The 501,921-nt window shown below is 39.7% G+C and overlaps 3 protein-coding genes, 1 long non-coding RNA gene and 1 pseudogene across 8 annotated transcripts; 3 read left to right on the top strand and 2 right to left on the bottom strand.

Annotated features, from left to right (window-relative positions):
* The first annotated feature begins 15,507 nt into the window (after window positions 1-15,507).
* On the top strand, window positions 15,508-18,522 carry LOC115515405 (annotated as a pseudogene).
* Window positions 18,523-30,257: 11,735 nt separating this feature from the next.
* TNFAIP8 (TNF alpha induced protein 8) lies at window positions 30,258-166,315 on the bottom strand. Of its 3 annotated transcripts, none has more exons than XM_030317056.1 (2): window positions 166,184-166,315; window positions 30,258-31,895 (listed from the first exon to the last, which is right to left on the bottom strand). In XM_030317056.1, coding segments are annotated over exons 1-2 (567 nt in total). In that variant the 5' UTR covers window positions 166,185-166,315; the 3' UTR covers window positions 30,258-31,329. The 3 variants fall into 3 exon arrangements, with proteins under 3 accessions (XP_030172916.1, XP_030172911.1, XP_030172908.1); XM_030317051.1 differs by lacking the exon at window positions 166,184-166,315 and adding an exon at window positions 94,687-94,846; XM_030317048.1 differs by lacking the exon at window positions 166,184-166,315 and adding an exon at window positions 68,450-68,642.
* On the top strand, window positions 107,256-121,287 carry LOC115514897. The gene is made up of 3 exons (XR_003969115.1): window positions 107,256-107,427; window positions 112,000-112,004; window positions 121,276-121,287. It is a non-coding gene; the product is annotated as an uncharacterized LOC115514897 (long non-coding RNA).
* Window positions 166,316-176,504: 10,189 nt separating the features above from the next.
* On the bottom strand, window positions 176,505-311,643 carry DMXL1 (Dmx like 1). Of its 3 annotated transcripts, XM_032592714.1 has the most exons (45): window positions 311,098-311,643; window positions 293,272-293,397; window positions 290,522-290,593; window positions 287,610-287,688; window positions 281,872-282,004; window positions 277,963-278,029; window positions 276,255-276,433; window positions 271,585-271,774; window positions 269,403-269,571; window positions 264,681-264,893; window positions 262,387-262,640; window positions 261,591-262,275; window positions 261,379-261,500; window positions 257,921-258,010; window positions 257,734-257,836; window positions 254,743-254,862; window positions 254,229-254,450; window positions 250,191-251,876; window positions 248,572-248,679; window positions 246,486-246,655; window positions 245,830-245,927; window positions 244,866-245,031; window positions 243,663-243,924; window positions 240,770-241,863; window positions 240,120-240,311; window positions 236,995-237,071; window positions 232,903-233,030; window positions 232,138-232,386; window positions 231,674-231,787; window positions 224,374-224,552; window positions 219,479-219,612; window positions 216,933-217,018; window positions 215,260-215,461; window positions 213,880-213,997; window positions 210,575-210,637; window positions 200,886-200,972; window positions 198,401-198,522; window positions 197,901-198,042; window positions 193,921-193,981; window positions 192,285-192,412; window positions 188,475-188,567; window positions 186,758-186,849; window positions 185,619-185,671; window positions 181,305-181,522; window positions 176,505-178,617 (listed from the first exon to the last, which is right to left on the bottom strand). In XM_032592714.1, the coding sequence occupies exons 1-45, from the start codon at window positions 311,182-311,184 to the stop codon at window positions 178,393-178,395; spliced, it is 9,258 nt and encodes a 3,085-aa protein (XP_032448605.1). In that variant the 5' UTR covers window positions 311,185-311,643; the 3' UTR covers window positions 176,505-178,392. The 3 variants fall into 3 exon arrangements, with proteins under 3 accessions (XP_032448605.1, XP_030172896.1, XP_030172903.1); XM_030317036.1 differs by lacking the exon at window positions 231,674-231,787; XM_030317043.1 differs by lacking the exons at window positions 210,575-210,637; window positions 231,674-231,787.
* A 75,175-nt stretch (window positions 311,644-386,818) lies between these two features.
* DTWD2 (DTW domain containing 2) lies at window positions 386,819-499,180 on the top strand. Its single transcript, XM_030317032.1, has 6 exons — window positions 386,819-387,065; window positions 409,815-409,905; window positions 417,056-417,150; window positions 419,316-419,508; window positions 492,138-492,266; window positions 498,115-499,180. Exons 1-6 carry the CDS (start codon window positions 386,827-386,829, stop codon window positions 498,283-498,285), a joined length of 918 nt encoding a protein of 305 aa, XP_030172892.1. The 5' UTR covers window positions 386,819-386,826; the 3' UTR covers window positions 498,286-499,180.
* Window positions 499,181-501,921: the final 2,741 nt, after the last annotated feature.

Genomic DNA, 501,921 nt, shown 5'->3' with positions numbered 1-501,921 from the left:
CTGTGGGGAGAAAACCTTCACACTTCCTGGCACATGAGGAGGTCAAAGAAGTGGGCAAGGACCAGCCTGTGTCTAGTCTTATAAACCACGGTTGGGAGTGTGGATTTTATTCTAACTATAAAGGGAATCCCTTGAAAACCAGGGAAGCAAAAATGATCTGATATGCAAACTACATTAGAAGAATGTAAGTGCCCTGGGAGGAACACATCACCCAATAACTGGTTGGTTCTGAACCTGGGTTGGGGACCATGGCAATGATCAAGGAGACTGCTTTATCTGTTCATTGCATGAAAATTTACTTGTCAGGGACACCTGGGTGGCTCAGTTGGTTAAGTTTCTGACTCTTGATTTTGGTTCAGGTCATGATCTTATGGTTCGTCGGTTGGAGCCCCAGATCTGTCTCTGTGCTGACAGTGCAGAGCCTGCTTGGGATTCTCTCTCTCCCTCTGTCCTTCCTTGCTTGTGTGCTCTCTCTCTCTCAAAATAAATAAATGAACTTAAAAAAATTACTGTGTAATTATACAAATGAAGAACTTTTGATTTTATTTTTTTAATGTTTATTTATTTTTGAGAGAGAGAGAAAGACAGAGCATGAGCCAGGGAGGGGCAGAGAGAGAGGGAGACACAGGATCTGAAGCAGTCCCCAGGCCTCTGAACTGTTAGCACAGAGCCCCAGGAAGGGCTCAAACTCACAGACTGCGAGATCATGACCTGAGCCAAAGTCGGATGCTCAACCGACTGAGCCACCCAGGCGCCCCTACAAATGAAAAACTTTTAGAAACAATTTAAGGTCCATAAGATCCCATGAATTGTCGCTTAAAACCCACTCAGTTCCAAGCAGATGCATGATGTTAAAGAAATCACAGTATTTGTGCTGCTTGTGAAGTCTGCTTTAGACACAAACCTGAGTTCCGGAATGTGTAGCTCCCTTAGAGAAATCACAAGCAGTCACGTGTTTGCCCAGTGAACACATCATTATAGGGAGAAATGAGAACACCAAGAAGAGGCATACTAAGTGAAGCTGCATTGTGAGGCTTGGCAAACCCAAATAAGGAATAAGACCTTGGCTGGTTCGTCCCCGTGGGAAGCAGCCTCTACTCCTGTGCGTTGTATGAAACACTGAAAACCCTTCTCAGTATCTGGTGAGCTACTGCCATTTCCCTATTTCTTTATAAAATGAACCTGATGAAATGTGCTCTGAGAGTAAGCCTGGCTTATCTCGTATACCTGCTCTATGGACGCTTAAGCCACGTGGGATTTACCGCCTACTTGCGTAGCTCACGGCTTTCAGTCATCCAACTTCCTGTTCACAACCCCTCATTCATCACACAGTTTACTTCCTGCTGCCTTGCTGTTCACCTCACCTCCTTCCATTCCACTTGGAGTCTTCAGAAACCTGTGCACAATCTGTCTAGCGCCTCCTAGTTAGTTATTAATGGTCTCACTTCCAGTGACTTTTTCTATCCAACCAACTGCTGGCATTTTCTCCCATGGCTAAATCCTGCACATGTTCATTACCTCTCACCACTTCTGAAAAACATGTCCAAACATTCTGCCTTTCCAGCTCAGGTGTTCCCATTGTGGAATTCTTCCCTATCATTCTGACCTCCAGTGCTTGACTCCTGTGACTCTCTCAAAGCTGACAGCCTCTTCTGGTCTCCCTTGCTGTCTTGCTTAGACTCCATGGTTCATCATTACAATTCACCATCTTGTTTCTTTTCCTCCTACTGCACAATCCTCAAAAACTTTTCTAATTTTATTATTATTTCTTTCTTGATACAAGAGTTATTTACAAGTATGATTCTTTTTTTTTTTAATTTTTGTAATTCAATGTTTATTTATATTTTGAAAGAGAGACAGAGAGAGAGAGCACACACAAGTAGAGGAGGGAAAGAGAGAGAGGAAGACCCAGAATCCGAAGCAGGCTCCGGACTCTGAGCTGTCAACACAGAGCCCGATGCAGGGCTCGAACTCATGAGCCATGAGATCATGACCTGAGCCAAAGTCAGATGCTTAACTGACTAAGCCACCCACGTGCCCCATTTACAAGTATGTTTCTTAGTATCAAACATAAAGGGATTTTCTAGTAATCTTTTTGTTGTTGATTTTGAGCTTAATGCATTATTATCAGAGAACATATTCTGATTTCAATCCGTTTTGATATACTGGGGTTGGCTTTAGGACCCAACGTATGTTCTTAAGAATGTGTATTTTGCAGGGGCGCCTGGGTGGCTCAGTTAAGCGGCCAACTCTTGGTTTTGGTTCAGGTCATGATCTCATGGTTTTGTGGGTTTGGGCCCTGCGTTGGGGTCTGCACTAACAACACAGGACCTGCTTGGGATTCTCTGTCTCCCTCTCTCTCTGCCCCTCCTGCACTCTCTCCCTCTCAAAAACAAATGAATAAACTTTAAAATAAATACATAAATAAAAACATTTTTTTAAAAAAAGAATGTGCATTTTGCAATTTGGGGCTCTGGGTTCTATATATGGGCATAAGGTCAAATTTGCACATCACATTATTCAAATCTTGTATATCCTTAACTGACATTTTTCCTGCTTGTTCTGTTCATTACTGAGAAAAACATGCATAAAATATCCCACTATGATTGTGGGCTATGGGCAAGTTCAAACTCTTTGTCAGGGATTTGAATGAAAAAATTCAAAGGAAGGTTGTAGAAAGACTGATATATGTTACTTTTATGTGAAAGTGACACCTCACTTCTCATCCTATCCCCTCTCCCTTCTATCTATGTAGCCTTGGATAAATTATTTAACTACCCTCATCTCCTCCTAAAAGAGATCATTTAAGTGTCTAGTAAATCATATGTGCCAGTAAAAATTAATTTCCTTTATGTTATGTGGAGGGATTGATATTTTATTCTAGAACAACGCAGTGATTTTAACTTTATACTCCTAAGTAGTTCGATATATTTATGCTTAACTGTGCATGGCATTCCTGGTATGAACTATAAGTCCTTCTCATCTACTATTAAAGTATTAAAGAATTTCTTCAACATTTGCCTATATTAGTTACCTACTGCTACATAACAAATTCCTGTAAAACCTAGACACTTTAAAGTCACAAACATTTATTATCTCAATTATTATTATTAATGTGGTTTCAAATTCTGGGCATGCTGTAGCTGGGCACCTTAAACTCAGAGTCTCTCAAAATGTCTCTCATCAAAGTTCCACTGTAGCTGTAATCATCTCAAGGCTCATGTGAGGGAGGATCCACTGTGAGCTCACCCTTATGGCCATTGGCAGACCTCGGGTCTTTGCTGGCTATTGGCTGGAGACATCAGTTCTCTGCAACATGGGCCTCTCCATAAAGGCATTCCCAACATGGCAGCTGGCTTCCCCCAGAGCAGGCAAATGAGTGAGCAAGAGAAGGCACCCAAGACAGACACCCTTTTTTAAATAGACTTTTAGAGCAGTTTTAGGTTTATAGCAACAGTGAGTAGAAAGTACAGAGTTCATATACCCTCTACCTACATACACACACACACACACACACACACACTCACCCTCCCATACTACCGACATCCCTCATCAGAGTGGTACATATGTTACACTTGATGAGACGACATTGTCATACCATTATCACCCAAAGTCCATAGTTTGGTTCATTCTTGGTTTTGTACGTTTTATTGTTTTTGACAAATGTATAATGGCATGTATTCACCATTGTAGTATCACATAAAAATAGTTTCACTGCCTTAACTATCTTCTGTGCTCTGCCTATTCATCCCTCCCTTTCCCTAACCCCTGGCAACCACCAATCATTTTACTGACTCTGTTGTCTTATCTTTTCCAGAAAGGCAGATAGTAGAAATCATATAGTATGTAGACTTTTCAGGTTGGCTTCTTTCACTTAGTATTATGCATTGAAGTTTCCTCCGTGTCTTTTCATAACTTGATAGGTCACCTCCTAGTGTTGCACAATATTCCATTACTTGGATTTGCTGCAGACTCTCTACCCATTCACCTACTGAAGGATATCTTGGTTGCTTCCACTTTTGGCAAACCATTGTCTTTTTGTAACCTAATCTTGGAAGCAACATCCCGTTACTTCCATGGCATGCAATGCATTGGAAGCAGGTCAGTAAATCCAGACCACCCTCACAGAGGAGAGATTACACAAAGGTGTGAACACCTCAGAGGGGAGGATCCTAGAAACCAGAGAGGTTGTCTACCACACCAGTGGGGAGGCAAATGTTTACAGCTACCTTGACAATGCCTGAACAGCCAAGCCACTTAAAGAAAGCCTTTTATAGGATCTGTGCTTGGAAAGATTCTATTCTTACTTTGATGTAACACAATTTACCAAAGTACTAAAGACTAATGAGCAACATAACAAATGCACCTGGCCCAATTGAGAATGATCTTAAAGCAATGCACAGGACTTTAAAATTTGCTGCCAGCTCATTTTCCTAGAAAAACAGAATCTACTTCTGGCACGTTTTTTGGACAGCTGCCAGTCCTATTCAGGTTTCCAAAACAGTGACCTTCCAACTAACGCGTGCCATTGTTCCACCCCTGTCTATGATACAGACCAGAGTATACTGTAAAGGATAGAAAATCCAATAAATAAAATAATTCCAGTATCACTGCATATATTAGATCACTCATCTCACATATGTAAAATATCATTGGAATATTTATATAATTTCAAATCCTACAATGTTACTTTTTTTTTAATGCTTATTTATTTTTGAGAGAGACAGAGAGCAGATGGCAAGCGAGGAGTGGGGAGAGAGAGAGAGGGAGACACAGAATCTGAAGCAGGCTCCAGGCTCTGAGCTGTCAGCATAGAGCCCAACATAGGGCTCAAACTCATAGATCGTGACCTGAGCCGCAATCCGACACCTAACCTGCTGAGCCACACAAGCACCCCTTACTTCTTATTGTGAAAATATCCATTCTTTACCTTCAGCTGAAACACAAGGGTAAAATCTGGTGCTTTCTTTCCTACTCAGATCCTAAACTTCCCATAGTTGCCCAACATTTGGTGCAAAAAGTGTGAAACCAGCTCTTAGTGGAAAAAGTGAATTGACATACTTATTTACAAGTTTTTTTTTTAAGTTGTATTTATTTATTTCGAGAGAAAAAGAAAGAGCATGAGCATGGAAGGGGCAGAAGAGGGAGAGAGAGAGAATGCCTCAGCAGGCTCCTCACTGACAGTGCAGAGCCCAATGCGGGCTCGAACCCACAAAACCGTGAGATTATGACCTGAACCGAAATCAGGAGTCAGATGCTTAACCAACTGAACCACCCAAGGGCCCCTAATTTTTTTTTTAAGTTTTATTTATTTGTTTTGAGAGAGAGAGTGAGAGAGAGAGAGAGAGAGAAAACACTTATTTTCAACTTTTAACAGTGGAATTCCTTAACTCTCTGAGAAATGTTTCCAAACGCAGCATAGACCCTCTGCTTTTTGCCCTAGAGGATTGTTACCTCCGACCTAAATATGTCCTCATGTTAAAACAACTTGGTGATTTCTCCCTCAGACAGAAACACGAGCTTCTACTTGGGTTATAAAGCAGTGGAGCGACATCACCACCAGAGGGAGCACAGAGCCACAGAAGCATCTCATTCATTGTTTTTAAGGCTAGGCTCTGCCTTTCTTTCCCCTTCTAATAAACCCAGACACCTTCTGGGCCAAGGCAGGGCCGATATCTGCAGATCTCTGTAAAGATGAGGAAAACATCGCTGGGAGCAGCTCATTTCTCTTGCTAACGACTTTCCTGAGGGAATGGCGGCCAGTGCTGATTCACACTGAGGTGGGTTGCTGTGTCAATGCTGAAGGCACCCTCCAGTGCCTGTCTCTGCTCCCTGATTTGCTACCAGAGCCCGAATGCCGGGTTTATGAGAATGCTTGCTATGGTCAGTGATTTAAATAGTCCTTGAATTAATTTCTCACGGCACTAACACAACCAGGTAGTACAGAGGCCAATGAGTAACTTTGAAAGTCCTTCAGTAAGCACTCCATAAGCAGAGAAAGGTCAGATTTAGAGCCTGGGAAACACACCTCTCTCAGAATAACATAAATAGAAATCCCCAATTATGATCCACAATCATTCTCGAGTCCTTTGTGCCTGGGGAAATTCTAAAGCTCTGTGCGCCATAAATGGCAGTGGTTTATTGCACCTCACCATACAGGGTGTTTGGGGATTTTTCCCCCCATTATTTGCGAAGCCTGGAAAAAGAATAATGAGTAGAGCTGAGTAAGACAGTTTTCCCTCAAATGAGTTAGTCAGATGCTGCAGGCAGAATGTCAGGCAAAAATCCAGGGAGGAGTAAATACCGTGGTAGATAATTAATGGCTGTGACAATAGAAATATGATTCCTTGAGTCCTGGCTGATGCTAACTAACGCACACGGAGTCAACAGAAAAGGTTTCCAAGCTACAATAAAAAAACAAAAACAAAAACAAAAAATTGAAAATAAGTTACCAAAAGTCTGCCGCAAGAGTTCATTCTTTCACTAAATATTTCTTTTTTTTTTAAGTTTATTTATTTTGAGAGAGTGAGCAAAAGTAGGGGAGGGGCAGAGAAAGAGGGGGAGAGACAGCGAGAATACCAAGCAAGCTCCGTGCTCTCAGCACAGAGCCTGATGCGGGGCTCAAACACACAAAACCATGAGATCATGACCTGAGCCAAAACCAGGAGTCAGACACTTAACTGACTGGACCACCCAGCCACGCCCTTTTACTAGGTTATTTCTATGATAACTCTTCTCCAAACAGTTCAAAGTGTTGTATTAAATAAGAATGTAAGTTTAGACACTGTCAGAGGGCAATCCTCTGGTAGTTGTGGGAGAAAAGATGAGAGATGGAAAAAACCAATAACCGAGATGGAGGTGATTCCAGATGCCCGGAGACAGAGCAATGGCTAGATCTTTTGGTGTGAAACATTTAACTAAAGGATTCAGAATACAGCCAAGGCCCTGTACTATAGCGCTCTCGAAAACGGGGGGGGGGGGGGGGGAGTTTATCCCAACTTGGGGGGCACATGGCATCTTGAGTCTTGGAATCCTCCAGAAGATTTCAGATCCAGAACATAACATGACACAATTCCCCAAACGCTTCTCCTAACACCCTTCTGCCATTAATATGGTTCCCTCGAATACCACGTTTACTTATGGAGACATAAATGCCTCCAACTCACCACAAACTTGTATTCCTGCCATTGTGTCAGGGTTCCTGTTCAGCTTTGGATCTGCTCAAACCAGTATGATTTCAGAATCAGGCCCCACCAGCTCAGGAACTTCTGAGAAGTAGACCTGTATTATACTCAGGCTGAGAAGTCACCAGTCAAGGTCCATCTCAGAAGTCTCAGCAAAGAAACGTGAAACCCCGGTGGCTCTGTTATCCCTGGCTTGTCGTTATCCATCTATGCAACTCAGGGAATGTGAAACTGATTGGTCAGAAGTGGGTCACATGCCACTTTTAGGGTTGGGGGTGAAATGAGGGCCACCTGCATTGATAATAGGAGAACAGTAGATTCCTAGTTACAGTTGGAAACTACTAGAAAGAGAATAAATGAATTCTGAGCAGCCAAGAAACAACACATGTCCATCTCAACCACTTTTCACCCTTTCCTCTCCACAGTCTCCAGTATGGGCCCATTTGCCTTCCAAGGAACATTTGAAGTCTGAAGAAAGGGCAAATGGAACTGTTGGCATTGTGCAATATGGTGGCCCTGACTATTAGCACACTGGTCACTGCTATGTGATGAGCATCATTAAATATCTGTTTCAGTATCTGCTCATATCGTTTGTTAATTTCTATTGTCATCAAGTTACACTCACACATGCACGCTCACACACACACACACCTCAGGGAAACAAGCTAAGCTAATGACAACACCTGACAGCAACAACAAAGACCTCAGATAGTAACCATCATGGTCAGGGTTGTAGAAAGCATTTATTACCAGTATTTTCAAATCATCTTAGAACAAGGCATGTTATCTATGCAAAATGCACATTAAATAACTCACCTGTTTCAGGTAAACACCTTTATTTCCCCTTTTTAGAACTAAAGTTAAAAAAATTTCTTAGGGGCACCTGGGTGGCTCAGACAGTTAAGCTCCCGACTTAAGCTCAGGTCATGAGATCACAGTTCGTAAGTTCAGGGCCCTGCATCAGGCTCTGTGCTAACAGCTCAGAGCTTGGAGCCTGCTTCAGACTCTGTGTCTCCCTCTCACTCTGCCCCACCCCGGCTCACGCTGTGTCTCTCTCAGTCTCTCTCTCTCTCTCTCAAAAACAAAAAACAAAAACAAAAAAAAAAAACTAAACTAAATGTTAAAAAAAAAGTTTTTTTTAAAGAGCAGATAATTTTACCCATATCTGGTTCCCATATTAACCACATAGTATCAAATCAATTATTGAGTGGTTATTAGGAAGGAGCAATTGTCCTTCCATAATGAGACATCTTTTCCAAATTATCAGAGCAACAAGGAGATATAACAGTTTTTCCCAGGAAAGACATCCTGTTTCCTCAGGGTGATTCAATTCTACCCCCACCATCTGTAGCTTGCCACTGGAAAATCTCACTATCAGCCTTTGGGGTAATCCTGAGGAGAATGACTCCTGAGAACTAGGTCTCCTGATGTTCTCTGACCTGCGGTGAAGCGACATAGGCTCAGGAGCTGGAAGGTCAGGACACCATTCTGCTGGTCTCAATAGTGCATGAGCTGCAGAAGAATGAACCTGGACCACTTTCTGACACCAAACACAAAAATAAACTCAAAATGGATGAAAGACCTCAATGTAAGACAGGAAGCCATCAAAATCCTCAAGGAGAAAGCAGGCAAAAACCTCTTTGATCTTGGCCACAGCAACTTCTTACTCAACACATCTCCAAAGGCAAGGGAAACAAAAGCAAAAATGAACTATTGGGACCTCATCAAAATAAAACGTTTCTGCACAGCAAAGGAAACAATCAGCAAAACTAAAAGGCAATGGACAGAATGGGAGAAGGTATCTGCAAACGACATATCAGATAAAGGGTTAGTGTCCAAAATCTATAAAGAACTTATCAAACTCAACACTCAAAAAACAATCCAGTGAAGAAATGGGCAGAAGACATGAATAGACACTTCTCCAAAGAAGACATCCAGATGGCTGACACATGAAAAAATGCTCAACATCACTCATCATTCAGGAAATACAAATCAAAACCAAAATGGGATACCACCTCACACCTGTCAGAATGGCTCACATTAACAACTCGGGCAACAACAGATGTTGGCCACGATGCGGAGAAAGAGGAGCCCTTTTGCGCTGCTGGTAGGAATGCAAACTGGTACAGCCACTCTGGAAAACAGTATGGAGGTTCCTCAAAAAATTAAGAATAGAACTACCCTACGACCCAGCAATTGCACTACTGGTATTTATCCAAAGGATACAAAAATGCTGATTTGAAGGGGCACATGCGCCCCAATGTTTATAGCGGCACTATTCACAGTAGCCAAAGTATGGAAAGAACCCAAATGTCCATTGACGGATGAATGGATAAAGAAGATGTGGTATACACATACAATGGAATATCACTCAGAGATCAAAAAGAATGAAATCTTGCCATTTGCAACACTGTGGATGGAACTAGAGTGTCCTATGGTAAGCAAAATAAGTCAGTCAGAGAAAGGCAATTATCATATGATTTCATTCATATGTGGAATATAAGAAACAGATGAACATAGGGGGAGGGAAGCAAAAATAAGATAAACACACAGAGGGAGACAAACCATAAGAGACTCTTAAATATGGAGAACAAGCTGAGGGTTGCTGGCAGGGTATTGGGTGCGGGGATGGGCTAAAATGGGTGATGGGCAGTAAGAAGGGCACTTTGCTGGAATGAGCACTGGGTGTTATATGTAAGTGATGAATCACTAAATTCTATTCCTGAAATCATTATTACACTGTATGTTAACTTGGATTTAAACTTAAAAATAATAAAAAAACATATAAGTAGATAATTGAACTCTTATTTAAAAAACAAAAACAGTGCAGGGGCAAAGGCACCCTGTGTACAATGGCTAAAACACAGGCAGCCTGGGCTATCTTCCCAGCTCTTAATTTACCAGCTAGGTGTCCTTCAGCCATCCTTTCTTTCTGAGCCTGACTTTTCTCCCCTGTAAAATGATGATCAGAATTTATACCTTCCCTCCGACTTCGGCTCAGTTAGTTAAGTGGCTGACTCTTGGTATCAGCTCTGGTCATGAACTCATGGTTCGTGAGTCTGAGTCCCAAATCAGGCTCTCTACTTCAGTGCTTGGGATTCTCTGTCTCTCTGCCCTTCCCCTGCCCTCTTGCTCTCTCTCAAAAATAAATAAAAACATTTAACAACAAAAAAGGAATTCATACTTTCTCAAGTTGTAATGGAAAACAAGATGGCACACTGAATTTAGCCAGGCCCTCAATACTAAGTTAGTTTGGATTGAGCTTTTTATTTGTGTTGTGTTGTGGGGGTTTTGTTGTTGTTGTTGTTTGTTGTTGTTGTTGTTGTTGTTTTAAGCACCAGGAGACAAAGCTTGGGGTGAGCTCTCACTGCCATTAGGAGGACTATCATTGACAACTTGTAGCAGCCTTAAACTGAGCAGGGGAACACAATTGGGTAACCTGGTCCTTCACTGAAAATAAGAAAATAACCCTTTGCCTACCAACCTGAAAGAGCTAGCAAGCAAATCTTAGGCAGCCTAAAGAATGTTTTATGTACCTAATATCCCCTTTCTACACAGTGTATACTCCTAGCTTACATTATTTTTTTAATAATTTTTTTTATTAGTATTATTCTTAAAGTTTAACATTTTGGTCTTTGTGACTCATTTATGTAAACTTTTTTTTTTTGGTTAAAAGTTTTCATTTTTTGTTTCTTTTAACAGTTTTATTGATGCATAATTTACAGAACCCCAAAATTCACCTGTTTTAAGTGTGTGATGCAATGACTTCTAGTAAATTTACAGTTATGCAATCAAGGTATGTTTTCTGCGTGTGTGTTTCATGTGTGCATTAATACTTTCTGTGTACATACCCATGTTGACACTGATGTATCAGTTACAAATTATTACTTTTGCTTTTTGTTTAATATTCAAAGTTCATCTCTGATTGACCCAATTCTCTTCAATTACATTTAGAGTTGCATAAAAAAGTAGCAACTGAAGCGCATATTAGATGATTTAACAAATTAGACTACATGTGTGTTTACAACTACTAATCTATTTTTCAAATATTTCATATTATTGCATATTGCTCGTTATAAAATTCTGCCTTTAACATCTCAGATTAGAGCAGAATCCTATATTATTGTTTTCAATTTTTATGACCTGACTGGCTGAATGGCAAAATTCTGAATTTTTTGATTAGTTTTATTTTTTATGCTGTAAAAAAAAGTTTTTATTTTAATTCCAGTTAATTAACATACAGTGTTATATGAGGTTCAAGTGTACAATATAGTAATCCAACATTTCCATACATCACCTGGCACTCATCACGAGTGCCCTGGTCAATCCCTACCGCCTACTTCCCCCATCTCTCGGCCCACCTCCCCTCTGGTAACCGTCAGTTTGTTCTCTAGAGTTAAGAGTCTGTTTCTTGATTTGTCTTTCTCTCTCTCTTTTTTTTTTTCCTTTGCTTGTTTGTTTCGTAAATTCCATATATGAGCGAAATCATATGGTAACTGTCTTTCTCTGACAGACTTATTTCCCTAGCATTGTACTCTTTAGCTCCATCTGTCATTGGAAATGGCAAGGTTTCATTCTTTTTCATTATTTTGACTCTTAATTTTGGCTCAAGGATATAATGCAATCCATCACAGAGTCCAAAAAGGAAAAGTTCAGAGCATTTTTAATAGTGATAGCTTCTATTTATTGAGGATGTACCAGACATTCTGTTCTGAGTGTTTTATGTGCCTTAAATGATCATTTGAGGTAGGATATACCCACTTTACAGATGAGGAAACATTGGCTCAAAGAAATGAAACCACTTTCCCAAGCTTCAACTACAAAGCTGATTTCCTTCACCTGAGGACACTTTACAGCCTTCCAAAATAATTTAAATGTTTGTTTGCTTCTTTATTTCTTTTTAGAGAGGGGTGAGGGGCAGAGAGAGAATAATCACAAATGCTTAAAAATTATAAACCTGAATTTGAAAGTTTCCTCATAATACTTAAGGACAAGCTTTAATTTTATGTATTTATTTTATTTTATTTATTTATTTACATTTATTTATTTATGAGAGACAGAGTGAGACAGTGTGGGAGCGGGGGAGGAGCAGAGAGAGAAGGAGACATAATCCGAAGTAGGCTCCAGGCTCTGAGCTGTCAGGGCCCGAACCCACCAACCATAAGATCATGACCTGAGCCGAAGTGGGAGGCTCAACTGACTGGCCCACCCAGGAGCCCCTAATTTTTTATACAGTGAGAGAGAAAGAGTTGGGGGTGCAGAGAAAGGTGGGGACAAAGGATCCAAAGCAGGCTCTGTACTGACAGCAGAGAGCCTGGAGAGGGGCATGAACCGTGAGATCATGACCTGAGGTGAGGTCAGAAGCTCAACCAGTTGAGCCAGCCAGGTGCCCCAAGGACAGACTTTAATTCTGCATTCTAGCTGGTGTGTGTCCACTAACCATGGTAGGTGCCCACTAGTCTGTTTCTTGGCAAGGTTTCCTGGGATTAGAGGTTTCTTAGGTTCCCTCTCCCTTCTCTATTCCACAGGGAATGCAAAACCAACCTGACAATCACCCTGTATCAATCAGAACCCTTTCAGTTATGAGGAAAGAAACTTGACTCAAACTGGCTTAAGCAAAAGGATCAAATGTGTTATTGGCTCTTGAAACTAAGAAGTCTAGGGGCACCTGGGTGACTCAGTTGGTTAAGCACCGGACTCTTTTTTTTTTTTTTTTAATGTTTTATTTATTCTTGAGAGAAAGGGAGACAGAGCATGAGTGAGGGAGGGGCACAGCAAGAGAGGGACACAGAACCCAAAGCAGACTCCAGGCTCTGAGCTGTCAGCGCAGAGCCCAACATGGGGCTCGAACTCACGAGCCATGAGATCACGACCCAAGTCGAAATCGGATGTTCAGCCTACTGAGTCACCCAGGTGCCCCAAGCCACTGGACTCTTGACTTTGGCTCCGGTCATTATCTCCAGTTAGTGAGTTTGAGCCCCGCCCCCCGCACCACACTGACAGTGCAGAGCCTGCTTGGGATCCTCTCTCTCTCTCTCTCTCTCTGCCCTTTCCCTGCTCATTCTCTCTCTCTCTCTCTCTCTCTCTCTCAAAAATAAAAATTAAAAAAAATCAAAAGAATTAAAAAAATAAAGAAGCAAACTAAGAAGTCCAAGAGAAGACTTACTGCAGACATGGCTCAAAGCATCACCTTCTTCTCCTCCTGGAAACACACTGGCTGTTAGAAGTTCCAGACTCAAAAGCTCATGATTTCAAGTCCGGTGGGATGAAAGAATGGTTCTTTGCCTGTTTCTCAAACAAAAGTCCTTGGATGATCTATAGCTGAGCTGATCGTGTGACTCTATTACATATTCATCCCGGAATCAACGGCTGACTCAACGGGGATGAAATAGTCTGATTGGTCAGACCCAGGTTCTGTGCCCAACTGTCATTAGAGTTGATATCAGTACCTGGATAGAGAGTGTGGGACAGGTGGTAGTCCTAAAGAAAAACCAAGGTGTTGTTAACAATAGAATGAAAATGGATGCCCAGCAGCAAATGTAAATGACCACAATGTAATGGGTCCTAATGCCCTATGAGCCTAGGGATTCTCAATTACATACATTCTAAAGTCCCTGAACATGGAATGACAAAAAGACCTAACATTAGGGGCACCTGGGTGGCTCAGTCGGTTGCGTATCCAACTTTGGCTCAGGTCATGGTCTCATGATTCATGAGTTTCAGCCCCATATTGGGCTCTGTGAGGACAGCTCAGAGCCCGGAGCCTGCGTGGAATTCTGTGTCTCTCCCTCTCTGCCTCCTCTGCTCGCACCCTGTCTCTCTCTCTCTCTCTCAAAAAAGTAAATAAACACTAAAAAAAAATTTTAAAAGAAGACGTAACATTAGAAATCAGGATAATTCCTAAAACACAGATAAAAACTGCCAACATATGGACAGAGGTCCTATGTTCTAAGTATGGATTCAGTTAATATAAAGCACCTTTCACGCAAAAATTAAGTTATGCCAGAGTCAATATCTGTGTTTCCATAGCAGTAAAACAAGTGTCAATCATCCCTCTTCTCCCACACTGACATTGTCATGACCTTGGAAATTCCACAGTTTAAAACAAAGAAGCCATAACAGGGACTAAAGGAGCCACAGGCAAGCAGGTGCCAAAATTTTCAGCTTATCCCGAAGAGCTAGCAGAGGAGAAAGTTTCTACTCAGATGGTGTCCATCTGGTTTACGTATTGTATACATAGAGTTTATGTGAAACCTACAGCCAGAGACAAGGGTGATGCAGAAGGAACAGGCCACTCACCTTTCAGAGAGCTAGAATCCACCAAGAACAGAAGCTCAGCTAAGGCACGGGGGAATGAAACGGGTCATTGTTGGAGGAGCCTGCAGACTGGTAAGATGGAATTGGGTTTTGCTTGAATGAAACTGTTAGCACCGCCCCGGAACCCTTGATGGAATATGTTAGTGTATTCCGAAAATAAAGAGAAAGTGCAACATAATAGTGAATATTTTCAAAATGAAGATTAATATTTAACTCTGAATTTGAATCTTTCTCAAATATAAACTAATTTAACATGCCCCAAAGACTTGGGGTGCCTGGGTGGCTCAGTCGCTTAGTCAACTGACCGACTCTTGATTTCAGCTCAGGTCATGGTCTCAGTTTTGTGAGTTTGAGTCCCAGGTCGGGCTCTGCACTGACAGTGCAGAGCCTGCTTGGGATTCTGTCTCCCTCTGGCTCTGCCCCTCACACTCTTACTCTCTCTGTGTCTCTTGAAATAAATAAATAAACTTAAATACAATAAAATACCCCGAGGATTAAGCTGGTCTCCTAAAGAAACTCTCTGTTTATTAGATTCCTTCCTCACAAAATAGCATGGACAATACCTATGTATATTTCAAATGTAAACTTCAACAGAAAGCATTTTCTTAGAAAAGGCAGCTGTCAACCACACCAGGATCTCAGCCCAGAGACCTGAGTTCAGCTCCCACTCGACACCACCCCATCACTTCCACATCCTCCTCATCTCCAGGTGGTGGTGGTGATGATGATGATGATAATGATAATGATGATGGTGGTGGTGGTACCTCCCAGGAATTAATCACTTACTATATGTGAGGCGCTCTTCTGTGCCTGAGCGTTTGCCATGGATGATATAGAAGTACCACAGTTATCTCCACTTAACAAGTAAAAATAACAAGAGACAGAGAAAACAAGTAACCTGTGCAAAGTGACAGCCATTCAGCGGCTCCCTCACCCACCTGTTTAACCCAACCATCCAATTTGTGGACGGGATAGTAAAAATCTCCATTTTCTCACTTTCCGTAACATGCCAGTTGTTACGTCTAAATATTGTAATCAGCCTTCTGATTTGGATATTCCTGAACAAGCCTCACATGAGTAAGGGCAGGACTAAGGTGAACTGGGTCACTTTGTGACGGCCACTTTCTTACGCCCACCGCAGCACATTCTGTCATTGAACATCTGGAACCAGAGAAGACGAATACTAAGAATTCACTTCAGCCACCTACCCATGCTGGGAGCTGTAGGATGCCGTGCAGAGAGTAGGGCTCTCAGTATCAGTCCTGGGTTCAAGCCCGGCTCCCCCGCTTGGCAGCTGAGTCATGAGGAAAATTTCTTATCTTCTCAGTGTCAGTTTCTCCTCTGCGGGGAGTGACACCACATACCTCACAGTACAGACTACCCTACAAAACAGCTAACAGCTTCATCCTGGCCCCCAGTACACACTTCACTATAATAGCATCATACTCAGGGTGGGAAGGTTTGAATCCCCAGATGATCACTAGAAGATATCTGCAGAAGGGACAGAAAACTCAGAAGACAGGAAAGGACCAAATTTAGAGATAGCCATTCTATCTCTGCTAGAACTAATCTTGACTAAAAAAACCCCAAATGTGCTACTTCCTCTTTCCTGGAACAAAGAACGAATGTATCATCTGTGAGAACTTCCATCAAAGTTTCCCCTGATCCGCTGTCACTTCTACACAAACGTTTTCGGATTACGACCAGCAGCGGCATACCAGTGGTGAGGAAAGGAACTGGCGAGGGGCTTGGGGGGCACCGATCAGGCCATCAGCCTCTACCTTTACCCGAATGACCTCAGGAACGTCACTTGTTGAGAGGTACTAGGAAGCTGATGGTTCATCACACCTCAGGGAAGTAAGATCCTTGTTCCGACTCATTTGTCCTCTTTCTTGGTAATCTGCTTCCCCATTACCAAAGCTATTTTTTTAATTAAGGACAAATTTTTAACGTTCATTCATTTTTGAGAGACAGAGCATGAGTAGGGGAGGTGCAGAGAGAGAGAGAGAGAGAGAGAGAGAAAGACACAGAATCCAAAGCAGGCTCTAGGGTCTGAGCTGTCAGCACAGAGCCCAACTTGGGGCTCAAGCTCACAGACCACTGTGAGGTCATGACCTAAGCTGAAGTTGAATGCCACTGAACCACCCAGGCGCCCCTATGAAAACTATCCTTAAAACAACTCTTACTCCCCTGACAAGATAGATCAAGAAGAAGGTCGAGAGGGTAAGAGGTTGGCTCAGTGGCTTATACCTCAGAAGTTGCTTTGGCCCAACCACTATCCTCATCATCCCCAAACAAGATTTGACCGTTCGTGTCTGTCAGACATCACAACTACTTGCTGGGTGGCTGCTGACATTAAGCCTAAGTGACCAGTGAGCCAAGTGGTTTGGAACCCTAACATTTAACTCCAAAACATCTTCATGGTATTTGCTACCTCAAGTTGACAGTCAGTCACTCTTAGAGATGTTTCACAAGAACACTTGATGAATCTTATGAGTAAAAGCAGACACAAAAGAAGATATATTGACCGATTCCATTTATATGAAGTTTAAAAACAGGCAAAACTAATCTCTAGTGCTAGAAGTCAGAACAGTGGACACCTCGGGTGGGGGATTTCTGGGTGAGAGAAAGAAGAAATGTTCTTTTCTTAATTGAAGTCCCGGTTAACCGGTGTATTTACTTTGTGAGAAATGTCTAGAACTGTACCCTTATGATTTTCTATATGTATGTTATACTTTAGAGAGTTTATTGAAAGAAAGAGGAGGAGCAGGAGGGAACAAAAGAAAGAATGAAAGAAAATAGGGGCACCTGAGTGGCTCAGTGGGTTGAGCATCCAACTTTTGATTTCAGCTTAGGTCAAGATCCCAGAGTTGTGGGATCAAGGCCCGCACTGGGCTCCATGCTGAGCATGGAGCCTGCTTGGGATTCTCTATCCCTCTCCCTCTGCCCCTCCCCAGCACATGCACATGCTCTCTCTCTCTCTCAAAAAAAAAAAAAAAGAAAAGAAAAAACAGTCTGAAAAGATGTGACATTAATTAAAATCACAATGATCCATCACTACACATGTATTAGAACAGCTAAAGTAAGAAACATTGATCATGCCCAATGCTGACAAGGATTTGGAGAAACTGGATCTCATACATTGCTGCTGTGAAAGTAAAATGGCATAGATACTCTGAAAAAAAATTTTTTTTTTTGCAGTGTTTACCATACAATTCAGCACTCATGCTCTTGGACATTTATCTCAGAGAAATAAAAATTTATTTCCCCCTAAAACATGTATACAAATGTTCATAGCACAAATGTTTATGTATGGTAGAAAAATATTAGAAAGAATTCCAATGTCCTTCAATGGATGAATGGTTGGACAAACTCTAGAATGTCCACATAATGGAATACTACTCAGAAATAAAAAGGGATGAATTGCTGATACAAGCAGCAACCAGAATGGACCCCCTAGGGCATTCTGCTTTGGTGGAAAAAGGCAATCTCAAAAGATTACATACTCTTTCTGTCCCTTTCCAACGTTTAAGGTGTCGAAATGAGGATGTGGTGTGTCCTCTGGCGTGAAATTCTGGATTTCCCTGGGTCTTCTGGTAGGAGTCGTGATCTACTAGCCTGACAACACAGGAGCCAAAAATCTGTATATCATCTCTCTGAAAGGGATCAAGGGTCAACTGAACAGACTTCCTGCTGCTGTGGATGTCATGGTGATGGCCATAGTAAAGAAAGGCACAGCAGAGCTCAGAAAGAAGGTACATACAGCAGTGGCAATTTGACCACAAAAGTCATATTGGAGGACAGACGGTGTGTTTCTCTATTTTGAAGATAAGGTGGAGGTCATAGCAAAATACAAGGCAAAATGAACGACTGTGCTGTCACTGGACCAGTTGCAAAAGAGTGTATAGACTTGTGGCCAAGGATTGCATCCAACGCTGGCACCATTGCACAATTCTTTGGTGTCTTTGTTAAAAATACTAATAAAAATTATTTGTTCCCCCCAAAATTACATACTTTATGAGTCCATTTATACAACACTCCCAGAATGATAAAACCACAGAGCTGGAGAACAGATGACTGGTTTCTAGGGATGGGAGGGGGATGAAGTAGGCGGGGGTGTGAGTACAAAGAGGTGGGTGGCCTGAGAGAATTCCTTTGTGGTAATGAAACTGTTCTGTGTCTTTTCATAATTTTTTAAAATTATTTTTCAGTTTATTTATTTTGAGAGAGAAAGTGCACAAGAGGAGTAGGGGCAGAGAGAGAGGGAAAAGTGAATTCCAAGCAGGCCCTGCACCATCAGCACAGAGCCTGATGCAGGGCTTGAACCCACAAACCATGGGACCATGACCTGAGCCAAAACCAAGAGTCAGACGCTTAACGACTGAACCACCCAGGCGCCCCCGAAACAGTTCTGTATCTTGATTTTGGTGGTAGTTACACAAATCTATATATGGGATAAAATTACATAGGCCTCTACACACACAAATGCAGTAAAAAAATAATGAACGAGGGGCACCTGAGTGGCTCAATCGGTTAAGCATCTGCCTCCTGATCTCAGCTCCGATCTTCAACTCAGGGTCATGAGTGCAAGCCCCGCATTGGGCTCCAATGCTGCATGGAGCCTACTTAAAAAAAAAAAAAAAGTAACGAATGTTATTTAGTGAAAATTAAATAAGGTCTGTAGTCTGGTACCAACCTACTGATGTCAGTCCCTGGTTTTGATATTGTACTGCACCTCCACAACAGGTCACAGCTGGAGAAAGCTGGGTGAAGGGTACATAGGACTCTTCATACTATTTTTACAACTTCTTAGAAGTCTTTAATTATTTTAAAAAGAAAAGTGTACAAAACAAAGAGAGAGAGAGAGAAGACTCTTCCACCCTGGCCAGTTTTGATTAGCCCCTTGTGTGTTTGCAAAGCCCGTGCCCTTCGGGCAGGGTTGTTACCACATAACTCCTGTGTCCTACCGTCAGGCACTGTCAGATGAAAACACACAGTATTACGTGGAAGCTCATCTACAGAAAACACTCACGAATGGTGAGGGAGAGGAGCAACCAAATTATGCTTCTTAGGTTCACTGGTTCACGTCTCTTAATTCTGGGGCTTGTATGCTATGCATAGTGGGTTCCATATTAACTCTGAATTTAAGACTGACCCTTTAACTGAAAGTGGAATCTTCATATATGTGTAGAAAGATTTTCTTAAGTGTCGTGAACACTACACAGAAGAGAGGCAGGAGGGAAGGGAGATTCAGGAGACAGGTTGACCAAAGCAAAGCCATTTTGGTTTTAGGCTGACCCTTAGCCTACAAGTCAGCAGGTCATAAAAAGAGTCACAAGAACCAAAGATTCCAAGACCCCACTCCCTCTGGCAGGTAAAAGCTACATAGGCTGAACATTCTTTTTTTTTAAATTTTATTTTAATGTTTATTTATTTTTGAGAGAGGGGGAAGGGGCACAGAGAGAGGGGGACAGAAGATCTAAAGTAGGCTCCGCGCTGACAGCCGAGTGTCTGACATAGGGCTCGAACCCACGTACCCTGAGATCATGACCTGAGCAGAGGTCGGATGCTTAACTGACTGAGCCACCCAGGTGCCCCTAGGCTGAACATTCTTAAAATTTCTCCCTGTAGGTAATCCACAACCCTAAGACAATGAAAAAACTACTCACCCAATGTAAGTGATACACCCAAAATTTAAAGAGTAAGCCCTTCCCTATAAAGTTAGTTAATTTTTGCGAACTTATAAAAGCTTTTGTTAGAGGCAAAGTGATGTCATCTTCCCTATCTGGGAGGAGAGACCACCACTTTGTCTATGAAGTAGCTCCTTCCTTTCTTCTCTACTTAGTAAACCTTTGTCCCTTTCTCTTAAAGTCTTGCTCTTAAATTCTTCCTTGTGCAAAGCCAAGAACCCTCTAGGCCACTGGCTTGAGGCCCTCCCACTCAGAGCCTTAGTCCATTTGGCATCATAAAGGTAAGCTACTTAGGAAAAACATCCGTATTAAAATTAGCGCTAGAAAAAGACTGAAAAGCTTAGATTGTCTTACATTTCAAACTTTGTTCTTGCTGATAGCAACCAGGAAGTTAGAGGCTCTTACTAAGATGGCAGCTTTCTCTTTCCTTAAGTTAAAGAGAGTGAGAAGTCAGAGTGCTTTCAGTGGAATTGCTTCTTTTAAAGTCTGGGAGAAAGAAATGTAGCAAATGCTAGCTTCATACAGACTAGAGGGGACATCTTTCTTGGGCTGCTAATAAAAACCAAACTGGCTCAGCAGGTAGGGTAGGTTTTTGAGTAATCAGCCATGTTTATATTATTTTTTTCATTGAAATTATGCGGTTAGTCAAGAGATAGGTAGAACAAACTAAAACTGAAACTTCAAAAGCCCATCTTTTTGTCATCAGGAGATATAAAAAAAAATCCTGCCATGAGTCACTGAGGATCAGGAAGTGTTGTGATTTGTCCAAAAAGGACTTTGGACACCAATTCTCTGAACACAGCCCAATGAAAGGGAAAAGCTCCTTGTCTTGTATAGAGCCACAAGGAAAGCCACTGGAGATGAAACACAGCCAGGGCCTAAACTACACATTGGCTCCTTCGTCAGGCTGTGTTGCCTAGTCCTTGGCTAGCAAGAGGACATTGCTGCTTGTTAATGTTTTCCTCCTGAAGACTCAGGGAGCTGGGCAGTGATCAGTGACAAGCAAGCAGACAGAACCAAATAGTGGGCAGGACCCACTGAGATCTGGCTCACTGGCTAGGCTGGCAAGAAACATGGAAGGGCCATGCTCACTGGACCGGTTCAATCATGTGCTTCCGTGTTTTGGTCTTAGCCCTCCGGGGACACAGATATACCCCACTGAGCACAAGGATGTGAAGCCAGAGTTTATCTAGCTTTACAAGTTTGGCTGCAATCTACTTCCAGAAAAATGATGTTTTTAAAATGTCTTCCCCGGGTGCCTGGGTGGCCCAGTCGGTTAAGCATCCAACCTTGGCTCAGGTCATGATCTCATGGTTCGTGAGTTCCAGCCCTGTGTCGGGCTCTGTACTGACAGGTCAGAGCCTGGAGCCTGCTTCAGATTCTGTGTCTCCCTCTCTCTCTGCCCCTCCCCTACTCACACTGTGTGTGTCTCTCTCTCTCAAAAATAAATAAACATTAAAAATCAAAAATAGTTTGGTGCTTGACCCCTCCCAGGACCCGTGATGCCAAGACCCTAGCAGGAGACAAGGAAGAGTCGGGTTGAACCCCAGCTGAGTTGAGGGCTTGTGGTCTAGTCTCCTCAGCCTGCCCCACCTCAAGAAATGAGTGGTGGATTGGCCCCAAATAAAAGCACAGTATGTGTATCCAACTTGCCCCTTTCCCTGACCAGGAATGACTTACACTGGATATTTTCCCAGTATGGCAAAGTTGTAAAGGTTACTATGATGAAAGATAAAGATACCAGGAAGAGCAAAGGAGTTGCATTTACTTTATTTTTGGATAAAGACTCTGCACAAAACTGTACCAGGGCAATAAGCAACCAACAGTTATTTGGAAGAGTGATAAAAGCAAGCATTGCTGTCGACCAGGGAAGAGCACTGTAGTTCATCCAAAAAAGAAACCACTTTGATAAGTCTAAGTGCTATGAATAGTATTGGTATTGTCATCTCAAGAAAAAATATAGGTATTAAAAAGATGTGTTGGACAAAAATGAACTCAAAATGGATGAAAGACCTCAATGTAAGACAGGAATCCATCAAAATCCTCGAGGAGAAAGCAGGCAAAAACCTCTTCGACCTCAGTTGCAGCAACTTCTTACCCAACATGTCTCCAGAGGCAAGGGAAACAAAAGCAAAAATCAACTACTGGGACCTCATCAAAATAAAAAGCATCTGCACAGTGAAACTAAAAGGCAACCAACGGAATAGGAGAAGATATTTGCAAACGACATATCAGATAAAGGGTTAGTATCCAAAATCTATACAGAACTTATCAAACTCAACACCCAAAAAACAAATAATCCACTGAAGAAATGGGCAAAAGACATGAATAGATACTTCTCTAAAGAAGACATCCAGATGGCCAACCGACATGAAAAAATGCTCAACATCACTCATCATCCGGGAAATACAAATCAAAACCATAATGAAATACCACCTCAACGCCTGTCAGAATGGCTAACATCAACAACTCAGGCAACAACAGATGTTGTCCAGGATGCGGAGAAAGAGGATCTCTTTTGCACTGCTGGTGGGAATGCAAACTGGTGCAGCCACTCTGGAAAACAGTATGGAGTTTCCTTAAAAAATTAAAAATAGAACTACCCTACGACCCAGCAATTGCACTACTAGGTATTTACCCAAGGGATACAGGTGTGCTGTTTCCAAGGGCACATGCACCCCAATGATTATAGCAGCACTATCCACAATAGCCAAAGTATGGAAAGAGCCCAAATGTCCATTGATGGATGAATGGATAAAGAAGATGTGGTATAGATATACAATGGAGTATTACTCCAAAAAGAATAAAAAAATCTTTTCGCTATCAAAAAGAAGGAAACCTTGCCATTTGCAACTATGTGGGTGGAACTAGAGGGTATTATGCTAAGCGAAATTAGTCAGAGAAAGACAAAAATCATATGACTTCACTCATATGAGGACTTGAAGATACAAAACACATGAACATAGGGAAGGGAAGCAAAAATAATATAAAAACAGGGAGAGGGACAAAACAGAAGAGACTCATAAATATGGAGAACAAACTGAGGTTTACTGGAGGGGTTGTGGGAGGGGGGATGGGCTAAATGGGTAAGGGGCACTAAAGAATCTACTCCTGAAATCATTGTTGCACTATATGCTAATTTGGATGTAAATTTTAAAAAATTAAATTAAAAAAAAATAAAGACACTATTAATGGTAAAACAAAACAAAACAAAACAAAACAAAAACCAGACTATCCCATGAAGAACACAAGACACCCTAAGTATTCTGTTACCTCTATTGGAGCCAAGGGGGGGGAAATAGTCATATGGTACATAGTTTTCAAAGATGGCCCCAGAAAACCACGCATGACAGATTTAATGCCCTTGTGGAGACCTTCCTATACTAAATCATAGTTGGACTTAAGTGCAGTAAAGGGGTAACTCAGCAGGCTTGGGATGATCAAAACTTGTGCAATCCAGAGGTGCCTGGGTGGCTCGGTCAGTTAAGTGTCCCACTTTGGCTCAGGTCATAATCTCATGGTTTGTAAGTTCAAGCCTCGAATTGGGCTCTATGCTGGCAATGTGGAGCCTGCTTGGGATTCTCTCTCTCTGCCACTCCCCAACTCATGCTCTCTGTCTTGAAATAAATAAATAAACTTAAAAAAAATTCATGCAATTCAAAGAAAGAACCAACCTGTGACTAGCTAGAAACAATCTCTAAATCCTTGACAGATCCTCTTTAATTAGAGTGTCTTCGTGTATCAAGGGCCTTGGGCCATGCCAGATAGTTTGTGCTAACAATGTGATTTCTGATTAACTTATGTTTTATTTGCCTGGAACTTTGGACCATCGTGTAACAGTTTGACTTCTGGGGGTTCTGGAGACTGAGTAACTAAGGTCGGTCATGTGGGCATTCCAGGCCTATCTGAGCGACTCCTAATAAAAAGCCAGACATCATGGCTCCTGTTGGCCACACTGTACGTGGTGTCATACATCATTGCCAGGACAATTAAATGTTATCTGTAAAACTCGACTAGAAGAAGACATCTGGAAGCTTGCACCTGATTTCTCTTGGATTCTGTCCTATGTGCCTTTTTCCTTTGCTAATTTTAATCCATATCCTTTCACTGTAATAAACCTTAATCGTGAGTGTAACAGCTTTTCTGAGTTCTGCAAGTCCTTCTAGCAAATCATCAAACCTGAAGGTGGTCTTGAGGACCCTACGCCTAGCCTGTAGTTTGCTTTAACCAGTAGAATGGGGCAGAAGCAATAGCGTGCCTGTGCTGGACATTTGTCTTAAGAAGGTCTGGAAACTTCTGTTCCTGCACTTTTGGATGCCCTGACTAATAAGTAGAGACTAGGGGAAGAGGCTGGCACAGTGGCACAGTCAAATCTCCAGAGGACTCCAGTCTGAGCCACTATCTGACCACAACCACGGAAAACCCCGATAAAGACAACTGACCAGTTATGCCCAGTCAACCCACAGAATCATGGGAGAAAAAAATGGTTGTGGTCTTTTTTTTTTTTTTAATGTTTACTTATTTTTGAGAGAGAGAGAGTGAGCTGGGGAGGGGCATAGAGAAGGGGACAGAGGATCCTAAGCAGCTCCATGCTGACAGCACAGAGTCTGATGAGGGGCTCGAGGCTCGAATCATGAACCATGAGATCATGACCTGAGCCGAAGTCAGATGCTTAACCCACTGAGCCACTCAGGTGCCCCCAAAATGGCTGTTGTTACTTAAACCAGTAAAGTTTGGGGTGGCTTATTATGTAGCAATAGAAAACTAACACCAACCAGAACGATAAAATAATTGAAGAGATTCCGAATGTAACTGGCTAAGAGATCATGTGTAAGTAATGGCCGGAAACCATTCCTTCCAACAACTCGACTCGAGAGAATTTTCCTAAATTGAAAGCAAAAGACAATTTTTTTTTTAAGGAAACCAGAAATGAATGAAATGCTCTCAGGCTTTGGAAATCTGTTGTTTAATTTATTTAAGATTCCAGGCTTATTTTCATCGCTTGTTTGCAAACAGCAAGAGGCCATCGATAAAGAACACCTCACAAAGGGACGGCCTTCAGGTTTCAATGCCCACCGTGTTTTAGTTTTATCCTTAAAATGAGAATGTGAGGTAGTTGATCTTATTTGAAGTTCAGATAAGGCAAGAGAGGGGCCGGCAGACAGGAGCTAGACCCACTGGTTTCACCTGCACATGCCCTCTGTACCCACAGGGTTCTACCTGACCACCCACCAGTGAGTTCCCGGGAGGGAGAGATGCCAAATTCCCCACACGTGGTGTTCGACAATACTGTGCAATATTTCCACTTGTGGATCTCACCGCAAGCTCAGTGAATATTTTCAGCAAGCTAAAACCGTGACTCCTTGGTCGTGAGAACACAAAGTCCGTGTGATTAGGGAAAAGCAATAATACCAGCAACTTAATTATCAGCAAGCCCTCTTGCAGGACATTAAATGTCTTATAAAAATGTATAATTTGCTTTGCAAGTATTTATCCTTTCGGGATAATAAGCGGTCTTAGAAAAAAGCAGTAAGAGCTGCTGAACAGTCACTTGGGCTGGTTGAGGGGTGGCTCGTTTGCGGGAAAATGGAACCTGGATTTCTCTCTCATAAAACATCGATCATCCCAGATAATGGCGACAGTCCAGGTATGTGTACTCAGAGTTTTCACTTGCGTGTCTTGAATTTATACCTCACATCAGGCAGGTTTAAGTGACTTCATTAATCCATCGGCTTTTCTTTATTTTCTAATTTTTTAAAGTTTATTTATTTTAAGAGAGAGAGAAAGCACAAGTGGGAAGGGGGGGAGAGAGAGAGAAAAAGAGAGAGAGAGAGAGAGAGAGAGATCCCAAGGAGGATCCACACTGTCAGCACAGAGCCCAATCTGGGGCTCGAACCTAAGAATGGTGAGATCATGACCTGAGCAAAACAAAGGCAGATGCTTAACCCACTGAGCCACCCAGGGGCCCCAGTCCATCAGCTTTAAAAAAAATTTTTGTTTACATTTATTTATTTTTGAGAGACAGACAGAGCACAAATGGGGAGGGGCAGAGAGAGAAGGAGACAGAATCTGAAGCAGGCTCCAGGCTCTGAGCTGTCAGCACAGAGCCCAACGTGGGGCTTGAACTCACAAACCGTGAGATCATTACCTGGGCCGAAGTTGGACGGACGCTCAACCAACTGAGCTACCCAGGCGCGCCCCCCGCAACCCATCAGCTTTTAAATGAAAAAACCGAAGTACAGAGAAGCACATTGTCTTAGGTTGTTCTGTGAATCAAAACATATTCTTTCCTTGTGTTAAGAACAAAAGTACCAAAAACCTCCTAACTGCAGAGAACAAACTGGTGGTTACCTGAGGGGAGGTGAGTGGGGGGATGGGTGAGATAGGTGATGGGGATTAAGGAGGGCACTTGTGATGAGCATCGGGCATTGTATGTGAGAGTGTGGAATCACTAAATTGTACACCTGAAACTAATATAACACTGTATGTTAACTATACTGGCATTAAAAACAAACAAACCCCAAGCACCAGATCAGCACCTTATCTCCATGAGGCAGAAACAGTTACATATCTTTTAGCGAGGCAGGCAAAGAATTTCCTCAGCCACCCATGAAGGAAGATGAGGGGGCCTTATCCATTCGCTGGCTCATCTTGCAAAGATCTCATGGAAATTTGGTGGACACAGAGCACAGTTCTGTGTACTGAAGAACATTTTCCAAAGCACAGATGTTTTTCTCTTAACCGTGAACGCTGGCTGACTTGTCTGTATCCTTTTTCAGTGCTCAGTAGACGGGACGTTTTTGGAGTGTCTTGTCCCCTAGAACTTGGGGCTGATGTTCGCTGCTGGACAGAAAACACGTCTTTGGCTAGACAGGCATAAAAACACATCTTTGGCTGATGACACAAAAATGTTTCCATTTTGGGAAATTCCCTGAGATAAAAGTGTTTTTCTGGCTCTGGGCATATGTAAGTAACCATGAGGACACTTCAGTAAAAGCAATAATGGATTTTCAATAGCTTGCCACGATAGTGCTATGTGATTATGAGCTCCTGTAGGTTTTCCTGTTGTTTCATTTTGGAAACAAAAAGTCGACTCATTTCTGGTTAGTGCGACAGGGGTTTTTATAAAGACTTTATCTGAACATCCTAAGGACAATCATTTCAGAGCTTGGATAAAAGTTTCTCTTTCATTAATACCACTTACTGCTAAAACCTGCTTTGTGTTTGACAAATTTCATAGAAGCTTTATACCCAGGAGGAATGCAATATATCAAATAAAACAGTGATTTTTCAAATACTGCAAAGTTCAACTACTTTAGATAGTGCAAGTTTGGAAATGCAAGCTTCACTAAAAATGTAAAAATATTATAAATCTTATTAACATACTAATTAAATTTGTTTTATTACAATACTTTAATTTCCTAGCAATTACATAGCACTTAGCTATTTACTACAAATATTTCATCAAATGGGTAGAGATGCTCATCTTTGACTTAGTATCTGTCAAGAATGGTATGCTAAGTTACAATTAGGGGGGTCTCATCAGGGATTTCAACGATAAATCACAATTCTCTTGGTGCCTGGGTGGCTCAGTTGGTTGAGCAACCAACTTCAGCTCAGGTCATGATCTTGCGGCTCGTGAGTTCGAGCCCCCCATCGGGCTCTGTGCTGACAGTGTGGAGCCTGGAGCTTCTCTGTCCCTCCCCCGTTCACGTTCTGTCTCTGTCTCTCAAAAATAATAGATCAACATTAAAAAAAAATTTAAATTAACTTGCTCAGATATTTCTAGCATCTAAACCTGACAAATAACAGTTATATTTCCAAGTGAAGCCATACCTTTGCTGGGGAACACAATGGTGAAGGTTGCTTCTGTCTTGGTTGTGGGCACATAAAGTGCCCTTCTCAACCATGGAAAGACTGCCTCAGGGGAGGCGCACACTGTACCCCACGGATCATCGTTGGTTGTGAGCACCTTGAATTGAAGTTCTGGAGGGGACTGAAATTTGAGCTATGAGAAGTCTCCAAATTGGAAGCTGTATTGAAAAGTTCACAAAATGTCTCTGATCATACCCAGATCTTAATAGATCAGACCTGCATGATTTAAGTACAGTCTCATATGTCACTCTGTGAAAAACCATTTCAGAAGCACACTGCCCATTGTCATCTGAAGCAATGATGTTTCTAGAAATGTCTTTATCCATACCATATTTAAAGAAAAATAGGGTTTTATAGATATCCTGGTTTTGACACTTAATAGTCTAAGTGAACTTGGGCAATCCCTTAATTTCTCTTGTAGTTTCCTCATCTGTGTGCTGGAACCTAATAATCACTCTGTTAACACCTAATATTATCACTCACTTATATTATATTAACTCATAATATTTGCAGAAAAGCCATCAGCATGAAATTTTGAAAAATCAATTTCTAACACAATTCATGATTTTTTCTAAAATGTAAAAAGACTCAAGTTTTAAAAATGTTCTTAAGGCCCTCAAATGACTATTAACTTGGCTCAGAATTATCCATCTTGAGCATATTTGGATTCTTTCCAGCCTTTCCAACCCTTCCCCAAAACTAAATTCATGCATAGGGGAGTCTGGTTGCATCAGAAATGAACTTACAGATCAAGGCTTTGTAGCTGGGGCACCTGGGTGGCTCAGTCAGTTAAGGGCCTGACTCTTGGTTTTGGCTCAGGCCATGATCTCATGGTTCATGAGTTCGAGCCCTGCATTGGACTCCGTGCTGATGGTGCGGAGCCTGCTTGGGATTCTCTCTCCGTCTCTCCCTGTCTCTTTGCCCCTCCCCTGCTCATCTCTCACTCTCTCTCAAAATAAATAAACTTAAAAACATTTTTTTAAATCTAAAACAAAAAAAGACTTTGTAGCTCATCCCTAAGGCATCCTTCCAGGCAGGCACAAGATTGGTAAGGAGATGAGCTCCCTCCAGAACATGATACTGAAATGGCAGCTAACAGGACTCCCTCCTTCTGGAGAGTCCTCGCTGCCATCTGTGTGAGATGAAGGGTTGCTCGCTCCCTCCCTCAAGCACATTTGATGACTGGCCTGCAGGCACAATTTTATGATCCAAAATGTGCCCAGACGGATCTAAATGTATCCTTATCCTCTCTCTGGTGGGTCCTGTCCACAGCTAGAGATGAGCAAGAAATAGCCTACAACGGCCAAGCCATTCCATTTTGCATGCCTCTGCTGAGGAAGAACTGGTAGAGAACAGAGAAGCACTAAATCAGGAGCTCTTGAAGACCACACTCCCTTCCCGTGTAAGGAAAGCAGAGGCCAGAAGTAAGATCACGTGAGGAAGGCCATGGAAGGCTGCTGAATGAAACTTACATGCAACTTAGCAGGTTATGAAGCGGAAGGGGTCATTTCTGCAGTCGCTATGCTATTGCTATAACATCTCAAAATCACCTACCCACTTGGCGATGTGAGAACGGTCATTTCAGTTCTAATCTTGGTGTCAAGGATTTAATATCAAACAAGGAGACACATTGCCTCTGCTGCCGGTCTTGGACAAGCACACGAGGGACTCAGGGAAATGGCCCTCCTCCTTCAGGGTTCAAGAAGATCTCAACCTCTGGAATTTTTAAGTTGTGGGACCTTTCCCGGTGAACTACTATTTTAATGTCACTGTTCTGGGAGGCAGGCAAATTCAAGGCAGAAGAGTACACTCAATCACAGACACAGTGACGATGCAAATATTTAGGACTGGTACTTAAGTCTGTTATTTCCTGATAGTTGGCCAGTAGGTTTCCATTTCTTTTTTATAAAATAAGAAGATGCTGGGGTGCCTGGGTGGCTCAGTCGGTTAAGTCCCTGCCTTTGCCTCAGATCATGATCTCACAGTTCATAGGTTCAAGCCCTATCTCAGGCTCTGTGCTGACAGCTCAGAGCCTGGAGCCGGCTTCAGATTCTGTGTCTTCCTCTCTCTCTGCCCCTCCTCTGCTTTGCTCTCTCTCTCCCAAAAATAAAGAAACTTAAAAAAATTTTTTTAAATAAGATGCTTAATCATTCACACACACAAAATTATATACAAACAACACACAAACTGCTTAGAATGCACATATTCTTTGGTTTACTTATCAAAATAGCAAATAACAAAATAGCAAAAACCTTATAGTTAAATAAAAAAGTGACATTCTTTATTTACCTATCAAACCTTATTAAACATTGAAATGCCTTTTATTTCCATTCTCACATGCTACAGCAATATGCTTTCCTCCTTTTTGGCCCTTATCCCCCTACATTATTTTGACGGGCTCCTCTCTAAAATAAAGATTGTAGTAACTGTCTTAATACCACTTAAGTTTTACAAGAACCACCTAGATTTTCCTCTGTGACTCTCACATCAAAAATGGGTAGAGATGCCACCAGTACATTTTCAAGAATTACCACGTTTCGGATGTAGCACTGTTGGTACTAAAAAACAGGACTCAACTCCAGAAGCGTTTCAACTCCAGAAACATTATTCATGATGTCACATACAGTTGGTTCCTACAATACTGACTTCAGAGAAGCCGTTTTTCAATTTTTCTGAGGGTTCCATTTGACCGCCTTAATTCTTGAGTGTCTTAATTCTCCATGAAGACTTAATTCTTGAATGTCAGTGACACAATCTTTAATGCAAGAATGTTCAACCAAAGGTAAACTCGCAAATGAAATTGTTTCAAAAGGAACAATGAGAGCGAGAGAAAGACCTCGGCTTCTTAACAGAGGTACGTACACATAGTAAGGAATAATAGTGAATCAAAATACATAACTCTGTACACGTTAGAAATATCCAATGTGCTATTAACTGCTCTAAAATAGATGTCTTGAGGTTTAGAGCCATACATATTCATCTTTGTATGACTCTATATTTGCATCATACACTTTTCCCATGATCTGTCAACCATTAGGGAGCCTTTCACCAGAATTTTTGGCACTATGCTTTTCTTCCAATAAAACAAGCCACATAAGACATTACCACTAACGTCTACCAACCGAATTGGCCAATGTCTTTCTGAACCATGTGTAATCTTAAAAAAAAAAAAAAAAAAAAAAAAAAAAATTCTTTTTTCCTTCATACATCAGCAGTGCTCCATTTTCAAATAAATCACGAGCAGTCAGTCTTCGCTCATACGCTCAAATGTTCTCCTCATCCAGCATTTTGTTCACGCCGTCACAGAGTTTTTGTAGGTGGGGCTTGAAATTTCCAAAGGGGTTATATAAGGCAGCTAAAAAATCGCAATCTGAGAAATGGTCGAAGACATTATTAACCCGTCCGTGTGACTTGGCAGTGAGGTGACGCTGGATGATCTGGTGCAGCAGCTCTCTGCATTCATTCAGCAGCCGGGATAACACGTTGCGGTCAAAGGTGTACTCCACCTGATGGAAGCTGACCACGGTCATGGCGAGCTGGTGAACCTTCTTCTTAAATTTCTCCATCAGCGCCAGCTCATCTTGATTAAACTGGTTGTTCCTGTAGAGAATGGCCAGCTTGATGACTGTTTTGATGAGGTTCTTGATGATTTTCTCCGCCTCTTTCTTGTTCTGGGTGTACTCTTTGGTCACTCGGTAGAGCTCATCCAGGACTTCGCTGCTCGTGTCGTCGATGAGGGTGGTGGCGATGGATTTGGACACCATTTTCCCCAAGATCTTCTTTTGCGCCTGCACGGCCAGGTTTTTGGAATTGAAGACATCTGTGGCCACTGAAAGGAAGCAAATTAAAACACAGACATTAAGGACTATTTTCCTTCTCATTTGCCCAAGGTGTGGTTGCCTCCCATCCGCTGACGTTTGTTTCCGTTCAGAAAAGAACGAAAGATCTTACTACGCTTCTGGGCGTTAGGTCCTCACGAAATGAACGGGTTGCCGTGCAAAATCTTTAAGGTCTCTTGCAACTCAAGTGTTTTATGCCTTCGGCTATACACTCACTACTTGGTTTAGCAGTTGAAGGGGGCAACCTTTCCAAAGATAACTTTTTCTGATTATAAAAACGGTACGTCTCATGAAGCAGTTTTTACACAATTTTCCCCCAATTTAATTTTATAAGAAACCCCCCCAAAATATAAAATCAACCCCGCAACTGTCCTCTGGGCACCAGTCACCAAGAACAATTAATTTTTTTTTAATCTTTATTTATTTTTGTGAGAGAGACACAGTGCAAGCGGGGGAGGAACAGGGAGAGAGGGAGACCCAGAATCCGAAGGAGGCTCCAGGCTCCGAGCCGTCAGCACAGAGCCCGACACGGGGCCCGAAGTCAGGAACCGCAAGATCATGACCTGAGTCGAAGTCGCCCGCTTAACCGACTGAGCCACCCAGGCGCCCCTCGCCAAGAACAGTTTAAAAAGCCCCCTTTACATGTAAGAAGGATAAAGAGCAAAGCCACACTGAGGAAAGTAGCAAATTCATGGAAGCAAATCAAAAGGAGAGCCCTGTTTTCAACTTCAGCTGCAAAAAGTCAAATTTCCTGAGATGCTGGCCCGCCCCTACCAGTTTGGTGATCCTAAGGGCCCAGAGTTTCAACTCCCAGGCGTTGAGTCTTAGAAAAGAATATTCCTTGGAGGGCTCATTGTCACTTGCTGTTTCTGATGATCGGCCATTGTTCGTTCCCTTTAAACGTTTACACATCGTTTATACATTATGAGGAAATAACTACACTTTTACGAGCTAATGAAATGGGCTCCATGAATAACATGGAGCTTTGAAAAAGCTGATGCTTAGAGTTTGCTTTTGAAATGACCATAACTGAATTTGACAGGGGTGTAAGATACACATAACAATAGTTGTGCGTATTAACTATTAATGAAACACTGTATTATGCTCCCAGCTTACAGCCGGTCAGTGAAAATGCTCAGTACATGTTTACTCCCCAAACCAAGTTTAGTCTTTCACCTGAATAGTCAGGGCATCAGTGATACACAATTATTTCTAGTGTGGACAGGCTAGGGGCAGAAAGCAAAAAGGCGACCACTCCCTAATCCAGGCTGGAAGGGTATATAAGAAGAGTGTCTCTCTCAGTATGGCACTGCCACATTAGATGTGACATTTGGGCCAGCTCTGGGATATATTCTAGGCGGCATGAAGTGGTTCCTAATCACCAGAACGTCTCTTATAAATATACAGGGCCATAAGTCCTGAAAGAAAGCCTTCACTGAACGAGAAGCAGTGCCTTCACCAATGTCGATATTTAAACGTCTGAAACATGATCTGAAACTGTGGAAGAAGAAGTGAAATATATTTTGAGAAAGAAAAGGAAAGTGAAAAAGCATGCGAAACAGCCAATATGTGAAGGTTTCCAAGTTGTGTTATATTCTCATCAATTAAGCCCAGTTCTACTCCTAAAGGCTTGCATAAGAGTGTACGAGTTAATCTACACTAAATAATTTGCATCGAAATAAATGCCACACATGTGGTTAATATTACCACATCAAGACCAGCGACCGCCTTCCATGACAGAATTTATGGTATGGACCTTCAACAAATAAACCTGATTTATACAGGAAGGGATAGCTCCCAAACTTCAGATCCATAGCAAATAACAGGATTTCAGAAACTTATTTTATGTGAAGTAGAAAGGTTATTCTGTGTTTAATCTTCAGGATGTGACCCAGGCTACCTCTGTGGGATTTACTGCAATGTCCATTTGATGGAAACATTGTATATGACTCAATCACTGGAACCAGAGAGGAGTGAAAATCCTCTGCGCCCCCCTTTCTCCAAGACTGGACTTAGAAGTTTGCACCTCCTCTGAGCTACTTTGCTTATTAAATGTAAATGTGCCATTTGATGTCAAACATAAAGAGCAAAACTCTGTGATGTAGCACTTGAACCTCCCACAAGAGAAAGTGTGAAAAGCAAGGTCACTGCCAGCAGAGCAAGATGGCTCCCCATTTGTTACTTTGGTAACAAAGTCTCAACCGAGACAACAAAGCTGAGTTCTGAGGCTTTCCTAGTTGCCCCAGAGGAACTGCAAGCCCTGTTCTAGAAACACAGCAGCCACTTCCTACTTTCATTTTATTCTTTGGGTTATAGCCAGCTCAGTCCTCTCTTAAAGGGAGGCTGAAGCTCGTTTTCCCCCGTCCCGTGCAGGGCAGACAGGCACACAGTGGATTTCCCTTCTAGCATTAGTGAAGGCTTCTTTGGAGCCAACTGGGGGTTGTGGCTGAGAGCCGCTGGCCAGGGCTGTGTGGTCTGTGATCATGAAATAGGATTTTTTACCCCCTTGCAAATTAATTGCCTTTAGCTATTCCTGCTCAGGCTCATTTGTCAGTTTCACATCCTCTTCGAGCTCCTTCAAGGCCTGGGATATCTCAGAGCTAGTCCTGGACCACGTTTTTCCTTTTGCTCTACCCTCAGCCCAGTGTGATCTCATCCACTCCTGTGGCTTCAGATACCACCCAGGTGCCAGCAACTCCCACACTTATAACTCACTCTGACCTCGTTCCCGGACTCATTTTGCAAATGCATTCAGGGCTTTCCTTTCTCTGGGCTGTTTTGCAGCCATTTCAAATGCACCACGTCTAAAACCGAATCCTTGATTCCCTGGCTGGCCCCGAAGTGTTCCTCCTTCATTCTTTTCTATCTTCACAAAAAGCATCACTTGCATCCCTTTGCTCAAGTCGGCGGTCTGGCTGTCGTGCGCCATACCATCCTCTCTCTCGCCCAGCCCGTTACCAAGAGCTTCCCACTCTGCCTTCCCCCACTTGCCTCCATCTCCACGGACACCAGGCTTGTCCAAACCCCTTTCCAACCTCTTCTCGTGCAGCAGTCAGAGCTTTTGAAAATGGGAATTAGGAACAGATGCTGACCTCAAGTCTTTGCTGACCATCACACTCCCTTGTTTCTGAAATCCTCCTCATTTGCCTACATTGTGATTGTCTGCCTCTCTCCTCCCTAGAACCCAAGCTCTTTGAGAGATAAGGTGATACACGCATATACACGGGTGCCTGGTGTATGGAGCTTCTCGTAGAAACAGAAGCCGATTTGCCCTCCCTCCCTTCACTCCACTGAGATACTTCCCTATGAAAACAGGGTGGCCTGTAAAACGAGAGTTTTAAATACATATGTGAAAGGTTGTTTGTTTTAGAAGCTAGAACAAAACAGGTATTTATTTTACCTAGCTCACCAGGTGGTTTTCTTCTCTTGCACTCAAGAGTGTGGTTTCTCTTACCGCCATCAATCACTCTTTAAATCACTCTGCTGTGCAGAATGAGAAAACACCGCAGGACAATCAAACAAATATTTAGCATAAAAGCCAAGGCAATGGTTCTCACTTGCATCTGCTACATCTGGCTACTGAGGAAGATTAGACACAGGGCCACTTCTTCCTCTGAAGGGATCTATGTTTAAATGGGTAACAGAGGGATGGACCAGTACGTCCTGGGAAGCAGCTAAGAGGTGAAAGGAGGTGTTCTCACAGGAGAAGGCGCTGAAAATATGGTTTCAATGTTTTATCAAGATGAATTCGCCTGTGTTTGAAAATATACGTGTACATCTTCGTCTAATGAAAAATGATGCCTTGGGGCGCCTGGGTGGCTCAGTCAGTTAAGCGTCTGACTCTTGGTTTCAGCTGAGGTCATATCATGCTTCATGGGATCAAGCCCCGCATCGGGCTCTGCTCTGATAGCATGCAGTCTGCTTGGGATTCTCTCTCTCCCCCTCTCTCTGTCCCTTCCCCACTTGCTCTCTCTGTTTCTCTTTCAAAATGAATAAACAAACTTAAAAAAAAAAAGAAAAAGAAAAAGAATGGGGGACTGGGTGGCTCAGTCGGTTGAGCATCCAACTTTGGCTTAGGTCAAGATCTCAGTGTGTGGGTTCAAGCCCCGTATCGGGCTCTCTGCTGTCAGCACAGAGCCCAGTTTGGATCCTGGACCCCCCTCTCTACCCCTCCTCCACTCTCTCTCTCAAAATAAATAAATGTAAAAAAAGAAAAAGAAAAGCAATGCCATATATCAAAAACATACAAAGGACTGACACTATTAAGACTGTTGCATAGTAAGGGGTGTAAATGTTATTTTATACCTACTTCTCTTTCTGCCCTTCCTCTATATCGCTGTATTTCCTTTCTTGGTTTAACAACATCACCCATTTCAGCAATGTTTGCTGTAAAGCAAACTGATATTCAGGGAATCCTGGTTTTAGCATCAACAGTTAAAAATTTGGAGATAAACATTGATGGTAAAAATATACTGACCCCTCTAGGGAAGGAGAAAAAAGTGCTTGAAAGGCAAAAATAAAAACAAAACTTTTCATAAAATTTAACTAATGAAAACCCATAGTTTTCTGAAATTAACAAAAGTTCCCCATAACATTATTCCAACTGAGAAATTGCTAACACAGTAAAGCGCCCAGCTAACTTTACAACCTCACTAGCAAATAAATAATTTCTTCACCTATCCAATTTGTTATACTTGGAACTTTTAAGCAGTGACTACAGATGTACATGTATGCCATTTCTAATTCCCGCCTAGTTAAAATGCGATCCTGTGGGCCCAGTCTTAGGAAAGATGGAAAAGAAAACAATTTAGAGAGCATGTCTGGCTGTTGTGGGCTGTTAATAAAAGTTCTTTAAACAAATATATAAAACCTTAGCTCTCTTGCACCTGAATAACTCCAAGTCTAAATGGGACTTAGTAAAAAGCACTGGGATAGGGAAGTGGCCACAATAAGTGGTACACAGTGTCACAAGAAGTCAACAGGCTAAGAGTTGACCTCCCTCCGCTGGGATCTGGGAGTGCTCTGGGGAACAATCAAGGAATGACTGGAATGGTTGGTGAGATATCTGTGACACCAGCCTCCACACTCAAAAAATCCCAAAGGGGGAAACAGAAAGAAAGAAAAGAAAGGGCAGGGTTGGGGAAACAGTGGGGTGCAGGGGGGGGGGAGAGGGGGTCCCAGGCAGCAGAAGCCACCAAGATTCCCACTCTCAGAAGGGGCTGCCCCTGTGGAGGGACCATGACTGTAAACTCGAGGCAACATTGCCCAGAGAGAAAGGGTCAAGCGCCAGGCACCTTAACCGGCACGTCAGCTTTCGGTCACACAGACAGAGGCCCTGACACGAATCAGTACATCTAGGGTCCTTCCCCCGAATCTAACTGCAAATTCTGGTATCTATGCATCTTCCTGACTCCAAGGGGCTAAACACCAAGAGTATGCACCATCACGCAGACAGGCTAACTCATTTACTCTGGGTCTCCTACCACTTCCAAAAGAGTACATGGTCACTTTAAAAGTGAGGGTGCCTGGGTGGCTCAGTCAGTTAAGTGTCCGACTTCAACTCAGGTCATGATCTCACGGTGCGTGGGTTCCAGTCCCGCATGGGGGCTCTCTGCTGTCAGCACATAGCCCACTTGGGATTCTCTGTCCCTGTCTCTCTCTGCCACTCACCCCCCCCTCAAATAAATAAACATTAAAAAAAAATTAAAAGGTAACATGATAAAGAAGACAAATGCAAGGGAAAATGAGCCAAAAAAGGGAAAAAACAAAAAACAAAAACAACACTGGGTGGCTTTTCAGTGGAGAGCCAGCATCCATAAAGCACCCTGTCCCAGATTCCTTTTTTCGTTCTGCACTCAGATACTTTACAACTCTGTGAGTTGTAGAAGACGGGTAGTACTGTAAATGACTCTTGTCCATAGACATACAAATACATTTTGTCAAGAGGAGGCACAACTGATAATTCATTTTCTTGTTTGCCTGTGTTGTCCTGGGGATTCTCCTGAACCAATCATAAGGGCTTACTGGTTCCTCATTCATTAGCGAGCTCTGTAAAATCTTTGGCGTGCCCATTTTGTATTTGTTGGAGAGTCAGGAGTTTACCTTCTTTTTCTGTTGTTGTTTTATTTATTTTTGAGAAAGAGAGAGAGAGAGAGAAAGAGCGAGTGAGCAAGCAGGTGAGGGGCAGAGAGAGAGGGAGACACAGAATCCGAAGCAGGCTCCAGGCTCTGAGCTGTCAGCACAGAGCCTGATGCGGGACTCGAACTTACAAACTGTGAGATCACGACCTGAGCCAAAGTCAGACACTTAACGACTGAGCCACCCAGGTGCCCCAGGATTTTACCATCTTAAAGAAAACCTTCAATACATATTAGAATTTTTGCATCAAAACCACTTAAAATAGAAAAATGGCAGTGTAAACCTCTAGCATACTAGAGAGAATTACTATACATTTCCTGTGGCAAATTATTCTGTCAGGGGCCTTGAAAAGAAGAGTGTACTTATAAAAGTTCAAATATTCTATAATAATGGTTCCAGAACTGCCCTACTGCTCAGGGGTACAGCTGAGACTCACTTTCCCCACCCGCAAGATAAGAATCATGATGCCCGCTTCTCGGGATTATTCCAAAATTAATGGACATAGACCCCATGGCAGTATCTTCCACAATGCCTGGCACAGAACAGCCTTCCCCATAGGTTCAACAATCTAAATAAACTCCGAGTGCATTCTGTTGCTTTCGAATACTGAATCACATTTGGTCAAAATTAATCAACTCCTTCTGGAAGAAATATGTAGCTGAGAAATGCAAAATACCAGATGACTGTGTGAAAACAGAGACTTCAGAGACCTCAGTTAATAACGAGTCACATTTTCTTTGCTATGATGACATTTAAAAAAAAAATCTAACAAATATTAAAACTTTATCAGGGAATTTCTCTTTTTTTTAAGGTGTTAAATCTCTTGTTAGTAAGGACTTTGATAGATAGTGCCAGGGTATTCTGTCCAGAAAAAAAACCGGTCAGTGGAGAACAGAAGTGAAGGCTACCACAAAGAAACAAGACGAGAAACGGCGTCAACACCCTCGCAAAGTTGTGCAACAGGGAACAGATGCAGAGGAAATGGACCAAATATAAAGCCAAAGTGAAAACCCGTAACAGCCAAAAAGATTACCCCAGAGAGTCACAGTATCTCACTGGGAGCTCGTGAAGCCTCCCAGACAACCTGACACCCAAAGGCAGGGCAGCATCGAAGGAGACAGAAGGCTCAAGGTCAAGAGTCTTGGGTTGTAAACTTGAGTGTCATTTAATTCCTCGAACCTCAGTTTTCTCATCTGCTAAGTGGGACATCATTTCAAGGTAGCATGGCTTGAGTGAGATTTAATGAGTTACGAATTTGAAAACACCCACCAGCATGCCAGGCTCATGATCACAAATGAATATAGAGCCTTGTCCCCTTATACTTCATATCACTTGAAATGGAGGAGCAGGGATTTGAACCCAATGTTTACACACACTGTGTTCTTTCTACTCGTATCTCCCTATGTTCCCTATTTTCCAAATTTGTAGGCAAAAGAAATTACGTCCTGAAGAAAACACTCTGAAGCCTTTCCCTGTGTGATCTTGGGCTATTTTTCTTGCTGTAATTCTGGAACCTCTTCATCATGACATTCGGATACACTCTGTGTCTTTTATTCCTACGGCTTAGTTTTATGATGATTTTAAAATTGAAAATGTAATTTCCTGAGTCTCAACCCCTTTAACTTCATATTAGACTTCATCTCTGCCCCTCTGCAGAGATGAATTTGCTGCAGGAGTCATGTGATGCCTTGACTGCTTTCTGCAGGGCATCAACTGGCCAAGGATCACCAGTACCAGGATTGGAAGAAAGTTTGGTGATATTTATATGAAGTAGATCCCAAAGAATGTCAGTATTCTAAATATTAGTACAGAAGATACAAGAATAGAATGAATTTTGTGGCTACCCAAAGTCAGAGTGAGAGGTTTACGATCATGAGAACCCACTGGCTAGCCAGCATATTTGGAGCATTTACTCCACGATCCCCAGAACTGCCCAAAATCTGCCTTGTCCCATTGAAGCTTCAGAACGATTCGCAGAGAGAGGTTGTTATTGCCCCCATTTTACAGATAAAGTAACTGAGGTCCAGAGAAATTAAGTTACTTTCTCAAGGCCATACGGTTAGTAAGTGGAAGAGATGAGCTTAAACCCAGATATGCCCGACTCTAGGCTATTCTCTCAAGAATTACATTACACTACATGAGATTTTGTTTTTCTTAATGTTTATTTAGTTTTGAGAGACAGAACACGTGCAAGCAGAAGAGGAACACAGAGAGAGGGAGACAGAGGATCTGAAGCCGCTTCACACTGACAGCAGAGAGCCTGATGTGGGGCTTGAACTCGTGAAGTGTGAGATCATGACCTGAGTCACCCAGGGCACCCCTACAAGAGCTTTGAAAAAGAGACTTCTTGGGGCACCTGGGTGGCTCAGTTGGCTGAGCATCCGACTTCGGCTGAGGTCATGATCTCGCTGTTCGTGAGTTCAAGTCCCACATCAGACTCTGTGCTGACAGCTCAGAGCCTGGAGCCTGCTTCGGATTCTGTGTCTCCCTCTCTCTGCCCCTCCCCCACTTGTGCTCTGTCTCTCTGTCTCTCAAAAATACATAAACATTAAAAAAACATTTTTTTTTAAAGAGACTTCTTTTTTTAAATTTTTTTTTTCCACGTTTTTATTTATTTTTGGGACAGAGAGAGACAGAGCATGAACGGGGGAGGGGCAGAGAGAGAGGGAGACACAGAATCGGAAACAGGCTCCAGGCTCTGAGCCATCAGCCCAGAGCCTGACACGGGGCTCGAACTCCCGGACCGCGAGATCGTGACCTGGCTGAAGTCGGACGCTTAACCGACTGCGCCACCCAGGCGCCCCTAAAGAGACTTCTTGAAGATATAGGAAGACCTAATATATTTAGCTAAGTAAAGGGAAAGGAAAGGAAAGGAAAGGAAAGGAAAGGAAAGGAAAGGAAAGGAAAGGAAAGGAAAGGAAAGGAAAGGAAAGGAAAGGAAAGGAAAAGAGTGGACAGGAAAGGAAAGAAAACAAAAGCACAAGACCAGTTCTCCTTGGGGGAAGGAAATAAAATTCCGTATAAAGGAGATCAACCCAGTTGGGCTTGAAATAGCTTGTATTTTCAGGGAAAATCCTGAGCAGTTTTTACACATTCTAAACTATAATTGTATAAAACAAGAAATGCTTACATTGTTCAAAAGCCAGAATTTAAATATATTAAGTGAAAAGTCTCTCTCTGTTTCGCCACCCACAGCACAGTCCGGACCCCCAACTCCTGATTCCCAGAGGCAACAAGTGTTCTTAGATTTCTGGTATCCTTTCAGAGTTGGGTTTTTTCCCTGCATAGATAAGCAGATACATGAATAGATACTGTGTAGTGTGAAGAAATCTTACAGGCATGCAACGCTTATGAAACGCAACTTAAAAATTTTTTTAATGTTTTTATTTATTTTTGAGAGACAGAGAGAGAGAGACAGAGACAGAGCATGAGCTGGTGAGAGAGACAGAGAGGGGCGGGGGGGTGGGGGGGAGACACAGAATCCGAAGCAGGGCCCAGGCTATGAGCTGTCAGCACAGAACCCCACGCAGGGCTTGAACTCATGAACCGTGAGATCAAGACCTGAGCCCAAGTTGGACACTTAACAGACTGAACCACCCAGGCACCCCAAGGAATACAACTTTTGAGTGAGGGCAGACAAACTGTGTAAGTGTCCACAGTTCCGTGTAAGACTCTGATACACAATGGTGAGATGCTAGAGGCACATGGCTGTTACCTTTGCTTCTTCCTAAACAGGCAATAGCACTAAGAATCCTGCAGGGAGGGATGAGAAGGTAGTGAGTGTGAAACATAGGACTTTATTTAATGGGAACAAATGTCATGAGTAGGGCAATCACAGTTTATCATCCACATGAAATACCTGTGAAAAGAGCACTATCGGTAATTACACCACGACAAGAGATCTGGGACTATCCCAGGGAAGTGTAAGTGGTCACTGAAGACTACCCAAGCACTTAAGCACCAAAGACACTCCAGACTAAATAAGAAAGGGCTGGGGCGCCTGGCGGCTCAGTCTATTAATCCTCCCACTTAGGCTCAGGTCATGATCTATCGAGGTCTGTGGGTTCCAGCCCTGTGTCGGGGTCTGTGCTGACAGCTCAGAGCCTGGAGCCTGCTTCAGATTCTCTCTCTCTCTCTCTCTCTCTCTCTCTCTCTCTCTCTCTCTGCCCCTTCCACGATTGCTCACTCTCTCTCTCTCTGAAAAATAAACAAACATTTAAAAATGTCTTACAGAGAACAAACTTCTTTCTGGTTAAGTTTGGGAAACATTGTATATATACTAAGATATCCTTTGGGATGCACAAAGAGCGGTAATAATATTAAAGTCTGGAGGATGCGTGCAGTCAAGGAACACTTTATCTACTCAAATTTTCCAAATTAATTATACCAAGGACCCACTAACAAATTTGTAGGATAAGGTCACTGAAAATTACTGGCTACGAAATTGACTTGGAGTCTGGTTATCCCTCTGGAATGGATTCACAGTGGTCTTGTGCAAATAGCAGAGGGCAAGACAGGCAGTCAGGCAAAACCAGACAATGTGAGCACGGACTCCAGAGTCATACTGTCTAGGTCAGAAGTCTGGCTCTGCCACTGAGTGCCATGTCCCTGGGGCAAATTACTTCACCTCTCTATGCCTCCATTTCCTCATTTGCAAATGAGGACCCCTAAGGTTTTTATGAGGATATAATGAAAATGAGCCGTATAAAGTGAGAAGATCAACCCAAAGACCTGAATCATTCCACAAAACTTCTGGTGAGTGTTTATAATATATCAGATACTGTGGTTTCAGTGATAAATAACACGCTCCCTTCTCCCCAGGCACACACATGGAGTGGGGGTGGGGGGCCACAATGCACCATGATCAGTTCTCCAATCGGAGCGTGTAGGCATGCAACAGGAGCAGAGGGGACATTAATTTTGCTGGGTGGCATGATGCAGGGACGCTAGGTTTGTGAAAGGCATCACAAAAGAAGGCTGACCCAAAATACTGACCTTGAAGGAAAATAAGATTCTGGCTTACAGAAATAAACATGACCATATTCCAGAGCTGATCTATAGAACTCCCACCCTTCTGGGAAGGGGATGAACAAGTCTGCCCAGCAGCACACCTATGTGTCAGAAGCCCAAAGATAGGTGTAGGCCCTAGACATTTTAGAAAAACTTAAAACACAAGCTCTATATAACACACCTGTTGTCAAAGCCAGAAAAACTCACCACTCCAAATTGTTCTGTTTTCAAGAGGGCCCTGGCAGGGAGAAGATGCGTACCGTAGGTATCTGAGGCAGCACTGTGACACAGGCCGCTTGCATCAGAAGAATCTGGAGGCCTCTTAGAAGTACCAGCTGCCATGGGGCGCCTGGGTGGCTCAGTCGGTTAAGTGTCTGACTTCGACTCAGGTCACGATCTCACGGTTTGTGAGTCCACGCCCTGCATCAGGCTCTGTGCTGACAGCTCGGAGCCTGGAGCCTGCTTTAGGTTCTGTGTCTCCCTCTCTTTCTCTCTCTCTCACCAGCTCATATGTGGTCTGTCTCTCAAAAATAAACGCTAAAAAAAATTGAAGAAAAAAAAAAAAGAAGTACAGACTGCCCTAGCTACTGACTCAGAATTCCGGGGACTACTGTCTAAGAAGTTGCATTTTATGAGGCAGCCTATATGCTTTGCGTGTATGAGCACTAACATGTCCTCCCAGAATGTTATACTTCAAAATGTTCAAACCGGCGGACTTTGGTCACAAAGGCATACTCCAAGTAGATCATGAGTGGATTTAACTCCCTCTCAAAAAAGTTTTGCCAAAAAACAGATGTGAACTTGTATACCCAATCCAGAGAAAAAAGAATTTTTAAGTTTATTTATTTACTTTGGGGGTGGGGTGGGGTGGGGTGGAGAGAATCCCAAGCAGGCTCTGCATTGTCAGCATGGAGCCCAACATGGGGCTCGAACTCACAAACTGTGAGATCATGACCAGAGCCGGAATCAAGAATCAGATGCTTAATTGACTGAGCCACCCAGGCGCCCCTAGAAAAAATGTTTTAAGAATAGCGCTTATTACATTAAAGCCTCAAAGAATTTTGATAATGTATCCAAGACAACAGAAAAGTTAGTGTCTCTTACATGATACTTAAACCAAAACTTGGACAGGGCCTAACTCTATTACTCATACCAGTTTGAAATGAAATAAAAATGTCCTACAAGCATTTATACAAAACTGACTTTAGTGAACTGTTCTTTTCAATTAAACGAATGCTTCCTTATTAATTATGTTGGATTAAGATATGTTGTTTCTCTCGAAGACTTTTCAATTAAGCTGGGTTTATTTACACATTTTCTTGAGGACACGAAACCTTTCCACTATTGATATAATCCAATCTTCTGCCGGAATATAGAGGAAAATCCTCTGAATCAGCTCCATGATTTTCTACCCTTTTCCACCCCTCAAGCTCTACCCCACGAGAGGCCCTGACCCCTGATGAATATGTAGACACACACAGAGCTCAGAAAACCAGTAACAGATTTTAAACTCTAGCACACAGGAGTGCAGTTGTATTACTGAGCCAGCCCCTAAAACTGGCATCAGCAGCCAACATACCCTTTCTGGTCTCATCAGGTTATTCCTGGTTGAATAATAAGGACCAGCAGACAACAAAATGATAGCTGACATTTGTGTAGCGCTCAACAGTTTGCAAGATATTTTCACAGTAACGATTTTTATGTTTATGAAAGTGTTCTGGTTTCGTCCTTATTACTGGACCCTGATGCGACCAGATGAGAGAGCGAGATTCAGAAGTCAAATGACTTATCCGAGGACGTGGCAAAATGGAGGTACCCTGCTTCAGACTACAGCACACAACCTTCTGTAAGAAAAGTGAATTTCAGGTACTTTTCATTGCTTATGAATTTTCTATCAAACGCCATGATGCTGCTCAGCCAGCTGTAGAATCCTACTTCTTAGAGTGTGTCTGCTTCCCAGGACAAAGCAACTTCTTGAAACAGAAAAGACAGAAGGAGCACAGGTCTTACACAACAGAGAACAAAGAAAAGCTATACATCTACCCTCCCTCACCCTCTCCCTCCAACCCTGCCTGAAAAAGTTCTGCTCATCCTTTAAAAGGTCAGTTTAGGGGCGCCTGGGTGGCTCAGTCCATTAAGCATCCAACTTCGAGCTCAGGTCATGATCTCATGGTTTGTGAGTTCCAGCCCCGTGTCGGGCTCTGTGCTGACAGCTCAGAGCCTGGAGCCTGCTTTGGAGTCTATGTCTCCCTCTCTCTCTGCTCCTCCCCCAGTCATGCTCTGTCTCTCTCTCTCTCTTTCTCAGAAATAAACATTTAAATAAATAAATACATCAATCAATCAATCAATCAATCAATCAATAAAAGGTCAGTTTAAACACCACCTCTACCAAGAAGCTTTTCCAAATCCAGTGGCAGAATAATGTCTCCAAATCCAATGCAGAGAATAAATCTCTTCTTCTTTTAATGTGCCTTTCCGCCTTGTGGTAGAGTTAAATTCCTATCTTCTCTTCCTTGATTATGATCCTTGTCAACTAAGGTAGCATGTCTATTCATCTTATGCATTCTTCAAATGTGCCCTTGAGCTGGCATGGACAGAGCTCCATGGGGCTCATCAATATTTTTTACAGCAATTCATGAAGATGTGTCAGGAAATCAATTCAATTTCATATACTAACACTTAACAAATGAATTGAGTTGTACTCCATGGACGAAAACAGCCCTGCCAGGGAGATGTAAAATATTTTTTTGTTTTCAAGGAGAGGAATCTATCTACATAAAAGACATGCATTTTCTTTTTCTGTCTCCTGCTTTTCTTCTCTGTCCTTTGCCAAAACATACAGAATAACCAGCCACTTTTATTTGGAAAAGTGACCATATTTAGCTAACTCAATCCCTACAGCAAATGTTCTGGAATCTTCTATGCAACTATCCCAAACCCATCTGTTTGAGTATTTTAGGAGGAGTAACCTCTTGGCCTCAGCTTGGGCATCTCTCAAATATGACTCTTGGCATAGCTTCCCAACATTCCTGTCAAAACTTTTCCCCTATAACTGTATTAAACTGTTAAGCTAGTGAATCATTTTACAGCCATGTCAAGTGTCCTAGAGGCTAAATCCCACTGATGGTAAACCAACAGTTAAGATGGGATTTGCTGGGCCTGAAGGTGAACCATCTCATTCCAAGTATCAAGATATATAGAAGCTTTGAAATTCTAGGATAAAACCCTGACAAAACCTCAGAAGTTTCTAGAAGCATTACTGCTTATTGCAAGGTACTTCTAGCTTGGCACTCAGCTCTCTATGAAGTACTTTCTACCTTTCTTTCAAATCCTTTCTCCTCTGCTCCTCTGTTTCTGATCTTTGAACAATCATAAGATCTGACTAAAATGGCCCACATTCCCACACGGCAACAATGATCTTGAAGTAAATTATGGCTGCCTCCTTGAGAAGGAGACCACCCTTACCAGTTTCCACAGACCTCCTTGGTCATCTCCACAAATTTATATTCACTTTCCATGCCCTCTAGCCTTTGTGTAGATCACTCCTTCCTCATAGAAATAAATATGACTATATTCCAGAGCCAATCTACAGAACTCTTATTGGCTCTTTAGGAATTAGAAACTCTGCCCATCGGTGTACCTGAGTGTCAGACAATGAAGGACATGTGTGAGTCCTACAGATTTTAGAAAGTGTTTAAATATAAATTATGGATAGCCAATGAATGTCTAAGGAGGGCTTGTTGGGGGAAATGGTGGAAAGGTTAAGAATAATAATGCCTTGTTTTCATAACACTTGTGATTTTGTCACAAGCTCCAGGAAGCTACAACTGTACCCCTAAATCCCCACCCCCGTCCTTATTTCTGTAGAATTTATTAACTGGGTCACAGAGAGGTGGTGAATTTGCCAGATTTAAAGATATCCTTGGAGAAAGCTGAACTTGTATTTTCCATACCAGTTTGGAGCTCTACACAGAAAACAGACTTTTAACAGAAAAGCCTTTCCACTCATTTATCCATTCATTCATTCAACACATTTTATGGAGCACCTACGGTGTGCCAGGGAAAGTGCCTGCTCTCAAGAAGCACAGATTCTAGTACAGGGAGACTTAAGACACACAATAACATGTGCATAAAAATGTCCAGTAGTGACAGGGGCTAGAAAAAAAAACTCAGGGGTGTGTGTGTGTGTGTGTGTGTGTCCTCATGCTTTGGAGCAGAATAGGAGGGGAGTGAGAACTCGAGGAGCTACACTTATTTTATACAGGGTGCTTGGGGGAAGGCCTTTCTGAAAGGATGATACCAAGCATAGACATGAAGGAAGCAAGGGGGAACCATCTTGGGGGGAAATCCTGTCCATTCCCTTACAGTTCATCCCAAATATCACCTCTTCTGTGAAGCCTTTATTGATTAACCCAGTCAGAAATGTTCTACACTGGGGGCGCCTGGGTGGCTCAGTCGATTAAGTGTCTGACTCTTGACTTCTGCTCAGGTCATGATCTCACGGTTTGCGAGTTTATCGACAGTGCGGAGCCTGCTTGGGATTCTCTCTCTCTCCTCTTTCTCTGCCCCTCCCCTGCTCACTTTCTATCTCTCTTTCTCACTCAAAATAAATAAATAAACGTTTTTAAAAATTATTAAAAAATGTTCTATGCTGTCTCTAACTCTTAATGCAAACTCTTTCATATCATGTTTATTTGCTTCCATTTTCCCTGAAAGTAAAACCCTTGGGATTATTTATTTCTTCATGTAATAAATAGTCAAGTATTCTTTACAATGTATCTTCTGGCTTTAAAAATTCCCAGGTCTTGGGGCGCCTGGGTGGCGCAGTCGGTTAAGCGTCCGACTTCAGCCAGGTCACGATCTCGCGGTCTGTGAGTTTGAGCCCCGCGTCGGGCTCTGGGCTGATGGCTCAGAGCCTGGAGCCTGTTTCCAATGCTGTGTCTCCCTCTCTCTCTGCCCCTCCCCCGTTCATGCTCTGTATCTCTCTGTCCCAAAAATAAATAAACGTTGAAAAAAAAAAATTAAAAAAAAAAAAATTCCCAGGTCTTATTGAAGAGGGGTGGTGGGAAAAAAGATACAGGTGGAGTGGGGAAGAAATACTGCTTTTCTGTGAAGACAAGCAAAATATGAAACGATAAATGAATGCAATTACTATTACTTAGGAATCATATCTCAAATACTCTTACCTAAGAACAAGTATTGTGAAGTAAACCCTTGGAAAAAGTTTATTCTAAATGAGTCAGTTTATAACCAAAGATAGGCATCTGAAATAATCATCTTTTGATAATATTTGGAACTTCAAATTACTAAATAACCCACACTCTGCATAGATAGTAAGATAATTCTGTTTTTAGGGTAGAGGTTGCTTTTTAAAATGAAAAAAGGCCCCCTTTTTTTAGAATAAATGTAAAAGAAACTGGAAATTTTGAAAAGCATGAACTCTACTTGTCTTTGGTAGCTTATTAAGAAAGAAAGAGTTGAAAATTAAGTTAGGACCTATTGTAAAGCCTTCAAACTTTCTATTTTACCCTTCCTGAAATCAGCTAATTTAAAATTATATTTAGAATTAAAAATAATAAAGCTGTCCGAAAACCACAGAGACAAAATAGTGATGTCAAGATAATTATAAACCTTTGATGTTGATGACACATACTTGCTATATTAAACTCATTTTTCAGTTAAAGAAAATAACTAAAAAGACCAATACAGTCATTCTTTTGTAAGAACTAAAAAACGTTTCTCTAAATACATGAACTTGCTGTCCTGGAGATGGATTACTTCCCTAATGGCAGATATTTGGGTAAAATAAACTTTGGCAAACAACCTAACTTACCAATTTTACGACTAGTTGCCAACTAGCAACAAAATAAATCACTTCTCTAAAATACTCTGGCAGCCCCCACCTTCTCGAAGCTTTGCCGTTTCATCCCTACAGTTCGGCGCTCCAGAATTAAGGTCGCTGTTTCTCCTCTCACTATGCCTATCACCTGTCCTGTTTCTAGAATTGCAAGAAACTGTGGAGACTACAGGTGGAAACACTGAGGCCTGGAGGTCAAAGGGTTTCAAGGTGATCCCCTTAGCTCCTGGCCACTGGCTCCTCTGTGGAAAGGTGCTTTGTGATTCTGGAATTATCAAATGTAGCAAAGAGTAACTCCTCCCTCCCTCCCTTCCTTCCTTTCTTCCTTTATCTATTATTTTTGAGAGACAGAGAGAATGCACACGAGCGGGGGAGAGGGGCAGAGGCAGAGAGAGAATCTTAAGTAGGCTACCCACTCAGTGCGGAGCTCCATGCAGGGCTCGACCCTACAATCCTGGCATCATGACCTGAGTGGAAATCTCGAGTCGGACACTTAACTCATGGAGCCACCCAAGCACCCATGGAGTAATTCCTTCATTTAAAGAAGAGATTACACACGTCGGGCTAGTAATATGTTTTGGTTGGGTCTCCACAATGCGTCTTTCTTTTTAAAACGGAGATAAAATTCATAAGACATATAATTCACCATTGTCACCATTGTAAAACTGTACAGAGTGATTTTCCTTATATTCACAATGTTGTGCAAACCATCACCACTGTCTCCTTCCAGGACATTGTCATCAGTCCCGAAATAGGACCCCATAATGTTTTAATCCTTTTTGCAATTAGTGAACAACACGTAAAAGTTGGGAGCACGGACATAAGAAATTCATGTTTCCAGCTTCTCAAGGAAAATCTGAACTTCCGACAACATTGTGGGGGGGGGTGCTCAACGTTGGGGGGAAACGGGCCCTACAGTTCATCACCTGGCCAGGAAATGACCCGAGGCAAATGAGTTAGCCACCCCTGCTTTACATGATCAGGCACTCAAGCCACTCTGAATCACTTTTAGGACAGCCTAGGGTGTGACTCTGGCAGATTCCCAAATGCTCACAGTTCTGCGTTCCCTGAGCTGGCAATCAAGGATAAGCAGGCTTGACTACCTAGTTCTGAAGCTCCAAGGGACCTATGGGCTTCCAGAAACTTCTTTATTCCCCTTTTCCTCAAAACGCCTGTATTTCCCACCCCAGATTTTTGCTGAAGTCTCTCTTTTCACCTGGAAAGCCATCCTATATTTACCTTAGTAACATCAAACCCGTGTCTCTCGAGGACCACCATTACAACTTGTTTTTGTTTTCTACTTATTACTGTATTTTATTTCCTTGTGACTACTTAATATATTATTAAAATTTTTAAATATATTTAAAATATATATTTTAATATATTTATTTAAATATTTAAATATATTTAAAATATATTATTAAAATTATTAAAAATTTTTTCTTAATGTTTATTTATTTTTAAGAGGAAGAGAGAGAGACACAGTGTGAGCAGGGGAGTAGCAGAGAGAGAGAGACACAGAATCTGAAGCCGGCTCCAGACTCTGAGCTGTCAGCACAGAGCCCAATGCAAGGCTCAAACTCACAAACCGCAAGATCATGACCCAATGCAAGGCTCAAACTCACAAACTGCGAAATCAGGACCTTCCAAAGTCAAAACCAACTGAGCCACCCAGGTGCCCCCCACCGCCCCGCAAAATAATATTTTTAAAAAGGGAATCATATATACTATGTGAATGATGACCGGTACTCCTCCCTTACACATATCATCATGATAAAAATAATTTAAAAATTTTTAATTGTTAAATTAATTATAAAAATTAATTAGATGAGAAAAAAAATACTCTTCATTTCTAACCAGATATCATTGCCTGTGGAAGACCATGAGCCTCATGTGTACCTGCATGATACAAAAGGAGGTGAGTCAGCATGAGTAAGGTGGCAAAAGTCAGAGAGCCTCAAATACAGGCATTCCCTGTGGATGATGCAAAGTATTCGAAGGGAACTGAAATGGACTAATCTTGTAATGTGATTGAAGGTGACTTAACCCTATGCCTGCAGCCTCCCCAAATCAGTCACTGGAGCACCACCAGTGCTTTCCAAAGCATGGAACACGTTCCGTGCTTTGGAAAACAAACCCATGCCTCTCCTTTCCAAAGCCTCCTGCCAAAGCGATCCATATCTCAAGAGCTGTGCCCAACCATTCAGCCATAGACAGCCCTTCTTCAACCTCTCTAGTCCGGATGTGCCAGTCCTCCCACATGTACTTCCATATGTGTAGGTCCAACAGGTCCTGGAGACTGAAAACCGCTCAAGCACACAGGATGGATCTTCCACATGGCATGTCCTTCTCTGGTGAAGGCTACCGGCGTTAACTGATTTCTGGTCAGATTCCTGGCGTGTGGCGGTTTTGACTCCCTGATGGGGAGAGTTTTGAGGTGATTTTAAAAACTGGAAACGAGTTTCCTAAATGAACTGAAATATGTCCTAGTTCTGTCTTAAATTTGGGGGTATTACAAACACTGAATACAACTACTATGGGGAAGTCATTCTTGGTGTGCTAAAAAGTAAGAGCTATTGTATTTAGGTCAGTTTTTGTTTTAAAGGTTAGGAAGTGTGCCTAGCAGGCTGAGGGTGGGGAGGTAGGTGGTTAGGCTTTGTTTCTGGAGTGGGCAAAGGGACTGAGCACCTTGTATGATGATGACTCTAGGTGTTATGCATGCCTGGGACCAATCAGTTCACACTACCAGGGTTAACTTGGCTAACGGACATAGGACAAAGATCCCCATAAGCAAATAAAAGCAGAGTGAACTAACTAAACCTTTAAAAAAAATATGAAAGACAACTTATGATGGTCAATTTGTACTTCTCTGGTATCTAGAGTGATTTTCTAAAAATTGGAGGCCTTATGAGATCCACTAAAACTCAGTTTATAAAGCCATGACTATAATTTTACTGACTTAACTGATTAGCAAGGCTTATGGTCAGATCTTTGGGAAATATTACTGATCATATCAAGTAGTTATTTTATAGTAAGTTTTTCAGTATGTAACAGAACCTGCAATTAAAATATTGTGTCTAAGGAGAAAGACAACACACTTCGTTGAAATTTTCTTATTCACATATTTTTTAATAACTTCACTGCTGCAAAAGGCAGAAGATATTTTATTTTATTATTATTTTTTAATGTTTATTTTTGAGAGAGATAGAGAAAGAGAGAGAGAGACAGAACACAAGCAGGGGAGGGGTGGAGAAAGAGGAAGACACAGAATCTGAAGCAGGCTCTGGGCTGCTGGGTGGGGAGGTAGGCACCCTACGAGCTGTAGGCACAGAGCCAGATGTGGCACGAACTCATGGACCTTGAGATCATGACCTGAGCCGAAGTCAGACGCTTAACCAACTGAGCCACCCAGGAGCCCCAAGGCAGAAGATATTTTAGAAAAATAATAATGGATTTATCTCCAAGATGGGAGACAATGTATATTGTAAACAGACAATAGATAAGGGGAAAAAGATGAATCAAGTCCCAAGTGTATGATTGGTATAAGTTTCTAAATCTAAAAACTTACCCTAACCAGTTTCCCCCTTGAACTTATCTCCTGTTAATTTTCCATTTATGCCATTAAGTTTACACTCCTGCTTCGAAAAGGTTGGTGAGTAGAGTTAATGGATTTGGCAAAAAAAAAAAAAAAAAAAAAAAAAAAGAAAGAGCTTTCTCTCTTACATTTTCAGAATCTCTCTTTAATGCCATTTGTTGACCTTGGAATGAAGGAAACAGATGCTATTGTTGGACATAAACGTCGTCTCATACAGTATTTTTAAACTATCAGCTGTACAGCTGGTCTTTATATAGGCAGTGAACACGTGTTTCTCTATACCTTTATTCCCTCAACACATATGAATACACAAGTGCCAGAACTCCACCCACATTCCAATGCAGGGCACATTCTACAGCAAATACCCAAAATGAATTCTGCTATATCTTCCCTGCTGATGAATCAAAATAAAAAAATGTTTTTCATTACATCCTACAGAGTAAAATAAAACTATTTGACATGTTGCCCCCACCAAAATATAGAAACCATGTTTAAATGAATGTGTAGAGATTCTAGCTGACATCGAAAGGAATTTAAATCTTGAATACACGTGTCTAGCATCTATGAGTATTTTTCTTGCATTAAATTGGTATTATCACAAAACAGAGCAATCTTAGATATGGGCAAAAAAAAAAAAAAAAAAAAAGCTATAGAATTCTTGAATTAAGATTCCAGGTTCCAAATGGAGGCCTTAATAACATCCCAGCTCTCTAAGGTTTTTATGGCATCTAACAAAGTATTGAGGAGTCAGGGTTGGGCCATCTTTTCTTGAGCTGACTTACGGCTCACTGCATTTTGATGGAGGGTAAAGAATCTGAAATATTTTAAGATATTTTTTTAAATCATTAGGGGTACTGAGGAGAGGCCTGGAGGCTGGTGTTGGATCAGAAGAGGTCTCAGTAACAGCTATTTCTTGGTCTCTGGCCTCATTGTAAAATGGTGGTCAAATCCTAGAAAGACCACTGCTTTGGTCCCTTCTGGTCTTAGAGGCAAGATTTTTTTCAAGCACATTTCAGATCATTTTGACCAGTAGCTTGCCTTTATCACTCATAATTTGATAGAACTTCAGAGCATGTATGTTGATGGTTCAAAAAGGGTTGAGGTCTTTAATCTGCTGTCAAAGCCTGATAAAGCCCATTTCTCATCTCCCAGGTATAAACTAACAAATGAAAGCTGGAGCTTTAATTGTTAAAAGCATTAAATCAGGTTTAAAGGCCTGCTTTACTCAGCCTAAAGAATTTCACATCTGAATTTATCCTCTTTCCCTGTCACCCAACCAAGTACCTATTTTAAAGTACTTATTCCAATAAAGTAATTATTTATGTTAAAGTAGACTTAAGAGTAATAAGCTTCTCTGGGCTGATCCATGTCCCAGGCCTGGAACCCAGGAAGAACCCCAGAGGTACACAATTCTGATGAAGTGAAACAAAAAGATGTTTCTGTGGCCAAACAAACAAAAAAAGCAGTGGGGAAAAAAAAAAAAAAAAGGCAGGCATTTCAAACACCCAGGGCTACCCAAACCACTCCTTTTTCCATTGCCCCACAAGATGTGCTGGAAGTGTTTTGATAATAAAGCCCATCTGGCCCCAATCCAAAAGACAACTCTCCAGTTACCATCATTTTTCAATAGAGTAAGAAGTTACCCTGTTATGGCGTCCATTAGCCTGAACAGACCTGGTCTGGTTAAAGCTCTCTCTTGGGTCTATGCTGAGCTAAGGCCTGGCCATTGTGGTTCAAAACAGCAGCTAGGAAACTGAACATCACCTATATGGCTTCAAAGGGAACCAGCAAGAAGAAGGTCCTACCAGGACTTCTTAAACGCCCCCCATATTCACAGTTCATTCTAAAAGTCAGTCCATCTTGGTTTTATTTGGCTGCTGGAACCATGCGTGGCATAACTACCTATGAAGTACAACACCTCCCCGTACCTAAAAATGAGACAGCAAGCACAAATGATGGATCATCGGCAATGTTTGCATGATCCGTAAATCTCACGAGAACAGCAGAGATTTTAATTCTGCAAAATATTCTACCCCCGGACCATATGTCTACTCTCACACTCCATTAGTCATCAAACATTTTCTGTTTGCCTACAACATTCCCATCATCATAAAAACTAGAAGATTCTTTCCACTACAAGAGTCTTGATTACTACAAAGACAGAGGAAATGAACAGTTTCGATTAAGGAAACATTTTATTCAGTGAAAATTCAGTTTGTAGAAACACTTCCCTTTTTCTTTTGAAAGCATCCTACTAGAACAGATACAGGGTATCTGAAGCACAAATACAGGAGTCCTGTATTTTCAAAAGACTAGATTTTTTTTATTAAGCTCTAACCCAATCATAGCAGGGGTTGCTTACTCTGTCTTACATTAGTCATTATTTATTTATTTATTTATTTATTTATTTATTTATTTATTTAAAGTTTATTTATTTTTGACAGAGACAGAGTGTGAGCATGAGCTGGGGAGGTGCAGAGAGAGAGAGAGGGAGACACAGAATCCGAAGTAGGCTCCAGGCTCCAAGCTGTCAGCACAGAGCCTGATGCGGGGCTGGAACTCATGAACTGTGAGATCATGACCTGAGCCAAAGTCGGACGCTCAACCAACTGAGCCACCCAGGTGCCCCAGTCATTTTTTTTTTTTTTTTAATGTTTACTTATCTTTGAGTGAGAGAGACAGAGACAGAGACAGAGCGCAAGCCGGGGAGGGCAGAGAGAGAGAGGGAGACACAGAATCGGAAGCAGACTCCAGGCTCTGAACTGTCAGCACAGAGCCCGACGCAGGGCTCAAACTTGTGAATTGTGAGATCATGACCTGAGCCAAAGTCAGATGCTCAACCGACTAAGCCACCCAGGTTCCCCTGTCCTGCCTTAGTCTTCATAACAGAGCAGGAGACAAAAAGGAGGAGGCATGGGAGAATAAGAACTTGAGTCACGGCCACTTTCAACCCAAGAATAGTAACCATAACCTTGTTCTTTATGGATTTATCACTTATTTCTAAACTTGGCAAATGAGGCCTCATTGTCCCAAAGAATCGAAAAGCATTTACATGCATTTTGTATTTTAAATCATCATTCCCTGGCATATGTTCTTATTTGAAAAACAAATTGCAGTCTTCACATTGAAGACTAACCCTTGCTCAAAGTTCATGATTCGGAGAGAGAAACACTTTTTGTTGTTGTTGTTAGAGACAGTCTCATCTAATATATGTTGTATCTAATTTAGCATCTCTATGAAATGCTATGGTGTTAAGAATTAAGACCAAAGAGGGGCACCTGGGTAGCGCAGTCGGTTAAGCGTCCGACTTCAGCCAGGTCACGATCTCACGGTCCGTAAGTTCGAGCCCCGCGTCAGGCTCTGGGCTGATGGCTCAGAGCCTGGAGCCTGTTTCCGATTCTGTGTCTCCCTCTCTCTCTGCCCCTTCCCCGTTCATGCTCTGTCTCTCTCTGTCCCAAAAATAAATAAACGTTGAAAAAAAAAATTTTTTTTAAAAGAATTAAGACCAAAGAAAGATGCTTAGGGCAAGAAAGAAAGAAGAGAAACAGTATTTCCATTAAGGGAGGGGAAAATTACATTATTTAAAATAAGATCTGAAGTTATCTGTGAAGTCCTGAAATAAGAGCTGTAGGCGACAAGACGCTGAAAAGCCTTCTGGTATCTGTCAAAATGGTAGAGTTCTGGGGTGCCTGGGTGGCTCAGTTCATTAAGCGTCTGACTTTGGCTCAGGTTGTGATCTTGCAGTTCATGGGTTCGAGCCCCAAGTGGGCTCTATGCTGACAGCTCAGAGCCTGAAGCCTGCTTCGGATTCTGTGTCCCCCCACCCCTCAAAAATAAATAAACATTTTAAAAAATGGTATAATTCTTCCAAAGCAGTTAAGGGGCTTCATGACAAAAGAAATTTAAGAATCACTACATTCACTGGAAGTAACTTTGAGGAAAAAAGGGCTCTTTCCATCGGGCCTTAGATTCAAGAACATAAGAGACATAGTATGTAGAGCTGCCCAGGTGCCAACGACATTTCCCCATTACGTACTTCGGGAGGGTGATGATTTAAAAGGAGCTCAAGATAAAAGAGGCAGCAAGGAGAGAATAAGGACTCTCGCAGATTCTCATGACAATTCAAATACCCTCTTAGTTTATTAAAAATGAATGAACACCATAAAATCAGTTTCAATCTGTATAACAGAAAATGTCAGGTGAAGTGAGAGCACGGAAAAAATGAGAGAGCTAAGTGGCTGGCTTGGAGCTTCATACTTAGCGGGCATGTTGAAATGACTGACAAAGACCTATTCTGTCCAGAAATCCCCCACTTTATTTTTAAGCCTGGAAACTGGTTAGTCATATCTATACAGAACACTTCCTGTCCAGGGGCACGAAGATGGCAACAATCTGCCAAGTTTAGTAGCTGCCTACATTTAGTGAATTGAGTTATTCATGGAATAAAAAACAGCATCGAACATTAGGGAAAAAAAATCTGGCTAACTGAAGCTTTAAAAGATATACAAAGAAAACAGGTTTGACTATTTCACAGAAGAGGGATAGATGGTGCCATGGAGAAAAAAAAATGAAAGAACAACAGACAATATTATTCTAAGAGACTATTTGCTGGTAGTTTCTGGACTATTCTAGCATCCCTACCAAATATAACAGCTCTCTCACTCCCACCCTTTAGATTAATAGTGCAAGTGGGGTGCCTGGGTGGCTCAGTCGGTTAGGCGTCAGACTTCAGCTCATGTCATGATCTCACCACACTGAGTTCGAGCCCCGCGTCGGGCTCTGTGCTGACAGCTCAGAGCCTGGAACCTGCTTCGGATTCTGCGTCTCCCTTTCTCTCCGCCCCTTCCCCAGTCTCTCTCTCTCAAAAGTAAACATTAAAAAAATTAAAAAAAGATTAATAGTGCAAATGGCAGCCCACATCTTCATCTACAAAAGTGTCCAAAGACTGCAGACTATCTCAGGGAACTAAGCAGCAGCAACGAAATCCTCCTTTCTCTTAATATGGTCTAATTCTAGGGTAAAGGAAGGGCCGCCTGAGAATTTTACAAAAACATGAATGCAGAGGACTAAAATATAGAGCAGAAAGGTAAACTTTTATCCACTGGCCTACCACCACCGTGTGACAGTAAGAACGCATGTTTGGGAAACAGAGGAAAACAATTAAGGATGGGAAGAAGGACCTTATCCCGGGCCACCCTGAGGGCTGTCAGGCTTCAGCGAGGCTGGCTCTCCCCACGGCAATTATAATTTTACTTGATTAACCCTTACGCGTGTCACAACAAGCCAGCCCAAGTGCCACCACAGAGAAACCTGAGGCGCAGCACCCCCTCCCCCCTGCACGCCCACACCCCAGGCACAGAGGGGGCAACCGCAAAGCATGCTGGGATGGAGGGCCACAGCAGGATCATCAAATACTCACTCCTATGCAGTTGCTCCTGTGCGTCTGGGGTTATCAGTCAGATCATCAAGTCAGCTATGGTCAAGCGAGCCAAATAATTTAAACCAGTTCTACCCATAAAAACCCCTCAGCCTGAAATTCTTCAGTGAGCCTGCTTACCGTCAGACTTGCTAGTTCGTGGACCCCCCAAGAAGGGAGGGACAGCTTTACTGGGAGGGGGTGACGGAGCTCTACTCCTCCAACCGCCATTCACCCGAAGGCCTTCCAGAAAAGGGAATGGCACGACCTGGCAGAGGGCTCTGAAACGACTCCCACAGGCTGGCTTTCCTGCCTTTTTCTAACTCATCGTCTGCCATTTGCAAGCTCTTTGAGGAAATCATTTTTATAACCCAGCATGAGCGTCGCTAGAAATCCAAGCCAAGACAACACAGCCCTGGCTTCTGACTGGCCCCGATTCAGCAGTTGGAAAGGCAGCAGCATTCCTCAGTGTCACGTCCTTGTTTATGGGCCTGGCATTCATCCCACCCACCGGGAAGAGCCACAGAGCTCCTGTGTCTTCCACAGGCCACTGTTCCGCTGCCTCCAAGTGGGCCTCCTACTTGGGAGACCAGCTCACCCTCCGGCCTACTGTTAACTCACACCCCAACAGACCAAACTGTCAAAACGTCTTCTCCCATTATCTCAGTTACACCGCTGCTCACCTCTCTCATTTTGCCCAAGTTTTGTTTTTGTTTTTTTCCCTTCTCGTTCCAGAGTTATTTCCTTACTCCTCCCTTCCTGTCTCTCCACATGCCTACCCCTGCCCTTGGAACCTCCACATCAGGGCTGGATCCCCACCCCCTCCCTCTCCACAAGGCTCCCACTCACGATTTCTTCCTCATTGTTCCCTTGAAATTTTGAAATCTGTCCAGTGGCCACTCCCTCAAAGCTCCTTGCTATTCTGGTTTTCTAGAAGGGTTCTGTTCCCGCTCAGTACATGTGACTTGCCCCTCAAGGCTAACTCCTTGAAAACTCTCCCAAGAGACCTCTTCTTTGACTATCATCTCCTTTCTCAGGAGGACTGGAGTCAGACATTTAGACTCGGGATCCTGGGGAGGGGTCCATTGCCATGCTAGCTCTTTCGTAACTGACTTCATTTTAATTTTAAACCTCGAAAGGAGAAAACGGTGTTATAAGCGCTTTACAATAAAGAGAACAGTCAGTGAAGTAGTATCTCACTTTTATCGAGTAACTTCACAGAAGAAAAGAAGTTCCTTGGGACAAGCCCACCCTTCCGTGCTCTCTACAGAACATGCACTGAGGACTTCATCAGGTTGAATATCGTAGGCAGGCCTCGCACGCATTCTGTCATTGGGTGTCATTATAAACCTCCTTATTCACACCAGCACCTGCTGAGTGAAGCTGTCTAATCACTGACACATGCATCCCCTCATCGGCTCTCACAAGGGACCCGCATATTCTATTCCCACTGCTGTGACCAACAGGAGAAACATAAAATTTCTCAGGATGGCTCAACTACTTAGTGTGGCCCAAATCCTATGTTACACATATAAGATGAAAGTCTGTCAAATCTAGGGTGTCCCCGGCAGATACATCGGTAGATTTCTAAGACAGGCCCCCAGGAAGAAAAGGCATGGGGTTGGGGGGAGGGGAGAGGATGTGAAGGCGAAAGGGAAACTAGAAACATTCTCCAATTCTCAGGTTGGCCAAAGCTTCTTCCTGGTGTGAAGAGCTGGATTAAATTTCCTGCCAGGATTCACTTGTTAGCCTCAGGCACCCAGGGCTGACCGTGCCAACGCCACAGAGAGAGACAGGGCTGAGGTGAGCGGGATGCAGATCAAGAAAGGAATCAGGGGGCAACTAAGATTTGAAGGTGTGCACCAATGGAGATGATGGGAGTAGCCCTTCCTCAGGAGACGGGCGCATGCTCACAGCTGGGACAGTCACCCCACAGCCTGCACACCTTCCCTCATTCCCACGCAGTACTGACTGAATGTTCACGATGTGGTCTAATCCCTTAGCAGATGAGATCTTAGGCTCTCAGCATTTGCTGAGACCCCAACGAGAAGGCAGCAAAGCCTCTCCTCAGACGTGGCTGACCACTGTCTCATTCTCCTGGCCTCTAAAACCGGCTTCTCGGGGCGCCTGGGTGGCTCAGTCAGTTAAGCGTTCGACTCTTGATTTCAGCTCAGGTCATGATCTCACGGTTCGTGAGTTCGAGCCCCATGTTAGGCTCTATGGAAATCAAGAGTCGGACGCTTAACCGACTGAGCCACGCAGGGACCCCAGGCAATAAGGTCTTAAGGTTTCGGGAGCCTAAAGCTGTCGTGGTCACTTAGGGCATTTCACCATTTCCTTGGGAGAAAGTCTGCTCCCAGTTATTTACAAAATTAAATCTTGTCACCACAAACCCGGAGAGCGTATTCCCAAGTACGCGCACAGATGGTACTACACACACAAACGCCAAACCCCCATCTCTCTCATCAGGCTCTGTGCTGACAGCTCAGAGCCTGGAGCCTGCTTCGGATTCTGTGGCTCCCTCTCTCTCTCTCTGTTCCTCTTCTGCTCGTTCTCTGTCTCTTAAAAATAAATAAACGTTAAAAAAAAATAAAAAAAATAAACATAAATACCACAAGGTACCACTTAATAGCAACACAGGCTTTGCCCAGGCTTGCAGATCCCCAGAGAAGCACCTCTGAGACATTCAGTGCCCACTCAGCAGTTAGTCACTCAGGATGCACTGCAGCACAACTCTTCTTCAAGCTTCTTAAACTCTTAGAACCAGATTGAAGTAATTGTTCTTTCAGGTTCCTTGGTCAGCGGCCGCGGGAGCCGCGGGCTGACTCCCAGAATGCACCAGGCCTGCGGGGCCCTGGGGAAAACGAGACTGTGGGGCGCCCATCTGTTACTGCAGCCGCCCGTCCGGTGTCTGAACGCTTCCCACCCACACAGGTGCACACGTTCTCCCCACAAGAGTGCCCCTGCCCAACCGGCACCCTCAATGGTGAATTTCCCTGAATGATGCTCTTCTCAAAGCAATGAAAACAAATTAGCTCACTGTGTAATCGCCTCTCACTTGGACTCTCCCACTTTCCACACCAGGGAGTGAACAAGACCTATGTGCAGAGCTCAATTTTACTTCACAGTGCCTCTTCATCTTCCTCACTCGTTATCCACTTAGGAGAAGGTGAAATAGGAACTCTTCAGGTGTTCAACCAGTCCCTTTAGGTTTTGTAAATTCCCCCCAAAGCTGGTGAACGGCAGCCATACAAACAGATGAGGTCCGTCCTGCCTCAAGGAGAGCTCATGAACAAATGCAGGATGCAAAAAACCTATGTTTGCAAAACTTCTTGTTGGCCAAACAGGCATGAGGGGGAAGGGAGGTGCGGTACTTGATAGGGCCTGGACGTTACCTCTCTGAGCCTCAGTTCTGCATCTCTAAAATAAGAGGTAAGATAAAAGAATGTGTGCTGTTGCTTTTTAACTCTAAATCGTGGTGATTTTACTTGTGTCTGGAGGAGAATCATTTTAATTACAAAGTCTCCTTACCGCAGATCTTCCTGAAATATTACAGACAGACACAATGAGTTGATTTTTTTCAAGTTTATTTATTTTGAGAGAGAGAGTGAGAGTGAGTGGGAAGGGCAGAGAGAGGGAGGGAGAGAGAAAATCCCAAGCAGGCTTCGTGAGGTCAGCCTAGAGCCTGACACAGAGCTCGATCCCACGAAACGTGAGATCATGACCTGAGCCAAAATCAAGAGTCAGACACTTAAATGACTGAGCCACACAGGTGCCCCAGTGAGTTGATTTTTTTTTAATGCAGCTTACGCTATCATTTTAGGCACAACCCACTAAATGAAGAGAGGTATATGACCAAGCTCAACTCATTCTTTTCCAAGTTGTCAGCATCCTTCTCGTACAGACGGAAATGTTGACAAATAAACGGTTTGTGGCAGATCGAGCGACTCTGCGTTACTCTGAAGTGAAATCACTGGGTCTGGAGATTTCTCTGGCCCTACTGCATGCTCTGGCACTTGCCCACTTTTTGGGCTGTTCGCTGGATTACCCACAGCCAGGAACAGGGAACCTAATCATCTACGTTATCCTGACTGCTCACTGGCGCCATAGTTCGGGGACCAGAAAAGCGTGATACATATTCAGTCTGATGAAAATTTCAGAAGTGAGGAAGAAAAAGGCCCAGACACCCTGAAGCCGGGGGTGTGGAACAATGTCGGGTCATCAGTGATGTCCACCGTACAGAAGATGGTTTGGCAAGGACCTCTAAACCAATGTTCCACTTTTAGTCCCTGTGAGCACTCTGTACTCCAAGGCTAATGACTACATAAAAAGAAACATGATCACATCAAAGTCTGGTATTTTAGACCCTATGCTGGACCTCTTACATTATACATGACATCAAGGTCAGCCGCACCCAGGGCCATGCATTTCTTCAGAGCCTTTCTTTTTCTTTCCATCTGCAGAGAAGGGCCAGCACAGGGAGGGAAGAGGGGAGAAAACCGGTACAGTCATGCTTAGCAAAGAATGCTGTTATAGAAGCTGTCGCACCTCATGAGGTCCCTAGGCAGCGAGGACCCTACCCAATGTGGCTTTCTGGCGACAGAAGAGATGAACAAGTTACCACCATGGAAAAAGTGAGCTGTTCTCTCCTATGATAAATACTCTGCCAGGTGTTGGTCCCGTTCTTTCTAGTGTGAAGTCTCTATGAGGAGTCAGTCCTCAGACATACCTCTGTCCTGTCATTTGGCTGACTTCAGTCATCCGACTGCCAAGTTGATTGATCACAACAGGCTGCCTGAGGGGCGCCTGGGTAGCTCAGTCGGCTAAGCTCCCGACTCTTCGTTTGGGCTCAGGTCAGAATCTCACAGTTCATGAGATTGAGCCCTGCATTGGGCTCTGTGCTGACAGCACAGGGCCTGCTTGGGATTCATTCTCTCTCTCTCTCTCTCTCTCTCTCTCTCTCTGCCACTCCCCTGCTCACACACTCTTTCTCTTTCTCTCTCAAAATATATAAACTTAAATGATAATAATAATAAAGGTTTAAAAAACAAAAAAATAGGCTTCATGAAAACCCACCAGGGAAGTGAGGACCCCAGAGAGGGCAGACCATGGTGAGACAGATTCAGCATAGGTAACCTGAAGTCCTGAGAAACTACCATACAGTCACTGAGGAACAGGTCAGTTACCTGTTAAAATGACATTTCAACCGAGGAGGGCTACCATCGAGAGTGTAAATGTCTGTGCATATTGCCAACAAGTTAACTCATCACCAGGAGACATGACAAGTTAACTGAGTGGATCACAACGGACTTGAGGATCACTCACTGTGTATACCCATCTTGCAGATTTTGAAGAAACTTGAAGCCCAGTGGATACTATTAAGGTCACCAAATTGTGATAACCTAATATACACATAACTGAAGCCTATTTCATCTCAGTGACCAGGGGAGTCCACACTCCCTTTTCAAGTTGGCGACTCAAAAAACCTTGTCCCAAAGGTGCTTGGGTCTCCCCCGACCCTCCACTGCAGTGGGCTCCAGGTACCCCCTACCAGCCCTGCTGAGCTCCTAGATCCCCTCACCAGGGGAGAAGAATGCACTCAAGACTCCCTTCCCGTGTCCCTGAGAGGCAGGAAAGAGCCTGGGTCTCCTCTTCCTTCTCCAACACCTGGCCTCTCCAGCCCTCGCTTCCGGAGCCAGGGTGCAAATGAACACAGACCACAGGGAGCATCCCCCTGAATGCCAAGCTTGAGGATGGGGGAGGGTAGCTTTGGGACATTCCCAGGAGTATCAGGTCAGGGTTAAAAGCATGGGTTCTGCGGATAGTCGGCGTCCATTCACACCCTGATTCCACTTTTTCTAGCTTTGTGATGTTAGGCACAGTTTATAACCTCTCTGGACTTCAGATTGCTTTACTGTTATGCGGAGTCAACACAAGGGATTATTATACAAGTATTAAATGAGATAATATACATAATCAGTTGCTTGGCACTGTGTCTGGCACACAGAAGACCTCAGTACATTTTAGTTTCAAAACTGTGTCTTCAGGGGCGCCTGGGTGGCTCAGTCGGTTACGTGTTCCACTCTTGACTTTGGCTCAGGTCTCTCTCTCTCTCAAAAAAAAAAATTAAATTAAACAGTAAAAAAATTTACTTTTGAGAGAGAGAGACAGAGACAGAGACAGAGCACAAGCAGGGGAAGGACAGATAGAGAGAGGGAGACACAGAATCTCAAGCAGGCTCCGGGCTCTGAGCTGTCAGCACAGAGCCCGACGCAGGGCTTGAACCCACAGACTACGAGATCATGACCTGAGCCAAAGTCGGACACCTAACCGACTGAGCCACCCAGGCACCCCCATTAAAATTTTTTTTTTCTAATAAAAATTAAAAAATAAAGGAGAGGGGTGCCTGGGTGGCTCAGTTGGTTAAGTGTCTGACTTCGGCTCAGGTCATGATCTCATAGTCTGTGATTTCAAGCCCCATGTTGGGCTCTGTGCTGACAGCTCAGAGCCTGGAGCTAGCTTCTGATTCTCTCTCTCTCTCTCTCTCTCTCTCTCTCTGCCCCTCCACCGCTCACGCTCTCTCTCATAAATAAACACTAAAAAAAATTAAAACAAAAATAAAGGAGAGATAAATGCCTAAAATTGGACAAAGTGTTGAGGATACCTTGAAGAATGGAGCTCAGTCACTGACTGTATAAATAGGAAATGATCACCTCATACCACTTACACTGGGGAAGAAAACAGATGTGGTCTTGCCCTCCAGAGCTTGTGATCTGGAGAAGAGATGCTAAACAGTAACGGTAAGGCCAAGAACAGGTGCTCTAAGAGAAGGCAGATCCTAATTCAGGCTGGAGGCTCAGAACAAATCCCTCCAAGGAAGTGAAAAGAACGTCAGGTAGGGAGAAGGATATAGCCGGCAGGAGGCCCAGCAGGTGCAAACACTCTGAATTAGGAAGCTGATGGAAAAGAACCAGGAAAGACATCAGGTGCGGTGAGGAGCCCAAGGTGGAAGGCGTGGCCATCTGCTGAGGGAAGGACACCTACTCCACGGACACCTGAAGGGAGGGAATGGGTGAAGGTGAGTCTGTCACTCTGGGGGCAGGAAGTTGAGGGATGGTCTAATGGCTACTGTTTTCTCTGTGAAATAGCAGGCCTGGTGAGGAGGCAGGAGAGAAATGGGTGAGGGCAGGGTAAAACCTATTAGGGGCCCCAGAGGAGGAGCTGAGCTCACTCACAGCTCCAGGGTCACTTTTTCCCAAGTCCCCACATAGCAACCCCTCCTTAACAATGGCTTCCTCACAGGGCACCTGGGTGGCTCAGTCGGTTAAACGTCTGACTCTTGATTTTGACTCCGGTTATTTGATCTCACAGTTCATGGGATCGAGCGCCGTGTTGGGCTCTGTGCTGACAGTGCCGAGCCTGCTTGGGATCCTCTCTCTCCCCCTCTTGCTGCCCCTCTCCCAATCTCTCTCTCTCTCTCTCAAAATAAATAAACATTAAAAAAAAAAAACTATAAAAAAATGGCTTTCTTACTTTCTGGTACCAAGGCTACAAGAACCTAGACGAAGGAATTATGCATCCCATGACGTTTAACAGTAGAAAGGTCCTCAGAGATCAGAGCCGCCCTTCATTTTTTCCTATTTCACAATTAAGTAATTTACTCAACAGGATGTCCCTAAATGCAAAAAATGTGGCCGTCAGCCTATCTCCTCAGGAAGCTGCCATCCACTGGAAACTGTTGGTGTCTTCCTTTCTATGACCTTCCCCTTTTTCGCAAAGTGGGTTTCGTCCTTCATTTCTCTTGCTTTCTTATTCACATCATGCCCGTATATCTTTTTTTTTTTAAATTTTTTTTTTTTTTTTCAACGTTTATTTATTTTTGCGACAGAGAGAGACAGAGCATGAACGGGGAGGGGCAGAGAGAGAGGGAGACACAGAATCGGAAACAGGCTCCAGGCTCTGAGCCATCAGCCCAGAGCCTGACGCGGGGCTCGAACTCCCAGACCGTGAGATCGTGACCTGGCTGAAGTCGGACGTTTAACCGACTGCGCCACCCAGGCGCCCCCATGCCCGTATATCTTAAATTCATTCAGCTTTTAATAAAGCCAGGCCTGGATTATTTCTTTCTGTTTAATACTCAAGTACAATCACCTATTCATTTGTAAGCAGGCAAAATTCAGTCAATTCTTTAGGAGGTGGCCATAGACTGAGGATGGAATCTCAGCCCTCCTGGCACAGAGTCAAGTGCGTTCTAAGCTATGATGGCTTAACAATATCCCCAGTCATTTGCTTCCACATTCACTCACATACACAAATATGTTGGCCTCTAAGGACTTCTGAATTGACTTGATATTTTTTTCAGATTTAACCCAAAGAAAGTATAAGTCTCTCACTGGAGCTCAGAATAATGACTTACAAGCATCTCCCATGATAGGAAGTCAGGCACCAACTATCGGAAGGCAATGTAGACATTGTGAAGAGCCTGTGGTGATGCCACACTAAATGAGATACTCAACTCTATCAGAAGAAAAAAAAAAAAGCTAAGGAGAGGGGAAAGGACTAGTGAGGAGAGAGAAAAAACAATACTTTACACAGGGTAACTCCTTTCAAAGACATGCCGGGGGTGACAGCTAAACAGAGGGTTCTAGATTACAGCTAATACCCAGCCTTGTAAGAAGTGCCCAGGATATGGACACACACTCACTCACACACAAACACACCCTTTATTTCCTGGCAGAAGTGACAATGATTCTGTGAATAAAGTATTCACGCCATCTCCCTGCAGAGTTATTCCATATCTTATCGCCATCAATGTAAACCTGTAGCACCTCATATCATATTTTTTTTAAATTCTGGGCCTTCTGTAAAAAGCAGAGTCCAGACCATTTTGCTGCAGTTCTGCAGAATGGAAATGATGGCAAGTGGAGGTAGTAAGGGGAGGACCTAGTAGGGAGGGGCCATCAAGCACCCTCTTCACCCTCTGTTTAGGCTACTATCCAGAGAGCTGGGCAGGAGAGAACAAGGTGGATGCCGCGAGAGGAATATAGTCTACACTCTGCGATGACGTTTTTTTCCATCTTCCCCGCCTGCTCCTTCTTTCCCAAAAGAAATGAAAAACACACCTGGGAGAAAATGCCTATTTAAATATTACTTGTAATCAGTACAAGAGTTCACCAGGCTGGATTCTCTCAGCCTGTTTCCTATCTGCCTTTGACTACCTTTGACTTACTATAAATTGCTGTTATAAAGACAAAAAAAAAAAACAAAAAAAAACAGCCATCAGCACATGGCTCCATCAAGACAGAGGCCACAGCCAGGAAACATCAATCCCCCACGCTCCACATCAAGCTCAAACACAATGCTCCTGGCTGTCATTTTTCATTCACAACAGCCTCATATTTCTATTAAACAACCTCTTTTACTGACTTCTTTCCCCACACCACATAATAAGGTAAACACCAGCCCCCAGAGACCACATTATGAAACACAGAGCTTTACTTTGGGAAGGGAATCAGTAAAAAGAAAGAGGAGGCCAAGTTTGAAGGGATCTCCCTAAGTCATTCACGTCTACCAAATGGAAAAATGATGGGGTTCCTTTCTGCTCCCCAGGCTCCCAGCGGCCGCTGCGATTAACTTGAAATCCACCAGTTTCCCAAGAGGCTGCTCCAAAAGAAAAGGAATTTTCATAATTATGAACAGTCTCCTCTCCTACTACTCTCTAATTTTCCCCAATTCTCCTCCCTCCCACCCCCACTTACAAGAGGACTTTTGTACACATCGAGTTTCAGGAAACAAAGCATACAAACATTCACACACAAATAAACTCCCAGAACTAACACCAGCGTATAATTGTGTTTTCGTTGGAGCTTTTCCAGCCCTGTCACCCGTTCTCTGTTAGGAGTAAAGGAAACCCTTTGCCTGGGTGAAGTTAGAAACAGACAAACTCCTCAGTTTACAAGCTGCACAAGGCGTCCCTCACATCTCCGGGCTCCCTTAAGCCCCCAAAAAAATGAATTCACCACTGAAAAGTCAGTAAAGAAAAAAAAGAAAAAAACAACAACTAACCTATTCCCTAAATGAAGATCTTTCACTTCTCCCCCTCACTCGGCTTCCCCTTTTAACCGGAAACACACGGAGTTTCCAATTTCTGAAACCCTTTTTAAGGGTCCCTCAACTGTTTGGGCTCTTGCAAAGAAGTCCTAATGCAGGCAGGCAAGCGCTTTTCAAAGCACATTTTGCATTCTTGGAGTCAATACTGGGGCCGTTTCCTTTCCAGACAAATCTACAAAGCAGCTTTTAGTGGGCTGCCTGCGCTAGATCGGACTTGTCCTTTCCTTGTCTCGTTGGGGCTGCGGGGTGAGCAGGGTACAGGGCTCTGTATAGCCAGCTCTCGCTGAGCTGCGACAAAGTAGCCACCGCTCGTTGTAAAACTCCCATCTGCTCCCCTACTACGCCTTTCCTCCACATTCCTCCGCGGGACTTGGCCGCTCCCCCCCGCCCACCAACCCCCAAGAAATCAAAGCCATACCTTCCTTGGATTCTTCTGCTTCGGAGTGCATGGTGTCAGGGTAACCGGCTGCAGGGGCGATTACCGCTGACATGTACTCAGACGAGCTTCAAGTTTGCTCCGAGGCCAAAACCCCGCTCACGACAGAAAATAAAAGGAAGGGGAGCCACTAAAATCAAAACCTCCCCGGGGCGGAGGGCTGGTTCTGGTGCAGGGATTTTTGCAGGGGGAAACTTCTGCAAGAGTGACGAATCGCGTCTCGGCTGGGCGGCGGGAGTCCGCCCCCGGGGCCGCGCGGACCCGGCCCGTCGCAGGGCGGAGGCGACCTGGCGCGGCTGGCGGGGCCCAGGCGCACGCAGGTGGGGTGGAGGCCAGGACCGCAGCCCGACTCTCGGAACAGGCAGGGCCGAGGGGCGCCGTGGGCAAACGTGACCGAGACTGGCTACGCCTGTGAAATACATGTGCAACTAAAGCAACAAGGCTCATCTCAGCGCGCGCTGCAATTGCACAGAAATAAGAAATGCACTGACGGTCACAGAAATACCCCTGGATCTTTGGGTTACATTTTTCGGCGCCCATTTAACTTTCCTTGTCTTGGGGTCTGACATGCCAAGAAATAAGGATGTTGAAGCTGCTCTGGTTTGTCCGTTCCTTTCGCGGGGAAAGTAACGTGGCCCTTGGTCCATGTGGCTGGAAGGACCAGTTTCACCAGGCACAGGCAACCTCACCAGCCCAAGAGCAGGGCCTTTTGAAGAAAGTGGGGTTGGCCTCCACCCCTTACCTTTGCACTGGAAAAGCAGACAAGGCGGCTTACTCAGCATAACCCGGGCGAGCACTCTTACTCAAACCCCAGCTCGGGCGCAGGAGCAGCTCCATTACAAGGTAGCCCTAAGGATGGACCTCGGAAGGGGGAGCGCCCTTCCCTTCCCGCGCTACTGTCGACAAAGCGGGATAAATTCTTTCCAAATGCCAAAGGGGGAGGCCGGTATTCCGGCTTTTGAAATGCTGATAGAATAGAAAGTCTGGCAGAGCATGGGGAGGAGAACTCAGTTCTGCCCCCTGGACTGGTCCACTGGCTCCTTACAGTTGGTTGAGAGGTGGGCGTCTTCACTTGGTGAAACCTTGGTTTTTCCTTCCGAGGGTCCTGGATTAGAGCTGACATGGAGATACCTGTCTTAATGGAGGTATTTTGCACAGCACTAGTTTTCTCACCAATCTAAGGCAAAAGATGCTCCAATAACATACCGGAAAGATGGTGAACTCTGAGAAAAGTTATATTCTTTTAATAAGTTTCTTCTCCAGCTGCTTTCTTTTTCCTCATATCCCATTTTTATATGGGCAAAAACACAAGAGTAGGCACTAAGGTAAATTTGGTGAAAAGAATACACAAAAGATCTGGATTTAAAGAGCCTGAATTAAAATCATTTTTTAACGACTTTCAGCAAATTAATCTCTTTGGGCCTCCCTTCCCTCACATGTAAAATGAGGATTACAAATAGTATTTACTTGACATATTTATGTTTGGTATTAAATAAGGTAATAGAAGCGGCACCTGGGTGGCTCAGTTGGTTAGCTGTTGGACTTCGGCTCAGGACATGATCTCACAGTTTGTGAGTTCAAGCCCCACGTGGGGGGCTCTGTGCTGACAGCTCAGAGCCTGGAGCCTGCTTCGGATTCTGTGTCTCCCTCTCTCTCTGCCCCTCCCCTGCTCTCCCCCCCTCACGCTCTGTCTCTCTCTCAAAAATAAATTAGAAAACATTAAAAAAAATAATAAGTAAGGTAATACAAGCAAAAAGTGATTTGAAAAGCATAAAGTCCTACAGAGATTATTACAAAGTATTGCACCATTGAAAGTAAATTTTTGTAGAAGATGCTCGAACTTTTTATTTCAATATTGGGTTTGAACAGGACAAAAGCATTTATGCAAGTCACAAGCAGTAAAGGTGATTATAAAGATTAATATAAGGCCCAGATATCCCATCACTTCCTATTGCTGAGTGATTCTAACATAGCTAAGACCCTAAGCAGACTTTTATCTCCATTTCACTGAAAGGGCAGGATGATGACAGAAAGACAGCCAATCCAGAGAAGAGGAGAAACATCTGGATAACATGAGTGCTGTGGAGCCTCTCCTGGAAAGTGACCTCACCACCTGAAGGGTAACAGTCTGCATCCTTCCGAAAGTCACAGTTCACTGCCTGGTCCCCTCTGCCATACATTCTCAGTCAGGAGCTGCGAAGATGTGGACCTTCACTCGGCAACCTCAAACTTAATGGAGGAGACGTGACCATTTTGATCCCAAAGAAATGCTCCCCCCACCAGTAAGAAGTGACCTTTCCTGGCCTGTCCGAGGAATCATTCTGGAAGCCCTTGTTGGCACACACATCATTGGTCCTCCCCCTCCCTCACCACAGCCCTGATGTCTGCAGATGTCCACCAGGGGCCCTACAGGATCTCATCAGGGCTGTGCGCCACACGGATAAGACAGCTCCCATTCATCTATAACTGGACTAAGGTGTGCCACCTTTTTCAAGGTGACGGTTACGCAGACTCAGACAACCCAAATTCCGGGCCCAATCCCCTGCAGGCAGGGCTCATCTTCAGCCTCTTCTTGCAGAAAGTGCCCTCATAAGAATTATTAAATCTCCTTTTGCAAGTCCAGTTACGTACAAACCACATGAGACGCGTTAAAATACATGCCCTTGATGTTCTGCTTGTTTTTACACCGGCTTCACAAACAGGCCTGCAGCCCTGCTCAGGTTAGCCAAGGAGAAGAAGGGCTGCTGAATGAACAGTCCAAGGGCAGCCACGTCAGCCTCGTAATTCAATTCAGAGTCACTGTAGCAGCTCCATCTTTGAACAGTGGCTCCCCCACCCCCATCCTCAGGAAACCTGGAAAAAAACTTGTTTAGCATTTAAATGCAATCCAGCAGTCACCTTGGGGAAGAACGTCCAGATTTAGCTCAAGAGTAAGGAACATGCAGCATATTTTAAAAGACTGTAGGGGCACCTGGGTGGCTCAGTCGGTTGAGCATCCGGGCTCTTGATTTCAGCTCAGGTCACGATCTCATGGGTTCATGGCTTTGAGCACTTAGTTGGGCTCTGTGCTGACAGCGCAGAGCCTGCTTGGAATTCTCGGTCTCTCTCTGCCCCTCCCCTGCTCACTCTCTATCTCTGTCTCAAAATAAATTAAAAAAAAAAAAAAAAAAAAAGAAACTTGGGGCACCTGAGTGGCTCAGTCGGTTAGGCATCTGACTTCAGCTCAGGTCAGGATCTCGCAGTTTGTGAGTTCAAGCCCCGCATCAAGCTCTGTGCTGACAGCTCAGAGCCTGGAGCCTGTTTCAGATTCTGTGTCTCCCTCTCTCTCTGACCTTCCCCCGTTCATGCTCTCTCTCTGTCTCAAAAATAAATAAACATTAAAAAAATAAAAATAAAATAAAAAGAAACTTTAAAAGACTGTATGGGGACAAGGACGCCCCTCAGTCGCCAGTATAACCTTGGGCAAAGTGCACTGCCCCATCCCCCCATGCCACAAGTGAAGCCAAAGGACAGCAGATTCTCTGGGACTTCCCTGTCACTTCCCATATATGCTCAGTCAGTCACTTCATCTTGATTTTGCTCTGCTTTTATTCAAAAGGGGATTAGTCCCTGTTCAGCCCCCAGAGAATAATGCTCCAGTACTCACGATGATTTACCTCCTGTGGAATGTGTTCACTCTTGGATGTTTAAGAAATATTCCAACAGGGGCACCCGGGTGGCTCAGTTGCTTGAGTGTCAGATGTGGGCTCAGATCATGATCTCCAGGTCCCTGAGTTGGAGCACCTTGTGGGGCTTGCTGCTGTCAGCACGGAGCCCGCTTAGGATCCTCTGTCCCCTCTCTCTCTGCCCCTCCTCTGCTCATGCTCTCTCTCTCTCTCTCTCAAAATAAATAAACATTTTAAAAAAATTAAAAAATAAATATTCCAGGATGCTTTAGTCCTGCAATATGCTTAGAGGTCACACCAACATCATTATAGACCACCTGATACAAAACAGCAATTAAGTTAACAACCCTTGTCACTTAAAACCAAACTGCACTTACACACACGGTGTGGACCTTCTGCTCGTGCCCAGTAGTGGATCTTCCGCCTTCTGTGTCAAGATGGGAGACTTAACATACTGACTAGGATTCTGGGTGTTTTTCTATTCATCTGGGCATTATCAAATACGTATATGTATCACATGTGAACGGACTCTGCCCATGTGGAGCTTACTGGTATAATTTTGGCAATCTTGAACACAGATCTAAACAACTCAGCCTTTCAAGTGACCTTGATTTTAAGGAAGGTTTATTAACACTCTCTTAACTGAATTTTATCACAGGGCAGCAGAAAAATCTTTTTTTTTTTTTAAGTCTATTTATTTTTGAGAGAGAGCATGAGCAGGGGAGGGGCAGAGAGAGGGAGTGAGAGAGAGAGAGAGAGAGAGAGAGAGAGAGAGAGAATCCCAAGCAGGCTCTGTTTTGTCAACACATAGCTCCATGTGGGGCTCCAACTCATGAACTATGAGATCATGACCTGGGCCAAAATCAAGAGTTGGACGCTGAACCGACTGAGCCACCCAGACAGTCCGAAAATTCTCCTCTTAAATTATACTTCAACAAAGCTGTTTTACAAAAAAGAAAGAAAGCCTGGGCTTTGGGGCCTTTTGCTTACAGCTGTCCAGATGTATGCTAAGAACAACAAGGTCAGCAAGTTTTCAGACTCACAAAGGACAAGTCCAGCAGAATCAAGAAGAGAAGAGAGGCTTACTCAGGAAGTTATCTGCTCATAGTCAACAATGCTGTACATTCTCTGCAGTGAAAAATACTAAGCATCTGTATAAATTAGTCATATACCTACACTTTCAGGACACAAAAACCCCACATCATAAGGACATCTATTGTATTAAATAGGTTTTTTTGTTTTTAATGTGTATTTATTTTTGAGAGAGAAAGAGAGAGCACAAGCAGGGGAGGGGCAGAGAGAGAGAGGGAGACACTGATTCTGAAGCAGGCTCCGGGCTCCAAGCTGTCAGCAAAGCTCGAACCCACGGACCTCGAGATCATGACCCGAGCTGAAGTTGGACGCTTAGCCAACTAAGCCACCCAGGTGTCCCTAGTATTTTTTATTTCTAAACTGCTGACAGGAGACTGAACCTGTACACAGGACATTTTAAGGCAGAAAAGAAAAAGTTGTTTACTTAGTATAAAAAGTGGCTTTCTGCTACTTGACTTTGAGGCTCTCCTCAACTCCTGCTGTATGATTGCATCTACACTCTTGAAAGTGTCTGGAAGACTGCCATGCTCTACGCATACAGCTGCCTTTCAGCCTCTCTCCTCACAAGTGTTGAAGATCTGAGTTCTTGGGCTCACCTGGTTGAGGCCACAGGCTCTGCATCCTTGTTATCCTTCCCAGACATTTCTGTATTTTACCTTCGAAAAAAGGGCTGAGGTTAAATGGGTCTCTCCCCACAGCCCTCTCCTCTTCCCACCCTGGCCCTGCTCTCTGTGCCTTAAGAAAATATTTATTTAGGAGGCACCTGAGTGGCTAGTCGGTTGAGTATCCAACTTTGGCTCAGGTCATGATCTCATGGTTCATAGGTTCAAGCCCCACATCGGGCTCACTGCTTTACCGCGGAGCCCGCTTTGGATCCTCTGTCACCCTCTCTCTCTGCCACTCCCTGCTTATGCTCTCTCTCTCTCTCAAAAATAAACAAACTTAAAAACACATTTTTTTTTTTATTTACCAGAAATGGAGAAGGGGGCTCTCCATTGATAGTGGAGGTCACTTATGTATCTTCTCAGGTGGAGAAAGAGCCTGATGCTTATGCATTGCTGGGTACTGGGATGAGGTTGGGGACTTCGGAGTGGGGCAAAGCACTGCTGTACATCAAGAAAAACTGCTGAGGGGCACCTGGGTGGCTCGGACAATTAAACATGTGACTCGATAACAGTTCAGGTCATGATCTCACGGTTCGTGGGTTCGAGCCCCGTGTAGGGCTCTTCACTGACCGCTCAGAGCCTGCTTGACATTCTCTTTCCCTCTGTCCCTCTGCCTCTCCCCCCCTCAAAATAAATAAACTTTATTAAAAAAAGAAAAGAAAAAAGGATAACTGCTGGGATTCAGTGTGACCATGGAAGAGGGGGGAAGCTGCCTCTCAGGGCCCTGCCTGGGAGTTTGAAGTGTGCTATGGGTAAACCCTCTCATTCTCCTGCTGTGACACCTTCAGCAAATCCCACATCCTCACTAATGCTCTGAGTGTGAGTGGACAATTCTGAAGGGATGGAAAGAAGTTATGACATCTGAGGTGGACACACTGGGAGACAACAGCACATCTGGGATACACTTGTTACATCAGCTTTCATTGTCTGTGTTACTTTTCTAAGGAATCTTCCTTCCTTGCTAAAAAAGTGTTTAGCAGATGCCTAAATACACATACACTCAAAATCAGGCCCGAAAATATTATCTGAAGAAGGTATGATGCATGGTATTTCTTTCATAATACTTAACGATGATGCCTTGCATTTACATAGATTTTATTGCAGGTTTATTCAATCATTTTGAAGGAGAGAGAGAGATAGAGAATGAGAATCCCAAGCAGGCTCCAATCCCAAGCTGGCTCTGCCAGCTCAGAGCCTGAGGAGGGGCTTGAACTCACAAACCATGAGATCATGACCTGAGCCAAATCCCAGGGTCAGACATGAAACTGACTGAGCCACCCAGGCGCCCCTATATAGATTTTATTAAAAAAAAAAAAAAGAGATTTTATTCAGACTTCCCAGTTAGCCCCCTTGGGTCATCATACCCATTTTACAGATATGTCATTAAAGAACTCTATGCCTTGCTCAAGATTACAAAACTAAGTAGTCGTGTTCTTCGGACCTCAGTAAATGCAGTCTATGCTCCCTGTGTCCTCTCACTAGACTTTCCCATTCTATGAAACTACACATGTGAAATTCAAATCCTTTATTTTGCAGAATAACTCAAAGGCTGCTCTACTGGGAGACTTCCAGAGTTCGAACTGACCAGGATGCGAGCACAGACTGCTCAAATCGCTCCGTCTGAATGCTTAGACCACAGCCTCCCATGAAAGTTACTCCATTCCTGATGGCCAATGCTTTAAATAAGCTATACGTTCAATAGCTTCTATTTATTCAGTTACATGAAACTACTACAATTAAAAAAATTTTTTTTAATGTTTTTATTCATTTTTGAGAGATGGAGAGAGACAGAGTACAGTGGGGGACGGCAGAGAGAGGGAGACACAGAATCCGAAGCAGGCTCTAGGCTCTGAACTGTCAGCACAGAGTCTGACGTGGGGCTTGAACTCACCAAGATGAGATCATGACCTGAGCAGAAGTCAGACGCCTAACCGACTGAGCCACCCAGGCACCCCTTTTTGTTTTTAAATAAAAGTTCGCTCAGGACCCTAACTAAACCTGCTGGCATGTGGGGCTGCCGGGAGCAGGGAAAAGAATACCAGACTTGATACAGGAGAATGGCACCTGATGACCTTAAAGCTAGGAAGCACTGCCTCCTGTGCACTAGGATGTTTTTTCCTCTTCCTTGTCCTCTTACTTTCCTTCGAATAATGGACAAGCCATTTAACCTCTCTGAGCCTCTGTTTCCACATCTGTAAAATGGTGTTAATGCCACTTATTTAACAGAGGAGAAACAATAGTGAAATGAGGCAAGAATTGGATGAAGCACTGAAAGTTCTAAAATCCCCCTTCGGCCCTTTCCCGAATACTTTCATGAATGAGGCCAGGTTGTTTTAGGTTGCAGAACATGTATTTGGACATCCTAAGTGCCGGCCCCACAGACATTGCAGACAGATATGGCAACTTGATGCGCATGGTCCAGCGACAGAACGTGAACATAAAAGGACTGGACTTCCTTCCCGCGCCCAGACTAATGGGGTCAACACTGGGATAACATGAGGGGGGTTCCTGAAGGGATGCACCAGGAAGAAGCAAGGCAGGACTGAGACTGAGCCTGGAAGTCACCGTGTCCCATCTGACCCACCAATGCCTGCCTTTCCTCCGGAAAAGCAGCAGGAGGAAAAAGTGATCCACAACCATAGTCCCAGAAACTCCGGTTAGGAGGGAACCTCAGAGCTCACTCCTCTAGTCCTCGACCCGGCTGGTGAAGCAATCTCTTACCCCCATCCCAGGCAGCAAGCATTCAACCAGGCTGTCCTTGCTGACCTCTATTCAGACTCCCTCCTCAAAGAGACAGCCTCCTCTCCTTTCTGACCCCTAGGGGTCTCCTCCTTATCATAAACTGAAATTCCAGAGCAGGGATTGTTACCTGACGGCCAGGCGAAGCACTGACTTTACACCTTCCGGCAAGGATGTAATTTTGTAATGAGATGAACACAGATTTTTTAACTCGATTGTCTTTTTTAACAACCCAGGGGAGATCCCCCTCGTACTGGCCAGGGGGCTGCAGTTGAAGGCAAGGTCAGATGGTTACGCAGCTTTCCAGTGCCTGCCACACATCTGTTGTTGGTTATGGTGAAGAATTCAGAAGCAGGAAGCTCTGGAGGACGTGGTGGCAGTGACCACGTCTTCTCTCCCCTGTGCGCTCACTCCAAGGTCGTACAAAACGATGCCAAGACAGGTTGGGTCAACAGGCCCTCCTTGCTGGTGCCTGAGCAGTCAAGAAGCTTTATTCCGGTTTCTGAATAAAATGTGAAATCCACACGGAAACGAAAGGAATGCTTCCTATGTGAAATCTGCACCGCAGACCCCTGCCCTGAGATCCATTTGAAAGTTGAATCCTCTCCAAGTTGGCATAATTTGATTTTTACATGGAGTTTCTGACCCGGGTAGAGTGGCTGTTCAATCACTTTTGTGCCCACTGGTCACTATGTTAGAGACAGAAAACCCTGGAAGGCAGAGCTACCGGGCAGGACAGGCTTGCCAGGTGAATGTAGCCAAGGCTGAAACCCAACAGATCAACTCAGCAGGTGGTAAAAATATGAACCAAAGGAGAACTTATCCAAACAGCGTTTCAGTGGGGAAGGGGAGGCTGTTTTGCAAGTAAGACTGAAAGGATCAGTTTTTCCATTTGAACAGGTCAGGTTACACAACTAAAGCCTTTCAGCTTCTCCTTAAAGAAGAAATATAGAAACATGTCTAATCATTATGATTCACCAAGTCGGAGACATCACCGAAACAAATGTATTTTCTGAGAAACTGCTAATACGAACAGGGTGCCTGCCTACCGAATAAAAAGTCTTATTAAGCCCATACATTTCCCAGCAGAAACAGAAGAGAGCTAAAACTTGTAACTTTCTTCATCTGCAACCTATTTCACCGGAATTTTTACCACTGAATTCAGCCAAGTCCCATCGTACGCCATTTTACCTTCTCGACTTCAACTACCTACAATCAACCCAAAACAGAAAGAGAAAAAACATAACAATCCAAATATTGTATCCACTGCCATTCATTTAATGATTTTATGCTGCAGAGCAAGCCTGAGACAGAGCTGGGAATTGGCTGGTCCCCCCTGCCTCTTGTCTCTGTATGGCCTCCCCACACTGTGAGCCTCTCCTGCACGGATGGTGAATGTTGTATTTCAGGCTGTGTATTTTTTTCGTATCCAAGTGCCTCCAAAGACAAGCCACAATTTCATCTAGTCCCACAGAAACAGCAGCCCACTCCAATGGTAGAGGAAACACTTAGACAGTAAGTCTTATACTTACTGGAAAGTGATCTGCTCTTCTCCAATCTGGTAATTTCCTAAGAGGTTTTCAAAAATAATACGACCCCAGACAGTTTTGACTTTACATATGACTCTCCCGTATTTAACCAAACTGGCACCTTAGATTCTCATGTGTTACAGTGGTGTGGTCAGAATTGTTGAAACAGACTCATAAATTTTTTTAATGTTTAGTTTTGAGAAAGAGAGAGAGAGACAGAACGTGAGCCAGGAAAGAGCAGAGAGAGAGGGAGACACAGAATCCGAGCTGTCAGCATAGAGCCTGACATGGGTCTCAAACTCACGAACCGTGAGATCATGACTTGAGCCGAAGTCGGACGCTTAACTGACTGAGCCACCTAGGTGCCCTGAAACAGACTCATAGTTCTGGCCCTGAGGTCCCCAAATTGTGTGCTATGCTGCTGATGGCACTACAGCAAGCTCATGGGGCTGTTGCAGGATATTTTAAATTTTTGAGGAAAACAAAGCGTCATTCAACATCTCTCAGAAACTGTATGAACTACTTCAGGCAAGTTTGCAGTGTAACATTAGACTGTGCTACATTTCTTTTAATGACATCATTTCTCTGAAAAGCTAGGTTGTTGGCAGTTGCTGTGATAAAAAGCAAGTATTATACGAAAAAGTACATAAGACAGGAAATTAGGGTAGTGGGATCCAATCTGATTTCAAGATTTGAGAAGCTGTGAGGTGGCCAGGGCTCAGTTTATTGCCTGACAGCCCCAAATTCACCCTTCATCACCTGCTCTGAGAAAATAAAGACAGGACTTTGAACACTTTTTTTTCTTTTTTCTTTTTTTTTTTTTTTTTTTTTACATTTATTTATTTTTGAGAGAGGGAAGCAGAGTGCAAGCAGGGGAGGGGCAGGGAGAGAAGGAGACACAGAGTCTGAAGCAGGCTCCAGGCTCTGAGCTGTCAGCACAGAGCCCGATGCGGGGCTCAAACCCACAAACCGTGAGATCATCACCTGAGCCGAAGTCGGACACTTAATCGAGTCACCCAGGCGCCCCATAAACACTTTTTTTCTTTTGCCAGCTAATACAATTCTTAGCTTTCTCGGTGGGGTGCACTGCAGAGAATTTACGGGAAGAAAAACTTTTCCTTCCTGGTTCCAGTGTGCTCTTGTGAAAAGCCTCTCCACATAAACAGATTTCCTTCCTAGTGGGTGGATTTCCAGCAAGTTCTATCAGCACAACACTACAGGGACTTCTCTCCCATCCAAGGAGCCATGGCTAGCCAACCTCAAGGTGTGACATAGAAGATGGGGAAGCTCAAGGGTGGTGCTCTATCTTGAACCCATGGTAAGTGGTCACTCCTTATATTAGCTATTCCTCCATTTTTTACAATTGTCTTTAGTTGGTAGATAGCCTATCCTCATCAAACTTAATATTTCTTATACTGGCTCAGTTGGTTAAGCATCTGAATCTTGGTTTTGGCTCAGGATGTGATCTCATTGTTTCACTGAGTTCAAGCCCCACATCTGGCTCTGCGTGGGCAGCGTGGAGCCTGCTTGGGATTCTCTGTCTCCCTCTGTCTCTGCTCCTCCCCCACTTGCCCTCTGTCTCTCTCAAAATAAATAAACTTAAAATATATATATTATTTAAGTTGTTTTCTTTTTTATTATTGGTTTTAATTGCAGTAAAATACACATCACGTAAAATTTGCCATCTTCCTCATTCTTAAGCGTATAGTTCAATTGTACAAAGTACAGTTACATCATTGTGCAATCCTTACCATCATCCATCTACAGAACCCTTCATCTTGCAAAACCCAAAGTCTGTACCCATTAAACACTGACTTTCCATTCTCCTCCCCTCTCAGTCCCCAGCAACCACCATTCTACTTTCTGTCTCTGATCCCACTACTGTAGATGTTTCATACAAGTGAACTTACAGAGTATTTGTCTTTTTTTGTGATTGGCCTATTTTACTTGACATAATGTCCCAAAGGTGCACCCATGTTATAGCTTGTGTCAGAATATCCTTCCTTTTTTAAGACTGAATGCTATTCCCTTATTACACATAGGAGCTGCCTATGTGTAAGGAGGAGCTGCCTACTATATTGGTAATTTGTATTTATTTATGCTAAGCTTTCCTGTTCAAATCATCATGTCTCCCAACTGGGTCTTGTCTGAACCATGCAAGGCCCAACAGTTATACACATTCCATTAGTAACTAATGAAGAATGAAACAAAAACATTATTTTTAAAAAATGTTTATTTATTTTCAAAGAGGGAGTGTGGGGGGGGGGGCAGATTGAGAGAGAGAGACAGAGAGAATCCCAAGCAGGCTCCAAACTCAGTGTGGAGCCCGATGCAGGGCTCGATCTCATGACCATGAGAGCATGGCCTGAGCCAAAATCAAGAGTTGGATGCTCAATAGACTGAGCCACCCAGGCACTGCCAAAACATTATTTTTTATCTTTCGACTTATACATATTCTATCTTCCACATAGCTACAAAATTATTAGCACAGAAATATGCATTAAGTTATTAGACTTAAGCACTTAAGAAATGAAATGATTAGGTGTTCCTTGTGTCCAAGAAAATGATGTGAAAAAACTAGAGGCACTAAGAGTGAAGCATGTTGGGAAACTTTGCTCCAGGCCACATGTTTGTAGCTGCCATGAGGGCTTGTCTGCGTGGATGGCTCCTTAGGCTCACCCTGTCCAGGAGCATCCGTCCATCTGAAGGCAAAGATAGACCCCACCAACAACCCCCACCACCATCACACACACACACACACACACACACACACCATCTTGATCTTCTTCATGATATTAAATTATTTTTCACTTAGGCAATGGTGGCTAGAATCCTATGATGGCCTCTGACTTAGGCTGCTCTGTCTCCCTTTATTTCTAATCTCACTAAGTCCCATCATCAGAACGTTTCCTGGATAGGCCTTTTTTCCCTCCATTCCTACAGTGGTGGGTCCAACTATCATGTCCAGCTGGTATAATCGAACAGATTTCAAGCTGATTTCCCTTAAATGAGACCAGGCATAGAAACTTCAAATGTCCAGAGGTTGGAAATACAACAACCTCTAACTGCCACAAGTACCTGGCCAAGTCAGCCCCCCACACCCACATGGAGACACAGAGATAAGCAGGCTGTGGGCGAAGGCACCCGGGATGCCAGCTGAACACCCACCTCTCTCTTCCAAAGCAAGCAAAGGCAGCGAAGTACGGCTGAATGACAGCACCGGGGCCGAACCACAAATGTGCACCCCCCTGCCTCCCCCCAAGCAGATATGAATGACTAGAGAAGGACTCATTCAGAAACTCTGACACTTGTTTTCACTAACTGGAAATTACTGGAAACAACTATTACAGCGAACCATGACACTTTGTGCAACCACAAGCCACCTTGTGGGAGCAGCTGCTCCCCGCTATGTAACATCCCCTTTTTTTTTTTCCCAGCTTTTCACACCATGCCATATATTTTATTTATTTATTTATTTATTTATTTATTTATTTATTTATTTAAATATATGAAATTTATTGTCAAATTGGTTTCCATACAACACCCAGTGCTCATCCCAAAAGGTGCCCTCCTCAATACCCATCACCCACCCTCTCCTCCCTCCCACCCCCATCAACCCTCAGTTTGTTCTCAGTTTTTAATAGTCTCTTATGCTTTGGCTCTCTCCCACTCTAACGTCCTTTTTTTTTTTTTTTTCCTTCCCCTCCCCCATGGGTTCCCGTTAAGTTTCTCAGGATCCACATAAGAGTGAAACCATATGGTATCTGTCTTTCTCTGTATGGCTTATTTCACTTAGCATCACACTCTCCAGTTGCATCCACGTTGCTACAAAAGGCCATATTTCATTTTTTCTCATTGCCACGTAGTATTCCATTGTGTATATAAACCACAATTTCTTTATCCATTCATCAGTTGATGGACATTTAGGCTCTTTCCATAATTTGGCTATTGTTGAGAGTGCTGCTATGAACATTGGGGTACAAGTGCCCCTATGCATCAGTACTCCTGTATCCCTTGGGTAAATTCCTAGCAGTGCTATTGCTGGGTCATAGGGTAGGTCTATTTTTAATTTTTTGAGGAACCTCCACACTGCTTTCCAGAGCGGCTGCACCAATTTGCATTCCCACCAACAGTGCAAGAGGGTTCCCGTTTCTCCACATCCTCGCCAGCATCTATAGTCTCCTGATTTGTTCATTTTGGCCACTCTGACTGGCGTGAGGTGATACCTGAGTGTGGTTTTGATTTGTATTTCCATGATAAGGAGCGACGCTGAACATCTTTTCATGTGCCTGTTGGCCATCCGGATGTCTTCTTTAGAGAAGTGTCTATTCATGTTTTCTGCCCATTTCTTCACTGGGTTATTTGTTTTTCGGGTGTGGAGTTTGGTGAGCTCTTTATAGATTTTGGATACTAGCCCTTTGTCCGATATGTCATTTGCAAATATCTTTTCCCATTCCGTTGGTTGCTTTTTAGTTTTGTTGGTTGTTTCCTTTGCTGTGCAGAAGCTTTTTATCTTCATAAGATCCCAGTAATTCACTTTTGCTTTTAATTCCCTTGCCTTTGGGCCCTTTTTTTTTTTTAAACCTGTCCCCAAACCCTGCTCTGGTTTCAGTTCCTCCATAAAGCCTACTGAAGTTTACCCTGAACTTATGCTTCCAGAGTGAACTTCTATTATAAAGTGGATAATCTTTTTTTTCAATGTTTGTTTGTTTGTTTGTTTGTTTGTTTTTGAGGGAGAGAAAGTGCGAGTAAGCAGGGGGAGGGGCAGAGAGAAAGAGAGGGGACAGAAGATTCGAAGCTGGCTCTGCACTGACAGTAGAGAGCCTGACTCAAGGTTTGAACTCATGAACCTCGAGATCATGACTGAGCTGAAACCGGATGCTTAACTGACTGAGCCACCCAGGCGCCCCTGAAGTTCATAATCTTGATGTTAGTTGTCTTCTGAGCCAGATTTGTAAGCTATTTAAAACACAAGATTATACCTCGAGGGTTTTTTTCCCCCTCCTTTCCAGAGAGCAGAACACAGACGCTTGGAAGGCACGATATCACTAATAATCATTTAATCATTTCATAATATTGAATTATGACAACATGTAAGGACAATTTTAATTTCCCCTTGCCTCAGAGGTACATCACGAGGAAATGTGTACATAAATATCTGTTATCTTCAAAGAAAGAAACAAGAAAAGAAAATTTGCATTACATCTGAAGAGCCGGTGCCGGGAATTTGAAACGATCCATAAATCTATCAGGTTTACAAAAAAGGCCATCAGATAAAGAGCCAAGGGGAAAATAACTCTGACAGCTGCAAACCTTCTGTTTTACAACATGCAGAGAATGGACGCACTTCCTTTTAACATAAACAGCGTGAGGAGCAGAGGCAAACACCCCCAGTAGAAGCCACTGGAGTTTAGGCTGCAAATAATGGGTCGTGCTGGTCTTCGCAGAGGCAGCCTTCCTCACCAGTCACCTATCAAGCCCAATGTGTTTGTCCTAGGAACCATTAATAAGATGGATTGGACACAATTCCATTTCAGTTGGTGGGATTTCCAGGGCCAGAGAGGTACCAGCAGCAGCTGCCCACTTTCAAAGAGAGGCAACCTGGCCAGCCTCAGAATGAGAGTTTTGTTTCCTTTAGGTTAAGAACTAACATCCGGCACTGGGGCCCCTGAATGTATATACTAATAAATCCCAGATGGGAATCCCAGGCACCTCTCTACTCAACGCATGAACTTCTCTTGGGCAATAAACGTTCTATTAAGCCGGTCTCTCAGGAACGAAGCGCGCTTCCCCTCAGAGGCTGTTTGCGTTTATAATATGCTGTTCTAAAGCCAGTCTGGGATCCACTGTTGCACAATATGTACTTAATTTTGCCATCTGTTTTCTTAAGGGATGAGACTGACCTGTGAAATGAAAAGGCAGAACCTTGGGTGTCCCGAATATCCTGTTATCTGGACCAGAGGAAGGAAACAATATTTCACTTGGCCATCGCCCCAATTCTGAACAAAGCAGCCCAGTTTAGAACCAAATGATATACATGTTTAAATTCTGCTGTCTTAATATTATCGAGTTTGGGGGCACCTGGGTGGCACAGTTGGTTATGCATCGGACTCTTGACCTTGGCTCTGGTCATGATCTCACAGTTCGTGAGTTGGAACCCTGCATCAGGCTCTGTGCTGATGGCTTTGAACCTGCTCAGGATTCTGTCTCTCCATTTCTCTCCCCTCCCCTGCTTGTGCTCTCTTTCTTTCTCTCTCAATAAATATATAAACTGAAAAAAAATTTGTTTCTCAGTTACCAAGTATAATTTGTCAGGCACCTGCTACAGGCTAAGTATTATGCACTTAGGCACATTGCAGAACATATCTCAGTCTTACCACACCTCAGCAACATGGTGTTTTCTAGTTCTTGAAATGTTTTTGCATACATGGCCACTGACCCTCAGAAAAATCCTATAAGGAAGGAATCTTGGGTATTACTGGTTCCATCTGCTTCTGACAAGGATACAGATGCTCAGAGAAATGAAGTGGCTGGACCAAGGTCACTTAGCTAGGACTGAGCATGAACTGAGACTAGAATGTGGGTCCTCTGCCCTCATTCTATGCTACTTTTTTCTATGCTATAGTGTCTCTGACTGAGCAGAGCACCCACAATGTTATCTTAACACAAGCATACCATGTGCTGCAACAGAAGAGGGGGCCAGAGCAGAAAGAGAGGACAGACGGCAAAGCTGACTGGGAGGCTCTGAGCCCGGCTCACTTGGCGGAAGAGGGAGCCAGACAATAGAAGAGGGGGAGTCCAGAGAGGAAGAGGCGTGGCAAGGGGGAAGGGGAGGAGTTCCATTTCACAACTCTGAACCTGAGGTCTGAGCAGGGCAACCAATGTGGGGATATGCTTGTGTGTTTTCTGTCAAGTCAGTTTCCCATGTGACCAGGGCTCTTCTGGGAAGTGCTTCTGCTTCGAAAAAGCCAGAGATTTTGATGAAGATATTTCTAAAACAGAATGCATAGAATATCTCCTCTGCACTAAAAGGCTATAGAACAGTACTATTATATTATTATTGTGGGTTGTTTTTTTTTTTTTTTTTACAAAGCAGACTGATCACACAATTCTGTAATAGAGATATGAACCTACTTTTTTGCTCACTAAATCCTGCCTAATAAAGTCCTTTTTCATCATCCTTACACCCACAGCAACGGTTCCCATCCAGTTTCAAGGTACACAAGAAGATGCATGTGATCAAGATTTCACATCGTTCCTAAAGGCTCTAGAAAGCCCTTCGCAACATAGACATCTACAGAGCAGACGTAATGCTGTCAACATAGCAGAGTCATGTTTTCAGAGGTAAGAGGAGGGAAGCTGGGTCCTAAAATCAGTAAGGCACAATTGCATAGAGTTAAAATTATCTGGAAAATTCCTTAAATGGTCCTGAAAGCACAGTACTGCCTACTTATCAGTAGTATCATACTTATCAGCTCCCCGAACCATTAGTTTATGTTTCTCTCCGAACAGATATTCAAGATTCCCGCCGCCACCCCGCCCCATGGTCATGATAAAATCATCACCGCCCATTTGCCTGGATCTCTAAGCAACGTGTCCTCTTCTGTTAGGGGTCAGAACCCTCAAAACTCATCTGCTCCCTTGGTGTCATCGACAGGTAGCCATCATGTGTTCAATATGAGCAATACAGAGTTACTGCCTGGTCATGAAGCAGCTGCATATAAATGGTCAGGATTTCCTGACACCTGTCTTCTTCCTCAGAGTCAGATGTCACTTTTATGGACAGCCTCTAACAATCCCTCTGCATCTACTACGTGGAGGTCCAAGGGACCAGGAGAGAACCAAAGGTTGATGGAGGAAACCGGGGTTCACTGCCTGCTTTGGAGGAAGCCACAGATGGCAGTGTTCAGACGTTGTCTTCATTTATACAGTTCTTCCATCTGCAAACATTCACCGAACATTTACAAGGCAAATGGTGTAAATAAAACAAGCATGGTGCTTATCCTCACAGAGCCTACAGTAAGGGGAGGGGGAAGGCACTAATTAAAATATAGTATAAATGCAAAAGCAGGAAAGTATGGGGTGCTACGAAAAGCTCGTAGGACAAGTACATAAATCAGTCCTGGAGGAGGAAGTCAATCAAGGAAGGCTTCCTGAAAGAAGTGATGCCTGAGGTAAAACTTGGGGGTCAAGGAATCAGTCAAGGACTGGGAAGTGAGCAAGAAAAGAAGGAAGAATGGTTCCTGGTGATGTAACGTGAGTAGAGACAGAAGCCAAATTGTAAGGGGTTCAGGAATAAATTGCTGTTAAGAAGTAGAGGAAGAATTGGGGACGATTCCTCTATGAAGTCTCACTAAAAGGAATAAGTTGAGACAGTACTCTGGGGAGAAAGCACTATCAAAAGAGCAGTTAAAGAAAAATTTTTTTTTCAACTTTTATTTATTTTTGGGACAGAGAGAGACAGAGCATGAACGGGGGAGGGGCAGAGAGAGAGGGAGACACAGAATCGGAAACAGGCTCCAGGCTCTGAGCCATCAGCCCAGAGCCTGACGCGGGGCTCAAACTCACGGACTGCGAGATCGTGACCTGGCTAAAGTCGGACGCTTAACCGACTGCGCCACCCAGGCGCCCCTAAAGAAAATTTTTTTAACGTTTATTCATTTTTGAGAGACAGAAAGAGAGTGCGAGCCGGGCAAGGGGCAGAGAGAGAGGGAGACACAGAATCCGAAGCAGGCTCCAGGCGCTGAGCTGGAACCGCGAGATCATGACCTGAGCCAAAGTCAGACGCTTAACTGACTGAGCCACCCAGGCGCCCCAAAAGAGCACAATTTTAGCACAGTGTTCACTGAGTGGCTTTGCTGAAGGAATATTTAAATCCCTATATCTCTCCCACTGGCCAGACACAGGGAAGCTGGGTACCAGCCATCCCTTACAAAAACACATTTGCAGGAATTTTCACGGGCACTGACAGGAGTTTGAATGATGTAAATAAAGAAGGATAAAGTCGAACACCCACCTCCATGCTCAGTGGCTGGTGCTGGTCCAGCAGATCTTAGCCGAAGCGGGGCTGCAGGAGGTGTTATCTCTGGGGTGCCTGGGAGGCTCCCCAGCCCCAAATTATCCAGTTAACAACAAACGCTCTCATTAGAGAGAAGCAGACGTTTGGCTAAAATTTGTCCTATTTGCTGTTGTAATGTCAGGTTCTTTGAAAAACACAAGTGTCTCTTAAGGCCGGTGGATGACTCACAACTAAGCCTAAATGAATTCACTGGTTTCTTTGTTCCTTCACGGTGGGGATGGGGAAGCAGTGGGGGGAAGCAGGGAGACAGAAATGAAGAGTGTGGGGAGGCCTGGAAGGGGAGGGAAAGAGTGAACACGAGCTTGTTCCGTTCCAGAAACCACTCTGGTCCCTAAACCCAAGCCAGCTTAACTCAGAGAAAAGGCAAAGAGGAATGAATATATGGAGCAGACATCTTGCAACGCAAGAGTGTGAGTTTCAAATGCTTGGGGGGCCCTTATTTTTAGTGACGCAAAGCGTTCTAATGATGTAAAATACTCTGAGCTGTTTTGAACGAGTTGCTTCTCTAAGTTGATTCAGCCTCCAAAGGCCCTGCACCAAAGGACTGATATTCATGAGGACGTGATTTCTTTTGAAGTATTTCCAATTTGTGAGTAAAAGTTAGGGTGGCCCACTTATCCCAGTGATAGTCTCATAACTAAGGGAAAGAGCTAAAATCTACTTAACAACCAAATTACAAAGGGCTGATATCCAGAAAATGTGACCTCTCTGAAGCTGAGCAAACACGTCAATGACAGCTGAAGTTAGCGGATTCATAGCCCAAGAATCACAAACTGGTAGCCTTAGGATTAGATCCAGCCCCACAGGGTTTTCTTGGACCAGATAAGGTTCATTTTGCATCTGAACTTCAAGGCCTTGAGACAAGACCCGTTCTCTCCAAGGTGGCCCCAGGCCTCATGACTTCCAATTGTTCACAGAAAGCTGTATTTCCACGTTCATATTTCTTACCTGGTTCTTGTAGACATTTGAGTTTGGGACCACTGGTTCACACAGACTGATATCAAAACTAACCAAACAGCCTCTGTCCTATCAAGGTAGAGCTCCAGACTTCACCATTTCAGGGTAATTGAGCAAAAAGAGCCCTAAAAACCGATAAACCACAACAGTGTGCAATACCACTTGTAATCAGACTCTTAACAAAACAGGAGGCCAAAAACACCGTGGGGCTCACCAGTCCCAAGATAAGCCATGTGACCATGGATCTGAAACCACTTTTTAACAGAAGTATCTGTCAGCAGTAACTGTCTGATATTGCCTCGTCTGATCTGCTCCCACAAAACTGACGTCTAGATGTGACACAACACGAGCCTGGCAGCCAGTATCCAAGGCTGGCTTGGCAAAGGAAACAAGCCATCTATTCAGTGAGCTGTGGCCATGCTATAGTATCTGTGGTATCCAACTACCAACACCAAGTTTGGCTCCAACTACCAACACCCAGTGAATTCATTTAGGCTTAGTTGTGAGTCATCCACCGGCCGTAAGAGACACTTGTGTTTTTCAAAGAACCTGACAGTACAACAGGTTTGCACCTAGCCCTCAGTCAGTCGAGCTTCTTGGTAGCTATTTAAGACATCTGTCGCACTTGGGGTGCCTGGGTGGCTCAGTTGGTTAAACATCCAACTCTTAATTTTGGCTCAGGTCATGATCTCATGGTCGTGGGATTGAGCCCCGCATCGGGCTCTGTGCTGAACATGGAACCTGCTTAAGATTCTTGTTCTCCCTCTGCCCCTGACCTGACCTGTTTGTACCGCGCTCTCTAATTCTCTCTCTCTCTCAAAAATAAAATCGATAAAATAACCCAATATGGCAATTAAGCTCCTATCTTTAAAATGTAAAGGTATTCTTTACAGGAAAATGTGGCCTTATTGCAGTGTTTTAAAAGAAAAATTATACTGGACTTCGATTATTACAGGGACACATAATTACCATAGATTGAAGGCCTGCCTGTAATTAATTTTCTCTAGTTCTTACTCTCAGTGTTCAAGGCTTACCAGACCAGGTCTATGATACCTTAGGGATGCTTTATCGTCCTCTGAGAATTTCCCTGTCTGATCTGCAGGGCTGTTGTGCTTCATAGAGAGTATGTCCCAGGTCTCCCTGATAGCACCTATGTCCTTGTCACGGGCTCAGGGGGTGCTGATAATCCAATATGCCGGGCTCCATTCACTGTATTATACCACAGCCAGTCACCAAGTAAGAAACAACAGGGAGGAAATAAAACCACCCTGAAAGGAAGTCTGTTTAGTAGACACTGTGGCCCATTGGCATCACTTCCATCCCCACAGGCTGCTGTCTGAAGGAGAAAATGACCCCAGCCTCACCTCTCATGTTCAGCCCTGACCATTTTAACTCCGCCCCGGTAATCCTATCCCCCTTGCCATAGAGTGACTGGTTTAGGCAACACAAACCTAAGCCACTCAACACCACATTCTACAGCCAATAAACTGGCTTACGATTAGACAAGGACACATGAGAAATTTGCTGGGGGCTTCTGGCAAAGGCCACTTGTTCCTCTGTTAGAGCTGCCAGAGCCAATTCTGTCTCTCCTCCTGGATGGTGTGCTGTATGCACAAAGTTAGGATTGCTACAGACATTTAACCATCATGAGAGGAGCTGGCTGAGGATGAAACTCACCACAGAAGGCAAATTGGAAAGGAAATGAGTTCTTGACATCACTGAGCGGCTAAACCAAATCTTGTTCCAGTTATGTAAGCTAATAAAAAATTCTGTTTTGTCTGAGCCAATCTAAACTGGGGTTTCTCTCTCTTGTACAATAAGAGCCATCACTCATAGAATATTCTGGAAGGCAAATGAGGAGCATGCTTGAGGACTTCTAATCTTGCCTCTGGCTTTAACACATGTCCAGCCCCTAAAGGACAGTGGGTAAAGCAGCCCCAGAATACACAGGTAACCATCACTTCCTCCCCCATTTCCTCAAGTTGGCTGCCTAACAAAGGCCAGGGGACAGCCTGGAACCCTCTCTCTCCGGCAGAGCCAAGTCTCGCCTGTCTGATGGCAGTGGTGGCCAAGCGCAGAGGCCCAAGGTGGGGGATGCTGAGAAACCTCAGTGACATACACAGGGAAGAGGGTCAGAGAGGCAGGACCTGGGTCCTTGAGGTTCCCACCCCCACTCCCAGTATGGCGCTGCCCCACCATCTGTGATGGGGCCTCCTGATGAACCCGATATGGGAACATCCTTGCCACAAGGGATGGCTGCCTTTCTGAAGGGCAAAAAGAGAAAGACTTGCAAGGTAGGAAAAGGTAAAAGCACCCCCAGGAGTACCCACTCTCCTAAAGATCCCAAACCAAAAGTCCCCAGGGAACCGTGCTCTCAGGCTCCAGGGAGAAACAAAGAACTTAACTACTGATCCTAATAGTTGGAGGTAGTGGGATTTCAGAGCTCATTTAAAAATAACATAGGCTGGGGTGCCTAGGTGGCTCATTTGGTTGAGCACCCAACTTTGGCTCAGGTCATGATCTCATGGTTCATGAGTCTGAGCCCCCCGTGGGGGCTCTGTGCTGAGAGCCTGGAGCTGGCTTTGGACCTTCTGTCTCCCTCTCTCTTTGCCCCTCCCCCAGAGCTTGTGCTCTCTCTCTCTCTCTCTCTCTCTCTCTCAAAAATAAACATGAAAAAAGAAAAGAAAAAGAACATAGGCAAATGAACATATGGAAAGTACCTCTGTTGGCAGAAAGAAACTAAGGAAGGAAGGGAGGAGAGGGAAGGAGGAAATGAGAGGAAGTATTATTCAAAGGGGTGACTGGATGGCTCAGTGGGTTAAGCTTCAGACTCCTGGTTTCAGCTCAGGAATCTTGCAATTGGTGAGTTCAAGCCCCTCATTGGGCTCTGTGCCGACAGCATGGAGCCTGCCTAGGATTCTCTCTCTCTCTCTCTCTCTCTCTCTCTGCCCTTCCTCCCTCTCAAAATAAATGAATAAACTTAAAAAAAATAAAAGAAAGTATTATACAAATAAATGTACATGCCAAATAAGATGATGTAAACCCCACATCACTTATGCTGAGAGCTTTGTTTTGGAAGAAAGGAAGGAGCAAGCGAGTCGTGGGTGAGTTTTTTTCACACGCTGGGACCGACCTTGTGCCTGTACCTCCTGTTACTCTGTCCACAGGATCCAGGCTGTGGGAGACGAGGGAGAGGAGACGCTGTGGGGGACAACACGGTCGTTCTCTATACTTAGCACTAGTCTGATGTTCGCCAGAAAGTGAGATTAGAGGATTTGGCCCACATCCAGAGGACAAGGGTCATAAGATCTAAAGGAGCAGGAAGAAGGGATGGGCGGGGAAGGCTTGACCAGGCTCCCAGCAAAGTCAGAGGGCAAAGAATATTGGGCCAAACTGTCCAGGTCCAGCTGCATTTGATGACAACCAGTGGTTACCTCTCCTACCTAAGATCCTATTTTCAAATTCATTTAAAATAACTTTTACTATTCAATCTTACTAACTCTCATGGCGAGAACTGTGATCCAACACCGTAAGACTATAGATGTCTTACATTAACTTATATCCAGATAACTGCATAACGAACAAAGGGAGCCTTCCTGAGATTGTAGGTTTCGGGGTTGAACTGCTAGGAAGACCCCAAGGATTTCTCTCCATTATGAAATTGAGGAAGGCATATTTGGTGGAAGGGTCCTCTGAGATAAGAGGTCTGCTCCTTTCTGTGTTTGCCGTGGACGCGCTGAGGGAGGGACCAGGAGGCGCTAACAGAGCTGCCTGGGAAAGCCCACAGCACCTGGCTTCTTCAGGACCACTACACTCGGAAGCCTCAGCCTGCGTGTGGTCGCACGTCCCCACAGGGGCAGGCAGGGTGGCAGGAAGAAGGCTGGGTTAAGAGGCACGTTCTCATCCCAGCCCCGTCTGGCTCCATGAGGCTGGATAGCCATGGAACCTGACCTAACTTCTGTGTCCTAAGTTTCATTTGTCAAATGAGAAGATTAGGCTAGATGGAATGGCTTCTCACCTCACGTCTGGGAAAAGTCCAGTGCGTTGTAACTGCCCCCACGGCCCCACTTTATCTGCCCCTCCCCAGTCTCCGGCACATCCGATCAATCCCCTTGCTGTGTTTCAGGAGCACACCAGGACCATTCCCACCTCAGGGCCTTTGTATCTGCTTGCCCCCTGCTTGGAATGCTCTTCCCAGGATAGCCAGAGGTCTAGCTTCCTGATACCTTCAGCAGAGACTAATACCACATTCTCGGCGAGGACACACATTTGCAAATCCTCTCTCTACCCCTGCCACCCCACAAAAATGCACAACCATCCTTACCCCCTATTGTAGATTTAAAAAAAATGCTTCCCATCTTAGCACTTAACAGTATCCTACCTACTATACATTTTACTCATTTATTTGTCATCTGTCTTTCCCACCAGAGTGTCAGCATTCCAAGGGAAGGGATTTCTTTATTTCCTTATTTTCTTTCTTTCTTTCTTTCTTTCTTTCTTTCTTTCTTTCTTTCTTTCTTTCTTTCTTTTTTTAAGAGCAGAGGTTTCTATCTGCACCCTTCACTGGTGTATTCCCAGTACCTGGAAGAGAGCCTGATACATTACAGAGATTCAGGAAGTTTTGCTGAATGGATGCAGGCACACATGCGTGGAAGGGAGGAGGGGGGTGTATGGCCCTCTACAGTGTCCTCCAGTCCCGAGGTCTGTGGTGCCTCTGGTGAGGGAGCTCTCCTCTGCCACCGCTGTACTGGGATGGACTCTATGACCACATGAAATAAGCCAATGCAGGGCCAGATGTGGTATGCTTTCATTGTGCTGTACAACTTCTCACATGCTGCTTCCTGCCAGGTACCCCCTGCACCCTCAGTGACACCAGGACCTCCAGACAGTCTGTGAGAAATTCTTTATATTGGGATTCAGCTCCATTTTCTAGAGTCAAAACTAATATCATGGGGGGGTGCTTATGGTTACACCCATCTCCTTTCTCTAATTCTTTATGTAAAATTCCTTAGCTTCCCTATTGCTAAGATACCGCAGGATGAATTCAACCTGAAGGTACAAGAGGTGGTGGTGCATTTTCACCGGCTCCACTAGATGGCGACATGGCCAGCCTTGTGCGGGCATCCAAGTGTGAAAACCAGCAACACACACAACTCCAGCTCCCCACAAGCCTCTCCAGTCCTCCTCCACAAGTACCCCTTGCCTCCTCTTCGCTACTAGCCTGGTTATTTTCAACCCGCTCGCATATGGTTCACGCTCACTCACAGAATACATCTGGCTTAATCACTCCAGCGCTAGAAGCTTCACATACGCTTCTTCCTTCTGCCAAAAATGCGTTCCTTACCTCCCTTTGGAACTCCCCGCAAAACTCGCTTTGTCCGCGAAACCTTCCTGGCCGAACCTGGCGCTGATCTCAAATGCATCTACGCCATGAGATACTGTCACAGGCACGTAAACCATTTTTATATATTTGATAGAATGTGCCTGTGCCCATGTGCATATATAGAGAAGGGAGACAGTGAATCACACGCACAGCTCTGGGCATCTGGGAGGCAAGTGCACATTTAACATAAATGACGTGCAGGTGACCACTTCTGTACAAAAGAAGTCCTGTCTCTGAGAAATTGCACCGGCTGCCAAGGTTCCATTAATGGGCCAAGAATCTAGATATACTAATGCCCGCCTACGTCTTCCAATTTCTGATTCCTTCTCTGTATTCAGTGTAAGCTCCAGAAAGCCTTTTGAGCAGAAAAATTTTAGAGAGACTTCACCAAATATCATGCACAGACTTGAACAAATGTGTAAATCTGTATGTAACTTTAAAGGCTATTTAAAATGCTCTATTTTCAATGCTCAAAAACTCTTGCAATTTATCTAAAAAATCAATCTCAAAAATCAAATTAAGGCTACGTGTAGCAGCTTTAAATATGGCTGAAAATGAGCCTAAGACATGTTTTAAAAGGCCACGAGCCTATATGTATGCTGGGTAAAATTGTCGATTGGCCGTTAGGGAGAATGGTGACTGCAGAAACAGTCTGACAAACATGTACACAACAGGAGAATAGAAATAAACACCCATGTGTTTGCAGATCACTGGCCAATGCACTGGGAACTAGAGACGTCCTGCAGTTAAGCAGATGGATAAGGCGCAAGGAGAAACTTGAACTGAAAAAGCTAAGCCACCTTCTCAGAGTCCCATTTCTGAAGCATTTCCATCCTTCATTTGTTTACAGACGAAACCATCTACATGCAAACTTCAGATGCCATTTTTTCCACCTACACTATTTCATACCTCCGTCAGCTCAACACCAGGGCCCCACACCCAGTTACAGAAAAAAGAAAAGGAGTGATTTGTTCGACACAACCACTTTACAAAGCCGCGACCAAATGTTATTCCCTTGCAGACAGCAACACCACATTACTTAGTCATCTGAACATTCTGCCAAATTCCAACATATTACACCAAGTTAGTCTGAGGGCACTTTTAACTCACCTAGTTTCAGCATTTCCCGCCCCCGTCCTCGGTCAGAAGGACGGCTTCACGGCGTCTTGGTAGTCACAAAGACCAGAGGAACATACACAGCCACTCTGTTGATAGGGATTCTATGGTAACTGTATTGCCTTCAGGAAGAGTCAGCCTTCCCCCGAGAATAATTCCAAAGAATTTATACCATTCTTAAAAAAAAAAAAAAAAATCCACCATACGTTTACCAAACAAACGCACAGAAGACACTGGTCAACAGCAGTCACTTTAAAAGCTGTCTTGCTTGTTATTCTGGGAGCTGGGTTTCGTCACCTGTAGTGGAATGCATTATGGAGCCTTTAATTGTGAATCCGGAGAGGTCCCCACATCCACAATGGGAAGGGACTGGTTGCTGCCTGCACTGGCTGCCCATAAACTGTGTCTACACAGAAACCCAGGGATTACCTGTGATAGGCGAACAGGAGATAATTTCAAAATCAAGCAGAAACAGGAAGTCTAACGTTTCAACATGCTAGAAAAGAAGAGCCAATACTTAGAAAGAAAAAAAAAGGCAGCAGTTAGATGCCTGGGGGGAAAAGAAAAATGACACAAAAGAAAAAAACCAGTTCATTCCTACCTGGCCGGTATAAACATGAATGTCTATTAATAGTAACTGCTGCTTAGACATATTCTTGTTCTAGGTAGAAGTGGAGAACAGAGTTTGGACAATGTTGTGACTTAAAACCATTAGTCTTCTGCTTTTGAAAAAATAGAAGGTCTTAATTTTTGTTTAAGATTTTTTTTTTTTTAGTTTATTTATTTATTTTGAGGCAGGGAAGAGGCAGAGACAGAGGGAGGGAATCTCAATCAGGCTCTGCATCATCTGTGTGGGCTGGACGCAGGGCTCAAGCTCATGGAACCGTGAGATCATGACCTGAGCCAAAATCAAGAGTCAGATGCTTAACCGACTGAGCCACCCAGGTGCCCCCAAAAGAATATAAGGTCATTATAAAGAATGTGTGGGTGACTGTATTCAGGCACACACAAGACACACATGGACATATATAAAGATACATGCATCTATAGTATCTAATAGTCTCTTTAGAAGCTTATTGATTTCTCTGTACATTTGATAATCGCTACTACCCACAAATTGTTCCCTTATCTATCCCCACTGAGCAAGATTCTACCAGTCCTGCAAGGCCCAATTCCAAGTGCACTGCCTCAATGAAGACTTTGAGCATCCCAACCAGCATGCGTGATCTCATCCTCTCCCCTTTTTTTTTTTTAATGCTTATTTATTTTTGAGAGAGAGAGAGAGAGAGACAGAGTGCGAGCAGGGAAGGGGCAGAGAGAGAGGGAGACACAGAATCCGAAGCGGGATCCAGGCTCTGAGCTGTCAGCACAGAGCCAGAAGTAGGGCTCAAACTCACAAACCGTGAGATCATGACCTGGGCCGAAGTCAGAGGCTTAACTGACTGAGCCACCCAGGAGCCCCTCAGCCTCTCCCTTTAACCCCCATGGCACCTCAGTTCAACTTCCTTGGTAACACATTCCGGGTACCTATCACAGGTTGTCTGTGAATTACCTTTAGGGGCATACCTGTCTTATTCCCAACTACACAGTAGGTTTCTTTCTTTCTTTCTTTCTTTCTTTCTTTCTTTCTTTCTTTCTTTCTCTTGCTTTCTAAGTTAATTTATTTGGAGAGAGAGAGAGGAAAGAGAGAGAGAGGGTGCACACAAGCTCACGCATGATTGTGGGAGGGGCAGAGAGACAGAGAGAATACCAAGCAGGCTCCACACGGTCAGCGTAGACCCCAATGCGGGGCTCCATCTCACAAACCTGTGAGATCGTGACCTGAGCCAAGATCAAGAGTCAGTCACTTAACTAACTGAGTCACCCAGGTGCCCCATACACGGTAGGTTTCTTGATTTTATTTTTATCCTCCATAGCAATAACACTGTCTTGAGCCTACCAGAAACTCAGCAAAAAGGAAGCCAAGTGGAATGCAATGGACAAATATGCTGGAGTCTGCTAGGCCTGGTTCACAGTCCAGCTATGCCACTTCCTGGGTGTTTCTTGTTTTCTTTTGTTTTGTTTAATGTTTATTTTTGAGAGAGAGAGACAGAGTAAGAATGAGAGAGGGGCAGAGAGAGAGGGAGACAGAGAATCCGAAGCAGGCTCCAGGCTCTGAGCTGTCTGCACAGAGCCCAATGAGGGGCTCGAACCCACGAACTGCGAGATCATGATCTGCGCCAAAGTCGGACATTGAATTGACTGAGCCACCCAGATGCCCTGCCACTTCCTGGTTTTATAGTATCATAAGTTACTTCACCTCTCTGAGCGATTTTATTCTCATTCAAATAAGAATAACATCATCTACCTCACAGAATCCCTATCAGTACGTAAAGAGAACCACGGGATGTACAGTGAGAGATTAAATAGCAACAAGCATTATTGTTGACCTGAATTATAAACCAAATGCCTACTACTAATTCGGAGAGGAGCCTGAAAGAGATACCAAATCAATGCCAATTTACAAACATATTATGCATTACTTATTTTCTTTATAGCCTACATTATCATGTGACTACCTAATGATGGTTCGAACTTTACGCCTTAGAAACCATCCTTCTTCATTCCTTGTGTTATGTCCCCAAATTCTCACTGGCCCGTTAATGCCACACCACTTCATCAGAGACTAAGGGTCAGAGAAGATGCCAAGATACTATTCCTCTTGGAAGTCCAAGATTCTAATCACTAGGGGGGCACCCGGTGGCTCAGATGGTTAAGCATCCAACTCTTGGTTTCAGCTCAAGTCATGATCTCATGGTTTAGGAGTTTGAGACCCACGTGAGGCTCTGCGCTGACAGTGCGGAGCCTGCTTGGGATTCTCTGTCTTCCTCCCTCTCTGCCCCTCCCCTGCTACCACACTCTCTCAAAATAAATAAATAAACATTTTTTAAAAAGATTCTAATCCCTACGACCCTGCAGACACTAACGCATTGGCAATTCCAAGCTACACAGTTTTTGTAAAGAGCAGAAATACCACGTCTAAACAGAGGAACTGTTCTCTCATGTTTCCTTAAAATACTACCTTGGTGGTAGCTGCATGGCTACGTGGCTGCCAAGAACCACTCTGTCCACTACTACTGGAGAGGAGAAGCAGCACCGTGAAGGGGAGGGAAGACTGGAGGAAGAGGCGTACAGAATCACAGCAGCCAACATGGCGGCAGGACCCTGTCGCACATGCTCCAGGCATAGTCAGGGAGGGCCTATTTCTGCTTTTGGAGAAAGCTCTCCAGCAATGGAGAATAAAATCAACACATCGGGATGGGTTACAAACTAGACGGGGGGGGGGGGGGGGGGGGGCATATCCTTAAGACATCCCTCCCTCTTCTCTCCCTTGAGACCAGAATGCCTCGATCTTATAGGCTCGGATCCATTCAAAGTTTGCTGCTTCAAGAAGTCCCAGCATCTGTAGTTAAAATATTCAGCTCACTTCCTTCATTTGGGAAGAAAGAGCCACAGAACTAAAGATCAGGAAGATTCATGGAACAAAACAGCTTTATGTAAAACAATATCAAACCTGCTTGGGATTCTTGGTCTCCCTGTCTCTCTGCCCCTCCCCCACTTGCGCTCTCTCCTCTCTCTCAAAATAAATAAATAAACAAGCTTACAGGAAAAAAAAAGCTTTAAGGGACGCCTGTGTGGCTTCGTTGGTTGAGTATGCGACTGTTGGTTTCAGCTCAGGTCGTGATCTCACAGTTCATGGGATCGAGCCCCACATGAACTCTGTGCTGACAGGTGTGAAGACTGGGATTCTCTCTCCCTCTCTCTCTCCACCCTCCCCCACTTACACTATCTCTCTCTCTCTCTCTCAAAATAAATAAATAAACTTAAAAAAAAAAAAGCTGTAAGGGGCGCCTGTGTGGCTTAGTTGGTTATGCATCTGGCTCTTGGTTTCAGCTCAGGTCATGATCTCGGGGTTTTGTGAGTTTGAGCCCCATGTCAAGCTCTGTGCTGACAGTGCAGAACCTACTTGGGATGCTTTCCTTCTCTCTCTCTCTGTCTTCTCCCACTGGTTCTAAATAAATAAATAAATAAATAAATAAATAAATAAATAAATAAACTTAAAAAAACAACATCTAACTCTTTTCAGTTGCCTTTGTAGCTATGAATACAGCTCTTGTATGCTTTTTTAGGACTTGCAAATTAAGCCACTCAAGGTCGATTCAAGGACCAACAACTGTGGTGGTGTCCCAAAGCTGGAGCATCACTAATTCAGAGAGGAGCCTGAAAGAGATACCAAAAGAGATACCTGCTCTGAGGCAGGGAAGGGAGAGGACACAGCCCTGGAAACTCTGCCTGGGGGCCCAGGGACCGAGGAATCTGTCCAGATCCAGCTTTGCTAGGGAATGCACAGGGACATCTTTTCTGGTGAGCACAGCTCTGCAGCTGAAGCAAACTTCTCAGCACCCCAACGCCTGCAGTCACCCACTCCTGGCACTGCTGATGACAGAAGCGCTCTGGAGTTTCACCGTGATCCTAAATAAGTCATCGTTAGGCAAGCCTGGGTCCATCTATGAGATCTGCAGCCACATGACAGTGGCAGGTAGAAAACCAGATTCTCTTCTTGGGTATGCATGTGCTCTGTGCTATCTAGGCATCTCAGAGCAAGGCACTATCACTGAAATCATTTCACTGTCCCCACACCCAGGGAAAGTGGGTGGCAATCCCAATTTCCAAAGAGACTGGCAGAGCTAAAGAGGTTAAGCAGCACAGTCAACAGGACGTCGCAAGCCCTGCCCTCCCAGAACAATCTCCGGAGCACACACCATCTCTGGCCTAGTTTCATCGACTGCTCATGACATACCCCCGCGAACAAGATTGCCTGACAGTCACCCACATCCTTATCAGCAGCACATTCATCACCAGAGCATTCGTGAAATTGGTGCCTGCATGAAAAAGATACCTGCATTTGTTTCCTTCATCCGATTTTATAGCCTGAGAGACAACTGGAAATGTCTACAAAACACCTTGACCTTCATGCTCTGGCCTTTCCAAGACGCTCCCTAGTCCCTGGGATATGCTACCATGGCTGCCACGAAGAATGATGACCCTGACCCTGCCTTAGGTCCTCTCCAGACCTCCTCTCCTCTGCCTCCTCCAGCCACCTCAACTCTTTCAGCAGCCTCCCTAAAGCCACGGCCCCAAATAATTTGACTTGCTTCCCTTTGACCCTCCTCTCCTCTTCAAGGAGGAAGCAGTCATGGGCAAAGCAGGGCTGATCTGGAGTTATTCTAGAAGAGTGAGTGCCCCAGCTTGGGAAGGTACTCCAGAAGCATTGCACAGATGCTGTCGCAGAGATGGCGGGTGGTCGGACTCACCCTCTCTCACCAAAGGAGGTTTGCACCGGCAGAGAAGCCCGTGGTTTGTGCCTAGACAAGGCTGCGAAAATCTCGCCAGTGTCCGGCACCCTCTCGATGCCAGCGAGTGTGTGTGATGTCTTCCCTATGTTCACCCGGTCCTCACCAAAACCTCAGGAGGTGGGCACCCTGCTGTCCAGGTCACAGGTGAGGACAGGGAGTTCCCTAAAAGTAACATGCCTGCTCAGGGCAGTGCCAGCCTGTGAACCCAGGTATGTCCTGAGCCAAATCTGTTGGCTTTTTTCTCTTAATATCGTATCACGGAAAGCATAAATAGGTCAGTGTCTAGAAAATAAAAAGAACACCTGCTAACCCACCTTTCAAAGCCAGGAAAGCAGTAAGTGAAACAGGGTGAGTTGGAGCTGTGGTGGGGGAAGGGGCAGCGCTGGCATCAGAACAGGACTGGGAAGGAGATTTCTCAGATCTGTTATGAGGTCTGCTGCCGTTCACAGCCTCCCCCAGAAAAGAGCTGCACAAAAAATAAGTTGCGGGGTTGGGGGGGGGGCGGTGCCTGGGTGGCTCAGTCGGTCAAGCATCCGACTTCAACTCAGGTCATGATCTCATGGTTCATGAGTTCAAGCCCTGCATTGGTCTCTGTGCTGATGGCTCGGAGCCTGGAGCCTGCTTCAGATTCTGTGTCGCCCTCTCTCTCCGCCCATTCCCCACTTGCACTCTGTCTCTCTCTGTCTCAAAAATAAACAAACATGTTTTAAAATTTTTTTTAAAAAAGTGTGGGAAGGCAGATCTTTCTATCGGATCGTATGTAGTTTCTATGGTTTAAGTATAAATTTTATAAAATGCAACTCAGAGCCCCCACTCCTGCCAAAAAAACAAAAAGAAAAAAAACACCACTTTTATTTCTTAAAATTCACACAACTTCAGGGATGGCAAGACCTCTGATAACATCTAACCTTTCTTCACAAGCAAAGAAAATGAAGCAGCCTGGTGTACCTGAGTGGCTCAGTCGGTTAAGCATCCAACTTCAGCTCAGGTCATGATCTCAATGTTCATGAGTTCTAGCCCCATGTAGGGCTCTGTGTTGACAGCTCAGAGCCCGGAGCCTGCTTCAGATTGTGTCTCCCTCTCTCTCTGCCCCTCCCCCGCTCATGCTCTGTCTGTCTCTCCGTGTCTCTCTCTCTCAAAAATAAGTAAACATTAAAAAAAAAATGAAGCAGCCTGAGGAAGCTGAAAGCCGTGCCCCAAATCACACCGCTAGGCTGGTTAGCTGTGCAGCTGTGGTGGGAACGGGATCCTAGGACTTCAGAATGAGCATTTATGTCTGTCTTCCTCAGACACAAAGCCCTATTCGCACCGGCACCACCCATGAAAACACTAAGATCAGCATTTACAAGGCAAAAAACACTGAGCGTCTGCTGCAGTAAATATGCTGGCACTTGAATGCAGCTTCCTTTCTGTTGAAATGCATATAAACGGAGTCCTGACACTTTATAGCATTCTTCCACTGCAAACCCGCATGTAAAACTGAGCAGGATCCCTAGTGATAAAATACTAAACTAATGAAACTTTCCATTTGCCAAGGAAAAACCCTCCAATTGCCGAGTCAATTTCTCTATAAATTTCTAGTATTTCTAGTTAATAGGCAACATCTGATATTTCCCGAGCTGAATTCCTCAACGTTCCTCCACTGCCAAACCCAATTATTTTCCCCTCTGTTTTAACCTCTCTGGGTTCCAACACTACCATGTTTGTGGTCACTGCTGATTCCGCTCTCAGCTTGATGGTCACTCATTCACCAAGTCCTGCTGCCTTCCCACCATGCTTTGGCTGTTTTCACCTCATTTTCATTGGGATGCTGTTAAACTCCTGCGTTAAAGGGGGCACAAGGCGGTTCCTTCCTTCCTTCCTTCCTTCCTTCCAATGTTAATGTATTTATTTTGAGAGAGAGCGAGTAGAAGAGGGGCAGGGAGAGGGAGACAGAGAATCCCAAGCAGGCTCCACGCTGTCAGCACAGAGCCCCATGCGGGACTCGAACTCATGAACCATGAGATCATGATCTGAGCCAAAATCAAGAGTCAGATGCTTAACCGACTGAGCCACCCAGGCGCTCCAAGGTGGTTTCTTGAAAAGACAACTTTCCAGGGGATGCCAGCACGCAGTTCCACTCGCCCTTCTTCCTTCAGAGAGAGAGCTTGGTCATTATGTAGTTTTTATCCCTGTGGCTATTTTCAAACCTAAAAGACTGACATTCAAAAACTTTTCAATTTAGAGAATAATCCGAAACTACAGCCACATATTGAGTAAAATTTCCCAGATATTCCCCTTCAGGAGAAACACACATGGGGTTTGCCCGTTTGCAGGGAAAGGGTGCTGTGTCACCCACTTCAGGGTGACATATGTCCCCAGAGTGCCTGTGCACATGCAGCCAACACACAGCCACCTGTCCTCTGTACCATCATCCTCAGCCTTACAACTGAACACATTTACCCAATGGCAAGCTGACACCACTCCTTCCACCTGTGACTGGGAGTGGACACCATCAGCAAACCACCTCTAATCCCCTGGGGAGAGGCTGGAGCCCCATTTCCCCTTCCCATTGGGCTGTCAGATGAGAAGGGGGCCATGGGAGCCCAAGACCCCTATCCTGTGATAATTTCTGGCCCCCCTGCTCTATGTTCTCATCACCCGAGGTTCTTCAGGGCAAAGGAGGGCACATGAGTGGGTTCAATCTACACAGTGCTCACTGGTCCAGCAAAGGGGTGGACCCAGACTAGATTCGTATGCTTCCTCGCTCCATAACAGCTTTCTCTTGTGGGGCTCCGTATCTCACCTACCCACTGGTCATTCAGACTCAGCGTCACTGCGGACCCCTTGCTCCCCCTACCCTCCCCCAAATCCTCCTGTTCCGCCCTCCCCAACTGCCCCTCCGGCCTTCCCTGTCACCCCAGGTGTTATCCTCTGGCCTGAACTTCCTTCTCCTTCCACTTAGTCACCCTCCCAGGATATCTTCCCCAAGTGCGGCTCTGTCACCTTAACACCACCACCTGTGCCAAGAAGTACATTTAAAAGGTGCTTCCACATCGTCACTTACCATGTCGCCCTCTGGGGGGCCACGTGCAGTGCTTCCCTGCTGCTCATGGGTCAGAGTCCACACTGGCATGTCAAGGTTTCAGGTGGCCCCGAATCCTGGCCGCAGAGTACTTCCCATGGTCTTCCCTCTGGGCCTCCGCTCACCCCCATGCCCTGGCCCCTTGGGTCCCTTCCACCATCATCAATTACAGAGCCCGAGGCTTAGCTCACGCGGGGCCTGGGTGATGCTCGGAGCCAGTGGTCAGCTCTCACTTCTGTCTCCCTATGCCACTCGGAAGTTTCGTACAGCATTCAGCACATTTTGCTCCAAAGGATAGTCCCTGCTCTGCACATTTCCTTATCCACACTACACTGCACATTCTTGGACGTCAGGGAGACTTCTCCATTCATTCAACAGAATCAACCCGCATTTATCCAGTACCTACTGCATGCGAGGTATGGATTTAGATGCTGGGAACATGGTGGGGAGGAGAATACATGAGGAAGCCTGAGCTACAGAACTGACTTTCAATGGTGGGGGGAAGAGATGGCAGCCAACAAAACACACAAATAATTAAAGGACAAGATGGTGGGGCGTCTGGTGGCTCAGTCGGTTCAGCATACGACTCTAGATTTCTGCTCAGGTCATGATCTCGGGCCTGGTGAACTCTAGCTCCGCATCAGGCTCTGTGCTGATAGCATGGAGCCTCTTTGGGATTCTCTCTCTCCCCTCTCTCTCTCTGCCACTACCTTGCTCATGCTTGTTCTCTGTCTCTCAAAATAAATAAGTAAATAAATAAATCTTAAAAAAATAACCATAGTCCATGCCTGGATGGCTGGACAATGGAATTAAAAAAAGAAAAAAGAGGGGTGCCTGGGTGGTTCAGTCGGTTAAGCGGCCGACTTCGGCTCAGGTCGTGATCTCGCGGTCCGTGAGTTCGAGCCCCGCGTCGGGCTCTGGGCTGACAGCTCAGAGCCTGGAGCCTGTTTCAGATTCTGTGTCTCCCTCTCTCTGACCCTCCCCTGTTCATGCTCTGTCTCTCCCTGTCTCAAAAATAAATAAAACGTTAAAAAAAAATTAAAAAAAAAAAAAGAAAAGAAAAAAGAAGCGGGAGATGGGGTTGCATCTGGGTGACTCAGTCGGTTAAGCATCTAACCGGCTCAGGTCATGATCTCACAGTTCGTGGATTCGAGCCCCACATCGGGCTTTGTGCTGACAGCTGGGAGTCTGCAACGTGCTTCAGATTCTGTGTCTCCTTCTCCCTCTGCCCTTCCCCCACTCACGCGCTCTCTCTGTCTCAAAAATAAAAACCAAAAAAAAAAAAAAAAAAAAAGGACAGATGGTGAGCAGTGGCAGACTGGAAACCAACGGGGTGTGATGGAGACCACCCTGGCAGAGGTGGCCTCAGAGGACAATGCCAAGAGCCAGAGGAAAAGCAGGCTAGGCAGTGGGAAGAGCAGGTACTCCAGCCAAAACAGGACAATGTCAGCACGCTTCGGGGGGGAAAGGGGCAGAAAGGGGGCCGGTGTGGCCACATGGGCGAAGCATGGGGGAGATGGGTGTGGGGAGCAGATGGGAGTCAAGCATGGGCCAGCACAGACAGTGCCATACAGGACATGGTGAGAAGTTTATATTATACGGTGGGAATATAAAGCAGGTCAAGTTGTCTGGAAGGCAAAGTGGCAATAAAGATCAAAACCTGAAAACTCCACACGCCCTTTGAGCCACTTCCAAGAATACCTCCAATGAAACAGGGACAAGTGTGGGCAGCTGTAGTACGAGGGAGTTGTGTGGCGTTCTAATAATGCCAGAGCCTGGAAACAGCCCCGCTGTCCAAACGGAGGATCGGCTGAAGTGAATTACGGCACGTCCGTATAATGGCATGTAATACAGTCTTTCAAAAGGATCGTGTCAAGTAATTAATAAGATGGGAACTCTTCACAAAGGCTACAAAGCAATATATAAAAGAAATTTTATTAAGTACCATATAATTTTTGTAGAGAAAAACTAGAGGCATACAGGAAAAGCCTGGAGTGATATTCACAAACTTTTTTTCTGGGTGGTGAAATTAAGGAGTATCTTTTTTTTCTCCCTTCCCCCTCGCTCCCATTTTTCATTTTTTGAGTCAAATTGTAGTTGATAGATATATGACACAAGCATGTGAAACTTTTGCAATAAAGATTTTAAAAAGTTTTTTGTAGGGGCGCCGGGTGGCTCAATCAGTTAAGCGGCTGACTTCGGCTCAGGTCACGATCTCGTGGTTTGTGAGTTCGAGCCCCACGTCAGGCTCTGTGCTGATGGCTCAGAACCTGGAGCCTGCTTCAGATTCTGTGTCTTCCTCTCTCTCTGCCCCTCCCCTGCTTGCGCTCTGTCTGTCTCTCTCCTCTCAAAAATAGATAAACATTAAAAAACTTAAAAAAAAAAAAAAAGCTTTTTGTTTTTAAAACCTGTGAGTGATAAGAAGGTAGAGCAGGGTGGATATCCTAGGAGATCACAAAAATAAACAGAGGTTGCTGATCCAAAGACGGGTCAGGGCAATCTTCTGTCTTAGGGAATCTTCAAAGCAAAACAGAAAACAAACCAGAAAAACTCCCTAGAACTTAGGGCAGGAAGTGTGTCATTCTCTTCTGGCTTACCCTCTGACTCAGCACTGACGGTTGGTCCCTCCAATCCTCATCCTGAAGAGGTCACAGATAAGAGTTGTTGGTTTGTTTTTTGTTTTTTTTTAAGTGTATTTGTTTTGAGAGAGAGAGAAAAACATGTGAGTGGGGGAGGGGCAAAGAGATGGGGAGGAAGAGAGAGAATCCCAATCAGGCTCATACCGTCGGCACAGAGCCCAAAGCCAGGCTAGAACCCACGAACCATGAGATCAAGACCTTAGCCAAAATTGGATGCTTAACCACCTGGGCCATCCAGGTGCCCCCAGGTAGGAGTTTGAAGAGGACGGAGGGGGGAAACCTCACCCAGTAAGTAGCTCCCAGCCCCGCAGGCGAAGTCTGAAATACAGACCAGGGTCTTCTACGGAAAAAACCCTTCCTCATTCTCCTTTAGATTCTTGACAACGGAGACCGAAAGTCCTATGTATATCACTACAAGTTAAACATGATTAAGTTCTTGTCTATTCCTTTTAAATAAGATCAACTTAAGATAAGACCCAGGCACACTGTGTTCTAGCCTCCTTCCCAGACAGGTTTAAAAAATTCAATAAACAGTTCAGACAAGTCACAGCAAGTCGCAGGTATTTGGAGCCTGGCTTACGCATGCTCACATTGAAAAAGTTCACCACAGAGGCGCATGCCGTGGCCAGTCTGCCTCCACGCTCGCCACTAGGTCATGAGGGTGGTTTGTTTGGCAGCCTCCTAAGCACAGCACTCAATGGCCATTCAAAGAGCACAGATGATTTGCTAGAAGATGCCCACAAACTTCTCTTAGTTCCATGTTTGGTTTTTTTTTTAAATAACCCCCTGGAAACTACAGAGCTGAGGGGAAACACATACCCAGGACTACTGAACAAAAGAGAAAAAATTTGTTTATGTTTATTTTGAGAGACAGGGCGAGAGAGTGAGCAGGGGAGGGGCAGAGTGAGAGAGAGAGAGAGAGAGAGAGAGAGAGAGAACCCCAAGCAGGCTCTGTACTGTCAGCACAGGGTCTGATGCGGGGCTTGAACCCATGAACCATGAGATCATGACCTGAGTTGAAGTTGGATGCTTAACCGATTGAGCCACCCAGGTGCCTCAAAACAGAAATTTTTGACTCTGGAAAACTTTCAGTTTTTAAGGCAAGGCAAATCAGAACTGGGGGACAAGGACAATTACAATCCAGGGCTATCACCTTCCCACATTTACTCAACAAATATCTATTGAGGTCTTACTGTGCCCCATGGTGGCCCTGAGGATTCATGATACACAAGGGGCCAGAGGAGGTTCTGTGTGTGTGCCGGGGTGATGGGATGGGGGTGTGGAAGGAGGGAAGCAGATACTTCCAAGAAATTCCAACAGGTATAGCACCATTGAGAACAGGTTATTAAGGATCCTTCCTATAAGTGCTGTTTAAAAGTTTAGACTCTGTCAAAATCCCAATAAGGCATCTTAGTCAGAAGATGACACAATCAGATGGATATTTTATAAAGACCAATGTCAGCTCAGGAGGCCAGACTGCCCTAGGGGTGGGAGGGGGGTGGGGCACACCGTCTGTCCTTGAAGTCATCTAGGTAAGAGGTGATGGTGGTGGCCTAGTCGTGGTTGGTGGCAGGAAACAGTGAGAAGCAGTATACAGATTCTATGGCTATGTGTGTGTGTGTGTGTGTGTGTGTGTGTGTGTGTGTGTATTTTTTTTTTTTTTAAGTTAATGAGACAGAGAGTACTGGAGGGACAGAGAGAGAAGGAGAAAGAATCCCTAGCAGGCTCCGCACCATCATCACAGAGCCCAACATGGGGCTCGAACTCACAATCCATGAGATGATGACTTGAGCTGAAATCAAGAATCGGATGCTCAACCAACTGAGCCACCCAGGCATTCCTACAGCTACTTAACATTGGTAATGTTGATCATATTGGCAATGGATGGGACATAGTGGGGAGATAGGGGAAGATTCCTTGCAGGTTTCGGGATAGTCAGCTGGATAATCTACTGGAGGAAACTGGGAGAGAAGGTCAGTTCACCTCATTTCACACTGAAATTGAGTTGTCTGTGAGACATTTGTGCTGTGGAGCATTCTACAGCTGCACATGCAGGTCTAGAACCTAGACAAGAGATTGGGCTTGAAATATAAATTTGGAAGTCACTGCCATTTAGGGGATCTGAAGGCCCAGGAATGGTTAAGATGGCCGAGGAAGAGAGTAGAGTCAGAATAGCAGAACAGCCAGACCAAGCCCTAACATATCAATATTTAAGGGACAAAGAAGAGGGAGGGGACTTCAAAGGAGATGAAAGGGAACAGAGAGAAGCTAGAAGATAATCAGGAGAGTAGATCATCAAAGAAAAGTCTGTATGTAGAAAACAGGAGCAGTAGGGACTTGACTGAACAGACGAGAAGAGACAGAAGGGTGTCCATCCACCTATCACTAACATGCTCTATTTCTTCCCACCCTTCTCTATTTTTGGAGTCCTCTGTGAGCAGACAGGGACCCACACAAGAGGGAGCAGAAGAGAGTACATTCTGAGATAAACTTAGCAGTGGATTCTGGCTACAGCCAGCATGGTCCTGCTCACAGGTGAGAAAAGGCGTCAGGAGCCACAGGAGTGACAAGACACAAGGTTCCGAGACCAGGCCTCAAGGAGTGGCGCTCTGTTTTTCAGAGTATGTTGGCCATCTATTAGGTACGGGCATGGTTTATGGTGCTGGGATAGAGCAGTGCAAAAAGTTCCACTGAAAGAGCTAGAAACACAGCATGTCAAACAGAGATAAATGAGAAGAAAGGACAGAGGGAGGGGAAAGGGGAGCATTCGGGATGGGCCTTCTCCTGGGGCAACATCTGAGCAGAAGCCTGAGAGGAGAGTGGGAGACAGTCAAGGAACAAGTGCAGGGGGTAGGGAGCAAGGACCCCCCAGGCAGAGGGAGGGGGGGGTGCAAAGGCTCTGAGGTAGACACAAGCTTGGAAAGTGTGAGGAACAGCAAGGAGGCAGTGTGGCCTGACAGGACTGAGGGAGGCGGGAGTGTTGAGAGATGAGGTTGGGGAGTTGGGTGGGGCCATGTCAAGGGAGCCTTGTGGCTCATGGTCAGGAGTACAGACTTTTTGACTGTGATGGGAACACATAGGAGGATGGGAAGCAAGGAAATCACACAGGCTGCTGGGTTTTTTTTTTTTTTTTAATGTTTGTTTATTTAGAGGCAGAGAATCTTATTGATTGATTGAGTGGCAGAGAATCCTAGGCAGGCTCTGTACTGTCAGCACAGAGCCCCACTCAGGGCTCAAAACCATGACCTGTGAGAGCCTGACCTGAGCCGAAATCCAGAGTCAGACGCTTAACCAACTGGGCCACCCAGGCACCCCAACAGTCTGCTGGGTATTATAAGGTCATTCTGACTACATGGGACGAAGTGGCCGAGGCAGGCAGGCAAAAGGACAAGGGGAGTGATAGTAGCAGAAGAAGTAGGTAGAGGTGAGAGATACATATGTGGAAGGAAAATGGACAGGACTTGCTATTGGATTAGCTGGGTAGCCCCGAGGGAAGGAAGGAACTCAAGAGGTCACCTAGGCTTTTAGCCTCAGCGCTGTGTATCCAATGTGTTGACTGAGCAGGGCAATCAAAGGGGACGAGGTTGGGATGCAAAAGGGGGCCGGTGAAATCAAGGTGCCCATCCCTAGAGGAAGGGCAAAGCAGACAACAGAATAATCGAATAACCTGGCACTCGGGAGAGATGTATTACACATATTAATTTGGGAGTCATTACCTGGATTTGGTATCGATTCCATGGGACCTGATAACATCACCTGGATTCTTAATGCTGGCCACACATTAGTGCAGTCAGGTCACAAAGCATAGAAACAAAACATTTTATCAACTGACGTTCATGGCCCTCCCTGGGGATTCTGAATTAATTTGAGTTCTCAGGGCCCACCCACTCGCACATTTTCAGCAGCCCCAAGCCAGGTTAAGAAACGCTGCCCAGAGAGTGTGGAGAAGAGTCAAGGATGGAGCTGGCCCACCACAGAATGTAGAGAACTTCCAAAGACAGGTTACTGAGGTAGGTGGAAAAGTGGAAGTCGAGAAGGCATTTTAAGAAGAGGGAGGGGTGGATGATGCAGAATAGTGCGGAGGCTCAGGAAGTTGAGGATGGAGACGCGGCCACGGGATTGGTTTCCAGAGGAAGTCTCTGGTGACCTTAACAGAAATGATTTTGGAGCGCGAAGGGCTGAGGAGGGGCACCAAGAAGGGCAGACTGTAGGCAGAGACAACTCTTTTGGGAGTTCCACCAGAGCGGAGAGCAGAGAAGCTGGGCTGGAGCTGGTAGGCTACTTTGGCTTGAGGAATTTTGTTTCTCATTCGCACCTTAAGGCAGTTGATAAAAAAATGAAGATGCTCCCACATGGAGAAAGAAGCTGATGCTGTAGAAGAGGGGGTATAATTGCAAGAGGATTTCCAGAAGATGGGAGAGAAAAAAAACCACTGGGCACCCTGAACTCTTGAATCTGAAATTTCCCTTCAGAGGCTGGTGTCTTCACTGTTTACTTTTCAGGGGATATAATATGTCCTAAAAAGTCACAGAGTGGCTGGACTGGAAAGGAACCTAAAGATCATCTGGTCCAATCCTCATTCCCAGGTCCGCTCAAATTCCTATGTTCTGTCCCATTCATGGTCTTTGTGACATCCTCCTTTGGAAGGGAATTCGTACACCTGACCCACTTCATCGTTCCATCCACCCCTAGCATCCACTAAGCCATAGTTCATGAACTCTTTGCACATTCCCTGAAACGAGCCAGAATCTGTTTTCCCATATTCCAATCTATTGGCTCTAGTCATGTGCCTTCCAGTTATGTGTCTTTCAAACATTCTGAACTATGAACTCTTGCCCCACCCTGTGAATCCCATATTCCCAAACCAGTTATTTTTTTGCGTGTATGGACAAACAGCTTCCCATTCTAGAAAATATGTAGACAGGGTTTACCAATCCACTTAGTTGGTCTCCATTACGATAAAGGTATAGACAAACATATTGCAATAAAAGTTATACCAATATATATACGAATAACCCGCAACAGCCATGACTGTCCAAGAAACCAAAATTTGTACTTCAAGATTTGGGCTTCATCTACTCAGTCCTTAAGCACTAATTTGATTCTCATCTTAACCACCTGACCCCAATTCCAGAGAACAATACCCCCCCCAACACAGACAAACACACACACACCCCACATATACACACTCACTCAGACTCTGAGGTAGGAAAATATTTGACCAATTATTATTAAGCACACCTGTTATGAAGCAAAAACTTCGTATTGGTTCTCATGACAATTAATTGAATGTTAGGAAAAAAATCTCTACACTGTAAACATGGATTAATTTCCTGAATACTTCATACAACAAAAACTTCAAAGGCAGAGGGAAAACTTGAATGTTTACACATGCAAAGAGAACTTTTTAAAATGCAATTATAAATTAAGTCAAAAGCACAGCTATAAAAGCCAGGCTTGACTTAGGGAATCATCGCTAAAACTCAGTGAAGAAACAGGATACATTATTCCAACACTGACGTTTCGAATATTCACGCCAAATATCACATGAACTGTTACTCTTCTAGTCTTAATTTAAAACATTCCAACCAATAGGTGTAAAAGGGACACAGCACACCAGAGTATTGGCTTAGTGCCCCAAGTTACACTAAACTAGGCTAAACAATTTTTAGAGCTGTTATAGTAATTAATGCAAAATGCACACAATAGGGCTTGAAATGTTTATTGAATGAATGAATTGATTATATTGAAGTCACAGTTAATGCAATAGGAAAAGAAAAAAAAACAGGAGAACACTGAAAAACGATTATAGTCATAACCCCAGATTCATACACATGAAATGATTTCTAGAAAAAAAGTTTGATGTAGTTAACATAGAGCATTAAAGGTACCACTTGAAATCTTAAAGGAACAACAACAAAAAACAATCAGCTGTCAACCACTTGCATAATAGGATCAGTGAATTTGGAGCAACTTCAAGAGCCGATAACTATGTACTTTTGTCAGTTTTGGGGAACACAGGTTTGAGTATATTTAATATGTCATATTTATACTCCTTATTAAAATTTGCTGCCTCAACTAAACACTTAAAACTTCACAAGTGTGTACACACACACACACACACACACACACACACACACAACATTTTATTTGTGGCAAAGATCCTTAGTGTGTCACACTCAGGAAACCTGGATTTGTCCAGAGTGAGATAGAGTTCATGAGATTAATTATACAATATAATAAATATAGGTTAAAGTTAACCTGCCATGAAAGTATTCCTGAATGTCTCAAAATCAAAGAAAACTGCACTGGGCTCAATTTAAAAATGTTTTTCCTGGGAATGCAAACTGGTGCAGCCATTCTGGAAAACAGTATGGAGGTCCCTCAAAAAATTAAAACTGAAACTACCCTCTGACCCAGCAATTGCACTACTAGGTATTTATCCAAGGGATACAGGTATGCTGTTTCAAAGGGGCACATGAACCCCAACATTTATAGCAGCACTATCGACAATAGCCAAAGTATGGAAAGAGCCCAAATGTCCATCGATGGATGAAGGGGTAAAGAAGATGTGGTATATATATAGAATGGAGTATTACTTGGCAATCAAAAAGAAGGAAATCTTGCCATTTGCAACTACATGGATGGAACTGGAGGGTATTATGCTAAGCAACATAGGTCAGTCCAATATCCCTGATGAATATGGATGCCAAAATTCTCAATAAGATACTAGCAAATCGAATTCAACAGCATATAAAAAGAATTATTCACCATGATCAAGTGGGATTCATTCCTGGGATGCAGGGCTGGTTCAACATTCGCAAATCAATCAACGTGATCCATCACATTAACAAAAAAAAAGAGAAGAACCATATGATCCTGTCAATCGATGCAGAAAAGGCCTTTGACAAAATCCAGCACCCTTTCTTAATAAAAACCCTTGAGAAAGTCGGGATAGAAGGAACATACTTAAAGATCATAAAAGCCATTTATGAAAAGCCCACAGCTAACATCATCCTCAACGGGGAAAAACTGAGAGCTTTTTCCCTGAGATCAGGAACACGACAGGGATGCCCACTCTCACCGTTGTTGTTTAACATAGTGCTGGAAGTTCTAGCATCAGCAATCAGACAACAAAAGGAAATCAAAGGCATCAAAATTGGCAAAGATGAAGTCAAGCTTTCGCTTTTTGCAGATGACATGATATTATACATGGAAAATCCGATAGACTCCACCAAAAGTCTGCTAGAACTGATACATGAATTCAGCAAAGTTGCAGGATACAAAATCAATGTACAGAAATCAGTTGCATTCTTATACACTAACAATGAAGCAACAGAAAGACAAATAAAGAAACTGATCCCATTCACAATTGCACCAAGAAGCATAAAATACCTAGGAATAAATCTAACCAAAGATGTAAAGGATCTGTATGCTGAAAACTATAGAAAGCTTATGAAGGTAATTGAAGAAGATTTAAAGAAATGGAAAGACATTCCCTGCTCATGGATTGGAAAAATAAATATTGTCAAAATGTCAATACTACCCAAAGCTATCTACACATTCAATGCAATCCCAATCAAAATTGCACCAGCATTCTTCTCGAAACTAGAACAAGCAATCCTAAAATTCATATGGAACCACAAAAGGCCCCGAATAGCCAAAGGAATTTTGAAGAAGAAGACCAAAGCAGGAGGCATCACAATCCCAGACTTCAGCCTCTACTACAAAGCTGTAATCATCAAGACAGCATGGTATTGGCACAAAAACAGACACACAGACCAATGGAATAGAATAGAAACCCCAGAACTAGACCCACAAACATATGGCCAACTCATCTTTGACAAAGCAGGAAAGAACATCCAATGGAAAAAAGACAGCCTCTTTAACAAATGGTGCTGGGAGAACTGGACAGCAACATGCAGAAGGTTGAAACTAGACCACTTTCTCACACCATTTACAAAAATAAACTCAAAATGGATAAAGGACCTAAATGTGAGACAGGAAACCATCAGAACCTTAGAGGAGAAAGCAGGAAAAGACCTCTCTGACCTCAGCCGTAGCAATCTCTTACTCGACACATCCCCAAAGGCAAGGGAATTAAAAGCAAAAGTGAATTACTGGGACCTTATGAAGATAAAAAGCTTCTGCACAGCAAAGGAAACAACCAACAAAACTAAAAGGCAACCAACGGAATGGGAAAAGATATTTGCAAATGACATATCGGACAAAGGGCTAGTATCTAAAATCTATAAAGAGCTCACCAAACTCCACACCCGAAAAACAAATAACCCAGTGAAGAAATGGGCAGAAAACATGAATAGACACTTCTCTAAAGAAGACATCCGGATGGCCAACAGGCACATGAAAAGATGTTCAGCGTCGCTCCTTATCAGGGAAATACAAATCAAAACCACACTCAGGTATCACCTCACGCCAGTCAGAGTGGCCAAAATGAACAAATCAGGAGACTATAGATGCTGGAGAGGATGTGGAGAAACGGGAACCCTCTTGCACTGTTGGTGGGAATGCAAATTGGTGCAGCCGCTCTGGAAAGCAGTGTGGAGGTTCCTCAGAAAATTAAAAATAGACCTACCCTATGACCCAGCAATAGCACTGCTAGGAATCTACCCAAGGGATACAGGAGTACTGATGCATAGGGGCACTTGTACCCCAATGTTCATAGCAGCACTCTCAACAATAGCCAAATTATGGAAAGAGCCTAAATGTCCATCAACTGATGAATGGATAAAGAAATTGTGGTTTATATACACAATGGAATACTACGTGGCAATGAGAAAAAATGAAATATGGCCTTTTGTAGCAACGTGGATGGAACTGGAGAGTGTGATGCTAAGTGAAATAAGCCATACAGAGAAAGACAGATACCATATGGTTTCACTCTTATGTGGATCCTGAGAAACTTAACAGGAACCCATGGGGGAGGGGAAGGTAAAAAAAAAAAAAAAAAAGGACGTTAGAGTGGGAGAGAGCCAAAGCATAAGAGACTGTTAAAAACTGAGAACAAACTGAGGGTTGATGGGGGGTGGGAGGGAGGGGCGGGTGGGTGATGGGTATTGAGGAGGGCACCTTTTGGGATGAGCACTGGGTGTTGTATGGAAACCAATTTGTCAATAAACTTCATATAAAAAAAAAAAAAAAAAAAAAGAAGATGTGGTATATATATAGAATGGAGTATTACTTGGCAATCAAAAAGAAGGAAATCTTGCCATTTGCAACTACATGGATGGAACTGGAGGGTATTATGCTAAGCAACATAGGTCAGTCAGAGGAAGATAAATATCATATGACTAAGATACAAAACAGATGCATATAAGAGAAGGGAAGCAAAAATAATACAAAAACTGGGAGGAGGACAAAACAGAAGAGACTCTTAAATATGGAGAATAAACAGAGGGTTGCTGGAGGGGTTGTGGGAAGGGGGACGGGCTAAATGGGTAAGGGGCGCTAAGGAATCTATTCCTGAAATCATTGTTGCACTATATGCTAACTAACTTGGATGGAAATTTAAAAAATAAATTAAAGAAAAAGAGAAATGAAAAAAAAATGCCTTTTCTAGCCTCTCAGCCAAGAGAAAGGCAAGAAAAACCAAAGAACTCTTACCAGCACATCAGATCAGTTTTATAGACCATGTATAACCACTTTCAAATGGTTCACTCCCTCACTTTAGAAAATCGTTATATTATATTAGAAAACAAGCATTTTATAAGCGTATTTTAAAATTGTTTATTTTGGCTAATTTTTATGGGTTTAATTTTCTTAATTTTGGTCTTCTTCCAAGCCATTCAAGTACAACCGACGTAGGCAACCACTGGAAGAGATCCTGCCCCAAAAATCGGAACCAGCAGCTGCACCAGCTACAAGGACAAGCCAGGACCACATCATTGGACCACCATGACAGCAGACACAGGAGACACTCAAGGGGGAGGGGCATTTACTAAGCCAGATTCTTCTCTTCATCTTGCTGGAAGGCCAACAATGTAAACTTCTACATACTATTATTTCCTCACAATGGGCATATACATTGCTCTGGCATGTCCTGTTTTTTTTATATAAATGTATTCTTTTCTTTTAAAAAAAAAAAAAGTTTATTTTGAGAAAGAGAGAGAAAGCGGGGGAGGGGTGGACAGAGAGGGAGACAGACCATCCCACGCAGGCTCTGGTGCGGTCAGTGCAGAGCCCAATGCATGGCTCGAACTCAGGAACCATGAGAGCATGACCTGAGCCAAAATGAAGAGTCAGAGGCTTAACCGACCGGGCCACCGAGGCACCCTGTGGTGTGTCTTATTTTTTAAAGTCTGATTATTCTAGAACATTGTGTCTCAACCTCAGTTCTACTGACATTTTGAGCCAGACAATTATTTGTTACAGTGGAGCCGTCTGTGCCTTGTAGGACGCATCCTGGCTTCTACCCGCTAGATACTAGTAACATACCCCTCCCTTCGTTGTAACGACCAAAAATATCTCCTGATATTGCCAAATGCGGAGGGGGAAGGACACACTGCCCCTGGTCAAGAGAGCCACGGCTCTAAAGTACTGGTTCTTAGTTACACACTAGGAGCAGAAAGGAATCTTCAAAAACAGTGTTGGCGCAACACAAAAATACATTACAGCCCCCCCAGATTAGAGTAGTCCGTATCTTGGTATCAGGGTCGACCTGATTACAGTACACAGAAAAAAGCAGAGGAAACAGAAAGAGGTTAACTGTAGCTCTGATCTGCAAACTTCGTCTCCCTTTTGATCGGACAGGAACTAGAGCATAAAGATTTATCTGAATCCCCACGCTGCCTCTTCTAACACTCCACGGTTGTGGGGGCCTTAGAAAGCAAGGTCCAGAGATGGACAACACAGAACTATTTCCTCACAGGGTGACCATGCCGGCGGTCCAGGGAGGGCAACTTTGGAACCCTCAGCTCTTGAAGGAGCGTCACTAAACCAGCCTTGGAGAAATGCCGAGTTCATTACAAACAATACACAAACGAACAATCTGTGGGCTGGGGAAGACACCCAGAGGGCTCACGTGGGAACTAACTCAAGCCCTTCCTGGGAAGAGTAGTGGGTTCATCCTCACAGCAGATGACATCGCCAGGGACCCACCTGGAGCTGACAGCAACACCTGACTCCTGTACAAAAGCTCCATGGCCATGAACATGGGAATTCTCTCTCCCACCCCATTAGACCTCAACATCCTCTGCCAGCCTCCTCAGTCTGTTCAGTGACACTGGGCCTGGTTCCAGTGTTTGCAAAGAATGGCATGTCAGTGCCTCTGAGGGTACTTCCCCCCATGCCAGTCTGGCTATGGCTTCCCCATCAACCATGTGCCAGCCTACTCGTGCTAACAGACTGACTGCTGTTTCTTTCATTAGGGGGAAGAAAAGTAGACACATACATGCAAACACATATAACAGGGATTCTCTCCCAGTTCAGGAGTGGTAATAATCAGCCAATGTTATTGAGGGGCTGATGATGCACACAGTATTTTTCTAAGAGCCATACGTGTGTTATGTCATGGACCGCTGCTAGCACCGTGAAGGAGATGCTATAACTGTTCCCATTTGATAGACAAGGTTACTGAGATGTAGGCAGTTTAAGAAATTCACCCAAGGCAAAACCAGGACCCATTCGTTTTCCCACTAGATTGTAAGTTCCCAAAGGCACAGACTACTTCTATGGGCACAGCTATTACTAACTGGTTGCTATCAGACAGACCCTGTCCTATTTGCTCCTATTTTCTCCAAAGAGAACCCAAATCAGTTACTGAACTCCGCCAACTGGGAATGTTTCAAGCTCTCATTGATTTGGGTTAGAAATGCTAGGTTAGGAGGGGGGTGCCTGGGTGGCTCAGCTGATTAAGCGTCCGACTTCGACTCAGGTCCTGATCTTGCGGTCTGTGAGTTCCAGTCCTGCATGGGGCTCTGTGCTGACAACTCATAGCCTGGAGTCTGCTTCAGATTGTGTGTCTCCCTCTCTCTCTGCCCCTTCCCCACTCACACTCTATCTGTCTCTCCCTCTCTCTCAAGAATAAATAAACATTAAAAAATTAAAAAAAGAAATGCTAGGTTAGGAGAAAAGTTCCCAAGCATAGAGAATATGCATGATTATCCAGTGTTTGTCCCAGACTCCATCAACGACACACAGTTCTTGCCTTAAGTCGACCCAGAGTTCAGCTTTGTCTCCTCATACTTTACTGATTCGTCTTTCAAGGGTCTCCCAAATGCCCTATTTTCCTTGCCAGGACTCTCATTTCTCATCTTGGGTCAGCAAGTGCCTCTGAGCTGGCTCACATCGCTGCAATCCACCATGCACCCAGATGTCAAATCTTTCAGTGCCCCTGTCCAAGCTGTCCCTCTTCTGCTCAAAAATCTACAAGAGTTCCCTCTTTCTGATGGCCCCAGCTCTTGTGCACAGTGCTGAAGGCTGAAAGCTACTCTTGCTCAGATCCTAGAGTAACTAGTCAGTGTTCTCCTTACTAGTTCCCACTATAAAACTGCAAAATTCCAGTCTGACCAATGTCCACTATCTCCCACAAACACCCTCTGCTCACAACAACCTCTGTGACCTGGCTCTGAGGGTCCCAGAGCTCCACATCTGAATCAAGTACCATTGCCTACATTTTCAATCCTTTATTGTGTTTATTTATTCATTCAGCTGCACACCTGTGTGTGTATGTATGTATGCACATATATAAATAATATAAATATAAATATAAATACAAATACAAATATAAATATAAATATATACACATATATATAAGTCTAAGGCAAAACTACCCTACTGAAACACTGATCTCTGGATCTGGGGGGGGGCTCTCCTCCCCGTAAAAACTTATAAAGCAGTGCCAAGCATTGCTTTAGGTGCCAGAGATAGACCAGTGAGTATAAGGCACAAAGCTCCTCGTATGCATGGAATCTTCCTTCTCCAGATTTCCATAGGGCTTTGTATGGCCAAATCGACCATTCCCAAAGATGCCAGGCCCATTACATGTTAATGGGCAAAGGACTTTAGTAAATGCTACAGGCTATGTCCAGTACCCTTCTCGACGAATCAAAATCATACATCCTGCAGAATAAAAGCACACTTTACTTGACCTAGCATTTGTCAAGTAAACCTCTGCTGTGTTCACACTAGAGAAAGAGACACAGAGAGGAACATCCTATAGAACATATCTGATGCGAAAGTTGGTTTTAACACTAGTTTGTAAGTTCCCAGAGGGCATGGACTACTTCTACGGGCACTAACTCAGTCCACAGCTATTACTGAATAGTTTTTAACAGACAGACCCTGTCCTATTTGCTGGAGATTCATGAGTAAACAAAACAGACACAGGGTCTTCTTCCTGACTATGCTATGTTGCCTCTATTCAGCTGTGTGCTAATTGCATTTGAAGAAATTACTCTGTCTACAGGGCAGAACACTAAACTTTGTTCCTTATTTTAATCCCAGATCTAACATATAGATGCGTAGCATACAGTAAGCACTCAAATGTTTCTTCAATAAATGAATCAGTCCATGCCTTACAATTTAGCACTTAGTTGACAAGTTGAGCTGGGTACAGGATCATGATTCATGTGCTTGAGCCTTGTCTCAAGCAGAGGATAAACGTCTTAACCAGTTTGGCTCGTGTGTAACAACTAAAACCACTCCATCGTCTTTTAATGTTTTTTTGTTTTGTTTTGTTTTTTTAGTGTTTATTTTTTGAGAGAGAGAGAGAGACAGAGCATGAGCAGGGGAGAGGCAGAGAGAGAGGGAGACACAGAATCCGAAGCAGGCTCCAGGCTCTGACCTGTCAGCACAGACCCCAATGCGGGGCTTGAATCCACGAACCATGAGATCATGACCTGAGCCAAAGTCGGATGCTTCACAGACTGAGTCAGCCAGGCGCCCCTAAAACCACTCCATCTTAAGCTGCTTCTTAACATACAATCTTAGAATTTAAGAGAAGCATACACAGGGTTTTTTCCTTCTGTCAGAATTGAATACTATTCTGTCATGTGGAAGTACCACAACTAAGTCAACATTAGTTAAATTTGGTTTTCTTAAATTTGATTATTATTTAGGCTGTTTCCAATTTTTTCCCATTACATGTATTATTGCAGTGGCTAAGCTCAGAATACATTTGAGCACAACACATTCCTGCATGCTTCCAGTTATTACCGAAGAATTAATTCCTAGTAGGGGAGTCACTGGGTCTTTTGAATTTTGATACTACAGAGGTGCCTGGGTGGCTAAGTCTGTTATGCATCTGACTCTAGAATTCGGCTCACGTCGTGATCTCATGGTTCTTGAATTTGAGCCCCTGTCAGGCTCCACGCTGGCAATGTGGAGCCTACTTGGGATTCTCTCTCTGTCTGGATTCTCTTTCTCTCTCTCTCTCTCTCTCAAAGTAAATAAGGAAACCTAAAAAAAATTTTGGGGGGGCGCCTGGGTGGCTCAGTTTGTTAAGTATCTGACTTTGGATCAGGTCATGATCTTGCAGTTCATGGGTTCAAACCCCACAGTGGGCTCTGTGCTGACAGCTCAGAGCCTGGAGCCTGCTTCGGGTTCTGTGTCTCCCTCTCTCTCTGCTCTTCCCCTGCTCTCTCTCTCTCTGTCTCTCTCTCTCTCTCTCACTCAAAAATAAATAAACATTACTAAAAATTTTTTCTGATACTACAGTATGGCCAGACTGCTTCCCGGAGAGTTGCCAACTTACAATCTTCTCAGTAGAGTTTGAGATTGACAACGCCTGTTTGCCACTTTCCCTCCAAGCCTGGGCTTTATCAAAGTCTGCCTATCAGATAAGTAAAAAATGATATCCCAAAGCACACAGACCTAGTACTGCTCTGTAGTTGCCTAACATTTTCCTTCTGATAAACGTCATGCCTGGGCTCCCATTGAAAATGTTCTAGATAAGAATTCCATTTAAACTGATCCTGGGTTATAATTACAAGGTTATCAGTGATTTCTATTTTCAATAGCCCGTATCATGTTGCTAAATCTATTTTTCACAACAAAAAGAGGCCAGAAAAATAATGCAAAAGAAAGGATGCAGAAAAAAAAAAGAATCACAGATGGAAGGAGTGGTTCTTTATGGACAAATGTGGTGGAAACTGGATAAGAATCCCTGTGCCATGAGGAAGCCAGTTCTGTACTTTTATAATCATCCTGGAAAAACAACAGAAGTAAAATTCTGTGGGAATGCAAGCTGGTGAAGCCACTCTGGAAAACAGTATGGAGGTTCCTCAAAAAACTAAAAATAGAACTACCCTACGACCCAGCAATTGCACTACTAGGCATTCATCCACGGGATACAGGTGTGCTGTTTTGAAGGGACACATGCACCCCAATGTTTAGAGAGCACTATCAACAACAGCCAAAAATATGGAAAGAGCCCAAATGTCCATCGATGGATGACTGGATAAAGAAGATGTGGTGTGTGTATGTGTATATATACACATACACACACCACATCTTCTTTATCCAGTATATATATATACACATACACACACACACACACACACACACATACATACAATGGAGTATTTAGTCAGCAATCAAAAAGAAGGAAATCTTGCCATGTACAACTACGTGGATGGAACCGGAGGGTATGATGCTAAGTGAGATTAGTCAGTCAGAGAAAGACAAAAATCATATGATTTCACTCAGATGAGGACTTTAAGAGACAAAACAGATGAACATAAGGGAAGGGAAACAAAAATAATATGAAAACAGGGAGGGGGACAAAACAGAAGAGACTCATAAATATGGAGAACAAACTGAGTTACGGGAGAGGTGGTGGGAGGGGGGATGGGCTAAATGGGTAAGGGGCACTAAGGAATCTACTCCTGAAATCATTGTTGCACTATATACTAACTAATTTGGATGTAAATTTTTTAAAAATTAAAAATTAAAAAAAAAAAAGAAGTAACATTATGTCCAGCCTTAGATGGACCACAGGTCCATTATTCCTCTGCTTAATACCTGAACTCCATAAGCCAGAGCTTTGTCCCTCTTTCCTGAGTGAATACGCACAAGGTGCCTTCATGAACACCACGTACTAACTGTACTTCGATTGTGCTAATCATCTTATTTTCCTATCCCATCCAATGGATAGGAAAGGTTTCATTCATTTGGTTCTTAATATTCATTTTAACCTTTCAAAGTTCATGTTGTCATTTCCCCCTTTTGTTCACTTTAAAATGAACACCAAACAAAGCCAGGGATGTTGAAGCTTTTGGAGTACAGTAAAACCTTGGTTTGCGAGTGTAAGTCATTCCAGAAACATGCTTGTAATACAAAGTGCTTGTATATCGAAGCGAACTTCCCCATAAGAAATAATGGAAACTCAAATGATTCATTCCATAACCCCAAAATATTCAGATAAAATGATTACAATACTGGGGCACCTGGATGGCTCAGCTGGTTAAGTGTCTGACTCTTGAGTTCAGCTCAGGTCATGATCTCACAGTCGTGAGATTGAGCCTCACATTGGGCTCTGTGCAAACAGCCCAGAGCCTGCTTGGAATTCTCTCTCTCTCTCTCTGTCTGTGCCCCTCCCTGCCCCCCAAAATAAATAAACATTAAAAAATTATTATAATACTGTAATATAATACAAAATGAGGAAAATACAAAATATAAAGTAAAATATACAAATGGACCTGCACTTACTTTTGAAAATCTTTGTGGCTGGTGTGAGGGAGAGAAGAGAGAGGAGGGTTATTATGCAGGACGACTTTCACTATCACTCACAGAATCACTGCTATCTATTGGCTCAATGGAATCTTTTCTTTTCGTGCAACTTTAACAAGGAACCTATCCAATGACACTTGCTTTTGCCTCTTTTGGAGAATTTTGCAGAAATGTGACATTGCATTGATGATCACCCACCATGGAGCAGTGAGAGACAGAGAGAGAAGAACCACTGGTTCAGTTGTGATCATGTGACGTTCAGTGTGATGTACTACTTGTATTGCAAGACATGGCTCGTTTAACAAGTTAAAATTTATTAGAAATGTTTGCTTGTTTTGTGGAACACTCCCAGAATGAGGTACTTGCAATCCAATGTCTTAATGTATAATGTTTTTGTTCAAAAACTCTTAAGCGGATCTTGAAGAATAGAGAAGGAAAAGGAAAAGGTTCAGAGCATTTTCATCAGCCTTAAAGACTGGGCTTTGGCCATGACCAAGTCTGGTTCTCTCTCCTCTCCAAGATTTCTGAGACCTTCCTTTCCTCCACTGTGGACAGGTGCCCTCTAATCCTCCAAATTCAGGCCTTTCCCAGCATTCCCTGCTGGAGTTACTGTCCTGGGGGGGAGGGGTCAACTTCTGAGAGTGAACACAGGGGCCCACCCCCTCCCCCTTGAGCCCTCCCAGGATAACCCCACTCCTTTTCCAGTCTTCCTGCAGTGCCCAAGAGAGACAGTGCCCTCCAGGGACATCCTGGAGGGGGTGTGGCTGTGAAGAGTGACACCTATCTCCACCTGGGCACCTGGGTGAGTCAGTTGGTTAAGGGTCCAACTTTGGTTGGTGGGTTTGAGCCCCGCGTCAGGCTCTGTGCTGATAGCTCAGATCATGGAGCCTGCTTCGGATTCTGTGTCTCCCTCTCTCTCTCTGCCCCTGCCCCACTCACACTCTGTCTCTGTCTCTCTCTCAAAAATAAATAAACATAAAAAAAAAAAAGAGTGACATCTATTTCCTAATGTCTGCAAAAGCTTCTGAGTCCAGAGAGATACCATCAGCCTCAGTGCAGTTACTGATTTCTTTGGTTTTGAAAACCATCTCCTTAGAGAAGAAAATCTCTTCCTGCAAAAGTAAAGATGGAAGAAGGGAAAAGAATGGCCAATTGCCAAAATCCCACGATGTGCCAGGTGTTTTATTCAGGTAATCCTACTGAGGCCTCCCAGAATCCTGTGCGGCTTATTTTCTTTCTCTCCACTTTCAGTGGAAAAACAGCGGCTTAAAAGAAGTGAAGCAACTTGACTGGCAAAGGTACTCATGCCTGGGAGATATTACAGCTCAAATTCAGGTAATGGCCAGCCCCAGGCTTCTTGGACCCACAGGTAACTCCCGACAAGCTGGAGAGCAGAACTTTCCAACCAGAAGCCCACAGACCCCCAGCAGTCCCTGGGTGGGCTTTGAGGGTGTCTGAATATTCGGAGTCTGGGGTGCTGTGCCTTTTGTGGGAGGGTCACTTAAAACGTTCCCATTTTTTCATTGCCTTTGCTTCTCCTACTGCTGCTTCAGTCACATGTAGAACTACTCACCATGGCAGGGCCTGGGGGGCTCAGTCAGTTAAGCATCCAACTCTTGATTTCAGCTCAGGTCATAATCTCACAGTTTGAGTTTGAACCCTGCATTAGGCTCTGTGCTGGGAGCAGAATCTGCTTGGGATTCTCTTTCTCCCTCTCTCCCTCTGCCCTTCCCCTGGCTCAAGCTTTCTCACTCTCTCAAAATAAATAAATAAACATTAAAGAGAGAGAGAGAGACAGAGAGAGAGAGAGAGAGAGAGAGACAGAGAGAGAGACAGAGAGAGGGAAATAACCACCTTGGTCATAACCTACTTCAGAGAAATCTTCCTGTCATCTTTTCATTAGCCTTAAGAGCCATCTTGTTAACAAATTATTTGAACAACTCTTGAAGGGGAATCACTATGGAGAGAAATGTGCCAACAAACCATGGCTGTCCTTGGTTACCAAGCATCACCCCGCCACCCTCAAGCCTTCTGCAGATTCTCGGAAAGGTCCATAACCAAAAAATAAAAAAATTAGTGAGGAACCCCTCCATTAAGTCTCATTTCCTTTTTTTTTTAATTTTTTATTTTTTTTAGAGAGAGCGAGCGCCAAGTAGGGGAGCGCGAGCAGGAGGGGAGAGAGAGAGAGAGAGAGGGATAGAGAGAGAGAGAGAGAGGGAGAGAATATCAAGCAGGCTCCTCACTGAGCTTGGAGCTTGATCCTATGACCCTAGGATCCTTGACCTGAGCCGAAATCAAGAGCTGAACACTCAACCAATGAGCCACACAAGCACCCGAAGTCTTATTTCCTTTAAGAGATAAGGACAACATACGCCTCTACTAGCTCTCTAAGTGTCTTGAAAGACCATCCACTCAGCAGCCACAGATGAAGTGGCCACATTTCACGTTGGCCAAACGAAGATATCACTTGCCACTCAGGGTGAGAAAGTAGAATATGAATGTGTGTCGCAGAGGCTCTAAATAGAGAGGAAGGAAACTGTGGTTTGAGAAGAGGAGGAAAATGCAGAGGTCTTTGATCTTTGTACTTCACAAAAAAGCAGCTGAAAAAGTATATAACTGCCTCCTTCAATACCAGTTGACCGTTAACAAGAAGCAGTTCAACAATTTTATCACACATGTGCACAAATGCTGTTGGTTTTTGACCAGGCATAGGTCCGATAACCAGAAAGAAAACGCGTCAAGTTCTGTGTGGCACAAAGGAGCACACGAGCTCAGGTGCCCAGTCGGGGCACTATCAGAACGGTCGGAAGAAAGACCAAAACAGCTGCGAGAGTCAAGAACATCTATTAAGTGCCAACTGTTTAAGGCCAGGACCAAGGCCATCCCTGATGTAATGGGAGCTTTTTGGTGCCAAAGCGCAGGCGGGCACAGCCTGCCTGGTGTATTGCACACCATCTGGGAGATGAAAAAGTAAAGGTGGAGGAAGAGTGGTAGAGAGAAAAATACAGACTTCAAACCTAATTAAACAGCAAGGGAGAAACAGATGTGAGGGGCCGACTTGCCAACACCAAGCCCCTGGCAAATAATAGCGATCGCCCCACGAGAATTCACAGGCACAAGACTGCCAGCAAGTCAGCAGGGTGGGAGGGGAAGCTGTCATCTGCACCAAAGCTCTCATTGTGTGACTCGAGTGTGCCTGTGAGCTCTGCAAGGTTCTACTTAATAGTATTGTTTTTATCCCTGCTCTCAGTTGGGCAAGATGCACAAAATACCACGTGTTGAGCCATAATAAGTTTCCTGCTCCGGGAAAGTCGGTTGAGCGTCCAACACTTGGTATCAGCTCAGGTCATGATCTCCCGGTTCATGGGATTGAGCCCTGCATCACGTTCTGCACTGTCAGTGCGGAGCTTTCTTGGGCTTTTCTCCTTCTCACTCTGCCCCTCCCCTGCTCGGGCTTGCTCTTTCTCCCAAAAATAAATAAGCTTAAAACAAAAAAGTTTCCTGCTCTGTAAGTTAGGGGTGGGGACTGGAATCAGCTTCTGAATTCTGTAACTCCAAGTGACACGGCATTGCTCTTTGTCAAGGTGCTGTTTATGACTTGATTTTTCCTTGAAATGGGGTGCTTTAGTAAATGCAGTCCTGCTTGCAAATTACGTGTATGGATTCTGAAGGAGAGTAGTGGCTGCTGATAAAAACAGGGCATCTGCAAAACTCTGGCTTGTTTCCAAGACTGCTTTGATGGGAAAACAATAAAACACTATTTTCATCATTAAATCAGAGTGAGAATAATTTCCAAATAAGTCTTGACGGGCATCTCCATACATGTGCATACGTTTACTAAAATACATCGCATTTCATCAGGTCCAAATGCCATTGATTGTAAGATACACAATTTACAAACAGGTGTTTTGGAGGAAGGACTAAAACATTACCTGTATACATCCATTTTACAATGCATCCCCAGTTGAGAACTGCTTTCAAAATGAAAAATGTGCCCCTCAGAATCGAAAGACGGGAGTATGAATGAATAAAAATAGGTGCCAAACTAGATGTATCCGCTCACCTTTGCACAAATTTTCTCTACAAGGGATGCCAGCAGAAGCTATTCATCTGTGTGTTTGGTTTCTTTCTAACACTGAAAACTTAAGAAGCTAGTACAAGAGTCTTATAAAAGGTGCACCAAAACAATGTATTGCGTGCACACCTTTTGACCCAGCAATCCCACTTGGAGAAACTTACCATAAACAGAATTGCTTGTATATAGTGACACACAAACAAGGATGTTTACTGCAGAGTTATTTGGAATATGAAAACCTGTAAATATTATGAATATTCAACAATAAGAACATTCATAAACAAATCATGGTACCTTCATAAACTTGGAATACAGAATATGTATTTTGAGGGGCACCTGGGTGGCTCAGTCGGTTAAGCGTCCGACTTTGGCTCAGGTCATGATCTCATCGTTTGTGAGTTCAGGCCCTGCATCAGGCTCTGTGCTGACAGCTCAGAGCCTGGAACCTGCTTTGGATTATGTGTCTCCCTCTCTGTCTGCCCCACCCTGCTTGTGGTCTGTCTCTCTCTCAAAAATAAATACACATAAAAAAAAATTTTTTTTTAAAGAATATGTATTTGAATACAGATTTGGAATATTGAATACCATGAAGCAAAAAAAAAAAAAGTGAATCTCAGAAGAGTAACTGTCTATATTTTATCAACTGTAAAATGCACATTTCTTCATATCTCAACATCTGTGAAATTATATAATATAATCAATTATATATTATATACATTATATATATAATTGATTGGAATCAGCTTCTGAATTCTGTATCCTACATTCTGTATCCTGAATTCTGGATCCTTCTGAATCCTACAGTAGTAGGATCCAACATGTACTTACATATATGCATAGGAAATTTCTGGAAAGCTACTCTAACTCTAAAATAAGGGGAGGGAGCAATGTGTTATTTTACTTCACCTTACATTCTTTCTTAAAGTTTGTGATGTTGCATCAAACACATATTAATTCCAAATAAAAATGGAACAAGCCAAGCGTAAGTAGTTTCGGGCTCCTAAAAGGTAGTTGCTTGGACACAGTGACAGGCTATCCCTTTTGGGAAAACCACCCCCATGAAACTTTCTATTTTACAAAAAATGAAAGGCAAGGACCCAAGAAGGGGGACCTTCACTAAGGGATCCTGGGCACCTAGTTGAGTTTCGCTTCCTGTTTCCTGATCATTCAGTAAGTTTTGCCAAAAGCTATAGCCTAGCCTGTGTGCTGTGCTTTCCGGGGGGGGGGGGGGGGGGGGAAGGGGTTGGAAATTGAGAGGCTAAGTCCTGTCCTCTGGGAGGATGGCTCAGCAAAGCAGAGCAAGTGTTCTCCTCGGAGGGAGAAAGGGGGAGGTGGGAGCCAGTGTCTGGCAAAGGCCAACCACACCCAGGAGAGGAACCACTTTGTGGTTCTCCGTGCTCAGCATGACCAAGGGAGGGTGGTTAAAATGCAGTATGGAGGTTCCTCAAAAATGAAAAACAGAACTACCCTATGATCCAGTGATTGCACTATGAGATATTTATCCAAAGGATATAAAAATGCTGATTCGAAGGGGCACCTACACCCCAATGTTTATAACAGTGGTATCAAAAGTAACCAAATTATGGAAAGAGCCCAAATGTCCATCGACTGATGAATGGATAAAGAAGATGTGGTATATATACGATGGAATATTACTCAGCGATCAAAAAGAATGAAATCTTGCCATTTGCAGTAACATGGAGGGAACTAGAGTGTATTATGCTAAGTGAAATAGGTCAGGCAGAGAAAGAAGATATCCTATGATTTCACTTATATGTGGAATTTAAGAAACAAAACAGATGAACATAGGGAAGGAAAAATAAGATAAAAACAGAGAGGGAGGCAAACAAAAGGGACTCTTAAATACAGAGAACTAAGGGTTGATGGGGTTGGAGGGTGGGGAAAATGAATGATGGGCATTGAGGAGGACACTTATTGGGATGAGCACTGGTTTGTTATAAGTAAGTGATGAATCACTGTTTTCTACTCATGAAACCAATACTATACTGTATGTTAACTAACTTGAATTTAAATAAATACTTTTTAAAAAAATAAAAAATAAATAAAATGCAGATCCCTGTGGCCTACCCAGATCTAAGGCAAAGTAATTCCCACAAACAGCCCAACGATGGTCTGAGCTCTCATTATTTGAGTACTTGTATTTATCACATAAGGTGGGCAACCTTTAGAATTCGTGAGAAGTAGATCTGAGGCAGCCAGGTTCAACAAATTTTGTTCCACATGACTTTTAAAAGTAGAACTGATACTATCATTCAAATAGGAAGGACCTAGATCTTTTGAGATGAAAATCTGCTGAAACAAATACTTAGAAAGATCACCTCCTTCTTGACAACTAGAAAATACACGCCGTCTCCAACATATTCAAGTAAGAAAAATGGTCTCTTAAAAAAAAGTTCATTTTTTTAATACATTGTTTTCAAAAATTTTTAACATTTATTTATTTTTGAGAGACAGAGCTCAAGCAGGGGAGGAGGAGAGAGAGAGGGACATAGATTCCAAAGCAGGCACAGAGCCCGCGTGGGGCTTAAACTCGTGAACCACGAGATCATGACCTGAGACGAAATTGGACGCTCAACTGACTGAACCACCCAGGTGCCCCCAAAAATCAGTTCATTTTTAAGATGAGGAACCTCTAATATGAATATGAAAAGAGATTTTAAATACCCTACATTTTCAGGGTGCCTGGGTGGCTCAGTCCATTGGGCATCCCACTTCGGCTCAGGTCATGATCTCTCAGTTTGTGAGTTCAAGTTCTGCATCAGGCTCTGCACTGACAGTACAGGGTCTTCTTAAGATTCTCTCTCCCTCCTCTCTCTCTGCCTCTCTCCATTCTGGCATGCTCCTACTCTCTCAAAATAAATAAGCATTCCGCTTATAGATTCCACTCACAGAATGAGCTCAGAATACCAGAACTTATACCTCAAAGGGCTCTTCTGCATTTTAGCTGATGTTTAAAGATTTTAAGTTTACCTCACTCCCTCTGCGTCATGTGGTATATTATTCTTCTCCTTATGTCATGATAAAAGGCATATTGCATTGGCTTACTTACAAATGACTTAATTATATGTCATCTTTCCAAGATAATTTTCACCTCATCTTTCCTTCATGACTTTTCTGTTCTGTGGCAATGCAGCTTCAAACACAGGGTTAGAATTTAGGAAAATGAGGGCAACTGGGTGGCTCAGTCAGTTAAGCACCCGACTTTGGCTCAGGTCATGATCTTGCGGTCCATGAGTTCAAGCCCCGCGTCAGGATCTTTCTACAGCTCAGAGCCTGGAGCCTGCTTTGAAATCTGTGTCTCCCTCTCTCTCTCTGCCCCTTTCCTGCTTGCACTGTCTCTTTCAAAAATAAATAAAAATAAACATTAAAAAATTTAAAAAAAAGAATTTAGGAAAATGATTCACTTAAATAGAATTGTATTAAACAGAGAGGTATTGAATTGCTCCCTGATGCATCCTAAAAAGAAACTTGTGCTGCCAGGTTTATACAGAAGATGACTTAAAGTAGTTTCTAAAGGGATACTCTCAGTTTATTGAAAAGAAATTATTCCCTGAAAAAAACAAACAAACCAGGGGCAGTTATGCTACAGTCATCTAATAGAAGTAAGTTCATGTAATCATGGTCCTTAATTTCACAACATTCCCAACAAGTCAGTAATAGTGATATACCTCATGTTTGGTACAGATTCTGAAGGCTTTAAGGACTTTGCCTAGGGTTATACCATGAGTCGCAGCAGGGAAAGGGCTCAGGTCATGGAGGGTTAGAAGTTTCCTGAAGGTCATCACCACTTTCTGCAGCAGTTCACTTTCTAACCCCCTCCCCACAAGTCCTTTTCTCTTGGCAATTCAGTCTGTGTTTAAATAAGAAGACAATAGGGGCACCAAGGTGGCTCAGTCGCTTGAGCACCCAACTTAGGTTCAGGTCACGATCTCACAGTGGGTTGGAGCCCTGCATCGGGCTCTGTGCTGACAGCTCAGAGCCTGGAGCCTATGTCTCCCTCTCTCTCTGCCCCTCCCTTACTCGCATTCTGTCTCTTTCTCTCTCTCTCTAAAAAATAAACATTAAAAAAAGAGAAGTCAATAAAATATTTTTCTTACTAATCAAGGTAAGATTAATATAGATCACACCAAACCTGGCAATCAACTAGGAGGAGGCAGTCAAGTTAAACAGCATCCTGTGACTCAGCTGCTTCTTCTTCTTTTTTTTTTTTTAAGTTTATTATTTTGAGAGAAAGAGAAAGAGTGTGAGCGGAGTAGGGGCAGAGGGAGATAGAGAGAGAGACAATCCCAAGCAGGCACACCAACACCAGCATGGAGCCCAACTCAGGGTTCAACCCCACGAACTGTGAGATCACCATGAGATCATGACCTGAGCCAAATGAAGAGTTGGAGGCTCAACCGACAGATCCACTCAGGCACCCTAACCCAGTTAGCTTCTTAAGAAAAATTTTTTTAATGTTTTATGTATTTTTGAGACAGAGAGAGACAGAGCATGAATGGGGGAGGGTCAGAGAGAGGGAGACACAGAATCCGAAACAGGCTCCAGGCTCTGAGCCATCAGCCCAGAGCCCGATGCGGGGCTCGAACTCATGGACCGCAAGATCGTGACCTGAGCTGAAGTCGGACGCTTAACCGACTGAGCCACCCAGGCCCCCCCCCCCCCCCTAGCTTCTAATGTAAAGTGTTACTGTGGGGATTAAATGAGTTATTACAAATAAAACCCTTAGACAAGCACCTAGTGTTTAGTAACTGCTCAATAAATGCTAGCTACAGATAGTTCCCGACTTAGGATGGTTCAACTAGACGATTTTTCAACTTTACAATGGTGCTAAAGTGATATGCATTCAGCTAACACTGTACTTCAAATTTTGAATTCGGATCTTTTCTTGGGCTAGCATTACATGTATGATATTCTCTCGAGATGTTGGATGGCAGAGGTAGCCTTAACTCGGAGGCAGCTATGGGGTCACCAGGGTAAACAAGTGATACACGTACAACTATTCCATTTTTCACTTTCAGTACAGTAATCAATAATAAATTACATGGGACATTCACCACTTAATGAAAGTCTTTGTGTTAGACGATATTGCCCAGCTGTAGATTAATGTAAGTATAATATTCTGAGCACACTTAAGGTAAGCTAGGCTCAGGTACGATGTTCGGTAGCTTAGGCGTATTGAAGGTATTTCTGACTTAATGATATTTTCAACTTACGATGGGTTTACTGAGCTATAGCCCCAAGGTTGGTCAAGAATCGTCTATATTATGATTATTGTTGGTTGGGGAGGCAGCCAAGAGTCTCACAATTACAGCATAGTAGTAAGTGCTGTGATAGAGGCCCTGGGGGAATCCTGAAAAGCAGCATCTAATTTATTTGGGGGCACCAGGGTTTACAGGGAATGGGGGCATACTTGAACACATCTCAAAGTGAAGTCCAGAGGAATCAGCCAAATTGCCTGGAGGTTAGGCAATCCAACCAGAAGGAACAAGAGGTATAACAGTTCAAATTCATTTAACCATAAGAAATAGTTCACAGCGGCTGCAGCACAGAGTGACTTTGGAAGAGGGGAAGGGCATGAGGCTGGAAAGTTGGACTAGAACCAGATCATCAGACCTTTATTATGTTAGGTGAAGGAGTTTGAACTTGATCCTGAAAACACTTTTGAGATTTTCAAGCTGGAGAATGACAGAATGGGATTTGTCTCTTAGAAAAATCCTCGAGCCCTCAGAAGGAAGGAGTGCAGTCTATTTATATTGGGGAGTGCTGTCTATTTATATTCAGAAGACAGAGAAGAAAAAAGTTGAGAAAATTTCCATTCCAACTGGTTGAAATGTTGACACTTATACCTGGTAAATTTACTTAGGTGAAATATTTCACCCTCTAACGATGGTGGGAAACTATTGCATAAGGTGCCAGAAACTAAATGTGGCTGTTTTGTATTTACTTCTTGCTATCGGGTTCACTTAAACAACGTGACTGGCGAAACCTTGCAGGAAGGGTGACCATCTCATGAATGCATGCACCACTGTTGGGGAAGCCTCACCCTTTTTCCCCATCAGTTCCTACTGTCGTCCATGGTTACTCTTTTTCTTTTCTTTTTTTTTTAATGTTTATTTACTTTTGAGAGAGACAGAGTACGAGCGGGAGAGGGGCAGAGTGAGAGAGATACACAGAATCAGAAGCAGGACCCAGGCTCTGAGCTGTCAGCACAGAGCCCGACGCAGGGCTCAAACCCACAAAACGTGAAATCATGACCTGAGCCGAAGTGGGATGCTTATCCAACTGAGCCACCCAGGTACCCCGATTACTCTTTTTCCTTAACACACGTTGTGTGAAACTTCTGTTGAAACTCAACTTGTTTTTCCTTTCTGCTTTATTTGTTTGAAACAAGCATTCGACCCTTCTGATTTTCTGTGCTGTTATGTATTGCTTTGGATTTACTTGACAGACATGCACCCACAAGATGGAGGAAGAGAAAGTATTGTCCAATCTTTGAGGGATCTGGGATTCAACCCAAAATAAACAGCTGCATTTATCCACAAGAGGAGCAGGTACAACTGAGGTACAACAATCAGGTACAACTGAGCCCATTCCAGAGCACACAGGTCACAATGTACCCCTCAGGGGACAGCAGAGGCAGAAAGAAGGAGGCAAAGTGTTTTCTGTGTAACATGCCATCAGTAGCAAAACATTAATTGAGACCCAGTCCACAGGCTTCTGAACTCTTGAGCATTTTCTGCCAGACAACACACACTTTATTTTTTTTTATTTTTATTAAATTTTTTTAACGTTTATTTATTTTTGAGACAGAGAGAGACAGAGCATGAATGGGGGAGGGGCAGAGAGAGAGGGAGACACAGAATCAGACAACACACACTTTAAACAAAACACGACGCTCATTAAAGTGAGCATATTCTTCATGACCTCACTGGCATAGGTAATAGAAAACCAAGAAGTTATCTCTAACTGAATTGGAATGTTTATTCTGGCTACAGAGCTGTTCCCCTAAAGGAATCTGCCAGGAAATCAGCCTCTGGTTCCCCAATTTCCTAGTTTGTGGTTTCTGCTCTGTAGGACTCAAGGGTGCAGGAGGACCCCTTTCCAGAGAAGAGAAGCAGAAGAGACAGGTGGGTCTTTTCAAACAAAATTCTAAAACATAATAAAACCAAATGAATGAAGACAGAAATTACAGTTCCTAATGGCTCAAAGCATAACAATTTACAATATCAGATCTCCACCCAGAAGTGAGAAATCCCAATTAGGAGCTCTCTCTCTCTCTCTCTCTCTCAAAGCGGGTGGAAAATTAGGGCAGGGAGAAAGTCCAAGAATATTTTTACTTTTCTTCGTCCCTCCTCAGCATATAGCAGGAGACTTGCTTGGCTTTGCTATTTTGGGTTTTCATTTTTGAAGATGACCCATCTTAGATCATACACTTTTAAGTGTTAATTAAGTATGGGGGAGGGTGCCTGAGTGGCTCAGTCTTTAAGCATCTGACTTTGGTTCAGGTCATGATCTCACAGTTCGTGAGTTCGAGTCCCACATAAGGTGAGCTCAAGCCCCAATTCAGGTGAACATGAGCCCTGGTTTGGGTAAAATCACAAGTCCCGCTTCAGATGAGCCCTGCTTCTCTCTCTCTCTCTCTCAGCCTCTGCCCCTCCTGGGATTCTGTTTCTTTCTGCCCCTTGCTCACTTGCACCCTCTTTCTCTCTCTCAAAACGAAAAAAATGGAAATGAATATAGCTGCCTGGGTGGCTCAGTCCGTTAAGTGTCCAACTCTTGATCTCAGTTCAGGTCTTGATCAGAGGGTTGTGAGTTCAAGCCCTGTGCTGGGCTCCCTACATGGGCATCAAACCTACTTTAATTTTTAATTTTTTAAATTTTTTAACATTTTAAATTTATTTTTGAGAGACAGAGACAGAACGCGAGTGGGAGAGGGGCAGAGAGAAAGAGAGACACAGAATCTGAAGTAGACTCCAGGATCTGAGCTGTCAGCACAGAGCCTAGCGCAAAGCTCTAACTCACAAACTGCGAGATCAATGACCTGAGCCGAAGTCGGACGCTTAACCGACTGAGCCATCCAGGTGCAGCAAGCCTACTGTAAAAAGCAAACAACAAAAAACAGAATGGAAGTGAATGCACTGATCCAGCTAATCATGATAAAAAAGTGACAGTCCAATGAGCAACATCTTCCAGGGGGGCTCATAAAAGACTAAGGGAAAAAGTTTCAGAGAGACTGCTGACCGCCAGACGCTGTCCCCCTTGATACAGGTGGATAATGTGACTGTTCTGCAGAACCATTTCTCAAGAGAAACACCAGTCATTTTCAGTCCATCCCTCCTACTGAAAAGTGTATGTTTATTTTTAACTTTCACCCAGTGACTACCAGGAAACATACTACAAGCAGAGGAGAGGAAAAAAAAAAAAACTAATCAGGGTTCTCTAGAAATTATTTTCTCTAATAAAAGAATGTGAATATTTCTGAATTAGCTCTGGAATATAAGCCTTTTTAAAATTGTTTTTCTTTTTTCTTTTTAAATGTTTATTTACTTATTTATTTAGAGAGTCAACAGGGGAGCGGCAGAGAGAGAGGGAGACAGAGAATCCCAAGCAGGTTTTGCGCTGCTCAAACTCCCAGGCTGTGAGATCACAACCTAAGCCAAAATCAAGAGTCAGATGACCAACTAAGTGAGCCACCCAGGGGCCCCTGGAATATAAGCCTTTTGACATTGTCACCCCTGAAATCATGGGGATCTTTAGTGCACAAGATGCCAGCAAGCAGTTGCAGGAAAGCCACACCTCAGAACCAAATGACCTGGACATACAAGTGGTGTGAAGGTCAAGTTCAATGCACTGGCCAGCCTGACCCCAAATAGGTCACCAAATTTGGCCCTCTGATTCAAAATATCTACAGAGAAAATAATCAACCCTTCCTTCCTCTTATTTGCTAAGATGAGGATTAAACAACTAAAAGCATTTCAGTTTGATGAGATCTTAGAAATCACTTATTATGTGATTATAGTAATCACATAGATTATGTAATCTAATACATAGATACATAATCACATAGATTATGTAATCTAAGTGTTCTCTTCTTTCCTGAGGACAAACCAGAAAATTCCTAGGAACATCTATCCCTCTCTAGTTCCTGGACTTGCATGTTCTTACACCTCCCCCAACACAAAACAGTTAGATGCAATACTGGACTGGAGAAGCAGCACAGCGGGAAAATCCTTGGAATCTTGGCTGATGCTTGGGATATATTTTACTGGAAGAAACAGGACTACACTTCCGGCATGTTACAAATATGTGCCTTAATACTTCCAGGTCAGATCCAATCCTTTTCCGTATAAAGATGATTTGTTGCAGATCATTATAAATCATAGATGAGAGTTCTAGGGAAAAATTTGTCTGCCCACATTCCCAAGGGCCTCTTCCATGCCAGATACAGAGTTGGGTGACAAGATATAATGATGGTACTCCATACTGTCCAGCCTGAAGGAGCTAAGGCACTTAAATAACTGACAAAATCACATATAACTGAGGTGCGTAGAAAGAGTCATGAAAATCCAGAGAAGGAAGCAACTGTGACTGCTGAGGGAGGACCAGAGAAGGCTTCCCAAAGGAAAGGACATTTCACTGGGGCTTGAGGGTTGAATAGGAGCTGGTCCAGTAGAGAAGGGGATCAGAGAATTACAGTCAGTAGGAACCAACCAATCCACAGAGAACTGTGGAGTATTCCAGATGGCATGAGCAGTGGGGACAAGTAGGAGGGAGGATACATGGTGAAGCAAGCCATGAGGAGCTCTGAACACCAAAGTAAAGACAGTTCAGACTTTAATAGGCAAAGTGGGGGCCACGGATGTCTTTTCCACTTGTAAGAAATACAACACACTTGGGTGGCAGGTCCAAGAATGGACAGGAAGCTGGAAGACTGGTTAGAAGGCTTCTCATAATTCTGCCCTTCGATGAGTAGCAGATTTCAGAACTCCAAATTCCAAACACCTGTCTCCATCACCTTGGAATCAAAACCTGGAACCCTTGGGTGACGCTTTTAGCATGAGACAGCCCAAGACTCATCTTGGGGACAGTCACTGCCTTCAACTGGCACCAGCAGTTCCTCTTTCCAGAAGAATGCCACCTCCTCTTTCTCGTTTATCTCTTGTGGATTCCATAAGGGGAATAGATCATGTACGTTAGTCCAAATTCTCTGGAAGAAAGACTTTGAGAGTAAACAGGCTCCAGTATGCCCAGGAGAGTAAAACCAGTAAGAGCACAGCCTGCAGAGCCATAGGTAGGCCCAGCATTAACATTCACCAGCTGCCTGATCTCAGACAAGTTATTTAGCTGCACTGAGCCTCAACCTTCCTCACTGTAAAATGGGCACCCACCTTCTCCAGAATGTTGATAAGAGATTCAAAAACAGATCCTTGTATAAGGAAACAGTAAGCAAAGAAAATAACTATCAATGTTATACTCACTATTGATGACACATTGCATCTGAAATGGAATGCTGCATCTAAGTCCCAGGTATAAAAAAAAAATCCAGCCATCAGAGCTCCTACAAATGACATGATTTTATTTGTACTTTATTTTATGTTTTTCAATGTTTTATTTCTTTTTGAGAGGGAGAGGGCAAGCAGAAGAGCTGAAGTGGGCTCTGCACTGACAGCAGCAAGCCCAATGTGGGACTGGAACTCATAAACTGTGAGATCATGACCTGAGCCAATGTCAAACGCTCAACCAACTGAGCCACCCAGGTGGCCTGACATGGTCTTAAAAGGTCTACTCCTCAAACCTCGAGAGTTCCCCTGCAAATAATTAAAGCTTACATTAGTTTTATCTTTTCTAAAACGTATTCACACTTACTTAGAATATGTCAACCACTGGGAATGCAAGCTGGTGCAGCCACTCTGAAAAACAGTATGGAGGTTCCTCAAAAAACTAAAAACAGAACTACCCTATGACCCAGCAACTGCACTGCTAGGCATTTATCCAGGGGATACAGGTGTGCTGTTGCGAAGGGACACATGCACCCTCATGTTTATAGCAGCACTATCAACAATAGCCAAAGTATGGAAAGAGCCCAAATGTCCATCGATGGATAAAGAAGATGAGGCATATATACAATGGAGTATTACTCGGCAATCAAAAAGAATGAAATCTGGCCATTTGCAACTACGTGGATGGAACTGGAGGGTATTATGCTAAGTGAAATTAGTCAGAAAAAGACAAAAATCATGACTTCAATCATATGAGGACTTTAAGACACAAAACAGATGAACACAAAGGAAGGGAAGCAAAAATAATATAAAAACAGGGAGGGGGACAAAGCATAAGAGACTCATAAACATGGAGAACAAACCGAGGGTTACGGGAGGGGTGGTGGGAGGGCGGATGGGCTAAATGGGTAAGGGGCACTAAGGAATGTACTCCTGAAATCATTGTTGCACTCTATGCTAACTAATTTGGATGTAAATTAAAAAAAAAAAAAATCTACAACTTTTGTAATAAAGGATGCTGAACAGGGGCGCCTGAGTGGCTCAGTCGGTTAGGTGTCTGACTTCGGCTCGGGTCATGATCTCACCATTCATGAGTTCGAGCCCCGTGTCAGGCTCTGGGCTGATAGCTCAGAGCCTGCAAACCACTTGGGATTCTGTGTCTCCCCCTTTCTGCGCCTCTGCTGCTTGCACTCTATCTCTCGCATTGCCTCAAAAATAAATAAAAGTTAAAAAAAAATTTTAAGGATGCTAAACAAAGGAAAAAAAAAAAGAATATGTTAACCAAAATTTAACCTTCTTCCTAATGATGTGATCACCATGATTTTCTCCAGTGCCTGCTAAGGTTTTGAGGAAAGCTGACACATTCACAGTGACTCACTATTCTGTGCATTTGTTTTTCCATGGGGGTTAAATTATATCCCAAGAGTGTCTAGAACATTCCCCACTGTAAAATGTAAAACATACGCTTCAAGAGTTATCTGACCTCCACAAAATAACAGGCTTGTGAGTGCCTTTTTAGCTTTATTCTTATGTTTTCTAAACTTTTGTATTATGTAAAATTTCAAACAGATGCAAAAGTAGAAAGAAGAATATATCAGGAGACCTCGTTACTCCTTACCTACCTTCAACCATAATCAACATACTGCCAATCGTGTTTCACTTATACCTCTCCACCCTCTACCCCTTGTTGGTTACCTTTTTGTCTTTACAGCTTCACTGGGATATAATTACAACTGTGCAATAGAAATGCATACAATTGTGATTGTACAATGCCATGATTTTCGGTAAATTTAGAAAGTTGTACAACCATCAGCACGAGCCAATTTTAGAACATTTCATCATCCCCAAAGTGCCTCTTGGCAGTTAATTTCCTTCTCCTCTCGGTTTCAGGCAACCAGTAATCGACTTCTTGTCTTCATACATTTGTCTTTTCTGGACATTGCTTTAATTAAAGGGAAACATACAATATGTGGTCTCGTGTCTGGTTTGTTCCACTTAGCATATTTTTATTATTTTTTTAATTTACTTTTAAATTTACATCCAAGTTAGGTAGCATATAGTGCAATAATGATTTCAGGAGTAGATTCCAGTGATTCATCCCCTGTGTATAACACCCAGTGCTCATCCCAACAAGCGTCTTCCTTAATGCCCCTCCCCCATTTAGCCCATCCCCCCACCCACAACCTGGTTCCCCCTAGTATGTTGTTTTTAAGGTTCATCCACGTTGTAGCAGATACAGTTCTTTCTTCTTTTTGATTGCTGAATAGTAGTCCATTGTATAAATAAATAATATTTTGCTATCCATTCCCCAACTGGTGGCTGTTTAGGCTGTTTCCAGTCTGGAGCTTTTACATATAACACTTCTACGAATATTTGCATCGAAGAATTTGTATGGACCTATGTTTTCCTGTCTCTAGGCAGACATGTAAGAGTCGAACTAGGGTTTTTATTGCCTTTTTTACCCGAGAGAATCAAAACGGATCAGAGTTTAGACCTTAAACATTATGTGTTCCAATCTTTTATTTAATAAACTGGGAAACGGAGTCCAACTGATTTGCTAACATTCACAGTTCATGGTGACAGAGACAGGATTCAAACCCAGAACTTCCCATTCTTTCTTTTTTTTCTTCCTTTTGAATCAATTTCATTGTTCAACCCAGAAACATCCCTCCTGCCCTCTTCTTTCTGCTCTGCTCTGGAATGAATGGCTTTTCTCTGTGTTCCAGACCTGCCATTGAGGCATTTCCATCCTTGTTTTGAGACCCCTTCTCACATCTGGAGCCTTACAATGCCTCTCCCATCCTGGAGCCCTCTGCCTCACCTCCGTGGAACCTGGGAACCCCCATTTCTGAGCCTTCCTGGGATTCTACGAGCACATGGACTGCTTCGGGTCCACTCCACTGACCCTCCCGCAGACATTTGCTTCTTGATCCCTTTCTCGCTGCAAATTCCTTTGCCCCACTTCATCTGCTTTCTCTCCTCAAGTCCTGTGTGGTTTGGAGTTACAGATGTCAGCTAGGTTTCTGACGATAAAGTCCGCATCCCTGCATTTTCATTTTTTTGGTTGTTTGGGGGGTTTTTCAAGAGAAAAAACTGTCTTTGCTAGCTTGAAACCAGACCTCTCCAACTTTCATGGTACTAGAGTGAAATACTCACTTGCTCAGTGAAAATACACAGACAATGATCATTTCATTCAGACGGAGGGAGGGGGAGGGAGACAAAAAACCCTGTCCCAAATTCTGAACAAGAGCTTTATTCCCTAAATGTCTTAAATGTGCATGAAGGAGGTTGTCCTTCACTATTCAAAGAGACAAGCAGCCCTTACTTCACTCTGTGGCTAGTTATTACTCCACTGGCCTAATTTAGGCAAACTAAGAACTCTCTTTGAAGCTGAAAATAAACCATGGGTTTTTAAAAATAAAACGATCATTCTCGGTTTCCTATATTTTGGCAAATGCCAAGTACACAAAATTGGACAGGAACACTTTTTCCGATTCACAGAAATCACATCCACCACAAACTGCTCACTCTTTTGAAAGATGTTTAACTGTCAATTATGTGCCGCAGGCCGGAAACAGTGGCTGTACACACACATAGTAATTGGCTGCTATTATCCAATCGGTTAGCAAATATTTATTGGGTACCCAGTGAGCTAGGCACAGCAGGGGAAACAGAAATGGATAAAGATATGACCCTTATGGCCTTTGTAATCTACTTATGATAAGACAGAAATGCTAAAAGCTGAAAAGTACAAGGTAGCACGTGATCAAGGGGCACAGGCAGAGAAGTATTTTTTTTTTTATTTAATAAACTTTTTTAATGTTTATTTTTGAGAGAGAGAGAGAGACAGAGAGAGAGTGAGCCTGAGCGGGGGAGGGGCAGAGAGAGAGGGAGACACAATCTGAACCAGGCTCCAGGCTCTGAGCTGTCAGCACAGAGCTCAACACAGGGCTCAGACTTGTGAAGCACAAGATCATGACCTAAGCCAGATGCTTAACCGACTGAGCCACCCAGGTGCTCCCCCCTCTTTTAATGTTTATTTATTTTGGTTGGGAGGGGCAGAGAGAGAGGGAGAGAGGGAACTCCAAGCAAGCTCTATGCTGTCAGCTCAGAGCCCAACGTGGGGTTCAAACTCATGAACCATGAGATCGTCACCTGGGCTGAAATCAAGAGTTGGATGCTTAACTGACTGAGTCACCTGGCACCCCACAGGCAGAGAAGTCTTACAGAATTTTCAAAATTAGAGAGTTGACAACCTGGAGAATACAGAGGGGAAAAAGGAAGTAAGGGCTCTCAAAACCTAAAGCTCACACACAGATTAAAGCTAAAACAGGCCAATAGTTATGTCACTTACCTGGTCAAAAACTTCCCATGACTCATCAGTGATAATTACCGAAAGTCCAAACTCCCTCTGTTGGCCTTCAGGACCTCACAGCCCCAGGCTCCTTTACCTCGCCAGAGTTTGCTCTGGAAGATGTTCTTTGAACACACCGATACCCATCACTGTCCAACCTTCTCTGCTCCTGATGCTCCATTCTTCTCAACACTTTCCCACAACCTCAGCTACTGAAAATCCACCCTGTTCTACATCCTGCCTCCTTCTGGAGGCACCCCAACACTGTCTTTTCATTACCACACAAGATTTCTGCCTCTTGAGAGAGCCAGTCTCCAAGATGGCAGGCAATGTTCCTCACCTCCTGGCTTCCCCTCCCTTGTGTAGCCTCCACCCACAATGGATGGGGAGAGCCGTGTAACGGATGAGATAGTGTAGAGGTCACACTGTGTGGCTTCCAAGGCTTGATCGTGAAAGAGGAGACAGGCGACCACTTTGTGCTCTCTTGGATCACTAACTCTAGGGAAAGCCATCTACCACGTTATGAGGACACTCCAGTAAACATATGGAGAGGTCTCCATAGTGAGAAACTGAGGCCTCCCGTTCAGAGCCAGCACTAACCATCTTGGAGTTCATTCCTCAGAAGAAACACACACACACCCACACATGCACACGCACACACATACATGCACACACATGCACACACACACACATATAGGAAAAAAACAGGAAAAATCCTCAGATGTCTGCAAACCTGGCCAACTTGCTGACTCTAGGCTCATGAGACAACCCAAATCAGACTCACTCAGCTGAGTGGCTCCCAAATTCCTGACCCACAGAAACCATATGTAATAAGAGATGTTTATTGTTGTTTTTAGCTGCTAAGCTTTGGAGCAATTTGTTAGGCAGCAGCAGATAACTGATGTACCTCTCTGGTGTAGTCTACATTACATTCCAATTCTTTGTATCCGTTGTATTCCAATTATTTATATCTTTACCTTTTAGAACTAGATTAACATTTCCCAGAGGGCATTGACCTTCTTTGTGAATTTTTCATTCTCGGCAAGCTTTAGTGAGTCACTCAGTAATCGTTAGTTGATTGACTGATAAAAGAATAAAAAAACTAAACAAAACCTTTGGTGGAAGTTACGCCTTGGGCTGACTTCATATTGCCTTTGGATCATTCTGTAATTTCAATTTTCTTTTTTCTTTTCTTTTTCCTTCTTTCTTTTTTTCTTTTTTTTTTTTTTTTAACTTTAAGGCCTTGGTAGTTGTGGAAGTAGAAACACCTGTAGTCTGGACTCTGCTCCCAGCCTGCCTGGGCTTTTAAGAAACATTGCCAGGAACACAGAGCGACCTCACCTCACCTCTCCCTCTGAAGTTGCCTCCCACCCTGATATCCCTAACTTATCTCAGGGCGAGAGCGGCTTTGCAGGGTCACAGGTGATAAAGAAGCAAGAGTCAGAGAAGGTAATGAGGGGAGGAGACTAGGCAATAATAAACAGCAACCACTTTAAAAGGTTTGCTGTCAGCTGGGACCAAAAGGCCTGAACCTGGCAGAACCCCCATTGTAGGCACCCTGGCCCCAGTCCCAGGAATTGAAGGCATTTCACAGTTTTCTAATTAAGATGATTTCCTCTGAATCCTCCAATATTTTAAAGAGGATTCCAGCTGAGTGCAGGTCCTCTCTTGAATCCCGAACTAGGTTAGGATCCGAGTCCTTCTCATAAGGTCTGTCCTAGTGGGACTGGCTGTAGATGCTCTGGGTAACTAGTAGGACTTAAGGCCTCTCTTTAATCCATAAATAAAAATAGAAAGAAAAAAAACAGTCACAGTCTTGTGGGTCCTTTTATAGACCAAGCCATAGAAGTCACACAAATATGCAATCACTCCTTTAGGAAACACACAGAAATCCGATCATCACGTCTGTGCTATATTATGAGATTGTACCCAGTAAGTATTAAAAAAAAGACAATTATAAAATATACTATTCCTAACAGATAAGTGACCAGGATGGTAAATTTACCTTGATAAATTTACCTTGATTGCTATTTGTATTAATGACTATGGCTGATGATAGAAATTGCAAAATAGTTAAGAGCCTCCCTATAGGCAAGCTACAAAATCATTAACATTGTAAAAAGGAGTCAATGTGGCTTTTAAGTCAACAAAGGGAGTACAAATCTAGTTGATTTAGCCTAACGCCAAAGCAAGATTAGTTCCAACAAGGCATGTATATAGTGCTTGTTAGCATTCTGTGCAGTTAATTTTAAATGCCCCCCCCCCCTCTCTTTGGAGACTATGTGCACAGACCTCAAAGAGATTCTGGTATTTAGCCCTAATGATTTCCTCATGTAGAACACACCTCATTGCCTAAAGGCACCAACCAGATTAGTTTCTTCTGAAAAAGGATGCTAGAGATTGATTCTTCTATGTAAAATTATTCCATCCTATTAGTGCTGAGCCCTGAAATTCATTAGCAAACAACTTGAGGCTGATAAGGGAAGGCTGTCTTCCAGCTGTTCCCAACACGCCTTTGTAAATATGAAAAGTCATTGCTTGGGAAAAACTCTGTCTAATCTCTTAAAGATGTGTATTTACTTAAGAAAACGTTTTAAAGTGGTTCATGATCTTAATCTCATTTACTGTGCTGCAAACTTCAACCAAATCCTGTGTTAATATTTTTGCTCCAGTGCTTCTCAGCAATATCGGAATAAGATTACATCTTTTAAAACATATACTATGCAGACATTGCCCCAGGCTACATCTTTGTTTCACAGGGTCCTTCTCTTGCTTGAGAAAGGCAGCGATCAACTCTACTCCAAGAGTCTCACTGAGAACTAAAATCAAATGCCCATCAAAACAGAGGAAACTGTGTAAGAAATAACGTTAAGAGAAAAGCAGAATACTATTAACCTGTGTATATCCTACGGTCACCGCTCTAAAATGGATTATAATATGGATCCATATAACCATGGACAGGCATGGAAAGAAACAGGAAAATGAAACATGCCTCTTTCTCCCACACATCTACAACTTTACTAGGTGTTTTCTTTCTAAATTCCCTTTACCTAAGCTGGGAGTTGTCTTAATAGCGGGTGTAGTTTGTTTGCTTTTTAAAATTATCAGGATAAGATCTCACCTCATCAGTGGAGAACCTGGGAGTCAGTTACTCATGTAAAGGGTGGTGACTGCCCAGACCACCCTAGATAAAGGCCTGCCTGTCTCTTCCTTAAACATTCTTCAGGAATAGCAGCTCTACAACTTACAAGCTGAATCCCTGCAAAGGGAAAGAAACTCGAGCTCACCTTTCCTTAATGGTGAATTTCAAGGAAATGTCCTCATTTTCAGCTTCAACCTAAAAGAATCCCTTACATGAAAGTAAAATAATATTTAGGCAAATCATCACAATGAAGTCACCCATTCACACCTATTTTCTGAGAATGTGGGACCAAAAATGAGTTCTAGAGATGACGAAGACTTAGTCACTGTGCTCAGGATGGCTATCTAGTAGCTCACAGACAGCTGTAAACTAAGGATGATGTCACAAGTGACATAATCATGATAAAGATAGGGAGATCAGAGTGAGCGACTCTTAAGAGGAAGAGAATACACAAGGCCTTTTTTTCCTGGTAAAGAATTGAACCAGGAAAGGTTCTGAACTGGATCCTGAAGGATAGTCTAATTCTGTCCAGGAAGGAGAAGTGATGTACACTGTAGGAGAGGAAGACACAGCCAGCAAAGACAAAAACAGAGAAGAATGGGGTGTGTTCTAGAACAATGCAGTTTAGGAATGGGAATCCAAGGAAACATGCAGAGGAGAAACGTGAGTCAGACAGGGCCTTGACCACGGAGGGAAGGGCATGTGAGCAAATATTGTCCTTTGGGGCTTGGGTGAGGAGCCTTGCATTTCCTGTTGTATTTACTCCTGACAATGTGCTTTTTACAAGTAGGAAGCTTCTAAGGTGAGGCTCTGAGAAGTCCGATCTGGTCTCCAAACAGCATGTCATGGACCTACATCCCTGAGCAAGCACTGCCTGGTCCTCGACAAATACTGCCCAAATGCACTGAAGACAAACCATGAGCCCACAATCTGCCGCCCCACCATATTGCTCTCCTGGACTGGTTTTTGATACACATAGGAAGCCACTGACAACTCTGCACTAGAGGAATACATGCAATCAGTGGGGAGCTGTGTGTTTAGAGCAGTATAATAAAGGCTACAGAGGTGGTGTGGGGGGACTTCCCTAACGTTCAGAGCCTAATTTACAGACCACACCTTGCTTTTGCTCAGCATGCTTTGTTTATACAGATTTTTCGAGAGAAGTTTGAGAATGCCTCAAAAACTCACCTGAAATCTAAATTCTCTCCTTTACTACATGTATTTCGACTATGAAATGTATGCACCACAGAATGTATCAAATCAAAAGTTAGACTCCTTCCCCATCTTCCAACACTCGGTTCCAGTATTAGTATATTGTTCATTCTTGTAAAAAAAAAAAATGCTGATGGACTCATAAACATATAATACGTATTTTAAAACATAATGAGATCATTATTTTGCTTTGTAACTTAATCTATCTTGCAGATCTTTTCATATCAGTGCACAGAGACCAGCCTTGTTGGAAAAGCGCATAATGTTTTATCTCAAGGAAGTGCAGTAATACATATTAGCAGCTGATGCATCTTTAAGTTGTCTAGAGATTTTTTTTTCCATTTGTTTAAAATCAACACTGTAATGAACTCTCTTTGTCCCAAAATGAATTCACTCGTGGCTACTTGTATCAGCGTCTTAGATAGATGCAAATGGGCTCTCTTGTGTAAGACATAATTCAGCAACTTTCCTCATATGTTAATACAGTTAACAATCGCTTATCTTGGCAATGAAGGGGAGCATAAAGATTATCTAAAAATAAATTCACTCACAGGAGTATCTCAGGACTTTCTGCAGCCCGGGAGCCTCCTTGGAAAGACTCAGGGCCAGAGTCCTGCCTTCCGAGACCCTGGAACTGAATCCCTCATTCCACACTGGGCAGTACAGCATTATTTCCAGAGAGTCCCACAGCTCTCCCCTCTTGCTCCACCGGTGGCGTCAGCCTCCCTGGTTTATAGGCTTAAAATGCCAACGCACAGCGCACGTGATAATAATCAGAATCATAGAATTTCAGAGCTGGGAGGGATTCGAGATTAAACAGTCCACACCTTACGTTTCTTAGAAGTGGGAATTCTGACCCACAGGGTTGAATGTCTCGCAAGATCACACAGCCAGTAACTCCACAGCCTCACTCAGGGCTTCTTCCGGTAGACAGTACAGCTGCAGGCTCCTCTTGTTACTTGAAAAAGACCAGAGGGGAGCGCCTGGGCGGCTCAGTCGGTTAACAGTCCGACTTCGGCGCAGGTCACAATCTCACAGTCCGTCAATTCGAGCCGCGCGTCGGGCTGTGTGCCTACAGCTCAGAGCCTGGAGCCTGCTTCAGCTCCTGTGTCTCCCTCTCCCTCTGCCCCTCCCCGGATCACACTCTGTCTCTGTCTCTGTCTCTCTCAAAAATAAATAAACATTAAAAAAGAAAAAAGGCCATGTGAGCAAAATTTGTCTAGAATATTTCTACCCCTGGGTAGAAACAATGCTTATTGAGGGGCACCTGGGTGGCTCAGTCGGTTGGGCGGCCGACTTCGGCTCAGGTCATGATCTCGCGGTCCGTGAGTTCGAGCCCCGCGTCGGGCTCTGTGCTGACAGCTCAGAGCCTGGAGCCTGCTTCCGATTCTGTGTCTCCCTCTCTCTGACCCTCCCCTGTTCATGCTCTGTCTCTCTCTGTCTCAAAAATAAATAAACGTTAAAAAAAAAAAATTATAAAAAAAAAAAAAGAAACAATGCTTATTGAAAAAAAGGGTGGGGGAGTAGGGTTGGGGCAGGCAAAATAGGTGAAGGGGATTAAGAGGTACAAACTTGCAGTTATAAAATAAGTCATGAGGATGAACAGTAAAGCACAGGGAATATAGTCAATAAAATTGTAATGATTTTGTATGGCGACAGATGGTAACTCCACTTATCATGGTGAACATTCTGCAATGTGTATATTTGTCGAATCATTATGTTGTACACCTAACACTAATATAATATGTCAACTATACTTCAATTAAAAATTCAAACCAAGAGGGGAACCTGGGTGGCTCAGTCAGGTGAGCCTCTGACTTCAGCTCAGATCATGATCTCACAGTGCGTGAGTTCGAGCCCCACATACGGCTTGCCGCTATGCTATCCGTGCAGAGCCCGCTTTGGATACTCTGTCCCATTCTCTCTCTCTGGCCCTCTCTGGCTCACGCGCACGTGCATCTCTGTCTCTGTGAAACATAAACACACATTTAAAAAACAGAATTTAAAAATTAAAAAAACAAAGATCTACAAAATAAGGTTTTCCAATTGTGCGCTGCACAGCTTCAGAAGCACCATTTAAATATAATCTTTGTGAACAGTGTCCCCTGCAGTTGTGCAGTGCACAACCTAAGTGGCCATACGCGGTCATCCAGAGGAAATTTAAAAAAGGGCAATCCGAGAACAATTATAGAGACAGTACAAACAGTAAGAAATTCAGAGTTCTTATTTTTAGGTCATTTTAACTTCCTTTTCCACCAAATTCACTACTAGAATGTCTACCAGATTTCAGAATTTACACATTTGAGTTTCACCTCCTTCTTCTGTCCCCTGTTGAGGTGCTTGTAACACTGCTGACTTATCAACAAGACGGCAGCTCTCACCTGTGCATTTTCAAACTTGGGGCTACCCAAGGTGTTGAGACTCTAGAGACTTATTTGTGTTACTCCCCACTGCCCCTCCCATTGATGCTACCAAGTCTAAATCAGGGATCTTGGGAAGTTCTGAGAAAAGTCTGTTGCAGATCTAAATGTCACAGAGTAGCCAGCTCCACCTTCTAACCCCGAGCCCAGAGCTTTGTCCCTTAAGGCAAGCACCTGCAAGTTGGCTAGGTAAAATCTGTGTTTTTGCAAAAGGAAGTACAGCTGTGTGGTTAAGAACCAATAGATTTAAATATCAGCTTTGCCTTTGACTGGGGTAATGACTTAGACTCTTGTGGTCTCAATTTCCCAGTTTTTAAAAGGTCTGTAATAATAACAGAAACTAGGATTGGGCAACGTACATAAAAGCGTAGCATAAGGCCTGGCACACAGTAGGTGCTCAATAAATATGGAGTCTACACCACCATAGCTGGGTTCACCCGTGGGCCAACCAGAGGCAAAAGGCAAAAATACAGGCAGCTAGGGGCAGGAAAAGAAGAAAAAGCCTTCAGAATGGTTTCTGCTGAATTAATAAGAGCAGAAGAGAAAATACGCTTATGTTTTCACACAAATCCATATTAATCTCTGGACATTGCTAGGAGCAAGGAGTCATTCCCAGGATTGTTTTGACTGAGACTGGAGAAGTTGGATCTGGGCAAAAACTCACAAGGGTCAGTCAGGCCAGTGAGCTGTCTCCCGTGGGCCCAGCCACAGGAGTGGAGAGCCTAAGGGATACTGACCTCAGGGCTACTGACCAAGAACAGAACAGTGAGGCAACCAGAGTAACTTCTCATGTCATGGGCAGCTTTTCCCTATCACTGACTCCCTGTTACCAGTGAGATTTCTCTGATGTGTTCCAGGCTATGGGGTTTCGATCTTCTGTATTCCTGAGATCACCTCAATGGTCACATTCACTGGGGATGAGTCATTATTCCATTGCTTCTGGAACCTTCTTATCACTGCTTTTGTAGGGTGAATATTTGTAAAAGCTACATATTACAACTTTTTTTTTTCCTGTTCATCACATGACACTAAGGGCTCAAGAGGGAAGGGAAAAAATATTCTGCAAGGCCCACCGGCCAGGGCCTAACAAAAAGAACCAGGGTGAGGATGTTGTGGACTAGTGCAGGCCAGGCATATAAATGGACAGCCCACAGTCATGCCCATATGGCAAATGCTCTGAGAAGCTTTAGATACCAGAGGTCAGAGGGTACAAACTCAACAGTCTTCAGGAGGCAGGCAGATCAATAAATTATGTGACTGACCGATGTTGGGGGGAGGGGCAGGGGGAGATTCAGCACCGAGCCGTAGAAGCTTTGGCCACTAACTGGCATTTAATTTTTCAAAACTAGGGGCACCTGGGTGGCTCAGTCGGTTAGGTGTCCACCTTGGGCTCAGGACATGAACTCATCGTTCTTGAGTTTGAGCCCAGTGTCAGACTCTGTGCTGACAACTCAGAGCCCAGCCTGCTTCGGATTCTCTCCCTCTCTCTCTCTCTCTCAAAAATAAATAAACATTAAAAAAAAAAAAAAAAAAAAAACAAACCTGGGGCGCCTGGGTGGCTCAGTCGGCTGAGCGTCCGACTTCGGCTCAGGTCATGATCTCACAGTCCGTGAGTTCGAGCCCCACATCGGGCTCTGTGCTGACAACTCAGAGCCTGGAGCCTGTTTCAGATTCTGTGTCTCCATCTCTCTCTGAACCTCCCCCGTTCATGCTCTCTCTCTCTCTGTCTCAAAAATCAATAAAGGTTAAAAAAAATTAAAAAAAAAAAACACCTAAACTAAATACAGTGCATATGTCGAACAAAAGGCATCTGGCATCTCATGTGGGCCAAGGCATCCATCTTGCCATCCTGCCATGGGTTCTGGCAGCCAAGCCATGAAGAACAAAAAGGTCAGCCAAGAAAGAAACGGGACAGGTGGCAGCTCAGGTACCCTGAGAGGCTGGGGTCTGGGCGCCACATGCTAGGGGCCCGGGCCTTAAAACCCACAGTAAGAGGTCAAGGTATGGTCAGCCAGGAGTGCAAGCAGGCACGGGGCCACAGAAGCATTTGGGGTAGGGGGCAGAACCCCTGTTTTGGGGTTCCCAGTGTGCTTATCTTGGAAATGCAATAACGTGACAACACGGCCACACAACCTGACCTCCTGAGCACAGGGACAGCGAGGGCTGATGGGCGCCACAGGTGTGTGGGAAAAGCCGCGCCTGATTGGAGGAAAAGAGCTGAAGAGGCGGGGCAGTTCCTGACAGGCTAAAAAGGAAGGGGGAAAAACCCACATCCTTCCGCATCGTTTATTTCATAAACAAGTATATATTTAGCGCTAACTCTGTACACTTCACAAGGTAGAGCTTAGGTTACAAAGATAAAAAGCTATACTTACTCACACTAAGTGGCTTATTTTCGGTTAAGAGGAGAGAGCGATTATTTGGCACCAGGGCAGGCCAGGTTATATACTTGGATTTGGTAACATTGTAACTCACTAATCATTGTATTGGAAGACTATGTAGATAATAGATGGAAGGAAATAGGCACAAAGCTGAGGTTCTCAGAAGTGCTGAAACAACAGGTCATACAGAAGGATAGAAAACTAAATTATCATCATCAGAATTTTGACAACAATACTTGGTCAGAAGAAAATAGAGAAACGTATTTAAGATTCTCAAGAAAAGAAAATGTGGTCCAAGGACATTAATGTAAAGGTCACAAAGTGCTATCAAGAAATTAGGGGGTGGGAGGGGCACCTGGGTGGCTCAGTCTGTTAAGCCTTGGATTTTGCTTGGGGTCATATCTCATGGTTGGTGAGTTTGAGCCCCATATCCGGTTCTAGGCTGGTGGTGCAGAGACTGCTTGGGATTCTCTCTCTCTGTCCTTCCCCCTCTTCCTCTCTTTCATTGCCCCTTCCTCACTTGTACTCTCTCCCTCTCTCTAAAAATAAATAAATAAAAACTAAAAAAAAAAAAAAAAGAGAGATTATTAAAAAAAGAAATTAGGGGATGGGAAACCTGGCTGGTTCAGTCAGCAGGGCATGTGACTCTTGATCTCAAAGTTGTGAGTTTGAGCCCCATGTTTGGTGCAGAGATGACTTAAAGTAAAATCTTTTAGCAAACCATAAGAGACTCTTAAATACAGAGAACAAACTGAGGGCTGATGGGGTTGGGGGTGAGGTGGTGGGGAAAAGAGGTGATGGGCATTGAGGAGGGCACTTGTTGGGATGAGCACTGGGTGTTGTATGTAAGTGATGAATCACAGGAATCTACTCCTGAAGCCAAGACTACACTGTATGTTAGCTGACCTGACAATATAATTAATTAATTAATTAAAAAAACCAAAACCTGATGGGAATGCAAGCTGGTGAAGCCACTCTGGAAAACAGTATGGAGTTTCCTCAAAAAACTAAAAACAGAACTACCCTATGACCCAGCAATTGCACTACTAGGCATTTATCCACGGGATACAGGTGTGCTGTTTCGAAGGGACACATGCACCCCCATATGTATAGCAGCACTATCAACAATAGCCAAAGTACAGAAAGAGCCCAAATGTCCATCAATGGATGACTGGATAAAGAAGATGTGGCATATATATATATATATATATATATATATATATATATATATAATGGAGTATTACTCGGCAATCAAAAAGAATGAAATCTTGCCATTTGCAACTACATGGATGGAATTGGAGGGTATGATGCTAAGTGAAATTAGTCAGAAAAAGACAAAAATCATATGACTTCACTCGTATGAAGACTTTAAGAGACAAAACAGATGAACATAAGGGAAGGGAAACAAAAATAATATAAAAACAGGGAGGGGGACAAAACAGAAGAGACTCATAAATATGGAGAACAAACTGAGGGTTAAGGGAGGGGTTGTGGGAGGGGGGATGGGCTAAATGGGTAAGGGGCACTAAGGAATCTACTCCTGAAATCATTGTTGCACTATATGCTAATTTGGATGTAAATTTAAAAAAATAAAAAATTAAATTAAAAAAAACAACCAAAACCTGAAAGAAAAAAAAAAGAGAGAGAGAGAGAGAGAGAGAGAGAAGAAATCAGGGGAAAAAAAGAAATTAGGGAAACAAACAAACAAACAAACAAAAATCAGGGAATTACCTAAGGAACTGATCAGAGAAAGGTCTTCAATCAAAATGTCTAAACATACTGATAATAAGCAACATATACAAAGTTACCTGCAGGAATAAAACTAAATGAGTATTACAAGGGAGATTTCAATATATAATGGCTATAGGATCTGACAATGTAGATATAGTACAACCATGAAAAAACTGGGGAGGAATGACTACAGCATATGCCAAAGAAATGATTTTTACTGTTTTGCTAATCAAACCTGATTATTTGGAGATTGCTTATGTGTATTACAGGACAATCAAAATAGGTAATTATAAGACATTCTATCTCCCCTGTGTGTGACTAAAATACCAGGATTCTAAGCATGGAAGAAAGGAAATAACAAATGTAATATAAAAGAGGCTGAACAAAAACTTACCGTCTTGAACTTGCCTTGGAACTATCAATATGAACTCACAGTGTATTTTATTTTTACATGTGTACATATGCTTCTAGATAGATGTTTATATGTCTATGGATGTATGTTCCCAGCTCTGATGAGTAAAAAGACCTAAAAACAATGACCACTCCAGTGAATGACCATCCCTAGTGTCGGGATTATAGTCCTGAAATATCTCATTAAAAAACAAAACAAAACAGGGATTCCAGACAAAAGGGGAGTCTATCCTTATAAGATGATTCCAACTAGTAAATAAAACCAAAATGGTGGAATTAGAATATACCATTCCGCAACTGCCAATGAACGAATGGAACCAGACACTGAGGACCAACAGTCGCTAAAGGCAAAAAAAGAGTGGAAGAAGCCTTCCGTGAAAGAACCCCACAACACTTGTAATCTTGCCAAAGGGATCAAACCTGAGTGTGATCAAGTCTCCGGACCCAGATGCAGGAAATAGTGGGCAAAGGCACAAGCTTCACCTCACCAAGAGTGCACATCTTTCTTGTTATCAACACTGTGAGAAACTCTACAGATCAAACAGCCCAGCTCCTTCAACAATAACAAAAATATATATATACATTTTTTTTTCAAATGGGGGAGGATGTTAAGGGAATCTGTAGATTACAAGAGATTACAAGTTTTTTTAAAAAATGAGCAAGACTAAACTATTGTTGGGTCAGGCTGCTCACTTGGGCGATAAAACCATGAAGAGATCCAAGGAAGTGATTACAATAAAAGTCAGGATGGCATTTACTTTTGGAGGGACGAAGGAGAACGTGACTGGGGCTGGGTACGCAAAGGCACTTGTGGCGTGGCTGGCCAAATGCTATTTCTTGCCTGGAGTGATGGTTATATGAGCGTTCCTGTTATAGTAAAGTCACTCAAGTGTGTGTTTGTTTTCTGTGGGTTTGGGCATTTATGTTTTATTTTACAATGCAAAGGTTTAAAAAAAAAAAACATTAAAGAAAATCAAGGTGTGTCAGCACAGAAAGAGCCAACTGATGGAAGAGATTCCAAGGTATAGAGGACAAAGGAGCCCTGGAACAAACTGGCTGGGAGCTGGTGTCTTAGGAAGGATTTCTGTTTCAGTGAAACTTTCATGTTTAAAGTAAACGATTGCATCTGTAATGGTCTGATTAAAACTTCCCTTATAACATTTCACAAGCAAATAGGGTGCTCCAAAATATGCCGAATGCAATGTCAATTCAAAATTACCTGGGGGGGGGGGGGGCGGGGCAGGGAGCTTCGGGTGGCTAAGTCAGTTAAGCTTCAGACTCTTGACTTCGGCTCAGGTCATGGTCTCATGGTTCAGGGGTTCGAGCCCCACCTCAGGCTCTGTGCTGTCAGTGCAGAGCCTGCTTGGGATTCTCTCTCCCTGCCCGTCTCCCCACCCCATGCTCTCACTCTCTCAAAATAAATAAATAAACTTTATAAAATGACCTCTTGGCAGCTCTTTCTGCCTAGGGGTCCTGTCCACACACTTTAATAAATACACCTTGTTGCAAAGAAAAAAAAAAAAAAAACCCTCCTGGATGCCTACTGGAATAGCCAAAAGCTGTTGGATACCGACTGGGTTCTTACAGATGTGAGAGTCATCACTTGACTCAAAGTTGTAACATTCAGCATACATCTTCCAGTTCCCATAATTATTTACACCCCTTATTCTCTCCCTTACTCAGCGCCCCCAGGCAAGCTATTAGCAACAGTAGCCTCAGGCTGCAAATGAACAAAACTTTTCCCCCAAAACTTTAGCAATCCTAAAATCTAACTGAACTGTCACATGCAAGGTGTTGTTAGAGCTTTAGCAACATGAGGTCAGGAAATGAGTGAAGAAATACAGGCTCACTGGGTCTGCGCTGGTTCTGAGCTGTGGGGACGGGACACTGGAGCAGTGACCGTGCTGTGTTGCTGGCATCAGAGCCACCAGAGGGACAAGAAGCATACACAGTCCTACTACGGCCAACCCCTAGCTGCCTAGGTATTCCCCAAGGTGCAGACTCTGCACTGTGACTGTCTAGAAGCTGTCCCAGCTTTTAGGAAATCTGCCTCACGCAACACTCTATAAACCCGGGGGCAGATTTACCAACACTCAGACTGGCACTCTGCTGCACGAGCCAACGACAGAAGATACATTTCTCTGGGTTTATTTACGTCGTCCGTCATTTTCCCCATACAAAATAGGACATCCAACTTAACCTTCTCCACTTGAGAGGTGCCATTCCATGGGTTCTGAAGGTCCACACTCTTACTCTGAAATGTGAATTACATCTGAAATAATCACAGGACTTTTATCCATGAAGGAGACACTGGCTGGCCGGAGAGGTAACAGCCTTTGCGAGTTCCCAGAAAACGAGGGAGTTTGTAGCAGTTTTATGGAGAAGGACTGCCCTGCGGCAGCTCAGAGCACACCTAAGGGAGGCAGTTGAACTTCCGGGGTATGAATCCCAGCTCCGCCAGCCATCTAGGGGTTTGCTTAACCTCCCCAAACTCAATTCCTCACCTGTAAATGCGGATTAACACTAATACCATTGTCGGGGCGCCTGGGTGGCTCAGTCAGTTAAGTGTCCGACTTGGGCTCAGGGCTGATCTCAACACTTCGTGAGTTCAAGCCCCGAGTTGGGCTCTGTGCTAACAGCTCAGAGCCTGGAGCCTGCTTCGGATTCAGTGTCTCCCTGTCTCTCTGCCCCTCCCCTACTTGTGCTGTCTCTCTCTCTCACAAAAATAAATAACATCAAACAAAAATTTTAAAAAACAAACACTAATACCATTCTCACAGATCTATTATCAAAATGAAACGAAATAACACGTATGAGGCACTCAGCACAGTGGCTGATCCCGTGTAAGTACTCCATAAATGGTCATGATTACTGCTATTGTGGTCGTGAGCATTTCCAGGAACACGAAGACCTCTCTATTTGATGGACATCTTCCAGGTTTGGATGTAGGGTGCCATCTCCAAAGTAAGTACGGCTATTTTTATAAACTCATGGCCCTTAGCATTAAAAAGTCACTGCCAGTAGTAATTAAGTATATGTGATTTTCAACACCTCTCACATCTTCTGTTTTTCTCCCAACTACTCATCATGGGTGTTTAGTTTCAATTCCAATAAAACCTGGTTTTATTATTATCAGGAATAGCGATGGCCTTAGTTACACAGCTTCTAGAGCGTGGGAACCTGGGGCCTCATCATGTCCTCTCCCTTCTTCCTATGGCCACAGCCAACCTCCCACCGGAGAGTTTTCCCTCAACAACTCCTACTCACTTTCACGGCTTTGTTTGTAGCCATTGACTCAGTTCTGCCCAGTGAGGCTTGAGGAGACTTCAAGAAAGATCTCACCCCCGGATGTAAAGAGATGGACACTACAGAACAGATTTATCACCACCCTCTCTGTGCCCCGTATCTCTCCTCCACACATACACACACACACACTTCCTGCCTTTGAATGAGGTTGGGGACAGCACGCAATGCCTGTTGCTAAGCATGCCATTTTCTGCCCATGAGGCAGCAACTCTGCATTAGAATAGGTAACATGCTAAGGATGGGAGAGGGAAGGACGAAAAGAACCTGGTTCCTGGTGATTTGAGCCATTGGTTAAACCTCGGATGGGACCAACCCCAGACTGCCCTCTGTTTATAAAGTTAATGACTTTACCGCTCAAACCTCTGTTAGTGGGGCATTTTCTTACATGCCACCTAAAGTGTCCTGATTGTTACAGCCTCCAAAAATCAACTGTTGAAGCCCTAACCCCAGTACCTCAAAACAGGACTATATTAGGTGATTTGGATCTTTAAATACATGATTCAATTAAAATGAGGCCGTCAGGGTAAGCACTAAGACAATATGACTGGTGTCCTTATAAGAGGGAAATTGGGGGCGCCTGGGTGGCTCAGTTGGTTAAGTGTCCAACTTTGGCTCAGGTCATGATCTTATGGTTTGTGAGTTCGAGCCCCGCATTGGGCTCTGTGCTGACAGCTCAGCACCTGCAGCCTCCTCCAGATTCTGTCTCCCTCTCTCTCTGCCCCTCCTCCTTGTGTTCTCCCTCTTTCTCTCTCTCAAAAATAAATAAATAAACATTTAAGGAGAAAACTGGACACATAGACATTAAAGGCATATGCACAAAACAAGTTGACAGAATTTATTGCCAGCAGATCTGAGTGACAAGAAATAATAAAGGAAGTTCTAAAGGCTGGAAGACAAAAAAACACCTGATGGAAATGTGGGTCTACACTAAAGAATGAAGAGCCCCAAATACAGTAAGTTGATAAACAGAAAAAAAACCACTTTTTTCCTCATGTTTTAATTTTTTCAAAAGGTAATTGTTTATGGGCGCCTGGGTGGCGCAGTCGGTTAAGCGTCCGACTTCAGCCAGGTCACGATCTTGCGGTCCGTGAGTTCGAGCCTCGCGTCGGGCACTGGGCTGATGGCTCGGAGCCTGGAGCCTGTTTCCGATTCTGTGTCTCCCTCTCTCTCTGCCCCTCCCCCGTTCATGCTCTGTCTCTCTCTGTCCCAAAAATAAATAAAAAACGTTGAAAAAAAAAATTTTTAAAAAAAAGGTAATTGTTTAAAGTGAAAAATAATAACCATGATTTCTGGATATGATACATAGTAAACATAAACCCTGACACTATCATATTTGTAATATCCTTTACAAAAGTGGTTGTTCTAGATAGAACTGCTTCCCCAAAAACTCATAGCTTGGAGCCCCAACTCCCAATAAGAGTATTTGGAGATATGACCTTTAAAGAGATAATCAAAGGGAAATGAGATCACAAGGGTGGGGACTGAATGTAACAGAACTGGCGTCCTTAATAAAGAGAGAGAGACATCAAGGACACAAGCACATGGAAAAAAAGAAAAAAAGGCTGGGCGAGAAAACAAGAGAAAGGTGGCGGCCTGCAAGCCACAGTAAAAGGCCTCAGGAGAAATCAACCTTGAGTTTGGTCTTCTGCCCTCCAGAACTGTGAGAAACACACACCTGCTGTTAAAGCCACTCAGTCTGGTTTTGTTATAGCAGTGCCAGCAAACTGATACAGTGATACAGCATACTATTTATTATCATGAATATACAAACGCCATGGGCAACCATAAAAGGGAACAGAACTGTTGAAGGTAAATTAGGGGTGTGCCTGGAGGGAACCCAGAGTCCATGTGGGTATCGGGAAGACCGGGCTGGTTAATCCGCTGCCCGCGCTCTCGGTCTCTGCAAGCCACCATCCGGCCTCGTCCATCTACCCTTTTCCCCACATTGCGAGGCTCGAAGGCCCCCTGGCATGCTGCCTAGAGAGGAAGGGCTCAAGCGTGACTCAGACTGGTCCATTTCCATCCTTGTTGGTCTCTGGTCAAACGTCTAAACCTAGAGGGAAAGACAGTGGTTCTACTAAAATTACTAGTATGTATCATCGGTGGCAGACTTTTAATATTCTCCATGGCCCTTATTAGAATGATAAATTGAAAAGTGACCAGAATTCAGAAATAGGGGAGAAAGTCTCAAGTACCAGCCCAAGTCAAAATGCAAAAAAGAAAAAGAAATCTAAAAAAGAAGCAGGAGGAGGAAGAGGTAGAGGAGGAAGGGCGGAAGGGGCGGGGGAGAGGAGGAAGAGAAAAAGGAGAAGAGGAGGCAGTTATAGCAAATGGCATCAAAGAGAGAAAACAGCCTGTTCTCCATTTTCCCTTTGCCCACCATTTTTGAAAACAGAGGGCCACTCTGGGAACAGGACCTCATGACAGGGAGGAGGCCTAGGGTAGGCCTAACAGGCCACTTGGGCCTGGAGCTCCTCCCAGCATCTGCCACTCCTGAAAAAAGCACGTCCATCCTACATGAGTGATCAACAAAGCCCCAAGAGATGGCCTCCAGTCTGCCTGCACACTAGCCGATGATGTCAGCATAGCCACTGACTTGATATCTAGAGTTTTAACTAATGAACGCTGAGCACATTCCCCGATGTCTCTGCTTCATGGCTCTCAGTTCCTTTATCTCGTCATAGGACACCACTATTGGTTTTGGTTGTTATTTTTTGTTTCTGACCTCATCGTTGGGTCAACATTTCTCAACCCGGTGAAGGCCTACTAGAAAAACCACTTTGCTATTTCTCAGGATGGGTACACAGGTGTTCATTTTGTGCGAGTTCATTTTAATCTTCTTTAAACTTTAAAGCCATGCTGCGCTTTCAAGAGATTTGCTCTTTCCACTGCCAAAAGCACCCCTTGCTCCAAAACAAACAAACAAAAAACAACCCTACAGGTATCTGCTGCCTGACTAATCTTTATAGAACAAGACAACACAACTGGTCTCCCAGGCTAGGGGGTTTGAGATTGTAATGCATCAGTCAAGAAATACAGATTTGGGGTGCCTGGGACTTCGTCCATCTTGGGCTCAGGTCATGATCTTGTGGTTCAAGTTTGAGCCCCACATCAGGCTCTCTGTGGTCAGTGCCTGCTTATGATCCTTTGCCCCCCTCTCTCTCTGCCATTCCTTTGCCCTTGGTATCTCTCTCTCTCTCTCTCTCTCTCTCTCTCTCTTTCTCTCTCTCTCTCAAAAATAAATATTAAAAATCAAAAACAACAACAAAAGGGCACTTGGGTAGCTCATTGGTTGGACGTCGAAGTTCGGCTCAGGTCACGGTCTCGTAGTTCATGGGTTCAAGCCTCATGTCAGGCTCTGGGTTGACAGCTCAGAACCTGGGGCCTGCCTTGGATTCTGTGTCTCCCTCTTTCTCTCTCTCCCTGCCTCTCCCCTGCTGGTGTTCAAAAATAAGTTAAAAATAAACATAAAAAAATACCGATTACCAGGCCCAGCCTTTGTGATCCTATAGTAGGTGGGGCCCAGGAATCTGCACCTTTTGTGTCCAGGGTCCCAGGTGATTCTGACTCGCAGTCAGCTTGGGAGCACACTACAAAAGTTCGTTTCATTTGGTGTATCACCTTTGTGGCTGCACAGATAACCACCATTCCACTTAGGGCACTCAGGGCAGGGACCCCCTGCATCCTCCCTACTGACAGATGGTCTCTTACCCTGGCAAGTGATACCAGCCGTTCTCTGAGGCACTATTGACCGTTCCAGGCCAGAAAGGCAAAGGAGCAAAGTGGCTAAGAGGGGAGGTGTGAGCTCATTCACCTGTCCCAGGTACACTCTGTGGGTTCCAGGGGGCCTCTCCCTTCACGGAGGCAAAGGGATTCCTGTCACTAAACCCGACTGCTCTGCCCTAGGGTGGTGACAGTATTTAATCAAACACCAGCCATTTCTCAGAAAACGACCTCATCTTTTTAAAGAGAGGAGCAAGGAAAACTAAGGAATTACTTCCTGATCACTGAGTGGTTGCAACCAAGTGGGAGACTTGACTTCTTGAAGGTCTGATTCATCAAACTTGCTCTGAACTCTGCATTCTGTCGCCAACATTGCGTCTGCAGGTTTTCTCACAAGACTGGCATTTCTGCAGAATTCCTCAGTTGTATCTGTGTGTGTGGATGTGTGTGTGTGTGTGTGTGTGTGTGTGTGTGTGTGTGTGTGTGTGTGAGAGAGAGAGAGAGAGAGAGAGAGCGAGAGAGAGCCTGAACAGTCAGCTCCAGGGCTCGAGGTGGGGGAAGGACGAATACAAATAGGTCTCCAAGAGCACACACCACAACCCCTGCCTCCTTCACTCTGGTGGACAGTCATATTGTAAGAAAACGCCTTTTTTTGTTTTTAAGTTTATTTATTTTGAGAGAGACAGAGACAGCTCCAGTGGGAGGGGGGTAGAGAGAGAGAGAGACAGAGACAGAAGGGGACAGAGAATCCCAAGCAGGCTCTGCCCTGTCAGCACGGAGCCCGATGTGGGGCTCGATCTCAACAAACCGTGAGATCGGCACCTGAGCCAAAACCGAGTGTCAGATGCTGAACCGACTGAGCTGCACAGGTGCACTTTTTTTTTTTTTTTAAATAATGACCAGGGGAGGAGAAGGTTGGCTCCTTTCAAACACATGTGAGTTTACTGCGTGCCCTGCGAGAGAGACAGAGAGAGAGTGAGAGAGAGAGAGAGAGCAGTGTGCCCAGCAGACCTTGCCCCAGTGGACAGCCCCGAAGATGTATCCCTGCCCTCTGAAAACCTCACAACTTCCCTCGAGGACATGCTAGCAAGAGTCCCTTTGCAACATTAAGGGCCGTTGAGACCTATCTTCCTGTATGTCTTGGATAATCTGGTTTCATCCGTTACCTCTTTTAAACAAGGACTTCCAGGCGTGAAAGGCCAACCCAAGGCTCACTTCTGAACTGCAACAGGTTTTTAAATTTTCTTTTAATGTTTCTTTATTTTTGAGAGAGAGAACAAGAACGAGCAGGGGAGGGGCAGAGAGAGAGGCAGACACAGAATCCAAAGCAGGCTCCAGGCTCCGAGCTGTCAGCACAGAGCCCAACGTGGGGCTCGAACTCATGACCTGGGCCGAAGCCGGACACTCAACCGACTGAGCCCCCCAGGCACCCCTGCAACGTGATTTTTAAAGCTTCCCTCGTGCACGGGGAGGCTACCAGGATGTCGTGGCTCTTCTCATGCTCAGACACATAAAACCCAGATGCCCTGCTTTGGCTCCTTTCTCTTTAGCCTGAGTGGGAGCAGCAAGATTTCGCTCTATAATCACATGACCTTGCAGCTGGGAATCATTGAAATAGTGCTATATTCACCCCATTCTCTGGGCTCCTCTGGCATCATTACAGGAAAAAAAAAAAAGAAAGAAAGAAAGTTCAGGCTAAAAGCACATGTGGTACAAGTTATCACTCTCCCTCTCCACTCTGCTATAACCCAGTACAGACACCATTCTCTTGAAATGAGACCAATTTGGCCAAGCCAGAAAACCCCACTGCTTTTTGGGTGCCTTCTGCACACTGGACAACAGGAGAGGAACACTGTGCTTTTCAATCCACAAAACAAACCTATGATGTAAATACTATCCCCAGTTTTTAGGTGAAGAAACAGGCCCAGAGAGGTTAAGTGGATTGTCCAAAGTCACACAGCCAGTGTGGCTGAGACATGAACAGCTGATTCCCGCAGACTCATGTGAACCAACCACTTCGTGACTAAACTAAAAATCATCCTTTTTCCAATGTTTACGGAAACTACAACAAGTGGAATTTTGGATTTCATTCCATTCTCTGTTATTAAAGAAACAAACCTCAATTTGTTTATAAGTCAGCTTGGGGTGCTCGAGCAGAGGCCCGTTCCTGTGACCTCTCACCCATTTTTTTATGGTGGGGAAGATGATTGCACCCCTGGCCCCCAGTCACCTTGAGAGAAATACCGTCCTGTCGGTCTAGAATCCCTCTCATTCTACATAAAAAAGCACAACGCTGGGCAAACAAATTTGTCAAGGCCCTTCTAACCCTGCAGATGGTTCTGAACCTCTGCTACCTTGGTTCTGAACCCTAAGTACCTGCTTCTAGAAAAAAAGCAGCCCTCTAAAAAGGATGGGCGGGTATTAAGTGATTAGTGCACAGCCTATGACATTTTAAAACAAGTTTCTCAGGTAACTTCTCTGCCCGACATAAAAGGCTAAGGAAACAATGTCCTATGGAAACAGGCTTATCACAATTATACTGCTGGTTTTTTGAAAAAGACATCAGAAGAAATGTGCTTATTTCAGTTTCTTTTTTTTTAATGTTTATTTTGAAAGAGAGCATGCGCAGGCATGAGCGGGGGAGGGGCAGAAAGAGAAAGGAAGAGAGAATCCCAAGCAGGCTCCAGGCTGTCAGCACTAAGCCCTACTTGGGCCTCAAACTCACAAACCATGAGATCATGCCCTGAGCTGAAATCAAGAGTTAGATGCATAACCAACTGAACCACCCAGGCGTCCCTGGGTTTCTTATTACTGTGAAATTAAAACATTTTGAAAATGGTTCTTCTATCCTAAGGAAGTGCCTGTACTTTGTGAAACAGAAGAATTCTAAACCCACTTTTGCCACTGTCAAGAGACCTGGGGCAGTTGCCTGTTCCTTACCAACATCTTCCTAAGTTTCCAACAACCCTAGAACCCTCTGTGTGAACATGAGAGGGTTGTGCAGGACTGTGCACACAGTAGGAGCTCAATAAATCCCTGCTGTGTGAAAGAATGATGCTCCCCTCCTTCAAGTTGGCCTGAGGGGATGCATCTCCAGACTTGTACAACAGCAAAAGTTATGGTCTTAGACCCACCGGCCAGGTGGTCTCTAAAGGGCCTGGTGCCTCTCGTTTCTAGAATTATCTACTCTCCACTTGTAGCTCATTTCCTCCTCTTACACCAAACTGTGGAATGCCAACTGATGTCCACTGGATACTACTTGATCTCATTTACATTTTGCAACAAGGTTCACTGAAATTTTTTTTTTTTTTTTACCCTGAAAAATCATCCATGTTCAGCTGTTGGTAAACACCACTGATGGACAAAAGTCTAGAAACTGCAGTCGGCTCAGATTCCAGGGCCACAGTCATCAAAACCAGGGACAGGAGAGTGGAAAGTAAATTGTTACCCACAGGAAAACATACAGGTTCGGGTGTTCAAAGCTCCTTTCTAGTGTTTGTTGAGTTCTTACTGTGTGCATTTGGTATTAAACGCAGGATGTGGTCAGCGTGAGGAGGGGTGAGGTGATAAAAGTTAATCTACCACCACACCCAGTGCTTCCCTGAACTTCTGTATCAGAGCTCAGGCTCTGAGAATGCCACATGAGGGGACACTGGCCACTCTTTTATCCAGGTAGGCCCCTGTGCATGGCCCCGTTGCCCAAAGCAGCGTTCCTGGTCCTGGGATGACACTAACGCTCCCTTTCCCCTCCGTGAGAAAACAGGTGGCCCTTACGTGTTATCACTGATCCTCCCCTGCCTTCTGAAGGTGACCCCACGTCCAATCCCTTCAACGTGTGCCAAGATGGAGGGGATGGGGAACAGACAATTCTGTGAGGTGCGGAAACAAAACTCCGTTCTGACTGAGCACCGATGAAATCTTTGAAATCTTCCAGGAGGAAATGTGTTTGTTCCAAGAGGCTGTCCCAAGCAGAAAAGGATTAGGTGGATCAATTAATGTGGCAGTCTCCATTGCAAGGATCAGCTCTGTGAAGCTATCCGGAGCCATAAACCATCTAGAAACTCACTCCTCCCCCGACATGGCATTTCCTAATGAGTACTGTTTCGATGCAATCATTTCTCTCCACACATCCTTTCCTCCAATTTCAACAGAGCAAAGAGTTGCAGAGAACAGACCTCATAAAATAACTCTGTTTCTGGTCCTTGTGGTGTACACGTTCACCCTCGGTTTCCTCCATTCTGTTGGGAACCCACAACGGCCTGTGCTCACAACACATCACTACCAAGATGAAGACTCTATCTGGGAATCTAGTCAGAAACAGAAAATTAAGGGACAACGAAGATGAGATTTTCCAGGTCACACCACCCATTTTCTCATTGAATTTAAACACACTAGACCAAAAGGCACATGAGATTAAAGGCCTCCCTTAAAGAAAAAAAAAATTTTAAGGGCCCATTCGTGCAGAATCACTATACTTTTCTTCTATTCAGTGATTTATTATCAGATAACCTAGATGAATATAATGGCTTAGGAGGCCTACATCTCTTCATGCAAAACAGTTAATACGAAACATCCAATATCTAAAGCTTTCACATTTTACAGGAGGGTAGGCAGAATTCACTGTCCCAAACAAGTTACTCAAATTACAGGTAAAAACTCAAAAGGTGGGCAAGGGACGGAAGAGGCAATTAATGGGTATGGGGGTGGGGGAAACAGCCGTCCAAAAATCTACAGAAAAGCTAATTGTGTTACCAGCCAGAATATTAGCAATAACTTGCTGACTTAACTCCCCATGACAGATCTAATTAGAAGGTGGCAATAAATGTTTCCAGGTGTTTAATTAAGTGTGATAATTATTTCTTTCCTTTAAGACAGATGGAGTCATATGCTTACATTTCACAGCATAATGTTTCCTTAGTTAAAACGCTGTGGAAACACTTTTGTGTTAACACAGGATTGAAACCAGGATAAAAATATCTGCTGTGATAAGCAGCACTTAAAGTGATTTATCAACTCGTGCATTCATATGCCAAGAGACAATGGCAACTTAAAGGCTGCTCTGTTTCGGTGATTTCCTTTAGCCACCAAGTTTTCTGCCACCCTTACACCTCAATGAAAATTTTCTATTTGATATGTCTTCTCCATATCAGCATGTCTTAAATGAATTCTTATCAAGGAAGTGGGGAAATTTTATGGGGATCTCTACTTTCATGGCAAGAACATAGCAAGAATAAAGCGAGATACAGAATTCAGAGACTTGGATGGAACCACAGCAACCAGGGAATCATTTTATGCTTGGATTCAAGTACAGATTAAAATTAAACTTTTAAATTAACTTTTTTTTTTTTTTAAAGTAGGCTTCATGCCCAGTGAGAAGCCCAACATTAGGCTTGAACACAGGACTGTGAGATCAAGACCTGAGCTGAGATCAAGAGTCGAATACCCAATGGACTGTGCCACCCAGGCGCCCCTAACTTTTTTTTAACGCAGAAATGTACCCTACATTGAGGTAGTATTGACCCCACCCCCAATAAAATAATTTACAGAGGCATGGAATTATCAGTCTTAAGTAAATCAAGGATTTTGTTGCAAGAATGGGCTCTCCAATATGTCCCCTTCCTTCCATGATCCCGCAGGTTACTGCCCTTTTTACCGAGTGCTGTGTTTTGGTTAATTAGCTGGCTTTAGCATTACTGTGTCACTGAATCAATAAACATCCTTCAGAAATGTCAAAGTTTGGTTGGTCAGCCTGGCTTGAACATGCTTATCAGCTTCCCTGGGTCCGAAGGCATTCATCAGATGTTCCTGCATCAGGTGCTTTGGGCTCGAGTGTCACACGAGCGGGCACAAGGACGGACACACACACACACACACACACACACACACACACACACACCTTTCTTCTTCAAAGCAAATCTCCACCAAACGATCTCAAGGCAAAAACTCTAGTCTGCCCGTTTTACAATGCAGGATAGGATTACAATCTCAGGCCAGCATCTCGGTCTGCAATCTGGGGCATCGTGATAACCCGGGCAGTCCTCTGGACAGGATGAGCTGTTAACAGGCAGGCATGACAACATAGCGGGGGCCGCGTCTACAGAAGGAAGGAAGGAAGGAATCGCGAGTGGGACTCAGGGCAAGAGGTGGAAGTTAAGGGGTCGGCCCAAGTCGGTAAGGGCTGCTAGCTGGAGATCTCAGATTAGTCGCTGCGACGGAGAAACTGGGTAAAACTCCGGGGAGTTTCCGGAGCTGTGGGCGCCTGCACACACACTTACACACACACTCGCTCACATGCACCCACTCACACCCACTCACTCCCGAAAGTCTAGGGGAGCGGAAAGCGCGCCCCCAGGAGCAGCCCGCAGCCCAGAGGCCGGGGGAGCCCCGCGAGGGTGTGGGAGAGACCGGCGCGCCCGGGAGGCACTTACTCGGAAGGGAGGGCGCGGTGGCGCCAGGACACAGAGGCGAACCTGGAAATCTGACGGCGCGGAGTTCCCTAGCGGCTCGAACGCTCGCGGGCTTCCGCGGACCGATCAGCGGAGCGCGGGCCTGAGCCGGCGGGAGAAAAGGAGCCAGGGGCCGGGGGCGGGGCGGGCCGGGCCGGGCGCGGGGAGGAGCGGAGCGGCCGGGGCGGGGGGAGAGGAGGGGGCCAGGGGCGGGGCTACGGGCGGCTCTAGGAAGTCGGGGCGGGGCCAGGGGGAGGAGCTAGAAGGTCTGGGGCGGGGCCATAAGGAGCTAGGAGTCGGAGGCGGAGCTGAGAGGAGGAGCCAAGGGAGTGAGGGCAGAGCCCGCCGGGGAGGAGAGGCCATGGGCGGGGATGTGGGCGAGGCTAAACGATCGAAACGGAGCTGAGAGGCGGAGCCAGGAGGCTGCGGTCCGAACTCACCAGGTAGGAGGAGCCGAGACAGGGTGTGGGAGGAGCTATAATGCCGCGGGCGGGGCCAGAAGGAGCTATAAGAGCGGGGGCGGAGGTGGGAGGAGGGGCTCAGAATCCCCGTGCTGAGCCGGCGGGAAGAGGAGAGGAGAAGTGGAGAAGGCGCGGGAGAGGTAGGGCAGTAGGGCTAGGTGAATGATCTAGGAGGCTCTGGGGCTGAGAGGAGGAACCGGGTATTCTGGACGGGGCGAACCCAACCTGACACCCCGGGTGGGGCGGCAGGTGCTCCCTAGAACGCGGAGGAGGGCCAGGCAACGGCCTGGGAGCTGAATCCGGACTGAAAGGAGAGACCTATACACTGGAAGGGGCAGGTGGCTTGAGGGACACGTTTGGGCCTCTGTTTCTTCAGTTGAAAAATGAGATACCAGCCTCACAGTATGTTGAGACGGTTAGATGTGCTCATGCATAGTTACACCCTGCCTAGATGAAACAGATATGCATGACTGTTGGTGTCATTTGCCATTAGTATTGATGAGAAATATCCCTATATATAAGCACCTAAATCCCAAATCCCACAATCCCACCTGTCTTTTTTTTTTTTTTTTTTTTTTTTTTTTTTTTTTTTTGGCTTTTCAGCCTATACTAGCCTCAAGTCTACCCGGTGATGTCTGACACACTCATTATTCCTGCTTTCCATTCACGGAGGTTGCAGTTAAAGGGTAATTGGCTCCTCGGGAGTTAGTCTGGTCTCAATTACTTCCACGGACTTCACTAGGACTTCTGCCTTTGGGGCCAACGGCTAGCTCTCCCTCTGGGGATGGGGCAGAATCTGGGCCTTACTTCTTCTGAGGAGCCCTGACCCGGGGTAGCAGTGCATGAAGGTTCTGACCTTAATGGGAGCACGATGAATCCATCCATACCACAAACACCCATTAAACACCTCCTATAAGGTGGCTCTGTGGAGAGGGTTGGGAATATTAATATTAGCAAAACTTAGTATGTGCAGGTCACCGTTCTAATCCTCACAGATCCTATAGCTACCTTAATTTCACAGAGAGAGAAGGCATAGTGAAGTGAAACAGCCTGCCCAATGTTACACATTTAGGAGTGGCACAATATGGCTGGGAGACACAAACGTAAACACTTTGTAAGTGAAATAGACCAGAAAATCACAACACATTTGTGTTTAATGCCCCAAATAGGAATATGCATAAGGCTCAAGGGTGTTTAGAAAAGTACACTATCCTGTGTTTATAGCTATGGGGAAGGGAGTGTCAGGAAAACCTTCCTGAAGGAGGTGATTGATGTCTGAGCTGGGTTTAGGAGAAGGAATATGAGTCAGGTGCAGAAATGGGCAAAGGAAGCATTTTTCAAGTATTAAGAAGGGTTGGGAACAAGTGAAGTGTAGATTGGAATGAAAGTAAAATAACAAAAGAGGACAAAATCCAAATGTGTCTTGTTTGGTTGTTTTGTTTTGTTTCCCATGGGAGCTAAAGAGCATTAATTTGACCCTGGGTAAAGCATTTAAATCATGGGAGACATGTCATTCGTTGTTCTAGAAAGGTTAATCTGAAAACAGCGTAGAGAATGCCAGAGCCAGGAAACTTGCTTATGAAGTTATTGAAATATGTCAGGTTGGGATCCTGTGGTCGGCAGAAAAATGAATCTAGGAAACACGTCCACTCCCTAATCTCTGGAACACTTTGTGGATGTGATTAAGTTCAAAGACCACGAGATGGGGAGCTTATCCTGGATTATTTGAGTGGATCTAAAATAATTATGTGAGTTCCATAAAGTGAACTTTGAACGAGATTCAAAGTATGAGAGGAACTGGACCTGGTTTAGGAGCCCAGGAATGGATGGCCTCTAAAGTTGGGATTGGACTTCAGCCAACAAAAAATGTGAACCTCAGTCCTACGACCACAAGGAAGTGAATGCTGTCATTAACCCAACTGAGCAGGGAAAGGGGATCCTCCCTTAGAGCCTACAAAAAGGAACTCAGCTCTTGAGGTGACACTTTAGTTTTATCCTGTTGAGACCAATACTGTATCTATAGTACTGTAAAATAATAAATTTTTGTTGTTTTAAAACCTTATATTGGTGGTAATTTGTTGTGACAGTAGTGGGAAATGAATACAGACACTGAAGGCCTAAAAAAGTGGTTGGAAAGAAGAAGTCCCATGCAGGCCCTGGAAATTGATGAGATGTGGGGGTTGAGGGCAGGAGAGTCATCTAGGTTGATTCACAGGGTTTCTGGTTTGGCAAGCTCAGTCTTTGGTGGTGCTGCCTAATAGAGGGAGGGACAAAGGCACTTACTTTCTAAACACTTTTTGAGTCGGCAGTGATGCAACTAAATTAGGATGAAGAATTTGTACACTCCCATCCTTCCCCACCTCCAAATAATTAGAAACGATCCCTGAATACCCATGAGCAGTGATATTCATCACCACCCACCGAGAATTCTAGTAATGTATCTGCCCTGTGTAAACTTGATGACTTAGGACAAAGCACAAAGTGTTTGATGAGGAGGAGACCATCTGCTTGACTGCTGTGAGTCAGCCAGGATGTCATGGTGGCTACAACCTGGACCCCAGTAATTGCTTCACTGTAATCTGCCTTGTTCCCAATTGCACCCTAAAACAGCAATGCCCAGAGCCCCTTCTATATTTACCTATGTAAAGATTCTATCATCTATCTTCAGTATTCTATATTCCAACTATAGTCTCTCAGCCTTGACCTGATTTTTGACTCTTCCTTTAACCTCACATAGACTTGTATTTCTCCCAGTCGGCTTCCTTTCCTACACGGCCTAACCCCAATAACCAGCTCTTGAGTCACTCAGTGCTTGCGCCTCCATTTCCTGTACCTCAATGCCCTCTCCTTGTACTCAACTGGCAAATCTTTCTAGCTCTCCACGTTCCATAGGAACTACTCAAGAAGAACCCAAAAAGGTAAAACTTGACTTTCTACAGACTCATGGCATCTAATCTCAGCTAAATCTGCAGGGAGCCTGGATATTCTCCTACATCATGGGTAGAATGAAAAGGGTTCAATCTTTACCCCTTTCCTTGAGACATCTTTCCCACCCCCACCCTTCCTGCTCTTGATATACCATCTTACTACTTCCTATTTCATACAAAATATATAGATCATCAAGAGGGAGTTTTCTCAACTTCCTGCTGGAGCTAGCAACAATACCGTCTGCATCCACATTTTGACTTTCTTTCCTCTCACCACCCTGAATCCGAGCAAACCCTCTCAACAGTTCTCTGCTGCCCTCCCCCTGTCCAGCTCTCCCTTTTAGCTGTATGGGCTACATTCAATTAACTATCCCTTCTCTTTTATCCTCAACCTCTCAAGTTCTATACTTCCCTTGCAAAACATAAAAATGCTAAGATTTTTTAAATGATATGAAATTAAAATTTCTCCAAGGACTCTGCCACCTTCCCTCACTGCCACCCACTTCACTAGGGCCATCTAGACCTGACAGGCCACAGGTGCTAGTGGTAGAAACCATGCAGAATGGCCACTGCCTCCGGGCTTACTTTAGGGGGCTGGGGAAGGGGACTCTACCATCTCAGGCGACTTGCATTACTGTCTTCAGAGAACTACCAGTCTTCCCTTTAACTCTGGCAAACACTTAGGACTCCACCTTATTTCATAGTGTAATAATATGTAGAAATTAACAAAGTAATTCACTTTCCTATCTTACTTGAGCAAATAGACACTTGAATCACTTCACTTTCAGACTAGCTCTTGTATATTTCCAATGTGGGATCATAAAAAAAAAAGTATTACAATCTAGGAATCATCTAATCCCTAGTCCATTATTGAGTGCCTATAGTTTTAAATAATTGCAGCTCCATCTGGATTAATGTATCCTCCCAGACCAAAACTCCAACACCCTATAAATCCTATGGATTAGAGACAGCTAGATAGCTGGAAATACTTCTGTGCATACCTGGTTTTGCTTCTGCCCAGCTGAAGGTAGGAACTAACTTTAGACAAATTTGTAAGTTTTCAAAAATTTTCTGATCCAGTTTCTCCTATACTCTTCTCTTTTGTTGGAAGCCCCAACTCTGCTTACTCATTGCCAGCCTCCTTTTTTCAGTGTAAGAAAATAACTACAAAGAACCATGAAATGTGCAGCAAAAATGTATGCACAGGGGCACCTGGGTGGCTCTGTTGGTTAAGGTCCGACTTCGGCTCAGGTCATGATCTCACGGTTCGTGAGTTTGAGCCCCGCGTCGGGCTCTGGGCTGACAGCTCAGAGCCTGGAACCTGCTTCAGATTCTGTGTCTCCCTCTCTCCCTGACCCTCCCCCACTCACACTCTGTCACTCTGTCTCAAAAATAAACATTTTAAAAAGTTAAAAAATAAAATGTGTGCACAAATACTCAAAGGAGAGCAGAAGTGACTCACATTCTCGGGATGAATGGAGTTTTCACAAAAGAGCTTCCATCTAAGCAAGTCAAAAAGGATGAATGGGAGTTTTCCAGGCAGAGCAAAGAGCACTCCAGGAAGTGTGAAGAGGGGAGGAAGATATGGTCTAACATTTTCCAGCAGACCAAAAGCACTGAAGTGAGATGTGCACCTCAGACGCAGCCATGGGAATACCACCTATGTTCCTTTGTGCTCTAACTATAATTTCATTTAAGTTTGTCAATGAATGTACCTGATTCAAAACATGGCTACGACTTCACCATCCCCCAAATCATTATCTGACTACCCACTGCTTCAACTCTTTCCAGTCCTATTTCTCTTTTCAAAGCATTATCTTAACATGTAATCTTGTCCTTAAGGTAACAATATGAGTCAAGAGTATATATGTCTTTCCAAAAAAGAAGTCAAGGAGCAGATTGGGTAGGGTAGGAGAATTGTTCAATATCATGCAGACTAGAAACTCAGGATAGAATAAAAATTTGGGAATCAATGATCTTTCCTATTACTTCCATAGACCACAACCCCCACTCATAGCTAGTACAGATCACTAGTGATTATACCTTCATCACAGGGTATTTTTCACTATTCGGAATTACTTATCTCCTATAACATAGTAACTAAAACACAGATCTTCTGAAGAAAGCTTGCTAGAACTATTGCCTGCATCAAAGGATAGCTTTTTAAAAAAAAATTTTTTTTAATGTTTATTTCTGAGACACAGAGAGACAGAGCATGAGTGGGGGAGGAGCAGAAAGAGGGAGACACAGACTCCGAAGCAGGCTCCAGGCTCTGAGCTGTCAGCACAGAGCCTGACGTGGGGCTCGAACTCACAAACCGTGATCATGACCCGAGCCAAAATCGGTCGCTCAACTGACTGAGCCACCCAGGCGCCCCTCAAAGGATGACTTTATCCACAATCTCGGGCAATTCAATAAACCACCCTCCCCATGAAAACAAGTTCTCTGCCTGTTCCAGGTGTCCAACTTTTGAGCCATTCTGTACAGAAATAAAACTGCTGCCCCTAGTTAGAACCCATATTTTTCTGTGACTGCACCACTGGACTCCTTGTCTATGTGGGTTCTTCCTCACCTCACCTCAATTATTTTCTCCTTTTTGAACATCTCGAACCTCACTTATGCCTATCCCAAATACTACAAAGGCTTGTTCTGTTTTGTCTTGTCTTTGGCCACACAATTCTCTGAAAAGATTCTTTCTACAAATATGGTCTAAAACTCCTGCTCTATTTATGGAGTTCTCTTGTGTACTTACCCATGAAATGTCTAGTCCAAGTTGGCAACCCTGTACTTGATTGTAAACAAGAAAGGATCAGGGTGCCTGGGTGGCTTAGTCCGTTAAGTGCCCGACTTTGACTCAGGTCATGATCTGACCTGATCATGGGTTCGAGCCCTGTGCCAGCTCTGTCCTGACAGCTCAGAGCCTGGAGCTTGCTTCGGATTCTGTGTCTCCCTCTCTCCCCTCTCTCTCTGTCCCTTCCTCACTCATGCTCTGTCTCAAAAATAAATAAACAACAACAAAAAAAAAATCAAAAAGGGGCGCCTGGGTGTCTCAGTCAATTAAGTGTTGGAATTCAGTTCAGGTCATGATCTTGCAGTTTGTGGTTTCGAGCCCCACATTGGGCTTTGTGCTGATAGCTTGGAGCCTCAAGCCTGCTTCAGATTCTGGGTCTCCCTCTCTCTGCCTCTTCCCCGCTTGTGCACAACATTAAGCTTAATGTTTAAGTAAACATTAAAAAAATTAAAATAAAATAAATCAAAACAATAAACAGGAAGGCTCCTACTTCTGGAATACGCCTAGCACAGCACCCTCACCTGGTGAGCTATGACTCCCATGCTGTTCTCCTGCAATCACATCCCTTCTTTCCCTCCAATTACCAATCTGCAGAGAAGAGTTGGTGTGCTAGCTCCTTCTATGTGTGAATTATCTGTGTGTGTGTGTGTGTGTGTGCATGCACACATGGGTCTCTCTACCTAACAATGGCTTCATGGTTTTATTTAAAAAAATTATTCAATATTGTTATGAATTACAAGGGTCTCAAGGTAGAAACATAGCCAAAATTCTGTTTACTAAGTCATTTTGTTGAGATCTCAGAAAGATTTCAGGGTGTGCCATGTAGATCCTTTTTAGGAGATACTGGAATTTCTAAGAATCTTTTCAAAAATTTTTTAATGTTTATTTATTTTTGAGACAGAGAGAGACAGAGCATGAGCAGGGAAGGGGCAGAGAGAGAGAGGGAGACTCAGAATCTGAAGAAGGCTCCAGGCTCTGAGCTGTCAGCACAGAGCCTGACACGGGGCTTGAACTCAACAACTGCGAGATCATGACCTGAGCCGAAGTCAGACGCTCAACCGACTGAGCCACCCAGGCGCCCCTGGAGTTTCTAAGAATCTTAATGTGGTATACCACAGCAAATTTGGAGGTAGCTCAAGTAGTTAAGAGGCTGTTTGAGAAAACAGCATGGGTGTGGCTTTCTTCTGAGTGTATTACACACAGTTTTTAAAAGCAAATTTACTAGATTCAACTTAGGGATGGGGATAGCATAAAACGTAAAGAGGACTTTGAACCTTGAAACTTCTCATCAAGAAATAGGCTGACACTCTTTTTCAGTTAAAAACATGGGCCATTTTTAGAAAAAGGCTAACTCAGTGCTTAAACAACCACCACCACCACCACCACCACCACCACCACCACCTCAATAAACAGCTCATGGTGGAGCCAAGAGCAGTGGAGAATTAATCCCAGGCAAGAGGATTACTCAAGGGACTGGTGACTGGTGCCCACTTACACTTACGAATCTCTATGGACCAGGTACTACTCTGTGAATCCGATTTCCCCTCTTTTAGAATGGGAGATAGCCGTATTATCTGTCTCACAACTGTGTTTGGTGTGTGGAAGGCACAGAAAGTGTCTCATTTGTTGATAGGTCTTTAGGCTAAGAAGTACTCTACACAAAGAACCTCATTCAAGGAGCCAAATGCACACTTGGACCTCACTTTGATAATGGGATCCTGGGGCTCAAGCCTGACCTGGAAGCAATAGGATGAAAATACTGGAGTTTTGGGAAGTATCGTGCACGTGGGAGGAATACAGATTTTAAAACGTATTTAACGCTCACTCGGGGCTGATATACTGTAGGGCTTAAGTTCTATTACATAGGTCATACCTATACATTGGGTAGACAATTGCGTACTAGTAAAGCATCTCTAGTGTGCAAATGGGTTGTCACACCAATTGTTTCTATCACCCATCTGTATTTGCTATAGGAGAACCTAAGAAATTTTTCTTTTTTCCAGGAGCTTTGTGAAACCATGTGATACTCTAACTCTGCATTATCTCCCTCAATTATCGGCCAAATACACATAAGAGACAATGAAGCAAGGGGTGCCTGAGTGGCAGCGGTTGAGCGTCTGACTTCAGCTCAGGTCATGATCTCGCAGTTTGTGAATTAGAGCCCTGCATTGGGCTCTGTGCTGACAGCTCAGAGCCTGGAGGCTACTTTGGATTCTGTGTCTCCCTCTCTCTCTGCCTCTCCCCCACTCACACTCTTTCCCATTCTTAAAAAATAAACATTAAAGAAAAAAAAAAAAAGACAATGAAGCAAGCAGAAAGGGAAAAAAAGTCATGAAAAACTGTTTAGCTTTGTAATTAACTATAGCAAAAGCTATACACATTTCTAAAAGACTGATAGGAACATTTAAATAATGTATGTTCCACTTTTTCTAAGTACTCCAAAGGTTAACATTTTACCCTTTCTACTTTAGTAAATCAAGCATCAAAATATCTCAACAGCTCAAGAGAGTATTCCTGACAAGAACTTCACTCAACAGAGCAGCTCTCCAAGTCATTAAATACTATAGGGTTTAAAGACTGAGCTTTTCTGTCCGGTGTGAGCGCGCATGCACGTGCGCGCACGCACGCACGCACACACACACACACACACACACACACCTCTCTCTTAGGTAATCTGTTGCTCAGTGGGGTTCAAAGGGTTTTTAGGAAAGTATTACCTCCTTCTTCCCTTCTCCCATGTTAAACTTTTGTGTATTCTTCCATACATATTTGTCTCTACATACCTATAGGACTAAAAAAACCCTGAAATAATACGGGCTATTATACATTTTACTTAGAAAATTTTCTAACCTCTTTTCAGATCAACAGATACAAATCTGACATGCTTTTAGTGTTAAGAAAATATTGCACTGCAAGGATGTACTAAATTTATCCAACTATCTACCTAATTACCATTTAGATTTCCAGGGTGGGTTTTTTTTCCCTCCAGGTAGTTCACTAAACATCTTTGTACTTACACTTATGTGCAAGGTTGCTTTTATCCTGATAGGATAATTTCTCAAAAGACTGCTTAGTCCAACTATGTGTATTCAATGTTAACACCAATCTAGGTAACGTTTTTGGAACGTACTTCTAGCAGCCGTGTTTCAGTGCACCCGTTTCCTTGCATCTCCACCAACACTGATGTTGCCACTTGACTTTATATGAATCTGATTGATGAAAAGCGGTATCATACTGTTGCTTTCCCCCCCCCCCCCCCAACATTCCTTTAACCATTACTGAGGATGAACATATTTTATACTTGCTGGTTTTTTCAGTGTCCTGTTCTGTGAGTTGATTTCTCTAATAATTTATCATCTTAAAGTTCTCTTTGCCCCAATTCATTAAAGTTCTCTTTGTATATATGGACATTAATAACTTCCCTATTACTATACAAATATTCTTTTTAGCCTACCTGTAGTCTCCTGTCATGATATTAAATTTTTTGGTTTAGTAAAATATGTCTGTATGGGTTCCCAGCCCTGTTAAAAAAAAAAGCGGTCATTACCACTTTCAGGTCATATAAGGCATTTCTTAAAGTGGGTATGTTTGTATGTGTTTTCACTGTTGAGACCAGTATGAGAAAATCTTGCAATTTTTTTTAAGTAATTTAAAAAAAAAAAAGGAGAAATGAATTTGGGCAAAATAAAGAGAGCAATAAAGGAGGAAGGAACTGACCGTCTATAATTCTACAGAAGAAAAATTCTACATTTCAGAAAATGAGACTTGCAATGTTGTGAATTTTTCCATCATTACAAAGCCACATTCTCAGAAAAAACACAATTTAAAAAATGTATTTTGATGTATCCATTCCATTAATGTGGATGAAATTTTACATATATGTGCATCATTTTATATTTAGATATACATTCCAACTTTTTATTCTCCCCATTTTTGAATAACGCTTACCTATTAATTTAAAAAGATTATAAAAAAGGAAGAGCAAGGTATTTAGGAAAATTACTCAATGCTTCCTATATTTTACCAAATATAAATACAGAAATTCTCTATTTTAAAATGTCACATATACTTTAAGCCAACTAAAATTGCATAAATATTACTTAAAACAGTACCATGCTAAAAAAAAAAGTCACTGCATGATTGTTTATTTAAAATATTATGACTCTGATGTAAATACATATGGGCTTACACAATTTATTACTCATATAAACCCTCAATGAAAATGCTTAATTGTTCATCCACAATGCCTTTTTTTTTCTATTAAGCATAATAAATCTTCTATCTCATTGAAAGTGTTTAAAGCCGTTTGAATCTTGATTTGTGAAATTACTGAAAAATAACTTAAGCTTAACTGTATCAAACAACGGCATTGTTTGCAATGCTGTCACAGATTTCTCCATGGCAAAATAGTCACATATTGTTATTGCACAATTATAGATACAGGTTATTATGTGCACATGAACTCTCTACAGAATTAATGACAGTGTTTTCACTGCAACTAGCTTAACACATTTAAAATTATGAATACAATTTACAAAATCTTTAACAATATACTTTTAAGATAAAAGTATCCTGAGGATATTACAAAATTCATTTTACCAGCCCTTCATTTCTTCACTTTGACTCTTTAATTTCCCAGATAACAGTTGTCCGTATTTTGTTACATAAAAATGTTTTTATAGTTCCTATTAACAAAATATATTTAAGCTAAATAGTATATAATTGTCCCTTAAACACTTAGTCCCATCTGCTTCCAGTCTCCTTGGCTAAAATCAAGTATTTATCAAGTTTTCTATAATTTTTAACCAGAAAAGGTATAGCACAGAACAGACAGAAATAGGTTTAGCACATTTAAGTTAAAAGCATTGTGCATTTTTAATATTTTGGTCATATTTTATAGTAAAATAATATATTTTGGCAAAAAATAATAAAATATAAGGTTTAATTTATTTTCTATTAGTGGTAGATCTGGCGGGTATTTTACATTTGTAAATATTATCTATTTAATTTGACTGTCTTCACATTTGTTTCTAAAAACACTGCTATAAGGTGTTCAGAACTTTGAGACTAAAAGCACCTAAAAAGGAAAAAGAAATATAAGTAAAATGTTTGGTGCTCAAAAATCCTTTGACAAATTTATAAATTTACTTTTAGGTGTCTCTTGTATACCAACACCGAATCGTTATTGCCTGCTAAGACTTAACTGATTCAAGATAATCTTTAAAATAATAATCTTGGATGTCTTCCTGAAATTATTTGAAAATCAGGATGGGAATTCAAAACTTAAGAACAAAAAAACATGAAAAAAAAAAACAGCTGCAAAGAAAGTTGCTATTCTAATGGCAGTAATTGTTATGGCACAAAAACACATGAAAAGACTTGTAGTTTTCTCTGATATATACACAAACTAAGTTCAAGTAAGATGTATAAGATACATATATACACACACACACTGGGGCTTCAGTAAGGACACTGAGGAGAACTTTATATAATAAGACTGAAGTCCTAATGACAGTTTTTAATGAATATGTTCATTATGTTTTTTATTCTTACCCAATTATCATTTATCATTAATTAATAGAAGAGTTTGAGATGTTTATGTATGAAAAAGGAACTAACAGTGGTGAGTCAAGTGATGACTGATGTCAACTGCCTTTACATAAAGGGTATTTTTACTGTTAAATAAATTCATACAGAGATTTCTGCAGAAGAGTTTATCAACAATAAGGAAACGAAAGTCCTTTAACACTACGACGTACTCAGCATAACATACTATAAATATGTACTATTACAGTATTACTTATACATTCTACTTTAGGTAATATAGTCTAATTCTGAATGACCTTGTTAGTTTTTAAGGCATCAGTGCATCCAGGGCAAAGCTCCATAAAGTAAGTATGAAACCAAGAAAGCATTAGTTTATCTGTGGCAGAGACAGTGATCAGTGGACACTGTATGTGTTGGCCACTTCCAGGGAATAGGTAATCAATTATACATCCTATTGTCAAACTGTCAGAGCATAAATTTCACATCATTTTTCAACACTTCATTTAGTGGGCTAAACTGATCCGGCAGTATCCTCATCTTCATTGTACCATCGGCTCCACACGAGAACACGTGGTTTGCTGGCCCTGTCTCAATCTGCATCACTCCAGTTCCAATGTTCCGGAAAATGGACTGCCGAGCATGTTCATTGATAAAAGTGTGGAGAAGAGTAAAGGTAGACAGACTCCAAATCTAAAAGATATGAGAAACAAAATTAAAAATTGACGTTGATGATTACATTAAAAATCCAAATGAAAATTTTAAGCCAGTTTTCTTGTGCAAAGAAGGAATTTCTAAAACAAATATGGAAAAAAAATCTGTAGGCCTAAGGTCATAACCTTTGGATACTATGTTGCAATTTCCCAATTCCCTTTGATATTATCACATTCTTCAAAATCTATTCATTAAACAGAAAGGTAATTTAAACCTTGCATTGGAGATGAGAACTTAGGTACTAGGAGGTCAAGTGTACACAGCTAAAGAAACTTGTAATATTGTAGGGACTACAATTAAGACTTCTTATCTCGGGGCACCTAGGTGGCTCAGTCGGTTGGGCGTCCGACTTCAGCTCAGGTCATGATCTCACAGCTCGTGACTTCGAGCCCTGCGTCAGGCTCTGTGCCAACAATTCAGAGCCTGGAGCCTGCTTCAGATTCTGTGTCTCCCTCTCTCTCTGCCCCTCCCCTGCTTATGCTCTGTCTCTGTTTCAAAAATAAATAAAAACATCAAAAAAAAAAAAAAAGACTTATCTCTCAGCAAAGCTTGTGCTGTGTAGTTTATAATGGGGTAACCCCTTATAATACCCAGCAAGGGATTAGACCCACTGGAAAGAAGGCCTCAGAAAAGGAAAAACTATGTTCCACCCGCAAGATAAATTATCACAACTTCAGCAAATTTAATTTACTAAGATCTTCTCTTTTTAGCCCCTACCACAATAAATGCAACTATTCCTAAAGTAAATTACTTACAAAGTAATTTATAAGCATGTTCAAGTATGTGACGGACTTAAATGCTTTTAGGACATCCATTTTAACTTTAGGGAAACCAAAATAGTCCTGATTTTTTGAGATCCCTTTTTTTGGAAAACTTACTTTTTCCTAAGAAATTCATTAGTACCTATTACTCTAGACTTGATTGTTGTGATTCCTAAACATGTATTTTTTAAATGTTTATTTGTTTTGAGGGAGAGAGCACACATGTGAGCAGGGAAGGGGCAGAGACAGAGTGGGGGAGAGAGAATCCCAAGCAGGCTCCATGGTCAGTGCAGAACCTGACTTGGGGCTCGATCTCACAACTGTGAAATCATGACTTGAGCTGAAATCGAGAATCAGACACTTAACTGACTGAGCCACCCAGGCGCCCCAAGTTGTGACTTCTGAATACGATGCAGTAAACTTTCAAATCTGTTTTTACTTGATTAAATAATAAACCTCCGAATCAGAGCACAAACTAATATAAAGAACTAATATAAAACCTAATACAACTTGTTCTAAACTGAAGGCAGTTCAAGTAAGAAACTAGCTTCAAACTGAAGGAAAATAATTACGTATGGAAGTTAGTGTATATATTTGATTTTAGGAAAACCTTTTCAGGGCACCTGTATGGTTCAGTCGGTTAAGTGTCCAACTTCGGCTCAGGTCATGATCGTGTGGTTCTTGACTTTGAGACCCACAATGGGCTCTGTGCTGATAGCTCGGAGCCTGGAGCCTGCTCTGGATTCTGTGTCTGCCTCTCTCTCTCTCTCTGCCCCTCCCCGGCTTGCACTCTCTCTCTCCAAGTAAATAAATAAACATTAAAAAAAAAAAGCATTTTTAAAATTCCGCAATTCTAGTTAATTTTTTTTCTGGCTGGAAATTATGAAAACAATATGCATGTTGTAAAAAAAGTAGCCCAACTTATTATTTCTTTTCTTTCTTCTCTTTCTTTTTCTTTCTTTCTTTCTCCTTATTATTTTAATGTTTGTTTAATTTAAGAGAGAGAGAAACAGCGTGAGTGCAGGAGGGGCAAAGACAGAGGGAGACACAGAACCCAAAGCAGGCTCCTGGCTCTGACCTCTCAGCACAGAGCCTGAAGTGGGGCTCAAACTCACCAAGTGACTGAGCTCAAGTTGGTCACATGGCTGAATGAGCCACCCAGGTACCCCCAAACTTATTCTTACTTAGTAGTCTCACTAGGGGTTAAATTAATGGATTCTAAGAATGTAGACTCCTTCAGTGGGTTGCTGGCCACTACAATAACTTAGGGACTAGTCTAAACTGACTTACCCCTAGAGATTTTTCCAAGTGTGGCCAGAGGACTCTCCAACAAAACTGTTAGGTATGTACTGTAAAGATGCATACAGGTACCTAGCAATAGTACTTCTGGGATGGGATGCATTTAATAAGCTGCTTAACATTTTAAATAACCTCTAAGTTTTAAACATGGTGGAGTGTGAGAAGCACAGGGCTTATCTAGGTATGTCCCTAACTTCTGAATCAGGCACTGAGTGGCTGGATGCTAATACTATATAAATGAAAAAATGGACAGTATTCAGGATAAAGGAAAATATTACTGCATTTCACAGTATCTGAAACTGAATTTGGTAACTCTGAAAATGGGAGTCAAGACTAATTCTAATGTTTGAAATATGTTTTATCTATGGAAAATCAAGTGCTTTTGCACATTAATTAAGCCTATTTGAAAACTGAAAAAGAGACAATTTCAAGTTAAATATTATTTCATTCATTAAAAGATTTATTAAATAGCAACAAACATACTGCCTACAAAGGAGTTAATATTTCTACTATTTAAATAGAATGGTATCATTAATACGTGTAAACACTTAAGGTTTCTGAAGATTTCTCTTCATTTTGTAGACACTGTGGCATTACCATATTTACCTTTATGTTGCCTTCAGCAGATCCTGTAACAAAGTACTCTTCTGTTGGATCAATGGCAATGGCTTTAACAGGAGAATCATGGCTCTGGAAAAGCTGCCTCTGCTGTCGTTGCCGAAGGTCAAATGCACATGTAAAGCCTTTTCTGCCACCTGATATTAGTAGCTGGTGTTTTGGAGCATATGCTAAAACAGTAGCTCCACTATCATGGCAAGTAAAAGCTGAAAATTAAAATTGAAGTAAATCATGAAGTAAAACCCATTTAACAGTGTAAGCAAGAGACTTCTGACTTCTGGCCAAGGTAGAATGATAGATCACCAGATTCACCCACCTACCTCAAACCATTTAAAAAATTAAATGATATACAGGAAACAATGGTTGGAGACAATGGACACCAGGCAAAGAAAAATGATCTCTAAGAGATGGGAAGCAAACTGGGTGAGCCATACGACTGCCCCTGTTATTGCCTATGGAGGGTTTTCTGGCCATGGCGCAAGGGGAACCTGAGCTGGTCTGGGTTCCTGTTTCCACCAGCCATAGTGGAAAACCTCTTAATTCACAAAGGACAAAATCTGTTTTGTCCTCAGAAGGGTTTTGCCTCAGAAGCAGGTAAAATTTGTAATGCCTGGCATCTGATAAAAAACCAAGAGGCATACAAAGGAGAAAAATACAACCCATAATGAGAAGAAAATCCATCCAATGAAACTAACCCAAAAATTACACAAGTGATGGAATTAGTAGATAAGGAAATTAACAAGTCATTAAAAAAGAGATACAAATAAAAAAATCCAGAGATTAAAAACTACAATAGTCAAATGAAACATGTACTACATGGGGTTAAGAGCAGATTAAACAATGCAAAAACAAAAATGGTGAAACTTGAAGACATACCAGTATGAGAACTAACAAAAATACAATGAGTATTCTTTTCTTAAAAAAGAAGTGGATCTTAACAAATCTTAAAGAAAAAAAAAAGCCTGTCAATAGCTCAAAGACAATATGGCATAATGATGAAGAGTGAAGATTTGGGAGTTAGACTGTCAAGATTTAAATCTTGGTTTTTGCATGGATTTCAATATATACCTTAGGTAATTTTTTTTTTAACCTACGTCTCAGTTTTATCATTTGTAAAAAAAAAAAAAAAAAGGAGAAAACCCAGTCCACCTAATAGGTTTCTGTGAGGATTAAATTAGTTGACATATTTAAAACATGTACAGTTCCTGGCATATACTAAGTACTCAATAAAATTTAGTTACAATTACTCTAAGAACCTAAAGAGAAAATTATAGGGAAAGATTCTTTGAACGTGACCAGCACTTAGAGATATAACTTATACAGAATAAAATGCTGAAATTCTAACTCGTGATGAAGTCTGACTAATGGATACATCTGTGTAACCATCATGCAGGTCAAGACACAGAATGTTTTCATCATCCCAGAAAGTTCCCTCATGCCTTTTTGCAGTCAACCCTCCTCTCCCACAAAGGCAATCACTATTCTAATTAGTTTTGCCTCTGTTCTTGAACTTCACATAAATGGAATTTTACAGTACATACTCTTTAGTGACTGGCTTCTTTTCCTTCAACATAATGTTTAAGAGATTAATGAATGTTGTCACATATATCAGCAGATTATGCTTTTTTTTTTATTGGTTAATAGTATTCTATTACATAAATAGACCACTTTCTTATTGGATGTGTCTGTGTTGCTTCTAGTTTGGGGCTGTTATAAATAAAGCTGCTAAGTTTTATTACATTAATATATTAATATAATTGTATATTATTGCTATACAAGTCCTTCTGTGAATGTGTGCTTTCATTTCTCTTGGACATATATGTAAAAATACATACAGATGGATCATGCTAGGTCCATGTTTAACTCTATTAGAAAATGTCAGTTTTCCATAGTAGCTGTATCATTTTAGACTCAGCAAATCATGAGGGCTCCAGGTTCTTTATACTCTCACCAATACTTGGTATCCCAAAATCATTAATTTTGGACATTTTACTATATAGAGTAGTATCTTATGATGATGCTAACCACATTTCATATGCTTACTTGCCATTAATCATTTTAGACTCAGCAAATCATGAGGGTTCCAGGTTCTTTATACTCTCACCAATACTTGGTATTCCAAAATCATTAATTTTGGACATTTTAGTATATAGAGTAGTATCTTATGATCATGTTAACCACCTTTTCATATGCTTACTTGCCATTAATATACTGAGAAGATGGTCATTTTTTAAAGTCTTGAATATATCATTTCTTTCATGGATTATGCTTTAGGTATTGTATCTAAAAACTCAAGACTAAACCCAAGGTCACCTAGATTTTCTTCTCTATTTCCTTCTAGAAATTTTATAGTTTTGAATTTCACATGTAGATAATTCACATTAAATCAATTTTTATGAAAGGGGTGAGGTATGTACCTAGGTTCATTTTCTACATATTGCCATCCAATTGTTATAGTATATTTTGACCACTATGCCTTCAATGAAGTGCCTTTGTACTTTTATTAATGATCAGTCTATTAAATACGTATGGGTTGATAAATGGGCTCTCTATTCTGTTCCATGATCTCTATTCTAAAGCCAATAACATGTGTTTATTACTGTAGTTTTATAGTAAGTCTTGAAATCAGTAATAGTGTGAGTCCTTCAAGTTTGTTTTTCTTCAGGGGCGCCTGGGTGGTTGAGTCAGTTAAGCATCCAGCTTCAGCTCAGGTCATGATCTCACGGTTCGTGGGTTGGAGCCCCACGTCAGGCTCTGTGCTGACAGCTCAGAGCCTGGCACCTGCTTCAGATTCGGTGTCTCCCTTTCTCTCTGCCCCTCCCCCACTCATGCTGTTTCTCTGTCTCAAAAATGAATAAACAAAAAAAAAATTTTTAAAGTTTGTTTTTCTTCAGTATCCAGTATTTTAGGTCTGTTGCCTCTCTATAGAAATTTTTATTTTTATTATTTTTTTAAATGTTTATTTTGTGTGTGTGAGAAACAGAGAGAAACAGAGAAAGAGAGAGACAGAGAGAGAGACAGACATACACCAAGCGGGAGAGGGGGAGGGACAGAGAGAAAGGGAGACAGAATCCGAAGCAGACTCCAGGCTCTGAGCTGTCAGCACAGAGCCCAACACGAGGCTTGAAGCCACAAGCCGTGAGATCATAACCTGAGCCAAAGTGAGATGCTTAGCCAACTGAGCCACTGAGGCACCCCCTCTACAGAAATTGTTAGAACCAGTTCGGTGGTATGTACAACATAGTTTCCTGGGATTTCGACTGGGAATGTATTTAATCTATAAAGTTAGGAGGCAGTGGCATCTTAATAACTTTCATTGAGACTTCCAATATGTGTATATGGGCTATTTCTCCATTTATTTAAATCTTTGATTTATCTTTTTTATAGTTTTCCCCAACAGAAGCTATACATATTTTTTTAGGTTTATGCCCCAGTATTTCATTATTTTGGGTGCTGTTATAAATGGTGATTTTTTAAAATTTCAAATGCCAATTGTTCATTGTTGGTATATATGAAAGCAAGTGACTTTAGTATGTTGACCCGGTATCCTGTGACTCTACTACACTTACACTTTAGTTTCAAAAGTTTTTACCTTATTTTTGTTTTGTTTTTTTGTATATAGTCTTCAAGATTTTCTACATAATCAGGGTGCCTGTGTAGTTTAGTTGGTTAAGTGGCTAACTTCAGCTCAGATCATGATCTCACAGTTTGTGAGTTTGAGCCCCATGTTGGGCTCTGGGCTGACAGCTCAGAGCCTAGAGCCTGCTTCAAGTTCTGTATTTCCCTCTCTGACCCTCCCCCACTCACACGCTGTCTCTCTCTCAAAAAAAAAAAAAACCCAAACATTTAAAAAAATTAAAAAAAAATTTTTTTCTAAACAATCATGTCCTCTGTGAATAAAGGCAGTTTTATTTCTTCTCCTCCTAATGTGCACCTTTTATTTCCTTTTGTCTTATTGCATTAGTTAGGACTCTGAGTACCATTCTGAATAGGAGTGGAGAGAATGGGCATAATACTGTACAATAACTGATGCTCACAAAGATGACCTGTGGCTATCAGATTCAAAGTAAAAACATATGATTTTTATATTATCTATGTTCTACTGTCCTTCATGAAGTACAGTGCAAAGTTAATTATATACGTTGTATTTTTCCGTTTTTAAACTCTATGCCATCATGGGCAAAATAAACCTCGCAGGCTAATAAGTTTGTGTCATTAAAGACAAATTCATTAAAAAATTAGTTTATTGATTTTAGTCAAATTCTTGACTTTCAAAATTTGTAAAATGCTTTCAAAACTTACCATGGACTAAACTATTGGCAGGTGCCACAAGAGTATCCCACAAACATATATTTCTGAAAAAAAAAAATTACCTTTGAGTGACACAAAAATTTAACAACAGAATAAAAAGTAAGCTTGTTTCATATAGTTACATAACATTCAAACCTTGCTCTAACAAAAAATTCAAATACAAGTAACCAATATATTTATGTATGATTAATTTTTTCACAAAAATTTAAAAACCACTAACTTACAAAACTGATTAACTCTAGATTGACATGTATTTACAAATAATACTGTATGAAGTCTGAACACGGGAAATACCTTTTGTATCTGCTCATTCTGTAACCTAACAGATGGCAAATACCATTAGCAGGATACACTGAATTTCCCCGAGCACAAATAAAACTTATTTCTGCTCTGAATGGGAGCACTTTTACTCCGTTCTATGAGTTACAGAAGAGACACAAATATATGTAAGGATTTCTATGGCAGATGGGCTGGAGACTCCATATTCTTACAATCCAATTTCTAGTGTAAAGTGAGGCCTCACAAATAAATAGAAAAACTCAGCAACCTCAGTAGACATTTACCTCAGAACTCAGCAGTGTGAGGGAAGTAAAACACGGGGGTGTGGAGACGGAGGCAGGAGGAGACATTTTCTTACCTATTTAAGGTTTTGGGGGAAATGTGGACAGGCTGCCACTTACTATCTATCGTACAACTCAAAGAGGTCTTTGAATTTCTCGTTATCGTGAAACACTGGTAATATCTATCTAAGAGAGCCACTGTGAGGATTAACAGAAGAGCAGGGTCAAGAAATAATGGTTCTTTCCTTTGCCTCAAGCTTTCTTAACACATAAGGAATAATATGGAGAAAAATTAATTTCACTATCAAATCATTTTTCTCTTTAAGTCTTAAAATAAAAAAATCAGAATATTAAAAATACAGAAGGAACGGATGTTGTTTTTAATGCCACCAGAATTTCCTTGGCCTTACAATTAGAACACTAAAAATGCTCTAAGAAGGAAATCTTTATAATAAAAATATTGAAAAGCACAATTCTGAAAACAATCTTGAGATATAAGAACGTAAAGCAAATAAGAAATAAAGCTGAGCTATAGAGACACACACTTACATTTCAGTTACAATCTCTTACCTATTGTCAGTTGAAAGACCAGCTGTAGCTATCAAAGAGGAGGAACTAACGAAGACAAAATCATTGGCTGTTTTGTTATGACACTGCCAGGTCTGGAATGGTTATGAAGAAACAAATGTTATTGCTGTCAGTAACAATTTTATAACCAAGTGGATGCATTTACCAAAAGGGATCATGTAATGTGTGGCTTACTTAAATCCCCTTGTATCTTTTTTTCACCCTGAACTTGTAGACAAGTTTCAAGAGCAAAACAGAGAATTCTCATATACTCTTTACCAAGATTCACCAATTTTTAACATTTTGCCACATTTGTTTTGTCCCTCCTCCTCTTTCCCTCTCTCTCTCTCTCTCTCTCTCTCTCTCTCTCTCTCTCTCTCTGTCACATGCACTTTCCCTGGACCATATAAATAAGCTGCATTACAAATTCTTATGAGACCTTTTGCTTTTGTTCATCTAAAAGTTAAAAAGAAAACAAAAGGAGGTTAAATGTTAAATATTTCTTAGAATATTTGTGAAAATTTGTCTCTTAGAAAAAAACCCAGAATTTTAGATTATCTGAGAATGAATTATTTTCAGAAATATTTAAGCTTTTAAATAATTTTTCAAATACGTGAATAAAAACATATTAAGAGTCAACAAATTCAGAAAATTTACGTTTCTGAATATTCCAGTAACAGTGACTTAATATGAGAGGTTTAGCAAATTATAAAGTCTTCCAAGTTTTATGTGTTCAGATATTTCTCTTCAATAAAAAATGACTTAAGTATGTCAAAATTATCACATCAAATATTTTTCCTTTGAGTCACTTCCCCATTCCATCTGACCATCACTGGAGCTGGATGATCATATGTCCTTAAAACAAACAAAATGTACTTTAACCCCACAAAGCCAATAATGTACATTTTCAATCCAATTTATCTTTTTAGATGTTAAAAAAAAAAAAAAAGGCAGCCCCTTAGGGAACGTAAATTTACATATTTAAACCTTATGTTGGTTTTCTTTAAAAAAGAAAAAAATTCTTTTGAAATACCTCACCAGCCCTCTCTGCTTTGCTTGCTTTTACTTAGATCGGTACTGTATTCCAGAATATAACCTTGAGTGAATTACCAGAACCTTAACCCATTTCTTGATTTTTTTAAATAGGTACTGCTTAGTTCTATAAAGGGCTTCACTAAAGAATATATTAAATACAAACTCAGTGGGGTTTTTTTGCCCCCAAACTCATTGCTCTGTGAAGCTACAGGAGGTTCATGAAGCTTGTGCAGTCCTGAATAGAGATCATCAGTTGTTTCTTTCTTTTCTTTTTTCCAAAGACATAGACAAGAAAATAATAGTACCAGCTATAACATATCCTTTTTACTTTGTTCATAGGGGACCAATTGCAGAAAAACCACAGACTGAGGATCTGATGATCACTCTTTTTAGGTATAATCTTTACTGCAGCTCAGTGAGGCTGGAAAAGGGCTTGAGTAACCCACAGGTCACATGGGTCTCCGGAGGTACCATGTTTGTTCTATACACGTTAATCGTCTAAGGCACTAGAGACCAAGACCTCACAGATTAATTTTCACATAACACAAGGACAGGAGTTTATAGTAAAGTGACTGAATACACAGAACTACATTTTGGCTTTAATATGTATTGCCTCAAACATTTATTCTTGTTTTCCTTAAAATAAAAATTGAACAAAGTTTAAAGGTAAGAAAATTTGGCTTACCAGGTATGGCTTAGGCATGCTTCCAGTTACTGGACAACATTTCCAGTTTGTCTGATACAGGCTTAAATATCCATCAGCATCAACTATTCCAAACTTAGAGAAAAAAAATTTTTTAAGTATTAAGTATATCTACCCATACCTTCGCTGTGAATCTCCTATTTTGATCTTAAACATTTAATTGATATATTGACTTTTACTTCACCTACGCATGGATCTAGTTCAGAAAAACATTTAGCTGCTGCTTAAAAAAAAATTCCAGGTGACACAGAAGAAACAAACAGACACATTGTATTATACTAACCAAGAGCATAGTCTATATATTCTCTAAAAGTACTCAAAAAATAGGATACTGGATTTACACATTAAGACATGTGACAACAAACTTTTAGGATATATAAAATAGAAAACTGTTCATTTTCAAAAAGACAAAATAAGGACTTCTAGAATATTCAGTAAGGAAAACATGCAAACAACAGTAGAAAGTAAAATGAAACACAGATTTTTATAGTAAATGAATTCCTACTATGGAAACTCAAGGTAATTTCAGAGGGAAAATGTCAAAATTATACAATGGGGAAGTATATGTCACAAATCTAGAAGGATGAATAAGAGTAAACATTTTTTTCCTTAGATTACAAAAATAATGTTTACTTAACAGTTTATAAAATAAATGTCTATTCTGAACTCCTGCCTTCTCCCATCTCCATATCTGGCAACTATTAACAATCTAAGGTGTTCCATTTCAGATTTATTCTCTGATTATTCAAACATGCACACATATAGGGTTTTATAAAAAAAATTAAAATAATAATAAATACACAATTCCACAATTACATTTTTGACTTATTATGGCCATCTTTTCACATCAGTACATTTAATCTACTTCATTCTTGTGCTGTATTACACTATATAGTTGTATTATAACTTTTGAAAACTTCTCCCTTATAGTTTCTAATTTTCCTGATTACAAAGTGCTGCTTTAAATATTCTGATACATATATCTTTGACTATTTACGTACAATATGTATCTAGAAATGGGAAAGCTTTATCAAATGACATCATTTAAAATTGGCAGATGAAGGGGCACCTGGGTGGCTCAGTTGGTTAGGCATCCAACTTTGGCTCACGTCACGATCTCACAGCTCATGGGTTTGAGCCCCTCATCGGGCTCTGTGCTGACAGCTCGGAGCCTGGAGCCTGCTTTGGATTCGGTGTCTCCCTCTCTCTCTGCCCCTCCCCTGCTCATGCTCTGTTTCTCTCACTCTCACAAGTAAATAAACATAAAAAAAAAATTTTTTTTTTGAATAATAAAAAAGAATGTAGTATCTTCCTGAAAATTGTTTCTCACAGGTCATTTACTCTGCTTAATGCCTATTTTAGGCTCAATGAATTCTGGTAGCCCATTTCTGTTCATAATTGACAAATTGATCAGCATTACTGTCATCTGTTCAATTTACTGTAGTAGCCTTCCCTACTAAGGGAGATAGCATGCTTATCATGGCCAAGGTAAATGAATGGTAAGTTGACTGTTAAATATCCTCGGGTAGACAATGGAAAACAGTTTTCTGTGCTTTAAAATAGCGTATGTGGGGGCGCCTGGGTGGCGCAGTCGGTTAAGCGTCCGACTTCAGCCAGGTCACGATCTCGCGGTCTGTGAGTTCGAGCCCCGCGTCGGGCTCTGGGCTGATGGCTCAGAGCCTGGAGCCTGTTTCCGATTCTGTGTCTCCCTCTCTCTCTGCCCCTCCCCCGTTCATGCTCTGTCTCTCTCTGTCCCAAAAATAAATAAAAACGTTGAAAAAAAAATTAAAAAAATAAAATAAAATAAAATAAAATAAAATAAAATAGCGTATGTGGAAGGCTATACTGAGTGTTAAGTGGAAGGCTATACTGAGTGTTAAGTCTATAGAATAATTCAGACTGTAGAAGGTACTGAACGGCAAGGTAAAGAATATTGGCTTCAGGGGCGCCTGGGTGGCTCAGTTGGTTAAGCGTCCGACTTCAGCTCAGGTGGTGATCTCGCGGTCCGTGAGTTCAAGCCCCGCGTCGGGCTCTGTGCTGACAGCTCAGAACCTAGAGCCTGCTTCTGATTCTGTGTCTCCCTCTCTCTCTGACCCTCCCCCCATTCATGCTCTGTCTCTGTCTCAAAAATAAATAAACGTTAAAAAAATTTTTTTTAACAGAATATTGGCTTCATATATAATAAGGAGCCTTGAAAGGCTCTTGAACAGTCATGTTCATCTCCCTTATAATGTAGTTATGTAACTATGTTATTTGTTACGGAATAACAAATGATGCCGTGCTGGCATCATGAAGGATGAATTAGAAAGGTAAGGGTTGAGGTACAGGGACTAGTTAAGGAGCAATAGTAACAAAATAAAAAAGCATGAGTATACGTTACACAAATGAAATTACAGTAGTACTCTAAAAGCTTCTAGATTAAGTACCCTCAATTTCCCATTAAAGGGTAAAGAACGTTGCTAATTGATATTAAGAATCCACATTCTCTCAAACTTTGTTTCATAGCTACATGAAAAAATTATCATTGACTTTTGTGAAATGGTAAGAGAGCTAAGTGATGAATATGGTAGGCAAAAAGACTGCACCGCACCATGATACGAGCAACACACAAGGGGGGTTGAAGGTTTGTAAGTTGAGAGGAAAGGAAAAGCAAGATGGCCCATCTGAGAGGCCCCTGTGTGTTTTCCGTGAAGCATGGCTCTGAAGATGAAGAGCAGCCCGACTTCTCCTTTAACTGTTGTTTATTTTTATTTATTTTTTTTTAATTTTTTTTTTCAACGTTTATTTATTTTTGGGACAGAGAGAGACAGAGCATGAACGGGGGAGGGGCAGAGAGAGAGGGAGACACAGAATCGGAAACAGGCTCCAGGCTCCGAGCCATCAGCCCAGAGCCTGACGCGGGGCTCGAACTCACGGACCGTGAGATCGTGACCTGGCTGAAGTCGGACGCTTAACCGACTGCGCCACCCAGGCGCCCCTTAACTGTTGTTTAAAGGGACAGTGAGATGCGAGGGGAGCAGAGAGGCAGTCAGATGAAAACAGGACTGTGCGAAGTGAAGACAGTAGAAGTTCTATAGCAGGGCCGGCAAACTTTTTCTTAAAGGGGCATACAGTAGGCTTGCTATCTATAAAGTCTTTGCTTTCCTGAACTCCACTGTTGTAGTAGAAAAGTACTCATGAAAACAAATAATGAGTGAGGTAGCTGTGTTCCAGTAAAACTTTATTTACAAAACATATGGCTAGGTCATAATTTGTTGATGCCCTGTTCTAAAGCAGTCCTCAAAAGTTTAATGTAGGTATAAATCACAAAAGAATCTGATTAAAATGCAGATAGCGATTCAGTAGGTCTGCAGTAGAGTAAGTAATCTGTATTTTTAATAAGCCCCCAGATTTTACTCACTACTTGTCCGTACTTTGATTAGGTTCCAGAGGACAAAAAAAGTACAAGTATTTTATAAAAAATGTGTAATATATGGTGGTCCTATAATCATTTGGTCCTTAAGCATCACTTAAGTGAATTTTAATGGATATATATACAGACATAACACATACACTCAAACACACACACACACACACACACACACACACACACACACACACAAAATATTGTTCCAGAAAGAACCAACTGAACATTAAGTGTTCTTGGGGAAGAATTTTATAAAACAGAATTCATATGGATTAATACTTTATCGTAAATTCACTGAGCTGTTCTCTTCAGAAACCCAGACTAGTAACATTTATAAACCTCCAACATAATCAAACCATATTCCCATTTACATTTTCATATGCTACCTTGTTTCCTTGATAGTTAAATCTCATTCTTGTAACTCTTGAATTGCCACCAGATCGAAAACAGGTTATTTGTTGAGAATGGCCCCATTCAAACATTCTGACACTTCCATCTTGAGCTCCTGTCAGATCTGCAAAAAGGACAAATATTGTCAATTTATTACAGGAATCTTTGGTAAGTTAATTTGTGAATCCAACGTGCAAACCTTTATGACAGAGATACCTATGAAATAAATCACAGTCAATTGTTATGAAATTTCAATTGAATATTTTGAATCTTAAAAACAGTTTTATGATGACTTTCATTTGACTAAACACTACATGGCAGAAGCAATTAAATCAGACCTCTAAGAATTTTATTCCTTTTGAAATTATCTCAAAGAGGTTTTAACAGCCTTTAATAAATACTTTGTGCAATAACCAGTTAACAAACTCTTGGGTGTACAAATGAGTCATTTCTTATCAGTCATACTATTAATGTTTAAATGTATACATTTTCTGTGGGAAAAAAAAGATTATAGAAAGTCTTGAACGTCATGCATGGTAAAGAAAGATATCACTTCTAATACTTATTCTGATTGACCGGATAGCTCAAATATATGTTGTATGTTTCACTGAGGAATATGAATAAGCTAAATAATTATTAATTCTTTACTTTGCCAATTCCTAATTTGGTGATACTAGGAACCTTATTTAATCTCCCTGAGCCTATTTCATATTGTCCTGTAAAAGGGGAATAATGATATATAAGTTAATGGACAGTTGTTAGAAGGAAATGAGATAAACCATATACATCATTTAGAAATATGCCTAACATGTAGGACTCAATTTATGTTAAGTATAATTATCAGTGGTAAGGTGGTATCCAATGTAGTAAAAACATTGATTAATTTTTAGATTATTTTATACCTTTAGTATAAGTAACAAAAGTTACTCTCTTCATTTTAAATATAAACCCTTGAATCCTTTTGTTAGATATGGTATATAATTTGGAAAATAGGTGCTTGTGGCACTTAGAACAGTGAAGAAGAAAAGGACACTGGTTTTGTCAACTGTATTTTATCAGAGTATCTCTCATAAAAAAAAGTAGTAAAATTTTTTTATATGTTATTAAATTGAAGGGACATGAATACCTCTTAATTAACATGCACTATGCTTATTATTATAACTGAAATAATTAACTGAAAATAACATATCCTGCCTGAGAGTATAAGAACTTACGACTAACCATTTCCTATGCCTACTATTAATTAGTGTGTCTGATAAAAGGCAAATGGACAAAATATTAATAAAATACAAACTGATTATGATGAGGCAATAAGTGACCACAATATCATTCTAATTTACTTAATAAAATATGGGAGTGATCCTATTAAAATAATAACCAGTAATGTTCAAAAATAAAATGTGCTAACTTAGAAATATGCAGTCAAAATGGTAAAAATTTACTGCATCAAGTTAGCCTTCTCTATTAATTCCAGAAAATTTCTTTTTCTATTTTTATCTAATTTTGAAATGAAGATTTTATTTACTAGCACACATTCTCTACAAAAAAAGTAAAATACTTGACTATCTTTCAATTGAAACTAAAAGCTTCCTTTAAACTGCTTAGAACACGGGCTAATTATGATCAACTTACAGTATGGAAGAGTTGGATGAGAAGTCATTCTTCTGACATTATTAATGGCTTTCTTAATCATCTGTTAAGAAAGAAAAATTGTTCTTCTATAGTTATGCTAAAAAGTAGTATTAAAGATATAAATTGTGACAGGAAATTCAAATAACATCTATTTATTTATTTTTATGTGATTCCATAACTACCATTATGGGTGCTAAAAATACCAAGCACGGTTAGCAGAAATTAAACTTAATAGCTCAGCTCTCTTACATTTAAGTATACATACATTTTCTGCATCACTGACAAGGCTCTAAGAACAAATTCACCTTGAGAATTTACTCTTACCTCCTTTCTTGCCAATTCTTTTCTGATCCCATTAAATTTATTGGAATAATCCTGAATAGTATAAGGTTAAAAAGACAGGCAGAAGCATGTGAAAAAAAAAAAGAGGTAAACAGAAATTGTATAAATTTTTAATTGCTAGTTTGGAATTGTTTAGTTATCCATTTTTAAGTCATGCTTTGAATGATTTAAGTAGCCTGTCAAATAAGAATATGCATAATTAAAGGGATAATTATAATTAATAGAACAATTCCTATTTATTTTTTTTATTTAATTTTTTTTTTCAACGTTTATTTATTTTTGGGACAGAGAGAGACAGAGCATGAACGGGGGAGGGGCAGAGAGAGAGGGAGACACAGAATCGGAAACAGGCTCCAGGCTCTGAGCCATCAGCCCAGAGCCTGACGCGGGGCTCGAACCCACGGAACGCGAGATCGTGACCTGGCTGAAGTCGGACGCTTAACCGACTGCGCCACCCAGGCGCCCCAGAACAATTCCTATTTATATAGCACCATAAGTATAATTATATGCTATCCTAGGTTTGTAGCATCAGTCTTGAGTAGATTTTTTTGTTGTTGTCTTGTGAATTTTAAACTTCCCATTACACTGAAGTTGTGAGTAAAGTGGGGATTTGGTAGGGAGGGAAGAGAGCAGGACAGCACAAATGGTGAAGGACACAAACACTAAAAGGTGTTTATGGTTGTGATTATATTCCCAAAGCAGAAGTTGGTCATGACAACTATTCTTTTTTGTTCGAATTTGTAATTGAATAAATCAGTAAAGAAAATATTTTATTAATCCTCCACAAAAAAAGAAAACTTGCTGAATGTTTCTTTTGTTTAGTAAATTTCGTGTTGAAATCTCATGTTCCTTTTAATTAAGAAATGCTTAAATACTCCTGTTCTTTTTCCTTCGACTAAAGTATCCAAGAAAAACCATAAGTAAAAAAATACATAAACAGAGGTTTAAAAAATCTCTCAGAGCATGTACAGAACATTATAAAGGAAATAAATTGTTACTTATTTTAGAAGATCCATATAAAAAACAACCATTGTATTATACTGGGTCTTTTACTTAATGAAGTGGGGCTCGATCAGCTCATTATGCTTACAAATCACGATCATCTCCATTAAAAACATGTCCTTGTAAGATGCAGACAGAAAGAAAATTCAGTCCTAACAGGAATGACAAAGGTAAATTTCTGTATTATAATGCTTTGGAGTATAAACAAGTATTTTCTGAGCACTGACTATATGTTAAACGCTATTCTGGTTAGAGATCATCAGTGTCTAAGGGAGGCATAATGTAATCTCTCAGGGAACTTACACCATTAAAAAAGACAACGAAAGAAAAGGCTGCTGGGGTGACTCAATGGCCTAAACATCTGACTCTTGATCTCGGCTCAGGTCATGATCTCACGGCTCAGGTCATGATCTCACGGTTCCTTTGTTTGAGCCCCATGTCAGGCTATGCACTGACATAGCGGAACCTGCTTGGGATTCTCTGTCTTCTTCTCCCCCCGCCTCTCCCCTGTTCATATGCTCACTCTCAAACTAAATAAATACACGTTACCCAAAAAAGACAACTAAATAATAAACAGATAATTTCAAAGCTGATAAAGGCCATAAATATGATAAAATGGGATAATATGATACTGAGTGACTACGGGGAGGGGAGAGAGGAGCAGATGCTGTCACTAAGGAAGCAAGGGAAATTTCTGGGAATGTGAGTTGAGATCTGAAAGGTCAAAAAGAAAAAAGAGTATTTGAAGCAGCAAGCATGGCAAAGGCTGTGGACAGGGCAGTGCACTTCATGCTTCCAGAGATGGAGACAAGGCCACTGTAAGCAGAGCAAAGTGAATCAGGTATAGGGTGAACAGAGGACGAGGCTGCAGAAGCTGGCAGGGATCGAATCACACAGGACCTTAGCACCATGTTAGGGACTTGTTTTTTTAAAGCTGTACCAGGAAATTTGAAAGTTTTAAACACCGGAGTAAGAGAGCACGTGACTCTTAATCTCCTGGTCGTGAGTTCAAACCCCACAATAGGGATGGAGCCTACTTAAAAATCAATCAAACAAGTAAAATAAACAGTGGAGTGACAACCTAAATGATGCTTAGGAAACAGCAACTCTGGCCGCTATATACAGAACAGAGGGAGCAAGTATGGAATCAGAGACCAGCAAGAAATCTGTTACAGGAAAAGCTGTAATACACTGTCTGAAACTGGAGTTGGAAAAATGGTCTTTTATGTCTATATTTTGTATATTCTCTTTAAGTTTCCCTTTAAAAGATGGTAATATCAGTAAGTTTTATAATTAATGTATTTTAATATATCTGTCAGTTGAAAAAAATGAACTATAAATGACCAAGTCATTTGATTTGAGTAATTACTATATTGCTTTTCAAATTCTTCAATACTTAAAACACTCCTACCTGAAATCCACGAGCTAAGAGGAACAGAAGACTTTAATATAATAAGCTCTACCACAGATTTGAGATAATGACCTAAGTTAAATCACTAGACCTTCTTGGAACTCAACCTTCATCTAAAAAATGGTAAGCAGGAGTAGTTATAACAGCCATCTCAACAGATACCTCAAAGAATAAAAGGGTTATATGACAAAAAATAAGGTTATATGACTGACAGAACTACATGAATATAAAACACTGTCAGGTATTATTAAAGATGATTAAGCCTTTACTTAAATAATTACTCTTAGTAAAAAAGTTTGGTGGCAGAGGCCAAGGAAAGAATACTGTAGGAATTAGGAAACTGAAAATAACCTCACCCCCAGAGAGCCACTGAAAGAATTACTGGTGCTGGGTTTCTCTGACTCTATGTATCATTAAGTATTAATAAAAGAATCTCATGGAGGTTTACACATGGATCACATCTTACTCAGGGCTCAAGAAAATCCTCAGACAAAATATAAACAAATTACTGTGGCTATGTTCCAATAAAACTTTACTTATAGACAATGAAATCTAATTTCATATCATTTTTATGTGTCACAAAATACCACTCTTCTTTTGATTCTTCCTGTAGCACTGAAAAATGTAAACACTATCCTTAAGCAGACTGTCTATACAGAAACAGCTGGTAAGCAGGATTTGACCCAGGGGCATCTGGGGGGCTCAGTCGGTTAAGCCACCGACTTCGGCTCAGGTCATGATCTCGCAGTCTGTGACTTCGAGCCCCACATCGGGCTCTGTGCTGACACCTCAGAGCCTGGAGCCTACTTCGGATTCTGTGTCTCCCCCTCTGTGTACCCGTCCCCTGCGTCTCTCTGTCTCTCAATAATAAATAAATGTTTAAAAAAAAGTTTTTAAAAAAGGTTGAAAAAAAATGTTGAAAAAAAAAAAAAAAAGCAGGATTTGACCCTAGATCTTAGCTTGCTGAGGCTGATGTGTACCAATAAGTTCCAAATAATTACGTAAAACGCAACTCTCTGTATTTTAAGTTAGTTATTTAAAATCATTTTCTTATCTTTTTCAAGAGGAAACATGTTGTTCTTCATAATCAAAATTTATAATTTCCAGCAATTATGACTTACTAAAAAGTTGGGAATTTTTCAAAAATATGTTTAGATCACCCCTACTCTATTAAGCTAGAGGGGAAAAAAGGACATTTATGCACCACATTTTTAACGTGACGTACCACAGAGGCTCCTCTGCCGGTCTGTGTACTTCCAAGCCATGGCATATTGATTGGAGTGCCGGGATTGCTGTGTGTATATGGGGTTGTACCTTGCACAGCTGTTAAATCATCCCGAGCATGTATAACCAAGAAATCTTCTGATCTACAAAAGAATGTCAACCGGAATGAAAGCAATCCCATCAGTTCTTCATTTCTTCTGTTATACATGAAAGCTCTAATATATGATTTTCTATTTCCCTCCAAAATTAATTTTCTTCAGCTCTTAACCCCCAACTCAAAGACAGCAACTTCATATGTGAACAATTTTAGGTCCTCTCACTTTATTCTCTTCCAACTCTCAATTCCTTTCTTTAAAGTTCCTGCCACCCCCTTTGCACTCTTTTGCATATTGTATTTACAATCTAGGAATATTCCTCTAAATATCTTTTGAAAGTTACAGTCCTGTGGATATCATCATTTTTAACACAATGTTACTGAATAAAAACAAAGTATAAAAGTACCCTTTGTTTTCCATTTCAGTATCATCATCTACCCAAGTATAGATCTGTGTAGCCAGAATTCCAGAAACATCCAGCTCTTGAACATCATGGCTTGAAGCAATTGCTATGCAGTTTCTATTTGCCTGAAAAACAAATCATATGGTAACTTTTAAATAAAAAAGAATGCATATGAGCTACTTCTGAAAATGGAAACTACAAAATAGCCCCTAGAAATGGTAACTTTAAGATATAGAAAAGATAGCATTTTCACCAACGACTCTTTAAAATTAATTCTAATAATTAAATCTTGAGTGTAATTACTTTCAGCTTGATCTTGGAGATATGTTTATGTTCAAATAATTCAAGAGCATCTAACAGAAAGCCTCCTCTACATGGTAAAACACATACTACTTTATTTCTTCTCCCAGCATTGTCTTTCCAGTTTGCTAGTATGGTACAATCTCCCCAAGGTTTTGACACAGTTCAGAAATTTGAAGGAGCTGTTGAAAAAAGACAGAAGCTCTAGAAGGTAGAAAAAGGTGAGGGAAATAAGGAGCATCACACTAAAATAATGGTGCATTATTCAAATAAGGTAGGACCACTTTCACCTAAAGCTTTTCAGTCCTAGACAAGAAAAACACAATTTGAGAAATGGTCACAAAGAAGAGATGCAGGGAGTAGAAAAAGAGTGGGGACGTATGCCAGAATAAATCATAAATTAAATGCTGGAGAGATTAAATGACCTAAAATTTTAACCATCTATGAACTGAAAATATACACCTCTAAAAGAGAAAATGAAAGGATACTGACAGCAAAGAGAAAACAAGGTTAATATTTCCACTATGTAAAATGCTAATACAAACTAAAACAAAAAAAATGAATATCCCAGACATAAATGGATAAGGAATTCTCTATGGGTCCCTCCATTTCTCCATCTTTTCTGAGCAACTTACTGACTGCTATTTGTTCTGGAGGATGGCTACATACCTACAGTGTCTTTCTCCAGATCAAAGGGCAGGTACATGTAATGTTCATTAGAGAGATTTAGGTTTCCTAAACTCAATGTTCCTTTCCTTACCATACACAACCCATTCTGTGCAGTTATCATTTGACCTTCTCCCTGCCGCTCTGTGGTAATTTGAACACAGGGAACCAGAGCATAAATGCTAATATTCCTGGATACTACTTCTGCTATTAGTAATAAACTGTAATGGTCTGTGGTCCAAGAGTCTGTGTCTTCTTACAGCATTCGTTAAACTGAGAAAGCTAACTTGCTAGCTTGAATGCAGGGAAAAATTGTCACAGATAATTCACAACTAAACAAATGGGAAAAAGTTCAATCTCATCAACATTTTAAAATAATGCAATTTAAAGCAAAAGGTATTGTTTCTCAAATACAAATTTAGCAAGACGTAAAACAATAATAAATCAGGAGAAATAAAAATTAAACAGGTACCCTATTCTTATATAGTGGAACACAGATTTTATATATGTGGATGATTGTTCATTTTTTGTTACTTATATACATCCAAAAAAAAAAAAAGAGGCTGTAATATATCATATTACATAGATATTAGAACTGAGAACTGCCTAGCTAAGGGGCTGTTTCCAAACTTGCTTGTCTTCAACAGAATCAGTCACTGTTTGGGGGTGTGTAGAAGAGAGAAACAAGACAAAAGACACAGGGAAAGATGAGGGCAGAATGACAAAGGAACTACCTAGGAGAAATAGAAAGAAAGACACAGAATAGGATGATGGAGAAACAACTGGTGAAATGATTAATGAAGGGGTAATGCCATAGAATATTTACCTAAATAATATTTAAAAATTATTTTAAAATTAGGAATACTTGAAAAAGAAGATATACATACTTAAATATATATATTTGTGTGTGTGTGTGTGCACGTGTGTATAAATAAAATTGTGCAGTAAAGCATTTAGGTAAGAGAAAAGAAGAAAATGATTAGAGTAATTTTTGACCTTACATTACTGTGTATCTAAAGTTATATCTCTTCTATAAGTAGCTTACAGACACTTTTGAGGAAGATGTTGAGTAGAAAACTAATGAATGTAAAAGAAACACTAGTTAGGCAGCTACTATGGTTGTAAGTCAAAGAGAGAGAATTTCTGTAAGTCATATAAAAGCTTAAATTTGATCTAATATTAGTAATCACATTCAACATATTCATATAAGGAAAATAAAAAATCTTTTCTTTGGATTAAATGCTGTAATGTGTTATAAAATTCTCAAGGCTACTGCATATATAAATACTTGATATTCTCTCTGTGTAGTAATTAAACATTATTTTATCTCCTACATATGCAATATATAATTATCAAACAATATAATCATTTTATAAAATAAAATAACTTATTCAGATTGCAATTTAGGCAATGGGAAGTAGCTTTCAGACAGAAAAATACTAATACTGAATAAACTGACAAAACGGGACTTTCTTCAACCATGAATACTTAGTCATCAAAGAAAAAAAGTCTATCTACTTACTTTATTAACAGCAAAGGCAGTAATGATATCAGATTCCTTGTGAATAATCCTTGCTTTACCTCCAGGATATCCCAAGTCTGCTTCTATCTAAACAGAAGGAAATAGAACATAAAAATATAGTAATTTTAATCACAGGAAAAATAATATATGCAAATCTGTCATTTAATACTTGTATAAATTAAAGAAACTTTTTAAATATTTCATATCTAAAGGTATTGTTTTACATGCTACTCATCCCTAAAATAAAACTCATGCGAACAGGGAAATTTAAACTTTTTCAAGCTTGCCTTTTCATATATAAAAAGACAGTTGATACAAAATACAACTTCTTAATTGCTCACATTCCCAATAAGTTAACTGCAATGAATTAACTTTAAAGGATCAAGACATTCTAATCATTAAAACAAGATTTGTTTACCCTATTTCTTAGTACTATAATCTTTTGATAAATATTAGGTCAGAAAGTAAATATTTTTATATGTTTTGCACGTCATAGAAGATCACTGTTGTATATTTATCTTTTCTTTTTTTTTTTAGAACAACCTTTTAAAAATATAAGGTCCATTCTTAGTTTACTGCCTGTAAAGAACAGGTCAAACATGGCCAGGTTACTGAATCCTGGTCTAAAATGGCTTTTAATTTATAAAAACAAACAAACAAACAAACAAACAAACAAACAAACCTGAAACCCTGAAAGGCACAGTAATTTCCCCAGGGTCAGTAAGTCATTTTAGGTCAGTAGTCATTTTTAATAGCTGAATAAACCATAATTCAATATACTTTAGATGAGGGAAATAATCTGACCTTTAGCTTACCCCAAAAAAGGTACATACAAGGCCTTTGAACTCAGAAGAGAATACTGTATAAATCAATATTTACTAAACTAAACAGAGGTAAAAAGAGAAGGTAATTATTAAGAATTAAAAATGTTAATATAGGATAGTGTTTCATCTTATATCCCTAACCTTCATTCTTTAAGATGAATTAGTATAAAATGGTTCACAACTCATTGAGAAGTGCGGACGTTATTAATCTAAAATAAGAATATAACAAATTTAAGTCCTGCAAAGTTTAGATAAAAACATCACCAATGCCTGTCCAGTGTTTCACCAACAGAACCGAGTAGAATTAGCAGTATTTTTTAAATGGCAAATATAAAAGACTGTTGAATTGCAAAGGTGAGACGCCTAAGATAAAAACTCAAATAATCCTATGCCAACTAAACTCCTAGTCACTAGATGTAATGATGTCAAAGATGTTCGAATCTAAAATACAATCTGATAACAAACCAAAGATTTTCAGTGTTTGCCAAACATTTTGGTTGATTTTGGGGTCAACCTCTTTTCTAACAAAAATCTTATCTCAAATTCTGTAATTTTATGACAGAATCCCAACTTAGTGACCTATCTATAATATCTGGTATCTAAAGTATACTGAGTGTCGGGGTGCCTGAATGGCTCAGTCGGTTAAGCGTCCGGCCTCAGCTTAGGGCGTGATCTCACTTCGTGAGTTCGGGCCCCGCGTTGGGCTCTGGGCTGACTGCTCAGAGCCTGGAGCCTGCTTTGGATTCTGTGTCTCCCTCTGTCTGCCCCTCTGCTGCTTGCACTCTTGTCTCTTGCATTGTCTCAAAAATAAATAAGCATTTAAAAAAACTAAAAAAATAAAGTATACTAAGTGTCTACTACTAGATTTTGAAGAAATTGGAAAGAGAGACAAATGATGTTTGCAGGAATTGGAGGAGTATGTTATGTGCTGATAACGGGTGGGTGGGGGGAAACATACTAGTTTTAGCTGCAGAGCTTTTTCCAACTTTACCTGATAGGGAAACAGGCTCCTGCAGGCATAAACTTAAAAAGCTTCTTCAATGTGAAAATACATGCCTGTCCTCTCAAAATCTTTATTTAATAAAACATTATTTCTTAATATTGTGGTCTCAAGATCACCTGCTTTAAAATCAAGTGGAGGGAGAGGGAAGGAATGGTGTTTAGCATCTCAAAAACTTAGTATTTAATTTAGAAAACAATGACAAGTGGTAGGAGATTGAATACCAGGCAAGATTCAGTTTGCAAAGAGTCTTAAAAGCCACAATGAAGAGTTCAGATTTTACTTTGGAGCTAGGAAGACACTGCAGGGTTTAGACAGTTCTGCAAGTTGTGAGGTAAAGTATAAAGGGTGTGAGAATGGTTGCCAGAAAACAGTCAACAGACTACTTTAGTTGCTGAAGAGGTAAAGGTGGGTTTAATTAGGGTAGTAGCAATGGTGGTAGTGATAGTTGGTTGGAATTAGGGTAAATTTTGCTAATGGAATGAAATTATAGTAAGAGTAAAAAAAAAAGAAAGTATAACTCCTAGTTTTCAGACCTAAAAACTGGGTAAGTGAAGGTACCATTTAATGAGACAAAAGTGAAGGAAAAGTAAGGATTTAGATAAAGATGAGAAGATAGAAAATTCTACTCTTGACATTCAGGGTGAGGTAGCTATTAGATTAAGAAGTCAAGTCCAGAGTTCAGGAAATGAATGGGCTAGAGAGATTTAAGAGTTATCGGCCTATGGAGGATATTTAAACCATGAGATAAACCAAAGAGAAAGTAAAAATAGGGAATAGAAAATGTTACAGAACCAAGTCCTGGTATACCCCATGTTTCAAAAAAGGGGGAAATAAAGGAGATGTACCACAAAAAAAAGGGGGGGGGGAAGGTCAATTCGAAATGGAAGTAGTTTTAGGAAAGAGGAATACTGACAGAATAAACAGAACAAGAAACATTTTCCAAGTATGAATACTAAATAATCAAATATGATGTTAATAGAAACCAAGTGAAGCAAGAGTTTTAAGAAGGTGGCTGTGGTCAACGGTATCAAAAGATACTGAAACACTGAATTAAAGGAAGACAGAACCAACTACTGAATTTAGCATAGTGGGAGTCAAGGGTGACTTTGACTAGTAACATCTCAGTGTAGTGGGCTGGAGATAACACTTAACTAGTTTAAAGAGACACATGGTGAATAGGGAGGTAAATCCATTGGGGAAGATTCACAGAGGCACTCAAATGAATTGATAATATTTTATTTCTTAAACTGGGTGGTTCCTCCAGGGAGTGTCTGCATCATTACTCTTTAAGTCTTCTATAATGACTTTATAGACAATTCTATAAATGAATTTTCCTAGATAGGGAAATTAAAGCAATGGGATAGTAGACCGATTCAAAGGTAGGTTTTTTTGTTTTTATTTGAAAGAAAGACAATAAAATATATTTGCTTATGTAGAGAATAATCAGAGAGGTAAATATTTATTAATGAAGACGGAGGTGGGGGAGGAGGGATAACTACTGAAGCAAAGTCCTTGGGTAGGTAAGAGCCCATTCGATCAGCGTAAAAATGGAAGATCTGGTTTTGGACAAAAGAGTGACAGTCTATCTACTGTTAGAGAAGTTAATGAAACATCTGCATATAGAGCAGAAGTAAGATTTGGTGGTGGAAAGATTAGTCTACATTCCCGATGACTGCACTTATTTTGATGACAGAACAAGGTCATCGGTGGCAAACAGTCAAGGAGTACTGGAAGTTTGAGGAAAGAGAGTAAAAGTGGGGAGAATGAAAAACAAAACAAAACAAGTACTACAGAGTAATTTATTTTGATCGTTGGGTAATTTGGGAATTGTGGCTATAAATTTTAAGGAAGGCAAACCCCCACTGTTTGTGCTTTTTCTTCATCCACGTTCAGCTCTTGAGGTGAAGATGTCACCAGCTAATCCCCAGGATCTGACCTTTACTATCCACTTGCTTGTATTCACTGACCTTTGTCCTATATTCTTTCTTCCTTAAGCTCTTCTTTCCAGCTTATCTCTTAACTCAGGCAAACAGAAGTCAACACTGCCCCTCTGGCAATAGCAACTGCCCTGACAAGACTGGCAGGCCAGTCTGAACTTCACCCCTGACTCCAGACTACACAGATGGACCACAGAGGGATCTCTAGAATGACCTATCACTACCTTTCCCTCATTATAATACTAAAATATCTGCCCAAGGAGGAGCACAAGCCTTATACAATATACAATGTGTGTATAGGCACGTTTCCTTAAGGCACATGTGTGACCTTATGCCCGCCACTACATAGGATAATAAGGCTTCTCTATCTAAATATTCATCCTAATCCCAAATAAAAGGAACCCATCCACTCTTGTGCCAGGATCATGGCTTTGGAAGCCATTCCTCACAATCTCCTTATTTGCTGCTAATAAAGTTTTCTTTGTGCAAAAATGCAACCTGATGCAGTTTGTGACTCATCAAGGAGTGAACTCATGTTCTATTACAAAGGCACAGAGTAGACAGAGAGTTGCATGTAAAGAGGTTTGGGGATTTTCAAGGCAAATACACCATAGAGAGAATGGCACAAAAGGGTTGAGGATTTTTCAGAATGATGAATCATGAAATCTAAGGTGGAAAAGAAAGAAGTGGAAACATGATATGCTGAAAACAGAGAACCTGCATGAGCTATGAACATAATTTAATTTGCTAAAGGCCATACAATATAAAACCAAAGTAAAAAAAAAAATCACAATAAATACTATCTTAATGTAAAATTTAATGTATGTTTAATGTAAACCTTAACGAAAGGTTTCAGGCCATGGTTTAAAATCTGATTGGGCTGCAAATGTCCATCGACAAATGAATGGATAAAGAAGATGTGGTATATATACACAATGGAATATTACTCTGCAATAAAAAAGAATGAAATCTTGCCATTTCCAACTACGTGGATGGAACTAGAGGGTACTGTGCTAAGTGAAATTAGTCAGAGAAAGACAAATATCATAGGACTTCACTCACAGGAGGACTTGAACATACAAAACACATGAACATTGGGAAGGGAAGCAAAAATAATATAAAAACAGGGAGGGGGACAAAACGTAAGAGACTCATAAATATGGAGAACAAAGAGAGGGTTACTGGATGGGGTGTGGGAGGGGGGATGGGCTAAATCGGTAAGGGACACTAAGGAATCTACTCCTGAAATCACTGTTGCACTATACGCTAACTTGGATGTAAATTTAAAAATAAATAAAATAAAATCTGATTGGGCTGGATTTGTGAGGAAAAAAGAATCCAAATATTAGTACCAGAAGAGATTTTAAGAGATTATGCAGATCAAAAAAGAAGAATTACCACAGATGACAGCAATTCCATTTCTGGGTATGTGTCCAGAAGAACTGAAAGCAGAGACTTAAACAGATATATACATGATTTTCACAACAACATTACAGCACCCAAAAGATGAAAGCAACCCAAATATCCATTGATAGATGACTGGATAAACGATATATGTGACATGTACACAATGGTATACTATTTAGCCTTAAAACGGGAGGAGATTCTGAGACATACTACAACATGGATGAAGCTTGAAGATGTTATGCTAAGTCAAATGAGCCAGTCACAAAACGGCAGATATTATGTTTCCACTTACACAGACACCCAGAGTAGTAAAATTCATAGAGACAGAAAGGAGGATGGGAGTTAGCTGGGGCTAGGCTAAGTGGGATGGAGAAAGTGGAGAGCTACTGCTCCAGTTTGGGAATATGAACAAGTTCTGCATTTGTTTTGGTGCTGATGGTCGCAAACAAAGTCAATGTACTTAATGCTACTGAACTATACACTTAAAACAACTAAAACGGTAAATTTTTACATGTATATTTTACCACAGTTTGTAAAAAGAGTATATTTTATACAGGTGATGATTTAAAAAATGTTCAGGTTCTGCAGACCTTCCTTTAAGAACTGAAGAAGAGAGGAACATAACAGACTAACTTCAGGACTTCACTACTATTTTAATTAGAGCAGTTAGCATGTTTAAAATTATCAACCCAGTTTGATACATTAGGGTAAATGAGGCTTCAAGGACATAAAGAGCCCAAGGTCCCACAACAGAGCTATAGAAAAGCTAAGGTGAGACTCTAGGTCTCATTAGTGATTTTCAGCTACTATCACCTTCTATGGTAAAGCTGAGTGCTTGCACTTCAGCACTGCTCTAATAATATAATTAAATACAACATAGAGTAAAATGAGATCTAAACATATCAAAGGCATATTGGAAGGAAATGGGAAGCTGGCAAGTGAATACAAAAGAAGACAAATACTCTAAATATTACGAAATAAAAATATTCAAGAAGTAATTTTGTTTTCCAAACTAGCAGTGAAATGAGAGGTGACATCACCATAAATTTTCTTGTATATTAAAAGAATAGGGGAATATTATGAATAATTTTATACCAATAAATTTGACACCCCAAATGAAGCATATTTCTTTAAAGACATGGACTACTAAGGCTCATTCAAGAAGAAATAAATAACCCGACTTGCCCTACATGTTAAAGAAATTGAATTTGTAGATAAAAAACTCCAAGCCAAGATGGTTTCTCTGGTGAATTCTACCACTTAAGTAAGAAACAATACTAATTCTACACAATTTTTTTCCCAAAAAATTAAAGAGAGTATTTCCCAACACATTCTATGAGTCCAGCTTTAGTTTAAAACCAAAAAAAGAACCCCAAAACATTATAGGAAAACTTATGTTCGTTAACATAAATGCAAAAATCTTAACAAGAATTTTAACAAATATACCAATATATAAAAAAAATAACAAATACAGCACGACCAAATGAAGCTTAGCCAGAGAATGCAAGGTTTAACATCAAACAAATCCATTAACGTATTTAGTCATATTTACAGACTAAAATAAGAAAAACCATGTGAACATCTCAGTGGTAACAACAACGGAAAAGAGAGGTGACAAAATCCAGCAACTATTACGATTAAAAATTTTCAACAAGCTAGGAACAGAAAGAAACCTCCTCAATCTTATAAAGGGTATCTATAATAACCCTACAGAATACAGCATACTTAATGACAAAAGACGCAATGCTTTTCTTCAAGATCAGGAACAAGATAAAAATGTCTGCTTTCACCATTTCTGTTCAACATGGGACTGAAAGTTCTAGCCAGTGCAGTAAGACAGTGGGAGATTAGGATAAAGATAAATAGATCAATAGTCCAAAACAGAGTCCCTAACACACATAGGTCAACTGTTTTGTTTTGTTAATTTTTTTTCACCTTTATTTTTGAGAGAGAGAGCCAGAGTGCGAGCAGGGAAGGAAAGAGAGAGAGGGAGACACAGAATTCAAAGCAGGCTCCAGGCTTTCAGTTGTCAGCAAAGAGCAGACGCTTAACCTAACCGACTGAGCCACCTCACCCAGGCACCATGTCAACTGGTTTTTTTAAAAGGAGGAAAAGGCAATTCAGTGGAGGAAAAGATAACTTTTTCATTAAACAGTGGTGAACAACTGATACACACATGGGAAAAAAAAAAAAAAAGCAACTGCAATCTATACTTTCTACCCATATTAAAAAATTGACTCAAAAATTTTTTTTGTAGGATTTAAACACTGCCTTCGTGTTATAATTTCTTTGTAGGGCAGAGCTTTAGATTTCTAACTGGAAAGCTGTGGTAATGGAAGTAGTCTTCACTAATTGTAAAACTAACACGAGAGCAGAGGTGGAGAAAATCTTTGTGATTTTTAGGTTAGGCAAAGATTTCTTAGATATGACACCAAAAAGAACATCCACACACAAAACAAATTTTGATGAGGTTCGATGTATCAGTTAAAAACTTCTCAGTTTAAAAGAAATTGTAGAGAATCAAAAGACATGCGAGTAGGAGAAAATATCTGCAAATGTGATACACCACTTATTTAAAAAATAAAAAGAACTGTTAAAACTCTGTCAAGAAAACAACCCAATCAAAAAAAAAAAAAGACATCTGAAAACACACTTCAACCAAAAAATTATACAAATGATATAAAAAAGCACATGGAAGATGGTCAAAGTAAATTAAAACTAGTACACACCTACTAGAATGGCTAAAATAAAAAGGCTGACCATACCATGCCCTGGTGAGGAGGTAAAGCAACTGAGACACCATACACTGCTGCTGGGAATATAAAAGGGTACCATCACCTTGGAAAATACTTGAGTAGTTTCTCAAAAAGTTAACCACACACATACAATAAAATCTGGCCATTCCACTCCTAAGCATTTGCACAAGAGCAATGAAAGCATACGCCCAACCAAAGGGACCTGTATATGACTAATGTGAGCATTCTTATTTGAAACAGTTCTGAAATGGAAAGAGCTCAAGTGGTCATCCACACATAAAAGAATAAACAAATTATGGTACAGCTATACAATGAACACACCTCAGCGATAAAAAAGAATCAATTAATGAAATATCCAACATGGAGGAATATCAAAATAATTATGCTATGGGAAAAAGCATACATTGTATGATTCCATTTACATAAAATTCCCGAAAATGCAAGCTAATCTATAATATGAAGAAGCAGATTGGTAGCTGCTTGTAGAGGAAGAAGGCACACATGAAAAAAAGAAAGGAGTAAGAAAGAGATTAAAGTTTTGGGAGTGATGACTATATTCATTTTCTTGGTTGTGGTGATGGCTTTACCAGTGTATACATACTCCAAGATTAATCAAACTATACTTTAATAAATATGTGCAGTTATTTTAAGTCAGGTATACACGATAAAGCTATTTAAAACAAAATTATAGCAGATGTTTGGAAAATCTTGGCCAAAAATTGTTGATGTTAACTAAACACACAGAAGGACTACCTTTGAATGTAATGTGATGGCTATATTAAATTTATTAATATATTTATAAATATTTAATATTTATTAAAATATTTGGATGAGATTTCATGATAATGTACAGACTAGTAATTAATGATAACTTAGGCAAGGAATTACTGTTAACTGATTAAAAGTTTCAACTATATTCTTTCAAAATTGCCAAAGGCCATTAGACATTTACAAAGTATGGACTAAATATATTTATTTTGCCAAACTTGAGTTATACTATACACTTGACAGCTAATCAGTCTTTTTTATTAATTATACAGAATTATTTTTCTTATTTTAACCAGAAGAATTTCTTTGGGAAAGAATTAGCAGGGGGAATTAGTAACCTTAAAAAATTATCTTCAAGAAAGTCTTCCTCTAAAAATTACTTTGCTGAGATGGTCTTAAAATCAGAGTAAGAAACACATGAGTGAGTTAAATGTCAATTTAATAAAACTCACATTTGAATATATGATCATAGAACATTTGGGAGATTATTTCATGATAACACCAATTCCTACCATTCTTGCTCTGTTCTCAAGTGTTAGCAGAAATTGCTACATACAAGGCATTGTGCTATGTGCCATTCCTACCAGCACAATAAATGCTACATTTAGCATCTGATATATTTTAAGGAACTAACATCACAGAAGACATTGTTAACTTCCAAAATGACACTTGTAAAACAGAACAATACTGCTACAATTCTACAATGGCTATTGTAATACACCTTATTAAGAACTTCAATAGCATTTGCTCAAAAAAATGTGTAGCCAAAACAGGTTACATTCAACTCTCTTTAAAATTGCATTCTCTTATTAACAAAACAGAAACAATTTTTATGATTGCATATTTAAGCTACTGAAATCAAGTAAGAATAATCTGAGGGAACAATAATTTAATTGCACTGGAAACAAAGTCCGGTTCAAAACTCAAATGCAAACAATGTGTTTTTCTTGTGAAAGAATGCAATTTCTCATTTTAGTTGAATGATATTTTGTACCTTATTGATGTTTGGCTCCTCCATCATAGAATTTTTGATGGTTTCACAGTTGTCCTCTAATGACTTCATCAAGAAAGAATAACCACATGACAAAGAGTAAAGACGAGATATAACATGCAAAATACCGGGGATATTTTTATAATATTTTAAACTAAATTTACTAGAAAACAACACTGGACTGAGTTGTTATTTTTCAAGTTCATACATCTTAAAAGAAGCACATGTGGAGGTGCATGGATAAGGCTGGGCAAAACTGAATCCCTCAGAACTCATTAACCACCACCATAAATTTTATTTGCCCTTGCAAGAAATTTTAACTTACTTATTTTGAAATGTTGACATTAAAGCAAAGTTGAGCCCCAAGTTCTTCATATTACAAATTTCAGAGCTACTGATCCACAGTACTCTCAGCTGAAAATTAAAGTCAAATTGTTCTGCTACTATGCCTTGTCTCCATTATGGTACCTCACTCCTCAGGAAAACCTCCTGATTAGAAACTTTTAATTTCTAGGTTTCTAATTCTCTCCTTCTCTTGATTTAGCCAGAAATAATAAACTGCTTGGAGGCACACATCTTGCTAAAAAGGGGATATTAGAAAAAACTGGTTCAAGACCTCTGGTTCTCAGAAAATGAACGAAAACAGAAAAACAAAGTAGGGACAAAGATGATAGCTGTCAAGTATTTTTTTCTGGCTGGGGATCATTCAGATATAGTTCATTTGCAGCCATCTGTATTCAATTTCCAAGTATAAAAAGGAAAGATCTTTTATTTTAAAAACGCAGTATAGGAAAAGAAAAGATCTGAGCATACACCAGGATTTAAACATCAGATGGAGAAAATTTCATTTTCACACACATAAGGAATAAAGAAACCATCTCAAAATTCTCCCGTCCAAAATACAGAGCCTGTCATGTATCTATTTCCTAACTATATGAAAAGTCACAGTGACGTGGACTGAAACTATTTAAATATAATCATCATTTTATAAAAAAAGACATGGAAGATAATTTTGTTAACATCAAGAACAAGCTAATCAACTTGCCAGTTAAAGATTAAACATTATACTAACTTTATAGAGTTAATATTCTACTTAATTCCATCCCATCTGTGGTTCACCATACAAAGTTTTCATTTTCATATTCCCTTTATCAAAATGTCACTATTTTTAAAAAGTGAAGAATAAAACATGAAGAATAAAACAATAATGCAGTAGCAATTAATTTCTAGTAACTACCATTAATGATGCCAAGTTTTAAGTAAATAAGATCTACCAGTTAAAATATTCCAAATTAATTTTGCAGGAAAAAAAACCCCTAAAATTCAGAGAAAACATTTAGCTCACTAATTATAAAGCTTTCTCTCAGTCCAACATTCATAAGCATGCATTTAATTACTAACAAAAAAATTAAAATTTTCTTAAGGTATCATCGAACTCTGAAAGAAAACTCAAACAGCAAAGGAATTTAAAAGATGTAGTTGTACTCATTTCCCTGCTGTTCTTCCTCATGTATCTGGCTTAGTCATGCTACTCCCCTCCCTTAGTGGTTCTATTTTCTGATTCAACCAGACAATCTGGTGGTGAACAATTTTTTATTTTGTTTTGAGAATTATTTAATTTCCCAAATACCTATATTCCAAATTCCCTATATCAGCAGTAGAGAAATATTTTTTATATTTACAACTATATTAATCAAATATGGCCATGTTCTTTAAAAAATGATTTTGTATATTTTTTGTACAAAAAATGATTTTGTACATCTATACCTATACAAGGTAGGTCAGAGAAACCCAAGAAATAACAAGCACAGTAAACATACTTTTTCCACAGTAAGCAGGTATAAAGTGTATAAAGAAGGAGGGCTTTATTCACTATTATGGAAATGCTTTAACTTGTAATACATTATTTTAGGCAAAGATATATTTAAAATAAAATCAGAAACATTACCTCACCAATGAACACACACTAATTAATTAGTCTCTGATCCAGTACATTTTTAATTTTACTTATCCCAAAATTTTCTTGAACTGTTTAATGGTAATTCATATACTAAATATTTAAGATACATCTTATGGAAAGTTAAATAAAACTACTTTTATTTATTCTATTTTACCTATTGTTGGCTTAGATTTCAATGTTATCCTAAGATACATATTTCACAAGTTTTCTAAGTTGCAAAAAATTATGTATTTTGTTTCCTGGCTTGGCTAATTAAAATATATTTACATCACCAGGTGAATGCTAAGTATCAGCACCCGCAGTTGCCTCTTATAAAATAGTGCTTAAACCGAGAGCCCATCAGATCTATGTAATTTTTCTGTTTTTCATTAAGGTTATTATATGCCATCTTGCTTTTTGCTAACTTGTCTAGTAAGAAGCCACTTTAATGTATAAACATGCTGAGTCACTATGGTGTACACCTGAAATTAATGTAACATTGTATGCTGACTACACTCAAGTAAAATTTTTTTTTTAAAAATCAGAAAAAAAGCCGTTCTACTTCCTTATTTCTCCAAGTGAAATACCTTCTTTTTTTCCCCCCACTTCAAGAACCATACAAAACTTGCTTTCAGACTAGTTCAGTGCTTCTCAAAATACGATCCACACACCAGCTGAGGGTCTTGAGTCCATGAGGACATAAGGAATTAGTGTCATCACTAAGTCCACCACTGAGTTTAGGGGGTATTTTTTAAATAGCAATACTGTCACAGAAAAGGAAGCAACATGTTAATCTACATTCAGGTGCAAATTCTCCATAGCGTCAAAATGGAACTTTTTAAAGCACTGAACTAAATGTGAAAAATAATCATAATGATAACATCAAAGTATAATTAACCACAGTATATTTATAAACTGCACTTACAAAATTCACTAAGAAGCATAATCGAAAGAATAAAAAGAAAATGTACATATTTGAAATGTTCTCAGTATACAAACCTAGTTTCAATAAAACTTCTAAGATAACTTCTTTTAACGATCACATTCTGAAAATCATGGGAAAATTCGACTTTATTTCCTAAAATGGCAATCATGACAACTCAGAGCACACCAAACAAGATACACAATCTTCACTCAAACAGTACCTTTTTAGGAAAAAAAAGTTCCAAATACATCTGAATTAGTTACTTTAAATTGACTTCAGAAAATAGTGACCCGTTCTCTCTCCTTTTCTATTACTGTATCTATTTATTAACTGCATAATATACGTTTATGGTATAAAAGTGGGTTGTAAAATACAACTTATTCTTTATAGGTACATAAAACAAGACTTCAATAATAAAAAAAAAAGGTTTTAACTTATACAGACCTCATTTAGACATCTTTTCTTCGTGAATATATTTCTGATAAAAGTTTCCTGAATTTCTTCCTGCTTCACCAAATACTGCCAAAGTCTCTTCACAGACAGTGCCAGATGGTGTTTGGATCTACAGAGACAGCATATTTAATTATACACTTTGGAGATTTCTGATTAACTTGACCACATTTCCTTGGTGCTGTAAGAATGTTTATAATAATAAATGAACTAGAATCAGATCACATCATCTAGGCAGCAGTCTGCAAACTTTTTCTTAAAGAACCTGATTGTAAAGATTTTAGGCTTTCAGGCTACATGGTCTTTCAACCACTCAACTCAGCCACTGAAGAAGGAAACCACCCATAGATAATATTAAAATCAAAGGGTGTGGCTGTAATCCAATAAAATTTTGTTTACAATGCAGGAGGAGGGGTGGATTTGGCTCTAAGCTGCAGTTTCCGACCCCCAGGAACAGAAGATCTACCAAAATAGTTAGACTTGCTGGAAGAGATCTAGAGGCAGAGCTACTCCAAGTGTCTGAGGACACATATCAGCCCACGAACTGTTACTGATGCTCACTATGGTTAAGAACTTGTGAAATAATGTGTATCAACTGTATAATTAAGCTTGTAAGTACAGTTTAATTCAGTTAACATTTGGTAGCAAGACTTTATTGATGAAACAAGCACTGCATCGATTTACCTTTTGGTGCAAATGCTTCATCTCCCCACGGACAGTAAAATAGTTTGCTAACTAAATATTTTGAAGGGCACTGTTCCAGAGTGGGCGGAAGTAAACTATGGCCCACAGGTCAAACTCAGCCTGCCTTTCATTTTCAAAAATAAAATTTATTGGATCACAGCCATGACCATTTGTTTACTTATTGTCTATGGTTGCTTTCACTGTACAATGGCAGTTTAAGAGCTGCAACAAGGATTCTAGGGTCTGCAAAGCCTAAAATATTTACTTTCTAGGCCTTTGCAGGAAATGTTTGGTAACCTCTGGCCTACAATATACATCTAACAAAGACACAGATACGAGCCAAGAACTGCAAATTAGACACAGAAGGCTTTAAGTACTTTTTTTAAATTACTAGTTGATAGCATTCTGATTTAGTAACTCTGACTTAAAAACAGTATCCATAGGGGGCGCCTGGGTGGCTTAGTTGGTTAAGTGTCTGACTCAGCTCACTCAGGTCATGGTCTCGCAGTTGTGGGGTTAAACACCACGTAGGACTCTGAGCTGACAGCTCGGACCCTGGAACCTGCTTTGGATTCTGTGTCTCCCTCTCTCTGCCCATCCCCCCTCCACTTGTGCTGTTCTCGCTCTCTCAAAAAGAAGTAAATAAACATTAAAAAAAAATTCAAAAACAGGATCTATAGGAAAACCTACCTGAAAGGAGTGTTTGTAGGTTCCAGCAAAGCTTTATGGCGGAGAATTGCAGGGCCTGCAGACACACTCTCTTCAGAGGTATGACTTGAGATATAGTTTTGAGGTGGCCCACCATGGATTTCAAGTCGTCGGAGAAGAACTTGTTCCCAACACTGAAGAGTTTTCAGAACCGCATGACAAAGTGGTGAACTAACTGGAAGTTCTAAAAAGAGAAAATAAAAATGACCCACATTTGTCTTCTGCAGTAAAATGTTACATTCAACTGTAGGAATGAGAGAAGACACGTTTTGGCAGAGGAGATGTGGAAGAGAGGTGGGCACAGAAACCCACAGGATTCAAAAAAAAAGATGTAATGAATCTTTATTTCAACATTATTAGGTGGCCCTTAGCAACAGAAAAAAAAAGAGAAATCTAAGTTGAAATTATATCATAGCTTTACAAGTATAACTTGGAATAATATTTATGACTTATGATATAAAGTATTGATTGCTATATCAATTACTGCCTCTGGCTTTAATTTCACAAGAAAAAATATACCTGCATATTATAAAAATATATTGGAGAGGAAAAATTAATAGCTTTTAACATTTAATATCTTTATGGTATATATTTCTATACAGTGTATGTGTGTGTTGTGTATGTATGTATATGTACATACATACACAACACACACAGACACACACACACACACACACATACCCAAATCTATATGGGTATATTTAAAACTTGTTTAGAAAATTAAAATAATACACGAAAGTAAAGAAAAAAAACCTTAAATAATATTTACCAGTAAATTCAACACTTTCTAGTTCTGTAAACTTTCATTCACATGACTCCTCATTCCACTCTCAACTTTTATTTTATTAAAATTTGTTTAATGTTTATTTATTTTTGAGAGAGAATGAGACAGTGTGAGCGGGGGAGGAGCCAAGAGAGAGGGGGACACAGAATCTAAAGCAGGCTCGAGACTCTGAACTGTCGGAGCCTGATGCGGGGCTTGAACTCACGAACCGTGAGATCATCACCTGAGCCGAAGTCGGATGCTTAACCAACTGAGCCACCTGGGCAGCCCTACTTTCAACTTTTAGCTATTCCTATTTACCTCTGAAGATCTAAGTAACAGGATAATACTGTGAATTCATGATTTTTCAATTTTAGAAATGACGTACTAATTTATTACTATGGAACATAAAAATAAACGGTCTCTCCATCACTGCAATATAGTCACATAATAATTTCTGGTTAAATTGATGTTTTCAGGTTTAACTTGTTATATCTATTTATAAATATAGATCATAGCTGAGCCACGTGGTATACTATCATGTACCTTTCTGTACAATCTTTTCTTCCCCTGGAGTTAATAATCAATAAGTTTTTGCACGTGCTTAGTTTTCTAAGTGTCTACTGCTATTAAATCCCTCAACACCTGGCTACAGCTATAAATAAAGTCTCAATACAGTCAATCACATCAGGTTCAGATCCCCAGCTTTCTTAGATGATGTCCTCCTAAGGGCACCTATATAAAATATTTATAGATGGTTGGTTTGATTAAAAGAAACCTATCTTCTACAATAGTAAGTTACTAAAGTTTTTCTCCACTATTTGAAAAGAAAAATACAAAATAGTAATTCAAAAGCACTGGGAATATTAGTTCATGTTAAGATATTTATTACCTGCAAGATCGTGACCTGCAAAGGGATAGAAAGTCTTCAAATTGTTGAGTACCAACTGCACCATTGCCAAGCGCATCAATGACCAACTAAAAATAAAACAGGAGATGTGTTAAAAACTTACTTAGGGTTTTGGAAGAGTATACCACTCTTTAATCCAACAATTTCACCACCAAGAATCTAGTCTGCAGATATACTTTCCCAAAACCAAAACAATATATGCATGGAGTTACTCATGTCAGCTTTATCTAAAATAGCAAAAGAGCAGAAACAACCAATTATCCACCAAGAAAATACTGGTTCAAACACTATGGTTTTGAACCACAGAAAAAACAGTTGCCATAAAAAAGGAATGAAGAAGGATCTCAAAGTATTAATATGAAATGAACTCTAGTATGTATTAATAAATAAGCAAATTATAGAACATTTTACACAGTATGCTTTTCCATGTAAGAAAGCAGGGAAATAAGATTTTACACACACACACACACACACACACACACACACACACACACACACCATTATTTTGCAAAAAGGCAGATAAAACAGAAACTAATAAAAATGGGTGTAGAGGAGGAAATGGGTGGAAGACAGAAATGTGACACTTCCGATTTCACATTTTTATATAGTTTTTGCTTTTTTAATTGAAAAAAGAAATATTAGCTTCTCTTAAAGTGAAACACATTTATTTCTTAGAGTACTGGCTTTTTACTACTTTCAATTGTGGTAAAATACACATACCACAGAGTTTACCATCTTAACTATTTTTTAGTTCAGTGGCATTAAGTACATTCATATTTTTGTGCAACCATCACCACCACCTATTTCTATAACTCTTTTCATCTTGCAAAATTAGAACTATCTCTATTAAGCAACAATTCCCCCATTTCCCCCTTCTCCTAGTCCCTGGCCACCACCATTCATAGAGACCTTTTGTCTCTATGAATCTGACTACTCTATGATACTCTACTAAGTATCTCATATGTGGGATTATACAGTATTTGTCTTTCTGTGACTGGTTTGTTTCATTTAGCATGTTGTCCTCAAGGTTTATCCATGTTATAACATGTGTTAGAATTTCCATCCTTTTTTAGGTTGAATAATATTCCACTGTAGGTATATACTATTATTTCTATTTATGCATTCATCTGTCAACAGACACTTAGTACTTTTACCCCCTGGCTACTATTAATAATACTGTCATGAACATGTTTGTACAAATACCTATTCAATACCTTATTTATTTTAATTCTTTAGGGTATATATACTTAGAAATGAAATTGCTGAGTCATGTGGTAATTCTGTTTTTAATTTCTGAAGAACTGCCATAATGTTTTCCACAGTGGTGTTACCATTTCACATTTCTACCAATAGGGCACAAAGGGTCCAATTTCTCCACATTCTTGCCAACACTGCTATTTTCTTTTTGAGAGCATTCATGCTAAGAGGTATGAAGTGAACTCTCACTGTGACTTCAAATTGCATTTTCCTAATAATCAGTGATAGTGACCATCTTTTCATGTGCTTATTGGCCATTTATATATCTGCTTTGGAAAAACATCTATTCAAGTCATTTGTGCGCTTTTTAAATTGGGTTGTTTTGTTTTTGTTGTTATTAAATTATACAGTTTGACTTCTGAGCCATGTAAATATTTTGTGTATTCAAAAAACAAAATCAGGTCAACAGGAAATCAACAACAGTATACTAGTAAGTAAAAATCTCATAATTTTTCCTTTCGATAAAGGACTACTTCATTTTCCCTAATATCCTACTTACTGCTTGTGGAAAATTTCTATTTTTCTATCATACCATAACATACAATGTCTTAATAAAATGTATACACCTTTCAGACATATACAACATATCAACAGAGATAAGATAATACACCATTATCCATGCATGTAAGGATAATGCAGCTTCGGAGCCGAGGATGAACATTTTGAACATTTATGATTTTTATAATATGGGGAAGACATTTTTTTTTTTTTTAATTTTTTTTTTCAACGTTTATTTATTTTTGGGACAGAGAGAGACAGAGCATGAACGGGGGAGGGGCAGAGAGAGAGGGAGACACAGAATCGGAAACAGGCTCCAGGCTCTGAGCCATCAGCCCAGAGCCTGACGCGGGGCTCGAACTCACGGACCGCGAGATCGTGACCTGGCTGAAGTCGGACGCTTAACCGACTGCGCCACCCAGGCGCCCCGGGGGAAGACATTTTTAAGACAAAAATCACTGACATGTTAGAGCATTAGTATTACACTGAAAAGATATTGTGTTTTCTAGGCTAAAACAGTGGGATTTGTGTATCTCAGGGAGCAAAGGGCAAGGAATAGTCTGATAGCATTTGTGAGGACTGATTCATACATAATAAATAAACTGTGAAATTATTGTTAAAGAAAGGTTATCTAACAATTTCATCTAAAGAAATTTGACTTAGGTGTTTTAATTCAATGAGCTATTAATTTTACATGAATTATTTTCAAAAATATTATGTATATAAGCCATGAGAAATTTTTAAAAAAAAACTTAAAATTAAATATTCCATACCTATATGAATTTGAATTAGAATGCTCTTGCAGATGGAAATCAGAAGCTAAAACATCATCATCATCATCATCATCACTCTCCAGACTCTCTTCTGAATCATACTCTGCTCTACTTTGGGAAGGAGGGAGAAAAGGCTATAAAAAAAAAAAAAAAAAAAAGTTACGGGATTTATCATTCAACTCCGTGATTTAAAACATTCAATGACAGAGTCTAATATTAACAATTTATCTCATTTTCAGGCACTTCATTGTAAGAAAGTAAAGTAACCAGTATTTGGCGGCTTCTTTTCTGACATTCTATGCCTCTGACTTCTCTTGACAGAATTCTTTATTAATTCAGCCATTCAACAAAAAATTCATCAAGTATCAACACATCAAAAAGTATACTTGCTATAAGAATTTTTGAGACATATACACAGTCACTGAACTCAAAGAGCTTACATTTTAGGGGGAAAAATGGCAAAAAATAGAAAAGGAAGTACAAACTGTATGTAGTTGTGATATATGTATACACACACACACACACACACACAAAAGGATGGCTGGGATGGAGAAGAGCAACAAGAACAGAGATGAGCTCATCATGAGAGCCCTCTTTGAAAAGTGGCGTGTGAGACTGCAAGGACAAGAAGTAAGCCACAGATCAGGAGGGAAAAAAAGCTCATTTTGAGCAGCGGAAAGAGTAGGTAGAGAGGTTTTCCTACGGGATAGAGTTTGGTGTGGAAAGAAAGTAGTTTGACTGAAGGCCACTAATGCAGGAGGGTAAGTGTTGCGATGAACACTCAAGACAGTGGTAGGTGACAGGTGGGGCAGGGTGTCTGTAGGTCACAGTCAAGAGGGTAATGGAATGTCACTAGTCAGTTTTAAGGAAAGGACAGGTATTGAGATTTACATTCTAAGACTATTACAATGCCCCTCTCTTATGAGACAAAACTCAAAAGGCAAGAGTAGAAACGGAGACAGTAACTAAGGCAAGAGTTGACAGTCTGGATGAAACCGCTACAGAAACGTAAAGGCAGATGGGAATTAAGATGGACACACTAGTGCTTCGGCAAGGCTTGCCTTTAAACTGAACAAATTTTTCTCTTCCTCATTCTTGAAGCCTCCCTCTTCCCTTCATGTGTTGTTCTGTAGAATCCTTTGTTCCATGAACTTGGTATCAATGTGGACATCTCCCTGACCTCGGTGCATAGCCAGTAACGAGACTCGGATGGCCGGGCCTGAGGTAGTCAAGAAACATGAACAACCCGCCTGGCATATGTACCAGATTGTTCTCTAAACTGCCCAGATCCTGTATTTTCCTAAAACCACCCTTAACCTTTTATTACAGGTGGATCTGCAGCTTTGAAAGCATTAGCCTGCTTCAGCCTCCTTTGCCTGACAAAGCATTAAAACCAGTGTTCTTTATCCCCAAACTCTGTCTTCACGGTATGTTTCGGCTCTAGAGCACAGAGGTCAGGTTTTGACAACGTGGTAACAGGTGATGAAGATGGAGAGAAATAACATACTGATGGTGTATTTGGGGGAAAGCACTGCCAGATGTGCCAATAAATACGGAGAGCAAGGAACAGAGAGAAAAAAGACTATTTCTGGGTTTCTGGCTTGAGCAACTATTAGGATGAAGATGCCATCTACTAAATTGAGGGAGCTCTGGTTCTGAGAGGGAAGTAGTGGACAAAGTGAGTATCAAAAACCCAAATCTTGAATAAGATTAAGATTATAGATCAGGTAGAAAAGGAAGGACAAAGAAAGGAGACCACAAAAGAATAAATAGTAAGGCTAGGGAAAAAAACAGAAGAGATTGGCATTAAGAGAAGAAGACAAAAAAGTGTTTCAAAGGAGGAAATGGTCGTATGTGTTGAATTTTGCTAAGAATTTAAATAGGACGATGATAAAGAAGTTTCAGTTACATGTGACAACAAGGATGCCCCCTGAATCTCAATAACAGCAGCTTCAGAGGGGTAGCTGTGTCAGAAGTCGCACAGTGGGGAACTATGAAAGGGACCTAAGGTAATAGGAAAAAAAATGTGTGTACAGTTTTGAAAAGTTGAATGATAAGGGGAAGCAGAGAAATGGGGTAATAGCTGAGAAAAGTCTGGGGATCAAAGCAGGACTTGGAATGGGAGACCGGAGAGCACATTTCTGTCCCGATGGGAAGCAGCCTGTAGAGACAAGAGAACTGAAAACATAGTGAAGAGTAGACAGGAAAGCACGATGGGGATTCAGAACAGAAATGGAGCCTGTGACAAGAAGGACTCTTCTTCCATAATAACAGAAGGAAGGAATAAGATGTAGTTATAGCTTCATGATAGGACAGTGACAGTTTTGTGCGATTCTACCTTTCTAATGACTTGTAAGATGAGGGCATTAGTTAAGGGTGAGGACGGAGGAGGAGATGTGGGAAGTCTGAAGTTACTTTGGTCTAGGGCAGCCTGGTGAAGAAATAGCATGGACGGCAGAACTTCTGAAAGAGCTGAGTGAGGAGCTTCGTAAGTCCTCTCACCAGAAAGCAACAGGAAAACTGAACAATGTTGTAAAAAGGTCCTTTAAAAGAAACTGGAAATTGATCAATATATACAACACACAGAGAAGCACCTGGCATTTTGGCCAGGGTCTCTGCGACTCCACCCCTGCCACTCTGTGTGACAGGGGTCCACTAGAGCCAGCAGGGCATCCGTGAGGATTGAGAACTCTGCTGCATGGCCAGAAGGGCTGACACTTTAATAAAAATCCCACCTCAATGGCACAGTCAAAAATGACAGAGATCTCATTACCAAATAGCTAGGAAAGGCTAACATCTCAATTAGCCTGAGGCTATGATATAAAGTGGGACAAGGGCAGAGCAGCCAGAAATTTAACAAGGTCCAGGAACACAGAGAGCTAAAGAAGGCCGTGCTGATCAAGAATCCTTTATCAACTCAAACTGTGCTTCAGAAATGAAGATGACATATATATATTCCCATAGCAACAATAAACATTTGCTGAATGAATGAATGAATGACTCTGTAAAAGGCAATGAGGAACAAGGAGATACGAACACCTGTCTTTAGCCCACGCATTGTACAATAAACGAAAAATAAAAGCTAACGCTTAACGTGCCTGAGGGACTGGTGTCACCAGAAAATAGTTCAGTGTCAATTAATACAACAAAATATTAAGAACATCTGGAAGTTGAGAATGTTAGGGATCGGGCTGATCATAGGAAAAGGAGAAGATACATTCAGGCCTTTTCTGCATGTGCATGGTAGCACAGGAATGTGAAAACAACCATGCAAGCTGAAGTCACTGTGAGGCAATCTTTAAATTTTTTTCTTTTTTTTGACGTTTCTTCATTTTTTTTATTGTTTATTTTTGAGAGAGAGAGAGAGAGTGCGAGCACTAGCGGGGGAGGGGCAGAGAGTGAGGGAGACACAAAATCCAAAGCAGACTCCAGGCTCTGAGCTATCAGCACAGAGCCTGATGAGGGGCTCCAACCCACAACGTTGAGATCATGACCTGAGCCAAAGTCAGATGCCTAACTGACTGAGCCACCCAGGTGCTCCAAGGCGATTTTATTAAACAAAGGAAAAATTACAAATATTCTATGACTATAAAAAATATTTTTCAAAACATTAAGAACACTTATGGTAGGCAATAAATGTATAAGGAAATGAAAAAATAGTAAAAATATTTATTTAGAACACTGTAATTAAAATATTAGAAATATTGAGAATTAAGTGTTTTATGTCTTTATAAAAAATTTATCAAGAGTACTCTGAATAGTCCCTGCATTCTAACTCTGTAATTTAGGATACAAAGCAAACATCTTTTCTAATCATTGGCAAATCGTCATCATATTTGTTTCCAAGTTTGTATCAGCTTCCAACATTTTCTTCTTTGCACCTTCAACGTTGTGAAATATTACCCGGAGTTACTCTAACATGAAGATTGTTTTTTTTTTGTTTGTTTTGTTTTTGCCAATTTCACTATCTCTAGAATATGGTCATCTTTTTGTCACACTTTCCTCATTCGTGTTGACAAGTCAGCCTTCCCTAAGTCTTCTGGTTGCACTAGAGTCTCTCGAATGACAGTAATGTCAGAGATCCCACAATTAGCTATTTTTTCCACAACTTCATATATATTTGATTTGAATTTCACTTATAGTGCTACCACCTTTCATTGTTGTGTTGCACTTCCATCTTTGTAAGCCAGTTCCCTCTTGTGATTATGCAACTTTAGAAAATGTCACTTGAGTTCATCATGGGAGCCAAGACAGCAACACACTTTTCTGTTTGCATATGAACTAACAGGTACTAATCACCAATAGACTTTGAAAGAACTGTTGTGATTGGTCACTGAACATGAGGTACATCTGTTATTTCCATACTGAACTGTGGACTGAGAAGCCAGCAGGGAGGTTTGTACTTTATGCAGTTATTCACAGTTAATATATTGTGGAAACTTTAAGCCATGTTGTTGAGGGACTCATGTTACTTATGAAGGACCAAGTAACTATAATGTGTATATGAGAACAGTGCAGGACTGTCTGTAGGACAGAAAAGGAACGACAGCAGGAATGGCCCTGTGGCTTCTTAGCAATCTTGATTTCTTAATTACAATCAAGTACATTAGCATTAAGGTGCTGACCAATTTATCTTTCCATCTAGAACTATTTTGTCTAAAATAAAGAAATCATAACTTATCAAAGAACTGCCTTAACTGATTGGAAATGGCCAAATGTTTTTGAGGGTTTTTTTGTTTTTTTTGTGTTTTTTTTTGGTTATGCAGCCTGATAAAATGAAAATTTTCTAAATCAGAGTGGGAAAATACTTGGAAGCAGCAGCAATTACAATTATTTTAAACATTTTCATTTCCATTTCACTGCATAAGTATTGTTCTGGGTGGCACTTTTATTACCTTGGCTATGAAATAGTCCCAGATACTGAGCTCCGGCGGGATGAACTTCTCTTTGACTGTCAGTAAGTCCTGGCTGACTGGTGATGAGGAAGAGGTTGGTGGGGCAGATTCTCTGCAAGACATTTTTGATGGCCTAAAACGTTTGTTCTGTTTCTCTCCTTCTTCCACAAGTGAAGAAACTAATAAAAAGAAAAATAAAGTATTATTCAAGTAAGCACTATTTCCAGTGTACTAACTTCATCTATCTTTATATAAGATTTAAGGTTACAAATAAGCACACACACAAAAGTGAATTATTATAATAGTAAGGTAATAAAATAGAAGTGAGACAAAAATCACCATCAACAGCAATCTTTGCTTTTATCTCAACTTATCTCTCATTCTCTGAATGTTAACTTTTCTATTGCATATGTGGGTAATAGGATATAATATCCACTTATAAATGAGTCTACAATGGAACTAAGATCATGAAAGAAAATTATCTATATCCCTCTACTTTGTGTTTAAGAATACCATGGAAGACCAAGAATATCATGGGATGTCAATGTTAATTGAAATCAAAAATTCACTTAGGAGGTTCTTTAGTAATCCCTTGGCCTTTTATCTCCATACAAAACTATATGTTTTCACTGAAAATATTAAAAAAATTCAAATATGTAAGAACTTAATTAAGTTGACTCAGACTTCTGGAAATGGGTTACATATGGAATTTTCTGGTCAGTGCAATAACAAATACGAGGGAGAAAATGCAATCTTTGTTGTTTTAACTTCTAAACATTTAACAGTATTCTTTTAGTATTTTGCTTTAGAGTATTAAGGGCCTTAGTAAAGAAAAACAAGTTACACAAATCTTTGACAAATACTAAGTCAGTCACGAGATGCAAATCACCAGTAGAGAACCAAGGATCTCCCAGAGAGAAGCACAGGCCTAATCAACAGGCAAACAACTCCACAATCAGGCACACCCCAATATCCTCCTTCAGTGGTTTCAGTGAGAATTTACTTACCTCCCAAAGGAATGCAAATATTTGTTCTGTAATACAATTTTGTTTTATTGTTGGAAGCTACTCAGCTTGCATAAACAGCATGCTCATGCATCACATCAAGCTACAGCCAAGCTGAGTTTAACAGACTAATTTCATTATTTCAGAGAAAAGGAAACTAAAATGAATAAAATTCCAAAAGATTGCTAAAAAGTGCTATGATTATTACATAACCTTTCAAATGATTTTAAAACGAACCATCAGATTAAAATGTGTCATTTTTTTGTTTTTATAAGCAATTGATATTCAATGATCATTCTTCTAATATATCTGTTGCATACATTTATATATATTCTAAAGCTTCAACAGTGGTTGTACCAAATTCTGATCAAGTAAAAAATTTAGAATATAAAAGTATTCTTTACCTTCCAAAAAATTAATGCTGTGGTTTAAAATAAATTTATCATTTGACTTTAACATTAGTATTTGGCTTTTAATTTTGTTTTTAGATCAGAAGGCATATAAACATAGAAGCGTAAAGGATCTCTAGAAAAATAAAACTTACAAACAATGCTAAATGAACACATTTTTGCCAAGATGGCCACAGGATTAAAAAAATCAGAGTTTTTAAAGCAAAACCTAAGAAGATTTTTAGAAAGAAAAAACTTTGGAAGTACTGCCTGGGGAGCCCAGATACTGACATGAAAATGAGAAAGTCACCACACACTGGGCACACTGGGGGTAAATGTTTAAAGTTACAGACTCAATGCCAGAAGTATAAAACTACTTCTTAAAATATTTTTGATGAACAAGGACAGAAAAAAAAATGGCAAACAAATTCACAGTACTGAATGTTATGTTATTTCAAATGCTATAAATACAAAAGGACCTGAGCAGTGCCTCCAGCAAACAAGAAATAACACGTAGCTGGTTCTTAGTGTAGATGCTCCTTCCTTTCCCTTCAATTACAGCAAGACCTAAGGCAACTTTATGCTTAATCACACGGGGTTAGAGTAGTCGTGAAGTACCAAGAGAGACTACCTATAGTGGCTGAGTGCTCGGCTGCTTACTTTTGAAAATGCTAATAAATATCAAGGATCTCTGCCACTCCTTGGATAAAAACTGACTCTACTATTCTATTACTGAGAGAGTAAATGGATACTTTACCAGTAACAGAAGAAAAAAACAACAACAAAAAACAGTATTAGAGAGAATTGAAAACGAAGTTGGATATGGAGTTTATGAATTATAAGAAATACAAAGAGGCTAGAAAGTGGGTAAGGAAAAACTACTATGCACTAACATAAATTTTTAAAATATATTTCTTAGCTGTTTTGGATTCACAGACAGTACGTTTTAAAAGTATAACAATGGTGATTCAAAGGAGCACATGAACCCCAATGTTCAGAACAGCACTATTCACAATAGCCAAAGTATGGAAAGAGCCTAAATGTTCATCAACTGATGAATGGATAACGATAATATGGTGTGTACATGTGTGTGCGCGTGCACGCATGACACACTGACACACACACACACACACACACACACACACACACACACACACCCCGGAATATTACTCTGCCATCAAAAAGAATGAAATCTTGCTATTTGCAGTATCATGGATGGAGCTACAGTGTATTATGCTAAGCAAATGCTTAGTTCAGTCAGAAAAAGATAAATACCATATGATTTCACTCATAAGAGGAATTTAGGAAACAAAAAGATGAACATAGAGGAAAGGAAGGAAAAATAATATAAGATAAAAACAGGGAGGCAAACCCTAAGAGCCTAATAACTATAGGGAACAGCTAAGTGTTGCTGGAGGGGAGGTGGGCGGGGGGGATGGGATAAATGGGTGATGGGCAATGAAAAGGGCACTTGTTGTGATGGGTACTGGGTATTATATTCAAGCGATGAATCACTAAATTCTACCCCTGAAGCTAATATTACACTGTATGTTAACTAATTTGAATTTAAATAAAATCTTGAAAGAAAAAAATACTTTTAAAGTCAAGATAGCGGATTGAGCATGCAAATATATTTTCCTTCCCTCTTAAGAACCCCTATCCTCACTCTGCAGGGGTTTTCTTGGAATATGGAAATGACTCCCAAAAGAATTCACAACAGAACTGGAGAAATGGCTAAAGAAGTTACAGTTGAAGAATGGACCTAGGAGGTACAGAGAAGTAAGAAAGACAACGTTGCTTTTTTTCACAAATTCTTCTGGACTACTAGATTTGCTACCATGCACATATATTGCTTTGATTAAAATCAAAACAGAAGGCAGCTAATAAGATTAACTTTTTTTGTTTGTTTATCAGACACAGAATTAATATTCTAAACCTAGACTTAAATGTTATTTCTTTTAAAACCTGACCTCAAAGTAACCAGCAGGAACGATCTCATTCCTTGCTCCTCAATCTAAGGCAACCTTATCCATGAGACTATCCATGAGTGTGCCAGAGAGTGCAACGAAGCTTCAGGAGGCTTGAAGGTCCTGGACCTTCAAATTTAGCTCCAAAGTTTAAGGGGTGGGAGGATGAAGGTAAGTAACTTAAATAATGACTTAAAACATTTCAGTGGAAAGAAACAAAGATATGTAGAAGATAAAAGTCATGTACGTTCAAGATAAAATAGATTTCAAATCTATTTGTTACTTTTGGCAAGATAATTCAGTGGAAGAGATCTCCTAAGAGATATGTATTCACTCTCCTTTAGCATCCACTTTAGGCAAAAAGTTTGAGAAGTACAAACATATGCCAACACAAGTCAAATATTCTGAAAATTATATGTAAAACTTGATTTTACAGGTAAACTTCAAAGATTCTTAAAAGAAAAAGACCAAAACAGGAGATTAAAAGAGTAGTAAATTTAAGGTAATTCTTAATCCTCAAAGAAAAAAAATTAATGCTAAAAAAATATCTGACAGGTGGTATTTTCCATATTTTAGAAAGACTGACTCTCAAGGTCTTCCTCAGATCATTACCTTGCACCTGCTTCATAAGCATCTATAAAAAGAAAACAATGAATGGGGCACCTGGGTGGCTCAGTTGGTTATGCATCCTACTTTGGCTCAGGTCATGATCTCATGGTTCGTGAGTTCGAGCCCTGTGTTGGGGTCTGTGCTGACAGCTCAGAGCCTGGAGCCTGCTTCGGATTCTGTGTCTACCTCTCTTTCTGCCCCTCCCCTGCTCACACTCTGTCTCTGTCTCTCTCTTAAAAATAAATAAACATTAAAAAAAAAAAAAGAAACAACTACCTTAGTAGAAAGTAGTGATCTATCTCCAAATCACAGGGCGAGTAGTCGCCAAGGTGGTTGGTGTTCAAAGTGATTCAATGGAATATGGAAATAAAATCTAAGTAAGTAGTAAGTAAATCCACTACTTACATTGAGTTTTTTTAAATGAGTAGAGGTGGGAAAAAAGGAAGAGAAGAGAAACAGGGTAAGAAGAGAAGCAAAAGAAGAAAGGAGTAGAGGGAGAGTGGAGAAGAAGAGTGAGAAGGAGGCTGAGGGAAAGCAGAAGCATTAGGGGAAAGAAAAAAAAAGGAGGGGTGAAAAGGGGAGCAGACACAGGAGCTAAGTGGTAAGGGGAAGAAGAAAACAAAATTTGTTTAATATCTGGATCAAAAAGAGTACATGTATTTTATTTAAAAAAATTTTTTTTACTTTTATTTTTTTTTGAGAAACAGAGTGAGACAAAGCGTGAATGGGGGAGGGGCAGAGAGAGTAGGAGACACAGAATCTGAAGCAGGCTCCAGGCTCTGAGCAAGCGGTCAGCACAGAGCCTGATGCGGGGCTCGAACCCATTAACTGTGAGATCATGACCTGAGCCGAAGTCGGACACTCAACCGACTGAGCCACCCAGGCGCCCCAAAAGAGTACATGTATTTTAAATAAGTAAGTACACACATTGTTGTTAAGCACAACCAAGCAGGACTTAGTTAAGCATGTTTTGTCACTAGGGTTATATAATAAAAAATCTAGAGGTAACTGTCCCACGGTACTACTTTTAAACAGTCAATTATAAGGATTTGGCATATTCACCTATATTTTAAATAGCTGTTTTCTATTTTAAAATGCTCAAGTCTTACCTTTTCTGGTCAAGAAATGCTGCTATTTTGTATATTTTGCTAAAGGAAGGATAGCAATGACATGTATAATCAATCACTAAATACTGAATACAAAACTTTTATTTTGATACAAGTTGGAGGGGGAAAAAGTAAAACATCTGGATTTTCTGATCTGTATTTAACATAAATAATCAAAAGGCAAAAACACACTTTAAAATGTCTAAAACATCATTAGCAGTCTCATAGTTAAAAAAAAAACAGGCTTACAAATAAAATACTCATTTTTTATTTCATGCCTCAATTTGGAGACATAAAAAATCATTACTAAAATTTTATCAAGGCAAAAATTCACAGTTCTCACAACTGCAAATATTACTACAAAATACAATAAAAATTCTTCAAATAAAATAGTTTTGCTTTATAATATGCAATAAAAAGCAAAAGTATGGATTTCTAACTGTTAGCATAAAAAAATCATTTTTTGAAATTTGCTATTGCTTACCTGATTGTCTACTTTAAAAATTAACCATAACAAAAAAATTCCAAACTCCATGAACATACATCTACACTAGTTTTAATTACAAAAAAATGAATCTTTAACATATGATGTGGAATTTGCAAAATTAAATTTGATTAAAAAATAAATTACTGATTTATTACATAACATTTTTGTTAAGAATTCTGACCTGCCAAGCTAAACTCTAATAGAAATCATCTACCATGTTCTCACATTACAAAACTTAGTCATAGTTTTAAACTTTGTCGCTAAAAGAATTAGTACATTAAGTATATAAAAGACTTGTACAGAGAAATAGAATTTAGTTCATGACACCATTAGTGCAAAGAAAATTAAAGTTAGAATTTAGACCAGAAGAAGGAAAACAAATGGTGACTTTTAAATACCTCTTCTAGTACTAAGCTACATCAATGATTGGTTTAGAAGAGTTTCTAGGTTCTCAAAGACAGATGAGCATCACATAATCTGGATAAGGCTATATCCAGCCCTACTACTAAGTGAACTACATATTTTAAGTATTGTGTTATTTGGCTACCAAGTCCTAATCCAGGGGATTAAATATACAGATGCAGATAATTTTTGGTCACCTTACTTACTTATTTACTTACTTACTTACTTCAGTGACTGGTGAAATACAGTTTATGATGGTACCTCTAAGATAATTTAAGTAATGGTATTTGTATACACGAAAAACTAAACCTGGTTAAACAATGAACTTATTAGACTTTGAGTAAGGTTCTTTACACATCTGTGCTCAGAAGAACTGGTCGGAATTGAGACATAGTGACTGGTAAGAATATTTTTAATTTTTTACAGGTATTTGGACATTCCATAGCTAGAATTTATTCCTTTTTAACATTTCACATTAATAAGATCAAAGTTTTAAGTAATTTTCTCTTAGAACACATTAAATTAGTTCTGAATTAGTGAACCATTTTTGCTTAATGCTTATCTCAGTAGAGCTCTATCTTATACCCCCCTCTTAGACTTTGAAGGTTTTTCTTTAACTGAATTCAGATATCTGAAGTATATATATTCCCAGCCAAGTTTCATGAGAAGTTAAGTCTTTTTCTTTTTTTTTGTCCATATAAAAAATAAAGCATGAGAAATTACTCTTTAACAATTAGAAAACAGGTGATAAGAATTAAAATATTTGTTAAAATTTGAAAACTAAGATTAACACACACAGGCTAATAAATTACAAAAAGAAAACTTAACAGAAAGGTAGAAAGCATTATGAAGATTCTTTTCAGGTCAAGATGCAATATATAGAGTTTTACTATTAGAAAGTTTAGAAATAGGAATACAGTTGTTTAAAATATTTACTTTTCCTGGTATTATGAACACTTAGAAATCCAAATCCCCTAATGGCCAGAATCATAGTATGCAAAACATAAAGCAGCCAATTTGAAATGTTTTCCAGTCATTTCAAGCCATAGTCTGATTTACCATGATTAGCACTGACATTTATTTCTACACATTTAAAATTATGTTAAGAGTGTAAGGAATAGATAACATCAAAACAATTTAAGAGCAGATTGTGGTTTCTAAAAGGCTAATCATTGTTTTAAATCAAAAATATGGCTTGATTAAATAAAGGAAATTTCTTAATTTTCTACTGTTAAGTGCAAAACAAAATAAAATGGGCCCAAGGTACCCCAACCCCTTCAAAAAAACACAAAGCAAGCTGAACTGTAAAAGCCTATTTCTAAAGCTAGTATCTTGCCTGCAAGACTGGGAGGGCTATGAGAACTGATGGCTGAAAGAGCTTTGGTAAAGCCCACACATTCCATGGAGAATACCACTACCTGGTGGGGGCTAGGCATAGCAAAGTGCCTTCCTGCCAAAGAAAGAAGAGAGAATCTGTATTTGGGATAGAACAAAGACCACAGTTACAGTATATTTCAAAACAAATGATAATTTCAATAGTAAAAGATTTAAGAAAATTACATTAGACAGTTCTAATCACTGGTGCATGAGTATCGTAAAGTTTGGAAACTGCACCAGAAACTTCATACTGCGTTTTCACCATAAAACTATTTGTTCATGTTTTAAGAAAATGGTCTGTAATAAGAATTTTGTGTGAATAAGTTAATACGTCATTACGCTTGACAAAGTTATCATTCAGATGAATAAATAAAGTTCCAGTCTTAAAAATAAATAAATAAATGAAACTGATGAAAAACTAACCAGGTAAAGGTTTTGAGTGTGTCTGTTCTTTGCTGGGAACATGCGCACCTCCACCAAACACAGCAGACCACATTTTTTCATTTAGAGGATGGGCCACAATCCGAAATAGTTCATTACTAGAATGTGTCGCCAGGCCATGGATGAAGAGACTAAGATACACTGCTGTGAGAATCTCACAGAGTAAAACTGTAAGCCCTGACTGGGCTTCCTCGCCAGAAGAATTCAAAAGTCGAATCAGGGAAGTTATGCCTAGGACAAACAACAAACATAGCTACTAATGACAATAAATTAAAAAAAAAATCAACTATAAAAAACTTTATTACATCAGAATTAAAAGTTTTTAATTCACAGACTAGTAGAGGTTATTACAGTTAACGCACAAACACTGAGATATCTGTTCAACTTAGAGAAATGACGAAGATCTATAAATCTGAAAGACAAAATTTAATTGCCATGACAAATGATCTCCTATTATAACAAAAGTATAAAAAGTGATAACAAAACATTTGAGTTATCTTAGTAAAATGGCTAAGAAAATACCAATGTTAAGTAACTACATAACTTATAACGAATGGGAAATACTCAAGTGGTATCAATTCTAACAATGTTAACTGTTATGTTAACAGTTATTAACATACAGCAAAACTATGCCAAATGTACTTTTTCCTCATCTAATTCAATAAGGCTGAGAAAAAACTAATATATGTATATTTATATATATATTTTATTTACATATAAAAATACATATATACAAATTATTTGTACCTGGCCATTGTGCTGGTGCTGTATTAGGAGTTACTGCTTCGTCTAAGCTTCCTGTTTTCAAAGAATGTCGATGGGGAAGTAATACTGTCTGATACATCATTCCAGTAAACTGATTTGTTTGAAATGAACTACGGGAAGAAAACATTTAAATAAGAATAATTTACAATAACAATATAATAAAACAGTAAACATAACATACAATGATCTAAAATGAATTTCATATGTATTATTTCCATATTTTAGATCTAACTTCTAGGGTATCTTAAATATAAATTTATTAGTTATACTGTTATTACTGATCTAAAGTACTGTTATCTATAGTCTAGTGTTATGTTAAAACCAAGTATCCTTTGAGTGTAAACGTGCAAATTTTCTAAATTAAAACACATGTGATGTTTTAAGTATTTAGTGAAAGACACAGAATACATACAATTGAGAAAACTAAATTCCTATTGACCACAAACTACCAACTATTCAATCAAATTTCAAAACAAGATTATCTAGTTGAAAAGAAAGTCAGTGTAGGTTCAGTGTGATATTTAATGGCTAGTCAGCCCTACATCAGGATAGGTTACATCAGGTATATGCACCAGGTACCAGGGATATAATTAAAAATGTGGTTTCTGTCTCCATGAAATTTACAGTCTGGTGGAGGTATCAGACACAAATCATTTTATTATATTGCTTTTAAAGACAAAATCTACGCATACAGGGCTATAAAAGCAAAACAGAGTAACATGGCACACAATTTGGGAAGTCAGGATAAGTTTCTCCAAGTAAATGGCACTTTAAGCTTAAAACTAAGTAAACAGAGGGGCGCCTGGGTGGCTCAGTTGGTTAAGCATCCGACTTTGGCTCAGGTCATAATCTCAAGGTTTTTGAGTTTGAGCCCCACATTGGGCTCTGTGCTGACAGCTCAGAGCCTGGAGCCTGCTTCAGATTCTGTCTCCCTCTCTCTCTGCCCCTCCCCCACTCATGCTCTGTCTCTCCCTCTCTCAAAAATCAACATTAAAAAAAAAAGTTAAACATATACTAATGAAAATAAAGCCACACTCAATGACAAGAAAATGAACTCTTGGAGGACGAAGGCCAAAGATATCAAGTTGAAGCTATCTTGGGAATACATAAGCAGAGTAGTAAGTTTAGACTCTCATGAGAGAATTCAAGCACATAAAACAATCAAAAATCAACACAAAGGAAGAGTAACATCATGTAAGAAACAACAAACTCTGTGAATGACCTGCACCTAAGGAAGCAGATATACCAGAACATTACAGAATGTGCTTTATACTCAGAAAGGTTAAAACAATTAAGAAATAAAGACTGTAAGTTATAAAAACAAAAGTGGCTATTAAAATCAACAAGGAGATCTTAAAATGAAAAACAGAATTTCTAAAACACAAACTCAGATAGGCTAAATAAAAGGACATTGCTGAAGAATGAGTTAGTGTCTGGAAAACGAAGCTAGGATTTCTCCTGAAATGAAGGAAAAATGAATAAAATGAAAGCTAAAACAAAAATAAAAGAAACCTCTATGTTCCAATACCTGTCTAATAAGGAACAAAGAAAAGACAAAATATTTAAAGAAATGAAACAAAACAAAGGATCATAGGAGAAAAAGAAGATGCAAACCAAGAAACAAACTTGTAACCACAGGGAAGGAAGTGATGCTTACTAGAGTGGGGGAGGGGATGGTAATAGGTAATAGGTAATGGGGATTAAGGAGTGCACTTGGCAGGATGAACACCAGATGATGTACAGAAGTGCTGAATCACTATATTGTACACCTGAAACTAATATTACACTGTTTGTTAACTAACTGGAATTTAAATAAAAATCAAAAGAAAAAAAAGAAAGAGAATTTCAAAGCACTAAGGAAAGATACCTAAGTGTCAAACAGTATGTTTTAAAAGTCTAGCTAAATTAGAGTGAAACTTAGGCTATAAAGAGAAAAATCATAAACACCACATTTTTTTCATTTTATTTTTATTTTTCATTTTTATTTAATTTCTTTTTAAATTTACATCCAAGTTAGTTAGCATATGGTGCAACAATGATTTCAGGAGTAGATTCCTTAATGCCCCTTACCCACTTAGCCCATCCCCCCTTCCACAACCCCTCCAATAACCCTCTGTTTGTTCTCCATATTTAAGCATCTTATGTTTTGTCCCCTCCCTGTTTTTATATTATTTTTGCTTCCTTTCCCTTATGTTCATGTGTTTTGTATCTTAAAGTCCTCATATGAGTGAAGTCTTATTTGTCTTTCTCTAATATCGTTTGACATAATACCCTCTAGTGCCATTCACATAGTTGGAAATGGCAAGATTTCATTCTTTTTGATCACTGAGTAATACTCTATTGTATATATATATACCACATCTTCTTTATCCATTCATCCATCGATGGATATGTGGGCTCTTTCCCTACTTTGGCTATTGTGGATAGTGCTGCTATAACCATTGCGGTGCATGTGTTCCTTCGAAACAGCATACCTGTTGCCTTGGATAAATACCTAGTAGTGCAATTGCTGGGTCGTAGGGTAGTTCTAGTTTTAATTTTCTGAGAAACTTCCATACTGTTTTCCAGACTGGCTGCACCAGTTTAAATTCCCACCAGCAGTGCAGAAAAGATTCTCTCTCTCGGCATCCTTGTCAACATCTGTTGTTGCCTGAGTTGTTAATGTTAGCCATCCTGACAGGTGTCAGGTGGTATCTCATTGTGGTTTTGATCTGTATTTCCCTGATGATGAGTGATGTGGAGCATTTTTTCATGTGTCAGTTGGCCACCTGGAAGTCTTCTTTGTACAAGTGTCTGTTCATGTCTTTTGCCCATTTCTTCACTGGGTTATTTGTTTTTTGGGTTTTGAGTTTGACAAGTTCTTTACAGATTTTGGATACTAACCCTTTATCTGATATGTTGTTTGCAAATATCCTCTCCTATTCCATCATTGCCTTTTAGTTTTTCTGATTGTTGCCTTCACTGTACAGAAGTTTTTTTATTTGGATGAGGTCCCAAGAGTTCATGTTTGCTTTTGTTTCCCTTGCCACCGGAGACGTGTTGAGTAAGAAGTTGCTGCGGCCAAGGTCAAAGAGGTTTTTGCCTGCTTTCTCCTCGAGGATTTTGATGGCTTCCTGTCTTACGTTTAGGTCTTTCACCCATTTTGAGTTTGTTTTTGTGTATGGTGTAAGAAAGTGGTCCAGGTTCATTCTTCTGCATGTCGTTGTCCAGTTTTCCCAGCACCGCTTGCTAAAGAGACTGTCTTTATTCCATTGGATATTCTTTCCTGCTTTGTCAAAGATTAGTTGGCCATACATTTGTGGGTCCACTTCTGGGTTCTCTATTGTGTTCCATTGATCTGAGTGTCTGTTTTTGTGCCAACATCACTCTTTTTTGAAGTTTATTTGAGAGAGAGTGTGTGAGTGGGGAGGGGCAGAGAGACAGAGAGAGAGAATCCCAAGCAGGTTCCATGATGTCAGCACAGAGCCTGACACGGGGCTCGATCCCATGAATCATGAGACCTGAGCCGAAATCAAGAGTTGGTTGCTTAACCAACTAAGCCACCCAAGTGCCCCAACATCATTCTTCTGTGAAATTTTTCTCAATTCCAAGTCACTTACTCCCTCCTTTGGGCTCCCTGAGCCTTTTACTATCTTACATCATATATACTATAATTGTATGATATCATACATTACACGTAACAGTATGTAGTTATATATAATTGCATATAATGACAATGTAACTATACCATTATACTCATGCCTCAAGTACAATGTCATGCTATATATATCACTTATCAGCTCACATGTATGTCTTTAACTAGAATGATCTTAAGAAAGGAGAACTTATCTCAGTGCATACTATGACTCCTAAGTTAGTTAAATGAGTTATACTGACAAGGGTCTACTTGGCATTCATTTACCAGAAAGGCATACACCAAAATTTCAAAGCTGGGGAAAAAAGTACTCTTCAGTTCAAATGCTTTCTGTGCTATTTAAAACACTGTCATAAACAGTTTTTCTAAATCTAGAGCATGTAAATTCTGAAATGTCATCAGTTACTATAAGCATTCCTCAATTTCACAAAGATATTTACCTGTAGTTATGACTACCACAAAGGCACTGATAAATACAAGCAGAAAGTGAGGCTGCTAAAGTATGCATTACATATACCTGGAAAAAAACCACAAAATTACTTTAAGTATAACTTTTAAAAAATCAAACTTGTTTCAAGACCAACTATAATAAGCATTATAAAAAAGTGGAAAAAACTATTCTGTCCTTATGAACTACTTCCTTTTTTTCCTTAACATTCATTTATGCCTATACAGGTCTCACTACAGACAAATTAAAAACACTAAGGCTGTGGGCAGATAACATAAAACACACACAGGCTACCTAATTTCTATTTTAAGAGCAAATGGGAAAAGACATTAGCTATTCAGTAGTGCATCAGCCATGTATTAAAAGAAAACCCTTTGGGGCACCAGGGTGGCTCAGTTGGTTAAGCATCCAACTTTGGCTCAGGTCATGATCTCTCAGTTCAAGAGTTCAAAGCCCCATGTCGTGCTGTGTGCTGGCAGCCCAGAGCCTGGAGCCTGCTTCAGATTCTGTGTCTCCCTCTCTCTCTACCCCTCCCCTACTCATGCTCTCTCTCTCTGAAAAATAAACAAACATAAAAAAAATAAATAAAAAAAGAAAAAGAAAGCCCTTCAAGACTCAACCTTCTTCAAACAAAATATGTAGAAGCTCAGTCTGGTAAATAACAGTTAACCTATGGATAGGTCACTGAAGAATATGCTACCACATATTCTAGCTACTAGAGAAAGCAAGGAACCTAAAGAGAGGGAAATTATTTAGGGAAAGAAGAAGGTATGAAAGACAGCAACTGAAGGGCAAACATTTGTACTGAGGAAGAGAAGGCTCTAAACATGGCATGACAAGCAGTAAAAGAAGTAGATCTGACAAGCATAATCCAGGTCAGAAAGCAAACTAGATTAGACTATTAAAAGACTAATTTCTTCAAATGGAGGGTTGCTGGAATGGAGGAGAGTGGGGATGCACTAGATGCGTGATGGACGTTAAGGAGGGCATTTGTGATGAGCAGTGGGGTATTGTATGTAAGTGATCAGTCACTAAATTCGACTCATGAAACCATTATTACACTATACATCAACTAACTTGGATTTAAATTTAGAAAAAGAGACCAGGTTCTTGATCTAATTATGAAGTAGGACAGTCTTGGATGCAGATAAAAATGGGAGAGTCACAGATTAAAACCAAAAATCAAGGATATCATCATATTAAAAGAAGACAACAAAACCCACATATGGGAAATTGCAAAAATGATCAAAACATTTTTAAGTTTCTCCAATCAAAAAGTGGAGTCTATTTCTCTACTTACTGAACCTGGGCTGGCCTTGTGACTTGCTTTGACCAAGAAGGCAAAGCATTATATGAGTTCTGAACCTAGTCCTCAAAAGGCCTTGCAAATTCTCCTATTGCTGCTCTTTAAACCCTGCAACCACTATGTAAAATAATCTAGGTGGGATGGTTAATTTTATGCATCAACTTAACTGGACCATGGGGTGCCCAGACATTTGGGGAGACATTCTGGGTTATGTCTGTAAGCGTGATGTGGGATGAAATTAACACAGGTAGAAGTGGCAGACTCAGTAAAGCAGACTGCCCTCCCTAATGTGGGCGGGCCTCACCCAATCAGGTGAAGACCTAAACAGAATAAAGCTGAATATAAGGGAACTTCTGACTGGCTGTACTGAGCTGGAATACTGGTGTTGTCCTGCCTTTAAACACTTGCTCCTCTTGGGTCTCACGCCTACTGGCTCTCACACTGTACCTTATACTACTACTGGCTTTTCTGGTTGTCAGGTCTCTGGACCCAGACTTGAACTTCACAATAGGTCCTGGGTCTCCTCCACCTTGATGACAGCCAATCTTAGGACCTCTCAGCTCCCATAGTTATGTAAGGCAACTGCTCTGTACATATACATACACAAGTCCTATTTGTTCTGTTTTTCTAGAGAACCTAGACCAATACATTAGGCTTGGTTCATAGTGGATGAGACCCGTATGATCCAGATTCTCCTGTCATCCCTGGAAATAGTGTGCCAACCACCCAAAATGCAAATAAGGCCATCCTAATCCGGAATCCAGCCAACGTACCAGCTGATGGAAGACAAATGAAAATATCCAGACATCAGTCAGTCCAGCTGGCCCAAATTAGAACTGAGGAGCCAACCCAATGAATCATGAGCAAAATAAATGATGGCCATTTGAAGTTACTAATGTTTCAGGGTGGCTCTTAAGCAGCAAAAGCTAACTGATATACCAAGTGTACGCTCATTATTAAAATTAAGTATGTGATACAGTTTAGCTAAAATGAGCAAAATCTCAACAAAATTAAATTCCTTACTGTATCATATACCATGTGGGCATTTATACTAGAGGAGGACAGGAAAAGCGGCAAAATTAAATTACAAGGGTTAAGGTTATCAAAGAGGGTAAGGCTGTAGGCAATATTCAGGCAAGCAGAATATTGAACTGGTAGGATATTGCAGCCTGAGAGGTGGGCGAGAACCAGACGACAGACTATTAAGAGAAAAAGAGAAAAGGAGTCCAAACTTGGTCATACTTTAAAGGATTTCAGTATGCTTGGAGAGTAAAGATGAAACATGGAATGTGATATTAATGTACATAAAGTACAGTGGTGATGATGAAAAGATGATGTGCTTGACTAGATAACCATGTGTACTGATTCAGTAAGTTTGGAGTCAATTTAAGAATCACATATCCTTAAAATACATGTTTTAATATTAATAAAGGAAAACTTTAATTTTATACCATAATACTTAGTTCCTATTTCTAAAAATCAATCAGCTTCTCCCCTAATTGTAATGCTAAAACAATTACTCATGTATCTGTATACACACCTATTACTCTTATCTTAATAAAGTGGCTAAATAACACTAAATAACTAAATTTAAAATTGAAGTACCCTATTGGGTATGAGAATACAAGTGAGGTCAGCCTGGCCTACAACCCTAAGTTCTCTTTGATCAAAAAATATAAACTTAGTAATGTGACAATCCCTATGTATAGTCTGATGTTTAAAATTGCTTCTAATAAGTGTTTCTTAACACTTAGCTTTCGGTTTTATCATAATATACAGGTAAGTTAAAAGAATGAACCAAGCATACTTACCTTATTGCTCTGGATGTCAGGATGGGGTGGTGAATCAAAGTTTATTATGGCATGAAGAATATCATGTGTGAGGTTACTAAGGTGCAGTAATGGATTGGCAACTACTGTTTTGGCACTGGCAGTACAAGCAAAGAGGAGGGGTACCGAGGTTTGCTCTGACAGAGGGCTAGGAAATATGGGTTCTGATGTTTCCTTAAAAACAATGGGAAAAAAAAGGTTAATCAACTATTTAAAGTGGTAATTCACTACTTTACTATTTCAGAAGTCTCTTGGAAAAACTTCAAAATAATTCAAAATTAAAAGCATAACAGATTACAGAATTAGGATCTGAGGAGGTCAACATTCCACCAATTATAGAGGAAAATGAGGGGACAATACCCTTTTATCCTAAGGAGAAGTTCATCACCTCACAAGGCACTCACGTAAGAATGCAGAGTATGAATGCAGCAGATCACAGGGCTTGACGGAGAATGATCCTGAAACCATTATATACACACTACGCTACAAACTCCTAACACAAAACGGTATTCCTTAAAGCAACCATAATGAAGAAAATCAACAGCTTTAGTACTTAAAAACCAAAAGAGCAGTATCAAAAACCATTTCTCATGTGTGTACTATTTCAACTGGCCACTGTGTAACTTACATACCTGCTGAGATTCTTGTAAAAGCAAAATCAACTCCATTCTCACAGATGCAAGACCCCCTCCGTGGGACCCATGAAGTATGCAGTAACTCAGAAACATCCTCAAGAGTGACTGATATTTCAAAAGCCACTGTCTTTTTTCCTGAAAATTTTCTCTCAGTTGTTTCACTTTTGTTTGCTGAAGCAAATCTTCAGAATCTTCATTTAATCCAAATCCATCTCCGTTTTCGTCCAGGGCAGACTGTAATTCTTCTCCATCTGAACAATAGTCACAGGTCCTCTGAAGAGCTATTACCTCTCTTTCAAGCCAGTGGTAGAGTTGGTAACGCAATTTTCCACCATCTATTTCATAGCCAGTAGATAAAGTACGAAGTTCTACGGTGAGAATCTTTAAACATGCTCTAAATTTTAACTGAACTGCAATTATGTCTTCTGATGGACTCAAAATATCATTTTCATCTAGTGTGCTGAGAGTGTCTGTATAATTAGAACTTGTTTCATCTACTTTTTTCACCGTTTTTCTCTGTAAAGGTTTCAGTTCTTTCATTGAGATAGGGAGATCGTCATTTTCTTCATCGTTATCACTGTCCCATTTTAATTCTAAAGAGTCATCCTGAAATACAACGCTTGGTTGGCTCCAGTCAAAAGAAAGAGTGGAGTTTGACTGCTTCTCTGAGGAACCCTCTGACGAAGATCCAAAACCATTCATCACTGACTGTGACCAATCAACAGCAGAAGACTTATCTTCCCTTGCATCCAAGTTCACTGGAGAAGAAGGAGAATAGTCTTTACTAGTATCCAGAAAACTCGATGTTCTACAAAAAGGTTTTGTTTTCTTGATGACTTTTGGCATCTTTGATAATACTTCCAAAGCTAACATAGGACAGCCAGCTTTTAAATGAGCACTGGCAGTAGTAAAAAATAATCTTCTTTCACTTAAATTGATTGTTCCTGCCAGTCCACTTTTTCCCGTTAAACTCATGTGTGTAGACAATACATCAGATGATCCAAAATGACGTCTCAGCAACAGAGGATGCGTTCTTAGATAATTGTAGAAATTAAAAACTGCAGGATTACAGGCTGACATCATGACTTGATCTGAAAGTAAATTAAGTTTATCAGCTAAGAAAAATTCAAGAGTTGTACTGCAGTCTTTTTCTCTATGGCACCTTTACCCACCTGGTCTTTTGACAGAATTTTACTAAGAGATCACACTCACACATGGCATTGAACAGACAAGAACACGTTTGTCATGAAAGTGTTTTAACATAAAAGGAGAACGGAGGTTATACTGATTTCCGCCTCTTCAGGTAATAATTTAAGATTATTTGAACATCCACTTACACACCCATAGTTCGTATTCTCCTACTTCCCTCAACATCCCTTCCCACTCTGCTGTGCTAAATCTTCCTCATCTTCTCTACTTGAGGATGTTAAGAGTATCCTAGAGTTCAGTGCTTGGCTTCTTTTCTGTCTACACTCGCTGAGTGAACTCATACAGTGCCAAGGCTTCAAATACCATCTAGACAATGGTAACTTGCACATCTATTTCAAGCCCAACTTCATCCTGTACATCTAGACTGCTATATCCAAAGGCCTACATTACATTTCCATTTACATGCACACACTCTTTCCTCAAGGTCTCTTTATCTAGTGTGCTCTTAGCCTAAACCACTCTTTATCCAGATAGCTACTAGATAACTCACTCAGGTCTCTGTTCAAAGGTCAGCTTATCAGAGAGGGCTTCTCTGTCTAAAACAACACTCCCCCAAACTTGCTCCTGGTTTTCCTCATACCATTTACCTCAAGCTAAAAATCCAGGAGTTATCCTTGACTCTTACTCCCTTCACATCCAATCCTACCTAGTTTACCTGAAAATTATATTCCAAATCCCACCATTTTTCTGAGCCTCCGCTCCTATTATTCCAGTCCAAGCCACTCTTACCTTTTAAAATTTTCTTCTAGAATAGAGAATTTGACTCTAAAAGTATGTGATCATGTATTAATCCCAAATCAAAATACACTTTTGACATGAATATGTGTAGGTATAAAAAAGTGACCGGCAAAGGCCTTTTCTTTTCCCCCTTAATTACAGACAAGTCAGTTTGGAAATCTTCAGCTCAGATGGCCAGGACATTTCAACAACTGAACATGGCTTTCTCACAATTCTCTCACAGTAAGACTCATGATATTCCTCATTAAATGATGCTATGTAAAAACCTATCAACTAAAATCTTTTCCAATTAGTACTTCAAGTGATATGACTGACACCAAGGATACCAGCTATTACAAATAATTCAATTCTACCTATAGAAAAATATTTGAAAAGCATATCCCATCATTTTTATATGATTTCATACAAAGATTCCATTTTATACTAACCTCTAGAAAAGCTTAAGCAAAAGGGATTTCTAAAACAAAAGGAGATCTTAAAAAAAGGTAAATTATAAAAAATTCTCTACCTCACTCATCTCATAAAAAACTAATCCTATCACTTGTCAACTTTCTTTAAAGAATGTATTTTTATTATAAAAATTATAAAACTAATTAACAAACACACAAACTTGCACCTGAGAAAAATGGATTTTCTATCACTACTTTCCTCAAAATTTATATTCAAATATTGATAATATTTATGTCGAATACACTGATTTTATAAAAACAGAAAATCCAAAGTTCTTGGTTTTCAAAGGATTTTTCTGAAAAAAAGGATTTTCCTAAAAAAAAAACCGAATATACATAACTCTGTGTCCCCAACTAAATCTTAAAAGTCTTAGACCATGTTTTCAACTTGCTTTGTATTACCCTTAGCACCCAACAGTGTGTTCTGCACCCAGCAAATACTAAAACAACTATATTATTATCTGTATTATTAACATCTTAGAAATGTAGCTTACCATCATCCTCTCTGACTGGTTGCTTTATTAATGTTTCCAGAGCACCACTATAATCTTCCAAAATCCAATATGCCATACTCCGAAGAAAAGGATCATAATGCATACTTATGTTCAATGAATTGAGTTCACTGACAGGAGAATCAATTCCCAAAACTTTTTTACGTAAAATAGATTTATATGTTGCAGATGTATCAAATTCAGACTCATAGAGTCTTGCTATTACAAGAGCCAACTGAATGTCATTCAGTTTCTCAAGACATACCTTCAAAAAGAGAAATACTGGTTATCAATAAGCAGAAGCATCTTTCATTTTAAGATAAACTCAACTGACTCACTAATAACTAGATGAAAAAAAGGCACTGTTAGTATCTGAAATTTTTTTTTTTAATTTTTTTTTTTTTTCAACGTTTATTTATTTTTGGGACAGAGAGAGACAGAGCATGAACGGGGGAGGGGCAGAGAGAGAAGGAGACACAGAATCGGAAACAGGCTCCAGGCTCTGAGCCATCAGCCCAGAGCCTGACGCGGGGCTCGAACTCACAGATGGCGAGATCGTGACCTGGCTGAAGTCGGACGCTTAACCGACTGCGCCACCCAGGCGCCCCAGTATCTGAAATTTTTAAAAATATTTATTCTTGAGAGAGAGGGAGACAGAGTGTGAGCAGGGGAGGGGCAGAGAAAGAAGGGAGACACAGAACTGGAAACAGGCTCCAGGCTCTGAGCTGTCAGCACAGAGCCTGAGGTGGGGCTTGAACTGTGAGATCGTGACCTGAGCCGAAGTCAGACACTTAACCAACTGAGCCACCCAGGCACCCCTAGATGATAGGATTTTTAAAAGTCACTATTAAATATTACTATGTATTTATTAGCCTTATGCAATTTCTGCTATTCTTAAATTAAAAAATAAAAATTTAAGCCTACATAAAAAGCTTAAAAGGCTGACAATGCTTCTTTTCATGTTTATTTACTTTTGGGAGAGAGAGAGAGAGACAGAGCGCAAGCAGGGGAGGGGCAGAGAGAGAGGGAGACACAGAATCTGAAGCAGGCTCCAGGCTCTGAGCTGTCAGCATAGAGCCCGACGTGCGAAATCACGTCCCAACACACAAACTGCGAAATCATGACCCAAGCCAAAGTCAGACACCCAACCAACTGAGCCATCCAGGCGCCCCAACAATGCTTTTATTAAAAAAGTTTCATCATTACCTCAATTGCATCTCTGACGCAACCAGCTAAAAGAAAAAATGCTGCAGAATGTTCAAATCTTTGTTTGCCTAACAAAGAAAAGGCATTCTTTAAAGCTGCTTTACGCCATCTCTCATCCTCAAAATTGTGTCCAAAAAACTGTGTCATCTTGGTGTCTTTTTGGGATCTATAAAGAAAAAAAATGTATGAAAATTCTGAAGCACAATGTTTCCACAGTCAGAACCAATTTTATAAAGTCAGCCATTTACAAGTTAAGACTCAAAGGAAACACTTGCCCATGTATGGATTACTATACATCTGCCTGCCCACTGGAGGATTACTGGTGATCAAAACCTAAGGAATTTATTTATCCTGATTCAAAACAATCCTAAAAGATCTAGTCTCTGAGAAAACTGACTGGTGCCCATGATCTTCCCCTCAAAGTTGTATTCATATAGATTCACCTGGAACAGAGTGTGAAATAAATGGTGAACTATTTTTAGTAATCACGTTTATCAAGTCTTGCTGAGAATAAGTAAAAGAGAAAATTCCAAGTGATCCTTGCTCAAGAGTGGGGTCGGGGCCCACAGGAGGAGGGTAGTTTGGAGGGATAGCCTGGTCCATGAATCTGTAATAGGGCAGAGGGTAGATGCCTGTTCCAGATTCCACCAATTCATCTTCTTCCCCACTACAGAGACAAGTCTTTGGTTTAGTTCTTTGTTCCAAAGAAGTGCCATGAGAAGTTCTTACAATAAATAAGAAAATGGCTTCCTGGACTGATAAACCTAAAACCTAAAGTGATGTCATCAAGATTTTTCTATTCTGGAAAACACTTGGGCTTCTTTCCTATGAATCTCTCCCTAAACACAAAAATAACTAAGAATGTACATGAATCACAATTAACAAGAACAACAAATCTTGACTTTATTTCATACACTTGTTCCTTACGAAAAGTTTTCCATTTTGAAGCAGTTTTCTTACCTACCTATATAAGCCCCAAATCACAGCTTTCTTTCTCATTGCAAGGTAAAAAATGGCAGCATCTAAAGGATCATTCTTTCTATAAAAGGCTGCTTTAGCTACCTATAATTAGAAAATGTTGGTCAAAATTTCACGGAAACAATTTTTAAACAAACAAAATAACTTCTCTCACATACCACACTGACACACATTATTTCAATGACCAATGAATTAAGAAAATATGTGCACGAATGCATGGATGTTTATGTATACATACGCACACATATACACATATTTTACACTTGAACGCGTGCATTTTTTATAATTTCAAAAGTAATTCAGGGTGGTGGCCTCCAAAGACACAGAGAGGTGGGAACACATGGACGATGCTCTTCAGTACAAGCTCCTCAGTACTATTTTACTTTTCCAAGATGTATACACATCATTTTGTAAAAATCAGACACATACTAAGTAAATGTATCAACTACAATGGAAGAATTAGAATATAAACATTAAAATCCTGTATTAATGAGATATTTTGAAATATCATGGCTATTTCAAGGCATTTTACTGATTCACTTAAAAAATAGAAACAAGAAAGGGAGTAAGGAATGTTCTTTAAAGCAACACCTAAAATACATTAATTACTTCATTTTTCTACCACAATAAAATACAACTTACCTTTTCTATGCACTTGCGTAAGGTGCGGGTGTTCCGGACCCACCACCCCACGCCCATGGCTCTCAGTTCCGACCAGGTGGGATCATCTTTCTGCATGGCCGGCAGCATGCTCAGCAGTTCCTCCTCTGCTACCGAGTGAAAAGCCCAGGCAAAATGACTAGTAGACAGGCCTGAATAAATGTCAAAAAATAATGTTCATGGGAAATATAAGCATGTTTATATAATGATGATCAGAAATGCGTGTGCCATATCTGTCATAAGGAAGTCTCAACTCTTTATGGGACTCACAGAAGCACAATTAAGAGTTTAGGGTTGGAGGAAATAGGTTTTTTCTTTCATTGTTTCTCCTAACAACTCTATCACTTCACTATTTTTTATAATAAGCACATATTTTCTATGATTAAAACACCTATTTTTAAAAAAAGGTAAGAAAAAATGTTTTATGGAAAATGCTACTTTTCTGATTATTTTTGCTCTCTAGCTATTACCCATGATCTTTCCTTAGAAAATGAGAAACACTTAACGTACTGTTCTATGCTGGAATGACTGTTATTCACAGCTGATTCTCACTTTCCTTTGGTCAATGTTTGTTTTGTGGATTCAATACCACGGAATTAAAACAGCATCAAGTAGATAGGACACCTCCCTGAAAAGAACTTAACAGGGTAGACTCTGGACTCAGATGATACAATAAACCCAGATCCATCCCTAACTATGTAACTGTGGACAAATTACTTCGACTCCTGATTGTTCAACTGCCTCATTTATAAAATGTGAATAATCACAGCACTACCTTATTACATTGTTGTGAGCATTAAAATACCAGAGTTTAAGCATTTAGAATAGAATCTTAAAGCATTTAAAATATCAGAGTTAAGGCATTTAGAATAATAACTATTATTACCCCTTATCACCACATTAGTCAGACACTTTTTTATGTACACAGTATCATTTACATCAGCAATTCTCTTAACCTACTGGCCCCTACATTTGGGGCTTACTGTTCAGCTTCCATTTGGTCTCTTCACAGAGTTCATTTTCTTTGGTATTTCTGGGTGAAGTACATGCTTAATTATAAGATGTGGCTTTGAACATATATGGACTCAGAATTTTAATCTGATAGCAAATGCCAAGGAATCTGAAATGCCCACTATACTTTCTTTCCTTGGAAAGAAATATAGAAATTAAAAAAAAAGAAAAACACCTATGCAGGTGCTAAATGGACTGCTATTCTGAACTGTTTTTAGATGTCTATTATCTCTCAACTAAGTTCAATAATATTTCACAAATAATTAAACGATTAGACTTAGAATTTTAGTACTTTTCCAAAGCTAAATACAAAATGAAGGGAAGGAGGGAGCAGAAAGACAGAAAGAAAGGAAAAGAGAAAGCAAGAGACAGACAGACATCAATAAGAAGAGGCTAACCTCTGTCCCAATAACACTGTTTAACCCTGTAGCTCCAATAATGCTGGAACCCAGCTGCACCTCTGAACTTCCAGGGCAGTAAGCCAAGAAATACCCTGTTTTAAGTTACCTTAAACTTAAGTCAAATATTTCTGTTAATTTAAGGCCTAAGGTATATGAGAGTATCTGAAAGGTTAATAAACTAACATTTGAAATACACATTAATATTAACATAGTTTTGGGGTGAGTGAATTTTTCCTTTCTATGTTCTATACTCTTTACGTAAGACAATTAAAAACTATTATTTCTGGAACAAAAATGTTACTCAAATTTTGGGTAGAAAACTCAACTTTGATAAATGTTAAATAGAGCAAAGAAAAAAATCTAAACAAGTTGAAGAGAATAAAACAGTATTAATTGGTCTTAAATGTATGACGCATTTGAAAATGTAACACAGATTATCTAACTGCCCAATACCCATTTCTTCATTAAGTCTTTCCATCTACCAAAAAAATTCCAGTATTTTAAGCAAAGAAAATTAAATGGAAATAAATATTTTTACAAGTAAGTTAAGGACACTTAAAATGTGTCAAATTTGTCATTGTCATATCTGGGCAAAATGTTCTCAAGCCTCTCTACTTTTACTCTCTTTCCTTTTAATAGATTACTACCAAAATCACCTTGGTGAAGGAGCTGAGCTCGGTAAGCTGGAAGGGAAGTTGTAAGGAACGTATGAAGTCGAACAGCTAAAAGAAATTTTAACCCACATTCATCGAGAGTTTCTCCACCTATGAACAACAAAAACAATAACAAAGTATTTACTTTTTTGTATTTATAAGAAAACCATTTCATGAGCAAACTCCAAGTAAATGTTAATAATTCTGGCATGTGGCATATGTCACAGCACCAAATACAGGAACAAAACATTCTGAAACCAACAAAAGTTACCGGTCTAATTATTATCTAATATTTCCTTTGTCTACACAAACAAACATCACAGACCAAAGTAGTATAGTTAAATATTTTGAAAAATATTAAAGAGAATGAATTGACTCGGGGTTAGCGATATTTTTCATAACTCAACCTCCTCCCATCTGATCTTGTTTAAATTAAAATGTAACTAAATTTTAAAATAGTTTAACCTTCACTCTGCAATTCCATGTTGATTCAAGCCATAGACCCATCCCAATAATCAACTGCTAACACAGGAAAAAATAGTTACATATTTTCCTTTCAAACACAGTTCAAGGGGTGCATCCTACTGACCTATGCACAAGGCCAGACTTGTTAATTTCAAATCTTACTGAGATCTGATGTGAATTCTACCTTCCAATTTTTTTTTTTTTTTATAACTCAGATTAAGAAGAAAAAAATGCTCTCTGGGTGAGGAAAAGACCTAATTTTATTATACTTATTTTTGTTATGCTAAGCAGGAGTATACATTACTGCTAATTTTAAAGAACCTCAATATTTTAAAAACCCATTAACAGGGGCACCTGGCTGGCTCACTCGGTTAGGTATCCAATTTATGGGTTTCTGCCCAGGTCAGGATCTCAAGGTCTGTGGGATTGAGCCCCGCGTCAGGCTCCACAATGATAGCATGGAGCATGCTTGGGACTCTCTCTCTCTCTCTCTCTCTCTCTCTGACCCTCAACCTCTCTACATGCATGCAAACTCTCTTTTTAACTTAAAAAAAAAAATTAACAGTGATTACAACAGGAGAAAAAGCAGAAAGCACCTTTTACTTTCAGGTATTTAAAGTGATTATTTATTTATTTATTTATTTATTTATTTATTTTTGAGACAAAGAGAGACAGAGCATGAATGGGGGAGGGGCAGAGAGAGAGGGAGACACAGAATTGGAAGCAGGCTCCAGGCTCCGAGCCATCAGCCCAGAGCCCGACGCGGGGCTCGAACTCACGGACCGTGAGATCGTGACCTGAGCTGAAGTCGGCCACTTAACCGACTGAGCCACCCAAGTGCCCCTAAAGTGATTATTTAATAAGAAGGTTAACTTTTGCCAAACTCAAAAGGATTCGAGTGGATCTTTAACATTATTAAGCAGACATCAGGTAAAAATGACTGGCATAGTGACTCTCTGCATACTCTCTCAAAGTACTATGATTTACGGAAAAATAGTATCTATTAAAGTTAAAACTATCATGAAGGTATAGTAATAATGATTTTAAAAACCGTCATGGGCATAATTTTTATAAAAATCACTTAAGATAACTTTCTGCATAAGTAAGTAGAACGGTGACCAGCTGTTCTGCCACTCCCATACCTAGTTTAGTTTTACCTTGGCTTCTGTCTCTGCTTTCTCCAATATCAGTGCTGGTAGTTGCGATTGTGTCTGCTAAGGCCATCAAAGACATCTGCTCCATCCGGCTGAGTCCTGGTAAACTAGAATGAAGTAAGTGGCCAGAGAGAACCTGAGCGTGCTCAGGACCAAAGTAAGTTGGACTGTATTGTGAAAGGTCGATAACCCTGGGCTTTGTGTTTTCTTCATCTGTCTCTAACACGTGATTATCAGTCATTAAAGTTGGGATCTGAAAAAGCTCATCATAACTTTCTTTTGACAACTGGTTTGAGTTGTTTAAAGTACTTTGATTACTAGATTTCTCTAAAGACGCATAACAGCTATCGTCATCTGCTGCAAGTAAGGCATATAAAGGAAGCGGAGGGACAGAATCTATTTCTGTATAATCTGTATTTTCACTTTTGTTGAAAGCCTGGGGATCTCTGGTAGTGCTTCCACTAGCACTGATGGTGAGAGATCTAAGGCGGCGCTCGTGGTTGGATTCGGCTTCATTCAGAGCCACAACCTCTCCAGCAATGCACTTGACAAGGTGCGACAAGATGGCCTTTGCTCTCCGAACTTTGCCAAGGTCCATGAGTTCTAAAAGCTGCAAAGGATGGTACTGAGGTAAAGTTGGGGAAAGAACATGAGCTGCTTCAAAAAGACCTGAATCTTCTGTGTCCACGGAAGGATCAAAGGCAGTTCTCTTTCCACAGATTTTCTGTGCAAGACTGGTCATGGATCGAGTCAGAGTTTTCTTTGGAGGATGTAATCCAGAACTTGATGAGTTACTCTGTTTTATTAAACTTATTATAGATGGAGTGCTCCCATTGTAGGACTCTGTGACAACGGGTTCTTGTTTAGAAGATGGCTGCCACTGGGAATATACATGCATTTCACAGTCCATGCCTACCACCAGGATGCCATCCCGGACCCATGACAAAGAAACAGGAAAAGGTGGAGAGCCTTCTACTGAAGAAACCAAATCCATACTTCTTAATAGCACAAATTTAGAAAGAGGCACAGCTTTAGTGCTTTCCCAGAGAGGAAATGCGAGGCTTTCCTTACCAGCCTGTTCTTGTACCTTGCCAGCCAGGGGTCCATACATAAAAAGTTTTGATCCAATTCCTACAGTGAGGATATGAGAACCATCCTCTCTGGACATCCAATCTAAGTGAACTAAATGCTTTGTGTTGGATGTGATACTCTCTTTACTGGAGAAATACACCTCTTGCTTATTGTAAGCCACTAAGTTGCTATCAATACTAATGCCAGAATCTAACACTGTATTTAATTCGTCTAAATGAATTGTCTGTTCAAGGACCCAACAGGAACCTCCTGTAGACTCACATTCAAAAATGCTTACATGCATCAAAAAGTCCTGAGAAGACCTACTATTAGATGCAGGCTGCTTATAGGCTACTGCTAACCGATTTGTATGTGCACAGCTAACTTCTACAGGCCTACCAGGGACGGTTATACTACTATTGCTATGAAGTCCATCCTCAATAAGTAACGGCCATTCTTCCCAAATGTATACAAGATCCATTTTTCCATTCTTCAATGTGGCAGATTCTCCATCTGTTACTCTGCATCTCCAGAATCTTACTTTCTCATCTGAGCATGAAGTTGCCAATAAATAAGGAGCACTGCACACAGGATATATGGAAGAAGAACTCAGATGTCCTAAAACAAAAATGATCTATTAACAAAATGTCAAATTGGATAAGTATTTCTGTTTTCATGTACTAAAGGTTTTAGTCTTTGTACAAACTCCTGTTAACAACGTGACGGCCTATACTCAGTTTAAGAGTCAACAAGACCAGTAAAATGCTTTTAAAGATGTCAAAAAGGTATACATAAAGGGCAATATTACCAAAACCGAGAACTGGAAGAGAACTCTGAGGTGGTCTGCTTCAATTCCTACATTTAATAGGTAAGGACCTTTGACCAAATATGTGATGTATCTTACACTAAATCAAACACAAGCTAGAATGATGCAGAGTTAGAAAACCTGAATTCTAATGCTGGTTCTCAAGCCAGTAGTCTCTCTGCTCATTTTATATATTAATATGCATCTCATTTTAAAGATACCAATATATTTTTAAAACTGTGTCAACATTTCCTGGCTCCTTCTCTTTCATCTTTTTCAATACAATTTTGTAAGCAGCCCATGCTTACTGAAGTACTAGGTGAGCCCTCCGTAACTGATGTCTATGTGACATTACTGATGCTGAGAAGATTCTTAAGTGGGACAAAACATTTGCCATCCTTAATGTAATGACACACTTTTAATTTCCTAAACCACTAGCAAACTTCTTTTTCTTCAAGATGGTAGTGACTATTTTAGGTTCCTAGCCACAGGGTCTCTGATGCATCTATTCCACTCTAGGAGTCTAGAGCAAAAGCAGGTATACACAAAAAGTAGACAAATACGAGCAGCTATGTTCAATCAAACTTATTTACAAAACAGGTAGGTAGCCCATAGTTTGCTAACCCATGAACTAATTACAACATAGAAATGCTATATAGGATATCTATCATATTTTAAAAGCATTTCAACATGATTTTAATAAAGTTTTTTTTAAGTCCTCAAGGAGGATAGCAGTGTTGTGAAAGGACACAATTAGCATTGTCCGTTGGTATCTCTGAACTGAGTAGAGAGTAGCTGACCTTCTTAATAGACTTGATATTAAAAAAAAAAAAAATTAAGACTAGGAAAAATGCTTTTTCTCTATGCTATTTTTTGCCAAACAAAACGAATTTCTCCTTTTTCGCTAGAACTCCTACTCTTCTGCCAAACTCAACTTGGGCCAAAGTTAAATAAGAGGGCTGTTTTTAGAAATATTTCTCTTAGATTTCCCATATTATTTTAATTGGAGTTCAGTAGTGAAGATCCAACTATTCTGGCTAAGGGAACAGTTCTTAAAATTGTGTCTATACAAACATCATTCTTTTTCAAACTTTTTCTTTGCATTAATGCTTCTTTCAGTAAAATATATGAAGAAACAAAATTAAAAGTTATTAGAACAATGTTAATACCCCAGCTCCTAACTTCACCAATTAGAAAAGTACTTGATAATGACATGGCAAACTGCAAAGCATTCCAAGTCATCAGTTCAAAAAATGACAGAGAAGTAGAAAAGACCAAATGCACACTGTGACTATGAAACTCAAAGAAGTGGGTAATAAAAGGTGATTTTGTCTTGGTTTTCCTGATACCCTAGAATCGTGGTTCTTCATCTATTGTATGAATTAGAATCACCTGGGACCCTTGTTGAAACAGCCTGTGAGGTGCACCAGCATCTGTGATTCAGTAAACCGGGGAGGGTGTAGACCAAGAATTTTTATTTCTAACAAGTTCCCAGATAATGCTGATGCTGCTGGTCTGGAGATCACATTTTGAGAACCACTCCTCTAGATTAAAGATGATAAATATTACGAGGAACGACCCATTCAAAATCCCTCAGAGCACACAGCTCCAGGCAGCCATGACCAACATTATCAAAGTTGGCAAATAAGGCACAAACTTGTTACTATCTCTGCCCTGGAAACGCTCAGTTTTTCTTCATAAAGACGTCATGAAAATTTGTTTTGGAAATCACTACTTAATGCTACAACTCGCTGACAAATGTCAGACATCTGAAAACATAATGAGAACGTAAGTTTTCAGTTTAAGGTAAAGAGAGTGTTTCCATTTCTGCTTCCATGTGCATTTAAGAACAGGTAGCTATGCTTCTTTTTATATATATATTTTTTCCAACGTTTATTTATTTTTGGGACAGAGAGAGACAGAGCATGAACGGGGGAGGGGCAGAGAGAGGGGGAGACACAGAATCGGAAACAGGCTCCAGGCTCCGAGCCATCAGCCCAAAGCCTGACGCGGGGCTCGAACTCACGGACCGCGAGATCGTGACCTGGCTGAAGACGGACGCTTAACCGACTGCGCCACCCAGGCGCCCCTCTCTTTTTAAATACCTTACCTAATATTCATAGATTCCAAAGTTTGAGTAGTCTCTTTTCACAAACTTTACAAACCTGCTGATGGCTTAACACTTATTATCTCAACTCCTTCTGGCAAATTCAATTCTTGGCTATAAACCATTTCTGAAGACAGAGTTAACTTGCTGGTACTCTGGAGATTTGCTCTGCAAGCCTGATACTTCTGTGAAAAAGGAGACAGGATCTTTTCTGGAGAAGATGAATAATGTTCTTCTGGCTGCCAAACTGCTTCAGTTATTTTTGTATCTACTTTTTCATCTATAAAACATAAGAAAAGAACCAAAAACCAGGGGGAAAGGGGGAATCCCTGTAAGTATTAAAATTACTACATTTTATAATCCAAAAGCCTTATAAAAGATTTTAAAACATACTAATATGATTTTTTACAATAAGAAAATGAGAGAATCAGTTTGCTTTTTAAATTAATTGAATAAACTACAGTTACCTTCACTCAATAAGAATAGCTTTAAAAAATATGCAGTGAACTATCTAACCACATATAATTTGTTAATTTAAGCCTAAAGTTAAAAAAAAAATTAAAAAGACTCACCTAATGAGACAGGAATAGACTTTAAATGTAAATTCCACATGTGTAACAATGATTGGTTGTCTTGGGTGCACTCTATTACAATTAGGTAGAATTTCTCAGAAAATCCATTAGGTGAGCTGCCTGTTGGTATTAATAATTTTCACTATTAACATGAATAAATGAGACAACTTATTAAATACACCAAGTTAAAATAAGTGAATTAAAAAAAAATTAAAACCCTTACCTAAAATTCTACGTAGAAAGTAACATTATAGAGTGCAATCAACTTTTTTACCACATGAATTTGTATCAACTTGAAATTTTAACAATTATATGTATGCTATGCTTAAATTTCATCTTTGAATTGACAGGCTTAAAAAAATCACATATCACAGTCATCACTGTCACATCATTCACATAGGTTACACTATAATAAGGAAATTTCTGAACAGAGACGCTGTGACATATACTTTAAATGAATACATCATGGGGTGCCTGGGTGGCTCAGTCAGTTAAGCATCAGACTTCAGCTCAAGTCATGATCTTACAGTTCCTAGGTTTCAGACCTGCACCGGGCTCTGTGCTAACAGCTGGGAGCCTGCAGCCTGCTTCAGATTCTGTGTCTCCCTCTCCTCTGCTCCTCCCCTGCTTGTGCTCTGTCTTGCTCTCTCTCTCAAAATCAAATAAACATAAAAAAATTTTTTTTTAATGAGCACTACTACCATGATTAAAACTGTGTTGCCAAACACAATTCAAAGTAAATAACTTCCATAATGGAATGATCTATTAATGATGTTTATCTAAGAACCAAACCAAAAAAAAGTATTTAATTCATCATATTATTTAAGAACATTTTTCTTGGTCAAAACTCCATGATTTAAGCAGCGCATAAGCTGCTCAAAATAAACCAAAAAACTGCAACTAAAATATAAAATCAGTGACTCATTATTAACTGAAATAAAATGGACCTGGTTTAAATTTTATCTAAGTCTTCTTGGTTACAAGCTAATCTTATGTACAAAATCATGTAAAGAAAAATTATAGAAACTATATAAACCATACAGCATATAAAAATCAGGAAAAAAACCACACACAAATCATATTGTGTTACAAGACTAAATGAAAAGGTAGCTTTGGTAACGTGTTCCAGGTGAGTTAGGCATCTAAAGCACAAGAATTTAGGGGAGGGAAAGGATAAGGGATAATAACTAAAGACAAAAGATCAGAGATCAATCTATTTCTGATAATTTTACTAACAAGAAAGAATGTCCTATTAATGAAAGTATCTGTGAAATATTTCTTCTCTTCTTAACATTACAGCAAAATAAGATGAACATTTTGGGTGTTTTCTAGAAAACTACAATAATGAAGGTAATAGCTTTTGAGTAAAAGTAGAATTCCCTGAATATTTTAAGAAAAACTAGAAAAAAGACTTAAAGAGAAAACAAAAGTTAAAAATTAAAGACTCATAGAAAAGAAAATGCTGGAATAGATTAAGATCACAACAAACTCAACCTTAAGCATAAGAGAGTAATTTCTTTTAAAAACCTTAGAGAGATTTGGATCGTTACAATATTAATGTTATTAATATTTTAAGATATGAAAGGAATCAAAAAGAACATTTTGTTGATATAAATAACCCTTTATCTTGTACCTGACATCTTTATTTACCAATTTTAGTATCTTTGTATCCTTATATTCAGAACTTACCAAAGCACTGTGTTGTTGCACAGTTCATGAATTCTCAGAGAAAATGACAGACTAAGTGAAAACAGTGGTAAGAAACTAGATATTCGACATAACGGTACAAAACTCAAAAGAAAAGGAAAATGGAAAAAGGTAGAATTAAGAAATAATGCACAAGAGGAATAAGACAAATAATCAGGAACAAATATAAAATGAAAATAATATTACTTGAGGCTTAATAATGGACTTTAAAAAGCAACAGGCACAAAAAACCAAAACCAACCAACAAACAAAAAACCCGGAAAACAAAAGCAGCAGGCACAAGCTGTATGTATGGTTCATGTGCAAGGAAAGTCATTTCTGAGTTTGGTTTGGCTCCGTACATGAAACTGATGACCAAGAGATTTTAGTTTCATTTTGTTCTATTTTCCTTTACGCAAAGTAACAGTTAATTCTGAGTGTAGGAGTTTAATATAATTTTTTTAAATGTTTAACTTGAAAGTATTAAGGCAGTCTTTATAATTTGAAGTTTTAAGCTACTGCTTTAAAATTTTTTGTTTTAATGTTTATTTTTGAGGGAAAGGGGCAGAGAGAGAGGGAGACAGGGAATCCAAAGCAGGCTCTGTGCTTTTTTAATGCAAAGTCCAATGTGGCGCTTGAACTCACCACCATGAGATCATGACCCGAGCCAAAGGACGATCAACCAACTGAGCCACCCAGGCGTCCCTAGGCTACTGCTTTAAACTGTAGGTTTCTAAAAGGTCAGGTGTCCCTATTACCCAAATTGCTGGTGGAGGACCCTGTCCATGCAAAGAGTACTCATACATTTATCATAAAAAACATTTCTATTATGCTTTTTAAAAAATGTAATTGACAAACCCCTTTAATGTTTTCATGTGTATATCCAGGTTTAAGAATTTAAAAATACTGGTATTTTTTTTTTATTTAAAGAAAAAATTTTTTTAATGTTTATTTATTTTTGAGACAGAGAGAGACAGAGCATGAACAGGGGAGGGGCAGAGAGAGAAGGAGACACAGAATCCGAAACAGGCTCCAGGCTCTAAGCTGTCAGCACAGAGCCCGACGCAGGGCTTGAACTCACGGACCGTGAGATCATGACCTGAGCTGAAGTCAGACGCTCAACCAACTGAGCCACCCAGGCGCCCCAAAAATACTGGTATTTATATGCTAAATAATATCAGAAACCTACATAGGAAAATTTTAAGTTCACATAGATGGTATGAAATACTATATCAACTTATCTTCATTAAATGCTTAATATACTCTACATAATATTTCTCACTACATAAAAAAATTATTCTTTACCTGCATCAGACAATATTCTGTCTTTTCCCAGACTTTTCTTCTCGAGGTTATTCAAAATGAAATCTTCTTGAAAAACATGAAGCAGCTGGGTTTTTCTGCCTTGCTGAATGTAAATAAATACCAACATATGTAAGTTGACATATGTGTTATTTACCTAATGCTAAGTGGCCAGAAGAATAATACTTACAAGTTTGGTAATGGGATCTAATGCGATAATGCATCCTGGCCTGGCAGTTGACTGCTGACTTACTATGTTAAACACTTCACCAACATATTTCTGTTTAAAAAAAAAAAAAAAAAATGGATATCTCCTTTATTAAACAATTAAATTAAAAAATAATTAATAACTAACATGAAATTTCAGGCATAGTAGAGAAATAAGTTCAAGTGGGGCTAAATAAGTCCCTAAGTTGCTCTCATCATAAACATTCTGGGACTTTACCTTACCTAATTATGTTGGAATGAATAAGAATTATGGCTCAGTTGGTACAGAGAAAAACAAAAGCAGTGTGCGGTGACTGCTAGGGGAAAGAATATTTCACATCTATAAATATGAAGGACTGACTTCAATCTCATGGAAATATTCTAAGAATCAATGCTTTTCGGGCATTAATAAAAAAAAAAAATTTTTTTAACGTTTATATATTACTGAGAGACCAAAAGAGACAGAGCCTGAGCATGGGAGGGGCAAAGAGAGAGGGAGACACAGAATCCGAATGAAGCAGGCTCCAGCCATGAGCTGTCAGAACAGAGCCCAACGCGGGGTTCGAACTCACAAACCGCGAGATCATGACCTGAGCTGAAGTCGGACGCTTAACCAACTGAGCCACCCAGGTGTCCCTTCGGGGATTAATTTTGAGGTAAGAAAGATGGAGCTAAAGAAACAAGCTGATATATTATGTCTATATGCTGATTTCTCAAGCTACTTATGTCCTGACTACTCTAGTCAAGGTCACATTGTTAAATTTGATCTTCAACACACTTAATCTATGAGCAGCATTTGATTCTGGTGATCACTCCCTTCTTGAACTGTCTTCACTCGGCTTCCACTATACACCACATTTACCCTACTTTCAACAATGGCATGCTCCAGGGTTCAATCCTATCACTTCTCCTTTTCTTCAGGGATCTCATTCAGCTCCATGCTTTTAAATTTATATTCTGACAACTACTCATTTTATATCTTCAGACTGGGCTTCCCTCTAAACTACAGACTAGCTTACTAGGTCTCGTAGGTGTCAAACAGTCATCTCAACATTAACATGTCCAACACCAGGCTCTCAAAAATCCATGCTCTTCAAAATCTGCTACTTATACATTCTTCTCAACTCAAGGTCATTCTATTCTTCCTTGTGCTCACACACAAATGTGGGGCATCATCCTCTTTTGCTCATACAAGCCCCAATCCAGTTCAATCTTGCCTATTTGATGTTCAAACCACATCCAGATTTGTCCAATTCTTTTTTTAAATATAATTTCTTGTCAAATTGGTTTCCATACAACACCCAGTGCTCATCCCAACAACTGCCCTCTTCCCTGCCTATCACCCACTTTCACCTCCCCTGTACCCCCAACAACCCTCAGTTTGTTCTCAGAATTTAAGAGTCTCTTACGGTTTGCCTCCCTCCCTCTCTGTAACTTTATTTTTCCCCTCCCCCTCCCCCCTGGTCTTCTGTTGAGTTTCTCAGGATCCACATATGAGTGACAACATATGGTATCTGTCTTTCTTTGCCTGGCTTATTTCATTTAGCATAATACCCTCCAGTTGTTGCAAATGGCTAGATTTCATTCCTTCTCATTGCCAAGTAGTATTCCTTTGTATACATAAACCACATCTTCTTTATCCATTCGTCAGTTGATGGACATTTAGGCTTTTTCCATGATTTGGTTATTGTTGAAAGTGCTGTTATAAACATTGAGGTACATGTACCCCTATGCATCAGCACTTCTGTATCTTTGGGTAGATTCCTAGCAGTGCTATTGCTGGGTCATAGGGTAGTTCTACTTTTAATTTTTTGAGGAACCTCCACACTGTTAAGATTTGTCCAAATCTTACCATCTTTATCACTACCACTTGCTACCATTACAAGCCGCTTTGAGACTGTCTCTTGGACTACTATAAAGATTCTTGGATTGGCCTTTCTGATTCCACTTCTGCTCCCATGTCTAATGTTCCACATCACTTACTCCGCTCCAGTCACAATATCATCTTACCATCTTTATCACTACCACTTGCTACCATTACAAGCCGCTTTGAGACTGTCTCTTGGACTACTATAAAGATTCTTGGATTGGCCTTTCTGATTCCACTTCTGCTCCCATGTCTAATGCTGTCTACAACAGCAAGAGAAATCCTTTCAAAACCTAAGTGAGATCATATCAATCTGTCAATGGTTTCCATGTTCTTCAGATTAAAAGCCAAAGTTACCAAAATGGGCCATACAGCCCATTGTATGATCTGGCCAGGCTGATTTTCCAACTTTATCCCTGACTACGTTCCACATCACTTACTCCGCTCCAGTCACAATATCCTCCTTGCTGCTCCTGTACATACCAAACATGCTCTGACCTCAGCATCTTTGCACTAGCTGTTCCTCTTCCTAACATACTCTTTCTCTAAATATTCACATAGCTAGCTCCTTCATCTCCATTAGATCCTTTCTCAAACGGTACCTTCTCTGTGAGGCTTATCCTGACCAGCCCCTTATCTGGCATTCTCCACTACTTCTGCAACATGGTTTCTCTCCACAGTATTTATTAATATATTTTTACCTTTTTTCCTATAGCCCTTCACTAGAATGTAAGCTCAGATTTTTGTCTGCTCTCTTCACATCTAAATTCCCAGCATTTAAATAATACCTGAAAAATAGAAGGCCCTCAATAAATATGCGTGTTTCTCCTATAACACTCTTGTATGTGTTTTGAAAAACCCTGCATTCTGAAAAACCACACATTAAAAATAGGAAAAAAACAGGATTGGAGCAGACCAGTGACACTATGCAATTATATAACTAGAACATTAACAAAAACGTTGACTGGTAGCTGAGGAGATGGTTTGAATTCCCTGAACAATAAGCTCAGTGAGGTTGAAGGTTACCTCAGGGTTCATTTAAAAACACCAAAGCCAAGGATGGAAATGCTGGCTTGCTGGTGGGTTGCTATTAGCTGTGTAGAGGAAGAAGCACCGCCTATCATAAGACAAAGGCTTTGTGAGGAGTTGAAAGGACAATAACTGAACTGCAACGAAGTTGAGAGCTTTTTTCTTTCGTGGTTTAAGATTAAAATTCTACTGCTGCTACTCCAGCTCCCAGTGTCTTGAAAACACTACAGGTGAATCAACATAACTTCCACATTTATCCTGCCAGTCATCCTCATTCATTTCTGAGCAAAGAAGTATTAGAGAAACACATATTGTAGGAAACCAGACTTTACTTTTGGAATGAATAAAAGAAATGGTTTCTTTTTAAAGAAGCTAAGAATCACTATAATGGTACCTTATAAATGTGAAAAAAATGAAATAACTAGAAAATATACATCTATTTACTACAAATTATAGGTCACAATTCTAGAACATGCCCAATAAATATAAATTACTTATCTAAAAACATCATACTATACACTTAATTTTAAAAGCCATTTACTTACAGAAATTTCAGGATTGGAAAGCTCATACAGAAGTTTCTTGGCATCAATAACAGCTTCATATAATCTCAGATACTGCCCATCACTTGCTACAAAGCATGCACTAGGAGAGTTGCAGTATGCACCTAGAAAGTATTTATGGACACTTACAATTTAACCCTTAAATAATAATTTCAGAAAATCTAAATCTCTTAAATAAGAATTAGAAAGCTCACCTAGACAGTAGCTGGGTATAAGAGTGGGCAGCCACGCCACATTGGAAAATGCAGAAACATGTAGAGAATTAATCCGGGCCAGTTCAGAAACACCTCCAGAAAAAGACAATGGCCCAACGGGATCAACCCTCCAAAGAATAAGCTCACTATAAACTGCATTGGGATCCTGAAATGTCACATCAACGCTGCTTTTATTCTGTTGTGCCAAAGAACATTCTTCAATATTTACGGGATCATGAGGTTGCTTTTGGTTATCGACATCCGGTGTCCTTAGTGCATTATGGTGTGACGTCGTCAGCAGTAATGGTAATACTGAATGGCAAGCTAAATCGTTAAGATGAAACCGATGACCACAATATCTGGATTTATGAGAAATACTGAGAACTGTAGAAAAAGCAGATTCTTCAGCAAAACTGACCAGCCACTGATTCAGAGAGCCATCAGCATGCTTTGAAATCATCATAACATTAGGGGTAAAAATACTTAATTTTAAACTGTTAGTTGATTTACTGTGACCAGAGGAGATTAGCATTGATGTGGACCGCGTGAGACTAGAAGGTTTTTGTTTTCCTTGCTGAATAGCCAAGTCAACATTCTTGGTGCAGGCATACATCACTATGCTTTTACAGAGAGAGTTTGCATCACCTGTGGGGAAAGCTACAGGAATTCTGGAAACAAAGGACACCTAGAATTAAGAAAGCAAGCATTAGAACATATGAAATAATAAAAAGAGGTATTACAAAACAGTACCCACATTTAACAAGAAGTAGCTCTCCAGAGATTGTAATAATAGTACCTGGACTTGACGAAACATACCAGGCTGGTATTCGTCCAGCCAATCCACATGCCAAACCAGCAAAGAACCATCCATGGGATGAATACTGAATAGCATGTCTGCATTTTTACTCCATTCAGACAGAAGTACTTCAATCTGATGATCAATGGCAGCGGAGGGTAATGGTGCAAAACTTGAATTTGGTACCATTTTATCACTGCCCAATTCCTTTTTTTCATGATTTGCTTTCAGATCATCAACACCATCATCCATTTCTATGAGCAAAAGAATTCATGACCCAGTAAGTACAATTAAGCTATTACTATAAATTAAGAAACACCCTTGTAAATACATTCAAGATTAAAAACATAACGGCTTTCCTATAAACAAGAAAGTGGCTCCTTTTTAAAAATAACTTTGCTCCAGGAATATAAGACCATTAGAGTTAATTCTAGAGGGCCTATAGGACTGACTCAGTGGATTAATGGTAGAGTACTAATACTGGACTAGAAAATAGCGAAACTGGTTGTACCACAATTTACTCAGAAGTAAAACATACTACTTGCCTGGACCTTAGTTTTTCTCACAGTAAAATCACAGAGTTAGAACTGGGGATATAATTCTGGGCTGAAATATATTATTGGAATGCAATTTGTATTTTCTTCATAATATTAGATTTTTAAAAACATGAGTCCACTGTACTAGTGATGCTCTAGGTGTATACACTCATAACTGATAGGACACCTTAAAGAAACTATTTTAAAGGAATACACTTAAAGTGCAATTTCCAGATCTCCTTCAATAACACAGGTAACTAAAACTGCTATACTGAACTATTAAAACAGGTACATATGCATATTGTGACCTCTATTTCAAAAATCCTGGCCTCTACTCTTGGTTAGGAAAACAGAGACGTTCTTAAGAGAGACTCAAAAAATGGTAAGACTGTTTATCAGATTTAAAAAATTTGTTAAGACATACAAATTATTAAGAAAAATAATTTAACAGAAAAATAGGCAAAGAGCAGGAAGAGGCATACCACAGAAGAGCTAAAATAATTCTATTCAATTTGCCTCAAGAAAATGACATGTAAAACAAGATGCCATTTTCCCCATATCAAGTGGCAAAAATATTATGAAATATAATGAAAAGCTCCAGTGTTGGCAAGGATGTGAAAAAAGGTTATGTGGATCCATTAGAAAAGGGTATTATAAACACTTCTGGAGGGTAATTTGGCAAAAGTTATTGAAATCTAAAATGTCCACACTCTCTGGCAATTCTGTATCTGGAAATCCTCTTATGTAAAAATTCACAGGAAGATTAAAAGATGTGTCCTTGTACCATGATCAGTATAGTGAAAAATAATTTAAATCAATTTAAATGTCAATCAAAGAGAAAATACTCAAATTTTCTCTTGATATGGAATAATCAAGAGCTGGTAAAAATCATGAGATGGAAAAGGGCCCATCAGTGAATTTAAAAAGCAAGCTGCAGGCAGATCAGTGTTTTTGTTTAACAAATGAATACCTACAGCACAACTTAAAAAAACAACCATATGTATGTTTGTATGAGCACAGAAAAGAATATCTTAGAAGTACACTCAAACAATATCCAATTATTTTCCTAACTGTACTGTTTGATTTCTTTTTTTTAATGAGCCCATACAACCTTATAATCAAAACAAAACTTTTTAAAAACAGAAATATTTATGAACTACAAACTGTAGCAGAGATGGCTAGCTACCCACCACAAACTCATGCTTCCTAGCCCTCAGTATAGAATGACCACCCAGTCATGGGCCTTATGACTAGTCTTTGCCAGTTAAATTAGAATATAAATGGTTTATGATATGTGCCAATTCTGAGTTAAAGATGTTGAGAAACAGCTAAACCTTGTCCCCCTCCGAAGACTCTTCCAGCTCCCAACCTACCTGAGGCTGAATGCAGACTTTAAGGCCCTAGTACAATCACCTGAGGATTTCATTAAATTGCAGATTCTTAAAGATCGTGCATTTCTAACAAGCCTCAGGTAATGTCAATGCTACTAGGCCACAGGTAGTCCTTTAAGTAACAAGGTCCTAGGGGCTGACAAGAGCATAAGTATGGAGAATCCTGAGCCTCTATCATCCCATAAAAGAAAGCCACTTGCAACAGGAATGTTAAATGAGCTGGATTATTAAATGAGCTACTCCAAATCTGTATTACACCACTGAAATTCTGAGTTTCTGACAGGAGCTAGTTTTAGCCAAATATAGACAACTTAGCTATTCTCAACAAAACTTGACATTTTTTTTTTTATCCTTGTTAAAGCTTTACCTTCATCAGATTTTACATCTGCCTGATTAGAGTCTTCTACACTGGGCTCAGAAGATGGCTGTTCAAAACTTTTTCTAAGTTGCTGTAAAAATACTTCCATGGACAAAGTAAAATGCAACTCTTTGTTGTTCAGCCAGTGTACCACAAAAGGCCCACTCTTCTCATTATTGTCACTTAGACTTAGAGATGTGATAGAAGGAAGAAGTGGAATGTCTATAAAGAACAACAAAACACACACAATATTTCTATCATACACAATATTCAGGTCTCATATTTTTACTATTAACTATTACATTTATCTTTACACTTCTGTAACATTTTAAATAAGATTCCCAATATAATGTTTGCCACGATTATTAGTAACAACAGCTTTAAATGATAAATTTAACATGCCTATTATAAAGGAAAACAATTACGTATTCTAGGCCCTATAGCATAATTTATATACACATACAGATATTTTCTTTATTATCTTTTTTAATATGAAATTTATTGTCAAATTGGTTTCCATACCACACCCAGTGCTCATCCCAACAGGTGCCCTCCTCAATGCCCATCACCCACTTTCCCTTCCCTCCCACCCCCCATCAACCCTCAGTTTATTCTCAGTTTTTAAGAGTCTCCTATGGTTTGGCTCCCTCCCTCTCTAACTTTTTTTTTTCCTTCCCCTCCTCCATGGTCTTCTGTTAAGTTTCTCAGGATCCACATTAAGAGCGAAAACACATGGTATCTGTCTTTCTCTGTATGACTTATTTTACTTAGCATCACACTCTCCAGTTCCATCCACGTTGCTACAAAAGGCCATATTTCATTCTTTCTCATTGCCACGTAGTATTCCATTGTGTATATAAACCACAATTTCTTTATCTATTCATCCGTTGATGGACATTTAGGCTCTTTCCATAATTTGGCTATTGTTGAAAGTGCTGCTATAAACATTGGGGTACAAGTGCCCCTATGCATCAGCACTCCAGTATCCCTTGGGTAAATTCCTAGCGGTGCTATTGCTGGGTTGTAGGGTAGCTTTATTTTTAATTTTTTGAGGGACCTCCACACAGTTTTCCAGAGCGGCTGCACCAGTTTACATTCCCATCAACAATGTAAGAGTGTTCCCGTTTCTCCACATCCTCTCCAGCATCTATAGTCTCCTGATTTGTTCATTTGAGCCACTCTGACTGGCGTGAGGTGATATCTCAGTGTGGTTTTGATTTGTATTTCCCTAACAAGGAGCGACGTTGAGCATCTTTTCATGTGCCTGCTGGCCATCTGAATGTCTTCTTTAGAGAAGTGTCTATTCATGTTTTCTGCCCATTTCTTCACTGGATTATTTGTTTTTCAGATATTTTAATTCAAAAAATATTTTCATTAAGAAATAAATCTGTGATTTGTGGATAGTTAATAGAAAAGTGTCCTTAATTTACATACAAACTGGTAAGAAATCTCTTTTAACCTAATCTACCAAAAAAAATTCCATCAATATGATGTCAGAGGAACAAGTGATATATTTATCTTGATTTTAACCACTTTTTAATTTAGAGACTGACAGTAACTTTTTAAATGATGTATCTAACTCTAAGTGAGATAATTCTGATTTATTAGCATCAAGATTCAAGTTGTAAAGGAGAAACTGAGATCCCTATTTTGTACTCAAGGAAGGCATTTAAGACAAACGAACTCAGCTAAAAAAAATTCTTTCTTGGTAGTACTTTTCATCTAATTGCTAAATTAAGTATACTGACGTACAGAGTAGAATGTGACAAATGATAGTCCCTAATTAACATAAAGGTGAAGAAAAATTTGCCTATCATATTAAATCAAACCTAAATCTAGATCATGCAGATATCTGCTAAACAGTAAAGGCTACATTGGATTCACAAAAGGTTAACAATTTTCCACAGAACAAATTTATTGATTTTTTTAAGGGAGAGATAAATAATTTGAATTAATGACCTGTGTCAGACACCAATGAAAACAGTATTACAGAGGATGAATGATAAAATAAAGAATAAAAAAACCTTTCTCCTATCCCTTCTGCTGGAGGCAAATTCTACGAGTTGACAGATATATCCAATCCAAGAACTCTGTTTATAACTGTACATTCATTACTGTAATTATCTGATTAGCATCTATCTCTTCTCTCCTGATTATATGCTTCATGAAAGCAAGGATCACATCTGTTTCTATTACCACTGTACCTCCAGCTCCTACCGTATCTCTGGTTGCTGTAATGGCACAGACCAAACACTCAATAAATGTCTTGAGGTACTATATTGCCAGTCCTACTACCCCTAGGTGCATATATATTAGTGTCAGGGAATGTGAGAGTGCCCTAAGAATCCTAATGAGTATGATTTTCTGATTTTCAAGCAACAATCAACACAAGAGAGATCAGCAATGACTCTAGGAGATCACAGACCTAGCTGTTAAACACACAAGAAGGAGAGGCTAATGGAGGCTTTTAACAGAAGCATTCTGGGTTAAGACAAAACTTACATTTCTTCTGTCTCCTGACCTCAAAGAATTTCATTAAAGCCATTTTTTTATGAGAGATCTTCAGGGAATGGGTATTAAGAGAACATTCTCTACGAGCTCCTTTCCTTTATCTATGGATGGGCAAATAAGGGAAGCTCTAAGAGTTTGGCCTTGAATAACAAACACAACATTCAGAAAGGTCATTCCAAAAGGTCTAATGTGGGAAAAGAAGAACTCCATGGTGTCTAATCTAGCTGCTAATATTATTATTTTGCTTTGATTTGTTATATATATATGGCTTTTCATTAAGGACCTACACTCTAAAAGAAAGGTTTTAGAGTTTTTCTTATTGGAAGGTCATCAAGGAGATGCTACATTGAAACTTAGTGTTTATTTTTCTGTAACAACTCAGACTTTTCCATTAAAGCAAGAATCCAAGCTTTCTTTATTCTCAACATGTTGTCCTTCATTCAGAAGAGACTTTCAAAACTATTCCAGTGATCTCAGAGTTGCCTGTGGGTATTACAAGCACTGTCAGTATACGTTTTTTGATAAAGGTAATGGTATTTCCCAAGCCTAGGTAATGTTTTCATAAAACTAGTTCAGTTTCAGGGCCCCTGGGTGACTCGGTCGGTTAAACACCTGACTCTTGATTTTACCTCAGGTCATGATCTCATGGTTTATGAGACTGAACCCCACGTGGGGCTCTGGGTTGGGAGCTCAGAACCTGCTTGGGATTTTCTCCCTCTCTCTCTACTGCTCCTGGGCTTGCACGTTCTCTCTCTCAAAATGAATCAACATTTAAAAAAAAATAGTTCAATATTGTCCCCTTTCATTTTCTTGGCTCATGAATTATTTTAGAGCTGGGACTGTTGTTAACCAAATTTGTCAGCAAATACTCTTTACTCCTTCTGTAAATATCCCTACATTTAACTTACCAGAGCACTTCTCACTTTGATTCAGGTAACTAATGAACCATATTTATTGTTATTTTTCCTTGAAGAATGCAATAGTACAGCAACAACCCAGTATACTATATGAAAATAGGTTTACTTTATGCATAAGGGTATCTGCAAATATACAAAAACTCAATAGGGTTTATCTATGGCGGAGAAGGACTAAGGTACAGCACAGGTGAAACTTTTCACTTTCTGTACAGATGGTATTTACCATGCGCAAATACTGTTTTTAATCTTTTTTTCAGTAATATTCTAGTTCTGCTTTAAATGTCCCAACTGTGACCACTTGTTTTTTAAACTCACAGAAAATATTTACTGAAATGATGAGCACTTTAATTTAAAAATTCAAAGATCCAGATATCCTAGTTCTTTTAATCTAACAGTGCATTATCTCACTAGTAAGATAAATTTAATTCCCATTTACAACTTCTATATATTTATGCCCTATTTCTGGAATGTCTCCTAAAATCAAGCATTAGACACAAGGGTTTTATTTTAACAACCATACAATAGTTACAAAATACTACTTTGTGGTGTTAACCTGTTAAGTTTTAGCTGAAATCTCAACTTTTTTTTTTAAGCTTTATTTATTTTTGAGAGAGAGAGAGAGAGAGAGAGAGACAGAGTGTGAGTGGGGGAGGGGCAGAGAGGGAGACACAGAATCTCAAGCAGGCTCCAGGCTTTGAACTGTCAGCACAGAGCCTGATGCGGGGCTCGAACGCACGAACCATGAGATCATGACCTGAGCCAAAGCTGGACGCTTAACCGACTGAGCCACCCAGGCGCCCTGAACATCTCAACTTTTGAATGAACTAATTAAGAATCTCAATGACTAAAAAAAAAAAATTTTTTTTTTTTTCAGAGAGAGGGAGGGGACACAAGTGAGCAAGGGGCAGAGAGAGAAAGAGAGAGTGAGAGAGAGAATTCCAGGAGGGTCAGAGACAGAGACAGAGAGAGAGACAGAGATGTGGGGCTCGTGCTAACCCAATGTGGGACACGAATTCATGAAATGCGAGCTCATGACCTGAGCCAAAGTCAGATGCTTAACAACTAAGTCACCCAGGTGCCCTACGACTTCTTAAGATTTTAAATCACAAACCAAGTCATAGCCTTAAAAAGCAAACAAGTAAACAAAAACCTATCCTATGTCATTACTGAGCTGGCTATAACAAAGTTAGGTGAACAAGTCACCTCCAATTTTTTACTTATTCAAAACTAGAAGTATAACTTATTTGTTACCAAATCAACTTACTCAATTTCCAGGAACATTTTTGGAACAGTGTTCTCTTACCTGTGGCTGGGTTGATGCTGGCTGCAATATGAAAGTGGCAAAGTGCATTGGCGTGCAGGGGAGCATTCCTGTGGACACGATGAGGGTCCTGCTGATGTGGCAGGTATCCAGTATGTGCTACAAGGGCAAGTGATCTCCTCCGACCTCTGCGAAAATGTCTCAGGTTGACCTGTGTGAATAAAAACAAAGTAAAACCATCATTAAAAGTAAAACAATCGTTACATAATGATTGCTTGACATTACATATACCCTATTTCATTTTTTAATTCTAATTAACTTTCAATTACAGTATAATTACAGCTATATTAGCTTCAGGTGTACAATATAATGATTCAACGATTCTATTGGTTACTGAGTGCTCCTCATGATTAAGTGTACTTTTAATCCCCTTCAACTAATTCACTCACCCCTCAACCAACTCCCCTCTGGTAACAATCCATTTTTTTTTTTTGTCTTTTTTTCTTTGTTCATTTCTTGTTTCTTAAATTCACATGAGTGAAATCATATGGTATCTGCCCTTCTCTGACTTATTTCATAACACCCTATTTCAGATGAGTTTGAATGTACAAATATTTTTCAGTACTTCTGTGCAGCAAATTTGAACTTGAAGAATAAGCTTAGAACTGCCTAATTTCTTTTAACCATCACACAATACTTTGCGATTTTTATTTGGTTTATTTTCTGATAATTAATTAATTTTATAAAACAGAATTTTAACAATGTGTCTGTGGATAATGATGTCTCTATGTGTACTGTTCCCTTTGCATCCACAGTTTATACCCTATGACCACAAAGCACTGAATAGTGTTACCATCAGACATTAGGATGTTATTCCATAACTTGCAAAGCTTTTTCAGATATCACTTCATGTGACCCACAAGGCAGACAGTGCTGATTTTGTTATTCACATCTTTCATATAATAGTTTCTACAGAACCCAAAGTCACCTAAACATAGAACAAGAGTCTTCAGATTCCTAGTCAAGAACTTCTTTCAGCTATTATACATAACCATTCTATTACTTGTTGAGTCTCCCAGAAATATATATTTAATTATATTCTGAGCCCTGAGAATACTCTCCAAGTTTGAAAAATAGTTGTTCCATAATCATACAAAGTATTCAAAGATAAATCACTTCAGAACACTTTGTTTTCAATATCAAGAAAATGGGAAACTGTATTATTAGTCTATGTTCAATTAGCCTACACATTAAAAATTTACTTTTACTTTTCACACTACTTAGTAAAATAGAATCTGACAAACTATTCTTTTTTTTAATGTTTATTTATTTTTGAAGGAAGAGAGACAGAGCATGAGTGGGGGTGGGGTGGAGAAAGGGAGGGGGGGGGAGAGAGGGAGAGAGAGAGAGACAGAGAGAGAGAGAAAGAGAGACACACACAGAATCCCAAGGAGGGTGTGGGCTCTGAGCTTATCAGCACAGAGCCTGACATGGGACTCAAACTCACAAAACTGAGATCATGACCTGAGCTGAAGCTGGATGCTTAACCGACTCAGCCACCCACATGCCCCTCTGACAAACTATTCTAATCATTCCTATAATTATGACAAAACACCCAACCTGTGAACAGCAAATATATATATATGCATATATATATAAAAAAATTATTTTTACAGTCAAATCTTTGCATTCTCAGATTTTCATTTACTTTGTTATTTTAGCTAAGTCAACTGTAATCTTTTTGTTATCATTAGGTAACTTAAGATTAACTTCATAATTGTAAGTACCTTTATGCTCTAGGCAAATCCTTAAAAATATTTTTTAATATTTACTTATTTTGAGGGAGAAAGAGCATGAGCTGGGAAGGGACAGAGAGAGAGAGAGACAGAGAGAGAGAGAGGAAGGGAGAGAATCTCAAGCAGGCTCCCCACTGTCAGTGCAGAGCCCAATGTGGGGCTTGATCTCACACACCGCAAGCTCAGGACCTGAGCAGAAATCAAGAGTCAGATGCTTAACTGACTGAGCCATTTAGGCGCCCCCTTAAGAATATTTTTTGAACGAAACAAATTATAAAGTTTTCTGAGAATCATTTTCCTAATATACATATATGTCTTCATACCTAACCATATGACTTTGAATATTAACTAGGATGAATGTTACAAAAAAGGCAATGTACAAGGGGTTTTAAAACTTGTAGGAAATAACATCTAATAAAAACACTTACATCTGAAGCATTTTGAATTCGTTCTTTACTAGAAGCATTTCTTTTGAAGTTATTTGTTAAATTAATTGGTTCGGTCCAATGGCTGCAGTCACCTCCATAGAGCAAACAATCATTTGGTAAAAAGGTCTCTACCCAAAGACGACATACATTATCTTTGCAGCAAGTCAACAACACGTTACATACAGAAGCCCTGAGGAATAAAAAGATTTTAGAGGCAAACATATAAATTTCGTACGGTATAATATTCTAGTGTTTCTGTAATTATTTAAATGCACACAACTGGAGTACCAATGAAGAAATGTCAATATACATTTATGCAATATACTTAGTCAAAACCATTAAAACTGAGTGGGTATTTGATCTCATCATAGCAAATGCCTGCTAACCTATTTCTTTTCTGCTTAGAATGTGGTACTTCTTGTTTTAAGAATCTAAAATTCACTTACATCCAAAGAACAAAGGCTGAGATAATGCCATAATCCCTCAGTCAATAAGCAAGGAAAAACACATTTTCTTTAAAAGTTTTCTGATTTATCCATTGAATGGTTACCATTTGAATTCTTTCATAATGCTTTATTTTTTGCTTTCTGTGAAGACTCATGCACACTGGTCACTAACAAGCTACACTATTTAGTATACTTATTTTCCTCCATGCTTAACATATTCCAAAAGCAGTGAAGCACAAGAGAAGAAAAATCATGATAAAATAATTAGTAGCCACCTCCTTCCTTATTCTTTTTTTTTTAATTTTTTTTTTTCAACGTTTATTTATTTTTGGGACAGAGAGAGACAGAGCATGAACGGGGGAGGGGCAGAGAGAGAGGGAGACAGAATCGGAAACAGGCTCCAGGCTCTGAGCCATCAGCCCAGAGCCTGACGCGGGGCTCGAACTCACGGACCGCAAGATCGTGACCTGGCTGAAGTCGGATGCTTAACCAACTGCGCCACCCAGGTGCCCCCCCTTATTCTTAACTGTCAGTGAATTTACTATCTTTCCACTCACAAAAGCAAAATCAATTACATATATATTAATAAACCCCATAAGCATGAGGAGTTCAAAGGCTGAACTCATATCAACAAAGACTACATTCTATTGAGGAACTCCTGCAAAAAAAAAAAAAAAAAAAAAAAAGGAAAGAAAGAAAAAGTCACAATATCTTGCTTGTAGTAGACACAAACATATCAGAATTAAAAAGAACAATCAGTACAAGGCTTCTATCAAATAACTCAGGAAGTTAAAGAAAAATAAAAAGGAAATCAAAATTTTGTGTAGTAGTCACTTAATTAAACGTTATCTGCTTGATTAAAAAAAAGAACAACTATAAAGGGGAAGAAAAAGGAAAACTGTGTATTGTCTGGGTTGCTCTCCCCTTCAGCTTCCCTCTCTTTTCTCACCTCTCCCTTCCCCACCCGCTTCTCTGTCTACTCCTCTGCCTTTCTCCCTTTCCATCCACTCTCGGGCCTCCCTCCCTCTGCCTTCTCCCACAATTCTCTGCTTCTCAGCCTTGCTAGGCCATTCTCTCTTTCCACCTGTCCCCACTTGCTAGGGCACCTCCTTCTTTCCTTTCTGAGTTCTGTTTTCCTACTCCTTTCTCCTTCCTCATGCCTCTCCTTCCTTTTCCATTTTTTCTCCATCCTCCTCTGATCTATCCTCTTTCCTTCTCAGCATTTCTCTCTTGTTCATTCGCATCCACAAAGGTGGTGACAATGAGATTAAAAGCGCAATCAGAACAGAAGAAAATACACCAAAAGGCAATAGGAAAAGTTAAAGGTTCACAGAGCCCATCTGTAACCGGCAGAATGCACAGGCTTATAAAGGAAGAGGAGAAAGTAGTAGACTGAAGGGCTGAATAGAGAACAATCAGAAGGGGCATTAAGAACTTAGGCAAAGCAACAAAACAAGCAAGATACACAACTCAGAAGCATAGAGAGGCCTTTGACCTAGGAGTGTGGTGGCCCCAGGTGACTCTCCTCAAGATACTAGACCTTACAGACAATCAGTATAAAGAGGTGCCAGGTAATCTAAGAGAATGGAAGAAATTCCCTGCTCTGTGTGAGGCATTTCGCTAGCAATATGTCCTTTCCTCACTTCGTATCAGGGTAGCTCATTTGCTCATATTCAGGTATAACCACCACCCCTCAGTAAAAGGTATAACCACATGGAAGGCAAGCATGTGATAGGTAAGTGTCTATGACACCTGTGACAGCTACAACAAGACAGTGTGTCCCATCTTCATGTAACAACAGGCCAATTGTTGTTTTTGCAACTAGTTATCTAGGGAAGGGTGTACAACCAACCTTCCACTTATCCTACATTCATCGGTGTTTAGTGAAGAAGTATATGCTCATTACAAACACTTTCCCATTCTTTTCTCTCAAGCCAGCAGTACCCTTGCATAAAGTATTACCATTTGGCTGAGTATCTGAATTTTACGTGAAAAACAAAGCACCTGTATAGCCCAGTGAAGATGCCATATCAGAAAGAGCAATGGTTTAGTTGATAATGGGATCTCTGTCATTCTCAGAAGGGGTCAGCCTTCCTACCACATACCTGCAGGCAGCTGGTAAAACAAAAATGAAACCTAAAAGAGCTCAGGGAGATTAGCTGGTTCGTAAATGACACGGACCAAAAGAAAAATTCTTGAGACGTCTAAAAGATACTGTAACAAACAGAAATTCTAGTCCTATGCCACAGTTCCCGCACAATGTAGTTGCTAAGAGATAAAACGAACACAAGCAGAAGGAGAAATTGCTATGCCTCACTGGTGTTACTAGGCATTCGTGACAGCCCAGTGCAAGGCACCTGCCTCTGCCTCCACCACAATCCCTTTTACCAACACCGAGTGAATTAGGTCAGGTACAGATGTGACTGTCCTCTCTCAAAAGATAAATAATTCATAAGCCTCTTTTTCAGTATTCTGGTAGTCTCACCATGTGCAAATGAGAACACTTGGATGTATCAGAAGAAATCAGCCTCCAAAATGATGTAATCTTTATGGTTTGCAATGACAGCTATTTTTATTGTGGCCATTTGCAAATTTTATTTTTTATTTATTTATTTATTTATTTATTTATTTATTTATTTTAACATTTATTTATTTTTGAGACAGAGAGAGACAGAGCATGAATGGGGGAGGGTCAGAGAGAGGGAGACACAGAATCGGAAACAGGCTCCAGGCTCTGAGCTGTCAGCACAGAGCCCGACGCGGGGCTTGAACTCACGGACCGCGAGATCATGACCTGAGCCGAAGTCCGCCACTTAGCCGACTGAGCCACCCAGGCACCCCCATTTGCAAATTTTAAAAGGAGAATTAACACATACCACAGCTCATTACATTCTGAACACATTTTTGTATATGTGGGCAATGGTCTCAGAGGTACTGTAGAGCAACAGTTCACCAAGTGAAGCTGGAGTGAGTTCTTTTGCCAACAGTACAGACTGTCCACACCACTCTCTCCCTTAGCACACTCTGCCACATCCTCCTGACACTACTGGTCCTACAGTGTCCTACTCCTATGCTTGGTTAGCCTGGATAGCTGGGGTAGGAATAATGGTAACTACTGTACTAGAAAAGAGCTCAAAAGATCAGGTATAACAATGATGGAAACACGTCATCATACATTTGTCCAAATCCATACAGTGCACAACACCGGAACTGAACCATACTCTCAACGATGGACTTTAAGGAACAATGTGTTGAGGTAGGTTCATCAGTTATAATAAATATACACTCTGGTGGGGGAGGCTGATAATAGGGGAGGCTATGCATGTGTGGGATAGATGGGACATTTGTTTACCTGCCACTCAATTTTGCTATGAATCTTAAACTACTCTTTAAAAATCAGTCTTAATATACATTTTTGAAAAAAAAAATCTGGATATACTCTGCTGGCTCAGAAGAGCAAAACTAAAGTCAACAAATGATCCAGGTACCCTCACACGGATCAGTGACAAAAGGTTAAGGGAAAAACTGTATTGTTCCATGGTGTAACCAAATTGAAAATGGCCATCAAACATAAAGGGATTTCTACTTATACTTAAGTAATAGGTCTCTGTACCTTACTAAGTACAGGCAAAAGCTCAATGGGTTATCCAGTCTTGCAAGAATAAAGGAAAGAAAAGAAGTTATTAACAGGTGTACTTGTGCATGACTGCATAGATTAAACTAATACCTAATTCAGAGAATAGTAATCTTTTAACCCACTCTCTTTTCCATAAAGATGTTAGATACAGTTAAAGAAATGTTTGAGGCCTCGTGTTATATCCTCTCAATAAAGCAGCTTAAAAAAAAAAGGGAAACCAGAGGAGATACACAGAGAAGGAACAAGATTAGGGACTGAAACGTGGAAAGGTCCATGTAAATGGCAATATAGAGAAGGACTAAGAGACAAAAGAACTGGATACTTAACAAAGAGAAGAAAAGACGTACAATTCTGTCACTTATAGACATGTGAGATGGAGATAAATTATCCTTTCCCATGGCTCTCCTGTGATGTGTCAGTCATAGCTGACCCATGGCCAGACATCTGCAGGCCAAGGATTATCTGATATTACTAAAATCTTCATAGGCCAAAGTCCTATAGCTGTGGATTCTTAAAGCGAGAAGAGCACTCAATGTCACAAAGATGATGTTCTCTTAATACATAGATAAAATGACTAAATCGCTGACCTAGGCATATATTTGCTTGTTTTACGCCAGGAAAATCCATTTACAGCTCGAGGATGGGCCAGATATATAAAGGAAAAGTCCATTTCTCCTTGGGATTGTTTTTCTGAACTTTTATCCGGAGAGGTAACAGCTGTCCGCCAGTTTTCTACATTATACCATACCTTTAAAAGACAGTCATCCTAATGAAAAAAAACAAAAACAAAAATAGAAAAACATTCACATCAGAATTAATTTAAAGGTTAAGTCAAACAGCAAAAGTAAGAACCTTCTCCCCACTTACAGGAATTTAGGGGTGTGAGGTGTAGTTGGCACAGAGGAACTGAGAAGGAAACCTCTGATTGAAACTTTTCTATTAGCATTCCATAATCATGCTCTGAGAATTAAGGTATGAATGTGTATATTTTGCAAGGAATGGATCAAGGAAAATGCTAGTTACCATACAGGAATCACTGAGAAAAGATTCACGGATAAAGGGTTTATTTTCCCACTTGACAAATATCAAATAAGAAAGAATTACCACTAGCAGGCTTACAAGGACTGCCAATTTTTTTAAACAAAAGTTTTCATGAAGTATCATGTGAACGTTCAAAGAAAACATTGAAGATAGTAATGATGAGTTAATAGCTACTACTATATAAGATATTCCAAGTTTATTTATTTTGAGAGACAGCCAGAGAGCTAGAATGTAACCAGGGGAGGGGCTGGGAGGGAAGGAGATGGAGAATTCCCAGCAGGCTCCACAACGTCAGTGAAGACACAGGGCTCCATCTCACAAACTGAACTGCGAGATCACGACCTGAGCCAAAATCAATAGTTGGTCACTTAACTAACTGAGCCACCCAGGCGCCCCAAAATATTCTAAGTACAATTAAAATCGCATCTGCTAATTTGGGAAGCATGGATAAAACAAGGGGCACTACAACATACCAGGTTCTGCTTTTAAACTATAATTGCACTTCCACTGGTAAAGTCCATCAGAACAAACTCCATTTCTCTCCTAAAAAAACCTCACTGAAGATTTAGGGTAGCTCACATCTTGGGTCTACAGAAAGGTTTGAACCATGAGAACAATTAATTTCAGACAATTATGTGTATATGAACTGTTTGGAGATCCAATGATTACAAATAAAATAATTCCAAGGAAAAATATACTGCTGGGACATCAGCACGGCAAAATATGAAAATGGTTACAAATGTCCTCTTAGAAAGTCGGTATATCCTTATATTTGCCCAAAAAAATTAATTACTTGCCCCAAATCAAAAAGTTGGTAAATGGCAGATTTACATTCAGATCTATCTTTAAGTCTATGTTTCAATTATACCATACTATCTTTTAGAACAATAATAGCCCGTTTTCACTATATTTTAAATGTTTTTATTAGAATTTTTTTTTAACGTTTATTTATTTTTGAGACAGAGAGAGACAGAGCATGAACGGGGGAGGGGCAGAGAGAAAGGGAGACACAGAATCGGAAGTAGGCTCCAGGCTCCGAGCCATCAGCCCAGAGCCTGACGTGGGGCTCGAACTCACGGACCGCGAGATCGTGACCTGAGTCGAAGTTGGAGGCTTAACCGACTGAGCCACCCAGGCGCCCCTAGAATATATTTTTAATAGAAAATATTTTCAACTTAAATAAAAGAATAAAGCCAGTTAAGGTTTTTGAAGTTCCAAAATAAACCAACAGCAATAGCAATTTCACAAGATTACCTTCCCAGCAGTGGCAAAAAATTCTCCATCTGGTGAAAATTTCATTAAATGAATTTGGGAAGCAGTTCTGTAAATTAAAGAGAAGAAATAATTTTTAAGGAAAATTAGAATTCTGTATTACTTCTCTAAACAATATTCAGGAACTTGCTTTAAATAATGGAAAATTTTCTGATAACACAAGTTTTACACTCAATTTTAAGTACCTCTCATAAATATAAAATGAATACAAAATATAAATTTTTAAATTAAGTATAAAAATTATTTTTACGTGAAAATATCTATGTGTACGAATCATTAAAGGAAAGACTTCTCAGTCTTTAAAGCTTAAGACAAAACAATCATAGCTCTCATTGTCTTGGAATATAGATACCTAATGGCCCCGGAAATTAGATTTCCAAATTGAAAAATTTCAATTTCTCTTTCTCATATTCTATCATATATTTTAATGGACAATAAATCAGTATTTTGAAATGAAATCTCCCTTAAGGTGGCATTTACCTCATTGAAGATTACGTGTGGGTTACTGGGGGACTTGCACGCATGAGGGAAGCCTGCCAGCTTCGCCTATGCACTTGGTGCACACTTGCCTTTTCTTCTCTGATGAACTTTGGCTCATTTCACGTCATTGCCTTCCCTTCTGGCTACGCACTTATGCTGATCTCAAGACAACCCTCACTGTCATTGCCTTCCTTTTCTTTACCCAATTTTGTGCTTAGATTCACCTCAAATTTATTTGTAAAACAGGCCAAAGAGGAATTCTGTCACACTTCCTTCCAAATTAAAGTAACTTTTTTCTTAATCTTAAATGTAATAGCTACGTAACAGAAAGTATTGCTACATATATATGAAAAGAAGAAAATGAAATCTTCTACAGTTTCGCCACGACACCCATTCCCAGGCAAAACCACTGCTAACATTCTAATGCACAGACTTCTAGACCCATCTCTCCACCCTCCTCCTCTGTCTACTTTCTTTGGGAGGATACAGGGGAGGAGAGGATGGAGAGTGAGGTCATATTACATTACAATTTGCTTTGTAACATTTATCTATTTTAAAGTATGTAAAGAACACGTTTGCATATCAATGTGTATAGATCTGCATTATTTTACTGGCTATGTTATTCTATTACGTATATATGCACTGCCTTAAAATAATTTTTCACCACCGTTTTCTCATTTCTGCTGCTACAAAATAAGTGGTGCAATGAACATCCTTGTATACACATTTCTATGGATCTGGCTAATTCTAAAGATATTCTTAAAACAAATCATTAAAAGTGCCTGATCTCCATTGCAATCATCTCCAGGAGTGTGACCTCTGTCCAGGTCTTCTCAAAAAAGCTAAGGCAGTCCCTTTTAAAAAGGAATCAGTTCTCAATGCTCCCTCTGCTCAAAATTCTCAAGAGCTTCCCAACTCAGCACAAAAGGCAAACCCTCACAATAACCTCTAAGCAAACTCCCTGACCTTGTTCACTTTATTCCAGCCACAAGCTAAGCACACTTCTACCAAAGTCTGCAGTGAATGTTCACTCTGCCTCCAAGATTCTTCTCCCAGAGATATCCCCACACACCTCGCTCCCTCATTCCTTCAGGTCTACACTCAAAAGTCACCTCTACTCTTCTTCCTTTTACCTTAGTTTTCTCTATCATACTACTGATCTTCATCTAACGTGTATAACGGGTTTTAAACACATCACAAAAGGAATGTGATCAAGCTCAGTGTTTAAATGTGTTCCAGTCAGTGTAATCATCAGCTGCTCCTAAATTGAAACCTGAGTCCCATGGCTTTTCTGCTTAATTAAATAACCATCCCAAATACATAGTATGTCTAGTCCAAGTTATCACCATAGACTCTAATCTTGAATTAACTTAAGATTCTTCCCCTCTACCAAAAGCACAAAACACATTTCAAATTCTCAGTTCAACCCATGGAAGCCCTGAGAAGGCAATATAACACTTTGCTGCTCCCCTCTCCCCAACTTTACATGGAAGACTCCAGAGCAAAGACAACTGTCTCTAAAGAATTTTCTTTGCAAAGTCCTACTCCCTCTCCATGTTAAGCCTTTTTAAAACTCACAATCTAGCCGAAGGGTACAAAATATATGGAACCAACTCTCCTGAAATCTTTCTAAACTCTATATACCAGGTCTGCCTTACTCTCTATTTGGTATCTCATATAGTTCTCTTCCTGTTTCATATAAAACGGACTCAGGAAGAATGTCACTTAACATTCTGTCATAGTGGTTTACTGGTTGGTAGTCTCAGTCCCTACCTGGTCACTGCTATCTATATTCCAAGCACTTCTACCACTGCCTCAAACATGATAAACACTCAGCAAATAATTGCTGCATGAATGAATGAAATGTGGAGTTACTATCTCAGGGTATAAAAATTAAGCCTGTTGATTCATACTTCCAAATTGCTCTTTAGAAAAATACCAATGCACTCCCTTAAAGAGGATTTAAGAGTACCTGTTCTCCAAACACTAATAGTAGATATTATTCATCCTCTTCTTTCTGGATATTTCTCATTTCTAGATTTTGCAGTCCATCAACTCTTACTTGATTTGCTTATTATTCATATGTACTACCATTTAAAATTTTTCACTTGTCTATTTTTGTTTACTACAGAGATATTAATTTTTAAGACCTCTTTTTAAAAAAAGCATTAACTCCAAATTGCAAATACTTTCCTCAACTTTTTATATTCCGTGTGGTCTGTTTGCTTTATAGAATTTTGTTATTGATATGGTCAACAAATATTGATGTTTTCCTTTCCTTTCCTTTCAGTTTCTAGTTCTGGTATTATACCCAGAAAGTCTTTCCCTCATCTAAAGCAGCATTTATCCTGCAACAGTGACAGAACATAAATAACAAATGTTAAATTTCCTAGTAGCCACATTTTAAAAAGTAGTAAGAAACAGGTGAAATTATTTAAGTTAATATATTAAAACTACTATCATTTCAACATGTAATCAATAAAAAAAATTAACTGGATATTTTACATTTTCTTCCTTTGTGCTAAGTTCTTGAAATCCAGCGTGTATTTTATACTTACAGCACAGTCAATTCAGACTAGCCACATTTCGAGTGCTCAAAAGTGGTATATCACTAGCTGCTACCATAATGGACACTGTAATTCTAAAATAAAAAAAATTCTCCTGTATTTTCTTCTAGTATTTAGTTCATTGTGTAGAAATTCAAGGTTTCCCTCTTTTGACACTTATTGTGGTGTGAGGCATGAAACATACTCTAATTTCATTTTCTTCTCCACAGAGTTACCAAGTTTACCCACTGATATAAAATGACACCTAATATACTGAATCTCCATGTGTAATTGGGCCTAATTCTGGACCCTAATCTGTTCCTACATCAACAACAAACTGCTAGACCAGCTCTAGCTTTAGAATTCATTTTTCTATGCTATCTTCACTATTTTACTTCTTACAGAATTTTCCTGATTTTCCCATATTTAACCTGTTAAAACAAGTTTAGAACTATGCTCAAAAGTAGAAATTCCAATGGGATTTTGACAAGGATTATATTCAATACATAAAGCAACTTGGGAAAAATATACTTCTTCACAACAGGAAAACTTCCAGTCAAAAGCATGGAAAGCGTCTCTGTCTCCTTTGGTAGAATTTAGCAAGTTTCTATTTAATGATCATCATACAGGCTTAACACATTTTCTATGTTTCTCCATAGGTGTTTTATTCAATAATTTAAAAAAAAAACTGGATCTATAGATTCACTATGGGAAATAGTGAATCCTCTGTATTTATGAAAAGACCTGTTGCAGAATAAAAAATCAATACTTTTAATGTTGTGTAGTTTCACAGAAACTAAAACGCATTTATAACAAAACCCACATGAACAGATTTATCACTTTAATCCCCTAATTAATTGCTTACTTGCAATGCCAAATGCATCTCCAGTCCCCCAAATTAAGATCTGTTTTATCTGGATTTTCATCTTCAGTTGGCTTCTCCAAGTTAGCATTGGACCACAGTTGCAAACAGCTAGAACCAGTTAAAAGACGATTGCCTAAAAATATATATACATTATTCACCATTTATTATTTAGGTATTTAATTAATGAGTTAAGTTACATGGTTAAGAGTCTCATATAATACTATAAAAACAACTCAACTTCTAAAAAAGTTAAATAACCAAAACATTTGCGGGGAGAGGGAATGAGGGTGTATTTTAATTCTGTTGAAGCAGTTTGGGGAAAATAGGGAAGAGATCATGTAATCTTTCATTTAAAAAACATTTAATGAGCATCTTCTTTGTACCAGGCACTGTGCTAGCCACTGACGGGGAACACAATGACAAATGAAAACTGTCCTTTTTCAAGACGATTTCACATTCTGGTAGAGACATTCTGTGAAGAGAGGCATGAATTCATGCAAGTTCAAATATATTCCCAAGAATGATTTATAATCTGGTTTATGGTTAAAGAATAAGGTGCACAGAAGACTTGGAAAAAATTCTGGTCAGAGACCAAAGCATTTTTGAAGTTTATAAGGCATCTGGTTACAATTAGTTACAATTAGTTGGGAGTGTTAAGTGTGGAGAGGTTACATAAGTGGATCTGTATTTTAGAAGAAGGGGTCTAAGTAGGATGGGCAGATATCAACAGATGGACTTGAAGAGGCCTCGTAAACCTTGTAAACCTCCCTGCACTGAGACAATATGCAGAAGTTATATGTAAAGTATGTACATTTTTCTAGAAAGATAATCCTTAATTTTCACCACGCTTTCAAAGGCTCCAGTACACAAAGGTAAAGATTCTTTAAAAAAAAAAAAAAAGTCTAGAGATGGATGAGATTAGAGAAAACACACAGGGAAACCTGGTTAATTGACGATAATAATACACAAAGGAAATCATGAGGATCTGAATCAAATACTAAACTAAGAAGCAAGGATTTGAAAGCCATTTCAAAAGCAGAATTTTCAAGGCTTGACATCAACTAAAAAACAGGAGATACAAAAGGTTTCAAGGAAAAATCCCAACTTGGGAAGTTGAGCAGAAGACTGTGTTGTCATCCAAACAAAGAACACAGAGGAAGAGACACAACTGTGATCGAAAAGTTGAAAATAAATAAGGAATTCACTTTAGCAAATAAGGACTATGGATTTGTGTCTCCCCATAAAGATCACTCTATTTCAAGGAAAGTGGGTTTGTGACAAAACAGACTGTTGACCAGAAATCCCTGTCTACATCCAAAGTAAGTCACTTAATTAGTCATGTGAATTTAATCTTGGGCAAACTCTGAGCCTCAATTTTCTTCTCATCTATAAAATCAGAAGTGTGTACAGATCGGCTGTAATGGTATCGTATGTATAACTGTGAGGCACAGGCTAGTATCGTACATATAACCGTGATGCACAGGCTAGCGGGCTTAGCAGAAGCTCAATAAATAGCAGCAACAGGGTGGAAGGTCTCACAAACAGCTGAGAAAGCACCAATGAGGAATTTCATTTAAATTTAGTTATTATTAGCACTGCTAGGAATTTACCCAAGGAATACAGGAGTACTGATGCATAGGGGCACTTGTACCCCGATGTTTATAGCAGCACTCTCAACAATAGCCAAATTATGGAAAGAGCCTAAATGTCCATCAACTGATGAATGGATAAAGAATTTGTGGTTTATATACACAATGGAGTACTACAGGGCAATGAGAAAGAACGAAATATGGCCCTTTGTAGCAACGTGGATGGAACTGGAGAGTATGATGCTAAGTGAAATAAGCCATACAGAGAAAGACAGATACCATATGTTTTCACTCTTATGTGGATCCTGAGAAACTTAACAGGAGTCCATGGGGGAGGGGAGGGGAAGGAAAAAAAAAAAAAAAGAGGTTAGAGTGGGACAGAGCCAAAGCATAAGAGACTCTTAAAAACTGAGAACAAACTGAGGGTTGACGGGGGGGTGGGAGGGAGGGGAGGGTGGGTGATGGGTATTGAGGAGGGCACCTTTTGGGATGAGCACTGGGTGTTGTATGGAAACCAATTTGACAATAAATTTCATATATTGAAAAAAAAAGAAAAAAAATTTAGTTATTATTCCACTGCTTAGTTCACCAATGGACACCAGTTTTTTTTTTTTTTAATTTATAACTAAAAAATAACACTGTATTAATTTCAGGTGTACAATATAATGAATGACCTGATATTTGCATATACTGGAAAATGGTCACCACAGTAAATCGAGCCTACATCCATCACCATACATTGGTTACAATTTCTTTCTTGTGATGCAAGAACTTTTAAAATCTACTCTCTTAGCAACTTTCAAATATATAATATGGTAGTGTTAACTAAGGTCACCATGCTGTACATTACATCCCCAGGACTTATTTATTTTATAACTCCAAGCTTGCACCTTGTGACCACCTTCACATATTGTAACCACCCCTCACTCCTGCCTCTGGCAACCGCCAATCCCCTTATTTATGTATGAGTTTGGTTTTTACAAGTTTTCTTAAACATAAACTGAAGTTGAAATTAAGGTAGTGTAAGAGACTCTTAAAAACTGAGAAAAAACTGAGGGTTGATGGGGGGTGGGAGGAGGGGAGGGTAGGTGATGGGTATTGAAGAGGGCATCTTTTGGGATGAGCACTGGGTGTTGTATGGAAACCAATTTGACAATAAATTTCATATATTAAAAAAAAAGAAATTAAGGTATCCCATGAAGGATTAAGAAATTAATATAAAATACAAAATAATTAATCCCAGTTATGGAATGATACAAAGATAGCTAATGTATAATACAGTATATTGCTTTGAACACAAAGGGTGGAGGTATGAATATTAAAGTAGGAAAAAAGGCAAAAAAAAAAAATCTTAAACAGAAAACCTCATGATTTAAGCTGGATGCAATAGTGGATCTGGAGAAAACACAAAAGCACTATAGTCAGTTTAGTAATGGCATCTGAAAAAATTTCTTTATATCCCAATACCTAGCAAATAGTAAGTAAATACTGGTCAGAACAAAAATGCTAATATTTCACTTAAAATATTTACAATCTGTTTATAAATAAAGTTCACTTGAAAAAATAAACTAATTGTTCCCAATTATTTATTACAATAACCCGTTTCTCAACCAAACCATTAAATTTTAAACTTTTCAATTGTAAAAAGAAAAATAATTCGATCACAATTAAAGAGATAATGGTCATGAGCTGTTGTCAAGTCACTATTAGGTATGCTAGGAAAATAAGTAACTGTCTTTTATCTTCCTTTATTTTTTAGAGAGACAGAGAGAGAGCAGGCGAGAGGGTCAGGAAGAGGGAGAGGGAGAGAGAGAGAGAGGATCTTAAGCAGGCTCTACACTCAACATGGAGCCCCATCTCATGACTGCCCAGCCCCTATCATGACCTGAGCCAAAATCAAGAGTTGAACTGACTGAGCCACCCAGGTACCCCAATTAATTATCTTTTAATACTACTCTCTAATGCTGATTTTAGAGCAATTTAATATTAATACTATCCTCTGAAGCATTAGTATTGATAAACCACTGGTACAGAATATCCAAGCAACTATTAATGTTATTACTAAAGAAATATCACTCAAGGGGCGCCTGGGTGGCTCAGTTGGTTAAGTGACCAACTTTGGCTCACGTCATGATCTCACAGTTGGTGAGTTCAAGCCTCGCGTTGAGCTCTGTGCTGACAGCTCAAAGCCTGGAGCCTACCTCAGATTCTGTGTCTCCCCTCTCTCTACCCCTCCCCTGCTCATGCTCTTTATCTGTCAATAATAAAAACGTTAAAAAAAATTTAAAAAAAATCACTCAATTGTTAAATGTTTTTATTGAAGTTAGTAGTCTGACACCTCAAGTAGCTAGTTTACCAGCTAACAATATTTTTAGAGGGCTCTTATGTACCAAGTACTTTCAGATACACTGCTATACCTTATCATTAAAAAACTACCTTGTGAAATAGGTTATTACCTTAATTTCTAAGTGAGTTAACCATTCTTCATCTGTTAAGTACTTTTTTTCATGATAACAAAACTTACAGTCAAATATGTGAACATTTATTGAAAACCTAATATATGATGGGCCCCTAAAGATAAAAACATACTAAATAAAATAGTCTCAGCTCTATCTAACCAAAAATTTAAACCATGTAAACAAATAATTATAATAGACTGTAGGGCTATAAGAGAGTAACCATACAGTATATCATTCAAATAGGAACTTTTGTCAGAGTAGAAGGTGACACTATTATCATATGAGAACAACAGGCATTAACTGGGACATAAGTCTCACTATAGTAACAATCGAGTTATACACCAAGTGCTGTACTAAATGAAATGTCAAATTTGAACCCAGGTCTGATCTCTCTCCACTGTATGTATAATATATACACATAGATTACCAGCTAGTAAGCATCAATCCTCTAACCTTGTAAGAAATAACATTTTAAAACAATGATTTTAAAAAAGTATCTCAAAGATAATCTCTTTTATCTCCTAAAGTAATTTCCAAAGTTTTCTAATAAACATTTTTTCTCAGCCATTTCAACTACTATATTAAAATGTAAACTATCTTATCTCTAAACTGATGATTTTTTAGTTCTGTTTCAAAAAGAACTTCTTTCTTATATTCTAGAAACGTCTATCTTTTGGATATTGCTACATGATACGCAAGCATGTCAAATTCCCCACGTCCAAACAAAACGTATGTTCCACTATCTGTAACTCCTACGTATCACTGTTCTTCTGGGCACAGATATTCTCAAAAGAATCTAAAATCCAACTGCCAAGTAATATCAATTCTACCGCCCGTGCATTTCAGATCTATGTATTCCTTGCATTAGTCATTCAACATTAATTAAGCACCAATTACATTAAAGACAGTGAAATAAATTCTTATTTCTCATTCAGACTACTGTGAATCCATACTTTGCAAAGGTAACTATAAATATATTTATCCCCCTCTTCCTCCAGACTCTGACCCTTCTAACTTACTGCTACCGGATAAATCTGGTAAAACCATAAATCTTAGCTTGTCTTGAGGCACTTCAAAAACCTGTAACAGTTTTTTGGACAGTCAAAAAGAATTAAATTCAGATACCTTCACATGACTTTAAAGACCTTCCACAATATGTTGCAATCTCATCTCCTTATCACCAGACTCACTCCAGCTTCAAAGTCCTATTAAAAGAATGTATCTAATGCTTTCTTTTTCTGGGCCTTTGCCCACGGCAATGGACTGGTAAAAACTGCTTTGGGATTTTTTTTTTTTTTTTTTTTTTTTTTTATGCAGAAGTAGGTAAGTGATACATACATACATGACCTCTTCTTAGAATTCCCTTCTTTTTGTCTCTTCTCATCTATCCCCGCCCTCAAAGCTAAAAATCTACCTCCTGACTGGTCAAAAAGCTCCTCTTCAATCAAACTTTGATTCTCCAGACAGAATTAATGTCTCCTTCCCAAATCAACAGGTATTCCTACCATAGGTAGACACTATTACAACATTTGTTTCAGTATAAGCTCTAAAAGAACATAATGTTTTACTTACTTTTTACTCCACACAATCTCACACAGAGCAGAACTGAAATACATGAAAGTAATAAAGGAAACAGCCCAAACAAGTGGTACTGTTATTTCATTTCAGTTAATCCTGCTTGTGTTCTTACCTGCAGGATCCCAAGTTATGTTGTGCGCTATTGATTCCAGAAAAAATTGGCCACTTTTCTGCCATTGACTACATAATTCCTAAAATTAAAAAAGAAGTCATTTAGCCAATTATTATGGGCAGTCTTTTTCTGTCAAATATATACATTCATTTATTATTATCACTTATTATTCATAGTAACACATCAAGTCATTTTCTTTGAGGTACAATCGACCATGCAGTCATTTTGAAGGAGAAGAAAATGTTCAACTCAGTCAAGAATAAGAAATATGCAATGGAAGAGTGAGAGAATGAATACCCATTCATGGAGGTCCAAAAAAGTTTGTCTTCAGCATAAACAACCAGTAACTATATGCCACGTTGGAGAACATTCTCTTTAACCTCAGACTTTTAAAATTACAATGTTTATCGTATTATTATAATAGTTACAAAGGTTTAACTTTAAATTTGTCTGTGTCTGTGCTATCTGAGGCTTCCTTCTCTTTTAATGTTTCACCCTCACCTGAGATCATAAGGTATGTGTGAAAATTCAGAGTAAGAAATGAAACACTTCCATTATATTACATAATTTATGACATTATCATTTCTAAAAGCAATACTTTTCAAACTTTTTTACCTGTAGGCCACTAAGAAATGTATGTTGCAATAGGGCCCAAAACACAAACAGACATAAATGCAATCTAAGTTTACCCCCTTACTACATGTGATGCACGGTAACATTTTCTATTTTACCTCATTTTCTTTTAAATTCAGGCTATGGCCTACTAAGTTGATTTCACTAACCTCAAAAAGATTGAGACCCATAAATGATCATTTAATGTAGTGGTTTTCATACTTTAGTACAATAACCTGAGATGTTTACTTAAAATTCAGATTTCTGAGATGCACATCCAAAGGTTTGGGCTCAAAAAATCCAAAATGAGGAATCTGTACTTTAAATCAATGCCCCAGGTGATTCTGATACAGGTGGTCTGCAGAATATGCTTTTATGAAACACTGCTTTGTAGGAATGGCTTTTGATCATAGTGCACGTCAGAACCCTCTCTAGAACCAGACACAGAAGTGCCTAGGCACAACCCCACACCTACAGATTTAGAAATCCCGAGGGCAGGATGGATACATGGACCAGCTAGTGATTCTGAAGTTGTCTTCCCATGAAGAACCACCACCTTAAAAGAATATTCCAGAATGCACAAAGAAAAGGAAATAGTGTCTTTTTTATGAGGATCTACAGATTCTCTTAGACTATACCCAGGAATTACAGATTCTATGTACCTTCCAAAGTCCATTTTTCTATTTGATCCAGTTTTTCCCTTACACATCAAGGTTTTTTGTTTGTTTTTGTTGTTGTTGTTGTTTTTTACCCTTTCTGCAGTCAGGGTTGCCTACCAATAAACCAACTTCTTCTTACTGACTTTTTAACAATATATTAAACAATTATAACCAGTACATGAGAAAATGGGCAAAAACTAAAATTCCTGATTCTACCCTTACTGATAAAGGTATTTTAACATAACTGATTTTTTTAAAGTCAGTTATCTCATTCAATAAATATTTATGGAATATTACTTGAAATATATCATCCTGAGCAGAGCAATCCCTTTTATTTTTACTACTTTCAATTACTAATTCACAGGTTATTAGGGCTTCTAATATTGGATTCATTTGGTAACACAACACAAATATAAATCAGGGGAGAACTGTGGATTCTCCTTCCGGGAAGTTTTAAAGTGAGTATCAGTTAACCTAAAGAAAATATTTTTCATTAACACAAGGTAGGGAAAAGAAAGTCCACACGTAGGAATCAATACAGCTAGTTTTACTTAGTTCTGTGGCTTAGCAGCTGTTTCACTGGTTAACTAACTTATTTTCTTTGGGCCTCTGTTGTCTTACTTATAAAAAAGAAATAACAGCTGTCATACTAAGTCAGAGGGAATTTGTAAGATACTAAGGAGCTAAGTGAAAATGAAATGAAAAATACTCAAAGATATATAAAGGTATGTCTATTATTAAAACACCTCAATTCTTTACATTTAACATACTTCTGCACAGTTTCTGACATCATGTCATCATTACAATATTCCCACAAAGAATGAATCGCTATTAGCCAATTTCAGAATTGATCAAAGAGCCTCGTAAGAATGACTTGCTTAGGATCAAATGGCTAGAAAGCAGCAGAGAAAGCAAGCAAGCAGTGCTCTTAAAACCATACTTTGGTGATCCTCTTTCATAGGACTTAAATCACCAGTTTAATCTTCAGTGGAAATGGGTAAAATAAGCTGGTCTATTGTATCTAGGGCATTCAAGCACCCAAGAAATTTACTACATAACCTTTGTACTTATGAAATATTGTTTTAACCAGCTTTCAGAACTATTTCTGAATACAGTTTCTCTATAAAGAAAAACATTTACTGACCTGTTAACAGTTATATTACACGAACATAGTAAGTGCAAAAAAATAAGCCCTGGAGATAGGTTAAGACTCTGCAATTAAAACATGTAACTTTAAGAACAAAATACACAAGAAACAGCAGAGAAACTATATAAAAGTAGATAATAAAAACCAAAAACAAAATAGTCACCCCATCTACATAATGGTGTTTGCCACTAGCGATAAATGAAGTGCCAAACTTAAAGCTGTTGACTCTTGAAATATTTATTATAAAAGAAAAACATCAGAAGAAAAAAAGTATTTTCAGGCAATTCATCAACACAATTTAGTTTAATTCTACTTCAATCCAAGATTTAAAACATATTTTAAATATGGAAGTGGCATTGAACATGTATCTACAATTATGGTATAATTTATACTGATTTATTTGATGATCACTCTGATTCTACACCCTTAAAAAACACTGTCTTTGAATACTCAAGACATTTCAATTCCTAAAAGAAAAATGATAAATTACTGACCAAATTTTTCTTTTGCTTCGGTAGGTTAACTGGTTCAAACACAGAGATAACATTTCCATAGGATGCTGCAATCTTTTAAAAAGAAAAATGAAGAAAACTTATGGATATGTTAACTTACTTATGAATCAAAAGAGCAAAACAAATTAATAATATAACTTAAAATAAGCCCCCCACCAACACAATTTCATTCATCAATACTTGAAATGTCAGTTTTAAGAGACCACCATACCCAAATCAGAATTCTAGTGCTGTCACTTATCAACTGGGTAACTAGCAAGTTAATCTCTTTGCATCTTAGTATCTCTATCTATTTATCTATATGTATAACATGCATAATACTATCTTCCTAATGGAATTAGTTGGAGGATTAAAACAACGGCTATAAAATATCTAGCATATAATTATAAGATACATGGTAAATATTAATTCCCTTCCTCAAAAAAAAAAATGTAGTTATGTATTCCTTGTCAAGTGGAAATCAGACTTAAAACTCAATTTCTAGGTTATCTCTTTAAAGTTCAAAATTCTGTCACTGTATGTGTATGTAGCCTTTTAAAAATAAAATTTAGATCTATTCCTTTGTGAACTCTCCAAGAAATGCATTTTTTCAATACTCTATTTTATTTGGTATCTTTATAATTTACTCTTTTAGTCAATGGCTCTATTTTATAAGGTGGCTACTGTTATAGCTTGAGTGAGCCACAAATGAAGAACACTGAAGTATCAGAAATGAGATTGATAGATACAAAGAATGAATGAGGGACAAAAATAAGAACATATAATCAATCTAGAGAAGAGGGGAGTAAGTAATGAGGATGTAATATCCAATGGAAAAAGACTTTCAATGGCTCTTTTTATGTGTTCTGCAAGGTTCATAGGATACAGATATCATCTGCAATCAGTCGGTCTGCAAGGAAGTATTTGGTTTGAGCTTTTAAGTATGGGTAGGGTTTCAAAAAGAAAGGAATATTCAGTGTAGAAGCAGGGTATAACACAAATACGAACACAAGTATAAACATTAGAAGGAAGAGACAATGTACACTTGGAGATGACTACTAGCCCAGATGGAACAGAGTGTCCCTTATAACAGAATAAAGGACACACATCCAAAAAGGTACATCCAATCCAGGTTGTACAGGGCCTCAGGCCAAGGTGAACGATTTGAACTTTCCCAAGGTACTGGGAAGCTAAGAATGTTCTAAGCAAATGAGTCAAATAAATGCAGATGAATATTCTCATGAAAATTAATCTGCTAGTACTACAGAGGAAAACAAAACAGTAATGCTAAAATACTAGATGTCTACAGTATTAAGCAGCATTTCCTTCTTAAAGGCAAACAGAAATGTCCAAGTTTCATAACCTGCAAATTTTCTTCCTGATATCATAAGGAGTCTTTTAATTGTACTAAGATCTGTGACACAAAGGAAATTTGCCCTTTATGAAAATGACTATAAAACCAAATAACCAGTTTAACCTGGACTGTCATGCAATATAGGATCTCATGAAAATATAAATCATATGTGAAGTTATTAAAATGAGATTTCCAACATTAACTAGGTCTGTTTGAGTCCAGATGGTTTAATCAAGTTTTTACACAATAATGAAGATTATAGAACTACAAAGCTGGAGATCAAACAAACATGAAGGGGGGGAAGTCTCAAGGATTTTCAACATTCCATAATAAAGATCATTTTCGTAATGTAGTAAGAATGAAAGTTGTGAACAAAAGAAAGATAGGTGAGAAACACTTGTAACTACAAAGGTAAGGGACCTAGGAATAACAAAGAAGACCAGTCAAAGAAACAGGTAAAGATTTCAAGAGTCAAAACTTATTCTACCAGAAGTATCTCTAAACTATGTCCTAAGAGGTAACTTTTCAGACAGACAGGTTCGTCAGAAATGCTTAGATTAAAAAACAAAAAAAAGATTGGGTCCATTTGATTCCTCACGCAAAATGTTCTGGTGGAATCATATAGGCAAATAACATTTTAAATATCTAGCAAAAAAATTAAATAAATTTGCACAGTTTAGCCCAGTCTAGTTACAAGTATACCTAGGCCTGGCCACCTATGCCTACATGGTGCTATATTAAGCTATACACTACTGCCTACTAGCTAGGACTCTACCAATTCTGCTACTATGTAGAACCATATTTCACCTGATACAGAATCATAACCTGTTTCTTTTGTTGTTGTTCTTCTTGTTTCAAGGTCACTTTTTACTTTTCACATGCGAATAGAAGCCCAAACAAAATTTTTCATTTTTCTTACAGACTTGGAATAAATTGATGAAAAACTACGGACCTTAGAAAAGTTGATCTCCATTTTAGTATAAAGTTTATCCAGAAGTTACAAGGAGATACCTGCACAATGAAGAATGACTCTAACATATGATTTCTCCTCAGTAGTTTATGTGTAAACAGACTGAAGGTTTATTGTCATTCCTTTACCTTAATCTAATCAATTTTTAAATAAGTAACCTTTAGAACTGTTTTATGGGTAATGTTCACAGAAAAGATTATGCTATAACTTGAAATTATGTAAGAACAGAATTCTTGACAATCTCCAAGACACATCAGAGAGAAACAAGAATTTTGTTCTCTATTATGCATCTTAGAGAGTCAAAGAAAATTGTAGCTACATTGTCCCTGAAACAAAGCAAGCTTCACATTCAATAGGAAATACATACTTTGGAGATTATCTTGACAAAAACCATATTCAAAACAAATCTCACATTATAAGATTACAAACCTTGCCTTGTTGCATTGAGCAGTCTACACATCCTACTTGAATATTTCCATGTTTAGCTCCTGGGATTATTTGTAACCTTTCAAAATCACTTCCCAGTATAACAATGTCACATCCAGATGCATAAGCCTAAAAAAAAAAAAAGAAAGAAAGAGAGAAAGAAAGAAAGAATATAAAAAGAATAAACTTGTGAAGAAAGTATATATCACGTACAATACTGGCATTAATATTATGTTTTAACAGAGTGATTTTAAACATCCTGTTTTTTTTTTTTTTAAATCTGTATAATTCAAGAATATTTCCTTTACCTCTGATATTCAGTCCCATCAGCAAATTCAGCCAGTCCTGTCTACAAAATGTTCACTTCCTTCATCACTAATGAATGGTATTGCTCTGGTCTAAACTATCACCATCTACCTCTTGCACTACTATTTTTTTTTAAGTTTATTTAATTTGAGAGTGGGCACACTCATGCATGAGTGAGAGAGGGAGACAGAGAATCTCTCATGAGACAGAGAAGGAGACAGAGAATCTCAAATAGGATCTGTGCTGTCAGCACAGAACCCCACCCAGGGTGCGAACCCATGAACCGTGAGATCATGACCTGAGCAGAAATCAAGAGTCAGATGCTCAAATGACTGAGCCACTCAGGAACCCCCCCCCCCATACTACTATTAATAGTCAGACTGTTTCCATTCTTGCTTCCCTCTAATTCTTTTCCACACACAGTCATCTTTTTTTTTTTTTTTAAGTAGGCTCTAGACCCAACGTGGGGCTCAAACTCATGACTCCAAGATCAACAGTTGCATGTTCTATCAAGTGAGTGAGCTGAGCTCCCCTAAGAGTCATCTCTTAAAAATGTTTATTAAAGCAAGTAATTTGCCCTGCTTAAAAACCCCTTCAATAGTTTATCCATTGGACATGGAATAAATCAACTCCTTACCATGGTTCAATGCCCTAAATTATTATCCTAACTCTCCAAACCCATCTCAAGCTACTGTTTCCTTCCCTCTTTTGGCTCCCGTCCCTACATTGCCCTTCCTTCTGTTCCAGGGGCATACCAATCTTTTTCCACCTCAGTGTGTTTTATCCACCTCTCTCCTGCCTGATCTTTGTCTAGCTAGCTTTTTTTCAATATTAGGGTCTCAGTTCCCTCTGTCTCTGATTACTTTGCATCCCACCACTATTTATTCTTCTTCATAGCACCTATCATAATTTTTAAGTATCTTGCTTATTATCCACTTCAATTGCTGCAAGTTAAGTTTCAAGACAAAAAGAGAGCATACAAGCATATCTTATTCTCTGCTCTATCCTCCAATTCTAACTAACAGGATTTCTTTGTAAACACCTATGGAATAAATGAAGTATCTTACGTCAAAAAACAGCCACCACAGCCAAACAAATAAAAAGGTATCATTCAAGGCTTGCTGGCAAGCATTAATACCTCTTTTCGGTTTTTACAATTAGCACAACTCTTCCAACCAGAACTGATTTTGCATCCTTTCTTTAACTTCTTAAATCACAGGAGTTTCTCCTGTTACAAAGTATGTGGCTGTCTTCCTAGAATTTACCTATATAAGCCAGCATGAAGTATAACACTAACAATAAAACATTTATCACAAACTGTTTCCCATCCAAAAATAAGTTCACAGTATTAGCAATTATTTACTTTCTCATCACTTTTGCACCTGCACATTTACCTTACTTAATGTAAAAAATATTATACTTAATATATACTTCATGACCTTAATTCCTATCAAAGCCACAATGTTTCTGTACCTGCCAGCAAAAAGTATTTGAAAAGAAATTTGAGAGAACATACAAATAAATATGCTCACATTACAGATAAGAAAATGAGGCCTTAATAGGCTGACATAACTTCTAAGTGGCAGAATGGGCTTCAGAATCCTGATCGCTTTTGATTCTTGACCTAGAGCTATTTCCCTGGCACCATTAGGACTTCCCTAGTTATTGTGCTTGCCCGAATTTTCCTAGAAGAAATTAGTGACAATCAAGTATGGTTCCACTAGTGTCACACAGGGGAAAATCTTGGCTCAGTGAACAAACAAAAAAAAAATCTCATGATGGTCTGTAAAACGATATAAACATCCACTATCGGAACACAAGACTTGTCACAAGACTATTAGCAAGAATAATTTCCAAAACCTAATTTAAGAAAAATTTTCATTTGTAACACACTAAATATCTTAATATTTTAGAAACTGATTTTCCCCTCATTATTAAATTTTGATAAAGTACTGATTGTCACTGTATCCCAAAACATTGTGTCAAATTCTGAATGTTTACAATTTAGATTTCCCTACTTGTTAACACAATTTTTTTAGTTTCCATTAACTGGAATGAACATGTATGTATGTTTCCTCCCTCCCTCCCTCCCTCCCTCCCTCCCTCCCTCCCTCCCTCCCTTCCTTCCATATATGAAGTTTATTGTCAAATTGGTTTCCATACAACACCCAGTGCTCATCCCAACAGGTGCCCTCCTCAATGCCCATCACCCACTTTCCCCTCCCACCCACCCCCCATCAACCCTCAGTTTATTCTCAGTTTTTAAGAGTCTCCTATGCTTTGGCTCCCTCCCTTTATTTTTTTTCCCCTTCCCCTCCCCCATGGTCTTCTGTTAAGTTTCTCAGGATCCACATTAAGAGTGAAAATATATGGTATCTCTTTCTCTGTATGACTTATTTCACTTAGCGTAACACTCTCCAGTTCCATCCATGTTGCTACAAAGAGCCATATTTCACTCTTTCTCATTGCCACGTAGTACTCCATTGTATATATAAACCACAATTTCTGTAACCATTCATCAGTTGACGAACATTTTTTTGTAATTTTTTTTTAATGTTTATTTATTTTTAATGGAGAGAGAGACAGAGTGTGAGTGGGTAGCGGCAGAGAGAGACACACACAGAATCCAAAGCAGGATCCAGGCTCTGAGCTGTCAGCACAGAGCCCGATGCGGGGCTCAAACTCACAAACCGCGAGATTATGACCTGAGTCGAAGTCGGATGCTCAACCGACTAAGCCACCCAGGCGCCCCCATCAGTTGATGGACATTTATGCTCTTTCCATAATTTGGCTATTGTTGAAAGTGCTGCTGTCAACATTGGGGTACAAGTGCCCCTATGCATCAGCACTCCTGTATCCCTTGGGTAAATCCCTAGCAGTGCTATTGTTGGGTCATAGGGAAGATCTATTTTTAATTTTTTGAGGAACCTCCACACTGTTTTCCAGAGGGGCTGCACCAGTTTGCATTCCCACCAACAGTGCAAGAGGGTTCCCATTTCTCCACATGCTCGCCAGCATCTATATAGTCTCCTGATTTGTTCATTTTAGCCACTCTGACTGGAGTGAGGTGATGTCTGTGTGGTTTTGATTTGTATTTCCCTGATGAGGAGTGACGTGGAGCATGTTTTCATGTGCCTGTTGGCCATCCGGATGTCTTCTTTAGAGAAATGTCTATTCATGTCTTCTGTTCATTTCTTCACTGGATTATTTGTTTTTCGGGTGTGGAGTTTGGTAAGTTCTTTATAGATTTTGGATACTAGCCCTTTGTCCAATATATCATTTGCAAATATTTTTTCCCAATCCGTTGGTTGCCTTTTAGTTTTGTTGATTGTTTCCTTTGCAGTGCAGAAGCTTTTTATCTTCACGAGGTCCCAATAGTTCATTTTTGCTTTTAATTCCCTTGCCTTTGGGGAATGTGTCAAGTAAGAGATTGCTACGGCTGAGGTCAGAGAGGTCTTTTCCTGCTTTCTCCTCTAGGGTTTTGATGGTTTCCTGTCTCACAATCAGATCCTTTATCCATTTTGAGTTGGTTACAAAATTACTGTTTAATGTAAGTATTAAACATCTGCAGAGTTGAGAAATGCATAGTTATCCCAGAAATAAACACTTAGAACTCTAGATAGGAAAATGCCAATTTTTAATACAATTAACCCTTGATCATTCAAAGATTAACCCAGTTCTGAATTACCCTTGTCCTTTTGCTGTTCCTGTATTACACTATTATTGCCTGTCATATGACTTTCCTTTAGTGACAGTAGAACACACAAAAGCTTTCTCTCTCTAGTTTTGGTAAACTTCGAATCAATTGAAAATGACTGATCTTATCTGGAATATCTCTCTCTCAGTCCCCACTTTCTTCTCTTAGAGTTATAACTAATGCATGGCAATAAACTACTATATGAGAAAAAAAAAGATTATAATCATCTGCAGTCTTCACTAGTCGACTACTATGCTTGGTGCTTATAATTAAGATTTTCTGGTATTCCTGACTACAGAACTTATTTTTCAGTTTATCTGCATAACTAAATATAGAATGCATTAAAGACTCAAACCTTATTTGCATTATGTTCCGTTTCTCAATCATTTTCAAGAATCTGTAAATGTCTCTCCTTAAAAAGTCTGCTGTGCATAGGAGACTAGTTAAATAAATATTGCACATACCCACAATGGAGTATAATACAGCTGTAAAAATAATAAGGAAGCTATCTATGAACTGAAATGCAGTGATTTCTTGGGGACATTTTTAAGTGAAAAAAAGCAAAGTACAAAAGGATGTGTTATTCGGGCAAGGAACAAGGAAAATAAGAAAACACACATGGATCTGCTTATTACAGTAAGAAACACAGGATGGATAAAACTAGACAGTAATAAAGCTGATTACCAACAAAGGTGGGGAGGATGAAGTGGAAGAGATACAGGAAAAAATGACTTTTGAAAGCATGTTAACATAATACATATTCAAAACTGAAATCAATCAGAGTAGGGGACAGGTAGTGAAACAAAGGAATTAACTGCATTTCAAATAAAGAAGGCACAAAGGACCTAAGTAACTTATGAACACAGAGTATGATTGTGTATTATCAGTCTTGGACAGTGAAAAGGAAAACACTAGACCACCTCCTGTGTTTCTCCTTTACTCACACACAACTACCACATTCTCAACACTTTTGACAACAGATGTGGGGTCTTTTAACCACAAGAAATAATTCTGTGACATAAACTGGGTCTCTGACTATTTAACTCAATTCTGACACTACGTACCTGGGGATAGTGTCTGATCCCATAGGTTAAGGGCTCAGTCTTTTTTTTTTTTTTTAATTTTTTTAATGTTTATTTATTTTTGAGACAGAAAGAGACAGAGCATGAATGGGGGAGGGTCAGAGAGAGAGGGAGACACAGAATCGGAAGCAGGCTCCAGGCTCTGAGCTGTCAGCACAGAGCCCGACGCGGGGCTCGAACTCACGGACCGTGAGATCATGACCTGAGCCGAAGTCGGACGCTTAACCGACTGAGCCACCCAGGCGCCCCAAGGGCTCAGTCTTAACTGAGACTGTCCTATACTTCACAAGCTAATCTCAAGTGGTGGGTCCCCAGGTTACCCATAACTTCTGTCCAATTTGGTTACATATCAGAAGTTCCCATGACCTCCTTCCCCTTGGATTTGATATGTGCTAAAACAAAACTTAGGGAAATACTTACTTACATTTACCAATTTATTAAAAGATATGATAAGGGATACAGAAGAACAACTTAGATAAAGAAATGTATAGAGCAGGATCTGGGAGGAGGTTCCAAGTACAGGAGCTTCTGTCCCCATGGAGCTAGGGGAGCATCACCCTCCTGGTACATGGATATGTTCACCAACCTGGAAGCTCCCCGAGTGCCATACTGTTGGGATTTCACAGAAGCTTCCTTGCACAGGCATGTCAATTATTAACTCCATTTCTAATCCCTCTCTAGTCTCTGGAGAATAGAAGGTGGGGCTGAAAATTATAAGCTTCTAAATCTGGCTTAATCTTTCTGCTGACCATCCCAGAAGCCATCCAGGACCCTACCTAGAGTTGCCTCATTACAACAAAAGATGCTCCTGGTTCCCTTATAACTTAGGAATTTATAAGGGTTTCAGGAGCTGTGGTAGGTTCCAGCGTAAAGTATTAGGGGGTGCCTGCCTGGCTCAGTCAATAGAGCATGTGACTCTTGATCTCGGAATTGTAAGTTTGAACCCCACATTGGGTAAAGAGACTACTTAAAAAAAAAATTGGGCATGTTGGGTGGCTCAGTTCCTGAAGCATCCAACTCTTGATTTCAGCTCAGGTCATGAGCTTACGGTTCATGAGATCAAGCCCTGTGTCAGGCTCTGTGCTGACATGGAGGAGCCTGCTTGAGATTCTCTCTCCCCTCCCCCTCACTCCCCAACCCCATGCAGCACGCAGCACCTGGACACACAATCTCTCTCAAAATTAAATACACATTAAAAAAAATATTAAAAAACTGTTAAATTAAAAAAAAACAAATATTAGAACAAGTGATGCTCATAATGTTTTTATCACTTAGGAATTTAGAAGAGTTTCAGGAGCTCTGTGCCAGAAACAAGGGAGACAGACCAATATATGTTATCTTCTATTATCTCACAGGCAGGGTGGGGAGAAGTATGAACAAATCTTGAATGCTTTTTGTAGGTTGTTTTGTAACTGTAGTGATACGGACAATGCAATTCTGAAACTATTTTAAATGTATTACAGAACTGAGCAAATTAGCCGAGGATCTCATGATATAAGGAAGAACAAAGATATAAAATAAGGAAAGATGCAACAGAGTCAAGTAAGGTTGTACTGGAATTGGAAATATTGGTATAAAAATTATGCTTTCCAAAATATACATATTTCCCTGCACATATGTAAATATATTTGTACATGTGTATGTATGTGCATGCCATATGCATATACATGTGTATCATGTGCTGGTACTGTCCACTGAAAAGGACAAGAAGCATAAACATCCCAGTAGCAATGAGATCACCTAGCACCTTGATCTTGGTCTCTAATAGCATTCTCTACTAAAAGAAACCAGGGCTCCTTGAAGAAATAGCTAATTACATCACTGGGGCAGGGTAGCTACAAAGAGGGCAAAGAATACCCTCTTACACCAGAAAGAAGGTGCTTTAAAAAAAAAAAAAAAAAGGACCAGGCAAGAATCATCATCAGCGGATATTCAACCTAGGAATAGGGACTCAACCTAGGATATTTGCACGGTCTTAAAACTCTCTCACACATTGCTTATTAGGTGCAAGAGGAAGGAAAAAAAAAAAAAGAAATTTGTTGTATGGGGGAGAAACTGGGCAACACCTTCAAGAGTCATCAAAATTAACATCACTAATGATAGATATCACATACACCTAGAGAAGAACACAACATCATCTATGCAGAATTTTGGCCAAGAATGCATAACCTCACTATAATCAAGAAGAAACATCAGAAAATGCAAAATGAGTAAAGGTTTGTTTTTTAAAAGTGGGAAGAACGTACTCTACTCTTCAAATGTCAATGTCAAAATGAATTAAAAAAAAAAGAAATGATGCTAAAGAGACATGGTAATTAAATGTAATCCCATGGTCCGAATCTTGTACTAGAAAAGATAAATGCTGTATAGAACGCTGTCATATCAACTAACAGAACTGGAATACAGCTAATACATTAGCTAAAAGTTTATCAATATACATTTATGAAATAGATTACTGTTATTATATAACAGAATACTCGTCTTATCTTACCATGAAATCAAACTAAAGTATTTGATTGTAAAAAATTATGACATATGTAACTTATTTCAAAGGGTTCAGGACAAAAAATTATGTAGGCATACACATATCCAAGGAGCACAAATGATAAAGAAAATGGGAATCAAATACTACCAATAGTCAAATCTAAGTAAAGAGAGTATGGGTGCTCCTTGTATTATTTTTATTTCATTACTTTTTCTAGGTATGAAGTTATTTCTAAATAGTTACTTTCCATGTAGTGATGAAAACATCTAAAACTTAATTATTTTCAAAAATTTAAAACAAAAAATGCTGTGACTTTTTTGTGCTTTCTTTTATTTTTCACTTTCTATAGTGTTTTGGGCCTATTTTTTTCTCTTTGGCACTATACTGCAAGGCCAATTCAAGTGGTTTTCACTGTCAACAGATTTAATCCCTACAACAAATACTGTGAAGTACTCACTATAATCACCCCATTTTACTCATAAGCAAATTCAAGCTTAGACAGACTGAGTAATTGCCTTGAGTGTTAGAGCCAGTAGGAGGCACAACTGAGACTGAAACCAAGTTACAACTACTGGGAAAGGACATGCTCTTACCTGCTGTGTTAGGCTGCCACACGATGTCTTATAAACAAACAATGGCCTTTAGAGAAAAATTTAATAATTTTTCTCTAATTTCTTCCCATAATTAAAAACGTCTTATTTGGATTGTGAAGCAACCAGCACTCCCATAACTGTTGATACGAATATAAATTAAAATGGTACAACTCAAGATGCTTTCATGGCTCAGTCAGTGGGTCGAGTGTCCAATTCTTGATTTCGGCTGAGGTCATGATCTCACGGGTCGAGACTGACCTCCTGTGCCATCAGTGCAGACCCTGCTTGGGATTTTCTCTCTCCCTCTCTCTTGCCCTTCCCTGGTGCTCAAAATAAATAAATAAACATTTTTTAAAAATAAAAAAAATGGTACAACTACTTTGGAAAACTAAACACATGCCTAATCAATAATCCAGCAATTCTACTCCTAAGTTTATACGCAATAGAAAGTGTCCATATTACACTAAAATACATGAATAAGAACATTCAAAGCTATTCATAAACACTCTGAGGTAGAACCAACTCAAGCACCCATCAACAACAGAACATATAAATAAACTGTAGTATAATCATATAATGGAATACTAGAAAGCAATTGTTCTCAAACTCCCTGGTCTCAGGAATTCTCTGACCTCTTAAGAAAATACTGAGGGGCACCTGGGTGGCTCAGCTGGTTAAGCATCCAACTTCGGCTCAGGTCATGGTGTCGTCGTTCATGAGTTCAAGCCCCGTGTCCAGCTCTGTGCTGACAGCTCAGAGCCTGCAGCCTGCTTCGGTTTCTGTGTCTCCCTCTCTCTCTGCCCCTCCCTGCTCAAGCTCTGTCTCTCTCAAAAATAAACATTAAAAAAAAAAAAAGAAGAAAATATTGACGTTAACCATCCTCCCTTTTCTCTCCTCAAGGGCTTTAGTTTGTACATTATCACTATCAATACTTTCTCTTTTAGAAATTAAAACTGAGAAAACATTATACACCAATTGAATCAGTTATGAAAACCTTCCAACAACTAAAAGCCCAGGATCAGATGGCTTCACTAGTGAATTCTACCAAACACTTGACAATTAATGCCAATCCTTGTCAAGCTCTTCCAAAAAACTAAACATTTACAAACTCATTGTGTAGGGCCAGCATTCTGCCGTTAGAACTCTAGACAAGGTGGGGAGCCTGGGTGGCTCAGTCAGTTAAGCATCTCTCTCTTGGTTTGGGATCAGGTGATGATCTCATGGTTTGTGATATCAAGCCCCACAATGGGCTTTGCACAGACAGCATAATGCCTGCTTGGGATTCTATGTCTCCCTCTCTCACTGTTCCTCCCCAGCTCAAAAGCACACACTCACTCTGTCTCAAAATAAACAAAATAAATAAACAAAATAAATAAATAAATAAACAAAATAAACAAACAAAATAAATAATAAATAAATAAACAAAATAAATAAACAAAATAAATAAATAAACAAACAAAATAAATAAACAAAATAAACAAAAGGGTGGAAAAAAAGTCTAGACAAGGGCACTACAGGAAAATTACACACCAATATAATTGATTAACACAAATGTAAAAATCCTAAACAAAATACTTGCAAACCAATTTTAACAGCACATTAAAAAGATAATATACCATAATCAAGTGGGATTCAAGGACAGTTCAATAAAGGCCATACATGACAAGCCTACAATATAAACACCACATTCAATGGTGACAAGCTGAGGCAAGCTTTTTTATAATTCTCTAAGATTAGGAAAAAGGCAAGGATGCCTACTCTCACCACTCACATTAAAAACAGTACTAAAAGTCCTTGCCAGAGCAATTAGGTGTGAAAAAAACAATAAAAAGCATCCAAATCAGGAAGAAACACATCAAAATGACTCTGTTTACACTTAACAAGATATCATATATTGAAATCTCTAAAGGCACTACCAAAAGAAAAAAACAACAACATTAGAAGTAGTAAATGAATTCAGCAAAGCTGTAGGATACAAAATCAATACACAAAAAATCAGTTGTTTCTATATATTAACAATGACCTATTTAAAAAGGAAATTAAGAAAACTGACAATAGCATCAAAAAGAGTAAAATACTTAACAATAAATTTTAAAAAGAAACTGAAGATGACACACACAAAAAAGGAAAAATATTTTGTGTGCTTAGAATGGAAGACTATTGTTAAAATGTCCATAGTACTCAAAGCAATCTACAGATTCAGTGCAATCCCTATCAAAATACCAACGGCATTGTTCACAGGAAAAAAAAAAATCCCAAAATTCATATGAAGCCACAAAATACCCCAAATAGCCAAAGCAATCTTGAGCAAGAACTAAGCCCAAGCCGTCACACTTCCTGATTTCAGACTATATTACAAAGCTATAGTAATCAAAACAGTATGATGCTGGCATAAAGACAGACACATAGACAAAAGGCCAACTAATTAGCCAACTAATCTTCAACAAAGGCACCAAGAATGCATAATGGAGATAGTCTTTTCAAAAAATGGTAATGAGAAACTGCACATGCACATGCAAAAGAATAAAACTGTACCCTTATACACAAAAATCAACTCAAAATGGATCACAGACTTGAATGTAAGACCTGAAACCATAAAATTCCTAAAGGAAAACATAGAGGAAAAACTCCTTGACATTGGTCTTAGTGATGACTTTTTTGATATGACACCAACAGCACAAGCAGCAAAAGAAATAATAAATAAGGTGGGGGGGACTACATCAAACTAAAAAGCTTCTGCACAGCAAAAGAAACCATTCACAAAATGAAAAAGCAACCTACAGAATGGGAGAAAATTTTGCAAACCATCTCTGATAAGGAGTTAATATCCAAAACATATAAAGAACTCATATAAATCAGTAAGAAAACAGTCTGATTAAAAACTGGGTAGAAAACTTGAATAGACATTTTTCAAAAAAAGACATTGAAGTGGCTAATAGGTACATGAAAAAAAGTTTTTCATCACTAATCATGAGGGAAATATACAGCACAATGTATACCACAATATACCACAATATACAGCACAATATATACCACAATGATAGTGCTTCACACCTATTAGAATGGCTATCATCAAAAAGACAAGAGACACCAAGTGTTGGTGAAGATGCAGACCAAAGAAAATTCTTGTGCACTCTTGTTGGGAATGTAAACTAATATAGACACTATGGAAAACAGTATGAAGTTTCCTAAAAAAGTTAAAAATAGAAGTACCATGTGACTTAGCAAAGTAACTTCTGGGTATATATCCAAAGATGATGAAATGACTATCTCAATGAAATACCTACACTCCCATATTTACTGCAGTATTATTCACAATAGCCAAGATATGGCAACAACCTAAGTGTCCAACATGGATGAATGGTTAAAGAAAATGTGTATATGATATATATACACAATGGAATAGTGTTCAGCCATTAAAATAAAAGAAAATCCTGACATTTGTGACAACCTTGACAGCATAATATTAAGTGAAATAAATCAAACAGAGAAAGACAAATGTGATATACATGTATTCCATACACGGAATCTAAAAACATTATACTAATAAAAACAGAGACTAGAAAGGTGGTTGCCAGGGTCTGAGGGCTGAGGGAGATGGGAGATGCTGGTCAAAGGGTACCAACTTTCAACTGTTAGATAAATAAGTTCCAGGGATCTAATGTACAGCATGGTAACTAGAGTTAACAATATAGTATTACGTCCTTGAAAGTTGCTGTGAGAATAAAGCTTTAATGTTCTCACCGTAACAACAACAAAATGGTCATTATGTAAGGGACATATTAACTAGCCTTACTGTGATAAACATTTCACGATATATACTTGTATCAAATCATCACACTGTATACCTTAAACTTACATGATGATGTATGTCAATTATATCTCAATAAAGCTGGGGAAAAAAAGAGATGAATATGTACAGGTAACCCAAACAAGGTATCATCCAAAAATCACTTAGAATAGACATATCTTCTTACGGATAGTTCTAATGGACTATTCAAATGAATTTAAATAAAAATTTAAAAAATAAAATTAATTCAATCTCTAGAGTATATACAACATGGTGAGGTAATAAGCATGGAATTACACCAGGCTCCCTCCCCCACCAAAATCAGGGAAAGCAGGTTTAAAGTGGGCTAAGTACGTACCACTAAATTCTTAAAATAATCAATCAACCTGGTTTAAATAAAAACCAAAGGAGTAATATAATACATAGTATTCCTAAACAAAAATTTAGAAGTAGTTTGAAAGATTTGGCTAAAATAAATTATTCTCAAAACCCATTTGAAGGTGCCCTGACTATATTGTGTAAGGTTATCAAAACAATAAGAAAAGCACTGATTTATCAACTAAACTGTAATACAATTTGGTCTTCAAAATTAATATGCATATATTACAACTGATACATGAGCTGCTTCTATCAAGAGATCTGTATTCAGAAAAATCTATTACTATCCACTGATAATTAAATTAACAAATGAAAATTCTTTTCGATAATACATAAATAATAGGTTTACTAACTTTGAGACTAAACAAGATGCACAGGAAGAACTGAGTTCATATATGTGCCATCAAGCATAGAATCATCATTTTTAACTTTAAATTTTGGCAGAGAACCTTCTCAAATATTCTAAATTCGAAAATTATCCAAGACTGTAACAGCCAGTATCTGAATTTGGAAAACAATTTGATTTTTTGTTTTCACTGATTCATTTTAACCAACCATACCAGGTATATATTCCAAGGAATTTCTTTCTGGTATATTTCCTGGTTAAATGACTTGAGTTTGGTATGTTGTAATTAACATTTTTCTCATTTTTAACCGTATGTTAAAAATTAGTACTGCTTCAATATCTTAACGGCATTAATACTATTTAAAATATAATATTTAAAGAGGGCCAGTTTTTAAAAAGAAGTCCAATTTAGTTCCACATGATGGCATATGAGAACCACAAAAATCTTTTTCCAGATATGAATAGTATCAAATTTTCCTCTCTTGTATTCTCTCCACTTACAAAGACCCACAAGCCCCTTCCAAAAACAAACAAAAAACCCCTTTCTATCCTCCTACCTATAAAGATTTCCCTAGAAGAACAAAACAAAAAGCTAAAGGATGCTTACTATGACAGAAAGTGTTGGCAGGAGAATGCTAATTCAGCCTCCATTTCTCTACCAACACCCAGAGAGCTGCAGTCAGTCTTTTGACTTCTAATCTGGGTCCCCTTAGCTGTGAACACTGGGTTGTCTAACACAAAAGAGAGCCTGAAGCTCTAACATGTTTGCTTTCTCTTCTAAAGCAAAGATGTTTAAATTTCAAACTAGAGACAGGAAGTCCTAAATATTAACACAATCTGTCCCTTATAAATTACCTCCCTTTCCATTTCACTTGAAACACAGTTTCAACACTAACTATAGATAAGCTATGAAAAGAAAAAAACAATCTATTGTATATTAAAGCATATATGTCATCACTTTCACAGAAATACTAGAAAATCTAGATTCCAATTAACTGTGACTCTTTTTAACTTATCATTTGTCCTTTATAAACAAAATAGTTTTTATTCTAAAAACAAAAGTTTTCAACAGATCAGGACCAGGTTGCTCACATATTTTCACTCTAAAAGCAGTAGGAAATTAACAAGGAAAAAAAGAGTAAGGGAAGAATTCAGTTAAATAAAGAAAAAATAAAGAATTTTTGCTTAGCGTACAGGAAATTTTTCCCCGTTGTTCACCTGATATTGAGGGTAAAACACGTAACAAATAACTGAGAAAAATTTCAAGAAACTTTTTTAAGTTTATTCATTTATTTTGAGAAGAAAGCCTGTGCACAAGTCAGGGAGGAGCATTAAGAGAGGGAGGATCCCAAGCAGGCTAAGCACGGTCAGCACAGAGCCCAAAGTAAACCTCACCACAGTGAGATCATGACCTGAGCCCAAATCAAGAGTTGAACCCTTAACGACTGAGCCACCAAAATGTCCCTAAAGGAACTTTAATAGAAATATTTTATTTGGACTCAAATATAAATTATTAAAGCTATTTTAAAATACAGCATTTTAATTATATCCCAATGTCTTCTGTATGTCTTATTCATCAATTCAACCAGTATTTATGTGCCAAGCATTAGAATAAGCATGACTTGAATTTTATAATAACTGTCATTTTTGAGGGTTTTACATAAACACTGAACATAGTACACTATGAATAGGTAACACTTTAGCTCTATTTTACAGATGAGAAAAAAAGGAATTTAGAGAGTATAAAAGAACTTGCTCATGGATATACAAAGAGCTGTAAGGAACTAGGCTGGAAATCAAATCCAAGTAATGACTCTACTAATAGGAGTCACCACTACTTTAATCACTGTTCTAGATGGTCATAAGGAAACCATGGGAGACACACACAAAGCAATACTGGTTAATGATATAATGAAAGTACAAATAAAGTGCTTTGACAGCAAGACAGACGTGGTCACTGCCTTCCAGAAGTTCTCATACTAAGAGGGAAGTCAAAATATTTGATGCCAGTTTAAGTAGTAAAAGTGTATCTAATACTTAGACAAATTGTATTACTAAGGGCATATTTTAAAATCTAGAATTCATGAGGGCAGGCATTCAATTTCATTTCAATTTGAAACCTGTCAGACTTGATTTGGAAAACAGGATTTCATTTCTTGTAATCTTTCAAAACAAGAACAGTTAGTTATCTGCAAACATGCAAAGGGAGGAATTACAAACACAGGATGTCTTCACAAAAGGCATAAAGTACCAGGAGGAATAAAACCATTCTTCAAGGGGGCCTGCAACAGGAAGATCTCATGTCCCTCCCTCTAGCAATACTGAAATTTAGAGATTTTTTTAGTCTATATATACCATCTACCATTAAGGTCTGTTACCTTCCTATCAAGTACAAATCGGAAAATGTTAAAAACAGAATTCAAGGAGTAAACAATAAATAGATTTTGCTTTTTAATGTAAAAAACAACTTGAAGAGACATAAATTTAAGATGTATAGGGTGTCAAGGAAACCGAAAGCGCGAAACTTGGTTTATAACACAACTACCAACTTAATGTTGAAGCGTCAGGGATGGATTGGGTACAAAGGAAGATGACTGTTAATCCTTAAACTACCACCCAAATTACAGAGAATTGGGATCTCTTTATACTAAACAGACAAAAATTTATTTTTATCGAATTCACTAGAATCCTTCCTTAGATCTGGGAGAAAGCAGCAGTATGCTTGGTAGGAGATGATTAAAGTCTAGTTTATGGAAATAGATTTTAAAGATTTTTAATTTTTTTTAATTAAAAAAAAATTTAAGTTTACTTATTTATTTTGAGAGGGAGAGAGAGAGTGCGTGCACAAGCAAGCATGAGTAGGGTAGAGACAGAGAGGGGAGACAGAATTCCAAACAGGCTGCATGCTAACAGCATAGAGCCTGATGCAGGGTTCGAACTCACAAACGTGAGATCATGACCTGGGCTGAGATTAAGAGTTGGATGCTTAACCAACATAGCCACCCAGGTGCCCCCAACTTTTTTTAATGTTTATTTACTTTTGAGAGATCATATGAGCATGAACAGGGAGGGGAGAGGCAGAGAGAGAGAGAGAGAGAGAGAGAGAGAGGGAGACAGAATCTGAAGAAGGCTCCCGCTGTCAGGGCAGACCCCCACTTGTGGCTCAAATCCTGGAACACTGACATCATGACTTGAGCTGAACTCAGACACCCAACCAACTGAGCCACCCAGGCACCCCAGAAATAGATATTAAAATAAGGTCGCAGAACTGAGCAACAAGCTACATGATGGTATAGAATAACCATATATAGTCTCTGGCACATTACCTCACCTCTTCTTGAAAATAACATGGAGGTGGGGTGCCTGGGTGGCTCAGTCGGTTAAGCGTCCGACTTCGGCTCAGTTCATGATCTCACGGCTGGTGGGTTTGAGCCCCAAGTCGGGCTCTGTGCCGACAGCTCAGAGTCTGGAGCCTGCTTCAGATTCTGTGTCTCCCTCTCTCTCTCTCTGCCCCTTCCCCACTCAGACTCTGTCTCTCCATCTCTTAAAAATAAACATTAGAAAATAGTAATAATAATAAAAATAAAATAACATGGAGGCATCCACCACGGTTTTATATACACTTAAAAGGATATTCTAGGTGTATAATAGGTCAGTCTATTGCATGTGTTTTGAAGTTCACACTATGGCTTACAGATTTTGAAAGCCTTCTTAGAGAAAGTTGCTAGAATTTACATTGGATAAAGCACTCATGTAACTTTAGGAGATGTTACCATCCTGTAATCTTCCACTAGGAAAACCTCCTTAGGGCACTGTTTATTTCCTCCATCTAAATAGCAAGAGCAGAGAGCAGTGTCCAGCTACAGAAAGTCTACAACTTTCAGTTCAGTGAGACGCTCAGGATTCAATCTCCTCCTAAATATTCAGGCTAGATTACCATTTAGAATTAGAATCTCCAAAAGCTGCTACTGTCAAATGCAAGCTAAGGTGTGTACTAGTATCTCCAGAGTGGAGGTACAAACTGTCCAAGAGCAAAATACTTAGTTGCCGCAGATCTAAAAGCACAATTTAGGGATGGAACACCTGTACCATGTCAAATCATGACTATTATTTAATCTAATACTTATTCTGACTGACAAAGACCACAAAACAATTCATAGGAGAAGAAAATCTGGGGGATCTGCGAAGCTTTTTTTTACTTTGTCTCACTGTTAATGTAAAAATAAGTTTTACTTTTCATCACAACTAAGAGAGAGCAACACAAGTTGTAGCAAATATCCTCAGCATTATAAATAAGTTTATATATCCAATCCTGACTTACAGTTTGAAATTATTATAAAAACTATAGTTAAAGCAGAAAATGCCACTATACTGCTAAGTAGCCTGCAGTTTGGGGCCCTCTTCCTTCCAACATCTGAGGAAGACAAATGAAAAAGGAGTCACTTTCAGGTACAGAAGAGTTTTATTGAAAAACTGTAACGTAACTTTAAGTAATTGATGTGAGCAATCTAAAATAAATAACACTTTCCCAGGATTTCTAAACTGCTACACAAGGAATTCAAAGGATGGCAGGAGCGAATTGTTTACAAAAAATATTTTTTTCTTCCCAAAGTTATTTATGGGTGAATTTGAAGAGAAGTAAATGAAAACACCGCTTTCACTGTATTACTCAGCGCTAGATGTTGATAGCAAACAATCAGTAATTGTTTTAAGACACCCACTTAAAAAAAAAAAAACACAACTACAAAGATACTTGACCTTAACTAAGAAATGAAACCAATCCCAACTATTTCTAAATTTGACAATTTAAGCCGATAGAGCAGGGTAACGAAAAGCCTTCATACACATCACAACAACGATTTCTGGATAAACGACTGTGGGAAACCATCCCAGTCTTAAGGACGTCAGCCTAGAAACTTTAAAAATCCTACAAAACATTCTAACTTCCGAGCCAGTACCTCGATGACCGACATGTTTCTACCTCCTTGGCTCTCAAAAGCCAGGTCCGCCCGGTCCCAGGGGCGCGGACCCGGGGACCCCAGTGCGGAGGGGACCAGGCGTTCTTGGCCTCGGCCCCGCGATTCTGGGCCGCTCCCGGCTGACTCAGGGGCGCGGACCGGGCACGGGCGACGCGGGAGCCTCCCTCACTCACCGTGAAGCGCTGGTCGCCGACGCTGCCCACGGAGAAGCAGTGGTCGCCAGGGTTCACAGCCCCGGTCAGCACCTGGTGCAGGTTCATGTCTGCGTCTTATTCCAGCAACGGACGCCGCGTCCGGCTCATGCCCAGGGTCGGCGGCCGCTTCCCTCCCTCCTTCCCTTAGGGGCGGCGGCCGCTCTTGGGCGGCGACGGAGGCAGCGACAGGCGCCAGGAGCCGGAGCCGCTCAGCCGGGGCCCGCAGTTCATCCCGAGCCCTGGCGGGCAAGGCCCGGAGGGGGCGGGCCGCCGAGAGGGCGCAGCGCCGCGCTCGTCCGCGCACCTGTCACAGCCAGCGGGAGGCCCAGGTGAAGCTCGGGGTCGACTCAAGGGCCGAGACCCCGGGCCGACTCACCGGCCAGCAGGGCCGCGGCGTCCACACACTTCCTCTGGGCTCGGGGTGGCTGGCCCTGACGGATCCCAGTGGCGCAGGCAGCACGCGCTCGCCTTCACCGCCTGACCTGTCCCTTCCCGGCTCCGGTGCCCGTCACCCCCACTGGCCTTTGCCGCTCACTACGCGTCGCTAAGTCCCTTCAGCCGAAATATCGCGAGGCTTCCCGCGATGAAGAGGGATACTGCGGTAAAGGACGCACTTTTTTTACCACAGTTTACAGATCAGCAAGTGGCTACGAAAACGCCTCGTCTAGTCAGATGCTGGCCAATCCCGAGCTCCAGTCTACGTAGGGCCCCGCCCACCACTGAGGACAGGCCAATCTCGTTGAGTTCGGTAAGTGAGTCTGTCTGTCTGAGCTGATCCAAACTAAGGAGCCTAGCAGAAACCCAGTGAGCCCAGAATGAGGTGAGAGTTGTCAAAAAATGCTTTAGGTTACGGCTTAATCTGTCGGGCCAGAAAGCTTGAAAGGGAGAAGTGCATTATAAGTGGAGCTGCAGTGTCCTCTGTCCTGGTAGAAACTACAAGTCCCAATAGGCACTGCTCCGCTAAGGCGGCGCTTGTCGACTTCCAAGTAAATGTGACCCGTTCAGCATCTGTTATCCCGGCGTGTGGTTTCTCCTGCTTTACGCGCGTTTCCAGCGCACCAAACGGGGTTAATTTGAAAGACTTAAATACTCGACAAGTGTTCAAATGGAGTGTTTTCAGCTAAGTTTTCCTTAACCTACGTTTTGAACTAGTGCTGATAATAATATTGCAGCAGCCCTGCGTTGAGCGTTTGTTTGGGAAAAACCCAAGGATTCCAAAATGATTAGTGTCGCAGTTACAACCGCTAGATACTCTCAGTGTATTTTGACACAAGTTTTGTGTTATTATCGATAACGGTCTGTTTCTATGTCTCCTTCCGTATATTTAAGCCTCGAGTACAGACTGTGTGGTTCGCCTCTGTATTCCGAGTGTGGGGCTCAGGGCCAGCTCCACTGTAGGTGTTGAGTAAATGTTAAACGAGTGAATGTAGATAGGAACTCTCCACCTAAAAGGAGTAGTTTCTTAAAAACTGCTAAACTGATTTTTATATCCTTTTGCTGGGGTGAAAAAAAAAAACACTTTCACACCAATACTTGGACGGGAGGAGTATTAATTTTATTTATGCTTTGCCAAAATGTTTTGTGATGTGTACATTTAATTTTGCAATAAAAAGTTACTTAAAAACCAAATTTAAGAGCCATCTCCCATTTTCAATTTGACAGATGTAGGTGAATTCCATTATTTATCCCAGTTTCTTTATCAAAAGAAGGGACTTAAAACTTAATTTGTTTTAAAAAACTATTTTATTGATGTCTGACATACTTACAACTTAATCTGTATTTTAATTATTAATTTAAAATATTATTCAGGGTGGCTTTAACTTAATTTTATATTTAGACTCTAAATAACGTTTTCTCTGTGTTCCACATAAATTGTATCTGGCCCAGCATGTTTTACTCATTCTGTTCTGCCCAGTTTTTACTTTTCAAGGGCATGCAGTATAGCAGAATAAAAGAAATTCAGTGGCCTGGTAGTTAGGAAATCTGAGATCTAGTGTTAATCTCACGTTGGCTGTGTGACCTTGGAAAGGTTTTTGTTAACTTTCAGACTCGTTTTCCTCGTCTGTAAAATCAGCAAGTTTAATTTATCAACAACATTTTCATTCCTGCAACTCAGTACATCTGTTAGTTTTAATTAAATTCCTTCAACCTTCAGTTAGACTACCTGAGTCTGAATCCTGGCCTTACTGCTCACTTAGGTTATTTAATCTCTCTGTGCTTTACTTTCCTTATCTATGAACGGGAGATAGTAGTAGACTTTCTTCTTTTAATTATCACGAGGATTAAGTGAGAACAGTATTTGGTCCATAGAATTCAATAGATGTTAGCCATTATTACTATTATTACTATTATTAAATGAACTTAACCTTTTGACATACACTTACTCTTTCTAAGGTTTTCCAAATAGTGTCAAACCCCAGCACAAATCAGACTTTCCAGGGAAGCTTAAGACTACCACAAAAGTTCTGAGGATGTTATAGTCTATCTAAAACTATGGCACTACAATATCTGATGAAAAGCAAGGGTATTCTTTTGCTTCTTATTCATCAGAAATACTTCTACTACTTTATTAAATTGCCTGTTAAGCAACCTGTCTTTGATATAAAGCAGATGAACTGTTTCAGTGACACAACTAAATGCTTGTAATGTATCTTTTTTCTTCTACTGCAATTCTGGCCTACTGTCTGGTTTTATACAGCCCAGAATTGAGAATGCTGTTTACATTTTTAAATATTAAAAAAAATATATGAATAGAAGAAGAATATTTAATGACACATGAAAATACATGAAATTCATATGTCCTTAAATAAAGTTTTATTGGGGGGCGCCTGGATGGCGCAGTCGGTTAAGCGTCCGACTTCAGCCAGGTCACGATCTCGCGGTCCGTGAGTTCGAGCCCTGCGTCAGGCTCTGGGCTGATGGCTCAGAGCCTGGAGCCTGTTTGCGATTCTGTGTCTCCCTCTCTCTCTGCCCCTCCCCCGTTCATGCTCTGTCTCTCTCTGTCCCCCAAAAAATAAATAAACGTTGAAAAAAAAATTAAAAAAAAAATAATAAAGTTTTATTGGGATACAGCCATGCATAGTCATTTAGGTGTTACCTATGGCTGCTTTCACACTACAAAGGCAGAGTTAAGTACACCTGACCTTGGAGCAATGCGGAAGAAGTTCTAGTCTTAAAGGGGAAGGAGGAATTTCTTTATACTCAGTGGGTGGTGACAATGTAAAGAACAACAAACAGGCTAACCTCTGAGATCTTGGAGGCAAAAAAGGAATATGTAAGCTTGCTATCGCAAAATCTATCAGGGATATTACAGGTTACATAGATATTTGAGCGATGAAATAGGACCCTAATCATCATTTATAATATTGTTACCATAGAAAAATTAATTCTGATACCTCTTAAAATTTGGAGATTGTCATTAAATACTCTTGGCTCATACTCACTTGCTCAGTTGAGGAATTTTCCACCCATAAGCATTTAAAGGGCAGTTATTTATAAAAAGCTACTATTTTATTAAACACCTACTCTATACTGTCATACGTGTTTTATTTATTTCATTTAAATCTCAACAAACTCTTGAGGCACCTGGATGGCTCAGTTAGTTAAGCATCTGACTCTTGATCTCAGCTCAGGTCTTAATCTCAGGGTCATGAGTTCAAGCTCTACATTGGGCTCCATGCTGGGTGTGAAAGCCTACTTTAAAGATAAAAATTTAAAAATCTCAACAAATCTATAAAGGTAATATCTCTGTATTATAAATGAAGAAACCTAAACTTAAAAAGACTACATATTGACCAAGATCATATTAGATTTGGATCATATCACCACCCAAAGATTTGAACTCAGATTTCTTGGGCTGCAAAGACCCTCTAAGTGTTTTCCAAAGACCCCTGAATCCCAAAGTGAATACAGTCAGAGTCTATCACTTCCCTCCTTGCTAACAAGGTAAGAAGAGATAGGGAGGTGAGATGACTTCTTTAAGTAAGTCACTTCAGTGATTTTTCTAGTAGGAAGAACCATCTTCCCCAAACACTTTTCTCTTCCCCTTCCTAATGATGGAAGAAAAGCTGATCTCCTTACCTTGACCCACTCCCAAACTATAAAGACCATGCTTTGTTGAAAGTTAAAATCAACATTTCCAACCAAAATATTCCTGATACTTAGCCAATTAGGTAGATACTCACTTGGTTAAAGGCAAATATTTCTAGGAAAGTCTTGGAATTACCAGTAAGTCACACACATCAGTTGCAGCTTTAATCAGACTGTGACTGTCCTCATGCCTATTGGGACTTTTCTTCAGTGGGAAGGAGAAGTTGAGAGACGGGATTTTGCTCTCTCTCCCTTTCTCTTCCATTATGGTGTGTGCCCTTGGCTGTTCTTTGCTGTGTCTTCTCACAAGACTTTGAAGATCAAACAATTCCTGGCCAAGAAACAAAAGTGGAATTTTCCCATTTCCCAGTGGATTTGGATGAAAACTGGTAGTAGAGTCAGGTATAACTCAAAGAGGAGACATTGGAGAAGAGTAATTTGGGTCTCTAAGGAGTCACATAAGATGACGCTCATGCTGTTTCAAGATCACTTAACATCTTACTGTCACTGAAAAAAATCACTACCATCTTTACAGCTAGACATGTTTTATTGGGGGAATGCTTCTTTATTTTTTTATACTTCTGCACTAACAGGTTGGTTTCGTAAAAAATATGTGTGAGCTTTTGTTTGGAAAAAAAGGGGAGCATACAGAAAGGAGAGGCCATATGGGAGACAGCAGCAGGGAATTTTGTTTAACCAGGAGCAACTTGAGGGCTATGGAGTCTAGAAAAGTAATGAAGAAAAGGGACTGTCCCGATGAAAATCCCAGCAAGTTATTTTGTGGATACTGACAAATTGATTCTAAAGTTTTATAGGGAGGAAAAAGACCCACAACCAGTGAACACAATATTGAAGGAGAAGAACAAAGTTGGAGGACTATTAACCAATTTTAAGGCTTACTATAAAGATACAGCAATCAAGACAATGTGGTATTGGCAGAAGAATAGACAAATCAGAGACAGAATAAAGAGCCCAGAAATAGACCCACATAAATATAGTCAACTGCTCTTTGACAAAGGAGTAAAGGCAATACAATGGGGCAAAGATAGTGTTTGCAACAAATGCAAAAAAAATCGACAACGGTGTGCAAAAAATTAATCTAGACACAGCTTAAACCCTTCACAAATACTAACTCGAAAATGGATCACAGACCGTGGCGCCTGGGTGACTCATTCGGTTAAGCCTCTGACTTCAGCTCTGGTCATTACCATGGTTTGTGGGTCTGAGCCCCGCATTGGACTCTGTGCTGACAGCTCGGAGCCTGGAGCCTGCTTCGGATTCTGTCTCTCCCTCTCTCTTTGCCCATCCCCTGCTCATGCTGTGTCTGTCTCTCTCAATAAACAAACAAACAAACATTGAAAAAAATGGATCACAGACCTAAGTGTGAAATGCAAAACTATAAAATTCCTAGATAACATTGGAGAAACCTAGATGCCCTTGGGTTTGATGTTGATTTCTTAAATGTAACACCAAGGGGACGATCCCTGAAAGAGACAATGGATAAGGTGGGCTTCATTAAAATAAAAACTTTTGCTCTGTGAAAAACATGTCAAAAGAATGAGAAAATGAACCATAGACTGGGGGAAAATATATGCAAAAACCATATCTGATAAAAGACTGTTATCCAAAATACACAAAGAACTATTAAAACTCAACAATAAGAAAACAAACAACTTGAGATATTATTATACATCTATTAGAATGGCTAAAATCTCAAACACTGACAACAGCAAATGCTGGTGAGGATATGGAGCAACAGGAACTCTCATTCATTGCTAGTGGGACTGCAAATTGGTCCCACATTGGAAAATAGTTCGGTGCTTTCTTACAAACTAAATAAACTCTTACCATTTGATCCAGCAGTCGGGCTCCTTGGTATGTACCCAAAGGAGTTGAACATGCATGTCCACACAAAATCCTGCACACAGATGTTTATAATAACCTTATTTATAAATTGCCCAACGTGGAAGCAACCAAGATGTGCTTCAGGAGATAAACAGGTAAATAAATTGTGGCACATCCAGACAATGGAACATTAGCCAGTGCTAAAAAGAAATGAGTTATTAAGCCATAATAAGTCATGGAGGCATCTTAAATGTATATTACTAAGTGAGAGAAGCCAGTCTGAAAGGCTACACATTGTATCATTCCAGCTAAATGACATTCTGAAAAGAACAGAACTATGAAGACAACGAAAAGATCAGTGATTGCCTGGGATCCAGGGTGGGGGATGAATTGGTGGAGCACAGAGGCTTTTCCAAAGGGCGTTGAAAATACTCTGGATGATACTACGAAGATGGATACATGTCCAAACCTACAGAATGTACACCATCAAGCATGAACTCTAAGACTTAGGGTACAAAACAGATAGATGAACATAAGGGAAAGGAAGCAAAAATAATACAAAAACAGGGAGGGGAACAAAACATAAGAGACTCTTAAATATGGAGAACAAACAGAGGGTTACTGGACAGGTTGTGGGAGGGGGATATGGGCTAAATGGGTAAGGGGCACTAAGGAATCTACTCCTGAAATCATTGTTGCACTATATGCCAGCTTGGATGTAAATAAATAATAAATTAATTTACAAATATACAAAAAAAAAAAAAAGTGAAGCTTACCTAAGGTAAGCTATGAACTTTGGATGATTATTATGTGTCAGTGTAGGTTCATCAACTATAAAAAATTTATCACTCTGGGGGCATCTGGGTGGCTCAGTCGGTTAAGCATTCGACTGTGGCTCCAGTTATGATCGCACAATTCATGAGTTCAAGCCCCACATCTCTGCTGTCATCACAGAACCTGCTTCAGATCCTCTGTCTCTCTCTCCCTCTCTCTCTGCCCCTCCCCTCCTTGCTCTATCTGTTTCAAAATTAAACAGACATTAAAAAACATGTATCACTCTGGTGGAGGATGTTTATAATGGAGAAGCTATGCGTGTGACAGCAGGGTTATTTGGAACACCTCTGTTCCTTCCTCTTAATTTTGCTATGAAACTAAAACTTCTCTAAAAAATAGCCTTAAAAAAAAAACAACAAAACTCTCTTGGCCCCTCCCTCTCCCTGCACACACTCACTCTCTCTCTCAAAATAAATAAACTTAGAAACAAATGGCCTTAAAAAAAAAGAAGAAAGAATGGGGAGTAAGGTTTGGAAATCTTCAGAGCATACCACTTCCCCCTAGCTAGAAAGGTGAGAAGAGGTAAGGGAGGTAAATTAATGAACAAAAATGTTGGGAATGTTTCTCAAGCGTGGCAAGGAATAATTACAAAATACTGAAATATTCTGAGAGCAAAGAAAACTGAAGTTGCGTGCAGAGGTGAAAATTTTTTTTCCCCTCCGGTTAGAGTATAAACAAACTTATCAGGAACTAAGCTTGCACTCAATCATGTATGTGTTATGGAATAACTGATGAGGTAGAACATGAAATTTTCCAACAAAAGAAACTACCAGCCTCTTTTCTGCCTCAGAAAACATAGCAAAGTGCCCTTGAAGCAATCTGTGTCTAGGTAAGAACCACTTAAGTGGCCCGTTTAATTATGCCATATAAGTGAGGCTATTTCTACGTAAAGGTAAGTGTAGCTGAGTCACACACGATCCACCAATATCTAACTAAATAATATATGCATATTTTTTTGGTAATTGATTTATTTATCTTGAGAGAGAGAAAGTGTGCACGCTTGCACACCTGAGCACGAGTGAGGGAGGAGCAGAAAGAGAGGGAGAGGAAATCCCAAGCAGGCTCTGCACTGTCAGCACAAAGCCCAACTCTGGGCTCAAACGCGCAAACCATGAGGTCATGACCTGAGCTGAAATGAGAGTCGGATGCTCAACCATCTGAGCCACCCAAACACCTGTCCCCCCCCCCCCCCAAAAAAAGTATTTTTAAAAACAGCACAATTTTGTCAGTAACAACTACATTAGGAAAGCAAAACAACCTCACAAGATAAACTAGAAAAAGTGATGGCCAACTGCACAAGTCCAAGTTTCTGCTGATGGTTAGCATGGTTCTCCCAGAAGCAGTCCTTGAAAGTTACAAACGCGTCATAAGAACTCTCACATAATCTCAAATTTAGAAAAAGGGGACTAAGTGTATCCTTATTTTTACCACCACCCCCCCCCCCCCCCCCTCCTTCTGCCTAGGGAAGTAGAAACAGATGCTAGAGAGAGATGGATGAAAGGAATACAACCTAAACTGCCTCTTTCTGGTCAATGCTTAGGCTCCAGGGCCCTACCCTGTAGTGGAGATTAGCAGTGGTAGCTCTCAGGAGAACAGGATTATGAGCCTGGCAAGTGTCTGAGAGTACAATGGAAGTAGATTACAGAAATCTACAAAATCCTACCAGACTGTGTGCCCTTAATTGCTGGGCAGTACTGCTCACCTTGGGTTCCCTGGCCACTATAATTGATTCAGGAACGGACCCCGGCTGCGTGGGTCAGGATCCTTCTCTGGGATTTTTCTGCAGCAGGTAGCAGGGAACTCTTGCATTGTTTAAAGAAAGAACCAGGATCCCTGAGCTTAGATGATGACTGAGTGTTTTAGGGAAGAACAAAGAGAGAACAGTAGAGCTAAGTTCTATTTTTTTATTAAAATTTTTTTTTAATTTATGTTTATTTTTGAGAGAGAGAGAGAGAGAGAGAGTGCATGTGAGGGAGGGGCAGAGAGAGAGACACAGAATCCAAAGCAGGCTCCAGACTCTGAGCTGTCAGCACAGAGCCTGACATGGGGCTTGAACCCATGAACGTGAGATCATGACCTGAGCTGAAGTTGAATGCTTAACAGACTGAGCCACCCAGGCTCCCCAGCTAAGTTCCATTTTTATAGGAACTACGAGGACACCATGACAACCTCACTTGAACTCTTGGTCCAGTCCAGTGTCGTGCCTTTCCTGCCCAATTACGTGATTCCCAAATCTTCCCCACCTGCTTTTTTTTTTTCTTAAGTGGGTTTGAGTTTTAATTCTGTTTCTGTCACTTTGAGTCCCAAGGTTAATACAGAATAACTTACACTCCAACCACACAAGAGTGCCAACTCTCCTGAATCTTTGGAAAATATTAGCATGTGAATTAGCAGAGAGAACGTCAGATAGGAAAAAAGGCAAGAATACCATTCCTGAAAAGTGCTCTCTATATAACTCTATATAACTTGGCGTGGTTGCTGCCACTAGGATTAAAAAAATAATAATAATAAAACTATAGACACCAGGTAGAAAATTAATTCCACCGAAAACCATCTGGCAGAGCTCTGAACAAATAGAAGAAAGCAGAGATGAGGAATGTATTTCACCTGCTGATTTTTCCTTTTCTTTGTAGTAGAGGAAAGAAACAGAAAATGTTTTCAGGAAGGAAATTCAATAAACAGCTTCCTACAAACCCTTATTTCTGCACCTGAAATTGCTAGAGATTCAAATGGTCATAGTACTTTTCTTTCCCTGTGTTCTAGAAGAATACTGCCCTATTCTCAGTGCAAAAGATTTTGATTATAGTTCTTGGATCAAAAGCATCCATAGAGAGAAGGTAAGCTCCAGGTTGTAAATAGTGCTTTAATTAATGCACATATGTCTGAATCAATAATGGATTTTCAATAAATAGGGTCTTTGGCTTTCTGAATGTTAAAAACTCGAGGTAGATAAAAGAAATGCCTTTTTGCTATATACGAAAAAGACACTTATGCTGTATATATTTCTGAAAAAAAATCTCATCAAGTTTGTGTATTAAAAAATGAAATTTAAAAAGTATATAGGATGGTATTTTTACACGTGTCTAACTTTCTACTGTAGATGTTGAACTTTGGTGTCTAAAATGGTACATTTGTTTTTTCAGTCTTCTTCCTGGGAAATTTTCATCCTGCAGAAGAAGGGCTAGGAGATTTTGAAATTTTCTCATAGAAGAATAGGAATGGAGAGAGGCTGCTGATTAACAGAGTTGGGTGACTAAGGAACTGGCATTTTACTAATGTAGTAAAACAATGGGGAGAAAATAGCGGGACAAGCCTTTTTGAGTGGGTAAGGCCAAGGCTGATTTTCATGTTTGAATTTGAAGTAATTAGGTGCACTGGGTGGCTTAGTTGGTTAAGCGACCAACTCTTGATTTCAGCTCAGGTCATGATCTCACAGTTTGTGAGTTCTAGCCCCATGTTGGGCTCTGTGCTGACAGCATGGAGCCTGATTGGGATTCTCTCTCTCTTTCTGTCCCTCCTCCCTCTCTCTTTCTCTCAGAATAAATACAGAAAGTTAAAAAGTGTATTTGAAGTAATCATAGGACATCCAGGGTAACAGAGAGATGGGATTGTAACTCAGGAATGATTACACAGCTGGTAATATGAAACCAAGAGGTATTCAGTAATTGTCAAGAGCTGACCCTCAGGAAATAAGGTGGTTTCCAGGGGAGAGGGGAGGAAGACAGCAAGCAGTGGAGAACCAAGAACTAAAGCTTAGTGACTATCAAGAAGTGGTCAGGGGTCAACTGCTGTAATACAGTCAGGTAGTAGGAAGGTCGTATAGGAACCATAGGAGGAGCTTTTAGAAGTATGTTGCTTGGGGGAAAAAAAAAAAGTTTGCTGCTCAGAGCATAAAAGAATTTAAGTCCAAGAAGAGAGCGTTGGATTTAGGATTTAGGTCATAGGTGAGCTGCAGGAGCTCGCGAGAAGGATGTACGGATTCACTGGCTGGCAGCCATATCCATAAATTGTCTTTGCCTTTGTATCTATTTGCTGTCCTTTTCTTAAGCTGAGTCCTGAAAGAGGAAAACAATGAAGAAAATTACAAGGCTCTGAAGAATTAGCCCACCATAAGAGAGAGTTCTCCAGCCAAGCCTTGAACCTGAACTGGCCACTGAGAGCTCTTGAATACATGAAGACGGACTATCTTTCTTTTTCTTTCCTTATTTCCTTTTCTTTTTTCTTTCCTTCCTTCCATACTTCTTTTAAAAACTTTTTGTTTGTTTGTTAAAGATTATGAAGTACTTAAATTTCCTTGGTATCTCAAAGGTTCTGACAAGGAGAGGTGCTGACTAGAGGATACCTGGGCTAAAGTAGATAAGAGGGCAGTAGTTTCCAAGGCTTCACTCGGGGAACAAGTCCTTTCTAGCTCTCGCTCTGGACCACCGTCCTAAAGAGTCTAATTAGTTTGCTTCTCTGACCTTGATTGCTACCTTGGGAAGAGGCTTTAAAGCCTGTTCAGTTTCCCAAACTTGCCAAGCCCTGCAGTCTCCAAGTAGTCAGCAATCATGCCCTGCCCAGACCTCTTGCTGTCTGACCACACTGCTTAGCTGACCTCATTTCTGTCACACCCTCTGTTGATGCTTCCTTTGGAAAGGCCCGTCTAAGAGGTAGCTCGGCACACAAATAGAAAGGCTTAAAAGATTCTTAACAGAGCAAAAACGAATGAGATAAGGAATCAAGGGTGGAGGGATTGGACTTGGGAATGGTAAGTGTAGCAATAGAGATCGGTAGCTTTCTAGGATGGGTGGAGGTGAAGTAAGAAAGGTTCAACTTGATAGTCATCAAGTCTTTCTACAAAGTAAGACACAAATTTTTTTTTTATATTTATTTTTGAGAGAGAGAGAGTGCAAATTGGGGAGGGGAAGCCGGGGGTACAGGGGATCTGAAGCAGACTCTGCACTGACAGCAGTGAGCCCCATGTGGGGCTCAAACTCACAAACCGTGACATCATGATCTGATCCAAAGCCAGACATTCAACTCACTGAGCCATCCAGGTACTGGATGCAAATCCTCTTTGAAGAGGGAGTGTGAATTATATAGCATGTGAATTATGTCTCATTAAAGCTATTTTGAAAAGGAATGAATGTACACAAAGAAATGGAAAGACATTCCATACTCATGGGTTGGAAGAACAAATATTCTTAAAATGTCCATACTACCCAAATCAATCTACGCATTCAATGCCATCCGTATCGAAATAACAACAGCATTTTTCATAGAACTAGAATAATCCTAAACAAACAAACAAATAAAAGGAGTGAATGTAAGAAATGGGATAAGATCAACAAAATATTGAGTTTAATACTATTAGCATGGCAGTTTCTTTTGTTTGAGAGAGAGACGGAGTGTAATTCAGGAGGAGGGGCAGAGGGAGAGTGAAAGAGAGAATCTCAAGCAGCCTCCACACAGGCCTCAATCTCAAGATCCTAAGATCATGACCTGAGCTGAAATCAAGAGTCATATACTTAGGCCACCTGAATGCCTGAGTCAGTGGAGTGTCTGACTTCAGCTCAGGTTATCATCTCCCAGTTTGTGAGTTTGAGCCCCACATCTGGCTCACTGCTGTAAGCCTGTTAGCACAGAGCCCTCTTCAGATCTTCTGTTCCCTACTCTCTACCCCTTCCCCATTGGCACTATCCCCAAAATAAATAAGAAAAAAAAAAAAAGAGAGATGCTTAACTGACTGAGCCACCCAGCTGCCGCTGCATGGCAGTTTTGAGTTACAGGTCCCTTTATATGGAGTCATTGCAGTTGTCTATGTGTTCTTCTTTTCATTCTCATTGAAATAATAGGTTGCTCCAAAGGTTTGCACAAAACCTATTCAACTGTATCATAGTCATTCTAGGAAGGAACAAATAGACCATAACCATACATTTCCTAATCAATAAATGCAAACATGATGGTTATACTAAATATTCCAAACATAAATAATATTTAGTAGGATGTTTTAGGCTGTATATAACAGACTATGCAACAATCAGTGCCTTAAATAATAAAGACATGTATTTGTGTCATAGGACAAAGATAGTTCCAAGATGGAACAGGAACACAACGTGGGCTTTCTCCTAATGGACACATGCTGGTTTTAGCAGCTCCAAATTTTTCCTCATCAGAAAACATAACAGGAGTGCAGGAAGGATGGGGAAAGAAAAAAAGGTATTTTCCTCACTTTGTTTACTTTTTCCAGTGAAGAAAATCTTTCTAGGAAGCTACCAAGCAAACTTCCTATTATATCTTAATATAAAAATGGGTCACAATACAAATCCCTGGATTTAAGGGAGGCTGGGAAGTGAATAACTGATTTTTTTAGCTTTAAAGATAGAAGTGCAAGAAAGGAGGGGGCTGGAAATGGCTTTGGGGTACGTAACCAAACTGTCTGCTGCATTACGCACTGGGAAAAAGAATGACAAACCCAAAAAAATATTTGCTTGAGGAAATTTCAAGATGAGCAGATTTCATTTAAAATTAAGTGTCCCTGGCTTTGCCGGTAGTACTTACACAACCCACAAGCCTGCATCTCACAATATGTCAACCACAAATACCCTACACATATTGAAAGTAGGGTTGTCAAATAAAATAAATAAAGCCCAGGTAAATCTGTGTTTCACATTATTTTTGTTGTATATGTATGTTCTAAATATTACATGGGACACACTTACACTAAAAAATAATTTGTTATTTGTCTGAAATTAAAATTCAACAGGGCTTCCTGTATTTTTTTTTAAATGACTATTGTTTTAGAACAATTTTATGTACATAGCAAAATTTAGAGAAGGATACAGAGTTTTTCCATATACCCACTTCCCCTATAGGGACGAAGGGAAGGCCATCCCCAGATGTGCCACTTTGGCATATTGATTATTTTGAATTACAAGTTACATAAGAAACAGCCAGTGCAAGAGGAACACTCTGACCCCTCTTTGTCTCAGTAAAGTAGGAAATAAATCTCCCATGTAAACATATCCTCCCTGTACCAGGAAGTAAAGAGACATCCTTAGTACCAGAGATAGGGAATTTAGTGCCAAGAAGGCTGTATAATAAATAAACCTTGTTACTTTTTACTATTTACTACACCAGCCCGAGCTGTTTAGAATTCATTAATAATTTTAGCTCCCAAACATCATTTTTCTTTGTCTTGTCAGTTCTTCACTGATTATTTGTCTCTTTGTCTAAAAACTGCCTGCCTTCGTCATTTCTCTAGGTCTTAATTTCATTATTGGGCCTCTGTGTGCACATAACTAAACTGTTTCTTTCTCTTGTTAATCTGTCTCATGTCAATTTAGACAGCTTTTCTAGAAAAGCTAGAACTTTAAACAGCAGAGAAATTGTTTTTCCCCAATACCCCACACATACATGTCTTCCTGCATCATCAATATCTTCTACTAGAAAGGAGTATTTCCTACAATTGACGTACCTACATTGACACATAATCACATTATCATAGACAACTATCAAGATCATAGTTTACATTAAGTTTTACTCTTGGTGTTTTATATTTTATGGATTTTGACAAATGTGTAATGACATTTATCAATGATTACAGTATCTTAAAGAGCAGTTCCATATATGTGTGTGTGTGTGTGTGTACATATATATATGTGTGTGTATATATATGTATATATATATATATATATATATATATATTTGAGACAGAGAGCAGGGAAATGGGGCAGGAGAGAGAGAGAGAGAGAGAGAGAGAGAGAGAGAGAGAGAGAGAGAATCTTAAGCATACTCCCCACTCAGTGCAGAGCCCAACACAGCGCTCAACCCCACAGCCCTGGCATCATAACCTGAGGCAAAATCAAGGGTAGGACTATCAGCTGACTGAGGCACTTAGGCACCACAGCTTCCTATATTTTTATATGCTAAATCTGGCATCCCTGACCTGAAGGCTTCCACTCATCATGGGAAGTGCCTCCTCTCTCTCAGAAAGAGCCTTGCCAATTTGGTGAACAGTCTAGAGGTCAAAATATTGTGATCAGTCTCAGAGAAGGAAGGGCAAAGTTGGGATATTTATTGGGACTTTGAAGTTTGATTTAAAGCAGTTCTTTTAATTCCAATCCAGCAGGACGGGGCATGTTGATTAGTAATGGGTATGGATCATTGTGTAGTTTACATGTATGTTATAGTTTACAAGTAGTGAACACAAAAGGTGAGGATTTTCTGGCGAGTCTTGGAATATGAACTGTTTTCTGATACCTTCTGTTGACGAGTTTATGGTTCTCCCAGATAATTCCACTATTTGATATTTCCCTTATATCCAAATGGTGTTTGTTCGCCTTTTCTTGGGAAAATCAACAATTATCTTGGACAATTATGCCTGGAATGTGACTCAGTCATACTTCTACTTTGCATAATTCTACAACCAAGGCCTCAAAGACAGTAAATTTCTCTGTGATTCTATCTATCAGTCCTAAGACTGATTCCAAATCTCTATTTACTGTTTTACCAGAAAGGTAATAAGTTTCCCAATGAGAATATACAGTTTTATCAGTCAGGTTCTTTAGTTAGGATATGATTTATATTGAAGAGATAAATCCTTTACTTCTGACAGATTATAGCTTGTTCAAAAGTTCATCAGGCCAGGAACTAAGACACAATTAAGAAGATTCTTGAGTGGCATTATGTTTTTCAGACAGTGGGTTCCTGATTCTTCTGAAATAACAGTATCTTTAAACGGTGTCGGGGGATGCCTGGGTGGCTCAGTCGGTTAAGCCTCTGACTTTGGCTCAGGTCATGATCTCACAGTTCGTGAGTTCGAGCCCCACATCGGGCTCTGTGCTGATGGCTCAGAGCCTGGAGCCTGCTTCAGATTCTATGTCTCCCTCTCTCTCTGCCCCTCTGCCACTTGCACTCTGACTCTCTCTCAAAAATAAATAAACAAAAATTAAACAGTGTCTGTTAAAAGCAGATGTATGACTTAACTAAGTCCTTGGGAAATGAAACTTCTGCTTTGGGAACCCACATATGAACTGAACTTTTGCAAGTTAAAATGAGCCCTGCAACAGCCTCTCATTGTGGTTTGTGTAATAACAATGACCACAGAGGCTAAACTGCTAGACAGAGGCAGCCTGTTTTGGGGCCTCCTTTAAATCTGGTGTTCCTCCCTGCTGTACCATCTTTGATTTTCTCTGAAAACATACCACATTCCTTTTTTTTTTTTTTTTTTTAATTTATTTTTGAGACAGAGACAGAGCATAAGCAGGGGAGGGGCAGAGAGAGGGGGAAACACAGAATCCAAAGCAGGCTCCAGGCTCTGAGCTGTCAGCACAGAGCCCGATGTGGGGCTTGAACCCACAGAGTGTGAGATCATGACCTGACCTGAGGTCAGACACTTAACTGACTGAGCCACCCAGGCGTCCTGAAAACATACCACATTTCTTAGCAAAGAAGCTTGCCTCCTATGAAATCCTATTACTTTCTCTGTTACATATTTCTGATCATTGTTATAGTACTTTAAATCCTGCTACTTTACTTCCATTACCTAAAAAAGAGGAAACTCATGACTCTCTGACCTCTGTTTGTAAAATCTATGTCCTAAATACATTTATTAGAAATCCTTTTAGAAAATGCAGACTTCACCTTGCTTTTCTGATGGGTCATACTGTAAAACTAAAACAGAAAAATGTTAGGTAAAATACACGGCAAAAAACAAAGTAATTTTGGTCCTAGAATATAGCCCTTTACCAGAAGGAAAAATTTGCTCAGATGGCAGAACTCACTGTGCTCACTAGAGGTTTTTGGCTAGATAAGAGCCTTAACGTTTACAAGGATAATAGATATACTTTTTGGGTAGTCCTTGAAGTGCTCTGGAGACAAAGAGAGATCTTCATCTCAGGAGGGGCCCATTTAAGAATGGTCAGCAAATTGAGGGTGCCTGGGTGGCTCTGTCGGTTAAGTGTCAGTCTTTTGATTTCAGCTCAGGTCATAATCTCACGGGTTCCTGAGATCGAGCCCCAAGTTGGGATCTGTGCTGACAATGCAGAGCCTGCTTTGGATTCTCTCTCCCTCTCTCTGCCCTTCCCTGTTCACATGCTCTTTCTCTCAAAATTAAATAACTTTAAAAAATTAAATAAAAATTAATTTAACAATTAAAAATTAAAAAATTAATTAAAAATTAAAATTAAATTAAAAAATTAAATAAACTTTATAAAATGAAGCATAGAGGGGCCCTTGAGTAGCTCAGTTAAGCGTCCGACTCTTGATTTCCACTCAGGTCATGATCTCCTGGTTTGTGGGTTCAAGCCCCCCATCTGACTGTCTTCTGACAGTACAGAAACTGCTTGGGATTCTCTGTCTCCTTCTCTCTCTCTACCCCTCCCCCGCTCATGCTTGCTCTCTCTCTCTCTCTCAACAATAAATTACTTAATTAAAAAGAAAAGAATGGTCAGCAAATTAAAGAATTTTGAACGTTCTGTTTCCTAAGAAGGTAGCTCTTATGAAAGTAGGAGCTTATACAAAATGTGAAAGGAAATGCTCTGGCACTCAACTAAGATTCTAGCCTCATGACACCTCAAACAATTCAATCTTTGGAGACGTTCAAAAAATCTGGTATAGAAAGCCAGCATTCAGGATGCCTGGGTGGTTCAGTCAGTTAAGTGTCCAACTTCGGCTCAGTGTCCAACTTTGAACTCAGTTCTTGCTGAGTTCTAGCCCTATTGTTGGGCTCTGTGCTAACCACAGCTCAGAGCCTGGAGCCTGCTTCAGATTGTGTCTCTCTCTCTGCCCCTTCCCTGCTTGCACTCAGTCTCTCTCTCTCTCAAATAAATACACATTAAAAAATAAAGAAAGCAAGTAAGCCAGCGTTCAACAGAGCTTACAGTCTAGCCAGGTGAGAACATTTAACTTAGTAAATATAGTAAGGGATATTATGCATTATGAAAAGTAACACATAGGCAAATTTTCAGGGAAATGGACTTTGGAGGAAATGGTCAGTTCTTAAACAAGGAAGGAGAGTACTAATGGATCTGGAACAGTTGCTCAAAGCAAGATACCCTTGAGTTAAGTCTTTGGAAGATGGAAACATGGAGTGTTTTCTAGACAAAGTAAGAAGCTCAAGCAAAAGTTGTGAAGTGGCTTGGGCAGTCCAGGGACTTGGAACCACCTTGCATGGTTAGGATATTTGAGTGACAAATAAGAGATGACACATCTATTGTGGACGATGTATGTATCTTAATCCCTTGATCCCTCGAATAAAGCAATTTAGTATATGTGCTGCTGAAGCGAGCACTCGAATAAAGCAATTTAGAGGAAAGAAGTGATTTGGTAAAAGCATAATTCTTTATTAAAAAATAAAGTGTTTTTTTAATCTGAAAAGCTTCTGTTTTCATAATTATATCTTGATCTTGATACTTACTCATTTTTCAACTGCCCTAAGTCAGCTTTAAAAATTATGTCCCATGTTCAATTCTGATAACCTTTATCTCCATAATCTAGTCCCTGCAAATATTTGAAACTTCATTCTGGATAAGTATAAATTGATGCAAATGGATCTACTTTTCACTGGGTGCTCTTCAGTTGGAAAAGTCGTCATGTTCTGATATTCAGGTGCACAAAGTAATTTACAGGCATGGTCCATGAATATTCTATTTGTATATGTGTCTGTGTACGTGGATGTAACTGTTGATGTGTACCCACAAGTATCATTTCTATTTATGTAGTATCCTTTATAACATAAGCCTAAACCCAACATTCCAGACTATCAACTAATGGCTTCCTATTTATATTATTAAGTAGCATTGTTGTTAGTAAACACTGTACATGGAGAGAGCTATTACGGTAAACCAGCTAAACCACAGTTGGATGTCCTTACTCAGTGGGGTTTTATTTAGAACATAAGCAATGTCCTAGATAACCTAATGATAGACACAGGAGTGTGTCTTATCCTTGCATTCTTTTCCTTTCTTTGGAGTTCAGGTTTATAAGTTTAAGCTAATAATCGTACTTCCTTGTTCGTGGCACATTGCCATCATTGCCTTCCTCCATCCCCTCACTTTTTAACATTTTAGGTAAGAGGGGTGTTTTTACATGTGTACTTCCATTTTCCAGGAAATGGAAGTCCTATGAGTCAGATCAGGATTTCGATCCTGATTCTTTGCCACTAATAAGCATGCAATTTGGGGGAAATGATTTAACCTCTCTGAGACTCCATTTTCTCATGTATAAAGTGGGAATAGGGGTGCCTGGGTGGCTCAGTCGGTTCAGCATCTGACTGCAACTCAGGTCTTGATCTCGCTGTTCATGAGTTCAAGCCCCATGTCAGGCTTTGTGTTGACAGTTCGGAGCCTGGATCCTGCTTCAGATTCTGTGTCTTCCTCTCTCTCTGCCCCTCCCCTGCTCACACTCTGTCTCTCTCAAAAATAAGTAAACATTAAAAAAAAATTGTAATGGCAATAATAACAGCTACCTCATCATGGAGTTACTATGAGAATGGATTCTGTACCTAGAGTACTTAGTACAGTGTCTAGTATGTGGTAAGTGCTCAGTACAATCTTGCTACTGTTTAATAACTGTCACTGGCATTAGAACTTTGAATTTGGACAAATTGCAAGCCAAGATAGTAGTATCTACTACCAATATGCTATGTAACTTTAAGTAAGTCACTTTGCCAAACTGTCACTTCCATTTCTGCACTTAGGGAATAGAAGTGGCATTGCAACTGCTTGTAAATAAGACTGTGAAAATTTAAAGCACTAAGTAAATATTAATCATTTATATCACCTCATAAAAATCTGTCGTTATGTCTATAATCCTGAAGATAAGTATAATTGATATTTTGTATGAATAGTGCACTTTCCACTTGTTCAGACATTTCAAAGATGAACGAAAGAGCATTGAACCTACCCAAGGTTATAGACTCAGTAAGACGGGAGGAACAGATATTCTGTTAACTGATGGGCAATGACAGAAGAAATTTATCTTCTTTGAAGAATTTCATGTTTCTTCCTATCCAGCAAAGAGTGAATCTTAGCAGTTCCATCAAGAAGTAGATGGTGCTAATGGCAAGGTCTTCAGTGGGAGCTGATTCTGTGGGTTTTTAGACCACCTGAGTAACCTTGGCTGTTCCTCTCCTTTTCAATGCCTAATTCTGAACTTAAAATTTAGCTTCCCCAGTGGGTTAGCAACAAAGGAGGAAATGTTATGCTGTAAAAGTAATGGAAGTCCTGGGTCCTCTAATTCTCTCTTCTTTGACGGTACTTCTCAAGGCGCAAGATTTGTCACAGTATAGGCTTATTAAGCTCTTTAGTGGGAGGGCTGTATAGAGCAGTGACTTAGATCCTTAGAGACAAACTGCCTGGGTTTGAATCCTGGCTCAGGTTCTCATGAGCAACGTACACTTAACTGTCAGGGCTTAAAATAGCACCTGCTTCATGAATTAGACCAGCCCCTGGACCATGCTAGAGGCTCAGTTAATATTACCTATTAGTTTTGCAAGTAAAAGTGTATGCCTAACTAGAATGTGGTTTACCTGAAAGGTAAAATTGGAGGACAAAGTTGGTTTAACTTGAAATAATTTATATGAGCAGACACCACCAAGATGGGTTCACCAAAGTGAATCACTACATAGTCACATAAATAACACAGCTTTATTTCTTTATTACTAGAATTACAAGTTAGTATAGCACAGACAATAAGTGCATGGGCTTTTAAGTCAGTTATGACACTGTGTCCTTGCTTCAGTTTCTCCACTTGTAAAATGGTTAAAAGTAGTACCTCCTCCGTGGAGTTGGTGTGAGGTTTAGATGAGATAATGCCAGTAAAGTGATTAGCAGTTTCTGACAAACAGTAAACACTTAATATTCTGTTATCAATAATAAATGTTAGTGGTTATTGTCATTTGAAGTAAAATAGCAAGGCATATAAGCCCCATTCAGATAGAACTAGTTGTAACTAATTTAAATGTTTGTCACATACATTGTCACAAATTTAAATGTGGTCAAAACTGGGGCTTCTCGTTGTAGATTTAGACATATGGAAAAAGTTCTAGAACAATTCTATGCCAGGGCCATAGTAGGCACTTATATAAATACTGATACATGAGTGCCTCTGTGAATACACTGATTATTTTCCTCTGTGAACCTCACATCTCAGTGTCTTAAGATTCTTTGTTTTGCCTTACTATTTCAGGTCAGTTTAGCTGTGGGAGGTTGTTTATGCCATCACTAGGGCTTGCTGTATCTAATCTGGTCTTGATCTGAATCTGTTCGAAGCAGCTAAAAGAAGCCATAGCTAGTTGGCATTCACTGAAAAAAACATGAAGGCTTTGGGGAAAGTTTTTAAGAGTAACAGGAAAAGAACAGGATGTTATTAGATTGGATTTAAATGCCTGGCATGTATATTGGAGTTTGGATTACCTTCTCTATGGGCTAACTCCTGCAAAATTTTAGTTAGCATTTTCCCTCCTACAATTTATTCTTAAAGCTCATTATCTTCTTAATAGATTAAAATTAATTTTAGTTTTAGCCCATGTAAAATTTAATAAGGACAGTAAACCTTTAGCTCCAGTTTTCTCAAATGCTTTACAAAGCAAAATGGTAGTTTTACATTATTATTTGCTCTCAAATATTCAAAGCTCCACTATCCATCATATAAACTGATAAATCCTTAAATTGTAATAACAAATTAACAAGTGATGTTAGCAGAAAACATTGGCCACTAATTCCCAAAGGGAAGCAGAGTTGTGTTTACCCATTCATATACTTACAATATGTCATTTATTAAATCCCCTTTCCCTTACCACAACCCTTGATCCACACTGAATGTTCATTTGTGGTGGGTCTAGGGTGTTGCCATGGCAACACTGGAACTCAAGGCACCAGAATGTGGCCAGGTCAGAATACACCAGAATCTGTACCTCCATGTCCATAGCTCTTTGTTTATGGCATTTATCATTGATTTGCTCTATGTGGTTTGTTTGGTTATTTGTGTACCTATCCAGGAGATAGGTCTGAGAAATACCACTGCCTGGAATCACATCTTCTTGGAAGAAAGAAAGGAAGGAAAGAAGAGAGAAAAGAAGGAAGGAGGATAGGAAGGGAAGAGAAGAGGAAGAGAGGGAAGAGAGGAGGAAGGAAAAGAGGAAGGGAGGATAGCATTTGTATGGAGCCAGAGTCAGAGACGTGAGTCTAGGAAAACATTATTATCTCTCCCACCTTCTATATACCACCCCAGTGGTTGCTTTTTTATGTCTCTATCCAATTTCTTGATAAACCTAGATTTAAAAAGAAGTAATCCTAAGATGTTTTCTTAGTTGTCATGAATGAATTCAGTAATTTTTCTTTTTTTAAGTTTAGTTATTTTGAGAGACAGAGAGACAGAGAAAGAAAGAGAAAGCAGCATGAGCAGGGGAAGGGCAGAGAGAGGGAGAGAGAGAGAGAATCCCAAATAGGCTCAGCACTGTTAGTGCGGAGCCCAACAGGGGGTGGGGTTTGAACTCATAAACCATGAGATCATGACTTGAGCCAAAATCAAGAGTTGGTTGCTTAACCGGCTGAGCCATTCAGCCTCCCCTGGATTCAGTAATTTTGACTCTCATTAGCCATAGTTCAGTCAACTGGAAAAATTTTTTTTTTTTACTTTAGAGGACACACATGTGTGAGTGGGGAAGAGGGGCAGAGGGAGAGAGGAAGAAAGAGAGAGAGAGAGAGAGAGAGAGCAGCATGAGCAGGGGAAGGGCAGAGACAGGGAGGGGGAGAGAGAGAGAGAGAGAGAGGGAGAGAGAGAGAGAGAGAGAGAGAGAGAGAGAGAGAGAGAGAGAATCTTAAGCAGGCTCCACGCTCAGTGCAGAGTCTGAGTCGGGGCTCAATCCTATGACCTTGGGAGCATGACCTGAGCTGAAATCAAGAGTCAGACAATCCCAACTGACTGAGCCACCCAGGCACCCCAACTGGAAATATTTTTTATTTAAGATTTGAAATGGGCTATGCTGAATAATTCACAGATCTATCATATATGGTCATGTCTATTCTCCTACTTCAAAGTTTGATTTTTATGTTTCTGTCAGTTCCAGGAACTGTAAAACCTTCTGAGACATAAAAAGGAGAAAACCTCAAAATTGCTTTCTTTCTATACTCTAACTTTCCCTTTTATCTATAGAAGCTAAAAGTATTAACTTTGGAACCACACCTATATTTTGCCCTGAAGACTGTATTAAATAATGTATGATGACATACAGTGAAGTACAGTTGTTGAAATGACTTTGGGAGTGTTCTTTGGCTCCAAAAGACATTTGATTGAGTGCATTCTTTCTGATTGCAAGATAGCAGAGCTCATTAACCCAAGGGATAGAATGACATTTGCTGTGTCTTTTACCGGTTCAAGAATAGGATCTTCCCAGTAGATTATGCTCTTGTCAGTCTTGTTAATATTTTAAGGGAAACACATCAATCTAACTTTCAAAAAATTATGTTTCCTTCTTTGAATCGATAATATATTCGTATGGCTTAAAACCCAAAAGGTACAAAAGAGTATAGAGTGAGATGTCTCTCCTTTGCCCTTGTCTCCCAGCCACCCAGTTTCTGGAGATAACCACTGTGTTTTGGATACTCTTCCAGACATGTCCTCATACTGATTTTTGACACATCTCTCTTAATCTAAACAGACATTTGGCTCAGCCCTGAAACGTCAAATTCTGTTGTTTCCTAAAGGAGTTTCTCCCTGCTGGCCATTTGCTATAAACTGATTCACAAAATGGGAAAATTTAATATAATTAAATTCCCATTCAAATGACTTTGAGAAAGTGTCAAAATTGCTGGGATTAGTTGATTTAAATATTGTTTAAGAGAAAATCAATTGCTATAGAGTCCAGATGGCAACTCAAAAAAAAAAAAAAAAAAAAAAGGAAAGAAAAAAGAAAGAAAAAAGACAAAAAGCAGTGTCTTTTCTTAGATTTGTCTGTCAATGAAGAGGATGACTTCTATATTATGAAATTACTTGTTTTTGTTGTTCTTAGCCTTCTCCCATAGTGTCCCCTCTATTACCTCTCCCTTTTTTTGCATGTTTTTTAGCAAAACCTTGTCCTTAGCCTACCTCCTCTACTCTGAGCTTTACATTTACATTAAAAAAATTTTTTTTAATGTGTATTTAATTTTGAGAGACAGAGAGAGAGAGACAGAGACAGAGCATAAGTGGGGGAGGGGCAAAGAGAGAGGGAGACACAGAATCTGAAACAGGCTCCAGGCTCTGAGCTGTCAGCACAGAGCCCAACGCGGAGCTCGAACTCACAGACCGTGAGATCATGACCTGAGCCGAAGTCGGACGCCCAACCGACTGAGCCACCCCCAGGTGCCCCTGAGCTTTACATTTACATTTTATACTTTCTTAGAGCTGCCCAGTGGTTCTAGCCACGTGTGCCTCACTTTCTGTCCTTATCCTCTGTTCTGGAGCTCATCAATATCCCACAGTCACTCTGTATGGGAGTCAAACCATAAGAGACTTTTAAATACAGAGAACCGACTGAGAGTTGATGGGTGTCAGGGTGTGGGGGGTGGGTTAAATGGGTGACAGGCATTAAGGAGGGCACTTTTCAGGATGAGCACTGGATGTCATATGTAAGAGATGAATCACTGGGTTCTACTCCTGAAGCCAAGACTACACTGTATGTTAACTAACTTGAGCATAAACATAAATAAATAATTAAAAAAAAAACCAAGTATTTAAAAAAAAAAGAATTAACTGTAATAGTCTTGTTGGATACATCTGTGTTTGGGAACAGAACTTCTTTTTTTTTTAGTTTAAAAAAAATGTTTTATTTCTTTTTGAGACATTGCAAGCAGGGGAAGCACAAATTCTGAACTTACAGCAGTGAGCCCGATGCTGGGCTTGAACTCAAAAACTGTGAGGTAATGACCTGAGCGGAAGTTAAATGGTCAACTGACTGAGCCACCCAGGTGCCCCCGGGAATAGTACTTCTATATGGGGTTTTCCATTCAATGCAATTTGTTGAACTGTATCACCTGCCTTACTATTAATGGGTCATTTGCTTGGATGTGGGAGTTGGTTCATTAAACAAAAACTTGAGTCAAACAGATTTTTAGTTAAATTGGACTTTCCTTGATGATGCAGTTCCTAGAATCCACTAGAGTGCATTATATACGAGCTGATCACGCAGGAAGGTGCATGATCCCACCCATAAGGAGTGTTGTATTCATGAAGGGTGTTAGAGTGAAGATATAAGGCAAGGTATTTCCCTCAGGCTATGTGCTCTCAGTTCACAATAAGACAACTTTCTGAGGAGGCCTTTTGGGTATTTCTAGGAGTTAATCCTACCTTCCCAGGATTCAAAGAGGCTTTCCCTCATGCTAAACTATATACACACTTAGGGCAGGGTCCCAGGTTTTTATTAGTTCTGATACCATAAATTTATACTAACAGGACATGTACTAATAGAAACAGTGCTTTTATTTTTTTCATTATCAAGTATCAGAACTAGGCAACCAGGGATTTGATTAGAATCTGCCATTCGCTTGACACAATTCTCATTGCCCTCAAGGTCTCTGCCAACAAGGTTAGAAACTACCGTGACAATATTAAGCAGTTCAAAAACTAATGGATCATCTGTGTTAATATGTTTTTCCCCCAGTGTGCTTCAGATCAAGTATTTTTCTACTTATTACTCATTTTAAAAACCATACTGCTTTAAACGGGTTACGTGAAATATAGTCTTACTAGCACAGGCTTGTACCTAGTCAGTTGAAAACAAACTTATCTGGGCCCAAGCTATTTTGGGTATAAGTGGAAACTAATTTTAGTAAAAGTTTGGAATTGTATACAAAATATTGATGTTCTATTTCTGGTATGTACTCTCATAAGACACCTCATCACTAAAGGAAGGGGCACTGAAAACTCTGTGGTCAGATATTCTTTGTTTATGGTGTTCAAAAAATTCATAATTATGTTTTAGCTACAATGTTCTTACATTATAAGGTGGTATCTTAGAAGCTAGGATACCGAGATAGTACTGAGAGAATTAATAGAGAGCTATTGACTTGTCTAATATACTTCCTATATACTAGTGGCGTAAGCCACTATTTGCCATTAAGAATAGCATAAATGCAACAGGTATTTGTCTCTATATATTTTCAAAAGTTTTAAGTGCTTATTTATTTTTGAGAGAGACACAGAGCATGAGCAGGGGAGGGGCAGACCAAGAATCCAAAGCAGGCTCCAGGCTCGGAGCTATCAGCATAGAGCCCAATGTGGGCCTTGAACTCAGGAACATGAGATCATGATCTGAGCCAAAGTCAGATGCTTAACCCACTGAGCCACCCAGGTGACCCTGTCTCTCTATTGTCTTAAAGGTGAGAACTGTATCTCAGTGTTTCATTTTGGCAATATCTTTAGTTAAATGCATCTCCTCAAATGTGGTTTCAAACAACCCACTATTGGCCAACTGGTAGGAAAATGGCTGCTATTTTACTTCCTTACTGTGATTTCAGATGGTTTCTGTTTAAATAATTCTCCTGGAAATTGCCTTAGGACTGACAGGTAATGACTCAATGGAACAGTTCCACTTCTGACTCACGGAGAATCTGGTATTAGTCATTTGACTCATCTGCTTCTCTCATTTAGGAAATGTCACTATAAATGCACCATAAGGTGCTTGTGAAATGCTCCAATGCGCATATAAAAGGTGCTAGAAAATTACAAGGTTAGAGAGTCTTACTTCAAAATGTAGTCTTATAAAACTTCAAACAGGTGTTTGGTTTCATTATAGACCAACTCTAGAATAACCTATTTATGTGTGTGTGTCGGGGGGGAACAACCCACCTCCTCTCCAAATGAAATATCTCATTAAAAAGTTTTATAGCTTCTGTAGGCTTTGATAATTAGGTTAAATAAAATAAATGGGAAAAAAACCCAAACATTCAGTGCTGGATTTAATTTAAAAATGTTTCCTAATTAAGTTTAAAAATCCACACAATGTCCAGAGCCTACCATAAATTAAATTAATTAAATCAGTTGCTTATTCCACTTTGGTTAAGTAGAATTAAACCTGTCTGCAGCCTAATTTTTTTTAAGATTAACAAATGTCAGTCTCCCAAAAAAGTATTTCCATTACATAGAAAATACGATGCAGTGTGTAAATGATACACTTTTATTAGAATAACTGACAACCTTTTTTTAAAATAATAAAACTTTATTTTTTGGAACAGCTTTAGATTTACAGAAAAATTGAGAAGATAGTTCGAGTCCCCACAAACCCTATACCTAGTTTCCTCTGTTATCAATATCTTACATTATTGTACATAATAAGATTAACTAAAGATCTGTATAAATTATAAGTCAAAGATGATAAAGTGTATATATATTTTTAAACATTTTTAACATTTATTTAGTTTTGAGAGACAGAGAACAGGGGAGGGGCAGAGAGAGAGCGAGACCCAGAATCCGAATCAGCCTCCAGGCTCTGAGCTGTCAGCACAGAGCCTGATGCAGGGCTCGAACCCACAAACCATGAGATCATGACCTGAGCTGAAGTCAAACGCTTAACTGACTGAGCCACACAGGTGCCCAAGTATATTTTTTTATACCAAATTTATTTGGGTTATTGGCACTTCCTTCTGTACTTGGGTGCTAAGCCATGGTGCCTCAGCTCTGTTTATATTTTCCTGTGAGCCCTGATTTACCTACCTCAGTGGCTAAGAAGAAACCAAAAATTGCTCCAACCTTTTTCTTTTCTTTTCTTTTCTTTTCTTTTCTTTTCTTTTCTTTTCTTTTCTTTTCTTTTCTTTTCTTTTCTTTTTTTTTCTTTTCATGTCTCAGCAGCAACTCTGCAGCTTGTTCCACAGCTCTTGAGGCTCATGAGAGCTGGTGCTACTGGGCAGACATAAGTTCCTAAAACATGCATCTCTACCCTTGGCATTCCTGAAGGCATGGGCAAATCCAGATTTTGTGGGGCAGAAAGATTATACATTTTTGAAGGCCTCTTAAAAAGAATAGACAAAATTAGGTTCATTTCTTAGAAGGGGCCCATGCAAATGAAAAGCACTGAAGTTTAGCATTTGTTAATGTCATGGTTAAATCTGTTACTGCCATGGAAGTACCCTCAAAATGTGTGTGTGTGTGTGTGTTGTGTGTGTGTGTGTGTGTGTGTGTGTGTGTGTGTAAAACCCAAAACAGCACAGCCATAGGCACATATTATTTCTATCTGGGATTTTTGTCTTCTAGCTCCAATGTAGAATCTAGCATTAGACTGGACCACCTCAATGCTCAAACTCAACTCTCAGATTTCATAAGTCTTACATAAAATGAGGTCTAGGGCAATGAAAAATGTCAGAATGCAAAAGAGCAAGATACAACCTAAATTGGAGCGAGCTGGAATATTATTTATCAACCTAGACACTTCCCTGGGTGAGGACCCAGCCTGTTTCTCCTAAACACCTAGAACAAAAGAGCTCTCAGAGAGAGATGACTCCTGTAAGTTTTATTTACCTTTGAAAGCATCTTCCCAATAAATCTAGACCATCCTTTCTTCTATGGGACAAAGAATCACACAGGAGCCCTTCCTGTGGGACAGAGCCATGCAGCAGAGTAAAGAAGGAAGTCAGCTGGGGGGTAAAAGGACAGGAGGGCTGAATGGAACAGGCTTACTCTCCTGCCTTCGCCATCTGCAGGCTTTAAAGTAATTCCTCCATTCATCCATCAACCCCCATGTGAGATTTAGAAACTTTATACTCATTTTACAGAAGTATTCAGATTGTTTGCTCTGATTAATCAAAATGTTTAATTCACCTTTTTATATAGCATTGTTTTCTTTCTTTCTTTCATTCTTTTTTTTTTTTTGAAGTTTATTTATTTATTTTGAAAGAGAGAGCAGGAGAGGGGCAGAGAGAGGGAGAGAGAGAACCCTAAGCAGGCTCCACGCTGTCAGCACGGAGCCCTATGTGGGGCCCGAGCTCACAGACTGTGAGATCATGACCTGAGCCAAAATCAGAGTCAGATGTTTAACCCATTGAGCCACCCAGGCGCCCCAGCATTATTTTCTTTCTTTCTTTCTGTTTTTAATTTTTTTTTATGTTCATTTATTTTTCGAGAGAGAGGTTGACAGAGTGTGAGCAGGGGGAAGGGCAGAGAGAGGGAGGAAGACACAGAATCCGAAGCAGGCTCCAGGCTCTGAGCTGTCAGCAAAGAGCCTGATGTGGGGCTCAAACCCACGAACTACAAGATCATGACCTGAGCCAAAGTCGGACGCTCAACTGACTGAGCCATCCAGGTGCCCCCCCCAGCATTATTTTCAAAAAAACAAAACCTCCCCTTAATTAAGAGGGAAGATAAAGAAGTTTCCTGTAAAGATACATAGGGACATAGAAACAAATTATAGCTCCGTTTCTGTCTACTGGGTCATAGTTTCTACTTCCTTCTGGGTTTCTGCTTAGCATCTGCCTGGTGGCTAACTTCTGCTTACAGTTTCTACTTTTTAACTTCTGCTTGTGCATAACTTGTACTTGTTATAGTCCTAGGCTGGGTGCTGGAAATACAGCAATGAATAAGATGACCCTGACTCCTCATGGAACTTACAATATGACAGGGAATAGATAGAAAGAGAGAGAGAGAAAGGGAGAGAGAGAGAGCAAGAGCGAGTGAGCTAGAGAGGTGGGAGGAGCGGAGGGAGGGAGGGATGTTATATTATGAAACAAGCACACAGGGTGCAATGAAAACCTACTTGAGGTCAGTGTAATATAAACTGTGGATCATGATCCATGAGTGGGCCCTGAAATCAACCTAGTGACTTAAGACCAATATATTTTTTTTAATGTTTATTTATTTTGAGAGAGAGACAGAGAGACAGAGACAGAGACAGAGTGCAAGCAAGGAAGGGAAGGCAGGAAGAGAGGGAGACACAGAATTCGAAGCAGGCTCCAGGCTCTGAGCTGTCAGCACAGAGCCTGATGCGCGGCTCGAAACCACAAACTGTGAGATCATGACCTGAGCTGAAGTCGGATGCTCAACTGACTGAGCCACCCAGGCACCCCTAAAATTTTTTTAATGTTTGTTTATTTTTGAGAGAGAGAGAGAGATACAGAGTGTGAGCAGGGGAAGAGTAGAGAGAGAGGGAGACACAGAATCTGAAGCAGGCTCCAGACTCTGAGCTATCAGCCCAGAGCCCAACGTGGGGCTCAAACACACAGACCATGAGACCATGACCTGAGCTGAAGTTGGCTGCTTCGCCAACTGAGCCACCCAGGCGCCCCTAAAACCAGTATTTTTTTTTAAAGAAAAGAAATAAAAGAAAATATCATAATAAATCACACATAGTAAGGATAAGAATTGTGAAACTTTTGTTGCAGTTTATATTACCAGTGAGTAAACAGACAAAACTCCAGGTTCTTGTGGAGTGTGCTTTCTAGGAGAAAGATAATAACATAGTTTAGTAAAATATAGAATATGTTAGAAGATGATGAACTGAAAAACAAAAGGAAAGGAGGAGTATATCAAATGTCAGAGATAAGGACTGAAGTTTTAGAGACAGCAGCCAGTGAAGTCTTCTGTGAGACAGTGTCTTTTGGGTAAAGACCTAAAAAAATTGAGGGACTGAGCCATACTCACTGTTTGGAGGAAGGACATTCCAGACAGAAGGCATTAGCCAGCATAAAGACCTTGAGTGGGCCTGAACGATTGTTTGAATTTGTAGATGAAGTAAGGCCAATGTGACTGATAGGGAGTGAAAAGGCAATAAGGAAGGAGGGACAATGGGGGCACTGGGTCATGTAAAGAATTGTAGTTCAAAGCAGGGGTATTGGTTTTGACTTTTGAGTGAGATGGGAAACCACTGGGTGATCTTGAGCAAGAGTATCATCTGACTTATGTTTTAATAGGATCATTCTAGCTGCTGGATTAAGAATATTTTAAGGGGGGGCACCTGGGTGGCTCAGTTGGTTCAGCACCTGACTTTGGCTCAGGTCATGGTCTCACAGTTTGTGATTTGGAACCCTGCTTTAGGTAAAAAACATGAGCCCTGCTTCTCTCTCCCTGTCTCTCTCTCTCTCTCTTTCTCTCTCTGCCCCTCACTTGTGCCCTCTCTCACTCTCAAAAAAAAAAAAAAAAAAAGTTTTAAGGAAGGCAAAGGCAGAAGCAGGAACAACAGAATGTAAGCTCTCTCCAGGGCAAGAGTGTTTCACTGTGGTACTCGCTTTGTGTCCTTAGTGCTTTCTAACAGTGACGGACGCATAGAATTAATGATTTATTCAAGAATGAGTATTTGCTGGGGCACCTGGATGGCTCAGTCGATTGAGTGTCCAACTCTTCATTTTGTTTCAGGTCTTGATCTCACGGTTGTGAGATCGAACCCCCCTGCTGGGCTCCGCACTGAGTGTGGAGCCTGCTTGAGATTCTCTCTCCCTCTCTCTCTTTTTCTGCCCCTTCCCCCCTCCCCGCCCCATCAAAATAAATAAATAAATAAACATTTAAAAAGACAAGTATTTGCCTGTCTGTGCACCAGGCCATGAAATGTATTTCTTACTGTGAGTCAAAGTCATAAGGGTTTAAAGCTTTTGTCTTAAAGGCAAGTGGCCTAGTCTTGGTCTAACGAAAGGGTCTCTGGGAATTGACATTTAGGCTGGGATCTGAAGAATAAGCAAGAGGAAGTTCAGGAGGAAGAGAAAACAAGAATTTTTCAGGAGGTGTAAATTTGGAAATTATCAGCACATGCAGAGTATTTGAAGCACTCTCCAGGTGTTTCTGTCTCTGTGGAAGGAGGAGCAAAATTAAGGCCATTGCAAACCACCCCACTTGCCCGTTCTTATTTTTTGTACTCATTTCTTCTAACATTTGTCCTATTGAAAAGTAGTATGTAGCAGTCACTTTTTTTTTTAATAAATTTTTTTAAGTTTATTTATTTTTGAGACAGAGAGAGACAGAACATGAACGGGGAGGGGCAGAGAGAGAGGGAGACACAGAATCGGAAGCAGGCTCCAGGCTCTGAGCCATCAGCCCAGAGCCTGACGCGGGGCTCGAACTCGCGGACCGCGAGATCGTGACCTGAGCTGAAGTCGGACGCTTAACCGACTGAGCCACCCAGGCACCCCAGTCACTTTTTTTTTTTAAAGTATAAGTCTTTAAGGCAGCCTCCTGTGTCATATCATAATAATAGGAAAAGTTAGTAAACTGCAAAATTCCTATTGTGTTTTTATTAAAGGTTTTTTTTTTTTAAACTTTTTTAATGTTTATTTTTGAGAGAGACAGAGCATGAGTGGGGCAGGGTCAGAGAGAGAAGGAGACACAGAACCTGAAGCAGGCTCCAGGCTCTCAGCTGTCAGCACGGAGCCTGACGGGGGCTTGAACCCACAATCCGTGAGATCATGACCTGGGCTGAAGTTTCATGCTTAACCAATGGCGCCACCCAGGCACCCCTAGCAAATTTCAATTATATACAATGGTGTTGTCAACTATGGTCATCATGTTTTACATTAGATCCTCAGATCTTATTCAAGTTCTTGCTAAAAGTTTGAACCCTTTTACTAACCTCCCTTAATTTCACACACCACCCAGTCCTTGGCAACCATTTTTCTACTCTCTGTTACTATGAGTTTGACAATTTGTTTATTTGTTTGTTTATTGAGTCCACATACAAGTGATATCATGCTGTGTTTGTTTTTCTTTATCTGCCTTACTTCACTCAGTATAATGCTCTCAATTTCTATCCATGTTGTTGCAAATGTCGGGATTTCCTTCTTTAACTGACTGAATAACATTCCATTGTGTATACATACAATATCTTCTTTATCCATTTGGCCACTGAGAGAATCTTACATTGTTGCCATGTCTTGACTATTTTGAATAATTCTACAATGAACACAGGAGTGCAGATATCTCTTCAATATCCTGTTTTCATTTCCTTTGGATATATTCCCAGAAGAGGCATTGCTGGATCATATGATATTTCTATTTTTATTTTTTATTTTTTGAGGAAACTCCATACTGGTTTCCATAGTGGCTACACCGATGTACAGTCCCACCAACAGTGCACCAGGGTTCTCTTTTCTCCATATCCTCGAAACACTTGTTATTTTATTGTTTTTTAAAAATTTTTTTAACATTTATTCATTTTTTGAGAGAGAGAGACAGAGCGTGAGCGGGGGAGGGGCGAGACAGAGGGAGACACAGAATCCGAAGTGGGCTCCAGGCTCTGAGCTGTCAAGCACAGAGCCTGATGCGGGGTTCTCATGAACCCCTCAGATCATGACCTGAGCCGAAGTTGGACACTTAACTGACTGAGCCACCCAGGCGCCCCAATTTTATTGTATTTTTGATGTAGCCATTCTAACAGGTGTGAGGTGACATTTTATTGTGTTTTTTTTTTAAATTTTTTTTAATGTTTATTTATTTTTGAGAGAGAGACAGAGTGCAAGCAGGGGAGGGGCAGAAAGAGAGGGAGACATAGAATCGGAAGCAGGCTCCAGACTCCGAGCTGTCAGCACAGAGCCTGATATGGGGCTCTCATGAACAATGAGATCATGACCTGAGCCGAAGTTGGACTGAGCCACCCAGGCGCCCCTATTACGGGTTTAATTCGCACTTCCCTTGCAATTAGTGATGCTGAGCACCTTTTCATGTACCTGTTTACCATTTGTGTGTCCTTTTTGTTTTTGTTTTTTAATATTTATTTATTTATTTTGAGAGAGAGAGCTGGGGAAGGTGCAGAGAAAGGGGGACATAGAGAATCCCAAGCAGACTCCGAGCTGTCAGTGCAGAACCCGATGTGGGCCTCCACCTCACCAACTGTGAGATCATGGCCTGAGCTGAAATCAAGAGTTGAGCACTCAGCCTGCTAAGCCACTCAGGCGCCCCTGTATTTTGGAAAAATGTCTATTCAATCCCCATGTCCATTTTTCTATTGGGTTGTTTGGTTTTTGCTACTGGTGTACATGAGTTCTTTATATATTTTGGATATTAACCACTTATCAGAAATACAATGTGCAAATATTTTCTCCCATTCTGTAGGTTGCCTTTTCATTTCATTGGTGGTTTCTTTTGCTGTGCAGCTTTTCAGTTTGATGTAGTCCCACTTGTTTATTTTAGTTTTTGTTGTCTTGGTTTTTGGTGTCAAATCCGAAAAATCATTGCCAATACTGTGTCAAGGAGCTTACCTTCTATGTTTCACCTGGGAGTTTTTACAGTTTCAGGTCTTACTTTCAAGTCTTCAATTGATTTTGAGGTGATTTTTGTGTATGGTAGAGGATAGAGATCCAACTTCTTTCTTCTGCAACTGGCTATCCAATTTTCCCAACGTCATTTGTTGAAGAGGCTATCATTTCTCCATGGTGTGTTCTTGGCTCCTTTGTCTTAACATAATCAACCATATATACTTGGCTTTATTTCCAGGTTTCTATTCTGTTCTATTGATCTAAGTAATGGTTTTTAGGCCAATACCATCCTGTTTTGATTATTATAGCTTTGAAATGTAACTTGAAATCGCAAAGTGTAATGCCTCCAGATTCATGAATGTCTCAGATATTGCATGTTTTCTCAAGCTGTTTCTTTTTGTCTTTCATCCATGCTTTAATTTTGAGTCAGTAAGAGTGTGATTCCTGTGTACAGATGGAAGTATAGTTATATAAACTGCCCAAAAGACTGACAATGCTTTTCTCCTGACTCTTCATCCACAGTGTTCACTACACTGATTTGATTTGAACTGATGCTAGGTCAGATTCTGCTGTGGTGATACACACACGTACACACACATGCACACCCATAATCTCAGCAAATTTAACTCCCAAACTGTTCACTTAAAGCAATGCTGACTAAACATACCTTTGGTATATGTTATTTTCCAAGGGATGTTCAGTGTCCTTCATAACTTTCTAGTATTTGTCAAAGTGTGAAATAGAATTAAAGTACTTGAATATGTTGTTTAGAAAAATATCACAATTTAAACTACAATAGAATCCAATTTTAGCTTTCCTAATTAAAATTCTGTAATCTTTGACTTGTCTAAAAAATCAAACTGGAAAAAATATTTAACTTGTTTTAAAGAATTTTAATAATAGTTTCAAATAACTTTTTTCTTATTACAAGGTAAAACATTGTCTTTGTGGAAAACATAGAAAACCCCTAAATGTATAAAAAAGAAAATAAAAATCACCTGTAGTCATATCATTCAGGTGTAATGTCACTATTCACATTTTATAATATTTTCTTACAATTTCCATACATATATTTAATGTATGTTTTTGGTTTTTTAGTATACTATGGTACTAAGACGACCATTTCTTATGAGCTGGCACCACACTAAATATTTTATATATATATATATTGTTCCATTTAATTGTTACCAGGACCGTATATAAAAGTAGTTACCATCATTCTCATTTTGTAGACAAGAAAACTGAGGCTCAGACAGGTTTAGTAACTTGTTCAAGGTCATACACTTAGAAAGTGTCTGGGCAAACTGTAGAATGTTGGCTGATCTGACTACAAAGCCTAAAACCTATATTCTCCACCATTATCATGACCTGCTTTTGTCATTTGCCATTAGATTCTATGAATCTCCCCATGTCACTAAGTGTTCTTCATCAAATGATTTTAAGGGCTGTAAAGTAGTCTGTTTTGTCAGGCATACCATAATTACTTTGACCATGTCTGTTTGGACATTTAGGTTGCTTCTAAATTTGAAGGCAAGGACCATCTGTGAGTCATTGCTGTAGCCCCCAGCATCCAGCAAAGTATCTGGCGCTTTGTTCAGGCTCAAGATGTCAGCTGAATGACTAGGTGGAGAGAGGAAAAGCAACATCCTGTAAGATAAAAAACAAAATATGGAAGCAGGCAGAAGTGAAAATGGCATGTTTGTGGGAAAATGAAGGAAAAATCCTACTCAACAGGAACAGAAAGAATGCATATTAGAGGGGTTGGTTTTCATTAGACTCTTTGAGTTGAAATGAACAGAAACTCATTCAGGCCAACTTTCTTAAGATGATAGTTATCATTAACGAAAACAGTGATACCACAGGAATTCAAGTCTATAACTGTAATGGGCTCCCTCTTAATATGACCCTACTACTTTCTTTGAATCCATTTCAGGGTGTCTGTTTACTCTTTCTCTAATTACCAATTGGCTCACATACTCTTTATTCTCTTATGCCCATATATTTTCCTCACCCCTTGGGGTAAGTCAACGTTTCAGCTCACTCATGGCTCATTAATGCCCATCTGTCCTCCTTCTACTTTGTGATCTTCCTGATTTTGCTTCCAGAGTCGAACTGCCTAATGCAGGCTTGAGAGGCATAAAGTTTGACATAATCAGGATAGTGGGTCTGGGAATGATGCCGGAAGGAGATGGTAGGTGTGAACAGGCCTTCGTTATCTCTTCACTGCAGCCGCAAAAGACAATCTACAACTCCATCCCTTTGAATGTAGTGTTTCCTCTTCATGAAATACACAGCTTAAAAATGTCATTCTTCTCCCATAGTAGCCTTTGTACACCTCTAGCATAATACCTGAATTTCCTTATTGTAGTTATCTACTTACCTTGTCATGACTCTATAAAAGCTATTCAACGGCAAGGAGAATAAATGAATGAATACATTAGTCAAAACTTATGTACATTTATTTTACAGTAGCATCCATTTATTCACTCATACCGTAGTTTATTGAGGGTGTGTCTATGCCAATGTACAAGGGAAGCTCAGTTAGGGGTGCCTGGGTGGCTCAGTTGGTTAAGTGTGCGACTTTGGCTCAGGTCATGATCTTGCGGTTTGAGAGTTTGAGCCCCGTGTCGGGCTCTGTGCTGACAGCTCAGAGCCTGGAGCCTGTTTCAGATTCTGTGTCATTCCCTCTCTCTGCCCCTCCCCTGCTCATGCTCTGTCTCTCTTTGTCTGTCAATAATAAATAAACTTTAAAAAAAATTAAAAAACAAAAACAAAAACAAAAAAAACAAGGGAAGTTCAATTACCCAGATTGTAAAGAATGGAAAAGCCCCTCTGCTTAACCCATGGGTAGATCCCAAACTATTACAACTATGTCAAAAGCTCTCACAGTGTCTCATAGTAATATACTTTTAGGGGCACCTGGGAGGCTCAATCAATTCAGCCTCAGACTCCTGATTTCGGCTCATGTCACCATCTCAAGGTTGTGAGATCGAGCCCCACATTGGGCTCTGTGCTGGGCGTGGAGCCTGTGTAAGATTCTGTCCCTCTCTCTCTCTGTGCCTCTCTGCTTGCACATGCATGCACACTGCTTTCAGCCTCCAAGAAAAGGGGAAAATGAGAGAAAAACAAAAATAATATAACCAGCACTGGTGGAGTTATCCTGCACCTAAAATGCTTAAGAGAGTCTGGCCACCCAACTTGTTCATAGTAGGAGCTCTGGTGTAACACACAGGCAGACCTGCCGGGGGATTCCGAGGCACAATTAACATTTTTGCCACCTGCTTCCTGTATGACACGTTCCTTTAAGGCCAAGGGAATGGTTTTTCAGTGTTCTACACGACACCTGGCATCTTACCTTTTCCTTGCTGCTTTTCCCATAGTGATGAAGCAGTCCACCCTAACATTTTTTAAAAGTGTAGAATAGTCTTGAGATAGGGCTGTTTCCTAAATAACTTCATAGGGGAAAAACAAAGGAAAGGGTGCCGGGTGCCCTCAATCATGTTATTACCTTTTTAACTTTGATTTTTATTTTCCAAATGTTTTCACCTGTAGGAAAAAAGGCAGATAAAAGTATTACACGATGTTCAGCACATTACACAGTGTGCACATTACAGGAGATCAAAACAGAGCAAAACAAAACATCATCTGCATGACCCAGGCTGTACCTCCTAGGAATGTGCAGTATATTAATTCGATGATATCATTAGAGGCTCGGGATGTTTTCATTTTTCACTCATTCATCTTTGGCATGTCTTTTCTTGCTCTGAGCCTTGTCTCCTTATGACCACAAGATGATGTGTTATCAAGGTGAGGAAGAGGAGTCATTTTCTTCCACAGGCCTATTATTATCAGCTAGGAAACTTCTGCTGGACACCCCCTACTAGGTTTCTTGTCATGTCTCATTGTCCAAAATTGCTTCCCTTGCCCAAGCCTAACCCAGTTATTGGCAAGAGGAACTGAATGACAGTAATCAGCGTTCGTCATGATCACTGGGGCCGGTGGGGGAGGAGTCTAGCCTCCCTTAAATTACAAAGCTAACTTAGACCTGAGCAAGCAGGGGTTCTCTTAGCAAGGAAGAAATCTAAAGTATGGGCTGTAAAGAAGCATGGCCTAGGGAATCAATAGGGTCTGCTGTACATTTCTCCAGCAGAGCAAAACAAGACACATACAGTCAAAAGCACAGTGGTCTGGACCATTTTATGCAAGGGCAAACAGCCCCACATGTAGTATTCATTCTGAGGGATATATTATGTGGCTCTCTAGGGTGGCAAATAGGACATGGGCTTTGGAATCAAACAGGACTGGTCACTTAGCAGTGACTTACCATTAGAGAGGTTACCTTCTATGCAATTCAGCTTGCTCCTTTACAAGGTAGGGATAAACAGTGCCTGCTTCTAAGAGCTTGTGTGGATTAAATTCTATGATGCGCCTAAATTACCCAGAATATTACAGACATTCAAGTGTAAAGTCCTTTCCCTCTTTATTGAAATTACAATAATTCAAAATGATGACTCCCAAGTATGTTCTGTTTGGACTTGGATATTTAGATATATTGGACATGTTTTTGTCTAATCTGTTTCAAATAAGAGATTTAGGCTCATAAAATATAAAAAGTCAGTTACCCAGATGCCCAAAATAGTTCATTAATAATAATAACTGAGAAGTTATTAGTTTTATGTACTTTGTATACATTTTCTCATTCATTTTTTTTAATGTTTTATTTATTTTTAAGACAGAGAGAGACAGAGCATGAGTGGGGATGGGGCAGAGAGAGAGGGAGACACAGAATCTGAAGCACAGAATCTGAGCCACTTGGGCACCCCTCATTCATTTTTTAAAAATGTTTTATTTATTTTTGAGAGAGAGAGAGAGAGAGAGAGAGAGAGAGAGAGAGAGAGAATATGAGTGGGAATGAGAGAGAGGGAGACAGAATCTAAAGCCTGCTATCATCACAGAGCCTGACTCGGGCTTCAACTCACGAAGCGTGAGATCCTGACCTGAGCTGAAGTCGGAGACTTAACCAACTGAGCCACCCAGGTGCCCCCATTTTTTTTTTTAAACAGGAGTGAGAGCACACAGTGGCTAAAGATTACAGATGCTGCTGAATAGCATACAATACATAAAGACAGCTCGGCACAACAAAATATATCTCATAGTTTACAGTAACACTGTGGGTTATGTATAACTGCCCTTGTTCCATCAACTGACCATCCAAGAGGCTGACAAGCCCACAAGCACACAACTAGTAAGTGGAGTACCTGGTTTTATCTGACTTTAAAGATCACACTCTTTCAACTCCAATGCATCGCCTGAGTAGGGTGAGAGAACGTCAGTAAACGTGTTACTGAAGATTTAGAAGATGCATTTATAAGGTCTACAAAATATATGAAGTCCTTGACAACGAATCATTAAAAAATGTTGCAAGAGAGGCACCTGGGTTGCTCAGTCGGTTAAGCTTCTGACTTTGACTCAGGTCTTGATCTCATGGTTCATGAGTTCGAGCCCCGTGTCCAGCTCTGTGCTGACAGCTCAGAGCCTGGAGACTGCTTCAGGTTCGATGTCGCCCTCTCTCTCTGCCACTCCCCTGCTGGTGTTCTGTATCTCTTTCTCAAAAATAAAATAAACATTAAAAAAAAAATGTTGCAAGAGTCCCTTGAGGAGAGAAAAACACAAATGAAAGATATTAAAGGTGATTTAAATAAATTAAACCAAATGAAATATACAGTGATCTTAGGGCAATGTGGTATTGTTTGAGAATATTCTGCTATAAAAGAAAGCAAATGAGATCAACGAAAGCCTTTCGATGTATTAAGTATGGATGGGAAGTTAATATGTAGCACACATGCATGTTAAGTAGAAAAGGATGAAAGAATCAAGAGGTACTTAATATTCATGAGGCACTAAAGACTTAAATATTCATGATATATTAACTATACAAGAGGCACTTAATATTCAGGATATCCTAAGTATACATCCTGTATGAAAACACTCAATATTCTTTAAAATTTTTTTTTCAACGTTTTTATTTATTTTTGGGACAGAGAGAGACAGAGCATGAACGGGGGAGGGGCAGAGAGAGAGGGAGACACAGAATCGGAATCAGGCTCCAGGCTCCGAGCCATCCGCCCAGAGCCTGACGCGTGGCTCAAACTCACGGACCGCGAGATCGTGACCTGGCTGAAGTCAGACACTTAACCGACTGCGCCACCCAGGCGCCCCAAAAAACACTCAATATTCTTGAGGTCTTTATTCAACCACCCATTTTTAAAATTTTTTTAAAAATTATTTTTGAGAGTGAGAGAGAGTGAGTAAGCGAGCATGAGCAAAGAAGGGGCAGAGAGAGAAGACACAGAATCGAAAGCAGGCTCCAAGGTCCAAGCTGTCAGTACAGAGCTTGACCAGTGCTTGAACCCACGAACTGGGAGATCATGACCTGAGGTGAAGTCGGACACTTAACTGACTGAGCCACCCAGGTGCCCACCAACAACCCGTTTTTGACCCTTATTCTGGCCCCATGTATCTTGTATCGAATAACACAAATAAAACCCAAGATTACTCAACACATTAAATTGAAATGTTAAAGCTGTGACCAAGGGTACTTGCCCTTGTGTCTCTCCAATAGAGCAATTATATATCGTTGGTCCTGAGCCACTATGCTCAAACCTCCACTCTGGTCCTCAAAACCACACCATCCATCCACATGGGGAAGGCTTATGTGGTAGATATATAGATATAGACATAGATATAGACATAGATATAGACATAGACATAGACATAGATATAGACATAGACATAGACATAGATATAGATATAGATATAGATATAGATAGATAGACAGATGCAGGGCTCAAACCCACGAATGGTCTCACCGTGCATTTTAAAGTGATTTCATAAACCATCTGAGCTTTTTAAAATTAGCCTTGGGCCTTTCTGTTCTGTAATGTCAGAGATAGCTTGTCTGGTAGAATACTTGGCGGCTGTGGCATCGAGGTAATTCTGCGCAGGGCAGGAAGATTCGGTATATGAAAAAGTCAATGGATTCAAAGACATTTCAGTTAGAACCTCAGTCTAACCTTTTCCTTGTAACTACCAAGCTGATTCTAATGGCAAAGATCCAAGATCACTCAGGACATTCCTGGAGAAGAAGGGGGAAAAAGAGAAATAGGTGAGTGGACACACTTGCCCTATCGTATAATAAGGCATATTACAAAGCTTATTTATTAAGACCCTGTAGAACTGGCATATGGCTAAATAAATGTACCAACAGATATATAGCAGTATGTGGGAACTATGTTGCAACTCTCCAGGGGTGCAGAGAGGGTGGATACAATATCCACTAGCAGGGATGATTCTTTGGGGAGGAAAGTGGCAGCAGCTTGGACTATCAGCAAGCACATATTGTTTCAATCAGCTGAAGCAGTACAGGAAAATGATGGATACTGTTGTGCATACAAAAGAACACGGTAGAACAGAGTCACCCACCTGAGGACCCCCGAACAGTCTGGCAACACTTTAAGGAGCTGGAGTTTTCTTGTCTGTTTCTTCTTTTGTTTTGTTTGTTTGTTTGTTTTTTAATGTTTATTTACTTTTGAGAGAGAGAGAGAGACAGAGCATGAATGGAGGAGGGGCAGAGAGAGAGGGTAACACAGAATCTGAAGCAAATTCCAGGCTCTGAGAGTCAGCACAGTGCCCCATGCAGGACTCGAACCCACAAACTGTGAGATCATGACCTGCGCTGAAGTCAGACGCCCAACAAACCGAGTCATCCAGGTGCCCCTGCTTATTTTTTTGTTTTAGAGAAACAGACAGCTAGAGCTGGGGAGAGGGGCAGAAGGAGAGAGAGAATCCTAAGCAGGCTCCGCACTCAGCATGGAGCCTGATGTGGGGCTTGATCTCACAACCCTGGGATTATGACCTAAGACAAAATCAAGAGTCAGAGGCTCAACCAACTGAGCCACCCAGGCGCCCAGGGCTGGGGTTCTTGCAAAGTGGTTAGAGGTGAAGTCAGAGAAATATGGTTGTTGGACTGTTACTCTCTTTTAGTCCCAGGCTGATGATAAGATTATATGGGACTAGATAGATTTTTGTTTTAGGTCCTTTGATACAAAAAGAATGTCTTACATAAGTTAATTCTTTTAATTACTGTGCATTGTATTTCCCCTAAAAGATGTTGAAGTCTTAACCCCTGGTATCTGTGAATGTCATATTGTTTGGAAATAGGTATTTGCAGGCAATCAGGTTAAGATGAGGTCACTGGGCACAAAAAACTATGGAGATAATTGTGAAAAGGACCTATGATTTCATCCCCTATTTGATAAATATTATGAGGTGTTTTCTTCCATTAAAAAAAAATTTTTTTTTTACATTTTATTTATTTTTGAGAGAGAGACAGAGCACAAGTGGGGGAGGGGCAGAGAGAGAGGGAGCTACAGAATCCAAAGCAGGCTCCAGGCTCCGAGCTGTCAGCACAGAGCCTAATGCAGGGCTCAAACCCACGAACTGTGAGATGATGACCTGAGCTGAAGTCAGTTGCTTAACTGACTGAGCCACCCAGTCACCCCTCTTCCACTTTGAAAATGATGCAAATATCTACATTTTCTAGCAGATTTGGAAACCTGGCTTTTGTGTGTTCAGTTTTGTTCATTTAATGATATGATGTGTATTTTCTTACATCATTAAATAAACTTCAAAATGTGAAAATAAAAATATAGCTGCTCACGCAATCTCTGTACCTTTCCTTCACTTTGGCTATCAAACTAAAACTGCTCTAAAAAAATAGTTTTTGGGCACCTGGGTGGTTTAGTCAGTTGAGCGTCCGAGTTTGGCTCTGGTCATGATCTCACGGTTCCTGGGTTTGAGCCTTGTGTCGGGCTCTGTGCTAATAGCTCAAAGCCTGAAGCGTGCTTTGGATTCGATGTCTCCCCCTCTCTCTGCCCCTCCCCTGCTCTCTCTGTCTCTCTCTCTCTCTCAAGAATAAATAAACATTAAAAAAAATCCTTTGGAAACTTCCTTTATCTCTACCCCCCAAGATATATGTTGGCAATCATACTCCAGGTATATGGCTCCCTGATATACATCTGAAGGGTCTCATGATTTTACTAGAGGGTCTCACTAGATTTTACTAAACAATAATAAATGACCTTTTACTAACAGTAGCTAGCCTCTTCAAGGCCCTGGAAACCTTGCTTCCAAAATTCCTTAGAGATTTCCGCTATCCCTAATCCCCTCCCAGCCTAAGGGTATATAGTCAGTCACCTGTCACAATCCCAGTGCAGCTCTTTCTGCCCACAGGAACTGTCCCTGTGCTTTAATAAACCACCTTTTTGCACCGAAGATGTCTCAAGAATTCTTTCTTGACCATTCGTTCCAAGCCCCAACATTTCCGCATCATTTATAAATATCAGTATGTTCAGACTCTCATCTACCTCTTCAGTAACTGAGCCACACACCCAGAGCAGAAGTGTTCCCAACTTTCAGGTTCATTTTCTGGAGTTCTTAATCTCCATGTTGACCCAGTTCTTCATGCACTCGTAGTGTGCTAATGCTCACCATCAGATGTTTTCTGTTTCCTGCACACTTACAGGCTTAGTGAAAGGGCTCATTTGAATGATCTTAGATCTTATCTGCCACTCGTAGAATCCCGATTGATGCAGGCAGGCTAGGTCCAATGACCCAGAGAGCGCGTCCCACAGGACTAGCTAAGAGGGTCCTTGGCGTCACATAGGATGGAATCAAACATGAGCCAGTAGGAGGTGAAAGCAGAGTTTACTGAAGGTATATAGAGAGACATATGAACAGAGCATCTGGGAGACTCAGAAAGGATAAGAGCATGACTCTCTTCTTTGCTTGGGGTCTGGGGTTTTTATTGGTGGTTGTGGTCTGATGCCTGTGTCCTCTTAGGCTTCCAGGATCTAACAGAACAAGGAGAGGGTCCAGGTGTCCTTCATAAGTCATTCATTCTCTGCACCCAGGCGTCTCAGTGTCAAGGTGTTTGGAACCAGTGGTCTTGGAGCAGGTTTGTGATGACCCCACCTGCTTACCCCTTACAGGTTATCATTGTGCTGAAGACTCCAAAGACATCATTATCTCTCTGTCCCTTACGGGAGGGCTTATTCTATTTGCGTTATAAGGGATGTGTAGAGTGGGGTGGGGGGTACAGGTCCTAGCAAGAATAGAAGCTGCAAAAACAATGAAGGAAAAAAAGTGGCTTTTTTTTCCCCCATGGGATCCCCTTCAGTGTCCCCGTCTCAATATGACCTCATTCTGTGTGTGTGTTTGTTTTTAAATTTATTTATTTATTTTTAGAGAGAGATAAAGAGAGAGAAGAGAGCGGGGGAGGGGAAGAGAGAGAGAGAGACAGAGAGAGAGAGAGAGAGAGAGAGAGAGAGAATCCCAAGCAGGCTCTATGCTGTCAGGGCAGAGCCCAATGGAGGCTTGATCCCATGAACCTCAAGATCATGACCTGAGCCGAAATCCAGAGTCGGATGTTTAACCAACTGAACCACCCAGGTACCCCGACCTCATTCTGTGTTTTAAACAAAGGACCAAGCCTTTTACTTGATGATCCACCTCCTATTACAACCCTCTTACTTATCAAATATTAAGTTTGTGTAATTAGTCCCTCATGTTTACATTATAAAAATGAAGAAAAGCTTCTTTTATGGCAAATGATATCCCGTTTTCTTGAACTGATTAATAAAGAAGTGACTTCTTAGGCAACCTCCTCATTAAATAAAAATGAATGGAGTGCCTGCGTGGTCAGTCACTTAGGTGTCCAACTTTGGCTCAGGTCATGATCTCGCGGTCTGTGAGTTCGAGCCCCACGTCGGGCTCTGTGCTGACAGCTCAGAGCCTGGAGCCTGCTTCAGATTCTGTGTCTCCCTTTCTCCCAGCTCATTCTCTCAGTCTCTGTCTCTGTCTCTGTCTCTCGCGAACATAAATAAGCATTAAAAAAAAAAAAACTAAAGAAAATAATAAAAATGCAAAATATGTCCTGCTTAGAGCAGAGAAGATCCCTAGAAAGATACTGGCCAAAAAGGAAGAGAAAACGCTCCAGGTTTTCCCGTTGGGAATTTCTCACGTTCTTTTAGACTGCTACTACCTTTCTTAGCTGCCTCAGATACAGGTTCTTCCCTGTAAAATGTCCAGTCCACCCAGATGTAGACACTGGGTGTAGAAACTTCAGTCTCTCACTAGATATGTGACCACTGTGGGTTTTTTACAAATTATGACTTCACACTAATACTAATAGTCCCAATCAAATACTACAGAGTCTTTCTCCCCTCCTTCCATATTTATATCCATCTTCCTTCTCCTTCAGGAAAGCCTTGCTTCTCAGTGGGAGGACTCAAAACCAAATTCCACCTGTCTGCCAGTGTTACCTAGCAGAATTGAGCCTTAGTTGCCCATAGCTGTAATTTGCTTAATAAAGGCTAATTGTATTGTCTTCCTTTTTTCCCTGTCTAGTCTCACATTCCCATCCCCCTCCCGGTGCTTCTGAGATTCACTTCCCAAGTTAACTACTGGCACTCAAATCCTTATCTCAGGATTTCCTTCTAGTGAAACCTAATATAACACACATCCCATCTCCCTACCTCTCCACCGATCCCAAGTCCCACAAAATGGTCTTGTGAAAACTACCAAAATACAGGTTCAAAGCATAACGTTAAATTAACAATATAGTAAGCAGTATTTAGAAAGCAAAATGCAGTACATGAGTTCAGTAAGACAAAAGTACTTCTCATTTTTATGTTTACATTTTAACACTGAGGCCTTCCATTTTTCATAAAATAGAACTTTACTATCAATATAAGGTATATTTGTGAGTTAAATTATAGGTTGTTTATAGCCAAAGGAAAAAGAAGGGATAAAGAAAAGGAAGCAAAGGAGCAAGAAGGAAGGAAATGCAAGATAGAAGAACCAAATCTATCTACAGGGTGAATGTTCCATTTTTAAATGGCCTTTGTGAATCACACACATTAGCAATGCGTCATTTGACCCACAATCCATGCCTTCAAGGATCAAATGTAGGAACAAATGAATACTGAAGCCTGGGTTTTGATCTCAGGCAAAAAAGGAGATAATATTGCTTCATCAAATGAGCTATTTGTGAAAAAAAATTTTTTTGGTTATTAAAAAAAAAGCTGTTTTCTTTCTTACCTGTCATCTCTGGTTCAGTTTTAGGAGAGAAAGAAATGAAAATAGGAGCATTCTCAGATCGGTACTAGCTTCATAAGAATGGTTCTTCACATAACACAACATCTCTCTACCTTTTAGAGAATACAAGAAAATACAGGTCTTTGCTCTAAATATACGACAGATAAAATGAGAACCTAACAGAGAAAACTATAAACTTAGTATAAGGAAGTCTGTATTTAAAAATGAATTATAGGGTGCCTTGGTGGCTCAGTCGGCTAAGCATCTGACTTCAGCTCAGGTCATGATCTCACAGTTCATGGGTTCAAGCCCCCCGTTGGGCTCTGTGATGGCAGCCCAGAGCCCAGAGCCTGCTTAGGATTCTGTGTCTCCCTCTCTGTCTGCCCCTCCCCTTTTCACGTGCGCGCTCTCTCTCGCTCTCTCGCTCAAAACTAAACGTTAAAAATTTTTTAAAAAATGGATTACAGGGGTGCCTGGGTGACTCAGTTGGTTAAGCGACTGACTTCGGCTCAAGTCATGATCTCATGGCTTGTGAGTTGGAGACCTCCCTTGGGCCCTGTGCTGACAGCTCAGAGTCTGGAGCCCACTTCAGATTCTGTCCCTCCCCATCTTGTGCACATGCTCTCTTTCTCTCTCTCAAAAATAAATAAACGTTAAAAAATAATAAATAAACATTAAAAAATAAATAAAAATGAATCGTAGTTAAAAATTAATTGGAAATTAAAAAAAATACATGGGGTAGTTATTCATGAAAGTATTCATGGTAGGAGTCCTTACATGTAGTGTATTTTACCAACAAAAATGATATTATAAATTAGTAGGAAAGATCCAGAGCTCTTAAAGTAGAAATGCCCTTTGATCTTCTGTATTTGTACAAAAAAGTTTCTTCATAAGGAATCTTTCTGGTGAAGAACAAAGAGTAGGTTCTTTATGAAGCTGTCCTTTAATTCAGCTAATGAGTTTAATGGAAAAGGTTTCCTGTGGCTTGCTTTGTGAGTCCCTGAGGTATACATCTTCCTCAAACCCTTAGCTCTGCCTGGCGTGTTGTGAGTGGATCCATCACTTGGAACCAGGATGCTGGCATTTACCCACCTGACTGTCACCTGCCATTTGAACACACGAAAACACAAATAAGTCATGTGACACAACCCCGAGTTTGCCATGACCGTTGGATTTGACTGTCACCTTCACTCAACAAGGGCTTCCTGTCCAACCCCTACCTGGCTTCTGAAGTCAAAAGACCTGGATTGCAGTCCTGTCTCTGCCACTATTTTTGGTGAATGAGTAAAGAGAAGCTGGATTGTCCAATAAAAGGTTCTACAAGTTCTTTCTGGGTTGTTTAGAGGAACCAGCTGGAACAGGGATGCCTCTCCCCTTAGCAGTGGAAAGGGCTATGTCCGAAACAACTTCTTGTGACACCAGTGGTTTCCTTTGTCTCCAGTGGGAAGAACTATACCCTGAACCAACTTCCAGGGTGAGCTACAACTAGTGTTCACAGACAACTGGCTCCCAAGCTCAGACCATTTAATGCTCAAGCCCAGGCTTTCTGTCCCTTGCTTAGATGTCCAGTCTTATCCTGCCTTCTAAAAGGGAGAGCACCCGGGGATGGGATCCCTCTTTTGAAGCACAGCCCTGTTACATCTCCAGTTGCACCCTGGCCCTACCTAGCTCACCTCTTTTCAAGATGCTCAGAGAATGGGGGACCCTTCTGCCTGTGGTATGCAGCAAAGGATAGTCTGATGCTCGTGAACACCCTTGGCCTTCAGCATGATATTTAACTTCTTTGACCTTTAGTTTCCTTTTCTGTGAAAAATGAAAAAAAAATGCTTATCTCACAGGACTGTTTTGAAAGTTAGATTTATTCAACCCATGTACACATTTGCTGCACAGGTTGAATAAAATGAATCACCCCTGGGGGCACCTGGGTGGCTCTGTCGGTTGAGCTTCTGACCTCGGCTCAGGTCACGATCTCACGATTCCTGAGTTCGAGCCCCATGTCAGACTTGCTGCTGTTAGCACAGAGACCACTGTAGATCCTCTGTCCACCTCTCTCTCTGCCCTTCCCCTGCCCCCAAATAAATAAATATTAAAAAATACATAAATAAAATGAATCACCTTTGACTTTTGTTTCATGAAAAGGACAAAGTTTTTTTTTTTTTAAGTTTATTTTTTTATCTTGAGAGAGAGAGAGAGAGAGAGAGAGAGAGAATGCATAGGAGGCACAGAGGGAGAGGGGGAGACTGAGAATCCCAGGCTCTGCACCATCAGCGCAGAACCCGATGTGGGGCTTGAACCTACAAAATGCGAGATCATGACCTGAGCCGAGATCAAGAGTCGGATGCTTAACCAACTGAGCCACCCAGGTGCCCCAGGACAAGGACTTCTGAGTCACAGATTTGGTTTCACATTGTGACTTTGTTCCTTCATTCCCCTATGACCTAGCATAAATCCCTAAGTCTCTGAACCTAAGAAATGGTGTGAGTATTACATGAGATGAGATGATGTCTATAAAAGCATTAAGTACTTACTTGGTACTTGGTATATGCTAAATAAATTGTTAATTTGCCTCCCTGCCTCCCTTCCTTCTTCTTCCACTCATGCTTCCTTGCTTGCCTTTTCTGCCATCTGACTTCATTTTGTTCCACCTATCCTGACTCTTTTCCCCTCCAAGTCTCCCCCAAACGGATATGAAATGCTTCCCCAAATCCCACAAATTCCCCATAGACTGCAGGGAATGTGAATCCTTGGTTATTGTGGGCATAGGACCGGGTGTGCTTTGTGGAGATGCCTACCACACATGGAGAGGTTGGGCAATGAACATGCATCCATCTTTGTGGTAGTTGCTGTTAACTCATCAAAAAAGTACAGTTACCCCTCACATCAGCACACATCAGATGTGCATCTTCACACACATCTGGGCTGTTCTTTGCTTCCCTCTTCTGGTGAGTTTGTTTTCAGATTTCTTCACAGTGCAGCTATCATTTGGAGGGATGTAGGACTTAAGGCAGTAATTCTTGAGTGGATCCAAGTATCGCCCCCCAGTCCCCCTCTTTCTTGGCATCTCAGATGTGTCCTCATTTCACAAAAGGGCTTGCTGAAATCAATGGAGCCAGAAAGACCAGGAGAAATTGAGACTTGAAATTAGACATTCTGTTGAGGTACGGGGTAAACAGAACCATCTGAGATGTTGATGAGAGCTGTGTTGGGTCAGTGGAGGGGCTCTCTCACTAGGTCTCTAATGCAAATGGCTCCAAGTCCCAGGCATGTGAGCAAATTAATAAAGGGGTTGGTATAATACAATAGGGAGTGACAGAGACTATGGCAAACTGGAGAACATCTTCTAGGCCTAAGGACATTCTTTTTTTTTTTTTTTTTAGAGAGAGCACATGAAAGCAGAGGAGGGGCAGAGGGGGGGAGAGAGGGAGGGAGAGAGAGAGAGAGAGAGAGAGAGAGAGAGAGAATCCCAAGCAGGCTGCTCGCTGCCAGCACAGAGCCCGGTGTGGGGCTCAAACTCATGAACTGTGAAATCATGACCTGAGCCAAAACCAGGAGTCGGATGCTCAACCTACTGAGCCACCCAGGTGCCCCCAAGACATTCATATTTAAAAACAATTTTTTTAAGTTTATTTATTCTTGAGATAGATAGAATATATGTGTATGTATATATATATAGAGAGAGAGAGAGAGAGCGCGAGCGAGAGAGAGAGAGAGAGAGCGCGCATGAGTAGGGGAGGAGCAGAGCAAAAGAGAGACACGGCATCAGAACCAGGCTTGAACTCACAAGCCTTGAAATCATGACTTGACCTGAAGTTGGATGCTTAACCAACTGAGCCACCCAGGTGCCCTGACATTCACATTTTTAAATTGCAGGGGCACCTGGGTGGCTCTGTCTGTTGAACATCTGACCCTTGATCTCAGCTCAGGTCATGATCTCATGGTTGTGAGCTCGAGCCCCACATCAGGCTCTGCACTGATAGTGTGCGGTGTGGTACCTGCTTGGGATTCTGTCTGTCTGTCTGTCTGTCTCTCTCTCTCTACCCCTGCCTCACTTGTGCTCTCTCAAAATGAGTAAACTTAAAAAAATTGCAAATATCTAGTATGCCATACCAATTACGTTAGAGGGCCAAATTTGCCCTATGGGTCATCAGTTTGTTATCTCCCTGAGACTTACAGAACTTGGTCTGTGGGGACAGGTAATCATGGTGAGCCAGGAAAGCGGTCACCATCAGGAAGGCACAACCAGATATAAAAGGAGTGGCCTAAGGGTTTGTTATGCCACGCAGTATGAGGGAAATAAGCCAGCAGTTAACAGGGTCCCAGTTGCAGGGATGAGAGTGGAAAGAACCAGGCTCATTGGAGGGCCCCAAGCCCTCTGTGATAGTAGAGGGAACAACACCTAGGGTCTGAGGGTGGTGGTCACTCCCAGGAATTTGGAACTGGGAGGCAACAATGGCAAACAGCCTGAAAACAGGCTTCACTTATTGCTGAATCCTTTGCATGCTGAACCAGTGATCCTTAAATCCCTTAAAAATATTTTTATTGCTTCTTCTTTTTTTCCCCTTCCATATGTTCATCTGTTTTTGTTTCTTCAATTCCACATATGAGTGAAACCATATGGTGTTTGTCTTTCTCTGGCTGACTTATTTCGCTTAGTATAATACACTCTAGCTCCATCCACTTCACTGCAAATGGCAAGATTTCGTTCTTTTTGTTGGCCGAATAATATTCCACTGGGTACATATACCACATCTTCCTTATCCATTTATCAATTGATGGACATTTGGGCTCTTTCCATAGTTTGGCTATTTTTGATAAAGCTGCAATAAACAAAGAGAGAGGGTGGAAACAAAGCATAAGAGACTCAATGATAGAGTGTTGATGGAAGGGAGGGGATGGGTGGGGAGCGGGCTACATGGATGGTGGGTACTTAGGAGGGCACTTGTTGGGATGAGCACTGGGTGTTATATGTAAGTGACGAATCACTGATTTCTACTCCTGAAACCAACATTGCACTGTATGTTAACAAACTAGAATTTAAACAAATATTTGAAAAGAAAAAAAAAAGTATTGCTTCTTAAAAACTGATTTTTAATTGCTTATTTAGAAAACACAGAAAAGCAGGGGTGCCTGGGTGGCTCAGTCAGTTGAGCGGCCGACTTTGGCTCAGGTCATGATTTCACGGTCTGACAGTTCGAGCCCCACGTGGGGCTCTGTGCTGACAGCTCAGAGTCTAGAGCCTGCTTTGGATTCTGTGTCTCCCTCTCTCTTTGCCCCTTCCCCGCTCATGCTCTGTCTCTCTCTCTCTGTCAAAAATAAATAAACATTAAAAAAAATTATTTTTAAATAAAAAGAAAAAAGAAAACACGGAAAAGCATAATGAAAAGAACTTCTGAACTGTCTGTCCTACTGAAGGGAAGACCCAAAGCTTGGAGCCAGGCAAGGAACCAGAGCTTCTGTCTAAGTAAAGAGGATTGGGGATATGGGGGCAGGAAACTGGAGTAAGAGCTAGAATGGGGCTAGCCAGGCTGTAGGAATTATCTAGAACAGGACTAATTTCAGACTATTCATGAAGATCTTTGGTTTGAAAATACTGCAGTTAGGAACCAGAATATCAAACTTACCTCTTATCTAGTTAGATCTTCCATATTCATAATATAAATTCATCTTTTTTTTTAGGACTCATGAGCTCTTGGAATGTCAAATATTTGTACCCTACTAAAATGTGTGTTCTAGATTCCTTTGTGGAGATATGGACTATTTTCTATTACATACACCACTCATCTTTCACATCATGGATTATATTGTCTTAGAAAGATCCTGGTTTGGCTAAATATATATACAGAAGAGTATAAATCTTTTTGGTTTTCAACTTGTGACCTGTTTTATGTAACAAGTTGTGTTTTTAGTGTAGGAGTACTCCAGGACAAGTAACCAGTTAATCGAGACTATAACCATATGCCTCAGGCCCAAATTAATTGTTGTCAGCTGATATGGTACCATATTGAATTCTAATTCTGGAGTTTGCATTCAGAAGCTGTAGTTTCTGAATGCAAGAATGAATCATTTTTAACCGAGAGAGAGAGAGAGAGAGAGAGAGAGAGAGAGAGAAGAGATTTTAGAAGAGAAACATGATACATACAGAACATTTCAACTTGAGATTTTCAAGGCTAGTCTTAAACTACACTCACACGTCTTCTAAAATAAACAAAATAAATCATTCGTCGTATGTTCATGTAACGGCATTTTCACTGAATAGGGGCTTTGTGTATAACATGTCTCCAAAATGTAAAATGTGCGATTTCCCATGTGTGACTGCCAGAGTGAGTCTACTCAAGCATTCTAACATCTGATATTGTAACATTATTATTATTATTATTATTATTATTATTATTATTATTTTGGCAATAACCACATCTTCTTCAGCAGTTTTGTGATTTTTTAAACTTCCTTCTGCAGAAGGGTTTTTAAAACATGCATGTTGCTTGTATAATGTAACCATTACGTCTTTGTAAGCTTGAAAAAACATGTAGTAAAAGTGGTTAAGAAACTGTTAACTAGAGGCATTCTGAGAATTTGTGCCAGGCCTCTTTTGCTCATGGGTTTTAGCCCAAGGTATTTAGGTTGAAGAGACAATGATTTACAGTGGTGAACATCTCTACTTGAATGATTAGTGAATGTTTAATGGATTAGTTGAGAAACAGCAACTCAGGAAATACAAATTCTTATTTTAGCTCTTTCTGATCTAGCTTCATTATGTCAAGGCATTTGTTTTACTCTGAGTTATCTCAGCTTGGTATACTGTGAAATTGGGTATATTATTAATAAATACCCTCTCAGCAGTATAGAAAAAATGAAAGAGTCTTCATGGTATCTGAGAAAGAGAATCAGTCCCGGAGTTAGAAGATCTGGCTTTTAAGCAGAGTCTTACCACTTAAAATATCCATGTTCATTTAGACAAGCCACTTCATTTTCCAAGGCTGTCATTTTTCCTTATCTGTCAAACAGAGACAATAATATATGTATCTTCTTGGGGTGCCTGGGTGGCTTAGTTAAGCGTCTGACTCTTGACTTTGGCTCAGGTCGTGATCTCATAGTTCGTGAGGGGGATTCTCTCTCTCTCCCTCTCTCTCTGCCTCTCTCTCTCTCAAAATAAATAAATAAATGCTAAAAATACATAGATAGATATATACATATATATGTATATATATATCATATGTGTGTATATATGTATATCTCTTCTTTACCTTGTCATGATGGAGGGAAGAACAAAATGCAATAATATTGGTAAGAGTGCTATATTAAACATAAGTTGTAGTTTCAGAAATAAAACCAGGGCTTTGCTAGAGTACCATCTGCTTTAGCAGGGAATTCAACATCCTGCTGCTCTGTTTCAAACTGTTCAAAGGAGTATGTCAATTGGCGAGGCTACCTCGTGTTCATCTTTGCAGGAATTTTGAGGTTGGTAGTATAATGAAATTCAAAGCGTCTTTATTTTAGCATTCTATTTCTGTTAAGTCATTTATATGCTAGTTCAATGACTCACATTTGTTTTGAGAAATACCACAATTTTTCCCTGTTCATGTGTTTCCCATTCGTTTCTCCACCAGTCCTACCCCCATGAACAATAAACTGAAAACAGATATTAGAAGCACCGATGTTTCCTACCATTTGGAAATACACAACACAAAGGGTTTTCAGAAGATATCCTGAAGCTAGCTGTAGTAAAAGCTATAAAAAGTACAGTGATAGCTCATTTTATTTGCTTCTGCTTCTGAAATCAGATAAACGCCTGGTATTTCTAAGGTATAGTTGAATCTCTCTCTCTCTCTTTTTTTTTAAACAAAAGTACATTTAATGGTATCAGCATTAATTTCAAACCTGTGTTTCCAACCTTGCCCTCTCCCTAATATTCCAGATTCTTCTATCCAACCGCACACTAGAGATCTCTAACTGCAGTGATGGTGCTTGAAATGCGGCACGGACAAAACAGAATTTTGGGCACTCTATTTTGGTACCCATCTCCCCTAAACTCGTTTATCACCCCAGTCCTCCTTATCTGAATTGATGAAACCATCATCACTCAGTTGCTCTGACCAAAAACCGGTGAGTTTCCCATGATTTTCCCCCTTCAGTCTGTATATCTAAGCCATCAGCCAATATTTTGACTTTACTTGCAAAATACATCCTTAATCTGTGCATTTCTTGTCATCTCTCTCTTATCATTTTGGTCCAAGTCATGTCTGTGTCTCTCTCTCCTCCTCCCTCTCACTCCACCTACACAAACACATTTTTCTTTTAATGTCTAATTATTTTTGAGAGAGAGAGAGAGAGCGCAAGCGGGGGGGGGGGGGCAAAAAGAGGGAGACACAGAATCCGAAGCAGGCTTCAGGCTCTGAGCTGTCAACACAGAACCCAATGCGAGGCTCGAACTCACAAACCACGAGATCATGACCTGTTAGACTGAGCCACTCAGGCGCCCCCACAAACCCATTTTTTTAACCATTTAAGAGTAAGTTGCAGACATGATGTCTCATGCTGTTATACTTCAGTGTGTAATTCCCCACTACAAGGATATTCTCTTATACAACCACATACAGTTTTTCTTAATGTTTATTTTTGAGAGAGAGAGGGAGAGACAGAGTATGAGTCGGGGAAGGGCAGAGAGAGAGGAAGACACAGAATCTGAAGCAGGCTCCAGACTCTGAGCTGTTAGCACAGAGCCTGACGTGAAGCTCAAACCCAAGAACCATGACATCACGACCTGAGCCGAAGTCAGATGCTTAACCAACTGAGCCACCCAGGGGCCCCAACCACATACACTTTTTAAAACAAGAAAATGAACATTGATTTAATAGTGTTATCTAATCTATAGACCTCATTCAGAATTCCCTAGTTGCCTAATTAAATTAAATTAATTTAGGGCGCCTGGGTGGCTTAGTCAGTTAAGCATCCAACTTCAGGTCAGGTCATGATCTCACGGTTCATGAGTTCAAGCCCTAGGTCAGGCTCTGTGCTGACGGCTCAGAACCTGGAACCTGTTTTGGATTCTGTGTCTCCCTCTCTCTCTGCCCCTCCCCCGCTTTCACTCTGTCTCTCTCTCTCTCTCAAAAAGAAATAAAAACATTAAAAAAAAAAAAAGATATTCACACTTGACTGCCTAAATCTACAGCAGATGGGTAAGTCCTGTGTCCTGTCTATCCTGGAATGATTAGTCTATGACAGTCTGATTTCCCCTAATTATTTACTTGACATTTTTAAGAAAATACCTGGAAGGAAGCAGGGACCTGGCTCTATCAAGCACTGCCTTGCAGCCAGATCTTTCATTGGTAACTTAAAATATCTGGTCCTATTCCCTTAGCTATAATATGAGTGAGTTATAGAAGGTTATCTTTGAGGAGGCCAGTGGTTCCAGAATTGCACAATTCTGTGATGATGGTTTCTGTCTCTATATTTTCATCTCAGGCTGAATTCTAGCACTATTTTGAGGCTCCTGGTTCATGACATCAAGGAAAGGATGATTAAAGGCACAGATCTGGAGCTCAAGGTCCTTGCAGGTTACTAGAGGAGCTCACATACAGGGTTATTGCTTTGGGGAAAGCTGATGAACAAAACGTATCCTCTCTGCTCAAGGATTCTGACACCAGATAGTGATTATAAAACTTCAACTTTAAAACCAGATGTTTCTTAATAATTACTTTTGCAACATTTGCCCTCAAGTATATTTAAGGATGAAGAGCAAAAGATAACTGTCAGGATGCTTTTAAGAAAAAAGTTCCCATATCCCTCTACAGTGTATTTCAAAACAAAGAAAAATGTAAACGAGAGAGTTGGGATGGGGACATATGACTTCTAGTTAGGAGCACTAGTTAGATGCCAACTTTGGAAATCCCTGATGGGGGCAGTGGGCGGGGCAGGTAGTGGCTGTTCCCAGAGACACATGGGGATTTATCCTTCATCGTCTTTTGTGGGGTCTCCCCATCCATCTTCTTTGAACTTTGCTTTTCTCTTGCTTTCTCTCCATTTTCCACCCTCATTGACAAGTGCTTTATTTAGCATTCCAGATAATTATTTTCTTGGATGCTATCTTGATCTTCTTATATTAGACATTTTTAGTTAATAATTTTCTCTGTCATTCTTCCAGGCAAAGGCTGAGGTAAACTCATTTAACACAGTTGTAGGTCAGTAGGGGAGGGAGGGAGATGCTTCTTCCTACTGCTAGTAACAATGCTTTGGGACGATATGTATACACTCAAGGGTAATATTAAAATATTTAATAATCAGTACCACCTAGGGCCCGATTGTCCATTCAGAAAAGATGCAATTAGCAGGCTGGCTGTGGGTCCCAGAGGCCTCCTAGAGTGCCAAATTTACCTCTCTGGGGGCTGGATCAAGAGTCGGGAAAGTGGGACTCCCGGCAGCAGATATGATAAGCCAGCATTTTAATAAAGGATATGGCTGTATTTATGCATATTGGCTGATTACCAGGTCTGCACTCAATGGTTTCATGATATAACCCCTCCAAATCTTTCCTTCCCTCCCGTCAGTAATTACATCTAAGTTAAAGGCAAATGGCCCTTCTTTATGGGTTTGAAGGCAATGGTGGATTTTGTTACATTTCCAAAAATTTTATTAAACTGTTTTTGGCTTGCAAATGTTTTACGGTTTCATGTAACCATATGAACACGTATCATATATGCTTTTGTGGTACTGCCCTTATGCTTACAAAGACCTTCCTTTTGGGGTGCCTGGGTGGCTCACTCGGTTAAGTGTCTGACTCTTGTTTCGCCTCAGGCCATGATCTTGCAGTTCTGTGAGTTCAGGCTCTGCCCTGGGCTCTGAGCTGGCAGCACAGAGCCTGCTTGGGATTCTCTCTCCCCCTTTCTTTCTCCACCACTCATGCTGTCTCTGTCTCTCTCAAAATAAATAAATAAACACACACACACACACACATATATATATATATATATATATATATATATATATATATATATGAAACCTTCCTTATATCAGTATCAGCTGAACGGTAAGCTGTATTTTCTCTGAGTTATTAAGGATGGTACCATTTTTTTAAGTTTATTTATTTACTTGTTTTAGGTAATCTCTACACCCAATGTGAGGCTTGAATTCACTACCCAGAGATCAAGAGACACATGGTCTTCCAACTGAGCCATCCAGGCACCTCAGGATGATATCATTTATTTATTTGTTTATTTGTTTGTTTATTTATCTATTTTTAAGTAGGCTCCATGCCCATAGTGGGGCTTGAACTCAGACCCTGAGATTAAAAGTCATGTGGTCTACTGACTGAGCCAGCTGGACATCCCAGGATGATGTCACCTTAAAATTCAGCTCTTGTTTGCTACCTTTTAAGTATCTTTTAGTTTGTGATGTCATATGCAACTCTAACCTGCTTTTTATCCAAAGATCCAGTCTTCTCAACATCACAATTTGAATAATGTATGATTTTCCCATTGATTGAGTTTATATTCTCTTTGAGGTTATATTCTTTATCATGTTTTAGATGAGTTCAGGAATTATCTATTTTGTTCCATTAAGTGGCCTTAATTATTACAGTTTCATATGCATTACTGTCAAGGAGCAGAATAAATTGACGCCCGGAATTGTACAACACGACAGCCTTGTCTAGAAGGGACTGGCAGTATTGAATTTTACCTGAGCCTGTGCTCCTGCCAAAGAGCGGAGGTTAAGAAATTGTCCACCCTTTTGTGTTCCAGAAGGGGCTTGGTGGAAAGCAGCACCTTTCCCATACACGTTAGATAACACTAACCGATTTTTTTTTTGTTGTTTATCTATGACAAGGCCACATACAGATCTCCAAATTCCCGTTCATAAACGATTCACTGAACCGTTTTGTCCCACTGATCAATGGGAACAAAATGCTTGTTAATCACTCGGTTAAGATTCCTTCCTTCCTCCAGGCCCCTGAGCTTTGAGGCACCCACAGCCTGAGCCAGTATACAATCCCTCTTTAACAGCCCCTCCAGAGAATTAGGCTGGCCTCAGAGTAAAAAACAATTTTTCAATCCCATTCTTACTTCACTACCTCACACTACCCCTTTCTAACCTTGTTTATTCCTCCTCCAAAAAAACAAATTCTTTTTACTCTGGAGAAGCTTGCAAATCTTATGGTAATGAGTTCTTGCTATTTCAGTCTTTCCTTCCCTTTCTTGAAATAATCCTTTCCATAAAATCTCTCCTTGTTAAATCTCCACTTGCTTGCAGGCTCTGCAGTGTCGTGGGGCTCGATCTCATGAACCCTGAGATCATGACCTGAGCCAAGATCAAGAGTTGGATGCTAAACCTACTGAGCCACCCTGGTGCCCATTCATTGGTTTTTTATTTGGAAGGACTCACTCATTACCTTTTACTGCCAAATTTTTCTTTCCTGTTCTTATATACTCATAAGAAAAAAATTATTTTGCTAAATCTGTCCCCTCTCAATTTAAGCTTTTAAAAAACTTAAACAAACCAACAAAGCAGAAACAGATTCATGAATACAGAGAACAAGTTGATGGTTGCCAGAGGTGAGGGAGGTGGGGGATGGGCAAAATGGGTGAAGGGGCATGGGAAGTACAGTCTTCCAGTTACACAATGACTAAGTCATGGTGATGAAAGTCAGCATAGGGAATGTACTCAATGGTATTGTAATAGCATATGGTGATGGATGGTAATAGACATGTCAAATCACTATGTTTGACACCTGAAACTAATGTAACATTGTGTGTCGACTACAAAAAAATTACTGAGGCATAATTTATCCACAGTTACTACATCCATTTAAAGGGTACAATTTGATGAGATTTGACATGTGTATAACCTCTGTGAAACTTCCAGTACAATCGATACGTGGGATATTTCCGTCACTCCTGAAAGTATCCTTGAGTTACTGTCTTAAAAAAAAATTTTTTTTAACATTTATTTATTTTTGAGAGACAGAGCGTGGGTGGGGGAGGGGCAGACCGAGGGGAGACACAGAATCTAAAGGAGTCTCCAGGCTCTGGCTATCAGCCCAGAGCCTGACACGGGGCTCAAACCCACAAACGGTGAGATCATGTCCTGAGCCAAAGTAAGACACTTAATTGACTGAGCCACCCAGGTGCCTCTGAGCTACTTTTTTATACAACCCTTCTGCCCTTGGCCCCATGCAAACACCTGTGTGTTTTTTGTCACTTTGTCATAACATTTTCTAGAATTTTATGTATGTAGAATCATACTTAGCATGATGATTTTTAGATTCAAAGACATTGTTGCATGTATCAGAAGTTCATACTTTTATTCTCTTGTTGTTTTGTACACTTCTGTTAGTATGGGTGTACCATGTTTTGTTGATTCAGTGGTTTATTGATGGATATTCATGTTTTTCCCAACTCAGTTTTTGAGTGTTATGAATAAAGCTACAGTGACCAGTTAAATCCACATTTTTGTGTGAACATATGTTTTCACTTCTTTTAGGGGGAAGTAAAAAGGCAGGTATATATTTAACTTTTAAGAAACTGCTGTGAAACTACCATCTTACGTTAAAAAACAATGTTTATTTTGAGAGAGAGAGAGGAAGAAAGAGAGCGTGAGCAGGGGAGGGGCAGAGAGAAAGGGAGAGAGAGAATCCCCAGCAAGCTCTTCTCTGTAAGCACAGAGCTGGACCTGGGGCTCAATTTCATGAACCATGAGATCAAGACTCGAGCCGAAAGCAGGAGTCGGACATTGAACTGACTGAGCCACCCAGGCGCCCCACCATTTTACATTTTAACCAGCAGTGAATAAACCCCATTTAAGTTTGTACTAACATACAGTTTGGGAAGAAACAACCTGTTTATCATATTTGGTTTTTCTACAAAGGTGCTATACATCTTTAGTTATCAAATCTTTTATATCATTCAGTGAAGTTTTACTTTTCATCACACAGGACTTGCTCGCGTCTGATTAGGGTTAGTCTCAGGTGTTTTATGTTTCTGTTATGAAAGGGAACTTTTTGTAGCTTATGTTTTGACTGCTTACAATTGTCTTTAAAAAAACACAACTTTATTTTTCAGAAAGGTTTTTGATTTATAGAAAAATTTAAAGCTGGTACAGAAAGTTCCTCTATGTCCAGCACCCAGTTTCCCGTTATTAACATCTTACTTTATTATGGTATATTCATTACAATTCATAAGCCAATATTAATGCATTATGTATAACTAGAGTCTACATTTCATTCTGATTTCCTTTGTTGTTATTCAGTGTCCTTTTTCCATTCCAGTGTCCCATCCAGGGTATCATACTCTATTTGTAATCAGGTGTCTTTTGTCTCAGCTGTGAGTTTCTCAGCTCTTTTGATTTTGTTTTGTTTTGAAACACTTTGACAGTTTTTTTTCCCCTTTCTCTTTATTTTTTTTTAAAGTTTACATCCAAGTTAGTTAGCCTATAGTGCAACAATGATTTTAGGAGTAGATTCCTTAGTGCCCCTTACCCATTTAGCCCATCCCCCCTCCCACCACCCCTCCAGTAACCCTCTGTTTGTTCTCCATATGTAAGAGTCTCTTATGTTTTGTCCCCCTCCTTGTTTTCATATTATTTTTGTTTCCCTTTCCTTATGTTCATCTGTTCTGTGTCTTAAAGTCCTCATGAGTGAAGCCATATGATATTTGTCTTTCTCTGACTGACTAATTTCACTTAGCATAATACCTCCAGTTCCATCCACATAGTTGCAAATGGCAAGATTTCATTCTTTTTGATTGCCAAGTAATACTCCATTATATCTATGTACCACATCTTCTTCATCCATTCATCCGTTGCTGGACATTTGGGCTCTTTCCATACTTTGGCGATTGTCGGTGCTGCTATAAACATTGGGGTGCATGTGCCCCTTCGAAACAGCACACCTGTATCCCTTGGGTAAATCCCTAGTAGTGCAATTTCTGGGTTGTAGGGTAGTTCTGTTTTTAATTTTTTGAGTAACCTCCGTTTTGTTTTCCAGAGTGGGCTGCACCAGTTTGCATTCCCACCAACAATGCAAAAGAGAACCTCTTTCTCCACATCCTGGCCAACATCTGTTGTTGCCTGAGTTGCTCATGTTAATCACCTTGACAGCTTTAAGAAATACTGGTCAGGTACTTTGCAGCAAATTCCTCAACTGAAATTCATTTGCTGTGTTTCTCAGGTAGACCAGAGTTATGGTTTTGGGAAGGGAGAGCTCAAAGAACAGTTGCCATGTTCCTCACTTCGGTCTGTCATCGTGACTAATGAGTGTTCATGTTGACCTTGATCATTTCACTGAGGTAACAATGGCCAGATTTCTTCACTGAAAAGTAACTCTCCCCGCATTCCCTTTCCGTATTGTATTCTTTTTCAGAAAGTCACTCTGCACAGGCTACATTTAAAGAGTGGGCGAGTTATGTCTATACAAATTATTACATAACTACATATACCATTTGGGATTTTTCTGCATGGGGGATTTTTCTTCTCCCCCATTTTACTTTTTTTACTTGGCTACTTCTGTATATCTGTATGAACTCACAGATTTTTATTTGTATATCGGGTTATTTATTTTGTGGCTCAAAGTGTTCTGGTTTTGGCCAGTAGGTTCTCTTTCAGTTGGTTCCTGTGTCCCTTTGATGGGGTTTGTGGGGTTCGGAGCTGACGAGCAAGAGACAATTCTTGAAGATGTCTTTGGTGCAAAAAGGTGATTTTATTAAAGTGTGGGGACAGAACCTGTGGGCAGAAAGAGCTGCACTGGGGTTTTGACGAGTGGCTCCTTATATATAGCTATGGGGCTGGGGGGAAGTGAAGTCAAAAGGGAAGCTTCCAAAGATACATTCTCTGATTCTCTGTGCTGAAGACGCAAGGTTACTGGAGGCCTAGCTATTGTCAAGCTAAGGTTGTTTTTCCCTCTAGCAAGGCATTAACATTAAGACAGTAGGGAGTTCCTGGACTTTAGGCTACTGATGGGATTGCCTTTTTCTTGTACACTGGCGGACACTCTTAATCAGTTTCAGCTTTTGTTTTTTTGTCCCTTTCTGTTTTTGAGTAGCCAACAGTGGCCAAGGAATATCAAACATATCCCATCTGGGGATGGGTGTGTGCTAGCTTGTACTTCCCCCTCAGCCTGCCTTACGCTCCCTCATCACCTTTTACATATCCCCATTATTGTGTATGTTTTAAAATTAGTTTTGGGGGGCACCAGGGTGGCTCAGTCAGTTAAGCGTCCGACTCTTGATTTAGGCTCAGGTCACAATCTCACAGTTCAGTTAGTGAGACCCAGCCCCACGTTGTCAGCACAAAGCCTGCTTGGGATTCTCTCCTCTCTCTCTGCCCTTTTCTGTGCTCGCACATTCTCTCCTTCCCAAAATAATTAAATAAACATTTTTTAAAAATAATATTATTTTTATTTTTATCACTTCCTTCCTTTCTGGCACTATAAAATGCTCTAGGTTCATTTTGTATATTTCCTGTTCCAGTCCTAGAATTGTCCATTTCTCCAAGGATCCCTGGTTTCTTTTATTAGAATAACATTAGAAAGCAAGATGTGGGTGTAGGTGTATTTATTGCTGTGGGGATGCTATGGCTCTTGAACCCTGTCAGCTGACAGAGCATTACATGTCTATACATATTTCTATCTATCATCTGTATCCATCTTAAGCTAAACATGAATTTAAACTGACATCTCCATGGGGTGCCTGAGTGGCTCAGTCGGTTAAGCATCTGACTGCAGCTCAGGTCATGATCTCAAGGTTTGTGAGTTGAAGCCCCGCGTTGGGCTCTGGGCTGATACCTCAGAGCCTGGAGCCTGCTTCAGATTCTGTGTCTCCCTCTGTCTGCCCCTCCGATGCTTGCACTCTGTCTCTCACATTGTCTCAAAAGTAAAGATAAACATTAAAAAAATAATAATAAATAAACTGATGTCTCCAATTCTGATCCATTACCATATGTATCATTCAAACCTCCACCTCTTCTTACCTATAAACTCACGTATTAAAGTTTCTTTCCAACGATTCCTTCTCTGCAAACCTTAATAGCTTTAATCACACTTTAGAAATTTTTTTAATCCCTCAGAAACTTTAGTTTCTTCTGAAAACTAAGTTATAAGCAATTGTGAACTGTTATACCAACATTCTATAGATTTGCAAATGTATGAATGTATTCCCTAATTTCTAGAGCATATGCCTCTTCCACTTTTCTAATGAAGCACTAATGATGAGGGAGCATAAGGCACAAGCCACCATACCCCACCCCCCCACCCCTGGGCGGATATGTGTGACATTCCTCAGGCACTCTGGCTGCCCAAGAACAAGGGAAAGGACAGAAAACAAATGCTTAAGCTGATACAGTGTGCAAATACCTTAGTGATATTACAAGAAAAGGCCAATCTTATCAATAGCCTAAAGTCCAGGAACTCCTCCCTACTGTCTTAATATTAATGCTTTGCTACAGGAAAAACAACCTTAGCTTGACAATAGCTGGGCCTCTAGTAATCTGTGAGTCTTCTTTAGCATATGAAAATCTCTTTAAGAAACTTCCTCTTGACTTTACCTCCCCAACTCCATAGTACATAACTAGTGACTTTTCACAACCCCAGTGCAGCTCTTTCTGCCCAAGGGTCCTGTCCCCGTGTTTTAATAAAATCACCTTTTTTGCACCAAAGACATCTTCAAGAACTCTTTCTTGGCTGTTAGCTCTGAACCCCACCATAAGTCCAAAACCTCATCCCTAACACAACCAAGTATCTTTCAGTTTCTCTAATAAGAAGCCAAAAATAGATAAACCTATGCTTTGTAATGAGTGTTTCAGTATTTTATCTTATTTGGAAATGATCGAGAAATGTGATTGTAAGCAGAAAGAGTTAGGGTTCCCTGGGGGTGGGGGGGAATACGACACAGCTTTCTGGACATAAGAAAAGTCATTTTAGTGTCCCCTATACCTTGTGATCTGTACCTGATCAGCTCTATTGGCCCTAAGCACATTTCTTGCAGAACTTCCTGGGATATGTGGCAATTGTAGAATAGACCTCAGCAGTCTAAATAATTTTAAGGGAACAAGAACAACAAACAGCTATTAGTAGGCCAGGAGATAGCCTAAATCATATCAGGGACGATAAATCAGGGGTAATACTCTCACTGTTGGTTTAAAAGTAAAGATCTCTGTGAAGCACATTCTTGAGTGATCTTTACAAGATTTAAACCCCTTGGAGTACCCAGATGCTGGACCAAGTAAAGCTGACTTCCATCCATTAAGACCTGGACTCTGTCACCCTAAGATGACCTTTGCCCCAATTTCATGCCCATTTCCCCCATTGCTCAAGCCCATTCATGAATGTTTACGTACCCTTAGCTTAAAAGCTCCCTAGTTTTGTTGTTCCAGGAAAAACTATTTTGGGAAATATCCCTGGAGTTCTCCTTTTCTTGCAGCTGATAAAACCCATTACTTTTCCTATTCTTTGGTTTGGTTGTGTCTTTTAGCTCAACATGCAGGAACAGGGAAACCTAGATCCAGGTGACTATAATGACAATGATCCATCATTTAATTTAACTTAGCCAAACTCCAAGGTTTTAAGTTACCAAAAATATTTGGGGAAAAGTATTTTTTTATAATTTTTTTTTCAACGTTTATTTATTTTTTGGACAGAGAGAGACAGAGCATGAACGGGGGAGGGGCAGAGAGAAAGGGAGACACAGAATCGGAAACAGGCTCCAGGCTCTGAGCCATCAGCCCAGAGCCTGACGCGGGGCTCGAACTCACGGACCGTGAGATCGTGACCTGGCTGAAGTCGGACGCTTAACGACTGCCCCACCCAGGCGCCCCTTTTTTTTTTTTTAATTTTTTTTGGGGGGGGGAAAGTATTTAAGTCGACATAAATATTGCTGAAAATTTCATTTATAAACTCTGATCTTGCTTACATTTATGTAATTCACTTGTTCTTAACAATCGTTTTTAGATTACCTATAGAAATTTTATTAAACATCAGATAAAATCAACCATTATCCCAAATTAATATTTGTTTGGTTGACAGATCCTTTAAGCCTTTTATTTGCTTTATATTTAATGCTGATAACTTTAAAGACACGTCTGTTTTAATTAAACCACCAACCTAATCTAGCCTTCATATGGAATATTTTCCCAGATCACTTGAATCTGAAACTTATTTGGGTTGATGTCTATTCTATTTCTGATAATTTTTATAAATACTAAGTATACAGTCACTTGTTTAAACCAGTTACACAGAGCTCTTTTACAAATGAATTTTGGTAATACCATCCAGAGGTAAAAAATTTCACACATCTACTATCACCAGTTAGACCTCAAGACCTGACCTTTACTGCCCACCTGCTCCTACTCACCCACCTCTGCCCCACATTCTTCCTTAAGCTCTTCTTTCCAGCTTATCCCTTAACTCAGGCATATGGAAAGAAAAACCACCCCTCCAGCAATAGTGACTGCCCTGACAAGACCTCCAGCCGGCCCAGACCACCCAGACCAGTTTGAGCTTAACCCCTGACAGCTATCTGCACAGATGGACAATGGACTCATCTCTAGAATGACCTATCACTACCTTTCCCTCATTATAATATTAAAATCTCCACCTGAGGAGGAGCAGAAGACTCATATACACAACATACAATGTGTGTATAGGCACATTTCCTTAAGGCACATGCGTGACCTTATACCCGCCCCTACATAGGATGATAAGGCTTCCCTATCTAAATATTCGTCCTAATCCCAAATAAAAGGAACCCATCCACTCTTGTGCCAGGAGTCATGGCTTTGGAAGCCATTCCCCTTGGTCTCCTTATTTGCTGCAAATAAAGTTTTCTTTGTGGGTGAGTTACACTACTACACATGTATAGACACACATGAACATACAGAGACAAACAGAATTTATAGCTGTGGTTTTAAATTTAAAGTCTTGAATGAGATAGGTACAAAACTCACTGGATATAAAAGAAATTGAATTTAAATTAGTTTTTCTAGTAGATGGAATAAGTTAAAATTGTTTAGTCTAGATGGCTAAACCTTTTTCTGTTTAATATTTGTGGAGAAGATTTTGGAGATTTGTGTTTTTCCCTGGAATTAATCTTAAGGACGTTGTGCTACAGTTTGGGCACAAAAGTGTGTTTAGTAGTTCTGATGGGGTTTTGGGGTGATGGTGGGGTTTGGAGGGGATGGCCAAGAAAGAATTCTTGAAGATGTCTTTGGTGTTTTTTATTAAAGTGTGGGGATAAGACCCATGGGCAGAAAGAGCTGCACTGAGGTTGTGAAGGGTGACTGGTTATATAATATGGAGTTGGGGAGGTAAAGTCAAGAGGAAGTTTCTTAAAGGGATTTTCATATGCTAAAGAAGATTTACAGATTACTGAAGGCTTAGCTATTGTCAAGCTAAGGTTGTTTTTCCCTCTAGCAAAGCATTAATGTTAAAACAGTAGGGAGCAGTTCCTGAACTTTAGGCTATGGATAAGACTGCCCTTTTTTTGGTAACTATACTAAGATACTTGTAAACTGATGAAGACTCTTAACAATTTAACCATCTCTTTTCTATCCTTTCCTTTGTTCTATTAAAAAAAAATTTTTTAATGTTTATTTTTGAGAGAGAGAGAGAGAGAGAGAGAGAGAGAGAGAGAGTGCGAGCACTAGCGGGGGAGGGGCAGAGAGTGAGGGAGACACAAAATCCAAAGCAGACTCCAGGCTCTGAGCTATCAGCACAGAGCCTGATGAGGGGCTCCAACCCACAACGTTGAGACCATGACCTGAGCTGAAGTCTGACGCTTAACCGACTGAGCCACCCAGGTGCCCCCTTGCCTTTGTTCTTGGGCAGCCAAGAGCTCCTGAGGAATATTACCCATATCCCACCTTGGGGAGCGGGGTGTGCTGGCTTGTGCTTTGCCCTCAGCTTGCCTTATGGTTCCTCATTAGTTCTTATTTGTTTTTTTAAAAGATTATTTATTTATTTTGAGAGCAAGAGGGGGAGAGGCAGAGAGAAAGGTAGAGAGAGAATCCCAAGCAGTTTCCACATTGAGCAGACTCAGAGCACTAGGTCTTGAACCATGAGGTCATGACCTGTGGTGAAATCAAGAGTTTGGACGCTTAACTAACTGAGCCACCCAGGTGCTCCTTAGTAGTTCTTACTTAAAGGGCTCTCTCACCTTTTTTTTTTCTGTTTCAGGTAGTTGTGGACTGTGTTTACATTTCAAAGGCATGATAAGATTAATAACTTCAAGGGACAGTGGAAGAAGGCAAATCCCTCCAAGAATGATTGGCTTTCCTAAGGCCAATAATTTGGAAGCCTTTGGAGATAACAGAATTTTTGCAGCTGGAAAAAGGAATAGGTTAATTTTGAATTGCCTCCAGAGCTGACTTTTGCTTTGCTAAAGATTTGTAAGACAAAGACAGTTATTCTCAATTCCTCAGAAAGTTGGGTTGTAAGTTGGTCCATCTATCCAAGTAAATTATCTTTAATTTTCTGCCTTCTCTCTGGGTACAAAGTTCTAATTTTAAATATTTCTGGCAGTACTGAATAACTCCCCTCGCATGTAAGAGGGGTCCCCAAAGTGGATGCAAAGGATACTATTTTCCCAAGATCCAGAGTCACTTCCATAGATAGCTGAAAGAAAGAACCAATAACTGGCATGTCCCAAGCAGGCAAAAAGCCAAGCCCATTTATGTAAAATAAGACAATACCTATCCATGGGAGAAAAAAGATCAATAACCGATGGGTCTGGATTTGGACAGGAAGAGACAACTTGAAATTTTATTTTCCTCTTTCAACTGGACTACAGACAGACCGTCAGAGGAACTGGGTCTGGTATGAATTTTCACCCTTTGCTGCCTTCTGCCAGATTTTCCAGGATCCTCTCAATAGACTCTGGAATCTACCAGAGTTTCTCTTCAGCTGTTTAAAGGAGCAACATAGCAGTTTACCAGAAAATCCCTCAGTCTCGTAAACTCTGGGAGGGGTCCATATGGGAGCCCTCCTTTGAAGGTAGATATGAGGGTATCTACAAGGTCATTAACTTGGTAGGCTTTTGTTTATGTTTGTGTAGTCTTTTTTGTTTTAATGTTTTTATTTATTTTTGAGAGAGAAAGAGAGAGAAAGAGAGAGAAAGAGAGAGAGAGAGAGAGAGAGAGAGAGACAGAGCACTAGTGGGGGAAGGGCAGAAAGAGAGAAAGGGAGACACAGAATCAGAAGCAGGCTCCGGGCTCTGAGCTGTCAGCATAGAGCCTGATGCCGGGCTTGAACTCACTCATGAAACACGAGATCATGCCCTGAGCCAAAGTTGGATGCTCAACCAACTGAGTCACCAAGGCACCCTGTGGTTGTGTAGTCTTTTCAGAGTAGAAAAACAATTCAGACAGAGGATTAGTAGAATAAGTACTTAAAGGAGGAAAGAGGGGAGCACTAGGAGTTAGCCAGTCTTACAATCTCGGTCTAGGTACCTCTTACATCTTCAATTTTTCATTAGCCTTTTGCAATGCATCTTTCAATGACAATGTTTTGGAACTGTGAAACCTTTTGGAGGCTTCTGCTTGTCATTTAAAAAGGTATCCTATTCTGTTTAATTTGGGAACACTTGTTTTCAAGCGCACTTTTTTTTTTTTTTTTTTTTGAGAAATGGTGCAAGTGAGTGAGGGGCAGCGAGTGCGAGAGAGAGTCCCGTAAGGGGCAGAAAGAGAGAGAAAGAGAGAGAGAGAGGGAGAGAGAGAGAGAAGCGGGGCTCGTGCTCACCCAAAATGGGGTATGAGCTCACCCAAAGCAGGGCTGGAGCTCACCCACTGTGGGACTTGAACTCACGAACCTTGAGATCGTGACCTGTGCTGAAGTCAGATGCTTAGCAACTGAGCCACCCAGGTGCCCAAGTGTACTTCTTAAATTATCATACCTAATTGGAACATTCCCCATAAAGGCCGTTGTATTTCTAGGCTGTAATTTCTCTGAGGGCTCACAGCCGTTTGGTAGGACCCTAGGTGACAATGGAGTTAACACGTATTTCTTTTCAGCCATAGCTAGCTGCAAATAGGGTGCAGCTCACACATCTGTCTAGCCTTTTTTGGATGCCCCCTTCAACTTGATGGTTACCAAGCCAAAGCCTTTAGGACACAAAATGAGCTTGTAGATTTTTTATAGCTCCTGGGACCATAGTTCTTAGGTATAAAATAAGCAGGTGTGCCGGAAGGTGGAGGGCTCAATTCTTTTGATTTTAAGGATGCCATTCTACTATTATTTATTATTTTTCTGTTGGCTAAGCCTTTATCTCATGTGCACATTAACAGAAACCAATAGTACCAAGGAAATGGAGCTGTGGATGCCAGCAGTAACTGTAACTGAACCAAGGAACCAACGTGAATTTTCTTCTTCGTGAGTCACAAAGTGTGTCAGGTTGAGTTGTGGCATAAAGAAAACTTTATGAGCAGCAAATAAGGAGATCACAGGGAATGGCTTCCAAAGCCATGACTCTCAGAGCAAGGGTGGATGTTTTCCTTTTATTTGGGGTTAGGATGAATATTTAGATAAGGAAGCCTTGTCATCCTGTGTGAACGCGGCATAAGGTCATGCATGCACCTTAAGAAAACATGCCTATTGGGGTGCTGGGGTGGCTCAGTCGGTTAAGCGTCTGGCTCTTGGTTTTGGCTCAGGTCATTGATCTCACGATTTTGTGAGTTTGAGCCCCACGTCAGTTCTAAGCCGACAGCGCAGAGCCTGCTTGGGATTCTGTCTCCTTCTCTCTCTCTGCCCCTCCCCCACTTGTGCTGACTCTGTTTCTCCCAAAATAAATAAATAAACTTAAAAAAATTTTAAGAAAACATGCCTATACACACATTGTATGTTGTATAAATGAGGTTTGTGTTCCTTCTTGGATGGAGGTTTTAGTATTATAATGAGGGAAAGGTAGTGATAGGCCATTTAAAAATTTTTAAAAAATATTTATGTATTTTTGAGAGAGAGACAGAGACAGAGACAGAGTGTGAGCAGGGGAAGAGCAGAGAGAGAGGGAGACACAGGATATGAAGCAGGTTCCAGGCAAATCCCAAAGTGGGGCTTGAACCCATAAACTGTGAGATCATGACCTGAGCCAAAGTCAGATGCTCAACCGACTGAGCCACCCTGGCACCCCAGTCATAGGTTATTCTAGAGGTCACTCCACAGTCCATCTGTGTAGGTGGGAGCCAGGGGGTCAAGCTCAGATTGGTCAGGGTCGTCTGGGCCTGCTGGAAGTCCTGTCAGGGCAGTCACTATTGCTGGAGGGACTGTTTTGCTTTCCATATGCCTGAGTTAAGGGATAAGCTGGAAAGAAGAGCTTAAGGAAGAATGTGGGGCAAAGGTGGGTGAGTACGAGCAGGTGGGCAGTAAAGGTCAGGTCTTGGGGTCTAGCTGGTGACATAACCAAAGAACTAGGGACTGGGGAAAGCATTGAACCAGCAGACCTCAAGAATGTGGACTGCTTTCCATACCAACAGAGAAGTGTAGCTGCTACCGGCCCTTCTCACCCTGGAATCTGAGGACAGAAACAAGGGCTGGGGCTTAGAACTTACTGGGGACTGTCTGAGAGAAGGCACAGAGCACACCACTAGCAATTTCCAGCAAGGACTATACCAGCGGACTCCACTAATGGACACTACTGACTGGAAATGGGGAGAGGGGTAAACCAGCAAACCCCAGTAAATCGGGACAGTCGATTGGAACTGGGGAAGGGATTCCAATGTGGAACTGCAGGCTGAACCAGGCGGTCAGGACTGGTGTTCTAGGATAGCCTCCTGTTAGCCTAAGCTGACCCAGTAATGGATACTGCACTGGAAAACCAACCAGGAGCTCAAACACAGAGTGAAACTCCAGTCAAGAGGGACCAAGAGGAACTTACCAAGGGCCCTTAGAAATAGCAAGAAAGTGAACTCAAAGGTTCACAGGCATCATGCCTGTCTCTTGTTTCCCTGAATGCCGTCCAAAGTTCACTTCAGACTCCAAGTCTGCTGCTGCGTCTGTTACATAACAAAAATGTACTGAGTAAATTTGAAGATATAATTGGCTTTATTGATTGATTCATGGATCACGCAGCACCCCATGTAGCAAGTCGAGTGGAACTCTAAAGGGCTGCAGAGAAGGAAAGGTTCTTAAAGGCAGGATCAGGAAGTCATAAACAGAAAAAAGGATTACTTCAGGGACTTTATCTTCATTTGGGGACAAATGGGTTCTTTTATGTGGATGGGTGGACAGGTTACTTCATTGGTGCTGATCAGAAAATTCCTGACTGACCAGGTAGGACTACATTTCTGGGGGAGGCTATAATAGCAATGTAATACTGTTAGGTATTACACCCCAGTTTGGTTGACTTGGCTTCAGTGACACCATTTGGGCCTGTGGTTTTCTTTTTAATGCTACGGAAGAAAGAAGAAAGAGCTGGAGAGATTTGAATTAGAACAGCGACAACATGCCATTACAGTCTTAGAAATTCAGTACATGCCACCCCAAAACATATTGAACTTTGGCATATTGACTATTTTGAGTGAAAGGCACTTGTAAGACAGCAAATACAAGAAAAACACTGACTTTTCTTTCTTTAAAGATGAAATTCCTATGTGAACTATGTCCTTTCTACACCAGAAAGTAAACACATTCTAATCATCAAGGGCAGGAAGTTTAGATCAAGAGAATTCTGTACAAACAGATTTTGTTAAAATAATTCTGATCTTGCCTTAGCCTGCCCACATAGTTGAGTCAATTTTCCACCATTGCCCCTCTTTGTTCAACCTAACATAAAAGCAAATTGGTTTCAGAACTTCTTTGGATCCTCATCCCTTATGAAGGCTCCCAGGTCATGAAAAACTTCCATTAAATGAATTTGTATGCTTTCTGTTGCATCCACATGACTCCTGAAACAGAATGCTACGGGCACCAGTGACAGTCACGACAAAATTTATTGCAATGAGAGGCAAGGCCAACCGATCGGGACCGACACTCTTGACCAGAGTGCGGTCCCAACAGCTGGGGTACAGAGTTTTTATAGCCGACCACATCGTCTTATCATCACCTGGGAACAGAGCAAAGAAACAGTTCCCAGATGGGGGTGGAAACAGTTCAGACATGTTCTTGCCCCAATCCAATCAAACACTAATCCAGTTGATTTTCCTTGAACTTTTGTTCCCTTGATTGATAAGACAAGGCTGTTATCTCTTAATCTGTTATTTCCTAAGGCTACAGGTTAGCCCTACACCACAATTTAACCCTTACACTTTTCTCCTATTGATCTGTCTTATGTCAATTTCTTTTTTTTTTTTTTTTTCAACGTTTATTTATTTTTGGGACAGAGAGAGACAGAGCATGAACGGGGGAGGGGCAGAGAGAGAGGGAGACACAGAATCGGAAACAGGCTCCAGGCTCTGAGCCATCAGCCCAGAGCCTGACGCGGGGCTTGAACTCCCGGACCGCGAGATCGTGACCTGGCTGAAGTCGGACGCTTAACCGACTGCGCCACCCAGGCGCCCCTGTCAATTTCATTCTAGGGACAAAAAGAACCCTAAGAGATTTAGTAAAGGTAACAGTTTGCTTCTCCTACAAGTCAAAGGACATCAGTGACCTCTAGAAGCTGGGGATAGCCCTCGGCTGATAGCCAGGAAGAAAATGACAACCACAAGGAACTGAATTCTGCCAAGAACCTGAATGATGAGCAAAGAAAGGGGTTCTTCTTTAGGGCTTCCAAAGGAATGCACCCTGCCACCACTTAGATTTTAGCTCTATGACATCTATGGCAGATTTCTAACACACAAGTATAAGATAATACATGTGTGTTGTTTTAAGCCACAAAATTTGTGATAATTTTCTTACAGCATCGATAGAAAGTGAATACAGCAAGAAATGTTGTATCTTTATTTCATTTAAATCAAAGTTTATCCAATGTTGAATCTTCATTCTGCTGAGCTGACAGGATGTTCAATCCCAGACATTATTGAGGACATTTTCCTTACCAGTAACATTCAGGGTCTCAAGTATCTAACCAGGTGTTGAAAGCTCAGGGAGGCTCCTGGAACCGTCTGTCATCATTTGCCACAGTCAGATGCCATTGTCTTTGACTACCTGGTCCCATGGATTCTGGTGGTAGCATTAGGATCTTTACAAGGCTGGAATCGGTTCATCCCCTCTATAGAGGCACATGAAATCATTCCCTCATTTGTCCTATCTGGATGTTAAATCATCTCTGGGGAACGTGGTGGGAGTGGGGATGTGACTTTGGTTGCTTTCTGTCCCACTCCCAGTTAGGACAAATCTTTCCCATAGGAGTTTTTGCTTTTACCCAAGGGCACTTATCCATCGGCACCCTAACACACACATACACATACATGCACACAGACATACACCCACACGGTGGCCTGATATTGTGATGTCTCTAATCAGTTTTTAACATTCACACTCTCCTGAGACAAAGAAGGCAGGTTACCTACTAGGATTTGGGAGATAAACAAAACAAATTAGCATTTTAATAGATTATCTTGCAACATTCCTGCACTCATAAATTGATAGTGTTGCTTAAAGGAACTTTTGCGCCCCTTCTTGGTGTCTAGGCATTTCCCAGATATTGGGTCACTGATGGTCTTAATTCTGACATGAGTCTATTCCAGGAGGGCAACCTCACATAAAGTAGCAGCTGCTGGGTAGGTGGTACATATCCTTGGGCTTCTCAAGGCCAGGGTTAACAAACTTGAATATTGGGCGAATTTCTTGCTTTCCAGAGGGCTGAATGACTCTTTTCTCCCAACTGTGGCTGCATCCCTGCTGCATGGGAGTTTTCTTTGATTCTGGTTAACCTCTGGGAGAACAGATTTATAGAGAAGCAAGGGTGGAGCAAGAGACCATTTATGTACCTATGACAATATTCTAAGCAAGAGATGATGGGGGCTTGAACCAGGGCAGAAGTAATACAAGAGGTAAATAACTGGATTTTGGTTACTTTGAAAGGTAAAGCCAGACATCTGATTGGGTTAAAGGGAAAGCCAAATATAAGTAGGCTCGTCAGGACTGATTTGCCCTCACATATCTCACAGCTGGGAGGAATTTTAAATGACTTAAGAGAACATTTCACATCTTGAAACCAGAGAAAAGTTGTCTAAAGGTTGTCACACAAGAATTTAGTTTTGGCAGTTAAAGAATTGGTTTTCCAACCTAAATCTGCAGCCAATATTTCATTATTTTCTGATTCACCTCTCTTTCTACAGTCTCTGGGTTTTCATTATCTCACCATTTCGGATGGCATTAAGTGTCAGTTCTTTCTCCCTTCCTACATCCATCACCAGGTGAGTCTGTCAGCTTTTTTCTCTTTCTTAGAGTACTCCAAAAAGAGATGAGAGGTACTGTTTCCAGGGGGGAAAGAATGCAGAATAATTAAAAATAATAGCCCTGTATTCCATTCATCAGCTTGGTTTTAAGATGACTGAAAACCTCATACTGAAATAAACACCCTAAGAAATACACAATACTCCTCTATTACTGTTAGTGGTAAATCTACTTTGTTTTATATTTAATTCCTTCATAGCTCTAGAATCAAATAATTGTGATTGCAAAACTTGAAGAACTGATGAAAACTAATTTTAAAATTTTTTTTAATGTTTAGTTTTTGAGACACACAGAGAGAGAGAAACAGACACAGAGAGAGTGCAAGCGGGAAAGGGGCAGAGAGAGAGGCAGACACAGAATCTGAAGCAGGCTCCAGGCTCTGAGCTGTGACACAGAGCCGGAGGCAGGCCGGAACCCACTAACTGTGAGATCATGACCTGAGCCAAAGTCCCACGCTTAACTGACTGAGCCACCCAGGTGCCCCTAATTTTTTGTTTAAACGTTGAATACTGGTAGAAGTCACATAAAATTTTAATAAATCAGCACCCATTTTGGGCAAGTAGTACTTCTGCTTTCATTCTATGGTGGACTTCATCTTTGCTTTTAACAAACTGCAGGCTACATTGCTGTTATTCAGAAGCTGTAAATAACTTGGACAAGGTAGTTATCATTCTATGGTTTTTTCCCCCCTCATGCAGAAAATCTCAGCCCTCTGTTTCCTATCTTAGGGGCCTCAGATAACTGAAAAGCCTCATTGAACATTTGGTGTCTAGTGCAAAATAGTATGCTTGATGCCGAGGAGGAATACCAAGATGTACAGGACACAGAGCCCTGCCCTTCTAGAGCAAGAATTTGGATGAAGCGGCCCAGCGGAGAAACCAACCGTCAGTCGGTACAACCTCTCCTTTTTTGGCCTTTCGCTATCAAGTACATCCAGTGTGTATCAAGTGTGGTGTGCACTCAACTAGTTTAATTCCCAAACTGCCATCCTAAGGTGGGAAATGCAGAATTCTATTTAATTTTCACTTTTAAAGGGGTGATTATGGGTTTGCAGTCTTAGGTGTTTGCGGAGGGATTTCCTTTTTCCTGTCCCGGAGAGGCGTACCTAATTCCCACCTGCTTCCTAAGACAACCCGTACTTCCCTTCCTGGTCTAAGAGCTCACTGAGCACTGACCAATAGGTTCGGCCCGATTTCTCTGAGGGGCGGGACCTCGTGCCTGGGCTTCGGAGACCCGCCCCCCGTACGTGGCCTGCGTGCGTGACGACGTGCGGTGCGAGGCGGTTTCTCCAGAGTGTGGCGCCCCCCGGCGGCAGCGAGAACTCAATGTGACAACCGGACCTGAGCGCCTGCCATGGAGCCGCAGAAACAGGCGCGAACACCCGGGGACCCCGTCGCGTGGCCGCGTGGGCCCTCGAGTTCTCAGACGCCGGACGACGAGGAGGGGCCGGAGGGCAACACAGCGCCCGCGGCGGCTTTTCTGGGCGCGGAGGCGGACGACGCCTGTGCGGACGCGGACGACGCCTGTGCGGACGCGCTGTGGGAGCTGCCGGTGGAGCCCGCCGAGCGGAGGCCCGAGTGCAGCCGCTGCAGGTGACCGCAGAGCGGGGAGGCGGGGACCGTGGCCGGCGGCGGCTTTCGGGGGAGGCTGCAGCGCCCCCTGCCGGGAAGGCGGCTACTCAGGCTCCACCCAGGGGAGCGCTGCCTCTGGCATCTCCGCGCGTGTGTCCGCTGGTGACCTTGGAATCACTCTGTGAAATTGCTGTTACAGCCTTGTAGTAAGAAGCCGTTCACTCAGGTTCATGAGCGTTTAGCCTTACTTCCTGCAAGACACTGAACGTGTCATGGGATGAGAGTTCTGCTGTTGACAAACTTAAGAGTATGATATGGGAAGTAAGGGGTAATGACAGTAATGCTTACAGTAATGAACACTTTCCTGCTCGAGTGACATAGTCATCTCACAGTAAAAAAAGCATAAGTAATTAGAGGAGACAGTCAAGGTGGCTAGGAGAATAGTTAAGATTGTTTTTTCTGAATTCTGAATTCATTTATTGAGCACCTGTTGTGTGCCAGGCACTGTGCTAGATCTGGGGAATTCAGGCACGGAGAACACAGACATGGTCTCTGCCCTGAATGGGGCACTTACAGTCTAATGAAGAGACAATTTATTAAACAGGTAACGATAACTAGCCCTGAATGCTCACAGTATGCCCAGTTGTTTCAGTGATACCTCATTGTGGTGGTGTCCTTCAGGATTGCTTTCCCTGCTTGTTTGCGTTTCATGCTGTTCAGATACACGATTCTCTTTAACTTGTGGGTGTTCAGGATCTTTTCGCTTGGTTACTGAAGGTCTCCATCTATCACCTGTCTTTCTGTTGCCTTCCACAATCTTAACGGTTAGATAGTGCCTCTGCTTCCTCACCTGGGAATGAATAGCTCAGCAGTTTGTCATCATGTCCTGCACAGCCCTGACAAGGCTCTCGTTAAAGTCACCAGTAATCTCCCTCAAATGAAATCCACTGTATCTTTTTCTCTTCACTTTTATACTAGATCTCTTGGCGGCATTCTGGAGTTGAATGCCGACTTCTTGAAACACTATTTCTTTGGTTTCACTGTGGTTTATCTGCTTTGTCTGCCCTCGTCGTCTTTCCCTGTTCTTCTGAAAATCTAAATGTTGGGCTTCCTCAGCTCTTGATTCTAGATTCTCTTATCTTATAACCCCACACATTTTCCGCAGGTGATGTTGCCAGTTTTCATGGTAAGATCGATACCCAAATACTTCTAGCTCAGACCTTTGTCCTGAGCTCCAGACCTATGCATTCATTTAACCAGTGTTGATGGAGTGCTTTGCAGATTCTTGGTAATATGGTGCATTCTGTGCCCTCGTGGGTTGTTCAGTCTGTTATTGGATACAGATAACAAACCAGCAACCAAATATGTAATTATGGAACAGAAAAGCAAAAGCAAACAAACAATGAAGCAAAGGAATGGGATGCTGTGACATAAAATAGGATGGTATCAGGAAATACTTCTGAGGAAATAGCATTTATACTAAAATTTGAAAGATGAGAAGAATCCAGGGAAGAGAAAAGAATTCAAAGAAGGAGAACAGAAGGCCAGACTGGTTTCATGTCTTTACTACTTGATTGCTTGGAGTATCTTATGTTGGACATTTTGGGCTTTTCCCAGGGTTGGGTTGTACGTCCCCAGAGGAAGGGATCTTGAGTGTAGGGATCTGTTTATATCTCCTAAGTGTACTATCGAGAGTAAGACATTCAATATAGACTTTTGAGGAGGATGAATAATTTGTGTCTAGAAGGGACTGCATGTTTGAATGGAAGGGGTGTACGAATACAATTTATTTAAACAAGCTCCCTAAAGGTGTTAGGAGATAACACTTAACAGTGCTGCAAAGGGGTCACTAGGATGCTAAAAGACAAGTTATTACAAATATAAACCCAAGGCTAAATTATCATGCTAGTTTTATCATCTGGTTTTTGCTCTATTTAGAACTGCTGATTATAAATGCTATAGTTTTTTTTTTTTTAAAGAAAATTAGTCTCCTACATTTAGCGAAGATTTGAAATTTTCCAGTCCACTCCCTGCTCCACTTAATAGATTTTATTTTTTAGGGAAGTCTTAGATTCACAACAAAATTGAGTGGAAGGAGTAGAGACCTATGTTCTGCCTCCACCCTGGTATCTTCCCTCATTAGCAGCATCCCCTGCCAGAGCAGTACATTTGTTAAAATGGATGAACATCATCATAATTCAATGTGCATAGTTTTACACTGGGGTCCGCTCTTGGAGTTGTACATATTTTGATTTTGGAAAACTTCATAATAATATGTATCCACTATTATAGTATACTATAGAGTATTGTTACTCTCCTAAAATTTTCTTTGCTCTGCCTTTTCATCCATCCCTACACCCTAACGTAATCTGCTTTTTAGAAAATAAGAATGACTTTGATTTTAGTTTATTTCCAGTTACATTTAGTTAATATTTTAGGATTATGATTCATTCCAACATTTGTGCACTTTGCTTCTCCTACTGAAATTTTGTACCTTTTAAAAGTTCTTCTCCCCTTTGGCACAGTATGCATTTTATTTATTTAATTGGTTTAACTAATTTTATTATTATTATTTTTTTACATTTTTTAAAATGTTTGCTGTTTTGAGAGTGACAGAGAGACAGAACATGAGCACAGGAAGGGGAGGGGCAGAGAGAGAGGGAGACACAGAATCTGAAGCAGGCTCCAGGATCTGAGCTGTCAGCACAGACTCTGATGCGGTGCTTGAACTCACAAACTGCGAGATCACGACCTGAGCCAAAGTCAGACACTTAACTGACTGAGCCACCCACGTGCCCTGTTCAACTAATTTTAATTGGTTAGATTATCATTCTAGAAGTCTGGAGAATATTTAGGTGTTACCAGTAAAATATAAACTAATTGATGGCTCTTTATATTTTATTTCATTAAGCTGTTAGGGTTATACTAGTTTCCTGGATGAACTTACCTACATTTATGCTTATAATAGTTCTTAAAACCAAAATGCATTCTTAGATTTGAGTGATCAGCAAGTCACAATTATTTGGCCATTTACTTTAAGCAGTATTCACTTCTCTAAACGTATTACTGTAATTGTCATAGTCTTGGAGTTCCAAAAATTGGTTTTATTCAGGAAGTACAAACTCAGTTTAACTTCACAGCAGAATCTTGCTAGTTGGAAATACAAGTCCTCTGAAACATGAATGGGATATTCTTTCAAAGATCCCAAACTAATTTGTTATTGCTGGATACATATTAAGAGTGTGTTCCTCTTGAGGGAACAGGATGTACAGGATTACAGTGTATAGAGAATAGTGTATTTGGACAGCTTGGTGGAAAGGAGGGAGTGGAAAGAGGCAAACCTGTAGAGATTAGCGGTGGCTGCTCTCGGAAGGACCAGGTAAGCAGTTAGGGAGGTTAAGAAAAATTGTGCTGAATGTACTAGGAACCAACAAACCAAGCACTGGAGTATTTTGTATTTTTTAATTTTTTAAATATTTATTTATATTTAAGAGGGAGAGAGAGACAGAGTGCAAGTGGCAGAGGGACAGAGAGAAAGGGAGACAGAATCCGAAGCAGGCTCCAGGTTGTCAGCATAGAGCCCGACGTGGGGCTCGCACACACCAGCTGTGAAATCATGACCTGAGCCGAAGTTGGACGTTTAACCGACTGAGCCACCCAGGTGCCCCTGGAGTATTTTTATATTTAGCTGATTGTCACAAGTTCAACTTCATTAAGTGGCTTTTAGCTGTAATAATTTATATTCTATTTTATTAAAAAAATGGAAACTGGTTGGTGATATGGTGGTAAAAGTCTTGACTGGGAAGAGTTAAGGCCTCATTCTAGTAAAGATGCTAGGCATCTTAATTATACTTTTACATCTTCTATAGATAAGGCCATGGGTCTGAGGATAAGACTTAGAAACCACTTGCAAATCATTGGTCCTAAGAATAATGGAATAATGTCAAAATATGCAGTAGTTTTTAATTTGTCTGAGGGAGGGAAACAGTAGCAAGGGCATGCACACAGAGTGACACAGGCCCTGAGGCAGAAATTTTTCTTTCTCCAGTGCTTTCTTCCCCCAAAAGTAAAAAAATTATAACGATTATAATATACCACACCAGTATATTTAGTATGTATGTATTTATTTATTTATTTAGTGCCCATATGTGTGCATGAGCAGGGTAGGGGGCAGAGGGAAAGAGAATATTAAGCAGGCTCCACAGGACCATGAGATCATGACCTGAGCCAAAATCAAGAGTCAGATGCTTAACAGACTGAGCTACCCAGGTGCCCCTAGCACACATTTTTTGAGCACTGACCACATGCAGGTTACCTATCAGGCCTAGGTATTTTACATGCAATATTTTATTTATTTCTCATAACAGCATTCTAGAGTTGGTGATATTGTTAGCTTTTAAATAACGAGAAGGTACAACACCAAAAAAACAAATAATTGGATTAAAAATGGGCAGAGAACCTAAACACATATTTTTCCACAGAAGATATACAGTTGGCCAACAGACACATGACAAGACGATCAACATCACCCATCATTGGGGAAATATGAATCAAAAACCGCAATGAGATATCACTTTACACCCAACAGAATAGCTAGAATCAAAAATTCAAGAAATAACAAGTATTGATGAGGATGTCGAGAAAAGGGGACTCTTGTACATGCTGGTGGCAATGTAAATTGGTGAAGCCACTGTAGAAAACAGTATGGAGGTTCCTCAAAAAGTTGAAAATAGAACTACCATATGATCCATTAATTCCACTACTGGGTGTTTACCCAAAGGAAATGAAAACACTAATTTGAAAAGATACATGCACCCCTGTGTGTTTTGCAGCTTTATTTTTAATAGCCAATATATGGAAACAACCCAAGGTTCTATCTATAAATGATAAAGGATATGTTATGTGTGTATACATATATGTGTGTGTGTGTGTGTGTATTATTTGTAATATTATAACGTGATATATTTTTTGTACATATGTAAAATGGAATATTCCTCCGCCAAAAAAAGAGAGATCTTGTCATTTGCAACTACATGCATGGACCTAGAGGGTGAAATAAATCAGACAGAAAAACACAAATATCATCTGATTTCACTTATATGTGGAATCTAAAAAAAACCAAATGGACAAAGAGACAAACAAAAAACCCCCCAGACTCTTAAATACGGAAAATAAACTGGTGGTTGCCAGAGGGGAGGTGAGGGGTGGGTGGTGGTGAAATAGGTGAAGGGGATTAAGAGGTGCAGACTTGCAGTTATAAAATAAATAAGTCATAGAGTTGAAAAGTGCAGCATATATTGAAATATATAGTCAATAACATTTTAATAACATTGCACGGTGACAGATATGACTACACTTATCATGGTGAGCCCTTAGTAATGTGTAGAATTGTCGAATCATTATGTTGTAGTCCTGAAGCCAGTATAACACTGTAGGTTATTTATAATTCAGTAAAATTTAAAGATAAATGATGAGGAGAAAGGAGTAATAATTAGGTAACAGAATTCAGTCTCTGCTCCAGTCCATCTGGCTCCTGAGCTCAGCCAGCACTTGACCTGGCTCTTTGTTTGCTGAAGAAGCCTTATGATTTTGTTGGTAGAGTAGGTGTAGTCACTAGTTGAAGTGGAGCCACTAAGGCTGCAAGATTTTCATACTTTTTATTTATTTATTATTTATTTATTTTTAAATGTCAGTGGGGGAGAAGCAGAGAGAGAGGGAAAGAGATAATCTCAAGCAAACTCCTTGCTGTCATCACAGAACCTCACATGGGGCTCGATCTAATGAATCTGGGAGATCATGACCTGACCTGAAACCAGGAGTCAGATGCTTAACTGACTGAGCCACCCAGGTGCCCCTTATTTATTTATCTTTAGAGTAGGCTTCACACCCAATGTGAGGCTTAAATTCACGGCCCTGAGGACTAAAGTCTCACGCACTATGGACAAAGCCAGCCAGGCATCCCTGATTTTCTTATTTTTTAAATTGAAGTATGTTCAGAGGTGCCTGGGTGGCTCAGTGGGTTAAGCGTCCGACTTTGGCTCAGGTCATGATCTGGCAGTTGAGTTTGAGCCCCGTGTTGGACTCTGTGCTGACAGCTCAGAGCCTGGAGCCTGCCTCTGATTCTGTCTCCCTGTCTCTCTGCCCCTCCCCCACTTGTGCTCTGTCTGTCTCTATCTCTCTCAAAAATAAATAAAAACATTAAAAAAACTTTAAACTGAAGTATTTTTACTTCAAGCTTAGTAAAAAGATGCCTGTGCTTTAGTATTCTCTAACTCCTTTTTTTTTTTTTAATTAAAAAAAAATTTTTTTTTTCAACGTTTATTTATTTTTGGGACAGAGAGAGACAGAGCATGAACGGGCGAAGGGCAGAGAGAGAGGGAGACACAGAATCGGAAACAGGCTCCAGGCTCTGAGCCGTCAGCCCAGAGCCCGACGCGGGGCTCGAACTCACGGACCGCGAGATCGTGACCTGGCTGAAGTCGGACGCTTAACCGACTGCGCCACCCAGGCGCCCCTAACTCCTTTTTTTTAAATTGAGATATTATTGACATAACATTATGTAAGATTTGATACATTTATATAATGCAGTATGATTAGCACTGGTAGTGTTAGCTTTGATTACATAATTATTATATCTTTTTTTTCTGGTGAGAAAAAAGAAGTTTTAAGATCTAGTCTCAGAAAATTTGAAGTATAGTCCCTGACTTATGATGGTTCAACATAGGATTTTTCAACTTGACAGTGGTGTGGGAGCAATACACATTTAGTAGAGTCTGTACTTTGAATTCTTAATTTTTACTTTTTCCTGGTCTGACGGTATGTGGTACGATATTCTCATGATGCTGGATGGCAGCAGGGAGCTGTAGCTCCCAATCAGCTGTGTGGTCATGAGAGTAACAACCAATGCATTTGCAACCATTCTGTGCCCATATAGCCATTCTGTCTTTCGCTTTCAGTACAGTAATCCATAAATTATGTGAGATATTCAACATTACTAAAAATAGTCTTTGTTAGATGATTTTGCCCAACAGTAGATAAGTGTTCTGAGCACATTTAAGGTTGGCCTGGCTAAGCTATGGTATTTGGTAGGTTGGGTGTATTAAATGCATTTTGACTCAGGTTATTTTCAGCTTTGATGTGTTTATGAGAATGTAACCCTGTTGTAAGTTGAGGGAGATCTGCATATCGTACATTACTGTTGACTCTAATCACTATACTGTGTATTTGATTTGTAGAACTTAATTCATCTTCTAGTTCCAAATTTATACCTTTTAACAACATCTAGCTCCTTTACTGAAATTTTTAACCTTTCCTTTTTCTTTAGGTTTGGATATTCTGGAGAAAAAAAGTGGTGGGGATAAAATCATGAGAGAGGGATGGAGGGGAGACTGCAGGTGTTTAAGAAGAATGCAAGAGCCACACATTGGCAGCCAACAGATGTTTTGCTTTGAATTGGTATTTTACCAGCTTTTAAATTAGTTCTAACAGTTAAAAATCAAGATGGTTTATCTCAAAAATCCAGATTTCTGGCTTCCTTGAGAATACGAAGATCTAGCAGTTCAGGGAGTATCTTTCTGAGCAGTATTGGTTGAGCTGAGTATTGGTTATGACCTTGGGTTGGGCGAGATCTGTCCAGGGCACCATAGCTCCTTAGCTATTCCTGCTTGATTTATTTTATTAACTAGTAGGGATTTGCTTTTTGTTTCTGGGTCTCATGTACACTATTGTGACTGGTCTGCTTAAGCAGTGGGGTGAATCAGACTGCAAGTTTGGTAGGTACAAGTGAAAAATGGTGATTCCTAAGGGAATTAGTTTAGAATACACTAAGAGTATTGAATTGGTATCAGCACTTAGGTTTAGAAAACAAACTATTTTGGTAAATTTAAAATCAACTATATTAAAAAAATTAAAAAAAAATTTTTTTTTTAATTAAAAAAATTTTTTAATGTTTATTTATTATTGAGAGACAGAGAGACACAGAGTGTGAGCAGGGGAGGGGTAGAGACAGGGGGAGACACAGAATCTCAAGTAGACTCCAGGCTCTGAGCTGTCAGCACAGAGCCCGACGCGGGGCTTGAACTCATGGACTGTGAGATCATGACCTGAGCCGAAGTCGGTCGCCTAATCAACTAAGCCACCCAGGAGTCCTTTAATGTTTATTCTTGAGAGAGAGACAGAGACAGAGACAGACAGAGACAGAGTGTGAATGGGGGAGGGGCAGAGAGAGAGACACACACATACACAGAGTCGAAGCAGGCTCCAGTCTCTGAGCTGTCAGCACAGAGCCCGACGTGGGGCTTGAACTCACGAGCTGTGAGATCATGACCTGAGCCGAAGTTAGACGCTTAACCAACTGAGCCACCCAGGAGTCCCTAAAATCAACTAGATTCTTGATGCTGATTTTTAGAGTAAAAAATTAGATAATTTGAAAATTTAATTCTTTGTTCATATCAAAAGTATCATATTCCTAAGAGAAAAGTATGAAGTTAATTTGTTCTTTCCTATTGGTATAGAAAATATGTTTATTCTTTGAAGTACTTCATTTGTAATATATGTGGAAAGCTAACTGATTTACAAATTACTGTGCAAACTAATCATATGTTCAAAGTTGAGCAAAGATGATATATGTTAAGAGGGAATTTTTTTTCTTAATCTTAATTAAGTCTCCAAAGAGGAGTGACCAATTTTAAAAACCACGTTAGAGCTTTCTAAATGTTTGATTTATTTTCCCCAAGAAAAATAAGAATTATATCATTACCCTCTGATGGATAGAAGTTTTCTTCAAAGAACATCAAAGCACATTAATTTTTAAAGTACATTTGCCCAAAATTAATAATTCATCATTCTGTTCGTGCTTATGTAGTGAGAAAAAATTTTCAGAAGTAGTCTAGTAAAAAATTTGGTATCATTTAAAAAGGGTTCACAGGTTACAAAGTGCTTTACCTGTGCATTTTAATTTAATACATAAGACAACTTTGATTTAAAGTTATTCCTTTTTATAGACTCTCAGGGTCAGGTGACTAGTGAGGGGCTTTCATACTTTTATTCCTACACCATATAGTAAAAGATTATATTGAAGCGAGCAGTGTGACTACTCTTGTTTTCCTGCTGCATATAATAAATATTTCCAGTGAGCTGTTTCTTCGTGGTCTTTGAATCTGTAGATTCTTTTCCTGTTCCCTGGCTGTTTTTAGTTATTTTGGGATGAGAGATTTTTAATTACTGTCTTTTTTAAGATTGAGCTTTTATTTCTTGAATCCTTTACCTGCCTAAGGTCAGTTTCTTATTTGTCAGTAGGTCCTCATTTTTCAGTCAGAAAGGCAAATTCGAAGATATTACTGATTAGGAATTTATTTTGTTTTCCCCTGTTCATTTATTTGTTTGCTTCTCTCTGTCTCTCTCCTCTCTCTCTCTCTCTTTTTTTTTTTTTTTTTTTTTTTGGCTTTCTCTACTGGAAGCCTCATGAGAAGGCTGTGGGGAAAAAAGGTAGCAGTGAAATGAAGTAAGTAGAAGTCTTCCAGAGTTCCTTGGGGGAAAAAAATGAAGCTATAGAATGAGTCTCTGGACTTTGCAAAGGGCGAGAGGGGTTAACCTCTTGGAGAAATATCTGACTCTTTGCCTATGTAGACGTGTTACTTGGCAGGCTACTTTTTTTTTTTTTTTTAATTGTGCTAAAATGTACATGTATAATACTTACCATTTTAACTATTTTTTAAAAAAAATTTTAACGTTTATTTATTATTGAGAGACAGAGCATGAGCAGGGGAGGGGGGAGACACAGAATCTGAAGCATCAGCACAGAGCTTGACGTGGGGCTCAAACTCACAAACTGTGAGATCATGACCTGAGCCAACGTTGGATGCTTAACTGACTGAGCCACCCAGGCGCCCCTCATTTTAATTACTTTTAACTGTATAACTCAGTGTCATTGATACGTTCGTAATGTTCTGTAACCGTCACTACTATCTGTACGCAACACGTTTTTCATCATTGTCAATGTTGACTCCGAACCCATCAAATAATCACTTCCCATACCTTCCCCCCACCCGGCCCAGCCAGTGGTAACTTCTATTTTATTTTGTATTTCTATGAATTTGCTTATTCTAGATTCTTCATGTAACATATAATACTTACCTTCTGTGTCTGACATTTCACTTAGAATGTTTTCAAGTTCTCTCCATGTTGTAGCATATCAAAATTTCTTTCCTTTTTATGGCTAAATTATATGTATATACCACTTTTGTTTATCCATCATTCATTTTTTTTTTCTTATTTGTTAAAATAACAATGGTTTGTTGATGAACACTTGGTTTGTTTCTACCTTTTGGCTATTGTGAATAGTGCTGCTGTGAACCTTGGCACACAAATATCTGTTTTTGTTCCAATAATTTTGGGTATATACCTAGGAATGGAATTGCTGGGTCATGTGGTAGTTCTGTGTTTGACTTTCTGAGGAGTCGCCAAACTGTTTTCCAGTTCCGTTTCAAACAGAGGTCATTAGATTAAAAAAAATGTTTATTGATTTATTTTGAGAGACAGGGTGTGTGTGCGCGCACATGTGTGAGCCAGGAGGAGGGGCAGAGAGAGAATCCCAAGCAGGTTACGCACTGTCAGCACAGAGCCTGATGCAGGGCTCAATTTGCAGACGGTGAGATCATGACCTGAGCTGAAATGAACAGTCAGACCCTTAACCAACTGAGCCACCCAGGTGCCCCGAGGTCATTAGATTTTTAACATCTGGTTCTGCTCATTTTATTCCTTTCCTGGAGACCTTCCATGCTTGTATTTCAGGTACACAGTGGAGTCGAGGCTCTAGTGTGTCATCCAAAGCCTTTGCATCTCTTCCTCCACCGTACCCTTCCCGTACCCTCTCTTCTAACCACCTGGAATGCGTCCCTCGAACAGGTGTTTTTCATGTTCTGCTTTATGCCTTTGTTCTCTTATTTCCTCTGTACCCTTTATTAGGATCAGAAGGCTTACAAACATGGTGATGGACGTGCACAAAGAGACAATAAATCTGTGAACATTAACTCATGGACGTGAGGAAAAATGGGTCTTGAAAATATGGGGGGTTATGCCTTTGGGTTAATACGAAACAAAATCCTGGCGCTGGGCAGTTGGGCGGAAGGTTGTTTACAGTGGACATGAGGCATCACCTCTGTTTGTCTTAGCTAGCCAGGGAATGAGACAGAGCAAATAACCTCAGGGTTAACAAGGTACCTTTTCTGATTAGAGCCCTAATCAGGTCTGCTCTGGGCAGCTTCACCTGCAGCAGTGGTCTACAGTCCGATTCACCTGTTTAGCTAACTTGGTCCTTTCCTCCTGTTAAAGCAGCTTTCTGCTATAGTACTAAATTGGGGGGCACTTCTGCCCTGAATACCTAATCTTGGTTATTTCATATACCTATGTTCTTTATTGGGAACTTTCCTCCACTCTCTCTATACTGGGGCTTTGGCCCCACCTTCTCTATACTTATTTACCTAATCTTGTTTACCCAAACTTGGGTGTAAATATCCTATGGCTTTCTAATTCTTTATGCCTTGATAACCCATTGGTGTAAGTCCAGGGAATTTCTAAGCTTATTCCCCACACTGGTTCTTTGAAAAGATCAACAAAGTTGAGAGATCTGTAGCCAAACTCATCAAAAAAAAAAAAAAAAAAAAAAAAAAAGAGAGAGAGAGAGGACTTAAAATCACAAATGAAAGAGAAGAAACTGGTAACACCACAGAAATACAAATAATTGTAAGAGAACGTTATGAAAAATTATATGCCAACAAACTGGACAACCTAGAAGTAATGGATAAATTCCTAGAAACATAAAATCTACCAAAAGCTGAAGCAAGAAGAAATAGAAAATTTGAACAGATTGATAACCAGCAATGAAATTGAATCAGTAATCAAAAACCTCCCAATAAATAGAAGTCCAGGACCAGATGGATTCAAAGGCAAATTCTACCAGATATTTAAAGAAGAGTTAATACTTATTCTCAAACAATTCCAAAAACTAGAAGAGGAGGGAAAACTTCCAAATTTGTTTTATGAGGTCAGTGTTACCTAGATACCATAACCAGGTAAAGACACTACAAAAAAAAAAAAAAAAAAAAAGAAAAAAAGAACTATCAGCCTGTATCTCTGATGCACTTAGATGCAAAAATCCTCAACAAAATACTTGCAAACTGAATCTAATAATACATTAAAAAAATTGTTCACCATGATCAAGTGGAAAATATTCCCAGGATGCAAGAGTGGTTCAGTATTTGCAAACCAATCAATGTGATACATCCCATCAATAAGAGATCATCTCAATATATGTAGAAAAAGCATTGGACAAAGTACAACAACATCCATTCATGATAAAACCCCTTGGGACACATGGGTGGCTCAGTTGGTTATGTGTCGACTCTTGATTTTGGCTCAGGTCATGATCTCACAGTTCATGAGATCAAGGTCCGTGTTAGGCTCTGGTACTGACATCATGAGCCTTCTTGGGATTCTCTCTCTTCCCTCTCTCTTTCTGCCTGTCCCCAGTCAGGTGCATGTGTGCACGCTATCGAAAACAACCCCCAAAAACAAAACAAAACAAAACAAAACAAAAAACCCCCAAAACCTCAACAAAGTAGATTTAGAGGGAAAATACCTAAACATAACAAAGACCTTACATGAAAAACTCACAGCTAGCATACTCAATTGGGGAAAACTCAGAGTTTTTCCCCTAAAGTCAGGAACAGGACAAGGGTGTCCATTCTCACCGCTGTTACTAAGCGTAGTAATAGAAGTCCTAGCCACAACAGTTAGACAAGAGAAAGAAATTAAAGACATCCACACTGGGAAGGAAGAAGTACAATTTTTACTCTTTGCAGATGACATAGTATTATATATAGAAAACCCTAAAGGCTCCACCAGAAATGTGCTAGAAATGGTAAGAAGTGTATTCAGTAAAGTCACATGACCTGAACTCAGTGTACAGAAATCTCTTGCATTTATGTGCACTAATAATGAAGCAGCAGAAAGAGAAATTAAGAAAACAATCCCATTTACAGCTGTACCAAAGATAATAAAATACCTAGGAATAAACTTAACTAAAGAGGTGAAAGACCTTTACTCTGAAAACTGTACATCATTGATAAAAGAAATTGAAGACAGCACAAAGAAATGGAAAGACATTCCATTTAACAAATATGTAACAAATATTGTTAAAATGTCTGTACTACCCAAAGCAGTCTATAGATTTAATGAATCCCTATCAAAATACCAATGGCATTTTTTTGCAGAACTAGAACAAACAATCCTAGAATGTGTATGGAACCACAAAAGACCCTAAATAGGTAAAGCAATCTTAAAAAAGAAAGACAAAACTGGAGGTAGCACAATTCCAGACTTAGAGTTATATTACAAAGCTGTAGTAATCAAAACACTATGGTAGGGGCACAAAAATAGACACATAGATCAGTGGAGCAGAGTAGAAAACCCAGAAATAAACCCACAATTATATGGTCAATTAATCTTCAACAAAGTAGGAACGAATATCCAATCAGAAAAAAGACAGGTTCTTCAACAATTGGTGTGGGGGAAAACTGGACAGTTACAAGCAAATGAATGAAACTTGACCACTTTCTTATACTATACACAAAAGTAAGCTCAGAAAGGATTAAAAACCTAAATGTGAGACTTGAAACCATAAAGATCCTAGAGGAGAGCACAGGCAGTAATGTCTTGACACTGGCCACTATAGTATTTTTCTGAATGTCTCCTGAGGCAAGGTAAATAAAAGGAAAAATAAACTATTGGGACTACATCAAAATAAAAAGCTCCTGCACAGTGAAGGAAATAATAAAACTAAAAGGCAACCTATGGAATGGGAGAAGATAATTGCAAATGACATATCTGATACAAGGTTAGTATCCAAATATAAAGAACTGTTACAACTCAACACCCAAAAAACAAATAATCCAATTAAAACATAGGCAGAAAACATGAACAAACATTTCTCCAAAGAAGACCTATACTATAGATGGCCAACAGACCCATGAGAAGATGCCCAACATCAGTCATCATCAGGGAAATGCAAATCAAAACTACAAAGAGATAGCGCTTCACACCTATCAGAATGGCTGAAATCAGAACAACAAATCAGAAAATACAAATCAGAAACAACAAATGTTGGTGAGGGTATGGAGAAAAAGAAACCCTCTTGCACTGTTGGTGGGAATGCAAACTGGTGCAGCCATTGTGGAAAACAGTATGGAGGTTCCTCAAAACGTTAAAAATAGAACTACTCTACCATCCAGTATTGCACTAATGGGTATGTACCCCCCTCACCCCAAAACAAAAACACTTAATTAAGGGAGATACCTGTGTTTATTGCAGCATTATCTACAATAGCCAAATTATATAAAGAAGATGTGTGTGTATGTATACACACACACACCTACATACAATGGAATATTATTCAGCCATAAAAAGAATGAAAGCTTGCCATTTGCAACAACATGGGTGGAGCTAGAGAGTATTATGCTAAACAAAAGAAGTCAGAGAAAGACAAATACCATATGATTTCACTCATATGTGGAATTTAAGAAACAGAACAAATGAGCAAAGGGAAAAAGAAAGAGAGGCAAACCGAGAAACAGACCCTTATCTATAGAAAACAAGTTGATAGTTACCAGATGGGAGGTGGCTGGAGGGTTAGAAATAGATGAAGGGGATTAAAGAGTATACTTATCATAATGAACACTGAGTAATGTGTAGAGTTGTTGAATCACTATCTTGTACACCTGAAACTAATATAATACTGTATGTTAACAACAGTGGAATTACAATAAAAAACTTAATTAAAAAGATAGTTATTGTCCTGTCAGATTCAATTTTGTACCTCTGATGAAGCATTTGAACTAGGAATAGGTAAGAAACAGCTCTGCCATAAACTTATTCATTTGTGATTTTGTAACTAGAACAGTATAGATTCAGTATGGATTCTTCAGTATAGATTCTTTACAAGTGTGTATGATTTCTTTGTGGGTGCCATTGTGAACCCTACCTGTTATGGAATGCCTCTTTTTATTTCAGGATACCACCTATCCTAACATATTACCGTATGACATACCACCTAAGGAGGGAATGTTATTCTATATGCTAAATATTAGTAATGTTTAATTCAAAGTGAAAGTGGTAATGTTTTCTTTTGGCATTCCTTTGGGTCATTTTACTTAATCTGCTTTGGAAACCACTGCTCTAGACATGCCGTCTGGGGCACAGGTCTCTGAAAGTCTTATCTAAAGATATTCTCTTTATGGCGTTACTTCCTCTATCAGTGTTTTTCTTTTCTTTCTACACCTATCCTTCCTCTACTCCTAGAAGAAGTTATAAAATAATGTAGTGATGAAAACAACTTTGGTGGGTATGAGAATATTATTGTTATTTATACTGGAAGCAGTCAGAGCATCTTAACAACTGATAAGATGTTACATGTTTTTATTACCTTTATGACATGAAAATTTATTTAATACTGTATTTATTATACTAAATTTTTATTATAATATGTTAATAATGAAAATGTGTTTCTTCTTTCATTGGTTATGCTGAATATTGTTTCAGAAATTTAAAAAGTATTTTATAGATTATTTAAGTTTCTTTAAAGGGACGGTAGAGGGCACTGTGGTATTTACTTTTTCAAAACCTATTTTAACATTAGAAAGTTTGGCATTTTTATGTGTAATGCAGTGTATCTCTTCAGCTAATCTATTGAAAAGCTATAAAACTCTTTGTTCTTTGCCTTTTCAGTCCGTTGGGACGATAAAAATTTTGTTGAGTACTGGAAACTTTGAGATGCACTATTTTTCTGGGTTCTACATTTGCTTTTGTTTAGTAGATAAAAGAAATCCTTTAAAAATAATAATTCTTGTAAATCTTTTCACTAATTTTTAAAGTTTGCCTTTGTGAGATTTTCTTGATTAAAATCAGTCCTATGAGAAAAATAGCTTTCAGTGAATATTATATACGAATTTAATTAAACTTTGGAAAGATGTTTTTTCTAAGTCCTAGCATCGCTAGTCATATGTCAGATACAATTTTATTTGCCTACAGCCTGTCAGAGATACCACGCCCGGAGTGACAGAGTACCCTTGTATTATAGCATGCACTGAGGAAGCCAGTCAATCTTAGTCTGACAGGAAACCTACATATTTATTCCTACATCTTTAATGAGAAAAGAAGAAAAAGCTTATTTCATAAAATTTCCTCAGGGAAATTATTTGAAAATTTCATTTATATTTTAAGAATGTAATTAACCTTAATTGGGTTGTACAGATTTTAAAGAAGATGAATCTTAATGATGGAAAACAGTATTTATAATACATTGCAATGCATTGTAAAATTTTCTCTCTTCTGCTTTTACAAGTCATTGTAAATGTAGAAGAAAGAAAAATCTCAACTCCTCCTTTGGTCATTCTATTATAAATTAGCTGAAAAATACTAGTCATAAATGATTATGTTTTTTATAACCTTTGCCTGCGATTTGGGAGTTATTCCCCAGAACTTTCTTGGTGTGTGACCAGCTTTGTGAAGGAGGACACTGAAAACCTCTGATGTGCTTAAGATCACTTAGCAAGATAATGAATGACCTTGTCAGTGACATATCTTAATAGTTACTCCCCAAACCTGTACCCATTTGGCCAGTTGATATTTCTTCAGACATTAACATTTCTTCTCCAGATTTACAAAAATTCTGGAAGTAACTTGATTTTTATTTTAAAATGAATGTTTACTATTATAAATAATCACTTTTGATGTGTAGTTATTTGGTATTTATTTTCCTGTCAACTGTAATAGTTCATAGGAAGCGAGGAACTTGTAAAAAATTCCTTCTGGCATAGATAGATAGAATAGGCTCCATGAGGGCAGGAATCTTTGTTACATTGCTCCAAGTGCCTAATTCTGTCACAGAGTTAGGTATACAATAAATATTTGAATAAAAATTTGTTGAATTTATGTTTAATCCATTATCAATTTGAAATATTTAAACCTTCAGGAGTTAAGTTTGGATGTAGGGAAGCTTGTTTGTTCTTCAGAGAAGGTTTTATTTTTTGTTTTTTTTTTTTTTGTTTTTTTTTTAAAGAGTTTTCTTTTTTTTTTTTCAACATTTATTTATTTTTTGGGACAGAGAGAGACAGAGCATGAACGGGGGAGGGGCAGAGAGAGAGGGAGACACAGAATCGGAAGCAGGCTCCAGGCTCTGAGCCATCAGCCCAGAGCCCGACGCGGGGCCCGAACTCACGGACCGCGAGATCGTGACCTGGCCGAAGTCGGACGCCTAACCGACTGCGCCACCCAGGCGCCCCCAGAGAAGGTTTTAGAATGAGGAGAACAATTTCTCTGCTACTTATCCAGTAGTTTGGTAAGAGATGGTTTAGCACTTGAGCAGCTAGTCACCAGCGCAGTGCATGCAAACAATTGTGGAGGAGGAAATTATGAGCGAACTTGCTGTTAAAGTAACAAGCAAGCCCAAATTTATATTGTAAAGTAACTTGCTAAACATAAACTTGGAATGCAAAATGTTTTAAAGAACTATAGTTTTATTAGAGCTTATTAGAACTATAATTAGGTTAATAGAGGGGACATGCTTTAAAATAAATAGGTAATGATGTTTTATGAGCCTGTCAAAGTAGAAGCCAAAAGAATTAATTTTAGCTTAAATCATCGTTATGGTTTTTACACGTAAAATGCTGTTTTTCTTTTTTGCTTTTGGTAAGTATTTCCTTCGGTAAATCTTTTTGTCTCAGGTGTTATTGCTTACCAGGATGGTCACAAATTACAGCAAAGGGAGATCTGAGACTCTGAATTTCATTTGTAATACAAACTAATTGCTTAAATATCAGAGAGGAAAGGAAGGAGAGATCAATATGTGATATGTTAGCAAAGGGAGGGGTAGGATGAGGAATTGTGTAGGAGGAGAACGGTGTCCCAAAGTGGAGGCAGGAGGGAATGCAGAGGGATCCCATCATGTGTTCTGCAGTATTCATTGGTAGCTTGTTATGCTAGGTGCTGGGGTGAAAAGTGGAAAGGCCACGTCTTTGCCCTCCTGCAGCCTACGTTGTAGGAAAGGAAGCCCCCCCTTCACGTAACATAATGCCGTCTAGTAGCAAAATGCCTGTCTCTTACTTAATTTAGGTTGAACATTATTTTTCCACCACATTTTCACATTTTTAAAAACAACAGCCTTATTAAGATATGATTCACGTATCGTGGCATTCATTCTTTTAAGGTATACAACTCAGAGGTTTTTGTTAAAGAAGACCACTATCGCAGTGGTTTTACCAGGGTTCTCTTTGAAGGTCTCTTTTCCAGATCTTTCCCTTAAGATGCCTTCTTCTTTTGGTAAAACATCCTGCTTGTTAGGCTCCACTAATTACCGGCTGATTGTCCTATCCTTTCTATCCAGTGCCCTAGGCTATACATATCTCAAGGGTCTGATCCACTTACAAGCAGGCAGGGGTAGTTTTTGAGGCCACTCTTTGAGGTTTGCTCGGACTGCAGGTGGGCTCTTCTTAAGCTGTCTCTTTGCATGGTTCTTTCTGATCCCCTGTCTGGCTTATGATACAGCTTGTTGGTCTCTATTAAGAGGAGTTATTGTCTTTGAGAGCACCCTTAGGCTTGAACTTGCTCACACTCTGTTTCAAATGAAGTCAGTCCCTTTAGGGAGAGCTTCAGAGCTCTCTTTTCTTACAGTCTGCCTCTCCTGGGCAGATTCTCCTAGCCAGTGTTCTGGGTACAGGGCTGAGCAAGCCTGTGGCTTGCTGCTTCTGGTGTCAAACTTAAGTTCTGTGAGCAGACTAGGTTGAGGACGCTTGGAGCTCTAGCATCGCCAGCGTCCTGCACTGCGGTAAAGCTTGTTTTATAGGAGGAAGGCTGTGTGGAGGAAGGCAGCCTCTGCTCTCTTGACCACACTTGCCAGAAATTTAGCCTGCTTGGAGTGGAGGGGGTGAGAAATGCTGGTGGCCTGCCTTGTTTGTGACATAAGGGATAAGCCTTGATTAAGAACTGGGAGGGAGTGGGGCACCTGGGTGGCTCAACCAGTTAAGCGTCCTAAGTGTCCCACCTTGGCTCGGGTCATGATCTCAACGGTTCATAAGTTCAAGCCCCACGTTGGGCTCTGTGCTGACAGCTCAGAGCCTGGAGCCTGCTTTGGAGTCTATGTCTCCCTCTCTCTCAAAAATAAATAAATATATTAAAAAAAAAACAAAACTGAGAGGGAGGTTGGTTCTCTTGGTCACACCTACATGGAGTGGAGTTTGTCAGCTTGACCTGGGGCAGGGTAGGAAATTGGTTATGGCTCAGATGCCACAAATGGTCCCAATACCAAGTTTTAGTAGATTTTCTGGAGTAATGTTTCTTTGTTTGAATATGCCCTAGAAAATTGCAAGGGACTTACAGTGATTGTTTTTTGTTCTTAACTTTATATTTTAATTCCACTTAAGTTAGCATAGTGTTATATTAGTTTCAGGTGTACGATAAGGTGATCCAAACATCCATGCATGACCCAATGCTCATCACGACAAGTGCACTCCTTAATCCCCATCATCTATTTCATCCATCCCTCCACCCATCTCCCCTCTGGTAACCGTCAGTTCTCTATAGTTAAGAGTCTCTTTTTTACTTTGTCTCTTACTCCTTTTTTTCCCCTTTACCTGTTTGTTTCTTAAATTCCCCGTATGAGTGAAATCATATGGCATTGTCTTTCCTGACTATTTTGCTTAGCGTTTTATTCTTTAACTCCATCCATGTTGTTGCAAATGGCAACATTTAATTCTTTTTTATGGCTGAATAATGTTCCACTATATGTATGGACATACACACCCCATACCTTCCATCATTCGATGGACACTTGGGTTGTGTCCGTATGTTGGCTACTGTAAATAATTCTTCTATGAACATAGTACATGTGTTCCTTTGAATTAGTGTTTTTGTATTCTTTGGATAAATACCCAGTATGCTGGGTTATAGGGTATTTCTATTTTTCAGTGATTGTTTTTAAAATAGTTTTGGTCAGCTTTGCTTATTTCACTGGACTTTTGGTCTGTGAAGCAGCTTTTCCTGTCCTCCTGGAAGTGGAACTCTCCAAACTACTTAATTCTAAATCCTCCTAAAGTTCAAAGATGTGTTCCTAGGAAGGAAACTACCATTTCAAGTAACTGAATTTTTTTTTTTTCTTTTTCTTTTATGAACAAAGGTTTTGGTCAGACATGAAAAGCAGAGCAGTTCTCTGCAGTGTCTCAAGTGTCATGCTGAGGACTTTTATAATCACTATATGTGTGATAAGCTAAAGATGTTATTTTCAGGGTTTATTTTACCTAGTGTTGTAATGCCCACAGAAATCTATAGCTTCTACTCAGGTTGTTTACTTGACTGGATTTTTCAATTTTTTGAGTTTACTGGTATGTGAATGTTTCCTATATAGGATATTTGATTTTTTTTTTTTTTTTTTGCATTCTTTCATAGTCTAAGTGTCAAACAGCTTACAGGTATTTAAGGTGATATCCATTTAAATTCTGAATTTTTAAATTGCCTTCGTTTCATATTAAATTACATTTTACAAAAGAATTTTAGTGACATCGGATTGTGCATTTTAGTTATTGTAATGCCCGAAGTTCCGAAACCTCCCACAAAAGTCCACCAGAGTTGTAAGTCAAAGCCAAGCGGCAAGGGTCGTTTATTGCAGGTTCGAGAACCTGGTCCTCTGCGCACTCGTCGCCGGTGACGCAAGAGGCCACGATCAGGTTTGGTACAGCGTTTTTATAGACAGAGACAAATAGCACAGGGGAGGTTTCAAATTATGAGGGGCCTGATTAGTTGATTTTAAAGTAAGGACATTTGTTGTTCTCTGATTGGGCGTCCTTTGTCTGTCCTTTGGCGGGAAGGCTTTTTTTACTTGTGGCGGGAGGAAAAAAGGGGGAAGGGGGAAGGGGGTAGGTGAGGAATGTGTTAAGCAAGCAGGTTTACAGAAGCGAGAAATGCCGGTTAGTTTATGTACAATCACTCATTCCATTACATATCAGACTACATTTAGGAAGGTTTACAACCCATTCTACTACACAGCGGGTTACATTCAGGAAAGGCCTCACAATGCTCGTAGCAAACAGCAAGCAAAACAGACTTCTCAGCAATTGTATTTCTTATCAAAGATCCATAATAAGCAGAAAAGAGAACTTTAGCTTTAAACTAAGGCAGGGCTGTCATTTGGATTTAAAGCTGTTCTTTTCAGTTATGTAGAGTTTCATATAAAAAGTCAGCCACTTAAAATTTTAGAATTTGGATGTATTTCATCCTCTTCATCTTTCTGCTCAGTGAAGAGTCATTTCTAATTGCAGCATTTGACCTCTTTGTCAATATACCTAGTTCTGTCAACCATCTTTGCTCCTCTCTGTATTTACTCGTGTTTACTCTTCTTATGACCACTGAAAGATGCTCTCCATCCCTATAACTCTGCTCCCATTCTTAACAGGGAATCCATTGCAGGGCAGAGTAATCATACTGAATCATGTCAGCTGTCACTGGAAAGTGGATTATGATGGTTTTCCTTGGATTGACCATCCATTCTAGGTTCCTTGGTGGAGAGGGGAGGCGTGGTCATGTTGTGCAATATGTTTCTCCATTTAAGATATCATCTAGATAATTTCTTCAGCAGGAGCATAGGTTTGACAGTTTCTTACAGAATGAGGTGGTAGATTTAATTGAACCAATTTACTCACACTCTGTGGTTTATTAATGTAATCATTTCTTACTTCAGGCTATAACTCTACATAAGTTAAAGTGAAGAAGGAATTGATAACAGTTTTGTAGTAGTAATAGTATGCTGTTGGGAATTTCTTTTAAGATTCACTGTGTACTGTTGTAATGGCATGTAACATTTGCCTATAAGAGTGACCTGTCATGAAAATGTACTCCCATGATATACTGTATCTGGCTGTTTGATGAATTTTATATTGTAAACACACACATCAAATATAGGTTTTAATGGTAAAAGATCCATGTATATTCCTATAATACATTTGGAAGGACACACAAGAAACTGATCCCCTAGGTTGGAGGACTGAGATGGAAATGTATACTTTTATCCCATTTGAATTTTGTAATGAGTATAAGTGTTACTAAAACAGTAGTACATCACTAAGAGGTAAGTAAAACAAAAATGACAAACAATAACAAAAAGGAAAATAAATGGATAAGGCAGACATTCTGTGGATATAATTCTAGCTAAATGTAATCTGGTGGCCCATTTGGGTTTTTTCTTACAATTGGTAAGCTCTTTGTGTCGATTGATGGCAAGTTTGATTAGAACTCTTTTCTAGGTGGTAAGTGTATTCCTATATTTTATCATCATATTGTTCCCTCCAATATCAGATGATTTAGAAGAGTTGCCGAATTTCTCTTTGACATCAGATCTTTTCTTGATTTGGAATGCAAGTTAGAAGTGTTGCCTCAGGAATAGAAAGACCATGTTGATGGCTTATGAGTATTCTTCACTAATAACTCAGGCCAGATTTTTTTGAGTTACTTTGATCTATATAGATGGTAAAGAATTTACTTGAATCTTTTCCCAAATGCTCATATCTAAAGTCTAATTGATTGAAGCACTCTTGGTGTTTCATTTTAAAAGAATGCAGCTTTGGCAAATGTCTTTACATAGAGAAGAGGGATTATGTTCAGGTTTTGGGTTATTGTTCTTTCATTGTATTTTAAGCATTTACAGGTTTTCTTTTTCTTTCTGCCCTTTAGCCGGCCTCAGAAAGTATGTTTGTGTCCATTTCTACCATTGCATCCTCTGCATATCTCTACTCATTTGTACATAATTCAACATCCAGCAGAGGTAAGATTTTATAAAATACATAATTGCAAATAGAATATTAGTACATAAGAGAAAACACACCAATGAATATCCTTATACCTCCCAGCTCTTTAACATTTCTGAAAATAAATTGATGATAAATGCTTTGTCTTTGGGAAAAAACAGTTTCTTTTGTATGTTATATCATAGTATAGTGTCATATGCTTTAGAGACAGATAAAAATGGTTATTTCATAAAACAGTATTGTTTCACAAAAAACTGTAATTGAATAGTATAGAAATTGAGAACCCCAACCATTTTGCATGAAGAAAAAATGAGATTCTTGTGATTGAAGAACTAAGAAACTCGTTGCTTTTTAAATTTTGATCATAGTTTATATTTCTTAATGTTTCTTGATAAGTAGAAATAATGTCAGCATTTTAGTGTTAGAAAATGAATATATAAAGTTTTATTTCTTTAAATGAATAGAACAAATATGTATATATTATAGCATATGTGTTGTATATAAAGACTTTTTAATTAATATTTTCTTATATACGTGAGAATTATGCATGTGCTGGTGTTTGTAACTCTTGATTAGCTGCAGTAATGAAGAATGGAGGGAAGGATTTGATTGATAACCATAAAAGAATCATTATAAAATTAGTTGATGCATGGTATAAAATGGGTTTAGATTAACTGAAGTTAAAATTCTTCTAACATTTGGGAACTCAGGATATCATCTATTGAATTAGGCTTTTGAAGAAGGGATTTTTTTTTTTTTTCCGTAAATTTCTGAAGTATATGCTATTTTTTTTTTTTTTAATTTTTTTTTCAACGTTTATTTATTTTTGGGACAGAGAGAGACAGAGCATGAACGGGGGAGGGGCAGAGAGAGAGGGAGACACAGAATCGGAAACAGGCTCCAGGCTCCGAGCCATCAGCCCAGAGCCTGACGCGGGGCTCGAACCCACGGACCGCGAGATCGTGACCTGGCTGAAGTCGGACGCTTAACCGACTGCGCCACCCAGGCGCCCCAGTATATGCTATTTTAAATCTTTAACAAAGTCTTTAAAGATATCAGTCTTTTTCCTTTTCCAAATGATGAAAACACTTATTCTTTTATTGTAAATTATTAAATATTCCATTTATTGAGCAGCCCTTTTGTCAGTGTTAACAACATGCTTTTGTTAGGATTTGAACAGTTTGGTCACCATAATTATTTGTGCTATAATTATTCATTTTTTTATTTTTATAAAAAGATTTTATTTTTTATTTTGAGAGAGAGAGAATCCGAGGCAGGCTTTGAGCTATCACTATAGAGCTTGCTGTGGGGCTTGATTTCACGAACTGTGAGATCAGGACCTGATCTGGAATCAAGAGTTGGACACTTCACTGACTGAGCAAGGTGCCCCATTTTGCTGCATTTAAACTTGCAACACTCTGCAACTCAAATTTATAACAAAAATGAGTTTATCAGCAGTAATGGTTTTGGACAAAACTTCACTTTTGATAGTGAATGCTTTTTTCATTTTGCAGTGTATGTAGTATCATGTCGTTTCATTATTTTGTGGTTCCGGACATAATATGGCATTTAAAATATAGGTGTTTTCATTGATGTGTGGCAATTTTAATGTTTTCAAAGCCTTCCACATTGGTAAGAAAGAAGTGAAACTGTCATTATTTGAGATTACATTGTACTACAGAAAACCCTAAAAACTCCACCAAAAAATTACAAGAACTAATAAATGAATTGAGTAAAGTTGTATGATACGCTAGTATATAGAAATCTGTTATGTTTCTATACATTAACAATGAAGTATCAGAAAGATAAAGAAATCAATTTCAATTATAATTGTACCAAAAAGAATAGAATACCTAGCAACAAATTTAACCAAGGAGGTGAAAGACCTTTAGCATGAAAACTATTAAGATGTTGATGAATGAAATTGATGAGGACACAAACAAATGAAAGGTATATCATGCTCATGGATTGGAAGAATTAACATTTTTAAAATGTCTGTAATGCCCATAGCGTTCTACTGATTCAGTGCAATACCTTTTAAAATACCAGTAGGGGTACCTAGGTGGCTCAGTTGGTTAAGTGTCTGACTCTTGATTTTGGTTCAGGTTATGATATCACAGTGGTGAGATTGAGCCTTGCATCAGGCTCTGTGCTGGGTGTGGAGCCTGTTTAAGATTCTCTCTCTCCCTCTCCCTCTGCCCCTCCCCTGCTCTTGTTCACATTCTCTCTCTCTCTCTAAAGTAAAGTAAAGTAAAGTAAAATAAATAAAATAAAATACCAATAGCATTTTCACAGAACCAGAGCAAATAATCCTAACATTTGCATATCACCACAAACTGCCCCGAATAGCTAAAGCAATTTTGAGATAGAAGAACAAAGGTGGAGGTGTTACAATCCCACATTTTAAGATATACTCCGAAGCTATAGAAATCAAAATAGTGTGGTACTAGCACAAAAAGAGACACATATATCGATAGAACAGGATAGAGAGCCCAGAAGGAAACCCACGCTTCCATGGTCAGTTAATCTACAAACAAATGAGGCAAGAATATGCAATGGGGAAAAGATAGTTTCTTCTACAAATGGTGTTAGAAAAACTGGACAGCTACATTCAAAACAGTGAAATTGGACCACTTTCTTATACCATACACAGAAATAAACCCCAAATGGTTTAAAGTCCTAAATGTGAGACCTGAAACCATGAAACTCCAGAAAGAACACATTGACAGTAAAGTCTTGGACGTTGGCCTTAACAGCATTTTTATGGATATGTCTCCTCAAGCAAGGGAAACAAAATAAAAAATACAGTGTAAAAAATGGTGCTGGTAATGCACCAAAATTAAAGGTTTCTGCGCAGTGAAGGAAACAATAAACAAAATGAATATGGGAAGGTGTTTGAAAATGATAAATCTGATAAAGGGTTAATATCCAAAATACATAGAGAATTTATTCAACTCAACATCCAAAAACAAATAATCCAATTAAAAATGGGTATAGAACCTGAATAGACATTTCTCCAAGAAAGAAATACAGATGTCCAACAGACACACAAAAAGATGCTCAACATCACTTATCAGGGAAATGCAGAGCAAAACCACAATGAGATATTACCCCATACACCTGTCAGAATGACTGGTATCAAGAAGACAAGAAATAACATGTTGAGAATATGAAGAAAAAGGATGCACTTTTGGTGGGAATGTAAATTGGTACATCCAGTATGAAAAGTATGGAGGTTCATCAAAAAATTAAGAATAGAGGGGCATCTGTGTGGCTCAGTCGGTTAAGTGGTTGACTCTTGATCTCAGCTCAAGTCATGATCTCATGGTTTGTGGGATTGAACCCCACATCGGGCTCTATGCTGACAGCACGGAGCCTGCTTGGGATTTTCTCTCTCCCTCTCTCTTTGTCCCTGCCCATCTTGTGTGCACTGTCTCTGTCTCATTCTCAAAAATAAATAAACATTAAAAAAATTAAAATAGAAATACCATGTGACCAATAATTCCATCAGTGAGTATTTACCCACAGAAAATGAAAACACTAATTTGAGTAGATATATGCACCTCTATGTTTATTGGAGCATTATTTACAATAGCCAAGATATGGAGGCAACCTAAGTGTCCATCAGTAGATGAATGGATAAAGAAGAGGTGGTGTACTACACACACACACACACACACACACACACACGCACACACACACACATACACACACACACACACACACACACTTACACACAATGGAATATGATTCACCTGTAAAATAAGGATGAGGTCTTGCCGTTTGTGTGACAACGTGGGTAGACATGGAGAGTATATTATGCTAAGTGTAATAAGTCTGACAGAGAAAGACAAATACCATATGATTTCACTTACACATGGAATCTAAAAAAAAAAACAAATGAACAAATAAAGAACACAAACAGACTCAAATACAGAGAACAAACTGGTGGTTGCCAGAGGAGAGGGTTGTAGGGGGATGGGTGAAATCGGTAAAGGGCATTAAGAGGTACATATTTCCAGTTTTAAAGTAAATAATCATGGAAATGAAAATTGCAGCATAGGGAATATAGTTATTAATATTGTAATAATGTGCAGTGACATATGGTAACTACATCTATTGTGGTGAGCATTGTGTAATGTATAGAATTGTCAAGTCGCTGTATTGTATACCTGAAACTAATATAACATTGTGTGTCAACTATGCTTCAATAATAAAAATTAAAATAAAAAGTGAAAGTTCAGAAAAGTAGGTGTTTTCATTGATTTGTGGCAATTTAAATGCTTTCAAATATTTTATTCATTCCTTTATTCCTTCATTTATTCATTCTTCCTCACCTTTTTTGCTTCCTTCCCTTCTTTCTTTCATGGTTAGTTCATGGTGTAGGTGATCCATCTACAGTTGTGTGTGTTTTGTACAGTTCTATGCAAGTACATCCATATTGTTTTCCTTATCATCCAAGGAGCTTTCTAGTTTTAATCTAACTCAATAATACTGGGTTGCCTTGTGCTTAATGTCAGCACACTTTTTTTAAAAAAATAAAAATGTATTCAAAATTAAAAGTGATCAAGACCACTTGGGTAGGCTTTAGGAGGGGGGCTGTGGAAAAAAAAGATTTGGTGGAGCAGATGATATGGAGGTGATATGACGGAGCATTTCAAAGAGTAGATATATGTATGTAGAAAATTACTTAAGGATAAAATAAAACCCTTCAAAATAACAAAAATATTTACAAGGAGGACATGTTCTGTGAAACCACATGACCTTTTGTGAACAGTGTATATGTAACCATAGTGATGTAAGCACTGTTGATTGATTTAACTAAAAATATTAGATGATATGAGAGTAAGGAATGATGGAAGAAAGGTAAATCCTCATTTATTCTAAGGGGCTGTTGTGACACAGTGCATTAATTAAGAGGAAGGGTTCAGGAGCCAGATTGCTTGAGTTTAAAGCCTTAATAGCTCTGTAAATTGTAACCCTGGGCAAGTTAATTAACCTCTCTGTGCTTTCGTTTCATCATTAGTAAAATGGACATGATAAAAGATATACTTCTTTATTGGTTTATTGTGAGCATTACATGAATCAGTCAGTGTATTATTATGTACATTGAAGTCAGCTATTATGATAATAAATGGTAGTTTGTAGATAGTATTTAAATTTGATAAATCAAAAATTAGTAAGACACATTATATAGAAATATGGAGATAACTACCAAAGGAAATAGCTGAAAGAGTTAAAGTGATTGCTTCTGGGAAGTGGTATTGGGGAGTGTATCTGGGAACATTATAGATCTTTTGGCACTATTTAATTTGACATTTATCTGTATGTTGATAGAAGTTCGGAGAGTGGTTTAAGAATGTATCGTAGTCTCAGAGGTTGTAAGGAGGGAAGAAAACAGTAGGACACGCTGGAAAATGTCCTAAACCTCTCCTCCCCCCTCCTCCCGTCCCTTTTCTCGTAGGAGCTACTCCACATTAGTTTCAGGCTCCCTCACAGCTCTGGCTTGCTGCATTTCTTTTTAGTTACAGTCCCAGCAAATTCTGACTCTCCTATTTCGTTTGCCAACTTTTAGGTTGATGAATTTAACCGTCCTCAGCGTCTCTAGATTTACCTTTTTGTATTATTGTAATCAACACTTCAGAGACGTAGGGGCAAAAGAGGTTGACACAGAAATGTCCCTGAAGGGCGTATGTGTGTGTGAGTGGTTGATGAATACTGTTACTAGGCATACTTTTTGTTTTTGTTACCAACATATGTAATGTAATTACAAAGTTATTTTTAATTACTTTAGTAAATTCTGTATAACATTACTGTTTTGTGTATTAATATGCTGTGTGTATTGTGCTATCATGGTGAAATAATTTACTTTGAGGATATATGAAGCAGTGTTATATAAATTGATAAAGGTAACGGGGCTGTATGTAGGTGAACTGGTTAGAGAGGGACTCCATCACTTAATCAGGCTTGACATTCCTAGTTGGGCTGGTGGAGAAGAGCCAGACAGTGACTGACCACTGTAGACCAAAATAACCAGAGGAAGGAGGCTCAGGCAAAACAGTGAATCAGTTGGGTATACTAGGATAAAGGAGAGGATTCTTTTTTCTTAAATGTTATTTATTATTTTTGAGAAAGACAGAGAGAGAGAGAGAGCGAGAGAGAGCTTGCTCGCTCAATCAGTGGAGGGTTGGAGAGAGAGGGGGACAGAGGGTCCGAAGTGGGTTCTGTCCTGACAGCGGTCAGCCCCGTGTGGGACTCGAACTCGTGAACTGTGAGATCATGACCTGACCCATTGTCAGATGCTCAAATGACTGAGCCACCCACATGCCCTAAAGGATAGGATTCTTGTGACAAAAAGGTGGTTTTTAGTGCTAGAAGCTAGGACATTGGAAAAAAAATCACTGATGATAGTTAATGGAGTTTATAGGAATGGTCACCATATTTCCCCACTCTAAAGTTTTTATATTTTTCCTCTTTCTATACCCTTTATTATTTGGAAGTAGGCCATAAATCCAGTCTGCATTCAGGTGGGTAGGAGAGATTAAGCAAGCTCCACCTGCTGTATTATGGAGTACTTATGTTTATTACTTGGAATTCTTCTGTAAGGAAGATTTGTCTCTCCTCTCCTATTTATTTATTTTGCATTTTGGGTCATAATCCAAATAGTTTGCTACTTACTTTGTTACTCACATTGTTCCATTTTGGTCATTGAGAGCTCTTTAAATTAAGATTGGTTTCTGTGTCCCTTTGATATGACCCATTATCATATTATTTTTTTTCAGCACTTTTTTTCTGGACATAAAGATTTAGGCAGTTATCTTCAAGTTGACGTACTATAAAATATAATTACTACTGAAATGTAGAATAAATTATTCAATTTAGTTAAACACAAATTTCGTTTTTCATAATCTTAACCAATAGTTAGCTTAATGTTATCTTATTTGATTAGTAAACCTCGAAACACACCCAAGTAGAGGAAAATGTGCACTTGTATTCTATTAATACTGATAACTCAGAGAAACTAGCTCTTTTTATTCAGCTGTGGTCTGTAATACAAGTCTTGTGAAAGTTATCTATCACGTAATGAATCAGATGTTCATCATGAAAGTTTTAAAAGTGTGTTTGTCTACGTGCAAATCTATGTTTTGATTAATTTTTTAATTAAAGGAAAACAAAGTGTTGCGGACAGTTCCCCTTTTAGCAGCATGCCTCCCCCAGGACAAGTGTAAAGTCAAGATTGGTCGTCGCTTCAGTGAAGAAAGGTAAATTACTTTTTAGGGCACTTTAGCATAACTCTTAGCTACACAGAGCTTTAAAAATGATTTCCTTTACCTTATCCTTCAGACCCAGAACATGGTACATTGGCAGAGGTAAAAAAAAAAAAAATATATATATATGTAAGACAATCAAAGCAAACAAAAAGACCCTCAAAAAACATGAGCCAGAGTGCAATAGACAAAGGGATTATCTGAATTCCATAGTAATATATGTTGAGCCTTTTAAAGGCATATTTTCCTGTTTATTTCATTTTGGTTAAAACTGTCTTTGGGATGATAGAGTACTTGTATTAGATTTAGTTTTGTTTTTTCTTTTTTTAATTAACAATTATATATGATATACATTTATGTAAATAAACACATATTTATCCATTTTTAAACCATTAAAGCTTTCTAAGGCAGAGCGACTAGTACTATATTTAGTATTCTTGTTACAGCATGTCATGTTTTTTTAAAGGATAGAATGCCTTCTCCTGTCATATTTAAAATATTCTTTTTGATGAAGCCCAGTATTTTTTATAGACAGTAGCCCATTAGTTGATAACTTCACTGACACTTCTATAATGTTCTTGGATCTTATTTCATACTCTATTATATAACGCATTATCAAAAAATATAAATTATATATTATATATTTAAATTTTTCTACAAGTCTTTTTTTAACTTTGAAGCATTTTTTTTTTTTTTTGCTTTTCTGCCCATTCACAAAGCCTTCACAAATTATTCTAATCCTATCTAACACAGTTAAATCTACTTTCATACAAAATTTAACTTTTGAAAATATGAAGATTTCAAAAGAGTAAGTAAGACTCATACTGGCTCCAGGCTCAGGGAAGTGACCAGACTTTTTCCTTCCTTTATTGTTTTGGGTTCCTTTATTATTTGGCTTCATATTATGAAAATAACATCATGTTAGAGTTTTATAAAATTGTGTTTTCCCTTCTCTGGAACTATTGTTTAAGAACACTTTCTCATATAATATTTTCTTATGCAGACTTTTCATTGCCTTGCCCTCAGAGGTGAGATTTGCTCTGGGCTTGGTGCTGCTGTTGGGAATTTTGCCATTTGGTTGGGAATGGAAGTGAAAACCAGAACTCTTCACATGGGGGAGTGTCCACATCATTTCCATTGTGACACTTCTTTCATATAGAGACTCTTTATAATGAATGATAGTTTGTTTCTCTATAATTCTTGGGTGAATATAGATCTATCCCAACTTGATCCAACTGCAGCTTGGATCTAATTAATCGCAAAAGTGGTGAGCATTTATAGTGGTAGAAATAGCAATTATTTGGGTCATCCTTGACATTTGGCCGTCTAACCTGTCCACAAATTTGTTTCTGGATGAGAAACTTAACCCTTTTTCAGATAGCTCATCCCATTTTGAACCATATTAAGTGCGTGATGTAGTGCTTATTCAGGAAATTATTATTTGCTGATGGTTTTTAAATGAAAGCCAATTAAGATTATTGATTTAATATTAATCTGGCAATGGAGTGATTAATTTAAGCTTTTGTTAGAGTACATGATGTAACTATGAGGAATCGTTCAGAGTCCTACTGCTTTTGGTGTCCTTTGTAAATGGAATTTAAAAATGCTGGTCTTCAGTTTTTGGCCTCTAGTATATTGGAAAACAGGTGGGTTTTATGTATCAACCCCCAGTGACTTTCTAAATTCATTTGGTATTTATTGAAATTGTTCTGTAGCTTACCCCTAGAACTTTGTGTGGAGATAGCTTATCTAGAGATAAGGTCATTTTGACCTTTATGCCTGTTACTTCTTTTTCTTGCTTTATTGCATTAACTGGAAGCTTTAGTACAATATGTATTAGGAGTGGTGAAAGCCAGCGTTTTTACCTTGATCCCAGTCTCAGGGGACGTTGTTAAATATGTTGTTGGCTGTACATTTTTGTGGATGCCATTTATCAGTTTGAAGAAGATGGCATTAATTATCTTTAATTGACTCTTCAACTTGTTTCCTTCCCTTCGAGGGTGTTTTGTTACTTCCAGACAGTGGCTGTCTCTTTCCTTATTACATCTCCAGTACCAAAATGCTTTGGTGTATATTTTTGAAGGAAGCACACTAAGAATAATAAAACTTCTTTCCCTTCACAAACTACTACTGATTTTTTTTTTTTTTTTAATTTTTAGAGATCCTGAACTTTCAACTGTTTGTCGGAAGTCTGATACATTAATATTATATCCAGGGGCTGAAGCTGCTAATTTGGAAGAATTTATATTAGATTCTCCTGTTTATCCTTCCACAATCATCATCATTGATGGTACATGGAGCCAGGCTAAGGACATTTTCTATAAGAATTCTTTGTTCCGCCTGCCCAAACAGGTAACCTAGTATTTTAACATAGAACAAATGCAATTGTGTAATTTTGTATGTTGTATATGCTTTCTGTGAGGGATCACACTTACATTTTTATATACGTATTTGATAGTATTTATGTGCGTGAATGCATGTACATAGATATGTATATGCTTGTGTGTGTTTGATATATATATATGTGGAAAATTTGAAATTTGTTCATCTTTCTCAATTCTTACCACCAAACTTCACCATAGTTAAGGTATTTGACTATATTAAGAGTATCTCAGACATTTAATCAGTGAAGTGTAAGGACTAATTATTTCTATGTGAATTAATGTTTTTTTTAAGTGTGATGTTTAAATACTTCTATTTGGTAACTAAATACCCTCTTCTTGTTAGGAATGACTGAATTTTCATTTATTATTTTAATTAGTTTATCCCTCAATTTGTTGATGATGATACATAACTTGTATTGAGCCATTCTTTTGTTCTTGGAATGAAGTCCGCTTGATCATATATATTATCCTTTTGATAGATGGCCAAATCTTATATTTTATTAAATGCCATTTGGACTGCCTGGGTGGCTCAGTCAGTTAAGTGTCTGACTTCCACTCAGGTCATGATCTTGCAGTTCTTGAGCTCGAGCCCTGCATCCGGCTCTGTACTGACAGCTTAGAGCCTGGAGCCTGCTTCAGATTCTGTGTCTCCTTCTCTCTTTGCCCCTCCCCTGATGGTGCTCTGTCTCTCCCTCTCTCTAAAAAATAAACATTAAAAAAAGTAAAAAATATATATATATAGCATTGAATTATAATTTGTATATTTTTTGTACTTTTATTATCAGATTTGGTTATGAAGATAATCTTAACTTTACCAAATGAATAGGAGAGATTTTAATATTTTTCCATGGCCTAGAATAGTTTGAATAATATTGGAATGCCTTGCTTCTTAAAAATTAGATGGAACTTATAGGTGAAACCCCCTGGTCCTGGTCTTTTTAGACATAATAACTTTTGGGGCGCCTGGGTGGTGCAGTTGGTTAAGCGTCCAACTTCAGCCAGGTCACGATCTCGCGGTCCGTGAGTTCGAGCCCCGCGTCAGGCTCTGGGCTGATGGCTCAGAGCCTGGAGCCTGTTTCCGATTCTGTGTCTCCCTCTCTCTCTGCCCCTCCCCCGTTCATGCTCTGTCTCTCTCTGTCCCAAAAATAAATAAACGTTGAAAAAAAAAATTTAAACATAATAACTTTTAAACTCTTCTTTCAAACTCTTATGGAAAATATTCAAACTTCCTTCTTCAATTTGGTTCACTTTTTAAATAACTTTTATCTTTTTTGGGGGAATTATTTCTTTTTCACCTGAGTTAACAAATTGCCTGATATATACCTGAATGTATTCTTAAATACCTATTTTAATTTATTCTGAATATGTCCTTTCTCCTTTCTAATCATATACTCTCACTTTTTCTCCCCATGAGCATGTTCAAAAGATGTTTCTACCTTTTTATTTAGCTTTTAAAAGTATTAGCCTTTAGACTATTTTGATGGCTGTTATACTTCATTCTTATTTCCTTCATTTGTACTTTTATCTTGATCACTTTCTTTCATCTTTTCCAGCTTGTTCTGTTTTTGTAAGGTTTTACTGTGTACTATGTTCCTTTACTAAGGTGAGTCCCTTCTTTAATAATAAAGGGAGAGAAGGCTGCCATATTTCTTCTTAGTGTAACATTCATTGTATCCTATAGTTTGGGGTTGATGTATGTTTGTATTTATAGCATTGATATAATTTGTAATTTGTGTTGATTTCTTTCTACCCATGGATTATCAATGACTTCTTAATTCTCATGCATTAACAACACTTTTGTCCCTATTTTATTTTTATTTCTTATTTTGTTAGATTGTGATAAAAGAAGGTTGCCTGCAATATTTTGAATATGTTTATGATTTCTATGTGGGTTAGTACATGGCAATTTTTTGTATCTTTTCTGTGATGATAAAAAATTCACATTTTCAAATGATGAAAATATTTCCCTTTTTAAGGTTTGTTATTTGCATTTTTCTTTATATTTTTGTTTTTGTCATCTATGGGTGTTTGATACTGAACAAGGTGTATGAGAAGCTTCCGTTCAGTCTTTTAAATGAAGTTATCTCTACCTTTCCTGTAGTTTTGTGTATTTATCTGCTCTGTTGTATATATAACAAGACATGCACTTAGTGAAAAATAATATAGATTTTAATAGATTATTTTATTCTAAGATAATAATAATAGATGCTGACAATCTAATCTCAAATTCTTTGTAGTTTTCATTCCCTTTGGTTAAAATGCAGGTACGGTTTTTAAATGAGACTCAACTATGCAAAAATAGTTCAAAAAAATAGCTAATGTGTTGAGTGCTTTGAATGGGCCAGTCCCAATTCCAGGTGTTTTCCATGTATTAACTTGTTTAAATCTTCCTCAAAGGATTGTTACTGTCTTAGGTAACATGTAAGGAAACTGAGGTGCAGATGTCTTAAATAGTTTGTATTAGATCACATAACTGTTTCACAGCAGAGCAATTTCAACCCATCTAGTTTCGAGCCAAAGACTGTGGTCTTATCCAAAGTGGCATGATGCTTCTAAAAGGGAAGCTTCCATCGAGGATACTTACCTAGGATAGCTTCTGTAGGTTTATCTGGTTTCTTAAGTGTTCTGTGTTCCACAAGAACCAACTCCTAAAGGCATGGTTGCTGTTAGGTTGTGTCACATTTTAGCAAAATTTGTGTTCATATTACAATTAGATATTGCCCAATATACAAGGAAAGTTTAATGAAAGTCTTGTATCTGTAAAATGTCTTAGTGAAAATATTTGAATTGTTTTTCCTTTTCTGCATGCTTATGCTATGTCTGTGTCTCTCATCTTTCATTTTGTGGTAGCTACGTGAATGCCATAGAAATAAACTACAAAGTCACCGTAAAAAGATTAAAAGATATTTTAAAATTTATTATTTACCAAACCTGTTTTCTTCTTTAAATTGAGTAGCGGATAAGGAAATAGGTAAATTAAATAGTTTCCTCAGTCTGACTGTGCTGTATGTTTTTTATCACTTTTTCCTTTTCATGTTTTCCCAAACCAGAAGCAAATATAGGTGGATATTTGTTTACCCTTGAAAAGGATATATTACAACCATCAGATAAAATAAAATGCTTAAAAGAAACATTAAATAGATTTGAGTACACGGGGGAGAATACCACCTTAAACTAAAGTGAAAGGCAGATGGTTTTCTGGAAAACTGTGAATCCAATAAAAGCTTCATAAGCTTAGATTTCTTACAAATGAATAAGGTGAAGGTGAAAATCTTAAAAAAAAAAAAAAAAGGCCATACATATGAAAACAAAGTTCACAAAAGAGAAAATAAATGTATTTATAAAAATCATAATTTAACCTTTATGTTGAAAGAGGTTCAGACGTCCAGAAAACATCCTGGATTATCCAGGAATAATACAGACATCCCTCAAATGCCCTTAAGTTTTAACATTATGCATTATTTGCCTTATCAGTCTCTCTCTGTGTATTTTATACTTTTCTGAGTCCTTTGAGAGTAAGGAATAGATATCTAAATTTACTTTTTGAAATTGAAATGTTGCTAGTTCTAGCAAGAATGTCTTTTCCTAAATATTTTTTTTTTTTGGCCCGAATAAAAAAAAATAGTAATTTAAAGCCCAACACAATTTACAAAAATGTGTATATTTTGAGATAGTTTCATCTTAATAGACATGGGAAATGTGGGTCATCTTAGGAATAATAATACGTATGGCTTTTTAGAGTGTCATACAATACCCAGCCCAAACATGAGTGTGGGTTGGTTTGACAAAATATGTTTCTGGAAGTTGTTGCAAAAACCAGTGAAATATGTACATTTACTCTTTCTGAAAAAAAAAAAAAGATTTTTATCTGTATACATACACATACATATACACAGATGGATAGGTAAGTTGAGATGAAAAAGGAATTGATTTAAAAAAAAATTTTTTTTTAATGTTTATTCATTTCTGAGAGGCAGAGAGCGACAGAGCATGAGCAGGGAAGGGGCAGAGAGAGGGAGACATAAAATCTGAAACAGGGTCCAGGCTCTGAGCTGTCAGCTGTCAGCACAGAGCCCGACATGGGGCTTGAACTCACAGACTGTGAGATCATGATCTGAGCTGAAGTTGGACGCTCAACCGACTGAGCCACCCAGGTGTCCCAATGGGATTGATTTTTTAAAATGGAAATAGCTTTAGACATCTATAAAGTGATACTGATAATTATAGTGGTTTGGTAATAAGTTCTGAACTACCCTCTGTAACACTAAATTGCTTATTTTTAATATATTTTCCCATTCTTGAAAAATTTCCCATTCATATGTAATGATTTTTATTTAATTAGTAACTGTTCCCAGCTTTTCTGGAAAACAATTTTATTACACAATAGACTTTCCCAGTGGCCCTGCTTTAATAAGTGAATACACTTAAGCTATAGGTAACACGCATCATTCATGAGTAATTAATGACAGAAGTCCATCTCTAACTCAAACAAAAAAGCAAAGTATACAGGTCATGTAATGGGGAAGTTCAGAATGGGTAGTTGTAGCTTCAGACTTGCCTAGATCTGGTTCTCAGGCAGCTCTCTGTTTTGGAGGTTTGTTTCCTTTTGTGTTAGCTTGAATTATCTCTTACACAGAATGGACTTCCTCCCTGCTGCTGAAAGACGTCTGTGGAAAGCAGCAGATTGGTCTCCCCTTGGCTTTATTTATCTTAACAGACAGGTGATTTCTCTTCCCCAGAGCAGAATCCCCCTACTGTTGATGTAGGGGTGAATGGTGGTACCACTGTTGACAGCAGGACCACATGAATCTGGAAATTTCTTCAAGGACTTGGGATGTTGTTATCAGGACTATTTAAAGGCATGGATGGGCAGACAAAAAATTTATAGATAACCAGACTATTATACATCAGTTGTTTACTTATGAAAGTATGTTTGTTTATAGATATTTCTTGATTCATTCAAAATTAGTACTGTATAGAAATATTTTCATAATTCTTTCTTGTGGTCTTGTTCGGCAAGGGAAAAACAAAAATGTAAAATATGACATGAAACTTTAGTTCTTGCCTAGGTTTCCCAATCTATAAATAACATAAGTTGATTAGATTTTATTTCTAAATGTAATTTGTCAATATTTTTTTTTTTTTTAACCACACCATCAGTACACTTATTTCCACTTACCTGCTTTTTGGATAAATTTGTCTTCACAGTTACTCTTAGTTTAGCTGATCCATTCAGTTTCTGTAGTAGTATAAAAATTTTGTTGTAAGTGCATAAGAAAAAATGGCAGAAAGAAAAAAAATAGAATTAAAGTCCAAAGTATTGCTTTCTTTACAGAAAAAATACACAGTTTTTTCCCCCCAAATAAAATAACCATATGTAAACTTCATAGTTACCTATTTGAGGACTGAAAGAATTGTAATATTCTGCCATTAAATTAGTCTCTTAATTTTAATCTGTGTTTCTAATATATCCAAACCATTTGGCAGTGAATCTCTTCCCTCAGAGGAATTTTACACAGGAGATTCTTGACATTGGCTATGAATAAATCCAAGGTGAAGATGGAAATGTTTGCGGAGGCTCCCAGCCTTTTTCATAAACTTATTTCCAGTGACTTATTTGCATATTCTTGCTCTCCAGCCTTAAAACTTCACTAGCGCTGAATTTCTCATTTGATAAGCAGAGCACTGTTGGGACCACTCAGGGACTAAAACATTTTCATGAAAACTGTTTCTTGTGTCTACATGGACCTATTATAAACTGGTTTATGTTATATATCTAATCTGTTGCCAAATTCAGAGTCATCATTATCCTGTTATTTTTTTACTGAGATATAATTGATAATGTAATATTATATTAGTTTCAGCTGTACAACATAATGCTTTGATATTTGTATTTATTGTAAAATGATCTAAGTCTAGTTAACATCTGTCAAAATAGTTACAAAATTTTTTTTCTTGTGATGAGAACTTTTAAGATGTATTCTCTTAGCAACTTTCAAATGTACAATACAGTATTATTAAGTGTAGCTGCCATCACTGTGACTTACTTAGTTTATAACTGGAAGCTTGTACCTTTTGATCCCTCTCGCCCATTTCGTCTCCCCTCCACCCTTCACCTCTGGCAACCCCAGATCTCTTCTCTGTGTCTGGAACTCATTTTTTAAAATGAATTTATTTTAGATTCCACATATAAGTGAGGTTATTGTCTTTATTTGCCTGACTTATTTCACTTAGCCTCATGCCCTCAAGGTCCATCCGTGTTGTTTCAAAGGATGAGATTTTCTTAAAAAAAAAAAAAAAAAAAAAAATTTTTTTTTTTACTGTTTATTTTTGAGAGAGGAAGACAGAGTGTGAGCCGGGGAGGGGCAGAGAGAGAGAGGGAGACACAGAATGCAAAGCAGGCTCCACGCTGTCAAGCACAGAGCCTTAGAAGGAGCTTGAATGCACCAAACCACAAGATCATGATCTAGCTGAAGTTGGACACTTAATGACTGATCTCCCAGGTGCTCCAAGATTTCTTTTTTTTAATGGCTGAATGATATCCATTATGTGCGTGTATGTGTGTGTGTGTGTATGTATATATATGTGTATGTGTATGTGTGTATATATATATGTGCATGTATATGTACATACCGTATTTTCCTTATGGATTTATTCATCTATAGACACTGAGGTTGTTTCCCTATCATGGTTATTGTAAATAATGCTGCAGGGAACATGGGCTTGCAGATACCTTTTAAAATTTTTGGGTCTTTGTTTTCTTCAGATTATCTTAAAATTTTTTTTTTAAGTTTATTTGTTTATTTTGAGAGAGACAGAGACAGTACTCGTGAGAGAGGGGCCGAGAGAGATGGAGAGACAGAAGCCTAAGCAGGCTCCACACTGTCAGCACAGAGTCTGACACGGGGCTTGAACTCATGAAACCCTGAGATCATGACGTGAGCTGAAACCAAGAATCTGGCGCTTAACCAACCGAGCCACCCAGGCACCCCTTCAGGTTATCTTTTTAATTTTATCCAAAATTTCAGTTTTCTTTACTTCTGTCACCAGCACCAGCATTGGGAGTAGGCTTACTTCTTAATACCCTTTTCCTTTTCAAAAGAAACAGCCTTTTTTTTTTTTTTTTTTTTTTTTTTTAAATTTCACAGAGTAATGTGTAAAAGATTCGCAAAAACTAGGGCACATGACAGCCTCCTTGAGACCTAGATTCTGAATAGCCTGTTTTACTTACTGTTTGTTAAGTGACTTTTGTAGTGTATCTTCCAATAAATGTGCTTTAAATTAGTGCCATAGCACAGTAAGTATTTCATGTCATGAAACTTCAGTATCCTTGGGGCATAGTAAGAAGAGTTGAATGTTAAATGCAGAATGCTGGAGGTTTATTATGTCAGTGATTAATTTTTTTGATCTTTGCATATCATTCGTAATTTCGATGACAGACTATATCCATACCTCTGGGTCTCTTCTGGCTCGTGTTTTGGGGTGTTTGGGTACACATGGACCCTGAGGCTTGTCTCCAATGTTGTAAATGGCATTATATTTACATACAGAACTTGAGTTAACATGCTTCTATTGGTTGTGTGATTCCAGGTAATGGAATGTGAATTCCCAGGTACTGTGATCTTGCTATATGTAAAAGGGTAATTTAAAGAAAATTATCGGAGGGGCTCCTGGGTAGCTTAGTCTGTTACATGTCTGACTCTTGATTTCAGCTCAGGTCATGATCTCATTGTTCGTGAGTTTGAGCCCTGCATTGGGCTCTGTGCTGACAGCGTGGAGCCTGCTTGGGATTCCCCAGGGTGGCTTAGCTGGTACAGCATGCAACTCTTGATCTTGGGGTCATGAGTTTAAGCCCCATGTTGAGCCTAGAGCTTACTTAAAAAAAGAAAACAAATTAAAAAAAAAAAAGAAATCTTTGCATGAAATTCCTTGCCTCCCTGCTTCTGTCTGTTCCTCATTAAGTTCTTAACTGTGAACTTACTTGTCTTCCTGGGAGAAATTCTCAAATCCCTTGGCAGCTAATAATATAAATTTGGAACCGGAAGGAATCTTAAAGATTTGTAAATCTTTAAGTGTTTCACAAAGGAGGAAGCTACAAGCCAGTCAAAAAATGAGTCCTTGGAAGTTGCGGCCAGTTATGGGGAAGAACCAGGCGTGTGATCTGCTTCTCCTGCACTGTAACTCAGTATATCAGGCTAGCCCTAGAATATGCTAATTAAGAAAAATTTGGATTGAATTTCTTTTAAAATTGACCTAAATTTATGATTTTGTGTCACAGATCATTTGGTCTGACTTGGTGCCTAACTAAATTGAAGACCTTGCAGTTCTCAGGTAAACTAAGTGAGGTAGACATGTACAGCAGCAGGTGGTGCAAGGTGTGCTCCTCCTTCCTTGTCACAGTGCACTTCATGGGCCAGCAGCACGGGCGTCAGTGGGGATTTGTGGGAAATGCAGAATAGAAGCTCCCACTTGCGCATGACTCAGAATCCTCATTTTAATAAGCTACCCAGATAATTCTGGTGCACATTAAAGTGTGAGAAGCACTGCTGTACTAGGTATTTTTCCACCGAGATAATTCACAGCCTTTAAACTTAGCCCTTCACAGCGTACAATCCAGTGGATTTTAGTACACATTCAGAGTTGTACGCCTGTCACCACTGTCATATTCCACAGTGTTTTCATGTTCTGGGGTTCCTTCCCCCGACAAGCTCTGTATCCCTTAGCAGTCACTTTCCCATTTCCCCTGTTCCCCAATGCAGGCAACTCACTGCTCTATTTGTTGTCTCCGTAGATTTTTAAAATTTTTTTATTAAAATTTTAAAATTTTATTTAAAAATTTTTTAAATTTACATCCAAATTAGTTAGCATATAGTGCAACAATGATTTCAGGAGTAGATTCCTTAGTGCCCCTTACCCATTTAGCCCATCCCCCCTCCCAGAGCCCCTCTCATAACCCTCAGTTTGTTCTCCATATTTATGAGTCTCTTCTGTTTTGTCCCCCTCCCTGTTTTTATATTATTTTTGTTTCCCTTCGCTTATGTTCATCTGTTTTGTCTCTTAAAGTCCTCATCTGAGTGAAGTCATATGATTTTTGTCTTTCTCTGACTAATTTCACTTAGCATCATACCCTCCGGTTCCATCCATGTGGTTGCAAATGGCAAGATTTCATTCTTTTTGATTGCCGTGTAATACTTCATTAAATATATGTATACCACATCTTTTTTATCCATTCATCCATCAGTGGACATTTGGGCTCTTTCCATACTTTGGCTATTGTTGATAGTGCTGCTATAAACATGGGGGTGCATGTGTCCCTTCGCAACAGCACACCTGTATCCCCTGGATAAATGCCTAGAACTGCAGTTGCTGGGTCGTAGGGTAGCTCTATTTTTAGTTTTGTGAGGAACCTCCATACTGTTTTCCAGAGTGGCTACACCCAGCTTGCATTCCCGTGCAAACAGTCTTAATGTCCCTAGGAGCAGTATCTTAAAACTTGGTGTATGACCTTGGGGATTAAGAAAAATTGAAGCACGGTTATTACCATTCTTCATAAAATGTTATTACATTGAAGATAGTTTAGTTGATAATTTGGACATTTGAGTACGTAAGATACAGTATGTGGTATAGGATGGAAGTCATTAGAAGAAGCAAGTGCCCTTAAAAATGTGTATCTAATTTAGAAAACTTATTTGAAATGAATATATGATGAGAATCCATTGAAGAATATACTAAGTCTCACTTTATTTTGCATTAATGGAAAAACATCATTTCCTGGGGTTACCTGAAAACTAAAAATAACAGGTTATATGAAATCTTAAATATTTATAGTTGTGAACACAATAGATACATTTTCCTTATGAATTCTTACATTGACAATGAGAATTTTTATTGCAAAGTCATTTATCAGGAATGGGAAAAACAGTCATTCAGTAATAACAGAAATTGGAATTTTTATTCCTCAGGAGTTTCTTGTTGATCTTTTAGAAATACATACAAAGCAATGGGTGCTTGGGTGGCTCAGTTGGTTTAGCATCTGACTCTTGATTTTGACTCAGGTCTGGTCAGGGTTGTGAGATTGAGCCCTGCATTGGGCTCCTTGCTGACAGTGTGGAGCCTACTTAGCATTCTGTCTCTCTTGTACTCTCTCTCTCTGCCTCCCTTACCCCCCCCACTCCTCTCTCTACTCCCCAACTCTAAAAATAAAACATGTAAAAACATTAGAAATATGTATAGCACGACAACTTTCTGTGAAGATTTGTTATGGTATCTTCCGCAGATACCAAAGGAGAGCATGCTGTGGAAGTTCACTTTCCATCTCCCTGTCCTTGATTTTCCTTTTCACATTCTCTTTTTGCGCTCTGTCAGAGTACAGTAGGTACATAATCTGCAACGGTAGTTTTTTGAATTGTCCTTTATCATTTGCATTATCCTGCCTTCAGCATAGTGCATTGGTCTATTCTGGTACCTTTTACTTGTCCTTAGCAGCTCAGTAAACCCATCATCACTACAGGTTCCTTGTTGGGATCCTTGTGGTGAATAGATGCCTCTAAGAATAGTCAGCACGTAGTTACCTTTCTTTCCATGAAGCCTCTTGACAATTTCATGTATCATTGCCTTGTATTTATTTTGCGAATGTATAATCCTCTTTCCCCTTTAAATTTTATTTTGTAACTCTCATGCAATAAACTGCCCATGTTTAAAGTGTCCAGTTTGCTAAATTTTGGCATAGTATGCACCTGTGAAATCATCACAATGAAGGTAATAAACATATATCCATCACCTACCGAATTTTCTCAAGCTTTGTCTTCCTTTATCTCCCTCTGCCCCCATCCCCAGACAGCCAGTGATCTTTCTGCCACTGTCAGTTAGTTTGCATTTCCTGGCAATTTATACAAATATAATTATACATTCATAATCATTTTTTGGTATGACATCTTTCACTTGGCATAACCATTTCGCCACTCATTCTTGTTGGCGTCTACCAGAGCTCCATTCTTTTTTATATTGTGGATACACTACACTTTGTTTATGCAGGCATCTGTTGATGGGCCGTTTTCAGGTTTGGGGCTGTTACAAGTAAAGTGGCTGTGCACATTCATTACAGATCTTTGTATGAATGTATGGTTTTTTTTTTTGGTTGTTGTTCACCTAGTAATGGAATGCTTGGATTCATATAATAGGTGATGTTAAACTTAAAAAAATTTTTTTTGGCAACTTTGGAAAACTGCCAGACTGTTTTCTAAAATGGTTGTATCGGGGCGCCTGGGTGGCTCAGTCGGTTAAGCATCTCACTTGAGCTCAGGTCATGATCTCACGGTCTGTGAGTTCGAGCCCCGCATCTGGAGCCTGCTTCAGATTCTGTGTCTCCTTCTCTCTGTGCCTCTCCCCAACTCGTGCCCTCTCAAAAATAAATAACACTTGGCAGTCTTTATTTATTTCTTAAAATTTTTTTTAATGTTTATTTTTTGGGGGGGTGGGGTGCGTGAGTGGGGGAGGGGCAGAGAGCTAGGGAGGCACAGAATCCGAAGCAGGCTCCAGGCTCCAAGCTGTCAGCCCAGAGCCTGATGTGGGGCTCGAACTCACCAGTCATGAGATCATGACCTAAGCTGAAAGTTGGGCCCTTAACCACGTGAGCCACCCAGGCACCCCGACAAAGGCAGTCTTTTAAATTTTAGCCATTTTACTAATTGTATAGGGATATCTTCCCTAAATTGGCTAAATTCGCATTTACCTGATTATTGCTGATGCTGAGCGTCTTTTCATGTGCTTGTTTGCCATCTGGCTTCTTTGGTAAAGTGTACTTCAGATCTTCTGCCCATTTTAAAATTAGCTTCTTTGTTTTCTTATTAATGAGTCTGAGAGTTCTTTTTTCCTACCCCATCCCGCTGCAGGTCCTTGAGTCTGACTTTTCTTCTTTTTTTTTTTTTTTACTTGTTTTTAAATGTTTTTTTTTTTAATTTTTTTTTTTTCAACGTTTATTTATTTTTGGGACAGAGAGAGACAGAGCATGAACGGGGGAGGGGCAGAGAGAGAGGGAGACACAGAATCGGAAACAGGCTCCAGGCTCTGAGCCATCAGCCCAGAGCCTGACGCGGGGCTCGAACTCCCGGACCGCGAGATCGTGACCTGGCTGAAGTCGGACGCTTAACCGACTGCGCCACCCAGGCGCCCCTTTAAATGTTTTTTAAAATTATTTTTGACAAAGAGAGAGACAGAGCATGAGCAGGGGGAGGGGCAGAGAGAGAGATGGAAACACAGAACCTGAAGCAGGCTTCAGGCTCTGAGCTGTCACCACAGAGCCCGCACGGGGCTCAAACTCGTGAACTGTGAGACCATGACCTGAGCCGAAGTTGGACGCTCAACCGACTGAGCCACCCAGGTGCCCCTGAGTCTGGCAGTTCTTTATGTATTCTGGGTACCCGTCCCAGAATATGTAATTTGAAAATATTTCCTCCTAGTCTGTGACAAATCTTTTCATCCTCTTAATATAGACTCTCTTTGGAAGTACAAAATTTCTTAATTTTGATGAAATACAAGTAATGCATTTTAAAATACATGTACGTGATTTTAAAGATAAAAAAATCTACCAGATAAGTTAGGTTATGTTACCTTTATGCATGGTGGATGGAAAGAGATAAAGTTTCAGATTGTTTGTGGTTAACAAAACTATGTTACAAGTATATAAATCTTCAGAAATAGAAATGAAAGTTAAAAATTCTTTTACCAGGCCAATCACTTATCAAGCAAGGCAACCAATTAAAAAAACAGATTTGTTAGATAAAGGCTAGAGTCACAGGACATGCTAGGATTCTTCGAATCCAGATGACTTGAGAGACTCTTTTGTTACAAGTAAACATTTGTTTATCATAGAAAATAGAGCAGCATGATTACAGTTGTAACTTAACAGACATCCTGTGTACTAGACCTGTGTTCTTGTGAATGCTTTCGTTCTGCGTGTTATTGGGACAGACCCTCTGACTCAAAGTTCTGCCCCCTGCAGCTATGCGATAAAGAGCCTTAGCATCTCTTCTTATCTTTCTGAGATTCCTTTCACTAGCAGTTGCTAATTAGGAGGGCTCATGTTCTCAAAGATAAACCAGAAATTGCAGTAGTTCCTGTCCCTTGGAGGAAAGAGCAAGGCTGAGAAATTGAAATATTAATAATGTGAGATAAAAAAGAAAATTTATTTTAACAAATCAAATAGGGATAACTAATGTTTTATATACATAAATATATAACATACATTCATAGACACATATAAACATACACACACAAGTATATAATGTAGCTATTAATAGAGGATACTTTGTCTTTTGAAGTTTAAGTAAAATTGTCTCATGTTCTGTATCAAATATGCTGCGGAAGTTTTCTGCAAAAATGTTATAATCACCTCTTGTGCTGTATTCCTACTGTTATATTCTGTGGATGTTGTCTCTTATGAGCCTTGTGTCTATCCAGATGGGGTAGGTTACGCCTTTCCTACTAGTTACCCCACATCATTCAAACAGAACATTCATGTGTGTGTAGAATAGACTCTAACGAATGTTGAGTTAGATGAAGTCATGGGGCTTACAGAAGGTTGTGATGAGGTGAACTATTCAAAATTGGTTGTTTAAGGGCGCCTAGCTGGCTCAGTCAGTAGAGCATTTGATTCTCTGGGTTGTGAGTTCAGGTACCATGTTGGGTGTGGAGATTACTTAAAAAGAAAATATTAAAATAAATAAATGAATAAAGGGTGCCTGGGTGGCTGAATCAGTTGAGTGTCTGACTCGATTTTGACCCAGGTTCTGATCTAACGGATCATGGGATCAAGCCCTGCATCTGGCTCTGTGCTGGCAGCAGGATACCTGCTTGGTATTCTTTCTCTCTGCCTCTCCCCTGCATGCGTGTGCATGAACTCTGTCTCTCACAATGAATAAACATTAAAAAATATTAAGTAAAATTGAATGTTCAGTATTTCTGTTCTTTCTACGCATACTTCTAGTTCTTTTGACATAGTTCTTTCTCCCTCTGTCTCTTTCTTTGTGCATGTCTGCATGTCTGTTCTGTTTTCGCTTCTCTTTTTTTTCAACTTGCCACTGCTTACAAGTTCGGTAGAGATTTAGGTATGTCTTTAAATCACAATCTCTTTATATATCTCATTTTGTGGAGAGAATTTTCCTGAACCCAGGCAGAAACCTTAATGTTACCTGGTTAAAAAAACAAAAACAAAAAAATGCTTATTCCTAACACAATTATACACATTATCCTGGAATTAGTGTTTTTTTTTTCTTCCCGTATGTGACATATTGTGGGTCTTTTTCTGTGTCAATACGTACATAAGTATGATGATTCATGTAACCATTCCTTTTACTGGACATTTAGGGTGTGATTACTATATTTTACTGAACATCTGAACACATTAGCTTTCTGAACATGTGAGAATTTTTATTAGGTTCCTAGAAGTGGATTTTGGGTCAAAAAGTATGCACATTTTATACCTTGAAAGATACTGCCAGGTCAGTCTCCAGTAACAGTTTATGAAATTGTCTCTGGTCCCATTCTCTCAACAGCCCTGGGTATTATGTTATTTTAACTTTTGCTGACATGATGAAGTGGTATCTGATTATTGTTTCACATGTCTTTTTAATTGAATCACCTGTTCTTGCCATAACTCCAAATTTAAAAATAGATGCCAATGCTGTGCATTAAAAGATGTTGATTATAGTCCTCAATAAGGAAATAGGTTTTGATCCTGTATTCTTTGTGACATATTTGTTCATAGTAATATGTATGCAAAATTATCTAAATATAAATGTTGCATTTTAAGGCAAGTTATTTCTGTTTAGCTCTTTCACTTCATTTGATTGAATAACAAATATGCATTAATAGATGAGATTATGGTGATGCTAAAGATGGTAGAGATTCTACTATCATCATTATTATTATTGATTTATTTAAACATTTTTGGTACATAACTCTTTTTACATTTCTGGGGAACTCAGTTTTTTTTTTTATTTATTTTTTTTTTTCAACGTTTATTTATTTCTGGGACAGAGAGAGACAGAGCATGAACGGGGGAGGGGCAGAGAGAGAGGGAGACACAGAATCGGAAACAGGCTCCAGGCTCCGAGCCATCAGCCCAGAGCCTGACGCGGGGCTCGAACTCACAGACCGCGAGATCGTGACCTGGCTGAAGTCGGGCACTTAACCGACTGCGCCACCCAGGCGCCCCTGGGGAACTCAGTTTTATTTTTAATGGGATTTTGTCTTCATAATGACAGTACCTAATGTTTATAACACTCAACTTTTTTTTAATTAAAAAAATGTTTTTATTTTGTCTATTTATTTTGAGAGAGAGGCAGAGACTGCGAGCAGGGCAGGGCCAGAGAGAGAGGGAGACAGAATCTTAAGCAGGCTCCGGGCTCTGAGCTGTCAGCACAGGGCCAGACGCAGGGCTGGAACCCACAAGCCGTGAGATCATGACCTGAACCCGAAGCTGGACACTTAACTGACTGAACCACTATCGCACCTCTATAATACTCAGCTTTTAAAGAACATGTAAGACTGCTAAAAATCTCCTTTAGATAGTCAGCTAGAGATTTGGGGGTCCTAACGCTTTCCGTGAAAATTCTGATAGGCTTCAAAGGACCAGATCATACTTGTGTTCTCAAAGTATTTTAAAGCCAGCCTCAAGTGTTACTGGGTTTTTACTGGGTAGAATTGGAATCCTTTTAATCTCTTAACAATGATTATTATTCCCATTAGATTATAGTTTATAACTATTGTTTTTAGGAGGCTGTTTATTTTTAGTTACTATGATGTACAATGTCCATTTCTCTCTCATAATTTCCGTCTTTATCTTTTGAAAAGAAATAGTGTCGATATTCTTTGTACTTATGAAAACACATTTAAAATCCTTACTATTTATGTAGCAATTAGTTTTCAAAGCTATATAAAATTTCTCTCCTATGTTTCCTAGAAAAACCTTTTAGGCAGTATTGTTGCCACTGTGTTGTAAGAATACTGACTTCAGTTTATATCATTTTAGACAGTGAATATTAGTAACCAAATTTTTGCTGAAAAAGTGGGAGTTTTACGATGTATTATTTTCACGGTAATAATTTAATGACTAAAAATGAAGATCAGTTAGTAATAAGACCTGGTTTCCATTATGATGTGATACAATGTATAGATGCACCCAAAGAATATAATTTAATTTCAAGTACATAGAACAATCACAGAGTAATACAAACATTTATTTATATGGCATAAAAGGACATAAACAACTTTTTGATGATTTATAAGCCTAAAGCATCTGGTCCTTTGATATCATTAACATCTTTGCATGCAGTCCAAATCTTGCGATCCATACGGCAATCAATTGTGTATACATGAAAGAAGATATCTCAAGAATTGTTACAGGCTTATGAGTTCTAGGAGGTTTTAAGTCTACTGTGAGTAATATGCTGATTACCATATAAAGTAACAGGTTAACTTTTCCCAAATGGATGCTTGTAGAGGTGATTGTGATAGAAAAAACTGTAGTTCTTGTTTTTACCCTCTACATTGATCAGAAACGTTTTAAATATAAACAGTATGTTCTCTAAGTATGAATAAGATCCATTGAGATAATTATGCTGAAGAAAAATTATGATAAATGTTTGGATATAACTATAAATTTAACTGAGTATTCAGTCTTATCTGGAAATGTGATTTTTTTGGTTTATGGAAGTCTGAGTACTCTTAGCAGTTTACGATATATGATTTGATTTTTATTTGAGTATAAATGGATTATAGTTGTCATATATGCATGTGCTTTACAATTTTAGCTATACATTCCCACAGATGTATCTACATCTTATAAATATTTATTGAGGTCCTACTGTGTTTTAGGTACTATTCAATACAAAGGACACGTTTAAAAAAATCTTTTTGCCTTTGAACATTTGATAACTGATATTTCAAGTCTCACATTTGCAGCTTTCCACTATTCAATACTTCATAAAGTCAAATTATTATCTTTTCATGAATTATTTTGTTTCTCAGAGGATCACTGCATACAGTGATATGTATTGATATAGCATAAGGTAAGAAAAGGTATTGTAAGTAGTCATGTAGACAATTTCTTAGAATATGTTTCATGGTAAATTGCCCAAAACATAGAATCAATAAAAGGGAAATAAGTATGAATCATTAGTAAGAATATAGGATTATAGTGAACCATCTAATTTAATTTTGAGTGTAGCTTATGTTAAAAATAAATATTTCTAATGAAGTCATTTTGCTCTCTTGATGATCTGAATTGATAATTTACTTTATGGATAATATTACTTTATTATCTTAAAGCACTTATAGCACTTAAAGCACTTGTCTAGTTTATGTTGACAGGTCTCAGACACAACTTGCAACCCATTGTCATGCTTAATCAGATACCATATATCATTTCTGTTTAGACTCACATAGTGTACCCCAATATATGCATTCCAGTTTATATAGTATTTCCTTCAATTACATCAAAAGTGTGATTTAGGCAAGATAATAAGCATTACAGAAAGAATCATCACACCCATTTTGGTCTCTGTTTTAACTTGACTCTCAGTAAAAGTCAAATCGTTCAGTTCAAAAACTGAACTGGTCACGATTGTGAAGCCATTTAGTGTCTGGTTTTCTCCAAATTTGATTGTTTTCTCTTGCTTCACTATTTATGTATTTAAACATAGCTTAACATTTGGCAGTGTTAGATTGTCAGGCACACGTATGGTGCAGTGTATTTACTTACATGGATTTGGAATCCTCACCCCCTGTCTTTTCAGTGTTTGGAATTGTGCACTTTAGAGAGAGACCATAGGTTGTTGATAATACTGTGGTTATCAAAATATACACATAGTATCTTGGAAAATATATAAACTGGTACTACAAGTTTTAATAGTCTTTAATATAACTAATTATAAATTTAATTTTATTTGCATATTATATTTTATAATACAGTTATATCCTGAGGGAATATAAAATATGTATGAATAAATACTTGAGTAGTGATAATGATTTTGAGACCCTCTGAGAATTTTTTAATTATTGGTTTTTGTTTGATCTATTGACTCTGTTGTCCAGTCTATCTTAATGCAAAATACTTTATCTTTTTTATATGTCAGGATTGTGACTATGCTTCCTGGGTGGTTAAAAGACTTTCTTTTCTGCAAACTGAGGTAGCCTTTATTCAGTTCATTGGTACAATTTTGCCCTCATTATCTTCAGAGTAATACCATATCTGCTAAACTTGCTCAAAGTTTTATAGCATTATTCTGTTTACAGTTATTCATTTAGGGATGTTTATATGACAATAAGTAACTTACATTTGCATTTAATATAATTTATTTTTATTAAAAAAATTTTTTTTTAACGTTTATTCATTTTTGAGACAGAGTGAGACAGAGCATGAATGGGGGAAGGTCAGAGAGAGAGGGAGACATAGAATCTGAAACAGGCTCCAGGGTCTGAGCTGTCAGCACAGAGCCCTATGCGGGGCTCAACTCATGGACTGCGAGATCATGACCTGAGCCGAAGTCGGACGCCCAACCGACTGAGCCACCCAGGCACCCCGCATTTAATATAATTTAAATGGAGTGGCACCTGGGTGCCTGAGTCACTGAAGCATCTGACTCTTGATTTCGGCTCAGGTCATGATGTCATGGTTCGTGGGATCGAGCCCCACATCAGGCTCCGCACTGACAGTGTGAAGCCTGCTTGTGATTCTCTCTCTCCCTCGCTCTCTGCCCTTCCCCTGCTTGTGCTTGTGCTCTCTCTGTCAAAAATAAATAAACATTAAAAAGTAGAATTTAAGTGGAAACATGTGTGAAGTCAGTAGGCTAGAAAGTAAGAATATTTATATTAACAGTATTACAGTAGCCTCAATGCTCATCAACAATAGAATAGATAAATTGTAGCATATTCATTGGAGTATTCCACAATGATAAAAATTAAACTATGGGTAACAACATAAATGAGTCTTATAAACATAATATTGTTACAAGAAGCAAGACTTTCTGATTCCATTTATATAATGTTGAAAACTGGAAAAATGTGGTTTTAAAGGTCAAGATACAGATCAGTTTCTTTTGAGGGAGTAGGAGGGTGAAATGAAAGGGGCATGTGAGGTTTTTTTGGTTTCTGGTTATATTGTTTCTTGATTTGGGTAGTGGTTACAGAGGCATGTTCACTTTGTGAAGATTCATGGAGTTGCACGTTTATGGTTAGGACCAAATTCTCTCTATATATATTAAACTTGAAGAAGTTTATATGCACAGTTGATTCTTAATACCTGTGATAGTTAGGTTTTATAAAATTACTGTAAACACTGGATTATCACTAGTCCATTGGCCCTAGGGGAAATACAGGATTCATTTCCTACAAAGCTCTGGTCACAGAAGTTTTGTCAGTCAGTCAGTGCACAACCTTGTTTTCTGTGTGTTTTTGTTTACAGAAACTTTATTTAATACATACCATTGATTGATGAACTGAACTCACGGCCAACAGCACCACATAACTCATGCCAGAACGAAGCTTATCTAGCACGCGTATCACAGCCTTCTTGTGCTTAGGAACGCGAGGCAGCACTTTCGTACGATGCTGGGGGCCGTTTTCAAACAGTGAAATCACCAACTAAAAGCACAAAAATACACAAAAATCTGGCACTTAATACACTGAGAAAAGAATATGTGAACAGTATGAGAGTGGAAAACATGAAGGAAGGGCATCACTGTGTTCTCCTTCAACTGGGATAATGTGTGCTTTGGGCAACTCACATTTTTCACTCTCCTGTGCCTGAGAATGTTTACAAATGACTGTGAAACCTAGCATACTGATTTTGGACTTAAAAATTAATTTTAGCAAGTAGATGAATTTTCCAAATGCAGAATCTGCAAATAATAAGGATTGCCTGTTTATACGTGATTCCTGTACCTGAGTAAATATTTTTAGGTCAAGTATGCAAGAGGGCTAAAGATAATTTTTTGCCTCTTTGAACTAAATGTTTAAAAAAAATTTTTTTTAATGTTTATTTATTTTTGAGAGACAGAAAGAGACAGAACATGAGTAGGGGAGAGACCGAGAGAAAGGGAGACACGGAATCCGAAGCAGGCTCCAGGCTTTGAGCTGTCAGCACAGAGCCCGACGTGGGGCTTGAACTCACAAACAGTGAGGTCATGACTGGACGCTCAACCGACTGAGCCACCCAGGCGCCCCTGAACTAAATGTTTTTAATAAAAATTTATGTAATTAGAATTGGAGCAATTCTGTTTTTTTTTTATCAGACGACCAGTTTTCATAATAATCATAATTTTTGATGACAAGGTTCGTGAGATTTAAAATATTATCTTCCGATTCTTTACTAATTAGGAATTCATTGTAACATTTACATTTATTTGTTTTTGCCCAGTAGCAACTGACCATTAAATTATTAATTTTCAAATGGTGTAATATATATTTTTCAGAGTAAATTCTTATCTAAGTCAATCTTTAGGAGACTTCAAATGTACCACTGTAAAAGACTGAGTTTAAGAATTAATTTTCAAGTAGCAATTTTACTCTGAAGTTATTTGCAGTGATGCATATTTCAAAAAGAAATATTTTTTAGTACATTTGGTTTTATACCCTGAACGCTTTTAACCTCTTTTTAAGTTTTTCATAGAAAAAGAAGATGTGCCGTTTTGGATTAGGTCTGACTGTTTTTGACAGTGATGTGAGGCTCTTGTTCCAGTCATCTTTGCTGTATGTACAGAAAGCAATTCACATAGTAGGCTTAAGACTGCTCTTCTTAGAAACGTGCTTCCAAGAGTGGTTGGCACCTGGGAACGTGAATGGTAAATAGTTTCCTACACAGAGATAAAAGTTTCCCTAAATGATAGTGGCTTGCTGTGCTTAAACTCTTTGTGCAAACCATGGTATATAGTGAACACCTGCTTTTCTCTGGGAGTCTGGAATTTAGTCTGAGCCAGGCACAAGGCGCCTACATGACTGACCTCCAGTAAAGGCCTCGGCACCGTGTCTGTAATGAGCTGCTCTCGCGGATGACACTTCACACAGGTTGCCACAGTTCGCTGCTGGAGGACTTAAGTGCGTCCTGTGTGACTCCACCGGGAGAGGTGTCTTGGAAGCTTGTGGTCGGTTTCCTCTGTCCTGTGCCACGTGTGCCTTTTCTTTCACTTTGCTGATTTTGCTTTATGTTCTTTTGCTGTAATAAATCTCAGCCATTAAGTTCAACTATAAGCTGAGTTCTGTGAGTCCTAGTGAGTACTGAACCTGTGGGTGGTTTTGGGGACGTCTGACACACTGCTTAACAGAATTTCACAGAATTTAGTATCTTAAAGCACCCACCATTGTACTGTAGCTCACGGTTTTGTTGGTGAAGAATTCAGGCATGGTTTGACTTGGTGTTGGCAGAGGTCACTTGGTGGTTTTCATCTCATATGTGGTCTGGACTGGAGGACATGAGCTTTATGCACATATCTGGCACTTTGGCAGTGATGGACAGGAAACAGTTGGAACTGTCTCCTGGTGTGCCTATGTGTGGCCTCTACCAGTGGAGTCCTGAAATGCCAGTTAAGAAATCACAGTATCCTGAACAGATCATTCATTTATTTTATATTTCTGAAATAGCCTATATTTTTATTCTTAGCTAGAATAATTGGAATAATGCGTTCCATATATCACCACATATTTTAGAAAGCTGTTAATTCCTTTTATGGGTCCCAGACCACCTTCTGCAAGTTAAAGAAGTTCTTTTTGTTTTGCTAAATCATTCTTTGTTCATGTTAGCCATACTGTATGTGATTTTATTAACATGTAATATCTTTTCTTGGCTTTCATCTTTCTAAGGAGTATATGTTTTTATTATATCCACTTTAGAGAGAGACTGTTTTAGTTGATTTTATCATACTCATTTCTGCGTTCTTTTTTTTTTTTTTTTCCATTTGAAAATGAAAAATCTGACCTGCATGCAGTTTGATGGACTCAGATGCACCAGAATGTTTGTTTTCCAGAAGAACTATGGAAGCATGAATTCCCTTCGCAGAAAATATTATTGCTTTTTATGCTAGAAATTATTCTTACTTAATATGGAAGATTTTCCAACCTGTGATGAGAAATGTTTACTTGTTTACCCGGAGGTTTGTTGTTTCTAGAGAACTCTTGAAGCCTTTTTTTCCATGGATAACGTGAAACATTCATGAGTGCTTTCTGTGCCTATTTTGTGTTTTAGCTCATAGTTTGGTATTTTCACATTTGAGTTCCTTTGGAACTCCTGAGTTAATGTTATTCAATTCTAATTTATTTATTTTCAGCAATCATATTTATTCTTCAGCATTAACAATAAATGGCATCTCTATCGGATATTACTGCAAGTTAGAAAATAATTTAGTTTGTATTCTATAATTTCATTTTAGCAGACCATTAAGGTGGTTTGAATGAGTTTTATTAATGGTCCCATGTCATAGACAAGGAACCTGAGGCTCAGGGTGTTTTACCAAGCTTGAAAATGTAGGTCAGAACTGGAATGAGAATAGAGGTTTCATTCTTGTCTTGTCTTTGCTATCCATGAGCATCCACTCAGTTTTAGGGGCACCTAAAACTTCCATCGTTAGTCTTGGTGTTTGAGTTTTTGTTTTTGTTTTGTTTTGTTGGGGGTCGGGTAGTTATTCTTGCTCAGAGTATGGTAGGATATAAGGCATTCCACTTGCATCAGCTTTGGACAGTTGATGCTTTGAGCTTGATATTTGGGTGCTCAGGGTGAATCCTAAAACCCATGGTCACATGTAGGGTGCTTTTGCTCATTTAGAGTGCTCAGTGTACATGACTGAATTTCAGCCTTGATTTCTTTTTCTTTCTTTTCTTTTTTTTTTTTTTTTTCCAGTCTTGATTTCTGATTTAGGTTTCCATTTTCTGCAGTGGGATTGAACTCTGAAATCCCTACCTTCCTGATTCTTACTTTTAGAAATTGAATTACAAAAGTTCCACCCACTGGCTGGAATCTTGTTCCGAAGAAAGAATCATGATGGTGCCCATCTGATTCTTCTGATCTTGTCCTGCTGAGTAGTTGGAGTACTTCTGGCTAGTTAACCACCATTTCAGTGCCACTAAAGACACTGTAATTTACACTGTAGGTCACACTCTTTTGGGGCTTGCTCATACCACCTTCTTTTTTTTTTTTTTTTTACTCATTAGCATATATTGTAATTGATGTCATAGTGAAGACTTTCAAATTGTTTCCATCCAGGTATGCTAGTTTCTTAGAAAAATCCTAAGCTATTAATTAGATGTAGAATCTTTGCACTTAACCATGTTTTCATAGTGTCCTCTGAACTGTTCTCATTAAAATGAAATTGAGAATTCAGAATCTCTTTAAGGTAATAATTTTCAATGTGGAATTTAAAGCAGTGGTTAGAGCCTGAGATACGCCTTTTTGGGTCATTTCCAGGTGGGAACTAAGTGGAACCAGGCTATGGATGATGTTATCTAGAATGAGAAAATAAAGTGAAAAGAATAAGGTTGAGCCTTGAGGAGCTCAAGGAGTTAATGGCCAGGGGAGAAGGTTAGAACCACAAAAGAGACAGAGAATGTGTACCCAGATAATAGGAAAAACAGGGGAGTCGGTGTCTTGGGGGAACGAAAGAAGAGTGTTTCTATGAAATCGTTTAAGATCAGAACTGAGAAGTATGCATTAGTTTTAGTGATGCGGTGCTCATTATTTTATTTATTGAAAAAAATTTTTTTAATGTTTATTTATTTTTGAGAGACAGTGCGAGCCAGAGAGGGGCAGAGAGAGAGAGGGTGATACAGAATCGGAAACAGGCTCCATCCAGGCTGTGAGCCGTCAGCACAGAGCCCTAAGTGGGGCCAGAACTCACAAACCATGAGATCATGACTTGAGCCGAGGTCGGACACCCAACTGACTGAGGTGCTCCTCATTATTGGTTTTAATAAGAGTGTTTAATCTTGGTAAGAATGATGGGTGGAAATTAGGTAGCATACCTTAAGGGACAAGTGGAGGTGAAGAAATGAATCCTGTTAGTGTAGAAAACTATCTTAAGTAGTTCGGGAGGAAGAGAAATGAGATGGAAACTGGATGGAATTAGATGTTTTGTTCATTATTTTTTTCAACAGGAGAGACTTAGGAACAATTACAAGCCAGTAGGAAGAATTAGGTTGAGGCAGACAGAGGTCAAGTGTGTCCTGGAGAGAAAGAATGTTTGATATTTGATAGTACCTGTTTCCAAGGAGGCAAAAGGGATGAATAATCAAGCTGGTTTGAGCAATCTTTTACAAGTTGTTTTTTTTTGTTTTTTTGTTTTTTTTGGTATGCTTTCATTTCTCTTGGGTAAATACCTAGGAGTGGAATTTCTGTCTTTTGTTTAACTTTATAAGTAAAGACCAAACACTTATCCAGAGTGGTTATACCATTTTATTTCATCAACATTGTATGAGAGTTTCAGCTGTTCTACATCCTTGCCAATACTTGTGTTTTCAACTTTAGCCAATCTAATGGCAGAGTAGTGGTATCCCACTGTGGTTTTGATTTGCATTTCTCTGAGATTAATGATTTTAAGCATCTTTTCATGTTCTCATTTGCCACCTGTATTTCTTATTTCATGTAGTGTCTATTCCTATTTTGGGGGGATTATTTGTTTTATTATTGAGTTGCAGTAGTTTTAAATATATTAGGCAGAAAGGCCCTTTCTCAGACTTGTATGTTGCAGAGGTTTTCTCTTGATCTGTGTTTTGGTTTTGCGTTTCTTAATGTTGATTTTGAAGAGGGCAGAAGCTTTTAATTTTTTTTTTTTTTTAGTTTATTTTTTGAGAGAGAGGGAGAGGGAGGGAGAGCACAAGCAGGGGAGGGGCAGATAGAGAGAGGAAGAGAGAGAATTCCAAGTAGGCTCTGCACTGTGAGCGTAGCACCTCATGTGGGGCTTAGAGTCATGAACCGTGAGATCATGGCCTGAGCCAAAATCAAGAGTTGGACGCTTAACTGACTGAGCCATCCAGGCACCCCTAGAAATTTTTAGTTTTAATCAAATCCAGTGTATTGGTCTTTTTTCCCCCCATGGTTTGTGTGTTTTATATACTAAAGAAATCTTTTTCTAACTAGAATTGACAAAGATTTTCTCTAATTTTTTCTTATAGAAGTTATATTTTTTTAGCTGAGTGATAAATTTTGAGCTGGTATTTATGATCTGAGTTATTTTGTGTGTGTGTATGGTATAAATAGTTTTTATTAAAAAATATGATACCTAGTTCTTCTAGCATCTATTTGTGGAAAAGCTTTGTCATTCTGTTGAATTACTGTCACTCATTTGTTGAAAATACTTGGACCACATGTATATCAGTCTGTTTCTGGACTGTTTGTTTTGTTCTGTTTATGTATGTGTCTGTCATTAATATTAACACCATACTACCTTGATTATTGTGGTTTTGTAGAAAGTCTTGAAATCAGAGATTATGAGCCTTTCAACTCTTCCTTTCCTTTTCTTTCTTTCTTTCTTTCTTTCTTTCTTTCTTTCTTTCTTAAAATTGTTTTGGATTTCCTTTGTATTTCTGTGTACATTTCCAAATCTATTTTTTATTGTCTAACAAAAACCTGCTGGGTTTGGATTAGAATTTTATAGAGTCCCAAGTGGCGATGGGTAGAAAAAGTGAAATGGCCTTTTCCAATCACATTTTCATTTTGGAAAGCTCACTCTTCTGACAGAGTGCTAGAGAGTGTTGGAAGACAGTAGGATTGAGGCAGAACAATTTATAGTCCAGCTGGTAGATGATGAAGACTAGAAGAAAGGCAGTGGGGGTGCACTGTAGACAAGTAAATACTTTTGAAACCTATATCAGTTTTTAATTGTTGCCTTGGAAAATTACTACAAATTTAGTGGCTGGAAACAATACATAATTATTGTTTTACAGCTGACAGTCAGAAATCTGATACAGTTCCTGGACAAAAATCAAGGTGTAGGTCTACTGTGTTTCTTTCTCCTGTGTTGCTTTCTGGAGGTGCTTTCTTTATAACATCTGTCATTTTGCCTTTATAATTGATGTTCAGTTTTGAGTTAATTTTTGTATAAGGGTGGCATAAGGGTTGAGGTTCATTTTCTTTTTCCATGTGAATATCCATTGTTTGTGCTGGCACCATTTATTGAAAAGATTATCTTTTATTCATTCAGTTACCTTAGTGTCTTTAAAAAAAAAAGTCAATGAAAACTGTATGTGTAGGTCAGTTTCTGATGCTATATTCAGTTCCATTGATCTGTACCTTCCCATACCTTGATGATACACCATCCTGAATATTGTAGCTTAATGCAGTAAGTCTGGTATTGTAGGTCATTCAGTTTTTGTTCTTTTTAAAAACTGATTTGGCTAATATTCTTATCATTTGTACTTTCATGCAAATTTTAGAATGTTCTTGTCAATTTACACCTGCTCTCACTTTGATTTGGATTACATTAAATCTATAGATCAATTTTGAGAGCATTGACCTCTAACAAAATTGAGATTTCTAATCCATGAACATGAACACAGTATATCTTACTACTTTTTTTTCTTTCTTAATATGTTTTAGCAAATTTGTGGTTTTTGTGTTTAGGTCTTGCACATATGTTGCTGTATCCATGTCTAAATAATTCCTTGCTTTGATGCTACTATAATGACACCGTATTTGTTGATTTAGTTTTCAAATTGTTGCTCATGTATAAAAATACAATTCAATTTAGTATATTGACCTTGTTTCTCACAGACCTTTCTAAATTTATTATTGGCAGTAGGTTTTTAATAAATTTCTTAGGTTTTTAAAAACTAACATGATCACATGGAAGTCATTTTTAATGGTGAGAGGGATAGAATAAACTGTTATTTTTTTTGTGGAAATTTTGTTAGAAAATTATGAGAAAATAATAAAAATTTTTTTTCCCAAAAAGGAAACCTTTTCAGTTAAGTCTCCATATAATTGCTCATAGATAACTTTCTGTAACATCAAACATCATTTGGTTCCAATTTTGATAAATTGCAGATATTTTTATTTATCTTTAGATTTCATGTGATAAAGAAGACATAGCCCAGGGGCACCTGGGTGGCTCAGTCAGTTAAGCGTCTAACTTGGCTCAGATCATGATCTCACGGTTTGTGAGTTTCAGCCCCACATCGGGCTCAGTTCTGACAGTTCAGAGCCTGGAGCCTACTTTGAGTTCTGTGTCTCCCTCTCTCTCTGTCCCTCTCCTGTTCATCTCTGTCTGTCTGTCTCTCTCAAAAATAAATAAACATTAAGAAAAAAAAAAAAAAAGAAGACATAGCCCAATTAATACATTGGGTAAAAAATACTTTGAGTTAAGCTCAAATGTAGAAAGAAAGATTATCAATTTGTAACCTAAAATTTGAACTCAGAGCATAGATATTTTTGGATCTAAAATCCACCAAGAATTTCAGCTAAATATGAAAAAAAAATTTCATATGCACATTGCTCCAGCTATTGATGGTAAAGAATTCAGTTTTTTAAAGAATTTTCAAGCAAGAGGGGCACCTGGGTGGCTCAGGTGGTTAAGCGTCTGACTTTGGCTCAGGTCATGATCTCATGGTGAGTTTGAGTCCCTCATTGGACTCTGTTATGTCAGCTGAGAGCCTGGAGCCTGTTTCAGATTCTGTGTCTCCCTCTCTCTCTGCCCCTCCCCCACTCATGCTCTATTTCTCTCTGTCTCTCAAAAATAAATAAACATTAAACAAATTAAAGAAAAAAGAATTTTCAAGCAAGAAATTGTTATCTTTATTGCTTCATTCCATCATATTATACATATTGAAAATATTTGTACCTTGGTTTTTTAAAGTAGTCTTTCTAAAAAGTGTCATGGATACAACTGTTAAATATATGTGTGTATACATATATATGTGTGTGTGTATACACACACACACACACACACACCCACACCCACACACACACATGCTGTGAATTATCACTGGCTTATGAAACTATTGAAAGAAATAGAGGACAATGAATTTAGTCATTTTGTGTTGCTTGCCAACATTTGTTGGTTATGTGGTAGAAGGGTTTTACAAAGACTTTTCTGTATTCTTTGTTTTTGTTTTTGTTTTTTTTTTTTTTTTTATGAAATTTATTGACAAATTGGTTTCCATACAACACCCAGTGCTCATCCCAAAAGGTGCCCTCCTCAATACCCATCACCCACCCTCCCCTCCCTCCCACCCCCCATCAACCCTCAGTTTGTTCTCAGTTTTTAACAGTCTCTTATGCTTTGGCTCTCTCCCACTCTAACCTCTTTTTTTTTTTTTTCCTTCCCCTCCCCCATGGGTTCCTGTTAAGTTTCTCAGGATCCACATAAGAGTGAAACCATATGGTATCTGTCTTTCTCTGTATGGCTTATTTCACTTAGCATTACACTCTCCAGTTCCATCCACGTTGCTACAAAGGGCCATATTTCATTTTTTCTCATTGCCACATAGTACTCCATTGTGTATATATACCACAATTTCTTTATCCATTCATCAGTTGATGGACATTTAGGCTCTTTCCATAATTTGGCTATTGTTGAGAGTGCTGCTATGAACATTGGGGTACAAGTGCCCCTATGCATCAGTACTCCTGTATCCCTTGGATAAATTCCTAGCAGTGCTATTGCTGGGTCATAGGGTAGGTCTATTTTTAATTTTCTGAGGAACCTCCACACTGCTTTCCAGAGCGGCTGCACCAATTTGCATTCCCACTAACAGTGCAAGAGGGTTCCCGTTTCTCCACATCCTCTCCAGCATCTATAGTCTCCTGATTTGTTCATTTTGGCCACTCTGACTGGCGTGAGGTGATACCTGAGTGTGGTTTTGATTTGTATTTCCCTGATAAGGAGCGACGCTGAACATCTTTTCATGTGCCTGTTGGCCATCTGGATGTCTTCTTTAGAGAAGTGTCTATTCATGTTTTCTGCCCATTTCTTCACTGGGTTATTTGTTTTTCGGGTGTGGAGTTTGGTGAGCTCTTTATAGATTTTAGATACTAGCCCTTTGTCCGATATGTCATTTGCAAATATCTTTTCCCATTCCGTTGGTTGCCTTTTAGTTTTGTTGGTTGTTTCCTTTGCTGTGCAGAAGCTTTTTATCTTCATAAGGTCCCAGTAATTCACTTTTGCTTTTAATTCCCTTGCCTTTGGGGATGTGTCGAGTAAGAGATTGCTACGGCTGAGATCTTTTCCTGCTTTCTCCTCTAAGGTTTTGATGGTTTCCTGTCTCACATTTAGGTCCTTTATCCATTTTGAGTTTATTTTTGTAAATGGTGTGAGAAAGTGGTCTAGTTTCAACCTTCTGCATGTTGCTGTCCAGTTCTCCCAGCACCATTTGTTAAAGAGGCTGTCTTTTTTCCATTGGATGTTCTTTCCTGCTTTGTCAAAGATGAGTTGGCCATACGTTTCTGGGTCTAGTTCTGGGGTTTCTATTCTATTCCATTGGTCTGTGTGTCTGTTTTTGTGCCAATACCATGCTGTCTTGATGATGACAGCTTTGTAGTAGAGGCTAAAGTCTGGGATTGTGATGCCTCCTGCTTTGGTCTTCTTCTTCAAAATTCCTTTGGCTATTCGGGGCCTTTTGTGGTTCCATATGAATTTTAGGATTGCTTATTCTAATTTCGAGAAGAATGCTGGTGCAATTTTGATTGGGATTGCATTGAATGTGTAGATAGCTTTGGGTAGTATTGACATTTTGACAATATTTATTTTTCCAATCCATGAGCAGGGAATGTCTTTCCATTTCTTTAAGTCTTCTTCAATTACCTTCATAAGCTTTCTATAGTTTTCAGCATACAGATCCTTTACATCTTTGGTTAGATTTATTCCTAGGTATTTTATGCTTCTTGGTGCAATTGTGAATGGGATCATTTTCTTTATTTGTCTTTCTGTTGCTTCATTGTTAGTGTATAAGAATGCAACTGATTTCTGGACATTGATTTTGTATCCTGCAACTTTGCTGAATTCATGTATCAGTTCTAGCAGACTTTTGGTGGAGTCTATCGGATTTTCCATGTATAATATCATGTCATCTGCAAAAAGCGAAAGCTTGACTTCATCTTTGCCAATTTGGATACCTTTGATTTCCTTTTGTTGTCTGATTGCTGATGCTAGAACTTCCAGCACTATGTTAAACAACAGCGGTGAGAGTGGGCATCCCTGTCGTGTTCCTGATCTCAGGGAAAAAGCTCTCAGTTTTTCCCCGTTGAGGATGATGTTAGCTGTGGGCTTTTCATAAATGGCTTTTATGATCTTTAAGTATGTTCCTTCTATCCTGACTTTCTCAAGGGTTTTTATTAAGAAAGGGTGCTGGATTTTGTCAAAGGCCTTTTCTGCATCGATTGACAGGATCATATGGTTCTTCTCTTTTTTTTTTGTTAATGTGATGTATCACGTTGATTGATTTGCGAATGTTGAACCAGCCCTGCATCCCAGGAATGAATCCCACTTGATCATGGTGAATAATTCTTTTTATATGCTGTTGAATTCGATTTGCTAGTATCTTATTGAGAATTTTTGCATCCATATTCATCAGGGATATTGGCCTGTAGTTCTCTTTTTTTACTGGGTCTCTGTCTGGTTTAGGAATCAAAGTAATACTGGCTTCATAGAATGAGTCTGGAAGTTTTCCTTCCCTTTCTATTTCTTGGAATAGCTTGAGAAGGATAGGTATTATCTCTGCTTTAAATGTCTGGTAGAACTCCCCTGGGAAGCCATCTGGTCCTGGACTCTTATTTGTTGGGAGATTTTTGATAACCGATTCAATTTCTTCGCTGGTTATGGGTCTGTTCAAGCTTTCTATTTCCTCCTGATTGAGTTTTGGAAGAGTGTGGGTGTTCAGGAATGTGTCCATTTCTTCCAGGTTGTCCAATTTGTTGGCATATAATTTTTCATAGTATTCCCTGATAATTGTTTGTATCTCTGAGGGATTGGTTGTAATCATTCCATTTTCATTCATGATTTTATCTATTTGGGTCATCTCCCTTTTCTTTTTGAGAAGCCTGGCTAGAGGTTTGTCAATCTTGTTTATTTTTTCAAAAAACCAACTCTTGGTTTCGTTGATCTGCTCTACAGTTTTTTTAGATTCTATATTGTTTATTTCTGCTCTGATCTTTATTATTTCTCTTCTTCTGCTGGGTTTAGGCTGCCTTTGCTGTTCTGCTTCTATTTCCTTTAGGTGTGCTGTTAGATTTTGTATTTGGGATTTTTCTTGTTTCTTGAGATAGGCCTGGATTGCAATGTATTTTCCTCTCAGGACTGCCTTCGCTGCGTCCCAAAGCGTTTGGATTGTTGTATTTTCATTTTCGTTTGTTTCCATATATTTTTTGATTTCTTCTCTAATTGCCTGGTTGACCCACTCATTCGTTAGTAGGGTGTTCTTTAACCTCCACGCTTTTGGAGGTTTTCCAGACTTTTTCCTGTGGTTGATTTCAAGCTTCATAGCATTGTGGTCTGAAAGTATGCATGGTATAATTTCAATTCTTGTAAACTTATGAAGGGCTGTTTTGTGACCCAGTATATGATCTATCTTGGAGAATGTTCCATGTGCACTCGAGAAGAAAGTATATTCTGTTGCTTTGGGATGCAGAGTTCTAAATATATCTGTCAAGTCCATCTGATCCAATGTCTCATTCAGGGCCCTTGTTTCTTTATTGACTGTGTGTCTAGATGATCTATCCATTTCTGTAAGTGGGGTGTTAAAGTCCCCTGCAATTACCACATTCTTATCAATAAGGTTGCTTCTGTTTATGAGTAATTGTTTTATATACTTGGGGGCTCCGGTATTCGGCGCATAGACATTTATAATTGTTAGCTCTTCCTGATGGATAGACCCTGTAACTATTATATAATGTCCTTCTTCATCTCTTGTTACAGCCTTTAATTTAAAGTCTAGTTTGTCTGATATAAGTATGGCTACTCCAGCTTTCTTTTGGCTTCCAGTAGCATGATAAATAGTTCTCCATCCCCTCACTCTGAATCTAAAGGTGTCCTCAGGTCTAAAATGAGTCTCTTGTAGACAGCAAATAGATGGGTCTTGTTTTTTTATCCATTCTGATACCCTATGTCTTTTGGTTGGCGCATTTAATCCGTTTACATTCAGTGTTATTATAGAAAGATACGGGTTTAGAGTCATTGTGATGTCTGTATGTTTTATGCTTGTAGTGATGTCTCTGGTACTTTGTCTCACAGGGTCCCCCTTAGGATCTCTTGTAGGGCTGGTTTAGTGGTGACAAATTCCTTCAGTTTTTGTTTGTTTGGGAAGACCTTTATCTTTCCTTCTATTCTAAATGACAGACTTGCTGGATAAAGGATTCTCGGCTGCATATTTTTGCTGTCTAGCACCCTGAAAATCTCGTGCCAATTCTTTCTGGCCTGCCAAGTTTCAAAAGAGAGATCAGTCACGAGTCTTATAGGTCTCCCTTTATATGTGAGGGCACGTTTACCCCTTGCTGCTTTCAGAATTTTCTCTTTATCCTTGTATTTTGCCAGTTTCACTATGATATGTCGTGCAGAAGATCGATTCAAGTTACGTCTGAAGGGAGTTCTCTGTGCCTCTTGGATTTCAATGCCTTTTTCCTTCCCCAGTTCAGGGAAGTTCTCAGCTATTATTTCTTCAAGTACCCCTTCAGCACCTTTCCCTCTCTCTTCCTCCTCTGGAATACCAATTATGCGTATATTATTTCTTTTTAGTGTATCACTTAGTTCTCTAATTTTCCCCTCATACTCCTGGATTTTTTTATCTCTCTTTTTCTCAGCTTCCTCTTTTTCCATAACTTTATCTTCTAGTTCACCTATTCTCTCCTCTGCCTCTTCCATCCGAGCTGTGGTGGTTTGCATTTTGTTTTGAATTTCCTTTAAAGCGTTTTTCAGCTCCTCGTGACTGTTCCTTAGTCCCTTGATCTCTGTAGCAAGAGATTCTCTGCTGTCCTGTATACTGTTTTCCAGCCCAGCGATTAATTTTATGACTATTATTCTAAATTCACTTTCTGTTATATTATTTAAATCCTTTTTGATCAGCTCATTAGCTGTTGTTATTTCCTGGAGATTCTTCTGAGGGGAATTCTTCCGCTTGGTCATTTTGGATAGTCCCTGGTGTGGTGAGGACCTGCAGGGCACTTCCCCTGTGCTGTGGTGTATAACTGGAGTTGGTGGGCGGGGCCGCAGTCAGTCCTGATGTCTGCCCCCAGCCCACCGCTGGGGCCACAGTCAGACTGGTGTGTGCCTTCTCTTCCCCTCTCCTAGGGGTGGGATTCACTGTGGGGTGGCGTGGCCCGTCTGGGCTACTTGCACACTGCCAGGCTTGTGATGCTGGGGATCTGGCGTATTAGCTGGGGTGGGAAGGCAAGGTGCACGGCGGGAGGGGGGGCAGGCTTAGCTCGCTTCTCCTTAGGTGATCCACTTCAGGAGGGGCCCTGTGGCAGCCGGAGGGAGTCAGATCCGCTGCCGGAGGTTTGGCTCCGCAGAAGCACAGAGTTGGGTGTTTGCGAGGAGCTGGCAATTTCCCTGGCCGGAACCGGTTCCCTTTGGGATTTTGGCTGGGGGATGGGCGGGGGAGATGGCGCTGGCGAGCGCCTTTGTTCCCCGCCAAACTGAGCTCTGTCGTCCGGGGGCTCCGCAGCTCACCCTCCCTTTGTCCTCCAGCCTTCCCGCTTTCCGAGCAGAGCTGTTAACTTATGACCTCCCAGACGCTAAGTCGCGCTTGCTGTCGGAACACAGTCCGTCAGGCCCCTCCGCTTTTGCAAGCCAGACTCAGGGGCTCTGCTTGGCCGGCGAGCCGCCCCTCCGCCCCGGCTCCCTCCCGCCAGTCCGTGGAGCGCGCACCGCCTCGCCGCCCTTCCTACCCTCTTCCGTGGGCCTCTCGTCTGCACTTGGGTCCGGTGACTCCGTTCTGCTAATCCTCTGGCGGTTTTCTGGGTTATTTAGGCAGGTGTAGGTGGAATCTAAGTGATCAGCAGGACGCGCGGTGAGCCCAGCGTCCTCCTACGCCGCCATCTTCCTGCGCCTTCCGACTTTTCTGTATTCTTAACTACAAGTTAAAATGTTTGCCACATGTTCCACAATCAAAAAAACAAAAAAAAAATGGCATTACACTTGAAGTTTTTATGTCATTATAATAGTTTCTATGAATTAGGTAAATTTGAAGCTCAAGGAAAGGAAACAAGAAAAAATTGAAGAGTGCTTTGTTGATATTATAAATTTAAAGTTACTTTTCAATTTATGCAATACCCCCTTGAATTTGACATTAATAAACTGAGTTGACACAAGATTTAGTGACTTTACTCACTAGGCAGTCATATTTTTTAAATTGATACGCTTTTGCTTCTGAGTTAAAGCTAAGCTTTAAAAAAGGTGGTCAGTTTTGTCAATGTGGTTACATATGTTGAAGGAATGTATTTATGTGGCACATGATCATGTTATTCGAAAATTTTAAAGTGTGTTTGGAAAAAGTTATGTGAACTGCTTTTTAAATTCTATTTGATAAATCTACCAGTTATATTCATAATTAAAATTTAGCTTCCTAATTAAGATGTTCTGTATTTTGAAGTACACAACAAATTTCAAATTGGACTTAGTTTTAGGAAGAGCATATAAAATCTCTTAATTTTATAGTGATTACATGTTAAAATAATATTTTATTTTGGATCCTTGTGGGTAGATACATCATTAAAATTAATTTCACCCTTTAAATTTTGCTTTTTAAAATGTGACTGTTAGAAAATTTAATGTTGCGTATGTAGGTTGCAGTATATTCTCATTAGCAGCGAGCTAGATTATTGTGTTCTATTGCTTGCAGGAAGGTTTGTGGGTGTTTCCTGGATGCTTGAGGTTTAGAGAAGTTTGAGTTAAGGGCAGTTTTGTCTTAATTCAGTCACTCCTAATTTCTTGATTATCCTGGTTATGTCTGCCACTCTGTTAGTACTGCATTTTATTAATGAATAATGCATTTTATCGATTAAATATGAATGTTGTGATCCAGTGAATCGAACTGGGTTGCTGGCACATGAGAGAGTATGTAGTAACACGAGATGAATTTGTGTGTGTGTATATTAATCACTGTAACTTCCAGTGAGCCGTATTAAGATACTGGTGGTGTTTAAGCCTCTGGATGGCTTGCATCCTTTCAGAGGAGTACATTATTCAGAGATCTTTTGCATTGCCACAATTGAGAGTTGGCTGTGAGCGGCGGCCTATGCACTGTAGACTTTCTTGCAACAGCTGTCACCATTGGCAAAGGTAATGCTGGAGAAGCACTGCATTAAATTGGCCCAGTGGACGTAATTAATTCAGAGAAAGAAGAGTTGTTTGCATAGCAGGCATGCTTGGCATAGTTTGGCAGCTGGTACGATTATGTGCCTCAATTATAGGGCATGGTGGGTAGAACTGCCTCTGTTTATGGAGTGATGTAGATTGTGTAGTGGGAACAGATGGCTAAAAAATACTTGACCTTCTGATAGCTTGCCATGCTAATAATGAAGATAAGTTTTTTTTTTTTTAAAGAATCGAAAGAAATTTTTATAAATTTGGAAAACATCCTGAATACAAATGAAAAATTTAGCCAGATTAGTCAGAAGAAAGGGGTGTGTTAAAAAAAATCCCTTTTATGTAGAGGTTGCTAATGAAACCTCATTATTGAGAAAAATTGTTATATGAATACATAAATATATAAAATTGTTATATAAATACATAAGAAAAATTGTTTGATTCTGCAAATTCTTACATTGAGCCCACTGCGCATTTTTGCTCCATTCATTTACCTGCTTAATAATGATCTGTACGCATTTTTAAAAACCACTTTTTACCTGTGCATTTATTTGACTTCTGAATTAAAGAGAGTAATTAGGCCACAAAACTTGTGAAATTAGGATTTTTGTACTTTGGTGGCTTGCTTTATGTCTTTAGGATTGCATGCTGTCTAACAGTAAAGTCCACCAATTTTCAAAGATATGTATAATGAATGTATAATTAAATGAATTAATTCAAAATCGAAGAACTTTATAGTTTACAAAATGTGAATTACAGAAGAATGTATACAAGACTCTCTTCTTAAAACTTTATTGTACGTAGTGCAATGAAATGTGTGGGACAAGCCATAAGGCACACTGCGTATGAGTCTGGGCCCTGCTGTCGGGTTGTCTGGCTTATTTCTGTCTCCATAACTTACTTGCTGTTTGACATGGCCAGTTGTGTCTCTGCTCTTAGATTCCCCATATGGAAAATGGAAGTAATGATAACATTTATTTGGTGGTTGGTTTTAATATTTAAATGAAATAATAAATGTAAAGCATTGAGCAAAGCTCCTAGCTTGTAGTGAGTACCATAAGCTCAAGTATTATCTATTGCTCATGTATATAATGAAATTTAATTACTTAACTGAGTAAAATCATTTTAATCCCTTTTTTAAATTAATAGATTGTACTTTACCTTACATTATTACCAAATAATAACAGAATGAAGAGTATATTCCTGAAGCTTAGAGGTCTTGAATTTCAGTAGAAAGCTCAGTAAAGTTTTCCATTCTTCCCTGAAAAATTGTATTTCTTAAGGGATACGTTTTAGTCTTAAAAACCAATGACTTAATCACTTTCTTGCATCACAATAATTAAATACTTCTTTTTTTTTTTTTACGTTTTTTTTTTTTTTTTTTTTTTTTTTTTTTTTTTTTTTTTTGGGACAGAGAGAGACAGAGCATGAACGGGGGAGGGGCAGAGAGAGAGGGAGACACAGAATCGGAAACAGGCTCCAGGCTCCGAGCCATCAGCCCAGAGCCTGATGCGGGGCTCGAACTCACGGACCGCGAGATCGTGACCTGGCTGAAGTCGGACGCTTAACCGACTGCGCCACCCAGGCGCCCCTAATTAAATACTTCTTGAAAAGACTATAATTATCCAAATTTTTGGAATCTAATTTTTAAAAATGTTTATTTATTTTTGAGAGTAAAAAACAGAGAGAGAGAGAGAGATCGATCGAGCGATCCAGAAAAGGGCAGAAAGAGATGAGGTCAGTGTCCGAAGTGGGCTCTGTGCTGACAGCAGCGAGTTCGATGTGGGGCTCGAATTCACAAACCCGTGTGTTCGTGACCTGAGCCGTAGTTGGACACTTAACCTACTGAGCCACCCAGGCACCCCTGTAATTTAATTTTTTATAAAAGTAACATATTGATATGGCTGAAAATACAAAAGATACGGAAGAGTATACAGTGAGAAGTTTTCCTCCCACTTCTGTGCTCTGTTGACCCGGTTCCCTTTCCCAGAGGTGACCAATAATTAAGATTCTTGTGTATTCTTCCACATTTATTCTATTTGTGTACAACTAAATATAATACATATATCCCCCCGCTTTTAGATATGTGGTAAGTACCTATTGATGTATTCCTTGCCTTTTTCCTTTAGTAATGTGTTTTAGGATCTGTTCTGTATCTGTATCTAAAGAGCTTTCACATTCATTTTTAACTGCCTTGTAACTCATGTATGGATGTACTGTAATTTATTGTTTGATGTTAAATTACTCTTCCTTTGCCATTTGCAATTTTCTGGTAATAGCCTTGTATAGATCCTGTGCTGGCTCCTTTTTTCGTTCTCTTTTCTTGTTTACTCATCTTTATATGAACTGAATTTTTCTTGGCCTGTTACTTACAGGAGGCACCTGTGAGGCAAGGGCCAGAGCCCTGGGAGGTTTTTTTTTTGTTTGTTTTGTTATCTTGGGTTTGTCCAAGATTTCACCAAAAGCACCATTTATAGAACAAATTGTCTTGGACGTACATCAAAATTAAAAACTTGTGTGCGTCAAAGACACTATTAAGAGAATGAAAAGACAAGCCACTGAGTGAGAGAGGATATATGCAATGAATAGATTTGAGAAAGGAGTTGTATTTGGAATATATAAAGAACTTTTAAAACTGAATAATAACAAAGACCAAACATCTCAATTATAAAATTGGCAAATGTTTTTGAACACTTTATCAAAGAAGATAGCTGAATAGCAAATATGCACATGAAAAGATGCTTAGCATCATTAGTCACTAAAGAAATGAAAATAAAACCAGAATGAGATACTATTACACACCTATTAGAAAGGCTGAAATTCAACACCATGACTGGCAAAGCTGTAGAGTAACTGAAACTCTCAGACACTCCTAGTGGCCATATGAAATGATGCAGCCATTTTAGAAAATAGTGGGTCAGTTTCTTAAAAACCGAAACATACGTCTAATATATGTTCTAGCCATTCCAGTCCTAGGTATTTACCCATAAGAAATTAAAATAAATGTCCAATGTTCATAGCTATTAGGAATAGCCCCAAACTAGGAGGAACCCAAATGTCTCTCAGCAGGCACATGGATAAACAGTGTGTGGCATGTCCGTATCAAGGAAAACTCCTGAGCAGTAAAGAGCAGTAAATTACCCATATACACTGCTACTTGGTTGGATCTGAAATCAGTTATTATTAAAAAAATGTTTTTTAATGTTTATTTTTGTGAGAGAAAGCGACAGAGCGTGAGTGGGGGGAGGTGCAGAGAGAGAGAGGGAGACAGAATCTGAAGCAGGCTCTGAGCTGTTAGCAGAGCCTGACTCAGGGCTCGAACCTGTGAACCGTGGAATCGTGACCTGAGCTGAAGTCCGATGCTTAACCGACTGAGCCACCCAGGCACCCCTGAAGTTAATTATTCTTTTTTTTTTCCATTAGTTTTTTATTCTTTTTATTATTAATTTTATTTTTTTAATTTACATTCAAATTAGTTAGCATATAGCTAACTATATAGCTCAACGCCTCCATAACCCTCTGTTCTCCATATTTAAGAGTCTCCTCTGTTTTGTCCCCCTCCCTGTTTTTTTTTTTAATTTTTTTTTCTTTTTTTTTTCAACGTTTTTATTTATTTTTGGGACAGAGAGAGACAGAGCATGAACGGGGGAGGGGCAGAGAGAGAGGGAGACACAGAATCGGAAACAGGCTCCAGGCTCCGAGCCATCAGCCCAGAGCCTGACGCGTGGCTCGAACTCACGGACTGCGAGATCGTGACCTGGCTGAAGTCGGACGCTTAACCGACTGCGCCACCCAGGCGCCCCCCCCCCTGCCGTTTTTATATTATTTTTGCTTCCCTTCCCTTATGTTCATCTGTTCTGTGTCTTAAAGTCTTCATATGAGTGAAGTCATATGATATTTGTCTTTCTCTAACTTTGCTTAGCAAATACCCTCTAGTTCCATCCACGTAGTTGCAAGTGGCAAGATTTCATTCTTTTTGATATATACTCCATTGTGTGTGTGTGTGTGTGTGTGTGTGTGTGTGTATGTATATATACTACGTAGTATATATACATACGTAGTGTATATATATATATATATATATATATATATATATATATATACATACATACATACACACACACACACACACTACATCTTCTTTATCCATTCATCCATCGATGGACATTTGTGCTCTTTCCATACTTTGGCTGTTGTGAATAGTGTTGCTATAAACATTGGGGTGCCTGTGCCCCTTCGAAACAGCATACCTGTATCCCTAGTGCAATTGCTGGGTTGTAGGGTAGTTCTATTTTTAATTTTTTGAGGAACCTCCATACTGTTTTCCAGAGTGGCTGCACCAGTTTGCATTCCCACCAGCAGTGCAAAAGAGATCCTCTTTCCCCGCATCCTTGCCAACATCTCTTGTTGCCTGAGTTGTTAATGTTAGCCATTCTGACAGGTGTAAGGTGGTATCTCATTGTGGTTTTGATTTGTATTTCCCTGATGATGAGTGATGTTGAGCATTTTTTCATGTGTCGGTTGGCTATCTGGATGTCTTCTTTGGAGAACTGTCTATTCATGTCCTTTGCCCATTTCTTCACTGGATCCTTTGTTTTTTGGGTGTTGAGTGTGATAAGTTCTTTATAGATTTTGGATACTAACTCTTTATCTGATATGTCATTTGCAAAAATCTCCCATTTTGTCGGTTGCCTTTTAGTTTTGCTGATTGTTTCCATTGCTGTGTAGAAACTTTTTATTTTCATAGGTCCCAATATTTCATTTTTGCTTTTGTTTCCCTTGCCTCTGGAGATGTGTTGAGTAAGAAGTTGCTGCAGCCAAGATCAAATCCTCTGCTTTCTCGTCGAGGATTTTGATGGCTTCCTGTCTTACATTGAGGTCTGTCATCCATTTTGAGTTTATTTTTGTGTATGGTATAAGAAAGTGGTCCAGGTTCATTTCTCTGCATGTCGCTGTCCAGTTTTCCCAGCACCACTTGCTGAAGAGACTGTCTTTATTCCACTGGATATTCTTTCCTGCTTTGTCAAAGATTAGTTGGGCATACGTTTGTGGGTCCATTTCTGGGTTCTCTATTGTGTTCCATTGATCTGAGTGTCTGTTTTTGTGCCAAGAAGTTAATTATTCTTTTTTTTAAAAAATTTTTTTTTTCCAACGTTTATTTATTTTTGGGACAGAGAGAGACAGAGCATGAACGGGGGAGGGGCAGAGAGAGAAGGAGACACAGAATCGGAAACAGGCTCCAGGCTCTGAGCCATCAGCCCAGAGCCCGACGCGGGGCTCGAACTCACGGACCGCGAGATCGTGACCTGGCTGAAGTCGGACGCTTAACCGACTGCGCCACCCAGGCGCCCCAAGAAGTTAATTATTCTTAATGAAAGAAGGCAGATAAATATGAGCACATAGTATATGATTCCATTTATATAAAGTTCTAGGATATTCAGATTAATGTATACTGTCATAAAGGAGACCATTGCGTGTCTGGATGGGATGGGGTGGGAAGTGGGGGAGGGACAAGAAGAGATTTGCAAAGTCTTAACTGGGTGATGGTTTTTAGTTCATGATCTTGATTGTAGAGATGATTTCACAGATAAATACATATAAACTTATGTCAAAGCTTATTAAATTGTATAACTTCAATATATTGTAGTTTGTTCTATGTCAACTTAACCTCCAATTAAAAAAAAAGTGAAACGAACACAAGTCCATATTGTGACAGGGATCAGTGTTACAGTCCCAGACCTCAAAATTCTTGCCAGTGTGTGTTCAGTTGCAGATGACAATGTCAAGAGGGTCACATTAATAAAACGTCTACAAGTTCTGCTTTTCTCCTTTGGCCCAGTCTTTTATATGCAAAAGGCTAGAGCAGTATCCTGATGTGGATGTGTGCAGCGAACCATCTCATGGTGGCTGGGTGTACTCCGTCTGTCTTGTCGTTTAGCAGTATGTACTGTGATAGTATAGATCTGTACACTTGGATGTGAACACAGTCTTAATTGATCATCCTCAGCCTTCCCAGAGAGTCAAAACCTGGTCCCAGCACATGGCTGAACTTAGTGCCAGGTACCCAGAACAGGAGTCAAATTAACTGGAAATCTCTGTGAATCATTTTATGGGCCCTTGGATTAGCTTTATTAATGTTCACGCCTGTATCTCATATTCTTACACAAACTTCTAAAAGGTCAAATGTTGTCACAAATTTTAAGTTAAACCACCTGAGAGGTTGACAGATCCAGGATTTGAAACTTTCCACCATACCATCAAACCACTCATACTCACTTTCCCTAACTTCTTCCTTTTGGAAGAACATTCACAATAGATCACTACTTTTTAAAAATAGAGAAACATTGTATTTTTCCTGTTGTTGATTTTTACTTTTTGATTAATACCAACTTTTTACCTAAATTTCTCACCCTTGTAAAATTATTGGAATCGGGAAATCAAAGGATTATATTTTCTTACTGATACTGTGCTCCAAAATTTAATTCAAAAAAATCCTTAACTAGCTTTTTTGTGTGTGTTCCTTAATGCCTTTACAAAATTATTATTCCTTTTTTCCTTATGCCTTTTATTCCTGTAATTTAAATATGTCATAACTGGAACCCTGTGTCTAGCTTTTTAAAATTAAAATTTTATTTTATTTTTTAATTTTATTAATGTTTATTCATTTTTGAGAGACAGAGAGAGCATGAGCGGGGAAGGGGCAGAGAGAGGGAGACCCAGAATCTGAAGCGGGCTCCAGGCTCTGAGCTGTCAGCACAGAGCCCAACGCAGGGCTTGAACTCACAAACTGTGAGATCATGATCTGAGCCAGATTTTGGACGCCCAATCAACTAAGCCACCCAGGCGCCCCAATTAAACTTTTATTTTTAACAGGGTAGATTCACATATAGTTGTAAGAAATACTTTAGAGAAATGTACAGGTTTTTAAAACTTATAATTTCAATATAAACTGAATATAGCTGATGGGGTACCTGGATGGCTCAGTCGGTTAAGTGTCCGACTTTGGCTCAGGTCATGATCTCACGGTTCGTGAGTTCAAGCCCCACGTCGGGCTCTGTGCTGACATCTCCGAGCCTGGAGCCTGCTTCAGATTCTGTCTCCCTCCCTCTCTGCCCCTCCCCTGCACATTCTCTGTCTCTCTCTCCCTCTCTTTTTCTCGCAAAAATAAATAAACATTAAAAAAATTTTAAACTGAATATAGCTGAAAAATAGTGGATAGATACAGAACTTAGAGTACACAGTATCATCTCTTTCCGCTAGCCCTCTGAACTCTCTGTCTACTAAATAGTTTCTTTGTGGTTCCTTGACTCCTTCATGAATTTTCTCATCTCTTGGTTTTACATGACATTTCCTGTGTCTAGAGGCCTCATTCCCCATACATTCCTCTAATTAACTTATACTTGTCCTATAGGTCCGGCTCTCAACTCTTTTTTTCTCTAATTGACTCCCTTGATGCATCTCTGCAAGGTTAGGCTTTTCTTCCCAGTATTTCCATAGCAACCTGTAGTAAGATCTATAAGTTCTCCTGTCACAGGGACCTAATACATGCTGTAATAATTGCCCACTTATTTGCCCTTGTTTTTCTACACTGCATGATAATTGAGAAGTGGATAGTCTGTTATTCATCCTTGTATCCCCAGTGACTGTTAACTCCTTAAAGACATATACTTGTTTTCTCTAGAGTCCAGGACAATGCCTGTCACATACAGGAGCTGAGTAAATATTAAAGGATGCATGAGAAATTATGGAGCAGAGATGAATAGACAATGATATTTTAGTTGAATAGTAATTCCACCGAATAAACACAGTCTATAATAAAATACAACAGAAACCACACTAGACTGTATCGTGGTTGCTGTGTGGATCTGGCTTATTAGGATTTTAACTTAGTTTTTAAAATGTTATCTTAACTGCCCAGAGAGAAATGGTATAGAAGGTGTTAGAGGATATTTGAAGAAATAATTTTTGTGAAAGGAAAAACCTGTGCACATGATTTTTTAAAACTTTTAATTGACTAGAGTTTAGCGGTGAGATATTTTCAAGAACCAAGCTTTTTTTGGTTAGCTAAAGTAATAGAGTGTCCTGTTAGGTAAATTAATAGAATGCTCTATACTATGATATATTTAAATATGTATTTGAGAGGATCCCCACTGTTACCATTTGATTAAGATAAGTGTTTTTGAGCTCATTAATTTTTAACACAGGTTGTTGCTGGTGATGGGGAATCTAAAATTCTGTTTATAAGAAGACATGTCTTAATTTTAGAGATATTAAATGTGGGGAGAAAATGTGTTTCTAAGAATCAGTAAAATACGAGATTATTGTTCACCAGCGAAGAAGGTCAAAGAACTTGTCCAAAATTATAAAAAGTGATTAACATTCTGGATGTGAATTGAGCTGTAGTGTGGCTTTAGAATTTTGTGTCTTAACCAGTAGACTATAGGGCCTCACCTGTAGACATCTTTGTAGATCAGCGCATATGATAAACAACAACAACAATATAACCTCCCGTGTCATGGCATTCCAGTGAATAAACGTACTGTCTAGCATTTCCCTATAGCTTTATATTTAATTTGTGTCCGTCTCTTTGCTGTTATAGAAGCAGTGCTCCCATAAACCTCCTAACGCGTGTGTATATATGAGTATTTATCTGTGGTAGGTAAGGAGAAGTGAAATGGCCAAGTCAAAGAGTATTCATAATCTGAAATCTGGTGGAAACTACAAAGCTTCCATATCAAGGCTGTGCTAATATAGTGGAGGATCTGTTTTTCTACATCCACTAAAATAATGGTGTTATTTTACCTAAACTTGTAGTGGAAAATAACCTCCTGCTGTTTGAATTTGCATTTTCCAATTTAATTTGGAGAATGAGTATTATTTTGTGTTTATTATTATTATTGTCATTATTTAAAAAAAATTTTTTTTTAACGTTTATTTATTTTTTGAGAGACAGAGACAGAGCATGAACTGGGAAAGGGACAGAGAGAGAGGAGGAGTCACAGATTCCGAAGCAGGCTCTAGGCTCCGAGCTGTCAGCACAGAGCCCGATGCAGGGCTGGAACCCGTGAACCATGAGATCATGACCTGAACTTAAGTCAGCCGCCCAACTGACTAAGCCACCCAGGAGCCCTTGTCGTTATTTTTAAAAGAGGGGCACTCCTGGGTTTTAGGGTGCAGACCTAATGGCTCCACTGCCGAGAGGTGAGGGTGTGGAGGGGGCTCTAGTGTGGGTCTGAGTGGCGTAGGCTCATCAGCATTGATGGATTACCCTAAAGATTGCTCTAAATCTGGATCCCCATTGACCTTTGTGGTACTTCTGATTACTTCTGAGTTTAGAGTGTCTGTGGATCTGCAGCAGTTTTCTCCAGCAGGTCTGGGATGTGGTTGACTTCATTCTTATCAGTCAGCCCATCCACTTTTTAGCTATTGTCTGTCCAAACAATTTCTGATCAACTGATAGCTTTTTTTTTTTCTTCTGGTTTTATTTTATTAAAAAAAATTTTTTTTAACGTTTATTTATTTTTGAGACAGAGACAGAGCATGAACGGGGGAGGGTCAGAGAGAGAGAGGGAGACACAGAATCCGAAATAGGCTCCAGGCTCTGAGCTGCCAGCACAGAGCCCGACGCGGGGCTCGAACTCATGGACCACGAGATCACGACCTAAGCCGAAGTCGGCCGCCCAACCGACTGAGCCACCCAGGTGCCCCTTTTCTTCTGGTTTTAAAAAATTATGGTAAAATCCTTTAAAATTCCAGAGTTCTTTTTAATCCTGCAAAATTGAAACTCTGTACCCATTAAACAGTAGATTCTCATTCCCCATCTCCCTCAACCCTAGGCAGCTCACATTCTACTTTCTGTCTCTATGAATTTGACCACTCTAAGTACCTCATAAAAGTAGAATCATACAATACTTGTCTTTTGGTGACTGGCTCACTTCACTTAGCATCATATCTCCAGGGTTCATTCATATTGTAGCATCCCTCTGCGAGATTTTCCTTCCTTTTTAAGGCTACCCTATTATAAATATACCTTTTTAAACTACCCCACATATATATACCACATTTTTTCTCTTAATGGACACTTCAGGTTGCTTCTCCCTTGTGGCTTTTTGAATAATGCTGCTGTGAACATGAGTGTATAAATAGCTCAAAACCTGCTTTCAGTTCTTTTGGGTTTATACTCACACGTGGAATTGGTAGATCATACGGTATTAAAACTTAGGTGTGGAATTACCGCCCTCACATGCATTCCTCACAGAGTCATGAATGTAAAAACACTGCTACGTCCCTTTCCACAAAACAGGTTCTCTACCATACAAAACCTCAATGGATAGTATTTTGCATTTTCTTACCATCTTCTGTATAGAGCTTTATAATTAGAATGCAGTGAGACCAAATAGAGCCTTTGTCTTTGCTTCAAATGCTAAAATATGGCTAGATTCAGTTACATATTTTTTCCACATCATGCTAGTGTAAAATTTTTAATTTAGCCAAAGAATGGAGATGTATTTGTGTTTTCCAAGTTTTCTTTACTGTATTTCTAAAGTGTTTACACATACACACCCGTACACACCTTGTTAGCAAATGTATTTTCATCACCCAATTTCTTTGCTTTTTAACTAGATAAACTGGAAAAGCCTGTTATTTTTGAATATGCTCCTAGCATATGATTTGTGACCTAAGTGTGGAGAAAAATCTATTTATGTCTGTCTTTGAAGATTCAAATACTTGTAAATTCTGGTCCTTGGCAGTAAGCAAGTCTGTATTTTATTAATCCAAAAACATTTACCATTTACCTACTTGCTTTGTAAGGTTCATGGAAATATTTATTGCCTCTAACTGGTGATGTTTTCTTTGTAACTTAAAAGGTATAAGGCACCTTTTCCCCACATTTAACAATGTTGAAAAAGTAGCAGAAGCATCACATTAAATTTGAATATTTTTGTTTTAGTCTTTATATTTTAAACTAACGTTTATGGAACTCTTTGTTTTTGCGAACGTATAATTAATTTTTTGCATAAAGAAATTATTCCTCATCCCCAGGTCTTTTTGTCTATTTTCATAGCACAATTCATTTTGAAGAATTTCTTCATCATTTTATACACTGATAGTAAAAGCTGTACAATTATCCCTAAGTTATATATATGTATATATATGTGTGTGTGTGTGTATATATATATATATATTTATTTTTTTATTTTTTTTAATTTTAGAGAATGAGAGAGCACGAGAGGGGAGAGGGGCAAAGGGAGAGAGGGAGAGAAGCTTAAGCCAAGTGCCATGATCCTGGGATCATACCTGAGCTGAAATCAAGAGTGAGATGCTCACTGACTGAGCCCCCCAGGCGCCCCCCCCCCCCCCCGCCTGCCCCCAGCTGTATTTATTTTAAGTAGGAAAAACAACCCTCCAAAAACAAACTCAAAGAACAGTGTCTAGTATGGTACCGTTCATGTAAGAATGGAGTTAGGTGAGAAGGGGACCCTATGGAAGAGAGCATCTATACATTTGCTTTAAGCACAGAATATCTCAGGATGCATTGTCAAATTAAATATAAAGTTAACGTTAAAAGAAAGCCAGCGTACTGTCGCCTGGGTGGCTCAGTCGATTGAACATCCAACTTTGGCTCAGGTTGTGATCTCGTGGTTTGTGGGTTTGAGCCCTGCGTTTGGCTCTGTGCTGACAGCTCAGAGCCTGGAGTCTGCGTCAGATTCTGTGTCTCCCTGTCTTTCTGCCTCTCCCCTCCTTGCACTCTCTCTCTCTCTCTCTGTCTCTCAAAAATAGACATTAAAACATAAAATATTAAAAAAAAAAAAAAAGAAAAAAGAAAGCCAGCCTAGGGGAAGGTGGAACCAATTCTTTTTTTTAAATTTTTTTTTTTTCAACGTTTATTTATTTTTGGGACAGAGAGAGACAGAGCATGAACGGGCGCGGGGCAGAGAGAGAGGGAGACACAGAATCAGAAACAGGCTCCAGGCTCTGAGCCATCAGCCCAGAGCCCGACGCGGGGCTCGAACCCACAGACCGCGAGATCGTGACCTGGCTGAAGTCGGACGCTCAACCGACTGCGCCACCCAGGCGCCCCGGTGGAACCAATTCTTAAGCTTCAGAGAATGGTGCCAATACATAGGTTTCCTTTTTGGTGTTAAAATAGTTCATTTTCCTTCTGAATTTTAAAGTTTTGTGGCATGACAGCATATATAATTACATTTAAAAAACTCTATGACTTTCTTTATTCTTCTTTCACGAATTTTTATATCATCTTCTTTTTAAACTTCTTTTTTGGAATAATTTACAGGAAATTTGCAAAGAAAGTACCAAGAATTTCCATTCACCCTTCACCCAGCATTCCCTAATGTTAACGTCTTACATAACCATGGTGCGTTTGTAAAAACTAACAAATTAACATTGGTAGAGTATTGTTAACTAGAGTGCACACTTTGTTCACGTATCACCAGTTTTTCCGCCCATGACCTTTTGCTGTTTCTGGATCCAGCCTGGCCTGCCCTGTTGTGTGGAGCCACCATCTCCATAAGCTCTGACAGTTTTGTAGCCACTGCTTTTTGTTGTCGCCATTTTTTCCGTAGTCTTTGTTTCCATGGCTTTGACTCTTTTCAGGAGTACTGGTCAAGTATGTTGTGCTAGATTAGGGCTTATCTGATGTCTTCTCATGGTTACACCATGGTTATGGATTTTGATAAAGAATACAACAAAAGTGGAGTATCTTTCCGTCTTCTATCAGGGTGTACTTGTCAGTGATGGGGTTAACTTTGATCATTTGCTTGTTGATGGTGGTGTCTGCCATCTTTCTCTCATGTAGAGTGACTGTTTTTCCATTTCTGTTCCCTTTTCATTGGAAGTCAGTCGCTGAGTTCAGTTGGTGTTCAAGGAGAGGCAAATTAAGGTCCCCCTCCTTGAAGAAGTATCTAAATATATTATTTGGAATTTTCTGTAAGGCAGTACCTACCAGTCTTTCCTTCTCCCTCATTTTGCAGTTCTTGCTTAGTCATTTATTTATATCAGTATTGACTCATGGATATTTGTTTTATATTTTGGGTTAAAATCCATTTCTGTCCTTATTTCTTTGTTGCTCACAGTGTTTCAGCTTTGGCCATTGGGAGTTCTTTCTTGTTGGTTCATGTGTCCTTTTGAAATGGCTTATCTCTTTCTTTTCCTCCTCTCTGTCTTTCCTTTTCTTTTTTTAATTTTTAAATTTTATTTTAGAGATAGTGAGTGGGGGAGAGGGTCAGGGGGAAAGAAAGAACAAGAGAGAGAGAGAATCTTAAGCAGGCTCCACGTTCAGCTTGGTGCCTAACATGGGGCTTGATACCACGACACTGGGATCATGGCCTGAGCTGAAATCAAGAGTTGGATGCTCAACTGACTGAGCTACCTAGGTGCCACATCGCTCTCTGTCTTTTCTTAAGTACTTCCTTACTTTCTGTCACTAAAAGGTGCTTTCCTGTCCCAGTCTTAAAATTTTTCCAGCTCAGCTATTTCTCCTAGTATCCCTGGTTCTTGTTGTTGACAAATTTGTTTAGCAACCAAGCTGTGGGCTGTAGGTATACTTGCTGCTACTGGGGTGTTAGTTTTCTAGACCCTATCAGTTGCCAGCCTTTAAAAAAAAAAATACTCATGTATACTAACTCACGGATATACACATCTCTAATTATTTCTGTATGTAGCTGTTTGCATATGTAATAAAGCAAATGAGTTCACAGTGCTGTCTCCAACTGTAATCCAGCACCATGGGATTCATTCCAGCCTTTTTCTCTTGCTTGTTTGTAAATACTTTCGCAGACCTTGAGAAACCTGGCTCCCATTATCTACACTTCATTTGTCTGTTCAAAAAGTACACCTGCAAATGAGTTCCATGATTTTTTTTAAATTTAATTTTTTATTTTTTAAAATTTACATCCAAATTAGTTAGCATATAATGAAACAGTGATTTCAGGAGTAGATTCCTTATTGCCCCTTACCCATTTAGCCCATCTCCCCTCCCACATCCCCTCCAGTAACCCTCAGTTTGTTCTCCACATTTATGAGTCTCTTTTCTTTTGTCCCCTTCCCTGTTCTTATATTATTTTTGTTTCCCTTCCCTTGTGTCCATCTGTTTTGTCTCTTAAAGTCCTCATACGAGTGAAGTCATATGATTTTTGTCTTTCTCTGACTAATTTTACTTAGCATTATACCCTCCAGTTCCATCCACGTAGTTGCAAATGGCAAGATTTCATTCTTTTTGATTGCCGAATAATACTCCATTGTATATACATACCACATTTTTTTTTTTTTAACATTTATTTATTTTTGAGACAGAGAGAGAGCATGAACAGGGGAGGGTCACAGAAAGAGGGAGACACAGAATCTGAAACAGGCTCCAGGCTCTGAGCTGTCAGCACAGAGCCTATCACGGGGCTCGAACCCACGGACCGCGGGATCATGACGTGAGCCGAAGTCGGCCGCTTAACCGACTGAGCCTCCCAGGCGCCCCCATACCACAGCTTTTTTATCCATTCATCTGTCGATGGACATTTTGGCTCTTTCCATACTTTGGCTATCGTTGATAGTGCCGCTATAAACATGGGGGTGCATGTGTCCCTTCGCAACGGCACACCTGTATCCCCTGGATAAATGCCTAGTAGTGCAATTGCTGGGTCTTAGGGTAGTTCTATTTTTAGTTTTTTGAGGAACCTCCATACTGTTTTCCAGAGTGGCTGCACCAGCTTGCATTCCCATGAGTTCCATGATTATTAACTCTTTTCCTCATAAGAAATATAGATACCAACCAGAGTCCAGTGTTTATAAACAGTTCTTTTTGTCTTCAGCCTAACAGTATCAAGTTAAAATACCATTTTCCAAACTTACTTAGGTCAGGTCCATTTTCTTCCCCGTTATCTTCAGGGAGATTATTTTATATCACTTCTAAACATTAATTATTAAAAATATGCTGCTGCATAAAATAATGATATATGCATGATAATTTCAAATATTTGCAGAAAAATAGATGAGAAACCTTTTGTCACTTTTATTTAAAGTAATATTTTAACATGGATCCATTATAAGATTTCCAGGAAATACAGATACTTGTTTTGTTTTTCTGAGTAGTTCTCTTTAATTAGGAATTATTTTCTCATATGTCCCATGTTTACTACATTTAAAAGTCAAGATAAAACCCAAAGTCTGAAAGATATTATGAACTAATTATTATTTTTTCTAAAATAGGAAAACAGTGGTATTCTCAGATACAGTTATTCTTTCCTAGATTTGTAGAACATTAAAGACAAAGAAAAGGAGTTAGGAGAATAATGAAGACAAAGAGCGTTCCGTTTGTACAGGTCTTTAATTAATGGGAAGTCATTTCCTAAGTCAGCTAGGGAATTTTATTTACCTTCATTGTTCTATAGCTTTGAACATCTTGCAGTTCTCCTGTTAAAGATTCATTTAAAAAAGATGAGCCAAATGTAATTAAGTCACAGGAGTTGCCATTTCATCACCCCCTTAACCAAATTCAAATGATTTTTTTTCTACTTCATGTATTTATGTTCTTACAAAGTGGCCTTTTCAACAGCAAGTAAGAATTTGGACATAAAATATAAACTCTAGTATATCACTGAATATAGCATCACTGTGGGAAGCAGTTCTGTCTTTTCTTGAAATTGTTTTTAGCACTTTTACTTAAATTCTTTTTACCATTATGCTAAATTGTCAATAAGGAAATCTCCTCACTGGTGTTACATTTTAGTGTTTTCTGTGTGGTCTGCTTACGGGTCCAGATTCCTTGGCCTTTTCTTACTTTTTTTTTTTTTTTTTAATGTTTACTTGTTTTTGAGAGAGAGAGACAGAGTACAAGTGGGAAGGGGCAGAGAGAGAGGGAGACACAGAACCTGAAGCAGTCTCCAGGCTCTCAGCTGTCAGCACAGAGCCCGACGCGGGGCTCGAACTCATGAGCTGTGGGATAGTGACCTAAGCTGAAGTTGGACGCTCAACCGATAGAGCCACCCAGGTGCCCCGGCCTTTTCTTACTTTTAATAGTAAGCCCCATAACAGACAAAAAATTTATTTGGAGCCATGTGGTATTGTGTGATTCAGAGCACTTATTAAAAAATTTTTTTATTATTATTTATTTATTTTTGAGAGAGAGAGAGAGAGAGAGAGAGAGAGAGAGAGAGAGAGACATACAGAGTGTGAGTGGGGGAGAGCAGGGAGAGAGAGACACAGAATCTGAAGCAGGCTTCAGGCTCTGAGCTGTCAGCACAGAGCCCAATGTGGGGCTTGAACTCACAAATAGTGAGATCATGACCTGAACTGGGCCGCTCAACCGACTGAGCCCTCCAGGTGCCCCGATTCAGAGCATTTCTGAAGAGCTCTACTATTGTATAAATTAAAAAAAAAAAAAAAAAAAAAAAAAATTAACGTTTATTTATTTTTGAGACAGAGAGAGACAGAGCATGAACGGGGGAGGGTCAGAGAGAGGGAGACACAGAATCTGAAACAGGCTCCAGGCTCTGAGCTGTCAGCACAGAGCCTGATGCAGGGCTCGAACTCATGGACCGTGAGATCATGACCCGAGCCGAAGTCCGCCGCTCAACTGACTGAACCACCCAGGCTCCCCTGTATAAATTTTTTTCATAACTGTCACTAAGTATCTTCGTTTACAAACTACTTCTCTACTTGCTACCTTCTTAAATCGAAGGCATTTTTCTATCAGTTAGTGAGCTCCTTCTCCAGGGTGCTTTCCTCATTGGTGAGGAAAAAGTATAGAAAAAACTAGAAAGCAGAGCTCCTGTCTGTCTTGGGAAGAGAATGTGACTGGTTGGCTTGTATGTTTATTTGCTTATAGGTGTATTTATAAAACAAAAGTTCATTCAACACTTTTTATGTGCCGGGTCCTTAGGTATCATGAACATAAGATGAGCAGACAGCAAGTTATCGTTTCTTGAGGAGCACCGCTGAGTTGGGAGAGGCAAGCACATAAATTTAACTATAGTGCAGTGCTCCAAGAACAATGGTAGTAGGTATTTTGGGAGAATAGAAATATCATGTATCCCAATAGGGGCAGCGGTGGAAGGTTTCCTGTAGGAGCGGTATTACCCACCTAAAGAATGTGTCAGGAGTTACCCATGGGAGAGCAGGAGAAGGAAGCATCCCTCTGTGAAGAGGGGAAAGTGGGAAAAGAGCATCAGAGAGCAGAAACAGCAGCATGTATGTAAGGAGCTATAGGTAGATTACGGTCTTTAGAAAATGGCGTACAGGTAATGAAATGGTAAGAAAAGATGCCAGAGAATAGAGAGGGCCTGGATTGGGGACTTTTTAATGCCATCATTGGATTAAAGCCTGGCATTATGTACTGGAAAGATCCTTTCCATTTTTTATTGGGTTAGAATACACAACAGCATTTACTATATCGTTTTTAAGTGTACATTTTTAAGTGTTTAGTCTTAATGTTTATTTATTTTTGAGACAGAGAGAGCGAGAACGTGAGTCGGGGAGGGGCAGAGAGAGAGGGAGACACAGAATCTGAAGCAGGTTCCAAGCTCTGAGCTGTCAGCACAGAGCCTGACGCAGGGCTCGAACTCACAGACCATGAGATCATGACCCCTACCGAAGTCAGACACCTAACCGACTGAGCCTTCTTAATTTTAGATGGCAGTAGACCATTTGATATTGAAATACTGCAAAGCTCTGTGGTCACCTTAGGACCCAAAATCTTCTTTATGATAGGAATGTGTATATATACTGCCACAATAAGTCTGTGAAACAAACAACCACACATATTTTAATAACATGTAAAAGTAAGTTTGTTGGTCACAGGGTGAGCTGTGTATGCAAGGCAGCTCTGCTGGTCTTGGCTGGGCTCGCTCTTATAGCTGGTGTAGACTGGCTCTTGGATAGATAGATCCCTGAATGTGATTAGCTTTTTCTCCACTTGCTTCTCATCCTGTAAACTATTCCAGGCATATTTTCATGATGATGGTGGCAGATACATAAGAGGAAGCAAGCAAGTACTCACGTGCTCAGTCTAGTGCTATTTATTCCCTATTATGGAGGAAAGGCCCTTCTGTGTACTCTGTTCAGTACCCTGTGGGTCATGAGATTTCCTCTTCTGGCTGGAGTGAGCAGACACATACCCAGCCCAGTGTATCAGCCAGGAGCCATTATCTCTCATCCTTTTAGGTGACTTTGGTGTTTAAGATTCCTTAAACATAGTATGGAAAGCAGTAACCATAAAGTAAAAGGTTGATAAATTTTACTTCATTAAAATAAGAACTTGTAGCCATCAAAAGAAATTAGGAGACTGAACATGCAATGGATAGAAAGTATTTGTGGTATATGTTATAAAGTATCCTATGAATCAGTAAGAAAGAGGAAGAGCACCCAATATTATGAAAATGGGAGTGCACATATATACATGCACACACATGGCAGGTTATCAAGGAGTAAAAGAAAAAGAAAAAAAAAAACAAAGCTTACACATATAAACACATAAATATAAAGTAGGAACAGTGACCGAATTAGGGACAGAATATTGACTACTGTTGAGATCTCTTAAAAATTTTTAAACTTTTCTATTTTAATTGCAGCTTTAATCAACTTTCTGACTTTTAAAATTATAAATTTTGTAACATAGATATAGAGGTTTGAACATTATCAGCATTAACAGTATCACTAATTTTTTACGTTAGTAAAGCAGTTTACATTTTACAGAATGCGTTGCCATACTCATTTTCATTTGGTCTTTCTCTAATTCTGCCATGCACAGCAGATGAAGGAAACGGACACAGAAGTTACATGGCTTGGTCTGGGTCATAAAGATGTATTTGGTGATCCTAGGGTTGCCCAATCCCAGTCCCAGTCCCAATCCCTTTTCTACTTCACCTGGATATCTTTCTAAAAACATTCACAAACCCATTATTTCAAGATAATGTCAGATGGCAAGTATGCTAAGAGGTACAATACAGCCCATCTTCATTGTGCAACAAGCAAGTGGTAAACCAAGATTCCTCTGCTATCCTGGGCTGGCTGGGGTCCCAAATGAGGTCCTTGTTAGTAATAATCACCTTTGTTTCACTGGTTCCTGCTTCTGCCTAATAAGGTCTGACCATAGTCACCAGCAAATCATTCACCATTGCTGTTTCCTAAAAATCCCTAAATGGTGCCCTACCTGAGCTCCCCAGTTTGGTCAGTTTTCCAGAATTATTCCTTTCTTGTAACTCTCAAGTTCTGTTTCTGGACCAAGCTTGTGGCTTTTTTCCTACCTCTCCCCCCCTTAAAAGGTGTATGTGTATCTCTAAACCTCTTATCTATATGTGTTTCTTTTTAAAAAAATTTTTTTCAGTGTTTATTTTTGAGAGACAGAGACAGAGCGTGAGTAGGGGAGGGGCAGAGGGAGAGGGAGACAGAGTCCAAAGCGGGCTCCAGGCTCTGAGCTGTCAACACAGAGCCCGATGCCTGGCTCGAACCCATGAACCATGAGATCATGACCTGAGCTGAAGTTGGTTGCTTAACCGACTGAGCCACCCAGGCGCCCTTACAATCTATTTCTGTTGGGATTTTTTTTTTAATTTTTTTTTTTTAACGTTTATTTATTTTTGAGACAGAGAGAGACAGCATGAACGGGGGAGGGTCAGGGAGAGAGGGAGACACAGAATCTGAAACAGGCTCCAGGCTCTGAGCTGGCGGCACAGAGCCCGACACGGGGCTTGAACTCACGAACCACGAGATCATGACCTGAGCCGAAGTCGGACGCTTAACCGACTGAGCCACCCAGGCGCCCCTCTGTTGGGATTTTTTAAAACTTTCTTTAAATAACAAAAAAAATGCATACATCTGCTTTTCTTCATTTGTAAAATGGATAATAAAATTCTCAGCCTTATTGCAATGAAAGTGAAGGATATAGGGGAGCTTTTTGAACTGATGAATTGAGTAGAAGAAAGAAAAAATACAAAATACCCTGAGAAACTACTTTCTACCCACTAGACTGGCAAACATTTAAAAAAATCTGATGACCTCAGATGTTGGAGTTGATATGGAGCAAATGGAATTCTTACTACTGAAGAGTGTATAAAATGTAACTACTTTGGAACAGTCTGTCATTGCTTCAAGAGGAAAGTATAACCCAGTACTTTGATACTAGTTTCACTTCTATCTGTGTACTCTGGTGAAGCTTGCGCACTTCTATACTAGGACACATGAACTCCTATTATTTTGTTCATAATAGCAGATAACTTTGAAGATCACATGTTTCAATGAATACATAAATTGTGACAGATTTGCAAACAGACGTATTGCAATTGCAATTCAGACAGTAATGAAAATGAATGGACTAAAGCTATAGGAATCAATATGAATGAATCTCTGAAATATTCTGAGAAAGACAAGTCACAGAAGAAAAATTACCTTTTCTATAAAGCCTGAAAATAGAGAAAGTTGAGCAGTGTCTTATTTAGGGTACCTAAAAATAAGAGAATTATAAAAACTTTACAGTAGTGGACATCTCAGAGGAGGTCAAGTTGTTTAGGAGAACTTGTGCTGTTTTACTATGAACATTCTTTTTTTTTTTTTTTAATTTTTTTTTTTTCAACGTTTATTTATTTTTGGGACAGAGAGAGACAGAGCATGAACGGGGGAGGGGCAGAGAGAGAGGGAGACACAGAATCGGAAACAGGCTCCAGGCTCTGAGCCATCAGCCCAGAGCCCGACGCGGGGCTCGAACTCACGGACCGCGAGATCGTGACCTGGCTGAAGTCGGACGCTCAACCGACTGCGCCACCCAGGCGCCCCTACTATGAACATTCTTAAGTGAACTTGGATGTATGGATCTTTCTGTCTGTCTCTCTATCCATTGGTCTGTCTATATTTTTGTGCCTGTGTGGAGCATACAGAGAAGAGTCTCCTGGGAGCATCAGTCATTTTGGTTATATTCTGTTTCTTAAAAAGTTATTAAAAGATTCAGGGCTGTCAGTTTTAGTCTTCTATTTGATAACTCAAATATTATATATTTTTATAGATATTAAAAATTCCACAATTACATGTTAAAATTAAGGTGTGGAAGAATAAATGCTATATGGTACATAGTCATTGTCTCTAGGTCGTGAAATTACCGAGTACTTTCACTTTTTATATTATGCATTTCTAAATCTTATAGGTCTTTTATACTGAACATGTAATTTCTTTAATCCACAATATTTTAATTTAATGTTTTTAAAATTTACATCCAGTTAGTTAGCATATAGTGCATGTTTTCCATATTTAAAAGTCTCTTATGTTTTGTTCCCCTTCCTGTTTTTATATTATTTTTGCTTCCCTTCCCTTGTATGAACATGTAATTTTTTATATTTAGAAAAGACATTAATGATTATAGAAAGTAAGCACAAATGCAAAATTTTTCTAATATGTTGCTAATATAGTGACCTTGAGTTATATGCTTTCATGTATTAAGCTGTCATGTCAGAGTTAATACTAAAGATTCTTGTTTCTGAAAATCACTAGACCAGTAATTATTTTCATTTCAGACTTTCAGATAAGCATCATTATCTTTCCCCAGAATTTTGATAAGTCCAAATTTAGGATGATGTTTTCTATATGGGTATAACATATAGCTAAATTTAGAAATAATGATGACCTCTGAGTAGTCAAAAGACTGTTAATGTATGCTATGTTGTTACAGATACTTTAGTATCCACTCATATATAATATTATTAAACAATTCCAAAAACCGCTCACACTAAATATAAGTTTCTAAGTTGTGCAACAAATATCCTCTGTCTGCATGACATGATCATTTTTAGGATTTTTTAAAATAACCTTTAACCAAATGTAAATGTGTTATTATGAAAAGTTAGGGTAAAAGATTATAAACATTGTAATTTTAAAGGAACAAAATGTAAATTCTGTGGTTATTAAATGAGAGTCTCTATGATTATTTAAAACATATATTAAAAAAATTCTAACTTATGTAAGAATGTTTGATGTCTTAGAAACATCTGAATGATATAATCACGAAACACTAACTTTCCGTGTTACCGACTTGAACATACTTCTTGGGTTGGCAGTTTAGAAGCTTTCGGTTTTTTTCATTTTTATGGTAGAAAATAAATATGTGTGTGTGTACATATATATGTGATTAGACAAATATAACAGTTGTAAAAAAGGTTTTTTTCTGACATCTGTTTTCCTTATATGACTATACAGTTAAAAAAATTGCATGACATTTATTCCCTTTAGTATTTTTTTCCTCCCAAGTGAGTGCTCTAAAAATGTCACTTTGAATTAAAGCATAATGTTTGGAAGAGATAATTTATTTATGTTCTTAATGTAGATTTCAGTAACATGCTGAGTTTACTCTGGTTGAATTTTTCCTTTATCCCAAAAAGAAATTGCTGAAAAGACAGATTTTCTATTGTAGAAAAGTGTTAAAATTGCATAGAATAAAGGAAACTGATCCTTTTCATATTCCTAGAGAAGGATTGGATAAGCACACACATATTTTATAATTAAACATGGTTCATATTTGGTTTATAAAGTCTAAGAGCTTTCTATAGATTTCTCAGCTTAAATGGAGGTGTATTCCTTTTTCTACAGTATGAACAATTGGCTAGATTTCTAGTTCTTGTAGGATTTATGTGTCATCAGTGGGCTTTCTCTGCATTATAAACTTAGTAAATTCCCTCAAAAGAGATAAATTACGATTAATATTTGTTTCCCAATTTCAACTTTTCTGTGTAAAAATTAATAATTGGCTAAAGCATTTGTTTATCAGCTTTATAAGCTTAAGTCAGACACAAATCCCTAATCTCTGTATATAGATTTATTTTCCCCTTCTCATTTCTGCATCTACTTCATTAGTAATGTCACAACCCCCCCCCCCCCCAAATGTATGTGTTTACTGCTGGGTTTGAATGCATAGCTATGGTTGTTTATTTTCTAATGATGATAATCAGTGTTCACTAATTCAACCAATATTAATTGAACACCAGCCACTGTGATTGTCACTGTACTTGAAATTAGATAGAATATAGTGGTAAGTAAAATAGACAGTTCATGTCCTAATGGAGTTTACATTGTGTAGAAATAGCAACTTAGATCAGTATGTGATTACAAATTAAATTCTGTGAATGGAATATAAGGAGTACTTCAAAATGGAGGTTTGACTGAAGCTGGAGACTCATGAAGACGTCTGTAGCATTTGAGAACTGAAGGAGCTCAGCCAAAGCTGAACTTGGCTGTAGTTAGCCAAGCAAAGCGAAGAGTGAAGACATTTCCATACTTAGTGTGGCTGGTATGTAGTGACAGAGGGAGGGGGAAGGGTGGTGTTATGTAATAGGTGATTTACAGACTGTGTGAAGGATTTTGCTTTGTGTCAAGTTGAGGATTTTCATCTGAGTAATAATGTGATTTTTTTTTTTTTTTTTTTTTTTTTTTTTTTTTTTTAAAGAATCACTTGGCTGACACATAGAGAATGATTTACAAGAAGACTACAGTAGACACAGGATGTCCAGATAGGCATTTTCAGGGATTCAGGCTAGAAATGATGGTGTATTGGAATTGAGTACTGTCTTTGGAGAAAAAGTTATTCAGACATAGAAATCATACTAACAGTTACAAAGATTGTGTGTCTATGTCTCTGGCTTAGAATGTTGACCTTGTCTAGTAGAAAAGGAACTAATTAATATAGATGGAGTTAGGTTCTCTAGATATTGTCAATAAATTAAATATACACAAATAGCTTTTCTAGGGATTAAGCAAGTGATGGGAATCTTAATAAGATGATAGTAAGTTAAACTACAGGAGAAGCTTTCATTAAGCAGATGGTGAAAAACAACATAACAATAAACTACAATTTGTTAAATATTGCATATCATCATAGTTGATGCTTTCATTGTAACTAATGCTTTCCACAAAGAAGTGTGGAATTAACATGCCACTGTTTTGATTAACCATCTAATAGAATTTTCACTTAAATCGCTTGAAAAGATGAATGATAAGCTTTGGGAAAATTCAGTTTTGATTTAAAATGATAATTGTTTTTCTTACTGAGTAGAAAAGAAATCCCTGTAATTTGATGAGAATTCTCCACTTCATATTCCTTTTTCCATAGTCTTCTCATTCTCCCTTGCAGTTAACATTGTTTCACTCCTTTTTGGGGTACAAATTCATCAGCCTTATATGTGTCACTAAAAATGAATTCATTTATTTTCTTAAGTTTATTTATTTATTGAGAGAGAGAGAGAGAAAAAGAGAGACAGTGTGAGTGGGGGAGGGGCAGAGAGAGAGGGAGAAAGAGAATCCCAAGCAGGCTCCACATTGTCCACGTAGAGCCTGAAGTGGGGCTCAAACCCATGAAACCGTGAAATCATGACCTGAACCAAAACCAAGAGTCAGACACTTAACTGACGGAGACACCCAGGAGCCCCCAAATGAATTCATTTCTTAAGGTCCATATCTGACATTTATGTACATATTTTTCACGCTACAAAGTTGACAGAATTATGCTCTCTCTGAGGGGAACGTATTGTATCATTAATGACAATTACGCAGGGCTTTTATGTCACCCAAATTGTGTTTGAATGAATTCATTTAAGAAATACCGGTTCACTTTTTGGATTTCACTAGCATTCTTAAATAGTCTGAGAAAATGAACAGAGCAAGTATAGGCATTAGCTAACATCTCAGTATGTTGACTACACTTGAATGGACAGTGGTCTTAATAAAATTAAATTCCATAACACTACAAAATATAATGCATGTTTGTATTTCTCTTAGCACCTTTTCAGCTGTCAGAGTGATCATTGCATATTTGAGTTTTAAAAACTTATTTATCAGTCAGCAGCTATTTACATTCCTAGCACTCTTTTAGGCTGACAAGAAAGTAGAGATCAGGGTCACAGTTTGGCTGATTATTGTTCTTTACATAATAGTGAAATAATATTATGTTTGCACATACATGTATTCGATATTGCATATGCAACTTTTTCCACTTTGCCGTACAATGAAGAGTGGAGAGAATAAACATGAGATTTAATCAGGGCCCTGATAGTGTTTACCTAAGTGATGGGAGATAATGAGAAGCCAAGAATTTTAGTGCTTGAAAGAATCTCAGAGATAGATTTAAATCAATTATTTTATTTAGTAGTACAGTGAGACCCTGTAACCGAAGTAGCCTACCCAAGGTCACACAGCTAATTACTAACAACTATCCTCTGTTTTCTGTTGATTTTAGTGTTTTGTATAGCAGAGAAAACTTCTAGTGATAAAGAAGGAGTATTTATGCAGCTAATGCTCATCATGAGAATTTTTAACAGCATGTTTTATTTTAAGATGTGCATACACCATGTTTAGAGGCAAGAAATACTTAATCCTATTGTAACTGCCATTCAAGTCAAGAAATAGAACATTGTTGGCACCCCAAAAGGCTCAGACCCACTTTCCACCACATGTCAGTACCTCTTTCACTACCTTCTTTCTTACGGCCAAAGGTAACAGTACCTTGACCCCTATCATAATTATCTCTTTGTTTTTTATTTATAGATATATGTATTCCCAAATGATCCACTTTTGCCCAAGTTTTGAACCATACTGTGCCTTCTTTTTTTTTTTTTTTAAGTTTATTTATTTATTTTTGAGAGAGGGAGAGAGAGAACACAAGTGAGGGAGGGGCAGAGAGAGAGGGAGACACAGAATTTGAAGCAGGCTCCAGGCTCTGAGCTGTCCGCACAGAGCCCGACTCGGGACTCGAACTTGGAACTGTGAGATCATGACCTGAACTGAAGTTGGACACTTAACCGACTGAGCCATCCAGGTGCTCCTATCACTGTGCATTCTATTGTTGATAAACATTGGGGTTGTTTTCAGCTTGGAGCTATTATGATAAGTGATGCTCTGAATGTTGTTGTGCATATGACTTGATGTACATATGCAAGAGTTCCTGTCAGTGTATACCTAGAAATGAAATATATAGGTCATGGGTTAAGCATAATTTCTGTTTTACTAGATTTAACCAAAGTGTTATAAAGTGATTGTAACTGTTTACATTCCCACCAGCGATGTCTGGCATTTGTTCTCTCTAACATTTTGGTGATGTCAGTGTTACAGATTTTCTGCCAATCTGATGAGTGTGTAGTATCTTCTCATTTTGTTTTAATTTTTTCATGATTATTAATGTGATTTAACACCTTTTTATATGTGTATTAGCCACTTAGATGTACTCTTTGTTGAAGTGCTTGCTTATTTTTTAAAATATATTTTTATTTTTTCATTTTTAATTTATTTTAATTTATTATTATTACTATTTTAAAAAATTTTTAATTCAAGTTAATTAACCTATAGTGTAGTATTGGTTTCAGGAGTAAAATTTAGTGATTCATCACTTACATATAACACCCAGTGCTCATCCCAACAAGTGCCCTTCTCAGTGCTCCTCGCCCATGTAGCCCATCCCTGCACCCAACACCCTGCCAGCACCCCTCAGTTTGTTCTCTGCATTTAAGAGTCTCTTATGGTTTGTCCCCTTTCTGTTTATATCTTAGTTTTGCCTTGTTGAAGTGCTTCTTACATCTCTTAACCATTTTTCTTTTGGCTTTTTGCGTTTCATTCTTGTTTGTTTCCAGGAGTTCTTTATATATTTTGTATCTCAGCCATCATTTGGTAGTTGTATATATTGCAAATATATTGTTTTTCCACTCTTTTTATACTGTGTTCTTGTAAATGGAATTTTAGATTTTAATGCCGTTGAATTTCTCAGTTTTCTTTTTTTTCAAGTTAGCGTCTTTTGTGTTACAGCATTCATTCTTCCCTCTCATATTCTCATCTTATCTTCTAAAAATTTGGAATTTTATCTTTTATGTTTGTATTTAATCTACCTGTAATTGATTTTTGTGTTTGGTGTGAGCTGTGAGTCTAATTTCACTTTTTCCCCTCCCATTTGGCTGTCTGGATTTTTGCACATTTATTTTCCCAGCACCATTCACTGAAAATGCCAGTACAGAACTCACTATGTTGGAGTGCCACCTCTGTCATGTATCACTTGTGCACTCATGTGAGAGTATATTTCTCTGCTTTAAATTCTTTTCTGTTGCTTTGTACGTTTCTGCCAGTTCCACACTGCCTTAATTAATGTTGCTTTACGCTAGGTCTTACTGGTGGAACAAGTTCTTCTGCTGGGTTCTTCTAGAATATCTTTGTATTTTTTCCGCTTTGCATTAACACGTAATTTCAGAATCAGTTTCATGAAACTACACTAAAACCTCTTCAGATTTTTATTGAAATTTAATTGACTTGTAAGTCAAATTTTGAGAATTAACACCTGTATAATATTTAGTTTTCCATGGTATGAACATAGTGTATGTCTCCTCTTATTTTGGTTTTTTGCAATGTTGCTCAATAAAATACAGAATGTATTTGGTTCAGTTGTACACAAAAAGTCAAATTATTATGTATAAATCAAGTCAGGTCTTAGCAGTTATGATACTCTGCAACCCGTAATTTTTTACTGTTTAGGTGTCCTGAACTCTGTATTGTTCAAAGAAACAATCCTGTTGTTGACTAAGTCTTTTTTATGTATGTCTGCACTGTTGTAAAATCACTTAAACATCACAGATAAGTCACGCATGTGAAGAGGAAGAGGAAGATAAGAAAATATGTTGAAAGCATTAGGCAGATAGAATACTCATGCAAGATCATGCAAGAAATGGAAATTTTTTCTTTTAAAAGTGATTTTCAAAAACTCTAACAGATTTCTGGTCTGTCTTTTCTGTTATATAGGGTTGTGTGGGAATGTTTTAAAGAAATATGTAAAGATTTGGTACAAGATCTAATAACTTCAGTGATTGCACTTTTTTATTGAAGCTCAGCTCACATACTTAAAAGATGAAAGAGTGAAAACCTAATATATTCCTTGTCTGCAAGTATATTTTTAGTGAAAATATTTCTGCATTTCTTTTTTTTACAGGCTTGTAACTCTAGGAATATTTTATTTATCTGCCCAGATAACTTGTTCTTCTCCGGGATTCAGTAAAACCTCTCTCTTGTTATCTCTCCTGCTTCCGAGTCTGCTTTTTCCCTACCTGTTCTGTAGGTTTCCTCCTTCCATCCTGTGAAAGTTGACTTCTGGCTCTGTCCTAAATTCCATCTCATCCCTCACCCTTGGCCAGGCTCCTCGTGTGGCTTTATTGCGGTAAAGCTGAGAGCTTCGCCCTTAGTCGTTAAATTAGGAAGGAAACATTGGATATCGCCAATGCTGCCATCCTCATTCCCATGACACCACCCTTATCCACACCTTACCTGTGTTGAGTGCTTATTGTATGCAGCTGTTGCTCAACACTTTGTATATGGCAGCTCCTTAAAGCTGTTAATGTTTTAGGCTCCGAGAGTTCAAGAAACTTGCTGGAGGTCATACCACTCTTCTGTAGATTTAAACGTAGGTGTGTGTCGCTTCCCATCTCATGCTTTTAGTTGTGCTTCCCTGCCTCCCAGTCCACACACATTATTTCGGTTTGAAGTTACAGAAGAGACAAATGTTTTTAATCAATACAATATCATACAGTTTAACACAGAGTAAATTTTAAAATAAAAATCTTAGGTGGCAAACGAACTTATGAAGTAATAGTATAATGTGTGCTTTATTTCACACCCGGCCTAATTGATGATTCATTTTTCTAGAGCCATTTATGAAGCCATGACAGCTTTTGAAACAGAACTGCTAGTTATTTTTCTGTAAATGTTTGTTTATTTTTTTAATTTTTTTTAATTAAAAAAATTTTTTTTTAACGTTTATTTATTTTTGAGACAGAGAGAGACAGAACATGAACGGGGGAGGGTCAGAGAGAGGGAGACACAGAATCTGAAACAGGCTCCAGGCTGTGAGCTGTCAGCACAGTGCCCAACGCGGGGCTTGAACTCACGGACCGCGAGATCATGACCCGAGCTGAAGTCGGCTGCTTAACCGACTGAGCCACCCAGGTGCCCCTGTTTGTGTATTTTTGAGAGAGAGAGTGCAAGCAGTGGAAGGGGAGAGAGAGAGAAAGAGAGAGGAGAGAGGAGAGAGAAGAGACAGAGGGAGAGAGGAAAGAGGAGAGAGAGAGAGAGAGAGAGAGAGAATGAATTCCAAGCAGGCTCTGCACTGTCAGCACAGAGCCCTATGCAGGGTTCAAACCCATAAACCGTGAGATCATGACCTGAGCTGAAATCAAGAGTCGGATGCTCAACTGACTGAGCCACCCAGGTGCCCCAGAGCTGCTAATTCTTAAATGAAATTTATCTTTGGTGAGAAATGTTTGACTAGCAAGACATTAGAAAGTTGACTATTGGGGCGCCTGGGTGGCGCAGTCGGTTAAGCGTCCGACTTCAGCCAGGTCACGATCTCGCGGTCCGTGAGTTCGAGCCCCGCGTCGGGCTCTGGGCTGATGGCTTAGAGCCTGGAGCCTGCTTCCGATTCTGTGTCTCCCTCTCTCTCTGCCCCTCCCCCGTTCATGCTCTGTCTCTCTCTGTCCCAAAAATAAATAAACGTTGAAAAAAAAAATTAAAAAAAAAAAAAAGAGAAAGTTGACTATTATTATTTAGATAAGACTAGTTGGTTCATCAATTTCTCATATCCTAAATAAGTTTCTAATTTAAGTTTCTTGATAAAGGATATAAACTGATATAAACCTAATATGAAAGAATGCATATCTGTAAGCATATTTAAGTTGGACAATTTTTTTTAATGTTTATTTTTGAGAGAGAGAGACCGAGAGAGCAGGGAGGGGTGGTGAGAGAGAGACGGACAGAAGGTCTGAAGTGTCTGTACTGACAGCAGTAAGCCTGATGTGGGTCTTGAACTCACAGCTCGAACTCACAGCTTGAGGTCATGACCTGAGCTGAAGTTGGACGCTCAACTGACTGAGCCACCCAGGTGCCCTACTCTTTTTACTGTAAACTGCCATTTCCATCACTGCTTTATCTGAGAAAAGATAGGAAACTTTATTCAACACTTGACCCTAAGACAAATATCTTTTAGAACCCTGTAGGCTTAAATTTTAATAAGCTCCACTAGAGGGCAGTTCTCCAGGTTAACATGAAAGTTTTTGTATGTTGGAGAATTAGCACGTAACTTTATTTCTCATTTTGATGTATAAGAAAGTGCTAAGTTTTAAACCAAATCTATTCTATAAGTTTTTTGTTGTTGTTGTTTTGGAAACAGATTTTCCCGTAGAAGTTCTGTTGTAAGATGAAGTTCCTCAAGCCATCCTAGAAAAAGACAAATAATCATGTATTTTAGGAAGTGGCACTAATATTACCATTTTATCTATAACTAATGCCTATTTTAATGTTATTTTTATCAGTTTTCCTGAGTTTCTACATTAATCCTGAAATCCCTACCCTATGAAAAAGTTTTGCAGGCTTCAGAGTGCAGCAGGGCTGGAGTAAGACATGGACACTGATGTTTATGAGTACTTTTCACTCTTGGGTAGAGGACGCTTCCTTCTATATCAGTGTTGTTAAAACGATGTTCAGAAGAACCCTAAAATTCTTGAGGGGGTGCCTTAGTCTTGCTTTACAGAATAGCTTTGTTGTTTTTGTTTAACGTGTTGAGGTTCGCCTAGCCTTTAATTATTAGCCTGGTGATAAGAGTTCCACTCCTGAATAATAAGGTTTTATAGATTCACGTATCTGCTTCACCACGACTGATTTTAGAACTTTGACTTACTTAACTTCACCCTCTGCACTTCAGTTTCCTCCTCTGTACAATGGAGATCATAGTAGTACTTACTTCACAGGGTGTTTGTGAGTCTTAAAAGAGACAATATGAGTACATTATCTGGAAGGGCACTTAGTGTCCAGTAAGCGCGTAAAACTTTGAACATACGTGGGTCAGTCTGTGTCAGATCTGGCAACTGTCTGATGCCAAGGTTGGGCTCTTCCAACTGTTAGATCGTATTGTTGAATTAAACTAAGGGAATGAAAGGAATGAAAGGGATTGAAAGATTGAGGCTAGGAGAAAAGATGTTCTGCCTCTCAGAGGTTTGCTCGTAGGCTCAGATGATGAATCTTGCTTGTGGAAAGTCATAGAAGAAAGGCTGCTGCAGAAAGGAGGGTTTTTATGTGTGTCTTCCAGTGGTGAAGACTTCAGGATGCTATTAAAAGGGAGTTTATTTCAGCCTTTTCCAGACTAGAGTTGTTTCAGAATGCCTGGGAAGTAGATTGCTTTTCCTAGAAACCTGTAAGCAAGCTGATCAAGTGATTAGAAAGTTTTGTGACTCTTAATAATTGAGAAGCACAATAGTTTTATGGAGTAATGACTCTTGCCTTAAAATCGCCTGAGCACAGATAACAAATAATTGCCATCAAATTATAAAAATATAACATTTGTGAGGATGGGAGGTATGAATTAAAATTTAATTTTGAGGTCTTATTTTAGTGTGTTTTGTTTGATAAAAGAATTAACTAATATAATAGTAAGTTATTTTAAAAATGCATATGTTTTATTGTTCAGAGATGCCAAGGCATGTTATTTCCTTGGATAACGTACTTACTTATTTTGTGGCCCTAAAAGCAATGACTAAACCACTGCACATTCTATGTCACCCAGACTTTTAATGATATAAGACATTTATATCAAGCTAAAGATGTACTTAGGAAGGAGACATTTGAAAAAGCCCTTTTTGAAGGCATCTGAACAGTGATCATAGCCATCAAACTATTATCTTGCATTTCTTTTTTGTTTCTTTTATTTTTAAATTTATTTATTTTGAGAGAGAGAGAGAGACAGAGAGAGAGACAGAGAGAGAAAGGGAAAGGGAGGGGTGTGGGGCTGAGAGAAAAGGGAACAGAGAGTCCCAAGCAAGTTCTGTGTTGTCAGTGCAGACCCCGATGCAGGGCTTGATCTCACGAACCATGAGATCATTACCTGTGCCTATAAATCAAGAGCTGGATGCTTAACTTACTATCCAGATGCTCCTGTTCTCTGCTATTCCTTTATTTTTTTTATTTTTTAAATTTTATTAAATTTTATTTTTTAAATTTACATCCATTTACTTAGCATATAGTGCAAAAATGATTTCAGGAGTAGATTCCTTAATGCCCTTTACCCATTTAGCCCCCCCCCCCCAACCACAACCCCTCCAGTAACCCTCTGTTTGTTGTCCATATTTATGAGTCTCTTATGTTTTGTCCCCCTCCCTGTTTTTATATTATTTTTGCTTCCCTTCCCTTGTGTTCATCTGTTCCGTTTCTTAAAGTCCTCATATGAGTGAAGTCATATGATATTTGTCTTTCTCTGACTAATTTAACTTAGCATAATATCCTCCAGTTCCGTCCATGTAGTTTCAAGTGGCAAGATTTCATTCTTTTTGATTGCCAAGTAATACTCCATTGTATATATATACACATCTTCTTTATCCATTCATCCATTGATGGACATGTGGGCTCTTTCCATACTTTGGCTATTGTCGATAGTGCTGCTATAAACATGGGGGTGGATGTGTCCCTTCGAAACAGCACACCTGTAGCCCGTGGATAAATGCCTAGTAGTGCAATTGCTGGGTTGTAGGGTAGTTCTATTTTTAATTTTTTGAGAATCCTCCATACTGTTTTCCAGAGTGGCTGCACCAGTTTGCACTCCCACCAGCAGTGCAAAAGAGATCTTCTTTCTCCACATCCTCATCAACATCTCTTGTTGCCTGAGTTGTTAATGTTAGCTATTCTGACAGGTGTGAGTTGGTATCTCATTGTGGTTTTGATTTGTATTTCCCGGATGATGAGTGATGTTGAGCATTTTTTTCACGTGTCGATTGGCCATCTGGATGTCTTCTTTGGAGAAGTGTCTATTCATTTCTTTTGCCCATTTCTTCACTGGATCATTTGTTTTTTGGGTGTTGAGTTTGATCAGTTCTTTATAGATTTTAGATACTAACCCTTTATCTGATATGTTGTTTGCAAATATCTTCTCCCATTCTGTTGGTTGCCTTTTAGTTTTGCTGATTGTTCCCTTTGCTGTGCAGAAGCTTTTTATTTTGATGAAGTCCCAACAGTTCATTTTTGCTTTTGTTTCCCTTGCCTCTGGAGATGTGTTGAGTAAGAAGTTGCTGCGGCCAAGATCAAAGAGGTTTTTGCCTGCTTTCTCCTCGAGGATTTTGATGGCTTCCTGTCTTACATTGAGGTCTTTCATCCATTTTGAGTTCATTTTTTGTGTATGATGTAAGAAAGTGGTCCAGGTTCATTTTTCTGCATGTCTCTGTCCAGTTTTCCCAGCATCATTTGCTGAAGAGACTGTCTTTATTCCATTGGATATTCTTTCCTGCTTTTTCAGAGATTAGTTGGCCATGCATTTGTGGGTCCATTTCTGGGTTCTCTATTCTGTTCCATTGATTATCTGTTCTTGTGCCAGTACCATACTGTCTTGATGATTACAGCTTTGTAGTATAGCTTGAAGTCTGGGATTGTGATGTCTCCTGCTTTGGTTTTCTTTTTCAAGATTGCTTTGGCTATTCGGGGTCTTTTCTGGTTCCATACAAATTTTAGGATTGTTTGTTCTAGTTCTGTGAAGAATGCTGGTGTTATTTTGATAGGTACTGCATTGAATATGTAGATTGCTTTGGGTAGTATTGACATTTTAACTGTTTGTTCTTCTTATCCAGGAGCATGGAATCTTTTTCCATTTTTTTGTGTCTTCTTCAGGTTATAAGCTTTCTATAGTTTTCAGTGTATAGATTTTTCACCTCTTTGGTTACATTTATTCCTAGGTATGTTATCTGGTATTCTTATATATTAAATATATATTTAAGATTTAATGTTAGAGAAGAAAGGAAGGCATTATAACAACAACTGTTTCCAGGAATTCAAATTTTAGGCAATTCAGGGAATCATTGGCAAAGACTGAATGCAGGATCTAGAACTGGAAGAGTTGGGTGTTTCTAAAATGGGAGTTATAGTGTAGGCTTAGAATCCATACCAGTAGAATTCTAAACCCGGCACTGATTTTCCTGTTCCTCAAGAAGTTACAGCAAGAGTACTCAAACAGTCTAAACCCTTGGAGAACCAAGTTCCAAAAAGATCAAAATTACTGAAGTGTTCTTTGAATCAGCATGGCTTCTAATATTTGGAAATTAAGTTTCTATATAATATGATATATCAGTATTACAACAATCATATATTATAACTTGAAATTATTAATATATAATTAATTGTATTGTGATATGTAATTAATATATAATTATAGTTAATAATATATATTATATGTAATCTTAGGATTAGGTTTTACACCCTCAGGTCCATGTATCTGATTTTTGTCGATGAAGAGGAACTGAGAAGCAAAATGACCTTATTGAAACTAAGTGGTTAGCTATTGTCAGGTTTGATATAAAAATCCTGGTCTTTCCATAGAGCCTCATACTTTCATCAAATTTTAATTTTTTCTTTTCTGAGAATTGTAAATTTTGCCTCGGATTTCCTTGAACTTTTATTTAAGAAGACAAGTCACTTTCTGAGCACCTGTGTGGTTCAGTTCGTTGAGCTTCCAACTTCAGCTCAGGTCATGATCTCACGGACTGTGGGTTTGAGCCCTGCAATGGGCTCTGTGCTAACAGTTCAGAGCCTGGAGCCTGCTTCAGATTCTGTGTCTCTCTCTGCTCCTCCCCTGCTCATGGTCTGTCTCTCTGTCTCTCAAAAATAAAGAATAAAAAAAAGTTAAGGAAAAAAAAAAGGCAAGTCACTTTCTGACAAATTATTATTGTGCCTATGACTTCTCAAGAAGATGGATTGACAGGATTTCTTTTGTTCCCACTCATCATATCAAATGTGATGAAGGTGATACAGCACATGTGCATAATAGACATTGTGAGAAGATCCCATTAACGTGCTATATAACATGTCTGTTAATCATAGTACAGACTTTAGTTATTTACTCTTAATATATCTGGTTACTGGATAATTCCTGGAGAGATAATTTGTGAAGGACATTTTGAAGTCTTCTAACACTTGATAAATTTCAGATTCTGAATTTTCATGCAGTCATGTGGGCCATGGTAAGAAGTAAAGCTCCTCACTGAAATAAAAAACTTCTTCTTAATTTATTTTTATATTTTTTAATTTTGGTTTTTCCAAACTTATTTTTTAAAAATCAAATTTGTTCCAATAAACAAAAATCACTGTGAATTTTTCATGTTTCCTAAAGATTTTGTTGTAATCAGATGTTTATTATAAATTTCTCCAGTGATGGAACTGAATATTGAAAGCAGTAGTTGGCTGTGCTCAGTTTTCTAGTTGACCCTGATGACATATCAAAGCAGTTGGTAATTACAGTTAATCAGCATTATGAATTATTCTTACAGTTTTTTTAATCATGGGCTTTCTTTGATCATTGCAGTTTCTCAACCATTTTTCTCCATCTCTTCCCTCCCTCCGTTTTCCATCTTTTTACGTTGGTAGAAATGCAGAGTGATTTTAACTAAAATGTTATTAAATATGTTTTAAAGAATGTATTCCAAAATTAAACACATTCTGTAGTGAATCTTTTATTATTTACTATGTATGTATGTAAATTTATTTTTTGAGAGAAAGAGAGCATGTGAGTGAGCAGGGCAGGGGAAAGAGAGGAGAACAGAGGATCCATAGTGGGCTCTTCACTGACAGCAGAGAGTCCGATGTGGGGCTCGAATTCATGAACCATGAGATCATGACCTGAGCTGAAGTCGGACACTTCACCACTTAACTGAGTGAAGCACCCAGGTTCCCCTGTAATGAATCTTTTATGATGCCCACTTTACTTCTCTCCCTCTCCCTTCCCTTCCCCTTCTCTTCCTGTCCTCCTTATCTTCCACCTTCTGAGGAGAGAAAGGATACAAGTTGTAAAGAATTCTTGGGACAAAATGCATTCAGAGAAACAAGGGAGGAAGAGGACTGAGGGACAAGGGTCCAGAGACGGGACAGTTTTAATGCTGTAAAGGAATGAGAGACTGTTAGAACTTCAGAGATACCAGAAAATGAGAGACAACACCTGATTTTATTAAGTGACTACGTGGTAAGAGTTAGACACCACCCCCTCATTCCACATGTTTACATATTTAATGAGTAAAAACTTAAATTTTTACCTACTCACACATCCTTAAGTGTGATTCTTTTCACAGTGTGGGCTAGGAATACGGTTTTATGAGTGTGAGATTACTTGAGTTTCATTTAATTAAAATAGGAATCAAAAGGCCAGAATGTTGACATTTGGTTTTCTATTGCTTTTCCCATTTCTGACTGTCAGTCATCAGGTGTCAGTCACCTATGTGTGTGTGTGTGTGGGCACACACATCTCTTTATACACACTCACCCCCATACAGGCATACCCCTGTCAGTCTATATTAAGAAACAATGGAAGACTAAACCATACAATAAAAAACCCAGTTGTCAATTCTCCAAAGTGATTAAATCATTTTCACTTCTACCACAGTGCGTGAGGGTTTCATTTGCTCCATATTCTCCCCATTTGGTGGTGGTAGTCGTTTTGATTTTAACTGTTCTAGCAAGTGTGAAAAGTTATATCATTGTGATTTTAATTTGCATTTAGTCGTGTTGAGCACTTAAAAAATTTTTTTTTTAATAATTTATTATTGAGAGACACAGAGCATGAGCATGAGCATGGGAGGGGCAGAGAGAGAGGGAGACACAGAATCTGAAGTAGGCTCCAGGCTGTGAGCTGTCAGCACCAAGCGAACATGGGGCTTGAACTCATAAACCGTGAGATTATGACCTGAGCTGAAGTCGGCTGCTCAACCGACTGAGCCACCCAGGTGCTCTGTGTTGAGCGCTTTTATATGTACCTATTTGCCTTTCTTATATTTTCTTTGGTGCGGTGTCTTCGCACTTGTGCCTCCTGGGAAGGGGTTATTAGTCTTTTAATTTATGATTTGTAGTAATTTGCATATACTCTGGTTATATTTTCATTGTGAGATATATGTGTAACTGTCCTCTGAGTATTTAACAATAACAATAACTAGAGGATATTATGTATAGAAGATATTAATACATTTAATATTTTTAAACTGGCGATTTTGGAAGGAAGTGAACTAGTATTTAAAACACAGACTTTATAATTTTTTTTAAGTTTATTTATTTATGAGAGAGAGAGACAGCATAAGCAGGGAAGGGGCAGAGAGAGGGGGAGACACAGAATCAGAAGCAGGCTCCAGGCTCTGAGCTGTCAGCACAGAGCCTGATGCGGGGCTTGAACTCTTGAACTGCGAGATTGTGACCCAAGCTGAAGTCGGACGCTCAACCGACTGAGACACCCAGGCACCCCCACAGACTGTATAATTTTAAATTTAAAACAAAACTTACATTCTGTTTTTCTGTGTTTTGGTTTCAGGTGCAGTTAAAAACTAGCGTTTCTAGTCAGTATGTAATTCGGACACAACCGACTAATAGGTGCCTTTCTACCCTGGAATGTGCAGCTGCTGCTCTTTCCATTTTGGAGAAAAATGATTACATACAGGAGGTATGTCTTTGGAAGGTTATATTGTTTTTGAAAGTAAGCAGTTTGGTTAGATTTTATCTAGAAATTTAGAAATGCATAACCTATGAAATTTGCAGCTCCAGTGTCAAATAGAGCGTATCTGTAATAGAAATTTGTGTACTGTTATAACCTTCTTTCCCCCTCTGGTGTTTTTCTGTGTTAGTTCAGCATCCAGATTGCGTTATTGAAATATTCATTCTAAGCTGTGCAAACAGCATTTATAATAAGCTAAATTGCCTTTAAGTAGCACAACATTAAATACAGTTTTTTTTGTTAGATTTTTCTTTTATTATTTTGTATTTTTCTTTTAGGATTTTGTGTTTTCTTGTACACAACTTTTTTTCTTTTTAATTAAAAGGACGTTTTACAGCAACTTTTTTTTTTTGCATTGGTGCTTTTGAGAATGTACCAACTTTCTGTGTATCTTATTAACTACTTGCTGAGAGCATAAAAAAAGACAAGTTTTTGAGAAAAAACACCTGCAGAATATGAAAAGGTTATAACCTGCAATCATCATTTTATTTAATTTCCATGAAAGCCTGATGATTTCATATATAATTAATCATCAGTAAAGAATAACGTTCAATGAGCCCACAAACGTCTTAGTCTTTTGGAGTGTGTAGGAAACTGCACTTAAGGCCAAAGAAGAAAGAATAGCAAAATAAAAAATTGTTAGGGTTTTTTAATCACCGAAGGAAGGTTTTCGATAAATACAACTTGAGAAGATAAGTCAGAGGATAATGAGCGTAACTAAATGGAGTTTTATAACTCTCCCTTCTGACGAGCACACACACACATAGTACTTATTCCTGCCTTCTTTCTCTCTCTCTCATTATACACTATGGTTACTATCATTATAAGAATGTGCCTTACTCATTGAGGAAATTTCATTGATGGATAAAAGCTCAGGTCACAGTAACTGAATTGGTTACCAAGAAAAAGAACAAAAGACCCCCAGAACACGGAGCGTGGAAGAATGCCAGAAGCAAGCCTTGAATTGCTTTTTCCCTCTTCCCTACCCTAAGCTATGGAAAATGCTCTGCAGAGTTGGAGGCTTTCCTTCTTTTGAAAGAAGTAGGCTTTCTTGAGTAGGTTTTTTTCCTATGTGTATCTGTGTAAGTAGACTTTGTACTGGGTCTAGGCAATTTCTCTTTCACTGTTCTCTCTCCTTTGAGAAAAAAAAAATCATGAGGGACCCTAGATCTTTATTCCAAATGAGCAGAGAGTGTTCCCTGACTTTCTCCCTCCACTGTAACCTTGCCATCTGCTCCCATGTACCTAACCATTGACATAGCGTTTAATACACCTCTATAGTCCTTTCTCTTTTTTGTTTATACCTTCTTGAACACAGATAATATACTGTTTCTAGGTATCTTATTTTACAGCTTATTTTACACTATTGTTTAAACTTGCTTTCTGCACAATAAACTTGCACTGTTGTTTAAACTTGCTTTCTGCACAATCTTTGTAGTTTCCTTTTTGTTGATGTAAAACTTTAGATTAGCCAACATCAGACCAAGGACCCATTAAAAGCTCAAATCTTGAGGGGAAAAAACGTAATATTCTTTGGCTTTGGATTTGAAACTTTATCTCCTCTCCTTCTCTGGGTTCTGAAAAGAATTGTCTGTGGATTTGTATGTCTTATTTCTACAATTGGTACCAGATCTTTACTTAAGTTCTAAACAAGCTTTAATGTTCTTAGCGGTGGTGGATTTCATAACATTGTAATACAGCAGGGCTAGGGTTTGGGATGGCGTTTGTCCCTTCCCAGTTTCATAAGATATATGATTCTGGTATTAGTCAGTGTCCCGTTGCAGCAGGGAGGCTTATCTTATGTTCTGAGTATAATGTCTGATAACAGGCAAAGTTCAAGATACAGAAGGATGACAGGATTTGTCGTCTCTTCAGCTTTTGTTATTGTTGTCTGTGGATCAAGCTGAATATGAAATCCCAAAGTCACGGTGAGGTCCTGAAGTTCACATTCTGTTTGCTTTGGTCACCAGGAGTAGTCATACTTTAGTGACCAGGAGTAGAAAAAGGATGTTTGGCAATCAGACGTGGGATTTGGAAGGTGCTGATAAGATTATTGGCTGGAGCATGAGCTGAAGAAATGCATAATGGACCATCCCACATTGCTTATTATTCCAGCTGACCAAAAATTAGCTTTCTCGGTGGAGAATCCCAAGTCCAGCCTGTTCACATCTAGCTACAATTTAAACAAAATACCATTTCATTCCCCTGGGAAATACAATTACCAGCTGTTCTGAACTTAGGTGTTTTCTCTCCTTTCTGGGGAGGAAAGATATGACACACGTTTTTTTCCTTGGTAACCTTTTTTTAAGGGGTCTCCTAATGAAACACCAATACAGTGGGGGAGAGTGGTAATTCTTCAGCTAGCTTTATTCTATGGAGGTAGATAAGGCTCCTCAAAATAAAGAGCTTGGCGTGGAATAGCCTTCTTAGTCTGCTGATTCATCCTTGTCCTTTCTTCCTGAGCAGTTTTTCACACACTCTGAGTAGCACAGTGTGAGCTTTGAAGCAGGTTTGAATTAAACCTTCATCACTTACCATCACCACTTTGTGCCAGTGGGCAGTTCATATAATCTCCTGTGCTTGTTTGCTTATCTATAATACACCAGAAAGAGTTACCTCTTACTATTGGTGTGAGAATTGGATGGAGTAATTTTTGTTAATCGCCTGACACCAGGCACTCCAGAAGAATTAACCCCTTTGTTCTTTCTTGCCCGCCCCACCCCCCCACCACACCCCTGTTCTTCCCCATAAATTGACAAAAGTTTTGAATTAAAGATTGGTGATTTTCATTCAGTTACTATAAAATTTACCAGGGCTTTTCACACCTTGGAAAGCTCAAGCTTGGGTATTTTTTAAATAATAGAACCGTTTCTGCTTATGAACCTGTATAGCTAGATGTGGTAAAAGCTTTGTGCGCAGTCTAAGTGCCAGTAGTTGGTAATCATGGGCCGTCCAGAACTGTCACTTTATACCTGCGGACAAAAGGGTTTAAAAAACACTGATTTCGCCCCAAATAAATTTTTAGAAACAAACTTATTTTTTTGTTCCTCTGAACAAATATATAGCTTCACGTTGCCTCAGATATAATGTTGTTAGTTTATACAGAAGCAGTATCGCTTATTATCATGCAGTGTGCCGAACATGTTAAATGCATCCTCTTAGTCCTCTTAGTGTAACTAACCTAATAATGATGTCGTAAGGTTGACAATGTTTTCCTCATTTTATAGATGAAGAAAATGAGGCAAGGAGAGATTTATGTGGCTTATCCTGGAACACCTAGCCAGCAAGTGATTACATCAGTCAAGACAGGCCAGATGCAGCTGCAGTAACCTAACACTCCAAAATCAGAATGGCACAACACAACAGTGGTTTGTGCCTCTCTCTCACTGTCTTTGGGAGATTAGCGGGATGACTTGTGCTCGCTGCAGTTGCTTAGGGGCCCGGGCTGATGGAGGCACTGTGTAGACAGGTCATTCTCCTTTCATCAAGGAAAGCATAAAGGGAGGTGGTAAATTGTATGTGCTTTTCGAGCTACTGCCCAGAGGTGACACATGTTATTCGTGCTCGCGTTTCCTTAACCAGAGCAAGTCATAATGGCCATACCTAACATCAAAGGGCGTTTGGAAAATGTAGTCTGACTGTGTAGCAAGAAGGAGGGTCGGTCTATTTGTGAACAGAAGTATTGACGATCACACAGATGGAGTACGGGTCTAATCCAGATCTGTCTCCAAAAATCATTCTCTTAATTACCTCAGAGAATTGGTAGAGTCTTATCTTCAGGAGATAAAAGTTGAAGGCCCTTAACAATAGGAATATTAGCATTCTGTCCATTAAGAATCTCATGAATGTCCTAAATAGCAATAGAACCTTCCTTCAGTTGTCTCCATCTGTAAATGTCCTAGGTATGTTTTCTAGGGATGATGTTTCAGAATCCAGTCAGTCCACTATGTTTACTCAGGAAGGAAATATATAGTCATTTCCACATTCCCTCTCTTATTTGAAGAAATGAAGACATTAAAGGAAATTATGATAACATACAGATGGGGATTTCCAAGATAATGTCCTGCAGAACTTTTCCACGATGTTTATCTCTTACCTATTGGGGTATGTCAATTTGATTGCATGTAACAGAGCCTTTATTGTGGGGATTGAACCATGTATATAGAGGCTTCTTTTTCTCCTGTAAATAAGTAATGTGAGGTGAGCAGTCCAGGGCTGGGGATTTCTTCTTTCTTTCTGCCCATCATCATGTGTATTTGACTTTAATCTTTGTCTTTATTGCATTGTAGTCACATGATGGTTATCCCACCTCTAACAGTCCTGTTCCAGGCAGGAAGAAAGCACAAAAGCCCCTGCCTGCTGAGTCTGTCCCATTTTAAAGAGTGTTTCTGGAAGTCCCACCCAAGGATCTCAACTTACCTTTCCTTTGGGGACTGTGTCATTAGCCAGTTAGTATTACTAGCTGGATACATTGGCACCTTGAATGACATTTGGAATGATAAGGAAGAAAAGAATGAGTGTGGAGAAGCAACCACCAGTGACTGCCACGATGTCTGAGTTCATTGTAAAATTAAAACCTTTAAACTCTTTGCTGCCACTTACCTTGTATGTGAAAGGGAATAGATTTTCACGTAGACATTGTGACATTTTTGCAACTAAATCTATCAGTTTTTTTTCTTTGTTCCTTTTATTTCTAAAAAACAAACAAACAAACAAACAAACAAACAAACAAACAAACAGTTTCCTTAGTCACGTTTGCTATTGTTATTTGGAAGATTTAAATCAGGGGTCTCAGGCCCCAGGAAAGCATCTGACTCAAAATGTTTTAAATGCATGACATAGTGGGTTTTTGTTGTTGTTGTTGTTGTTGTTGTGTGTGTGTGTTTTTTTAAAAAATTATTTTTATTTTTGACCTTGAAAAACTTTAGGTAGGGCATTTGCTCTAGTTGTTTTTTAACTTCTACCATATTTGTTATCGTATGGGTCCACCCGGCTTAAATGTTTATGTTATATGGTTGGCTCTGTAGGTATTTGAATGTAGACAAGTACAGATACAGTCAGAAAAACCCCAGGTTTGGGTATCTAACTTGTGTGTAGTCCTTGGACCATTGTGAGAGAATTCGTAAACCTGTGAACCTTCATCTGATTGTTACAGGTAACAGGAAGCTTGCATCAGTCTGTGATTGAAACCAAATTAACTAATTTGTGTCTAAAGGTCTCTTTTACTCTATTTGTTACAGATTCAAATGTTATAATGGCAACAGTTTCTTGAGGTGTTTGAATGTATTAATGTATAAGTGTAGATTTGGACTTTAGTATCTGTATGGGAAATTAACTATTTGTGTCTTTTTACTGGAACTCCTTAGCAGTATGTAAGGTATGAGTTAAAAGAAATTGTATATTTGGATGTCATATATTTATATTTAGTAGAGTTCCTGTTACTTTTCATGGTAAAAAGCCAATAATAATAAAAATAAACATAAGGGGCGCCTGGGTGGCGCAGTCGGTTAAGCGTCCGACTTCAGCCAGGTCACGATCTCGCGGTCCGTGAGTTCGAGCCCCGCGTCAGGCTCTGGGCTGATGGCTCAGAGCCTGGAGCCTGTTTCCGATTCTGTGTCTCCCTCTCTCTCTGCCCCTCCCCCGTTCATGCTCTGTCTCTCTCTGTCCCAAAAATAAATAAAACGTTGAAAAAAAAAAATTAAAAAAAAAAATAAACATAATAATCCCTGTTTCTGAAGAAAAAGCTAAATAGAATATGATGATTTGTTACAGACCCTATCTTTTTTTATCTTCACAGACTTTGCTTCGCCCTCTTCAAGCTTTGTGCTCTTTCCAGCTGCAGCATGGTGCTCAAATTCGCCTCAGCAAGGAACACCTTCTGAAAAATGGATTATATCCTAAGCCAATGCCAAAGAACAAACGCAAGCTCAGGAAAATGGAACTGTTAATGAACAGTGTTAAAATTTAGTACTGTTGTTCCGTGGTGCTAGTTACGGTGTCTTCTGCTGATAAAACCAGGTGAAGTTCTCAGAAAATTTAAGTCTGTGGGTTTTTGGGTGTCTAGAGTGAGAGTTGCATGCTAAACTTGCCCAGCAGAAGAAGGAAGTCAACCAAATAGCCATAAAAAAGCAAAAAAAAAAAAAAAATTTCGCTGACCCAGTAAAAACCAAGGTTTCATACTGAGTTTGTTTAAAAAAAAAAAATGTGCCTCTAATACATTTTTCCAGATCCATAGTTTGGAATGTGTTTGAAATTAGTTGTTGAGCGAGGTTAGAAGGTTTTTTTGTTTTTTTGTTTTTTGTTTTTTTACGTAAAATGGAAAGAAATTATTGTACCTGATTGGGACAGTATTGTTTTCATGAATGTTAATAGATAATTAGGTGTATATAATAGAGGATACTTATGTCAATATGCAATATTGTACATAAACTTTATAGTTTGAAGTAATAATGATCACCAAGTAGTTTAGATTGAATTTATTTTTTTCATAGAATAGTATAGCACAATAAGGGAACTAAATAAATTACTTAGGTACTAAACTTGAACTCAGCTATTATGATTTAAGTGTTACTATTAATTGCCCCAGTTTTGTTGTATTAGGGTATACTTGGAATGTAAGATTGTATTAGTTTCAGGTGTTCACCATAATGATTTGATATTTATATACATTGTAAAAATAATCACTGTATGATAAGTCTACCTAACATCCCTCATATGTACTTAAAACATTTTTTTCTTCTGATAAGAACTTTTAAGAAAAACTTTCTTAGCAACTTTTTAATATATGGTATTTGTAATTTTGCAGAATTATTAACTACAGTCACCATGCTTTATAGTACATCCCCATGAGGTATTTATTTTATAACTGGAAGTTTGTGACTTTTGACCCCATTCACCCATTTTGCCCACCCCACAGCCACCAGCCTGTTCTCTGTATCTGTGAGCTTGTGTTTTTTTTTTTTTTTCCTTTCCTTTTCTTTTTTTTAAGATTCCACATGAGTGATATCAAATGATAATTACCTTTCTCTGTGTGACTTATTTCACTTACCATTATGCCCTCCAGGTCCATCCCTGTTGTTGCAAATAGCAAGATGTCATTCTTTTTTATGGCTGAATGATATTCCACTGTCTATATACACACCACATTTTCTTTATTCATCCGCCGATGTCTATTTAGGTTATCTCCATGTCTTAGCTATTGTAGATAATGCTGCAGTTAACACAGGTGCATCTTTTGAAGTTAGTCTTTTTGTTTTCTTTGGATAAATATTCAGAAATGGAATTACTGGATCTTACGGTATTCTGTTTTTTACTTTTTGAGGAACCTCTATACCTTTTTTCATGGTAGCTGCACCAATTTACATTCCCACCAACGGTGCATGATAGTTCCCTTTTCTCCATATCTGTGTCCCTTTTTATTTCTTGTCTTTTTCATTATAGCCGTTCAAACAGGTGTGAAGAGGCAGTTCTTTGGGGTTTTGATTTGCATTTCCTAATGATGAATGATACTGAGCATCTTCTCATATGCCTGATGGCCCATCTGTATGTCTTCTTTAGAAAAGAGTCTGTTCACTTCCTCTGCCCATTTTTTTGCCCCCTTTTTATTCAAATTGTGTGTGTGTGTGTTTGTGTGTGTGTGTGTGTGTGTGTTTGTTTGCTGTTGAGTTGTAGGAGTCCTTTATTTTTGTTATTAACTTCTTACCAATATCTGACATACAAATATTTTCTCACATCCTGGGGGTTGCCTTTTCACTTTATTGATGCTTTTCTTTGTTGTGCAGAAACTTTTTAGTTTCATGTGGCCTCACTTGTTTAGTTTTGTTTTTTTTGTATTTGCCTTTGGTGCCTGATTTAAAAAATCATTGCCAAGGCTGATGTCAAGGAGCTTACCACTTTTGTTTTCTTTCTAGTTTTATGGATTTCACATTTTACACTCGTCTTTAATCCATGTTGAATTAATTTTGTGAGTGGCATAAGATAGCAATCCAGTTTCATTCTTTTGCGTGTGGCTCTTCAGTTTTCCCAACGTCATTTATTGAAGAGACTGTCCTTTTCCCATTAAATGTTCTTGCCTCCTTTGTTATAGATTAATTGAGCATACATGTGTGGGTTTATTTCTGGACTCTATTCTGTTTGATGGATCTCTGTGTCTTTTTTTATGCCAATACCATACTATTTTGATAACTATAGCTTTGTAGTACAGTTTGAAATCAGGGAGTATGATGCTTCCCCCTTTGTTTTTCTTTCTCAGGATTGCTTTGGCTTTTGGGGTCTTTTGTGGCTCCTTACGAATTTCAGGATTGTTTGTTCTATATCTTTGAAAAATGCCTCTGGAATTTTGATATGGATTGCAATGAGTCTGTAGATTGCTTTGTGTAGTAGCCCTAATTTTGAAAAAGGTGCATGGAATTTTGGCACAGCACACATTTTTATTTTATTCATCAAAAAGGCTTATTGAGTGTGATAAACTAGTCATATGGAAACAACTGAAATAGAATATAACTATAATTTCAACAACATATTTTTCTAACTGGGGCTATTTAAATATTTTTTTGTGAACAAAAACTTTCAATTTCAGAGAGCAAATTTTCCCCACCCTTTTGGGAAAAATATTTACTGACATTTTATATACTAGTAGAGACATGTATGTAATATATATTTGTATCTAACTTAAATCTACTGCAGTCGTGTACCCATATTGGCAAGGAGAGGGGACTTTGTTTTCTTTATTCATGACTTCTAGAGTTTTTTGTATCCAGTATCAAGTTGTAAGGAAAAACTAAATGTGCGACCTAAAAGTAATCTTGTTATAAATACATGTGCATGTGTGATATATGAGTGGTTATTTCTGACCATTTTCATTCTTATTTATTTATTTTTATTGTTGGCCTAGATTAAGCCCTTCTTATTATTTTTTTTTTTTATGAAATTTATTGACAAATTGGTTTCCATACAACACCCAGTGCTCATCCCAAAAGGTGCCCTCCTCAATACCCATCACCCACCCTCCCCTCCCTCCCACCCCCCATCAACCCTCAGTTTGTTCTCAGTTTTTAACAGTCTCTTATGCTTTGGCTCTCTCCCACTCTAACCTCTTTTTTTTTTTTTTCCTTCCCCTCCCCCATGGGTTCCTGTTAAGTTTCTCAGGATCCACATAAGAGTGAAACCATATGGTATCTGTCTTTCTCTGTATTAAGCCCTTCTTAAAAGCTTTAATGCTAGTCAGAATGATAGTAAATGTTTGGGGAAACTATGTAGAAAATATTTTAAAATATTAAACAAAAGTTAGATTTCTATCCTGTATTATTGACTTTTTTAAAAATTAAAACACAGTTTGGCTCATTTAAAAAAATGTTTATTTATTTTTAGAGAGTGGGGGAGGGGCAGAGGGAAGTGGAGAAAGAGAATCCTCAGCAGGCTCCATCCACGATAAGCTCGATGTGGAACTTGATCTCACGACTTAGATCATGACCTAAGCCAAAAGGAAGACTTGGTTGCTTAACCAACTGAGCTACCCACTACTATCAAGTGACTATCTAGGTATAATAGAAAAGAAATAGTAATAATAATGTATAATGGTCTCCTAACAAATGGGTTAAAATAG

The sequence above is a fragment of the Lynx canadensis genome, chromosome A1 (genome assembly GCF_007474595.2).
Source record: "Lynx canadensis isolate LIC74 chromosome A1, mLynCan4.pri.v2, whole genome shotgun sequence".
In the NCBI taxonomy this organism is placed as follows: domain Eukaryota; kingdom Metazoa; phylum Chordata; class Mammalia; order Carnivora; family Felidae; genus Lynx; species Lynx canadensis.
Note: the sequence above shows the minus strand (reverse complement) of the source record. Positions and strands in the feature narration are given on the sequence as shown.

Excerpts from the sequence above, each read along its gene's own strand:
- TNFAIP8 (XM_030317048.1), bottom strand. The coding sequence starts at position 68,522 with ATGTCAGCGGTAATCGCCCCTGCAGCCGGTTACCCTGACACCATGCAC. Across the intron at positions 31,896-68,449 it reads AGCAGAAGAATCCAAGGAAG|TGGCCACAGATGTCTTCAAT; the intron begins GTATGGCTTTGA and ends GCTTCCTTTCAG.
- DTWD2 (XM_030317032.1), top strand. The coding sequence starts at position 386,827 with ATGGAGCCGCAGAAACAGGCGCGAACACCCGGGGACCCCGTCGCGTGG. Across the intron at positions 417,151-419,315 it reads CGTCGCTTCAGTGAAGAAAG|AGATCCTGAACTTTCAACTG; the intron begins GTAAATTACTTT and ends TTTAATTTTTAG. Across the intron at positions 419,509-492,137 it reads TGTTCCGCCTGCCCAAACAG|GTGCAGTTAAAAACTAGCGT; the intron begins GTAACCTAGTAT and ends TTTTGGTTTCAG.
- DMXL1 (XM_032592714.1), bottom strand. The coding sequence starts at position 311,184 with ATGAACCTGCACCAGGTGCTGACCGGGGCTGTGAACCCTGGCGACCAC. Across the intron at positions 248,680-250,190 it reads AAGCAGAGACAGAAGCCAAG|GTGGAGAAACTCTCGATGAA; the intron begins GTAAAACTAAAC and ends TGTTGTTCATAG. Across the intron at positions 245,032-245,829 it reads GTGATTTGGGGCTTATATAG|ATCCCAAAAAGACACCAAGA; the intron begins GTAGGTAAGAAA and ends TTTTCTTTATAG.